This window comes from Heteronotia binoei, chromosome 3, assembly GCF_032191835.1.
Source record: "Heteronotia binoei isolate CCM8104 ecotype False Entrance Well chromosome 3, APGP_CSIRO_Hbin_v1, whole genome shotgun sequence".
NCBI lineage: Eukaryota > Metazoa > Chordata > Lepidosauria > Squamata > Gekkonidae > Heteronotia > Heteronotia binoei.
The window spans coordinates 49,173,964-49,660,190 of record NC_083225.1 but is presented as its reverse complement, the minus strand read 5'-3'; the positions used below and the strand labels follow the sequence as shown (position 1 = coordinate 49,660,190).

General features: G+C 42.2%; 3 protein-coding genes across 3 annotated transcripts; 2 read left to right on the top strand and 1 right to left on the bottom strand.

Moving 5' to 3' along the window:
* The first annotated feature begins 59,360 nt into the window (after positions 1-59,360).
* Positions 59,361-366,716, top strand: SH3RF3 (SH3 domain containing ring finger 3). The gene is made up of 10 exons (XM_060233755.1): positions 59,361-60,173; positions 247,616-247,891; positions 271,920-272,015; positions 306,506-306,859; positions 323,366-323,466; positions 328,203-328,373; positions 330,304-330,551; positions 335,620-335,954; positions 355,204-355,541; positions 366,212-366,716. The coding sequence occupies exons 1-10, from the start codon at positions 59,490-59,492 to the stop codon at positions 366,378-366,380; spliced, it is 2,772 nt and encodes a 923-aa protein (XP_060089738.1). The 5' UTR covers positions 59,361-59,489; the 3' UTR covers positions 366,381-366,716.
* Positions 366,717-405,089: 38,373 nt separating this feature from the next.
* SEPTIN10 (septin 10) lies at positions 405,090-450,442 on the bottom strand. Its single transcript, XM_060235240.1, has 10 exons — positions 450,434-450,442; positions 447,030-447,141; positions 445,366-445,561; positions 437,923-438,109; positions 430,927-431,088; positions 422,590-422,686; positions 420,811-420,979; positions 411,320-411,452; positions 406,987-407,525; positions 405,090-405,641 (listed from the first exon to the last, which is right to left on the bottom strand). The coding sequence occupies exons 1-9, from the start codon at positions 450,440-450,442 to the stop codon at positions 407,337-407,339; spliced, it is 1,254 nt and encodes a 417-aa protein (XP_060091223.1). The 3' UTR covers positions 405,090-405,641; positions 406,987-407,336.
* A 20,088-nt stretch (positions 450,443-470,530) lies between these two features.
* Positions 470,531-472,435, top strand: SOWAHC (sosondowah ankyrin repeat domain family member C). Its single transcript, XM_060235090.1, has one exon. It carries the CDS (start codon positions 470,541-470,543, stop codon positions 472,158-472,160), a length of 1,620 nt encoding a protein of 539 aa, XP_060091073.1. The 5' UTR covers positions 470,531-470,540; the 3' UTR covers positions 472,161-472,435.
* Positions 472,436-486,227: the final 13,792 nt, after the last annotated feature.

The following is a 486,227-nucleotide window of genomic DNA, read 5'->3' as shown; positions in this document are numbered from 1 at the left end:
GACTAATTATCCCCTTAACATTTGATGGCAGATCAAGACAGGTAAAGGAAATTATTATGATCTCCTCACCAAGGTACCCAGATGCCGCCCTCCTCCCCTTTTCACATAGAGGAGATCTAAGAACTTGAAGGATGTTTTAGTTAACAGCAGATTAAAATCCATTCAAACAAGACAGATGGGAGTGGATGGCAGGGACAGACCAGTAGGTAGCTTTCCATGTGGGGGCTGCTCTGTTTGCCGTTTAATGCATGGCACTGATTCTTTTCTTGACTCTACCAAGCAGAAGAAGTATTTCATTAAGTCATTCCTTAATTGTAATTCCAAATCTATTGTATAATCTGCTGTGACTTAATGTACATTGGCTATACAACTAGGACTGTGAAAACCAGGATTTGTGAGCACAGAAGTAACATCCGTCTTCAAAGGAAGAATGCTCCCTTGGTGAAACGCTGGACTTCATCAAATCACTCTGATAAGCACCTGCAGTTCTTTGTCTTGGAATAAATACATGCTCCAAAACTACAGCTTGCGCAATGTCTGAAGGCCAGAGAGACATTTTGGATTCTCGCTCTAGGGACATTAACACCTCATGGTTTGAATGAGGAAATTGATTGGTTTTGTGTATAATGGAGAGAAAATTTTGAAATTATTTTTGTAACTTTTTAAAGTTTTCCATTTTACCTGTGATGTGCCTGTAATTTCCAATTTATCTTCCCTCATGACCTTTGTTCTAATTACATCATGTGCTTTGATTGGGCCAGGATTGCATCATCTGGTTCCTAGCATTTTTAAACTGAGCACCAGCTTCAGTGCACTACACACAACTCTCGGCACATAGGCTCTGATTTTACTTGTTCAATTCTGGACCACGTGGTGAGACAACTGATTAAATTTGAAATTTATGGTTTTATTTGGTATTATTTTTAGTGTGGTTTAACTTTTATATTTTGGTTAATATTTTGTTCTTAGGCATACAAGAAAACACTGAATGCTATAGGTATGCTCTTGATTAAGACATAAGGCTATAGAACAAGAGGCCTCAAGAATATCTCTAAACCTTTGTCACTTCACTGTAAGTAATTAATTCTAAATATTATCCTTAAACAGCATGAAAAAATATTTTTACAAATTTATAATTTTATATTACAGAAATTTCCTTGTGGTCCACCATTGTTCTATTGTTTTATTCTGCTCTGTATTATGAGGCAATATGTGTACTTACCTTTCTGATCAATTTAGGTTGAAACACATCAGGTCAAGTTGAGTGGGTTCCCATTGAGGTTTTATGATTTTACATAGGATAGAGGCTTATGATGGGCCCTTAAATGGTTTTAGCTTTCAACAATAAATACATGTGTGTTGATTTATGATTTTTTTACACTTTGTTTTTAATGTTTGGCCCTTTAATTGCATATTAACCTTTTAGGTTGCTTACTTGTGACTATTAGCCCATGTCACTAGATGAGCCAGCTATGGCATCATAGCAGGGTTGCCAGCTCTGAGTTGGGAATATCTGGATAATTTAAGGGTGGAACTTGGGAAGGGCTCAGTTTAGGGTTGCCAAGTCCCTCTCCCATTGTGGTGGGGGACTATTCATTGTGGTGGAGGACTATGCAATGACATCACCCGGAAGTGATGTCATCACACCAGGGACGTTGCACCAGGGACACTCTAGAACTCAGGATAAAACTCTATGGTATCACAGAGTTTTACTGAAGGATAAAACTCCATGGAATCATAGAGTTTTACAGCAATTCCTAGTGCACCCCTGGTACGATGTCCCTGGCACAATGAAGTCACTTTCAGGTGATGTCATTGCGCAGGGCATGTTGCATGGTGATGGGGCTCTTTGGGGGTGGGATCCCTCTGGTGGCCTGCTCCCTGATGGTGGGTTGGGGCCCTCCAGTCCATGGGACTCCTCGCCCCTGACAGGAGCTTGGCAACCCTAACTCAGTTTGAGGAGAGGAGGGACCTCAGCAGGGCATAATGGCCACTTTCCAAAGCAACCATTTTCTCCAGGGAATCTGATCTTGATCGTCTGGATATCTGTAATAGTGGGAGATCAGATCAAACCTTGCTAGGCTTGCCAATCCCCAGGTCCCAGCGGGGGTTCTTCCGCTTTCCCAGGCTCCTTCCCATCCCCAGTCAGCTGGTCGGCAGGGGGAAGCCCCGCCGCCAGAGGACCATGTGACTTTCCACCTCCAGAGGCTTCAGTCTCTGATTGAAAGGCTTCCTCTTGGGATGGTGTGTCTGTGTTACTTTGAAGAAGTGGGCAGCAACTCGTGAGTAGAGAGGCCAATCCTCACTTCAGAGTCACCAGAAACGGGGTGGCGAGGGAGAGGGAAGGGAAATGTCTGCTGAGCACTTCATTATTCCTTATGTGGAGATCGATTCTCATAGAGTATAATGGGGTATTGATCTGGATGTTTCGGGGGCTCTGGTGGAGCTGTTTTTTGAGGTAGAGGCACCATATTTTCAGTATAGTATCTAGTGCCTCTCCCCAAAGCACCCCCCAGGTTTCAAAACGATTGGACCAGGGGGTCCAATTCTATGAGCCCCAAAAGAAGGTGCCCCTATCCTTCATTATTTCCTAAGGAAGGAAGACATTTTAAAAGGTGTGCTGTCCCTTTAAATGTGATGGCCAGAACTCCCTTGGAGTTCAATTATGCTTGTCACACCCTTGTTCCTGGCTCTGCCCCCAATGTCTCCTGGCTCCACCCCCAAAGTCCCCAGATATTTCTTGAATTGGACTTGGCAACCCTAAACCTTGCCCTCCCCAGGCTCCAGCCCCAAGTCTCCAGATATTTCCAGGTCCAGAAATGGCAACCCTACACCTACTAGAAGATCCCCTCTATGTTCCACTTACAGGCACAGTAGCTCTCTCTGGCTTTGTCTTCTGCGTTCTTGCCTCTCTCGTTCTTGCCACTGGCATCCACTGCTCCTCTATGATAATGATCTATGGTAAGCATGCTCCTTTATGCTAGTGTTTTATTGCACAAAGTATAGGCCTCAAGCCATTAGAGAGAAGGGCAGCATACCCTTTTTTGAAAATGGAAGACTTGCGAAATGCTCAGAGAGAGATTTATCATAGAGGTTCTTTTCCTCTTTGAATTTCTCTATGACAGGTAGGGTTGCCAACCTCCAGTCAGGGCACACTGGGAACGTTTGAACTTGGCACCAGGCTAGTTTGTCATCATATAAGCTTTCTGTGGAAAACATGAAGGGCAAGTCTTAACTCAAAACAGAACCATAATGTTTTAGGCCACTCCTCTGTTTCTGGGAACGCTTCAAGAATACTTATGGTATAAGTAATAAATTACCACAATGTTGTTTTTGTTTGTATATCACCCAAAATTTTAACTAGGTGATTAAACACAATCATTGCCAAAAGTGGTTTACAGTCAAAGTTTTTTGTAGGTGCCAAGCATAGATGCCTAGAGCCACCACAGGTCCCCAGACAAAGACTTCATCAGCCCCCCATATGACCCTGATCCAAACCAAATACCATAACAAAACAAATAATTTGGCTGACTATTACCCTTCCTCTATAATAACAAAAGAATCTGCATGTCCATCCATTTGTGGCAGGCATAACTCATCGGATAATAAAACTAGGAATCTCAAAATAAGGTGATCATGGGAGTTCTAGGGCTAAAAATGAAAGGAACAGGAATATCCTGGCCCAGGATATCTTCAGACTCCCCCCTCTCCATGCTATTTGCAATGTAAACTAAGCTTGTGCAGTGGTTAAAGTGTAGGAATAGGAGCTGGGAAACTCAGGTTCAGATCCATACTCTGCCATGGAAACTTACTGGGTTATCTTTGGTCTGTCACACACTCTTAGCCTAACCTACATCACAGAGTTGTTGTGAGGATAAGAAGGAGTAAAGAACAGTGTAAACTGCTTTGGGTTCCCCTTAGGGAGCAGGTGGAATATTAAACTAGTAAGTAAATAAATAAAAGCTGACTTCTGTACCTCATTTGTTACCACTGAGGCAGATTAACATTTATTATCATGCATGTAAAGGGTGGAGAGGGGAAAGTATCCTTTTACTACTTTGATAGATTATAGGGAAATACTAACTTCCCCTTTTGGTTCATCATCATAGTAACAAAGGTTTGCTGCTGTACTACTGTTAAGTACATTCTAAGTTACCAAGCAGGATCAATGAGAAGCTGAGACTGAAAAACAAGGAAGAGATTAGAAGTGGGGATAGATGAATGGAAGATCATAAAAGGAAGAGTGCAAGGGAGAAAAGTGTAGGAAAGAGTCCAAGAAATGTTGGGAAAGATAACAAAAGGTGGTTTTTGTTTTGTTTTCATTACCCTTTGCAAGATCTGGCTGTGCAGGAGCTGGGTGGAAGTAAAAGAAGAGGGAAACCATAGATAATGACCTTGTTAGGAGGCTGCAATCTGGCATTGACTGTAGGTTGCTCCAGCGCTGGCTTGGCTGATGGGTTTAGCAGGATCTGAGAAGTAGGGTTGCCTTCAGCCTCATAGCGAGAGATTTGGAAAGGCCGAGCCTGCACACCAGAAACTGCACTTTACTGTGCTCTGCCTTCCTCACTCCTCTAGTGGCTGCAGTCAGAACTGCATTAGAAGAAACGTCAATGCTTTCCGTGAATGGGGCGTGACAACTGCTTCAGGAACGAATGGTTTTGAACAGAAAGATATTTGAACATAAATACTTCCATTCTTATGAATAACTTACATTTTTGGATTCCATATTCTTTCTCTGTTCCTACCTCAGTTGATGGGCTGAACCCAAGTGGGTTCAGCTCATGGGCTTGTTAGGCTGCCTAAGCTCAAGGATGTCAGTTTCAAGAACATTTTCTATTTTATTAAGTAGCCATTTTCTTTGCATTGCATCCTCCTCCCTTTCCATTAACCTTTTTATTGGGTTCATTAGCACTGGGATACATTCCATCAGAAGCTGCTGGCAGTTCGTCTGATCGATGACCCTCCCACACTGCAGGTGGAGTTAGGAAGCAGAGTCCGAATGAATGAGATTTTTTTCCCCCTTGCAGCCAGGCTGCCCCACTTCCCCATCATTTTTAATGCTTCACTTTCTAAGCAATAGCAAGTATAGGGAATTGTATCCAGGAGGAAAATACTATGATGCAGAACTGGGGCTTCTCCCTTGTGTTAGTTGTATTGCCTGGACAGCCATGATTATAAGCAACTGCCTTGTGGCTAGAGGGTGGATTGATGCTTGCAGAGCACAGTTCAGGACAGCTCTGCCCAACTCAAGTGGGAGTCCCCACAGAAAACTTTGTATAACAGGTGTGGATGTTTCCATCTTCTATGTATTTGTTTGGTCTGTTTGTAAGCTGTTAGAATATAACTGGCTGTTAACACTACAGCTTCTGATGGGCATTTAATTGTTAAGTTTTATATACAAAAATAAAACAAGCAGTTACCATTCATCCTGCTTGGTAACTTAGAATAAATAAAATAAAACTTCACCTTAATTTTATTGGGTAACCTCCATTGTTTTGTTATGTGAAAAAAGAGCAAAAGGATATTTCTTATTCATATTCTTCGGTATCTTCTTTTCCAAGCTGGAATTCTAAAGTGCAGAAGAGAAGAGATTGGATTTATGCCCTGCCCTTCCTTCACTTGGAGTCTCAGAGCAGTTTACATTCTCCTTTCCCTTCCCCTCCCCACAACAGATACCTTGTGAGGTAAGTGAGGCTGAGAGAACTCTTACAGAAATTGCTCATGAGAGAACAGCTCTGACAGAGTTATGATTGACCCTAGGTCACTTCATCAGGTGCATATGAAGGAGTGGGGAACCAAACCCAGTTCTACCAGAAAAGAGTCCATGCACCTAACCACCACACCAAACTGACTCTTGAAGTCCTGCACCTGTGGAAGTCCTGCACCTGTGGAAATGTGGTGCCAGATCCAACCCTTTTAGTGTTTCTTCACATGGGATTCATCAATACACTTTTACATTTGTGTTGTTCTTTCTTGTACTTGTCTGGGTATCAGGATTACCTGGGACTGCTCAAGGCTGTGGAAGAAGTAGTATCCTGGCAATGCTATTCCTAGATCCTGAAGGTTGACTCTGCTTTCATTATCTTTGGTACAATAACAAGATATCAAAGAAATGAGGATGTTGCAGTCAATACTCAGCAAATATTACACCACTAATTTGCACATGACCTTTTCAGTAAAGTTCTCTGTCCCTTATAAAGTAACCTTTGCAATCTACTTGCAATATTTAGTGCAGGGGTTTTTTTTCTAGAAGAAGCCCAGCAAAAACTCATTTCCATATTAGGCCACACTGAATCAACCCTGGCGATCAATGGGGTGACAGATGTCACAGCCAGATCACCCTATAAATAAATTAATTCATTCACTATTACGCCACACTCCCTGGTGCCAAGCCTGTTGAACATACGAACATAAGAGAAGCCATGTTGGATCAGGCCAATGGCCCATCCAGTCCAATACTCTGTGTCACACAGTGGCCACGAAAACCAGGTGCCATCAGGTGGTCCATCAATGGGGCCAAGACACTGAAGCCCTCCCACTGTGCCCCCCCCAAGCACCAAGAATACAGAGCATCACTGCCCCAAACAGAGAGTTCCATTAATATGCTGTGGCTAATAGCCACTGATGGACATCTGCTCCATATGTTTATCCAATCCCCTCTTGAAGCTGTCTATGCTTGTAGCCACCACCACCTCCTGTGGCAGTGAATTCCATCTGTTAATCATCCTTTGAGTGAAGATTAAGAAGTACTTCCTTTTATGTGTTTTAACCCAACTGCTCAGCAATTTCATTGAGTGCCCACAAGTTTTTGTATTGTGAGAAAGAGGGGAAAGTACTTCTTTCTCTACCTTCTCTATCCCATGCATAATCTTGTAAACCTCTATCATGTCACCTCTCAGTTGACATTTCTCCAAGCTAAAGAGCCCCAAGCGTTTTAACCTTTCTTCATAGGGAAAGTGTTCCAACCCTTTAATCATTCTAGTTGTCCTTTTCTGGACTTTTCCCAATGCTATAATACTCAGCAAATTGGAACTGCATCCCTGCTCCAAATAAGCCCTGATTTGGTGGCTCTTCTACATGAAGCAGACACACCTTCAGAGGACAGGTTCCTCCCCTTAATGTCCTCAATACGTGTGAATTGCTTGTGGATCATCAGCATCTCACTTCTGAACTAGTACAAGAATTACCCTTTGGACTTAGTTTAATAAAAGGGACCTATCAGTTTTGGTGTTTGGTTGTTTAATTGCTTTCGAGACATAGGCATGGCTGAGAGAATCTTTCGTCCTGACACCTCTATCTTGGGTGGCACTGGAGGTGGGAATGTCTGCTCAGTTTTGGCAGTGTTGCCTGTCCTTTCACCTGTTCAGCTGCAGGCTGTTGGCTCAGAGTGTCTTTCTGCTGCCAAACTGGGTTTCAGCAAAAAGCTGCTGCTTCACGAGGAGGCAACTAGGCGCCACCACTGGGGGAGAGGAAGCCAAGGGAACCACCAAGCTTGGGAACAACATTCTTGCAGGAACACCAGATTATAGGTAAAGGAAAGGGAAATTCAGAGCAATTATTTCCTTCCTGTGCAATATGCTGAAGTAAATGATGATCTGAGACATTCCTGACCAACAAGGAGAAACCCTGGAAAGGATCGGTCTTTTCCACAGTTGTTGCAGTAGGAGCTCTGTCTTTTGCATTGCCACAGACAATCAAATGATTGGTAGTGTTGGAGCATGGACCACCAATGTACAGGATGCTGCAGGTATGAGTTCCAGTGGTACAGAAATGGAACTCACAGGGAATAGTAGTAGCAGGACTTATAAGAGCTCTAGGGAGGGTGGAACTGACTGAATGATTAGACAGGAATTTGTTGAAGAAGTCAGGGGGCTACACCTGGAACCCCTTGGGTTCATAGAGTCAGTGTGGAACTACCCTGGGATTGAAGCTAGTCCAGAGAAAACCAGCCCAAGCTAGATTCGCAATACTATTTCAGCTAGCATTTAATTGAAATGACAACCACAGCCAAGATATTAGATCTAAATGGATGTTTTAAGATCATTGAATGCCATACGTAAATTGTACTGAAATTAGCACCGAAATTGATTTAAATTGTTTTAATCTAATGTTTTTACTTAAATATTTTTATTGTTCTAGTATGCATCGTGAGCCGCCCTGAGCCTGCTTCGGTGGGGAAGGCGGGGTATAAATCAAATACATAAACATAGAATACTTAATACCATAGAATACTTAATAGTATTTATTGCCCAAAGGGGGGGGAAACAGTGTATAGATATCAGGGTAATCCATTAAAATATGAATAAAACACCTCTAAAATAAAATAAAGGAATGTTCCTTGTCTGCTCACCAAGCCCTTCAGAAAGAGATGCTGGAGAAGCAGCCTTGAATGGTAGAGAGGGCCATCTACTTATACCCTTCTGCTCACCTAAAGGAGTCACTGCTGCAAGATGCCCATCTGGAATGGGATGTTCCTGGAAGAAAACCAGACCCCTCCCTCTCACCATCTGGCAGCTCGGCAATGACCTTTTATCTAGATGCATAATTTATTTCTCTAGGTTCTACAGAAAGTATCATGCCTCATCTGAGATGTTTAGGCTATATGGAAGCCATGAAACTAGGAATTCAGGCAGAAGGTACTTTTGTAGGGTACCGCTTGACTGTTACGCTTAGGTTGCCAGAAAGAGAGCAAAGACTTATGGGAACAGCAGTCAGCTATCTTAAAACCTACATAGCATAGAAGATGGAAAGGCCGAGGCTCATGTAAACCCAGTTTCTACAACAGAATTCTGAGGTTACTTAGTTAGACGGGCAAACCGCCAATGCTAGAATCCGACTCTTGCTCAAGTAAAGATGAAGGCTGGACCCCAAAGTATTTACCACTTAGTCATGACAGACTATGAGAATCAGCAGCCTTCTTCAAGGGATAGAGTGTAATCACACCTGGGAAGATAACATAACCATTTCAGACTCATTTCTGTAGTCTTCAGCTGCTCACCACAACAGAGAAAAGATACTGACCACAGGCCTGGAGGCTCCAAGTTTTGTACTGCTTGCTCCTAAAGAAACATTACTTCTTGAGCTTCAAAAAGGATAGCTTGTATTCCAAAAAATAACATACTGAGCCTTGTTGCACATTGATAAAAAATTGCTATATATTCTCTTTATAATCTCCCTTCTTAGTAAATTATTTGCCTGAGTGAGTACATTTTGCAGCTTTGATTAATCTTTGAACACAGTGTCATGGCACCTGTAATGTATGAGCCTCATGTGCTGGAAACCTGTAAGATGTATTGTAAATTCAATCCACCACTGCAGCAGAAGGATATAAACTTCACCTTTGAAATAAGAACAGAGTGAAGAATATAGTAATCTCCAATGGTTTGGATACCAGATCCCCCCATTTATTTTACATAAAAACTGGTGTTTCTTTTTAAGTGCACTGAAAGATTTCCAATAGCGTCTAGTTTCATTTTTAAAAAAATCTAATAACATCATTAGATAATGACAAAATTAAAACTAGAAACATTGGGTTGGGTTCAGCCAGATTTTCCAGCCAATCTCACTTCTCCTTACTCCGTCTCCTGTTGCACTTGCTTTTTATTAATCCAGGCTCCCATGGTTCCAAGCATGGGGTTGGATCCCACACAAAAAAAATTCCACTTGCACTAGAGTTTTCGTACAAACAAAGGCGAGGAGAAGACCACATTTACATAAAGTAAAAGACTTCTGAACGAAACGTCTGGAAGAAAAACTTTCTCCAGTAGAACACGGCACTTGAGCCCGAAAGATTCTACAAACCCTAATGTTCTGTTTTGGAAGGAGCCCTCCACTCACAGATAAAGAGCCCTTCTATAAATGGAAGACGCCTATTGTGGACTGAAGAATCTTCCATCAATGGAAGGGCATCTTTGGTTCCAGCTCTGTTCAATTTCCTAGGCTGCCGGCCTTCTGGGGGCGCCAAATTGGGTGCCCCCCATGTGACTCAGTGACATTATCCGTGCAGGGGGCGCGCCAGATAGTAGCCTTGCCTAGGATGCCAGACAGTCTAGGGCCAGCCCTGGCTCTGTTTACAGGGGTCCTGCATACTTCCATCATTCTAACTGAAATAAATGAAGATGGGTAGCCATGTTTGTCTGTTTGTAGCAGTGGAAAAGAGCAGGAGTCCAGTAGTACGATAAATACTAACAAAATTTGTGGCAGGGGATGAGCTTTTGTGAGTCACTGTTCACTTCACAAAAGCTCCTACCCTGCCACAAATTTCATTAATCTTTAAGGTCATATTGTTAAGGACATTAATCATAATGTCATATTGTTTTATTGGTTTTATTGTTTAAATTATTAATTATATTATCTATTGTTTATCTGTATCATGGTTTTACCATGTCTTGTTAGCCGCCCTGAGCCTGCCTAGGCAGGGAGGGCGGGGTACATATAAAAGTTTATTATTATTACTGTATTCTTGCTCTTTTCTACTGAAATAAATGTACATCTTAAAATCACATATGCTAATTTTGCAGCTCCAAAATTGTGCTGATGACAAATAATGAAATGAAGTGCAAATTGAATATTGAAATAAAGTGAGGACAGTTTATTTCAGTAGAATCTTATTGCAATTAGCATGATGTGTTAATTATGTATAGCAGAGAACCCATAATACTTTAAACGAATTGCCCTTTAATTTCACTCGGAATACAGTTTAAAGTTCAGTTGCTCTGAAATGGTTGGTCATTAAAAGAAAAGCATTTTAGCCTCAGCTAGACAAATGTTCAGCTTGCATTCCAGATTTTAAATACTTAAACCTTGCTTTTTTCCTACATAGTATTATGATACATTTTAACAATCCATATTTCCACATTTAATAGATGGGATGCTTGCACACAGATGTGAAATGAATTTGCTCCCCAGAATTTTTCATTGTCCATTTTGATGTTGAATATCATCTGAATAACTTAAATATGTATTTGACATCAGCAGATATTTTATTTGAGCATTTTATATTTGAAAGTTGACATTTAGCCATATTTGATAAATGACAAGTAGTGGCATTTCATATTTGACAGCTGACAGCTTATAAAATGTCATGTTGATTGCATCTCTTGCTTGGTTTGAATGTGGTGAGCAACAAAATTAAAGCACCAAAAAGTTCAACTTGGAGGGGATATTTGGCATTCCAAATGTGAATTCAGATTTCATTTTTTAAATTTTGAAGTGCACAATTGGAAAATGTGATTGCTTTTCCATTTGTCTCCTCCATTCAACTCAATTCAACTGCATTTCTTCAGACCTTAAAAATACTAATTCATTAATTATCGTACGTCATTGTGTGTAAAATAGCCAGGAGATCCTAAGATTGTCTGGCAGCCAAAAGTTCTAGTTCTTTTTAGCATTCTGCACCACTAGGTGATGTTTTTAAGGCAAGAGATGTTTCAGAGGTGGTTTGCCATTGCCAGCCTCTGCATCATGACCCTGGTATTCCTTGGAGGTCGCCCTTCCAAATACTAGCCAGGGCCAACCCTGCTTATCTTCCAAGATCTGACAAGATCGGGCTAGCCTGGGCTATCCAGGTCAGGGCTCTAAAAATATTGTACTCTCTTAAACCTCAAGAATCCTCAGTATCAAAAAACTGGGATAAGTGTATTTGGTTCTCACTGGTTTCATATGCTGCTCTAACCATTTAAAATTCTAAAGAGTTGCTGGCTGATTGGGCAAGAGAAACCTGCAGCCTGGCAGGTTGGTGTCACTGCATCTGCCCCTCCCCACTTCCTGGGGCTCCAGCAGTCAGGGCTGGCACCAGCATACCCTGAGCTGGGGCATCTGCCAGGGCCCAGAGCTTCTTGCAGTGCCCACTGCCACTGTTCTCTGCCTGCTCACCTGCTTTGCCAATGTTCCCTCTAATTCCCGCCCCCTCTGACACTGAATGGAGCAGTTCACATCCTTAGCAGAATAGATCTGCTATAATCTTGAAATTGGCAACGAGCAGTGCAAGACTCTGTGTGGCTCCAGATTGCTGCTGAGCGGGGCTTCCTGTGTTAATGAGCAGCAGCTCACATGCACAGCTTAGAGGGAACACCGATCTGCACACCCTTCCCCTGCCTAGTCATTTGCAAACACTTCCCCTCCCATGTGGGACCACATTGGCTTTCTCCCTGCATTTGTTCACTCTCCTTCTTATGCATATATGCATGCAAGTTTTATGCAGACAGCACTACTGGCTGTTGTGAAGAGGCAGGGGGTTGACAAGCTTATGCTCAGTGCTCCTCTCCTCATCCCATCATCCTTCTGCTCAATGGAAGTCACGTGTGCTCTGGAGCACAAGTCCTTTGTCCTTCCTGCATTTCTGCTGCACACAGGCCATCAATCTTTGCCATAAAATGTACCTGTCTCATTGTGGGTATTCTGCCCTTTTCAGTTTAGGATGATATATATTTGTCCCTCCATAGAGCTTAATCAGATCTTTGCTCTTACATAATGGGCTGCAATTCTCCCCTTGTAGACACAACCTATAAAGTCTGGGGACATAAAACTTAATAATCTTTGATATAATTTCACAATGGTACTCTTTTCCATTAGGTTAGAGCAGCTGCAAAACATGTGGAATAACTAGCTTTATCTACATTACAGAAATAATGAAATAATGTGGAGACCTAATATATTTTATTGACCACCTTTGGAGCTCTCGAGGAATAGATCCTAAGTCATAACTACATGCTAGTAATTGAATTCTAGCATATCCCAGAGAGGCTGAATAGGAAAAAATGTCTGTTCTCCAGTGCCTTTTCTTTTAATAAAACCTAAATCTTCCCTCCCATTTTTCATTTTAGATAAGGCAAAAATGTTATAAATTATTTCAATTGACATAGGGATTTTATTGCAAGGCCTGGCTGAACCTGAAAGTCAATGAACAATGCACAAAGTATTTAGTGACTTTTCTGTATGCTGGAAAATTAGATTGGAAAATTAGTTATAAAGAAAGGGAAAGATATTGCCTTTAGAAATCCAAGGTTTACAGAGCCCAGTCCCAATATGTTCATAACCCACTTTATGAAAAATGCGTATAAAACCCCAAAAGTTCTTCCCACTCCCCAACCTAGCACGCAGCCCAACAGAACAGCAAAAACACAATTGTATATTGTTGAACACACTTTTAAAAAGCCAATCTACACATGCATAAAAAAACCTATGTGGGGTGTAGTCCTATGCATACTTGTTCAAAAGTAAACTGTACAATATCCTGTGGGGCTTATTTTCAGATAACTGTGGATGTTTGGAATGTTTTTTTATATATGCTTCCTGCATATAAAAACATAGCTCTTCCTGCCTGATATGCTACTTTATTACATTCAGGGAGTTGTTGTTTTTTTTAAAGAGAATTTTAATTTGCAGCTCTCCTTCATATAATCAGAAATGTTCTAAAGGAGGCTGCACCATCTGGGGGTTTTGTTGGTGTAGATTGACCGTAAAGTCACAAGAATTCTCCAAAATTCCCTGGAAAGTTAGAGTTTGAGCAGCTCAGCAGTAAACAACAGCAACAACAACATCAACCTTCATTGGCATTATACACTGAGAAGTATACAGGAGGTAATTAATGCAAATCTCACCTTTTAGAAGCCAGATACAAAAAAGTTGCCACCATTTCAACATACAGTGTTTTTCAAGGAAAGAAGAGAAAGGAACTTGTAATTATCAGATTGGCCTATTAAATCCATTAACAACCAATCTAAATATTTAACACGAATATCAGAGTGATAATTAAATTACAAAAAAAAAAGCTCAATACTTTCTACTTCCTTTCTTGCACAATCGCATAGCCTCTGCTCCCATGAAGTATTGCAGAGGGCAACATATTAAAACGTGCTAGCATATAAGCTCTGCGAGTACACAAATCACTAAGGGAGAAAAAAAATACGTTGCAGCTGAGCAGTATAAGCAGCAGGCAACTCTCTCAGGCTACTACTGAAAGCTAGTATGGGGACAAACATGATAAAGAATTGTGACTGCAGAATCTTATAGACATTATTAATATACATTGTGCCTGTTGCTACATGTTTATGCCTGGAACTCAGTGCAGCATAAATAGTGCCTCAGGTACAACAATCTTTTCATCCACTGCATGGTAGACAGGTAGGGTCTGGGCTTGTCACCCTGTGTCCTGTGTAACAGTCAGATCATGTGACTCATGGGTTCTGCTCAGTTCCTGTATGTGCAGTGCCCAATTTGGATCATGACTCCAAAATATGCGGAGAAGGGGCTTCAGCTTTCACCTACAGGAAATTATGGGGGGAATGTTAGTTGGCCTGCTGAGAAAACTGACAAGTGTACATGTGGTTTTTTTCAGTGGGCCGAATAATGTACCTGATTGAGGGTCAATAAAATGGTGCAGAAGGAAGGTAAAAGCTCTTTCTCCATGCACGCTGTTTGTAGTTCAGTTTCCCTTCTTAATGTTGGCTTAATCTTGCCTTCTAAACTGAGACATGAATAATGTAGAGTGGTGAAAATCACCTCAGCTGCAAACTGGCTTTTTTGCAAACATGGCTAGTTCAGCTCCTTTTAGGGTTGCCAGGTCTGTGTTGGAAAATACCTGGGGACTTTGAGGGTGGATTGGGGAGAGGGTGGCGCTGCTTTGAAGGGCGGGGGGGTTTTGGTAGAAAAATCCCAGCAGGAACTCATTTTCATGTTAGGCCACACCCCCTGACATCACCATTGTTTCACACAGGACTTTTTTGTAGAAAAGGCCAAGCATGAATTCATTTGCATATTAGGCCACACCTCCTGCTACCAAGCCAACTGCGTTCCTGTGCATTCCTGCTCAAAAAAAGCCCTGGGGGTAGGTCGAGGGAAGGGACGAGAGACAGGATTGGGGTTCTCTCAGCAGGATGCAGAGACAGAACAAAGCTGCAGAGGAGAGCAGGGAAGGAGGAGCAGATTAGAGAAGTAAGGCAGAAAGTTGCTTACATTGCCTGATTCTGCAGTTCAAGGGGAAAATACCGAAGGAGGAATTTGCTTATTTAAGTTTCTGAGAGCTTAAAGAATCTTGGAGGGAGATTTTGGGGGACAATTTCCGAATTGCTTTGCCTTCTTGTGATTCTTTGCAGGGCCCCAGTTTGTAATATAAGAGCCCTGTGGTGCAGAGTGGTAAAGCTGCAGTTCTGCAGTCGGAGTCCTCTGCTCACAACCTGAGTTCAATCTCAGTGGAAGCTGGTTCAGGTAGCTGGCTCCAGGTTGACTCAGCCTTCCATCCATCCAAGGTCAGTAAAATGAGAACCCAGCTTGCTGGGGGGGCGGGGAAGTGTAGATGATTGGGGAAGGCATTAAAAGTATGCCATGAAAACATTGTGAAAGCAGCGTCACCCCAGAGTCGAAAACAACTGATGCTTGCACAGGGGACTACCTTTACCTTTTTTAGTTTGTAATACATATAGGGAATCTCACACAACCTGAGCCACTCTACCCCAGCAAGGGTATAATATAGTGGGTTCACCGCAAGGAAGAGGCGAGGTGGTAGTGATCACAGCTCTTTATTTCAGTACAGCATAGTATAGGGCTGCACTCTAAGACTGGAGAACTGGACCCATGGGGCCAACTTATATACACATCGAGGTTCCCACGCTAGCACACCATTGGATCATTCAAACTGACAAGGGACCTGTGATTGGACTAGGGCAACAGGTATTTGGATCCTGCTGCCCATTGTTCCTGAGTCCCCAAACTCAGTCCTTATGGCTCCAATAAGCCAGGCAGGATCACACATAATAGTCTTCACTTTGGTCCGCATACACAACAAAGGGAAATGTCCAGGTGGAAAAGTCCTGTCCTTAAGCAAAAGTGGGAGAGGGTACGACAATGAACTTTATATCGCTAAGCTTTCTTTTGTATGCTGAAGTGGTAGGGGAATCGTTTGTGATGGATTCTTCTTCCTGTTGGGGAACTACAGATCCATACTGCCTGTGGAGATTATTTGGATCTCTCCTACTGTTGCCACTATTAGGATCTTTGTTGCTATTGAGGTGTTAGGATTTTTCTTGTAGGAAATGCTAATAAGAAAAGGGATCTAAGTAGTATGATTGTGTGGCTGGCATAGCTAATACTTGGTATCCATGGTCCAAGAGGTGAGTTAATATACCTGGCCATGCATTTGTAAGGGAAATTCTTCTGAGATGGTTGGTTATTATCCTGCAAACTGTAGTTATTAAACAGAAAGTCATAGAGTCCTGATTAAGGTGGGCCAGAGTTTTCAGGGGAACCAGGCTACTTTTCTCATATGCTGGCCTTTTAATTGCATGTATCTCTACCCTAATGAGAGCCCCGTGGCACAGAGTGGAAAAGCTGCAGTGCTGCAGTCGGAGCCCTCTGCTCACGACCTGAGTTCAATCCCAGCGAAAGCTGATTCAGGTAGCCAGCTCAAGGTTGACTCAGCCTTCCATCCTTCCGAGGTCGGTAAAATGAGTACCCAGCTAGCTGGGGGGAAAGTGTAGATGACTGGGGAAGGCAATGGCAAACCACCCCATAAAAAGTCTGCCGTGAAACGTTGTGAAAGCAACATCACCCCAGAGTCAGAAACGACTGGTGCTTGCACAGGGGACTACCTTTACCTACCTTAATTCTGTGTCTTAGAATAAAACATGGACTCTCTATCGAGTTGCCAGGTCCAAGAAATATCTGGGGACTTTGGTGGTGGAGCCAGAAGCAAGGGTGTGACAAGTACGATTGAACTCCAAACGGAGTTCTGGCAATCACATTTAAAGTGATCACATGCCTTTTAAATGTCTTCCCTTCGTTTGGAAATAAAGGATGGGGGCACCTTCTGCTGGGGCTCATAGACTTGAACCCCTTAGCCCAATCATTTTGAAACTTTGGTGGGGGCGTGTTGAGGAGAGGCACCAGATGCTATGCTGAAAATTTGGTGTATCTATCTCAAAAAACAGCCACCCCAGAGCCCCAGATACCCATGGATCAATTATCCATTATACCCTTTGGGAATCAGTCTCTATAGGGTATAATAGAGTGCCCAGTAGACATTTCTCTGCCCCTCCCCATTCTGATAACCCTAAAGTAGGGGGGAGGGCCTCCAAACAGGGTATCCCCTGCTCCCCATCTGGCATTTGGCAACCCTAACTCTCTGCTGAAGTTCAGATATCAGAAAGCATGAGAAGTCAGGTGGGTCTCAAGACTGAGTTTTCCAACAAGGGTGAAACATAGAAGCCACACACTACCTGGTGTCAGTCAGAAGTGGGTTTGCATTAAGCCTGACACAGCTGTCCCAGGGTCTGTGGTTTCTGTTCAGACCTGTAAGTCGTTCAAGCCTCTGTCTGAGTTGGTCTTGGACGGCAGTTTGAGAGAAAACTGGAGGAGATAGGAGCAAAAACTTTGTCTGTACCTCACAATGTCCAATGCAATAAATAAACCAGGAGAGTATAAGATTGCAATCCTACTGCACTGCATTGGTGATAAAGACTTGGAAATATACAATAATATGAATGTGTTTGCAGATCCAGCCAGGAAAACCCTGGAAAAAATTTTTAACAGCCTTTAAGAATTATTGTGAGCCCCGGAAAAAACCTGGTTTTGATCTTATTAAGTTTTGGCAGCTCAGGTTCAGTGAAGCAGAGGGCATCAATAGTTTTGTTACTCCAGTTGAGGTACAAAGTTAAAGATTGTGAATTTGGAGGTCCATCAGTGGCTATTAACCACAGTGTGTGTGTGTGTGTGTGTGTGTGTGTGTGTGTATTTTTGGCCGCTGTGTGACACAGAATGTTGGACTGGATGGGCCATTGGCCTGATCTAACATGGCTTCTCTTATGTTCTTATGGAGCAACAGAGGACATTATGATCAGGGATAAAATTGTCTTTAGCATTACTGATAATAAGCTAAAGGAGAAGCTGCCAGAAGATGCTGATCTCATCTTTGCAAAAGCAACTGATATCTGCAGAGCTCAAACCTTAGTTCAGGCACAAGTTCTGGCAATGGCTGCAGAGGCTCTAGTGACTTTGCATGCAATAGCACAGAAACAAAAGCAAATGCAGCCAAGACACAAAGTAACTATTTCCAAGCAATGCTTCTGCCTCAGGAGATATTCTGCTCAGCAATCCTCTTGCAAGAGGTGGGGGTGTAGTCAAAAGCCCAAAACCTGCCTTGCTTTTGGAACTACTTGCTACAAATGTGGAGTGCAGAATCATTTTGCAAAGGCATGAAGTAGCAAACAGATCCTCACCCAGCAAGAGAAGAGTTTGAACTCCTTGTTCGTGGGAATTATTGTAACACCTCAGCCTAGAGAGAACCTGAGAGTTCTGAGCCAGGGTTTCCCACCATTAGTTTAGCAGGTGTTCCTTGAAAGCTGAATAGTGGTGTTCAACCGAATTCCTTACCTGAAGGCATAGTCTCTGTCTTACTGGTGCCATGCAGGAAGCACCAGCAAATGTCATTCTAGTCACTTTTGGCAGGTCCAAAATCAGGCCAAAAATAAAAATCACAGCACCCTTCACAGTTGAACAGCCATGTTGACCTTCTATGCCACAGAAGTTGTTGAGCCATCCCTCCTTGGAAAACCAGCCTGCACAGCCCTTGACCTTCTTAGGAAAGTCCATGGTATGTTAGCGCCCACCTTGGCTCCTAAAGATGATCTTCTGCAAACCTATGTGGATGTCTTTCAAGGGTTTGGACAGTTCCCTAGCACTTACCATATCTATGATATCGCTGGTGATACACAATTGTCTCAAAATTCCCTATGCTACACTGCCTGTCCTCAAGGAAACCCTTGATCATTTAGAAAAGACCAAAGTTATCTCAAGGGTGATGAAGCCAATTGCATGAGGTAATACCATTTACTCAGAAGAAGAGCGGATAGCTTCACCTTTGCCTAGATCCTCAGGCCCTAAACAAAGCCATCTGGTAGGAGCACTTTCCCATCCCTACCTCTGTTTCCATTGCAAACACAGAAGTGGTCTCTACTTCCTTTGGAAAGTCCACAGGTTTGCAGAAAAATATGAATCCATAAATTAACTAAAAAAACAGACCTAACTTCAAATGGCCCAATGAGGACAGTGTGCACTTCACAGAGGATGTGATTATTCTGTGTAGCTGAGTATCAGTTCAAGGGGGAAAAGATGAAGGAGGAATTTGCTTACTCAAGCTCCTGAGAACTGAGAGAATTCTGGAGGGAAATTTTGGAGGACAATGTTGCCAGCTTACATTGTATCCAAAGAAAATTCCATAGGGAAAAACACCTTTAAGAAAAATAGAAATAGTAAGATAAAAATCCCTTCCGTGAGAAAAGAAAAGGATGCAGGAGGTCCAACTGCCAGTATTAAAGTCCAAACAGAAACTGGGAAGCAAAAACTGGAGAGTTCAGTAAGAGTGTCTGAAGCAGGTTTAGGGCAGCTGTCAAACTGTCAAAGCAGGAGCAAACACACAGACACCCTCCTTCCTGTCCATTTGAAATCCTTCTTTTCTATAGTACATTTATAGTATATTTACATACAAGTGTGGTGCTGGAGAGGAATCTTGAGAGTCCTTGGACTGCAAGAAAATCAAATCAGTCAGTCCTAAGGGAAATCAACCCAGACTGTTCCTTGGAAGGTCAGATGCTGAAGCTGAAGCTCAAATACTTTGGCCACCAAATGAGAAGGGAGCGCTCCCTGGAGAATACCCTGATGCTGGGAAAGACAGAAGGCAAAAGAAGAAGGGGACAGCAAAAGATGAGATGGCTGGACAGCGTTACTGATGTAACAAACACAAATTTGAGCAGACTTCGGAGGATGGTGGAAGACAGGAGGGCCTGGCATGACTTTGTCCATGGGGTCGCAAAGAGTTGGACTCTGTGCAACTGAACAGCAAAAATTATGCTTGTATGTAACCATTAAGCTATGCTATACTATACAAATTTATGTCATGCTTCTGTACACACTTGTGCCATGTATACATTGTAGTATTAATGGCCAGGAACCTGCAAAGGGATGTCTTTTGGGGGAAACTGTGACTGTAAAGAAGTTATGATTGTCATAGAAAGTTTGGTTCTAAGATGGATTCTGTTAAGATAGGCCCCCTCAGCAATTTTGAGGCTTTCTGACCAGGGAAAATCCAGAAAGGGCATTATGTTTTTTTCTCATAATTTTTGGATGACCATATGACAATTATTGCCAAAATATTCTTGAAAAGACAGCATATTGGTAACCCCCTCCCCCCAAAACCCCCCAAGATGGATTGTAGCAACCTAATCGGTTTAGAAAAATCAGCAGTTAAGCCGAATAAAGTATAAAAATGAGGGGTCTCCAGCGGGGAATCAGTGAGGGAGTATACAAGCCTCTCCCCCTCATTATTGTTTCAGGTACCTACTGGAATTACAACCTTACTGAAGGAAAAAGGGCCTTTCTAGTTGACCATTTTTGTGTACACTTTGCTGCCCTCTTCTGGTGGACTAGTGTGATTACTGTTTCTTTCCTGTTTTATATTCGGGTAGATTAATCTAAGGTTTGATCAAATTGTATTCTGTGGGAACTTCTCTGTGTTGGGGTGCCTTCAGGACAATGCCTCATGTTATTAAGATATATAAATGTTGTTAAAGTTTATGTAACAATAACATTATATAACTTGGTGTCCAAACTCCTTTTTCCTGGAAGTGCTACTCGCTGTGTAAGATTTGAAAGATCCCTCTTGCAACCCAGGTAAACATATTCCTGACATAATTCAATATAATGGGAGTTGAGTTAATGCTCAGGTTGATATCTGAATCAGATTAGAATTTTTAGAATTGTAAGATTCCCACTACCACCACCATGGCCAGACATGTACCAAGCTAAAATATAGGACACGGGATCCCAAGTGGGTTTTTTCGGTTCCATTTTGTAAAAAGTCAGGCTTCATAGAATTAACATGTGGCTTCTAAATCCTATGGCTCCTGGGTATGTATTTATAGCCTGTTCCCAGTCTGAATCTAGGCTGGCAATTTGGATTTCTCTCAAGTACATAATTCTCACAAATTCAAAAGATAATAGCAAATAAAAGAATACTCATTCCCAGAAAACACAATCCACATTTTTGTCCCTGTGGTAGGCTTGTTTTCTTTCAAATATTTTCAGTATTGTGCAAATGATTGCTAGGTATTATGAATCATAAACAAAGTTCCATTAAACAACAGGAGAAGTCCTGGCTTGAATCCCAAGAACCTAACATTTGCTTTCATAAACCATACTAATGCTTTGTCATTACTAAGCATACTAATGCTTTGCACACACACCATACAGTTCTCACAAAATGAACCAAACAGAAAACTCCTATCATATCCTATTTTTTCACTTTTCTACCATCTCAAAGGTATTTTGTTCTCCTTGATAATCAGGCTAGCAGTATTGTAGCACACCTGTTCTACGGCCATAAAAACAGTTTCTTTCTACATTTTAATATAGACTAGAACTTACTGGAGGGCAGCAGAGATTAGGGTTACCAGGTCTGTGTTGGAAAACATCGGGAGGCTTTGGGAGTGGATCCAGGAGAGGGCAGGGTTTGGGGAGGGGAGGGGAGGGGCCTCAGCATGGTACAATGCCATAGAGCCCATGGTACAATGCCATAGAGCCTGGTACAATGCCATAGAGCCCACCCTTCAAAGCAGCCATTCTCTGCCAGCTGGAGATCAGTTGTAAAAGTGGGAGATCTCCAAGCCCCACCTTAGAGCCTTTTGAGCAATTGCCATAAGTGAAGGTTTTTGCGGAGACTATGGTCCCTATTAGTGCCATGCAAGAATCTTATATTTGTTATTAAAATTTGTGGAATATCCCCTGTTGAAAAAGAATTGGAAACAGGTGGGGCAGAAGTCGACGACCTGTCCAGGGATTTTCAAGCAACATTTGGAAATTCATATTTCATTGAAGAAAATTTCACTGAAGAAATCAATATGTGAAGAAGACATTCTCATGTTGGACTTTTTCCATATGTATCTACTCTAAGGACTTTATTAGGAACTTATGTTTCTTTGTGTTTATAGTCAATAATATATTTGTTAGTTAATTGTCACTATAACCTTGTGGTTGTGTTTTTGATTACCCACCTGGAGGCTGGCAAGCCTAGCAGAGATCTAATGGGCTATAATAGGCTTGTGCCTGGGACGGAGGGGTTGGGGCTCCTCAGAGTTACATCTAGGGTTGCCAAGTCCCTCGTGGCCTCCGGCAGGGCTACACGTGGTGCGATTGTGCTGGCAACGTTGGAGGGGGTACCCTGCTGGCCCAATGTGGTTGGGGACTGCGGGAGGTTGGGGACCGCGGGAGAATCCCCACCCCGCCTGGGAGCTTGGCAGCCCTAGTTTAATCAGGCCCTATCCTTAAATTTTCAGTTTTCATTTTTTTAAAAAACCAAAAGTATATCTCTATCAATTTTTATTTGCAACAATACAAGGGAAGATGTGAAAGCCATTTATTCCACTCAGTTGTTATGCACAGGATGGTAAATGTGAAAGCTGGCTTCTGTTCTAAATCAATCCCTTATTAACTGACCTCATTCTCAGTGGGGGCAAGGTAGCCTTGTGGTATAGTGAATAGCAGGTCAAAATTAGGACTGGGGAGATGGTTTCAGATCTCCTTTGGCTCTAAAGCTCACTGAATGATCTTTCAGGCAGCCATTTGCTCCCAGCCAAACATTCCTGACAGGACTCTTGGGAGGATAAAATGTTTGCTAACCTGCATTCCTTGGAGGAAGGGGCAGGGTAAAAGCATAACTGAAAAACAGTTGTGTCCTCCACATTGTTTTCCTTCCATGGAATGATTCCTCCAGCTTTTAAAAAGTGTTTCTCTGTTACCTTGTCCCATGGACAAATGAAGTTGTGGTGAAATCCAAAAATTGTGTCTGTGAAGTGCAAAAATTGCTTGATCAGACATTGGGCTGATATAACTTCTCTGTTTTGAATGGGCTGTCAATCATACAGCACAACCCATGCCCTTAGTGGATACGTGAAGCTGCCTTATACTGGATCAGACCCTTGGTCCATCAAAGTCAGCACTGTCTACTCAGGCTGGCAGCAGCTCTCTAAGGCCTCAGGCAGAGAGAGGTCTTTCACATAATCTACAGCCTGATACTTTTAACCAGGACTGTTATTGTAGAAAAAGCCCAGCAGGAACTCATTTGCATATTAGGTCACACCCACTGATGCCAAGCCAGCCGGAACTGCGTTTCTGTGCATTCTTGCTCAAAAAAACCCTTGCTTTTAACTGGAGGTGTCAGGGATTGAACTGGGGACCTTCTGCATGCAAAACAGAAGCTTTATCACTGAGCCTTGGTCCCTTTCCAAACCATCAGAACATGCGAGACTTAGATGATTATTTCATAGGCACCTGCTCTAACAAACCAATTGTAGTCAATTAAAACAAATTAAAGCACACTGAGATTTTTTAAAAAAAATGCTTCATATTGACTTGCGCTGTCCTTCCTCCCCATCAGAGTACTGATAGGTTCCCTCTCTGTAAAATATTTGGATCAAAGCTGGGTGGACAGTGGCTGTTTCAAGCTTTCTGAATGTATAACACCCTTCTGCCTCAATGAATGGATAACTTGGGTATTTTGGCCAATGAAAGATATGCTTTGACTTTTGGAACCTGCTGAGAAAGATTGCTAAAAGAATATTTGGATAGTAGAAGGTAGGATTGCCAGGTACCCCCTGACCACTGGCACGAGATGGGGGGGCTCAGGTTGCCAGATCCAGGCTGGGAAATTCCTAGAGATGTGGGAATGGAGGCTGGGGAGGACACGGACCTCAGTGGGGTACAGTGCTATAGTCTACTCTCCAGAGCATCCATTTGCTCTGAGGGAACTGATCTCTGTAGACTAGAGATGAGCTGTAATTCAAAAGGATCCCCAGGTCCCAGCTGGAGGCTGGCATCCCAAGCAGAAGGTGCTTTTTAGGAAGTCTAATAGTACCTATTTAAGTGTGCTTGAGCCCCGTGGCGCAGAGTGGTAAAGCTGCAGCATTGCAGTCGGAGCCCTCTGCTCACGACCTGAGTTCGATCCCAGCAGAAGCTGGTTCAGGTAGCCGGCTCCAGGTTGACTCAGCCTTCCACCCTTCTGAGGTCGGTAAAAGGAGTGCCCAGCTTGCTGGGGGGAAAGCGTAGATGACTGTGGAAGGCAATGGCAAACCATCCCGTAAAAAGTCTGCCAGAAAATGTTGTGAAAGCAACGTCACCCCAGAGTCGAAAACGACTGGCGCTTGCACAGGGGACTTCTTTTACCTTTAAATGTGCTTGGTTTCTTGCTAGTTGCTTAGCCTTTGCATTTGCAATGGAACAGGTTTATTTTTAAAAACTTTTTAAAAGTGTTCTCTCACCCAAAAGGAAGCTTCGTAAAAGGTTATCCCGAAATGTTCCATGGCTCTGGGAAGCAGATGATACAAAATGCTGTTCTTAGCTAGAGGGAAATCCAGAACATCACCAATGGCCTCCTGTCTTGTGATGAACGCTGCTAAATTCCAAACTTCAGGGAATTTGAAATGTAGCCCTAAGCAAACAATGAAAAAAGGTAAGCTATACTCTGAAACAGTAGATAAGTCCACCACAGCAGGAGCCCCAGTCTGTAGCTTACTTTATAATAAAGTTTCGCTTTGTCTCTAGCACAAGAACAAATCCACACATTTGTTTAAACACTAACAACCCTGCTGAGATTACCAGTTGCCTTTTAGTTCTGTACTCTGCAGGGTCCTCCCCACCTCCCCCGATAATGTATTCCTTTTGCATTACTTACATCTAAGTCATAAATAGCACAAAACATTTTATAACCAAGGTACTTACTGGCAATAATTGTATTATGGAATTAAAACTTTCAAAGAATGGTCTGAGCGCACCTACGGCTTACATGCCTAGGAAGGAGGCTGCTGGGATGCCCTACGTGAGTAGGATGACAATTGAAATCTGTGGGGGAGCCTGGTTTGGAAAGATCTTTACAGTGTTCAGAACAAGCATAACCTTTTTCTCCTCCAGCACTGAGTTCTGAGGGGAGGGGGGGATTTGGTTCTGTAACTTCGCAGTAAAAGCCTGCTGTAGGCATCACTAGGACACCTCCCAATTCTGCCTCTGGAGCAGTTTTGCAACTTAATTTGCTTTTGAAAAAGCAAACCTGAACTTCTAAATGCATGCATGATGTTTTAAAAATAGGTGTGCAGCTCACCTCTGGAATGGAGCAAAGTCTGCATTTTTGATGTGGTCTAAGGCGGGGATGTTGAACATTTGTTATGAGGGCCGGATCTGAAATAAATGAGACTTTGTTGGGCCAGGCCATGTGCATCATAAAATGAAATGCCTTTGCATTTGCAGAAATATAAGCTTTATAAAGAACACAAATGCAATTAGAGATTTTTTAAAACAAATTTAAAAACAGGCATAAAACATTAGCACATTGGTCTTAAAGGTGCTTTCTTTGTATCTCTCCCATGTGATCCTGGGAACTCTAGCTCTTTCTTTCCTTTTTCAAAGGACCAGGAGGGAGAACAGCCTCAGCCAATAGAAGGCTGTGTGATTGAGAGAGCCTGGCAGAGCAAGCTCTCCCTCCCTCTGTTCCTCTCCAAGGGAGGAGCCTCAGCCAATGGAGAAAATAGAGGCTTTGGGCTCCTGTGTGATTGAGCAAGTCTGGCAAAGAAAGCTGTGATGCAGAAGGAAGCAAAAGAGAGGGAGAAGGAAACAGACAACAACCAGTTCCAATAGGAGCCCTCCAATGGCCTGATTTGGCCCCCAGGCCACATGTTTGACATCCTTGGTCTATAGGGTTGCCAGTCCCCAAGTGGGCAGAAAAAACAATGGCAACACAATATAAACAAAGATCTAAAAACAAGTGTGTCAAAAATACAGTTTGACAAATTTTACAAAAATGTCTATATTGTATTGTGCAAAAACATCCAATTTATATTCCAAAACCATAAAACACATAGAGAGCATGAAGTCCCAAACAGAAGCACTGTTTCTAAGGATGACTCTGACAAATTCTTTAAAAAGTCTATAAGGAGTAATACTACTCGGGAGTAAGTTCCAAACGGAGTCCTTCCACTGATGTTGGCTTCCGAAGGAGAAATTCTTGCTTTCACGCAATCACCGGTTTAAATCGCGTTCCACTGCACCTGCAGCTTCTTCATAAAGCCAGCTGTCAAGGTCCTCAGACCAGTCTCTCTCAAACGCCCAAATTAGAATTTTCAGTTGACACATGGACTGCGGAGTGTCCAGGCAGGGTGATCTCTCAGAGCTCTACTGATGGTAGGGTTGCCAATCCCCAGGTGGAGGCAGGGGATCTCCTGGTTTGGAGTCCTTCCCCCCACTTCAGGGTCATCAGAAAGTGGGGGGGAATGTCTGCTGGGTACTCCATTATTCCCTCTGGAGACCGATTCCCATAGGGTATAATGGATAATTGATCTGTGGTTATCTGAGGCTTTGGGGAGCTATTTTTTGAGATAGAGTCACCAAATTTGCAGGATAGCATTCACCACCTCTCCTCAAAACACCCTCCAAGTTTCAAAAAGTTTGGACCAGGGAGTCCAATTCTATGAGCCCCAAAAGAAGGTGCCCCTATCCTTCATTATTTCAAATGGAAGGAAGGCATTTAAAAGCTGTGCGGTACCTTTCAACGTGATGGCCAGAACTCCATTTTGAGTTCAATTATGCTTGTCACAACCTGCCTCCTAGCTCCACCCCCAAGGCCTCCTGGCTCTACCTTCAAAGTCCCCAGATATTTCTTGAATTGGACTTGGCAATCCTAGTGGTCTAAGTCAAATCATGCGAAGGCTCAAATACATTGATGTCACAGCCTGTGTGAAGGGCCTGCAGTGACTCATAAACATGACATCTGTCTTCATCCTTTCATTAAGCTTCTTGAAGAGAAGCAAAGTAATTGAAATAATATTGACCATACAGAAAGCCGTGAACTGAAAATGGCCACTTCAAACGTCATACCATTCCTAACATGCACTGCCCAATGATCCCTTTGCCTGTTTATTTATTTATATACTTATGCTGCTGCGCTTATCCTCCCAGCTGGAATCCAAAGTGGCTTACAGCATCACTCTTTACTTTCTCCTCACAAGAACACCATGAGGCGGGTTAGGCTGAGAGAGTACAACCAGCTACCGAATGGGTTGCCACGTGGGCTTCCGTGACAGAATGGAGATTGGGACCTGCATGTCCCAAATTCTAGTGTGTCTCTCTAACCACTTCACAATGCTTCTTTCTGGGCCATACCTGATCACATTACAGGAGTGAGCTAACATGATTCAATACCAAATAAATCTTGCCCAGGGAAATTTAGACAGAAGGTCCTTACCTTAACTATCTCACTGACACCTAGTTTTCCATGTGCAAGGGATCCCACCCCCCACAGGAAGATTCTCATAATCATCCCCCACACACACATTCTGAAGTTGTACTGCCTTACCAAAAGGTTACTGACTCACCTGGTGTTTGTTGCCTCTAAATAAATAAATGGAAACAGTAAGCATCTATTAGTTTTCTTCCATCAGGGACTGAGTTTTGCCTTTTTGCCTGTTGGAAACAAATTGCATAGCTATAAAAAGATTTGCGTTGGTTTTTTTTGTTTTTTTTTTGTTTGATATATACATTAATGAGACTGGGGTAGCTGCTCAGTATTCAGCTAATGGCCCATATGAATGCTCACTTCGCCTCTGGCTCTAAGATAACTAGTAAATACCTTCCAATGGGGGTACTGATAAATGTTTCATGCTCACACAGTACAAGGAATCTAACAGAACAATCACAAGTAAATAAGTTCACAATTCCCCAGTGTACACAACGCAATGGCATTGTTCCGGCAGCTTCTTCATTTGATGTTTTACCTTTCATTTCTCCACTCTCAATGAAAATTAAAATCAGCTAAAAACATCTATATTTTATACTCCAGCTTCTGAGAGCTGAACACTAGGCGTTCCCCAAGGAACATTCACGTCTTTGCAATGCATCTCTTAATTTGGTATGACAGACTCTTAATTTCGTGACCTCCAAAATCTCTTTTAAGTTTTTTATATGCTAGGGATTAGTTGCATGTTATATCCATTAGCTGTGAATCAAAGCTAATCAGGACTGCATTGAGCATGCTGAGGCTGACCGGTGCTTTTCTCTGAATCAGAGATGACTGTTTGCAAGCAGCAAGCATCATATCTTCATAGCAATCACTGTAGTGCTGTTCTGGTGACTTCCGGTTTTTGGCTTGAGCCAGGTGGCGGTGTTGCTGTTTGCTCCATAAAGAATTCATGCTTTTAATTGTTTTTAGCTGGTTTTATCTTCTGGTTTCATTCCCAAGTTCACTGGCTTGATTTGTTTTATCATGTAGTAGCTGCCTGTGGCAGCCTCAAATGTTTTGAGTTTTGTTTCTGTGTGTTTTTTGCTTGTTCTCACCAGTTGAATGTGAACAGGGGCTTATAGCTGGTGCTGTGCTTTGGAAGAGTACTGTCTTAGCAGGGGCATAATGCTGTTCCAAGAAGGTCAGAGCGCCTGCTCCAGCTGCAACGCCACTGAGGATGTTCTCCGCAGCTGAGAACGAAACATCTGGAAGGAAAACTTTCTCCAGTAGAACACGGCACTTGAGCCCAAAAGATTCTACAAACCCTAATGCTGTTCCAATGGTTTGTGAGGTTCAGTTTTTGCAACGTAGTTACTATTTAGGAACTGGGGTGGAAATTAAACATTTCCCTGGCACTCATTCTTTTTTTCTCTTGTGCCCTTTATAGATACTATTCCTCTTACTGTTGGGAAGATGGAATGCATCTCCACTGGCCAGGAAATTGGGCTAATACCCCTTGCTTTTTCATGTTATGGGAGCAAGGTAATCCCCCACCAATGCTGCATGAAAAGATTTCCACATTAATATAGTTCTAGTCATACATAGGGGTGCTTGAATGCCCCATACAGCTCACCACCATCTGTGAACAAAGAACGGATTCTTCAGCAAACAGTTTGGCTGTTTTGAAACAGTTCAGACCTGTTCATCTGCTTATCTTTCATATATGCAAACAATACTGTACAGTCAACAGTGTTTCATGGACCATGTGCATTCTAAGCCCAGGAAGAATCCTGCTTTCCCCCTCTCCCACCAGGGCTGGCCCTGCCACTAGGCAAACTAGGTGATTGTCTAGGGTGCTGGCATTCTGGGGGTGCCAAATTGGGTTCCCCCCCCATGTGACTCAATGACGTTATCAGTGCGGGGAGGGAGTGCAAGAAGTTAGCCTTGCCTAGGTTGCCAGACAGTCTAGGGCCGGCCCTGTCTCCCACAGACCTGTTGTCACTGTGTGCTACACAGCTGCCAATTGTATAAACAGCCAGCAAATCACTCATGCAGCTACCCATTATAAATAAACACTGTATTTTAAGCGAAACATTTGAAGTTTGTTTATTATCAATGTTGTTCTGCATAGCCCTATAGGAGGTTATGCATTTTGTGTCATTTAGTTACCTGACTCAGTCATCCATGTTGCTGGATGCTGGACCCATCTTGCCTATTGCACATATTCAAAGGCCCCACAAGAAAAAATAAATAAATAAATCTCCACCAACGTTGATTGTGGTGGCTGTGTCAAACATGGCAGGTTCAGCTATAGAATGTGTTTCCAATGAAATCTGTAGCATCTGTAGTTATGCATGATTAGTTATGCAAGATGCATATCCCATTGGTAATAATACAGTGGGGATGGATGATACTCATGTGTGAATGTGCATCCAAATAGAGATTTTTTAAAAAGTAAAGGTAAAGGTAGCCCCCTGTGCAAGCAATAGTCATTTCCAACTCTCCATCAATAGGGCAATAGTGCACTTGGATGTGCATGCAGGTGAGCCTACCCATCTGATTTCTGCAAAAATTAGTCAATACGCATCACTTGATTGGGATGTGGTACAGGGATGTATCTCTCTCATGACCTTGGAGAACAAAATGAAGCCGGGCAAAGGCTAATCGAGTTTTGTCAAGAGAACAAACTGGTCACAGCCAACACCCTCTTCCAACAACCTAAAAGGCGACTCTACACATGGACATCACCTGATGGGCAACACAGGAATCAGATTGATTATATACTCTGCAGTCAAAGATGGAGAAGCTCCTTACAGTCAGCAAAAACAAGACCTGGAGCTGATTGCGGCTCAGATAATGAACTACTCATTGCAAAATTCAGGCTTAAATTGAAGAAAATTGGGGAAACCATTAGGCCATTCAGGTTTTCACCTTGATCACATCCCTTATGAATATACAGTGGAGGTGAAGAATAGGTTTAAGGGACTAGAGTTGATAGAGTGCCTGAAGAACTATGGACATTGTACAGAAGGCAGCAATCAGCACCATCACAAAGAAAAAGAAATGCAAGAAAGCAAAGTGGCTATCTGATGAGGCTTTACAAATAGCCAAGGAAAGAAGGAAAGTGAAAGGCAAAGGTGGAAAGGAAAGATTCACCCAACTGAATGCAGATTTCCAGAGAACAGCAAGGAGAGATAAGGAGGCCTTCCTGAAGGAACAATGCAAAGCAATAGAGGAAAATAATAGAATGGGAAGGACAAGAGATCTCTTCAAGAAAATTGGAGAAATCAAGGGAACTTTTCGTGCAAAGATGGCCATGATAAAGGACAAAAACGGTAGGGACCTAACAGAAGCAGAAGAGATCAGGAAGAGGTGGCAAGAATATACGGAAGAATTATACAAGAAGTATCTCAATGTCCTTGACAACCATGACAGTGAAATCGCTTACCTTGAGCCAGAGATCCTGGAGTATGAAGTCAAATGGGCCTTAGAAAGCATTACTAACAACAAAGCGAGCGGAGATGATGGTATCCCAGTTGAACGATTCAAAGTCCTAAAAGATCATGCTGTTAAAGTAATGCACACATATGTCGGCAAATCTGGAAAATGCAACAGTGGCCACAGGATTAGAAAAGATCAGTTTATGTTCCAATCCCAAAGAAGGGTAATGCCAAGGAATGTTCAAACTATTGCACCATTGCACTCATTTCACATGACAGCAAGGTCATGTTAAAGATCCTACAAGCTAGGCTTCAGCAGTATGTCGACTGGGAACTACCAGAAGTTCAAGCTGGATTTTGGAGAAAGCACGGGAATATCAGAAAAACGTCTATTTCTGTTTCATTGACTAAGCTAAAGCCTTTGATTGTGTGGATCACAACAAACTGTGGCAAGTCCTTAAAGAGATGGGAGTACCAGATCACCTCACATGTCTCCTGAGAAACCTGTATAAGGGTCAAGAAGCAACTGTCAGAACGGGATATGGAACAACTGATTGGTTTAGAATAGGAAAAAGAGTTCGACACGGATGTATGCAGAGCACATCATGTGGAATGCTGGCCTGGATGAAGCACAAGCCAGAATTAAGATTGCCAGGAAAAACTTCAACAACCTCAGATATGCAGATGATACCACTCTAATGGCAGAAAGTTAAGAGGACCTAAAGAAACTCTTGTTGAGGGTGAAAGAGGAGAGCATAACATCAAAAAAACTAAGATCATGGCATCCGGTCCCATCACACCTTGGCAAATAAAAGGGGAAGACGTGGAAGTAGTGACAGACTTCACATTTCTGGGATCCAAGATCACTGCAGATGATGACTGTAGCCATGAAATTAAAAGACGTTTGCTCCTTGGGAGGACAGCTATGGTGAACCTGGGCAGTATAATAAAAGTAGAGACATCACCCTGCCAACAAAAGTCCATATAGTCAAAGCGATGGTATTCCCAGTAGTAATGTATGGCTGTGAGAGCTGGACCATAAGGAAGGCCGAGCGCAGAAGAATAGATGCTTTTGAGCTGTGGTGCTGGAGAAGAATCTTGAGAGTCCCTTGGACTGCAAGAAAATCAAATCAGTCAGTCCTAAGGGAAATCAACCCTTACTGTTTCCTGGAAGGTCAGATGCTGAAGCTGAAGCTCAAATACTTTGGCCACCAAATGAGAAGGGAGCACTCACTGGAGAAGATCCTGATGCTGAGAAAGACAGAAGGCAAAAGAAGAAGGGGACAGAAAAAAATGAGATTGCTGGACAGTGTTACTGATGTAACAAACACGAATTTGAGCAGACTTTGGAGGATGGTGGAAGACAGAAGGGCCTGGTGTGACTTTGTCCATGGGTTCACAAAGAGTCGGATTCGACTGTGCAACTGAACAACAAAAAACAGGGCTGTATTCCCTTCCAACCCCTCTGCATACATTTCAGAGAGTGAGAAAATAGCATAAAGGGGGAACATTTTGCAGGGCACAAAAATGTTGTCTAAATGCATAGTCCCATTTGGGCTTAACGATTATATACAGAATATTCCATTCATTATAGAAGAGACTTAGATGCATCATACTACACTTAGAGAATAGGAAAAATGCAGGAGCAAAATGCATTATTTAGTTAGTGTAAACACACCTGTAAGCCAAAATGCCCTCAAAACGAGGTTGGGGAATTGGCAGGTGGGCACCTGGCTTAAAAAGGATCTAGAATCTATGTATACAGGATACACATCCAGAAATTATTGCTTAAATTTGCCAAGGACACTAATTAAGTAAAACAATTAAAAATTTATTGTAGAAAAATATAAACACACATACAAGGTAATAAACTCATAAAACATGCATACAGTCCTAAGAAAAATAGAGAGAAATTCAGAGATAAAACAAGGATGGACAAACAGGGTGATAATTACCAATCGTAGTCTTCAAGGAAGGCTCCAATGACAACGAACGAGGACTAGGGGGAAGGGACCCTCAACTGGCCAAGAATCGGGGATGTATCCAGACAGTGGAACTGGGGTACTGCTAGATGCACACCTGTGTGGAGCTGGGTCACAGGTTATAAGGACTACCTTGAGCCCTTAGGGAATGGGAGGTACAGGGGTGGATGACAGGTGGTCAGCTGGTATATGACCTCAGAAAAAGGGGAGGCTCTGCAATGACCATAAGGGCTGGTCTTTGCAGTAGCCAATAGCCAGTTAATTGGCGGTCCTTGATTGGATGCTCATAGCTAGCCAATGAGCAGACTTGGCCTTAGTTACCTGATTGGACTTCCAGGTAACAATGGGCCAAGGGGGAGGCTCCAGGATGACCATTAAGAGAAAGAATGGGGGAAATTATTAAGGTGGGGGGGTATTTAAGTCTATCAAACTTATCTAAAAGGTGACAATAGATGGCCAAATTGCTACCTAGATATCACCCGGTCTATACAAAGAAACTTGGCTCTGGGTGAAGATGTTCTTCCTCCTCATCGATCTTCTATTGGCACCAGTCTTTGTCTTGAGTTCCATTGGACAAAGGCTTAGACAGTCTGACAGGATCCACGCCTAAGGTAAGCTTGATGGTCTTATGCATAGGTGACATCTGTTGAGTACTTGAGCCTCCCGCTTCGCTGTTATGGAGTCTGGCACTGCAGGAAGATAGCTACTGGTGGTGTTAACCTCCCAAGATGGATTCTATGGTCAAGGCTGGAAACCGCTTGCCTGGACAGTTTCTGGCGGCGCACCTTCTTCTGCTACAACGGCCGAGATGGGGATCGCACAGAGCGACTGGAAACCATCTGTTCTCCTGGTCAGCCCTCCTCGAGAGACACGGAGTGCTGCTGCAATGTTGCGGCTGTTAGTACTCATAAGTCCCTTCCAGTCTGGTAGACAAAACCCACATTCTCCTGGCAGATGTGTGTGAGTTGAGTCTCCAGGCACCCTGGCAACCAGATGGGTGACTACGATGTTCTGGAATTAGGGGTATTATTCTCACACACCTTAGATAACCCTTGCTCTGTATAATAGTTCAGGACAATATAAGTTGTGATTCTACACCTAATTCATCCCATGGCCAGCTTTTGTATTTTTTAATTATCACCTGTAGGTAAATGATACATGCGTTCCCCTCCTGCGAAAATTTTAAAAAGCATCTTGTTAACTCCTTAAAAATGAACAGCTACATTGTGGCATAAGCTTTGGTGGCTTAAACTTTGGTAGGCAGAACCTACTTTACTGGATGTATTGAGTCTTCATTTGGAGGCTAGGTAAACATTGACAGGAAATAGTATCAGTTGGGGGGCTCAAAAGGTAGTGAAATGCAAGAGGCAACATTTTTAATGCAAGACTCAATTGTATATAAGCTGAGAACAATAAAGGTTTCCCAACAGCAATAATATAGATGCAATAACAGCCTTCTCAGGCATGCTAAGTTAATTTAACACCTGTCGTGTGGTGGAAATCTATTGTGTTTATTGAGGCCTAATGAGATAGTATTAAGCTTCCTGATGAATTCTAATTCATCAGTTTCACACTGGAATCGCCAAGTGCTATTGCTGAAGAAAGATTTTTATTTTTAAGTGTTCATTAAAATGTTTTCCCCTCCTTTCCCAAAGCACTAATAAACCAATGTGCATCACTCATATATATAATATTGTCAATAAATGTAAAAATGTATAACCACAACGAACTAAAGATGTTCTACTCTTCTCCTGTGTTACTTGAGCTGTCATTCACAGAATGAAAATGATTCAATAGCCTTAAACAAGAGGCTTGCAGAAATGGAACAGAATTGCAACCCTTCCAAGTGACAGCCCCTGAAAATGAAATCAATCCAGCAGCTGAAAAGAAAAAGAAGAAGAGCAGCTGGTTTTTATACCCCACTTTTCTCTACCTTGAGGAGTCTTAAAGCGGTTTACAATCGCCTTCCCTTCCTCTCTCCACAACAGGCACCTTGTGAGGTAGGTGGGGCTAAGAAAGTTCTTGTAGGGTTGCCAATCCCCTGTTGGGGGCAAGGGATCCCCTGGTTTGGAGGCCCTCCTCCCTGCTTCAGGGTTATCAGAAAGCAGGGAGGGAGGAAATATCTGCTGGGCACTCCAAAGAAGGTGCCACATCTTCCATTATTTCCAGTGAAGGGAAGGCACTTAAAAGGAGTGTGCTCCCTTTAAATGTGATAGCCAGAACTCCCTTTGGAGTTCAATCATGCTTATCACAACCTTGCTCCTGGCTCCACCCTCAATGTCTCCAGGTTCCACTTCCAAAGTCCACAGATATTTCCTGAGTTAGATCTGGCAACCCAAGTTCTGAGAGAACTGTGACTGGGCCAAGGTCACCACCCAGCAGGCTTCATGTGGATGAGGAGTGGGGAATCAAACACGGTTCTCCAGATTGGAATCCAATGTTCTTTGTCACTGCTCCACACTGGGTCTCTAAAAGAGCCCAAGGACAGTATGCAGATCTACAAGAGGGCACCGTGTGCAGGAACTAACTGGTGTCTGCACTTGGGTTCATACAGGGAAGGTGCTCCCTTTGGGAATGGGGTCTTCAGATGCTGAGTATAAATCTTAATAAGGACTTCCAAATAATCAGTGGGGCATGTTCTGTTCTCTTTAAATCTTGTCCAAAAGGTTTCTGAAGGTTGTCAATTCTGATCCTGGATTGGAGTACATTTTGTGTAGAGAAAGACCTAAGAGCCCTCTGTAAGCACACAGAAAGTCAGATGATTGCATATATCACATCAGGTGCTATTCTGGGATATCTTACATCTCAGGGAAACAGGGAGCATCAAACAATGTGTGTGTATATACAGACAATTAGAAGAAGAAGAAGAATGCAGATTTATACCCCACCCTTTCTCTCTGAATCAGAAACTCAGAGTGGCTTACAGTCTCCTATATCTTCTCCCCCCACAACAGACACTCTGTGAGGTGGGGGGGGGCTGAGAGGGCTCTCACAGCAACTGCCCTTTCAAGGACAGCTCCTGTGATAGCTATGGCTAACCCAAGGCCATTCCAGCAGCTGTAAGTGGAGGAGTAGGGAATCAAACCTGGTTCTCCCAGATAAGAGTCCGCACACTTAACCGTTACACCAAACTGGCTCTAACATAGTTGCATTAGAAACAAAGTATTTCATACTGAGAAAACATAACTAAGCCCTATAATCTCATGCATCTGAAAATATTCCTCCTTAAATATGTGTTAGGAAAATAATTCTGCCCAATTATTATAGAAGAAGAAAGTTTATTTAAAATTCAGACAGGGTATAACATGTGAGGTGCACAAAGCATTAAATGCTAAAACAAGAACAATGAGATATTTAATGCCTTAATATATACAATTCTAACACTTCTGCTATAGCTTTTCATTAAAACAGGGCCTGGCTAATTGAATTGCACTAAGTGATAAGTATCCTATTGTACAAGCAATGAAAGGGGGAAATTATCAAGATTAAGGATCTTTTTTATAATCTAAATATTACCTAGGCTTCCTGTAAAATTGTTTCTCTCTGCCACTGATATTGACTTAAATAACGTTTTCAGAGGAAAATTAACCGTATTAGTTAAGGAAATACAAATTATGACCTCTTTTTTTCTCCATAGGAAAGAATTCTGTTTTACTTGATAAATGAAAACATTGTTCTGCCGTAGGAAATTCATAAAATTCATGTTGAGTCTTTGCGTGTCTAACTAAGTCACCAAACAAGGGTTACTATGGCCATAGTAAACCAAATTGCAAACAACCCTGCAGTTAAGATATGTGGTTTTTTATAGGAGTCTGGAGATAGCTTCACCCTTCAACCCACAGCTGCTTATCTCCCTCACATATTTTATATGAGTATTCTCAGATCATTCTGCTAGGCATGATGAAGGACAAAGCAGGCATAAAATCAATTAAACAAACACGCATACATGCCTATTACTCTTCCTTTTACATAATTCTGACATTCTTTACTTGGTTGGTTGTCACATTCTTGAAACTGTAGGGCTTTAGGGAGCCCTGAAGATTTTTTTGAAAATTGTGCTCTACTAAAGCAGAATAATGTGCATAAAACTGAATTTTCCCCTTGACAGCTACCCAAACTACCTATCGTATGTGTGAGAACTTTGCTTTGCAGCATGTCAGTCTAGTGCAACAGAAACAAAAAAGGAATCTTGTGACACTCTAAAGATGAACAGATTTATTGCAGCATAAGCTTTCATGGACTAGAGCTGAGTTTCAGTGTTGGCTCTGGAAGCTTATGGGACCTTTGCTAATAAAGTGTTTATGAACGTATGGACTGAGTAGATAGGAAGCAATATCATGCATGCAGGCAGAGCTAATCCTCAGGCAACCCAAGGCAAATGTCAGCATGATACTGTTGTAGCCAGGTGGTAGTCTCTCTCAACACAGATGACAAAATAAGAAAAACTACTCTAAGGTACTGAGAGCATAGAAACATCACTGAAGTCAGTGCCATCGGTTCCTTAAGGTAGCATTGGTACTGAAAGCAACCAATCACAGAGTGATGTGGCATGGCATCAGTGCCTCCATGTTATGGTTGGAGTCAACTAAGTACATAGATGACAGCACACTTCATGATCTCACTACGCCCACACTCTACCTACAAGAAAAAAAGGATGCAGGAAGAACCCAAGGCAACAGACTGTATGGGAAACAGTGGCTTACCAGATTCCTGGTATGGAGGGTTCAAATCCCCTTCCACAAACACCCTTGAGATAGGCTAACTCACAGGAAAGGAAATATGAGCAGCTGAAACTACTTCAAAAGCTCCCTTGGAAGAGAAAAGCCCCAGGAAAAATCTCTGGCCTATCATAGACAAGAGTTTTGGCCCAAGGGAACAATGTCCGTAGGGGGAGCTTTTTGCAAGGTATAGGGAACAGAAACACTAAAACCTCTCACGCTTCTCAAATTTGACCATAACACTCCTTATCCGCTAGCAGAAGCCTCCTTTCTCAGCACAACATAAATGACAAAGAATCCCTGTGCTCCTGGTACACTTACTCCATAGACCTGGGAGCCTTCCAATGTTCATCTTTTGATACAGGCTGGACCTAGAATTGTTTTCTTGGGGCTGCTCCCCCTGATATATGCCTCTCTATCCTGTTTCTGGTTTTTGTTGGAATTCTTCTCCTGCTCTAAGTTCTGAGCTGTGCAGGCTATCCTGAAAGCTGTCTTTCTGTAGTGTAAGGATGCTGAGCAAGGCCACCTCTGCACATTTTGTTTATGGTGACATGAGGGAACAGCACTCATTTATCTTTCTTATTGGAAGACATAACTGAGCACATTCTCTGAGTGTAGTGTAGTGGTTAAGTGTGTGGGCTCTTATCTGGGAGAACCAGATTTGATTCCCCAGTCCCCGACCTGCTGATGTGAACTTGAGTCAGTCACAACTTCTTGCAGAACTATTCCTCTCAAGAACAGTTTCTGTCAGAGCTCTCTCAGTTCCACCTACCTCACAGGGAAAGGAGATGGTAAGCTTCTCTGACAGTCCTTTGGGTAGTGAAGGGTGGGATATAAATCCAATCTCCTCCTCCTCTTTCTTCTTCGTTCTTTTATTTGAATAGTTGATGGAGATATCTTAGCTCCAGTATCTTAGCTTCTTCCATGCATTCGCACTCCCCTTGTGATGGAAAAGGCTCTACAATAGATGAAGTATAGTAGAAAATATGTATAATGCATTTTATTTATTCAATTGCATCCTACTTTCCTCCAAGGAGCTTAGCGCAACTTATATCTGTACTTTGTATCCTGTGTGCCACACTCAAATAATTATTTTTTGATAGAACTCTAAACTGCAGAATTGGTTTGGTTGAAAAGATTTATGTCTATGCAATCTGCTGTTCCTTGTGCTATGCCTAAGATTTTCCAGTTTTCTAACTTTTGCAAATTAATTGCAACCCAGTGGGAAAATGTACCTCAAAAAGCTTCCTGAGTAGTATACTGTCTTGAAATCCACTGGACCCTGGAAAATTGCTGACTTGGGCTAAAGAAAATTGGATTTGTGATGTCAGCACACTTATATTATTAGGTCATTGAAACATAAAAGGTCTTATGAATAATGCCTTTTCCATTCTAATACAGAGTCATCTTCTGCAGAAGATTAACAAGAGAACACGGGCAGGATGCTTATTGCTATTGTGTCTCAAAAGATACCAGGCTTTTTGATTCGCAGATGGTGTGCACTTGTTTGGAGGTAAGCCACTGAGCACAATGGGATTTAACTTCTGAGCATCCAAATGCATAGGATTGGGGTGCATGGGTGCAGTTTGCCCAGCAGTGATAATAAGCTGGTAGCACATTTGGATTGGCATACAATTTGTGCCACTTAGTGAGTGGCTGTTTACAGTCATCTTTCATCAGTCTTCTTCCGTAGGTCAGTATATTGCATAGAGCCGGTGCAGCTCTCAGTCTGTAAGACCTGAGCAAGGCTGTTAACAATAGGATGTTTTGGAGGACATTAATTCATAATAAGGTCGGTATCAGTTGGAAGTGGCTTGATGGCACTTAGCACATACACATAGTGTGGTGTAGCAGTTACGAGTGTTGTAGCAGTTACGAGTATCTGGTTCAAATCCCCACACATGCTGTGGAAACACTGGTTGACCGTAGGCCAGTCAGATACAGTTGGCTTAATTTATGTCTCAGGCAGTGTTCCCTCTAAGCTGAGTTAGTGTGAGCTAACTCACAGGTTTTATCCTCCATTCTTTTGCCTTAGCTCAAGAAAAATGGCCCCAGAGAAAACTAATGTATGCAGTAGCTCACAGCTTTAATGCCAGTAGCTCATGAAGTAGAATTTTTGCTCACAAGACTCCACAGCTTAGAGGGAGCATTGGTCACAGGGTTGTTGTGAGGATAAAATGGAGGAGAACTGTTGTGTCTGGTGTTCGTCCTGGAAGGTACAGCACATCGTGCCTGTGGGCTATGCCTGGAAGGGACAAATGCAGCCCGCCTATGGTGATCAGTGGTGGGAAGTTTAACTGGCCAGGATTGGACCTGACCAGGAAGAAGGTTGTTCCAGGAAATGTATATAACAGGGGACCTGGCCCCGCCATGTTGTCTTTGTGATGTACTCGCTAATAAAGCATGTTGCCATCTGAACGTCTCCGACCTCAGTACATTACACTGGCAATGAGGATGGGATTCCTGTGAGCAGAGAGCAGCCTACAGCACTCCGAGCTCTAGTGCTTCCCTGGCCGAGGTCATGGCTACTGCTCCTGGACAAACCCTACTGGCATTCGACATCACCTGGCCCAACTTATGGGAATCATGGGTGAACCAGATCAACTATTACATAGAGCTGCACAAAATGGAAGCAGCAGTCGAGAAGAAGGTGCTTCTCCTGAGTTCGTGCGGGGTGGAGACCATCCAGCTGATGAAGTGACTCATCACGCCGACCACCCTCGCAAGGGCCACCTACGACCAGCTGGTCAAGGCAATGACGAACCACATGGCACTCCAACTATCCTGTCTCACACACAGGCATGCGTTCTACACGAGACAGCAGAGACACGCTGAGTCTGCCGCCGAGTATCTTGCGGAGCTCTGTGGCTTAGCCCTGAGATGCGATTTCGTGGGGGACCTGGAAGAGATCCTGTTGGCTGCTTCGCAGTTGGCATCTGGGAAAAGAAAATGCACCGGAAGTTGCTAGCATACGAGGACAAAGACATCAACCTCGTGAAAGTGCTTCGACAGGCAACTGCCTTCAAACAGACACACACCAGCCCTTCTGCAAACCAGACCGCCACTGCCTCGATCTCAGACGGCTCCCAAGAGGAAGAGGCACACCAGCTTCACCGCCAGCCGCACAGCGGGCAGAAAATACCAGCCTGACTGCGGGCAGCAGAGAAGCCAAGCACCAAGTGCACCAGCTGTGGGGACCCACAAAAGTGCCAAGACTGCCCCTACCACAATGCGGATTGCAAAAGCTGAGGAAAAGTGGGCCACATTGCCCAAGCTTGCAGGGCCAGAACCAACAGGAGGCCCTGATATCCAGAAAGACACCCCTCTACTGATTCCCAGGCCATGCACCCCTGGAATGTGATATTGCAATGTAACCCTAGAATATTAATATGACACAGCAATGCCCATTTGAATTGGAATGGTCTTTCTTGCGCATAAGGGAGAAAAATCCAGTTCCTTCTAGGCCCCAGGCAGGCTGGAATGATGTCAAGTCTGGTTCACAGGCTGGACAGACATGGTGGCCAATGCTGAAAGCTTAAGAAGCATCCATCTTTCTGCTCCTGAAAATGAAGAATTCCAGGCCCAGAGAGGGACACTGGTGGGCAGAGCTGTAAAAGTTCTTTTGGCAACCTTTTAAGTCCTGTTATCAAAACAAAGAAATAAGGATTACCAGGAACCCTGCAACACAAATAAATGGCTTGTATATATATGTTCTGTTATTCTTCAGGGCAAGATAGCAGAAACACAAAGGCTAAAGGTTAAGTGGCCATCTTGTTGTGAATGTGTGGTATAACTGTAAACTGATCTCGCATTTCTGCCAGGGAACAAAGTTTCTATTTTTCTTTAATTATTGCTAAGGCTATCAAAGTCAACCAGTCTCCTGATGGATGCCTATCCATGTTTGACACTAAGGGAAAAGTCTATCACTTTTGGGGAGCTTCAAAGGAATCAGTTTGGAAATCAGGGCCATAAAAAGTCATTTGGCCAGTGTAATTAAAATTCCTCTATTGGGGTATCGATCTATGACACAATGATCTCTGATTGGATATTCCACATATGACACTCTGATTTTCTATTGGTGTGACACTCTGCTTCCTCATTGGGTAGTTGAATTGCTTGATGTGACGTAATTTACCCTAGAAAACAGGCAATCCCACCTGTCAGGAGAAAAGAGAAGAAGGAGATAGGGAATTCCTCCATCCTCTCCTCCCTCCATCCCTTCCTACCCTCACCCACCCCCCTTCTTCTCAAGAGAAATCTCCCTCCAGAGGCCTTGTGTTTCCTCTAACTGAGTCTATCTTGCAAGATCTAGGTATTGTATCACCCCCATCCATACTTATTCAGCTAACCACTGTATTCCACTTGTATGCTTGAAATTGTTTGATTGGGATGTAACTATTTGAAAACCTATACCAATAATAAAATCCATTATTAATATAATAATAATAATAATAATAACAATAATAACAATAACAACAACTTTTATTTATACCCTGCCCTCCCCGCCGAGGCAGGCTCAGGGCGGCTTACAGGACATGGCAAAAGCCATATTAAAACAATAAAACAAGATTATACAATTCAATAACATTAACAATTAAGTATTTAAATAATCTAAAAACAGTCTAAAAATATAATCTAATAGTGCTACTAACCAAATGCTATTAACCAAAGGATTTTCAGTGGTCTATCTCAGTAAACATAGACAGAGATCCTGGCTCACCTCACCTCTCGTAGACTCACCATTTTGAGCTAAGAAATATTAATATTCCCCAATAAAAAGTTAGTTGAGGTGTAACAGCCCCAGTCCACACACCATGACTTGACAGATGCACACACAATAGCCTCAAACAGCATCCAGGTAATAAACTTGCCCCTGGACACCCCCGACAAGGTCAAAGTGCAGGTCTTGATCGAAGGGGGTCCCTGCCTGATGGAATTGGACACAGGATCCTCCATCCCCATAATTTTGGAGGAGACCCTTAGTAAACTCTGCCCCCACAACCGCCCGGCCCTCCGGCCCACGGAGTTCATATTGTGAGACTTTCAAAAGAATCCTGTGCAGATCATGGGGTGGGCCAGAGTTAGGGTGGAGTTCAAAAATTTTAAAGGGGCTCTGGACATACTTGTGGTGAAGCGCCGGCTCACCACCCTTTTGGGATTGGCTTGGTTTAAACCCCTGGGCATCAAAATTGTTGGGGTGGATCACATGCAGGCCCACAAATTCGATCAAGTGTGCCGAGAGTTCTCGGAAGTATTCAATGGGGCTCTGGGAACCTACAGGGGGCCACCTATTGCGCTACAGCTAGACCCACGGTTAGGCCCTTAAGGCTGAAGGCTCGGCGGGTTCCGTTTGTGCTTAAGTCAAAAATTGAAGCCGAACTGGACCACCTCATGGACCAGGGGGTGCTAGAGCCATCTCCCACACCACTTGGGAAACCCCCATAGTCACCCCAGTCAAGCTAAATGGGGACATAAGAACATAAGAACATAAGAGAAGCCATGTTGGATCAGGCCAACGGCCCATCAAGTCCAACACTCTGTGTCACACAGTGGCAAAAAATGTTATATACACACATACACTGTGGCTAATAGCCACTGGTGGACCTGTGCTCCATACACTGTGGCTAATAGCCACTGATGGACCTGTGCTCCATATTTTTATCTAAACCCCTCTTGAAGGTGGCTATACTTGTGGCCGCCACCACCTCCTGTGGCAGTGAATTCCACATGTTAATCACCCTTTGGGTGAAGAAGTACTTCATCTGTGCAGTACTTCATCTGGGACGTGTGCATCTGTGCAGACTACAAATGCACTATTAATAAAGCACTACAGGACCACTCATAGCCCACCCCAGTGGTCAGCCATGCCCTCACCTCCCTGGTCGGCTCTAAGATTTTCGGGAAGTTGGATTGGCCCAAGCATACCAACAACTGCCAGTGGATGAGCAAACGGCTGAGGCTCAGACCATCGTTACGCACCAGGGTGCTTTCAAGGTGCGGAAGCTACAGTTTGGGTCAGCGTGGCTCCAGGAATTCTCCAAAGTTTAATTGACTCTCTCCTTAAAGGGATTCCTGGAGTACAACCCTTTTTCAATGACATTTTGATAGCAACACCCGCTGCCAACAAGAGATGCCAACAGAACTGGCCAACAAGTTCTGCCGCTGCCTTCGAGAGATGCTCCATTATTTCCAGAATGTGGGTCTCAAGGTGAAACGGGAGAAGTGCTCGCTTGGGGTGCCAAAGGTGGAGTTCCTGGGGTTTGCAGTGAACGCTGTGGGAATTCACCCAATGGCCAACAAAACCAGGGCGATAATCCAGGCCCCGGCCCCCACTGACAAGGCGGAGCTTCGAAGTTTTTGGGGGCTCCTGAACTTTTACCACTCATTCTTCCCCACAAAGCAACCCTGGACAAATCCCTACACAGACTCCTAGATAAGGGCATCCCATGGGTCTGGGAAAAAAAGCAGGCCGCGGCTGCCCCAGACTGCCAGACACCGCAGATCCTGTTGCAGCAGGTCATGCGGTGGAATGAGTTCCTCAACTCCTACACCTACAAGCTAGTCTACCGCCCCAGCAAGGCAATGGGCCACGCAGATGCCCTCAGCCGCCTTCCACTGCTGGAGATGGACCCCAATCCGGCCCCAGCCCACCACGTGATGCTTCTGGAGTTTCTACCAGAGCGGCCCTTCCACGCTGCTGAGGTAGCCAAGTCCACGGAGGTGGAATGCACATGCTCTAGAGGAAGAAGCCTTGGCTCGTCCCTCTCCGAGACAAGAAAGAGATTAAGACCGAAAGGAATGTAAATAGTGTGGTTACGGGGGCATAAATAACCTGCAGAGTAGTTAAAGAGGCAAAAGGCGTGTTGAGATGAGAAATAGCAGTCAGAAGTAGGGAGTATTTAGTTAGTGAGATAAAGGAGTAAGGGTGGTGATTAACAGCTTAGAAATGGCTGCCATAACGGTTAAACAGCTTTCAGAACAGATGGCACAATTTCAGGCGTTAATGTTAGAATCTCATAACAAGATACAAGAAGCCATTGCCGAAGTAAAAAATGAGGTTAGTCAGTTAAATAAGGAGTTGGCTAGCCAGGCAGACAAGATGGCTTCAGCAAATAAGCAGGACATAACTTATTTAAAGGAACAGATCAAGGGGCTTTCAGACAGGGTGAGGAGGGTGAATCTAATTTTCCATGGCATTTCAGAAAATATTGATTCACGACATTTGGAAGATGTTTTGATAAAATGGATTTCAGAACAAGAAACAGGGATAATGATTAACGCCGACCACGTAGAAAGAGTGCACAGGATAAGGAGTAGGAGGACTGGAGGGGAGCCCAGACCAGTAATAATTAAATTTGCAAGAGAAAAAGTTCAGCAACAAGTGTTCCTGGCCTTGAAGAAAAAGAAGGGATTGGAATATAAAGGGAAAAAAGTATTTGTAAGACAAGACTTTTGTAATGAAACACTGAAGAAAAAAGACGAATGAAGCCATTTGCAGACAAGCTTTTTCAGAACAAGATACTGTTTACATGGGCTTACCCAGCCAGTATTGTGATTTATAAAGAACGCAAAAGACTTACTGCAAGGAATCCAGCTGAAGTGGCGAAACTCCTGGAGAAGTTGGGTCTGGACCCAGGGGAAATAGGAACTCAACCAATGGAAGGGTCAAGCACAGAGGAACCAGTGGAAGAGCCTTCTACACGTCAGGAGAAACGACAGAGGACGCGATCATAAGATGTTCAAGGGAGGAGGAAGAAGCTTCTAAGAAAGGGAAGTACCCCATAAATAAGAGGGAGGGGGTGTTATGGTCTTAAATGAAGGAAAGGATAGAGAATATAGGAGAAGATGTGCCCACCCCGAGGTACAGGGAGGGGAGAGAGATCACCCCAAATGCGAGCCCTATACCTGAAGAGGGGAGGGGGGAGGGGGCGAGGGGAAAGGGGGAAGGAGGGGGAAAGGGAGAGAAGTATATTAGAAGTTACTATTCAGCCAGGGAAGGGAGAGAAGGGTTACAAATATGGTTAAAGTTTTGAAAATGCTCTCACTGAATGTCAATGGATTAGGTTCAGATTTGAAAAGATACAGATTAGCAAGATTTGCAAGGCAACAAAATATAGATATAATGTGCGTACAGGAAACACATAAGGCAAAGGATGACACTAAACCATTGATCAAGCACCCAGGGTGGAAGGTGTTAGCTGAAGCAAGGAGTGGGGTCAAAGCGAGAGGAGTGGCAATTTTAGCACGTACAAGGATTGATATCAGGTTACTAGATCTAGTTAGTGATAAGAAGGGAAGATATTTATTCATTAAAGGGAAGTTTCAAAATAGGGTGATAACCTTGATAAATATATATGCCCCAAATATAGGACAGAGGAAATTTTTGAATAAGGTAATGCAAAAAGTCCAGAGATTCTCAGAGGGAGAAGTTATAATAGCAGGAGACTTCAATATAGATATGACTAAAGAAAGGGTAAGGCAGTGGGGAAAAAAGGAACTTGATAGAAGCGCACGAAGCTTTGAGTTTAGTCCCCGAGCCGACACACTTTTCAAGTAGACATAAAACAGCTTCTTGTATTGATTATATATTTCTTTAAAAATCAAATAATTGGGAACTGAGGAAAATAACAACCCATCCAATATGGATCTCAGATCATGCCCCATTGATTATAGAATTGGAGACAAGAGATGAGCAAATTAGAAGGATATGGAGATTTAATAGTATGGTGTTAGCAAAAAAAGAAGATAGACATTATATGGAAAATCAGGTGAAGCAATATTTCAGAGAAAATAGGGGAACAGTGGCCACAGATATTCTGTGGGAGGCGGCAAAGGCAGTACTAAGAGGACACTGTATGATGAAGGAAAAAGAAATTTAAAAAGAATGGTATGCTAATAAGACACAGAAACTCCAGGAATTAGGTGCACTATAGAGTAGTCAAGGTATAAGATTTTGTCCTGAAAGGAAAAAAAAAGATTGAAGAGATTAGGAAGCAATTGGACTCTCTTGACTTTAGGACACTATGGAAGAAGCAAACTATGGTAAGGAATGAGTTTCAAAGGGACTCAATAAATTCTGTTAGGAGACTAGCTAACTATTTTAAGACTAGGAAAGAAAAGCAAAGGGTGAAAAGTATTAGAACGCAAGGAAATATTACACAGAATCCGAGAGAAATCAGGCAAGTGTTTCAAGAGTTTTATAAGGCGTTATATGCCAGGAGAGATATAACAGATTTTATGGAAAGATGTGATGTTTGAAAGACTTAGACAAAGAGAGTTTGGAGAAGGAAATCACACTTCAGGAAATAGAGGAGGTAGTGAGCAGTTTAAAATTAGGTAAATCCCCGGGGCCAGATGGATTCACTGCAGATTTTTACAAAGAAATGAAGGAGATATTAATCCCGGAACTACAACAGGTGTTCAATATTATATTGAAAGGAGGGAAGGCTCCCGACTCTTGGAGGAAGGCTGAGATAACTATAATATTAAAACCCCAGAAAGACCCTCAGGAAGTTGGCTCATATAGACCAATAAGTTAATGTGGGGATTCAGTTTTAACAGCAGAGAATTTAAACTGCGCCACAGATTGTAATTCATACAGGCTTGTTAGTGTTATCAGACAAACTTGCTAGTTTGAGACATATTTGCGCAGGCGTTATTTGTGGTCACGCTGACCAGACACTGATGATTAATTGGCTGGAGCAAGTGGAATGTTATGAGGTCATGAAAGATATAAAAGGCAGCCCTCGGTATTGGGAGGGACTAACTAACTAACTAAGAAGAACAATGAGATATTAAAGTGAATAAAGAGTTTTTTGAGTTATGAAGAAGCTTCTGACTGATTTGCGCAACACTTGATAACTTTTTCCAGGCGCCTCCCTGTGTATTTGCCTGTGTATGTATTTTCATCATCGTGTAAATCTTTCTTTTATCACCGGTGCGTGGGCTGAATCCCACAACACCTGGTCCCGGCATCTGAGTCGCAGCAAGTTTACTTAATCAGGATTACAAAGTATTTGCTAAAATATTGGCAAACAGACTACGAAATATATTACCTTGTATAATAAAAGAGGACCAATATGGATTCATGAAGAATAGGAATATAGCGCATCCTATAAGGAATATACTAAATGTACTTCATCATAAACATTCTGGGGAATTGGGATTGCTTAAATTGGATGTATATAAGGCATTTGATACGTTGTCCCATGAGTTCCTGTGTTCCACAATGACGAAGTATGGGCTAGGTTTATTATTTTTAAAAGCTATACAGGAGGTTTATAGGGAGGATACAGCAGTAGTAAGGGTAAATAATGAACACACGGAACAATTCCCAATTGAGAGAGGGGTAAGGCAGGGGTGCCCGCTCCCCCAACCTTATTTATAATGGCAATAGAATAATTGGCAGAAAGGATCAGGAATGCAGGTAGAATAGAAGGTTGTAGGATAGGTAAGGAGGAAATTAAAATTAACCTATTTGCAGATGACATAATTATGATAATGTCGAACCCAAAAGAGGCTATTAGGGAAAAAAATTATGTTGGATAATTTTGAAGCATCTTCAGGTTTAAGAATTAATATGGAAAAATCAGAAATAATGTATTTCAACGTTAACTTGGAGAAAAGGAAAGAAATTAATAGGTTAACTAATATAGGGATGGGAGTTAAGAATTTTAAATATTTAGGAATAGAAATATATAAAAATATTAATAGGATAGTGGAGGGTAATTATAAAAAAGTATGGGAGAAGATAGCGAGGGATATGCAGCAGTGGGGGGTAAGACATATGAGTCTGACTACTAAAATAAGAAGTGTATCGATGTTTTGGATGCCTAGGTTATTATATTTATTTCAAACAATACCACTGGAGATTGATAAACAAAAACTGAGTAACTGGAATACTAAAATAAGGGAATGGATATTTGGAAATAAGAAATCTAGAATTGCAAAAAAGCTAGTATACAATCATAAATCGGATTTGGAATGGGGAGTTCCGGATATAACTAATTATTATGAAGCTTTTCAGCTTAAAGCATTGTTAGAGATAGAGAGAGAAGATGATCAGAAATGGGTAAGGTTTGAGAATGAGGCTAATAACGGTGTTGGAAAAAATGGTATATTTATGAATATGGAGGAGAGGGACTTTAATTTAAATGAGGGACCAAGGAAGAGTGGGTTAATGGTGTGGAAGAAGTGGCAGCCAAAATGGTTAAAGCGGGTATCTAGATGGACGCCATTAGAAACGTTAATGGAGGAAGACAGGGATTATAGGTAGAGGGAATTACTCAATCTTAAAGGATACAGAAGGATAGGAGATTTGTTAATAATGGATAAGTTAAAACCATTACAAGACTTGCAAGAAGCAGTAGGGGTACAACATTGGCTTAAAGCTGTAGGATTGTATATTAAAGTTAAAAAGAAAGTGGAGAAAAGTAATATAAATGAAGAGGAACCTATGGAAAAGATCTATAAATTAATGGGTAAAACAAAAAAAGGAATAGTAAGCATTTTATACAGGAGTATGGCTTCAGACACCGAAGGAGTAATAGGTCACCTTCAACGGATATGAAGTTCAGAAGGCCAAATAACGAAATGAACAGTAGAAAAGTTAATGGAAGGTTTAAAAAAAGTTAAAATTTACAAAGTTAGGGAAATGGAATTGAAATTCTTTACTAAATGGTATAGATTGTTAGCGATAGAGAGGGAAGATGATCAGAAATGGGTAAGGTTTGAGAATGAGGCTAATAACGGTGTAGGAAAAAATGGTATATTTATGAATATGGAGGAGAGGGACTTTAATTTAAATGAGGGACCAAGGAAGAGTGGGTTAATGGTGTGGAAGAAGTGGCAGCCAAAATGGTTAAAGCGGGTATCTAGATGGACGCCATTAGAAACGTTAATGGAGGAAGACAGGGATTATAGGTAGAGGGAATTACTCAATCTTAAAGGATACAGAAGGATAGGAGATTTGTTAATAATGGATAAGTTAAAACCATTACAAGACTTGCAAGAAGCAGTAGGGGTACAACATTGGCTTAAAGCTGTAGGATTGTATATTAAAGTTAAAAAGAAAGTGGAGAAAAGTAATATAAATGAAGAGGAACCTATGGAAAAGATCTATAAATTAATGGGTAAAACAAAAAAAGGAATAGTAAGCATTTTATACAGGAGTATGACTTCAGACACCGAAGGAGTAATAGGTCACCTTCAACGGATATGAAGTTCAGAAGGCCAAATAACGAAATGAACAGTAGAAAAGTTAATGGAAGGTTTAAAAAAAAGTTAAAATTTACAAAGTTAGGGAAATGGAATTGAAATTCTTTACTAAATGGTATAGAACTCCGGCTTCCTTAGCGAACATGTTTCCAGGGTTGAGCCCTAAATGTTGGCACTGTAAGAAAGAGAAGGGATGGTACACCCACATGTGGTGGGAGTGCCCTGAAGCTAATAGATTATGGGAAATGGTAGTGGGAATGATAAAGAAGTTTTTTCAAGTTGAACCGAGAATAGACTTTGAATTGATGAAGATGAGTATACTAGGGAATGGGATAATAGGGAAGAATAATCAAGACTTATTAAAAGTAATGATATCAGCAAAGCGGTATTGGCGGTAGGATGGAAGGATAAAAGTAAATGGAAGGAAAGAATCTGGCATGATTATCTTTTTGATTTTGTTCAGTCAGACATAGCCGCCATAATGACTCAGGAAGGGTCATGGGAGGAAAGAAGAACAAGGATTAAGGAAAAGTGGTCGATCTACCTGAAGTGGGCAAAAGAAGAAAAGAAAGCAGACATTCAGTGGAAGCTCCAAGTTCTTTGTCCCTGGCTGGAAGAGGATGTATAGACTAAGGGGGGGGTGGAATGGGGGGAAACATGTTAAACGGAATGAGAGGAAGAGTGTAAGAGAAATGGACAATCAATAACAATAAAAAATATATTTATATATATAAAAAAGAGGTAGCCAAGTCCACGGGCAGAGACTGCATCCTTGCACGCGTTTCGGACTGGGTGGGGAGGAGTTAGCCCATGGGCAAATTGGATGCTGAATTCAGGTCTTTCCTTTCCTGCTGGAAGGAACTCTCCTTACACAAAGGGTGTGTTCTGTGGGGCAGCAGAGTGGTGGTCCCTCCCCCACTCTGGAAGCAAGTGCTTGAAGCCCTGCACAAGACGCACCCTGGAATAGCACGTATGAAAGCCGGGGGTGGATGAAGAAGGGTGATAGAAGGGTGGGTTAGGAGGTTCCCGCCCTGCCAAGAGTCCTGGCGAACTCCACCTGGCGCCCCCGTTCACCGCTGGGAATCCAATCGGGTGCCATTGTCCCGGCTACACTTAGATTTTGCAGGGCCGTACCAGGGGCAAATATTCTTTATCTTGGTGGATGCTTACACAAAGTGGCTGGAGGTCATACCAGTTGCTTCCACCTCCACCACGGCTGCAGTCAGAGCCTTTTGGAGGGTTTTTTGCACCCACGGGTTCCCTGACACCATAGTGATGAACAACGGCACTGCTTTTACCTCCCGAAAGTTCCAGACATTCCTGAATAGGTACCTTATTCGCCACATACAGTCCGCTCCCTTTCATGCTGCAACTAATGGCCAAGCAGAGCACATGGTTCGCACAACCAAGGAGGCCCTGGGTCACATAGTTCAAGGGGATTGGGACCACTGACTGTCTGGACTATTTGGGAACAGGATCAACCCTAACCCGGCTATGGGTGTAAGCCTCGTTGAGTTACTCATGGGCAGGAGGTTAACCACCCGGCTCGATAGGCTACACCCTGACCGGGCCCCGGACCTCCGCAGCTTCCCCGAGACCAGGGAGGCCACCAGGGGGTTCTTTCTGGGGGATCTGGTCTATGCCAAGAACTTTGCAAGTGGGCCAGAGTGGATAACAGCTCGGGTGCTGCGGCTCACTGGGTCCCGCTCATACGAGGTCTCGTCGGAAAGGGGGCAGCTCCTCCACAGACACATAGACCAACTTCACCGCTGCTCCCTGCCAGAGGAACTGGCAGGGCCAGGGGGAGCAGGGAGAGCATGGGACTGCCGCAAGAAGCGACCCTTGCAGGCTCGCCGGGTTTGTTGGCGAAGAAGCCTTACAGGGACAGTGTGGGGGAGATACCTCCACATGCTCGAGACAATACTCTGCTGACCGTGCCCCAAAGTGAGGAACCAGCAGTTACAGAACCCCAGGCAGCAGCTCCAGCTCCCCAGATTGAACCTTGGTGGTCGCACAGAGAACAGCAGCCGCCCGCTCATTTGAAAGACTATGTATCTTGAATCTAGGGGGGGAGGAGTGTTGTGTTTGGCATTCATCCTGGAAGGTATAGCACAGCGCACCTGTGGGTGGTGCTTGGAAGGGACGAACACAGCCCGCCTATGACGATCAGTGGCGGGAAGTTTAACTGGCCAGGATTGGACCTGACCAGGAAGAAGGTTGTTTCAGGAAATGTATATAACAGGGGACCCGGACCCGCCATGTTGTCTTTGTGATGTACTCGCTAATAAAGCATGTTGCCATCTGAACATTTCCAACCTCAGTACATTACAAGAACTATGTAAGCTACTTTGGGTCCCCATTCAGGAGAAAGATAGGGTATAAATGAAATAAATAAAAAGATTTAATGATAATATGTGTACTTGATATACATCAAACATTGCAACAATACCTGTGCCATATGCGTACACCTTACTTAATGAACATCAAGTAAGCAAAAATTTCTAAATCTCAGCTCAGATGTACAGTTGGAATTTGAAAAATGTCAGCATCAACATCTAAGTGCAAGTAGTAAGTCTGACTGATTGCTTAAAATCAATTTAGCATAGGGAAATAAGACCAAGATAGCTGGCTTGTTTTTAAGAGCAGCTGTTTATTCCTGTGGATGTTTAATTGTTTTTCTGCTTTGAGGAATAGTAATCAAGCTTAGTGCCTTTATAGCACTTTACAGTTTTTGGAGAGCAGTAGAAAATTTAATTGGACATTAATCATTGCTTTGTAGTAAAACAGTCTTCTAATTGTGCACTGTGGTTGTTGTCCCACTAACCTTTATATAGGAGGAAAAATAATATAATATTTTGTATTTAGCAAAGATATACAGTAGAGGTTCTGGATGTTTCTAACTTGATCACTGTAACTTTACATCTTTTGTTTTCTGAAACAATGTCCTATCAGGCTACATTGAACAAATACTTTAAGAAGATTGTTATCTGACTGCTTATTTTTTTATATCTCCCACTGGGGCATTATTCCAGTGTAAGAGAGCTGGAAACTTTCCCTGTACAATGTGATAATGAACCTGAGCAAGCTTATTATGGAACTTGACAGTTCATAGAAAAAGCAGAAACCAAACAGTAGAACAAGTCAGCTAAGACTGTTGCTTCTTTTTCTTAGCAATATATATACTATTAAGAGATCAAAGATAATGAAAGAAGTTTAAAAAAAACAGGACAAAAATGAAGAAATACAATAGGCAATACATGTGCAGTTTTGAAGTGCTCAGTTTCTGCTGATTCTAGAGAATTCTGAGTTCTGAAATACAAACACATGGAGAATTCAGCTTAGATTAAACGCATGCCTATAAAATAATGTGTGGATAGATGTGAGATGATGTTCCAAATGTGCAAGCATCTTTCCAGAAACTCTGTTACTAACATTACTCAATTAGTTTACAAAATTAGATAGCACTTGAAAAGTCTGGCACCAGGTGTTTCATCAGGTGAATAATTGTCATCTTTAAAACAAATATTTTCAGTAACCCTGTACCCACCAAATCACTATGCCACAGTTTATTTACTTTTTGTTATAATTTTTGACTCCTGAACTTTCTATATTTTTAAAGTCCCCACCGTAGTATAGCTCTGTGTTCAAAAGGTCAGCATGTAGAGTTCTTTGTACCATTAGACTAAGGAAGCTCTATTGTTATGAATGCTTTACAAAAACCCAAGCCAACACACTCCTATGTCTTCCAGAAGTCTTCCCCACTGACAAAGGGACCAAACTTTAGAGGTATCTCTAGAGGTGATTCATAGAATACTCAAAGATGGCTGGATTAATATAAAGCTCTATATATATTTTATATATACATAAAATTTACTCAGCCAACTTCTTTTTAACCGAAACTGCAGACCAGGGAAACCTAGCGCTCGCTCCCTCACAGAGACAGGCTACAGGAAAAAGCTTGATAGCTACCCGGCATACAGCAAAGCTAGGACCATGTCACCCCACCCTTGCCTTCCCCCTCCCCCCCAGTCATCCTTGCTTCCTCCCCTTCACCCACCCACAAATGGCCCTTTCTGCAACATAGCTGGGAGCCTGTCTTCTACCTGGAAAGTTTTCTGCTCTGCTATCCTAAAGCTTTCCTCTGTCCAATCAACAGCAGCTCTTTGGCCCTGCAAGTTAATTCTTCCATTTCATTTTTCAAAGTGATGTGAACAATCAATGGCAATTTTTTAAAAAGAAGCCCAATTTAAACTTTGCTTCCTGAATTGTAACAGTCAGCCAGTGTTATAAAAAAGTTTCTCAGAAGCAGGGTGAGATTAAGGCATGTGAGGCCCTAGACTACGTCAAGTTTAAGAAGCCTCATATAATTATTTAAAAATGAAGTAATTTTTAGTAATTTGAGGCCCTAAACTATAGTTTACTTAGTTTGTTCAGCTTTTCTCACAAGTAATAAAATTGCTACAATCTAGTTAGCCCACCCACTTTGCCAACTGGAGAGATTAGAACTTTCCCCTCATCTACCTCAATTGCAAAGTCTTTATTGTATTGGCGCTTACAGTCATAAGCGGTTTCTGAGCAACTGGCATAGGTGACCTGTTACAATATCAGATTTATATATGTATGTACCCACAGGGATTATTCAAAGCATTTATGCCACTGAGATAAAATGTAGCTGTGTAGCAACTGATGTTAACAGTTTTTAATTCTGAAGACTGCAGAGACAAACTTTCTTTTGCTTTCTCTTTAGCACAATCATGAAATGAAAATCACTCTAAAATCTCATTAAATTTCATAAGGGGGCCTAGCTATGGGCCCCATAACACAATGTGTGAAATGTGAATTGGATATTGGGGGCTTCCTCCACCCAACTCATATTTCATGTCTGACCTAGACTCACCTTCAAAATATTTGGGGGGCGGTGTTTGACAGCGACTAGAATTATGTACATAGCAAAATGGAAATTAGATGTCTGTCCAAGCTTAGAAGAATGGGAAAATAAACTTGCTGGCTATGCAGTGATGATGAAACTAACAACCTATTTGAAAAATAGATCAGTTACGGAATTTCAGGGGAGATGGAGTGTGCATTATCCAAGCAGGAGACAAATTGTATATAAATGTATTGCAATCCAGAAGCAGAATGAAAACAACTTTTAAATGTAACATCTTGAATATAAATGTCTAAGGAAGTGGATTTTGAGCAGAAATATCTTTTATATTCTTATGAGAGATATAATAGACTTTCCATTGTACTTTGATATATTACCTGTTAAAAGTTATAGTGAGTATGTAGATGTAGTGAAATATATAATATTGAATATGTAGTGAAATATATAATATTGAATATGATGAAATTAATAATGTAGTTGCAAAATAAATCAGTTGTGAAATTTGAAATATTGAATATAAAAGTACCCCAACAGCAGTTAGGATCATTGTATTTTCTAGATGTCTTAAAATTATAATGAAGGGGATGTTGGGGAGAAATATTTTCTGTTTTATACGTTTGGTAATATATAATCTTGATATATGCAATTATATTATATAATCCCTCTTTTCCTTTTTTGTATCCCCCCCAATACTATTACTTTGTTTAAAAAAATAGCTTGAGGGGGGAATCGCCTGCAGAGCATGGAGAGGAGACAGGAGTGTTTTCAGCCTTCTGTCCCAGACCACTTTCAACAGTAAAAAATGAAGTGTGGGGGCTGTTTGTCCCACTGCCAGTTTCTTGTGTGTGTCCATGGGAAGGCCCCTGGTTCACCGGCAGAGCATCTGCTCTGTATGCAGAAGATCTCAGGTTCAGTTCTGGGTCTGACTCAGTATAAGACACCTTCTGTGTATTCACGTTTTGTGTGAATCATAAGTTCTTTTTTGTGTGTTCATCTATGTGTACGGTCATTATGGGCAAGATGCAGATACTGTGGCCTTGTGGGGTGGCAGGGTGGAGGCCCCTCTGCCGTTATGGAAGAGATCTGAGTGTTTATTTATGTACTATTAATATGTTGCTAGCTTTTTACATTTGTGCAAAGAGATCAGTTTTAAAGTTTCAACCAGTACCAGTAGTCGCACAGTAGATACATCCAAGTGGGCAGCTGTGTTTGGTCTCTAGCAATAGAACAAGGTTAGAGTCCACTGGACTCCAACTTTGTTCTACACAGTAGATGCGTACCTCAGCTCTTGAAATAAGAACCATGTTCTCTTTCTGAGGCTTATATACTGCTACGCCATGCCATGTTGTGATTGGCTTCGTGTCACTGTGAGCAGAGGCTTCTTGAGCTCTCCATAATCTACTCAAATGGGTGCATATTTCAATGTGGGAGCTGTTTTGCTAGCAAAAACTGGTTTCTTCTCTTAATATGCCTCATTTCTGCCCATACCACTTTGTGGTCCTCACTCTGATTTACATTGACAATGCTGTAACCTGGAGCTGCAGCAGCACAGAAGATTGGTAGCAGTCCTTCGTATGTCCAGCATGTGCAATTCAGGAACAGGGTTATAGTTTTAAGTTTATGCGCAATTAGGTATAACAAAACTGGGTTTAGCAACTTTGACACAGTCCTAAAGTTTGCATATTTGTAGCTCTGAAGAATTTGTAATGCAGGTAAAATGATCCCCCTATTTTGTTACAGTTCTCTTCAGTGTTTGCTCTTCCTTTTTTCCCTTCCCAAAGCATCTTTCCCATAAATGTTCTCTAGTACTGTTCTTATGTTTGAGACTGACAGTTTTACTGAGGTAGTATAAAGTCCTTGATGCTTGCCTTTCACATTTCTCAGTACATCAGTATTATTTATAGTTTCTCTTATTGGATGGCTTAGTCTTTTTCTGCAAGGGCATTGCTGAACATTACTCAGCAACAAAGGATCATCTCACTGCTCAAATAGGGAGCAGCCTTATCCACAGAGACCTGCATCCCAGCTGGAACCCACACTGAAATGTTCGAAGTCTGCTCTGGAAGAGTAGCTTGAGGATAAGATCCTAATGTTCCTTCAGCTCCACGTTTAATTTTTTCCTTAGATACAGCAAGTGTCTTGCTGAGATCATAACTGGATTGCATGCTGGGGAGTGACTGTATCGATAACAGGCGTATGAAGGACAGGCAGACAAGAGGACTGTGTGGGACTACTGCCATATGCAAACAGTCATTAGCAGATGATTTATTAAAAGTGTTACTTAAGGGAGGAGCAGAAGGGTGACTGAAAACCGCAGAATGTTTTCAAGCTCAGGAAGAGGGGATGGTAGAGATCAGTGATTTGCCGTAACACAAAAGGGAAAAGGGTAGCTTTGAATTAGGCCTTTAATCTTGCTGCTAAATAAATTATGGGCTGCCATAAGTGGCTGCCTCTTGCCTGTTCTCACACTTCTTTCTCTTCCATTTTTTGCCTCCTTTTGCTCCATATTCTGTATACTAAGGAACCCTCATGATTCCCCCCCCCATGAACTTTTGGCGCAGAAAGTAAGCTCTGGGTCACATCAGCATTTTTCAGCCCCCCCCCCCCGAGAATGCAATGGAAAAAATGGGGGGAAATTAAAGAAAGAAAGAAAGAAAGATAGGACTAGTGCTATCATTCCTGAATCTGGTTCATGTTAATAGAGATGAGAGCATTTAATGCACTGAACTGTTGCTGTTTTTCTTGGCATAAGGACACATGTGCTAGACAAGTACAGGGTTTAAGACTGAAGCTAAAGCAAACATCTGTAACAGAAGAACAAACTCAATATGGACTTTGTCTTAATTATATATATATATATATATATATATATATATATATATATATATATATATATATATATATATATATATATATATATATATATATATATATATATATATATTCTGTTGCATATTATTTATTCAGACAACACGCGAGCTCAGAAATTTTACCATTTATAAACTTTCACTGGTTTAAATTGGCCTTGTGGTCCCTTGTCAGTTCAGCCTTCTTCTTGGCAAGGGTGCTGCAGGAGGACAAAGTCATTTGCCTTCTGAGTTGTCAGAAGGAAGAGGTCACAAAGGCCCCTAGTGAAAGAAATCTAATGCAGCCATATTGTAAAGCAGGCTTTCATGTTGAGCAGCTGGTTGTTTCCGCCTCTAGTCTGATTATGGCCCACTGTATTTTAAAGGTTGCTGCTGTTGGTTGCTTTTAGCACTTAAAAAAAAAAGAGAGAGAGAGAGAGAAATTGTCCATTTGTAAACCGATTCTGCCTTAGTAAATAAGTGGGGATAATTTCCTTAAAAACAGAAATATTTAAATTGGAGTTCAGGCTTTCTTGGGGGGGGGGGGGCCTGAGGTTATCTATCCTGCAAGCCATGCTAATCTGTGTGTTTTATTTTCACTAGATCGTTGCAGTGTTCAGGTATATGTAGCCCCACGGTCTCCCTAGCTGAACCAGTTAGAAATCGGCATTAATTTTTCATCGATAAGAAGAGCTTGCCAATTGCATCACTATCCGTTTGCTGAAGAAGGGGGGAGCGAAACACCCTTCCCTCGGCAAGTTAACCAGATGCTCTTTAGAAGAATCTCCACTAGAGGGAAGCATACTGTAAGGAATCCCCCCCCCCCGTCCGATTTGAGCAAACTTCTGCAAACTTCCCCATCTTCTCGGGTTGCTTCAGGGGTACGTATTTCCGTTGCACTGACGCTGAGTCGGACAGGAGAAAACAACATCTCCCCCTCCCTTCCTGCTCATGGCTGGGGGAAGGTTCCGCAGTGTCGCAGCGTTTTAGTTGTTGCAGTAAACGGGGGCTTTATCGCTGTCCTTCCTTTCTTTGGATCCGATTTCTGCTCGGTAGAGTCTCAAGTAGGAGGCACTGAAGACGACCGAGTGGCAGACCAGGGCTCGAAGAGACTGAGGCACTTTCTGCAGGCTCGTCCAACTCCGAGGTGTGACGCGTTTGGTCTTTCTCTGGGTTTTCACGGGAGCCGCTGAACCGGATCGAGCGGCGCAGCCTCCTCTGCTTAGGAGTAGCCGAATCCCTGGGGAATCACTCCAGCCCTCTCCCGAGGAGGAGAGGGCGGGGCCTCGCTGGTTAATTACGAGCACGACGGGCCAGCCGCAGCAGACATGAACGGGGCAAGACCTCCTCCCCAGCTCCTGGGCCAAGGGGACTTGTGCCGGTTTGCAGCTGGCTGAGCTCCTGGGAGCGAATGCCTGAGCCGAAGAAGGGGAGCGGGCAGCCTTGCCTCTCTGCGGCTTCGGCGAAGAAGACACCGAGATCCGTGCAAAGTGTGCGCGTGTGAGCGCGTCTCTCGCCATCCCCGCCTTGCCTCCTGTGGCGGGGCGCGCTCCTGGGCAAATGGGACAAGGCGCCACCGAGTGAGGAGGACGGAGGCTGACGCCATCGGGAGCGGGAGGGAGGCAAGGCTGCTATGGACATGCCGGGGGGCAAGCGGAGGTCTGCGCGCCGAGCCGCGAAGAAGCGGCCCGCCGGTGTCCGCCACAGCGCAGGAGGATCCTCTGGCGGGTCTCTTTAAGCCGCTTCCCTCGGGGTCGAGGCCAGCTCCTCTGCACTGAGCGAGGCGCGCCGTCTCTGCCCCGGCTCGCTTACTGGCGCAGGCACCGAAAGAAGCCCGAAGAAGAAGAGGAGGAAGAAACAGGTGCCTCCTCCGACTCGCCCCCTTCGCAGGCAGCGTCCGCCTCGTCCTGACTTCGCTCGCGGAGGCCGTCGGCGGAGGGGCCCCGGGGGGATTTCGGCGCCCCCAGAAGGGCTGCTTTCCTTCTCCCTCTGCTGCGGCCAGAAGGCGGGCGGAGAAGGGGGGGGGCCACACCAGGTCTCCCAGAGTCCCCGCCCTCCGGTCGGCGGTCTGGCTGACAGGCCCTAGGCGGGCTGCGCTTGCTTCAGCTGCCATGTGCTGCCGCCTCTGCCGCGGCCTCCCGCGCTCGTCTCCATGCTGCTAGGGGCGTCCTGGCTGTGCTCCTCCAAGGCAGCCGCCGCCGCCGAGAAGCGGGCCGCTGAGGAGAGGCGGAGGCGGCAGGCTGCTGGAGGAGGAGGAGGCGGCGGCGGCGGCGGGGGCAACGGCGAGGGACCCCCAGTAGCCGCCGCCGGCCTCGGAGGCAGCATGGACGAGTCGTCGCTGCTGGACCTGCTGGAGTGCTCCGTGTGCTTGGAGCGCCTGGACACGACGGCCAAGGTGCTGCCCTGCCAGCACACCTTCTGCCGCCGCTGCCTGGAGAGCATCGTCAGCTCCCGCCACGAGCTGCGCTGCCCCGAGTGCCGCATCCTGGTGGGCTGCGGCGTGGACGAGCTGCCCGCCAACATTTTGCTCGTCCGTCTGCTGGACGGCATCAGGCAGAGGCCCCGCGGCGGCGGCGGAGCAGGAGGCGGCAACGGGGCCCCGGGCAGCCCCACCGCCCACGGCAACGGGGCCACGCCGAGCAGCCACACGGGGGGCAACCCTGCAGCGGCAGCGGGAGGAGGAGGAAACAATCCCGGCACCGCCGCTCCACCGGGCTGTCACCCCACTGCGGCTGCAGCCACCGGCTCTCCTAGCACAGCCGTCGCCGCTGCAGCCGCCTCAGCCGCCGCCAGCCTGAGGGAACTGGCAGCCGCCAGCCGCAGCGCCCTGCTCAAGGTAAGCCGGGCCGGATCCCCCCCCCCCTTCCCGCCTTTTTCTTCTCCCCTGGCTCTGCAAACGCACAGCGCTCCTCCCCAGCCAGCCCTGCGCACACCCACCCACCTGGGCCTGTCCCAACAACGCGCAACCCCCCGCCGCTCCCTTCAGAGGACCCGTTCTTGTTTTCTGACCTGTGTGCAGGCATGGGTCCTGATTCTTCCCTCTTTTTTCAAAATTAGCGGCAAAGGATGCTACCCGCTGTTGACTGGAACAGGACCATTTGTCTTAGTTGATTGGCAACTTTGTTGGATTTCCTATTGCTTTTTTGAACTTCTGGTGGGAAAAAAAACCTATTTGGTGGCTTTGTGTGTACAGATGCATAATGCAATTACAGCTTTCCAGTGAATTCCTCGGGGAATGGCAGTATTTTTTTTTAAAGAAATCTTTTTAATTGCAGTATTAGATGAAAGGGAACCATTGGAAAGCAGAAGAAAAATCCTATACAAAATTACTTTAAGTCTTTTAATTGCTGCATGGAAGAACTGCTCTGTGCAACATGAAAGCTTGCATACTTTGTGCGCATTGATTGGACCTGAAAAAGGCATTGCTTTACTGATTCTGTGAGTTTGGTAAAGGAGTAGCTTAGACCTGCCAGAACCCCCTTCTATACACCTGTCTTGTGTCTGCTTGCCCTACAGATCACTGTAGCGACTTATGTTCTGCCAAACTCCAAATGCTTTGTTCACAGAACCTCTATGCCTCCTCAGATAATGTATGCAATGTGTTCTGATACTTGCCAGCTGACTGCTTCTGCTGGAGGTGTGGCAAAAGGTATTACAGTAAAGGTTTGCTTCACAGTAGTAGGTTTTTTTGCATTATATTTGCTCCTTGCTCTAGCAAGTATGTACTCAGTCTAGGAGATCTGCGGGGTGCCTGTTATCATGTCTAACCATCTCCAGCTGACCTTTACATTTTGATTACAGTAGGTGATCAAGATTTATATAAGAGATTTATACATTTTTTAAAAGTTTTAAAATATTGGCATGCTTCTAAAGTTGACATTTCAGAGGGGGCTGACACTCTTTTCAGGAATGCTAGGTTATTCTGCACACAATTGTTCTCTCAGAAGCGACCATAGTTGGTGGTGGTTTCGTGTCACTCTGTAGCTGCTGTAGATGCCAGAAGTGTTGAACCCATGGCATAGAGTTTAGTTGCTAGACAGGCGCATGATGAAACAATAATGCCAACTTCACCACCACTTACTGATCTCCACACAGATCTACTCAGCCCTATTTGTTCACGATCCTGTTGGGTTGTGTGAATGGGCGCCATGTGGCGCTTTCACGGTTGTGTGACAATGGATACAGACACACAGAGAATACCAAGAGGCTATAGCAGAAAATAAAGGGTGGGTGGGGATGGGGACTGATGAGAATTTCTGCTGTAGGAGAATTTCAGTTTATTGGCTAATAGAGCAAATAATTTGCAGAAGCTAATTCTACAATGAATATGTAAATTATATCTTTTATCATTCTTCAGTGGTATCATAATACTGTGAAGTACAATTTGTTGTTAAATTAACACTTAGGAACAGCTATGTGTAAAGCTTGACCAATATTATTGCACTGAAATGCTTTATGGAACATCTTTTAAAGTCACTTCTTTGCTTATGATTGATAGCATTTTTCCTTCTTTGTTTGGGCTAATGAGTGAACGGTTCTATGAAACTGTTTAGCCTTTTGCATGACCTCACAGCTTTATCTTTGAAATCAATGCAGAGTTACTGGTTCCTACAAGGTTCATTACAGTGAAAGAAATCTGAACTAATCTTTTTAAAAGAGAGTAACTCTTTTCATAGTTGCTGATACCGCTGGGTTGTCAAGCTTTCCTGAAAACAAATTGACCAGCTCTGTCTGGATTGCACAGCGTGAGATAACAACATATCTTGGTCAATGTGAAGTGCAGCCTTTGTCTTTATCTTAGGCAGTAGTTGTTGCTTAGCCTTGTTGAGAGGTGGAACTGAAAAATCCCATTACATACTGGTAGATTTTTTTTATAGAAAGGAATGTGATTTGTAATGGTGCTACTGTAATGCATATGATTTTGCCATACTTTTCACAGTTTTTAAAACTATTCTAGCAATAATTTTTGCACTTATAAGAAATTAACCTGGTTGAATTGCATTGTTGTCTCTTTTTGTTCGTTTAATTTTTGAATTCTTACCAGTGTCAGATGTCTTTAGGAAGTACAAGCAGCAATGGGATGTCATTCACAGAGAGATTTTTAACAAGCTCCCAATCTATTTTTAAGGTAGCTTGTGTTGCGTTTTCCCCGTTAGAGTAGCAGGTTGTATTAGATTATCCTCATGATATCTTAAACCTTGTATATCTATGAAAAATTATGGAATACCTTCTCACTCCAGTAATAAACTTCCTAAACTAGCACACTGCATGGGGAAGAATTGCCAGACATATACAGTGCTGATGAAAGGTACAAGCAAAGATGCAGGAACATTATGCTTGTTGGAGGAGTACATCTATTGCTGTCTCCCTGTGGAGGTATATTATAGCAGGCAGTGATCAAGAACACATTTTTGTCTGTGATATAGTCAAGAAAATCCTAGTTCCCAGGTGCGCAATTTATGAATACATTAATACATTGCTGACATCGTGCACCTTTAAAAGATACAGGTGTTCACATTGAAATGTTTTTTTCTGTTTTATCAAATGACACATCTTTGTGTATAAAGATATTTTTTTATGCATTTCTTATTCTTTCTTGTATAAACATTTAGTTTCAATAGTGTTTAGGTTCTTTGGAATGTTTAATGGACAAATACACCTGCTAAAATAAAGGAGCAATAGTAATCTTTGATTATTTATTATCATATTAGTTTTATTTTTATTCTTATTTTTCATTGGTGGGAAATGAAGGTGGGGTTGGAAGGAGATGAATCACATGGTAATCTAGTAAACCATAGGTAGGCAACCCCCAGCTCATGAGCCAACAGCAGTACCCCAGACCATTTTGGTTTGCGCCCCCCCCCCCCCACTGGGGCCAGGGCTCTACCCAGGTAACCAAGGCACTGGCAGCACTGTTGGGTACAGCAGTGTGGGAGAATAATGGGCATGATTTGTGCCCATCATCACCTCTCAGATCTGCTCAGGTACCATCAGAGTCCAAGGGGAATCCCTGAGATGCTGGCAGAGTTCCTGGGGCTTGGCTTACTTCAAGCCTGTCTGACTAAGTACAACCCTCATTTCCCTCCTATCCTTTTGTTTGCTGGCACATCAACATCTTCACAGGATGAGTAGAGGCTGCATTTTTCCTGGGCTTTGGTCCAAAAAGGTTGCCAACGCTTGGTATTAAACATTAAAAAATGTGATTTGTATTTGTTACTTTCTATTAATTGTACCTTGTAGAATCAACCAATTCGCTGTGCTTTATAGGAAGTTCAAATATTGTTATTTTTCTGTGAGAAAAAAGAATTACTTGATATGTAAGGACAGTGTGTTGTGGAGATGCTTGTTGTTCTTTTGTTGATTTAGCAGTACATTCCTGTGTTCATGTTAGTCTCATCTCAGTCATAAACTTACTTGCTTAAGCACAGAGGCTGCTCTTAAAAGCTTTGGTGCTCCATCTGCAGCATGAGGCTAATGAGATAGGTTTACTGTACAATATTCTTGTGAGGATAGTTGATCTTTTGTGTATTAAGTCTCTGAGCTTTCTTAAATGAAAGCATTAGTACCTTTTTGAATCAAACAAGTGAATTATTAGTTTATATGCTGTTTAATTTGCTGTTGCTGCTTCTTAAAACAGGCCTGCAATCAGAGAGAGAGAGGGAGAGAAAATGAGAATGAATGAATATGAATGAATTGTAACTGAAGCACCCAACGGTTTGATTTGCATTATGTTCACTTATTGTGGTTGGGGAACAGCTATTTCATCAGACTGTTCAAACGGTTTTTTATGTAAATATTTCTGGTACTGTATCTATTTTTGTGCTGGCCTTTGACCGTACTTAATAATTCATTCACTCATTCATCAGGCAGTTCAACTTTTCACAAGCACTTTGAGCCTGTTCAGCAGGTTACTTTTCATGTATATCAAACAGTACAATGAAATTGGCAGCATTTGGGGTATGCGTGTTCTCTCACAGTTCACTGTCCTCTGCACACGCTTTTCATCATTGCAGGTCACACCACAACCGTTTGACTAACGAGTGAACAAACCAGTCACTCAGACAGTGATTTATATATAAGTAGTTTATTTTTTAGAAAGATCTCACCATTTGGTATTCTTCTAAGTCTGTTTTATCAAAGTTGATGGCTGCTCATCATTTTGGATGGGCAACATTTTGTGAATTGAGTGTCATCTGCGTCATTTAATGACATGAGCCCATAGTGACTCTGAGGAAAGATTGATTTCCCCTACTGTACAAGCACCGAAGAAGGGTTCAAACTACTAACACCCCCTCCCTCAAGTTAGCAACCACAGCTACTGTGCAGCCAAAAAGCTTTTCAGCATAATGCTTGGCAGTGAAATGAAGAGATATGATATGCGATCACAGCTGTTGAAAACAGTATGTTCACCAGCTGAATGTGCTTGCTGCAAAGTTCTTGCTGCAAAGTATTATGGTCTGCTTCTTGCTTGACCAGCCTCTTTGTTTTTACAGTTCCAGGGTGCTGGACTATTAGGAAGATTATCAAGCTCTTAGTGGATCATCATATGTAGCTGGTGGACTGCATTTCTCTTGCTGGGTCAGATATTGGATGCCTGCCTTAAGAAGATGGAGAAGAGGCATTTTGATGATGCTGATATTTGAGAATATATTGCAATACCTGATAGATTGAACTTTTTAGGTTGGCATCTCTGTGCTTATAGAGCATCTTGAAAACAGCATTCATGTGTACTAATGTGCAGTCTTACAGGACAACCTTTTAATTTTTTCGCTTCCGTGGACTTACGGGTTAATTCCTAGAGGTGCTGTGGTTTTTGGCTGGCTGCCCAGCTGGTTACAGTAGACAGATGTTTTTACTTGTAATGCAAGAGTGCCTCAAGTCTGCAAGTTAGGTGGAGTTTATAGGTAAATCCTATGGGGATTACCTCACACACCCATGTAATGAATTGATCAGGGTTATCAACAGAAATTAGAATGCTTAATTACATATGAGGACTCTGAGCCCTTTATTAAAGCAAGATTTGTTTTAGCCTTAAAGCTGTATATCTAACTGAAGGGAATTAATGCAATTGTGACCCCAAACTGGCCTATAGGAGTGCTCTATATTTTTGGTTTCCACAGGACATTAATTCTGCTGTGCTGGTGCTTGTTCAGTAACTTCTGTCTCTTCTCTTATATGACAGTGACCTAATTGATGGTAACATGTTAGGATCTGAAGAAGCTTATTGAGGAGTGGCTCTGTTCTCATGTGTTTGCCATGGGTCCTGTTAACAGACATGCCCTGGGAGTTCCATGCTTGGAACTGAATTCCCCTGTATGCACAGCCTCAGTTCGGATTGGATCCACAGCAAATTGAGAGGAGGGGCCACCTGTAGTGCCACCACCTCTGCTGCTTGGCTTATACTCACAGCAGCACTTCCTCCTCCTCCTTCTTGTGGCCAACCTACTGCCTTCCCTTTCTTGCTCCTACACCTTCTTTTCCTGTCATCTTCTCCCTTCCTTGCTGCTTCACCCATGCACACCACTTCCGCACTGACTGTAGTGCTGTCTCTGCTTTCTTCCTCCAACCTCAACACTCACTCCTCTATTCAAGCCCCCCCCCCCCCATGGCCTGCCAGCTTGGGCTCCCAGTTCTTCTGCCTCTCCCCCTGGGTTTGCCTCAAAGGGCAGCATTCCTGGCCTCTATTGGCCTATTGGAGCGACTGCTAACTTTTTCCTCTCCTGCTCCTATGACCTGCAAGGGGGTCTTGCGCACTTCCACCATCTTTACCACCTCATGTGGCTTTCTTCTCCTTGAGTGCTGGTGGCTGCCTGGCCCTTGGCCTCCTGCACTGGATCTCTGGTGGGGGTCCTGTCTGCCACTCTGCGGCTCTTTCTATAGCTTCCTCTGGTGTCCACCTCTTCGTGATCACCTTAGGCAGCCTGCCCCCGCTTGCTGCCACCTCCCTGGCTTGCTGGCCTTCTCTGGTGTGATAGTGAGGCAGGGATCAGTTCCCATGGCATTGGGCAAGGCTTCTGTGATTTTCTTTCATTGGCTTTCTCAAGATGGTTCTGGTCTCCTCCTCATGGTAAGGGCAGATTTTGGAATGCTGGCCTTGAACAGTTTAATATTTTTCTGCAAGCCTGGATGGGAGGTTCCTTAAGCTTTTAGGAAAATATCCCTTTTAGCTTCATGGCCCTGATTCCCAGATTTAAGTATCTTCAAATGCAGCTATGTTGAGGGTAAGATGTATTTATTAATGGTCAACAATTGTGATAAATCCTCAAAATCATGAGAGAGGGATTTCTTACTGTAGGTAGCTCTGTAACTTTGATTATATGTAGAACTTGGGGGAAGGAGAAGAAATCAGTACCCTGCATTTTGGAGCAATCAAGGAGCAGAGTAAATTACTTTGGCCTTAAACAATAAGATGAATGGTGGTGGAATTAGGTGCTACTATTCTGTCTTTTTATTCATAGGGATGAGATGAAGAATTCTGGTAACCAAAAAGAAATTAGATTGGTTGAGTCATTAGGAGCTGAGCCTTTTTTGGCCAAGTTTTTTTTCCTCAATACTTTGTCTAAAGCTCTTCTGATAGGCATGTTGTTTTGGAAACACCCCCAAAAGGTAGACATCCTGTATAAAAGAAACAGTCCAGTTCATATTTCCATGGCGTCTCTCTGCTTATTTACCGCTCTTTATAGTTGTACATGTTAACTACTGGTCTCCTCCTGTTGGATAGGACATCCAGAGAAAAGGGCAATAAATGAATGTATCTTGGTAGTTTGAATAGGTACAAACGGTACATAAAAATAGCTGCTGAATAATCTTCAGTATTGACACATCCGTTTGCAAAATTATTCCTTTTATGGAACAAACATTGAATATTTGCTTGAGTTGGTACTTTTCTCCAGTGTTTAGTTACAATAAAATATAACTCTTCACATCTTGGATAGTTGAATGTTGACTTGTGTGACCATGCAGAATATCATACTAATGCTAGATTTGGGGTTTCAAACAATTTTGAATTTGTGTTCTGTTATAGGAGACTAGTTTTTCTTCAGACCTCTCTCTCAGAGAAAAAAAATATTGAATAATAAATAAGATCTTTGTCCATTACTCTCCTGTGTGTGCAGTCACCTAGTACACCCAATTATGTCTGTTTTCTGTTAATTACGCTGCATTATAGGATGGCCATCAGTTTTTATCCAGATTGCTGGCATTTATAACCATCTGTAGAGATTAAATACAGCTTCCTGGAACTAGATTGCATTTACAATCACATTTACCATTTTATTTAATGTTAGATACCAGTTACTATCAGGTTGTAGAGACTGGTCATTACTAACATTGTCTGCTTTAGAAATATCTTAACAGGTGATGCACTCATCTTGTAATATGAGCTTCAGTTCACTTCATTAAGACAGTATTCTTTAAGCATTGTCTACTGATGTGATTTGTGTGTGTGCGTGCAATCAAAAGCTAAGTTGTAAATGTTTTGGTTCAGAATGTTTTCAAGACTTATCTCTGACAGCTGGGAAAATGCTGCACAAATGCCCTTGAGCTGAATTGTTTAGCTGTTGCAGCTAGTACTTTGGGTGGGAAAAAGATTATCCAATGCAATTTTGAGTTCTTGTATCACTGCTACTGCTCAATTGCTTTGCAAAAATAAACTAGAAAAAATTAAAATGATAGTGGCTAGATCACTGGCTAGGTATGTGATAAGAGAGTCTCTTTCAGTCATTATTTATGTAACAGAGGTTTGCTTCTATGGTAGCATGATTATGATATCATGAATATCATGTCACAGTTTTTCATATTAGTGATTGTTTGGAAAGCGATCTCATCAAGTCTACCCCAGTTATCCTCCATGCTACTCAGATTGGTTCCTGGATTAGCACCCATCCAGATATTTTACACTGACAGATGTACTTAGCACTGTTAGACTGTTCTCTGAACCTTTCTAAGCTTTCTTTTAAATTCTATTATGTGTAGTGATAGAAAGACACATAGGGTACAAGGCAGCCAAAATTGGAGTGTTGATTTTAATGGGTCAATTAAGGATTTACTTAACTTCCTCCCACTGAAGTCAGTGAAGTGTAAAAGAGCTTAACACTGGCTGTAATGCTTATTTTCTCCAGCTTGACATTAACAGAAATTTGTTGGTCGCATCGGAGGATATAGACATCTGATCCCACACTCCGTCCTCTGACCCCCTAAAATCCCTCTCCGACACATCAAAAATCCTGCTAAAAACATCCCAACACATGGGGAAGACATGTCTGCCTAAGGCAGCTAGTATTAAAAGCCCTTTAAGGCAACAACGTTTGTTTTTTCTACCTAAATTATCTCAGCCTGAGAGCGGCCTGAATAAAGCAGTAACAGCTAAAATGGTGACCGTTAACCCGAATAGCCCTGAAACGCCGGGCTTTGACGCTGCATCAATGGAAGCAGTTTGAGGAGCTGTTTAAGTTCCTTCAGCCCAGAGCCAAAGAGGACACTGGGGCTGCTGCTCTCTCCTGTTAGCCCAGAGAGAAGGGCAGGAGAGTGAAGCCAGAGTCCTAACAGGAGAAGATGGACCAGGGTGAAGATTCAATTCCCCCTTCTCCATCTGTAGCCTCTGCATTGGTGGAAGGTAAATTTGGTATGCCCTTTAGTGGTCTCATCTCCAAAGAGGCAGATGTGTAGCTCTCCATGACCTACCAGCCATGGATTATTGGACAGTCTTCCCTTTGCACCACTAGTGCTGGACTACTTCTCTTATCTGGGAGAACTGGGTTTGATTCCCCATTCCTCCACATGCACCTGCTGATGTGACCTTGGGTCAGCAACAAGTTCTCTCAGAGCTGTTCTGCTCAAGAGCAGTTCTGGGAGAACTCTCTCAGCCCCACCTACCTCACAGGATGTCTGTTGTGGGGAGGGGAAGGGAAAGAAGATTGTAAGCCACTCTCCTTCGGGTAGTGAAGAGTGGGGTATAAAACCTCCTCCTCCTCCTCCTTATACTTTATAATATGCATTCTTGTGTTATATCTCAGAGACAGAGAAAGTATGTGATAAGACTGATAGATTATTTGTTTATTTGTTTACCACTAAGACTCAAGGTAGGTCGCACAGCGTAAACCAACATAATCAACGGTATGAGACATAACAAACAGTGTGATAGGACTCGGATTATAGAGTTCTGAAACAAAGCGTAAAGTATTAGACATTATGTGCTACACAATGCAGAAAATGTTATTATGTAAGTATAATCATTGCAGTGAGAATAGGATAAACATTGCAGAGAGAGCAAACAGATACACAATGCAATTCCATGAAGGAGACAATAACGAACCCAAAATGTAGGGAACAGTGGCATGGTTGAGTTTATTGAGTGTTGCTTTTGCTGTCAAAATAGTTATGGGGTGTGTGTTAAAATATAAGTAAGGAATTATGCTTTAAAATGTAATGGAATCACAGATAATCAACATTATATTATTTTTTGAAAACTTTCATTCAGTGCCTCTGCTTCTTTACCTAAAATGGGAATTAGAATGCCTTTGCTTTATTAATGGGATATAGTTATTGACCTAGACCTTGTATAGCTTCCCTTAATGAATCTGTGCTGTTGTTTTTCTAAATTCTGATTGCTTTTTTTACTTTGTTTGCAATCTGATTTTTCAAATTTTATGATGTGAGGTTTGTTCACATCAAGATAACCTTTTAAGTGACAAGAGGAATCATGCAAAATGCAAAGATGTGTTTGCTAACCCCTGCTGAGGATATCGAGGCTATGTTCAAGCACAGAACATTCTTATTGCTGCAGTGATTTTCCCACAGCAGTGGCTGTTTGGTCTATGTGCTGAAAAGTTGTGAAATATCTTATTTAAGAAGGAGAATACATTTTTTAAAAAAATTAATTAATTAATATTTACTTTCTCCTAGTTTCCGATTTTCCCAGTGCTTTGTTTACCTCATTGACATTGTTTGAGCCTAAGAATTTATACTGTTTTCTTCTCATACTGTTTTCTTCTCATAACCCAGAAAAGCTTCATTTGGATTTGCCAGAAATTGTTACTCCGCCCACCCAGGCCCTTCTGGGAATGCAAGCTCACTCTTGAGCATCACTGATCTCTTTGGCTCCAGCATGATGTCTTTGTAGGTACCAGAAAGCCATACAAATGTTGCTCTTAGCCCCCCAAAATTTGCTGAATCTCAATGTTAGAATCCTCTCATATGTTCAGGATCTTAATATTGGAATATTTACTGTACTTGCAAGCTGGTAGGATCTCCTCAAATTACTCTTGGCAGTGTTGTTGGCATAGTGGTTTTTGGTGGGAGATTGGTAGTTAAACAGTTCTTCAGAGACAATTCACTGTAGTGCTTAAGTGCACAGACTCTAATTGGGTATGATTCCCCGCTCCTCCACATGCACCTGCTGAGTGCCTTTGGGTCAGTCACAGTTTTTGAAAGAGCTGCTCTCTTGAAAGACCTTTCTCAGCCCCTACCTTGCAGGGTGTCTGTTGTGGGAAGATGAAGAGAAAGGAGATTGTAAGCTGTTGTGAGACTCCAACTAAAGGGTGGGGTATAAATCCAGTCTCTTCTCCTGTTCATCTAGTATCACTAAGCTCATCTGTGCTGACCTGAGTAGCCCAGGCTAGCTCAGTCTCATCAGATCTTGGAAGCTAAGTGGGGTCGGTCCTGGCTAGTATTTGGATGGGAGATCTCCAAGGAATATCAGGGTTGAGAGACAGAGGCAAGCAGTGGCAAACTACCTCTGAATGGCTCTTGCTTTGACACCCCAGGGGTGTCAAACTCATTTGTTATGAGGGCCAGATCTGATATAAATGAGACCTTGTTGGGCTGGGCCATGCTTGTCATAAAATGCAGTGTCAGGTAGCAGAGATATAAACTTTATAAAGGACACAGACAAAAACAATTAAAGATTTTTTTTAAAAAAAAACCCCTTAAAAATAAAATATGCTTAAAACATTAGCACTTGTTGGTCTTAATGGTGCTTTTTTGTATTTCATCTGTGCAGTCCAGGGAATTGGGCAAAGAAAACACTGGCTCTTTCTTTCCTTCCCTAGAGGACCAGGAGGGGGAGGATCCTCAGCCAACAGAAGGAAGAGAGGCTTGACTCAGTAGGTCTGCTGTGCGACTGAGCAAGCCTGTTAGAGCAAGTGGTGATGCAGAAGGAAGCAAGAGAAAGTGCGTAGGAAGCAGACAACAGCCAGTTGCTCGGGGGCCTGATAGAATCCCTCCAGGGTCTTGGCCCCCGAGCTGCATGTTTGACACTCCTGCCCTAAAGGGTCACCCTAAGTCAGCTGTGACTCAATAGCATTTTCCACCACCATTTATTCCATAATGTGATCCATATCTGGTTATGTTCTGAAATAATGGCAGCCTTAAATTTTATTTGGTCATCTTCTGACTATGAGGGTCCATATTCTATTAGCTGTACCTTCAGCAAAACAGACTTTTATGTATGCACATTATGCTTGGAAGCTCAACTACCTTCTTCAGAAAGAAAAGTGGTCTTCAAACTAGACATTTCCTTTTTATGTAATGTAGTTTCCAGTTGCCATCTCTACCTGAAATTGGCTTTGCCAACCTGTTTCCAGAATCTGTGGAAAGAACTCTACATTCACAATACATGTTCTCTGAGCTCTTGTGTTTTACCTGGGTAGGACTGCCACCTTTGGAAGGTACCCAGTTTCCTTTGTTTCAGAGTGGCTCAAGCAAGGGCCAGTTATTGCCGTTCCCAACACTTGGGTCATAGCTACAATTACTCTGCTGTGAACTACGACAGAAATGATTTCCTACAATGCTTGAAACACATTCAGCCAGGGTGGTAGCTACATTCATAACCTTCAGGAGAGGCATACCACTTTCAGAGCTATGCAGAACAGTTTCTTGGTCACAGTGTTCTACTTTTGTGAGGTGTTTTACCTGAAGGCAAGAAATACAGCAATTGGTCAAAGCAATGCTTAACACATGCCAATTTCTCACTAGTGTTGCTCCGCCCCCAGGCTTCTGTTTTCCCTGGTGCAAACAATTGATTTCCCACCAGTTGTTCTTCGGCACATTTTGAAATGTGGCTCCCTCAAGTTCCTCACGGCTTTGTGATGCTGTCTCTTAAGGATTAAGAAACTGCGAGGGGAACTGGAGGGAGCTGCACATCAAAATGCGCCTGCAAAGCAACTGGTGAGAAATCCAATCGTTTGCACAGGGGAGAAACAGAAGCCTTGGGGCAGAGCAACACTAGTGAGAAATGGGTAACACTGTTTTGCTGACTTTGCTTTGTACCCAGTTGGTGAGAATCCTGATCTTTTATCCTATGTGTGTCTGCACAAAGATCAGAATCAAGAAGAGTTGATAATTTACCTATAACTGATGTTCTTCAAGTGGTTAATAAGAATAGATAGAATACCAGATGAGTTGGTAAATACATATATTTCAAGAAAAATATATATGTTCAGTTGAAGGTACACATCCAGTGACAATAGGTCAAGGCTGAAATCCTAAGGGCAATTTCCTGGGAATAAACCCCATAGAATAACATGGGATGCACATCTGAGTATACCTGTTCAGAATTGATAAGGTACAGATTGGTATGAATTTGCTCATGGATACCAATAATACAGGAGACACTACTGTTAAATGGTCCAGTTATGTGTTTCATGTTTCCTGAAATTGTCATCTGTCTTGAAAATTTCGTTTGAAATTACTTTGATCTACAGCTGGGAACATTTGTAGAGTTACTTAACAGCTGAGGACGTCTTTTATTGAACTTGGCAGGCCTCAGCACAGATAAAGCAGCCACTTTGGCATTGATGTTGTAGGGAAGAATAATACAAACAACAGAGAGTCAGGAAGCTGAATTTATATTGGAAGTGAGCTTGCGTAGTCAGTTTATGAGCTCACATATGATTGGTTTTTATATTATCTATGTGCAGTTTTAAAATTTGTGTTTCTTTTATTCTCTGGGATTTTCTTGATATGTATAGTGATAATGGGTCATAAAAGAGCCCAGAAATTAACAAAGATTAAGATTGTATTTTTACTTTTATTTTTAGTACAGACATCTCTTAATTTTTGTTTATTCACAATGCAGGCATGTATTTAAAAACCTTTTGAAAGCTTATTTTTAAAAATTAGATCTGCGGATCTATTATGAGTTTTGAGTCTGATGTGTAAAAAGGTGGTATCTTTGGGGAAAATACACCTGTGTTCTCAGCCTGCTTTTTTATATAGATCCAAATAGGCAGCTGTGTTGGTCTGAAGTAGTAGAACAAAATAGAAGTCGATTGCACCTTTAAGACCAACTTAGTTTTATTCAGAATGTAAGCTTTCATGTGCATGCACACTTCCTCAGTCTTCTCGTCTGAAGAAGTATGCATGCGCACAAAAGCTTACATTCTGAATCGACTCCTATTTTGTTCTGCTTTTTAATATGTTGTGTGAGTACTGGAAATCTTGTTTCCACAAGCATTTCCTAATATTGAACATTTATGTGGTCATGAATTATAAAAACTATTTCCCTTAATTTCTCTTTTAAGAAATTAAAAATCTATTGAAATAGTGAATGTAATGTGTATGTGTAGGTTCATGGAATGTGCTACAGAATAAAGGACACGGGCAGCCCAATCCAGACATGCGGGGCGGGAGCCGCTCAGGCGTGGGTGGATCGACGGCACCGCTCGTTGGCTTCCAAAAGGGAGACGGTACGCCACACTGGGAGAGGGAAGAGGGGCCCAACAAGTGAGAGAGAACCCGTCGCCATGGTGATTCTGCCCAGATGCATGCCATTGGCCCGCTGCCAAGGCAGGGGTGGGGGAGGTGCAGGCTCATGTGGGACCACGGGTTTGGCCAGCCTGTTGTACGTGACTGGGCAAGGAGGCGGAAAGCCCACGCCTGAGAGGCTGTCAATCCCCCCGCTCCCTCCCTCTGTTAGAGACTCTGCCAGTGGCAGGCTGGTGGCCAGGAGCATGTGCAGACAAGCAGGAAGTGCCAAGTGCAGGAGTTCCCTGTCCTAGACAACAGCTGGAATGTGTGTCTGGGAGCGGCCAGGCCAAGTCAAAAAGACACCATCACCCAGAGCCCCTCCCCCATGTTGCCCTGCTGCTGCCCCCCGCTATGTGCAAGGAACACCTCCCCTGGGGGCCGCAGAACTCAGAGTGCGAACCGCTGGGCATGCATCCACTTCAGCAACCCTCCCCCAAGTGCCTAGCGCACAGCAGCCCTGTGCAGTTGGGTAGGCTGTCAACCCGGGCAGGCTGAGGGGCTGAACCCCCTCCCCTGTCCAGCCACACAGGGGGCAGCGTGGCGGCTCATAGCCCATTCTCCTTTCCCAAGAACCAAGTCTGCCCACCCTCCCAGGCACTCCCTCAGAGAGGCCACTGACGGGGGGGGGGGGTTCCCCCGGGAATGTGCAGTATATGCCAAGCAGGAGAGACAACAGAGGGCACAGCTCAGACTTTATTTTTACAGAACAGAGTGCAGCAGTTTCCCTGGTGCATGCTGGGCAGTCTCACCGTGGGCGGGGCTTCGCTCCGAGCGGTGGGCAGAAGCAGCTGAGGGAGTGGGGGGGGGTGGAGCAGCAAACGCGGAAGCCTCTGTGTTGGTCCCACCTGCAAAACGGAGACAGAGATCAAGAGCACCTGCAGGGGCGGCGGCTGGAAGAGTAGGCTGCATTCTCTTACAGGGGTGCTCTCTTACAGGGGCAGTCTCTGACCCACCTCCCCGCAATGGGGCAGCTGTCACACACACACACACCCCGTGCCCCACCAGGGGTTGGGAACGCGGCAGAGAGCAGACCAAGGGAAGGGAGTAGGCGGCAACACAGGGGAGTGAGGTCAGCATATGCCCCCTGCTGGAGCCCACTGCCTGGTTCAAGTGCCAGAGATGCTCGCAAACCAAGTGGTTGAGAGCGAGGGGAGGGGGAGGCTGGGGCTGGGGGATAGTGGAATTTACCTAGCCATGGGCGACAGTCCTCGCATGCAGAGTCTTTGGGAGCCCAGAACTTGTGGAGACCTGGAAACAAGAGCAGTTAGCCCCAGGTGAGAGACCTCTCTCTCCTCCTTGCAAGTCAAAGATACTGTCAAAACAACTGTGAGGTGCAAAACCCATCACCAATGTGCCTGCCTGTCCCTCACTAAGTCCGTATGGCCAGGATAGGGACACCTTCTTTTGGGGCTCATAGAATTGGACCCACTGATCCAATTGTTTTGAAACTTGGAGGATATTTTGGGGAGAGGTACTAGATGCTATACTGAAAATTTGGTGCCTTTACCCCCCAAAACAGCCCCCCCAGAGCCCCATATACCTGCAGATCAATTCTCCATTATTTTCTATGGGAATAAATCTCCATAGGGAATAACAAGAGTTCCCAGCAGACATTTTCCTCCCCTTCCCCCGCTTTCTGACGACCCTGAAGCAGGGGGAGGACCTCCAAACCAGGAGATCCCCTGCCCCCACCTGGGGATTGGCAACCTTACCTTAGCATGACTGTCAGAGGTACAGCTAAAATCCCCTAGCACCACATTCTGGAATCTACTGTCCAGATTGTAACAGGACCCAACTCTGAATCCAGGCAGGTGTTCCAGAAGGGTATTATGAAGGCTGCTAAAAGGATCAGGAATCAACAGGTTAGTACTTCACCTGATTGAGGCCATAACTTCAGAACAACCACATGGGAACTGACTTTTGGCAATGTCATCATCACAAATCTGTGAACTCATGCAGGAAAATTAATTCTCCATGCTTGTCCTCACTAAATGCTTCCTTAAATATTTTGTATCCTTCAGGATCCTTGCTTATTCAGTATCTGTTTTCCTCCAAGGTTCTCATAGCAGCATACTGAGAGATACTTGTCTTATCATTTCAAGAAACCTGTGAAATAGGTTAGGTTGAAAGATTAACCCAGGGCTGCACACTGCCATTCATAGCTGAATAAGGATATGAACCTCAGACAAAACCCAGCATTTTATCCTGTATGCCATACTGGCTCTTTTTGTTGCTTCTTTGCAACTTTTATTCCCTGCCTCTGTTTTCTTCATTGTTCCCCTTCAGGGGCAGGGGTGGGTACGTTTTGCTGGTTCTATTCCTTAATGTCAGTTGAGACGTTTAGGAAGCATTTGATTACTGGATCCATCTTGGCTGCAAGTCACTACAGTGATCATTCAGTTACTTTAAACATCTGTATTGATTGAATTTTAAAATTAATTATGCACTTTGTCCACATTTATGTGATAAGAAAATACCAGTAAACTCAACACGACTTGCTGCTAAGCAAACATGAATACGATGGAGTGACATTTCACCTTTCTAAATTTAACTTTACTAATGGCTTGGATCTATCAGTAATTTAGTTTTAAAAATTATATCCCATTTTTCTCTCTGACCATGAACTCAAAGTAGCTTTCCACATTGTTCCCTTCTCCTCCATTTAATCCTCACAACATCTACCTTGTGAGGTTAGGTTAGGCTACAAGATTGTGACAGGCCAAGGTCACCTGAGGCTTCCGTGGTTGAACGAGGGATTCAAACCCTGGTCTCTAGTTCCAGTCTGATGCTTTAATCCAGGGGTGTTAAACATGCAGCCCAGGGGCTGAATCAGGCCTCCGGAGGGCTACTTTCAGCCCCCCAGAGCGACTGGCTATCATCTGCTTCCTCCTTTTCTCTTACTTCCTTCTGCATCTCAGCTTGCTCTGCCGGGCTTTCTCAGTCACACAGCAGAGCTACTGAGCCAAGCCTCTCTTCCTTCTATTGGCTGAGGATCCTCCCCCTCCTGGTCCCCTAGGGAAGGAAGGAAAGAGCCAGAGCTTCCTTTGCCCAATTCCCTGGACTGAACAAGTGAGATACAAAGGAATCACCATTAAGACCAACAAGTGTGAATGTTTTAAGCATGTTTTATTTTAAGGTTTTACAAAATCTTTGTGTTTGTCTGTGTCCTTTATAAAGTTTATATATCTGCTACCTGGCATTGCATTTTATGACATGCATGGCCCAGCCCGACAAGGTCTCATTTATATCAGTTCTGGCCCTCATAACAAATGAGTTCAACACCCCTACTCTAACCATTGCACCATCACAGATTAAAGGGATTTCTCCATGAAGCACAACTTCTTTGCCTTCCCCCTCCAGCTGCAGCCACAATGTCCCCATTACTACACCTGGGGGAACAGGGGATCCCAGAAATGGCATGAAGAGGGAGTTACAGTTTTGCAGTAGAAGGGGTAAAAGATGGGTGAAAATCTGATTTCTGTCTGCAGAAATGTTCTGTTGGATCCAGGCCAATGTATTTCTTTCTTGAATTCCAATTCTGCACTCGCAATGCGGCATGCTTTTTAGTAAAATTTATGAATTGTACAGTTGTCTGATGGACATAATTATTTATATAATTGATTTAAAATACATTTTCATTATACATTTTCATTGTTACAGAGACATTAATCGGCTCCATTTCCATTGTTTGGACCTTGCCACTGTGATCCATATGATGGGCACCTCCAAATTAGACTACTGTTACAGGCTTTACATAGAACTACCCTTGACTAAACTTTGGAAGTTGAAGTTGGTTCAGAATGTAACTACTAGATTGCTCAGTGGGTCTTCCTAATTGGCTCATTTAACTTCTATCTAGCAGCAGCCACACTGGCTCCCAGTTAGTTCCTGGTGTCAATTCAGGTGCTGGTTTTGCCCTATAACCCCCTAAGTGATCTGGAACCCTCATACCTTTGGGACTGCCTCTCTTGATATGACCACCTCGCCCCCTTTGGTCTTCATCACAAGGCCTACTGCAGGTGCCTGGTCCATGAATAGCCTATTTATCTTTCACTAGGGCAAGGGCCTTCTTGGTGGCTGCTCCTGCCCCATGGAACCAGTTGCCAGAGGAAGTGCATGCCCTGCAGGATCTATTAGGATTCTGTAGGACGTGCAAAGCTGTCATGTTTTGTGCAGCATTTAATTAGCTAGGAGAATGAGTGAGCTGGTTGAGTGTCCAGATTTGTTCCAAAGCTGATGACCAGATGAATTGTAATTAGGACCTGTTTTACTATATTTATTCGTACTTATAGTTTTTATTTATTTATTCTAGTAGTAAGGCTATGTTTGTGCATGTTGTATGTGTTGAAGGGAAGGTGTCCCTTGTAAATCATATAAATAAAATTTAAAAGAGCAGCAAACCAAAAGCAAAAGTAAGTCATCATGCCCCACCGTCATTCATATGTTCAAGAGGTTTGGAATAATTGTTGTTATAAGTTTTAAAAACATTTTTTTTACTTATTAATTCTCTGTATAATGTTACTTTTGAGGAAGAGAGTATATGGTAAAATGTTGGAGAGAGCTTTGATAAATAAGCTATAGTAAGCAAAGATAGAACAGCTTTTCACAGGCCAAGTTCTGATCTGCTTAAGCCCCACTTTCATGTTCTGACAGAGCAGTGAACTTGTTTAATACAGTTCTGCTGTGAGGGCATGCACACAGCTCAGAATTTGCATAGGCCCTTTTTACATGAATGGAGCTTTTTACAGCTAATTTCTAGGGCTTTTTATCAGGAGGCAGTTCTAGTCTATTTCTCATCAGTATATATAGTGATGGTGTTGTTCTGATAAACATGGCAAAAAGGAAAGAAAGCAAAATCACTGCACAGCTGTGAAATTTTTAGGCATGGATGATTTTACAGTAAAGTACAGTCAAGCGAGTGTCTGTAAGTGGCTTCTCATAGCTATCTTTCTAGTGCTTTAACCAAACAATTTCCGGTCCATGAATAAAATCAAGACTTTGCAGGGTTGTTTAGTCTGGGCATTTGGGAGTTTGGAGTAGCTAATGTGTTCCAGAAGGTTAACCACTGAGAACTCCCTTGTCTGGACAGCTTCCTTTTTTCTTTTTCAGATGGGTTGCAACACATACAGATCCCTCCCAGGCAGGTAATACAAATCTTTGGTCCTCTTTGTCATAACATGAAGGAGACCAGTCATAACATGAAGGAGACCAAGCATACATATTTCCTGTCTGCTGGTTACCTGGAAGCGAATAAAAAAGAGTGACTGTTTCACAGTTCTGATTCATTTTCACATCATAAAGACATTATATGGCTCCTACTATTTGGAAAGCTCATTTTGTTCCCATAAAACATTAATGTGCAGGACACAAATATATATCGTTCACACCATCAGAAAGGATAAAAATACAATTTTTTAGCTATGCATGAAAAATGCAAATATTCTTTTTGCAAATAAAAACTAAAAATCACATTAATGCCTACTGTGCAATCCTAAGTGAGTGATACCAAAGTCCGTTGAAGTCAGTGGAAGTATAATGGTGATAACACTGATTAGGATTGTGATGTTACAAAACCAAACACAAGAGGATAATTAACACCAGACCCTCTGAGGACTTAGGTGAACAAAATTGCTCTGTGATATTGAGTCCACTATGGTTGTGTGATTACTTGGAATGTGTTCTTTGTTTATAAATAATATAAATATTTGGTTATTTATGGTGTACCTTTTTGGCTGAGTCTCAAGGAGGATTAAATAGTGTAAAACAAGTACTGTCAACAGGATGGAACATACAGTGAACAATGCAATAAATTGTTGTGTAGAAATTAATCTAGTCTGGAGTATACTTAATTGTGTTAGGTAGCAGTATAGTGGTGTAGGTCACAATCCCTGTCCTGTACCACTGCACTTTTCTGACCATTTCATTACAGTACCGTTCTGTTCATTTATGCAAAAAGTTTATTCAGAGTGACAGGATGCTCTTTTCCCAGCTAAGAAGAAAAGCAGGCTTCAGTGTGTGCCATGGTCTCCCAGTAAGCACCTGTACACACAAATGCAATTTGCAAGACCTGACACAGGCTGTTAATGATAGGACATTTTGAGGTCATTAATTCATAGGGTCACCATACGTCAGAAACAGCTTGATGGCACTTAACACACACACATGCAAAACAATACAGTGCAAGAGTTCAACAACAATCCATACCCAGTCTTAGTGGCTACGTGTACTCTGGTGATCCATGGTGAAATGGATCCATGTGCATCTTCCAAGAGTATTAGTTGTTCTATGTAGGTGTGCTTTCTTCAGATTGTCAGGTTCAACAAGGATGAGTCCAGCCTGACAAGGATTGGAAAGATGAAGCTGTTTCCTCATAGGGCGTTTGTGTAGCTAGAACTGCTGGGCCTAATCCTACACAGGCACATCTCTTTGGCTGGGTCCAGACTGGCAGTTTGAGGAGACACAGGGATGGCCCCAGACAGATTAAAAACTCAAGGCCAGATATGAACATCTGGAGACCGTTCCACTCCCATACTTACCCCATCCTCTAGTGCCGTTGAAGCAACTGAAAAAGCTACCACTTCTGAAATGGTAGCAAATCTCCATGACACTTCCCTGCTGCCTTTCCTGGCTGTTTGAATGGCCAGGAAGCACCGCTCAGGCACTTGAGCAGTCTGACCACTTGTGTAAAATATTTGTATCCCACCTTCTTACAATGCTCAAGGTGGCTTATGAAGTATAAACACTCACAGTTAGTTACAAGATGTGTGTAAAATGCTGTTGAGTTGCAGCTAACATAGGTGACCTGAGCAAGGGGCTTTCAAGGCAAGTGAAAAGCAGAGATGGTTTTCCACTGCTTTCCTCTGCAGTCTTCCTTGGAGGTCTCCCATCCAAGCATTAATCAGGGCTGACCCTGCATAGTTGCAAAGATCTGATAAGATCAGGCTGTACCATGTTGCTTTCCCTCCTCAAAATGCAGTTTAAAAACACACAAATACATCAAATTAAAACATTGTCAATGCCAGAGACATACTGTCGTTACTTCCACTGAAGGCATGTCAAAATAATTTTCTTTACAGACGGAAGAGCACGTAGGAGCAATTCTGTACCATGTCTGGCAAGCTGGTCCAAAGTGTTGCGAATAGAGCGTTGCGTGAGAAGCCTGTCAACAGTTTCCAGTGGCAGTCTTGCCATGTTTGGCTGCTGCATTTTTAAATAGCAGTTCTTGTTGCATCCTTGCACTGTTCTTTATTAGCCTCATTTCTGGACTTTGGAAGATTTGTCATCACTGCTTGGTTTGCAACTGCTGATGCATTTTATTCAGTGAGCATAACACAACATAAAAGAGAATATTTATATTTTTTAATAAAAGATTCATTTTCTGTTTTGTATGGCACTGCCTTTTGGTCTCTTGTGAACTGCCTGCCATGGATCTCATGGATAATTAAATATCAGAACTTATGGGGCCACAGTATTATTTAGCAAGAATAGATATGTGCTGATTTAAACATGTTTCTAAAGTTCCCAGGCTCAGTGGTATAATTTTTTAAGCTAAAAATCATGTTCTGTAGCATGCCAGTGGCATTTTATTGACCTGTCATTAGATTTTCTCAGACTGCTGTTGTGCAGTGAACTCAGCACTGAGAGAGTTACACTTTGAAAAGCTTAGTTTGTTCTTCACAATATATTTTGTAGTATTTTATTCCCCACAAGGTGTATTTTTATGCTTTAATTTGCAACAATAAAATTGTTACAATAAATTTTGTTAGTCTTTGAAGTGCCAAAAGACTGTAGCTTTTACTGCAACAGCCTGACTTGACTAGGAATATAAACTTTCCTGAAATATCAAAGCTATTGGGGGGGGGGGAATAGAAATTGGGAGAGAGGTGAAATAAATGCAGTTCTTGATCTACCTTACACTTATTTTTCCTTTTCGAAAACAGAACATCATTTATATCATTTATAACCTAGCTATCATATGCACTTTTTGATACATTTATGGAATGGACAAGTGCTTTAGGCTGCTATCCCAAGAACAGTTTCCTGGGAGTAAGCTCCACTGAATAAAATTGATCTTACTTATGAGTAGATCTGCTTAGAATTTTCCCCATAGTTTTCTATAAAGAAAACCTGGTAGAACTCTCTGTCAGAGAACATCAAGGTCCTGTGAGATCTCGTACAGTTCTGCAGGGCCTGCGAGGCAGAGATGTTCCGCCAGGCTTTTGATTAGGACAGCAACAGTTGCTGAGCTGGCACCTCTCCTCCACCTCTATGGGTTCCCCCCATGCAGTGTCTGGAAATCTGAATTAGAAGAATGTAAATAGGACACCATCAGGGTTTTATAATCTATTTTAGTTAATTGATTTTATTGGTTTTTATGTGATTGTTGTATCTATTATTCATTGTTGTAGATCACCCAGAGTCTGTCACTCGCTGGGATGGGGCAATTCATTACAGTGAATGAATAAATAAATAAATCTGCTTTAGTCATCTCCCTCAGTTCCTTCTCCATCTTGAGATCAACCTGAAGGGTTAGATTGGGTGAGCGACAATACACTCTCTCCTTTAAATAGCACTTAGGGGTATTTCCATCTATTTCACCTCTGTTGGGGAGTAATGTTTTCTAACTTGGCCAGTCTTCTGGAATTTGCTGTTTGGGGAATGTACAATGGGATGTAATTCATCCTTTTACCTGTAAATTGTCATGTTCAATATAATGCTATGAGTATTGAGATTTATGCTAGGCATTATTTGCCTCAGTTGGGGGAAGGACTGCACATCTCAGTTGACGTACAGGCCTCCGGTGGATCATAATAATTCCCCAGAGCTTTTTAGTTTGGGAATATGATGGTGGGGAGGAAGGCTGAAGACCCTCCATCCCTTGGGCCACTGTCCTGTTGAGAACTGGGTCCCCATAGTATTCTGGGTTCTCATGGGGAACTTGTAGCTGTCATCTGTCTTCAAATCCTTATGGACCTCATGTTACATATAACATCTAGTTGAGAAATGAGATAGTATTTAAAGAGTAAACTAGTATGTTCCAAATCATATGTTTGATTAAACTCTGTGATCATTTGGGATTATTTATTTGCTGAATAGATTTTTTTTGGACAGTTAAATGATACACAATACTTGGAAAAAACATAGACTTCCTCAGGATGGGAAGTTGTCTTTTAACAGGGCTCATAAAAAAAAAAAGATACAGAAGTGTGGTAATTTTTTGTGGCACATTTGCTTTTTAGAAATAGATTTGAAGGAGAAGGGGAAACACTTCATAAAATAATACATTTTGTGTTCGTACAGGTATACAAACTTCCTGTATGTTGTATAGAGCTGTTATAAATGGACAGAATATCTAGATTGCAGCCTGACAATCCTATAAGAATTTACACATAGTGAGTCTTCCAGACGCAAAGAGATCTTTGTAAGTTATTTGTTGAAATGGTAAAGAAGTTGCTGATGTTGGCTTGTCATAGAAAGTACCTTTCTGTGACAGTCATGCAGCCTATGTCTTCTCAGCTTGGACTTGGTTTTTCAATAAAACTGTCATTCTAAAGTGAAAAAGAATTAATAGTTGAGGAAAAGTACCTTACTCTTTCATTTATGGCAAAATTTCAAGAAAGCAAGAGTAAATTGAGATTTCAACAGTGTCGCCCCAGTCCCAGTTTAATAGATTTGCTAGCAAAATTGTGCTTTCGCTTACAGTATATTCATAGCTAATGAAGTCATAAATTCAGTGGCAGTCCCAAAATTTAGACTTCTTCCTTGATTGTCAGTAGAGAATTCAGTCACTGTGCTGCCATCTGTGAAAAATAACTTTTATTACTGCCTGCAGGTTGTCTTTTTATTACACAGACCATCTGGCCTGCTAGTGATGTGCATCTTGAATCCCTGAAATGTTTTGGTTCATTGTTCTTTAGCATTCCCCTTTCCTCTTTTGCCACATAAAACTGAAGTAAGACTCTAGTGAATCCTCCTAGAAATCTGTACCTGCAGATTGTGACTTAATAGCTTGCAGTTCTGGGAATTGCCAAGAGCAAACAACGGGTTGTACTTATCTTAACCTTGCAAGGTGGATATTTATTATAGAGTTCAATATCCTATGTAGTAGAATTTTATTGATATCTAAAACAGTAGAAGCATTTTAAAGCACAAAATAAGTACTGCAGGAGTTTTCTTAAAGAAGATAAAATTTCTTAGAATTCTCACTGGAAACAGCTGCATTCATCCAGAAGAGAGATCAGCTTGTTTAGTCAGTGCATACTTCTTGGAGCCTGTACACACCGTGAAATTGGTAGCAATTCTAGTTCTTTTCTCCTCTGCTCTAATACCCCAAACCTTCTGAGATAAAACTTGTAAATCTTCTCTAGTGTCTAATGTTCAGAATGGGAATCCTCTCTTTGGATTCTTCAACCATAGCCATATTTGGAATGATGGAAAAAGAACATTTTAGAAGGAAAAATAAAATTCAGAAAGAAAAAAAAAGATATTTTAATTGCTAAGGTAAACTGGTATTATATTTAGTAATGGAGTCCATTTCAGAAGTCAAAGTCACTTCAGGTAGAATAACAGCAAGGGAGGGGGAAGGAAGAAGCGTCCCTCGCCACTCTAATAATACTGCTTTCATATAAAAACAAAGACTCTTGAACTATAGCTTTTTCTTAAATAATTAAAACTCTGCTGTGATTATTTTTTACTGATTAAAATATATAAATACACATTTTTATTTGTCCTTATGATAATACAACTGTTAGGGGGGGGGCGGGAACAAGCTGACTTGTTCTTTTGTCTTTGAAGGGAAGCCATCAGGTAAAGTTTTTCATAGCAGGAAGTAAACATGCCTTCTGCTAACACCTTGCTGTGTAAAAGGCACAACAGCACAAGCCCAACTGGGAGAGTAGCCAGCCTGATCCCAACACACTTACTCATCCTAGGTGGAGTTGGATTGCGAATTTGCTTATCCATAAGGGTGCTTTAGTGCAGTCTTGGCAAGGTTTATCAGTGTTCTTATCCCTTTTCATAAATCTTTCTCATGAAAGAATTGGGAGGAGATTCTCATAAATCTGGGGAGAATTAATTTAGCTTATAAATATCAGTTCCACTATGTTTTTTGTCAAATAAAAGTTAGATTAAAAAGTATTTCAGTGCAATGAAAGCAACTTGGTTGGAAATCAGAGTAAAATGACCGAGATTATTTTGCCAAAACTCCTCGAGGCTCTCAGCATTAATACCGGCAGTGCTCTCATTTTGGCAGCACTTACAGGCACGATTTCTGTGCTGAGATGAGAAAGAAAATTCCAAGTTTTCAGTTTGGCACAATGACAAGCACAGAAATTACTGGATGTTGAATGAAGCTTCCTGCTGAGCACAGCATGTTGTATCATATTTCCAAAGATGTACTTGCTGCATGAATTGAATTGTGATGTTGGGAGAAGGTATAAATTAAACACTGGTCTATTTCAATTTTGTACTGTTCTGCTCCTTGGAGCATTAATTCTGCCTACACATTGACGTCTGCAGGAACTTCCAAATGAGATGGCTTAATTTATACTGCTTCTATTTATACCCCTCAATTTATACCGCATATTTTGCAGGCGAGGAAATGCCCCATTTTTAGAAGACAAAAAAGTATTACTACTTCAGTGAGATTTAGGATGAACATGGAGGGAGTGTGAAGCGGGACATTATAATTCTGAAGAGTGTCTTTCTCAGTATAAACTTGTGTCTCAGTTATGCTCCTTAGATCAGCTTCTACACAATGTTCCATCTCTAAGACGGTTCAATCTGCTTCTACCCAGTTATGGGTACTGCTCCAGCACTGTGGAATGACCCTACCCAAGGAGGAGGAACAGTACCAGCATTATCGCTCTATAGAAAGCAAAGCAGGATGTTCCTTTTTAAAAAAAAAAAAAAATTAACCAAAAGCTCAATGTGTTACTTTATGACATAAACTATGGTTAATGATATGGGTGTGGTTTTTTAATAGTGTTGGGTTTTAATGGCTGATGGATGCTTATTTAGCATGTTGTTATAAGCAGCCTGGACACTTTGGGAGGAATGATGGGATAGAGATATTTTAAATAAATAAAATATTTGTGAAAACTGTTATTCATTTGGGCGGGGGGCAGAATCCTAGGAGAAGCACTCCATGGCATATTTTTTGTCTGTTTTTTGGGGGGTTTTGAGCATGAAACTCAGAGAGAGGTTTTAGGAAAGGGCTTACTTTCTTGGCTAATTGGTATTCCTTAGTATATTCCCCATGGTGTAGAATGGTAAAGCTGCATTACTACAGTCCACACTCTGCTGAAGACTTGAGTTTGAACCTGATGGAAGCTGGGTTCTGGTAGCCAGCTCAAGGTTGACTCAGCCTTCCATCCTTCTGAGGTCAGTAAAATGAGTACCCAGCTTGCTGGGGGGAAAGTGTAGATGACTGGGGAAGGCAATGGCAAACCACCCTGTAAAAAGTCTGCTGTGACAGCTTCGTGATGCTTTGTCACCCCAGAGTCGGAAATGACTGGTGCTTGCACAGGGGACTACCTTTACCTTTTAGTGTTTATTTCCCAACCTGTTTCTAAGGTTTTGTAATTTAGTAATGTAGGAATACAATTACTGGTTTTCTAAAAAGTGGAATTCTAAGGAATAGCCTGAGGAAGCATAAAGTTATATCTTGAAGCCCTTGATTATGGGGTAGTATAGAGGCACTTGTGATTTCACAGTAACTTCATGCTCAGGTGTTGCCATTTTAAAATGACTATTCGTGATTTTCAGAAGTCTGTCTGCTTCTTTTCTGGGAGTTTCTGTGACTTGAATACTTGTGTGGCCAGCAGAAATTCTCTGCTCAAGAGACAGGAGCTCCGATGGGGGGGGGGGGGGGGATGCAGTTCATATTACTATTGAAGATTACATATCTGTGTAGTCATTTTCATGCAGAAATTTTAAATTATTGTTTATTGTGTCACATTAAGCATACAGTTGCATCTTTTTATACAGTTGCATTGTTTATACATACGATAATTGTTTTCACAATATAAGACAATATTTGTAAGAAACAGATCAAAATGAGAGAACTTCGTTGCAGTTTGTTGATATAAACCAGGAAACTTTTCTGATTTAAAAAAACAAAAAAAGTAAACTTGTACTCAATGGACAATGAAGAAAGCTGACAGGAGCAAAGTTGATCCATTTGAAATGTGGTGCTGGAGGAGACTTTTATGGATGCTGTGAACTGTCAAAAAGTTCCAATAAGTGGATTCCAGATCAAATCAAGCTTGAACTCTTCCTGGAAGCTAAAATAACTAAACTAAGTCTATTGTAATTTGGTCACATTATGAGAAGAAGTCACTGGAAAAGACAATAATACTAGGAAAAGTTGAAGGCAGTGAGAAATGATTGAACATGAAATGCAGTGACTCAATAAAGGAAGCCATGGCCTCCAATTTGCAAGACCTGAGTCAGGCTGTTAATGATAGGCCATTTGAGGGATCATTAATTCACAGGGTTACCATAAGTCAGAAACAACTTGAGGGCACCTAAAACACACACACAAACACACTTGTACTCAGCTGTTATCCTTATGAGAACAAGCTCTCCACAAATTCATTCACCAGCTTTCCAGGACTAGATGTTCTTGATACCTGGTGAGGCATCTTCTCAATAAATGAAAAACCTTTCTGTTCATCCCAACTCCAGAGAAGAAAGTGAGTGTCTCTCATATCAGACTGAACACGTGTATCACGCTGAGCTTATCTAAACATGGAAAAAGCTTTCTTGTCCAGATTTTATTTAATGTGGGCTGTCTTGTAACAGTGAACTTTGGACTATATGGTAGTAGTTTGAAAGATTTACACCGCTTCTATGTACAACGCTCTCCCACCCTCCTGAGTTTTTTGCATACCTTAAGGACCTGGAGGAAGGCCAGGTGTGATACCATAAATTATGGCTGGCAGTAAGTCATGCACAGACAGATGTGTGGTTCTTGATGTTAAGTTATCACTCATGTGTGTAGTTTCTTATGAGTGTATGCCTCAAACAAATATTTATTTACATCATAGATTTTTTAAAAAAATATAGTAGCACTGACATCATTTGGGGCCAAACTATTTTTCAATTTGAATTTCTCATGTGATGAAGAATTCGTAACAATTCCTGTCATTACTATAAGGTAATGGTGGTCTTGTCTATAATGTGTCCAATGTGCCGATGAGCTATCAGATTATGAAATTTAGGTGCCTTTACTGAAATTATTAATTTCAAATAATAAATGGCAAATTTGGAATTAAGTTTTAGTTCTGAAATACATCTGGTTCTACTTAATGAAGCATTTAGAAAATCAGAGGGAAAATATCCAGCTTGAGAAAGAGGAATCATTACTCTTCTTGGGGCTTCTTAGAACTGACATGCAGAAAGAAATAAGAGAAATTGGTTAAGACCTCTGTAACAGGGTTAAGAGGATTCTTCTGTTTGTGGTGCCAGTGACCTAGCAGACAGCAGAGGGGTGCTGAAGTGCAAATGAGAATGGCATTGATTAATGTGGAAGTTGATGGCTCTTGACAATAAGCCAGCAGAATGATGATGTGAATACAACCCCCAGAAACTCTTTCAAGGAGTTTGCAAGGAGAGAAAAAAAATGGGCCATTATGTACATTATGGTAGTCTTGTACAGGTTGCTCAGAAACACTTCTGTGTGGGGAAATCTCCATATTGGACCATAAGTAGTATTGCCAAGTGCAGCCTGGGGATTTACATTGCAGTTTCTTTTTTTGTACTTTATTGGGATCTCCCACCCACCTTATGTGGCATACCAGGAGCCCTACTAATTACAGCAGATCTGAGGGGTGTGCGCAAAGGAACTGGGAAAGGAATCAGTGGGAAAATCCACAAGTGCTTCATCTCCTTTCTGCCTTAATAGTTTAAAGCTAGAAGGCAGATTGCTGAAGTGGAATATGGCAACCCTAGCTAGAATCAGAAAGTATGTGTAGTGGTACCACCCCGTAAAAAGTCTGCCATGAAAACGTTGTGAAAGCAATGTCACCCCAGAGTTGGAAATTACTGGTGTTTTTTTTTTTTAATTCATATGTTCCCTTAAAAAAAAAAGTTCCTGCCCACTAAACTTCCCCCCCCCCACCCGATCATGTGTGTTTTTCCATTTTTGACTTTTAGAATGTGGATGGTTGGCAAAGGTGATGATACAGAACAGCAGAAATTTACAGGGGCCTGGAGTGAAACCTCCCAGATTCAGATGGATGGGTGTCAGATCTAGAAAACGAAGTGCCACCTCTTGGGTATGTGCCCGAGTTGTCCACACTGGGCATTTTGGCCCAGCTTAGATCCCCGCATGAAGAAACAGGCCTTTCCTTTGCCAGGCAGGGTTGCCTGCAAATCATGATTAATAATATAGGACTTGTCAGATTGTGTGCTATTTTATAATATCCCTGCATACTTTTAAATATATATGCAAAAATATTATGTACAAATGACACAATTATATTAATTTCTGTAATTTTGGCACTGACTGATTTCCCACTTACCTTGTTTCAGTCTCGTTGCTGCTTTTCCCTGTGGGGCTGCTGCTGGATTTTGCACAAGCTGCTCTGAGCTGGCAAGTTGCCCCACCCCTTTTCACATCCCCTCTGTAGCAGACAGAAACCGGTTTTCAGAGGGTCCTGCGGATGAAACTTGAAGAGAGGTGGAGCAACTTGCTGGTCCGGGGCAGTTTGTGTGAAATCCAGCAGCAGCCCCTCGGAGAAGAGGAGAGTGAGAGCAACATAAGTTTAGTGGGAAATTAATCACTGTTTAATGTGTCATGTTTAATGTGTCATGACAATGCTTATCCTTTGCCTCAGTTCTGTCTTTTGTATTTCTGACTCCAGACTTCTATAATCCTAATCCCACTGCATCATTTATTGAATATGCCATTTTAAAAATTGTATTGGCTCACTCTGTATAATCTGTCTTGAGTCCCTGTGAGAAAGATGGACTATAAATAATGTAAATAATTTAAAAAACAAACATGCAGTGGGAAGCGTGAGGAAATTTAAAATGTGTTGATAATATCCCTTTGCAGGGTATTTTTTAAAATAGAAAAAGGCCCAGCAGGAACTCATTTGCATATCAGGCCACACCTCAGTTCTGTCTTTTGCCTCAGTTCTGTCTTTTGTATTTCTGACTCCAGACTTCTATAATCCTAATCCCACTGCATCATTTATTGAATATGCCATTTTAAAAATTGTATTGGCTCACTCTGTATAATCTGTCTTGAGTCCCTGTGAGAAAGATGGACTATAAATAATGTAAATAATTTAAAAAACAAACATGCAGTGGGAAGCGTGAGGAAATTTAAAATGTGTTGATAATATCCCTTTGCAGGGTATTTTTTAAAATAGAAAAAGGCCCAGCAGGAACTCATTTGCATATCAGGCCACACCTCAGTTCTGTCTTTTGCCTCAGTTCTGTCTTTTGTATTTCTGACTCCAGACTTCTATAATCCTAATCCCACTGCATCATTTATTGAATATGCCATTTTAAAAATTGTATTGGCTCACTCTGTATAATCTGTCTTGAGTCCCTGTGAGAAAGATGGACTATAAATAATGTAAATAATTTAAAAAACAAACATGCAGTGGGAAGCGTGAGGAAATTTAAAATGTGTTGATAATATCCCTTTGCAGGGTATTTTTTAAAATAGAAAAAGGCCCAGCAGGAACTCATTTGCATATCAGGCCACACCTCAGTTCTGTCTTTTCCCTCAGTTCTGTCTTTTGTATTTCTGACTCCAGACTTCTATAATCCTAATCCCACTGCATCATTTATTGAATATGCCATTTTAAAAATTGTATTGGCTCACTCTGTATAATCTGTCTTGAGTCCCTGTGAGAAAGATGGACTATAAATAATGTAAATAATTTAAAAAACAAACATGCAGTGGGAAGCGTGAGGAAATTTAAAATGTGTTGATAATATCCCTTTGCAGGGTATTTTTTAAAATAGAAAAAGGCCCAGCAGGAACTCATTTGCATATCAGGCCACACCTCAGTTCTGTCTTTTCCCTCAGTTCTGTCTTTTGTATTTCTGACTCCAGACTTCTATAATCCTAATCCCACTGCATCATTTATTGAATATGCCATTTTAAAAATTGTATTGGCTCACTCTGTATAATCTGTCTTGAGTCCCTGTGAGAAAGATGGACTATAAATAATGTAAATAATTTAAAAAACAAACATGCAGTGGGAAGCGTGAGGAAATTTAAAATGTGTTGATAATATCCCTTTGCAGGGTATTTTTTAAAATAGAAAAAGGCCCAGCAGGAACTCATTTGCATATCAGGCCACACCTCAGTTCTGTCTTTTGCCTCAGTTCTGTCTTTTGTATTTCTGACTCCAGACTTCTATAATCCTAATCCCACTGCATCATTTATTGAATATGCCATTTTAAAAATTGTATTGGCTCACTCTGTATAATCTGTCTTGAGTCCCTGTGAGAAAGATGGACTATAAATAATGTAAATAATTTAAAAAACAAACATGCAGTGGGAAGCATGAGGAAATTTAAAATGTGTTGATAATATCCCTTTGCAGGGTATTTTTTAAAATAGAAAAAGGCCCAGCAGGAACTCATTTGCATATCAGGCCACACCCCCTGATATCACCATTGTTTCACAAAAGACTTTTTGTAGAAAAAGCTGAGCAGGAAGTTATTTGCATATTAGGCCACACACCCTGATGCCAAGCCAGCCGGAACTGTGTCCCTGCTCCAAAAAAGCCCTTTCTCTTTGTATGTGTGTGGGGAAGGGGTCTGAACTGTGCAAAATTTAAAAGCATTCTAGGTGGCAGGACCAGAGAAAAAATTGTTGAGGTGCATGTTCCATGGGGAAATTCTATGCTTTTGATGCATTTGCTTTAGTTTGCAAAAAAGAGCCTTGTAAGCTCCTGGAGGATTGGCTACATCAGGGATATGTGGCCTAATACGCAAAAGAGCTCCTGCTAGAATTCCACCCCTGGTTTTAGGGCAGATTACCCTTTTTTTCTGTTAAATTCTAAAATTGCTATTTTAAGTGTGTGACGTCAAAGAACTTGGAGGACATCATTTTTAAAACACAAACTCAACTCAGTTTTTAGATTCAGGATAAAAATGTCCTTAATTGATCTTTGTCTTTGCATTTATGGTGCTTATAATTGGTAGTCATTTTTGCTGTGCCTTGAAAGACAATGAGCATCACTGAAGTTTTGGAATCTGCATGTTTAAAAAAAGAGCCAGAAAGCAGTTTGTAGAAAGGTTTGTTAAGCAATCAGCAGCCTTTATAACAACATTCTGAATAGTCTTACAATATACCAATGCACAATTAAATTTAATTGTCATGATTGAACATTACCAAGTAAAAGTGCTAATGAGTCTGGGAAGCATCTGTATAGGTTTTCTACTGTTGATGCATAAGAAGAAATCAGCACTGTGTATGCATCTTCCTGTGACCCCAAGAAAGACAAAAGTTCTGTTTCAGCAACAGAAATACCTTTCAATGGCTGCTCCTGAACTCAGAAAGACTGTGTTTAATTGCAGTATAATTCCAACAAGTCTTTGTAAATGAGCTTTCTAAAATTGTCCCTGACATTATAGATGGAAAGCTTTATAAAGGGCCAGCACTTGTTCCTCTTCCCAACTGTAATATCTTTACTTTATAAAAACTGTTAATAATTTCCAGTATCCTTAGCTAGTGAGAAGTCTGTGGGATGTTTATAGGGACAAATTGACGGTTATGAATACTGGGACGTTTCATGGTGGGCTAACGATGGCCTCCTCCCAACCTAGGCCAGGGCAGCCAAGTGGCAGCCCAAGCCCCACACAGAATATGGGAGGTGTCTCCAATCCTGTCAAACTTTGCATAGACAGAGGGAGGCAGTGTCTGTTATCCCCAAGATGAGGCAGTGCCTAGTCCACACAAGTCCTGCCCAGAGAGAGGGAAGTGGTACCTGGTCTGCATAATCTCTGCAAGATCCAGGGGAGGAGTGCCTGGGCTGCTGCAGCCCCACACTGAGTGAGGTAGGCAGTACCTGACCCACCCAAACACAATGCATGAGTCAGACTGAGAGAAGTGGCAGTTAGCTCTGCCTAGGAGAGAAGGCACCAGCTGACTGAATAAACAGGCTGCCTGTCTCTTCCTTCCATACTATTGGGGGATGGGATCAGGGCAGGTGACTGCCAACTCTTCTTTCTTGGGGGTGGCGGGGGTGGAACTAGGCTTGGCTGGGGTGTGGGACCCTTTTCCAGGGATGTTTTCTCCTCCCAATTCACCTCTGGGGTTTGGTTTCCTTTGGATGAGAGAACAGAAATTATGTCTATGTTTATAAAAATACAATCAGAGCATAATGAAAGCTGGCAGCAAAATCAACAGTCCTGTATCAGGTTACACAATAGTGTAGACTCCCATAGCTGCTTCCAATCCAATCCGTTAAAATTCATATATCTAAATTCTCAGTTCTCTGTAACTCCAAATTCAACATTTTAAAGAAAGACTTTTCCTTTTCCCCCTTCCACTACCTGGATTGGTTTTGTGTTCTGAAGGCGGAGAATAGAAATTTCTAGGCTATGTAGGTAAGCATCCCCAGTTATTAAAGGACATGGATATTCTTTAGTCAACTATCTTATTTATGATAAGATAGAAAAATTCACAGAATTAGCCACCAAATACAGTTATTAGGTACAGATCCTAGGGCAACAGATTCAGGATGGACAAAGTTTTTTGGTTTTTTTACTCAGAATGCTGGTCTCAATGGACCACGGATCTGATTTAGCAGGGCACCTCAACTTTCTTACAAGAAAGCTCTTTTATTTTAAGAATGAATAGAAAAGAACATTTCACTGGTAAAATCTGTTTTCTAGAACAGCAGTGACAAAATAATTATCATTTAATGAAGTTTTCCTTTATATGCCATGCTTATGAACATATATGAACATATGAAGCTGCCTTATACTGAATCAGAACCTTGGTCCATCAAAGTCAGTATTGTCTTCTCAGACTGGCAGCGGCTCTCCAGGGTCTCAAGCTGAGGTTTTTCACACCTATTTGCCTGGACCCTTTATTGGAGATGCTAGGGATAGAACCTGGGACCTTCTGCTTCCCAAGCAGATGCTCTACCACTGAGCCACCGTCCCTCCCCAAGTTACACAGTTTAAAGTTACACAGTCCTTCTCTGGAGCTAGAATGTACAGCTCTACTTAGAAATAATTAGATTGATAGTGATCCCAATCCAACAGATCTCCTTTTGGGACCCATTTGCAATGTGCCTAAAAGGATGCTACACAGATTATAAAATTCTGCTGTATTCAGCAACGGCTATACTTGCTGCCACTTTAAAAAAATATTACTTCTAGGTTAGCACCATTCTTGGATGCTAGCATAATAGACTTGTGATGCAGAGATATGGTTCATTCTGTGTTTTAACATGTATGCATTTAGGTCTTTCTATGAGTCATTCTAGGCACACAGATTTAGTATAGTGTTCCCAAAGATTAGATTTTATGCAGCCCCTCCCTCTCTCTGTATATATATAAGGCCTACTGTAAGCTTTTGGAGGATTGGCTACATCAGGGGGTGTAGCCTAATATGCAAAGGAGTTCCTGCTACAAAAAGCCCTGTACATATGTTTGTGTGTGTGTGTGTGTGTGTGTGTATATATATATAGGGCTTTTTTGTAGTAGGAACTCCTTTGCATATTAGGCTACACCCCATATATATGCACATACACTCAGAAGTAAATTTCACTTTGACCGATTTTGCACTCACCATATGACGTTCCTCTTTTCAGCGCGTCATCCTTCCGATTTCCCACTATTTGCCCCACAGCTTCAGCTTGTGTTGGCGTTTTTGCGCTGCAAAGAGAAACCGCTAAAAAACGGTTTCTCTTTGCCACGCAAAAACGCCGATCTTTGCGTAGGGTTAGTGGGAAAAAGTTCTCTGATTGGCAAGTGTTACTCCCAAGTAAGTATGAAAAGGACTACAGCTAGGGTTACAGAATCTGGGTTGGGGAATCCCTCCCTCGCGTCCTCCCTCCCTCCCTCCCTCGCGTCCTCCCTCCCTCCCTCCCTCCCTCCCTCCCTCCCTTCCTTCCTTCCTTCCTTCCTTCCTTCCTTCCTTCCTTCCTTCCTTCCTTCCTTCCTTCCTTCCTTCCTTCCTCCCTCGCTCCCTCCCTCCCTTCCTTCCTTCCTTCCTTCCTTCCTTCCTTCCTTCCTTCCTTCCTTCCTTCCTTCCTTCCTTTTCAAAGTAGTTTACAATAATAGAAAAACATTTTCTGTTTAAAAGCAAATATAAAATAACAAACCCTAAATCTCTTCCCCGTCTGCCCTTTAAAAGAAACCTTCCAGCGCAGACTTCCTCAAAAGCCCTTGCAAAGAGCCAGGTTTTGCAGTGCCTCCTGAAGATCTCCAAGGAGGGCGCCCCTTCAGCTCTTCAGGGAGCCCATTCCACAGAAATAGAGGCAGAGTGGAAAAGGCCCGGGCTCTGGTTGATGCCAGATGAGACACCCTAAGTGGCAGGATAGCCAACAGATGACTGCCTAATGACCATATGGAAAGAGAGGGCCCTACAAATGTGTGAGTTTCAGATAATCAAAAGTTTTTAAGGTCAAAACCAGCACCTTAAATTTATCTTGTAAACAGACTGGCAACCAAAGTAGCTGTTGAGTCTAGGTAATGAGAGTGCTGGCGAATTAGATGCAGCTGATAAAAAGTGCTCTTGGCCATCATCGTAGCCTGAAGATCGGGGGGGGGGGTAGAGTCTGGAGAGGGCAGGGTATAATGCCATAGGGCCCACCCTCCAAAGCAGCCATTTTCTCCAGAGAACTGATCTCTGTTGACTGGAGATCATTTATGATACTGGAAGATGTCCAGGCCCCAGCTGGAGGTGCACAGCCCTAGTGTGTTTGTGGTCCTCAAAACTTAGCCCTTAGTGTGTTTGTGGTCCTCAAAACTAGCCAATCTGTATTAAAAATTCCCAAGAGTGGTTTGAGGTAGCTTTAATATGCTTGATGAGTCTTCACTAGAGATGGGCACAAACTGAGAAAATGGTGGTTTGTGTTGGTTCGTGGTTTGTTTGATTGCACGAACCATGAACTTACCTGAACTTTTCCATTTCAAGGTCCATGGTTCATTTGGTTTGGGAGGTGATAGATTTGGTGATAGAACAGCCTCCTTGCAAGTTAGAGATGCCAAACTCACTGGCAGTTTTCAGCAGAGTCTCCTCCACCCACCCTCTGTCTGACAAAGATTGAACTTGGGATGCATCATCTTTTTGGACTTTGAATAGCTCAACTGGGATACCATCATCTCCACTCACTTTGTTGTTAGTAATGCTTTCTAAAGCCTATGACTTCACTCTCCAGGATGTCTGGTTCAAGGTCATCGATTTCACTATCATGTTTGTCCGGAACATTGAGATCCTTCTTGTATAATTCTTCTGCCTAAGTTATAGCCCCCCAAAGCAGGTACCCTCAGTAGTCCCTGAACTACAGCAAGAAATATCTTTCCAGTCAGGAGAGGTGTTTAAAATATTGTCCCATGGTACAGGGAAAAAAGAAACCCCTCAATGCCTCCTCTAAATCAGCTATATAGCAAAGAATTCTTCTGCTCTCATGACAACTAACTTCTCTCTTTGTGCTGCAAAGTGAAAGCAGCTGAGTTAGGTTGTGATATTATACTGGTATATAATCTGCTTCCATACAGCAGAATGGAGTTCTGTGAGTGGCTCCCAGAGCTGCCAGTCAAACTGTGGACAACTGCTTTGGGTGTTTCTATGGCTCTCCACACATTAAACCTTCTACATTGCATAGGAATTGATTGACTGTCAGGCTGTCTGGAGAATGAACTGCAATCGCAAATCACCCAAACCTCTATAGAAAAAAGGCAGTTCATTTTTGAATTTGGGAATGATGTGACCAAGTGAACTGATTCAAAATGAACTACAAACCAGCTCAGTTTGTGCTTAAACAGTGGTTCATTTTTCAGTTTGTGCCTATCCCTAGTCCACTGATTATTTTTACTATTTTGATACTTTCTCTTTAATCATAGAATCATAGAATTGGAAGGGGTCTTACAGGCCATCTAGTCCAACCCCCTGCTCCATACAGGATCAACCTACAGCATCCCTGAAAAGTGTTTGTCTAGCCGCTGCTTAAAGATTGTCAGTGAGGGGGAGCTCACCACATCCTTCAGTAGCTGATTCCACTGTTGAACAACTCTTACTGTAAAAATGTTGTTCCTAATATCCAGCCGGTACCTTCCCACTCTTAATGTAAACCCATTATTGTGAGTCCTATCTTCTGCTGCCAAGAGGTACAGCTCCCTGCCCTCCTCTAAGTGACAGCCCTTCAAATATTTGAAGAGAGTAATCCTATCCCTCCCCCCCCCCCCCAAGTCCCTCAGCCTTTCTTCATAGATCTTGGTCTCCAGAGCCTGATCATCCTCATTGCTCTCCTCTGCACCTGCTCCATTCTGTCCACACCCTTCTTGAATAAAACATAGCTAAAGGCATTTCTGCTTACTTTCCTTTTCATAAAATATCTGAATTCTTCTCTTTCATAGTGTTTCCTGAGTTTTCTTTAGTATGTTTGCATTTCTTTCCACCCATTATTTACTATAATAACTGAGGAGATCCATAATACAGATATTGTCAGAGTTAACTAATCTGTAGTTGATTTATCTGTATGGGTGCTTTAACACATGCTAAATAACGCAGTTTCAATCCACTTCAGTGATTGTTTGCAAATGGATTTTGCCATTTCACACAGTAAGATCCAGTTGCAAAGTGCATTAAAAGTTGATGGAAAATGAATTATTAAGTGTGTGTGTGAAAGCAGCATATATCTCGAACATATGTAAAACGAAGTAGTTGCTATTATGCTTAGCAGAAAGACTTGAATAAGAGCAAGAATAAAATTGGGAGTAAGCAGATTTGTCTCTCTGAAATGTAGACAGCACGAATTTGTAACAAATGCAGTTACACTTTTCCTGTCCACTGTGCTTCTGCTAATATAACAGAAGAGTAGCTACGCTGGATTCAGACCAATTCATTTAGGTCAGCATTCTGTTTTCCATAAGGGCCAATAAAATGCTACAGGGAAGCCCATAAGTAGGGCTACAGGCAACAACCCATACTTGCTGACTGCTCCCCACCATCTGACGATCAAACACACTCTGCCTCTGAACACAGAGGTCTCGTACTATCAATAATGTATCTACCACAATCTGCCTATACTCTTTATAAAACCATCTAAGCCAGAGGCTATGACCACATTTTCTGGCAGTGAGTTCTACAAGTCAAGTGTGCTTGCTTTCAAGTAGTTAGTTATTCCTTTTGTCTGTCCATCATTTTTATAGGGTGACCCTGCATATTAGTTCTTTTGGAAAGACAAGGACAAAAATTCTCTTGGACCACTTTCTATGTGCATAATGTCACAGGCTTATATCTTGTGATCTCAGTTGCCTTTTTTCTACACTAAAAAAGCTCCAGATGCCTTGACCCAGCCTCATAAGGTAGGGGATCAAACCCCGTGGTCTTTAAGTTGCTCTATTGTATGGTGGAATTGGTAGTTCTGATTGCTATAGTGACTTACCAAGGGCATACTGGTTAGCCACTGGAGTCAAACACATGCAACTGACATGAGTCAGACTATATTTTTTCAAGGTCATTATTCTGGCATCAGTTCTCTAGGGCCTTCCACATCACCTGCTAACTTTATAAACTAAAAATGCTAGGGATTGAGCCTGGGATCTTTTGCATACAAAACAGATGCTCTACCACTGAACCATGGCACCTCTTGATGCAGGGCAGGAGAAGTCACAATAGTATCATCTTCTGCAGCTCTGTAATATTTTAAGGGTAGTGCAATATGCAGGTTGTAACCTGGCTACCCTGTTTGTACTGAGAGACTAAAATGGGTATGCAATTCAACAGGGGATAATGGAGCTAGAGCAGTGCTGGATTAAACCTTGTGGAGGCCCCTAGGCAGAGAAGATCTTGGGGGCCCCCTTGCAAATTATCTCAGTGTTGAAGCGCCCACCCCACCACCCATGGCCACCACTGCAGCCTGCAGGCACCTTCTCAAAGCCCTTTTGACAAAGCTGTGGGGGAGAGGCAGAGAGGCAAGCTTGGTGACAACACCAGGCAAATCAGGCAAAGAGTGGCTCAGCTGCATTGTGCAGACTCTGAGGGCTGCAAGCAGGAGGAAAGCTGGCCCAGGGCCCCTAAAGGCATGGGGGCCCACACTTGGCCTAATGGTTAATCCGGCCCTGAGCTAGAGGTATGTAGTAAATGGGTGGGCCAAAACGGTAGAGCTTTTCTGCAGTATTCTATTAATACATTGGACAAGAATTCTCATGGAGTCGGTAGTTTTCTTGGGGAATTTTCTGGTAAACCAAATTCATAACTAGGTTGCCTGAGAAAGACTGTAGCTGACTTGTAGCTGTGCACAGGAGGTAAAAGTTTAGACGGAGTCTTGAGGTAATTTGTTTATAGAACAGTTTGAACAGTCAGCCTCAGCAGTTCTGAAGGTTTCCCTGAACAGCAAGCTCAAAGGGGGAATGAATTGTAAGTTGGCAAGGGTCACATAAAGCATTTTCCTGTACAACAGTTGTTGTCTGAGAACATATGAGAGGACTTGAAAGTATTTTGACAGGGGAATAAAATAGATGTGTGTACTCTTAAACCCTTGCTCCCCCCCTGAAATACTGGGTCAGTCCAAAAGTAATGGTTATAATGTATAAGTACTTCAAGATCTTTTATTCAGTCTGAGAAAGTGAATGAAAGTCTGCTTCCTAATGATTCTGCTGCTTCCTTCCACAAATAAAAAATAAATAGAAAAGGTTTAAACATGTATCAGCTTGGTAGAATTCTGAGCAACTTTCAAGATGATTCCCCCCACTTTTTTGCTATCGAGTCACAGCTGACATGGTGAACCTATAGGGTTTCCAAGACAAGAGATGTTCAGAGGGGGCTTGACATTGCCTGCCTCTGTGTAGTGATCCTGGACTCCCTTGATGTTCTCCCTTCCAAATACTAAGCAGGGTGGACCCTCCTTAGTTTCCAAGGTTTGATGAGATTGCGCTAGTCTTGGCTGTCCAGGTTGGGGAATGTATGCCCATTACCATATCAAAACCAGTATTCCCTTTTTACTTTGTCAAAGAATATGCATTCTGTCTCTTCAGAAGGTAATATGCACGTATCTCCCAATATTGTATGAAAGAACAGTATGGCAGAAAAGCCATAGTAAACTACTTTTATCTGTTGTTTGGGGGCAAGATATGTAGCCTCACTTGTGCTGATTTAGTGCAGAAGAAGACTGCAGATTTATACCCCGGCCTTATCTCTGAATCAGAAGCTCAGAGCGGCATACACTCTCCCCCACAACAGACAGCCTGTGAGGTGAGTGAGGCTGAGAGGGCTCTCACAGTAGCTGCCCTTTCAAGGACAACTCTTGTGATAACTATGGCTGACCCAAGGCCATTCCAGCAGGTGCAAGTGGAGGAGTGGGGAATCAAACCCAGTTCTCCCAGATAAGAGTCTGCACACTTAACCACTACACCAAGCTGGCTCTCTTGAAAAAAATGAATGGAAAAAGAATGAGAAAAAAATACAGAGCTTTTAATCATTTGGGCAGGTTCTTAGAAATTATACTATTAGACCTAGAGAAGCAGAATATTGCAAAATAAATTTCACTTGGAATATTGTATAAAACATGGCATGGGAGAAATGCAGTATGAAGCAGAAATTGATTTAAGCTTCATGAAAGATATGTTGGACATGCGCTTTCCCATTTATTCATCTTTGAAGAGGGAGTGTGTAGTGGACCAAGTAGACTTCTGTGTTCTGAGAGATGGGATAGATGCACATAAGTGACTTTGAATTTAATTTAGCAAGGAAGTATCATTTACTGTAAAAAAGATAAATGACAGATAATGATCTGAATCCACCTCTTAAAAAATTCCCCATAATCCATCCAGAAAAACAAAAGCCAAAGATAAATCAATCCTGTCTTTTGAATAGTGTTTTATTTAACTTGAATTGCACTAATGGGCTTTATCTAAACATCTTCCATGAAAACACCACCTGTTCAATATGACCCTCATTTCTTGCTTTTCCAGTTACTGTCTTTTTATGGGATCAATATTACTTTTGAGTCCATTTTTTCAGGGACAATTTACCCCAGCTGTTATTAACAGTTCAGTTGGCTCATAGATTTCTGTCTACAGTTAGCTGAAACTTTAGGACACTTGCTCCAAGGGTGTTCCTCCCCCCTTTTTTGGAAAAGTAATCTCTCTGCACACATAATTATATCAAAAGTGGATGATACAATTATTAGACTTCAGCTGTACTGTGTTGTGCAAACTATTACTCTGCTAAAGCTGTAGTGGTTGGAGATCTGGGAAGAGGGTATCCTTTCTATATCTGAATACTCTCTCATCAGGAACAAGGTTATACTAGAAATGTGTAGGCAAACAAAAGCTTATACCCAGAATAAAGCTTTGTAGGTCATAAAGGTGGCACTGGACTCTAGCTTTGTTCTAATGTCCTAACTGCTAGTGTTTATTTTTGGAATCATGGAATAGTCTTGGTATTTGATTACTCTAATCCACCTTACCTTAGTTATATTTATATGTTTATATATGTGCCATATGCCTTCTCTCCAGGAACCTGCTCAAGGTGGGTTGCAGTACCATAAAAACAACATAAATTATCAATATTAAAAACAAGCCAAGGACATAAAAGCTATCATTGAGCCACCATTGCTCATGGTAAGGAGGCAGATTTAAAGAGGCTTGGAACAAAATTGCATAGGAATTTAAAAAGTTCTAAATGCAAAAATTTTATTTGTAGATGTCAGAATCTACCTACAAATTTAATATTAAATAATTTACCCCCACAACTTGCAGTTACACTATTATTATATCATAATGCATGCAGTAGTCTGTTCAAAGGACTGATCCAGTCCCATCCACTTAGCTTCAGAAATGCTGAATTGGGCTTTTTCATGTTTTCTGGCCTTTTCTCATGAACTTCTGTCATTTTGCTGCTTAGAGAGGGAGAGGGAGAGACCCTTTCCATTGGTCTGCCTGTTGGTCCTGACCCTCTGCACATTATACTGTATACAGTCCTTTTTCAGAAAAGGGAGGCAGAGACTGTGAGGTCTAAGCATTTTTTTAAAAGTTGGATTAATGTTTTATGATGGCTTCTATTTATTGTAAGCCACAGTAGATATTTCTACAAATGTCTTAAATAAATGATGAACAAGATACAACTTTATAGTGAAGGCCCCTTTTGAGGAGGAAACCAGAAGTCCATAGACTATTTGTACAAACCACTGCATCTTGAAAACAAAACACTCTTATCAGGTATGGAAGGCAGTAGAAGGACAGGGTGTCAGGTATGTATTTGAACTGAATGAGGGGAAAAGAGAAGGTAGGGGTGTGCAAAAAAAAGAAAATTTGGAATTAATTGGATTTGGAAATATACGGGGCCAAAATATTCGGAATACCGTATATTTCTCAATACCGGTATTTGAGATAGCCGTATATACTGGAGATATACAGCTATTTCCGAATACACAGGCCAGTTATATCCTATGGGCCATTGAAATCAATGGCAAAATAGGTATATTGGAAGCCGACTGGAGGGGACGGGGTTTGAGGGAGAGCCCAGAAATTTGCAGGGGACTCTCCCCTATGACCCCCCCCCAGGTCCCAAAAAGATTGGGCTAGGGGTTTCCATTCTAGGGGTACCCAAAGAGGGTGCCCCTTCTCAACATTATACCCTATGGGCCATTGAACTCAATGGCAACATAGGGCATAATCAGATAACCCCGAATAAGCTACCCAGTACCCATCCACCCAAATCTGGATAAGTAAAGGGACTCTGAGTCTTAAAAAGTCCTTTTACTTTTATCCTAAGTAAAATAAAAACAAGAACCCCAAGACTGTCTTACCTTAGATGTCGTCTCTTCTCCAGGCAGGTCATGCAAGGCTGAGAGAGAGCAGCAGCAGCTGAGGCCAAGGGCCAGTGCAACACAATCTCTCTCACACACCAACACCAATACAGCAGCAATGGAATGGAGTCCAGCCAGGCAGACTCCTTAAAAAGGTTTTCTGGCCCTAAACAGAGCAGTTTCAAAAAATACCACTGCTCTGTGATTGGCCAGAGAACAGTGTTTACTTGGATACCCAAGTAAACAAAAGAACAACAATGTTGCTGATGGCTGGGGGACTAGCCCAGCCATCAGCTACACAACAGCCCTGCAAAGCATGCATTTGCAATGCATTTTGCAAATGCATGCTTTGGATTGGCTTCTGGGGCTCCTCTCCCTCCCTCCTTGATCCCAGGGAGGCTATGGGAGAGGCAGGAAAAGGCTTCCAAAGGTGGGAAAGGAGGCAAGCAGCTCCCCTGATGCTGCAAAAGCTCCTTTCCCGCCTTTTCTATGGACTTCCAAATACTTTTGAATATACGGCTCCCGTATAATGCCTGTAAATTGGATTTGAAAGTATATGACGCCGTATACTTCTTAATCGGGGTATTCGGAGATTTATTTGGTTTGGCCGAACCGAATGCACACGCCTAAGAGAAGGTAGGCCAATAATAAGATACAAAGTGACCTGACAATAATAAGGTACAAAGTTCGGAGCATTGTTGCTGAGAAAATAAGGGAGTATATTCAGGTGCTGGTTCCTTTTTGCCACAGAGGTGACATTTGATGACTGGTTAAAATGCACAGACCAAAACTGCTGGACAACTATTCCAAGATGGAATATGACAATGTTGTCCACTCTGGAGGACTACTCAAATATGGATATGGATTCTGTGGTGAGGTAATAAAAATACTAGTAGTCATAGAACAAAATTTGAGTCCAGTAACTCCAAAGACCAACACATTTTCCCAAGGTTTCAGCTTTACTGAGTCGCAGCTCACTTTGTCAGATAAGAATAGAATGAAGTTATATCAGCCCTTATACTCAGGTCAGAAGGTGAGAGATGTGTCACGAAGAAAGGCAGGTTGGAGTCAGATGTAGAGGTACCATGCAAAATTTAATCGACTGGTGCATATATTGCTGATGAACTTTGCTTAGTGATCCAAAAGTTAGGCACAAAGTAAGGTTTTCCAGGGATGTCTGCATGATCAAATTAGGAGTGGTCTTGCTTCTTTATTACTTGCTTAGATGTAAAACTGTAGACGGAAGCTGATCCTGGCACAAGATAAGAGGAAACCTTGAACAAAATGGAAGTAACCTTGCAACTGCAGAACCACCATACAGTCTCATTTCTTTCCAACCTGACTGCCTGCGATATTCAGTTTGTAATGTCATGTTGTAGGAATTTGTCATAGTTTGTCCATTTCTTGTTAAAATAGCTTAGTATTAAAATGTAAAGAACTGTGACGGCTATTAAATAAAATGTTTTTCATTTTCAATTTTTGATTGTGTAATTAAACATAGTACAGCAAGTTACAATGTAACATATTAGTTTCAAAAGTCAGTTTCACAAATTTTGTACATTTTTACCATAAACATATTTCTTATATTACATTAGGACTCTCTTCTTGATCTATAGGAATCCAGACTGGAACAAAGATTTATTTGAAAGATTCCTGTGTATTTTGGAAAATCTGACCTCAAACAGGTGTAATGAATGTCTGTTTAAAACCTCTTGGCACTATTTTCTTTTTCCTTGCCCTCTAAACATCTGCCAGCATTTTCATCATTATTTCTTTGACTCACATGAAACCTTGCATCCACTCCAAACCACAGTATCGAAAATGCCAGTTGATTTCAGAGGAAATGAATTTATATGTAATGACCACAATCCACCAAAGACTAAAGTGTCCATTGAAATCAAAGGGTTTAAGCACACAATTCTGCATTGGGTTGTGGCCAAAGTGTTTGGCATTACATCGTGTGTCTGCTGGAAAGCTGAGTATTCATATAGTTGAGCAACTATTGGTCTCAGATATGGTTACAACTCTGAAAAACAGGTAAGTTTCTCTATTGTGAATTTTAATATTATATGTATTAAGTCATTTGCTGAAAATTAAACATGTTCTAATCTTTCCCAAAAGGATAATGGAGGGTTTGATAGTTCTCTAGGTCCCCTCTTTTGCTCTGTTTCTTAATTTCTTTTCTGTATCCTTGGAATCCTGTTCTGTGCACAGTCCAAGATTTTTGTGGGTTTTGGCAAGCAGTTCATATCTTTTCCCCATTGGACACATAAGTACGTCCAAGTATGGATTACATTTACATGAAATAAGCATGAAGTAAAGAAGAATCTCTGAAAAAGATATTCCTATTGCCAGGACATGAGAGGAAAGACGATACTGTTATTCTCTTTGTCCTTTAATGACAGGAATCATTAATTGATTTAAGTGAGCTTACTAGACCTCATCATATTGTGAGACCTATTTACCCTGTGGTTTCTTCTAGTTCATTTGTGAGGCATCATTAGCCTGGAATTAGTATGAGATGGAATTGTTTGTGGCTTGTATGAGGTACGGGGTGATTCAATTATTTTAAACCACAAACTAGCTTGTGGGATATAAAATAGACATCAAGATTTGATTTAATAGAAAGATTAAATGAAATAATCCTTTATATCTGAATTTCCTATAGCCTGTAAGACTGCTTTCCTTACAGGTATTTAAAAGGGTTTGCACAGTTCAGCATCTAGTGTTGCTTCACCCAACTCCGATCTTAACATTTTTTCTGCTCTTCAGCTGCAAACCAAGGCATATGTATTTGCAAGTAAATCTTCTTCATATCAGTGGAATTACTTCCAAGTAAACATGATTAGCATCTGGCTGAGAGAACTGCAGTCCCCTCCATTAAATATTTCTACTCTAAGAACAGTGCTCAGATGGTATTTTCTCTGCAGCAGCAGAAGTTTAATCACAGCCTCCATATTACTTTATTTCAGTATAAATCTAGTGTTCACTGAGATTGCAAATGTATATCTGGCAAGTATAAATATCTTGATTTTATGAGATCAATTTATCATGTTGTTTCATTCAGTACATTTGGGAATTAAACCAGAATTTTTTTTTAAAGGACCATTAGAGGCAGGGAAGAAATTTAGCCCCTATCCTTGTGCACTCTTCTGCTTTCTCACATAGAAGAAATCCCATTCTACCTATGGGGGAAAGCTTATGGGTAAAGTTGAGGTGGAAGCAAAGCTGCCCACACAGGATAGCTCTTGCTACCTTCAATAAAGACACCCTGGAGCAGGGGTCCCCAACATTTTTGAGCCTGTGGGCACCTTATATATTCTGACATGGGGTGATGGGTGCAACAAAAAATGGCTGCTGCAGGAGGTGGAGACAACCATTTAATGTCTGGAAACAAGGTTATGTATTACTCTGATAGCAACTCTTCAACATTTGAGGCATAAACTCTGCTGCACAGTATGCCTTTTATTCTATACACCAAGTCAGATCTCCAGTGGCCAATCAGAGGCCTGCTGGGCAAAATCCCTATTGACTCCACCCACTTTCTCAAAACATTTGGTAAGCTTTAGAAGAAGAGATTGGATTTAAACCCCACACTTCACTACCCAAAGGAGTCTCAGAGTGACTTAAAATATCCTTTCCCTCTCCCTCTCCTCCCCACAACAGACACCCTGTGAGAGCTCTAACAGAAACTGCTCTTGAGAGGAACCGCTCTACGAGAACTTGTGACTGACTAAAGGTCACATCTGAGAAGAGCCCCATGGCGCAGAGTGGTAAAGCTGCAGTACTGCAGTCGGAGCCCTCTGCTCATGACCTGAGTTCAATCCCAGCGGAAGCTGGTTTAGGTAGCCAGCTCCAGGTTGACTCAGTCTTCCATCCTTCCGAGGTCAGTAAAATGAGTACCCAGCTTGCTGGGGGGAAAGTGTAGTTGACTGGGGAAGGCAATGGCAAACCACCCCATAAAAAGTCTGCCCTGAAAACATTGTGAAAGCAATGTCACCCCAGAGTCAAAAATGACTGGTGCTTTACCTTTTTTAAAGGTCACATCAGCAGGTGCATGTGGAGGAGTGTGGAATCAAACCCAGTTCTCCCAGATAAGAGTTTGCACACTTAACCATTACTGGCTCTCTCTGAGGAAAGGTATTGATGAGTGTCACTTTTGGGATTCCTGTTTTGGAGGCAAACAATCTCTTTTCACTTCTGAGAGCTACAAGGGAGTGACAGTATATTTCTGAGGCTTCTCCGCAGAAAAGTTCAGGACAGTATTCCATGCTTCCCAATTCCCCAAATGGTGGCAAGTTCTCAAGGGTAATGCTTTTTGCATTGGGTTCCCTCATAAAAGAGAATGGGCTTGCCAACCTCCAGCTGGGACCTGGAGATCTCCTGGAATCACCACTGTTCTCTGGACTACAGAGATAATTTCTCCTGGAGAAAATGGCTGCTTTGGAGGGTGGATTGTAAACCCTGATGAGGCCCCTTCTCTCCCCAAGCGCCACTCTTAAATCTCTAGAAATTTTCCAACCCAGAGTTGGCAGCCCTAGAAGACAGCATTGATGCTTATCTGTATATATGTATGTGTGTGTTATTTGTATTTACCAGGGCTTTTTTTCAGGGGGACCTTGTTGAAATGGGAGTTCTGGAACCTCTTTGTGGAAACAAAATTCTCAAAAAAGTTTAAAAGTTCAAGCGGATCATCGGGAGGAGCATCCCGTCCTCCTTGTCAGTCAAAATCATAACATCTTTATTGTTTATAAAACATGTTGGACTTCGCTTAACAGTCTTTTGAGCCAAAAAAGTATGTTAAAACAGGGATGCTTCAAGGGCATCTTTCAGCATTAGGCACCAAAAGCAAGATCCAAAATAGAACTGAGGAAGTTAGTGACACATCTAAAGTTTGGAAACTGCTTTAATGTAAAGGTAAAGCCATCACCCATGAAAATAATATTGTCTCAAAGAATCCTGTGTATTCCTCCTTCATTTCCCTCTTGAGAGTTCTGGTACCTCTTTTTTCAGAAAAAAAAAAGCCCTGGTATTTACAAATGTATTTGTAAAACAGGTGGAGCCATCTTCTACAGGGCAGCAGATCTGCGACTCTGCTCCACATGCTAGGAGAGAGAATCCTCTTCAGTTATGTGCTTGTGAGCACACAATCTCCATGATATGCCTGGTAATCTAGTTGGCATATTATGTGAATTGGGCGATGTGTGGATTTACCATGTGCATTCATATTCCATACATATGAGCTACACGTGGAAAATCCACGTATTGCCCAATCTGCATGAAATGGTGATCAGCTATATCCCATTGTGGGGATCATGTACTCTCAGTATGCATGGTTGATGGGCAGCAAGTTCACATGGAAGAAATCCAAGAGAGAGCGTAATCTTGCACTTGCAAGAGGTTTTGCCCAAATCCCATCTTTCTCTCTCTCTCTCTCTCTCTCTCTGGACAGGTTAATTGTTTCTCCAAAATATTTACAACTGCCCCTTCCTTCAGCTGTGAGAGGTAATCTCTTCCCCAAGTTTTGATGGGTACTCGAGTAAAGTTATTGGGGAACATTGTCTTCACCACTATCTGTCACTGATGAAACATCCTCAGTTGTTAAGGTACATTTGACATTTTTTGCTATAGTTTCTTGTTCTAGTCCCCTTAGCCAAAGCCATAATACTTAGTATCACATAGCTATATTCCTTCAGAAGTTTTTAGACTGCAGTGAATTAGCTTGGTGAACACATCAAGGAGGCTTTCTGTATGACTCTCCCTTCAGTACTTCAAAGCTTAGATCAGATTTCATTACAAAGAGCCGTTCTTGAATTTCATCTTAATATGTTTCAGTCACTAAACTTGCCTGAATGGTCCCAAAATTTATACCAAAAGCCAAACTGTTTATGCTCCCTCTGTACAAGGATGCACGAGACCTTGCACAAACATTTGTGCAACATGGGCTGCATATGTTTATTATCCATTATATTTACATCTTGCTCTTTTTCTAAAGAGATCAGTGAGATAGTGTATGTAGTTTTGCACACGTGGAACAGATTTTCTGAATGAAACTTCATGCAAGTTTCCCGTGCACAATGCTTATGTGATGAAGATAATTACTTCTGCAAGTGGAAGTCTACTTTTGCATGCAAACTAGCTTTTCTGGGCAGTGGGCCATTTCAACATTATTTGATTTTTGAAAGGCTTGAAATCTGAGCCTTAAATGATCTCTCAAGACAAGACCAAATGAACTGTAAGCACTAGCAAAGTCTGGACAAGAGACATCTCTTGTTTTCAAGCAACCAAAAGCCAAAACTGTTGTGTCTCACCAACACAATAATATTTTCTGGCTTATGCCTCTGAAGAAATCTGTCACTAAAATAAATGTTGAAATACCTTTTCATATTTAATTCAGTACTACATGCTACAGAGACTTGAGGCAGATGGAATCTGGGAAAGAAAAAAAGAGAGATCTGTTTGGACACCATATGGTTTTAACAGAAGGATCAAGGATGTTCCTTCCTTCTGGTTTTTAAACCAAATGGTGTTGAAGGCTTAGGCTAAATACACAAAGCTAATTATGTCTTCTTAATTTACGCTATAATTCTTGTCACTTGAACTGTCTGTAAATCTATAAAAATCTGGAAAAAAGGTATGTTGCCATTACCACTAGTTATGGTGGGGGTGTGATAAAAAGTGAATAATATATGAGACATGTCTCAAAAGTAATATTACTATCCCTTAGGGATTCCCTGGTTTCAGGGGCTTATCCCCACTGGAGGTCCACTGACTGATGGGGAAAACCCCTCCTCTAAACAGAGATATCACCATGCAATATCCACAATGCAATGACATCACACAGAAGTGAGGACATCATGTCAGGCTTTGGTATTAGGGCAAACACTATGGTTTAATCCAAATTTAATCATAGAGTTTGCTCAAAAACCAGAGTGCCCCCTGTGCAATGTCTCCAATGTGATGACATGACTTCTGGATGATGCCACTGCGACATCCCTGCCCACCCTAGAAAGCCCCCCAAATCCCCATGCCGAACCAGTGTTCTCTCATTAGCCAGTGGCTTCATTCATGTTTGTCATTATGTCAATAAGCCTTGGAAGTCCTTGGACTCTAGCTCTTGTCCTCCCATTGTTTATAGTTCAGACATTAAAAACTTCCTCATATCCAACAAATCCACTTGCCCATTTTGCCTGATTAAATAACAAAGTACAGATCTGGGCTTCTTTGAGAGACATGTGTGTGAGGGAAGGAGGAAAGGGAAAGACACAATCTACTTTCTCATACAGTAAATAACACACAATCTACATTCAGTGCACTTTGCAAGTGGATTTTACTGTGTGAAATGGCAAAATCTACTTGAAACCATGTCTGAAGAAGTATGCATGCATATGAAAACTTACATACTGAATAAAACTTCATTGGTCTTAAAGGTGCTACTGGACTGCTATTTTGTTCTACTTGAAACAGTCGCTGAAATGGATTGAAACCATATTATTTAGCATGTGTTAAAGTGCCCACAAGCTCAAAGGGCATTCAAAGCTAATTCCTGTGACAACATCTGTGGTTACACCAGCCAGTACTTTCAGCTGCTCTAGCAACCCACATTAAAGTTCATTTTTCCTCCTTTCTTAATATCACTCCTGTATTTTACAGTGTTAATCTAAGGATATAAATTCCATACTGTTCAGGAGGTGGGGAATATGTCGACCAGCCACATTTCCTTCAGTTGCAACAAATTATATGCCTATATTTAAGAGTTGTATTAGTGCACATGTACTGTCTGAACCATTTGTACATTCTCTCCCCTGTTTTTTTGGGGGGCAGGGGGATGTGAAAAGTCAAAATATTTTAAAAGTTTTTTTTTTAAGCATACCACTTCGTATTTTAATGCAAAATAGTTTGTGCCTTCTCGGGGGCAGGGAGACAACATCATAGAATCATATCAGGGTCCAACCCCCCGCAGAATGCAGGGAATTCCCTAATGCCTTTCCCCAGGTCTGCAGTAACCCTTGCTCCATGCTCAAAAGATGGCAAAAATCTCCAGGGTCCCTGGCCAGACTGGCCTGGAGAAAAATTGATTCTTGGCCCCAACGTGGCATTGTTCCTGTCCTCAGCACCGCTCCCTCCCCCAAGTTGAGCCCAGCATCCAGCAAACCCAGTGGGGTGACTGATGTGCTTTATAAAGAGCTGCACAGTAGTCAGCTGATCAGTGGCAGCCAGAGCCAGCTCACCCACTAGGCAAATTAGGCATTTGCCTACAGTGCCAGGGGGTGCTGAGTTGGGATCCCCCTCTTCTGGCACCCCAGACAAATGCCCCCTGCTTGTTCACCGGCTCACTGGCTCTCGTTGGCGGTGGCAGGCAGGCCATCTTCTGCGCAAATAAGAAGAGAGGGAGAGGGGGTGCAGCAGGTGCAGACAAAGAGGAGGGTAGGGTGCGGGGGTGCGGTGCTGCAGGGTGGCACCGTAGAGGGGGCAGGGCTTGGCAAGTCTGCCTGGGGCGCTGTACACCCTAGGGCTGGCTCTGGTGGCAGCTGGTCCTTTAAAACATAGGCACCCACAGGCAGCTGGCCCTTTGAGAGCCAGCTGTCTGACAGTCTTCTTTTGGGAAGATCCACCAGGGTTGGGAAAGGAAGATAATCTGCAAAAGTTGCTCAGAAGGTGGTATTGGTCTCTCACAGGCTGAGCCACACCCATGTAAGGGAGTAGAGGTGGGCCACAGGGCATGCCCAGACCTCTCAAGTCTTCCAAAAGCTTGAGGGTGGAGGACAAGGAGGACAGATTAGGTCTGACTCTCAGCTTGGAAGGGAATAGAGCAGGGGTGTCAAACTCATTTGTTACAAGGGCCGGTTCTGACATAAATGAGACCTTGTTGGGCCGGGCCATGTTGGGCCAGGCCATGTCTGCACCTATTTAAAATTAACAGAGATACAAATTTTATAAAGAACGCAAACACAAATATATTTTTAAAAAACTTAAAACATTAGCACTCATTGGTCTTAAAGATGCTTTCTTTGCATTTCTCCCAAGCAGTCCAGGGAACTGGGCAAAGGAAGCTCTGGTTCTTTCCTTCCTTCCCCAGGAGACAGGGGAGAGCCTTAGCCAGCAGAAGGATGAGAGGCTTGGCTCAGTAACTTCACTGTGCAATTGAGAGAGCCTGGCAAAGCAAGCTATTCCTCTCCCCTTCCTCCCCAAGGGAGGAGCCTCAGCCAATGGAGAAAATAGAGGTTTTGCTCTGTAGCTTCTGTGTGGTTGAGCAGGCCTGGCAAAGCAAGCTGTGATGCAGAAGGAAGCAAGAGAGGGGGAGAAGGAAGCAGATGACAGCCAGTTGCTCAAGGGCCTGATAGCAGCCCTCCGGGGGCCTGATTCAGCCTCTGAACTGCATGTTTGACACCCCTGGAATAGAGCTAGGGGAGAGTGGGTGGATTAGAGTGGTACTCAACACTCACCCCCTCTGTGAATTTCCCTTAGGGCTGCCCCTTCATGAGTCTAAGAGGATGGCCATGCTGGATTGCTGTTGGTCTTTCTGATGCCACTGGACTTCTGTTTTGTTCTGCTGCAAAACATAGAGGGGTCCAGAGGCACCTTGAAGGTTCATTCCCCCATCTTTCCACACACACTCTGCTGGCTTTGCATGCAGCTCACATAGGGAATGGGCTGGTGTGTGGTCTGAGGATTCTTTATAAAATTTGTATCTCTGCTTTGACATGAAGGGTCCCAAATTCTCCCACAGCACTGCTGGCATCAGATAAATGATGTACTTTGGCGCTGCAGGTGCAGGGGACCCAGGCTGTATGAATAGTAAGAATATCAGGCTGTATGAAAGGGGGCTGTATGAAAGGGGACTGGTGCAGCATGGGGGAATTATGGACAAGCATCCCTTCCAAAATGATGGATCTCCAGGTTGGCGGATTCTCCTTTCTGCAGTTTGCAGAGGCAAATGTTGGTTCTGAAGTGTTTGCCTGCCCCTTGCCTCTCCTCACATGCAGATCAAACCAGGAACTCCAACCATGCTATCCCAGTGCTTTCCCACTGAGCCATGCCTGCCTCTCCCTGGTGATGTCAGGGTTACAGTGGAGTGCTTAGAGATTTATGGCATGACTCCTTTCCATCAGTCTTCTTGACTCGGTGATTAGGATGCTGGTCTTGGGTGGGAGGGCTGTGCGTTCAAGCTTGGCTTGCCAGTTTTGTGTAGTGGTAGTGTGCGGACTCTTATCTGGGAGAACCGGGTTTGATTCCCCACTTCTCCACTTGCAGCTGCTGGAATGGCCTTGGGTCAGCCATAGCTCTCACAGAGCTGTCCTTGAAAGGGCAGCTTCTGTGAAAGCTTTCTGAGCCCCACCTACCTCACAGGGTGTCTGTTGTGGGGGAGGAAAGTAAAGGAGATTGAGCTGTGATGCTAGAGAAGAATCTTGAGAGTCCCTTGGACTGCAAGAAGATCAAATCTGTCAGTCCTAAGGGAAATCAACCCTGACTGTTCCCTGGAACATCAGATGCTGAAGCTTAGATAATTTGGCCGCCAAATGAGAAGGGAGTACTTACTGGAGAAGACCCTGATGCTGGGAAAGACAAGGCAAAAGAAGAATGGGATGTCAAAAGATGAGATGGCTGGACAGCATTATTGATGTAACTAACACGAATTTGAGCAGACTTCAGAGGATGGTGGAAGACAGGAGTGCCTAGAGTGACTTTGTCCATGGGGTCGCAAAGAGTTGTACTTGACTGTGCAACTGAACAAGAACAAGCCTCTCTGAGACTCTGAGAGTCAGAGTGAATGGCAGGGTATAAATCCAATATCATTTTCTCCCTTCCCTTCCCTTCCCTTCTCTTCACTTCCCTTTTCACTTTTTCATATGAAGGTGTGGTGAGGCTTGGAGCAGAGATGGTTGCATGTGGAGCACAAGACCCATGCTAATAAGGGGTGGGTGTTCTGTCTGCTACAGAGGTGCCCTTTCCTAGGCTGTGGTGGTGCTCAGGCCATCTGCCTCCGTTGCACTTCTGCTGTTGCGGTCTTTTCTCTTGGTCTGCTGGCTGTTTGGGAGGGGGAAGTGGCATCAAGGGGATTGGTGGGTGGTGTTTGCCTGTGTGTGCCACTCAGAGGGCACCATTTTCTGATTGGTGGATCTTGCCAGGGTTGCTATGGTCTCCAGCGTGCTTGCTATGCCATCTGTGCCTAGTGGAGGGGTGTGTGTTGTTATTTTCTCCGTTGGAATGTGCATATAGAATGAACCAGTGATAACGCTTTCATGTCTGCAGCCAGCCATCTTTGCCTTGGTGGCCCTCAGGATTGCATTGCCCATCAATAAAGTGCTCCTTGTGTAGAAACGTCAGAGCACTTTCTTGGGCTGTTGTTTCTGCAAACCATTACTACAAGTTGTGTATCACTGGAGCATTTTGTTTTAGACTTCCCTTACCTAATGCTCTTGGCAAGAAACCAGTTATTGCTACTTCATATTCACTGTTGTAACAGCAAAGAAGAAGGAAAAACCTTCTGAAAACAGAAAGAGGGAAAGACAATAACACAGTAAGAATATCAGACTCCCTTATGCTGAGTCAGACCATTGGTCCATCTTGTCTGATAATATTTAATTGACTGAAACTGATCTTCAGAGTATGAGGCAAAGTGCTGTTACCTGAGATCCATTTTCAGAATTCTTACTGTTCTTTCAAAATGGTGTAAGCCAAAATGCCCTCAAAACGAGGTTGGGGAATTAGTTAGGTGGGCACCTGGCTCACTAGGGATCTTTTACCAATGTATACAAGAATACACGTCCAGAAAAGTGGTGCTTAAATATTTGGGACTCTAATTTAGTAAAACCAATTATAATTTATTAAGAAAAATATAGTCTTCCATACAAGATAAAAATACACATCCAATCACACATACAGTCCTAGAAATATAGATAGATCGATAGGGGAACATAAAGGGTAGATACACAGGGTAATATTACCTATCGTAGTCTTCAAGGAAGGCTCCAATGGCGACAAAAGAGGATGGGGGAAATGGACCCAAAACTGTGGCCAGAATTGGGGATGGATCTAGACAGCGGAACTGGGATACTGCTAGAAGCACACATGAGTGGAGTTGGGTCAGAGGTTAAATAGGCTACCTTAGACCCTCGGGAGCTGGGAGGTAGGAGGGAGGAGAAAGGGGAGGCTCTGCAATGACCAGGAGGGCTGGACTATTGCAGAGCCAATAGCAAGTCCCTTGGTGGCACCCAATTGGGTACCTGCTCTTGACCGATGAACTTGCCTGGGTCCTGTGTACCTGAAAGAACTTTCAGATTGAAACAGGCCGTGAGGCAGGCTCCAAAGTGATAGAATAGAAGTGATTACTGAGTGGGGAACACTTAAGATTAGATGGACTTATCTGAAAAGGTGACAATAGAGAATCAAATATTGACCTAGGTATCCCCCGGATTAGACAAAAGACTTGGCTCTGGCAGGAGATGGTCTTCCTCTTTTTCTATCTTCTTCCTGGCACCAGTCTTTGTCCTGGGTTTCGTTAGACAAAGGCTTGAGTGGTCTGGCAGGATCCATGCCTGGATAAGCTTGATTGCCTTATGCAAAAGCTGAAGCAGATGCTGGAGATGGAATCAGGAAAACAAGATGGATTCTGGTGGTGTTAGCCTTTGGTTCATGGAAACAGGCTGGAAACTGCTTGCCTGTACAGTTCATGGTGGTGTGGCTTCTGCCACTGCAGTGGTCAAGACTGGGCACACAAGGAGTAGCTGGCAGCTCATCTATAGTTCTGGCTAATACCAATCCAGAGATGTAGAATGCAGCTGCAAAGCTGAGGCTTATAGTATCCACATAAGCCTTAGAAACTGTAAGCAAAGTCCACTTCTTAGAGCAGATGTGTGAGAGTCAAAACTCCAGGCACCCTGGCAACCATACTGGTGATCACAATGTCCATATGTATGAAAAGTAGGGGGCTTTCCTTACAATGGAGACGCCATGGATTGAGTTTAGGACATTGCACTTTTAAAATGTATGCTTTTGTGTTAAGTTGTGGTTTGAGTGGGAAGCTCTTTTCTTGTATGGGGCTGTCATTGGGAGAAAGTGGAAAGAGGCATCCAGTCCATGAGTCCCTGTGTTTGCTGCAGAACCGAAAACTGCTACAAGCGCTTGGAAACTTCTCTATGTATGTTGTCTTATTAAGAAGCAAATTTGTGATGCAGACCCCAAAGGTATAGAATGCCTAGCAGACATTTTTTATAAATAAGGAATATGTCCCGTATACAAACCTTTTCTGGTTTATAAGGTTGGCAGGAATCCCATTAGTGTTATTCTTGAGCTAAATCCCTAGGCACATCAAGTCTAGGTTTGAACTCTGTGCCTGAGGGCCATTTCTACGAATTATGCATGATTACGCAGGTCTTTTCTCTGAGGACTTCACTGAGCTCATTAATATGAAAGTATAATAGCATACCTTTAGTGGTGCTTTATTATTAAGATCTTGATGAATGTTTCCTTCTAAAGCATGTTTCTGAGTTATTTTCCCCCTCTTTAAAAAAAAAACCAAAACACACTGACATTCATTGTTACCATGAGAAATATGTTAGCTTATTTCTCAGTGACCACGTTTACTGTGGTTACAGTTCTGAGTATGAAATTCCATTGCATGTGGCACGGAAAAGGTCAAACTCATTTGAGATATAAAAGTTGTGTTTAACTGGGCAATGCAGAAATGAGATTCATTACTTGTAATTAATCCTCAAGGTTCCTGAATGTCGGCTTACAGAGACAGCAGTAGATGTGGTTGGTGGAAGGTAATTAATATTTGTTATTGCTCTCTTTTGGAAAGATTGCAGATGAAAAGACTATTCTGTGCCTGTTTATGACCAAGGCAATTTATTTTTGTGATGGTATTCTCCATAAAAACCTAGAAGGATATTCTCTGATAATGCTGCCAGTACTGTAGAAATGTAATTATCATCATTCCTTTTTTGTTTTTTGATAATTAGTACACACACATTTAAATTGAATACATATTTGTAAATTGAATATATGCATCTTTATTCAGTAAAAAAAGAATAAGAAATGCATTTCACTATTCTGTTATTCTGAGAATATTCAAAATTATTTAGTCAGCATATTTATGTACTGTTTTTCTTTTTCAAATGATAAGTACTTCACAGATATTTCACAAAATCTCTCTCAAAGAATATACTATTGATTCATTTATTATCAATAGTTTAAAAGGCGAGTTTATGGATCTGGGATTTCTCCTGGCTTGTTATTCTCATTAGATACACAATATTTGCCAATTCTTTTCTGATGGTCAAATTAACCCACTTGGTAAAAACAGGAAATAGATGTTTGTAGCAGAGTGTGGTGAGATGGAAAGGAGGTGAATGCTACTTAAGGTAACAGTAAAGCAGGTGGTCGGTCTGCAAACCAGGAGAAGAAGCTAGAACGATGAGTGGAGAAAGTTGACCACACCAGCTTGAGGAAGAAAAAGGGATTTGATCTCTCAAGGACCACAGGTGAAGTGGTGAGAGCACTGAAGGTACGCCCAAGGTTTCAACCAGAAATGGGAGAGATAAGGGGTGTGCCAGGTGTCTGTATGCACTTTAAGTAAAACACTTACAGCAAGACTGTCATTTGTACTAGTCTGTGCTAAGTTGTGACACACTGTTTCCCTTGGATATATACTTCATGGATTTGTGATGCATAGGGGGTTGCAAGTAAAGGTCTGTTTGCAGAACGGAGCTTCCTCATCTCCTTCTTCTCACTGTGCCCCTGTGCCCCCTGTGCTTTCCTCTAAAGCCCCTGAAAGTCTAGGAATCTTCAGAATGTAATGAGATATATCTTGGGGTCTTAATCCAGAGAAATGTACTGAACTACCTTCTGCTTGCGCCCAAGCACTCTAGATTTTGTCCACTGCAGATTTGCCTGAAGATTTGAGACAACAGTGTCACAATCTGTTTTGATATGTATGTTCATGATGTCTGCTTTCTTATGGATAGCCTTAAATTAACATTAGATGATTAAAGGATGAGGCTATAATTGTGTTATTTATTCCTTTTTGGGGTTTTAGATCGATTTTTTAAAAGTTAATTTTAGTTTGTATTGACGTTGAGTAGCTTAAAAGGGTAGTATCCTTAATAGCCCAGATTAGGCCAGTCTCATCAGAGCATAAAAGCTAAGCAGGGTCAGTATTTGGATGGGAGACAGCCAAGGAAGATGACTGAGGAAGGCAATGGCACACCACCTTTATTCATCTCTTGCCTTGAAAATCCAATGAGGTAGAACTTCATGGGATTGCTGTGAGTTGGTTGCAGCTCAACAGCACACTCTACCTTCGTTTAAAATAATAAATTAAAAAGGAAAAAGAAATTCAGTGCTCAGCTGCTGGTTAAAACCCTTACTGGCGTATCCTGATAGAAGACTGGGGCAAAAACAGAACGAAAAGTCAGGCCAGGTCTTGTGGTGTGGCGTTTGGGATAGTCAGTGGCAAAAAACGTCTGACGTTTGTTGCTTTCCCAGACCTTGGTAAAGTTTCCATAAAGAGAGGCAACCAAAGATTGAGGCTGGCCTTTATAGTCAACTTTCATTTCTCGTGATTGTATTGGTGGAGGAAAGTGCTGTCAAGTCATAGCCAATTTATGACAACTCCATAGGATTTACAAGGCAAGAGATGATCAGAGGTGATTTGCCATTGCCTGTCTCCACGTACCAACCCTGGACCTCCCTGGTGGTCTCCCATCCACATTCTAACCAAGATAGACCCTGCTTAGCTTCCGCGATCTGATGAGATTGGGCTGACCTGGGCCATCCAGGTCAGGGCCTTATTTTCTTCTAGCCAGCTGTAAAGTCTTATCCCTTCACGGTGTTAATTGTGAGAATAAGACAATTTCTATTAATCCTATCTTATACTGTTAACAAAAGGAAAACAGTTCCTTGAAACTTAAAGGAATAGTCCCCAGTGCTTGTTAACCTTAACCTTCAATTAATTTAAACTGTGATAATTTGTAACTTGGATCAGTTTGCCCTTTCAGATTCTTATTTTTTTTTCTTCCATTAGCAAAAACATGATTTTTACACATGCTCGAATATAGTAGAACATGTACAGCTTTCTGGTGAACAAAATTTCTTTTGCAGAATATGGAGGTATTTGGGCCAGTCCATAACATCTTTAAATCTACGGTTCTGTTTGTACTCCCAAACATACATGCTATATTTTATTTGACCTTATTACAAACAGTACTTCTAGAGAAGAGAGATGTCTGTTTGTTAGTGATACTGACAGTTGGGGAATACAGAGTCCAGCCTGTTCTGGCTGGGATTGTGCATCCCTGATGAAGCTTGAAGATGCAATTCAGCCTGTGATTACAGTCTGAAACATGTTCTTTCAGGGATTTGCTACCCTATCCAAAACAAGCTGAGTCTGTATTCCCCAATTATCTGTATTATTGTATTATTGATTAACGGACCTCTCCTCTGAACTGAACTTCAGTTTATCGCCTTTCATGCAGTCCACTACTGACTGCAGACACTTCTTCACAATGTCACCTCATTCAGCTGAAAAGGAGAAGCAGAGTTGTTTGTTATTGTCCTATTGATAATGCTTCAAACCAAATCTTTGATTGGCCTTTCCAAGCATTCTCATATATAGATATTAAAGATATAGATATATAGATATAATAGAACAGCAACATAGATTTTAAAAGCAAAACCATGAATGACGAACTATGGTTTATGATTGGCTGGCAAGCCAGTATTTTTTTTAAACCTGTTGAAGTGGTTTGCAAATCAGAGTTTATGTTGATTATGGCTTTGTGAAATAGCTGAATTGGAACCATGCTGTTGATCCACTTCCAAAGGCCACCAACAGCCAATAAGGAATGCAAAAATATATATGTTTCCACGAATGTATATTATCAGCTTGCCCTCCATGCGATTACTTTATGATTTCCCATGCAAAACAAGTTCCTCTGCTGTATATTTTTCTTAACAGATCCAAACCATTTGAAACCATGTAGTGGAATTATAAGAGCTGTAGTCCTTTTGCATACTTGAAGCCAATTGTATTATTCAATTGAATTTACTTCAAAGTAAATGGGAATAGGATTACAATATTTATTATAAATCATTTGATTGAATTCAGTGAGATTTACTTTTGAATACATATGCAGTGGAACAGATTGCAAAATACTCAGAGGATTGTGTTGATGTTCCTAATACCATTAGCCTTTCTTTGAAGAACAACAAAATCATTTGCAGTCCATATGTTTAGCAGAATCATTTTTCATCTTCAAATAATTAAAAATATGTGCCTTCAGAAAATATCAATTTTATGGGGTTTTAAGAAGGAAAGGAGATTGATAGCATCAAGAAGTTATTTCTGGCTTTGAATATACCTAAATGAATGGATGACTAGCACTGCAGTTTTTCTGGCAGCTGGACTTTCAAAGAAATTGAGGGGAAGAAAGGGCAACAATTAGAAAAGAATTGGCTTGACCTCTATTCCAAGCTTAAGTTTCAAAGTATGAGAAATGCTCCCTAAACTGCCAAAACCTACCTGTGGGTTAGAGATAGTAGTGACAGTATCGCTGTCATTCGTGAAAATGGAAGGAAAGTAGAAAGGTGGCTGTTTACGTTGAACAGTTTTAAGAGAGAGAGGATTTCCATGACAACACAGAGCTCAGTATGAGTAAGCCTAGCAGCCAGCTGCAATGAAAATCCTCATTTCTGGAATTCTTGCCAAGCTTCCTGACTATTTTTCAGTTCAGATTGTTTTTGAAAAATTTTGCTTTGTGAAGCAAAAAGTGCTGTAGAAGGCATTTACAGATATTATGAGGCTCATGGATCCAATGTGCTCTGTACACAATCGAGAGGGACTGACCTCACTGCTCAATACAGATGTCACAGAAAGCTGATTTCCGTGATTTGGTTCTTGAGAATACATGGTGGGCTCATGTATTCCTTCCTCCCTTCACATGTGAACATACCCTCCAACTTTTGTTTATCTCAGTCTTACTTTTCAATTATGTTTCAACCAGACAGATCTTGGTTAAGATAGCTACAGTTGTTTCCAGTATATGGGTTGCAAAAGGCAGTGTTTCAAATCAATGGTTTGGAATTAATGTGTTCTGATCGCATTTTGCCTGATTTAGACCTAATGACAATTTATGGTTATAGCAAACTGGAAAACAAAGAGCGGGAATCTCAGAGAGGAAGAAAAGGAGGGACGGTGGCTCAGTGGTAGAGCATCTGCTTGGGAAGCAGAAGGTCCCAGGTTCAATCCCTGGCATCTCCAAAAAAGGGTCGAGGCAAATAGGTGTGAAAAACCTCAGCTTGAGACCCTGGAGAGCCGCTGCCAGTCTGAGAAGACAATACTGACTTTGATGGACCAAGGGTCTGATTCAGTATAAGGCAGCTTCATATGTTCAAAAGAGAGGAAATGTGGATGTTTACCCTGGGTTCTTTATCCCTATACCACTGTAAGGGAATCAGCTTTTCATTATGTTGAACCTATATGTTAGTTTTTCACGGTTTGCTGATAGTTGGCTCTGTGATGTGTTGTAATTTAACCAGCAGTCAAGGGGCCAGCTAATTAAGTTTAGTTTCTTCCCCCTGTCCTAGAAATCACCCTTTCTTCCACCTTTGTCTAAGTGATTGCCAAATCTGCCGTTAGAATCCTGGCACCATGCTGATCTCATAACACGTAGATATGAACAAGTGGCTTGCAAACCCTTTTTCAGTATTCATGACAGTACATTTCTAGTCATAGAAAGAATTCTAACTCTGTTTTCCCACTGACCTTGTGTGTGAACATGAATCAAATAAGCCGCTTTGGTGGGAAGGGCGGGATATAAATCGTAAATAAACTAAACTAAACTAAACTAAATAGAGAAGTTCCACATGAAGTGCTACATGAAGTATCTGTTGCATTTCATGCAAAGACTTAATGTCTGAATATTTTCCCCCTTACATCAAACTAACATGCCAGAGAAAAAGCTAGAATCTTCTTTTCAACATGCTGTGTGAGCTGTATTTTATGTGCATTTTACCCATATATCTGCAGTTTGAAAATGGCATATCTGAGTGTGAGGTGCATCATGTTCAGCAGGTGAGTGCAAGCTGTTTGGGCCAACAATTCATTAACCCTCACAGTGTCTACCTGTAAAGATACTGTGTTGGTAGATGGAAGGGGGGAAGGCAAGGAGCGTACTTCGACAGGTGCAGTCAAGCAGAGTCCTGGTGATATATTATGATATACGCCATATTTGTGATAGAACCACGAACAGGAGAACATTATTATGGTAGTCTCCATTGTTAAATGTGGTGAAGCCAACTACTCTTACACTCCTGTGCTTAAAGGCACCACAGTTATCTCCCAGTAAATAATGCTCTATTTGTTATTAGGATCTGTGTTTATTTTCATGGGCTATAAGGATCTCCTGACTAGGAAGGATAAAGAAGGAAAATGAGACACCATTATAACATGTTTTAATAATTCAGTTGATCTCATGTCATTTTTTGTTTATCTTTCCTCCCTTCTTCTTTTTCTATCATTTGGTATAAATTTGTCTGGCTTCTTTTAAAGTTACCTCTTTCTTTAAAATATAATTTCATTTAATAACCTTAGGTTGGAGATCTAACGTTGTTAGACTGTTCTAGCATGCAGGTAAGAATAAGATCCTGGAGATCTGTGAATTACCTTTATAATATTATCTGAATGCTCTTAAAATATGTGAGTATTTGTCATATAAATTATTTTGCAATGTCGAAAGGAAATCAGAAAATCATAGTTTTTAACACTGTCACATTTTTTAGTATACCACAATAATAAGTGAAAAGATTTTGCTGTGCACCCTTAGAATTATTGACTTCTCTGTGGCAAATGGCTTTTCTTCCCCTGGAAGAACACATTGATAGGGCATCCTTGCATCTCCTGTACAACATAAGTATGTGTTCGTTGGTGGAGTGGCCTATATTTTGGTATTTTCTGCTGCTGCGAAACAAGATTGCAGCAAATAAAAGTGTCTGAAACCTCAAATGTTAAGCCTGCTGCTTTAACATTTTATTTCAGTGTCTTAATTCTTGTTGACACATGTTTAATCAGCTTGAAGATGAGATTTTTATTAACTATATTCTCTCTTTTTAAAGAAAAAAACCATGATGTGATCTCCTTTTCTTGCATATAGATTGGTGTCCTGAGTAGGGTTGCCAAGTCTAATTCAAGAAATATCTGGGGACTTTGGGGGTGGAGCCAGGAGACATTGAGGGCGGAGCCAGGAACAAGGGTGTGACAAGCATAATTGAACTCCAGGGGAGTTCTGGCCATCACATTTAAAGGGACAGCACACCTTTTTAAATGTCTTCCTTCCATAGGAAATAATGAAGGATAGGGGCATCTTCTTTTGGGGTTCATAGAGTTGGACCCCTTGGTCCAGTTGTTTTGAAACTTGGGGGGGGGTACTTTGGGGAGAGGCACTAGATACTATACTGAAAATTTGGTACCTCTACCTCAAAAAACAGCTCCCCTAGAGCCTCTGAAACTTCCAGATCAATTCCCCATTATGCCCTATGAGAATCGATCTCTACATAGGGAATAATGAAGTGCTCAGCAGACGTTTCCCTCCCCCCCCCATTTCTGGGGACTCTGAAGCGAGGGATTCGCCTCTCTACTCATGAGTTGCCTCCCACTTCTTCAAAGTAACACAGACACACCATCCCAAGAGGAAGCCTTTCAATCGGAGACTGAAGCCTCCGGAGATGGAAAGGCACATGGTCCTCCAGGGACGGGGCTTCCTCCCACCAGCCAGCTGACTGGGCGCGGGAAGGAGCCTGAGAAAGCAGAAGAACCTCTGCTGGGACCTGGAGATTGGCAAGCCTAGTCCTGAGATATCCTTAGTTGGAATTTAGTTCAGAATAACAAATGCTATGATGTCTGTCAGTACAGTGTGCTTCTTGTTTGGCAGGTGGGTGAATCCATCTGCTAGCTATATAATATGGAAAGACTTTTTTGGGGGGAGGGGGATAAAAGCAGTTCATTCTTACCCAATGAATATAAGACAAAAATTACAAACGAAATTCCATATTCACTTCAAGGTACATTTATCATTTTCAGACAATACATCACCCAATCAGGAACAGATTGTCCCCAAGGGAAGATGAGGACAGGCATTGCACAGATGTTCTCTTCAATACCGTTCCTTCACAATTTATAATTTGAGGAAAAGTAATGGAAGGAATGTAGAATATAGAATTTCCTGTGTATATTTTAATGAGATTCTGTAACCCAGTTTTTGAGAGGGGAAGAATGCACAGGCTCAAGGCCTTCTAATCAACTGACTAACTAGGCACAAGTATTGACTGTAGTGATACTCAGTATTCTTGGTGCTTGGGGGTGGGCAACAGTGGGAGGGCTTCTAGTGTCCTGGCCCCACTGATGGACCTCCTGATGGCACCTGGGTTTTTTTGGCCACTGTGTAACACAGAGTGTTGGACTGGATGGGACATTGGCCTGATCAAACATGGCTTCTTTTATGTCCTTATTGGCTGGATTTTCCTGTCATTGACTAATTACAAAACACATAGCTTATCAAAATATAACATATTAATCAGAAGGGATACTTAAATTCAATACAGTAGACATTTGCCACTTGCAGGAGAGCCTTTCCCAGAATCTCTGCAAATAGCAAAATCTGCAGATACTGGGAGGCAAGGATTAGATGCCTCCCAGGATCAAAACAACCAAATTTCCCACAAAATATAAAAATGTAATTATTATAAGGGGGGAGAGAAGGTAGCATGGTATAGCCCAATCTCATCTGATCTCAGAAGCTAAGCAGGGCCAGTACTTGGAAGGGAGATCACTCAGACTCTACAGAAGAAGGCAATAGCAAACCATCTCATTTGCCTTGAAAAACCATAAATTGGCTGTAACTCGATGGCATTTTATACACGCAATGATTACAATGATCAACTACAGGGCTTTTTTTGAGCAGGAACGCACAGGAATGCAGTTCCGTCTGACTTGGTGTCAGGAGGTGTGGCCTGACATGCAAATGAGGTCCTGCTGGGCTTTTTCTACAAAAAAAGCCCTGTGTGAAACAATGCTGATTTCAGGGTGTGTGGCCTAATATGCAAATGATTTCCTGCTGGGTTTTTTTCTGCAAAAGAAGCCTTGTGACTGTGAATAAGTGAAATAGTAAGTCACAAATATATGAATGGCAAAGGTCTGCTGTACTTTTTACTACCAAAAGTGGGGAAAAGATATATTTTCATTGTATTGCAATTCTTTTTCTGCATATTTTTTTATGATTGATCTTTGCTGTGGAGTGAAAAATAATGGTTTCAAAGCCATTGAGAGATTTATGATTACTTACATGGAAGTACATTATGACAATAAAGCATTGAGTTTAAACATTATTAACTTTTTAGTGCAGCAGTTCTGAATGTCTTCAGTTGTAGTTGAATGATGATATAGTAAACCTTGGATGGTATAAGTGAAAAAATATACCCTTAAGAATTAGGTAGTCACTGCTGTTACATTTAACACTATGACTGCAATTATTTTGTTCTGCTGCTTTGATGACCAGTAAACCAAATGTTATGTGTGAAAACGAAAGTTTGATTTGCCACAGCTCCAGCAGTATAAAATATAGAGGAAAAACCTTCTAGTTTATTCAGTTTAATATTTGATAAGGGAATTTATTTATTTATTTGTGTGTGTGTGTGTGTGTGTGTATTGGCCACTGTGTGATACAGAGTGTTGGACTGGATGGGCCATTGGCCTGATCCAACATGGCTTCTCTTATGTTCTTATGAACAAGAGCAAATAGATTTGGCAGTTAAGTCAAGTCTCATACCAGTTCAGCTAACTTAACTAAAAGAACAGTGAATTAAATAGTCAATGTGCAGCATTATTTTTTAAAAAATATTTTGTAATCAGGGCTTTTTTTTGTAGCAGGAATTCCTTTGCATATTAAGCCACACAGCCCTGATGTAACCAATCCTCCTGGACTTTACAGTAGGCCCTGTACTAAGAGCCCTGTAAGCTCTTGGAGGATTGGCTACATCAGGAGTGTGCGGCCTAATATGCAAAGGAGTTCCTGCTATAAAAAAAGCCCTGCTTGTAATATTTGAAAGGGACACATCTCTATTATAATACACAAAGGGATTTTTATGGCTATGATGAAACCTCTGTCTGCCTTATGTAATATTTAGGGTTGCTCTCTAAGTGGGACCTAAAAATATCCCAAAATTATGCCTGATCTCCAGATGACAGAGATATATCCCCATGGAGAAACAGGCTGCTTTGGAGAGTGGACTCTGTGGCATTATATCTGACTGAGGTCCCTCCCCTCACCCGCCCTAGTTGCCATCTCGAAATCTCCAGGAATTTCCCAACCTGAAGCTAACAACCTGAGACAGGGTGTCAAACTTATTTCTCATGAGGACTGGATCTGACATAAATGAGACCTTGTTGGGCCAACCCATGCATGTCATAAAATGTAATGTCGGGTAACGGAGATATAAACTTTACAAAGGACACAAACACAAAGATTTTTTTTAAAAAAAACGTTAGCACTCTTGCAATATTTTGTTTATTTAACAGTCTCTGATAACTGACACCTTTTGCTTCTATTAGAGAAAATAGAGGTTTTGCTCTGTTGACTTCTGTGCAACTGAGCAAGCCTGGCAAAGCAAGCTGTGATACCTAAGGAAGCAAGAGAGAGGGAGAAGGAAGCAGACAGCCAGTTGCTTGGGGACTTGATAGGAGCCCTCTAGGGGCCTGATTTGGCCCATGGGCTGCATGTTTGATACCCCTAGGATGTTACAAATGTATAGGTCAGATGGAAAGGTCTCTAACTGGATTACTTTTTCAGATTTTATAAAAGAGTTAAGGCAGGGAGAAGAGGCAAGACAACGAACACATATTAGAGCAAGAGAAGCAAAAGGTCCATCCAAAGGTAGCTTGAAAAGAAAAGAATTATTTATTTGAAATAACAAACCAAATCTTTAGCTGGAGGCAGGCTTCTGGTTTGGCTAATGTGTATGTCTAGCTCATTGAAGCAAATTCATTTTGTGTCAACAAGGGAACAAAACATTTTGGGCAAAAATTCAAACATGCAGACTTCATATGTGTATCATTTATGGTTTTCTCAAACAAAGGTCAACATTCAAACAAGTTTCTCTTGCTTCTAAAGTTCTACACCAACCATATTTATTTATGTATTGAAAAAGATATCATGTACCAGTAACTTTTGTGGAATTAGATTGTTCTGTAATTTTTCAGAGGACAAAATAAAGTATAAAATTTCAGACCTTCCTTCCTTCCTTCCTTCCTTCCTTCCTTCCTTCCTTCCTTCCTTCCTTCCTTCCTTCCTTCCTTCCTTCCTTCCTTCCTTCCTTCCTTCACTTTATTACACCTTCAGGTAGGATACAACACAAGTTCTTACAATCCTACTGCGTCATGTTTAAATGTGTTAAGTTCATAAAGATATATCATACACAGAAACAGGGTGAAATCTATCGAGAGCTGCATTCCTGTGCACATCTCAGTTGACGTGAACGGAAGCAGCACTGAATCTCAAAATCAGCTTCTGTGCAAATGCGCTTTCATTTCATGTCACTATTCTTTCAATAAGACATAATGCCAAACCATAGATTGGCACTATATGTATTAGTTTTAAGCTTGTTCATGCAGTCCCACCGCCTTCATTTTTTCCTCACTCTTAGCCACAAGCCAAGTAGTTACTTCCTGTTTTCTGGGAAACTATTGTTGGTTTATTGTCATGCAAACCAAGACTACAAGTGACTTGTAATTCTGGTGTGTGAATGGGAAGTAATGGAATAGTTTGCATATACTGGGAAACCATGATTTGCAATGAGCCAGGAGGTAATTCATCAGGTCATGGTTAGTATATCTGAGATAAGGGCTTGTGAAAGAGGACCTGAAGACTGTCCACAGTTTATTCATGTGGCTCCAAACTATGATTTGGACCAAGGATTTGTGTTATCCTGTGTTATTTTGAACAAAACACTAACCTTCTATAAGCCTAATGAATTAAATTCATTTGTTCACAGAGACCTTCTGCTGTGAGAGAACTGCCAGAAAGTACCTCTGTACCATTTATAGCAGAAGGAAGGGAGCAGTTTTCTGGCCTAACCGAGCATTTGGAGTCTGTGCCAAGACATAATTGTGCTGATTTGTGTGCAGATCCCAAAACCTGTGTTTGGTATGCATTGCAGGCTGTAATGGTATGAAGGGGGTTTTTTTTGGCAGTGTCAGGAATACTAGAATGAGTATGGCAAACAATACATCATTTAAGAAAAAAAATAGTATATGTTGTTGAGAATTTAAAGTAACACTTGATCCATCACCCTACTCCATATCTCCAAACTCCTGTGCTTACTTTGCCATCTGCCTTCATATTTTACTCACAGTTACCATTGTGAATGAGCATTTTCACCCACGTCTTTTAGCTAAATATGAACAGCCGTATGAAATTAACTTGCCTGTTCCATGTTTTTTTAAAATCCTGAACATCTTTTAGCTAAATATGAACAACCATATGAAATTGACATAAATTGACATAAAGTGGAATACAATTTCTGTTAGTGTGGAAGCTGGAAAAACATGTGGCAGATTATTATAAAATGACTGAAACTGCTATTTGTCACATAAGGATCGGCATCAACATTTGAGAAAAAATCTAAACAAGGACTTTGAAGTCACAAGAATTTTAAAAATGTAAATTAGTTTGGTTAGATGGACTTTTATGTGCTTTCTTATTTAAGAGATGAAAGAAGGCCCAGAAGCCTGAGGCCTAGATATGGTTGCCAACTCCAGGAAGATCTAGAGGAACTATCTCACATAGGGCCGAGAGAGAGAGAATGTTATTCTAATAGTAGGAGGAATAGAAATATAAGAGAATAGTAAAGAAAAAGATAGTGTGAACCAAAAATCCAGGAGTGGACCAGGAAAGGGTGGTGGTTAGGGTTGCCAAGTCCAATTCAAGAAATATCTGGGGACTTTGGGGGTGGAGCCAGGAGACATTGGGGGCAGAGCCAGGAACAAGGGTGTGACAAGCATAATTGAACTCCAAGGGAGTTCTGGCCATCACATTTAAAGGGACAGCACACCTTTTTAAATGCCTTCCTTCCATAGGAAATAATGAAGGATAGGGGCACCTTCTTTTGGGGCTCATAGAATTGGACCCCCTGGTCCAATCTTTTTGAAATTTTGGGGGGGTATTTTGGGGAGAGGCACTAGATGCTATACTGAAAATTTGGTGCCTCTATCCCAAAAAAACAGCGCTCTCAGAGCCCCAGATACCTGCAGATCAATTTTCCATTATTTTCTATGGGAATAAATCTCCATAGGGAATAACAGAGTTCCCAGCAGACATTTCCCTCCCTCCCCTCTCGCTTTCTAATGACCCTGAAGCGAGGGGAGAGTCTGCAAACTGGGGGATCCCCTGCCCCCACCTGGGGATTGGCAACCCTAGTGTTGGTAGATGACTATAACATTTCAATTTGTAGTAGCCAGTGAAATCTTATGAAGATTTTAGGTCTTTTGTTGGACTAAATATCGTATTTTATTACTATTATATGCTGGATCTTAGTAAATACTCTTCATATTTGTAAATTCTCATGCTTAGGGGGCCTGTAATTTTTCTGTGATCAGACATGAAGTTTGATCCAGTGTGTTCCCACATCTAATTGAGCCAGGGGCTTTTTTTTTTTTTTGTAATAGAGTTTTGATCAGACATCCCACCTTAACCCACTTCAGTGTGTTTTCACCCCATGATTGACTGACAGACTTGGCAGCCACACAGGGGGGCAGTGGGCATTTTAAAAATAATTTCTATAGTTCAGTGTGGGAAAATTGTTTTTGAAACTGTGCTTTTGATAAATTTAGTATTTCAAACATTGTAAAGTGAGGCAGAAAGAACAGATTTTTGAAAAGTTTCTGTGTGTGAGAAAGAGAGACAGAGAGAAGTATGAATATGCATTTATGCATACCTCACTAACTACTTCATGCACACACAGCCACCTTAGTTCAGGGAAAGGATGGGTGAGATGGCAGCTTCTGGGGAGGAGGGAGCGCTCTTTGGTTCAGCTGGGGGAGAGAGGGATGAATGGAGTGGGTGGGTGGAAGGGGGCAATTAAACACACAAGTAGTGCTTTGTAGTGCATAGCCACTTGTGCAGATATTGGTAACTCAGGAAAAAATTGTGGCAAAACAAGAAGTGAACGATCTGACTTCCCAAAAGTCTTCACCCCACAAGAGGGCAATCAGACATCTGCAGAAGTGCTATGAAACCAATAGGATTTGTAAAGACTGGAATTTCTGTGATGCTGGGAAAGTTGGGGGTGAGCATGGAAGACTTGACAACTGCAGGATGGGAGCTAGATGTTGCTGACTGATTGAGCACTTCAAATCCATTTTGGAGGAGCAATGACAATAGATGAAAGTGTTAGTCTGATTGCACCCTAAGTTTTCCAATTTTGTTTTTCAGACTAAAATATTTTCCATGTACAATACAAAATATTCTTGTACAGATATGTGGAATCATATTTTCCTTTCATGGATTTTGAAATGTAATTGTCAAAGCCAGTTAAATTGCATGTGAGACATCCTTCGGTAGAAGCAAGATATTGGGACTGAAAAAAGGAGTTCACAGATTTTGTCAGAGAAGTTTCTCCAGATTAGTAAATAAAAGATTTAATTCCCTTCAGGTGTAATAAGAAAAACAAATTGTTTGAAGAGCTAATTCTGTTGGAAGGGAGCAGGTTCATAGTCTGCCTCCTGGTCCAATCAACACAGACACAGTATATGAAATATGTACGAGATCAATTTGAATTGTGCTAAGATCTGGCAAAGACTTGGCAGCTCATTAGCAATTGCACAAGAGAAAGCCCAACACACCCCAATCACATAAACTGTAGGGCTATTAGTTTTAATTTCAGGCAAACAAACATTAAAGGAACATTAGGTCCACTGTTTTATGACCTCTTCAAATAAATAAATGTCAATTTTTATTGTCCAAAATATTCTAAGTATAACCATGAATTGAAAACAAAATTATATTCTGATCTACCACCCCTATCCCAAATCATGTTGTACTGACTCACTATGTGTAATCCATTTGTGAGAAAAGTGGGCTAGAAATAATGTAGATAAAAAAACGATGTCTTTTTTTAATTTGGAATGGGGAGACTTGCAATACAAGGTTTTGCTTGTTATATTATTGTTTAATTGTTAAAGTGAAATGGCCTGTTTTAAAAATTATATCCATTTTATAGTTATAAAGATGAAATGAAAAAAGCTCCAAATAACGAGAATTAGTCTTGGATACTTCTAAGTGTTTTTTAATTCATACAGTCCAAAGTGACAGATCTTGGTCCAGATGGTTAAACTTAACATAGTGGCCCTCTTTTGATTCTTAATAAGGATATTGTGACAGAAGGCTGAATTGAATGATATAAGGGTGACTATGATTGCATTAAATTTGCATTTTCTCTCGCACAATCTGTTAGACTTAAAGAAACACAGTTATTCAAACCACTGAAGTATACAATTTAAAAAAACCATTCAAAGCAAAGAAATCCAATTAATGGTCAGAAAATTTTGGTTATCACCATATTAAAACAACGCTTTTAGATTAAATTTGCATGGAGTAATAAGTCTTTCCCCTTTCCAGGTTCTGAGTCTGATTGTCCATTTGGGACTGATGTCACACATTTATATGGAAATTGCGTTCCTGTTTATGACATACAAAATTTATGCAGCCAGGGTTTATTGCATATGCAGGGACATAAATAAATGCACTCTGTCTGATAGCATTAAAGCAGAGCAAAACATTTCTAGCAAAATGTTAATTAAAATATATGGCTTTTGACCAGATCGGTTCCAGAATGAAAACGTTGGTGATCATTATTGTTTATAATTTTCAATTGGAAAGCAGTGCACTTCCAAATGCTTGTTTCCGAGATGACATCCCAAAGATCTGGTGACTGACTAGCCCAGCTGGCAACTGTGACCTATCCAAAATAGCTAATGTCTGACTATTAATCTGTCTATAAACTCTTTTGAGCACTCCCAGGCTCCAGTTTTAGCTTAATTTAGGTTACAAGTCTCCTTCTATACTCTCTTGGTCTGTCTCAGATTCCAGTTAACATATAAATAAGCCTTATGTTTTCCTGATTTCATCACTTAAACCATGAGCTATATCTTAAGACATGATTTTACACAGCATTGAATCTTCTACTACCAACTACAGCTTCCTGCAGATATTATACAGGAAAATTAAAAACATAAGACTTATCTAATAACGCATCATCTCTTATTACTTTGTTATAAAAAGCCCGTGGTTGGCCTGTTCGCAATAAAGTTTGGGTCCAGTGGCACCTTTAAGATCAACAAAAGTTTTATTCAAGGTATGAGCTTTTGTGGGTATGCACACTTCCTCAGAACTTGGATGTTTGTGTTATTTTAAAAGAACAGAAAAGTGGAATTACTGTCCTTCACACTGTGTTAGACTTTTTAAAAAGGTGGTATGAAGTAGATGTTACATACATTTAATGAAAAGGTTTAGTAGGTTTAGTAGAGTTACAAAACATGCAGAAACAGTTCCACTGAAGGCAGCAGAGAGCAAATCAGCAGTATGTCACTTAAAATGGTTGTCTTTCTCCAGTAACAAGCAGAGGACTTGCAATGAATTTAGGGGTGGAAGGAGATCCCTGTCTCCCTTCTTCTCTTCTTGTTAAGCTCTCCATCCTTCCTTTACTACCACTGCTTCCTCTTTCCTTTCCCTCCATCCTCCAGACCTTTTCTCCCTGCTTACCTCCTGTCTGCCAGCTGATGCTCTCTTCTGTTTCCTTTTTGGTTGATTTGTTTCCTGTTTGTCATAATGTCCTACAATGAATAAACTATCTGATGTCAAGTACTAATAGGTTTGCCACCTCCAGGAGGGACCTGGAATTTCTCCTGAATTATAACTGATAGCCAGACTACAGAGATAGTCTGGAAAAATCTTGGGGGAAAATCTCATCTTTGGAGGATAGTTTATAGCATCACATCCCAGCTGAGCTTCCTCCCCTCCCCAAACGCCAGTCTCCACCCCCAAATCTCCAAAAAATTTCCGCCTTAGAATCGGGAACTCTAGATATTAAAGGAACAGAAGCCTGTTCTGTCTGGAACAAGAATATCAGGCTCAGCCTCTGGGATCATGGATCTTAAAAGCTGGTGTCAATGATGCTTGGAATTAAGAGGGTCAGGCCTTGTAATGTGGAAGAAAAACCTTTAATATATAACATTTTGGGAAGGGGGAACTCTGTGGTATTTAGTTCATGTTTGCTTGACTGGTTGTACAGTACAATTGTGTTTTCACTCATTCAATATGTATTAGGTCAGGGGTGTTGAATTCATTTGTTATGAGGGCTGTCTCTGACATAAATGTGACCTTATCGAGCTGGGCCACGTATGCCATAAAACATAATGTCAGGTAGTAGCGTCACCAGCATGATGACGCTTTATAAAATACATAAGCAACTTTATGTATCAGCTTTATAAAATACATAAATATCAACTTTATAAAATACATAAACAAGCACAAAGATTTTTAAAACTTAAAATAAAAGCATAAAACATTAACACTCTTGCAATATTTTGTTTATTTAACAGTCTCTGAACCAGGCCTCATTTTGGGCAGGAACTCACAGGAGCACAGCTCCAGAACCTCTACATTTTATTGTTGCACTTTCTTTCTTTCTCCCCCCCCCCCCCCCACAAAAAAAGTACTTGCTTCTAGGCTCCATTGTTCAAACACCTGTGAGAATTTTGCTGAACCCAAGATTTGACAAACTTTCTAATATTTTTCTCCACCAAAAAATGGGGGTGGGGGGAATCAAAACATATAAAGCAGACAGATGGAAATCTTCATCCTCTCATTGTGGCCACATAGAAGAAAGTAATTTAAGATGTATCATGTGAGTAAGGTTTTATTATGACAATTATAATTCAAGAAGCATTTTAAGGTAACTGCTGAACTGATATAATGTAGTACACCTTCTGGTGATGTCAAGGATGTGTGTAGGGCTGCCAAGCCCACAGTCCAGGTGGGAATTCCCCCATCTGGGAGGTTCCCAACCCACTGGCTCACATTGCACTGGCAGGGGAACCTCCCCCTATGTCGCCGGCGTGATGACATCACCCAGATGTGACATCATCATGCCAGTGATGCTGCGCACAGCCGCTCTAGGCGTTTCCAGGAAAACTTTATGGTTTTCCTGGACACTATAGCCATTTGGGGATGGGAACTCTATGGTATGGCGAACAAAAGTCCCCCGCTCTGGGATGAAGAGGACTTGGCAACCCTAGATGTCTGGTGTATACAAATGAGTTATGTAAATAAGTTGTGCTAATGAACTTCAGCACCTCTTTTTGTATGAAATGACCCCTGATAACTAACAACTCTTGTTCTGAAATATTGCACAAAAATGTCTGTGCTGTAGAAATTTTGGATATGCTGTTTGGGTAGGCATCTGTAAGCTGCAAGCCTACTTTGATTTATTGACATTCATTCCAGAAATCTCATGCTCACTGCTCTGAGCCTAAGACCCAGGGGAAAACATGAAATGGCTGGGCATTGCAAGCTTTTATACATAAATTGTTTCGTGTGCTGGTCAAGACACAGAGTGAGGGCTATATGTTTGTCTGCAAAACTATAGTGTTCCTAGAAAAATAACTGCAACTCCTAGGAGGCAGTGGAAGAATAGAGAGACAGCCATGTATAATGGTCAGTATCAGCCTGCATATCTGGGAAGCCTAGGTTCAAAATCTCCAGTTTACAAAGCAAATGTGCTGGGTGAACTTGGTCTGAACACACCCTGTCAGCCTAATCCACCTCACTGGCTTGTTATTATTCCTCAACTAAACATTGCTTTCCTACTGAGAAAGATCAGATCATGAAAGCATGGATACAGTGAAAAAGGGGAGTCAAACCCATTTGCACCCAGGAGAGCCGCAACATAACAAGCCTAACAAAACACACAGACACATGCACACAAAATAATGAGCCCAACAAAATACACACACTGTAGCAAGGCACACTAAAGTTCATAGCTTGAATAAAACTTTGTTGATATTAAAGGTGCTTTGTATTTCTCCCTTGCAATTGAAGCAGCGGAGCAAAGGGGCGGAGCCAATGGAAGAAAAGAAAGACTTGCTTTTGTGTCCTGTGTGATTGAGGGAGCCTGGCCAGGAAGCAAGCTCTAGCTTGTTCCCTGAAAGGAGCCTCAGGCAATGCAGAGGCTTGTCTATCTCTCCTATGCAACAGAGATTCTGGGAAAGCAAGCTGCGACACAGTAGAAGCAGTACTGTAGAAGGAAGCAGTAACAAGCCAGTTGCTCAAGGGACAGATAGGAATCTGACCCACGGGCTACATGTTTGACACCTCAGTACTAGGTAGTGATTCCTTGTATCATGAGAGTTTATGATACCAACAATTACTGGTGCTCTTAGGAACTTGGGGGTAAATTTTCTCTTGCTTCCAGTATTTTTTTCCATTTAATGTGATGTTTTAATTCCTGTCAGAAATTGATAAGGTAATTTAAGATTACTGTATATAGTGAAATGATGAAAAAGTCAGTCAGTTAGTTAGGATACTTTGGGTTGAATCCATGCCAGTAAGCTTTTTGCTTTACCATAAGGGAATCCTTGGAGCCAACCCTCTGTCTTTCAACCTCAGATAAAATTACTTCTGTATGCCAAATTATGCAAGTATCTGCCTTCAAATGCATTAAGAAATGGGGTAGCGAATTGGGTTGACAGTGAAAACATGCTGCATGCAACAGATTGCATTTTGACAGTTACTTGAATAAAGCTAACCCTTTTGATAGCTGAGTCTCTAAGGAAACTTGGTAAATGGTGTATTGCCATTTAAATTGTTTAGTTCTGATGTAAACCACTGTTGTTTCTTTAAACCACTTTATAGTCTTGATTTTTTTACAAATCAAGTGTAGGAGTATAACTGTATTGAGAATAGTACTATTATGTCTGTTTCTATATGCAGTAAATAACTGACAGTGAATATAGAAGTCCACACAAAATGGTGAAAAAGAAATGATGTAAATAGAAATAAAATTTATGTGGCAGATTATAAAAAAATAAGTTTTCTGGGTAAAAGTAAGAAGAATATTAAAAATGAAAAATGTAATGAGTTTAATGTGACTATGAGGATAAAATGGATGAGAGGAAAACAATGTAAGCCACTTTGAGACCCTTTTGGAGAGAAGAGTGGGGTATAAATGAAGTAAGTCAGTAAATACATAAGATACACCAGTAAGGTGAACATTTGCACTTCTGTTTATGATGTATGCATGATCTTATAATAAACAAAGGCCATCTTTGCATTTGTAAGCTTCTAATTGCTTCCTACAAAATGCTGAGGAAAAGCTTCACTTGTTTTTTTTTTCCCAAGCTGCTTTCAAAAATGCCAGAATTTTAAATAGCAAGTGAAAAATATATAGGAAGTATCAAGCCATTCATATGGATGTCCTGGTACTTCCATTTGTTTATATTTATGCATAACCATGTACACTAAGGGATTATTTAGTTGTCTGTGTCTATACTGCAGATTAGTGAAGTTTAAATCAGGTGGTTAGAACAAAATTTGAATCCAGTGGCACTTTTAAGACCAATGAAGTTTAAATCTGGGTATAAGCTTTCAAGTGCATGCACACTTCTTCAGACAGCAAAGTGAAGGGGGACACTCGCCCAGAGCCTCTTTCTAGAACTTGTTGTATTTTTCATCACAATGAAAAATCATCACAACAGATGATGTGCCCTGAACAATAGAGGCCAGTTGGTAGCAACAGCTTTTTATGTAGTTGCATAAGTAGGTTTGCCAGCTCCTGAGTCTGAGCAGAGGTTTCCCCACTTTTGTGGGCTCCTCCCTGCAACCAGTTAGCTGGCCATTGGGAAGAAACCCTACCTGCAAATTCCCTGAGATATGGCATGATGCTGTCACCCCAAAGTGACATCATTGTGCTACCTGTGTCATGTGACCACTCAAGGTTTTGGGTGAATTTGTGCTCAAAACCATAGAGTTTTGCCCAAAACCTAAAGCGTTGTCGCTTCATGTCTGCAGCATAATATCACTTGACAGAACATCCCAGGGAGGATTCAGGAGCCCCCTGCTGGATTTAAGTTAGGACCTGGCAAACCTGTGCATGCATATCACCTAAGTGTGTTTTGTAAATATTAAAGATAATTTGTTAAAAGGACAATAAAATTAGGGGGCATACAGTCTCTCTGTATTGGAGCTTCAATAGACCAACACAGTCTAGTAGACCCGCTATCCTAAAAATCCGTCTGCGGTGCTTCAATATCTAGGCATTATGCATTAAAACTTGATTACTATTGTCTGCATAGAATGTTTGTCTAAAGCAAACAATAGGAACTTGTGTTATCTATTAGGAAAGAATGAAAAATAAAGGCACTCATGATTGTGTGCAACAATTATGTTGGTAATCAAGATTTGTTTAGTGGAATAATGCATCAAAAGTCATATAATCTACTGAATAGATCTAAGAGGAAGCAACAAAGACATTGCTCAAACACGGTGATTATTAAGACTGATGGAGAAGCAAAGATATTAAATGTCTTTGGAAGTGCCAGACACAATGAGTTTGAAATATCTGCAATAAAAAGAAATTATGCTAACTATTCACTTCATGTTCTTCCTTCAGCATTTGGCACAGTTAAAACAATAAAAAGAATGGTTTCATAAAAAAGAAAAGGGGCCACTCAAACTGAAACTGTGTTGTATAACAGCTAATATTTATTTTGCCTTTGATAACTTAGGACAGAGTTGCAATCAGAAATATTAAGGACTGTAGACTTGTTTTTTTGTAGTCAAGTGATTCTGGAAGTTTAGAACAGTGAGTGGGGGATTATTCTATAGGAAATCAGATATTTAGCAAGTCCTTTAATAAACTTTTGACTCAAAATCAAACTGCTTCAGTAATTTTTTTTCATGATTGAGCTAGAAATAAGTGAATATAGCTTTTGAAATACAGTATGATTCATGTACTCTCCAATTAACAGAGAAGAATGCTAGAGAAGAGTGGCCTATTAAAATTTTGGATTCCCGCTATAGTGCTGCTAGTTTAATTAGCATACTTGTTCTTCTGCCTGCAGTGAAATGCCTTTAAAGCAAAACAAAATGCCTCTTCTATTATATAAAAAAGACAAGGAATTTATAATACCTGTGCCTGGTTGCATGAGATGTGGCTAGGTTTGCCAGCCCCCAGGTCTCGGTGGGGGAATCCCCCAGTTTTGCAGGCTCCTTTCTACCTAGGGTTGCCGAGTCCAATTCAAGAAATATCTGGGGACTTTGGGGGTGGAGCCAGGAGACATTAGGGGTGGAGCCAAGATCAAGGCCGTGACAAGCATAATTGAACTCCAAAGGGAGTTCTGGCCATCACATTTAAAGAGGCGGCACACCTTTTCAATTCCTTCCTTCCATAGGAAAGAATGGATAGGGGCACCTTCTTTTGGGGCTCACAGAATTGGACCCCCTAGTCCAATCTTTTTTAAACTTGGGGGGTATTTTGGGGAGAGGCACTAGATGCTATACTGAAAATTTGGTGCCTCTACCCCAAAAAACAACCCCCCAGATACCCATGGATCAATTCTCCATGATTTTCTATGGGAATAAATCTCCATAGGGAATAATAGAGTTCCCAGAAGACACTTCCCTCCCCTCCCCCTGCTTTCTGATGACCCTGAAGCGGAGGGAGGACCTCCAAACCGGGGAATCCCCTGTCCTCACGTGGGGATTGGCAATCCTATTTCCACCCCTGGCCCCACTCCAAGAGCCATGATGTGTCTTTAATCTCAGCAGGACATTTTAGAAGCTTGCAAACTGCTTATGTTTGGGAATTTGTGTGTGTCTTTAAGTCTCAGCAGGAGAATGCTGCATGGGAGGGGGGCAAGCAGGCTTTTTCTGGTGAGTGTGTGAAGAGCTATGGGCAATTGCTATGGATGTTTCCAGAATTCCACTAGTGTGGAATTCCACAGTTGCATAGGAATTGATTGAATTGGCACCAGGCAGTTTTGCAAACAAACCACAAAAATGAAACAAATGATATATTGCAAAAAAAAAAAAAAAATGCATTTCATTTTTGGATTGGGGATGATGCAATTCTATGAATCAGTTCTAAACAAAGTATAGATCCGTCCAATTCATGCAGGAATTGCAATTTGTTTATTGGTTTGTACCCATCCCTAATTTATACCATTGCTCCAGTGAGATTACAAAAGTGTGGGTTTGCTGACCTTGTGTTTTGGGAAAGGATTAATTGCTTATTTTGGCTGCTTTGTGAGTGTATGTGCCCCTTAATAAAGCCATGCTTGGAAATGCTACCAAAGCCTGACAAAGAACTTTTGGGGGTATGACAAAATTTAGTGGAAGTGCAGCTGCTGGGGAATTATAGGAAAGCAAAAAAGAGGATGAAGAAATGAAGACTGTATTCAGGGGAATTGCACTGCCGTATTTTTATTCATTTATTAGGGAATGGATAATTCTTCAAGCTTCACCCCCAGAGTCCCCAGGTAACTTCCTGAGTTTGACCTGGTACCCTTAGATGTGGCTAGATCACAATTCCATCTGCATTGCAGCAGATATCAAGTGAGGCAGAGCTGTCAAACTCCTGGCCTGCAGGCTACACCCACAGCTTCAATCAGGCCTGTGGCAGTATTCTCCCCCTCTCCTCCCCTCCCCCCCCTCCTCACCCTTTGAAGCTCTGAGGCTGCCTATGACATTCTCAGTTCCTTCTGCCTTGTCTTTGCTGGCTTCTGGGCCTGCAAAGCTGCAAGGAAAACATGGAATGGATTTTCCATTAAGATCTCTACATCCAGAGACCTTATTGGAAAATCCATTCTGTGTTTTCCTTGCAACTTTGTGCTGCAATGTATTTCAAAGGAGTCGAGGTAAAGCATTATCACTTTTTTGCAGGGTTGAAGCTTCTTGCAAATAAAGGATTGATACTTTGAGCCAGCTTGTCTGTGCTGAACAGACCTGAGAACTGGTGCCTAGTGAGTATTCTAACCTGGGAACCCACAGTCAAAGGGGAATATTACCCTGGAGAGCTATAATCAATATAATCAATAGACCTGGAGGTGGGGTAGGGGAGAAGCTTGCAATGCCCTGCCATTTCATGATTTCCCAGATTCAGAGCACTTTATATTTTTCATTTCTGCTGTGATCCTTATGCTTTTTCGTCATGTTTTATGTTAAAAACTGCATTGCCAAATCCCACTATTCCCCCACCTTTCCATTTTAAACAAAATATCACAAATGTCTTAAGCATGTTTGTATTTTAAGTTAAAAATAATATTGTGTTTATCTATATCCTTTATAAAGTTTATATCTCCACTACCTGGCATTACATTTTAAGACACACATGTCTCAGCCCCACAAAGTCCCATTTGTGTCAGATCCAGCCCTTGTAACAATGAGTTTGATACCCCTGAAATAAGGCATTGGTAAAAGGCAGTGAGCTTGGAGGATTACCCGTATTTTTCAGTCCATAAGGGGCTCCAGACCATAGGACGCACCTTCCTCTGCTTCCAACAAGCGCTGGGATCGCTCCATGCTGCCCCCAACGCAAACCCAGTGCTTCGCGAGCGCCGGCTGCAGAGGGGACAGCGTGCTTCCTCCATGCCTGTCTGCCTGGCTCCAGCTCTGACACTTACAGCAAGCGCCAGGATCGCTCCCTTCGCCCTCCGATCCCGGCGCTTGCTTTAAGCATCAGAGCTTTGGGGGGGGGGGAAGTGCGTCTTATGGTTCAAAAAATACGGTAATTCTTTTTTAAAAGAATAAAGTAGAATTTTCATTTAACCATTGCCCCCCAAATACTAGTGCTTTTCACATATTACAGTGAATTCATGTATGACCTTGCATATATGTACTTATGCCTGTTTGTATGAAAGAGCCAATGTACATTCACTTTACAAATAAAACCAGGATACAAGTGTAGTTTCAATCGCTCATTCAGCTGTACATGGGTTAAATGTAACATGAACATTATTCAACGCATATATAAAGAAAATCAAATCAACACGGGATGTAGGTTATATGTGCATTCACTCCAACTACTGAGAAAGAATGGTCAGTTTTCTTTTTAAATATAGATGGCAACAGTCATCATCTCCTGGCCTTTGTATTCTGCTGCCCTTTGCACAGTTATGTCTGACTTTTCAATGAGTGTTGTTTTCAAGATATTGAAGTGCTGAGCAGTTTTTAGGGCCAAACAGAGCACTCATCTGAATTGTTATTGTTAGACAAGCAGTCCACTGTTCAGTTTTTCATTTGATAACACCCTTGCTATTTTCTTGGGACAGTATTATCAATCTCCTGATGAATACCTCTTCTTTCCAAACTCAATACCAGTTCTGGCCCCTCCAGGTGGCATAGGAGAATGAGTTGTTCTATGTCCTGCTTTCAAATCCATTGAAGTAGATCAGTTGAGGTGGCCTGTGTATTTCTTGCATAACAGGCAGAGATTACACATTCACTTTGGTTTTTTGGACTGGCCTAGATAACGTTTAACTTGCTGGATTCAAGGAAGCTGTAGGATTTTCCCCTAGTCTCCTATAAAAAGAATTTCTTAATTAGTCGGTCTTGGCATGCTGATGTTTGAACATATGCAAATCAGCTGGGACTCAAGAGAAGTTTCTGGTGGAAACATTTTTTAGATATATTTTCATCAAGTATTCCTTTGCGTATTGACTGAGACGTGATGTACTAACGAAGAAAAACACAAGGAAAGTGAACTCTTACCATTTCCTCTTTAGCTTTCAGGTTCCACCAGTATGAACACTGACTAACACACATAAAATACTTATAAAGTTTTATTATAAACTCCCGACTTCAGAAATGAGATGAGCAAGCTCTAAGGTCAAGGACTTTTTCACAGTGGCATTGGCTACAGAACTTCCTCTTTTCAGTTATCTGCCTGGTACTTGATCTGTATTTCAGGCATTAGGCTAGATCAGGGGTGTCAAACGTATGACCTGGGGGCCAAATCAGGTCCTTGGAGGGCTCCTATCAGGCCCCCAATCAGGGCTGTCATCTGCTTCCTTCTCCCTCTCTCTTGCTTCCTTCTCTTGCATTGCCAAGCTTGCTCAATTGCACAGAAGTTACAGAGCAAAGGTTCTATTTTCTTCATTAACTGAGGCTCTTTCCTTGGGGGGGAGGGATAGCTTGCTTCAGAGGAAGCTCTGGCTCTTTCCTTCCTTCCTCAAGGGACCAGGAGGGGGAGGAGCCTCAGCCAAGAGAAGGAAGAGAGGCTTGGCTCAATAACTCTGCTGTGCATCTGAGAGAGCCTGGATTGCATGGGAAAGCACCTTTAAGACCAATAAGTGCTAATATTCTAAGCATGTTTTATTTTTAGTTTTTTTTTAAAAAAATCTTTGTCTGTGTCCTTTATAAAGTTTATATTTCTGCTACCTGGCTACCTACATTTTATGGCATATATGGCCTGGCCCAGCAAGGTCTCATTTATGTCAGATCCGGCCCCCATGAGTTTGACACCTGTGGGCTAGATCCTTTGTTTTTAACCTAGGTATTTGACTGGTTTTATTTGCTTGACTATTGGATTCTCATTTTTTTCTCTTCCCTTCTGTTTAGTTCTCCCACTTTTTGACTATCCAGTTTGCAATTTTAAGTATATCCTTTACCACCTCTTAAGAGTTGGCTATATTTTGGGTTGTTTCTCTTTCTTCTGCCACTCTCTTTTGTTTTACTTCTTATCTACTGGAATTGCCAACCTTCCAGTGGGACATGAAGATTTCCTGGAATTACAACTGATCTCCAGACATCAAAGATCAGTTACCCTAGAGAAAAGGGCTGCTTTGAAGGGTGGGCTGTATGGCCCATTGAGGTCCCTCTACAGGCTTCACTCCCAAATCTCCAGGAGTTTCCAAATCTACAGTGGACAACTCTGTATTGACTTCTTCTGCTTCTTACCTCTGGAACTGACACTGCTGTATATCTGACTTTGCTCCCTTTCTGAATGCCACCTATTTCTTTGTGCTTTGTCTGGCTGAAAGGTTTATTTCTGGGAAATGATGGAGGAGAAGGGAAACAAAATAAATGTATGCATTGGACCAGGGGTGGCCAAAAATGCTTAATATAAGAGCCACATAGAATAAATGTCAGATGTTTGAGAGCTGCAAGACATGAACATCAGATGTTTGAGAGCAGGAAGGAAAGAAGGAAAGCAATTAGAAAGGGGAGGTGGAGAGCCTGAGCCTGCTTCGGCGGGGAGGGTGGGCTATAAATCTGAGAGAGAGAGAGAGGAAGGAAGGAAGGAAGGAAGGAAGGAAGGAAGGAAGGAAGGAAGGAAGGAAGGAAGGAAGGAAGGAAGGAAGGAACTTTAACTTTAAATGGCTTATCCAGTATGTGAGAAAGAGCTACATGTGGCTCCCGAGCCACAGTTTAGCCATCCCTGCATTGGACCTTGTGGGAAACATTTCCAGAAAGGGTTGTCAGGGTGAATCTTCTCTGCCTCGTCCTTTCCCCAAACATCCCAATATGCACTTCAGAAACCCTTCAAAACTGAAGTGGGCAGGGGGGGATATTTGTGATCAAAATTCATCTCTGCTGAAGTGCGACAGAGAGAAGGCATTGGAAAAGGGAAAAGGTAGTTTCACTCAATTCCCCTCTCCTCTTTCTGGTTCATTTTGTTTATAAGAGCTTCCCCCTATCCTTATCCAATTGCAGGAAAGGCATAGACATGCTCCACCAGATCTTTCCACAAGTTTTTCTGAAATATCCAGTCCTATGATTTGCCTATGTGCCTTCATCTCTTCCGGAAAGAAGCTTTTTGCTTCAGTGAAACCTTAAGTCCAAGCCATATTTTATGTGGCAACAACATCAAAGCAGTATACATTTTTGCATGCTCATGTACATGAGAAAGAGAAACAGAGAGATGCTGTAACAAAGGAAAAAAGGTTTGAAGAAGCAACAGTTGAGCCAAGTGACTTGATTCGAATCCTAGCATTACTCATAGCTGAGTATTTTATCTGTTCTTTCCCTCAACAGAAACATGCTTGTGGCGATTATCTGCTCTTTGCCAAAACCTCATAATTCCATAGGTTTTTTGTAACAACCCTGCCCCCTTCTAATTATGGGTAAAGAAGTGCTGTGCAATATTGCCCATTTCCTTGAGTATGATTCTCAGGATTGTAAAACCTTAGGTAAAATTACAGCATCATTAAAACCAGTCACTGTAGGAATACCTTGATGCATTTTGATCAAAATTTATGTTAATTTTGCATGCCCCCCCCCAGTGACTGTTTTTTCATCATATACATTTTAGTTTCATTCTGAGAATTCTATTTAATATAATTTAGATTAGTAAGATTCCTCCTTGTCCCTTATCTATGATGCTAGGACAGTAACTGTAGACTTGCATCACTGTGTATTGAAGTTGGGAAGCTTGGAGTTTTCTGTCGAAGAATGAATAATGCCATTGCGAATTCTGTTGTATTCCATATAACAATTTGATGATAGATATTTGAAGTGTGTACATTTGTGTAATGTGATAATCATGGTAGAAAATTGATCAGACTTTTTCAAAAGTCATTTTTGTTGCCTCACAAAAAGAACACTGGTGTGTTGCTTACTGGTAAACAGGTTACCAAATAATGTCAGTGAGTGGATACATTTTGTGAGTAATAGCCCCAGAAGCAGGGGAAATTTGTTTTAAGGGGAAATCCTGGCAAATTCTAACAAACATATTATAGAAACTTCATGGCCAAAAATCAATTATGTATGTATTCCAGCAGGTGCTGGAATACATACATAATTGGCCCCTGTTCTGGACACTCATCAGTCCTTTAGGAATGTATCCTTGATAAAGTATCTGTTGTTTTCTATCTTAGTTAAAAAATTCAGGCATTTAGAAAGATACACAGTACTAGATTCATAGAAACATTCCCAAAAGACATATGTCTCAGTAACACGAAAAATTAAATAAGACTGTAAAACTGTTATTATCCTCCTCAGTTACTCATTCTGAGGTTTCAGCAGTACATGACCTGAAACTCCTAAGTACATCAAACAAATTATTTACTTCAGTTATGATTCACTTTATTTTATTTACTTCATTCGTTTATTTATTCATTTTATTTACTTCATTCATTTATGCTTCACCTTTCTTATTGAGGTAGATTGCACAATTTAAAAAAGGCAATGAGAGCAGTGTATGCAACTAACAGTAGATAAAAACTGGATTACCAAATTAGACAACAATGATAAATGTAATGTGAGGCACACAGGAACAAAAAATTGTAACTTTAAATATATGCTGATGGGGTGTGAATCTGCTAAGACTAAATTTGAAAAGGACGTTTGGGTTGTAGTGGATTGCTTGCTGAATCAGTGTGTGGCTGCAGTGAAAAAGACAAACTCTGTGCTAGGAACTATTAGGAAAAGGATTGGAAATAAAAATGCCCTTGTATAGAACTATGAAGAAGAAGGTTTTTATACCCTAATTTCTCTATTTTAAGGAGTCCCAAAACAGTTTACAATCTCCTGTTCCTTTCCCCACAACCTTGTGAGGTAGGGTAGAGGGGGCTGAGAGAATTCTGAGAGAACTGTGACAGGCCCAAGATCACACAGTGAGCTTCATATGGAGGAGTGGAGAATCTCCAGATTAGAGTCTGCCACTCATAACCACTATACCACACTGGCTGTTATGATGCAGCCTCCTTTGGAATATGTGTACTGCCCTGTTTGCCATGTCTCAGCAGAAACATATTGTAGAACTAGAATAAATGCAGAAGCAGGAAACCAAGATAGTTAAGAGGTTAGAGCACCTTTTTGTATGAGGAAAGACTGGTGAGTCTGGGACTTTTCAGTCTAGAAAAAAGATGACTAAAGGAGGAGGGGCATCATAGAGGCTTATAATGTTATGCATGAGGTAGAAAAAGTAGTTATTTTCCTCCCTGTCCCATAATACTGCAGATCAGTGAGCACCCAGAAGTTGGGACATATATTCAGGACAGACATAAATAAATACTTTTTTTGTTGTTCAGTCGCACAGTCGAGTCCGACTCTTTGCAACCCCATGGACAAAGTCACGCCAGGCCCCCCTGTTTTCCACCATCCTCCGAAGTCTGCTCAAATTTGTGTTTGTTACATCAGTGACACTGTCCAGCCATCTCATCTTTTGCCTTCTGTCTTTCCTATTATCAGGATCTTCTCCAGGGAGTGCTCCCTTCTCATTTGGCGGCCAAAGTATTTGCGCTTCAGCTTCAGCATCTGACCTTCCAAGGAACAGTATGGGTTGATTTCCCTTAGGACTGACTGATTTGATCTTCTTGCAGTCCAAGGGGCTCTCAAGATTCTTCTCCAGCACTGCATCTCAAAAGCATCTATTCTTCTGCGCTTGGCCTTCCTTATGGTCCAGTTTTCACAGCCATACATTACTACTGGGAATACCATCGCTTTGACTATACAGACTTTTGTTGGCAGGCTGATGTCTCTATTTTTTATTATACTGCCCAGGTTCGCCATAGCTGTCCTCCCAAGGAGCAAACGTCTTTTAATTTCATGGCTACAGTCACCATCTGCAGTGATCTTGGAGCCCAGAAATGTGAAGTCTGTCACTACTTTCATGTCTTCCCCCTCTATTGCCAAGGTGTGATGAGGGCAGATGCCATGATCTTAGTTTTTTTGATGTTGAGTTTCAAGCCTACTTTTGTGCTCTCCTCTTTCACCCTCAACAAGAGGTTCTTTAGGTCCTCCTCACTTTCTGCCATTAGAGTAGTATCATCTGCATATCTGAGGTTGTTGATGTTTTTCCCGGCAATCTTAATTCCGGCTTGTGCTTCATCCAGGCCAGCTTTTCGCATGATGTACTCTGCATATAAATTAGATAAGCAGGGTGACAATATACAACCTTGTCGAACTCCTTTTCCTATTCTAAACCAATCAGTTGTTCCATATCCCGTTTTGACAGTTGCTTCTTGACCCTAATACAGGTTTCTCAGGAGGCATGTGAGGTGATCTGGTACTCCCATCTCTTTAAGGACTTGCCACAGTTTGTTGTGATCCACACAATCAAAGGCTTTAGCATAGTCAATAAAGCAGAAATAGACGTTTTTCTGATACTCCCATACTTTCTCCATAATCCATCAAATATTGGCAATTTGATCTCTAGTTCCTCGACCTCTTCAAAACCCAGCTTGAACTTCTGGTAGTTCCCGATCTACATACTGCTGAAGCCTAGCTTGTAGGATCTTTAACATGACCTTGCTGGCATGTGAAATGAGTGCAATGGTATGATAGTTTGAATATTCCTTGGCATTACCCTTCTTTGGGATTGGAATATAAACTGATCTTTTTCAATCCTGTGGCCCTTGTTGTGTTTTCCAAATCTGTTGACATAATGTGTGCATCACTTTAACAGCATAATCTTTTAGGACTTTGAATAGCTCAACTGAGATATCATCACCTCCACTTGCTTTGTTGTTAGTAATGCTTTCTAAAGCCCATTTGACTTCAGTCTCCAAGATGTCTGGCTCAAGGTCATCAATTTCACTGTCATGGTTGTCTGGGACATTGAGATCCTTCTTGTATAATTCTTCTGTGTTTTCTTGCCACCTCTTCCTGATCTCTTCTGCTTCTGTTAGGTCCCTAACATTTTTGTCCTTTATCATGGCCATCTTTGCACGAAACGTTCCCTTGATTTCTCCAATTTTCTTGAAGAAATCTCTTGTCCTTCCCATTCTATTATTTTCCTCTATTGCTTTGCATTGTTCCTTCAGGAAGGCCTCCTTATCTCTCCTTGCTGTTCTCTGGAAATCTGCATTTAGTTGGGTGAATCTTTCCTTTTCACCTTTGCCTTTCGCTTTCCTTCTTTCCTTAGCTATTTGTAAAGCCTCATCAGACAGCCACTTTGCTTTCTTGCATTTCTTTTTCTTTGGGATGGTGCTGATTGCTGCCTTCTGTACAATGTCACGAACCTCTGTCCATAGTTCTTCAGGCACTCTGTCTATCAACTCTAGTCCCTTAAACCTATTCTTCACCTCCACTGTATATTCATAAGGGATGTGATCAAGGTCAAACCTGAATGATCTAATGGTTTCCCCAGTTTTCTTCAATTTAAGCCTGAATTTTGCAATGAGTAGCTCATGAACTGAACCACAGTCAGCTCCTGGTCTTGTTTTTGCTGACTGTAATGGAGCTTCTCCATCTTTGACTGCAGAGTATATAATCAATCTGATTTCTGTGTTGCCCATCAGGTGATGTCCACATGTAGAGTCGCCTTTTAGGTTGTTGGAAGAGGGTGTTCACTATGACCAGCTTGTTCTCTTGACAAAACTCTATTGACAAAACTCGGATTCATTTTGTTCCCCAAGGTCAAACTTTTCAGTTGTTCCGGTCACCTTTTGACTTCCTACTTTGGCATTCCAGTCCCCTATGATGAGGAGGACATCTTGTTTTAGTGTTAATTCTAGAAGGTGTTGTAGATCTTCATAGAACTGGTCCACTTCAGCCTCTTCTGCATCCGTGGTTGGGGCATAGACTTGGATTACTGTGATATTGAATGGTTTGCCTTGGATATGGACCGCGATCATTCTGTCATTTTTGAGATTGTATCCCATTACTGCCTTCCTCACTCTCTTGTTAATTATAAAGGCCACACCATTTCTTCTGTGGGACTCTTGCCCACAATAATAGATGTAGTGATCCTCTGAGTTAAATTCACCCATTCCCGTCCATTTTAGTTCACTGATTCCCAAAATGTCGATGTTCAATCTTGCCATCTCTTGTTTGACCACATCTAGCTTACCTTGATTCAAAGATCTTACATTCCACGTTCCGATGCAGTATTGTTCTTTGCAGCATTGGACTGTTCTTTCACTATCAGACACATCCACAGCTGAGCGTCCTTTCGGCTTTGGCCCAGCCGCTTCACTCTTTCTGTGGTTACTTGAACGCTCTTCCCCAGTAGCATATTGGGCACCTTCTGACCTGAGGGGCTCATCTTCCAGCGCCATATCTTTTAGCCTTTTATTTCTGTTCATGGGGTTTTCTTGGCAAGGATACTGGAGTGGTTTGCCATTTCCTTCTTAGTCTGTGTTCTCAGTTGTGGCCTGTCCATCTTGGGTGGCCCTGTCCATCATGGCATAGCCCACAGCCTCATTGAACCGTGCAAGCCCTCTCGCCACAACATGGCAGCAATCCATGAGAGGGCTTCTTTACTCTTTACTCAGTAATAAATCAGAATTCACTGACAGTAGAAATAGGACAGGTGCCTTTTTAAAAGAGAGGTTAGATTCTTGGAGGAAAGGCCCGGCAATGGTTGCTAGCTATGGTAAGAGGCAGCAAGCCTCTGAATACCTGTGTCAGGAGACAGCATCAGGGGAACAACTTAGCCTTTATGCCTGGTTTGTTTGGCTGGCCCTCCATGGAAACTGGTTGTCTGCTGTGTAAAACAGTATATGAATCCAGCATGCTATACTTATACATGTACATTATAAGCATACAATCAGTGCAACAGAGATGAATTTCAGAATCGCAGAACAATTTTTTTAAAAGTACAATGCATGGAACAAAGCTGTGGAAACTCCTAAAAATGTCTCAGACTTTGACTGTAAAATACCATCCTGAGCCATTCCCTTTTAGACATTGTAATGGACAGACTAGGTTCCTCCTCTCTCTAAGAGTGACTGGTGAGAGCTGATGGAATGTTAGGGAGAGACAGCTGGAAAACAGCATTTAGGAGAGCAGTTGGGAGCAGTTGGAATACCACAAGCAAGGAGGCTTACTCATCCTCCTGATCCACTGGTGTTGCAGCCATGGAACCCCTTTCATTTGAGGGCAGCCAATAACATGCCCAGCCTCACAAAGGCCATACCCACTTTTTGAAGAACTCGGTGGTGCTGGGGGAGAAACTGGAAGGCACCATTGTACCCACAGGCATTTAAACTTATTACTTACAACTGAGCCTCACCAAAAAATGATTAAAATTTTCCATGTAGTATATTCAGATGAGAGTGCTGGCTTGCTTATTATTGTTCTTGTGAATGGTTACCATACTTTATGCTGTTGAACTTTGCTTAGAAATGTCAGGCTGTCAGTGAATTCCCAAACAGTTATATTCAATGGACTTAGAAGAGTGTAATTCTGCATAGGACTACGGTTGGTGAATTTTGTTGTCTTTTAATGGTATTATTATAAAGTGAGTTCAACCAGCTCTGAATCAACCAAGAACACTTTATTGCAAGAAGAAAAAGTCACAGACAGCACAGGCACTTCACTCATTATATACACTGTGTCTGAGTTAAACACGCCCCGTTTAACAGGCAACAGTTACTCCTATTGGTTCATTCCAGAATTCTTCATTTGCATCTCTCTGTTACAAGTAGTTTCATGCCTAGCATCCTGATTGGCCATTTCTTCCAGGCTTCAGGATCCTGGTTTGCAAGGAGTGCCTCTCTCAAGCTCAGGCAATAATAACCCAGTGGGTACAATACATCACCCCTCCCCCCTCAGTCAAGGTTGCCTAAGGGCAGACATAGTCCTTTAAGTAGCAGGGTGAACTCTCACCCACTGGGAGCATCTGAGTTCCTCAGTTGGCTCCTGCTCAGCTGCAGCATTCACCCCATTGGGAGGGACAGAGTCTGGAGCATTCCCCATAGCCAGCTGGCAGCTCTGTCCCACATTTTCCTCAGAGGGGGCAGGCTCTGCTGGCACAGATAGGCAGGAATCCAGAACAAGAGGAGCCGCTAGAGGCTCATATCCCACACCTGTGGGAAGCTCATGTTCCAGCTTTCACCACCGGAGCTGGTCTGTGTGACGGCAACAGATCAGTCCTTCTTGGTGGCGATGTGTACAAGACTGGCCCAGTGGCTTAGATGATCATAGCTGGAACCCATGCTGGACCAAATGAAGACAAAGGAGGACTGGTTGATTGTTGGACACTGGTGACTTGAATGCCCAATGCCTCAAACCAGTCAAGTTCAAGCAGGCTAGTATGGTGACCCTTGGCAACAACAAGGTTCAAAGGGCTGCTAAAGTTCCTAAGGGCTCTAGGTGGAGATTAGACTGCTGTGGGCAGACTCAGCAGTAAGTGTCCATGTAGATGATGGAGAGCACTGAGGCAGAGTCTATCTCCATCTTGCAGGGCACACCTTCAATACAAACTGTCACCTTGATTTTCTTTTGTGGTCACAACTGGACCTTCTGGATGGGGGTTCCTCAGGCACAGTCAGACAGGCAGGAGCACTGCAAGACAGTGTGGCACTCGTTCAAATTGACACACCCCTTATGGGTCAGTAGGTGAGGAGAGGCTGATCATGTGCAGTCTTTTGACTTTGCACCCCGACAGGCACATGTGATGTGCCTGGTTTTACCACAGTCCCAACACTGGGCATTTTGGAAACAGCAGGTCTTCCAGAGATGGGAGTCCCCACAGCTGGCACAGGGTATCCTGGTGAACGATAGTGAGTCTTTTCTCTTTGACTGGACCCCCTTTGTGTGATGGACCTTGTCATCCTCATTGGATTTGTTGCTCAGACTTTCATGTTGGACAACCTCTGTTTTGAGAGCCAACGCTGGGCTGTGCAACTGATGAACCTAATGGGTGAATTGGTCAGCAGCTTCAGTAGTGATAGTCTCTTCATAGACTGTTTTGAAATTTAAGTCCCTTTTTGCGAGGAGACGCCACTGCAGCTTCTCATCGCGGAGGCCTCAAACCAAATGATCGCAGAGGGTCTCCTCGAGGTTGGAGAACTTTCATAGTCGGACCACAAGATTGGTGATTGTCTCTCCAGGTTCCAGTTGTAGAAGGAGTGATGGCAGCCTGGGTGCGAAGTGGTTACTCAGCTTTGTTTTGATGGAGTCAAAGGCTTGGCTGTTGTAGATTTTCCAGGCTGTGTGGCTGTGATCTTGCCAATGTGAGACCTGATGTTTCGCCAGCAACTGTGACTGGCATCCTCAGAGGTGTAACCCAGAAAACTGGAGTTCTCTCTGGGTCAAATTGAGAAGAAGTTGGCAGGCATGTAATTTATATCTACTCAGGCAGGTGAGGTAGGACTGAGTCATTATCTTGTGAGAGCTTCCTGGGCTGTGACATGCTAATGGAGGAGCCTACCTGAGGGGGTTCTTTTGTATATGGATTGGCTATTGAAATTCTAATCTTATCTGTAGTACTGTTGTAAGCTGTAGGGCGTTTTGTGTTTTTCAGGACTGGAAGCCATGCCCTATTCATTTTTAAACTGTCTTCCTTCCTGCAGGTGGGCTGCAGTCGAGATGGGGACGGGAGGCAGTTGTGCGCATGTGGATGTGCTTTTTTGGTCCACCTGCCTCCCATCTCTTATCACCCTAGGAGTCCCAATCTTTGGATGAAGTGTTGAATGGCTTGAAGTGGCCCTTGGCAGCCATGTTGACAATCGTACTGGAGCGATCGGGTGACTGTGTGCTAGTTGGCCAAGGCATCAATTCCTTGCCAGCAAGCAATTCAGCTCTGTGAGTCAGCTTATTCTTGGGACTGTATACCCAAGTATATCCCATCCTCATCGCCAGTTAAAGTGAGTTCAGCCAGCTCTGAATCAACCAAGAACAGGCAACAGTTACTCCTATTGACTCACTCCAGAATCCTTTATTTGCATCTTTGTTACAAGTTGTTACATGCCTAGCATCCTGATTGGCTGACTCCAAAATCCCTCATTTGTATCTCTTTGTTAAAAGTTGTTACATGCCAGTTCATCCAGGCTTCAGAATCCTGGTTTGCAAGGAGTGCCTGTCTGAAGCTCAGGCAATAATAACCCAGTGAGATGCAATACACAACACAGCAAATACATAACAAGTACCATTTACATTTTTTCCTAGCCATTGTGTGCATGTGTGTATGATATAAGGATATACTTTGTGTTTTGAATGAAGTTAATGAAGGCTATGACACAATAAATCTCTAAGGTGTCATAAGACTCCTGTTTGCTTTTGCTACAACAGACGACTACAGGTACTACTCTGGAATTTCAGCCTCTTTGGAATTTTAAAATGTTGGCAAATACATAATTAAATATCATGGTTATTATTACTCAAGAGCAAAAAAGTTGAATCCACAGGGTTTCATGTTCAGTTGGGAGTTTTTGTCTTCTACTGGGCATGTGCCTATTAATCTTTCAGCTTGAAATAGGAATGTCATTAGAGCATTTTCATACATCACATAACCCAGGTGTGTTAGGTATGTGTAAAATTTGTATTTGCAAAAATGTAGCATCTGTTTTAGAATACACTCCTTTCTGTACTGACAATAGTACATGCACACCACCATGAAAAGCATGGTAGAATCTCAGAGTCATTGTAGTGTGAGGTGAAAATGCTCTTATATTAATATTTCTTAACTCTTTGATAAGAAAAAATGATTGTAAATGAATTATTGCCAGAATAATATAATGGCAAAACATTATTATTCCTTATTCTACTCAGTTAATTAAATTGAGTATTTTCTTTCATGCTACTATGAAAGGAATAATAATTTTTTGCCCTTTCCTCTAACAAGTGAATTTGCACTAGAATGCTGGCTGGGGCCGATGGGAGTCGTAGGCAAAAAACATCTGGAGAGCTGCTGTTGGCCAACCCTGCACTAATGTGTGGGTTGATTTATAAAATTATGAGACAGTGATGTAAGAAAATACCCCTAAAATTCAGAACATGGTAGTCACCCGCCTGGTTGCCAGGGTGCCTGGAGACTGAACTCATACACGTCTGCTAAGAGAACGTGGGTTTGGCTGCCAGACTGGAAAGGACTTATGAGTACTAACAGCCACAACTCTAAAGCTGCACTCCGTTATTTCTGGAGGAGTGATAGCAAGACGAACGGATGGTTTCCAGTCGTGTCGTGCGAACACCATCTCTATCATTGGAGCGGAAGAAAGTGTGCCGCTAGGAGCTATCCAGGCCATGCGGTTTTCAGCCTTGACCATAGAATCCACTTTGGGAGGCTAACACCAGCTATCTTCCAGCAGTGCCAAGACTCCATTTCAGCGAAGCGGGAGGCTCAACAGATGTCGCCCATCCATGAGGCCATCAAGTTTAGGCTGGAACGCCTAAGCCTTTGTCCAACGGAACTAAGGACAAAGATTGGTGTCAAGAAGAACACTGAAGAAGAGGAAGACCATCTTCAACCAGAGCTAAGTTCCTTTGTGTAAACCGGGTGTTACCTAGGTAGTAATTTGGCCATCTATTGTCACCTTTTTAGATAAGTTTAATAGTCCTAAGCACCCCTTCACCCAGTGATTTCCCCCATTCTTCTCCTCAACGGTCATCTTGGAGCATCCTCAACTTGGTCCATTGTTACCTGGAGATCCAATCAGGTAACCGGGACCCAAGCTTGTTCATTGGTCAGTTATGGGCATCCAATTGGGAGCCACCAATTAACTTGCTATTGGCTACTGCAGAAGTCCAGCCCTTATGGTCACTGCAGAGCCTCCCCTTTTTCTGCCCCTGTACCTCCCATTCCCTGAGGGTCTAAGGTAGTCTATTTAACCTATGACACAGCTCCCCACATGTGTGCATCTAGCAGTACTCTATCTCAGCTGTATAGATCCACCCCCGATTCCTGATCAGTTGAGGGTCCTATTTCCCCCGTCCTCTTACATCGCCATTGGAGCCTTCCTGGAAGACTACGATCGGTAATTATCACCCTGTTTGTCCATCCATGTGTTGTCTCTCTCTCTATTTTTCCTAGGACTGTATGTATGTTTCATGAGCACATTGCCTTGTATGTATGCCTATATTTTTATGGAATAAATTTTAATTGTTTTACTTAGAGTCCTTGATAAATGTAAGCAGTAATTTCTGGACGTGGATCCTGTATGCACAGATAAAAGTTCCTTATTAAGCCAGGTGCCCACCTGACAATTCCCCATCCTCGTTTTGAGCGCATTTTGGCTTACAGTGAAAGAAGATTAAGGTAACTTTTCCTTCATCATCCATAATGCAAGAACTCAGGATAACTCAGTGAAATTGATTTGTAGTAGATTTAGAATAGACAAAGGGAAATCATTTGCGGTGCAATGGATAATTACTGTTTAGAAGGTTTTAACAGGGAGATAGACAAATAAATGAAGGAGTGTTTTAGAGGGTAGCCATGTTAGTCTAATGTTGAACAGCAAGATTCAAGCAGCATCTTAGAGATGGATACATTAGGTATCTGATGAAGGGTGCACTGACTCTCAAAAGCTTATACCCCAAAAATTTTGTTGGTTTGTAAGATACTACTGGACTTGAATCTATATGGAGACAGGATGGTGGACTTTTGGTCTGATTCAGCAGGGATCTTTTTTATCGTTAAATTGTCCTAAACTCATGACTGCTTGCTTATGGATCAAGCTGAAAGCACTACTCATTCAAAATAACCCTCCCGCCTTTTTTTGTTCTCAAGAAAATGATACAATACAAGACTGCTATGGAAGATTTATGATACTTTAATTAGTTTAAACATTGTCCATAATCCACAGAGCCCCTTCGTTTGGTAGTGCACAAGGGTCTATGCATATCCCATAGGAGGCACCAAATTGCAAACTGCAGTTTTGAGTTTAAAAAAACAGATTGTCGCATAATTTAGAAAACTGCTACTCAAGGCAATATATATTGGGAGCTAGTTAGTGATGCCAATGGCTGTGATCCACTGCACAGTTATATAGAAGTAAGCCCAATTTACTTTAATGGGGCTTTTGAACACAGAACACTGCATTGGATAACAGCCATTATTTTTTATTATCAGTAATAAAAATAGATCAGTAAGCAAGGTTTCTATAACAGCCCCCTGGATTGTTTGCGTTTTTGGCTCTGATGGAGCTTTTTAACTTTTCTGAACAACTGAAAAGTGATAATAATTAAACTCTACAGATGGACTTTCCTTGCTGGTGTGAAAGAATGCTGATCAGTAATTCAGGACAGGAGGTAAAACATGGATATTATAGTTAGATACTGTGGAGTAATTTTTGAAAGCAGAATGTGTGACAACTACAAGAGCCTGGCTGGATGCCATTTTCCTCCAGCATCTCATCTTTTTAGAAGTGTGCAGTGGTCTCTATAATGAGCACAAATGATGGTGGAAGTCTAGTTTAATTCTCAGCAATTGCACGGTGATTGTAATAAGTTTCTCATTCATTACTGAATCAGTGGAATAACAGCCACTGAATTACTGCTACCATTTGCAACTATTTTTGGATTTTCCAGTTACTGCTGAAGACATTGCATACATCTTGCAAGTTCAGGAAACTTCAGATGTTTCAAGATGAGTGCCTTCAGGCAGTGGAAGTAGGGACAGATTATTTTTCTCCCTATCATGGAAATGATGAAAAATATGCACAACATCAGTAACTTTTTTTTATTTATGAGGGGCTTTCAAAGATACATACTCATATCTTCAGTAGACTATCAGTGTATATTGCAATCAGTGTGCAACACTGTATGCTATTTTACTAGATGGTGGTGAAACAGACCAGAGTGAAATCTGAAAGGCACAGCACACTGTAGAGTTATGACACTGATTCATATAAGCCAGTATTTAGTAGTTACCTTGCATGGATAACTTGCCTGAAGTATTTGCAGAATTAATATTTGGCTATTGTTAAAATAAAAATGAAAACAGAATAGATCATAAATACAATAGCTTCAAGAGAAGGTATCAAATTACAAAAAGGGTCTAGAAAGAAAGTCAGAAAGCATGACAGAAAATAATTCAAGATAATGAAGGACAATGACATTCCAATGACGGTGCTCTACGCTGGAGCCAGCCATTTCACTGGTCCAACAAAGTGGGATATAGAAAGACATACAGGTCACTGTATTGTTGCTTTTGCACGAGCCTTGGTTGTTATACAAAGATTATTGTACACGTGTATGTATACACTTTGTGAATGTTTCATTTTTATGCATTTTGTACACTTTATCATAAGGAATTTTAGTACACTAATTTTCCAGTAATTTCAGCTGTGTGTCTTTTTTCTATTGTGTGATTGGGAGTGCCTGGCATCCCAAACTGTCTCAATCACACAGCAGAGCTACAGAGTCAAGCTCCTCCATTGGCTGAGACTCCTCCTCCCTCCTCCTTCCTGGTGGAAGAGGGAGGGGGAAAAGCGAGAGGCTGCTTGACTTGGCTGCCGCATCACAGGGGAGAAATAAAAAATGGTGACTGAAGGAAGCAGGTGAGGGAGAAGGAAACAAACAATGGCCAGTTGGTGGTGGGCCTGATTGGAGCTCTGTGGGAACTGAATTAGGCCTGCGGGCCAGATGTTTGACACCCCTGCTCTAGTAGTTCTGTGTAAGTAAATTGTAAGAAAGGTCATTAAATTCATTAGAATTTACTTCTAGGTAAATATGTTTTATATAGTTTCCTAAAACTGCTGATACAAAAACCAACAGCAATTAGGGTTGCAAGGCATACTGAAAAACCTCTCAGCAACCTAGTTTTTTGCCCACCAGCACCTGAAACACTTGTGGAAGGAAATGGGTGTGTGTTTGTTGGCACACTCATGTCAATCCATTGAAAACTGGAAATTATTGCATGGGATGCTACAGGATTTGCAAAAGCTCCATAGTAGCTATAGAGGTTTGACAGATCCTACAGCGTCCCATGTCATCACTTTCAGTTTTCACTAGAAATGATGTCAGTGCACTGGAAGCACACCAGAAGTGATTCCCGAATGCTGGTGTGATATCTGTGTGGCAGTCTCTGCTCCTTAAATTCTCCCTGTGATTGCTGGCTGCAGCCTGACAACCCTAAATACAATCCTGAGAACACCTTCCAGAGATTAAGCCCCGCTGAGTACACTCAAATAGGATTCTGAGTAAAGTGGTTTAAGATTTCTCTCTCACAGTGCAATTCTAAACAGACTTGTACCCTTCTAAGCCATTGTCTTCAATAGACTTAGAAGGGCTGAACTTCCTTTAAGAATGCACTGTTAACCAAGCAAAAAATTGAATAACTGAGCTAGATTTGAGTCCAACAAAAAAAAAAATGGTGTGTAAGCTTTTGGAAGTCAGTGCTCACTTCATCAGGTATAAGAATACAGATCCCTGAGTCCTTGTATATCACTCAGAAAATGGGAAAGGTGTTGTAGAGAACAGTCAGGATAAAAATGCACAATGGAAGATTAAATCAGTTTGATAAGAGAAGAGGAGAATTGCTTAGGGGCAAAAAAATTAGCCTCTGTAATGAAATAAAAATTCTATGTCTCTATTCAGCCCTGGGGGACTTTGTGAATGAACTCAAGTTCACCAGTCTCACAGTGTAATAATTCATATACATCTCTGTGCTAGATGTGGATGCCATAACTCACCATGAAGTATGAAGATATAAAAGAAATCTGTTTCTGTTACTTGGCTAATGTGGTACTATGGGTGTGGTTTTTAGATATAGTTCTGGAACTCCCACACAAGGACTTTCAAAATTTACTGTACTTTGTCTCGATCATTTTCTTTGGCAGGAAGTTGATTAATAGATGTTACTTTAAAAATAAAATCAATGTACAAAGACTCCTTTGTATGTTAATCCATACCCACTCATAAATCCTGACAATGGAGGATTAGCGTGAAAAATCTATACTAAAACTGAAAACCTGGAATACATGTGGCACAAAAAGTGACATACTAAACACATACTAAAAAGTGACATACTAAACACACATTGATTGATAGGCGGTATATAGAATGTGGCCCCTCTCAGGGGAGAGGGACATTAAAGACACCCTCCATGGTGTCACATGATCACTGCCAGGTAAAGTACATGAAAATACCTTTATTTGGTTTCCTTCACTCAGGTTCTACCACAGTCTTCCTGGATTCCCTTGCTCAGTACTGTACCCTTGTCTCCTTATTCCACTACTTCAATTCCCACCTTTTCCCATGTCCTCCCTGCTTTGGCCCTCTTCCCTTTTTCTACTGCTGCACACTCTCATTGTCTCTTCTCACATGGCCTTTATAGCCTGGTGCTGCTCTGATGTACTCCCGTTCTTCCAAGCTCCTTTTTCATGACCCATTAAGGTCTTCTGGTGCCCACAAAGATTCTTCCTCCAGTATGGCCCCTGAGCATTGGCAGCTCCCCTGGCATGGACCACATCCTGCTTCCTGAGTTCTTTCTCTGGAATCAGCAGCCTTTCAACCATGCCTGCTGATGAGCAGGCTACTTGGCCACGTGGTGGCTGAAGGCTTCCCCTGGCTTCTCTGGCATTTGCTGGGCCCATAAGTAAGGCATTTTGTACTGCCCCTATGAGAATTCACATAGAATTCAATTACAACCAAGACTGCTAAATTAAAGTATGTTAATTTATTCCTTGTTTTTTAGATGTTGCTATTTTATATTACTTTTGGAACAGATAACATTCTTAGTTTCATATTTGTGTCTGTTTCTTGGCAAACAGGCTGATGCTCTTCATTCCATCAGGAATGGAAAAGCTTTCTTAGACCCAACCTGTGTCAGTTACACATCATGGGTTTCATGTCCAAGTGATGACATGATTCTCAGACCAGGATTAAAGGGATATTTTCCCAAGTGACAACAGTAGTTCACTGCAGTTCCATTTTCCATGCCCCATTTATTCCTGCCTGAAACATAAGCCTCCGTTCTGTACAAGTCCTCGGCTGAAACTATACTTGAGAAGCCCAGTGGTATACATACACATAAATATTTATGAACGTGAAAATATTTTTATGTTCTATCACTTTTGTAGGCATTAGATGAATATGGCCTTGGAGCAAAATTCAGAGCTCAGATTAAAGTGATTTAGTCAAGTCCTCGAGTCCACCTAATGATTGATGTGGATGTCTTGCAATCCTTCATGCTAAACAGAGGAAACGACAAGGATGTCTCTTTGCCTTCTGATCTTCCTAAAAAACCTGTTTTTTAAAAGGAGTGTAGTCCCAAGGTATTTGGGATCTAGTTGTGAGGCGGGCAAAAACAACTTGGTCTTCCTACATGCTGAAGATTTGTTAATGTTGCAAATAAATACTGAATGTCAAGTCATGGAGCAATATTGACAATTCTTGTAGATATTACAGCTGTACAATTAAATATTGCAAATCAGAAAGCATGCATCCAAATTTTATACCAAATCGGAATTGGCATAAAAGCAGAAAGATGCAAATTGCTACTGCATTTCCTTCTTTGTTCACATAAAATGGTTTAGTGGGTTTAAGTGGGGTCTGGAATGCGAGACTCACAGAAGCCTTGGATAGGGACCCTCCTAGATCCTTTCTCTCTGGCTTTAGACAGGGGTCCTTTGGATTGGTCTATCTGATGGCCATTTACTGCAAGTTAAATCCCAGCTGAACTTGCTGGATTAAATCATTTCTGAAGAAGCTGAGTTTACTGCTCAGACTATTAACAGTTCTCTGAAAGTGGGTTACTTCCCAAAACCTTTAAAGGAAGCAAATGCTGGATCATTGCAGCAAAAGCCTTCTATGTTATTTAATAATTCATCAAGCTTTAGGCTAGACTCTAACCAGCTTTTTATGGTAAGATGATAGAGCAGTTTGTGGCAGAACATCTCCAGGTTTTCTGTGATGACTGATATGCTTTTGACCCCTTTTAGTCTGTCTTAGAGTATTTACAGTAATCTAGCCTCAAGGTTACAGTAGTGTGGATCAGCATAGCTAATGAGCCATATCCCAATGGATAGCATGATCTATGGTATCTAATGCTGTCGACAGATCTAACGGAATGAGTAGTGTAGCATTCCCTCTCTGTTTACTTAAACATATCACTTACCAGAGCTACCAGTGCTGTCTCTGTTCCAAAATCAGGCCTGATTGAAAAAGGTCAAGACAGCTCAGAAACTTTGGAGACAGCTTTAGTTAGTACAGATTGCAGATTCCAGTAGCTAATAGGAGCTAGCAAATTCCGCTATACTACTGAGATCCTGAAACATCAGCAGTTGGTTGCTAGGTTGTTTCTGAATTCAGTTTAAAGTGCTGGTTTTAATCTTTCAGACTCTTAATTGCCCAGGACCTACATGGACTGTCTTTCCTGGTACAGGTGCTCATCACAACGAGGGGTGTTTACTGTTCCAGTGGTGAAGGAAGTTAGACTGGTTTCAGCTCATCTTTCCTGGCTTTTTCAGTAGCTGTTCCAATCTGCTGGAATGGGCTGAATAGAGAAGTGTGGAGTATGTCAGCTCTGGGAATCTTTAGAAAGGCGGGATTATTTAAAATTCATTCATTCATTCATTTCACTTATACCCATTTCATTTATTTCCCTAGAGGCCCCCAAACAGCTCACATCATTCTCCTTGCCTTCATTTTATCTTTACAACAACCTTGTGAGGTTTGTTAGACTGAGAGGATGTGACTGGCCCAAGGTATCATCCCATGAGCTTCCACAGCAAGAGTGGGGATTCAAACCTGGATTTTCCAAAGAGTGTAGGTCTACACTCTTAATCACTACACCACTCTGGCTCTTATTTATACTCTGCTGCTCTCTCAAAAGTGTCTTGCCTCATTCTCCCCTTCTCTGAGAGCCAGTTTGGCATAGCAGTTAAGAGTGGTGGAGTCTAATCTGGAGAACCAGGTCTGATTTTCCAGTCTTCCACATGCAGCTGCTGGGTGACCTTGGGTCAGTCACAGTTCTCTCAGAACTGTTCTTTCAAAAGCAGTTCTCTCAGAGCTCTCTCAGCCCCACCTGCCTCACAGAGGGTGTTCGTTGTGAGGAAAGGAAGGTAGGGAGATTGTAAGCCATTCTGAGACTTGGAGTGAAGGGCAGTGTGTAAATCCAGCTCTCCTCCTCCAACTCAGAACAACTATGTGAGATAGTTTAGGTTGAAAATATGTAACTGACCCAAATGCACTCAGCAAGATTCCATGACTGTGTGGGGATTCAAACCTGGGTCTCTTAGATCCTAGTCTGACTCTCTTATCATTTGACCACACTGGCTCTGCCATAGAAATTGTACTGCTGTTGTGCAAAGTGCTTTAGTCCATTGTTGTTGGTTTTAATGCCTATGATATTATTTGTATGTCCAGAAACTGTTTTGAATGTAGAATAGAAAAGTGCGATATAAATGTTTTAAATATATAATTTAAAGCATTTTAATTATGACAGTACTGTTTCACATTAGTGAAGAAGATAGCTGGGGGGGGGGCAAAACAGCTGTAAATTATACAGAAGCACACAAGAAAAACACAGCTGCTAAGATTGATGTTCTTCACAAGTTTTGAAATTATCTTTATCAAGGAGAATTAAATACATTATGGCTTCATAAACCAGTTCAATTTTTCAGTAATCTTAGGCATTCAGATGAAGATGTGCGATATGTTTGTGACATATTGAAGAATGAAAGAGCCGCTTCCTCCATAGTAGCCAAACTGTTTGCAAAACCTGGACAGGCTGCTGTCCTTGGATGAATAGTATAAACTGTAAAATGTTATTGGTGTTGGGACCACTACACCTAACTTCATATTCTCTTGGCAACAGAGTACAAAATTTAGGAATCAGACTCTACGTCCACATTTATTTGGAAAATTACCAAAGGAATTTGGAAAGGTATGCATAAAATACATTATGGGTGGATCAACTCCAAGAAGTTGCAAGCCTCTCAGGTTTGTTGGTAAAGCTCTGTATAGCTCAAATAGCACAGTTATTTAAACTGATGCCTCTTTGTATGAAGAACTGTGGGAACAGATGGAACAGCAGATGTCAGATGACATTACATTGGCAGACATTATATGTAGTTATTTGAAGACAATTGTACAAAGCCCAGTAATAAATAGTTTGCTTTAATATAAGCAGATTTTCCCAAATACATGGTTGATTCTCAGAGTGATTTCAGTGCTCACAGTATTAATGAAGAACCCTCAAGTTCCTCCTGAGAATTGAACTGGAACCCCCAGTTTCCCGATAAGAAAAGAAAAGATGGGCTTCCAAAACTAAGGGCGTTTTCGCACTGACCTTTTACTGGCGCAACCACCCTCCTCACGCCGGCGGATCTGCAGGGATTTCACACCAGAAGCGCCGGCGCAGCCAAAAGAGCCGGCTACTTCCGTCGCGAAGCCAGCTCAAACGTTTTCCTGCTTCTTGGCGGTTTCCGTTTGAGCTGGCTTCGGGACGGAAGTTGCCGGCTCTTTTGGCTGCGCCGGCGCTTCTGGTGCGAAATCCCTGCAGATCCGCCGGCGTGAGGAGGGTGGTCGCACCAGTAAAAGGTCAGTGCGAAATCAGCCTAAGACTTGGTGTATAAATAAAGTAGGAGTTAAGTTCTGCTTTAAAGGCTAGCAAAAATTTATTCCAGTGCACGCTTTGATGAGTCAGAGGGTCTGACCACACGAAAAATTTGGCCTGACCTAGCCATGCCTCCCCTTCTGGATGTAATGTGTGTGATCACACGTGCACATCTGCTCCCCAAGTCCCACCCATCCTTACCTTGTTTTAAAATGGGCTGGGACTTGATTAAATCTCTAAAAAGTGCATGCAGGCTGCATTTCCCACCTGTCTGAACGTCCAGGATATGTGATAAACGCACCTTGCACTTGCAGTCTGAATGCTGCTCTTGCATGTGTACAGCCCATGCCTCCCAACAGCAGGGTGGGGGCTGTATGATTGTGATGGCACACATCAAAGAGCACCGTTTTTTTCAAAGCTGGGATATGGCTGTGCCAAATTCCCAGTGTGATCCCACACAGAGTTATCACGTATATGAGGTGTACTGGGATCCTGAAATAGCAGAGAATTCTGGGATCCTGTGGGATCCAGAAGTCTCCATAGGCAGACCTTTTTAAATTCCCCCTCCCCAGCACTACAGTTCTCCCTTACCACCCCAGCAGCAGTTGCTGGTTCCTGGGCAGCACCAGGGCTTTTGAGTTGTGCCAGAGTTTTACACCTGTGGCACAATCTTTATTTTAAAGGACTTTACCTGATGGGAAGCAAAGGAGTTCAGCTTGAATGACCTCTGCTATAAAGAAAACTCTTAAAGCCCCTGTTAAAAAAAATGTTGCATTTATCTTTATTCACTATAGGAGACTTCTCATCCAGACATGAACAGCCATTCATAAATTAACAGATGTCAGAAAGATCTATTGAGTAATCTTATCTATCTGCCTGATAATGGAAGTTTTCCATTCCCAATATATAATCTGACCTTAATAGAATCAGTGGCACATGAATAAAAATGACAGATGTATACCTTTTAACGTAAAAATGTAGAGTTACTATTAAATTTTTGATTATGGATTTTAACGTTGCAGAAATAAAGCTTTAAATGAAAAAAGAGTGATAAATGTTATCAGTGATGAATTGAAATGGCACAGATCATAACTCATATAGCAAGAAATGGCACTTTAAAGATTGTCTTTGGAAATGTGTACATCAGCAGATAGTGCATGGCTTACCTTTATCTTGTGAGGAACTTCAATTCATTGATTTTTGTGTTGCTTTGCTGAAGTCTCCTTTCGACACTCTTGCCAAAGGGTGATAGTTTCACCCAGAGCTCATCAATTATAAATGTGCATGCATCCCTTGAACTTGATTTGCATGGGTATTGCTGTGAATAGACAAAAGAGTAAGCTATTAGTGGGAGCTAGTCGAAGAAGGCCTATAACAGCAAAAGACCCTCTTGGACACTGTGTTGATTTATGCTGCAGATTTTCAGAGCAGGATCTTACAATGAAACTTCATAGTAACATTTGATTGAATGACACAACCTTTGAACTGTTTTATGTGTGGATTTAAAGTAATCAGACTTTACCCAAAGTCACACTGAATGTTCCAAGGTTGTGGGTGAAGGAAAAAGTACATTGGAGCAGTGCCAAATCCCAGTAGTTTTATTATATAAACCATGTGAAATTATTTAATAGAGCAGGGCAAATTATCAATGCTATTTAAGGTGTGTGTGTTTAATATCGCTTAGTGTTTTACAGACGTCCTTCCAGAATTCTCAACTATACAAGTTTGTCTTTACTTGGAGCATTTTGTCTTTATTTGGAGTAGCTTTTTCATTGCACACTATATTTGCATAAGGACCTGAAGGCAGAATTTTGTTTTAATAAAGGCAACACAGTAGACTAGCGATGTGAATTAAATGACAATGATGTATTTATTGAAGGAGTTGCTATGGTAATAAAAGCAAGGCCTTAGCTCATTCTCTTGTTACTTATGTGAGTAGTCCTGGACAGCTTGTACTGGTAAGGTCAGGTCTGTTTCTAACATCTAGAGTCCACTATGTGAGTAATGTGTAGTATGTTCTCCGTTTCCTTTAAGAATGCTGAAGCAATATTTTTAGTCTGTATGTGGATTCCTCCTCACCCCCCTTTCATCCAACACTGGTTTAGTGTATTGTACTGATTGCACAATTTTTGAATCTAATAGAACAATTTCTGGCTTTAAAAATAAAACACAATTCAGTAACCAGCTGCTGCTCCCACTATGCATTGTTTCAAGTCCTGTGCAACAGGTGTCTTCAGAATGCAGTCAGATTCCTCTTATCACATAATTGCAGCTAGATTAAAGCAGGGCAAAGAAGCAATTCATCACTGTACCATGAAAGAATCTGAGCGTAAAGGAGGGGCTTATACACGGCCTCTTACAATCAATAGCACTATCCATTCTGGTCACGGGGAAACATGTCTTGTCTGATATGGTCAGGCAAGAGCTGCTCAGCAAGGAAGCAAGCAGCAATGTTTCCTCTTTTTTTCACAGCTTGCTGCTAAGTGCAATTGACCCCATAGGAGAGAGCAAAAAACAAAACATTAACAGTCAGCACTTGGTCTTAATCATTTATGCATCTGAAAAAGTCAAAATGATTCTCACTCCTTTTTAAAAAATAACACACAGAGGCATTCTTCATACCAGTGTTGTCTCCCCACACCCCCCTGTAGTCAGAAAAAATGCCTCAGTATAAAAACATGCATTTTGTGTAAAGCATGGATTTTTGGGGGGTGGGGGTGGGATTTGCCCTTTGCCATGCTTGAGCAGTAGTTAGGGCAAGATTGGGCTCTTGCATCAATGTATTTTTGTTTCAAAGCATGCCATGCAACACACACATATGCCTTTTGTGTCTGAATGTACTCTGGTACTGTTCCTGATGATGTGATGAGACTTCACCCAAGAGTCTGAAATGACTGGTGCTTGCACAAGGGACTACCTTTACCTTTTTATTGTTCCTGAACAAAAAAAATCTCAGAAGATTAGGAGCAATCCTAAGTAAGTCTCCTCAGTTGAAAGCAAGTAGGGCTACTCAGAAGTTAGGTTTACTCCCAGATATAAGTGCCATTAGGATTGCAGTTTGTGTCAGGAATATCTTTCAGGGTAAGTTTAGTTCCATTAATAGTTGGCCTGGACAGTTTCACAACTGTCTGAAGTGAGGCAGTACACAGATGGTCACACTGGATACACTGTGCTATCTAGAACACTTTAATCAGAAACCCAGAATATCCAAAATTCACTTCCTCTGTTAAGTCTTTTCACATGGTTCAGTGGAATGTTTATTAGAATACTGTTATCATTAAAATAATAATAAGGTATCTGAGTGCAAGTTAGCACCTGTATTGTAAGACTGTATTGTTAGCATCTGTATTGTAAAAAAAGGGGAGATTCATATGTTCCGCTTTATTGTTACCTTCTGCCAACCACTGAATGCAGTTTTGTTTGTTCTTCTCTTACTCATGTTTGTATTTTAAATTATTTTATGTATATCTATGTATTGTGTGTTTGGGTTGGTTTTACATGTTATTAATTATAAGCCACCTTGAGAATTCAGATTATGTAGAAAACTAGCATAGAAATATTCTAAAGCAAGCAAATAAACAAATAAATAATATTAATATAATACATTTCTTCCAAACAACACTCATAAAGCATATGCATATGTATCCATATATACAGAGCTTTTTTTTGTAGCAGGAACTCCTTTGCATATTAGGACACACACCCTTCATGTAGCCAGTCCTTCAAAACCTTTCAGAGCTGTTCTTACAGGGCCTACTGTAAACTCCAGGAGGATTGGCTACATCCAGGGTGTAGCCTAATATGCAAAAGAGTTCCTGCTTCAAAAAAAGCCCTGCATATATGTATTGTGGCATGGACAAGGAATTATATAACAAAGTTTGAGTCTAGTGGCACCTTTAAGACCAATAAAGTTTAATCATGGGTATAAGCTTTCATGTGAATGCGCACTTCAGTTTTCCTCAAGCCTTACATATAGAGATTAGAGAGAGTGGGCGAGTTAGTTGCCCAGAAGGGCTATTTAGAGTCAAGATGCATAAATTACTGGTTGATAAGTATACCTAAAATTGGATTAAAGCGGTTGGTAAGATCTGTGAATGGTAGCAAATTAGCATACAAATACAAGTGTTAACAAACAGGTGTGAGAACTAAGGATGCATTCACACTACACTAAACAAAGCGTTTTGCAACTGGATTTTTACTGTGTAAGAACAGCAAAAAATCCAGTTGCAAAATGCATTATTTAGTGTAGCATTAATGCACCCTAAGTTTGAGTCCAGTGGCACTTCTTTGACAAACAAAGTTCAATTCTGGGTATAAGTGAGAACTGAAAAACTTAAGTGTGTGTAGATGCACATCTCTTCAAATATATTGAAAAAGTTTTCCTTGAACATTACATATATGTTGGAGCAGCTAATTGCAAGGAAGGGCTAATTAGAGTCAAGATGCATAAGTACAGCTAAGTGGAATAATGCAGTTAGTAAATCCAGGTAGGCAGCCATGTTGGCTTGAAGCAGCAGAACTGATTTTGAGTCCACCTGTCATCTTTAAGACCAACAAAAATTTATTCAATGTATGAGCTTTTATGTGTATCTGAAGAAGCGAGCATGCACACGAAAGCTCATACCTTGGATAAACTTTGTTGGTCTTAAAGGTATTACTGGACTAAAAATCTGTTCTGCAGTTGGTAAAGTCTATGAATAGCAGCAAATTAGCATGCAGATAGGCTGCAATTAGAAGAGCTATTTGATCAGATGTTGTAGATGTTGCCCTGTGGATTTAAAATGCAGTATTGACAGCAATATCTGTCTCCCATTCCCCAGTTGCACCCCATTCTCACCCATCTTCTGGTTGGAGTTATTTGACACCAGGAAAAATCCAGTATTTATGGATGTCAGCACTTTTACTGCACATTTCTGGATGTCCACTCAATCCATCATGCTTGCAACATTCTGTTCTGGCTTTGTCCCCTAACCCCCCTCCCCCCGCCGCCTTTTTTTTAGTCATTAGTGAAATTGACATAACTGCATATTTATACCATGGATGTGAAGTGTTGCATGTGCATTTATGCTGTGAATATCTTGTTTAGATCAAGACCTCCCTGTTTTTGTTTTTTTATAGCAACAAATTCAAAGGAAAAGCCCTCTCTGCCAGTTTTTGAGGTGGTACACCAGTAGTGTAGTGTGGGGTGGTACTGTGCAGTGCCTCCAATGTACAGTTATGCACATGTGCAAAAGATAGGGTTTTTTAAAAAAAGCTGCCTGACTACTTTGTGGTTGCCATGAAGCAGTAATCTGATCAATCAACCACAGGGTGATGAGTGCACAGTGAAGTGAGTTCAGGGTGGGATGTCTGAGTAACTCACTTTTACAAAATAAAACAGAAATTAGAGGCAGGGCTAGACCGCACTAAGCCTGTTGCTGCCTAAGTTTGAGTCCAGTGGTACCTTTAAGACCAACAAAGTTTAATTTTGGTATAAATAAGAACTGAGTGGCTTAGCATGTTTAGTGAGACAAGAACCTGAGATCTCAGTTAAGCCTTGGCGTGTTCCATTGTTCTGAGTGTTATAATAACTTGTAATTAAGCAATCTCCTGTTCCAGTCTGTTTCTCACATTCCTTTGCAGCTCCTTTGAAGTCCCCCACTGAGTGCTCTGGGAAGTTGAAATGTTCTTCTACTAGTTTCTCAGTCCTGTGATTCTTGATGTAATATTTGTGTCCATTTATTGTTTGACATGTTTGTTCTGTGTAGAGAACTGAAGGGCATTGTTGGAATTTAATGGCATATACAGTGTTAAAAGATGAGCAAGTGAATAAGCCTGAGATGGTGTAGTAGATGTTGTTAGGTCCAGTGTTGCCTGGGTGTATGTAGCAGCAAAGTTGGTTGGTATCTGAGTTTATTGTAAACTCTAGTACTAATGTCCATGTTCAAATCAGATGTTGTATTTGTGTCTGTCATGCAGTATATAACTATGCAGCTTCTGATTATCACTGAAGATATTTGAGGCAAACAGCCAGGAATCTAGATTCCTTCAGATGTTTAGTATTACACTATCTGTTGTTAATAGGCTTCTGTATCTCACAGCCAGGGTTTTAAGATAATCATTAGCACTCAGGGATTAGAATGAAGCCTAATGTGTTAGGAAGCTTATCACAAAGCCAAGCCTTTTCTTAAGCAACTGATGTTCACCATGATCTGAGTATTGCTCTCGTCAAGTCTTGAGACCTAACAATTTTTGTCTTTTTAACTAAGTCTTGTGTGTGTGGCCAGTGGGAAAGAAGGCAGCGTGGTATAACTGAATCTTGTCAGATCTCAGAAGCTAATCAGGGTTGGGGCTTTGAAGACAGACCTCCAAGGAAGACTGTATAGAGGAAGGGAATGGCAAACCACCTCTGCTTTTCACTTGCCTTGAAACACCTTTGATGCGGTCACCATAAGTCAGCTGTGATGACAGCATCTCTCTGTCTGTCTGTAGCCAGTGCTTTTCTGTAGGAAACATAGGGTGAGTACAGACTGGCGCTTTGGGCCGACTCAGTAAAGCCTCTGAAGTTGGCCCCCAAAAAACCTTCAGAGGGCAACATCTGCCACCCGTCCCTGTCCCGTACTCACCCCGTCTTCCAGACTGATCCACCCAGCCCAAAAAGCTACCACATCGGAAGTGGTAGCAAATATTTGCCCTGGCCACCAGCCACCTCATTGTCCAGAAGGGGAAGGGTGCACATGAGGCAACTTGGCAGCGTGGAAGTGCTAAGCCGCCCTGAGCCATTTCCAGCTTTTTTTTTCCTTTGCAGGCCGGTAAGAGCCCTTCTGCACATGAGCACTCTCCCCATTCAACCAACACAGGGGAGCAACTTCTGAGGTGCCTCACGGACAGGATGGGGCCGCCTTGCCAGGACCGTACGGAGGCTCCAGGATGGCTCTTTTTGAGCCGCCCTGCTTTCAGTCACCTCCCAGCCACCCCAGAATGCCCATCTGTTCTCAGCCACAATAACTAAGACTTGAACTTTATACATAATTTGGGTTTTGTGCTGGTCAAGGACCATTATAATAAAGAATTGCATTTGTCTTTATATAATTAGGTGCTACATCTCATCTGCAAGGAGGTTCAAGTTTTGAGAGGATGCTTTGGAAAGCTGTGACTTCTGAACAGACATTTCTTGCCTTGAATGTGATTGTTGAAGTCTTTCAAGGTTGTAGAAGAAAGATTTTTTTCTGAGATGTATTACCTACTTGTCACAGTATATGAGCTTTATACTTTCTGTGAAGAAAACAAATCTTTTTTTAAAAAAAGCCATTAAATTCATACTCTGCCTCAAATAATATAATTCCTTAAATATTTCTCAGAAGCAGAAGTATAATTTCTGTGAAGTAGAATATGACCTGTGTTGTAAGTTTATGAGCTGCAGATGTGCAATGTCTTGTACATCAATCAGAAAAATATCCAACTACCCCTTCCTTTACACAATCAAAAAGTACATGTCCTGCATGCAAGATGGGCATTTTTTCTTTCTCTTGAACTTCGTGGGGTGCCACTCCAGAGTGCCTCCATCCTTGTTTGATATGTTCTTTACAGAGGGTATATGTGGAATTTTTATTGGAAGGAGAAGCTGAAAAGCAGTGCTTTGGATCTGGCCATAGGATCACAAACCATGAGTATGTTTGCTTGCCATTTTATACTCAGAAATATACAGGCAAGATTAACAACGAATCCTAAAAGTGCTTTCCTGGGAGTAAGCCCAAATTATTAGATTTTAGTAAGTTTCTCAATAGACCTGGAAGGAATTAATTGGGACCGTTGCTTATTGTACTGAGTCTTGACATTTTCTTGTACTTGGGATTGTTTGGAACTAAGGGCTGGATTAATCACCCTAGGCCCCTGAATATATGGTTATTACATGGTTCTCCCTATTAATATTTGTGGTTCTTTTATAACGATGTTGTATGTTTTCCTATATTTTATTTTGTTCTGTTGTATTTTATTTATTATAGTTGTCAAGGTCACAATGGTGTAAACATTTCTAAAAATCAATCAGCCAATCAATAGAAAACTTGCTGTTTTCTTTCTCCACATAGGTATGTATGTTTGGTTAGTTCCCAAAATTAGAGCTGCCAACCTGATTTGGGATTTAAGGTGTTGCCCCTTGAAGGAACAGGTCCATAGTCTGGGTTTGCTCTTGAAGCAAGGCCTACTGTTGGATTAGCAGCTGTGACCAAGAGTGCCCTCAACTGGTTAGCTAGCTTTTCTGAAAAGATCTGGCAACTGTGGTACATGCCCTGGTTACATTCAGACAGGGCTTTTTTTGTAGCAGGAACTCCTTTGCATATTAGGCCACACACCCCTGATGTAGCCAATCCTCCTGGAGTTTACAGTAGGCCCTGTACTAAGAGCTCTGTAAACTCTTGGGGGATTGGCTACATCAAGGGTGTGTTGCTTAATATGCAAAGAAGTGCCTGCTACAAAAAAACCCCCAAACCCTGCATTAGATTAGATTATTGCAATCTGCTGTATGTGGGGCTGCCCTTGGAAAGTGTTCAGGAACTTCATTTAGTACAGAATGCTGCAGCCACGTTGTTGACTGTAGTGGGTCATCACCCCAGTCTTGGCCCACCTGCACTGGTTCCAGTTTGTTTCTGGATACAGTTCAAGGTGCTGGTTTTTACCTGTATGATTTGGGACCAACATACCTGAAGGATCACCTAATCCCTTATGAACCCACTTGTCCATCTTGGTCATCTTTGGAAGTCCTGTTTTTAGTGTACATGCCTTCTGAGATTAAGGTGAGTGACAACCTGAGAGAAGATCTTCTCTGTCATGGCACAAAGCTCTGGAACTCTCTCCCTAGGGAGATTTGTCTATCCCCCTCTGTTGACGTCTTTTGCTATTGGGTAAAGACTTTTTTGTTTGTTTGACATTCCCTCAGTGATTCCTCCTTCCTACCTGATGTATTTTTATGTATTTTAACTGTTCTGTATGTAGTTTGATAATATATGTTTTATGCTTTCATTATAATCGTTTTATAAAATAATGTTATAATGCATCTTTTACATTGTTAGCTGCCTTGTAAGGGCAGAATAAAGGTGAAGGTTGTCCCCTGTGCACAGAATAGCAGGATATAAATTTTATAAATTAAAAATAAAGTTTCTTGCTGTCCGATCCCATGACTCTTCACCTACTTACAGTGTCATCCTAAGCAATGCACTTAAATGGACTCATCCACTCAGGATGTCACTGGCAGCTACATACCACAGCATAGTAAGCCATCTAGTTTATGTTACTTATTTTCAAATGTTTCACACTATCTGTGATTTACACTGTTTGTGTCTCAGGAGAAATCAGAGAAGGTCTTCTAAAATTTTAGAGACCTAAATAGCGTTTTTTTGTTTGTTTATAAGGCAGAGTTGTTTTTCCAACCCTGATATTGGGTTGACTCCAACAAAATTAAGTCAAGCTAATATTGCTTTAGTGACAAAGGGGGAAAAAGTACTGTATATGTTCCAAAAATAAAATGTACAGAGCCAACATTTATGTAAACCTACTCCACATTTCCATGCTTAGTAAATTTGGCCTAATGTAACTTCACAGACTTGGAACAATATAATGTGGTTGTTAATCATAATAATCTTATGGTGGGGGTTAGGAAGACTAAGGGAGAATGGAGCCCACACCTGTTTACACAGAAGATTTTGGCTGTATAAATAAGCATGCCAGCTGGTTCCTAATCAGCTGTGATCACCCTTACTTGTAATGTAGATTGTTCACGAGCTTTAAAATGAATTTTTGGACTAGCCAAGCTACATTTTATACTACACTATGAAAACCCAAATGAGAAATGGGCAACACTGGTGTTGTGCAGATGCTCCTTTATTAAGATAAGGGGGAGAAAGATACCTATAGTGACATCTTTACTCAAGTCAGCATAAAAGCACATATAAGGAGATTTATTTATAATGTGATGTTAATGCAAGCTATCTGTGTCATTGCTGTAGTTGTTGTAAACCACAAAAATTATGTAGTGTGCTAGGCTTCTAGAATTAGTTTTGCATTATTTTCAAGTATATAGAACGGAGCAATGTTGTTACAAAGGTTTATATATCTCATGAAATATGGATACATCTATCTTATCTACGTAATCTGTTTTATCTGTCTATCTTTAATCATCATTTCCTTTCCTCAGACAATCATGAAAATTGTAGGTTGAGAGTATTGGGAATTCTTCATTAGAAGTTCCTATCCCTTCTTCAAAATGCCATCCCCAGGTTCCTCATTACAGTTCATCTGTAGAGTAATAGAGGTGTATTTATGTTCACTCATGTTGTGATTGATATTGGTTCCACATGGTGGTGGCAAAGCTATTCTCCAGCAGTAGCAAGAGGGGGAGGGAAGGTGACACAGTGTAGTCCAATTTTGTCAGATGTAGGAAGCTAATCACCTCTGGTACTTGGAAGAGAGACCACCAAGGAAGACTCTGCAGAGGAATGCAATGGCAAACTGCCTCTGCTTCTCACTTGCCTTGAAAGCCCATTGCTGGGGTCACTATAAGTTGGTTGGGACTTGATAAGTACAAATGTACCAGCAAGCAATGTGGGAGCAAATGTGAACAATATCCTACCATCCCATTCCTTTGCCACTTGCTGCTACCCCTTCTCCTTTGTCACAGCTGTGCAAGAGCACAGTGGCAACAATGATTGTGTGCTTCCCCCCAGCAAGGCAGCTCACCCTCCCTCCCTTTCTTAACTGAGCTTTGGTAAAGCTGCTGCTCAGCTCAGCTTGAGAAAAAAAGAGAGAAGCGTTTTAGAGTGGGACGGAATGTAGCTCTACCATATTGACCACAGTTTAGCTTTCCTTCCTCCCTGTGTTGGCTGTGAGTGGAGTGACCCCGTCCATGGCTGTTCCTCCTGTAGTCATTCCACAGTTTTCCCTTTGAACCAGATCAAATGAAAATGTTTTCCTTTGATCTGACTTAAAGGGGAAAATAATGGGAGGTCAAGACACCATGTAGATGCTCCCATTTAAATTGGTTGCTTCCTTCTCTATGGGGAAAATTTCCTGTGAATGCAGCAAAATATCATATATCACTATGGCTTCATTATTAGGTGTTAACAAATTGAGGCCTTCAAGAAACTTGGGGGAGACTCATCCCAATCGCCTTGCCATTGCCTCCTCCTCACTGTTATTCCTATGCTGTTTCTCTCTTCTTTCAGCCATGGCCACTGCTATTCCTTCCCCTCCACTCTTACAACCAGGCCTCAGATTCAGTGGGAGCTCACAGGAGCACAGTTCCTGAACCTTTCGGAGAGTTCCTCTTCCTCCTTCTGAGGGTTCCATCTCCTTGTCCATTGAATAGTATGTGCAGCTGCATAACAATCCCTGGATGAGCTCCACCACCTATTTTTCTACAAAATGACCCCTGCTTACAGCTATTGTCATTCCTTCTCTTTGTCTGTCTCTTTTCTCCCATTTCACATCACCCATGCTGTCACTCCTTCTTCCCCCCTCAAATACTGTCATTCATTTTCTCCACTCCTTTCCCCATATGCCTTCCTCCACTGCATTCCGGAGTTCGGGGGTGCTTCCTCTCTTGCTTGCCTCCCCAGTCCCCTCTCCACCAGTATTTATGGTTCTTTGGAGGACTGCTATCTTCCTGAGCTTTCCTGCTGCCCTGCAGCTCCTTCAGCTCTCACCACAGAACATAAGAACATCAGAGAAGCCATGCTGAATCAGGCCAATGGCACATCCAGTCCAGCACTCTGTCACACAGTGGCCAAAAAAGACAGGTGCCATCAGGAGGTCCACTAGTGGGGCCAGGACCCTTCCACTGGTTCCCCCCAAAGCATCAAGAATACAGAGCATCACTGCTCCAGACAGAGAGATCCATCTATGCCTTGTGGCTAATAACCACTGGTGGACCTCTGCTCCATATGTTTATTCAATCCCCTCTTGATGCTTGTAGCTGCCACCACCTCCTGTGGCAGTGAATTCCATGTGTTAATCTTTGGGTGAAGATGGTGGCACTTCCCCCTCATCCAGCCTGTCCCACTCCCATCACTTTTCTTGGGATTCCTCTAACCCCTGCCTATCTTCACTGCATCTGGTGGGTACTCTACTGTCCTGCTGTTTAGAACTTTGCAGCTTCCCTGGGCATCTTGAGAGCCGGTTTGGTGTAGTGTTTAAGTGTGCGGACTCTTATCTGGGAGAACTGGGTTTGATTCCCCACTCTTCCCCTTGCACCTGCTGGAATGGCCTTCGGTCAGCCATAGCTCTGGCAGAGGTTGTCCTTGAAAGGGCAGCTGCTGTGAGAGCTCTCTCAGCCCCACCCACCTCACAGGGTGTCTGTTGTGGGGGGAGAAGATATGGGAAATTATAAGTCGCTCTGAGTCTCTGATTCAGGAAGAAGGGTGGGGTATAAATCTGCAGTTCTTCTTCTTCTCTCCCAGCTCCTGCTTCTCTGTCCCTGAGGCTGCTGCTTTGCTGCCTTTTTTCAGGTTGAACTTCCTCACCACCTGCTTGAGTCCCAGCCACCTCTCAGCTGGTCCAGAGATGATTTTTGAGAGCCCTGGCAACTGGAGTAGGCCCCCACTCTAGATGCCGGTAGAGGAGTTCCTTCCTGCTTGGCCATCTTTTCCCACCAGCTGCCATTAGGAGAGAGATAATCATTCCCCCTCCCCCACCACAGTGGTGCTGCAATTTGTGGTTTTGTAATATCCCCCCAAGAGCCCCATGGGGCAGAGTGGTAAAGCTGCAGTACTGCAGTCGGAGCCATCTGCTCATGACCTGAGTTTGATTCCAGTGGAAGCTGGTTCAGGTAACCAGCTCCAGGTTGACTCAGCCTTCCATCCTTCCGAAGTCGGTAAAATGAGTACCCAGCTTGCTGGGGGGGGGGGGAGTGTAGATAACTGGGGAAGGCAATGACAAACCACCTCGTAAAAAGTCTGCCGTGAAAACGTTGTGAAAGCAACATCACCCCAGAGCTGAAAACGACTGGTGGTTGCACAGGGGACTACCTTTACCTTTTAAATATCCCCCCCAGCCTTCTGATTTTTCTGCAACCCTGGGGAGTCCCCCAAGTTTGTAGGGAAGTCTTGTTACAGTATAAATAGGTCTGACCCATGGATTTAGCTCTCTGCAGATCTGGCATTAATATAAAGATGCTACCAAGCTGGGAGTGGGGGTGGGAATTAGGAATTGTGGCAGTAGGAAGATAAATATTACGGAAATGCTTTCTGATCCCAATCTGTCTCTCCAGGATAAGCTGTAGGGAGCTTGAACTGATGTATTCCCCCCATCTCATTCTTTTGTTTTTCTTTGATTGTCTTAGATATGAAGTCAGCATTCTGTGATAGGTGAGCATGCTCAGTCCTTGTCAGGCTTCGGGAGGAGCAGGGATTCTTTTTTTAAAGTGTGTGTGCTTGTGTGCCTGGAAGTCATGGTGATTTCTAGTGACCCCTCGTGTGTCTAGGATGTTCTCAGAGAAGTGGCTTTGATATGCCTGCATCTGCGTTCCAGCCCTGGTATTCCTTTGGAGGTCTCCTTTCCAAGTACTTGCTAGGGTAAGCTCTGCTTAGCTTCTGAGATGTGACAAGATCAGGCTTGCCTGGGCTATCCAGGTCAGGGGAGAATTCTTTTATAATATACAGATTAATATTTTTCTGAATCTTTCAGGTGCCCACCAAGTAAACAGAAACCTGATCTTTTCTCATAGTGGACATCCAACCGTAATGTTTCTGATGTTTTCATCTGAAGGAACAAGCTAGGGGTCCCTGAGGAATCAGCTATATACACATACAGCAGCCTTACCCTGAATGAGACCATTGGTTTATCGGTGTTGTCTACTCAGATTGGCAGCGGCTCTACAGGGTTTCAGACAAATGTCTTTCACATCACTTACTAATTGATCTTAGAATCATAGAATTGGAAGGGATGACCATGGTCATCTAGTCCAACCCCCTGCACAATGCAGGAAACTCATAAATACCTCCCACCCCCAGTGACCCCTGTTCCAAGTTCAGGAAAAAAAAAACCCTCCAGGATCCCTGGCCAAACTGGCTGGAGAAAAATTGCTTCCTGACCCAAAATGGCAATCAGCATTTCCCTAAACATGTAGAAAGGGCCAGGAGACCTAAGCACTGATGCAACCATTCCTGCCCTCCTCATGAACTGCCTAAGTTCACAGGATCAGCATTGCTTTCAGATAGCCATCTAGCCTCTGTTTAGAAGCCTCCAAAGAAGAAGAGCCCCAAGGAAGTCTGTTCCACTGAGGAACTGCTCTAAACTGTCAGGAAGTTCTTTCTACTGTTTAGCCAAAAATGCTTTTGATTTGGTTTCAACTCATTGGTTCTGGTCCAACCTTTCAGGGCAACAGAAAACAAACCCACACCATCCTCTATGACACCCCTTCTGGTACTTGGAGATGGTGATCATATCACCTTTCAGCTGTCTCCTCTTTAGGCAAAAATTCATCACTAACTATAGTTCATTCTGTTAATGAATTCTTCCTCAGGATAGGAATACTGCAGTTAAGGCAAAGGAGTCTTTTCTTTTTACTCTAAGGTGAATCTGTCTGACTTTTCCTGTTGAACTGAGTCCAAACTGTCAGAAACCAACTGACTGCCTTCAGAATGGTTCCAACTGACAGTCTCTAGAATGGAATGAACTGAATTCTCTTCAGTACTCAGCTGATCATATAATTTTTCTTAGCTGGTGCTGGCCAATCAAAAACAAGGAGCAGCCCATCACTAAAGTGCTTCTTTTCAGTGCCGTGTTAAACCGTTACCTCCCATAACTCTGATTCCACTGCACTAGAAACCTGGTTTTTAAGTACATTTGCATTCTTCTATATTATGTCTTGTGGACAATGGGATGTAAATGAATAAGTAGTAGTTGGTTGTTCTCAGGTTTTGTAAGCTCTTGTCAGTTGTTCACACACAAGAATTCTTATACAGCTAAAGTTGCCAACTCTGTTATGGGATGTTCTTAGAGATTTGGATGCAGTGCTTGGAAAGGTCAGAGTTTGGGAAGGGGAGGGAGCTCAACTAATTGCATAGCCTGGAGATCAGTTTTAATTCTAAGAGAACTCTGTACCCCACCTGGAGGTTGGCAACCCTCTGTACAGTGTGTTGACTTATAGCCTGTGGATTTATAACATCAACTGAGATCAATCTCTTTCCTTGCAGGTGGTATCTGTTGCTAAAATTTCCACAGCATCTACAGTGCCATTTTAAACAAGTTTACCACCTTCCAAGACTGTGGATGTCAGTAGACTTAGGATGTATCTCTGCTTAGGATAGCACTGATTACTTTGAGGCAAAGAACTTAAATACTTATTTTACACTAAGCCCGGAGAGGACTTGTTGCCCATTGATAGCTATTTTTTTTATGTCTCTGTTATAGAATAAGTCTATAGAATAAGTCTGTTATAGAATAAGTGCAGTGTTCCTCTAAGCTGAGTTAATGTGAGCTAGCTCACAGCTTTTTAGTTTCCAACTCACACATTTTTGTCTTAGCTCAGGAAAAATGGCCCCAGAGGAAACTAATGTATGCAGTAGCTCACAACTTTAATACCAGTAGCTCACAAAGTAGAATTTGTGCTCACAAGACTCCTCAGTTTAGAGGGAATATTTCTTAAAGAGTTACTATTTTGTTTCCTGGGATACTTTGTTTTAGCAAATGTTGTGTTTCACTGATGTGTTTCTGTAAAGATTATCCAGGATCGAATAGCTTTGAGAAGATCACTTAATTGTTTGGAATACATTTTAGATGACAGGCACATGGTAATCTCTCCCTCTGTCTTAGTATGAGTTTCAAGTAATACAGTGATATTACATTCCTCTGAGGCTATAGTTAAACGAGAGCTTGAAATACTGCCTGAAGAAAGGTTAGGCTTCCCTAATAGTGGAACTCATTTGTATGCACATAATTGCCAAAATCCAAAATCCAGTGTGTGTTCCTTCACTTTGATTCACTTTTCTGTTCTCTTGTATCTGACTGGCAACATACTAAAAGAGCAGAATGTCACAGCTGATTAGAAAGAACAAATATTCCAGGGAGCATTCTAAATTATCTTTTAGTGCTGGCAACGCTTGCTCCGGGTTCTCTCTGGGGCTGTGAAGATGATTCAGTGAGCTCTAATTGAAACAAATATGTGGGAAAGAAAATACACTTTCTGGATTAATGGTGCACAGAGTTATATCCTTAACCTGGTTTCCTTTGGGCTTTCATTTTAAGTATATACACACAGCAGATGATGATTCTGCAATGCAATTTTCCTCATTCTCTCTTGAATTAGAAGACATGAGCAGCCACAGAGGTATTTGGCAAAAGAGAATGATTAAGATAACGTTTATCTAAGATAGTTCATTACCTATATTACGTTTTTAAAGTACTCATTACAAGGTAATTTCTTAGCATGTATATTATATTCATTGCCTGAGGGGGGGGAAGCTAAAACAGAAGCCTTCAAATTTATAACCATGGAGGCCTGTAATGTTTAAAGCTAGATGCCCATGCTATTTCACATATAAGGCAGCATTCCTAAAGGAACAATCTCAGTCATTTGGGCAAAAGAGAATCAGAAACTATGTTTAACCAAATAAGAAACGGAAAATAAAGCATATGGATTCAATCATCAAGTAATCATCTCGCTATGTTTCATGGAATTTTTCTCTATAATGTTTTATAGAGGCAATCTATCTGATAGTTAAATAAACTCTTAGGACCAAACTATTCACCAAGTAGTTGCATGTGTTTGAATGTTTTTAACAAATAGCAACCAGTGAGTTATGGAACAGAGTAGGATGAGAAGGGAAGGAGCATTGTTTAACCTGTTTTCCCATTCAAAATTATCCCTGTAGCTGGTTTGTATTCCACAAGGGAAAAGTTACAGGCAATGAAGCAGGGCTGAAATAGAAAGATATTAAATAAGGTAAATTGAAAGCCATCAATTAGGCACAAGGGCAAGAAAACAAAAGGTCAAAGAGATTTTAAAAGTGCTTGCTAAATGCCTCTGTGAAATAATCCTTCTAGATTGTGAAAGTAAGGAAAGAGGAAGTTAATCCTTCCCCCACCACTGTGCCGCAGCTGCCTAAAAGAGGAACTAGAAACTGACTGGAATAAGCACTAAAATAAGCATTGAGCAAATGTACCTTGGAAAATGTCTCGGGAGCAAGTCAAAGGTGCAAATGCGTTTTGCAAGAGTGTTAGCAACATCAATGCCATGTATGGAAAGACCCTTCCTGTCTCCTCCTTGTTCTTTAAGTAATATGATGCTTGTAATGATGTATGGGATATGGGGTGGTCCTTTTCTGTAATTTTGCGATTGTTTACTGGAAATGATTGTCTGTGACTATAAAACTGTAGACCTTCCTGAAATCGGGGCTCCCAGTTTTGTTTAGACATGAGTCTGATCTGGGGTCTGTGTACACATTAAATAAATGGCTGTTTCTTCCTGATTTCGCCTGTGGCCTCGTTTCTGCCTCACCACCAAGGACTAAGGTTGCTGCTAAAACCTGTAATTTTAGTGAGTCCACAGATAGGCAAACAGAATGAGGAATGACTTAAAACAACTCTAATATGTAACTGTAACTAAAACATTTTATAAAATGGTGTCAAAGCCTCATGGTAGAATAAATCAAGATGATGTGATCCACATGTTCCTTAACGCTACAAAAATATAAGGGAATGTCTGTACATAAGGATCACCATGACCCTATCCTGAACTCTTTTTTTTTCCACCACTTTTTGGGGCGGCAGGAGGAAAAATATTTAAAAATAGCCATTGGGCCAGTAATGTTCTGAATGCTCAGTCCTCTTGGAATTGCTGGAAAATCTGTGGTTTTACTACATTTCTGGAGATTCCTAATAAGGTGTGATGCCACTTCTGAATTTCCCCTGGAATCATGGCATCTCCAATTGCCACTCTATGTAACCTCCCCCCCCCCCCCAGTCTCCTGTAGATTGTTATAACTACACCACTATCTCTTTTACCCTTCCATGAGGTGAAATGAGCTGGAGGCACTTTTGAACAGAAATAGAGCCAGATGGGAAAAGAGTATTTTGCTACCTTCAGTTCCTGTTGCTCCCAAAGTTTTCTAGCTATCGAGATAGACAGACAGACATTGGAGAAAAGATAACAAATGATAGGATGAAGAATGTTGTTTGTTCCTATTAAAGTTTATTAACATTCAACAGGAATTCTGCAGTGCAATAAGAACTTTATAGACAAAAATTCTGTAGGTTATAATGAGGTTATCCAAGGACTATACCTGTGCTTATTATTTGTATCTTTAGTATTGTGCTATGTTTAGGGATTTGATTGTCTATTGCCCAAATAATTAATATTATCATTAATGGTGGGAAGTAAGCTTGCGATCATGGTTAGAGTTTAACTTTGAATGAGAACACACATCCTCACAAAGATGCATTTGTGGTCTTAAGAGCCTATCAATCACTGCCACAGCAAATAAGTGTTTAGTATTAACATCAGAATTCAAATTTTGGGGGGAAAGTTTGGGAGCCCTCAGTGAAATTCACAAGCCCACCTTGAAGATGAAGTAGGTTAAATCTCATCCTCCGTGTCCTCTAAAATAGGAAGGTAAAGCGGCCTACGTAAAAAATAAAGGGTCTTTTACAAAGGGAGCAGTAATTCATGCTCTGATATTAGACATTATATCAATAATATTTTTAAAAGGATGAGTTTTAAAAAGGATGAGTTTAGTTCAGTAGCACAGCTTGCAACCTGTAATGTTCCACTTGTGTTGCAGGCTGATCTAGACAATTACATTGCTGTGGTACCATGAATTGATGTTGCCATCTCTGTCAGATGTGGAAGAACAGTCCTACATGCATGGGCCATGACAGAATGAGGCTGGTAATGACTCAGCTGTGTGCAATCATGATCAGATGGGGGTTAGCTAAACTACCATAACCTCACATGCCTGAGGTAAAATTGTGGGATTACAGCCAGCATGCAGCACAGTCCATCAGACTTGCTTTGTATAAAATACCAATGTGGTTGCATCAGCACATGTCATGCTGGGCTCTAGCACAGCTGTGCATATCTATAATACCAGGTTGTTTGTGTCCAACACGTGACATTTGGGAATTAATGGTATCCCTGTAAATGTGGGATTATAGAACAGCAAATCTACATCTATCTATCCAGCTATCTAATTTGCTTCTTTAAATATCTTCTTTCTAAAGGCATGTTTCTATATGCGTTTCCTTGACCCTCTGTTCATCAAAGACATACGCTCTGAGTGAGATTTGGAACTGGTGGGAAATAAGATGAATAGTCATCAAGATATCAAGATTAAAGAAGGATGCCAACAAGCTGGCAAGAATGCAGAGGAGAAATACAAAGCTTAAAAAAGGAACTAGGGTGCCAAACCTAGAAGTGCAAACTGATGAAAACAGGTTTGTTTGGGGGGTGGGGAGCAGATGAAGAAAGACATTTTTCAAATACTTCAAGGGCTCTGAAATAGTCATGTGGGTAACCTCTGTCAAGAGAACAAGCAGCAGTGGTGATAAAGCATAGAGGAACAGATCAAGGTCAGGTTGTCCAGAGCTGTTGTGGGATCCACTTTTTAAATACAGTTTGGACAAATTTCTCTCAGAAAATGCTTGAGGTATGGGACGTCCTGCCTCAAATTGGGATGTTGTGATAAGCTGCAGTTGCGCAAATGCATGATTTATGCCTATTAAGTGTACCAATTCCATTTGAAGCTGTTTGTTGAAAACGCCTCCCTCTCGCCAGCGTAGCATGCTAGAAACAAGTAGGAGGAATATAAAGTGGGTCATGTCAGAAGAAATTGCATTCTGCTCTGATTTTTTTCCCCTTTTGCAAAATTCAGGAAAATGCATTAAAAAGGAGCAGTATTACTGATTGAATGCAGGCGAGCACCCTCTCAGTGCTAATGAAGCATCAGAAATTTAATCAGTGCCTGGATCATTTTTGTTCAATTCTTTTTCCATCTGCCAAAATCTGTGCTACAGAAAGTGACTAACTGCTTTCTCCATATTTTTTGTTCCATTAATTATAGGGCTTTGCATAAACAATAGCTTTGAAAAGATCTACAAAATTCAGGTGCTTAGGAAAGTCCCTATAATCATCTCATTTTGTTCCCCTGTTATTGTGCTTATGCCTGTTTGGTATCGCATTTGTAATACTGGAAATTATCACAATGCCTTTGTAGCTGTGTATGAAAGATCTGTATTATGATAAAAGCCTGGTGGTTGCTAAATTAGTACTAGAGAGCTTCAACTAACCAGCTTTATTTTGTGATCTGGAGTCCTCCTGTTTTACCTAATTTAAGAATAGCATGTGGCTCTGTTACAGTTTATTACATTAATGGGAGCATTTGACCCAGCTCTGGCCTGGATAACACAGGCTAGCTCCATCTTGTCAGATCTCACAAGTGCTAAGGAGGGTTGGCCCTGGTGTTAGTATTTGGATGGGAGACCACCACAGAATTCCAAGGTCACTGCAGAAGAAATCAATGGCAAACTACATTGCTTTGAAAACCCTACAGTGTCACCATAAGTTGGTGTGACTTGATGGACTTTACATACACACACACATGTGACCCCTGGAGAAGGAAGAAGGAAAGCCCTGGTGGCTGGTTAATGGTTGGAAGCATTTGTGTGTGGAGGGGGGGTGGGGGGTGGAATTGGGTGTTTTTTTTAACTACAACAAACTTGTTTGCAAACATATGCCAGATTGCCTGGCCAAATACAATGGATTTTCAAATTTGATTATTCGTTTTTATCCTTTTAGGCAAGTTAAAGCTCATTGTTTCCTTGAGCTTTTAAAGAAAGTTTGGCAACTACATTTGAAGCATAGGCTGCTAACAGACGGCCAGTTTGGGGTGGACGGGAGGCATCCCAAATCGAGCTGGCTCAAAAAGAAATGTCCCAAAGCGTCCAAACACTCTCCCACAAGTCGTTCCCATCCCGTCCTTAAGGTGACTTGGCGCGATCAGACGGATGTTGCGCACCATCCCCAGTAGCTTGCCTTGGGCTTCTTTTTTCTCATTCATTTTTTGGTCATGCACATGTGCGCTCATCTGCCCATGTGCCTATGCACTTGACAGCAATATCTTCTTTTTTTTTTAAAGTCAGAAGCAGCTTGGGGTGGCTTGATGGGTTCACACCGCCAAGGCACCTTGCTTGCATGCTTCCGCATCCAGACGTTGAAGAGGCGACTGGTTTGCAGCTCAGAAATTTGCTACCATTTTGAACATGGTAGCTTTTTGAGCCGCTCTGAGGATGCTGAAGGATGGAGTGAGTACGCGATGGGGGTGGGGGGAGTGAATGTGCTCGTTTAGATGGATTTTTCAAGTTGGTTTCTGAGGCATCTCTGGCTCACCTCAAACTGCCCGTCTGTAATCAGCCATAATGTCATTTATTTTAAGACTTATAATACACTTTTAAAAAAATTGATAGGTTCTAAAATTAAGTAACTATACAGAAACAAAAAACTCACTAATATAGCCAAAAAAAAATTCAATCTAAAACAACTGCAATATTTTAATAGCAGGAACAGGATTGCTAATCTCCAGGTTGGGGCCAAGAGATCACCTGGAATTACAAGCAGGCCAACTCCCCAGATGACAGTGATCAAATCCCCTGTGGAAAATGGCTGATTTAAGAATAGACTTTGTCAGGACTATGCTCCCCCCTGCCCGATTCCTCTGCCACCTGCTCTACCCTGTTAAACTCTCCTCAGGCCTCAGAGCTTCAGTTTTGGGAGGAGAGGGGATTTATAGCACCCATAGCCTCCTCCTCCCGGCTCTCATTACCTCTAGCACCAGAGGAATCTAGGGCTTGTCAGTTTCCTCCCTGGTCTTCTTAGGAGGCTCCCTTTTTATCCCACCGCCCCACTCTTCATTGGACCCCTGCCCGTCCCCTCACCAGAACATACAATCTATTGGCAGAGCCTATCCAGGGCCCACCCCCTTCCCTGCTCATTCTCGCCGATCCTTGTTGTTGTCAGCTGTTGGAGCATGTGGCTGGACTGCTGGGTGTCTCAGTGTTTGCTTCCTGCCAGGAACCTCTCAATGTCCTTATCCATTGGTCATTTCCACTGACCTCTATCTGAGTGGTCAGCTGTGTTTGTGGCTCCTCCCTGCCTTCTGTCCACCTCCGAGACCCCCTGAGTTCCCAGCTGGTGTCCACTTCGGCTTCACGCCCAGTGAGTGTTGGAGACCCCCAAGGTGAGATCCCTTCTCTAGCGTTAACTTGTTCCAAGGGAGGGGAATGGCAGTGGACTTCCTAAGGGGCCCAGGGAGGTTGGGAGTCCAGACATGGGGCCTCCTTGGGTCAGTCATAGCTCTGGCAGAGGTTGTCCTTGAAAGGGCAGCTTCTGGGAGAACTCTCTCAGCCCCACCCACCTCACAGGGTGTCTGTTGTGGGGGAGGAAGATAAAGGAGATTGTGAGCCGCTCTGAGACTCTTCGGAGTGGAGGCCAGGATATAAATCCAATATCTTCTTCTTCTCCAGGTCTGGACACACTCTATAATACTATATTTCCTGCTGAAATTCCTCTACAAAACTTCAGGAATTTCCCAACCTGGAGATGGCAACCATAAGCTGGAAGAATAATGCGAACCAAAGCATCTCACATTCCTCTTGTTTATACTCCAACAATACAATCAGAACCCTATAAAATCATGTTTAAATTAAAAAATGGCACTGTTTGTATACTGCCTATAAAGTCAGGTCTTTAGGTAGCTAATTCCATAGGGCTACAACTCAAATTTTAGAAGTATAAAACATTGGCTAATAACTTTTGGATCAAGACCTAACTGAAAAAGGATTGACCTGAAAAAGCTTTCAGAGTTAACTTATAGAAACAAAAAATCCCCAGTATCATACAATATTTTTGGCCGCTTTGGCATAGCCAAAATTGTTATTTTCTGAAATAAAATTTTCTAATAATCAGTGGCTATTCATGGTCCATTGGTTTCATAAAAGCTCCTTTAGCCCATAGGGTTTTGTTTGACCGATAGAAAAATGATACAATTCAGCGAAGAATGTATGACAATTTAGAAAGCCACCTATAAGAAACAAAAAGTTTCCATGTTAGCTCCTGTGTGATTTTCAAACATACCTGCCTGACATGAGGACCCAGAATGAAGCATAAGTAACTTAGCTTGGTACATAAATGGTAAAAATTGTCTTGGAAAGTAAAATGTGCATATGAACATCCAGAGCAATCTTAGGACCATGAAGGTCCTGAAAATTACTGAATAAAGATTAAGCAATTTTAAAGACAATATAGCAAACAAGTTATTCTAAGTAAATGCTGTAATATAGTCTCCCACAATTCAAAACAACTAAATAATTCTAAGATAATCAAGGAAGGAGATCATTCTGAAACATCTAATTTAGCTGTTTGGTGGTAACAGATGATTTTTGTTGCACTCATGGCACATCCTGAACATTATGACCCTTGATAGCAAACTAGAGATTGATTTGCAGCTTTATTAGATATTTAAGTCAATGCAAATATGCCTTTTGATTGATGAACTATATTAGAGTTTGTCATTCTCCTTTGCACCTTTTAGCATGACTTGATTTCAAATATAGGACTTACTTCAGATGGACTATGACATGCTGATGAATGATGCAAGCCATAGAATAAATCACAGCCCCTAGCTTCATGAACTTTGCTAACACATGCACTTGTCTAGCGCCTCTATTTTCCATATTCGTTTGAATTTCCTTCCTTTCAATATTTGTGCTTCAAAGTCTCGCACTTTGTTATGAGTTATGGGTTCTGGAATGTTTGATTTAGTGGCTAGGAGTTATTAGAAACGCCTGTTCTTAGCCTTGGGTGGCTTCACATTTCTTTCAAGACTGGTGAAGCCAAGTCATTGTTCATTCATTGAAATTTGAATTGTCATGGCCACTTGGTCCTTGAAACTTTGCAAATATAGGAAAGGTAAAGAAACTACCTTATTAAAGTTTTCCCTGAGTTATAAACATGTAGTTAAGGTAGTCCAGTAGGTCAAGGAAATCATATTAGTGTAAGCATAGAAATAATCTTAATTCCAGCCTCTACTACAGATTCACGTTTCTGTCCTTGCCCATAGCATTTCTCAGGGCTTTTTTTTTGTAGCAGGAATTCCTTTGCATATTAGGCTACACAAACCTGATATAGCCAATCCTCCTGGAGCTTACAGTAGGCCCTGTACTAAGAGCCCTGAATGTTCTTGGAAGATTGACTACCTCAGGGGTGTGTGGCCTAATATACAAAGGAGTTCCTGCTACAAAAAAAAGACCTGGTATTTCTAGAACTGAATACCACAAATAAGTGAGATGCAAGAGGCTTTTTCAAGTGCCGTACATGGAATGCTACTTAACCACATTATGTATACCAGTAGCCTTCAATCCTTACAGGACCCAGTTTTAACCCCAACTTTCAACAAGCTTCTACTTTTGCTTTTATTGAAGTGTGTGCTGTCCTTGTGTTTCTCCAGCTCCTCCTCTCTTTTGCTCTTCATTAGTCTTCTGTTTCTATTTCCCTCACTTTCCAACTGATTTCTCCTTCCCCTTTTATCCTTCCCTGAGTCTCCTGCTCTTAAACTTAACAACAAAGAAAAGTATAAGGTGTTTGTGGCCCTTGTCTCGTTCACCTTATTTCTTCCCATACTCACCTGGCTGAAGACCTATATTTAAGGGTAAATGTGGAATTGCTGTTAGTTGACCATGAATCATGAGCCCCACTGAATAGACTTGAGTGGGATTCTGAGTAGATAGCCCAGGACTGTTCTTTATGTGATGTGACACAGACAAATTCTCATCTCAAGTGAATGGCCAACAGCTGCTTTACCAGCCACTCCAAAATAATGAGGAACTTATTGAGTGCTTATTATTTTCTGAACAAGAAGGCTGTACAGAGTGGCCATTGTGTGTTCTCTTATAAGAATGAATCTGTAACCACCAGTATCATTTGTGCCTTTAGGTTAGATAATGATCTGTCTCCATGTGCTGATTTTACACTTTCAAATATCACAGTGGATTATGCCGCTTTTCCATTGTCGTGTTAATTATAGCTCAGTGTGTAGAAGAAACTTTAAAAGGTGATTCCAATCTTATCTCTAAATTCTTCTATACATACTATTTTATTTAATTCTTATGGACTCATTTCAAAATGGATATGTTGTTTTTGGCATCGTTCAGTTTTATTCACAGGACTCTCTCTCTCTCTCTCTCTCTCACACACACACACACACACACCCCAACATCCCATACCATACCTATAATCCACTCTTCCAAGCAAAAGGTCAGGGTAGCTAACAGCATCATTAGAAGAATAGTCACATTTTAAAAACCCACAATGGTAACTGCTAACTAACTTTAGTAAGAATATCCTATACCATCACGCAGTATACAAGAATAGTGGTTCACCTAGAACTCAAATACATAAATCCATCTAACCATTAACAGTAGTGCCAACAGAAAGCTCACTGAAACAGCCAAGACTTGCACACAGTTCTGAAGGCTAAGAGAGTCAAAACTGGTCAAGTATGCCAGGGGTGGCCAACGGTAGCTCTCCAGATGTTTTTTTGCCTACAGCTCCCATCAACCCCAGCCAGCATGGCCAATGGCTGGGGCTGATGGGAGTTGTAGGCAAAAAACATCTGGAGAGCTACTGTTGGCCACCCCTGAAGTATGCTGTTCCATAGTTGTGGTGCAGTCACAAAAAATACCCTGGCTCTTACTGATGCTAACTGCACAGTCCAGTGAGAGGGGATGGAAAAAAGTAATTTTTGGAAATACCTATATGTGGACACTGGTAAGAGACACTCAGAATGCATATGGGGAATATCTTAACCAAAAACAAAATTCAGTACCGAAATTTTCCTCACGTTACTAGCCTTTCCTCTTGTGCAGACCTTTCCAAATGCAGTGATATCATGATGTGATGCTGGCTTCCAAGGAAATAGTTATTCACATACATTTTGGAAATGGTACAGTCCTATGAGAGTCATGTATAATATCTAAAACATGTACAATAACTGAAAGGTTTTAATCATACTGTGCACAATGATAAGGATTTTCCTACCCTTTTGAATTATTCACAAAAATACCCTCTTTTCTGACCAATTTCGCACTATTTTCACAGATTGTCACAATTTTTGGGGAATGCCATGTCTGAGTGAGTCCATAGAAACCAAATCCTCCAGGCATTGCCAGAAATATCTGGAGAAGCAAAAGATGGTTTCAGTGGAAACTGAGATTTCATTTCAGGCACAGGATAATTTCTGCACTCTGTGTGCTAGCTAGCACAAAAGAAGGACTAGAAAAACTGTTAAATAAGAGACTGTCAGGAATGTATGCATAGTTCCATGAATTCATTTAACTGGACTATTTAAATTTCCACATTCTCTATTCTTGCCTTAACTGTCTCAGCCAGAAGTTCAGGGGAAATTCTTGTATTTAGAGGACACTGCCTCTCATAAGACAGGTCACCTGAGTTGGAATGGGAATAGGACTATAAATTAATCTTCCTGCCATGAGCACAAGGTGTATGATAACCTAACCTGTGACAATTCCAGCAATGTAATAAATGGTGCTTCACTCGTATTTACTGATACTTCACTCAGATATGAATGGAATCCGACCAAAGAAATGTTAAATTAGCTCCATCATGCCCTTCTCTGTCAGCAAGCAGTGAATTACTAACAATAAATAACCACTGAATGTAAGAGTCTTGCAGAGCATTGTGTTATATGGCTCTGTTAATAGAAATGAAGGAATTCTGTTTAAGCTACCTGCCACGAATTCTGGGATGCTGTTAAGGGAAAGCAGCTCTTAAGCAGCCAGTCAGGGAAGCCTCTACAAAATAGATAACTGGATTTAACTTTGCTTTATCCTTACCTTAGTACTGCTTGATAAACAATGACTGGTGGAATCAGACTAATATAGCCCGTAATTCATTTCCAGTAGTTAGTCACCAGGAGCCAGATCAACTGTACTCCAACCATAACCCGCTCATATCTGCCACTGTCGGTCCTGACAGATTGTCAACATCAAGATTGTTTCTGCATGGGAAACATTATGGTGTCCATGCCAGTGCCACTTGTAACCCATTCAGAGAATAATATTAGGTTCCAAAATGAAATCATCACTAAGGGTAGCAGATGAGTTCATCTCAGAGACAGTTTTGCTTATCTCTATCAATACGAAGCTGCGTAGGTGTGAGAGATGAGCTGTAGATGCCTTGTCAGATCATATAGGACAGTGGAAAGGGCACAACAGACCTTGCTGTGTCCTGCATTAACAGAGTTCCCACACTACACCATGGCCCAGAATTCTTTGCAACGTGTAGAGATTCGACAGCAGGTGTTTCAGGAGTTCATCTTTTTTTCCCCGCATTTTAAAAGCGATTTTATTGAAACTTTCATAAGCAAATACAATATAAAATTGAATGACAATAAGTAATGGTAAGCAAAACAGAAACAATGAGAAGATTTCAATCCTGAGATTAGGCTGTCACGTTACAAGGTTGAATATAGGCCTAAAAAGAACATTGCAGTAAACACAATACTACCAAAAATATTACTAATAATAATAATACTGCACTCCACTATCTAAGATACTTTGCAAATCTAAACGAAATAACTAAATAGATAAATTAAGGAGGATCAGTTACAATAAACTCAAATATAATACACGCACACACATATAGATACATACATAAGATTCAAGGCTTCATTTATGAAATCAATGCGAGGTTATTAATGAAAGATACTCATCTTGTGGTAACGTTGAAGTGTGAAGGCAGGAACCAAAATTCCTTTTCAAAAAAGGTTCCCATTTACGCAACATAGAAGGAGAAGATTTAGACCCATAATGGGATTGAAAACTAACTAATTTATCTAAAATAAAATATTCCCAAAGTTTAGAAGCCCAAGTTTGGATAGAGGGAGACTCAGGTTTTTTCCAAGTTAAAGCTATAGCATATTTGGCGGCAGTGAATAATAGGGAAATAAATTCTCTTTGTGACTTAGAAATTAGGAAATCCCCCCAAATATTTAAAAGGATAACCTTAGGGTCAGATAGTATTACAATGCCTGTTAACAATAAAACCTTTGACTGAATTAAAGACCAAAAAGGCCTAATCAATGGACACAGCCACCAGCAGTGAAGGTACGTGCCACAATTGCCACACCCCTTCCAACAGAGAGGGGAACTAGATGGGAAAAGATGAGACAAACGTACCGGAGTTAGGTACCACCTAGCTAACATTTTATATTCCTGTAACTTAATATTCATTGATCTCGATTTGAGAGAAGGGGATTGCCAAATGCTGAGCCAATCTGTGTAATCAAAACTACAAGATAATTCTGATTGCCATGCATTCCTACAAGATGAATTAGTATAAAAGTCCCTATTAAGAAGCAAATTATAAACTTTTGAGATCAGACCTTTGATCTGATTGTCCTCAGTACACAAAAGATGTTCAAAGTCTGAAAACTTTGCTCTCAACGCTGGCTTAAAGGAATAACGGGCTAAGAAGCTTTGCACTTGTAAGTATTCCCTCCACGTCAAAGCAGCAGTGGAAATACGATCAAGTAAAATCTCACTTGTTTCGGGAGTTCATAAACAGTGTGGGAAAACCCTCTGAAGGTAGAAAAGTTAAGAGTCACTGATGAATACAGAATAATCTGAAATGTTATACATGATGTAAGACAGAATTTAAGAAAAAAACATTGCTGTGGAGGGAAAGTATTAGTAGTTAAGAAGCAGGGGAACAACAGACAGATGGATTACAGGGAAGCTAAATATGTTTGGTAGAATCTAGTATCTTTCATCCCACCATTCCTACAAGGAACTGAAGATGGCTTTCCTGATTCTCTCTTCCCAGTTGTATCTTCACAGCAGTCTATGAGGAGGGTTAGACTGAAAAAGAGTGACTGGACCAAGGTCATTCAGTAAGCTTGGTGGCAGAGTAGGTATTGTGTGTTATATAATTCGATAGGGGGGGGCACACACAATTTTGCAGATCATCTTTAATTTTTGCTGTTTCAATCTTGAGGGTTTTATTCTAGAATTATAGAACATATTGTTAATATATGCTAATTATTTCCTTGTTTGTTACATAAAGTGAGGATGGTATAAGGAGGGGAAAAAAGAGACATAATTTTCAGATAGTTATTAACATAAATCAGGAATTCGAATCTGTATAGTTCCCAAGTGACCCAATTAAAATAATATTGAGCCTTACCTTGTTGATGCTGCTTCAGAAGTTGTGAGGAGGCTCTTCACAGCTTCTACTTTGACAGCAGAAAATAGTACAGTTATAATCTTAACTAAAGCAGAACTTCTGGGCTTTTGTGGACAAAGATGCCTACATGTTTCATCCATAAAAATAGTGTTTTAGTTGTGGAGTTAGTTGAAGAAAACTTTGTCAGAATAAGAAGTTGAGAGGTAGAGAGAAAGAACACGATATAACACACAGTATTGGTATCGGAGCCCTTCCCAATAGGCAAAGGTGTAAAGCAAGCCTGCGTTCTCGCGCCAACTCTCTTTACGATCTTCTTTAGCATGATGCTTCAAAGAGCCGCAGTAGATCTAGATGATGACGATGGTGTCTACATCCGCTATCGCACCGATGGCAGCCTGTTCAACCTGAGGCGACTAAAGGCTCACTCCAAGACAATGGAAAAACTTATCCGCGAGCTACTGTTTGCTGATGATGCTGCACTCGTCTCCCACTCGGTATCAGCTCTGCAGCATATGATGTCCTGCTTTGCAGAGGCTGCCAAGCTATTCGGCCTAGAAGTTAGTCTGAAGAAGACAGAAGTTCTCCACCAGCCTGCACCCCAGGAAGGTTATCACCCTCCCTGCATCACTGTGGGTGAATCAGTTCTGAAGACAGTCCAGCAGTTCAGCTACCTGGGGTGCATCATCTCCTCAGACGCCAAGATCGACAAGGAGATTGACAACAGGCTGGCAAAGGCAAACCGTGCATTTGGCCGACTGCACAAAAGAGTGTGGAGCAACAAACATCTGAAAAAAGGCACAAAGATCAATGTTTACAAAGCGGTTGTGATGACAACCCTCATCTACGGTTCCGAATCGTGGGTTTTATACCGTCATCACCTGCGACTCCTTGAGCGCTTTCATCAGCGCTGCCTTCGCACCATCCTCAACATCCATGGAGTGACTTTGTGACCAACACTGAAGTCCTCAAGAGGGCGGAGGTTACAAGCATCGAGGCACTGCTGTTGAAGACGCAGCTGCGCTGGGCAGGGCATATTTCTAGGATGGAAAACCACCGCCTTCCCAAGATTGCTCTGTATGGCGAACTTTCCACCAGCCATCGAAATAGAGGGGCACCAAAGAAGAGGTACAAGGACTCCTTGAAGAAATCCCTTGGCACCTGTTGCATTAACCATCACAAGTGGTCTGACCTAGCCTCAGATCGCAAAGCATGGAGGCACACCATCCACCAGGCTGTCTCTTCCTTTGAGAACGCACGCATAGCTGGTCTTGAGGACAAAAGGAGATTGAGGAAGAATCGCACTGCTACAGCACCAACCCCAAATCAGACTTTTCCTACTGCACCCTTCTTAAATCTTCATTCGCGAAGTCAAGCCGAGAGAGAGAGGGTTACCAACGGGGCTTTTTTGGTAGGAAAAGCCCAGCAGGAACTCATTTGCATATTAGGCCACACACCCTGACATCACCCTTATTTCACATACCCACACTTACCCAGTAGGAACTCATTTACATATTAGGCCACACCCCCTGATACCAAGCCAGCCAGAACTGCGTTCCTGTGCATTCCTGCTCAAAAAAAGCCCTGGTTCCCAATCCAAATATTAGGCATTGGTGGGATGACCTGGCACAGAATCCTATAACATGATATATTCTATGGTTGCTAGCCCAGGTCTGGCAACCGGTGAAACACTTACTGGCTACAAGGCCCTCTCTGATGACATCCTAACATTGTCATTGATATGGTGACACCATTTCCAGTGCAACCCAGCTGTGATGTCACTTTGTAGGAGTGATGCTCTAACATTCACCCAAAACTCTGTGGTTAAATCTATAATTCTGAGACTGATTTCTCACTGGTGTTTCTCCACCCCCAGACTTCTGTTTTCTCCAGCAGAAGCAATCAAGTTTCCACCGATTGCTGTGTGGGCGCATTTTGATCCACAGCTCCCTCCATTTCCCCTCATGGCTTTGTAATGCTGTCTTTTAAGGATTAGGAAACTGAAAGGGTAACTGCCATGGATCAAAATGTACCTGCACAGCAACTGGTGGGAAATCAGTTGCTTGTGCCATGGAAAACAGAAGCCTGGGGGTGAAGCAACACTAGTGAGAAATCGGTCTGAGTGAAAATTAGAGCACTGCTCTTACATAGTGGCACGATTTCCAAATTGGAAATTGAGGATATCTTGGTGCCATATCTGTATATCTGTTTCTCAAGTGTAGTCCCCATCTGTGAATATCTAAATTTGCAGATCAGGGCCACACTTACCCAAAGGAGAAGTTTGTATTTATATCCCACCCTTCACTCAGAGTCTCAGAACAATTTACAGTCTCCTTTATTTTCCCTTCCCCACAACAGACACCCTGTGAGGTGGGGCTGAGGAGAGCTGTTGTGAGAATTGCTCTTGAGAGAACAGCTCTGAGAGAACTGTGACTGACCCAAGGTCAGCCAGCAGCTGCTTGTGGAGGAATGGAAAATCAAACCTGGTTCTCCCAGATTAGTGTCCGTGCTCTTAATCACTACACCAAACTGGCTCACATAAGATAGCTTTATGTGTTTTTTCTCCTCTTTCTGATTATGTACTCTGAAATCAGACTCAAAACAAGTAAGTGAGGGATATGTTTTACTGCACACTTGTAACAAACCAGAGACTGGAAAAATACCAAAATATTTTTCAGTTCCTAAATATTTACACGTTGTAATATAGTTAAGTATGTGCTTTACTGTATTACTATATCCCACTGAGAATTTGATACGTGCTTATTTTTGGTTGGACCACACCTTGCGTCCAGCTGTTGTGCATGTTCTCCATAAATAAAAGTGATATGGTATATTTCCTGCCAGGTTTTATAAATCAAAACCTACTAAATCTTTTCCCTTGGTATTATTCATATATAGCTTTGTAAGAATTTTTTTTTAAAAAAACAACACTTCAGAGTTTAAACAAAGCTGTAAATAAATGGGAACAATAACTTCACAAGTGATAAGTAAAACATAATGCTGCTAACTCTCATGAAATCTGTGTGTTTTTAATTGATACTGCTGCTGGAATTACTAGTAGTATTTAGTGATATAAATACTGAAAACTAATTAATTCACTGTTGCATCTTCAAGGGCCATTTATGTTCATCAGTGTGTTATGTTGTATAATTCAGTGTCTGTGCAGAACTGGGTACACAGGTCTAGAAATGCCCAGGGCACTTTGGGGGATGGGGGCTCACTAGAACAGCATCTCACAATTTCATGATTTTTGGCTATATAGCCAGAAGTGATGTTGACATGTCATTGGAGGTTCTGGGGTTTGCTCTAAACTCTGTGGCTGGTTCCCCAATGTGTCACCTTGGGTGCCATAGTGCCCACCAGAACCCTTCCTGGCACCCAATGGGCAGGACGGGGGTGGGGGGGGATTTACCAAACAAGGCTTCTGATTGGCCATTGGAAATTTGATTGGCTGTGTAGATTTTAAAAAATCTTCAGCAGCCACTGCCACCACAGCACAAGGATCTTCACACAAGATGCAGCAGCTATTGTCTGATAGGTTTTGCCTCCTGCAGCAAGATTGGAGGGCCCTGCTGTATTGTAAAACCTAGAATATTAGGTGAATTCTAGAGCGGCTGGCAACTTTCAGTTACAGGACCAACAGTGACATTGCAGGAGAACATTTTGGCCCCTGCATTTTCCTTCTGATGCCTGCTAGAATGAGGGTGGACAACAGAAGTGGGACTTCACCTGAAACTCCCACCACCGACAGGGAAAATGGTATGCTTTGTGTGCACATAGGCCTTTTTCGCACAGTCTCCTACTCCATATCAGGTCAGGATTGTGCACCGGATTTAGTGAAGAGTTCCGCACATTCTGCTCCTGATCAAATTTTTAGTCCTTCTTTTCTGCCTTTAACACGGGTTTTCTGGACACCACAAAAATCAGGAGTCCAAAAAACCCACGTTAAAGGCAGAAAAGAAGAACCAAAAATTTGATCAGGAGCAGTATGTGCGGAACTCTTCACTAAATCTGGCGCACAATCCTGACCTGATATGGAATAGGAGACTGTGTGGAAAAGGCCATAGAAACATCAAAAATGAAAGGCAGTACAAAGACATAACAGTAGTACACCTGAACTGGCAGTGTGGACAGCTACTGCTGAATTTAATGCTGGCGTAATGACTGGTTAAAGAGATAGGTGTGCAGATGCTAATAGTGATCTGAGATTTGTACTGATTCCTAACAAGCAGTTGCTCCAACCCCAGTCTTCTGCTTTTCCTGGCTCAAGCGATCAGTTCCCCACCAGTTGCTGTACGGGCGCATTTTGACCCATGGCTCCCTCCATTTCCTCCATTTCCTCCTGCAGCTTCTTGGTCTTGTTTTCTAGAGATCCAGAAGCTGTGAGGGAAATTGGAGGGAGCTGCAGTTCAAAATGTGCCCGTGCAGCAACTAATGGGAAATCGATTGCTTGAGTCAGGGAAAGCAGAAGTCCAGGGTGAAGCAACTGCTTGTGAGGAATTGGTCACAGTGTGTGCTCTCCTCTGCTATACCTTCAGCTTCTAACAACTCAGGGTCTGCTTGGTGTGAAGGAAAGCCAGTAAAAGTGCAATCTGTCCTCGTCACCTCATATGATGTTGTACGAAGACTAATTATGCTGTCAAGGAGTCTGACATTTCCCCGCAATTGCTAAAAAGCGGGTTTTTGACATACAAGCTGCAGTTCTCAGAAGCAGCATAAAAGATGCCGGACAATCTCAGCCATGAATGGGGAGAAAGGGATGTCAAAACATGAAGTTAAGGCAGAATATTTTGTTTTAAATGTTATGAAGGCTGAGGTGCATTACTGGTAATCAGAATCACAAATAACTTGTTTTGTTAGACTTGTTGCGTTCTGCAATTGTGGTCAGTTGGTTTTAGTCAAAGGGTGGAAGTTTCTTAGCCATTTTATAAACAAAAAAGCAAAACAGAGCTATGACTTATAATCCTTGAAGATAGGCTTGAAACTATTTTATCAGTTCTTGGTGCAATCTGAAAAAATAATGAACAATCTAGAGGCTAGGAAGGCAAATCTAACCAGTAATTAGTGGGTGAATGTCCGATAGATTCATGCCCTTGGGGTATACAACATACGATTTGTGGACCGTGGACCACATACAATCCAATGGATCCCTGTTGTGAGGCCTAGTGCTTTGGGAGGATCAGAACACAGACTCTCAAGTCTGCACTGGCATTCTGATCCTCCCCATAGACTTTTGCTGAGTCCCAGCATGGGTGTGCCCAGAGACTTCCCAGGCATCCCTCCTCCACCAGACCTTTTGCCATGTCCCAGAAGGGTTCTGTACATACTGATATCAGACAAAAGAATTATTGTTGAAAACATATACAATTAATTGAATGACAAAGATGATCCAAAGAGGCCCGTTCTTGAATGATACAAAAATTCCTCTCCTGATAGAAGGCTGTCTTTGAATATAGTCTAATGTTTATAAAAAACACAAACATACTGTGCACATGCCTTTTTTAAGTTATTACTCTTTAACAAGACTAGAACTGTACAAATTCTACCTTATTAAAATGTTCTTTTATTGCAATGTTTAAGTATGGTCAACAGAGCATTGCCATAAAATAGCAGTCAAAGCCATGGAAAGCTGTCTTTGCATTTTAAATTTGGTGTTTGTGTTTCAATAGTTTGTTTTGTTTTCAGCAAAGCAGTTGTAACAGCAAGGAGCAATGGCTTAGGGTTGGATCTATCCAGCTTTTCTACTGATGGAAAAGCATGTGTGTATTTAAAAATGGTATATAAATGGGAAATTTATTTGGCTAATTAGAACATAAAGGCTGCTTACAGATGGGCAGTTTGAGGTGACCCAGAGACACCTCAGAAGCTGACTAAAAAAACCTGTCCAAACAAGCACGTTTGCTGCCCACCCCCATCCTGTACTCAACCTGTCCTGCTGCTCACCCCCATCCTGTACTCAACCTCCAGCGTCCTCAGAGTGGCTCAAAAAGCTGCCACTTTCAAAGTGGTAGCAAATTTCTGAGTTGCACACTAGTCGCCTCTTCAGTGTCTAGACACAGAAGCATGCAAGTGAGGCTCCTTGGCGATGTGAACCTGCCAAGCTGCTTCCAGCATTTTTTGTTAAAAATATCAATTTCAAGCGCATGGACGCATAACTGCTCATGGACATAACAAAAAAATGAATGGAAAAGAAGAAGCCCGAACCAATTTACAGGGGATGGTGTGCAACAGCTGTCCAATTGTGCCAAGTCGCTTTGTGGATGGGATGGGGACAGCTTGCAGGGGAGCATGTGGATGGTTTAGGACACTTCTTTCTGCGCTCACCTGATTTGGGATGCCTCTCATGTACCCCAAACTGCTCATCTGTAAGCAGCCAAGAGGTGCCTTCCTGGATCAAACCAGTGGTCTCTTTAGTCCAAGATCCTGTTTCACACAGAAGGCCAACAAATGGAGCTTAGAGGCCAAGGCCTTCCCTTGATTTTGTCTCCTAGCCACTGGTATTCAGTGGATTGCTGGCTGTGAATGTGGAGGTTTCATTTTTTTCCAAAGATAACATTTCTTAGTTCTATTAAATAGTTTCTGCTGCAAGTGAGTTTTGAGGCTAGCATTTCTGTCATTGTAAGCTAACTTGTTTTCCATTGATTGCTCCACAGCATCATTTCCTTGGTGTACAGTTGACATTTTCTAACAATTTTTTATCTACTTAACCTTGGGGACTTAATAGAGCTAAAAGTGAGACTTAAGCATTGTATAGGGCACGTGTTTTCTGTCATATTACAAAGCTGTATTATGCTGAACTATCTAACCTCTGTGATATTTTACTTTGGCATATCAATGTAATTGTTTTGTTTCCAGACTTATTGAAATATATACACCTCTCTCAGTAACCCAGCCTACAATCTGCTGTGGTCTGTCATGAACATTGAGCTGCAGTCCCAAATGTCATGTAATTTGGTTTAACAAACATACGTTAATCCATAATATCAATAATGTTCAAGTCTTCAGCCTGGAATATATTTTGAATTAACACTGCAGAATAATAGCAACATGCTTGCCAAATGTAGTTTGGTGTTAACATTTCTCTTTAAAAATAACATACAGAGGTGCAGCAGGCAGTTGATCCTGTATGATTCCCCTTGATAAACTCTACAGCAGGCTGATATTAGTGTAATTGTGGTAGAGGTCCTTTGTTCTTTCAAAAGCAAAGCACAAAACCCATGGATACCATTAGAACGAAGACCAATGTGCTGAATACCTGCAGTCACTCCTAAAGCATCCTTACAAATTCTAAATTCTATCATTTTTACCAGTCATAAACACAATGTTGATCACCACTTGCATCCTTTATATGCATGGAATATGTACCAGTTAGTAAGCACCAACACGGAGAAGGCAATGGCAAACCAACCCGTAAAAAGTCTGCCATGAAAACGTTGTGATGCGATGTTACTCCAGAGCCTGAAACGATTCCCAGAGTCCCATGTGCTTGCACAGGGGACTACCCTTACCTCTAAGCACCAACAGCAGAAATGATACAGAATGCAGTACGTAGCCTCAGGGATAGACAGAAGAATGACATATATGATCCGGGTGTTTCTTGTCCTCTACAGATGTAGTCTGTGATATGCCTTTTTATCTTCTCCCCCACCCATTTGTGAACATAAAGAGCCCACAATGCTGATGTGTCACAGTGCTGAAAGAGTCCTTCTTTGGAGCTTAGTACGTAAAAGGGCCTAAGTTTTGATTTTTAGTTCCAGGCTCTCAGGAAAAAGATCTTATAAAAGCCATGCACATCTGAGAAAACACTGTAGAATAGCCAGTCAGAGTTACTACCACATGGACTTGCACCTCAATCGAGATCGTCATGTGATTTCATCATGTCCCAGGATGCCTTTCATACCTTTTAGCTACTATCCTATGTTCCTTTTGTTGACTCCCACACTAAAACAGTGCTTGGGGAGGGAGTTATTTCCCCATTTTTGTGTCTCCATATGGGTATCATATGCATGCTGTTTCCATGCAGGGAAATGGCTGGGGGAGAAGCAGGGACCCTTCCTCGCTCTGCAATGGCATCCCAAGTCCAAATGGGCTCTCTGTTTTTTAGCAGGCATTCCTTGCCACTGCAGGGACACCTAAACCCAACTCTTTAAAAAACAGCATGTCTAATTTAGCCCCATATTTATGCAATTCTTGAAAAATTCTGGGAATACAGTACTTCTTCCCATCCTCCTTTTCCTCAGACTCCATTTGGTTTTCTTCTTGTGTTAGAGGAACTTGTCCACAACTGGTTGCTTGCTGCTGCAGTTGTTTAAAATTGCTATATTTTGAGTTCCACCAGTACAAGGGAATTTAGTAGCAATCCTGTATGGAACATTTGTGTTTCCTCCCCGACTGGCTATTCTACAGTGTTTTCTCAGGTGTGCATGGCTTTTACAATATCTTTTTCCTGAGAGCCTGGAACTAAGAATCAAAACTTAGGCCCTTTTACATATTAAGCTCCACAGAAGGACTCTTTCAGCACTGTAACACATCAGCATTGTGGGCTCTTTATGTTCACAAATGGGTGGGGGAGGAGATAAAAAGGCATATCACAGACTACATCTGTAGAAGAAAAGAAACACCTGGATCATATATGTCATTCTTCTGTCTAGAAGTATTTCTTGTATATTCTTTCATCCACCATGACAATGACAAAACTCAACGGAGCATGCTAGAAAGCTTCCTATCCTGGTGGTGGCAAAAAAAGGAATATGGGGCTGCATGAGAAGACAGAAGATGTGAACAGAGTTGCACTTACCTGTAACTTCTGTGTAGACACACATTGTTTTCTGTGCAGACACCCGCTTCTTCCCTCCTAACACGCCATGAACTCTTACAAGGCCTATTGTGCCGTGGAAGGTGGCTCACAGTGGCTTAGTGGGAACTGAGGGAAGGGGTCACCTGCTGATGGAGCACAGGATGCATTGGGCGGAAATCCTTTGCATGCATGAGCTCCAAAAGGGGTGGGATCTCTCCTCTTTGGAGTTTTTGAGCTAAAAAGAAAATGTCCTGTGGCCAGCCTGTACAAGCATCGTTCTGATATGAGTCTGCACAGAAGACATCAATAAACAACAGTTACATGTAAGTGTAACTATGTTTTCTCAGTGACACCCCATATATTATATTCTTCTTTTTAGAGAATCATATTCACAGGAAAGTTCAGAACATGATTCCTTTTTTTGACTCAGGATGAAACACAGCTATATTGAAAGGGAACATGTTGGTTACTTATATTTTTATAATCAGCAATAAATTATGCTGGCTCACTGGTTCTCTGTTTTAAATTCTTCAGTCACATACCCATAATCATTCATTTCCCACCATTGTCTATACAGAACCCAAGACATAGCTTCCCTGGTGTTTCAACTGGATTTCTTTGCTATGTGCAAGATTTATGATGGTTTAATGAAGTTAGCTCTGGCATGAGTTCCCACTGGGAGAATATTTGAGCAGACAGCTTCACACATTTTCAAAGAACTCCATCAGAACTTAAAGGAGGATTCAGCGAGAGATATAAAATGAAAGCAAAGCCAGACATAAGGTGAACGCTATATGTCTTCCATTCTTTGCCAAGTGTTCATGTACTTAGAATCTGGGAGAGGGCAAGCTAAACCAAAGCAAACACTGTATTAAGGTACATCCATATGTTCTGAGGCTCTTTGACATACAAGCTCACCTCCATATGATATATTATACTTATTATCATTTCAGAACATTGGTGATTATTATTATTATATTAATTGAACTTGAGTAACAACCCCATCTTGGCTTACGCCAGGTTCTGGATGATGTACAACATGCTTTAAAAACAATATATAAATTAATAAGAAGAAGAATTGCAGATTTATACTCCACCCTTCTCTCTGAATCAGAGACTCAGAGCGGCTTACAATCTCCTGTACCTTCTCCCCCCACAACAGACACCCTGTGAGGTGGGTGGGGCTGAGAGGGCTCTCACAGCAGGTGCAAGTGGAGGAGTTGGAACTCAAACCCGGTTCTCCCAGATAAGAGTCCATGCACTGAACCACTACACCAAACACAATACGCAGATTCAATTAAAATTATAAAAACTCAAATGGCACCCTATATATGCCATCTAATTGTTCATTTTATATTAAAACGTGACACTGCTCTTATAAATGATTTATATTCTAGCAATAGAACTTGGAACTGATATGGAACCTTGCATTAATATACTTTATGAGCTTTTGGGAGGGTTTTTGGTTTTGGGGGGCTTTTTTGCAGTTTATCCTTTTTTGGGTGATGGTACACTTTGGGATGAAATCAGGTGTGGGGGGAAGAGATGGATCTTTTAAGTATATCTGGGGGGTGAGGGGAATCAAACTTTGTTTTCAGCATTTGAACTATTTTCCTGGGGTTCCTTGGAAGTTTAACAGTAGTTTCTCAAGATGAGTAGTGGCAAAGAAACATCTCAGAAATATAGCTTGCCCCAAAACTATTAAGGTTTTTTTTTGCAGTGCTGGGTTGGGGTGTGTGTGAAGTTTTGTGTTCAACAGGTCACTCCTAGTTCACAGAGATGCAGGGATGAGACCCAACAGGCAATGCATCATCTTAACTTGGTGAACTCGAAAACATGACCCAAACAGCAATTCTCAAACCTTAGGGTTGCCAGAGCCCCCCAGCCACTGGTGAGGGGTGGGGGTGGGGATTGCTAGCTCCAGGCTTAGAAACTCCTGGAGACTTTGGGATGGAGCCTGGGGAGGAGAGAAACCTCAGTGAGGTACAATGCCATGGAGTTGACTCTCCAAAGCATCCATTTTCTCCAGAGCATCTGACCTCTGTAATTTGGAGATGAGTTGTAATTCCAGGGGATTACCAGGTTCCACATGGAGGCTGGCATCCCTACTTAGCAATCTGAGGACTCACACACACACACACACACACACACACACACAGTTTTTTTTAAATAAAAAATTCACAGCATTTCAAACAATCCTAAAGTGTCCCTTAGTAATACATGTTGCATGATGGACAGACCCTTTCCAAGTATTCATGGCAAGCTAAAAAAGCCCCTTGGAGACTTCCATCCTCTTGTGTCCTTAAAAAACAAAAAGTGAGACTGTTATTGGCTAAGCAAGGTTAAGAAAATTGTTTCTATTGTCTGAACTGCCCAGCAAAGTCAGATGTCATATGGGAGCTGATTATATGAGGCTACAAACCAAAAGGCTCTGACTCAAATTCTTTTTAAAAAGCTGACCTTTTAGTTGGAAGTAGGGTTGTCAACCTCCAGAGGGGGTCTGGAGTTCTTCCAGAACTGCAACAGATTTCCAAACTACAAAGATCAGATCCTGTGGAGAAAATGGCAGCTTCAGAGGGTAGACACTATGGTACTACATCTTTGCTAAGTTCCCTCCATTCCCCAAATTCTCCCCAAACTGCACTCCCAAATATACAGGATTTCCCAGCCTGGAGTTTGTAACATTAGTGGGAAGGGACTTTGTGCTAGAGACAGTAAAAAAAAAAAAAAAACCTTACTGGCTAATATTATCTAAAGAGATCTGGGTTGGAGAGGGGTGGGGATGGGCCTTCTAAAAACTTATAGAGCTGCTGTTAGAGACAGGAATGTTCAAGTAAATTTCAGGAAGGTCACCCCAGTGAGGGTAATATCTGAAAGTGGGACCACATGGATACTTTTGAGAAACAATTACAGGTAATTAACCTTTGTGTTTTATCATCACAATTTAACCTATGTCTAAATCTATAAAAATAATAAGCTGTTGCATTTCATCTTATGTTCTGACTACACTGCCTTTCTGTTACTATTTAAGCTTAAATTGCTTGTTTTGTGGGATGCAGAGGCTGAAACACGAGGCCTGTGCTAGGAGGAATGCTGCTTAGAGCCCTGCCCAGTTTCTGTCACACCGGAATGCGTAGATTAAATTTGCTGAAATTGCAGCCTTTGAGACAGTAACGTCATAATTCATCTTATCTTTTCTCAGTTGCTCGGATACTATAATTCTGACAAAAAGGGAAAAAAAAGAAACAAATCCAGGTGCAGTAAAGTCTTCTATTTTTGTGATTTGGTGTGCATGAGTAACCTGTTTTTGAGTACACACACGTACGCACATCAACTGTCTTTGGAGAATTCATGGCTTCCTTTGAATCAAAAGTTCTGGCTTTTAAATCATTAAAAATGAAATTGGAATTTTACTCATCTGAAACAATATAGTATGGAACGGTCAGTAATAATAATACAGTTCTTCCCAGGAAGAGGTACAAAAGAAAGAATGACAGTTGGCTGATGAATCTTAACACTTTCTGTGCATCCTCTACAACTGGGTTTCCCAAACTCCTCCCCCCCCATGGCTCGGTTATTTTGACACCTCCTTCGTGACCCATTAAAATTTGGGGGTGGAACCAGGAGACAAGGAAGGAAGACAGAGGAAAAGACTGCCTGACAGAGAGAGAAAGAAAGAAAGAAGGAAGGAAGACAGGAAAAGACTGCCTAACAGAGAGAGAGAGAAAGAAAGAGAGAGAGAGAGAGAAGGAAGGAAGGAAGGAAGGAAGGAAGGAAGGAAGGAAGGAAGATGGGGAAAAGACTGCCTGACAGAGAGAGAGAAAGAGAGGGAAAGAAGGAAGACAGAGGAAAAGACTGCCTGACAGAGAGAGAGAGAGAGAGAGAAAGAAAAGAAAGAAAGAAAGAAAGAAAGAAAGAAAGAAAGAAAGAAAGAAAGAAAGAAAGAAAGAAAGAAAGAAAGAAGGACGATGGGAAAAGACTGCCTGACAGAGAGAGAGAGAGAGAAGGAAGGAAGATGAGGGAAAGACTGCCTGACAGAGAAGGAAGGAAGGAAGGAAGGAAGGAAGGAAGGAAGGAAGGAAGGAAGGAAGGAAGGAAGGAAGGAAGGAAGGAAGGAAGGAAGGAAGGAAGGAAGGAAGACAGAGGAAAAGACTGCCTGACAGAAAGGGGAGGGGGGGTAATAAAGCAAATAGGGTTGTTTTCCGGCGCCCTTCTGGACATTGAAATTGACCTGGGGTGGGGAAGGGAGAGAGGAGGAGGAAACTAGGTGTTTACCTCCCCCCCCCCACGGTGTCCTGCCTAGCTTGCCCCTTCCTCCTCCCTCCCTTCCCCACCCCAGGTCAATTTCAATGTCTGAAAGGGCTCCACTCTGGGCTGTGTAAAGGCAACCCCCCCCCCGGTCGATCACCTGATCAGAGAGGAAAGCTGCGCTGAGTTCACTCAGCACCCAGGCTGGCCAGCAGCAGCAGGAACCAACCCCATCCCAAAAGGGCACCGCTGCTGCAGAGGGTAGAGCTGAGTCCCAAAGCCAGCCTCTCCCCACCCACCCCATCCCTAATCAGAGGGAAGCCATGAGTAGGCTAGGGCCGCTTCGGCAGGACCGGGCTGAAGGAGGCTTCTCCCCCTCTCCTTCCAAAAAGGAGAATGGCGCAAAACTCCTCCTCCTCCAGCCTGCTCTTCCGAGAACATTGAATCAGGCCAGTCCCTATTGAAGTGGGTAGGGCCTCCCAGCTTCATCTGATCGCGCGAGTGGGGGGGGCGGAGCACTGTTCAGGCACTTGGAAAGGAAGGGAGGGGACGGGCCCTGGTGGCGGCGGCGGCAAGCCGAAGCTCGTCATGCGGGGGGGGGGTGACTGAGCGGCAGCGCTGCTCTGAAGGGCAGGGGGCGGTGGCAGTGAGGGGGGTGTCGGAGGACAGGGAGTGGGGGCCTGGCTGCTTACAGGCCGCGGACCGGTCCCGGTTCGGGTCCCGGGGTTTGGGAACCTCTGCTCTACAATGATTGATTGGGTTAGTTAGGAAGCAAATTGCTGGGGGAGAAAAAAGAACTTGTGCTATTTCATGCTAAGATCTTTTTTATTTTAACATAATTTTTTTCATTCTAACAGAATTACTCCCACAGGATGACAAAGAAATGTTTTAAGCAGCATGGAACTATAAAGTAAGATTAAATGTTTAATGTTATAGTTCTCAGATGACATAGAGAGCATGTGAACAAACAAATTAAAAGCCAGATAGGATATGCAAGTTGGAGGTAAAACTGATTCCACTTGCACTGGGCCGTGGGTTGTAATCCCCCTGAAGAACCAAGCACACAGTTCGAATGTTCTTCTGGGAACCTCATTGATCCTGCGTGCCAATGCAATGAAAGCCAGCAGTGTGTTTTTCCAACTTATACCAGTTCACAAGCTGTAGCCTTTTAGGGCAAAAGTTGGCTTAGGGCAATAGTCATATATGCCTTGGTTCTATCCAAGTTGGGCTACTGTAAAGCCCTGTTTTATCAAAAAGCTCTGACTCAAATTCTTTTTAAAAAGTTGACCTTTTATTTGGAAGTAGGGTTGTCAACCTCCAGAGGGGTCTGGAGTTCTTCCAGAACTACAACAGATTTCCAAACTACAAAGGTCAGATCCTCTGGAGAAAATGGCAGCTTCAGGCTCCCCTTGAAGGCAGCTTGGAATGTTCAGTTGGTTCAGAACTGGATGGCCAGGGTGCTTACAGAGGCTGCAAGTTGACCACATTATTTTTATCTTGTGCTTGCTACAGCATTTTCCAGTGTGCTTCTGGGCCCAATCTAAAGTGAGGATGTTAAATTTACTAGTTCCAGGATATACCAGCTCTCACTCTGAGATCTGCCAGGAAAACATATTGTGGGAACCCCTTTTTGGAAAAATTTAATTAGAAGGAACCTGTTTGAGGGCTTTTCTGGCCCTCATAACTAGTTCCCAGTTACATTCTGGATGGTGTCTTCTCTAGAGGCCTTCTGGCATCAGCCTTGCCCCAACCAACCCAACCACTGTGAAGACAAGCCACAGACAGTGACCTCAGAGAACAAAAAGGGATCAGGAACTGGTACACCAAAGTAATGCTGTCACACTGATGTTCTTTCCAATAAAACCTAGAAGGTGACATTGCCATAGAATTTTTAAAAATCCTAGAGTGTCCAGTGTTATCACTTCTGGATTTTACCAAAAGGGACATCAGTGCTGGTACATTCTCACACCCCATTTTCTCCCCCTGGCATTTCAGGTGCCAGCAGGCATAGGGAATATTTGCCATGAGCTTTGTAGTAGGAAACCTGGCAGGCCTATCCAGAAGGCCATTTTTATTAAATCTCTCCTCTGTGTTAGCAGGTTTTTAATGACTGCTATGTGAACAGTATTGTATGAATATATATTATTTACAATCCAGAGATCAAAAGACATTGTAACAACAGGTCTGCATCTAGGACACAGTGCATATAGGCATAAACATAAAAGAAAATTTAAATTTAAAAACTTTCCTATACATGCCAGGTGTTGAAAGTTTGACTTATTAGCATCCTTGTGGATAAAACTTTAGCACAAAATTTGGTCACTTTAATGGAGGTCTTGTTTGAACGATCTGCGAGGAAGAGGGAAGTGTAAAATGTATCCAGTGTACCTGGGGACAGATAGAATAAGGGTAAGATGTATGTAGTGCATGTCCTTGTAGAATGTACAACATAATAACATGATCTTGAACATTTCGATAGTGCTGGATTGGCTGGGACCAGGCACTTGGAGTATGGAATGTGAAGGTATCTTCCTTCTAGAAGCACTGAGATCAAACGATTAAGCTGAGCCAGAGAGAAGGCTCTGTGACATTTGGGAAATCCTGTGGTGTAGAGATAATACACTGACAGAGTTTTGAATGTGGTTCCCCACCACTGGTTAGAAACAAGCCCAAACTCTGTCAGTTTGGAGAAGTGTATCCGAAATTTGTTATTTTATTATTTCTTATGCCAAAGGTAGCAAATTCTTGAGGGGCAAAAGTCATATTGTTGTAATTTGTTCTCAGTGGCATCTACCCAATTTGAGCGGAAAGTATCTAGAAGGATTAAGGGGGATTATCCGGATGGATTAAAGTTTAACATAAACCAAAGACATATTGCCAGATACCAAATGCATGTCACTAGTGATACTTGAAGAAGAATTGCAGCTTTATACCCCGCCCTTCTCCCTGTATCAGAGACTCAGAGCGGCTTATAATTTTCCTATATCTTCTCTCTCAACAACAGATATGGGTGAGGCTGAGAGGGCTCTCACAGCATCTACTTGCCCTGACTGTATTCTAAGAATTGTGTTTGGTGCACTATGAGGGAAACCCAAGTATACTCTTTAGGAATTCGGACTTTATGGCTTCTAGGCAGTCTGATATGAATATTATTATTGTAAGCCACTCTGAATATATCTTTTTAAATAGAAGGTGGAAAGTAAATATCCTAATAAATAGATAATATACACTTTCACCCCACTAATCTTTACAATAATGCTTAAGTAAAACCAGTATTATTATCCCCATGTTACAGAGGTCTGTGCATGTGTGTATGAGAACCGTGGATTGTCTAAAACCTATAGTTAGCTGTGTTCAGTATCCCAGCATCTGCCTCAAATTGTTGTACAAATTGTTCTCTAATTATGCAAATCAAGCATATTAATTGTTGCATTGGTGTGCCAGTTGCATTGCATCTGGCCTTGATAGCTATTCTATGAGAATGAGAAAGAATAAGAGTATATTTTTATCTCATCATTTTAGCTGTTTTTATCATTTGATCATTTCATGCCAGAGTTTTCTCTTTCTTTCTTCTCTACAAGAGCAAAGCTTGCTTGAAAGAGGGGTAACAAATACATCAGTCATAATTGTGACTTCCCTTCTTGGTAGGTTTGCCAATCTCCAGGTGGAGCCTGGGGCTTCTCTGCATTATGTTTGATCTTCAGATAATAGAGAGCAATTCCTCTGAGGGGAAAAAGCTGCTTTAGAGGAGAAAAAACTGACTCCGGCTCAGTCCAGACCCCCGGCTTGGGGCAGCAGTGTGCCAACCCAAAAGTGAGCCGGCGGCAGCAGAAGCACCCTGGGGCAGCACCACTGGAACAGAGATGGGCTGTGGCTGCCTCAGAGGAGCATCCACAGTGCTCATGCACCTGTCTGCTGCTGCCAGGGATGCTTCCAGTGGCTTGGAGACACCTCAGTGATTTGGTATCACTTTGGTACCTTTTTGAGGCAGCTGAAATGCAGGTAGGGACGGGGTGAGGGCAAGAGTGGGAGCCAGATGTGTGCATTTGGACACACTTTTCTGATCCATTTGCCAGCTGTCCCTGGGGCAGCTTATACTGCCTATCTGGAACCAGCCTCTATGGAGTTATACCCTGATGAAGTCATTCCACTCCCCAAACCCCACCCTTCCAGCTCCACCCCCCAAATTTCCAGATATTTCCCCACCTATAGCTGGCAACTCTGCTTATTGGATAGAGCTATAGAAGACAGGAGCACAGTCTTCTTTTTCATGAAACAATTGGGCAGAACATTGCTGGTACATTTTGCCTTGTATCTCTCTCAACCCTACACAGGTTAACCAGGGGTGTCAAACTTAATTGTTATGAGGGCCAGATCTGCCATATATGAGGCCTTGTTGGGCCAGACCATGTTGGGTCAGGCTGTGTTTGTACCTATTTAAGATTAGGTAGCAGAGATATAAACTTTATAAAGGACACAGACAAACACAATTAAATATTTTTTTTAAAAAACAAACAAACTTAAAACTTGCTTAAAACGTTAGCACTCATTGATCTTAAATGTGTTTCCTTTGTATTTCTCCCATGGCATCCAGGGAACTGGGCAAACAAAGCTGTGGCTCTTTTTTTCCTTCCCCAGGGGACGGGGAGGGAGGAGCCTCAGCTAATAGAAGGGAGAGAGGCTTGGTTCAGTAGCTCTGCTGCACGATTCAGGGAGCCTGGGAAAACAAGCTCTGCCTTCCCCCCCTTCCTCCCCAAGGGAGAAGCCTCAGCCAATGGAAAAAATAGAGGTTTCACTCTGTAGCTCCTGTGCGATTGAGCAAGCCTTGCAAAGCAAGCTGTGTTGCAGAAGGAAATGAGAAAGGGAGAAGGAAGCAGATGACAGCCAGTTGCTCGGGTGGCTGATAGGAGCTCTCCGGGGTCCTGATTTGGCCCCAGAACACATGTTTGGCACCCCTGAGTTAGACAAATGGGCACTGGGTGGCATGCCATGAATCAGGAAATCCTTGGGCTGCTTCCACATGGAAATCTTTTTTCCAGGTGAAACACAGACTACCTCTACTGTATTAACAAACCTTTAAATGAAGTGATACACATTATAGGGTTGCCAGCCTCCAGTTAAGGCCTGGAGATGTCCCAGAATTATAGCTGAAACAGACCAGTTCTCCTGTATAAAATGGCTCTGGAAGGTGGACTCCAAGGTACTATACCCTGCTGAAGCTCTTGCACTCCCCCAAATAACTTCCTCCCCAGACTCCCTCAAATCTCCAGGAATTTCCCTATTGTGAGTTGGTAACCCTAGACTCTTGGAGCTCCAGGGGTTTTCTCCTTTACAATGGAAGAAAGTAATAATTCTCTTGCTCCAGCTTAAAGGGGAAACAACACAGCAGCTGCGAGCAGAGCCTCCATGTGGAGGAAACAGAAATCAGTGCAACCTTCAGAATGGTGGTGATAAGCACTATTACCCCCTTTTACACCTTTAGCAAGGCTTTTTAATAAAAGAGTTGAGCTATAGGTCATCTGTTAGCTGCAGACCAGCTGTTAGGATAAAGGATGGTTCTTGCTAGGTTGATACACTTGTGTGCAGATGCAATGAACAGGAAACAATGAGCAGCACAGGCAAGAGGCAAGCAGATGCTGTTCCACATGCCTGCTCCCTGTTGCTTCTTGAGTAGGGGCATGACCTGTGTTAAAGCAGTCCTGGACATCTGGGGATCCTTAAAGCTGTTCTGTGAGTTTGCAGCCAAGCTGCGATCTAAAGATAAAATTGTAGTTCAAAGCGTGTGTTCTGGATAAGCTTTCTGTACCTAGCATTTCTTTGCTGTCTTTGTCTTATATGTACTTTTGATATTTTGAATGAGACTGATTTATACCAAGCCACTAAACAATTGGGCAGAACATTGCTGGTACATGCCTTGCACTGAATACATAGCCAAATCATGTATCTATTAGTGATGTCCTCAGAGTCATTATCACATGTCATATAAGCCAGGCAGTGATTCCAAATTTCCCATAATAAATGACTATTGCATTAAGATTGTGCAGCTATAATAGAAAGGAGAGGGGAGGAGGGCAATGATCAAAATGCATTTCACCCACTGGCTGAATTATGGCTAAATAATTAACACAGGGAACTATTAGCGATAATTCTGGTTATATGGATTCCATTACCAAATGCACTAATGAAAACAAAATGAGCGTTTTAGCGAGAACCAGAATGAAAATGGTTTTTTTTTTTAAAAAAAAGGTTTACACTATGCCACTGTGGTTGCTTTGTAATTGGGTGTTTTCATTTTTATTGATTTTCTTCCAAGAGAAGGGAATTGCTGCTTTTGATTTTTGTGGTCAATTTATAAGCATATATTTCCATCTTGCCCCTATTCGTTGAAATTGCATGTTAGCACAGTAGATTTGTGTGTTTTCCTTGCCATATTTGGATTACCCTTTGGGAGGAATAAGATTACATGGACGTGTTTGGTGTGTTTGCCTATAATATTGTGTTTTTTTGTTTCTTCACATTTTCCCAAGAAGGGGATAGATCAAGATGAGCAGCCGTGCTTGTCTGTCTGTAGCAATAGAAAAAAGCAAGTGTCCAGTAGCAATTTGAAAACTAAGAAAATTTGTGGTAGGGTATCAGTTTTCGGAAGTCATGAAAGCTCATACCCTACTACAAATTTTGTTAGTCTTTAAGGTCCTACTGGACTATTACTCTTCTGCTCTTCCCCAAGAAGGGGAACAGTCACACAAGGGCAGCTTTCAAGTGTTTATTTTTAAAGGAGGAAAGGGCACAGGAATGTTGCAACACGTTTTTGAAAAAGCTGCCTGTGTTGTACATATTTAGTGGCTGAGGAGAAATGACAGGCAGCAGCAGTTAGCATAAATGGTTATTTGCCCGAGAGCACAATCAGTGTAGGTTTCATAGTCATATAAATACAGTAAAAATCTCATCTCTTTTCTGGTTTCGGCTTCCAGCATCCAAGACAGCTGGTCCCAAACTGGAGGTTTGACCTCTGTTGTTTGAGAGGAGGTAGACTTCCTTGAATGTCACATGTAAGAATTTGCTTCCTGAGTACCTATAAAGATCTGTATTTCCCAGAAATGTTGAAGTTGCAAGGGGAAACATCTGTTGGTGTTTCGGAGGAGGGACAGAAAAATTGAAATACCTGCAATATTACTTCCATGCCTAAACTTACTTTATTGCTTTTAAGAACATGGAGTGCATGATTCACAACTTAGCATATAGAACTACAGTGGTCTGTATCCTGCAACTCTGCCAAGCAAAGCTTGAAGCCTTCCTCTAGTTTAAGGAGTCTTCCTCCAGTTTAAGTGGGTCCTCTTCTATTGTCTGGCATATTTATGAAATTTTGTTCAAACAAAACTTCAGCTGTGCCTAATACTAAATAGAGAGAGAGAGATGCATTTCCCAGGACTTCACATCCTTAAGCTTCTGATATTGCACTGTATTTTTATATTAAAACTCAAGGAACCCTTTACTCTTAGGAGGTGGCACAGCCAGAATCATGCAGAGATGCAGTGGGAGAACTTCTCCCTGAAGGTGAGTTATTCTTGCCTCAATTCTAATTGGATCATACCCAGTATGTACCTTTTCAATGAATGGATGTTAGGTGCTATTAGCTTTGACATGACTGCATCTGAGATGCAGTCCCTGAGATGAACAGCACTATCAAAGCTGACAGTATTGGCCATCTAGTTTTGGTGGGTTGCACTCATAGAAGTTACATTCTTCAAAGCCCATTTTTTTCGACAGAACTCTTCTAAGACTCTGCTCAGGATTATACTGCCAAGGAATTTATAAGCAAGAATCTGCAAATTAAGGCCAAGTATTTGATTTCTGCAGAATTCTGTATGCTCCATATGGATTTTTAAAAAAAAAACGATTTCAGTGGTTCCATGCCACAACTAAGGCAAAGGGTCATTTGTCCAGGGTAGTCTACTTATAGATGTATGTAGAACAAAGTAGGAGTCAAGTTTACCTTTAAGACCAACAAAGTTTTATTCAGAACGAAAGCTTTATGTTCTGAATTAAACTTTGTTGGTCTTAAAGGTAAACTTGACTCCTACTTTGTTCTACAGCTTCAGACTAACGCAGCTGCCCATTTGGATTTATATATGTATGATTAATCTATGGTCTTACATTTTTAAGGAACAAGTTTTCACATTGTTTTGTGTTTCTTGATTAAGCTTCTCTGCTTGTTAAGAAATGGGAGAGGGGGTCCCTTGATACAAAACATGGCTAGGCTGAGGTTCATGAGTCTTCCATGCTGATGAGGAGAGTTGGGTGAAATTTAATGGGAAAGTTGATGGGATCCAACTCATCAAATGCTTAAAACAGACACAGTACTTCTTTCATGTGGAATTGCAGCTACGTTTGAGATGTTTTCACCATGAGTAACTCCCAAAGTGGTTTCTTACACGTGGAAATTATTTTGATGTACATAGAGAATCTTGGTTGATTGTTATATTGTAAGTCGCAGTCATGTCGAAAACATGAGACAATCTGAACCTAACAGAAAAGAGGAGATATTAGTGTTGGTAATGTGCCCCCTCCCCCCGCCCTACTCCGGCTTCTGATAATACCAGCGTCAGAGATTAATTATGTCTACTCTAGGTTTTTTCATTTAGCAAACCTTCAAGAATAACTTTGCTTTATTTATTTTCAAGTGGTATTGTTCTGCTTCCTCCGGACATCATTAAACTCATTTGTTTTTGAAGATTCTACAAGAATTGTCTTTTGTAGTCAGCATATCTCAAGTTTAATTGAAATGAACTTTGTGTCTTTGCAAACACTCTAGCTGTGATCACAGAAAGCTCCAGGCATAAAATGGGTCTGTATAATCTTCCCTAACCTGCCCCCTTCCCTCAGCAGTTTTTGAAACTACTTGATAAACTGTATTTGAAACTTGGAGGGAGTGTTTCAAATATAGCTTTTGATGACAGGGTGCTTCAGATGGGGGACTCACAGATGCTTATAGGATTTTGCCTTGTATTTGTACTTTCTGTCAGTGAAATAGGGGCCTAATCCAATAGTTTATTATGTGATACGTTCCAAAGCAGGGGTGGCCAAACTGTGGCTTGGGAGTGACATGTGGCTCTTTCACACATTACATGGCTCTTGAAGCCCCCACCACCCTATCGGCTGGCTTGGAGAAGGCATTTCTCTCTTTAAATCACTTCTCCAAGCCAAACCAGCCAGTGGCTCGAAGAATACATTTAAAGTTAGTTGCTTTCTTTCTACCTTACTTCTCTCCCCTATCTGCCTTCCTTCCTGCCTGCCTGCCTTCCTTCATAAGAACATAAGAGAAGCCATGTTGGATCAGGCCAACGGCCCATCAAGTCCAACACTCTGTGTCACACAGTGGCAAAAAATTTTATATACACACATACACTGTGGCTAATAGCCACTGATGGACCTGTGCTCCATATTTTTATCTAAACCCTTCTTGAAGGTGGCTATACTTGTGGCCGCCACCACCTCTTGTGGCAGTGAATTCCACATGTTAATCACCCTTTGGGTGAAGAAGTACTTCCTTTTATCCGTTTTAGCCTGTCTGCTCAGCAATTTCATCAAATGCCCACGAGTTCTTGTATTGTGAGAAAGGGAGAAAAGTACTTCTTTCTCTACTTTCTCCATCCCATGCATTATCTTGTAAACCTGTATCATGTCACCCCGCAGTCGACGTTTCTCCAAGCTAAAGAGTCCCAAGCGTTTCAACCTTTCTTCATAGGGAAAGTGCTCCAGCCCTTTAATCATTCTAGTTGCCCTTCTCTGGACTTTCTCCAATGCTATAATATCCTTTTTGAGGTGCGGCGACCAGAACTGCACACAGTACTCCAAATGAGACCGCACCATTGATTTATACCATCTTGTAGCTCTCAAACATCTGATGTTCATGTCTTGCAGCTATCAAACATCGAATGTTTATTCTATTGGCTCTTTAAGCAAGTTTGGCAACCCCTGTTCCAGAAGTTAATCCTTAAAATTAGCTTTTAAAATAATTTCTTTGAACAACTGGAGAGTTCTATATACTGTACTAATAGCAAAGGTTTGAAAGTGTGGGTTACCTAGCAAGCTATTCTAGATCTGCACGTATATAATGACCTGTCATATTTTTGGTCATGTTGAGGGTTCAGCTAGACCAGACACTGGAGATCTATATTCAGATCTCCCATTTAGGGAGGGACTGTGGCTCAGTGGTAGAGCATCTGCTTGGTAAGCAGAAGGTCCCAGGTTCAATCTCTGGCATCTCCAAAAAAAGGGTCCAGGCAAATAGGTGTGAAAAACCTCAGCTTGAGACCCTGGAGAGCTGTTGCCAGTCTGTGTAGACAATACTGACTTTGGTGGACCGAGGGTCTGATTCAGTATAAGGCAGTATTCAGTATAAGGCAGCTTCATATGTCCAATCTTCTCGCTATCCCTGGGCCAAAAGAAGCCCGCCTAAAATCAACTAGGGACAGGGCCTTCTCTGTTATGGCCCCTACATGGTGGAATCAGCTGCCGGAGGAGGTGAGGGCCCTGCGGGATCTTATTCAGTTCCGCAGGGTCTTTAAGACAACCCTCTTCCGGCTAGCTTACACCTAGTCTACATCTAACTGATACGGGAAATGATAGGTAGCTTTACCATGTAGCTCTGTTATGCACATTGCTGTACTGTTTAATGTTTTTAGGTTTTAATTTCTTGAATGTTTTAAATCTTTATATTTTAAATGCTAGTTTAAATTATGTTCAATTACTTGTTGTGAGCCGCCCTGAGCCACTTGTGGGAAGGGCGGGATATAAATAATAAAATAAATAAATAAATAAAATAAATATGTCCATTTATTTAAATTTCCATGAATTGCAAATTGGCTACTCTCGCTAGGGTTGCCAAGTGTATGACTGAAATGCCTGGGAGAATTTGAAGGGTGGGACATTAGGACATCACTTCCTGAAAAAAAAAAACATTGAGATGAGCAGAATCCTAGAGTGTCAGTGATGTGACTTCTAAGTTTTAGCCAGAAGTGGCATTGACATGCATGCATATGAAAGCTTACATTCTGAATAAAACTTTGTTGGTCTTAAAGGTGCTACTAGATTCCAACTTTCTATTGCTTCAGACCAACATGGCTGCCCACCTGGATCTGTTGACATGTATAGTGTCTTCCCCGCCTCACTTTCCCAAGCTGTTCATTTGAGCAGGGGCTAAGACCCAACAGCAGGAAATTACTCATCATTGTGGGTTTGCTGACAAGCATAGCTCTCAAGCACTTGCTCTTTACTTCCAATACATAAAAGCCAGCACTATATATCATACCACCCCCCTCCACAAGGACTTCTCATTTCCAAATCAGTATAGCTCTATTTGCCTGGCATAGGCGTTTGTTTGTTTGTTTTATCCAGGTAATTTTTCTTACCATTTGAAACAGAAAAGAAAGATATATGGGAAGGAAGAAACTGAGGTAATATGACAATCACGTTCTCTTCGTTAATCCTTGGTAAAGACCATGCAAATGGGAAACTCATTAAAAACAGATGGCACCACCTATGTCCTATCCATGGAACCAAACTTTGGAAATGTGGTAACTGATAGCACACCAGGTTTTTCTCTCTGGCCTGTAAAGTATCTTCACTGGCATATGATGTATTCAAATAATTAGGTGATTCATAATTTACTTCACATGTCCTATCTGATAAAACTGTGAATTAGAGTGCCTAAAGCAATAAGTAATTTGCTATATTTTGACTGGAAATATGTTATAATTTAATACAATATACCATTACTAATCTTTTATTTTTCCCTTTAAAAATTGGGATAAAAGGAAGAGCAATTGTAGTGGGTATTTTTCCCAGTTCGCGTGCCCTTGGAAGTAAAAGCTGTTTCACACGATAAATCTGCACTGTACATAAAGACCTCCACTTAGCAGGTTCCATCCCTATGGACACACATCCTCTTTCCATGATCCTTCCACCACTTTTATTTTTAAGAATACAGGATGTCTTTAACTGTGTGGACCTTCGTGATAAATCATATTGTACATACTGAGAAGGATGTAGCATCTGTGCAAGGCACTGCTATACAATAGTTCTGTTTTAGAGAACTGCATGAACCATTCCTTAGTGTCTTTCATATCAGTGGTGCTTGGTTTAATATTTAAATTTGATTTCTCAGGGTGAGAAAGCAGAGGCCCTGCCATGTCCCATGGGCCCCTTTTTGCATTTGCTCCTTCATGGAGAAAGGTCAAGGCTACCTTTTCTCCAGTGACTGTGCCAGGTGGGTAAATGTGGCAGTAGTGTTGTCAGAAGGGCTTGAGAGCAACCCACTCCAGCAAGGGAGCTGTCCAGTCACCACTGGCCACAGAGGTGGCTCCACCTGAGTAGACCTGTGTCAATTAGGCATTTTTACACAGACTGAATAATGCAGTTTCAATCCACTATTTGCAAGTGGATTTTGGCATTTCACACAGGAAAATCCAGACACAAAGTGGATTGAAAATGTGTTATTTAGTGTATGTGAAAGTGCCTAATGATGGTTTGCCCCCCAAGGTCGGAATAAAGAGTCAGACACAATGTATTGGAATAAAATTGGGCCACTTTATTAAATATCAAATAAATGGCAAGGGCACCCCACCAGCAGCCTGGCCAGGGCTAGGGGTCACCGCGACCGCTCCCCTGCCATTAGCGGGCGAGAAACCCAGCCCCCCAGCCAGAATTGAGGGACTCAGCTCCCTCCAGGCAGGCCCAGCAGGGAGGCACACACCAGAGGGCCCAGACCCAGACGCACATCTCAACGGAAAGGCACCCTCTAGCCGAGCCTCCAGGACTGTCTGCATTCTCCAAACCCGGGTCTCCAAACCCCAAGGTTGATCATGCCAGACCCCTAATTCCCCAAAAGGGGGATGCTTCACAATCCTCCTCTAGCCACATAGTGCCCTAAACCCCAAAAACCTGCCACTACTAACGCCAAGTCTACCTAGGGCTTAGCGCCCATCGGGAGGCCCAAAGCCACCCGCAACCCTTGCCGCAAATCTCTCAGGAAAAGCAAGTTATCCTTTTCCGAGAGATGCACCCCGTCCCCTCTGTAGAGGTCAGGAAATTTGGACAAAATGTCCGGATGGGGCAAATAGTGGCCCAACCCCCCTTCTAACACCTTTTTAATCTCCTTATTAGCCTTATACCGGGCCCTCTCAATAGCTGCAGGGTCCCAAGCACAACGCCAAACCTGGCGGGGCAGCATGGCTGACCACAATATGATGGTCCCAGGCCATTGCTCTCTAATGTGCTGAAAGTCGTCACGGGCCTGCCAAACTAAGGCCTTGCCTTTTAGAAGCCCCAGATCATTGCCTCCCAGGTGAACAATTAAAACCTGAGGAGGACCTGCACTATTTTGAAATAACAAAGGCAGCAGGCCCAACCACTGAAGGCCCCGGCGCCCCCTCCATTCAATACAAACATGTTGGCTGAGTACCAGCTGAGAGCCGACCGAAGTTCTCCGCGCCTGGTGAGTGGCCCAAAACACGTGGCTATGGCCACAGACAAGAACTCGGCTCCTCTGGCCAGGAACAACAGCATCTAAAAAGAAAGAACAGTTAAACAGGCACATAACCAATAGCACCAATAAATAAGCTACCTAAGGCCTAAGAAACGGTCGAACATAAGACTTGTAAGCCGATGAACGCCAACGGCCCAAGCGCTGAATAGAAGAGGAAGGATACCCCATGGCGTCAGCCGTTGAGGCTGCCCCAATCCTAAAGGAGTGGGTACCAAACCGCGCTCCCGTCAAACCCAGTTCACCTAAAGCTCGTGATGTCACTGCCCAAAACTGATGTTTCATCAATGGGCTACCATCATGATGGCAAAACAAAAACCCATCATCGGGCCCCCGGACTGCCAAATAAGCAGCCAATGCAGTAACGGGACACAGCTCAAGCTCTGAACAACTACCCAACTCAAGTACCACACCTTTCTGCAACTGATCCGTCTTAGAGCGATGGACAGTAATCACTGCCTTACCCTCAGATAGCCTCAGATCCCTCAATAATAGAGACTTACCAGAAACATCATTTCTGGACTGTGCCACCAGCTCACGGACTCTCAGGGCCCCAAAAAACGCCACTAAGGACGCAGAATGAAACAAACATGCTTCAAAAGAAGAAGCACACACTATGTCCCAAACCCCTCTCAAACCCCGCAGAATCAACAGAGACATAGGGGTTCTGCGTGTCCACTCTGGGTCCAGCCTCTCTGGCCCACCCCTTTCAGCATCTTCCGAAGCTGAAAGTCAGCTGTCTCCTCCCTATAACCCAGCGCCTTATTGGCAAAAGCCAATGCCGACAGGTGCCCCCTAATGGATCGCATGGCCAATCCCTTACCTTGAAGCGAAAGACAGTAGTGGAGCAACCGCTCCACCGGGAGGGGCCAAACAATGCAGTACCCTACCTCAGCCCTAAAGTCTTCAAACTGCCGCACAGCCCATCCGTAAGACTTCCTGGTGCTGGGCGCAATGGCTAGGCCTATCGCTCTGCAGGCCTCGGCTCTCCAATCAGCCATAGCTTTTGGGGCATTGGCACCGCCTCTCTGTCGGCATCTGGGGCCAGCTGACGAAACCTCTCCGTCTGTTTATGAGAGAGAACATCAGCCACCCCGTTACTCACCCCAGGAACATGTTTGGCTATAAACAAAATGTTAAGCCGCAAACAACACATAGTGAAGGCCCTCACCAACCTCATGACCCACTGGGATTTGGATGAAAGGGAATTAATGACATGGACTACCGCCATATTATCACACCAAAAATGAACAGTGTGATTGGCCATATCCTTCCCCCACAGCCAAACCGCAACTAGAATAAGAAAGAACTCGAGAAACGTAAGATCTCGGTTCACACCTACCTTTACCCAGGAGACAGGCCAACTATCCGCGCACCAGTGTCCGCGGAAATAGACTCCAAAACCCAAAGACCCTGCAGCATCAGACATAACCTGAAGCTCAGCTTCGAGCCTCATGTCCTCTCTCCAAAAGGAGACTCTATTGAAGAACTCCAAAAATTCCTGCCAAACCCTCAAATCATCCCTCATGCTGCAGGTAACCCGTGTTCTATGCTGAGGCAAGCATAACCCTGCCATAGCATCACACAGCCTTCTGAAAAAAGCCTCCCAGAGCGACCACTTTGCACGCAAAGTTGAGGTGCCCCACCAGCTGTTGCAACTCCAGCAAGGTAACCTTTTTAAGAAGAAAGGCAAAAATCCTAGCCCTCAATTCAACTATCTTCTGAAAAGGTACCCTAGACAGCTGTGCAACAGTATCAATCTCAATCCCCAAAAAGGTCAGTTTTTGAACCGGACCCTCCGTTTTCTCAGGGGCCAAAGGGACCCCAAGCTCCGCCGCCAGCTCAGTAAAGCCTGACAGGAGCTGCCCACAACGCCCAGTCCCCTCGGGACCCACGAAAAGGTAGTCGTCCAAATAATGAACAACATCCTGTAAACCTACTTTCTCCCTCACAGCCCATTCCAAAAATGTGTTAAAGCACTCAAAAGCGGAACATGATACAGAGCAGCCCATTGGCAATGCTCTATCCATGTAAAATGGAGAGCCAGTTTGGTGTAGTGGTTAAGTGTGTGGACTCTTATCTGGGGGAACCGGGTTTGATTCCCCACTCCTCCACTTGCACCTGCTAGCATGGCCTTGGGTCAGCCATAGCTCTGGCAGTTGTCCTTGAAAGGGCAGCTGCTGTGAGAGCCCTCTCCAGCCCAACCCACCTCACAGGGTGTCTGTTGTGGGAGAGGAAGGTAAAGGAGATTGTGAGCCGCTCTGAGACTCTTTGGAGTGGAGGGCGGGATAGAAATCCAATACCTTCTAAAATTGGCCTTCAAAAGGAAACCCCAAAAGCTCAAAATCATTGGGATGCACTGGTAGAAGGTGAAATGCAGATTTAATATCGCATTTTGCCAACTCTGCGCCCACCCCGCAGCGTCACACCACGGCTACAACTTGGTCAAAACTAGTATACCTGTGAATTCCATCATTCACAAACTTTCCTCTGGGAAAGGAGAGATGGTGAATCAAGCGAAATTCACCAGGCGCCTTCTTCGGCACCACACCTAAAGGCGAAACCCTAAGATTACCCACTGGAGGATGTGAAAAGGGGCCCAAGGTCCTACCCTCCACCAACTCCCTGGCAATCTTATCCCTAACAACCTGTTCCAAACCTTTAACTGACTTAAGGTTCCCGGACATAAAAGGAACCCGAGGCCCTTGAAAAGGGATCCTAAAACCAACTTTAAAACCCTCTAACAAATACAAACTGTCAGCCCTTCGAGGATACCTTGACAACCAATGCTCAAGGGGCCCCACCCTTATTGGGCTGGGCCCCTTTCTTAGCTGGATAGGATCCACCACCCCCACCAGGCTTCTTTGCATTTTTTCGTCCCCTCACTCTGGGGCAGCTATCAAAGGAGTGCGACCCCCTGCACGTGGGGCATTCGTGCTTGAACTGGCAAGCCTTCCTGTTACACACTCCCAAGGAGCCAAATTCCCAGCAGAGCAAGCAGGGTTGAACCGCCTGCCCCGCTGAACTGCGGGGAGAGCTGGATGAAGCCAAAGCCGATGTCACTGACCTACTTACCAGGTGACCGCTATCAGAGCGATCACCCAAATTAGACCTAGCCAGGGACATAACCTGCAGCCACAGCTGCTGATGAATACGATCCCACGGAAGTGACAGATACAAGGCAGCCCTCATCCGAAACTCCTGATCATATTGCAACCAGCCAGGGCCACTAAATGCCGTGTATCCCTTATAAATTATATCTAAAAATTGAAAAAGGGCAGCTGCCTGCCACGGCTGTGCCCAGGCAATAACCCCAGCCTAAATACAAAACCCTGACAGCCAATTCGCCCTGGTCCTGTCTACTTTCCGTTTTTTTTCAATTTCTCCTTCTCCTTCTCTTCCAGCTCCTCATCTTTTTTTCCCAACTCTCGAAAGAGCAGAGAAAAAATGTCCACATACTCCCCTTTCAGGATTTTCTCCCTGGTTGTGGGAAGCAAGTGGTCCCCTAACAGCAAGGCAACATCCCCAAAGGGCAAGGATGTAAAAGGAACCATCCCATAAGGGGAAGGTGCGCCCACAAGGGAACCTGCCAAGCCAGGATGCCCTGTGCCGGGGTAAGCACAGGTATTACCTTGCCCGTTAGGCCATACCCGGTATTGAACCAGCTCCCAAAGAAGCCGGCACCCCAACACTTGAAGCAGAAGTACCTTGTTCGACCCCAAAAGCTGGTCCCAATGGCCCCCATGGCCACACTTGCCCTGCTCCAGCCTGCCAACTATCACCAAACCTACCTCCAAATCCAGAAGGCACCAATGGCAATCCGCATCCCGATCCTCCAGCCATTGCCACCGTACCCAACTCGGAACTACCAAGGCCAGGATCCCTGCCAGGCAGCACTCCACCAGACCTGCCCTCAAGAATAGACAGCCTTGTAAGAATATTAGCTTGCCTACCCTTCTTAGAGGCCCTAACTCCCTCTACTCCACCCGGTGGAGGGATACCTGACACCTGCTCCAACGCCCTCAACCTACTAATAATACTAGCATCCACTGCTAAATCACCCTCCTCATCAGACGAGGATGACGGGGGTGGTGCCCTCTTAGCAGGCGCTTTAGGAGCCCTAGGTGCTGGCTTCTTACCGTTGGGCTTACCCGACCCTTTACATCCTGCCATTATTACAGAAGAAGAAGAAACTACAAAATGGCTCCACAGATGTCACCCAAAATGACTGCCTCCCCTAAGCAGAGAAAAGGAACTATAAAATGGCCGCTCTATTGCTGTTATCACCACTCTTTTGACAAAGAAGGGCCTGAAAATGGCTGCCTACCAATGCCCTCTTCAATAGCAGCCCTGTTACAAAAGCAATCACTCCCTTGCCAGGGGACCTAAAAAAGTAGACTCCACTCCCCCCCCCTTTTTTTAAAGAAGGCAGCCACCAGCCACCTAGCACACCTGGGACTCAAACCTCCCCCAACCTACAAACCAGAACAAAGGAAGACCCCCCCCCCCCAGGCTCCCAACAATAATGGCACCGAATGAAAGCCCAGGCCCCAACACAGTTAGCCCAAGCCCCCAACAGAGGCACCCCAGGCCAATGCAAAGCAGACTCCCCCAGCGACTAAGAACTCCCCAGGGCAGCCACGAGCACCACTGAGCACCCAGGACTCAAGCCTCCCCCAACCCTCAAGTAGAAACAAGGAAGACCACCCCCAGGCTGCCACACAAAATAGGCAGCAGCAACGGCCCAAGCACCGTGCAAACACCCCAGCCCCCAGGCAAACTCAGCCTAGCAGATCCCAAGGTCCACAACAGTCTCTGACGAAGCCGCTGCCGCAAAACCTGACGCGACCGAAAACACCGACGCGCTGCTCTTGCTCTTCCCCCGATCTTCCGAGGACTGACAGGAAGGAGCGGGGAGCTAGCCATTAAGACGGCCAAACCCCGTCCCCAACATTGCGTGCCCAAACGGGCGAGTTCTGCCTCTTCCCTCCCAGGGAGGCAAACCGGGCAGGCCCCAGATTCTGCCTCTCAATTTTGCCTCATAGACTGAATGCATTGAGCACCTACGTGATATAGCACCAACCATTAGTGTTCGGCTGCTGGCACTCACACTGAGGCCAGAAGGAGTTCTGGACTGATGATATCACCAGGTCCAGAAAAATTCCAGAGCTGTGGTCTAGTTGCCATAAATTATCCTGATACAGAGATTATTATATAATTATAATGGTATTCAATTGCTGATTTTTTTAAAAAAAGCCTACTGGCTGGGAAGAAATAACCAAGGGAAAATGGGTGCTTTGTAGGCAGGACTGGGAAAATCTTAACTTTCCTACCCAAGCAGAAGTCATCTAGGCCTTGCTATGATCCTTCCCAAACTTTGCAGCAAAGCAGGTTTGTGAACAATCATACAGGAGCCCAGGAAACTCTGACATGTATAATACATATATCCAAACCTTGGCAGCCAGCCTGCCGCCAAGAGCTTTGCCATGCCCCCAACAGCCCTCATTAACCCCTGGAAAAGCCCGCTCTATCCTTTCTCCACTTATGTGATTTTGGGCAGCAAGTGGCTTGCTGACCTTTTGACTGTGGGGGGAGGGGACAGGAGAGCCCCAGGCGAGCAAGGTCTACTAGAGTTGGCTGGGTCTCTAGCAAGCCCAAGCAGGTCTTGCTTGCCTGGGGCTCCCCTTTCTTGCATCGGGTTGCTTTTGGCTGGTGTGGGGGGGGGGTGGCATATGCTAATGAGCTCCACCACCTATTTTTCTACAAAACAACCCCTGCGTATTTTTCCCATGATGGTGTAGGGAAGCAAGAAAAAAAGCTTCCCAATAGCATCAAAGTGGGCAAATAACTAATGTTGTAACAGCCTATTTTGATCCTATTTAATTGCCTTCCACACAATCACTTCATTTTGTTAGATTGTTCAGGAAATTGAATAGGTGTAAAATTCAGGTGGTTTGGGCCCTTTTTGTCTCACAGAATGCGACTATATGCATAGTCAGAGGTGCTATATCAGCAGTTTGGGACGATCTCCAGTGTTTAGACACTGAACCAGATGTCAACTTCAGAGGTAGTTAGAGAGCATCATAATCAAAAAATATGCGGGAATTGATTACAAGCATTGTGTTTATGATTGTTCTCCTCCTTGCTCTCCAGAGAAGTGAGTGAAATGGTTACCTGAACCAAGATACCTTGAAAATGTTAGTAGGCATTAAATTGAGTCTACTTGTGTAGCTTTGACCTAAATGTTGTATGTAATAAACTTTTCTGTACCTTAAAGAGATCCCGTGAAATGAACATGAAAGGCTCATTAGCATTGTAGATGCTTGCATCTTCTTGATGCTTTTCCAGCTGGTTCTCTAAGTATCACTGCTTTTCATGTCAGAAAAAAATATGATGATGATCAAGTAAGTTCTAAGTGAAGTAACAAAGAAGGAGAATAGCTCTTCATGGGAGTCTATCTGTAAAGAGCTCTCCTCCTTTAAAGCAAAAGACAATTTGAAATGTGAGAGTGCTTGACCTCTTTCAGGATTCAAAGCTTGTTGGAGGCACAGGTCACTGTTGTAACAAGCTGTCTCCTTGACCCACTCAACACTTATCAAAGCTGAGCTGATTAAAGACCCCTCTGTCTGTAGATAGGCTAACATGTACCTTCAGCAGGATTTAGACTTTCAAGAGGCTCTTAATCGTCTTTATGAAGAGTGCATGTGCCAGTGAATTGCAGTTAATGAGTCACTACATGCAATGGATTTGGATGAAAGAATAAAAACCATGAGGTGCCGGAAATGCCGCTTGGCATTGAGGGAAGGAGGAGAACTAGTTTGTCTACAATATGAGAGTGATTTGCGGTTGTAAGGCAGTACTGTCGCTCCTGTGATTTGAATGTTATTGGCATTCATTGTGTTTGCCCTTATGTATTTAACATTTGAACTGCTATTACTCAGATTATTTGTATAGAATTGCATTTGTCCCTGCTGAAAACATAAGTGATATGTGAAATGAATGGCTTATAAAACTGGTAGGTTGCTCTTTTGTGACAGTCATTCTGCAAGGCATTTTTAAAGAGGGAGATTTTCTTCAAATAAGGAACAACTTGTAGGTTGTTTACTTGGGAGAAAATCCCAGCATATACAGTGGGACCAATTTAATGGACAATATACTTAAGACTACAGTCATCCTGATGGAAACGAGGTCTGTCAGTTACAGCTAGTAGCAAGTGCTAAACAGGACATCCGCTGTTCAGAGACTGCTTTTTGTTGGAGTGAAGAGATGGAGCTTACCATCTGGATTGTAAACTATACAACAGGTAGCCTGAAGCAGCTCAGCTGTGTGAGCAGTGACAGATAGGGAAATGAAAGTTCTAGCAAAGCTGTGAGGCCTGAGGTAAAGATTTCTACCCAGAGCTTGGGCAGTGGCAGGCACGCTGTGTGTATTCTTTTCTGAACCGCCGCACAGGATAGCGTATAATAAATTAACCATTAAAAATATTGTAAAACACAGAATACTGCTAATAAATCAGCAGTTAGGAAACAAGCAAAAACAAGTTACTACTTTAAACAAGGAAAAATGTAATAAATTATCCCACTAGTATGCGAAATCAAAAGAGGAACATTAAATTAGCGATAGCCAGCCTTGTGTTTGTTTAGAAAATTTGTTATTTGAAAGCCTGCATGAGGTGGCAGTCAAAAGTAAAACATAGAATCTTAGAATAGCAGAAAGTCATTAAAAGTAACAAACACATTAAAATATGGAGGGGGGAAGCCCTAGCCATTAAATAGCCAGCTGTTTTAAAAATTCAAAATAAAATCACACACACCACTCAGGAAAATGAGCTACAAGAGAGAGCTGTTTTCTGAAATTTGAGGAGATAGTTTCAGAGGGTGGTGTGTTGATCTGCAGCAGAACAGTTATATTCAAGTCCAGTAGCACCTTAAGAAACTTAATGTCCTGAAACTGTTGGTCTGAGGTGCTACCAGACTTGAATATAACTGAAATCGGAGTAATTTCAAAAAGTTGTAAGGACTGTTGCATTGTGGAGATGCATATTACTTGGAAGGAGGAGGTAAGAACTAGAGCTGACTGTAGGATTGCCAACTCATGAAATATCTGGGGATTTGGGGGGTGGAGCTGAGAGACTTTCCTATTCCAAATAAATCCCATATATACAAAAGCTGTTTCATCTTGGCAAATCCAAGCCCCCTCATTGGGTGGGACTGTGGTGCATCAACCTTTGGCCCATCAAACCATCAACTGCTCTTGCATCGCATTGGCTGCCTCTGCTCTCCCCCACCCACTGCTGATCCCAGGACAGATGCGGATTGACCCTTTGGAGAAACTGCTAGGCGGTGGCCGCTGCTAGGCAACTAACCTTGTTTCTCTCAGTAAAGAGCAACCAAGCTTTGTTCTCTCAGTAAAAGCCAGTGGGAGAGGCCTTTTTTAGTCCTATTTTGGCCTTTGAGGAAGAAGTCATTGGTTGACTCCACTCCTCTCTCCTGCCCTAGTGGCTGTTGCTAGCGAGCCAAGCTGCTTTTGACAGTCAAAAGCGATCAACCTTGGTTCTGGCAGTTATGGCTCTCCCTATTCTCTCATTGGCTAAGCAACCTGTCACTCTGCTTTGCAGAGAAGAGAAAGAAAACCTTCCCTTGACTGGCTGAGGGACAGAGGAGGAGGGAAACAGCAATATAGAAAGCCTTCTCGCGATTGGCTGAGGGAGGGAGGAGGAGGGAAGACTTTCAGTTGGCTGAGGACTCCCTTGATTGGCTGAGGACTCCTCCCTATCCTCCTCTGGAAGGGAAACAGTCAGAGACAGGGGGGGAAATAGCGTCCTGTACCAGCAGGCCAGATAGAGAGAGAGAGGGAGGGAAAGTGTGAGACAGAGTCCTGTAAAGCACTGTGCATAAGACCAGCAATATTATCAGAGAGAGAGTGTGTTGGTATCACTAAAGGCTTCTAAGGGAGAACTCACTGGGAAAGCTGAAGTCAGAGGGGCAGATAAAGAGAAAAAGATATAGTTGCCAACTCCAGGTTAGGAAATTCCTGGAGATTTAAAAAGTGAAGTTTGGAGATGGTAGAGTTTGAGGAGGGGTGGGACCTCAGACAGGTACAATGCTATAGACTTCACCCTCCAACCAGCCGTTTCTTCCTTGGGAGCCACTGTTGTCAATCTCCAGGTGAGGGCTGGAGATAACTCAGAATTACAGTTGCTCTCCAGATGGTACAGATCAGTTCCTCTTTAGGTGGGGTTTAGAAATGAATGCCTTCACTTGGTTGGATGGGAAAATAGCAAAGGGTGGGATGGCACTTGTCTAGAGCCTCTTTCTAGAGCGCATAATATTTTTCTCTTCAATGAACCTTATTCCTGGTAAATAAATAAACACAGCAATGCAGTTCCCCCTGAAAACAGTTTTTATTTCCTCATCCTCTTTTTAGCCTTTTTTGTTACCTGCAGCTGTACGTCCACTAAATGAAAGTGAACACACATGCACATACAAAGTAGCCAAAATATCCACCCTTTTGTGATCTCCCTGGGGCAATGGTATAGATAGCTTTTCTCACCAGAGTCACTGGGTGTAACGATCTGCTGTATTTCAACCAGCTTAAGAAGAGAGAGGTTTAAGGGTGTAGTTTTCCTCTATCCCATAATCAGGTTCTACTCTTTATTATCCCTTTTACTATGCAAACAGCTTCTGAAAGGAATGCAAAACCAACAGAGGGACTGTGCTCTCTTGCTTCCTCTCTCACACATGTGGCTGTGCCTGCCCACCATCATGTAGCTCCAGTCTTGCTGAGATTTAAAGGCACACATGCACACCTTCCAAAAAAACAAGCCTTTTGCAAGCTTCTAAACTTCCCTGAGATCTAAAGGCACATTGTGGCTGTTGGGGCAGGGCTCCCCCCTGCCAGCCAGCAGGCTGGCAGAGCGGAGGATCCTGCAAAACTGGGATATCCCCTACCTGGACCAGGGGACTGGCAAGCCTAGATGGCTGTGAGGGAATGTAGCTGATTTGTACAAGGGGGGGGGGCGGTATTAGGGGAAGCGGAAAAGGCAAGTTTTTCAGTGAGCCTCCCCAACCTGAGGTCTCCAGCCCAAAGGCAGGTGCCTGTGTAAAGTGTAAGAAGTGATAAGGCTAAGAGGTGATAAGGCCCAGTTCTGAGGCCTGGGTGGCATAATACCTTCCCAAGCTTTCTTCCACCTCACCTCTTTACACTGTGGAAAGTCTCTGAGGTTCCAGGCATCTGACTAGCCACTGTTGTAAAGAGTATTCTACGCAGAGCTTTGATTAAGCAAAGCACTCTTAGGCTGGTTGGGGCGGATGGAAGGCATCCAAAATCAGGCTGGTTCAGAAAGAACCGTCCTGAACCGCTCCAGTGCAAGGTGCCCTTGTCCCACTCGCAGGGCACCTTGGCATAGTCAGACAACTGTAGTGCGCCATTCCCTTGGCACAGTTTGGGTTTCTTTTTTTCCATGCATTTTTAGTGGTCCTGTGCATATGCACACTCATGTGATCTGTGCAGTTTTTTAAAAAAATACCAATGAGTGCCTAGAGCGGATTGGCAGGTTCACACTGCCAAGGCACCTCACTTGTGCACTTTCGCATCCAAATGCCAAAGAGGTGAGTGGCGTGCAGCTAAGAAATTTGCTACCACTTCAAAAGTGGTAGCTTTGTTAGATTTTAAAGTAAAAATCTATTGGTAGCTTTTATTGGTAGCTTTTTGAGCCACTCTGAGGACAGTGAAGGGCGGGGTAAGTTTGGGATGGGGACAGGCGGCAGATGTGCATGTTTGGATGGGTTTTCCAGGTCAGTTTCTGAGGCATCTCTGAGTCACCCTGAACTGCCCGTCTGTTATCAGCCTTAATGTTCTTAACCATTCACAGTTTACAAAACATTAATGGAAGAAATTTCTGATCAAAGGGGGGGAAAGGAGAATGATATAAACTGCTGATTTTTTAATCTGGATTTGTGTTGGCTATTTATTTCACTGTGAAGTACAATTCAGTTGTAAATATTAACTCAGTATTGCAGAAATTTATACCCTTAGAGGAGCTCTGCAATAAAACTCTGTAGTAAATAAAAGTTTTTGGCTTCAGAAAAAGAAGCCCTAATCACTAGGGCTATCAGACATTCTGGCAACTTCAGCAAGGGCTCTTTCTGCTAATCTGATCTCAAATAAGCCATTAATGCTGCCTTCTAAAATGCCCAAAGGGTACTTTGGGAAGGTGCCTCATGAATTTCTGGGCAAGCATACAACTGCAAATACTGGTGCAAAGCTAGATTTGTTTCATGATCATGAGCTGTGAAGGTAATAAAAAAGTCTCCTACTGGGAGCTATGATAATTTATTATAAAGCATAAGATAAAACACTCTAATAAAATCATAAGGAACCTGTAGTGTGCCAATTTACAGATTTTGAACACTTTACTTATCAGCCTGACTGACTTGAACTCTGTAACGCTTCATAATTTTGCTTACAGCCTTTTTTTTTACAATGATGAGCCAGCTAACAGTTTGTGTGATTAAGTTCATACATCTGTGAGGTAATCAGATTACTTATTCCTATCTGCTTTTACACAGGCAAATTTCCATTTTGAATAAGGTCTATTATGGAACATTGTGCCAGCAGATATGGTTCAGAATGAGTTTATACAAGTTAATACAACAGTGAATGGAGGAAGATGTATACTGTTGGACGGATAGAAAGAACAGACTTGGTGCATGGGCCAAACACACAACTCTAGTATTGCACAAGCCAGTATCTAACCTAAACTGCATTATCCAGGTAGTTCTGTGTATTCCCCCATCCTACCCTTTTTAATGCAGAGTAGCTGTAGAAGATTAAGATCGAGGGAAGGGCTGGTTAAACTTTTCTTTGTCAGCCATTTTGTACAAAGTTTTCTAAACAACAAATCTATAAAGTTTGAAATAATGTCAACTGCACTAGAAAAACCATGGCTATGGATAAAATTCTATACCTGGTTACATTACATCTCCCCCATATCCTGACTCGAAGACTTGCTTTTTTACAAGACCAGTCTGCTTCATTTGTTATGATCTCCTTTTCAGTTTTCCACCCCAAAAGCACCATTCCATTATGACCTCACTTTTCTGCCAAAGCTGATTTTTAATTTCACATTGCATCCAATGTTATCTCCATCTCTTTAGGGATGTACCCCCATGCATAGTTTGAGTAAGTTCAGCCCTGTAGCCAGAAAATTTTGGGTGGAGGGGCCCAGGAGATAAAAACATTGTTGGGGGGGCCTTGGGGCTTGGCTGCTTCTTTCCTTCAGCGGCCAGCCTTTCTGGCCCCAGCTCTCTCGCCCCAAAAAAGAAAATAAAGGGGAGGGAGAGTTCCCGTCTCGTGTGCTTTACACCTTAATAAATAAAAAATGGGGTGAGGGGATGGTGCGGGGGTTATTTTATAGTGTTCTTTTCTCCTGTGGACTGTTCATTTCTGATCGGGCCCCAGGCTCTCTCTTGCTGTTCCTCTTTCACAATTGCTCTCTCTCTCTCTTTCCCCCTCACTGTCAACCGCTCTCTCTCTCACTACTGCCCTTTCGCAGTTTCTCCCTCTCTCTCCTGCTCTTTTACTCTCTGCTCCTTGCTGTCGCTTTCTCTCTTTCTCTGCCGTTCTCTCTCACTGCAGCTCTCTCGCTGTCTCTCTCTCTCTCTCTCTACTGCTCTCTCACTGTCCCGCTTGCAGTTGCTCTTTCTCTCACTCTGTCACTTTCTCTTGCTGTCTCTCTCTCTCTCTTTTTCTCGCACTTTCCCTCCCTTTTCCTTGGGTCCTACAGAGGGAAGAGGGGTTAAAAAGTGCGGCCTTTCCCCCTGGCTCCCCATAGCTACAGGCCTGAGTCAGTTATTTCTTTCCTGTCTGTTTTATATTGTTTTAATGCCTGTTTTACACCACAGACACAGGGATATAAACACACATATGGAGGCGGGCGGGAGTCAGCATCTGTTTCAGCTGCAAGATGGATGGGAAGACAGCAAGGGGGGTGAGTGAATGCCAAGGATTGGTGGGGGGCGGTGTGGAGCACTCGCCCAGAGCCTCTTTCTAGAGCCCGTTGTATTTTTCTTCACAACAGGCTTTGTTCCTAGCGTTTTACAACTTTCAATGCTGGAAATCATTCTCTGTGCCACCTAGACCTCCACTGTACAAGCAGGCTATTTGAAAGAAACACCGGGAAAAGGGGAGGGTCATCAGTTGGCAAATGGCTAAACCTCCAGTGGTGTGCAGCCGCAGGGAGCTGTCCCCATGGTAACCAGACACTGGAGAGTGGGAGACACAGGCTTGAGGCAAGGCCTTACAATGTCAGTGCAGGAAAGGGAAGCTGGGAGCCCTGTTCCTTTGAATGGGTAATTCCCACAAAGGCCATGTGATGCCAGTTGGTGAATCAAAAGAGGGAGAGAAAGAGTTGGGAAGCCAGGAAATTGGCATATTGTTAGACGGAGACTTGGACAGATGTTGGTGCCCAGACACATCAAGGGGCAAGGTAGAATGGTACTCAGTACTCATGGATCATTGGAGCTGTTCTACCACAGTCTGGCCTGTTCTTTTTGGTGCATTTCACATAATATATTGAACCCTTATTCCTCTTCCCATTGAACTGTGTTAAGGATTGATACTGCTGAGGTAGATATTCCTAGTCACTAGGCACCTCCCTACTAGACAGACTCAGAAGAAAGATGAATGTTGCCTGAGAAAATTCAGTTTTTCATTAACTATATAACAATATGAAAACATTTGGCTTTAGATAGTAGCTTCATTAACAAAGAAAAAACTTATATGGCAATTTCTTTTGAATAAAAAAAAAATCTAATCTGTTTTATTTCCCCCGCAGCATATTTTGATGCATAAAATCCCAAAACTATATTGTTGCCATTAAATAATGTAGGAGGGACAAAACTGGGTAAAAATACATCAGAAAGTAAAGGTGGTTTGCATTTAGTTTTGCTGTAAAGCTAATGTTTGCCAGATCATGGAAATGAAATGGAACCCCAGAAAGTGCAGATCTTGGCGGAATACTGTCATGTGAGGAATGATAAATGGACAGTTTTATATGTATTGAATGAATTAATACTTTACTCTGACTGCAAAACACAAAACAACTCTAATGTTGCTACTTAAGCACCTCCACACCAGAATTTAATTCTGTTGTTTGATGCAAGTTCTATGGAGCCCTAAGGGAGCTTGTGTTAGTATTGCAAAATATCTATTTTTATGAATCTGGTAGGGTGTACCTATGGTATTTTCACATATCAGAAAGCCAGCCAAACATCAACCCAGATTCTTGCCAAACATGAAGCTGCACTGAGAGGATTTGAGACTTTCTGAAATTGCTTCAGCCTTGGTAAACGCTGAGATGATTCTCAGTCAGTTACTTCAGAAATGTGAAATGGAAGCCTGAGGCTGCTTCACCTTCATCACAGGCTTTTCCAGCGAGCACTAAGATGATTCCTATGCTGACATCTTGTACAACATGACCCAACAAGCCATGTGCAGCCATTTACTGGGGGCTGTCAGGTGCTGAACAAACTGCTGTGTGTGTTTTGTTTTGTTTTTTGCAGTTCTCCTGGTGGGCTGCCTACATGGGTTCAACATGGCAGGTCACAGATTGCACTTCCTATAGTATAGATGATCCTAGTAAACTTTGCAGCCACCTCTCTATATCTGAACTAGTCAACTGGAGTCATGCAGTATTGTTCTCCAGAATGCATGCCAGAATCTCTCCAATTAACTATTTTGATAGCAACCAGCTGTCAAATCCATGTGCTTTTTCCATCCCATACTTTTCTTGGAACTGCTATTGTAAAAGATCATTGGTTGGAGCTTCAGCTGTCTCCCAGTAGAGAATATAGAGCCAAATGCTACACATTCTCACTGTGCAAATATGCAACCCCACTGAAGATAATACAGTTTTTGGAAAACCAGAAATCCGTTTGGGCTCCACATTATGCGTAATGTTTATAGCATATACTAAACAATAAAGAAGCTGTGAAGTTAAAAATGGGAGATAGCAACATGCTGTTATGATTTAATGAAGAAAGTGGCATTTCATCAATCAGTGAGGGGTGTAATAGAATTGAGCCAGAGTGCCTTTGGACATCTGTATCTTTCAGTTGTATCTGAATTGGCCTGATTTGCGTTTCATTAAATGAGGATCATGGATGCCAAGCTACAATTGGTGGACATAAATCATTATAGAATATTTCTGTACTGAATTTGATTCTTTCCAGTGTAAAAACATAAACTAGTTATTAAAGAGTTCTTCCCTTAAAATATCTTTGTACGGGAGTCACTAGTGTTTATTTAAAATATTAAATTCTTTGTTTCCAATCCTCAGCGTTATTTCTGCAACCAGGAGATCCCCAAAGTTTCTTTTCTAATTTTGTTTTTAATGGACATTTTCAGTATTAGAAAAAGCTTGAAGTCTACATTGGAAATAGCTTGCATTTAGCCCACTTGATCATCTCCTGTTTAACCAGATGGATTATTTTTGCATGATTTCTATAAGAAATGATACTTGTAAATTCATTGTTCAAAAAGTAATCAAAGTTGGGAAGGGAAAAAAGCAGATGTCAAATGTAGCTGAAGAACATTTAGACGTTAAGTCAGCCTCTTGAAATATTTATATCCAATGTAATTTCCTTAGTCTCATCATAGGTAATGAAGCCAGGAACAAGTTACAAACACATAAAAACAATATAATCAACAAAAACAAAACACAGAATAAAAACATAGCCAGTTTTATTACACATAAAAAATCCAGTTGCAAAGTGTGTGTGAACGCACCCTTTGATTAATGAAATGGTCACCCTCATCAGCAGTTCACATGGGTTTAGAGAAAAAAAAAGGTTTTACAGACTTCGGCGGGGGGGGACAGATCACAGACATTTTCTAGCCTGTATCTATTAATAAATATTATAATAATAATACTTTTTATTTATATCCCGCCCTCCCTGCCAGTGGCTAGAATATCTGGTATTCTAGATAACTGCTGTTCCAAAGTGGCCTTGAGGAAATTGATCTGTTATCCCTGGGAAATGTTTGTAAAGGAAAGTCTTTCTTCTTCAGAAACCCAAAAAGGCTATCAGGCGTTTACATATTATGCTGCTTATTTAGATCCTTGTTTAAATGGCAACCCAAGAATCACAATGGCCAAACCACAGGCTTTCCGCATTGTTTTTAATGGCATTGTTCCATGGTAAGTTTTGGCACAAGATTGCCCCCCCTCCCCCGGCCACTCAATCAGTGTAATTCAAGAGTAATGTACAATAATTGAGTCCACAGTCTTGCCTCTGAAATGCAAGAATTTCTGGCGTAAACAATTTTGATGAGGCTGCATGGAAAGCATTTACTCATGTAAGCTATCATCATGTTTAAAAGAACATTAACATGTAGCATTTAAAATGGCAGTGCTATGTGGCCTGGCAGGTGCACCATTGCATCATTAATGCGGTATGTAAATAGCCTAAAAATTGTAATCATGTTCTCAATATGTAAGAGCATTTGCACATGGATTTATACATTTAAATTGGGTCTTCCTGGGATCAGGGGATCAGGTTGATTATGTGAATTTATTTATTAAAACATTTGTATCCTGCCTTTCCTTGTGGTTCAAGGCAGCTTACAATGCTTTAGTACCTGCCTGTTCAGTGAGCTGTCTGGATGTGTCTGAATGAATTTGGATGTGTTCATTTCATGTCCATTATGCTGTTTTCTCATACGCACTGAAAAGCATAATGCCAGGGTATCAGTTGCTTGCTGTGGTCATCATTTTTAAATTAGAAATTGATGGTGTTACACCTATATGCTGTTTCCATCATTAGGTTTCATGCTATAACAACACTAATATGCTTGAACTGAAGGGGAAAAAATAGAGATATACTTTCCCAATATGAGAAAACAGAAGAAGCAGTACTGTTAGTTCACCCGTTGCACTGTTTCTGCACCAACCCCCCTCCTGCATGCATACAAACAGCCATATCGTTAAAAGAAAAATATTATGTTTGAATGAGACTTACTATATAGGTGTCTCTGTTTGCCTTCAGGGTTTGCTACTTATAATCAATCAATAATGTAGTTCTCTTTCAGTTTACTGATATCCACAGAAGTATAGCTCTGTGATTTTTTTTGTTAGGATTATTCCCTAATGGTAAAAATGATGTAATGGTGTAATAGGAAGTGTGTGTGTTTTTTTGGGGGGGGGGGGGGATTAATATCCCACCCATGGCAAGCACTTCACAGGTTAGTGAATTGTAAAAATCAAAGATGCAGCACCCTGACCCTGTTGTATATTTGACTGCTACACCAGTTCAACATGAACATGAACTTCAATACTGATCATCAAGACCAGGAGCTCATTTCACATCTGATCACAGGAATCAAGCAAGCTAATTAATTGTTTTGTGTGAAAGCTCAAACATACCAAGTTGTGACCTGGAAAGGTGGCATAAAAACGGGGAAGGAAGGAAGGAAAGAAGGAAAGAAGGAAGGAAAGAAAGAAGGAGGGAGGGAGGGCCGGAGCCAAGATTTTAAAAGTTGGGGGGCTTTTTAAAAAGTCAGGGGCACCTTTTCACATCCACTGCTAGGTAGGGGCAAAAGCTGGAGGCTCTGAAAGTGGCCGAGGCAGACAACCCTAAAACTTTGGAGACAAGATGGGACTGCATGTTGCATGCAAGCAGGGGGGCTTCCTTCCACCTCCCTCTTCCCCATCCTGGCACCTTGCAGCCAGCAGCTCTATCCATCCCCCCTCCCCTGCCCATTCCTTGTGGCTTCCCCTGCCTCCTGCTCCTCCACCTCCCTCCTTTCTACCTGCTGCTTTTGCTGCTGCAGTGCTCTGTGCTCTCCTGGCTCCAGTCAGGGAGCCCTGCCTGGAAGCCAGGGGGCAGTGCCCCCACAGGCCCCCCTGTGGCTGCAGGGAAGGAAGGAAGAGAAAGAAAGGAAAGGAAAGAAAGAAAGAAAGATCAGTTGATTTAGGGAGATTATCTGAGCAGCCTCTGAGAGCCTTTGAGGATCCAACAGAACATATCCTTTGGAACTTAGGTTTCCAAAACTGGTTATAGCATTCTCAATTTGAAGACTGCAGAACAAATAAGAACAAAAAACTTTGCCAGTTTCTATGTGAACTCAAGCCTTTTATAGAAGAAGAGCGTTCTCTCTAATTTATGACATAAAATGCAATGCTTGGGCCATGGACCATTGTTTTCAGTCAATCCCTTGTTACTGGAGAAAATTAAAAACACTCTTATGCTTGCAGTTAGACTAAAATATCCCTCTAGGAGGCAAGTTCTTCCACAATTTGGCTTTTTGCCACCCTTACTAATCTAATCTTCCCTTTTAGAAGGTGAACTTTGGTTTGAATTCTTGTTTACCAATACACAAAGACTTTTCCTCAGTAATACTGCCTAGTTTATAGATACCCCAGATTGTTATTATGGGAAAGACAACCATTGCATTTGTTCTGTTGACTGCAACAAGCTCATCACCATGGCAAGTTTATAAAAAGTTATGCTCAGAAATGTTTAGTTTCATGTTTGTAGCCAGTCTTTTCTTCCAAAGCACGTGAACACATGTGCTTGAGTCAGACTCTCAGGTACAAAAGTGCATCTGTAGCCCATTTATCTTCTACCTGAAAGCTAGTCAGACTCTAGAGTAGGGCTGTGGCCCCATCATGGTTCTACAGTGAACAGATGAAGAATACCAGGCAAGGATCCTTTAAACAACATAAAACTTAACCGAAGTCACTTATGCATTCTAGGCTAACCTCATTAACACCCCAAGCTCGCCCAAGGTTGGCCAGATCTGATTGCATGCAAGGGCAGCTTGCAAAGGCCTAGTTTTGTTGAGGATGGAAAGTAGAACTCTGCCTTGGCCCATCTTTGTGGCCTTGATGACCTTACAGTATAGTTGGCCCTTCTGTACCTTCTTTACCTCTATTTGCTCTTCCACCTCAGCATTCAAGTGCAGGTGCACCTAGTTCTTGATATTAGATTTTCAGTGTTCATGGTGACAGTCTTATCAGTTCATGCCAGGCTGATCAGGCTCTAACAGTTCCAGCTACTTCAGGATTCCCTCTCCTTATCTTGCAGTGCCAGCTAGGGGGAGAGGAGAAGTTTGACCACACAGAGAGGTAACCTAATGCATCCCATGTGTCATACCAGAATGGAATGAAATGTTCTAGGGCCCAAGTGCTGGAACCCTGCTCTATTGAGAGTGGAATCACATATTCTGGAGAAACCTAGATTCCTTGGAAATTTATCAAAGTTTCTTCAAAAGGAAGATCAGTAAGGGTGAAAAACTTTATTTGTTTACAGAATTAACTTCACAACTTTTTTCAAATGGAGCCTCCAAGGCAAAAAAGCAGAACGTTATAAAATACATTTTTATATATATTAAAGTGTGGGACATGGAGAATGGGCTATTGAGGGCGCACCAAACAAAGCATTGGAAGACAATGAAAGGAGACTGACAAATCTCCCCAGGGAGAGGGAGTTCCATAATTTTTGCACCGTTTTTCCATTTCTAATCTTCCCTTTCAATATACAGATGCATAAGCTCAGTATACACCTTTGAGTGTGCACAGGAGCTTAGCACTAAAAATTTTGCATCAAAAAGCCAATGTGTAACATTTTCCCTGAAAGCCAAAAGGTATAAACAAGCTAGTCTATTTTTTAAAGACTATATAGAGCTTGCATAATTTGGAGTTAGCAAGATTTTAGTACTTTTTCTCATTCCTAATAACAGTATATATACGTATATTTTTAAAAAATAGCTGTTTCTTGCTGGTGTAAGATTTTGAAAACTTTTGAAACAGATGGTCATGTCGCCTCTGGTTCAGAGTTCTGCGTCATGCAAAAGCTTCTACACCAGCAAATCTTGATTCAGTAAAAGACAGGGCTCTTCACTGTACTATGTTGTGTGAAGCTTTCTACTTATTGTTATGTTGACACTCTATCTATAGCGAACTGTTCCACTGAATTGTTTCATGACCTTTCCCTTAACACTGTCAAACAAAGTTGCCAGTTGTTCTGTTGAGAGTGGGCATGTATGTGAATCTGTCAAGTGAGAACCACTTTATCTGCTGAGACTTTTATCAATTTCTTCCATCTTTCTGTATTCCAAGTGGCTTTTCCCTCTCACAAAGGCAACGAAGCAGTTATCACATGATTGTGCCTTTTAGTTGCACTTGAACGGCTTCAAGTTATTGCTTCAGGCACAAAAGGTTACATATCATGGTGTGAATGCTCCAATTCATCCGTTCTCCCCCCACTACCATGCTGCTCCCCCCCCCCTGCACAGTTCTGCCAGCTGAAATTATTTTAATATATATTTCAATAAGAGAGCCCCTATTCCTCCTGGATACAGTTGATGCGATTTCCAAGAAGCTGTTATGCATGACAGAAGCCATAAGCTGAAGCATTGTCCCGCCTGCCCAAAAGAAGCATCCATCAGCATGCGGAGGAGCTTCTCTAGAGTTCTGTCACATGTCTTGCCCACAGTGAGATATTGCTGCGATTCTTTCAGAGCAATGAGCTGCAAAATTAGCATTATGTGTTTTAATTGTTATTAATGTTCTCTGCTGGCATTCTGTGCTTCGATGCCACACGCCTGTCTCTTGAGTTTCCTTTCTTCCCACCCAACCCCTCCTCTATATGTTGGTTGCCCTGACCAGGATAGCCCAATCTAGCCTGAACTTGTCAGATCTCAGAAGTGAAGCAGAGGTCAGCCCTGGTTAGTATTTGGATAGGAAACCACCAAGGAAGTTCAGGGTCATGAAACAGAGGCAGGCAATGGCAATCCACCTCTGAAACATTGCTTGCCTTGACAGCCTATGGGTCACCATAAGACAGCTGCAATTTGGCAGTCAAATAAAAAGTTGGCTGGTGGTAGGAGGTAGTATAGGAACCTTCAAAGACATAGATGTCCCTACTGCTTTTTGTTTTGGACTTTTCTTATCTTTGAGCAACAGACAATGACATACTTTCAAAAGTCTCAGTAGTAAAAGGATGTTAGATAGCTGCTCAATAACAAACTCAATTGTATTAGGATTTGAACTTGCATTAGGATTTAGAGTCTCTTTTCTATTAAACTTCCTGAATGACCATAGGCCAGTCAGTCACTGTTTCTGAGCTTAACCTGCTTCATAAAGTTATTGTGAGGGAACATAGGGAAGGAAGAGCGAGCATGAAGGACTCTGCTGAACTCTGTGGAGGAGGGTAGAATAATAATATACTAGATAGGAAAATGCCTGCTTACAAATCCTGATTGCTTGCAGTTTTTGAAAGCAATACAGTCTCCTGAAAAAACTTGCACTAAAATATGAAAGGATCTATTGAATGGATTTCTTTTGTTGCAAAGATTGATTTTATGATTTGTGGGAACTGAGATAACCTTTGACATTGCATCCATAGCATAATTTGAAATATATTGACAAAATCACTTTTTATTTTAGTATTTTTTTGAGGAGGGGAGAGACATTTTTAAGGTATTGTAATTATAGTGCTAACCTCTAGAGCAGTAGGATTGTTAGCAGCTGTCTTTGGCCTGAGATGAAAAATCAGCTAGTGTCTGTATTATTTTTATTGTGTTAGTGAAATTTTACTAGTGATTGGCTGAACTGTATACAAACAAGGGTTTGGGGGGATTTTTGCGATCAACCCACTATGGAGGAAAGGAAAACTGGAGCTAAAATTAAAATCTCATACAAGCTCTAGACACAAGAGAAGCTTTGTAGGACTAAGAACTGGGGAAAGGACGTAGGTCATACGGAAACTAACTCCCCTTAGGCCGAGAAACAAAACAGGTATTTGAGGGAAGGATATATAAAGAATCAGGTACATAAAAGAGCAGAACAGTCAGAAGTTAATGAGAGCAAGGAACTGAAGAAACTACACAACATTTAAGCCAGGTATGGCTATATGCTGTGGCAGGGAAATAAATGAGGGCTCAGGAGGCTGCCCAAGAGACAGGAAAGCGAAACAAAACAGACCAGAGATTCCCCAGCCTTTTTTGAGCATACAGGAACTTTTGGAATTCTGACAGAAGGTAGTGGATGAAACCACAAAATGGCTGCCACTGGAGATGAAGCCAACCACAAAGTGTCAGGGAGCAAGGCAGAAACTCTGCTTAGCAAAACATCTTTTAAAATGAACATATTGCTTAAAAATATATTCTTGCTCACACAGAACTTATCTTCTGTTGCACAGTGTGTTACCACGCACAGTGAAGATCCTTGTGTTTTGGTGGCAGTTGTTGCCAAAGCAGTGTTTTGTATTAAAAAAAAAATCTGTACAGCCAATCAGATCTGCAGTGGCCCAGTTAGGTAAAGGACCCATCCATTTAAAAAAAAAAACATTTGGCAGGCACCAAGAGAGGTGTTGGTGAGAGGGAGCAATTGTGACCATGGTTGCCATGTTGGGGACCTCTGAAATAGACAATAGCATATACTTCATCTCTCCCTATTTACCATGGAACTCCCTGTTTCTGAGCAACCCCCTGAAAAATGAGGCAGAAAATAGCAAGTATTTGTCACTCTTTTGCCATACCTGCTGTTGGAAACGTGATCCATCTCCAAGTCAAAAGTCTTATGTTTTGCGTAGCAAGAAACCTGCTTTAATTTAATTGGCTGCTTTGTGTGTGTTTGGAATAATATTGTTTAAAAATTGTTCTTGTGTTCTGAGAGACTTTCTGAGTTATTTACCTCTCATGCTGGTCATTCTACGTTTATTTTATCAGAAGGGAGGAAAGCCATAGAATCCATTCCCTTATCTTACATGTGCATATGTACAGTCTACAGTCAGAAAGAGAACATTTGGCTGGCCTACAGCATCCTGTTATTATAATAAAATCTCTAGGTGATGGCAGCATCTACTGAAGAGAATCTGGGATACCCTGTGTAAAATGTCATATATGCAGTGAATCCAGAGAAGCACAAGGAAACCATAACATGGTTTACCTCTAAAAGTCTTTATTTTCTAGTTTCCATTCCTGGTAAACTACTGTCCCTCTTTTTACTTTTTTCAAGATACCTTTGTAAAAATGTTGCTAGAGCAAGTTAAGTTATTTAGAAGTCAGTTTCTGCCTTCAGCATTTCTGGAATTAAAATGTCAGCATGTGTAGGTCAGTCAATGTTATTGGTAGCTCACATGCATGCACATACACGCTAAGGCAGACCTTCAGTTTCACATTGTAATATTTTTAGGTCTTTCTGGCACTTGTATCTTGAATAACAACACACCACTGCAAGTCTCTTAATATGCATGGTTGTCATTTTGTCTGAATTGGGCAACACATGTATTTTCAACTTCAGTGCATGCCTTAGTTGTGGTGGAAACTGCCATCAAATTGCAGCTGAATTCTAGCAACACTATAGGATTTTCAGGACAAGAGGGGAATAGAGGTGGGTTGCCATTGCCTGCCTCTATATAGCAACCATGAATTTCCTTGGTGGTCAAGTACTAACCAGTGCTGACCCTGTTTAGCTTCCAAAACCTGAAAGGATGGGTCTAGCTTAGGCCATTCAGAGCAGGGTGACATGCTGTACACCCTAGGAGTAATATCAAAATTTGCAGCCCCAAAGGATAATGTTTGAGTTTGCACTCTGTATGGGTGCAGACTGTAAAGGCTATGAGGCACCTCACTGACAAGCTGGAAGGAATTGCCTCAGAGCTATCCAGTGCTATAGAAATGCAGATGAGCCTAGCCAGAGAACAGCAATAGGCAGCTAGAGACCTACCTTGAGAGCCAGGGTGGTATAGTGGTTAAGAGCAGTGGATCTAATTTGGAGAACTGGGTTTGATTCTTCACTCCTCCACATAAAGCCAGCCAGATGACCTTGGGTCAGTCAGTTTTCTCAGAGCTCTCTCAGCCCCACCTACTTCACAGGTGTCTGTTGTGGGGAGAGGAAGGAAAGGTGATTGTAAGCCACTCCAAGACTTTCCAGTAGTAAACAGGGCCGGCCGTAGACCGTCTGGCACCCTAGGCAAAGCTAACTTCTGACACTCGTCCTGCATTGATAATGTCACCCAAGTCACATGGAGGGTGCCCAGTTTGGTGCCACCAGAAGGCTGGCGCCCTGGGCAATTGCCTAGTTTGCCTAGTGGCAGGGCCGGCCCTGGTAGTAAAGACCAGGATATAAAACCAACTCTTCTTCTTCCTCTTCTGTTAGAGATTGGAGAGCTCCAGAAGCCCAGAAGGCAGAAAGGCTATTTCCTGCAGACAAAAGGGGGAAAGGCTCTGCTGGGGCTGGACTAAAGCTGATGATAAAGAATCCTGAGTATGTTGAGCTCTCTTGGCCATTTTGTCACACTCTTCAGAGTAGTGTCCATCTTTGAGAAACAGAACAATGATATGTGGTACTGAATTCAGTGGGGGATGACCACCTTGAACCATAAGGAAAGGTGGAGTATAAATGTTTTAATAAATAATGCACTATAAACAAGGTAGCAAATATTATTTAATTGCTTGCTGTTCTAAGAATTATATTGCTTGTATCTTATTACTATCTGTAAGGATACATAATAGACAGGGGTGAGAGAATTTGCATTTTATTCAGATTTCTTTTTATCCATGCTCATTCTGTTGGGTTTGCAAATATGTTGTGCTCTTTTAATTTTTAATGCAGTCAGTCTGATATCCGGGACCCAAGTTAAGCCCCTGTTCAGCCCATGCATTCCAGGTGCAGAAGGGAGAGGAGAAAGCAGTCTCATCTAGGAGCCCCATGGCACAGAGTGGTAAGCTGCGGTACTGCAGTTCGAGTTCTGCTCACGACCTGAGTTCGATCCTGGCAGAAGCTGGGTTCAAGTAGGCAGCTCAAGGTTGACTCAGCCTTCCGTCCTTCCGAGGTTGGTAAAATGAGTACCCAGCTTGCTGGGGGGTAAAGGGTAGATGACTGGGGAAGGCAGTGGCAAACCACTGTGATGTGACATCACCCTAGAGTTGGAAATGACTGGTGCTTGCACAGGGAACTACCGTCTAGTATACTCAACTAAGAATGGTGGGCCCCTCGGTAATAAATATGAAGGGAAAGGGAAGCACAGATACATAGCTAATACTTTAAATGGCAAGCAGCAAAAGGAGCTTGAATGCTAAACTTCAAACAAGTGACACCCTAAATTAGTTTGGTGGCAGTGAGGTTTGCAGGCAGGCCTGGCTTGGCTGGAGACCTGGAACAGCTGAAGAACTTACTCACTCCCACAGAGGCAGATATGAATGCTTGTAAGCCTCATTTCCCCACATTTCCACACATGCAAACATGCCCCTTCAAAAATCTGGTTCTGATCGTATGCACCAAAGTTGAAAATATATATGTTACCTTGTTCATACAAAATGGCACCCACACATACCAAGAGGATTGTGCATAGCATAATCTCACATTGTGAGTTGGATCATAACAACTGAGAAGGGCTATTAAGGAATAGCTGGATCAGAAACTTTAGGAAACATTGCGTGGTATAGACATGGAGCTGGGAAAAAAGTGAGGTAAACCTTTACATAGTACCAGGAATGAGAGGAATTGGCAAGGAAGAAGAAGGAGGCCAAGCAGCTGTGTGCCAGTGTACCAAGGGAGCATAGGATTGCTAGCTAGATAGCAGGAGCTAAATTTTCAATATTGATTTCAACTAGCCAGCCAATTCCTCAGTTGTAGGCTTCTAGTTACCATTTAATTGCCTCGTGATTGTTGTTTGTCAGTTTGCCAGCAGGTACTTTCTTAAGTGCTGCTGTTTGATTTGGCTGAAACATAAATGTGAAATGATTGAGTTGCTAGCATATCATTAGGACCTCAGTAAGGACTCTTTTCACAGTATTAACGCTTCAGGCTCTTGTCAGCACTGATTGATTATAATAGAAAATAAACCTTCTGCAGAATTCAGCTTTGTACAAAAACATGAAATACATAGAGAGCTGAGGGTCCCCCCCCTTTTTTTTCCGCTGTTGTCTTGACAGGCTTTAAATCCATAGTAAATGGACAATTTTATTTCATTTCGTCCTAATATAAGAAACACATGGGGAAATCAATGTGACTAATCAATTTTCTAGTGCATTTTTAAAGAGGGGCTGCTTTATTGTACAGCTACATTCTCTAGCCAACTTTTTATGAGGGCGCTACAAGAAACTCATGAGGAGAACTCAAGTAGGAGAGATAATGATGTAACTATATATATAGTGTCAACTAAAAGAATATGGGTTTATAGTCACAGAAGACCTAGGGAAACATGAGGAATTGTTCAGTCCTTCCATTTGGTATGGCCATTACACACATTATCCAGAAAAAAACTGTGTACCAGTAAGTGTACACTCAGCAGGATGGCAGCTGATCTCATGAAATGCCCACTTGAAACATGTGTTCACAGCTATCTTCTCTTGCATTCCCCTGTTATGTGTCTTGGTATTTCAGTATTGTAGGATCTAATCTAAAAATGTAATGTTATAAAGTAGCCCTCAGCTGCAAGTAAAGATTTTCTGTCTTCTCTGTAGTGTGCCAGTCGTTCCCTTCCTTCATTGATTGCACTGTGAATATTTCCTCTTTTATTCCAACACTGAAATGGGTATTTGGTCAGCAGTTCAGGAGTGGTATTTGTTCAGCAGTTACTGTATAAAAGGAGTGGGGCATGAATGAAAGGAGAAGATTATTGGTCAATAATCTTATTGTCTTCCTTCTATGGTGAACATTAGTCTAACTATTTACATGTTTATCTTTCCATGTTTTATTGTTTATTTTTTTCTTTTAAACTTTAGTTTTATGCCACTTTTAAGGCAGAAAAGTGATTGCTATGTTTTACAGTTTTTGGTGCATAGAAACAGGATATCTGACTGATTCATCAGCACAAGCCATCAATTCCCCACCAGTTGCTGCACAGCGCCTCTTGCTTCAGGGCTCCTTCCCATTCCCGTCACGGCAATTGGAACTCCAAAAAACCCAACATCCTGTTGCTGCAATGGTAATAGGAAGTAGCTGCGACGTAAAGTGCCCGCAGAGCAACTAGTGGGGAATCCATGGCTTAAGCCGGCGCAGGGAGAAGTGCGGGGGCAAAGCAAATCCCAGTGAGGAATCAGCCTGAATGTCAGTCAAGCTTATGAGTCATAGGCCAAAACTACATGTTACAGTGGCCACAGGTCAACGCACGGCCACCAACACCACTTTATAAAAGAAACTGATCATTTAAACAATACTAGAAGTGCTGCACAAGTGAGCAGTAATTTTCTCTCCCCTAGCCCCAGTACCTTTTCATGTACCATAGCACCAGTGTTCCTCTAAGCTGCAGAGCCTTGTGAGTAAAAAAATTCTACTTTGTGAGCTACTGGCATTAAATTTGTGAGCTACTGCATAAATTACTGTGCTGTGGGGTTATCCTTCCTGAGCTAAGACAAAAATATGTGAGCTGGAGGACAAAAATCTGTGAGCTAGCTCACACTAACTCAACTTAGAGGGAACACTGCATAGTACCGATGTGTGTGTAGCTTTAGCACTTGAAAGTTGTATAGGGAAAATCAAGATTGCTTTCCCCACAACCACACTGTGGCATTTTTTAAATGGCCCATTTCTTCTGGAAAATGGCATTGGTGACAATGGGTTGAAGTTTGGCTCTTATGGGCACAATTCAGATGTAAGAACCCTAGGTTCTCATTCTCCCTTCCATCCCTCAGTCTGGTATCTGAAGAAGTGTGTATGCACAGGAAACATAATTTGAATAAAACTTTGTTAGTCTTAAAGGTGTCACTAGCCTAAAACTTTATCCTTCACTCTGTGAGAGTTAATTAGAAAGTGCTGAATGAGCACAAACCATAGTGTGTTGTGATCTCCAAACTTGTACACCATTGAAGGCTTCTGAGGTGTGCAATTTTTGAGGTATGCAATTTTTAAAAATTAATATACCTTAAATATCAGTCAACAAATGATACTTGAAATCACGACCCTTCCGCCAAAGTACAAATTTAAAATTCCTGTGTACATAAAGGCTTTGGCAGTCGGCAAAGAGATGAGAGAAAGCATTCCGCAAATGGGGTGCCACAATTTTTGTTATTGTCCATATCATTGACTCTTGAGTTATTTAAGGGCAGTCAGCTGAAAACTTGTTCAGCTACTCAGTCGAGTTCAGGAGATTTCTTCAGGGATTACCCTCATGCTTTCAAGCATGCCTTCATAAAATATGTATTTTTGAAAAATGTTTATAGCCATAAAGCCTATGTAGGTTTGTTTTTTTAAATGAAATCTGGGATTTTTCAGGAAACTGAATTCTTCATCCAGAATCACATTTTCTAAGTTCTATGTCACTTGATAATTTCAAGTCATCCCACACAATCCCTGTTGTCCTTGTTCTCTCTTTTACGCTCCACATCTTCTTTCTGAAATGTTGCAATAGATGATTGATGATGTTTTAATTTCTGTCAGTTGGTGCTTTATTGTACGGAGCTTTACTTAGTTTATTGTTGGCTTTAAAAACCTTTTCTTAGCAGTCCCATAAGCCATTTGTCTAAGAGGCAGGCTATAAAATATAAATAAATAAATGATTTAAATGCTACATAATAGTTTCTTTCTTTCTTGTTGCAGAATTCCTCTCAGCTGCCATATGGAAAGGCTCTGTATGCTTATGAGGGGAAAGAGCCAGGTGATCTTAAGTTTAACAAAGGAGACATTATTATATTGCGACGAAAAGTAGACGAGAATTGGTATCACGGTGAACTGAATGGAAACCATGGCTTTTTCCCAGCAAGCTACATCCAGTGTATCAAGCCACTTCCATCAGCTCCACCTCAAGGCAAAGCACTTTATGACTTTGAAATAAAGGACAAAGATCAAGACAAGGACTGTCTAACCTTCACTAAGGTAAAGTGAAATAACACTTCCTGACCTAATTAATGTCTGTGTAGTTTAAAATGTGTTTGTTGCTCTGCATCCAGACAGTCAAGTCCTTTTTTCCATGTTTTATTTAGCAGTACGCCTCATTGTCTTTATACAGGGCTTTTTAAAAGCAGGAACGCAGTTCCGGCTGGTTTGGCATCAGGGTGTGTGGCCTAATATGCAAATGAGTTCCTTCTGGGCTTTTTCTATAAAAAGCCCCATGTGAAACAATGGTGACATCAGGGGGTTTGTCCTAATATGAGTTCCTGCTGGGCTTTTTCTACCAAAAAAAGCCCCGTCTTTATATATTTAAGAGGGTGGAACAAGGGATGTCTTTACAAAGAAATATAGTCTCATCAAATAGTCTCATCAAATTCTATGGTCTCATCAAATTCTTACACTAAACTAATGCCGTTCTCACTCTCCTCCAGTGTTCACTCTAAGCTGAGTTAGTGTGAGCTAGCTCACAAATATTTGGGCTCCAGTTCACACATTTTTGTCTTAGCTCAGGAAGGTTGGCCCCAGAGCACACTAATTTATGCAGTAGCTTACAACTTTAATGCCAGTAGCTCAGAACTTTAATACCAATAGCTCACAAAGTAGAATTTTTGCTCACAAGGCTCTGCAGCTTAGAAGGAACATTGCTCACCTCTTCTCCGTGGGGCTGCTGCTGGATTTCACACAAGCTCCGCCTCTCTTCAAGTTGTCTCCTCTGAAAACCAGTTTCTGTCTGCCACGGAGGGAACTTAAAAAGGATGCGAGGCAACTCACCGGCTTGGGGCAGCTTGTGCGAAATCCAGCAGCAGCCCCACAGGGAAAAGGAACAACGAGACCGAAACAGGGTGAGTGGGAAATTGGTCTTGGTCTCAGCAGTGTACATAGCATTTTTGACGCCCATGGCAGATCATTTTTAAATACCCCACTCCTCTATCTGACAGAATTTTCTTTTATTGAACTGCGCAGTGCCTCCATTCCTGCCCGTACTGCCTAAGCGAAAGCGAGTCTAGCTGCCATTTTTAGATTTAAAAGAACAGGCTGAAGCTCCCTCAGACACATAGCTGCATAATTAAGCAAAAGTAATTTTAGAATCATAGGAATTTCTCTACCAAGACTGGAACTGATCAATTCAGGGCCAGTAATTGTAGCAGTCTTACTTGCAAGCCTGAAATAATGTACTTCTCACACACAATTTTGAGTAGTTGTTCTTAAAAACAGGTTTCCATTTTCCTCCTTTGAAGTTAGCCAGAATACTTACCTGCTTACAGTTTTGAAATAAATCACAAAAGATGCTGCCATTTTGGTGCCAGGGCACCAGTTTGCCAGCACATCCCCTTTAGAGACAGAACTCCACTCCATTTAGGATTCTGATGCACAGGAAACAGTCAGTGCGGGGGGGGGGGGGAGGCAGTCAGGACAGAAAATTGTAGTTAGGACAGGGGTCCGCAACACATGCCCACGAGTGCCACCACACCGGCTAGCACTTTTCTTGGTACCCACCAAGTGTATTTAGAAAATAGGTGGGGCCAGGTGGGGCTTTTGTCCAGCAAGGCTTCTGATTGGCCATTGGAGATTTGATTGGTGTTGTGTATATGACCCGATGCTTTAATGGAGGTTGTTTGTTCCTGCTTGGCTCATTGGAGCCTTAGGACTGAGCTTGGGGACACTGAAGCAATGGGAAGCAGGATCCAAATCTCTGCTTCCCTGGACCAATAACAAGCCCTCTGCTAGTTCAAATGATCCAATGATGTCCTAGCACAGGAACTTTGAGTGTATATAGTTGGCCCCGTTGGCCCAGTTATTGAGTCTCAGTTTAACTATGGCCATGCTGTAATCACCAATAAAGAGATGAGATCAACTGCAACTGAGTCTCATGCATTGAACCCAGTACATTTCAATTGGCTAGTTAGGTTTTTTTTAAATGTTACTTTGACAGCAGCTGCCACCACACCATAAGTATGCTCACTGTGATGGAAGGTAAGCTGCAACAGCCACTGGCTCTACCATTTAGTGTCTGTGTCCACCATGTTGTGTCAGAATTCCAAAGGTGCCTTTGGGCTCCAAAAGGTTGTGGGGACCCCTGAGTTAAGGTGTCCAAGTAGACTTGGTTCAAAACCCTCAAACTATCTGGGCCATCCACTTTCCCACCCTGACTTTCCTCACAGAATTATTGTAAGGATAAAAGAACAGAAGGGATAACAAAGGAAGGGCAGGGTAAAAAGATAGAAAGTGAGCTATCCTTCCCAAAAGCAATTAGACAAGTGCTCTTAAATTTGAGAAGGATTTAGTGATGCCATTTGGCAACCGACAACTTGAGAAAGTAGCTTGAGACTGCTTGAAAATTAAAACATTTTCTATAGGTGGGGAGGATTAATTATGAGCCAGAATCACATTTGCTTTGGATTCCATTGGAAGAGGAAAAAAATATTGTTTGAACATTCTGAATGAAATTTGAGAGCTTTGCTCGGAAGCTGCATGCAAATCTGAGCAGTTAACACATTAATGTGGAGAAAAACAAATGAGAAAAAGAAATTAGGAACCTTGGTTTAATACTCCAGAGGACAATTCTAATCCCAGCCTCCATCCTCCCCTCCCCTACTCTCCCAAGAGAAGAAGAAAGCATGTCCTTTAACTGGTATGCAGTGCATCTACTATAGGATACACTTTCTGCTCCTTTTCCTTCTCTTGTTCTCCATTTTTTGGAGGAGCCTTCTGAGACTGCAGTGTTTTCTGTCTTGCACAAGGAAAACTGCAATGAGAGCCCTGTGTCTTGGCAGAGGAACCCTAGAGATCTCTTTACTAAACTGGGATTTGATTCCAACACTTTTGCTCTCTCTCCCCCTCCCTCCCTCCCTCCCTTCAGTTCAGCTCCTGCTCTGTACTTACTAGTCCACAATGATTGTAGAAATTGAAGAGGAAGTGTAGGCAATGTATTGAGCACCAAGAGAACTATAGCAGTCATGACTCACAGAGCTGTAACTTCTATATTTTCCCATCAAGAATCACATTCCTGATGACGCCAGGGCAGCTGGCTGCTAAACTGTGTCACCCTGTCCTTTCCCACAACTGTTTCAGCTTTGGGGATATCAGACCTTGAATTCAACAGGATCTCAAAGGAGCACAGCTCCTGAACCTTTCTGACAGCCCCCCCCTCCTCCCCACCTACCTTATCCATTGAATAGTAGGCGCAGCTATATAGCAATCCCTGGATTAGGAGAGCGGGCAGCTAGCCAGCCACCAGGAGCTTTACCACACCCCAGCAGTCCTCATTAAGCCCTGGAGAAGCCCATGTCACCCTTACGTGATTTGGGGCAGTTGGTGGCTTGCTGGCCTTTTGGCTGTGGAGGCTGGAGGCCAAGGAGAACCCCAGGTGAGACCAAGCAGGCTTCCCTCACCCAGGGCTCTCCTTCACTTGCCCAGGGTGTCGGGTTGCTTTTAGCTATTGGTGGTTGGCATATGCTAATGAGCTCCACCACCTATTTTTCTACAAAACAACTCCTGAGGGACATCCTATATATACGTTCAAGTCAATGGCACTGCCATGGATATCCCTTTGGCCCCCGAGTGTGCAAACATATTTATGGCATATGTAGAACCCAGTGCTTATCTCCAAGCATTTACAATTAAAGGGATCAGGTAATAGGTGGTGTGAAAGATTCTGCCTGGGATCCCGGAGAGACACTGCCATACTGAGTAGACAGTACTCTCCTTGATACAGTATAGGACAATTTCACATGTCTACGAATGATGCCCTCAGAAGCTCTTGGGCTCTGATCTAGGAAGTTCTGATCTAGGAAGCTAAATAGGGTCTGTCTTGGTTAGTAACTGGATGGGTGACCACCAAGAAAGAAATCCAGGGTTGCCACACAGAGGCAGGCAATGGCAAACCACTTCTGTTCATCCCTTGCCTTGAAAACCCTACAGGATTGCTATAAATTAGCAGCAGAATTTTGTGGCTGTGCCCACCATCCTGTGGCTGAATTGGTGCCCCACAGGCAGAAAAAGGCTGGGGATCTCTGCACTGTGTGTTGAAAGGTAGTTTATTTACTTATTTACCCTTTGAGGTACCTTAAGCGAAGAATGTTGCTCAAGGTCATCCAGCAAGCTTCCAGGGCAGTAGGGATTTAAATCTCAGTCCTTTTGGTATTTATTTCTAAGGCTGTGAGCTAATGCAGTAATGATTATGATTGATTGAATCTCAGTCCTAGATCTTTCCCTGGCCAGGATGACCAAGGCAAACAACATCTAAATATCTCTTGCCTTGAAAATCCCATAAAGGGTTGCCATATGTCAGCTGCAACTTGATGGCACTTGCTGCTGCCATCTAATCCTAGTCTGACACTCTAACCACTACACCACACTGCAGGTTGACCTGCAGAGAGTAATACTAAAGCTTCCCATAGAGTAGCACTTAAATACAGTGGAGCTGAGGAACTCCTTCACCCATGGCATTCTCTTTTGCCCCTGCCTTTAGACAGTCCTGAACAATTGTTATCATTTTTATACTCAGAACAGATCTCTTTTTGGAGTCCTGATCAACCAGATTTCAAACGTCTGGGCTGGGGCTTTTATATTTTGTCTACTGAGTTTCACTACAATTGCAGTTCTAGGATTTTAGTGTGGCCTAGTGATTAGAGCAGCAGACCTTTTTTGTGAAGTTAGCCAAGTTACTCTCAGCCTATCTACAGGGTTAGTGTGAGGAAGGGAGAAATCACATAAGACCCCTTGGATGCAAAGCAGGATAAAAACACAATAGCTAGATTTAGTCTCTGCTCAGCTGGAAATTAAAGGAAAGCAATGTTTGCACATTAATAAGCATGCAAAGAAAAAAAGAGAAAGAAATCACCTGACATCTGTAGCAGATCAGGCACAAGTGACACAGGAATAGAAGCCATGAAGGGGGTGGTGGTGACAATTCCACTTGTCCGCAACCAGAAACAATTGCAGAAAGTAACAATCCTTAAAAATAACATCTTGGAAATACCATCTGTGTAATTGCATACCTCTCCAATTTCTTTATCTTCTTCCTCCCAGGGAGTAAATGACAGAGAAAAGAGAGGAGGAGTTTGCAATTGGCAACATGGCTTCCTGTTTCCTGTAGTTGGTGGCTTTTCTTAAAGAGAGAGTATCCAAAAGGTTCACAAGCTAAGAAGTTCATTTTTAACAAAATGAATTGCCTTCCACCCAGGTGGATAGCCCCCTCGCCATTTCTGATTCACCACTGCTTGGTCTACACATTCCACAGAGCTGGTGAAATGGATCTTCTGAGGAGGACAGCATCTTGGAATGGGTGATTCCCACCAATTGCTTATGGAGGCAGGACTAAACTTTTCAACTGTCTGTCTCCTGGTTGCAATAGCCCTGGCTGAGATTGCTTCCCACTTCGTTGGGGAATGCAGCTTTTTACTTGCTAGACAAAAGGTAGCTATGCTTTTCAGTGATATTCTTCACGCCAGTGTAAGTGCCACCATAAGTTAACATAATGATTAACCTGTCTGTATAGTTATTGCGAATCTTAGGTGGCAGTAAAGATTCCGTTGGTGTATTCTTAGCTTTATGAAAGGATTGTTGGAGACTTTTGAAGAATATCCTCTTTCCTTTAATTGTTCCATAAGGATTTTGGCTTGTCTATAAAAATCTTTGCCATGGCTGCCCATGTTTTTTTCTCAAGACTATTTATCACCACTTACTCCACTAGTGAACATCTCAGTGTAAGGTAGTTATTCCAGTTCCATATATTTAAAAATATTTGTTTTAAAAAAACCTGTTGCTTAACAGACATATACATAATTATATGTATGTATAATTTTCATTTTAGGTCCCCTTTCATTTTAGGTCCATTCTGTGTATGAGTTTTATGTATATTTTTGTTAAATTTATGGAGTTTGAATTTTACCACTGAGGAAGGCTTTTAGCCAAAACACGTTTTATATTGGTGTTGGTATATGGATATAATTTGTACCTTTTAACCTGTGTTTATATGATTCGACATTTATCTTTATATTAGGATTAGGTACTCATATGCAGAAGCATAGGATTGTGGTTTTTAATTGGTATTTTAGTACTTTAAATGTATAATAGTTTATCCATTAGCATTATGTGCATAGCTATTTTTTGGTTTCTTTTTCTTTGTCTTGAACTTTTTGGTTACCAGAGTTGCTGAGCAGACAGATCACAGACAAAACAAATGATCCATCAAATGGGAGATCATCCTATTAATCACAGCCAGATTTAGAATGCTGGAAGTGGATCTGTTTGCCTCAGCATCCAATCATCAAGTCCTGAGATTTTTCTCCAGATACCATCTCTCTTGGTCAGAATGAGCAGTTGCTCTAACCTCTCTATGACCCAAGGGCTTACTGTATACTCCTCTGCCCCTGGCAGTGATCCCAGGCTCTATGGAAGATATGTCAGAAGGAGTCTCTCTTTGTGGCTCCAGATTGGCTGTCCAGGCCACCGTTTCAATCCTTGGTAGAACTGTCAGTTAAGGGACCTGGGAGTTTTCCAGGAGCCCAGACATATTGCAGCAGGGGCCACTCTGGCACATCAGTTCAGAGTAGCTCCATCGGACTGTGTGGCTCTTGAAAGGAATCTTGGCTACTCCTCAGAGGTTGCAAAGACCATCATGGCTTCCACATCTACAATACTATGTGGGAAAGAACCTTCTCCATGTGGTGCCAGTGCAAGCACATCAACCCCCTCAACTATGGCCTGGGCTACTGGTTGGTCCTCCTTCAGAGGGCTTTCATCAAAAGCTGTAACATTCACTCTTTGTTGCCAGGTAGCAACTATCATCACAAGCCTGCCCTATGTAGCTGAAGTAGAAACACCAAAATCACTGTGGAAAATTAACGAAATACATTCACCATACAAAATCTATAGTATTGGAATCACTTTTTAAAAATTTTTAAATGCAATATCAAAATAGAAGAATGTAATAAAGTCTTAGCAAACTCTTGAGCAGTTAAACATTTCCATTCTAGGTTGATTTCCCTTAGGACTGACTGATTTGATCTTCTTGCAGTCCAAGGGACTCTCAAGATTCTTCTCCAGCACCACATCTCAAAAGCATCTATTCTTCTGCACTCAGCCTTCCTTATGATCCAGCTCTCACAGCCATACATTACTACTGGGATACAATGTACAATTTACTTAATAGAATAACTTTTTTTTTTTTGCATAGTGACTACTGGCATACTTCTGCTGCTGACTTAAAGGTGATCTTCTCTTGAGTGTATATGGGATAATTTTCAAACACAATGGGTTTTTTCTCACTCAAGTAAGCTTTCTAGTTGCTTTCCTCATCCATCTTTGATCATATTACCCTCCTTTCCCAGTGGCTGCTTTGTTTTGCCTCAGGGACTGGTGATTGCCTCTCCACAGCATTTTTTATTCTTTGGCTTCCTTCCTTCTGCACACCCTGTCACCTAGTAACTGGGTCTTTGTCTCTTGTCTGTTGTTTTCTCTGACAGCGGATAATCTATTTCTCATCTAGGGGCTTCACTCTGTCTTTATTTCATCAGGTTTTTCTATGCTAATTGCAGCTGTCACCTTTCTGATGAAGCTTCCTGTTCAGCTGGGTTTCAGATCCCACACACTGCTGAAGTCACTCAGCTCAGCGCCTCATGAATGGCATGAGCTATCTACTGCCATAGATATGATTTGTCAGTCAGAGACAATTTTTTAGATAGAAAATTTTCATTTCAGTGTGACTGAGGAAGAAAGGGAAAGTCTGTTTGCCTTCTGGAGACCTGGGCTGGATTTCAATCTCATTCCCATTAATGACATTCTAGTGAAGTCAGTAGGGGGTTACAAGTGTCAAAGACAGCATTAATAAGATTTGGATGAGGCTGCCTTGCCTTTTCTTTAAATGACCATCTGATCTGCATATACAAGACATTTAGAAGAGATCCATTAATGAATACCCTACAACTTTTTTTTATTAGTATTTATTACAATCAAAAGATCAGCCAACAGCAGCTTATCAGCACAGTTTAGTACAAATATAAAACTAATATACGAGGGTTAAAATGCATAGCCTTATAGATGTAATTAATTATACAGAAAAAAGTTATTAAAAGGTTTGGAATATCTATTTTCTTATGGTTAAACCTTCAATACAGAATTTGGCCACATTAGAGATTGTCTCATTAGTTCAGTTTCCATGGAGGAGATATGTATGGAATTTGTCAGATCTTTCTGGGAACTTGGCTAGTACAGAGGTGAGATATGTGGAATGAATGTCCCTGTAAAATTGGTAGTATAATAACACATGTTCCACAGTTTATGTCCCACTGTTTTGATAGCATTCAGTTGGCAGGAACACAGATGTTGGGAGTAGGGACTGTGTAGATACCTCTATTCAAGGAGTCCTGAGGGCAGGTGATTAAAGTGGGCCAAGGTGAAAGCTCTGCAGTATTTGCGGAATTTTAGAGCATAAAGATAGTTTGCTGGCACAGAATTTTGACAACAATTCCCTGCTGTCAGAGAGAAATGCGCCTGAGCTCTATCTGCTAAATCCAAGATACTTCTAACCATGTACAAAATCTGTCTCCCTTGAAAGGAAATTAAATAGAAGGCAAATTGTACCAACTAAAAAGGTCAGGATAGCAAGAGGACTTGGACTCTGCTCTGGAATGATTGATTTGTCAGTATGCTAGTTGTTAGGGAAACAGTCCATCCAGAAATCTTGCCAGATGCAAGTGCTATGCAAAATGATATCTGCCTCCTTTCAGAGCAAAGTAGAAATCTAGTAGCACTTTTAAGATCAACAAAGTTTTATTCAGAATGTAAGGTTTCCATGCTCTACATCAGGGGTGTCCAACCTTTTGGCTTCCCTGGGCCACATTAGAAGAAGAAGAATTGTCTTGGGCCGCACATAAAATACACAAACACTAACGATAGCTGATGATGAGCTAAAAAAGGTCCTTGCATAATTTTTGTGATATCCGCCAGGACATATAAGCAGAAAGGGGGGGGGGGTTCAGTAAAAAAAAAAAAATCATTCCATCCCTCCCAGAAACACAGGGCCTTAATTTATTTTTATTTATTTATTTATTTATATTAAGATTTATACCCCGCCCTTCTCACCTAGGTGTCTCAGGGCGGCTTACAACACAATAATTAAAACAATTTCAGTTTAAACAATTAAAATACCATTAAACCATAATTTAGTAAAAACAAGATAGAATAAAAACCGGCGGCCTATAGATACATTTTTTCATCCAGGATATTTTACATTGTCAGTTAATATCATAGGCCTGCCGGAAGAGGACTGTCTTACAGGCCCTGCGGAATTGCCTTAGATCCCGCAGGGCCCGCACCTCTTCCGGCAGCTGGTTCCACCAATAAGGTGCCGTTATTGAGTAGGCCCGATCCCTGGTGGATTTTAGGCGGGCCTCCTTTGGCCCGGGGACTACCAACAGGTTTTGTGAACCTGAACGTAGTACTCTCTGGGGAACGTGTGGGAAGAGACGGTCCCTAAGGTAGGCAGGTCCTAGGCCATATAGGGCTTTAAAGGTCATAACCAACACCTTGTACCGGACTCGGAATATTACTGGCAGCCAGTGCAGACCCTGGAGCCCCGGTCGAATGTGCTCCCATCTTGGGAGCCCTAATAACAGCCGGGCAGCAGCGTTCTGCACCAACTGCAGCTTCCGGGTTCGGCACAGGGGTAGCCCCATGTAGAGGACATTACAGTAGTCCAGCCTCGAGGTGACCGTAGCATGAATCACTGTTGCCAGGTCGTCACGTTCCAGGAAGGGAGCCAACTGCCTCGCCCGCCTAAGATGAAAAAAAGCGGACTTGGCAGTGGCTGCTATCTGAGCCTCCATCGTCAATGAAGGCTCCAACAGCACCCCCAGGCTCTTAACCCTGCCCGACGCTGTTAATGGAGCGCCATCAAAAACTGGCAGGGGGAGTTCCCTTCCCGGGCCGCAGCGACCTAAGCAAAGGACCTCTGTCTTCGCCGGGTTCAGCTTCAGCCCACTCAGCCTAAGCCACCTAGCCACTGCCTGTAACGCCCGGTCCAGATTTTCTGGGGCGCAGGCGGGCCGGCCGTCCATAAGCAGATAGAGCTGGGTGTCATCAGCATATTGATGGCAACCCAGCCCATACCCTCGGGCCATCTGGGCAAGGGGGCGCATATAGATGTTAAATAACATCGGGGAAAGCACCGCCCCTTGAGGCACCCCACACTCAAGCGTGTGTCTCCGGGACAGTTCCTCCCCAATCGCCACCCTTTGTCCCCGACCGTCAAGGAAAGAGGAAAGCCATTGCAAGGCCAACCCCTGAATCCCTGCGTCGGCAAGGCGGCACGCCAGGAGCCGATGGTCGACCATATCGAACGCTGCCGATAGGTCCAACAACATCAGCATCGCCGAGCCGCCTTGATCCAGATGTCGCCGAAGGTCATCCACCAGGGCGACCAGCACCGCCTCCGTCCCATGGCCCGGGCGAAAACCAGACTGGTAGGGGTCGAGGACAGAAGCATCCTCCAGGAAGCTCTGTAGCTGCAACGCCGCTGCCCTCTGTATAAGTTTGCCCAAAAAGGGCAACTTCGATACCGGCCGGTAGTGTGCCAATTCGGTCGGATCTAACGTTGTTTTCTTCAGGAGGGGACGGACCACCGCCTCTTTGAGCGCCGATGGAAAATGTCCCTCCAATAGGGATCTATTTATGATATCCCGTATAGGATATCTTAGCTCCCTCTGGCAGGTCTTAATAAGCCAGGAGGGGCATGGGTCCAATTTACAAGTTGTTGGGCGTGCAGATAGGAGGATCCTGTCAACTTCTTCCAGGCTGAGCGCGCCGAAGCCGTCCAGGACACAATCCGAAGACAGGCACGGAGCCTCAGGTTCGCTAACTGTATCTAATGTGGCAGGGAAGTCGGAACGGAGCGATGCGATTTTATCCGCAAAAAAATTCGCAAAAGCCTCACAGCCAATTTCCAATTCATTAAAATTTGGTCTGCCCTGTGGCAGCGTTGTAAGAGTCCGAATTGTATTGAACAGTTGTGCCGGGCGCGAAATTGCGGACGCAATCTCTGCCGCAAAGTAAGTTTTCTTTGCGGCCTTGACTGCCACCTCATAGGACTTCATAACCTCTCTATAAGATGTTCAAGTCGCTTCATCTCGGGTACGCCGCCATTGCCTCTCTAGTCGTCTGAGTCCTCGTTTCAACTGCCGCAACCCCTGGTTATACCAGGGTGTCGGCCTTGAACGAGGGCGCAGAGGACGCCTAGGCGCGATCTCATCGATGGCCCCGGTGAGCCTATTATTCCAAGACTCCACCAGGTCATCGAGGGAATCGCCAGGGGGCCAGGGATCCCGCAGGGCCGTCAGGAACCGTTCCGGGTCCATCAGGCTCCGCGGGCGAGCTAAAATAAGCTCGCCGCCCAAACGGGGTTGGGGTGGGACGTCCACACGAGCCTTGAGGGCATAGTGATCCGACCATGGCACTGCTATAGAAGCAAGATCGTTCACTAAGACTCCTGACGCGAAGATCAAGTCTAACATGTGACCGGCCTGGTGAGTGGGTGTCGTAACTATTTGGGAGAGTCCTAGTGTCGCCATGGAAGACACTAGGTCCATCGCCTGATTGGAGGTCACGTCATCGGCATGAACATTGAAGTCACCCAGGATCAGAAGCCTCGGGTGCTCCAATGCCCATCCTGCTGCGGCCTCCATCAGTGATAGTAAGGCGTTAGGCGGTCGGTACACCAGCCAGATCGCCAACCCCTCCCCAACATCCCACGCCAGGCCGGCACACTCAATGCCCTTGATCTCCGGAGCCGGGAGGGCCCGGAAGGAGTAAGCCTCTCGAATGAACAGGGCCACCCCTCCCCCCCGCCCGCTAGTCCGCGACTGGTGAAAGACCGAGTATCCCGGGGGCGCCATCTGGGAGAGAGCTACGGTCTCTCCATCGCGAACCCAGGTCTCGGTCACGCATGCCAGGTCCATATCCTGCTCAAGCAGGAATTCCCGGAGGATGGAGGTCTTATTATTAATGGACCTGGCATTACATAACACCAGTGACGGAGGCGAGTAATTTCGCCTTGCCCCGCTACCTGTCACCATCGGGATGGGACACAGGCTGGAAGGTGGTCGAGCACTATCTTGTCTCGATCTCCTTCCCCTCCATTTCTGCCTGTTCCCACCGTCATACCTTCCCCTCCCCAGGAGTACCGGAATCCCCAGGCCAAGCATCTCTCACTGGTGCCACCAACCCTCCACTGACAGATGTTCAGATTTGTCTCTTCTCAGCCGTCCCACCTCCGATTGGCCTATCAATAAATACCCACTAATATCTAATAGTTACTTAATCTAATAGTTATTTAATCTACCCCCACCCAACCAATCCAATTCACCAGCTAACAATAATACTTTATAATTCCAATTGGCTTCTTAATTAAACTCTACAGTTATTTTCTCCTTCTCTCCAATTAATTTGCCATAAATAATTCCATTAAATTAGCTAGTCAATAACCAATTTTAAATAACCAATAATCAATCCAGTCTTAACAATTTAAATAACCAATAAATTACATCAATCTTAATAATTTGGGAGATAGGATCCAGTAGGTAGGAAGGGACAGTTTGTACCAGCTGAAGTGCCGGGGGCAATAAAGTGCAAATGATCTTAATAGTCTTTTGGCTAAAGTGCTGCTGTTTTAATCCAGATGTTTTTAAGGTGCTGGTGACGAAGGAGTGCAATGATCTTAATTTAAAGTGCAGTAGTGTCTTGTAAAGTGCAGGGCCTTTGGAGTACAATGGTCTTAATTGAAAGTGCGGTAGTGTCTTATAAAGTGCAGATGACTTGGTCTGAGTCTTGGGCGCTGATCTCACATGAGGGTCAGCACGCCACCCAATAGGCCCGGAGACCTTCAGTCCTGACGATGGAAGGAAGGAGGGAGGGAGGGAAGGGGGGGGGAAGAAAACCAGGGCTGTCGTCCCGCCGGCAGACCCGCTGCCTCGGTACCTCGCCCAGTCCCGCAGTTCTTCTCGCTGTCGCCGCTACCTCTAGCCTCTCGACGGCGTCCTCTCCTTCTCCCTCCGCTTCCCAGCACTCCAGTCCACAGGCCTCCGGGGGGGGGTGGAGAGGGGGGGAGGCAGGGCCGTCGTCCTGCCGGTGACCAAGCCGCGCTGGCACCTCGCCCCGTCTTGGGCTCACAGACGCCGACGCCGGACAGGCGCCGCAGCCTCCAACCTCTCGCCGGCGCCCTCCAGCTCCCGGCTCCCCAGTCGATGGCTCACCCCTCCAGCACCACACTCCGCCGCCGCCGGACAGGCGCCGCAGCCTCCAACCTCTCGCCGGCGCCCTCCAGCTCCCGGCTCCCCAGTCGATGGCTCACCCCTCCAGCACCACACTCCGCCGCCTGTTTTCAGGACTCGGCATTCCACTCTCCGCGCTCCACACTCCGACTCGGCTCCGCCGCACCCAGCACTCTCCCGCCGCGGCCCTTCGTCCGCGCCCAGCGCCTCCCTGCCACGGCCCTCGCCGTCCTCGGTGTCGTCCCGGCTGGTAAGCACTTTAGCTGTATTTTCTCTTTGTTTCCAAAGGAGGCAGTTCTAATTTCGCCTATGCCTTCCCCAGCCGTTCCGTAGCTGGCACAATGTTTTGAGAAGGTTATTTGGGTGAAATACGCATCTAGCTTGTTGTTATGCGAGGAGCTTCAGCGTCCCGCTCCTCCTTGCCGCCGCCATCTTGAGTGCAGTCCTTTCTGCTTCCAAATCCTGCTGCAGATGGCCCAGAGCTGAAGCAGGAACCATGCCACATAGGTCCCACAAGGCCCAGACCAGGCCACAGTGAAACACAAAGAGGGGAGGTGGGAATCAGTAAAAAAAAAAAAAATCATCCCATCCCTCCCAGAAACACAGAGCCTTAATGTTCTTTCTGCTTCCAAGTCGTGCTGCAGATGGCCGAGAGCTGAAACAGGAACCAGGCCAGGCCTGAAACAGGAACTAAGCCAGGAGTAGGACTGGGAAAGGTCTAGTCTGGGGTAGGCAGCAGCCAGTAGCAGACCACCAGGCTACCTCAGTCACCCGCCCCAACAATAAAAGAAAGAAAAAAAGCATAACATCAGAAAATGTGCCAATATGATGCCAGAAGCAAACAAGAACCAGGCCAGACTGCAGAAGGCCCCACCACAAGCCCAGGCAACTATAGTGCCCTACACAACAAGTTCCACAAGACCAACCCCACCCCCACCCCGCTCTTACTTTCTTACCTGGAGTCCAGAGGAGGTTTACCGCCTCACGGCCTCACTGGATCTCTATATTTTAGTCTCTTCGGGGTATTTTTACTTGTTTCTTTGATGGGACCACAGCAGCTTTGTTTGCTCTTCCCACAAAATATAGGCTCACGAGAACTTTAACTTAAACCACAGATTTATTGTAACAAAAAGTCTTAAACTGGGGATATGGGAGATATTTACATAGGCTAGTACGTTTGTTCTGTTGTTTCAGGCTTTACAATCACTTTTACTTTGAGTCTTTCACAGTTACACGGTTCACAGTTTCCCTTCAACTCACTCTCCACCTCTAGCCAAGGTCTGGCCTCTTGGGATTGATGTGTCTAGTCTCACCCCTCGACTGAAGTCTCTCCTCTCAGCCCTTCTTGGTGTCTCAGACCCACATCCACTCCCTCAACCTCCTCACTAGATCTTCAGAGTGGTTCCTAGGTGTTTGTGACCGTTCCGGTCTTAACTGACTCACACACACACAGCCCTCTTGGCTGGTTTTGTCCAGCTGGCAGTCTCTGGAAGACTTCCCCGTCTCCGTCTCCAGCTTCTTCACAGGATCAGCTGCCCTCTCAGCCCTTCTGGCCGGCACTAACTGATCCTCTCAGTCTCTGTCAGGTCCCCACTGACAGACTTCTCTGACAGGCCTCCACTCTGTCAGACATCAACTGACTGAACTCCTGCCTCAGCAGTTTCTCTCCTTCAACCACTTTCCCTCCTTGAGAGCTCCCAGCACTTTGCCCCCACCCTCAGACCCTGTGCGTCTTCAGATTATGGTTAACCCATTGCTTTCCGTCGCAGCTACACACAGAAGAATAGGAACACTGAAAATGTGGAACAGACTCTACTGACTGGCGAATAAGAGAAGCTCAACCAGGCTGCAATGCTCTCGCCACTGCTAGTAGAATGTTTGTATCTGGCGGGCCTCTACGTCAATGTTGTGTAGAGCCCATCTACTTTTAAAACTGCCCAAATGACAGCACTTTACACCAACAAATGAGGATAGATCCAGAAGGAAAATGGGAGGTCACCCACTCAGCCTTCCTCATCATGAGAGGTTGTTATAAGGGAACTCTACCCTGAATCTTCCCCTCCCAGCCAGCATAGCCCACTTACTGCTCAAACTCCCCCCCCCCCTTCTCAGGAAAATGCCCAGCTTTCTGATTCTTGTTTCCTTTAAGAATGATCATTGAGAAATGGAGAGCAGAGCCGGGAGGGAAATAAAGTTTCAAGCACAACAAGCAAGTAACCTCTTAATGTCCTTTGCTTTCCAGAGAAAATAGGATTTGTTTGGTTTCCTTTGCCTGATCCCAAATTCTGTAGCTGCGTGCTTCTCTCTGCACTAAGTTTGTTTCTTTCAGATAGGTGAGGGTGGGCTTAGGGTTGCCAAGTCCAATTCAAGAAATATCGGGGGACTTTGGGGGTGGAACCAGGAGACTTTGGGGGTGGAGCCAGAAGACATTGGGGTGGAGCCAGGAGCAAGGATGTGACAAGCATAATTGAACTCCAAGGAAGTTCTGGCCATCACATTTAAAGGGGAAAGCACACCTTTTTAAATTGCTTTCTTCCATAGGAAATAATGAAGGATAGGGGCACCTTCTTTTGGGGCTCATAGAATTGGACCCCCTGGCCCAATAGTTTTGAAACTTGTGGGGTATTTTGGAGAGAGGCACTAGATACTATACTGAAAATTTGGTGCCTCTACCTCAAAAAACAGCCCCTCTAGAGCCTCCGATAACCATGGATCAATTCCCCATCATTCCCTATGGGAATCATTCATCATAGGGAATAATTGCCCAGTAGACATTTCCCTCCCCCCCCCCGCCCGCCGCTTTCTGATGACCCAAAGGTGTTGGGGCGGAGGCCTCCAAACCTGGGGATTGGCAACCCACACTCTCTCTCACACACACGGTTGGTTCCTCCACAACAACATCTGAAAAGAACAGGGGCTACGCTGCTCGCTCTCTCTCTCTCTCCCTCTCTCTCTCTCTCTCACTCACCCACTCACACACACTCACTTAGTTCCTCTGAAACAAAAGCAAAACAAGCGGAGGGACTGTATTGCTGACCTTTCCCCTGAAGTACTTCCTGCTCGACTTTAAAGGCGCACACACATTTTGAAACGGACCTGTTTGCAGGTTTCTAAACCTCCTGGAGATCTAGAGTTGCATAATGGGTGGCTGTGGGGGCGGGGCTTCCCCCCCACACACATTTTGAAACCGACCTGTTTGCAGGTTTCTAAACCTCCTGGAGATCTAGAGTTGCATGATGGGTGGCTGTGGGGGCGGGGCTTCCCCCGTCGGCAGCAAACTGCCCATTTGAAGGTGAGAGGCAGTCTGTGAGGGACTCAGGCTTTGCTCTTCCTTCTTCCTGATTTGTCATCCTCCCTGTAGCCTGTCCCAGACCGATTTAATCCAGCGTTCAGTCCGCTTAGCACCAACGGGTGATACAAATGAGCAGTCCAGAGGGGGCTGGGGGAACTGAGGCTGCAGAGGGGGCCTATAAAAACTGCTAGGTAGGACCCTTGGTAGCTACGGGGTTGAGTGGAAGAGATGTTTGTTTTGCTCCGTTCCCAAACCATGCCTCTAAATTTCCAACAGAGGGGGAAGGGAAATCATTGCTCCTTCTCCATGCCCTCTCTCAGAAGACTGAAGCAGAGGAGGGGGGAGGAAGTCGGCATAAAAAGCCATGTTGCTTAATTGATTTTCCTGTAGGGCGACTGTCCTCTGGTGCTGGAGTTGGAGGACTGATGAGAAACAAACTCTGGATGCATTCACACTACCCTTATGTTTTACAACTGGATTTTTAATGTGTAAGAATAGCAAAAATCCAGTTGCAAAATGCATTATTTAGTGTAGTGTGAATGCACCCAGTCTGTTACTGCCCTCAACCCGTCCCTAAACGGCAGTTCCCATATGGGGTTGCATTGCACAGATTTAGTATATTAAAATACACAATGCTGTTGCTGAAAACAGCACAATGACTATCAGTGCAGTCCTAAGCAGAGTTACACCCTTCTAAACCCACTGAAGCCTTAGAAGGGTGTGACTCTGTTTAGGATTGCACTATTAGGATTTCACATTTGGTTCCTTTGAGAAATTTCACTTTGAAGCTGAGGAAAAGAGGACAGACAACCTGTCTAACCCAGTTTTTTCCCCTGGTTTCCCTTAATTTTGGAGAAAGAATAAGAAAACCAATACATTCTGCATCCTTGGAGGTCCCACTGGTATGCAGAAGATTCTTTTTGTGCCTGTCCCAATTGGGCTGCTTTCAGTATCTGCATTGCTGTTGGATATAATGATTACACCCTTGTCCACAAATTCTCTAACAGAGCAGAGAGCACTGGTGTCTTTAGGGGGTCTTTGTTTATTTAAGTATTTACAAGCTGAGAAGGAACAAATAGGAAGCAGTACTCAGCACAGTTGTGCAATCCAAAGCAGTCTTAAAACAAGCACAAAAATCCATCAAGCTGAAACGCTTGCAACCAGCTGCTCCTATCAAACATCTCCTTGGCCAGTGCCAGCAAATACAGGAAGAACCACATATTGCATGTCGTGGGTTCTTCAGTGATTACTAGTGCTTCCTCCAATTTGAGTTTAAAGTCTACTTCATTTTAGGGTTGGTAGGTTTTTTTAAAATTGTGAATCTACAGAGGGAATGGCTGAACGTCCTAACTGTATAGTAGTCAGCTTGCCTGTGTTACTGCAAGCTATTGTAATACTGATTTCCCCCCCTTTATACTGTGTTTCTAGGTTCTTACTCTCAGTCCAGAGCAGCCTTTAACAATCAAGTGAGAATGAAATTTAACATGAGCCCCATAACTCATAAGAGATCTGTTGTAAAAACAAACCAGAGTAAGAACCAGGCAAAAATGAGCCGAGATGATTACCCGTATTACAAAAATAGAAATTTTCCATTGGCATAATCAGAATGCTGGTTGGATCTTTAGCAATTTGTTCTATTTCTTTCCTCCCATTTTAAATGGTACTCTGTTATTACCAGATGGCAACTAATGATGATAGTGACAGCTGAACAGTATGTGCTATGATGCTGTTCTGCCATTGTTGAAATCTTTCTGTTATTCGTTTTGAAGATGCTGCCTCTGTAAAATGCCATGAATGACTCTTGCTGCATGCCCTTTTTTGTGTTAGTAAAGTTTACATCTGAGACGTTTGACTTTGTGTAATTTTTTCCAAGAAAGGAGTTGGCATTTTATTATTTTTAATTAAATCTTTCTTGAAATGATTGATCTTCAGTGTTGTTTCTGACAATAGTTATAAAATGGAATTGCGCACCTTAATGCCATTGAAGCTGGCAGACAATGACTAATTCTCATCCACTTTGTGTACAATAAGCTAAAGGCTTAAAAATGTTCCTGCAAAACAATAGGATAGTGTTTTTAAAATAGCAGTTTTCAGGTTTTGCTGCATTGTATGGAAATCAATTTATTGCGTTGCAATAACTGGTATTGCAGAAACTGGCATTTTATTGGATACGTGGAACACATCAAAGGCCATGTGTTCAGCAACCAGTTTTTAACAGCAGCGAGCCAGCTGCTAACTAGATGCTCTCAAGCAGGGCCTAGTAACAGCCCTCCACTACTGTTACCCCTCAGCAGCAGCTGATATTCAGTGGTATATTTCCTCTGAACATGGAGGCTCCATTTACCTGTCACAACTAATAACTGTTGATAAAACTGGATTTAATTCATTCTTTTTTCTAATGTCCTCCAAACCAGTAGATGGCCACCACAAGAAGAGCCCTGCTAGATCGCCCCACTGATCTATCTAGTCTAGCATACTGTTTCACATGGTGGGCAACCAGTTCCCCTGGAGGACAAACAAAAAAAGATCAGTTCCTTAATTAAAAGACGGGGTTTAAAGAAATGTTTTAAAAGGGAGTAGTGTAGGCACCAGCTGAGCCTCGGGGGGGGGGGGGCTACATTCCACAGGCAAGGTGCCACCACTGAAAAAGCCCCATCTCTGTCTCATTTCTGAAGCTGGTGGAAGAGAGAGCAGGGCTTTTGATGGAGTGGAGAGCATGAAAGGAGATGGGTTTTTTGCTCAATCCTATTCTAAAGCTAACTATTCCAGTAGCCATCAGTGTATCCACTGGAAATGAATACCATAGTTTCAGTATTTATTTTTGTTTCACCCTTCTCTGAGAAGGCAGATTACAGATTATAAATCAGTGCAACAAAACATTGTAAAATAATCAATAAACAATGCAATTGGACTGGGATAATCAATAAACAATGCAATTGGACTGGGATTAGAGAATAATGTGAACAACAAGCTGTTTAAAGCAAGGTCTCCTATAAACAATAAAGGAAGTGGATTAGAAGGTATAGGACAATACTATAAAAGCAGGTGATGCCCAGTTGTTGTGAGTACCTGAGTTGTGAGTACCCATGGGCAAATGTTGTGAGTACCTATGGGCAAATGAGGTGGGGGGAATCTTTTTATCCATATTCTCCACCCCATGCTTAATTGTATAAACGTCTTTTGTGTTCCCCCATCCTCTTTTTATTCTAAATTGAAGAATGCCAGACTCTTTAGCCTTTCCTCATAGGAATGGTTCTGCAAACCCTTAATCATCTGGGTTGCCCATTTTTGTGCTTTTTCCAGGTCTCCAGCATCTTTTCTTATCTTGTGGCAGTGAGTTCTGTAATTACGTATTGTAATGTACTGCCCTGTGGCGCAGAGTGGTAAAACTGCAGTACTGCAGTCGGAGCCCTCTGCTCACGACCTGAGTTCGATCCCAGTGGAAGCTGGTTCAGGTAGCCAGTTCCAGGTTGACTCAGCCTTCCATTTTTCCGAGATCGGTAAAATGAGTACCGAGCTTGCTTGGGGGGAAAGTGTAGATGACTGGGGAAGGCAATGGCAAACCACCCCGTAAAAAAGTCTGCCATGAAAACATTGTGAAAGCAACATCACCCCAGAGTCAAAAACAACTGGTGCTTGCACAGGGGACTACCTTTACCTTTTTATGAAGAAGTACCTTCTTTTTGTCTGTCCTGAATATATTACCAGTTACTTTCAGAGGATGCCTTGATGTTATAGGATTATTAAATGGTTGGGATAGTGCTCTGCTTTTTTGTCCCATGCCTCATTCAATAAATCTCTTGTCATATTATGTACAACTTCAGTTAAATTTTCTCAAAATAAAAATGCTGTAAACATTATTGTGCCTTGATCATTTTGGTTATTCCAAAAGAAGATTTGTGATCTTCTTTTGGAGATGGTGGAAATTGTACAGGGAATTATACACAGTGGCTTAGATCCAGAGAATTGTAAAAATAGAAGATGTCAATAGCACAGATTTTGGCTGCTTCTACTTTCTTACTGTAGCTCTCTGTACCTCTCAATAAAATGGGTTAAGTGACCCTTCAGAAACAGTGGAATATGGAACTGTGGGCTGCAATAAGAAAGAAGAATCAGCAAAAACCATGGCCCTCTTGCATGTCAGAGTGCATTTCCACTCCTGCTGTAGTGGTGGGTGGTTGATTCACATTAGGGCAACGACATACATTTATGTAAAGACATTAAAAGCATTGCAACTTATTTAATCCCTTTGCTGGTAATTCTGATCCTGGCATTTGCTTTTTTAATCAGTGCTGCAACACACTGAATTGAATTTCATTATGTTTCATTGTGATTAATTGAGTTTGCTTTGCCATTTTGTTGCCCATTCACCATGTCTAAAGATCCTCTTGGCAGTTTGTATAGTCTGCTTAGACTATATTCACCATCCTGAATAAGTTTATGACATCTGCAAACCTGGCTACCTCACTGATTACCTGACTTTAAAAAAAAATGTTAATGGTCCATTTGAATTAAACCCCTGGAATAGTATTCCAGTTAATTTAATGTAGCACAATAGTAGACAATGACATATTGGAGGATCAAGAAGGTGAGTACTGAGTTGGAAAATTCTGTGGAAATTATTTCTATAAAACATTAGAAGTTTAATTAGTATAAAAGATACCACCTTTCTACTATGACCACAGCCCAAAAACTTCTTATCCTGAAGGAATGCATAAGAACATGAGAGTGTAAGAGCCACCCTGCTGGATCAGACTAGACATCAATCTATGGATCTTATCATAATCAGTGATGGTTCTATTCCACAGTTCATTAGCAAGTAAAAGAAACAATGCAGAATGTGGTATTACTCAAAGGATTCCTTTGTATCCCAGGTTTCTTTTTTCAAAAGCATAAATGACATACTTTAAAATATTAAAGCAATGCTCATGGAAATCCCAGAAATTTGAGAAGAGGTTGTATAAGATTCCAGAATCATAGAGTTGGAAGGGACCTCTAGGGTCATCTAGTCCAACCCCCTGCACAATGCAGGAAACTCACAAACACTTCACCCTAAATTCACAGGATCTTCATTGCTGTCAGATGGCCATCTAGCCTTCATTAAAATCCTCCAAGGAAGGAGAAGGTTGTGGCAGTTCTGCATTGACCTGCAAAGGTCTCTCCTTTACTATGGTGGACAAAACAAGAATGGCAGTGCAATCCTAAACAGAATTAATCATTCTAACCCTGTTTAGAATTGCACTGTAAATCATTCAGAATAGAAAACACTGCTGAATAGATTTATGCAAAGGAGAAACCGTAGAGTTCAGCTTGTTTCAGTGAATAATTTACTGGTAGAAAAAGCCCAGTGGTAATTCATTTGCCTATTAGGCCACACCCCTGATGTCACCATTGTTTCACAAAGGGCCAAAAAAGCCCACCAGGGACTCATTTGGTTATTAGGTCACACTCCCTGATGCCAAGCCAGCCGGAACTGTGTTCCTGTGCGTTCCTGCTCATAAAAAACCCTAGAGGTTGGTAAAACCCTTGCTTTAACCTGAAATATTTCACAGTGCAAATCTAGATTGCCAGGATGCTCAGTTTTATTTTTTAATTACACATAGCTGTGAAAACTGTATCAGTAGTTTCTTCTTTATCAGTGTTGGGAGCAATATCTCATATCTGCTGTTTGCACATATAATGTGACATCCAAATCTGCTCTCAGTCAAAACAGGATATAGTACAATACATAGAATTCCTCAATATGATGCTCAGAGGCACATTATAACACTGGTAACAGCTGTGCTTTTCTCCTTCTAATCATGCATCCTGAGTGATTGTGAGTGTCATCTCACTGACCCCCTTCCGTGTATGCAAATTCCTCAGCTGCAGTAAGTGCGGAAATGGGGCAGGTTCAGCTTAGTCATAGGACTTTCGCACATTTCTGCTCATTGAAATGTGCTTTCCTGCATCATAGTGTTCATCATCACAGTGCCATCTTCTGAAAGACATGTAAAAACTAAAGAAGTCAACAATAAAGTATATTGTTAACATTTGGAACCAATAGTTTTTTATATATTTTTGATTACCCGAGCCATGGATCCTAGTATTATGTATCTAATGCTGAACTTGGCCCTCAAACTGTGGATCAAAACATTGAGAGCCAGTTTGGTATAGTGGTGAAGTGCGTGGATTCTTATCGGGGAGAACTGGGTTTGATTCCCCACTCCTCCACTTGCAGCTGCTGGAATGGCCTTGGGTCAGCCATAGTTCTCGTAGGAGTTGCTCTTGAAAGGGCAGCTGCTGTAAGAGCTCTCTCAGCCCCACCTAACTCACAGGTGTCTGTTGTGGGGGGGGGGAGGTAAAGGAGATTGTGACCACTCTGAGATTCAGAGTATGGGGCAGGATATAAATCCAATATCTTCTTCATAAGGTACAGTTGGGGGAGATTTTTCTACAAACCTGGTGGAAAATCCAGGGCAGGGGGTTTTTAAAATTACCCAAAATTAAATAAAAAGCAGTATTTTGCAGAGCATGTTGTGAGATCCCAGCAGTCATCTTGAGATGCACTGGTGGGGCTTGGGAGCAGGAAAATAGAATTCTGGAATGCTGCAACTACTGCAACTGCTAGAAGTAAAAGAAGAAGCCTGTTGGTAGTGGTGGGCACTGTCCACCAGCAGCGTTTGGGTAGCTGCAGGCTCCCTCTTAGCCTAAAACCACTGGTGCTCAGCAATACCAAAGATGCACTGGCAGGTCCTGGAGGAGAATGGACTACTGCGAGGCAGTGGGGCCAGGTGCTGCTAGACTGGGGAGGTTGATGCTCAGTTTCCCTCTTAGTTCAAACACTGCCAATTCCCAGTTTCTGCCTCTCCCTGCCAGCTTCTTTTCCTCCTGGTGGTAGAGGAGGTGGGAGCAAAGAGGATGTGGTGGCAGGGAAATTGAATTTCAAGCATGATTTGTATAAACAGAGATGAATTTCCTTCATGTCACTTTGGCTGTAATTATTAGCCTATTATTCAGTTCCAGGATCAGCGAGTTGAACATTTGGAGGAATTCATTAACCTCTTTATTTTCTTTGCATGCATGCCAGAATTAATCTATTCCTTCTGCAGCCATTGAGACACATTGCCAGTGTTTCATAAGATAGGGGGGGGGGGGCGTTTTCTATCAAGCTAAAAGAATCTGTAAACATGTCAAAGATATTTTTTTTGCATAAACCCATAGGAATGCTTGTTGCTCTTCGTATCTTGCAAGTGGTTTTAATACCTCTGGATTGTGTGTTGTCTTCCCATTATATTAGTAATTGGAAAAGGAGAGTTTTCCTCATTTGAAAGATGTGGTTGCAACCTGGAATGTGGACTTTACTAGAGTGAGAAGTTAATGTGATGCATATGAAAAAAATCAGCACATTTCCCCAAAGGAAAAAAAGAAAGTCAGTATTTTGTGTATCATATTGCCACCTTTGTCATTTTAGGATGAAATACTGACAGTCATCAGGAGAGTAGACGATAACTGGGCAGAAGGAATGCTGGGAGATAAGATTGGAATATTCCCTATTCTGTATGTGGAGGTAAGTTTTTTTGCCTGGTGCTTGTTGATTTAGAGACAAAGCAAAGCTTTGCCTTCCAAAACAGGTTTTTCACAGTCTTATCATCTCTTTTGGAGGGGAAAAAATTGCAATGAATAGGATTGTCACAGTTTTCTGATATAAAGGATCCAATGGGAAAAGATGTCTCATTCAATCTAGTTTAAATCAGTGCAGCCAATATGCTGTTGAAAACTGTCAAAGACTTTTTACTCCAGAGTATATGGCTTAATTTCAGCATGCTGAATATGAGAGACAATCATCACAACAAAAACTTCAACCCAAAATTTGCTTCGCAGTCACTATAGAATAGAAATGCATTTTGTCTAGAAAGTGTACACTCTCTTTACTTTGTTCCATTTCCATGAGTCTTTCTGTTGTAGTTTATAATCCCTCTCTTAACCTCATGGTACTTCCTGTGGTACCCAGCCCCATACTACTCGAAGCACACCTATAATTCTGTATTATAAAATCCACAGTCAGTCTTTGCCTACATATTAAGAAACAAGTGGAAAATGTGGTCAATTGCACTTGTAAAGAAAACCAACTAACATGCCAAAAGGGAGAGTTTGGCCAGAAACAAAAAGCAGTGTGCAGAGAATATAGTGGTAGACCAGGGGTGTCAAACATGCAGCCTGGGGGCCAAATCAGGCCCTTGGAGGGCTCCTATCAGACCCTTGAGCAACTGGCTGTCATCTGCTTCCTTCTCCCTCTTGTTTCCTTCTGCATAACAGCTTGGTTTGCAAGGCTTGCTCAATTGCACAGAAGCTACAGAGCAAAATCTCTATTTTCTCTATTGACTTCCTCTCTTGGGAAGGAAGAGGGGAGGCAGAGCTTGCTTTGCCAGGCTCTCTCAATCATACAGCAGAGCTACTGAGCCAAGCCTCTCTTCCTTTTATTGACTGAGGCTCTTCCCCCTCCTGGCCCCCTGGGGAGGAAGGAAAGAGACACAGCTTCCTTTGTCCATTTCCTTAGATCCCATGGGAGAGATACAAAGAAAGCGCCTTTAAAACCAATTAGCACTAATATTTTAAGCAGGGCTTTTTTTGAGCAAGAACGCACACGAACAAAGTTCCGGCTGGCTTGGTGTCAGGGGTGTGGCCTAATATGCAAATAAGTTTCTCCCAGGCTTTTCTACAAAAAAACCCCTATGTGAAATAAGGGTGACATCAGGGGGTGTGGCCTAATATGCAAATAAGTTCCTGCTGGGCTTTTTCTACAAAAAAGCCCTGTTTTTAAGCATGTTTTATTTAAGTTTTTTTTTTAAAAAAAAATTGTTTGTGTCCTTTATAAAGTTTATATCTCTGCTACCTAATCTTAAATAGGTACACACATGGCCTGGCCTGGCATGGCTTGGTCCAACAAGGTCTCATTTATGTCAATTCAGGTCCTTATACCAAATGAGTTTGACACCCCTGACCATCTCTGGCACATGTGCCAAGCAGCCTCACATTGCACCATTCTGCTTGGCATTCAGACCTGTGCCCAGGCAGCTAAGGCACTGGCAGCCAGTTCCCTCTAAACTGCAGTCTTGTGAGCAAAAATTCTACTTTGTGAGCGACTGGCATTAAAATTGTGAGCTACTGGCATTAAAGTTGTGAGCTACTGCATAAATTAGTGTGCTCTGGGGTCATCCTTCCTGAGCTAAGACAAAAAAGTGTGAGCTGGAGGCTAAATATCTGTGAGCTAGCTCACCCTAACTCAGCTTAGAGGGAACACTGCTGGCAGCAGTGCTGGAACCAGTGGTGTGAGAAGAGACAACATGCATGGCTTAGGAACATCATCACCTCCCAGACCTCCATGGCCACCAGGCGAATCCTGAGATGCTGCCAGGGCTGCTGGGGTTTAGCTTCCACTACCCATTCTGTTTGCCATTACACTAAAATCTTCATAGGTAGATTCGAGCTACTTTCCTGATATATCCAGGTGGATAGCTGTGTTGGTCCTAGGATTGATCTCCAGGTATTTTCTAACACAGACCAGGCAACTCTAGCTGGTCCACAGCAGAACAGCTAGATTTGAGTCCTGTGATGCAGGGGTGGCCAACGGTAGCTCTCCAGATGTTTTTTGCCTACAACTCCCATCAGCCCCAGCCAACATGGCCATCGTGATGCAACAGGGTAATGCAAAATGTAATCAGGTTAATTAAAACAGGGTCAAAAATACTTAGGAGCAGAAAATTAACACCTATTGTGAGATCAGAATCCTACTTAGCCCTGGGGTGGTTCATTGTTCTGACATGGTGAATGGACACAAGTTCAGCAATACTCTAATATGCCCATTAAAAACACAAAAAGAACAAGACATATACCTAATATGAACAGTTGACTATAAAAAACATGACAAAAGTGCTTTCTGTGGTTCAAACAAAGATGTCCATTGGGAACCAGAATGTATATTATGATTCTAATGGAGTGGAGAAGTTATCTACAACAAGTATTAGAATGAAGAGATGGATTTATGCTCTTGAGCATAAGAGCATAAGAGAGGTGAAGTTGCAATGCACCCGCAATCGGGCCTTCTCCTCTGTGGCCCCGAGCTTATGGAACCAACTTCCAGAGGAAATGCGGGCCCTGCGGGATCTTGAACAATTCCGCAGGGCCTGCAAGACTTTCCTCTTCCGACTGGCTTTCGATGATGTAGAAAATTAAGTACTAATGATACCGCCATCATAATAAAGAACAAATAGCAATAGCATTAGCACTTTTATAACTGTAATTAATTTTAAATCTATTAGAATTTTAATGTTGAATGTAACCTTGTTTTTATACAATGGAATGTTACTGTTACTGTTAGCCGCCCTGAGCCTGCCCCGGCGGGGAGGGCGGGATATAAATAAAATTATCTAATCTAATCTTGATGTGGGAGCTCTCTACTGCAGTTCATTCAAACTGGGTAATTTTGGCTTACAGTTACTACTGTGGCTCAGAGCCCTGATTATGAAAATTCCACAGCTTGTCCAAGAGAACACCTGATAATGGTGGCTTTAACCAAGGATATTCAGTATGGAGTTGGATTAGATGAACTTTTAGATTTACAACAGCTATGCGTTCTACTATTGTTCAGAACAGAACAAATATTTCAGTTTCATGCCTCACATTTCAGGGTTTTTAAATAGCATTTTCCCCAGAGCATTGACGTTATATTTAAGGATTGTGTTTTGCTTGTTTGTTTTTTAAAATCACTTTAAAATTTCATTTCACACTGATTTTTAAAAGTATGTTTGAGTGTAGAGCAGCGGTGGCCAAACTTGCTCAGTGTAAGAGCCACATAGAATAAACATCAGATGTTTGAGAGTCGCAAGACAGGAACATCAGATGTTTGAGAACTGCATGATAGGAAGGAAGGAAGGAAAATAGAGGGGGGAGGTAGAAGTAGAAAGAAAGCAACTGTAACTTTCAGTGCATTCTCCAAGCTGTCATCTGGCTTGGCTTGGAGACGTGATTTAAAGAGACAAATTCCTTCTCCAAGCTGGCCAGCCAGAGCAGTGGTGGCATTGAGAGCCACACAATGTGTGTGAAAGAGTCACTTGTGGCTCCCGAGCCATAGTTTGGTCACCCCTGGTCTAGATATTCTCATCCACTATTAGGTTATTACCACATGCATAAGAGAAGCTGTGCTGGATCAGACCGATTACCGATCTAATCCTGCACTGTTTCACACAGTGGCCAGTCAGATGCACCTGTGTGTTCTCTCTGTATACTTTCTGAATCCATGCATAACTTATGAGTCACAATTTAAGATGGCTTCTCAAGGTGCAGGCATCTTGAGAACCCAGCCTAAGTTGTGACATTTTGTAATTAAGTCTTTTGTATGGATGGTGATTGCATCACTGGTTTTTGTCCCACCACCTGACAAAGCAACACGTGAAATGACTGATCTCAGCTAGTGACCCGTTGTCACTTTGGGGACACCTATACTCTCCCACAGGGGTGATTGAGAAGATGTGTCTTTTAACAAGAGATTATACTCCAGACTGGGGAATTTGTGAAATTTATGTGCATTGAGAATCCCACCCCCCTATAAGGAGCTATTCATCTCAGCAGTGTGTGGAATCAATTCCTTCGAGTCAACAGTCATTGTATGTGTTGAGATTTTTGTATCTTTTGATACTATGAAGTTGTACATTCATTTGTAATTGTATTTTTGAAGAAACAGAACAAACGCACTTATAATTATTTATAAATACATTTGTTGGTTTAGTAATTGTAGCCTTGAGCTTTTCAGCTTCTGTTGTAGGTTTATTGTCACGGCTTCCTCTGTAGGTTTTCCCTTTCCTGTGCCCTGCTGGTTTTAGATTTTATTCAGACATGGGATTTTTCTGGTGATTACCTTTGTTTGATATGTGTCAGCTACTGTTTTATTGGGGGGGGGTTACTGTTGATGGTTTTATGTTGTAAGCCACCCTGAGCCCCATTTGTGGGAAAAGGCAGGGTACAAGTAAAATAAAATAAATTAAAAAATAATAGTTTGCCACATTCAGGATTTTATGGAGAGACTCACCTCAGCCCATTACACACAAATTACTCATCAGTCATTAGCACTCCTTTAAGAGAAACATGCTATTTCTTAGGTAAATTGCTTACACTGATACTCTCTGCTCACTTGTGTATTGACATCAGCCTCTTACATACTCTGGATTCCTGCTCAGCGGTTCATGCTCCAATGCATGTAACACATATTTCCTCAAGGGCCTTCTGCTTGACACCTTCAGGGCTTTCTTTGACTGCTGCACTGGCATTTGCTGTATAGATGCTTGTAGGACCCTGATACCTGGATGGTACAGAGGACTGTGATCAGTGAGTATGACTGATGAAAGATGCTAGTAAAATTGCCAGCGGAAAGAACAGCTTTATTTTAGTGGCAGCCTATTAGAAGAATGACTCAAGCGCACTAATAATTGTGTTACTGGATCTGATTACCCCTACGAGTAAGAGAAGGAGTCAGCTTTTAATTAAAAGCATGTAATAGCATACATGATAATTAATAACAGTTCAATGGGAAAACATGACTGAACAGGTGAATGCAAAGAACAATTGAACATAGCATCATCTATTAAGACAATTGAAATATAATCCTACAACATTTAACCCGGTCACATTGCCATCCTAAAAAGAAAAGGAAAACATACTTGGCCAGTCAGAGGGCTAGGTTGTACTTGCATTTTTCTCTTGCCTGTGGGAAGACATACTGAACCACAAATTCTCCAAACCCCAAATCTTCCATCCCCCTCACTCACTACATTAATATGAAAAATTAGCCTTTATCAAGTTTAATGTACATCATGGAGTGCCTTTATAGTTATACAATGTTTTCTAATGCTACCATGTCTTAGGATGATGTTTCACCTGCACGCAACTATCATCTTCATGTTCATTTTTGTCATCATTGTATGGCATTGTAGTGTATCCAGGAGATGCTAAGATTGTCTGGCAGCCAGAAGTTCTCTTATAGCATTATGCATCACTAGGTGATGAGGTAGACTTGTTTTTAAGGCAAGAGACATTTCAGGTAGTTTGCCGTTTCCTGCCTCTTCATCATGCCCCTATTACTCCTTGAAGGTTGCCCTTCCAAATAGTAGCCAAGACTGACCCTGCTTAGCTTCTGAGATCTGACGAGATACAGCTAGCCTGGGCTATCCAGGTCAGTGCACCACTTTTTATGTAGTAGGGACAGTTTGGTTAAGAGCAGTGGACTCTGGAATCTGGAGAACCAGGTTCAATTTCCCACTCCCCCACTTGGAGCCATCTGGGTTATCTTGGACCAATCACAGTTCTCCCCCCCCCCCCAAAAAAAATAAACCTTTCCACAAAAAGAGCTAGAATTTCAGGCTGCCTTTTGGATCTCCTGGTTATACTACACCCGCTGTTATACAATAATGAATTAAGGGGTAGGGATCTTCCTATTTCATATTACCAACAAAGGATGTAGATTGATCATTTATTTGCCTATTTCAATCTTTGTCTGATGTCAGGTTATTTTTTTCTCTCTTTCTTTACCATTTTGCTTTTTGGTCATTAGCTGTCCACCAAAGGAGCCAAGATATCTGTATGCACTTTGGGTAACTTAAATTACTTTGGCTTCAACCCCCTGGATTTCTTATGCAAGTAGAAGGGTATGTGGTCACATTACAGAACTTTCTCACCTCTTCCCTCCTGTGGCTGCTTGAAATGATGCCTCCCCCCTGAAATCTCCTTCCTTGGGGATAGGACACCCCCAGGAGCAGTGTTTTGGGGTGTGTTTCAGGCTGCTACAGAAAGAAAAAGGTGAGAACATTGTTCTCCATGAGCACATATCCTTCCCCCTGCAGAAATATTCCAGAGGATCTAAGCTTTTATGTGACTTCTGTCTCCTTGCTTTTAGGTTTTGATGTATATTCAGAAAGAGATAAAAGTGCTCACCAATGTCCTTATGAAATCTCAGACTACTGATGTTAATAAGTGCTTTTTCCTCTCAGATTACACCATGGCTTTTCAGTTTATTCTGAGGTAACTTTTTCGTGCTTTAAAACTGCAAACCTGAGCAGCCTTTAGCTAACAGGCCTGTCTGAGCCTCAACACTTGAGGACAATAGTGAGTTTGCCAGCTCTACTTCTGGTTTGCGCTTGCTGTATCAAAAACAAATTGGAACCCTTATGTACCAAGGTGTAATACCATGTTCCTTAGAAACAAGCCCCTCCCTATGTCAGATTCCCTAACAGAATGCTTGACAGAAAACAAATCAGCTTGCTGGCTGTCTGATTATTACCTTCAGCCAATATTAACTAAAGCCCCACGAATATAAATTTCTCAGCTGACAAGAGCTATAATTTTACAACAAGGATTTAGTAACTGTTGTTGAAACATTGACTGCTTATGGAAGCTTAATGGCTGGTGATGTTTTCTTCTTGTAATGTTAGATGCAGACAGTTTATCGGATTAGATGATACACTGCGGCCTTCTCATAGCTGTTTCGTTCATATTCGGTCAGTGTGTCAGGATTAAGTGAATTATTGCAGAGCAAATCTTCAGAGGAATGTGCAGTCAAAATCATTCAGAGAACTTTCCAAAATTCTCAAATGAAATTAATTATTCAAAATTTCTATCGGAATTTGTATAAGAAACAGAAGATTGATCAGCAAAAACAAGAGACTTATGTAAAAGAAGTGGAACTGAAGCAATTAACAAAGGAACAACAAGTAAGTTTAGAGAGCCCAATTTCAATGCAGGAAGTAGTTGAAGCTATTAAAACTCAAAAAAGTAACAAGACGCCGGGTACAGACGGACTGCCGATTGAATTCTTCAAAGTTTTCGAAGATGAGTTGCTGCTGCCCTTTAAGAGAGTATTGGAAAATGTTTACAACACGGGGGAGATTCCGGAATCGTGGAAAGAGGCCTTAATATCTCTCATACACAAAGAAGATTCTGACCCAGCAGAAATTAAAAATTATAGACCAATCTCTCTATTGAATAGTGATTATAAGATCTACGCAACAATATTAGCAAATAGATTGAAGAAAGTTATCAGAAGTCTAGTTCATGAAGATCAAACAGGTTTTGTCCCGGAACGTTTAATGAACCAAAACGTGAGACTGTTTCTGAATGCAATTGAATATTATAGGGAACATTCAGATAAAGAATTCGCGGCGATTTTGATAGACGCGGAAAAGGCTTTTGACAATGTCAACTGGAACTTCATTAAAGAGACATTGGCAGGAGTTGGATGTGGAGAAAGATATTGCTCAATGGTCGAAGCAATTTACACGAAACAGACAGCCAAAGCTAATTTTAATGGAGTAACGACGGATTCAATAGAAATAGAACAAGGTACAAGACAAGGGTGCCCTCTATCTCCACTACTTTTTATATTGACTTTGGAGCCGCTGATTAAGAAGATAAGAGAAGATTCCCAAATTCAAGGAATTAGAATAAATAATACAGAATTAAAGACGTTGGCATTTGCAGATGATTTGGTATTTATACTAGAACAACCTATGTCATCGATAGAGCGCCTTAAACAAAGACTGAATGAGTTTGGAGAAGTATCTGGATTTAAATTGAATGCCACTAAAACTAAGATTCTATTGAAAAATATGGAAAAGGATCAAATTGAAAGATTGGAGCAGCTCTCAGGATTTAAGAATGAAAAAAAGGTTAAATATTTAGGAATATTCCTGACTAATAATTTAAAGAATCTATATAGGGATAATTACGAAAAAATTTTGAAAGAGATCCGTAGGGATCTAATGAAATGGAAAGATCTACAGATTTCACTTCTTGGTCGAGTCGCTACAATTAAAATGAATATACTTCCGAGAATTTTATTTTTATTTCAAACGATTCCAATTGCATTACCCAAATCCTTCTTCCAACAACTTAACGAGTTGACTAGAATGTTTATTTGGCAGGGTAAGAAGGCCAGAATAAAAATGAAAGTCATGCAAGACACTAAGCTAAGAGGAGGATTTGCTCTCCCAGACTGGAAATTATACTATAAAGCGTGCTGCATTGCGTGGCTGAGAACTTGGTGTAAATTGGACAATAAAAGGCTACTGTCCATAGAGGGCGATGGTCTGGGAGAAGGTTGGCATAGTTATATGTGGTATAAAACTCCTACTAAAACCGGGCGGTTTCTCAGACATGAAATAAGAAGAGCTTTGTATGCGGTCTGGAGCGAAATAAAAGTACTGTATAAACAGACGCCAAAATGGATTTCCCCGATAGAGGCTTCGTCGCATCCTAAATTATATAATTGGGAAAATCAACAGGACTATGCTTATCTGTTAAATGACCACAATGAACTGATTGAAGAAGAAGTTTTAAAGCTATCTTGGTGGCTACAATGTCAAGTGAGATCGAGATTTCGAAAAGATAAAGAAATAGGTTTTGGGAATTCCGACTCTGATCTAGATTTGATTTTGGAGTCTAAACAAAAATTAATTGCCAAGGTATATGAATGGCTGCTCCAAGCCAAGATGCAGGATGAAGTGGTGAAAGAAGCCTGGATTAGATGGTTGAAAGACTTTGGTTACAATATAGATCTGGAAGAGTGGGAGAAGCTATGGAAGCAGAATATGAAGTTAATAAAACCAGCAGACCTCAAAGAAAATGTGTATAAAATGGTTTATAGATGGTATCTCACTCCAGACAGATTGGCAAAAATATATCCCTCTTACTCCAATAAATGTTGGAAATGTACCGAAGTCAAAGGTTCTCTGTTCCATATATGGTGGCATTGTAAAAAGGCCAGGAAATATTGGACACAAGTCAATATCTGGATTCAAAAAATTCTGAAAATACAAGTAAAGCATGTTCCGGAACTGTATCTCATAAACATTTGCAGACAAAATTTACCAGCGACCAAGTTGAAATTAGTGTTGTACATAGTTACAATTGCCAGAATCTTATATGCTAAGTACTGGAAGGAGGACAGAACTCCTAACAGAGAAGAATTTATATCTAAACTTTTTGAAACGGCGGAAGCAGATTTGATGACCACCCGATTAAGAGGTGGTAATGTGCAGAAATGTCGGGAGGAATGGGACCCTGTATATGACTGGGTTAAAAACAGAGGTTATGATATATGATAGGTTTTGATATATGATATATGACATATGTTATATGATATAAGACATATAAAAACAGAGTATATCAGGATAATGTATAGATGAAGCATTGAACTGTGTAATGCTTTTATGTTTAACCCCCCTATCCCTCTCCAGTGTGGGTGGTTGGTAGTTGGTAGGGGATGATGTGGTAGGGAGTAGTATGTATATTGTGTTGTGTATTGTGTTGTTTTTTATGTTATATGTTTCACGTTATTAGTGTGTTAGCATTTTGTTACGTTTGTAGTTGATTTTTAGTAATAAAACTTTAAAACTTTAAAAAAAAAAAAAAAAAAATCATTCAGAGAACTGAAGGTATATAGTCTACTATCCATTGTAACTCATTTTGTCACTGCTTAATGTCATCATGATTGTGAGACCTTTGCCTTCTGTAGCACTTTAATTTTATTTTTTGAAAACAATCAATTCTAGGGTTTTATTTCTTCGTATTAGAGTAGCAGGGAAGGAGGATATTTTTCAAGACTTTTCCTTGCCTGTATTGTGAGGTTTTTTGCTAGCAAAAGAGTCTAAAAACAGGGAGAAAGGAAAAGCATGTTAACTTCTGTTATGTTATAGAAGATAACTGAAGGAATTTTCCTGTTTGGGGAAATGGCAGGAAAGTAAATGCATACAAGCATTGTCTTTCTGCAAGGTCCAATTTTTTTCAAGGCATTTCTCCACCCTGTGTGAAGCAAAAAGAAATCTTGCAACTGCCTAGACTTGTATTGGTTGGTGCTTGTATTCTTTGGAACCACCAATCACAAAATAATAAGAGATCACTATAGTATGGTATTCTAATACCTGCATAGTGACAGCAGCTTTGACTATCATGTGCAGTGTTAAGTGAGTAAGATGTATAAGTCCCTTATGCTTTCAGTGACTTTACTAGATAAATCCTACTCACAAATAGCCCTCCTCTCTTGCAAGCTCCCACTTCAGCAGTTCAGAGGAGAAGAATGAATTTGCAGAAAATCTGATAATAGGTGATATAATCTCCTCTTGGCATGCGGTAGCTGATCAGCCATACAATTCTAACTAGCAATGGAATCTGCCCAACCACTGTAATGTCCAAAATAACTCTTTTGCATTTCTTTCCATGAGAAAATGTGCATAGTAAAATGCCAAATCAAGGATGAGGAGACTTCAGTTCAAATCCAAATTCACTGGGCCAATGATTATCACTCAGCCTAACCTAGCTCACATCATTTTGGTGAGAATAAAAGTATGGGAGATGGAGAACCAGATACACCACCATGGATAAAAATTCATTCCCTGGCTGGTTTGTCAGATGTAACCTAATAGTGTAGCAAAAGCCTCCAGCTCAGATACAAATACTGTGTTTTGGCTGGGAGGGTTCCCTTCAAACTGCAGGTTGAATTAGGCTGCGATCAGATGAGCAGTTTGATCCAAAGTCAATGCTGTTCCCTTCTGGATTTAAAGTGCACAATCAGACAGTGGCATCTATCTCCCATTCCTCAGTGTTGGCACCCCGTTCTGACCCACCATTGAAGGGATTAGGCACCAGTGAAAGTCCAGTCCTTATGCTTTCATCCCACATTTTAGGGTGTCTGAACTCCCCTGTTGTGAACTCAGTCCATTTGTGAAGTGTGAACCTTCCCGTCCATTTCCCCCCTGCCCATTTTTATCAGGTAGGAATATAAGCTCATTGGTTCGTCAACCACCACTGGTTCGTCAACCACCACTGGTGTGTTTATTATTTACAGTTTACAGACATCTCTCTCTCTCTGACTGATTCCTCACTTGCAGTTGCTCAGCTCCCAGACTTCTGCTTTCCCCAACTCAAGCAATCAATTCCCCACCAGTTACTGTGCAGGCACATTCTGATCCACAGCTCTCTCCAATTTCTCTTGCAGCTTCCTGCTCTTGTTTTTTAAAAATCCAGAAGCCATGAGGGAAATTGGAGGGTACTGAAGGTCAAAATGCACCTGCATAGCGACTAGTGGGGAATTGATCACTAGAGTTGGGAAAAGCGGAAGCCTGGGGGCTGAGCAACTGCTAGTGAGGAATCGGTTTCTGTCCCTCATGGGAGCTTTTCAAGACTGTGTTTTTCTTAAGAAAATCTCCAAAGCAAAGTTTCAAAAACACTCTCCCCGTGCTGAACTACATATTCCAGCAGCCTCCAGCAATCCCATTGGCCACTAGCCACCATCTTGCCAGAAGTTTGAAGCACAGCTTCCCATAAGCTGTAATCTGATCAATCAGCTATGTAGAGCATGCGCACTGAAGCAGGTTACAGTCTAATCAAAACTCTCAATTACCGGACTTCTGGTGTAATGGCGCGGTGTCGCTGAGCATTTTCCCGAGCTCCGGGAAAAGCTTTGTTTTGCGGGGCATTTGGGGGGGCTTCCCGACTGGAAGTACCCCCTAAAGAAGCGTCAGAAGACGCATCACAGTTTGGGGTGCCATTTGGAGATTGGACGGGTAGCGGAGGCTCTCCGTCCAGCTCCATTGAGTCCCTGTAGCCGATGCCCAGCAACACCATGGTGACAAATCGGGCCACCGGACAAGGGAGCAGACGGAGGCAACATCTTTTATCCGCTGCAGGAATCAACAAGAAGGACTTGTAAGTTGAAACCATATTTCCAAAAAGTATCCATCGAAATTGGTGACTGTGTTGCGGAACGAGTACTGGGATTGAGAGACGCAGAACGTAGAAAGCAGAGAGTGTGGAGAAGCGGAGAAGCGGCGTGGAGCGAAGAAACGGAAGAACGGTAAATGTATCTGTTTAATGACCAAATCATGATATAATTGGACTATTGGGAGTTAATAGAGAACAGAAGGGAAGAAGAAGGAATTTCAAACATCAAGAATAAGGCCAAACGGGAAGACGAAGCGGAGTTGACCGGGCAGAGAAACGGACGGTGGGCAGGCGCGGCGGCGGCAGAAGCTGTATTCTGGAAGAAAAAGTCGCGGTCGGATGGATTGATGGACAGAGTAAGTAGCTATCTGTAGAAAGATGGACGGAGGAATTTAAATGGAAAACAAACTGTAAAATACTAGAGGCGGCAGGGTAAAGAAAGTGTAAGAGACAGGAAGGAAGAGAAGAACTGTTTGAAAGCGTTGTGGTGAAGATGCTTTAATGGCGGCATTGACGCTGTTGAAAGCGAAACCATGAGGTGGGAAGGGAATGGCGTCTATTGTGGAAAGTCAGAGCGTCTAGGACTTGTCTTGGTTTTCAGGGGAACGGAACTAAAAAGAGACTGAGCATAAGATTTAGAAGATATATACTGGATAAAGGGTGGAGGGACGGTTCTTAGCAGTGATTTCCTGCGGCTGTCTCTCCACTGAAGATGGGTTTTTGACTGCAAAGAAACTGTTTGAAATAAGTTGGAATAAACTCCTTAACATAGACAATTAAAACAAAAAGTACTATAGGGTGGAAGAAGAACAGAAGAAAGATAAATAGAGTTAACTGGAAAGGAAGAGCATAATAGAACATATATAACAGAAGAACATAATAGAACATATATAACATAATAGAACATATATAACAGAAGAGACAATCATATAGGAGAATTGAGAGCTGTACTTTTGTATAAAGGGTTTTGCAGTGCTTGGGGAAGAAGTTTATGGTTTATGGTACAGCTGCTGGAACAGGAGTAGTAATTCTATTGTATAGTGGCATATTTTGGTACTAGGGTAATTGTATTATATATGAAATAGAAATTGGGAAATTTAATGAATTGTAATTAAGGTAATTTGATGTACTGAATTGAATGAACTGAACTGAACTGAATTGAATTGCTTGGATTATATATGGACTGAACAAATTAGTTGTATTAACCTAACTAATTGTATTGATTGTATTAATCTAATTAACTAAGGGAATCCTCTGAGTAAGGGGATAGAGAACAGTGGGTTCAGGAAGTTAAAATAACATTAATATTTAACTGAGAGGTAAAGGTAGTTTTATGGGAAATAGAGATGGGACCTAAAAAATTGGGACAAGGTACCCCCTCACCCACACCGGGGGGAGGGGGGAAACTAGTGCCAGAGGCAACAAATCAAGATGCCATTGAGAAGCTACAAAACATAGTGATGGCTGGCTTTAAACAAAACCAGGAAGCGTTAGAGGTGATGAAAGTAGACTTAATGGGACAGATAATAAAAACTAACAAACAGGTTGAAGAATTCCAAAAACAATTGCTAGGGAATACCCAGCAGACTCACAGTTTGACTGCTAAAGTGGACAAGATAGAGGAAAAAGAAAAAGAGATGTCCAACAAAGTTCAAGATAACGCAGCAAGAGTGGCCCAACTAGAGGAAAGGGTAATAAGGCTAGAGGTGGAGAAAGCGGCCCACATATTACGCTTCCAGGATATACCAGAGGAAAAGAATGAAAATATATTAGAGAAGATTATGGAGGTGCTGACTTTTGAAGATGATGAATGCCTGGAGGGGGGAAGGAGAGACATTGAGTGGGCTAGAAGAGTCTCCTCCAATTACACGCGGCGACATAATTTGGCAAGAGAGGTCCAAGTTAAATTTGTACATCCTACAACATGCGAAAAAATTCAGAGGAAAGCTAAAGAGCAGGAGTTCAAATGGAAAGATGTCAAAATTAAAGTGTTGAAGGATGTCCCCTGGGAAGTTCGACAGCGTAGAGTTAAATATCGTAAATTGTCATCATGGCTGACTAGACACTCAATACAATTCAGATGGTTAATCCCGGAAGGGATTTTTTTTACATACCAATCCAGAAGATATAATATAAACTCGATGGAAAAATTAGAAGAATTCTGGGAACAATTTGTGGATTTGAGTAGTCGAGAATCGGAAACAGGGGACGAACAAGAAGAAGAAGACTGCCAGAGTAATCCAGAGGAACGAACTGTGCAGAGGTCGCAGAGAGACAGAACTAGGACAAAGAACAGAACTAAAAAAGTCCAGAAATTAATACCTGATAGTATAGATTTGTCAAAATGAGATCTAAGCCTGGATTGCAAATAACATCAGTGAATGTTAACGGTCTAAATGACCCACGAAAAAGACGAAGAATCTTCCAGCAACTGAAAAAGACTTCCTCCTCAATAATTTGTTTACAGGAGACGCACATTCAAGAAAAAGATATAAAATACCTTCAAAATGACAAATTAGGAATTCTCTATCATTCATCTGATCCAGAAAAAAAAAAGAGGGGAGTAGCCATTTATATATCCAGATCTATTCACTCCAAATGTCTTTATATGGATAAGAAGGGAAGAATAGTGATAATAGAGATAGACATTAATGGTAACAAAGTGATACTAGCGAACATTTACGCTCCTAATGAGAATTTAGAGAAATTCTACCAAACTCTGCATAGAAAACTGATAGAATTGGAACCGAAGAACTGTTGCATAATTGGCGATTATAATGCGGTGTTTGACATGGAAAAGGATAAGAAATTTGAGGAACAAAAAAAAAGAAAGATACGGAACATCTTGCCAAAAGCTTTTTTAAAACTAGCAGATGAATTTAATCTACTAGATGCGTGGAGAACAAAGAACCCCTCAACTAAAGATTATACTTTTTATTCATCGGCACATAGGTCCTGGTCAAGGATCGATATGTGTTGGATATCGGCTGACTTAATGTTGTCGCTCCAGCAGGTAGATATTTTACCAAGAACTTATGCTGATCACAATCCTATACAGGTGAATTTGATAGGAACTTCAAAAAATTCTCGTTGGACCCTTAACCTGCAGATCCTGAAAGAGGATAAATTTTTGGAAACAGCCAAGAAGGAAATCAAAGAATTCTTTCAACACAATTTAGTCAAGGATACCAGCATGCATATTATCTGGGATGCATTTAAAGCTTTTTTTCGGGGAATTGCAATAAGATATGCAGCGGGAAGGAAAAAAGAACGATTGAAGTCCTATAATGAATTGGTTTTTAAATTAGGGGAGCAAGAGAAGCAACTAAAGGAAAGAAACACAGAAGAGATAAGGCTAAAGATCTCAGCTATTCAACATCAGATTAACCTACTATTAATGGAGGAGGTAGAAAAGAAGCTGAAATGGATGAAGCAAACCCACTTTGAAAGTGCAAACAAAACTAGTAGGTGGTTGGCATACAAACTTAAGCCCAGTATCTTGGAAGGAGGCGTTGATCTCGTTAATACACAAGGAAGGTACAGACCCAGCAGAAGTGAGAAATTATAGACCTATCTCGTTGTTGAATGCCGATTACAAGATCTTCGCTACAGTGTTGGCAAACAGACTTAAAAAGGTTATCGGCACCATTGTCCATGAAGACCAAACAGGCTTCATTCCAGGTAGACAAATGAGGCAAAATTTGAGATTCTTATTAAACGCTATTGAATTTTATAAAGAGCACCCAGAGAAGCAAGTGGCGTTTATATTTGTCGATGCAGAGAAAGCCTTCGACAATGTGAACTGGGATTTCATTTTGAGATCATTAAAAGCAGTGGGCTGTGGAGAAAATTTTTCTAACATGGTGAAGACTATCTATACAGAACAAAATGCCAAGATTAATTTTAATAACACCAATTCGGATCTGATCGAAATAGCACAAGGCACAAGACAGGGGTGTCCCCTATCCCCCCTCCTATTTGTTTTAACCTTAGAACTTTTGTTGCAAAGAATTAGAGATGAAGATGAAATAAGAGGCATCAAAATCAAGGGAGAGGAGTTGAAGGTTCAAGCTTTTGCAGATGATCTACTGTGTGTCTTGGAGGATCCTAATTTATCCATTGCGCATTTGAAAGAAACATTTAAACAATATGGGCAAGTAGCGGGACTCAGGATTAATGTCCAGAAGACGAAATTTTTTACTAAAAATATGAATAAAGAACAAGTTAGTCAATTTGAAATTCAGTCGGAATTTTTATACGGGAAAAAAATAAGATATTTAGGAATTCAAATGACTAATGATTTGAAAGACTTATATCGAAACAATTATGAGAAATTAGTAAAAGATATACAACAAGACTTAACCAGATGGAAAGATCTGCATATCTCACTTCTGGGCAGGATAGCAACCATAAAAATGAATGTATTGCCAAGAATATTGTTCTTCTGTCAGATGATCCCTATCTTGCTTCCAAAACTTTTTTTTCAACAGATCAACAAAATAACTCCATTGTTCATCTGGCAGAATAAAAAGCCCAGAATTAGGCTCAAGGTACTCCAGGATAGCAAACTTAGGGGTGGTCTTACTCTGCCAGAATGGAATTTGTACCATATGGCTTGCCGAATAGTTTGGCTAACAGACTGGTTTGCACTAAAAAATAAAAGAATCTTGGTGATAGAGGGAGCGGGTCTGGAGAGAGGATGGCATGGGTATCTTTGGTACCAAAATCCCCCACAAAATAGCTCCTTTTGGAGACATGAGGTAAGACGATCTCTTTTCAGAGCTTGGATAGAGATTAGGAAGTTCTATTCTTATACGCCAAGGTGGTTATCACCGATAGAGGCTCACTCCCACCCGAATCTTTACAACTGGAATAATTTAACTTATCAAAACTTATTAGACAGACAAAATAACTTGCGAATAGAAGAAATGGACCAAATGGATTGGTGGCTCAAATGCCAAATAAAATCAAGATATCAAAAAGATAAAGAATTTGGCTTTTCTAAGAAACTAAATGACCTCGACCAAATTATCCAGACAGACCAGAAATTAATTTCCAAAACCTATGAGTGGTTGCTTAAGGAGAAAATGCAAGGAGAAGTGGTGAAAGAATCTTGGGTTAAATGGTTGAGGGATTTTGGCTATAGTATTGCTATAGAAGACTGGGAGAAATTATGGAAAAGAAATGTAAAATTAATAAAGCCAGCTTTGTATAAGGAAAACCTCTATAAAATGATCTATCGCTGGTACTTAACTCCAGATCGATTGGCCAAAGTCCATCCCAATTATTCTGATAAATGCTGGAAGTGCAAAAAGATAAAAGGGTCATTATTTCATGTTTGGTGGAATTGTGAACACGCTAAAAAGTATTGGGCGTTAATTAGTATTTGGACTCAGAACATTTTAAAAATTACATTACACCACTCCCCAGAACTATATCTTTTAAATGTCTGTACAGAGACCTTCCCGCCTAAAACAATTAAGGTGTTAATGTATATTGTTACGGTGGCAAGAGTATTGTATGCAAAATACTGGAAGTTACCAAATATACCTTCCAGAGAAGAATTCATTGTAAAACTTATAGAAGCTGCGGAACTGGATTTAATGACTACAAGGCTACGGGATGGCAATATACAAAAATGTAAAGAGAGTTGGGAACCAATATTTCGTTGGGTAAAAAGTAAAGGTATAGTGTTGGATTAATGGGAATATATAAAGTTATTCTCTGTCTACTCCCGGGATGTTTGGGAGGATGTCTGTGAGGTGGAGGGAGGTTGAATATGATGATGTGACTGTGAGATCTGACTGTAAGATATATGTATTGTATATGTATTGTATGTCAAATGTCTGTGTTTTTCACTTGGGTGTAATAAAGAATTTTTTTTTCAAAAAAAAAAAACAAAAAAAACCTCTCAATTACCAAAAAAACAAAACCTGGTTTAATTAGAGGCAGGACCAGATCACACAAAGTCTGTTGTTTGACCACATCCTTAGTCTTTAGCTCTGATAACAGTGTTGATTTTTGTCCCAGGACCAGGATAGTGAGTCAATTAAATAATTCCTATAATTATATGAGTCTTCAATTAATTGATTAGGTAGCAATCCCAAACAAAATCAATGCAATCCCAAACAAAATTGCATCCTTATAAATCTGTTGAAGCCGATGTACCTACCTAACACTCATGGGAAATGTTGATTAAACTAGAAACTTTCTCACTTCCTGATTCAATCAGGCTGCCAGGAAGTGGAATTTCAGGCAGTATGTATACGCCAGATTATCACTAGTGCATTAGTCAGCTTCTAGTTCTTTCCCTGCCCACTTACTCACTTGTTCTCCTGTTTTGTCCAGAAAATATTGGCAAGGCGAACCAGCATACAACAAGGAAGCCACGAGTTCTGAGGACTCCTGCTAACTCCTACTGCAGGATGGATAGAGGGTAGCAGCAGACAGGTTAGAGTGAGGGTGTCAAACATATGGCCCGTGGGCCAAATCAGGCCCGCAGAGGGCTCCAATCAGGCCCTCCAGCAACTGGCTGCCATCTGCTTAATTTTCCCTTGCCTGCTTTTTTCAATCGCCATTTTGTATTTCTCCACGGATAAGCCAGAGCAGCAAAGCAGCCTTTCCCAAAGGGAGGAGGAGGGAGGAGCACCCTCAGCCAATCAGAGAGCTTGGCTCTATAGCTCTGTTGGTTGATTAATTTTCCCAGGCTCAATTAATCACTCTGCAGAGCTACTGAGACAAACCTCTCTTCCTTCTAATGAATGGCTGGGGCTCCTCCCCCTCCTCCTGTCCTGGGGAAGGAAAGAAAGAAAGAGCCAGAGCTTCCTTTGCCCAGTCCCCACCATCAGGAGAGCTACAAAGAATGCTTTTAAGACTAGCAACGTTTTAGTGAAGGTATGAGCTTTTTGCCTTGCTTGTGACTGGGTTGGGCTTGTGACTGGGTTCCCCTCCTCTTTTTCGCTACACTCATGCCCTCCAGTCTTTCTCAATAGGAAAGCATGTGAAATATTTAGAAGAGAAATATCAGCATTAGGCTGGTTTACCCAGCACATTTTCCTTATTTTTTCTTTCACATTTTCCTTTGATTGGGTGTCTTGAATTTAGACTTCCCAGATAGTAGGCTAACACTGACCACTGTACATGGCTGTCTCTCTGTTCTTGTAGTTGTTTTTTGGGGGGAAGTTGTAATTTTTTTGAGTTGCAGTCATTTTTCTGGGGAAAATTATAGTTTTGTAGACAAGCACATAGCCCTCAGTCTGTGCCATGGTGCCTTCACATGTTCTTGACTATGTGAAGCAACTTCTGTACAAATGCTCACAATGTCCAGCTACTTCACGTTCCTCTGGGTTTTAGGCTCAAAGCATTGACCATGAGATGTCTGTAATGTATATCAATGAATCAAAAGTAGGTTTGCAACTTACAGATGTGCACCCCTGAACAGCACAAATTCAAGACTGGTACAGCACAGACATTATCTGCAGTTTTTGATGCAATAATTCATAGCAAGAGGTGACATTTATCAGAGACTGTAAAACAAAATATTGCAAGCAGGCTAATATTTAAGCATGTTTTATTTAAAGCAAAAAACAATCTTTAATTGTGTGTCTGTGCCCTTTATAAAGTTTATATGTTCGCTACCTGGCATTACATTTTATGATACACATGGCTCGGCCTGACAAGGTCTCATTTATGTCAAATCCTGCCCTCATAACAAATGAGATCGACACCCCTGGGTTAGAGTGTGAGTTTAAGGTCTGGAGTAAACTGAGAATTCTAGTAGTCTTGCAGGTGGGAAAGGGGATCTCAGTCTATCCCTCCCCATGGAAGTAACCACTCAAGATCAAAAAGGGCTATATTTTATTCTGGAACCATGAACTTCAGCGGAGCTAGAAGATGTCGATGGGGTACCACTGGAGAACATCCTGAGATATATCTGGTTCTTGGTGTGAATCACTGGAGTCCAAGGATGAAGGCAGGCCTTTGAGTTTCAAAATAGATTATTCTCTTGCAGGGTGATTAATGCTTCCTCAGTTCTTTTAAGATGCTGACAAAAGAGTCACCTTTACACAGCCACTCTTTGCTAAGCTGTTTCTAAATTGTAACACTGTAAGGATGTATCTTGATTTTATACTCTTCTTTCTTTGTTTCACTGTAGCATCGAAATCAAACTGAGCAGCAGATTCAGAGCAACAAATGCCAGATCTTACATTCTTCCTGTAGTAGAGCCTGGCATTTAAAACAAAAGCTCTGACAGAATAGCCCCATAAATTAAAATGCTCAGACATATATTATGCAGCCTGTAATGCAGGTAGATTGTGCTATCTGTAAGCATCTCACAAGTGGGGAAGAGCCAAGATATCTTTCTGTGTTGGGAGGTGAAAGGATTAAACCAGGGGTGTTGAACTGATTTGTTACGAGGGCCAGATCTGACATAAATGGGACTTTGTGGGACCAGGACATGCATATAAAATGTAATGTCATGTAGTGGAGATATACATTTTACAAAGGATACAGAGAAACACAATTAAATATATTATTTTTTACTTAAAATACAAACATGCTTAGAACTCTTGCAATGTTTTGTTTAAAATGGAAAGGTGGGGGAATAGTGGGATTTGGCAAGGCAATTTTAAAAATAAAATATCAAGAAAAAGCATGAGGATCACAGCAGAAACACACAGCAAAAAATATAAACCAACAAAATAAAATTATCTGGGCTTAGGAAAATATGAAATGACTGGGCATTGCAAGCTTCTCCCCCTCCCCTTTTGGTTGTGGGTTCCCAGGTTAGAGTACTCACTAGGCACTGTTTCTAAGTTCCAGCAGAGACATGCTAGCTCAAAGCATGTTTGCAAGATCACACAACTCCAGCAAGAAATGGTTTCTAATTGGCCATATAAATGCTGAAAAGTGAAACTGAGCTCCACTCCATTAAAATACATTGCGGCACAGACAAAGTCACAACGAAAATGTGGAACGGATTTTCCATTAAGATCTCTGTGCCCAGATAGGCTACTCCCTGAGTAGTCAATCTAGGCATTGAGACCTTAATGGAAAGTCCATTCAAATTTTCTTTGGAAGCCCAGAATTGCTTCCTGCTTCAGCCTGGAAAAACAAGGAAGAAGGAGCTGGGAAATTTGGCAGCCTTGGAGCTTCCAAGAATAAGAACAGGAGGGGGGAGAAAAGAGCCCCAAGGGTTTAATTAAGCCCTGGGCAGGCCGGTTCTGTCCCGCGGGCCGGACATTTGATACCCCTGGATTAAACAGCCTGTTCAGGGATATTTTTTTTCTTAATGCTTTCAGGCTGTCATGCTTGAAATTAAAGATGCCTTTTGAATAATGTAGCATACCAAATAAAGGTTATGAACCTGGATGACTCTGGGATTTTTTTTGGGCTCAGATACAGCACAACTGTAACATTTCCTGTCCAATACTGTAGTTGTGAATTCCCAGTTCGCTACCCAGGGATTAATGTTCACTGTTTCTGCATGCATCAGTTATTTTCATTTTGCAAGCTCATGATGACATGCTATCCCAAGCATGCACTGTTTATTAAAACACAGCATTCCTTTGGCCTTCAGAATATTGTAAAAATAATGCTGCTAGTAGACAATAAAGATCTCTGTTAAAGATCACACTGATGCTAAATAAGGAGGGTGGGGGAGGGAATAATACCTATGTCAGAATCTCTGCAAATGTTCCTAGCTGCCTTAGGCGCTGTCAGCACAGAGGACACGTGTGTTAGACTAGAACAAACATCTGAAGAGTTATTATTTATAAATGTATCTTCCTTTATGCAGCATGAGCACATTTTAGCAGGCTTTTAGAGAGGCAGTGAAATGTACATCGCAGCCACAGAGAGACTGTCAGGGAGGTTCACTGGTTGTTACATCTTCGTTTTATGCAAAACGTCTCAGGTTCAAAGCCTGGGATCGTTTTGTAGAAAAATAGGTGGTGGAGCTCATCCAGGGATTGTTATGTAGCTGCACATACTATTCAATGGACAAGGAGGTGGAACTGTCAGGAGGAGGAGGAGGAACTCTCAGAAAGGTGCAGGAGCTGTGCTCCTGTGAGCTCCCACTGAATCTGAGGCCTGATGGTAGGTGTTGTGAAAGTCCTCAACCTGAGGCCCAAGAGATTTGTTGTCAAGCAGAGGAGCCAATGTAGACCTTGATAAGCAGTCTGGCTCAATGTAAGGCATTTTCCTATGTCTACACTGTCATGGCCCTGATCTGGATGGCCCAGACTAGCCGAGCCACATCAGATCTTAGAGGCTAAGCAGGATTAGTCCTGTCTAGTTGTTTTATAACAAACCTCCAAGGAAGCCCAGGGTAGTGACATGGAGGCAAGCAAATGCACACCTCTGTACATCTCTTGCCCTTAAAACCTTTCAGATTGCCATAAGTCAGTTGTGACTTGACAGTACTTTCCACCACCATCAAACTTTCATGATCTAACCTAGCAAAGCATCTGCTTGTGTTACTTGATGACCACAGTCTACATAAATTTAAGCACATTTAAGTTCACTGATTACATTTAACTCCTTGCTGAACTACAACCTTGCACTTGTGTGAACAGCCTGCAATACAGGTAACCAATCCCTGGTGGACATGCTGGGCAATCATGCACAAAACCACTTTCCTCCACCCAAGGGACCAATGTGAGACCCAAGGGACCTCCACCCAAGGAACCAATGTGAGAACTGCTGGCAGAGCTGCTGGGCCTCAACTTGCTCTGTCTAGCCAAGTACACCCCTTCTCTTCCCCACACTCTTCCTTTGCTTCTTGCTACAGCAATAAGATAGGCATTATGGGAATGGTGTCAGGACATACCAAAAAAGGCAGCCTTCCATTGATAGTGGAAAGTTCTGTCAAGTTGCAGGCAACTTATGGTGACCCTTTAGTGATTTGGAGGCAGGAGATTAATAGAGGTGGTTTGCTGTTGCCTGCTGCAGCATAGCAACCCTGACTTCCTTTGTGGCTCCCCAAGTACTAACGAGGACTCACCCTACATCCTTGAGATCTGATGAGATCAAGCTAATCTGGGCCATCCAGGTCAAGTCAGTCTACCCTAGTGCATATGAAGTGTTTTATGAATAGTTTTATATGCATAGGGGAAATCTGCTCTGAAGTATACAAGGGGAGTGTAGAAGTCTGTCTTCCTCCAGGGTGGATGAACTAGAAAAATCTGTGCTTGTGCCTGCCCTGCCATAAATTAGTAAATCCATAACAATGGACAGTTGCCACAATCAGTTGTGTAATACTTCATTTTTCATGACAGCCTTTGCTGCTAATAATATCTCCATTGGAACTTTCTTTGTCCAAACAGCTTGAAAGGAGGGGAAGGTTGTTTTTTAAAAGTCCAGAATTACATATTAGAGTAAAACAGATGCAGCATTCTCCTAGGAATAGTATGAAATGTAACAGATAACACAGTGAAATCTGTTAATCAAGAGATATAATTAATCATTCTTCTGGCAGTGGAGGTAAACTGAGGGTACTCTTCCCAGGGCAAGGATCTGTGTGCCACTGCTTTCCCTGTTAATTGGATGAAGGGAGCAAAACCGTGCTCGCAAAGGAAAGTGTATGTGGGTCTGTTCCCGTCATTGAAATAAAGAGAGAGCACAAGCACTGTGCCATCATAGCGTCTGTGGATAATAGAAGAATTTACTGGACTAGTCTATACAGTAGACCTTCACCTTTCACAGATCTGCAGCTCATGACTTCATTTGTTCATGATCCACTGCCCAATCGTGTGATACAGTTAGTCTTGAGAACACAACCCTCTTCTCCTCTGTGTGTTCAGACAACACAAGGAGAGGGAGAGCAGCTGTGAGCACACTCATTCCATCCTCTGCCTCTGCATGATCTTCTCTACAATGGCAAGGGTCTACTGTGTACATTCAATAAAAAGCATTTGGCACACAGATCATAGAATTTAATACATGCAAAAATATTCTTTTCCATTAAACATTTCATAAACAAGAATATAATTCATAGTGGAGGTGTGCATTCTGAAAGTAATTAACCAAAGTCCAGTCTACACAAACCTTATTAATTAACCTGTGGAAAGTAACTAAATATAAATTCAGCTGATTTTCAGAACTTAATTAACTAAGCCAGATATAGATAGTTTTCTGGTTGCGCTGTGTTTTGGGGTTTTAACATCCCCAAGTTTTCATTTCCAAGCGGAGAGGAGAGGCAGAGAGGGGCAGAATGACTCAGCACAATGTGTGCCAGCCAAAACACTTAACACGTCATCATGCCAAACAGCATTGTCCAGGGTGAGTTTTCCAATACTTAATTTTTTCTCCAGACAACTTGCTGGCTCACTATCTTGAGGTGGGTTTTCATTTTGTCTAACTAGGGGTTCTTTTTGCCTCAGCCATTGTAGCTATCAAGCATTAGCCTGGCCGCATGAGAGAACAAATGCAATTAGTTCAGGGCAAAGGCTAAGGCAGTATCCCATCAAGGGTCAGTCCTAGCTAGTATTTGAATGAAAGACTACCAAGGAATACCAGGATCATGATGAGGAAGCCGGCAATGATAAACCACCTGTGGATGTCTCTTGCCTTAAAAACTGCTATGGGGTTGCTATGTCAGTTGTGACTTGACAGCACTTCAAGGAGGCTGAATTTCTTCCCAATTGGATGCAAGAAGAGAGTTAGATCTGGAAATGTATTGAGCCTTCCATTGTTTCTAGAATAGAAACAACATAGCCTTTCTGCACAAAATTTTGACAGGAGGATCCTTTAAGGTGAGAAGTACAATTCCTGAGAATGTCATTTCAGTTATTTGGGAAATAGAAACATTACATGCAGGAATGTGGTTGGAATGTATTTCTGAAACCAGTGTAAGCATCACCTGAATCAATATATCTAATTCTGAACAATGCCCCCAGAGTGTGGATAAGAAAATATGCATTATGGAGTCCTGTACAGATGGAGAGGTCGACAATCCTGGGGAAATCTCCAAGTTAGCAGAAAAATAAATGTTTTTAAAATTGGGGGCTAGTTACACAAGCAATGTCTGCATTTCTAAGAAGAGAATGCCCCTAAGATCTTGCGAGACTACATTGTGAGTTCTTGGCAGCCAGTTGATGGTTGCTCAGCAACCCCCAATCAACATTGCTGAAGTTTCCAAGCTTTGCATATTGTCAGCATGGGGACAGGGATAGACTAAAATAGGAGGAGGGAGGGGCAAATAAGAACAAAGAAAAAATTGAAGGTAAAATAACAAAATGTCAGGAAAAGACAGACTGGTTGTGTTTGCCAGGGACAGAAACAGGATATTGGAGTGGAGCTCTTGGGAGAGGGAAAAGTGAAAAAGGAACAGAAAAAGCTATTCAGGTAGGTAGGTGGGTAGGTAAGTGGGTTGGGTGAGTGAATGGAACAGCAGTATGGAAATTAGATCCCCTTTACAAGAGACCCTGTGGTTCCCCTAGTTGTACAATAATAATCTAAATGTGCCTGACAACATTAAAGAATCCAAACCACTTAATAAACAAAGTCAGCTAAGCCCAACTCATCTCCAAAATGTTGCTTATCTCTTTAGTTTATAGGCATGTTTGCCAAATCTTTCACATGCTTAGAGAGATAAAATTGAATAGATTAAATTGCATTAACTGTAAGCACCGTGTGCTGTTTACAAGGCCAGCTGTTAAAAGTACTCCATTGAACTCCAATGCAGTCTAACATTTAGCTTTACTGAGACTTGTTTCACCGTCCAACAGCGCTTTTAACATAAAAAGATTCTCACAAAGACTTACTCTTTCCTAATTAATTTCCCTGTAGGAGAAATCTTGGACACTGTAGATCAAAACAAAGGCTAGGATTCAGAGTGTTGTTTAGGCTTCCACAAGCCCAGTGAAATTTTGACTTTTTCTGAAGAGCTGACTCCTCATTCCTCACCATTTTCAAAAGCAGTTTGATACATAGCATGGGAGCCTGCTGTTCAGAACAGTAAGTCTGATGCCTCTTGGGTTCTCTGAGCTAGTTTTGCAGTTCTTTGATTGCTGGCCAGTGTTTTCTGTCTAAAAAAAATAACAAAACACTTTATTGAAAAAAGCAGAAGCATATAATGTCATATCAAACTGTAAAGCAGAAAGAGTAATGGAGAAAATATGCAATGTAATGCAATATAGACAGAATACAAAAAGAAAAAAAGCAAATCTTATCCTAATATAAAAGCATCAGGTAAGCAACGTATGTAGATATAGGTCGAGGGGTAGATACAGTACATTTAAACCAAAAATAAAGGTTTGTAATAAGAGCAGAACATCAATAGGGGATGAGAAATTAAACAGTTATGGGATATAAATTCAATAAGAAAAAACCAATTAAATAAGCTGAGAGAGTTGTAGGTCTGTTGTTTATCTTGTTCATCAACATAAAAGCCCATATTTTCTTAAACGAGAATGCAATGCTGGCCAATGTTTTTGATGTGTTGTTTGTTTAATTTGGATTTCTGTTTGTAGCTTCCTGGTCCTCTGTCTTACCTGTATGCACATTGACCTGTTCATGTGTTGATGGAATAGGATCACAAAAAAGCCCCCTGTTTGGGGTAATTTCTCTTCACTGGTTATATCGGCAGAGCATTTGGCACTGCTAAGTAATTAAAGTAGTTTGCATACATACTATGTACTTTGCATACATAAGCAAATGCAGATGAGCAAAAACAAGTCATGTTTATATAGTTCTCCAAGTGATGAAAAGTTCCAGGGGCAACATTACAGAATTTAGTTTCCTGCAGATAAAAAAGAGCACTTGAAATTTAAGCTGTCTTTGTAATATTTGCTTTATTTACAAATACCCATGCAGACCCTATTGGAAGTGGAAGAATACTTTCATGGCAGGTAGCAAATCTTGTCAACTGCACCTCAGGTTCCCATCTCAGTACTCTTAAACCCCCATGGTGCTTTATGTTCAGTCTGCTCACGGCTGTTTCTGCTTTGCTCTTCCCAAATCCAAACCGCAAAAACTTGCTCTGAAGCATTTCTCTGCCCATTCCCTATGGGATGAAGCAGAAATGTGAACTGACTGGAAATTAAATATGCACTATTTAGTTTCCTTTCAAACCAAAACTTATTTTACTGCTGTAACAACATGAACTACATAATTTGTACCTTAACATACAAAATGTTACTAGTTGGCATACTTACAGAATTTAAAAGTAGAACACCTTGCAGTGCAATCCTAAGCAGAGTTAACCCTTCTAAGTCCATTGAAACTAGTGGGCTTAGATGTTTAGGATTGCATTGTTAAGTTTTCTACAGAATAAATGGCAAATATACCTAATACTTGAGAGAAAGCTGCTAGTTGATGCACCTCTGCTTTGGCTGAAACAGTCTTTGGCTGAAAAAAACTGAAGACTGAAAAAAACCAAAGAGAAAAAAGTCAGTGAACAAAATAAAGTGTATTGTTTGGCTAGAAACAGTCTCATATAACCATAGTAGGACTACCAGTATGTTTGGAAATCATGTTAGACTTCATTACATCAAAAACTCTGAACTCATTAATATTTCACACATATTGAGTAAATGCAGGGGTCATTTTGTAGTAAAAGAGGTGCAGGAGCTCATTTGCATATGCCACACACCCTGCTATCATGGGGTCACTCCCCACTGCATGCAGACCCTGGCTGGAGGCTTCTCTTCCCGGGGACTCCTAGGCAGCCCCTCCCACCTATGAAATGCCTGCTGCTGGCCCAGAGAGCCTGTGGCTTGCAAGGCCTGCTAGGTGTAGGGGGTGGGTGGGGTGGGGTTTGCTGGAGATTCAGAAGCAGCACTCCAGTGTGCTCCTGCTCAAACTGAGGCCTGAGTAAATGGATTACTCTTTGGATTAGATGTTATGTTATACTGACCTCTCTTTTTAACTCAGGCACCCTTCCTTCTATTGTGTATATGTCACAAAGACACTTTCCTGGGAGTAAGCCTTGTTGAAAAAAGTATGTGTTACTGCAAAGTAGACATTGTTAGGACTGTACCCTAATTTGGGTCTGATGAATTTACACTGACCATGAATTCTGACTCCTTAAACCTTATGCTGGAATAATCTTTCTTTTTTTGGTGGCGGGGGGATCTTTGAGGTGCTGCTGAGCTTCTGGTTTTGTTTAAGAATGCTTTATAATGCTTTTGCTCATCTGCATTTGCTTATGTATTGGCATATTGTTACAAAGGTATTCACAATGGACACTCTTGAAAGTACATTGTATATGTCTACAGTATACATAGGAATTGTTATTCTCTATTGCTGAAATCTGTTTTATATATATTTTTAAAAAATCATGCTATACACTGTGAGTGGATAAAACCTTGTCTTCAGAAACAGACAATTCATTCGGAAACATAAGCAAGTGCTCCTCCAAATTTCTGTTTTTCCATCAGAAAAGATGGGGTCTTTGAAAAATACAGGGTCAGTTTATTTCTGAATGTTTACATTTCTTTCCAGGCCTTCATATCTCTTAATGGAAGCTGCTACCTACTCAAATTCAAATGTTTTTTATTCTCTAAGGCTGGAGAGAGATTCCCAGATGTAAGGAGAACATCTCTCATCATTAGTTCCCATAGATAAATCATTAGCAGATTGTCCTAGAGTATTAGGAAGTTTAACAGAGAGTCTCCCTGCACATTAGTGGGTATTTTATGGCTACTGAATCCTATAGCATCCTATTACTTGATAACATGTTCTTCTAATGAGTAAAAATGGAATAAAAATTCTAATCAGTGAGGACAAAAAATCAGATGTAAAAAGCACAATGTAAAATCAGATGTAAAGAGATGTGTTGCAATCAAGTATGATGTACTAGCTAAACTTCTTCTTAGGCTTCAGTGAGGCTAGAAAGATGTAATGCTGTTTAGAACAAATCCTAGCCTACCTTTTATCAGTGTTATAAGGATCACACTAGAAAATCCCAGGTATCCTGCCCTGAGGCTCTTGGACAGAGTGTACAACACCTTTAATAAATAAAGACAATATGAATTATTGTTACAGTTATGAACTCAGCCATAGTAATACAGATTACATACACCTCATGAGACAGAAAATTGTAGAACATAAGAATATGAGAGAAGCCATGCTGGACTGGGCCAATGGCCCACCCAGTCCAACATTCTGTGTCACACAGTGGCCAAAAAACCCCAGATGCCATCAGGAGGTCCACCAGTGGGGCCAGGATACTAGAAGCCCTCCCACTGTGCCCCCCCAAGCACCAAGAATACAGAGAATCACTTGCCCTAGACAGAGAGTTCCAACACGCTGTCACTAATAGATGGACCTCTGCTCCATATGCTTCTCCAATCCCCTCTTGAAGCTGTCTATGCTTGCAGCTGCCACCATCTCCTGTGGCAGTGAATTCCATGTGTTAATCACCCTTTTATCCATTCTAACCCAATTGCTTAGCAATTTCACTGAGTGCTCACGAGTTCTCATATTGTGAGAAAGGGAGAAAAGGATTTTTTCCTCTGCTTTCTCTATCCTATGCACAATCTTGTAAACCTCTATCTTGTCTCCCCTCAGTCCCTCTATCATGTCACCCCTCAGTCAATGTTTCAAGACAAAATTAGGCATTATGAGGAACTGGAGGGCACCAGGGTTTTTTTTTTGGGGGGGGGGGGGAAGAGTTCAAAGAAAGTGTTTAAAGAAACCATTCTGTTTCCAAACGCAACTTTGCTCCTTGTGGCTGGGACATTTTCCCCTACACCAAGTCCTCTTTTGAAGCCTTAAATCCAGCCTGTTATCGACACCCCAGCAAGTTCCCCGGGGGAGGTTGGCTCACCGACTTCTGAGCGTCCTCAAAGGTCTTCTCGATAGCTGCTATTTGACTATCTCTTTCCTTGTAGATTTCCTCTTCTGTGAACTGCTGCTTGACTGAGATTCCAATCTTAACCTTTGGCTTAACCTCTGTAGAGACCTTTTTCATTCTAACTGCATAGTATCAACATTGCTTATCCTTCTGTACAGATACTTTTGATTTTTATAGTAATGTTATGAAAAATATTAATCATTATTTCTATATTTTCTCTGTTGAGTGTGGAGGCACCTAAATATTTGACCACAGTGATGAGTTCCTCTAAATCTTCCATTTAATTAGCTATTATTCCTCCTATTCCCACCTTAATAGATCTTAAAGGAACATGATATTTTGGTTTGTGCCTCTATTTGATTTAATGCAACCATATATTTTATTTTCATCATTTACAGCTGTTACTATAGAAACATGAAAAGTAGTACAAAAATACTAATTGTGTTTTCTTGAATATCTGGCATAACACCCCATCAGCTTCTTGTTGACCTTTAGTCAACAGAGTGGAATATATGCAGCCTAATGAATCAAGAAGTCAGCCCCAGAGAAAGAACAAAATGTAATGCTTCTTTGCTTAACTGAGATTCCGAACAGAAAATGACACACACCCCCACCCCAGCAATGGAAAATGTAAAGGACATCACACTTGGACATTACAGACTTTAAATGCATAAATAAATAAATTCATTAAGAGCTTTGTTATCTGGCAATCATGGGGAATGGGGGGTTGCCAGTTAATAGTACTTAATAGTGCAGATAGTTGATGAACCTATGTCAGACTCACACATCAGTTGGCTGTGGCTTTCTCTTCTTTCAGAGCATCCAATTATCTTTGATGTCTGGGTTTCTGTCAACACAGCACATTTTCTTTTCTCCTCTTGGCTTTTTGATGGTGTATTGCTAGCCATCTTGTTTGAGGCTGCACAGAGAGGGGAGGAGACTGACAAGCACTGAGAGCCAGTTTGGTGTAGTGGTTAAGAGTGGTGAACTCTAATTGAGAGGACCTGGTTTGATTCCCTACTCCTCTGCATGCAGCTGCTGGTGTGACCTTGGGTCAGTCACAAGTTCTCTCAGAGCAGTTCTCTCAAGAGCAGTTCTCAAAATAGCTCTCTCAGCCTCGCCTACCTCATAGGGTGTCTGTTGTGGGGAGAGGAAAGGAAGGAAATTGTAAGCCATTCTGAGACTATGAGTGAAGGTCAGGGAATAAATCCAATATCCTCCTATTCTCTTCCCTTTTCAAACTGAAGACATCCTCTTCTTTGGAGAGTGGATGCTGGGAGTGGTCTGTCTGGCCCAGTGAGCTGCATTTGTGGCTTCTGTTGGGCTTTTGCTGCCCATCCAGTCCCACTGTGCTCCGCCATACTAAGTCTACAGCCATCCTTATCGCAAAAGCCAGAAGCTTCAGCATCTAACAAGAAAGCAAATCAATGGCAAGAGTTGCTCTGGCAAAGGCTCATTGTTTCTACATTAGCAGATTCTTTTATACATATTCCTTACGGTCAGTGTTTTAAGGACATGGTTCACGCATCATTAGACTATTTAAGTAGGTTTTTAATTAAAAAAAAATACTAACAAATATTTATGTATTTATAGCATTTTTTTAGACTATCTTTCTCTGAAACCTGAAATCAAGGCCAAGGTAATAAAAACAATATACAATTAAAATAACAAAATTTACACAAAAAAAAAAATATTAAAAATCAGGTTCCAGTGTTAAAATCCCTCTGGAGTAATTCTGCCTTGCACAGCATGTGGAATCTCAACAAACTGGAACTTCACAAAGGCTGTTCTACAAAATGAGCAGTCACTGACTGTGGGCCAAACTACATTATACATTTGTTTGGCTGTGACTTGGATTGGTGTTCCCCTGATCCAACTTGCTTTCCCTGCAGTCATATGGCAGTTGTGGGAAACTTACCTAAGTGCCACAGGGTCCAATTCAGACATTTGCAGTATTCGGTGCACATGCAATTCCCCAAGGTAGCAAATAAATCCCCTTAGAGCTGTTTTGGCTCATGAAAATGTGGGAGGAGGGGCTGGAACTCATTTCTCCACAGCATTGTGGTCCCGATGCAAATAGGCTCTTCACTGCTTGTGTAAGAAGTTCCCCATGGCTGCTGCTTGGCTGCAGGAAAAGTAAGTTGGGTTGTATCATGTAATTTGCCCCTGTGCCAATTACCCTACAGGAGAGAATAGTTATGAGTGGAACAAGCTCAGGGGGCAATAGGAATCATGAGGGGGAGTGTGTTAGGTTCCAGGTCAACTTACCAAGCATATGGGGGTCTCCCAACATCTTTCTTGGTGACCAGAGGTGGCGTTGGGCATTTTGGAGCCTACTTCCAGACGGGCAATATTCTGGTTCTTGGGCTAAACTCTATGTTATATTCGGCTTCAAACTATAGAGTTTTGCCCCCAAAACAGAACTCCCCCCCACCAGAAGTAGGTCTGGAACCAGAAGTAGACCCAAAAATGTTATTTGGGGGCAGGATTTTCTCAAGCTGGCAAGAACGTATAAGGGAAGGGGCTCCCTTGCTCTCACTAGGAGACTGGCAACCCTAGAGTGTGTAAACAATTTGGAAATCTCTTCCCATACATTTCAGAACTTCAGAATTTTCCGGTCTTCTTCTGTCCCCTGGCTGCTTAACTGACTTTCAGTGGTTCTCAACATGCTGTTCTTCCTGGAGAGTGCACAGACCATGGTTGGCTTTCAAGTTTGCATTATAGGTTTTCTTTTGGTTAACATACGAAGTCATGTTTTTATAGAAAGAGTGAAGAAATGGGTAGAAAAAGTAGGAAACTGGGGCAAAGATGAGTCATAACTTGAGAAACAAAATTAGGTTGGTGTGGATGCTGTTGACAGTAAGGGGAGAGAAGTGTTAAAGAGGCAATTCAAGAATTGAGGAGGGGATTTAAGGAAGTGGATAGGGTCCTGAAAAGTAGACCACATTCTGGAAAAAAAATAAGTGGTAGAGAGAAGATAAAGAAAAGTTCTATGAAAAAAGGAGGACAGAGGACTCTTTGTTTAGACAGGAGGGAATATGTACTTTTGATGAGCAGGTATGAGAAGTTTGGAGATGCAGGGGCTATGGGTCAGGGTGCCATGGGGGATAGGGTCTCCATGTCTTTGCCAGTCGTGGAAGTGTTAACCCTAATGTGGACCAAAAACCATTGGAGGATGGGTTTGTAAGAATGCAGATATACTCTAATGGCATGAACAAGCATGAGCCCTTCCAGTGCCCCATGTGATGTCATACAGCAGATATTCAGAAATTAACTAGAAAACCACAAGTATTCCTAAGCCAGGGCACCCCTATGCTCACATTTGGAAGCCAGCAGCATGGAGACCTCACAGGTGCATCAGTTGTGTGGATCCATAAGGTACTAGGAAGAAAGAAAGCACTCAGCATATTTGTACTTGACCCTAGGCTGCCATTTGAATGGCTTGCTTTATGGGACTTTTTGCAGACTTGCTTTTCCTCTTGTTAGAGATTCTGCACCCTGTTGTCTGCATCCAGTCTGAGACTGCGAAGTCCATGCTACTTGTTGGTCTCACTCTTTATTTATTTAAAACAATTTATGCCACCTTTCCACACGAACAGGGCCCCCAAAGTGGCAGACATGAAGACATTAAAACATTTGTACATTTGAAAGCATTTAAAATAATATATGAAATAATTCAGTAAAACATATCAACACATGAACACACAAACTGAAACCCAGGGAGGAGGGCCAATAACCATTATTAGGGGTATGCCAAACAACATTTACAGTTCTGCAAAGGGACCAATGGCATCTACTCATGCCTGAAGTTATGTTGTACTTTTCCTATGCATGTATCTGCAAAAAGTCACACAAGACACAAGCCACTCTTGCTCCAAACATTTTTGAATTGTGTAGTGCTCTCTGCTTTGTGCTTCAATTGCTTATAATAATAGGAAACTTTAAAATATTGTTCTGTTCACCATTCAATGTTAGAAAGATTACTTTCTGTTGATTTTAGGGCTTGCATTAGTGAATATCGAATATTTGTGATGTGTGAAACTGTAGAATTTTAACTGGAGCACTGCACAGAAGTAACAACTCTTCATTTCTAGTGTCTCTTTCAAGTTTGCATTATAGGTCTTCAAGAATGAACAAATAATGCATGGAATGTGACTCTTTTGGAGGGTCCCTGAATTCTCAGTGAGGTTTAACACTCTTCACAGAGTTATCAAGGAATAAGTTTCATGCCTTAACTTTGTGCAGTTGCCCATTCTAGGTATCCAAGTTATAACACAAAAAAGCATTTATGTTCAGTCTTAGTACAGTTCAGTCCTCTGCTCTGCAAGTCTGTGAAATATTCAGCGCAAGGAAGATTGGCCTAGCAATCTTCTTAAGACTGTGTTGCTAAAGATGCTGTAGTTGTCATCTGAGCATAGAATGTAAACTCTAGGAAGACATAACAGCGCTGTAATGCCCACTTCTTCCCTTCTTTTTTATTTTTTTTTCAATAGCTCAACGAATCAGCTAAACAGCTTATAGAGACGGACAAGACCAATCTAGCTGCTGCATCTGGCAGTGATGTCCCTTTGCCTGCTGACATTAACCTGGCAGTAAATACAGCCCATTGCTGTACCCTGAACAGTGCCGGAGCAGTCAGTGCCATTCAGCGGCATATTGATGGCAAGAAGAACACCAAGAAGCGCCACTCCTTCACGGCTCTCAGTATGACACACAAATCCTCCCAGGCCTTGAATAACAGGCATTCCATGGAGATTAGCGCCCCTGTCCTGATAAGCTCGAGCGACCCCCGTGCTGCTGCCAGAATTGGAGATGTGGCTCATCTCTCATCCAGTGCTCCAGTACAGGTAAACTGTGGATAAATTCAACATAAGGAACAAACCACTTAAAATTAGCTTAGTCATGGGCTTTGGCAGTCACCTAAACTAGATCAGGGGAAGGTCTCAGCATGTATGGCCTGTTATTGGACCTTCAGAGGAAATGGTTGGCCAGTGTATGAGACAAGGTGGTGGATCACTGCTCTGATCCAGCAGGGCTCTTCTTGTGTTCTTATGGTGAACTGTGGCTTAGATTCCTAAGAGATCACGTTTGTGATCTTACATCCAGTGGAATCAAACCCAAGCAAAATTCTCTTGGTGGGTGCCTTAGAAGAAAGTATGGAACACATCAGACCTTAATTAAGACAAATTGAGTCTTGCATGGTGCCTTATAGGCAATGTGTTGCTTTTCTGCAGTGTATCTGTATATCCCTTATTCTGGTGTAGCCATCTTGAGGGGATTTCATTATTCAGTTCTATAGAAAGATTTGACATGGCTTCTCTCACGAGCCCTTATTTTCAGGATTTATGAATGATGTAATGTTGGCATGTTATAGAAGAAGCCCTGTACCCTTTGCAAATGTATAATTTTGCAAATGCCATCAAATCATTACACACAAACATATATGGCCATAGAGACACCCAACATTTTTTAATGCCAAGCTGATGGATCCAGCATAGGGGGCTGTTTGTTAGCTAGTTTGTTCATTTACTTACTTACTTCATTTATAGTCCATCTTTCCTGCAAAGACTTAAGGCAAATTACAGATATTAAAAACAAACAATACAATAAAATGATCCAGAACATTTCTGCTTGACTTAAGAACCAGAACGCTATTCCCTTTATAAAAACACCCTTCTGAACAGTCCTGTTTTGCACACTCTATAGAATAATAGTGTGGGAGCCTTCCTTTTAGCTGTAGGTGAGTTTTGTGTTGAGATCTGTGGATGAGAGAGAGTAGCACAACCGTCAAAATGGTTTCATGCCTATTAGTCTATATGGTTTGTGGTCTTACACTGAAGCAGTGATCCCCAAGCACAGGACAAAATAGCTTCCCTGAGATCCTTTCAAAAACATTGTTGAACACTGATGTAAGCAGTTCTCATATTTGGCTAAAATTGGCACTTGGCAATTAATCCTACATACATGGGCAAAAGAATAGAAAAGACTTTCACAGGCTCTAGAAAGCTTTATAATGAGAACCTGGAAATATATGATGAAAGCTGATGCTTCTGCCAGGCTACAAATTTAGTGTTAGCTAACATGGGTATCTGCCAGGGAGAACAGAATCCTTTAATCTTTGCACTCCTTTCCTTCATATGGGTGTATGCCCTGCCCTGCCCTGCCCTTCCCATGTGGCTGTTTTCAAAAAGCAGCTGGAAAACACTTAGGTATTTGTAGTGCTCTAATAACACTATGGACTTCTGTGCTCTGTTTATTCCCATGATTGGTTCAAAATAGTGTGGTGGTTGTGAATCCAGCTCATGGAGATGAGCACACTGGCCACAATCCAGTGAACCCCACTACCCATGTGAAAGGGGTTGTCCATGCTCAAATTGGCTTTCAAACACCCCATTCCATTTCAACAGCACTATCTACACACTGCATGGCAAACTGTTTATACAGCTCCCTTGAGTTTAAAATTGCAGGATCCACTTTTTAAGACAAAACATTAAAATTAGTCCCCTTTTATATGTTGGGTACGATCTTGCCCAGCTTGCTGGGGGGGAAGTGTAGATGACTGGGGAAGGCAATGGCAAACCATCCCATTGTGATGCAACATCACCCCAGAGTCGGAAACGACTACCTTTACCTTTTAGATGGTGGGTGACTAGGCTCCGAATAGAAAAAGGCACTCATTTGAGGCCTGAACCTGTGACTGTCAAAACATTTGGAAAAAACATGTTTGTTTCCTGTTTGTGTGCATTTATTGAAGGATTCTGGTGCAAGAGTACTCATAGAAATCATATAGTCTTAGGAGATAGATATCTGTCAAGAAGAAAATTGCACAATATGTTTAACGTTGCAGATGTATCACCACAGTATATAGTCTCATACAAGGGATCATTTAGAGATACTGCTGTGAGAGCTGTTGGACTGCAAGGTTTGCTTTGTCATTTTCGTAAGTGGTGCAATCTCAAGAGTTTCCTGGTAGTTAATGGTAAGCATATAGATCTCTTACACTGCCCTGAAAGCAGTTGGAAATAAGGGGTGGTCTTAAAAACCTTTTTCATTGTCTAGAATATTTTGAAGTCATAAAGCATCACATTCCAAACACAATATTCAGGAAAATGACAGTATACAAACATAGTTTCTAGTGGAGTATTGCAACAGCAACTGCATGTGTGTGTGTCTAAAAATAAAAACTGCTCCCTTTCAAAATATTTGCATCTGCTATGGTTGATGCCTGCACACTGCATGCCACCCATTAAACATTTTTTAAAATGGCCTTCTGAAATGTGTTTGGCTGTCATACAGGGTGTTCTAACAGGCCAGTTAAATTGATTTGTATTGGGAATGTACTAAGGCTGCGCGCCAGTGATAAAACTGAGCCAAAGTGAGGTTAGCTGCTAGGTTAGCAATAGAGCCATGCACAAGTGAGCAGCCCAGCACAGATGAGGAAGTCCCTCCTGACTCACTAATCTTGCTGAGGCCTCAGGTGGCTCATCCTCCCTCCATTTGCACCCCTTATGAATTATTCTTCCTTGCTATTTGGAAAGGTCAGAGGTCAGCCTGCTCCAAATCCCCAGGTCTTTCTGACCAAAGATGTGTCTCATAAATAATGAAGGATGGTCTTCTGCAGCCCACCATATAATTTGAGCAGCAATGAAAGCATGCAAGATCACTGTGTATTATTATATGGGTTTCACACAAATTCCAGCCCCAAATAGAGAGCCAGTTGTCTCAGGCTAAGAGATAATACTTGAATCTCATCAGAAAGGTACTTGTTTGGAAAACAAACAGCCTTTATGCAGTGTCCTAAGGACTCCAAAATGCAACAGCAACACAAAATAAGCCAAACTATTCTAAATGATTTTGTAGTGTAAAGGGAGCTGGGGCTAAGCATCCCAATTCCTAGATAACAGAAAGGAAATCAAAGCAAAATTATCTTAACATTGCAAATTGCAATATAATATTGGGAGACTAGAGATAAAAAGCATATTGTTTATATTGAAAACAGAAAGGTGCCAAAGACAAAAGTTTAGCTTTACATCTGTGCATGACAGACTGAGAGACACAACTGAAATAGCTTCTGGTGCTAAATTTGGACAGAACCCATCTTATTTATTGTTTTGACTCCAGAGAAAGTGTTTTTATGGGTAAGGTTAATCCCTTTCACTTGTTTCATGTGAGCTCATAAGTTATTTTTGCATCTTATTAAGCCCAGTTTTAAACACACAAAATCAGCCTGGTCATAAGCACATTTATTAGAAAGTGGGGGTGGATTTATATGTACCTATAACATGCCAAAACTGTCAGTGATTGCTCACCAGTACTGGAAGCATTCAGTACTGTTTTCATATATTATGAAGCTTTTCCACTCAATTTATCCACTTTGTGCCTAGCTACACATTTAGGTGGAGACTGTAATGTACAACAGTGCTGATTTGAACACATTCTACAAATGATTGAGTGGAAGAAAGAAATAGCATTCTCTCAGCTCTGTTTTCTATTTCCTTGTGAGTTGGCCCTCCTTTCTCATTATGGAAAAACAAGTGGAGATCTACAGAGAACTGAGGGGAAAAGAAACCCATTTACTTACTTCCCCTCTCCTCCAGCTTCACCTTCATGCATGTGCACTTGTCTACCGCTGTGCTATGCCAACTCTGGCTTCTCTCCACCTGCTGCCTCCCTCCCATCCACTTGCTTACTTCTGCCTTCTCTCCCTCAAGTGCCTGCTTGTTCATTTGAGCTTCTCTCTGCCCATCAGCACGTCTCCCACCCACTCTGGCCTCCCTCTCCACATCTGCCCACTTGCCTTTGTGGCCCCACAGACACGGAAGGCAAGCCAGAGAAAGACCATTGGGGAAGCAGCTCCTCTTTACCTGCTGCTGGTTGCCATTACGATTTCTGCACAACATTTGGATTGTTAGGACAACTCAAAATGCTGTCTGAAGTTTAACAGATCTTCTTGACATTTGCATGTACACAGATATCCAAGGGTGGAAGTCTAGCAGGAGCTCCTTTTCATATTAGGCCACACACCCCTGATGTAGCCATTTCTCCAAGAGCTTACAAGGCTCTTTTTTGTAAGCTCTTGGAGGATTGGCTACATCAGGGGTATGTGGCCTAATATGCAAAGGAGCTCCTGCTAGAATTCTACCCCTGCAGATATGAGTGTTAACATTTGGAGAAATTATTGCCAGATTTATTTTTACAAGACTTTTTTCTGAAAAACTGGTGGTTCCTCCAAGTTTGCCAAACCCTAAATTATATTTGTGGCTGTCCCCATTGGGTAGATTTTTTTTATCCACATGGGGTCCAGTTCTTGTCCATTAAATATAAAGACTGGCCAATGCACTCAAGCCTACAGATGCAGCTTCTAGTGCTGCAGCAGCATATTCTTCAACTGCCTCGATCACAAGAATTACTCCAAGTAACCATGACTATATCACTGAATAGCCCTGGACAGAAATATATTCTGTGTGTATGCATCCACAGGGATAGTTGCATGGATGGCTTTTTTTTTAATGTCTGAGTTAGCCCTAGGTACTGGTGTTAGTTGCTGAAATGAATAAATTGAAACAAAAATGGGGATTTGTTGTTCAATCACACAGTCAAGTCCAACTCTTTGCGACCCCATGAACAAAGTCATGCCAGGCCATCCACCATTTCCAAAGTCTGCTCAAATTTATGTTTGTTACATCAGTAACGCTGTCCAGCCATCTCATCATTTGCCATCCCCTTTTTCTTTTGCCTTCTGTCTTTCTCAGCATCAGGATCTTCTCCAGTGAGTGCTCCCTTCTCATTTGGTGGCCAAAGTATTTGAGCTTCAGCTTCAGCATCTGACCTTCCATGGAACAGTCAGGGTTCATTTCGCTGACTGATTTGATCTTCTTGCAGTCCAAGGGACTCCCAAGATTCTTCTCCAGCACCACAGCTCAAAAGCATCTATTCTTCTGCGCTCGACCTTCTTTATGGCCCAGCTTTCACAGCCATACATTACTACTGGGAATACCATCGCTTTGACTATACGGATTTTTGTTGACAGGGTGTTGTCTCTACTTTCTATTATACTGCCCAGGTTCGCCATAGCTGTCCTCCCAAGGAGAAAACATCTTTTAATTTCATGGCTACAGTCACCATCTGCAGTGATCCTGGATCCCAGAAATGTGAAGTCTGTTACTACTTTCATGTCTTCCCCTTCTATTTCCCAAGGTGTGATGGGGCCGGATGCCATGATGTTAGTTTTTTTGATGTTGAGTTTCAAGCCTACTTTTGTGCTGTCCTCTTTCACCCTCAACAAGAGGTTCTTTAGGTCCTCTTCACTTTCTGCCATTAAAGTGGTGTCATCTGCATATCTGAGGTTGTTGATGTTTTTCCCAGCAATCTTTATTCCGGCTTCTGCTTCATCCAGGCCAGCATTCCACATGATGTACTCTGCATATAAATTAAAAAGCAGGGTGGCAATATACATCTTTGTTGAACTCCTTTTCCTATTCTAAAGCAATCAGTTGTTCCATATCCCATTCTGACAGTTGCTTCTTGACCCTTATACAGGTTTCTCAGGAGACATGTGAGGTGGTCTGGTACTCCCATCTCTTTAAGGACTTGCCACAGTTTGTTTTGATCAACACAATCAAAAGCTTTAGCATAGTCAATGAAACAGAAATAGACGTTTTTCTGATATTCCCGTGCTTTCTCCATAATCCATCAAATGTTGGCAATTTGATCTCTAGTTCCTCTACCTCTCCGAAACCCAGCTTGAACTTCTGGTGGTTCCCGATGTACATACTGCTGAAGCCTAGCTTGTAGGATCTTTAACATGATCTTGCTGGCATATGAAATGAGTGCAATGGTGTGGTAGTTTGTACATTCTTTGGCATTACCCTTTTTTGGGATTTGAATATAAACTGACCTTTTCCAATCCTGTGGCCACTGTTGCATTTTCCAAATCCGTTGACATAATGTGTGCAACACTTTAACAGCATCATCTTTTAGGACTTTGAATAGCTCAACTGGGATACCATCATCTCCACTCACTTTGTTGTTAGTAATGCTTTCTAAAGCCCATTTGACTTCACACTCCAGGATGTCTGGTTCGAGGTCAGCGATTTCACCATCATGGTTGTCAAGGACATTGAGGTCCTTCTTGTATAATTCTGCTGTGTATTCTTGCAACCTCTTCCTTATCTCTTCTACTTTTGTTAAGTACCATTTTTATCCTTTATCATGGCCATCTTTGCATGAAACATTCCCTTGATTTCTCCAATTTTCTTGAAGAGATCTCGTCCTTCCCATTCTATTATTTTCCTCTATTGTAGGGGTGGCCAACGGTAGCTCTCCAGATGTTTTTTGCCTACAACTCCCTTCAGCCCCAGCCAGCATGGCCATTGGGAGGCAGAAAACACCTGAAGAGCTACCGTTGGCCACCCCTGCTCTATTGCTTTGCATTGTTCCTTCAGGAAGGCCTCCTTATCTCTCCTTGCTGTTCTCTGAAAATCTGCATTCAGTTGGGTGAATTTTTCCTTTTAACCTTTGCTTTTCACTTTCCTTCTTTCCTCAGCTATTTGTAAAGCCTCATCAGACAGCCACTTTGCTTTCTTGCATTTCTTTTTCTTTGGGATGGTGCTGATTGCTGCCTTCTGTACCATGTCACGAACCTCCGTCCATAGTTCTTCAGGCACTCTGTCTATCAACTCCTTAAACCTATTTTTCACCTCCACTGTATATTCATAAGAGATGTGATCAAGTTCAAACCTGAATGGCCTAATGGCTTCCCCAGTTTTCTTCAGTTTAAGCCCGAGTTTTGCAATGAGTAGCTCATGATTTGAGCCGCAGTCAGCTCCAGGTCTTGTTTTTGCTGACCATAGGGAGCTTCTCCATCTTTGACTGCAGAGTATATAATCAATCTGATTTCTGTGTTGCCCATCAAGTGATGTCCATGTGTAGAGTCACCTTTTAGGTTGTTGGAAGAGGGTGTTCTCTATGACCAGTTTGTTCTCTTGACAAAACTCGATTAGCCTTTGCCCGGCTTCATTTTGTTCTCCAAGGCCAAACTTGTCAGTTGTTCCAGTTACCTTTTGACTTCCTACTTTGGCATTCCAGTCCCCTATGATGAGGAGGACATTTTTTTTTTTTTGGGGGGGGGGGGTGTTAATTCTAGAAGGTGTTGTAGATCTTCATAGAACTGGTTCACTTCAGTCTCTTCTGCATCTGTGGTTGGGGCATAGACTTGGATTACTGTGATATTGAATGTTTTGCCTTGGATACGGACTGAGATAATTCTGTCATTTTTGAGATTGTATCCTATTACTGCCTTCCTCACTCTCTTGTTACCTGTAAAGCCCACACCATTTCTTCTACGGGACTCTTGCCTACAATAATAGATGTAGTGATCCTCTGAGTTAAATTCACCCATCCCCGTCCATTTTAGTTCACTGATTCCCGAGATGTCGATGTTCAGTCTTGCCATCTCTTGTTTGACTACATCCAGTTTACCTTGATTCATAGATCTTACATTCCACGTTCCAATGCAGTATTGTTCTTTGCAGCATCGGACTTTCCTTTCACTATCAGACATATCCACAGCTGAGCGTCCTTTCGGCTTTGGCCCGGCCACTTCACTCTTTCTGTGGTTACTTGGACTTGCCCTCTGCTCTTCCCCAGTAACATATTAGGCACCTTCTGACCTGAGGGGCTCATCTTCCAGCGCCATATCTTTTAGCCTTTTGTTACTGTCCATGGGGTTTTCTTGGCAAGGATACTAGAGTGGTTTGCCATTTCCTTCTCCAGTGGATCACATTTAGTCTGGGTTCTCAGCTGTGGCCTGTCCATCTTGGGTGGCCCTGCATGGTATAGCCCACAGCCTCACTGAACCGCACAAGCCCTCTCGCCACGTCAAGGCAGCAGTCCATGAGAGGGGAAATGGAGATAGGAATTGATTTATCAAATTCAGATTAGAGCAAGTTAGCAGTGGTGTTCATTGAGCTACCTGTAGGTGCTGTAGCAGCAGCTGATGGAACCATAATGACAGCTTGGATCATTAAAATAGCATCTTCTTTCTTGGCACTGTAGCATATAAAAATGGGAAATGTCCAGAAGTCATACAGTTACAGTGCCATGAGGCCATGTTTATGGGCAGCACTAATCCATCAGTTCTTCAAAAGACTTTGTAGCCACATGAATTAAGGAGTAGACACATGTTTTTAGCATTCCACAGTGTGGAACTGTGCCGTTTAAGTAAGCATAGGCCATCTGGTTTACTTAGCGAATGGCAAAATGTCCTTCCAGATTTGCAAAAATCTGCATATGTAATTCATTTTAAGATTACAGTTGTGTGTATGTTTGCTTAGAATTACATTACACTGAATTCTGTGGCATTTAGTAAACGTGCACATGTAAGTAATTTGCCCATCTCACATAGAAGTCAATCGATAGTCATTTCAAAGAGCTGTGTGTGTCTGTTGTAGCAAAAACTGGGACTGCTCTTGATAGTGCACATTAAATGCTAAATACTCCTGGCTGACTAGGGTAAGCTGCTCGTCATGTGGCTAGAGACTGAAAGGCTCTTTGGTATGAATCCTGGAATCCAGATCCTTCTCATTTTCCAGTTTCATGGAGCATTTGTTCCTGGACATCCCTGAGCTATGACTATGTCATTCTCTCCCTCAGTATTAAAAGACCTGGATGAGGCTACCTCTCCAACCCCTCCATCTATCCAGGCTAAGAAAGAGTTAACAGTGACACAGATGGCTTATTTGTTTATAGATAAGGTAAATCTAGAGCAAGAGATTGATGCTCATCACCTTCTGCAGTAGAGAAGGAGTTAGTGGGGACCCATCTGCAGCTGTAATTATGTTTATCTGTGTATATAGGGTTGGGTCTTTTTAATATATTACGCCATTAAAAGAAAAGCATGCTGGAGCCATTGGATATTTTACCTCCCACTTTGGTAATTAACATTTGATGAGACCACTTGATCTTGGCTTTAGCTCTTTCTTGCCAATACTTGGTAGCGCTACTGTGAATTAAGTGCTTCCACATTATTTCTGAGAACATTAAGGCCGGGAGTGATGGCATGACCCATTGTTTTATGGAGTCAGTGAATTTGACAGAAATGAGTAGCATAAATCTCAAGGACCATTAGCCTGTTTTCTAGCTTAGACATATATATATATTGGTGTGTGTAAGATATGCTCCCATGCCTTTAAAAACCACTTCCCATTTTTTTTACTGAATGTGGCAAGTTGTGTTTAAAGTCAGAACAACATAGCATCCCAGAACTGCTTCTCTAATAGTCACAATACCAACTTTTCTTTCAATATTTTTTAGACTTCTGTGGATACTTTTGTCACTTCCAACATGGCTTCCATGTTTCATCAAAAATGACTTTCAAGCCCTGACCTGGATAGCCCAAACAAGCCTGATTTCATCAGATCTCGGAAGCTAAGCAGGGTCAACTCCTGCAAGTACTTGGATGGGAGAGCTCCTTGAAATACCAGCAGCTGGGAGGACAGGGGGCAGGTTTATTCAGTCACCTCTCTGAATATCCTCCAGTTGGAATCAGTCACCAGAAGTTGCCGTGACTTCCAGGTGCACACACACACACATAAATACAAAAATACCCTCCCCCCCCCCAAAAAAAAAGATTTCTAGAATCTGCAAAAAGATTTTTAAAAATTATTTAGCATGACTTTTTATAGGAATTCCTATTGGACAATAAGAAAAGCAGAGGCCCATTTGAAAATGCAGGCTGCTAGTATTGTTGGACATTCATTATCTGTGTATAAAATATCCAGCTTGTCTTAAACGCAAAGGGACTTCCATTTTGTCAAGTGAGTTTCCACATGTAGCCCCCCATGGTGGTTCCTAACTGAAGAGGAAGAGCAAATGGCAGAGACCTCTATCATTATAGAAGACAGTGGGTGAGAGCATCAACATATCCCCCACTCCCTTGACACCTCAAAAATCTAAATAACCACCAAGACTAGGGGGTGCACTTGCACAATTTTCACATGCCACTGGATAGTATCTCTTGTAGCTTATCTCCTGCTTGGTCAAAACAATTTACTCTGGTACTCTCCTTGGTGTCTTCCCTTTCACCATTTCCTTAACTCCACTATTCCTCCCCTTTGAAACCTTTTTCATCACTTTGTGGATGAAAGATGGGTGGGTGTACTCAGACTTCTTTGATTCCAAGAATGATTGAGGGTCTACAAGACGCTGTCTCATTACTGCCTTGGCTAAAGCTAGAAGACAGTAACTGGACAGCCAGTTAAGGATACCTTTCATTAGATCCTTACCCCTACACCAGCTGCAATGGAAAAGGTCAAGGCGGAGGGCAGCAGAACAACTAGGATAGTGATTTGGCCAGTGGAGGGAGACAACACAATGTGGGAACTAGATTATAAAGGATGGTGGCATTTTCCAGGTTTTTCATAACGTCCTGTTTCGATGTTACCAGATTTTTTTTCGTTGTGTGCAGATAACATTGTTAACTTTCTTCTGCTGTTCCAGTCTTCCCTTGTTTTTTTTTCTCATTCTTTCCTAAACTAGTTTTTTCTGTACTATTTTAATGTTGCAGAGTGAATTAGCAAGATAGCCTCAGAACACTTTTTCCGCCTTGTAGCTTGCCATTCAAAAGGGTTGGATGGCAAACTTTATATGTATGTATGTATGTATGCCAGCACTGAAACGTTCAGTACTGAAGAGTGCCCGCACTTAAATAAACAGTCTCATTGGGAGGCTTGACACCAGCAGCCAATCATTACCCATTTTATTCTCTGCAGTCTAATCTATTTTATGCATGCACTGGCAGTAGCAGATTTCAAGGTGTTCAGTGGGACTATCTTGTGTCAAAAGCCCTGAACCCTTGGAAGCACGAAAGAATCATAGAGTTGGAAAGGATCCCCAGGATCAGCACAATGCCTCTCCCTAAGTTCACAGGATCAGCATTGCTGTCAAATGGCCGTTTAGCCTTTGTTTTAAAAACTCCAAGAAAGGAGAGCCCACCATCTCCCAAGGAAGCCTGTTCCACTGAAGAACCACTCTAACTGTTAGGAAGTTCTTCCTATTGTTTGACCAAAGACCCATAAAGAGTGGGGAGGGAAGGGGGGTTGGGTGCATAATCGCAGAGCTTCTTTTGGGAGATGAGCCACCACTCAGTGTGAAGTTGGTGACTCAGCACTGAAGCGAAAAGGGGAGCTTTCGTAGAGCCTTTCCTCCAAGAAAGGGCACAGGTGCTGGAGACTGGGACAGGCTCATCCTGGAAGCACCTCTCTCCATGCTTGCTTACATGAGTGTGAGCCCCACTGAATTCATTGGGAGTAAGCCCACTGGATAATTTTGTCATATGGAGGAGGGGGTGTTAAAGAATGATCCGCTCCCAGTGTCAAATATGCTAGGTATGCCACTGGAGCTGTGTACCTGATGCACATCATGTAAAGGAATTAAAAAGATTTTTGAGGCCAGGGAGCCAATCAGAGAGACCACTCAAACATGGGAAAAGAGGCGACCAATAAGAGGTAAGACACGTATACCAGGAACGACCCTCAGTTGGAGTATAGTGGGCAGGGACTGTACTTTAACAAGGCTAGTTCAGCCCCTTTGAAGTTGCTGAAATGCTGCAATGCTTCAGCACAAGAACACACAAAAAATATGTAGAGAAAAAAGCAGAAAATCAATCTTCAGTGTGAATGTGAATGGATAGAGCCATGATGGGAGGGGGAATGAACTGATCACGCAGATAGCACAATGAACAGAACCATCACAACACCCACAAAAACCCAAAAGGCAGTTGCAGTCTGGAAAGCAGCAGCAATTCTCCAGGATTTAGGTTGGAAAGGGAGGAAGAAAGGAGCTGTGAAAATAGGAGGTAGAAGGAGGGCAGGAACAAAACATTTTCATTCCTAGATTTTGGAGGTTTTCTTTTTTTCTAGTCATTTCTTTACTAAACAAATAGCGTAAGGCATGCTAGCAAGTAAGAAAACTGTTAATGTTATCAGTAAAGTGTAATTTCTTATTGAGTGTTAGTCCTATAAAGCACAGTTCCCTATTTCAATGTTCTTGATTGTTTGTTTTTGATATGACTAAAAATGTTGCCTGAAATGAACAGAATGTGTGTACATGTTTAGCATTTAACAGAGCTTACTACATAAAAGGCCAATTTACATAGAGATTCTAAACATGCATGAGTGATTACTGGAAAATAACAAGGTTAAGTAAAGTATATATTGAATTCTGTTAACCAGAGTCACAGTCTTTCCCCCTTCTCTTTTTTGACTTCTGAAATGCTTGTTGGGTTGGAAGAGCCTTGTGGAAAAAATGCTGAGATACATGGTGCTATGAAAGCCATGGGATCTCCTTGTCCTCATTGCCATTTTCAGGAGGCTCCAGTGGTTGAACAAGGAGGTGGAAGTGATTTTGCATGATTCTAAGTATGAAAGTGACTTCATTTTTTTCATCAGTACTGTCTGTGTCTTGGGAGAGATGAAGCAGTGACTTTGGTCACTTTCTTGCTAGTCTTACCGATGTGGGTTTATTTTCACTGCTGCCCAATCCCTCCTCCTCACTGCAGCCTCCAGTGCCTTGTGTACAGCATTCATCCAACCCCCTCCATCAGCTTTTTGTGGGAGGTCAAATGGAACTGCTGAGGAACGTGGACAAGATCTGGGAGCACCTTCCACCCATAGTTCATGTGATCAAACTTTCTGTACAAGCCATATGCAAGAAAAAAATATTGGCTTTAACCATGGGTGCCCCACATTCAAATCCATGCACAGTCTAGGAAAGCCATTGTCACTTATCCTAGTTTAACAGGGTCTTTGTGCGATGCAATCATGCAAATATCTTAGATTTTAACTCACTGTAAACACTGGGAGCTATATGGGAAAGAAATATAGATAAATAATTAGCTAGAAATTAGGAGCTCTGTGGCTACAATTCAAGGCCCCATGCGTTCAGTGACTTTCTACTCTTTTCTTATTTATTAACTTTGATTAAATTAGGCTGCCCTCCCTGAAAAGTAGGGCTCAGGGTGACTTAAAACAATGATAAAATTACAAATTCGATGAAGATATTTCAGAAGTTAAAATAATACACAATATATAATTTACTGTAGTCGCAAAGAGTCGGACTCGACTGTGCGACTGAACAACAACAAAAAATGCCAATCTGATGTTGAAATACCTGAAATGTCATTTCCTTTGTAGGAGAGGGAGGCAGAGAAAAGGAAACAGAAAGAGGAGCTTACTAGAAGGAAGACTATTACTGTCCTCATCTAAACACCTAGCAGAACATCTCTGCCTTACATACCTTGTGGAAAGGCAGTAAGTCCCACAAGGCACGGATATTACTCAACAGAGAGTTCCACCAGAGGACAGTTGAGGACAGGCAGATATCTCCTGGGGACCACCAGGAGAGTCTTACTCCTGAGTGTAACGCTCTCGTCACTATACCAACTCAGTATACCAACTGAGATGGTCCTAAAGGTACATAGATCTCAGGTCATTCAGGTCCTCAAGCCATTCTATGAAGTGCATTGGTATTTGGGCAAGAGAATTTGGTGCATCAAAGTTTTCCTTTGATGTGAAAGAGGACATAGCTCCTTGTTGCTCTTATTTTTTCATATCTGCAGCCTTTGATACAGTAGATCATACCATCTTGTTGAAGCACTTGGAGGCAGAAGTAGGTACCAGGATGCTTGCTAAACTGGTTCAAATAATTCCTTACAGATTGGACTTAAAGGGATGCTATTGGAAACCAGTTATTATCAGTGTGGGGCCTATCCTGTCGAGTTCCTCGGGGCACAGTTCCATCCCCCATGCTTTTCAATCTCTATGTTCAAGCCCTTAGAACGGATCATTCATAGTTCTGCAGTTGGTTGTCATCAATGTGCAGAGGCCACCCAGCTCTGTATATCTTGGTGGTGTGGTAGAGATCCTGAATAAATGCCTGGCTGCTGTGGTTAATTGGCTAAGAGTGAACAAATTGGAAGTAAACCCTGAAAAGACAGAGGTAAGGCTGGTTAGAAAGGCAGCGATCTTGAAGGCACCCAATGAAGCTGATGGGCAGTAGATTCATGGTCTACAAAAGGAAATAATTCTTCATTCAAAGAAGATGTTGGGATAGTTAATGGTTTAGCTGTTTTTAAAAGATTAGACAAATTCATAAAGGATACGTGCATCAGTAGCTATTAGCCATGATAAATTGAATTTTAATATTTAGAGGTAGTAAATAACCTGCTGGGAGTCAGCAATAGGAGAAATGTTTTGTCTTCTGTGCCTTCTAAGAGCATGTGGTTGTCCACTGTGCAAAACACAATGCAGGACCACTGGTCTCATCCATCATGGCTGCTCTTAAATTCTTATGTTCTAATTCTTCTTCCAGTTGATGAAAGTCAAGCTCTAGACACCCTAGAGAAAGAGGGAAAGCTTTGTTGAAGGTAAATTAGAACTCCCCATCTGACTCTGCAGCCAACACATTCACAAGATAGAAGCTAAAGTCCCAGAGTGGGAATATCTATGAATAGAGTAACTGCCCCATCCCTTTTACATAAGGAATTTTCCATATGTAATAGGTAACCTCAATTGAGTACATCACAGAATTCCCAGGACTCTGAGAAACAGCTCTGCTACCATGATTTGAAGCCCCATGTGCCCATTAGACCTTCCAAATGCATACCAGAACTGCTGACACCATTCAGGGGGAAATATAAAATCTACACATATCTGAAATGCCTGCAGAACACTTACACAATTTGTAAAAAAAAAACGAGAGAAGCAACATCTCATTGTTTTGTGATGATATTCAGATTTATTTATCAAAGCCTGTTCTTAAAATTCATACACTCTTCCTCAATAGCTGAGCCTCTGAGGTGACTGAGGGGAAGAGGCAGATTTAATTCCAGTGCAATCCCTGATAATTATTTTTTCCCTGTTTTGGTGAATTGTTGCCTTTGCTCACTTCTGTACTAACACATACCATTCATGGTTATGATGGATCTAAAATAATATCCCCAATCTTGTTGGTCCTGTGGGCACTTTTGGAATTACGAGAATGGGGAGTGGGTGCTCCTAAGAATGGCCACCATAGAAAATGCTACTAATCACAAAATGGCTGCTATGGGAATAGGATCAATCTCAAAATGGCTACCATTATGAGGGGCAATTTAAAATGTATATGTCTTTCCTATGATGAAGGGGCACTTGTTTCTGAATGGGCACCCGGCAGAAATGAAGGTATTGTCCCCTAGTCTCTTCTGAAGCACCTTCTATTCTGATGAGAGACAAAAGAAACCATTGGTGAGCACTGTGGCCCCATGAGATATGAGATAGGCTTACCAGTTGCCTGCTTCTGGTGTCAGAGATCTCATTGGTGGTTTCACCCTCCCACCTAGGATTGACGGTGGCTGGCACCCAATGGGAGATTGAAGGAGTGTGGACATTGAGGGGTGGCATTGCACGGGAGGCCTAACAGCATTTTCTAAGCAAACCATCTGGTTTACACTGAATCATAAAGCAATGTGACTTTACTTCTGGTTTTGCCTTGGAAATAATGTCATCTCATCAGCACTCCAGCAATGCTCCCCCCCCCCTTTTTTTTTTGTCCCACCAGCCTACTGAGTGGTTATGAGGGCCAGGGGACTGCCAGCGGGAGATCTGGCAACCTTACTCCTATTCCCCAGACTGATGGAAGAAAGGTGTAGGGCGCTGTCATGACTGCCTCAAACCCCAAGCACATTGGGGGATACTCTGGAAGTCCCCAAAAACTGTAAGTACCATGAGTTTTCGGAGACAGCCAGAGTATCTCTTAATGTATTTATATAGATCCAAGTGCACAGCCGTGTTGGTCTGAAGCAGTTGAACAAAGCAGGAGTCAAGTTTCACCTTTAAGACCACCCAAGCCACTATACCTGATCCCCTCATCTGTTGAAGTGTGCTTAGAGAGCACACAAATGCTTACATTCTGAATAAAACTTGGTTGATCTTAAAGGTGCAACTTGACTCCTGCTTTGTTTAACGTACTTACATCACATACATGGTTTCAGGTAGATGTGACATCATGTATCACAAAACATTATCTCCCCCCTGCCCCCGCAGTTCCTGGGGATGCTGGTCGCAAGCCTGGTACCCCAATGGGAGCTATATTAGGGATCTCTGATACAGAAAACATAACATTTTCTTTTAAAAAGGTGAATTCTACCTGCTGTGGGAGAAGCTCTTGTCTGATTCATGTTTTGAAATGCTTTGTGAGCTGGGAATGAAAAGCTATATTATCTTCAATACAAACTGAATGATATGATGATAATTATTATATATGGTTATATAATTATATATATATTATATAACCACTCATTTTTGTATTCTTTCTAGGAGTCACCATTAGCTGGATCTGCAATCATGGTTGGACCCAGAGCAAGCACCATCAGTGGAGATCAAGTGACACCACCAAAGGTCCAGCTACCTCTAAATATGTAAGCCTCCAGTTTTTGCCCTGAATACGGTATAAAGAAACCACAAATCGTTTTTGCTGTATCATTTGCAGTGTGGAAGTCTTTTATGAGAACACTTCACACGTACTTATCACTGTCTTGGACATGACCCAGTCTTTTGGCAGAATTGAAAAATGAACAGTGAAAGGCCAGGTCACCTTCTTTACATAGTCCATTTTTAGCTTCCAAGATATTTATTATGGCTGTATGAATCATTGTATGGCAGCCTGAGTGCCTATCAGCAAGAGAAAATCTGCTGCAGTAAATTAAATCGCTTATGAAATAACGCTCCCATACAATTGAACACCTGAGTCTGTCATTGTTAGGAAGAATGATTTCTAGGATAAAAACCATCCAGTTATATATTCTAGCGGAAATAAATGAAGACATAAAATTAACATGCTATGTGTAAGACTAAGAGAGTGTAGGTTGACTAAATATGACTTGAAAGAACAGAAGGCTAACTAGAGAGAGCCAGCAGTGTAGTGATTAAGAGCAGTGGACTCTGATCTGGAGAACCAAATTTGATTCCCCACTCCTCCACATGCAGCCTCTCAGAACTCTCCCAACCCCACCTACCACAGGGCGTCTGTTGTGGGAAGAGGAAGGGAAGGTGATTGTAAGCTGCTCCAAGAGTACTTTGAGTGATGAAGGGCAGAATATAAAAACAACTCATGTTTTTCTTCCTCTTCTTAGACCATTATTAAAATTTAACAAATTCATTGTGCAAACTTCCCACTTTGTGGGAATGTGCTTTTCATTTTTATGTAGTTCAGTCAGCTTTCTTCTTTCAAACAGAAACTTATCTCCAGGATACCATCTCCCCTCCCTCAAATAGTCTCTGTATTGAATAATCTGTTTTGTCCAAACAAGAGATTCAATGAATTATCAGCCTTTATGAAAATTCAGTTGGCTTTTCTTTAGGAAGTGGGAATTTCATGTATTGTCAATAATGTAATTTAATTTTTAAAGAACAGTGCATGCAAATGCACTCCATTTTACAGAGCTACTACATTACATTATAGTAAAAATGTCTATGCTATTGATCCTCTGTAATTACACCCATAATTATGGGTTTAATTGTGATTCTACCATTGCAGAATGGGGGTGAGGGTTGCTCTTATTGTTTCTGGAAGCCAAACAAAAGCAGTGGGTTCTGTGCTTGTTACCTGGAGGTCAGATTTAGGAGATATTTTTTTCTGTCAAGAGTTTACAGGCAAATGAGGTACCTTGTGGGGCAGAACTGAGGAATTTTGTTCCTCAGTTTGTTCATTCATAGTTTGTTCATTTATTAGAGCATTTTATCCTGCATTTGCCACCCTGCAAATGGGGCCAACATACATTAGTGCACAATAAAGCAATACAAAACATTTTAAAATATCATGTCACCATACCTCATAAAAATATGCTTATTTCATAGAAATTACTTCAGCTGCCAACTAAATAAAACTTTCGGAGTCTGAATCACCAGCTGCTTTGGATGCATAAAGTCCCAGGTTCATTCACTAGCACATCTGCTTAAAATAAGGTTGCCAATTCTGGGTTGGAAAATTCCTGGAGATTGGGGGGCAGGGGCGGGGTGAAGTCTGGAGAGAGTGAGGTTTGGGGAGCAGAGGGACATCAGTGATTTATAATGGCATAGTGTCCACCTTCCAAAAAAACCATTTTCTCCAATGGAACTTATCTCTGTTACGTGGAATTTAGTTGTAATTCCAGGAGATTTCCAGCCGCCACCTGGAGACTGACAACCCCGGTTTAAAAATATTGAAAAGCAGGACCTAAGATCCCAGAGACCAGCAGTTTGTCTTAGTATTAAATAGTTTCACACATTTGAACACCAGGCATTTTTAAAACTGTCGGTAGCCTTTGACATGTCATTTGATCAAGTTATGGAGTATTTTTATATATGCAGAAGAAAAGGAAAATAACCATCTTCCTGCTCTTCGTGCCTGGAAGCCAGGCTTCACTTCAAAGGAATTGTATCTCCAGCTTATAATAGACCCACAGAGATGACATTAACCGAACTACGATGAATTCAGTGTTATAAATTCAGTCACAGTTCAGTCCCTCAGGCCAAAGTTAAAGCAGGAAATTCTGGCAGGCAACTTTTAGCACCGAATGTCATAGATTAAAACTGTGTCTCTTAACTAGATCCCACCCATAAAACTGCAAAGTGTCATCTTATTGCAGCTTTGAAGGTGATTTCCCCCCACCCTTTTTCATAATTTTATCTGTGCTGCAAAAATGTATCTCAGCACATAATGAAAAGCAGCCCTGTCCAGAGGTTTCATAGCTGGATAACACGGTTGATGTCAATTCTTTGCCAAAAGCACACGCCAAGGAACAATAAAAACATTTTTTCCCAGTTAACTAGGTCATTTCTGAACAAGAATAGTTTTTACATGTTTTTGACAACAGGTTGTCAAGCACAGCTCTCTCCTGACTTTGAGCAAGTGAAGAAGTGTGAATTCAGTCGACATAGAAGTCTTGATAAATCAGATTTTGTTAAACAGCTGTTTTTGTAAGACGTATTAGCTATGCCAATAGTTAATGGAGAAGCAGGACTTGCTGCAGTCTGACATACAAAGGATTTCAAACTTTGAAATAAAGCATCATGTGTTGCAGATCTTTACTTAAGCTAAATCAACCAGATGCATTCTACATAAAGCCAAAACCTGTTGCTAAATATTATTTTAAAAAATCACTGCAATCCCTGATTAGAAGCAGAAGAATTGCAGATTTATACCCCACCCTTCTCTCTGAATCAGAGACTCAGAGTGGCTTACAATCTCCCATATCTTCTCCCCCCACAACAGACACCCTGTGAGGTGGGTGGGGCTGAGAAGGCTCTCACAGCAGCTGCCCTTTCAAGGAGAGCTATGGCTAACCCAAGGCCATTCTAACAGGTGCAAGTGGAGGAGTAGGGATTCAAACCCAGTTCTCCTAGATAAGAGTCCATGCACTTAACCACTACACGAAACTGGCTCTCTGATTAGCACAATATGGCACTGGTCTTGGATGTCTGGTAGCAATAACAGTTCTTTGGATGGGGTCATGACACTTGATGTCCATCTCCACATTCTCCCAACCACTGTTCTTCCCAAAAAAAGGCCCTCACATAGTTGGATGGATTCTACAGAGGATTTCCACAAATAGAAAAGGGGTGCAATTTTCACTGATTCTGTCCTCTTTCTGCAGACTTCCCAATGGATCCTTCACATTGTTCTTGGGGGTCCCCTCCCCCGCAGGAACAACATTTCAGGAAGCATTTTGAGCTGCAGCAGGAGGGTGGGAAGTCCCATTCCATTGATGGAAATCCCTTCAAAGGTACTGATAGGCTAACTTCCAGCCCCAGAGAGAAATCAGTGTGTTCTTTTCCCTTGAATTGGATCCACACCTAGTGCCACTGAGAAGCAGAGAAAAGATTCAGGCTCTAGATCTGTTAATGTTGATGCTGTCCAGCATGTTTTGCTGCAAGGTCAGACAACATAGCCTTCTACCGCAACCAGCAATAAATGCTAAGATGATCCTTGTTTATAGTCTCAGAAAGTGCTGCCTAACACTTTCCATTGTGTCCCTGCATGGTGGTGATGAAGACGAACAAGAAAATCTCCCATAACTGTACCGTAGCAAGCATATGGTAATAGTACGATGACCATTTTAACTTGTTTGCAGAAGGCGTGCCATGATATCTGCATATGTTTGGTCAGCAAAGAATACGAGGCTATTTTCCTAAGTCTGTTGTAAAACAGAAATACAAATTATTTGACTAAGACGTTATACTGCAAGCACATGGTAAATAGAGCCAAAATATGCCTACAGGAGTTGTTACTGAATATAAGTGTTCTTATAATTACTGCTGTTTGTTTCTTGCCTGCAGAAGAGTAAAAAACAAAACAAACAAAACCCCCTTGTATTGTAAAGAAACAGAAAATCAACAAGATTTATTCTTCAATTATATTTCCTAGAGAGCAGAGGTAAAAAAAGAAATGCATCATTGTTATTGGCTGACATAGTCACTGTGGGTATAGTACTCAGTATTTCTTTCCTTTTCTTTTTTGTTTCTTCCCTTTTTTCTTTTGGGTCTATTTTGTAAGACTGATCTTCTCCCATCATATTGTATGGTACTCCTTTTGCAAGAAGAATTTGTGCAGAATTTAGCACAAAAACTGCAGTTCTCATTGTTCCTTATGCACTCAAAATCCATAAATGAGTGATTAGGAATTATTTTATTTGTAGATTATTGCTGATGATTTTAGGATACATTTGCTCACAAAGGGTTCCTTGTAATTAATTCCTCTGATTCCCTCTGCACTGTTTGTTTTTTAAAAATCTGCAGCATTTATTATGACTTTTTAAGTGTTTCATTGTTGCTTTTCATTTCAGTGCCCCTCAACCAGAAAAAAAATTACCTGTGGCTATGACAGACCTATTGAAACCAGTGTTAACAAGTAGTTGGCAAATAAACTCCTATTGCTTTCAGTAGAACTTAGAAGTCAGCATTCACTTTACCTGGATTGGGGCCATCCATTGTTTCTCCACTTTCATGTTGTCTAAATCAATATTCTTAGCCATTCTTTACAGTTTTTCGCTAAGTGCTCTCTTGCCTTCACATCTGAGGAACATACATTCCTAGGAAACAAACCTTTTTTATCCGCTAAGTTAAAATGCAGCCCTGTGTGTTTCCATTCACAACAGATGTTATTCCTTTCCTTCAGTTACCTGGCATTGTATGCATATAAGCCCCAGAAGACTGATGAACTGGAGCTTCGCAAGGGTGAAATGTACCGCGTCATTGAGAAGTGTCAGGATGGCTGGTTCAAAGGGACCTCTTTGAGAAATGGCATGTCTGGAGTCTTTCCAGGCAATTATGTAACTCCCGTTTCCAGGTGAGAGATAGTGGGGCAGTTGTGAAAATAAATGAATACCCTTGCTTTTAAAGTACACATTTCCTCCAGTGCATTTCATAGCCATCAATGGTGGTGGTGGAAAGAGCCATCAAGTCAGAGCTGACTTATGGGGTGATTACAGACCGGCACTTTGGGCTGACTCAGAGACGCTTCTGAAAGACATAAAAAACCTTCCACACACAAACATCTACCGCCCGTCCTCATCCCATCCTCATCCTGTCCTCCGTCCTCCACAGTGCGACTCAAAAAGCTACCACTTCCGAAATGGTAGCAAATATCTGAGCTGCACGCCAGTCTCCTCCTTTGCATCTGGAAGTGGAAGGGTGCAAGCGAGGCACCTTGGTGTTGTGAAACCACCAAACTGCCTCAAGTCGTACCCTGCTTTTTAAAAACAAAAACTGTTCAGTGCACATGAGTGTGCATGCACATGACTACTGAAAATGTATGGGGAAAATGTGACAGGAATGGTGCGCAACAGCCGTCTGAACACACCCATGTTACCCCATGGACGGGATGGGGACGGCTTGTGCGGGAGTGTGTGGAGGTTTCAGGACGGCTTTTTGAGCCATCCCAATTTGGGACACCTCCCATCCACCCCAAAATGCCCATCTGTTATCACCCATGGTGACTCTGTAAGGCAGGGGTATCGAACTCATTTGTTATGTGGGCCGGATCTGATATAAATGAGACCTTGTCGGGCCAGGCCATGTGTATACCTATTTAAGATTAGGTAGCAGAGATATAAATTTTATAAAGGACACAATTATTTTTTTAAACCCTTAAAACATGTTTAAAACTTGTTGGTATTAAAGGTGTTTTCTTTATATCTCTCCCATGGGATCCAGGGAACTGGGCAAAGGAAGCTCCTTCCTTCCTTCTCCAGGGGACCAGGAGGGAAAAGGAAGAGAGACTTGACTCAGTAGCTCTGTTGTGCAATTGAGAAAGAACGGAAAAACAAGCTCTGCCATCCCCTCTTCCTCTCCAAGGAAGGAGCCTCAGCCAGTGGAGAAAGTAGAGGTTTTACTCTGTAGCTCCTGTGCAATTGAGCAAGCCTTGCAAAGCAAGCTGTTATGCAGAAGGAAGCAAGAGATAGGGAGAAGGAAGCAGATGACAGCCAGTTGCTCAAGGGCCTGATAGGAGCCCTCTGAGGGCCTGATTCGGCCCCCAGGCCACATGTTTAACACCCCTGCTGTAAGGTTTTCAAGGCAAAAGACAAACAGAGGTGTTTCACCATTGCTTGCTTTTGCATAGCATCCCTGGACTAGCCAGGACCAATACTGCTTGCCTTCCAAGATCCGAGAAGATCAAATATTTTTTAGGGTAGGACATATTTATGGGGGGTCACCTTCATATGTCTTTTTAAACTCTAATAACAACAGTGATGGCCCACTTCATCCACTCATCCCTCTTCCATGAAAACCCTCCTGTTAGAGGAGAAGAAAAAAGGAAAGAAAAGCCGTAGTCTATGTACACTTCAGCCTAAGCATAGTTCTGGGCCCCATTGATATCAGTGGAATTAGAAGGGTGGAACTTTGCTTAGGCTTCCATTGTAAAACAGGCAGCCAGAGGAAATAATGAGTAGAAGAGGAAAGGAAAAGCAGTAGACTACATATACTTCAGCCCTAAGCGTAGTTATACCCTTCTGGGTTCCATTGATATCAGTGGACTTAGAAGGGTGAAACTTCGCTTAGGTTTTCATTGTAAAACAGGCAGCTACAGGAAATAAAGAGCATAAGAGGAAAGGATGAGCATTAAAAAAGAGAGAACGAAACAGAGGAAAAAATAAAATGGAGTCAAGTACAGAAGTAAATGAGGAGTGCAGTCCAGTAGCAGAGATCATTAAATGGCTTGCAGTATGCCGATATTTGCGTTTAACTTTCCTTTTTCTTTCTTTCTTGATTTCTTCAAGAGTTCCTGCAGGAGCTGGTCAGCCTAGGAATCTAGTAGGAGGGTCTCCAACAGCAAAAGGCTCTCTTGGAGCTGTTCACACAGGAGGCCCAGCTCTTATGAATTCTGCTACTGTTACCAGACCTGCCGTCCCAATAACAACCCCTCCCGTTCAACCCCAACTGCCAACAGCCTCCCCACAGATGAATAGCTGCTCGAGGTATTCTTCTCAGCCCACTGTCATCCAGGCTCGCAGTTCTGCACAAATGGGTATGTATAGTCCTTGTTGTGTCTGGTCGTTTGGTCCTGATCCTGTATCTCAGAGGTACCAGGCCTTGGAATCCTTTCCTCTCTGTCAGTTTCCTGGGGGAATCTTCCACTCTGCTTAAAACTCAGCAGGCAATAAGGATAGGTTTTATTTAGGGTAGTATTTATTGATTGATGGGGAACTGCATTTTGTTCATCGAGTTGTCCTGTTGCCACAGCTGAAATCAATTACAGCACTCACAAATATTTACACAGATTTGTTTTGGCGCATAAAACATCCTCCACACAAAGAAGGTTAAACCTCCTAAGTCCGTTTGGCAAACAAAGCATGGCTTAACATTTTAAAACATTTATTAGCATTTGAAAGATGAAAGGAATTTATTACAGAGGCCAAACACAGGTGATCAAGCCAGAGGTCTGAAATGCCTGCTTCCTTGTGAAAAGAGAAATGTAAACATGCATACAGTAGTCTAGCCTTTTTTTCTTGATGGCATTCTTGACTCAAAAGATGAATTCTTGCAGATCAATTAATGGAGCATTTACAGCATCTTGCTTTAATACACAGTAAATAAACGTAAATTAATTGTTTTCCTGTTGCAATTCAATAACTTCAGAAATATTTCCTGATGATCACCAGATTTCTTCCCTATTGTGCAAACTTGTTCTGAAAATTTTTAAAAAAATTAATTCTCTGGCAGAGATGTCACATTGTGTACATGCAGGTGAAATGACTTTTTTAGTCACAGCATGAAATGTTTATGCTCTCCACAGATTTTCATGGGAATGAATATATTATAGAGATTATGTTTGGGTTTAAAAAAAAAAAAAAAAGCTTTGAGAAAAATATGTTTTCAGTAATAAAGTTCTGCATTTTCAAACTGAAAACCAGAAGAAGGAGAGATATTCCCAGTCTTCTTAGAATGCTGGGGATAAGGAGCCTTGGGAGATTCTAAAAATAATTACTTGATGTATTGTGAGGGGCATTGCTTTTTTTTGTTGTTTGTTTGTTTTAGCAGGAACGCACAGGAACACAGTTATGGCTGGCTTTGGGTCAGGGGTGTGGCCTAATAAGCAAATGAGTTCCTGCTGGGCTTTTTCTACCAAGAAAGCTCTGGTGAGGGGTATTGCATGAAGACTGAGACCAATTCCTCACTAGCAGTTGCTCTGCCCCTGGGTTTCTGCTTTCCCCAACTCAAACCATCAGTTCCCCACCAGTTGCTGTATGGGCGCATTATGATCTGCAGCTCCCTCCAGTGTCCTTTGTGGCTTCCAGATCTCAAAAAAGCAAGACTAGGAAGTGAGGGAAATTGCAGAGAGCCACAGATGAAAATGCACCCACACAGCAACTGGTGGGGAATCGATCACCTGAGTTGAGGAAAGCAGATGCTCGGGGTGGAGCAACTGCTAGTGAGGAATTGGTCTGAGAGTCTGGTGACAGAGACACTTGATGTCCCATACCTACTGCAGAATGCAATAATAAGACCACATCATTGGGATACAAGGGGACTAGATGGTCTGCTAATTTATGGCCATAAAGATCTTGCTGACTTTTTGTGTATAATATGTTGTTTCAGTTCTATGATGATCTGTTACTTTGTTTTAATTTTTAAAAATTCTTTTGCTGTGAATAGTTCCATGATTAGAAGCTTTTAAAACTAGATGGAAGGCTTTCCTCTGAATAATAAATTACCTCATGAGAAAAAAAGCTGTGCACCTCTGAGACATCATGCAAAGTGAGAAGAATTTGGAAATCTCTCCACCCTTTATAGTCACCCATTTCCAGAATTATTAAAGTTCTCGGGTTAATGTTGCTTACTACTTCTTTATTTCTTTTCTTTTAACCTTGTTTTGAAGTGAGGATGTCTTTTGAAGTCTTATTTTTCTGCATACTTGGGAATTTCCCAAGTATGAAGAAACTCCTACCTTGGCTATGAGTGGCCTGCTTTGGCTGCTTTTCTTACCATAACAGAACCAGTATCAGAATATTTGGGGGGGGGGGGTTGTTTTTGTTTTTTTGTATTGACATACTCAAATGGGGGATATTGGCTGTTTGTCTTATTGCATATACCAACCCATCCTCTTCTGTATTTTAATGTCTTCCTTTTTTATAATGGCAAACTAAAATGCATGTTATAGTCTCTTGAGAAACCATGCCCTCTATTTAAGCTAACAAAGTCAGAATGTTGCCTAGATTTATGGCACTTTGCACCTACAACAGCAGTCTGCTTTGTATCACCCTCCAGTGTTTTTTCAGCCCTGTTTTGTCCTAACACTAACAAACACAGATCCCTATTTGTGATTCTTTTAATCTGCTAAAAATATTTCCATGATTCTACACTGCCCACTTATATTAAGAATTGCTGCTTCCATTCCCATTTGTCTGATGAAGTCTGCTTAAGAGCATACAAAAGCTTACATTCTGAATAAAACTTAGTTGGTCTTAAAGGTGCACTTCTACTGCTTTGTTCTAAATTCCTTTTTGTTCTTGGTGGGGGGGATAGAATTCAACCCCTTCTAGCCAGAATTCAGAGTTTGTGGTGTTGACTTTTCTGGTGAACTGCCACCTAACTGCCGTCTGCTTGCAACAGCCTCTCGTCCTTGTTTCAGGAATCAGATGTTTTCGTCTTGCAGCTTTCCCTTGAGGTTGTTGACTTCCTGTTTGGAGCCTGGCCTTGTGCAGGGGGGTGGTGGTGGAATCTTCTGCTTCCTGCCTAAAACTTGCAGCAATAAGTTGTTTAGGGGCATGGGCAACATAGAAACAATACACACACGAGTTCCGCACTAGGCCTTTAATTCTGCTTCAGCCCTGTACCCAAACTGACATTCTACACTAGAATAATAGAAAACAACTCTGTGGGTGATAACAGACAGGTGTTTTATGCCACCTCGGGGATGGGAGGCAAGCAGATCAAAAATGCACATCCACACATGCACATCTGCCTACCTGCGCACGCAGCCCGTCCCTGTTTCGGGGCCATATGCCATCTGGAGGCTTCTGGTCCACTCCTTTGCCAGCTGGATCTCTTTGGGGCAGTTTGATGCCGCCCTGAGCTGGCCATCTGTAATGAGTTTATGATTCTAGTGTAGAAAGTCAGTTTGGGAACAGGGCTGAAGCAGGATTAAAGGTCTAGTGCAGAATTGGCCAAAGTTTTTTTCTGGTTTCCTCTGGTACGTTGAAGGAGAACTTCTTACTGTTTTTTCCATGGTGCCTTTGTGGTTTTCAGCCTTTTGATTTTCTCTCTTTCACATTCCCATATTCAGTGTTGCTTAGCAGCTCTGATGAAGGTACTCCTGAAAAAGAAAAGGTATTTCTTGGACAGTAAACAGAAATGCTTCTGCTCATGGATGACAATCCCTCACCAGTTCGATCACCTCCATCACTGGGTGCTTATTCCTTCTGGGTGTTTTCGCACTCACGTTTTACTGGCGCCACGACCCTCCTGACGCCGGCGAATCTGCATGGATTTCGCACCAGAAGCGCCGGCGCTCCCAGAAGCGCCGGCTACTTCCGTCGCTAAGCCAGCGCAAACGTTTTCCTGCATCTTTGCGATTTCCGTTTGCGCTGGCTTAGCGACGGAAGTAGCCGGCGCTTCTGGGAGCGCCGGCGCTTCTGGTGCGAAATCCATGCAGATTCGCCGGCGTCAGGAGGGTACTCGCGCCAGTAAAACGTGAGTGCGAAAACGGCCTCTGTGTTCTCAAGCACTGGGGCCCTCCTCTCTGAGAGCGAATCTGGCTGTCACTTCAGCTGCAAGACCACACCTGGAGGAAGGCCAGGCTTTCTTCCTGCAAAACGTTCTTGAAGTCCTCATTAGGCAAAAACAGCAATAAGTAAAGTAGGAAAGGAAAGGTCCCCTGTGCAAGCACCAGTCATTTCTGACTCTGGGGTGATGTTGCTTTCACAACGTTTTCACGGCAGACTTTTTACGGGGTGGTTTGCCATTGCCTTCCCCAGTCTTTTACACTTTCCCCCCAGCAAACTGGGTACTCATTTTACCGACCTCGGAAGGATGGAAGGCTGAGTCAACCTTGGGCCGGCTACCTGAATCCAGCTTCTGCCAAAATTGAACTCAGGTCATGAGCAGAGAGTTCAGACCCCAGCACTGCAGTACTGCTGCTTTACCACTCTGCGCCACAGGGCCACTTAAGCAAAGTAACAAAGACATTAATTGTAACGTACAAAAAGCACAACTGTAGACATTGATTGTGGTGCACAAAATATTCAGCAGTGATGTTTTCCCATAAAATGAGCTACTAAAGGAGCTTGAAGGTTGAAATTTCTGATTTTGTTTCAATGTTCAAAAAGTCTATGCCTCATCATCATCTAATGTTATTTACATTCTTATTTGCCCCTGTAATCTTCTTTATGTGTGTATTACCACATGTTCTTTTAGGCACGTCTTTGTACATTACTTGCTGCTGTTTTGTGCATTACAGTTAATGTTTTTGAATACTGCTGTGCTCCTGTGCACCATAATTCATGCTTCTGCTTGATTATGTTGTTTTTATTTATTACTCATGAAATTCATTTTACCCAGATCCTAAGACTTTAGAGTTAAGCGTACTCAGGGCTTTTTTGGAGCAGGAATGCACAGGAACGCAGTTCCGGCTGGCTCGGCATCGGGGTGTGGCCTAATATGCAAATAAGCACCTGCTGGGCTTTTTCTACAAAGAAAGCCCTGTGTGAAACAATGGTGTTGTCAGGGGTGTGGCCTAATATGCAAATGAGTTCCTGCTGGGGGGGGTTCTACAAAAAAAAAAGCCCTGAGTGTACTGAATGTCTTCATTGCAGACTGCAAAATGAATTTGTATTTTCAAGCTCTGCTTTTAAAAATACTATTGTACTGTGATAGCAACTTTTTTGATGATATGCAACAATCCACATACTGCAGTGTCTGTATTTCAGACTGTATAATCAAAGAGTTTGGACATGAACCAAACATTAAGACTTTTCAAATGCCATTGATTTCAGTGGAACTTTTCAAAATATTTAACTGAATTGTGCCTCTTACTAGTTACAGTGTGGCTGACTTACTGTTTTCTAATTGTGGTCTTTCTCATTTCCACTTTCCAGTTGTCCACCCTTCTGTTCAGGCACAAGACCGGCCCACAGCAACAGTCTCACCGCTGAGAAACCAGAACTCTCCATCACGTCTCCCAGCAACTGTGGTCAGGCCACACTCTGTGGTGTCTCCACAGCACATCCACCACTCCCCTGTGCATGTCATCCCAGGAGCACAGTGTGCCAGACCCATGATTCCCCTGACTTCAGCAGCTGCAGCAGTTACGCCTCCCAACGTCACTGCTGCCAGTCTGAATGGAGATGCAGGAGCTGGGCCTATCAGCAGCTTGGCAACTTGCAGCCCAACCAACACAGCCTGTAAAGCAGAGGAAAGGAAAAATGAAAAGGTAATGGGCTTGGCTGGTATAACAATGCAGTGGAGTGAAATTTATGTCCTTTCTGGAAAATCATAAATATAGGCCCAGTAAATTGGCAGGTAGCCTCTATTGCTGCACAGTTGTTGAAGTTAACAAGTGTAGACCTGTAATCTGGATAGGAGACCACTATAGCTCAGTATAAGAATACCATAATAAATATTTCTTGAAAGATTCCCATTAAAATCTGCCCTTTTGTCCTTGGTTATCCTCTTCAAAATGTTACCTTCATGGTGAGTCTGTTCGCTTATGCTTGGAGAGAATTGTCTTTTTTTCTCCTTATTGTATTATCTTTTCCCTGTTAATCTTCAAAAACATTGCAGGTTAATAAGCTTCCTAGTTCTCTGTTTCATAGTCAGTTGTTATCCTTTGCAGTTCTGTGCATGGAGAATTAATAAACCCTCCAGAAGCATCTTGATTTTTTCTTCATATTCTTCACAGATGGGTGAAAAATAAAAATCAGAGGTTCTTTTAAGATTTCCAAGTCATGAGGTTTTGAAGCTGAGGATCTGAGGCCTAAAGCTGTTCACACACTTGTTTTATTGATTTACTTTGGGAATGACTGCTTGGCTGAGTATCCACCTGCACATGAGAAATCAGTTCAGGCCTCCATCTGTTAATTGTTTCTTCTTCCAGTGCTCATAGTGCTCTTTATCTAAATCTTTACAAGTTTGAAATGACACCAGAAGTCATCAGAGAAGCTGTTTTCAGTGCTGTATGGCCAAAGTCAGGAAAACCATCTTACAGAAGATGTTATATGTGGTTCAAGCGTTGAGAGGTTGGAGCCAGAGGTGCAATAAAACACTGGTTTTTAAATGGTGGAGGATGTTTAACAGTATTGTAAACGTCTCCATTTCTTTCAGAAAATTGCATTGCTATGCTTCAGTGAAACAGAGAAAGAGAGAACAGGATTAAATATGATTCGTTGCCATATGTGATGGATACATTGCGTAGGCATAGGCTTTTAGTATTCAGTCCTGGGAGCAATCTTTCAACGTCAGTGCATTAAATGTCCTGTTAATGAAAGCTAGTGCCAAGCCGCTTTTAAACATGCTCAGCCTGTTAGGTCCTTAATAAATGCAGTGTTTTGCTTTTGCATATAGTTTACAATTTGCTAACCATCCCCATACATCAGTGCTGAAGCCTGTCCACTGGAAACCTTACAGAGCCTGCTGGTTGCATTCTTCCTAGAAGCAAACTATGAAGATATCTGAGCACCCCAGAGAGAAGAATGTCTGGCTTTTTCCTCATGGCTTGCTGATTTTTATGCACATGCACGCATGCACACATATACACATCTGTTTTCAGGTTACATATTATAATTGCAAAAGCTTGGATTCTGTTCAGCAGGAATGGAGCTATGCCAAATAAATGGCAAATTTCCTGATTCCCACCCTCCGGTGCATTTTCTGAAACGTTGCCCATGTGGGCCAGTGCACCTCCAGGAACATCATAGAGGTCAAAGTGGAAGGGAGGAATTGGCACAGATTTTCCTTTTCACCCATGAGTGAAAGTGCCTTCTTTGATCAAAACAGAGATACCCAATGGCATCCTAAGCAGGGATGCTCAGAATATTACTGAAGTCTACTCAGAAGGGCTTACTCCCAGGAAACTCTTCTTAGGATTTGAGTGACAAGATCAAAGCCATAAAGAGGTTATAGAAAACAAAGCACCCAACTCACAGGACAATGATTAGCAAAGGCGCTTGATTGATGAGCAGATAATCTTGAGCATGAAATACACACAACGCCTGCTGTCTAATTTGTCATGAAAATTAAAACACAGTTCAAAAGTTGAGTAGCACGTTTTCTGTCTGTTGTGTCTTGCATTTCAGTCCCGGAATTACAACACAGCGGACGCTACGAAGGTGACCAGTGGAAGTCCACTGGTCTCCGGATATAGCTCCGCAAATATGCTCCGCCAATTAAGATATGTGGCGGGAAGTTTAACTGACCAGGATTGGACCTGGCCAGACTGAGGGTTGTTCCAGGGTATGTATATAATCGGGACCCGGCCCGCGTTGCCTCGTTTTGTGATGTACTCGCTAATAAAGCGTGTTGCCTTCAACACGTCTCGTCACTCAGTACATTACAGTGGCGACAAGGATGGGATTCTAGCCAGGTAACTCCCCAAGCAGGACTTCGCTGACCTGGCCGGAGATGAGGAAGGCAAGCATTCGAGGGAGACGGAAGCGCCTGCCGCCACCGTGGCTCACCCAAGTGGGATGACGGGCCATATTGCAGAGTTTGACCCCGCCAACCCCGATAGGTGGGAGACCTACACGGAGCGGGTCGACTGCTACCTACGAGCGAACATGATTACAGACGACAACCGTAAGAGAGACGTGCTCCTGAGTGTCTGCGGGGAGGCCACATTCGAGATCGCAAAGGGTCTCTCGGCCTGCGAAGATCATGGAGAAAACGTACGAGGAGATAGACTCCTGACCGGGCACTTCTTGCCCCAGCCTTCCATCATCGCCTGTTGATTCCTCTTCCACAAGAGGGATCAAGGGCCAGGAGAGACAGCCACCATCTACCTGGCCGCCCTCCGCCAAATCGCAGGGAACTGCAGCTTTGACAAGCTGGATGAAGCCCTGAGGGATCGCTTCGTCTGGGGCCTCCGAGACGAAAGACTGCAGCAAAAGCTCTTCGCAAAGGAAGAGCTTACCCTCCAACTCGCCTTCAATGAAGCCACCATGTTCAAGAGAGCAACCAAAGCTTACAACAACCCACGAGCAGAAGCCGTCCACCAGGAGGAGATGGCACCGGGCAACCCAGAGGAGGAGGAGGCAAACCAGCTACATCGCCACCCAGGAATGGGGCCAAGAGCGCCCACTCGGCCACAAGTGACAGAGAGACCAGCCAACACCAAGTGCGCCAGCTATGGGGATCCACACGAGCACCGGGACTGCCCCTATTGCAATGTGGACTGCAGGAACTGCGGAAGAGTGGGCCACATAGCGCGGGCTTGCAGGACCAAGGCCACCCACCGACTCCAGTCCACCAACCACGACTCAACCGATGCCTACTCGACCACATCAACTAGCCTGCAGGTAATGAACTTGCCCCTCACCACCCCAGATAAGGTCAGGGTGTCGGTCCTAATCAAGGGCACTCCATGCCTAATGGAGCTGGACTCGGGCTCCTCCATCTCCATAATTTTGGAGGAATCTCTAAGAAAACTTTGTCCCCATGGCCAGCCCCTGCTGTGACTGGGGGACTTCATACTGCGGGACTTAAAAAAAAACCCCTGTACAGATTTTGGTTGGGCCACTGTAAGGGTAGAGTTTAAGAACTTTAAGGGCAAGCTGGACATTCTCGTGGTCAAATACCAGCTCACCACATTACTGGGGCTGGCCTGGTTTCGACTGCTGGGTATTCAAATAGTGGGGGTGAAGCAGATGCGAACACAAAATTTTGAGCACGTGTGCCGGGAATTCCCGGAAGCGTTTGATGGGTCCCTGGGGTACTACAAGGGGCCTCCCATCACCTTACCCCTCGATCCCCACGTGAGACCGATAAGGCTGAAGGCCAGACGAGTTCCGTTCGCTCTGAAACCAAAAATAGAAGCGGAGCTGGGCCGCCTCATGGCCCAGGGAGTGCTAGAACCGGTATCCTATGCTGCATGGGAAACACCCATAGTCACTCCAGTGAAGCCGAATGGAGATGTGCGCATATGCGCTGATTACAAGTGCACAATAAATAAGGCACTTCAGGACAACCCATACCCCGTTCCGGTGGTCAGCCACGTACTGGCAGCCCTAGCAGGCTCTAAGGTTTTTGGGAAACTGGACTTGGCCCAGGTGAGGTACCGATTCAAGAACTCCTGGAATTCCTGGGAGGTGAAAGCAGTCCCATTGTTCGTGACGAGGGTCTTGGGAATCCCATGAGTGCAAAAGACCCTTCGCAAGGCTCTGACTGCCATTGCAGTGGAGGTTGAAGCTACGGGAATCACTTCCAACCACTTGGTGTATGCATCAACTAAGATAAAGAATATTTGGCCCTGGTATGGCCCCGCAAAGTCTAGGTGTAACCGGGACCACGGCCTCCTGTTGGACTCCCAGCGGTGGACAGGGGCACTGGGTGGGTCAGGTCGGGACTCTTGGAAGGGTTGGCACCTTCAAACCCACTCTTCTATCTCCTCATCCATCCCCAGCCACCATACATAGCTACGTGCCAGGGCCTTCATGCACACTATACCCATGTGTGTTTCATGTAGGGCTTCCAGCACTTGCTTCCGCAATGGGGGGGAACCACCACCCTGCTCCCCCAGAGAAGGTACCCATTGTGCCAGATCCTAAGGAGGCATATTGACCAGCTGCGCCGTCGCACATTGCCGGAAGAACCGACAGCGATCGGGGGAGTGGGAAGCGGGGGGATACTAACAGCGACACTCCCGGAAGCTGCCCAGCCTATGCCGGCCGCACCGACTATGCGGGCGGAAGAGCACCACAGCAGAGGGAGCACCCCCCCCCCCAGAGAGGAGATTCTAGAACAGCAACAGGCGACGGACAGCCCTTTTCCGGCGTCACCCCACCACGAGGAACCAGCCGCCCCGCCAGCCATGGCGGCCACTCCAACTCCCCAAATAACCCCGAGGAGGTCGACCCGGGAACGCAGGGCGCCAGCTTACTTGAAAGACTTCGTGTCTTGAACTAGGAGGGGAGGAGTGTTGTGTCTTGCATTTCAGTCCCAGAATTACGACACAGCAGACGCTACGAAGGTGACCAGTGGAAGTCCACTGGTCCCCAGATGTAGCTCCGCAAATATGCTCCGCCAATTAAGATCTGTGGCGGGAAGTTTAACTGGCCAGGATTGGACCTGGCCAGACTGAGGGTTGTTCCGGGGTATGTATATAATCGGGACCCGGCCCGCGTTGCCTCGCTTTGTGATGTACTCGCTAACAAAGCATGTTGCCTTCAACACATCTCGTCACTCAGTACATTACACTGTCTGTCCTAATTAGTTCTATTAGTAGTAGCTTCTGAAGTTTGGTGTTTTTCCATGAAATGTCCTTGGTTGTTTTAGCCAGTAATTCCATCACCTGTACCAAGAACAGTGTTTCTAGAAGCCGAAGCATAATTTCTTTTTAACACACAGTTTCCAATTTAAACTATACTTGTAGTCCCCACACCTCTGAAATCTGGCCTACCTTCAGATGGATAGTTTCCAGAATATGCCATAGTCTCCTGGACTTTATACAAAAGCCATTTGCTCATATACATATGAGGAGGACGTTGCCAACTGCAGAGCTTTATATCAACTCTATATACACAGTTAATCAGTTTTATTTCTCTGCTCTCATACAGCTGCACTGAGCCAAGCACTTGGACTATAATTCAGCTCAGCATTTAAATAACCAACTTGGTCACAATTTTTAAATGGTCAGAGATGGTGTCCCCTTGACACCATCTTTCATTACTTTTATGAGCCTGACAAAAGACTACAGTGCAGAGTCTATAGTTTTGATTTCTCTTGGCTCAGCACCTTCTGCTTGGAGCCATTAAAAACTACAGATACCACGACTCCTGACAATGCAGTGCTTCTGAGCACGCTCTTGAGTCTCCATACTGGGAATATGGTGAGAATTTAAAACAGGGCCCTTTACTGTCTTGTGCCTTCCTTACCATTGCTTTTTCTTCTTCTCAAAAGGTAAATTTAGAGAAGGGGAAACCAATGTTAGCAGAGAAAGCTTGTAACAACTGGAGCAGAGACAAAGACAGAGGAGTGTTTAGCTTGGTGCATAATTGACCCACCCTTCCTAATCTAAGAGTTTATTCCCATCTCCCACACCATTCCTAAACTCAGCACAATGCTTACCTAGACTAGAAGCAAGCCCGGGCTCAGCATATTTTGGAGGTAGGGATATCACCCTTCAGATGGGATTTAGGCATCCCTCAGAATTACAGCTCATCTCCAGGCTACAGAGATCAGTCCTCCTTGAGAAAATGTATGCTTTGGAGTGTAGATTATATAGCATTGTACACCATTGAGGCCCTTGTCCTCTTCAAATTCCACCTCCTAATCTCCAGGAGTTTCTCAGCTTGGAATTTGCCTGCCCCACCTCCCTGCCAGTGGCCAGGGAGAACTTTGCAACCTTTTTTTGGTAGACTGACATTCAGTATAATGGTAGAAGAATAATGGAAATAAGAAATGAGTAGACTCCAGTTATAGATGTGGAAAGTTATAATAGGATGTGATACTGGAGAGAGGGAGGGAGAAAAATTGCAACAAAAAATCACACTACTTTGGGAAGAATTATATATGGACTGGATAAACAGAAGGGAAGTTGTAGAAGTTCAGTACTAGGGATGGACACAAACTTAAAAATATGAAGCAGCACCCAAACTGAGCCAAAAATGCCCCAAAGCAAACCAGCCAAGAGAAAGAGAGGGGTCATCCAGGAAGGCTTAAATGGCTGGCAGCCATTTAACCATCTGTTTTGCTTCCCCCTGCTTCAAAGTTGGGGAGGGGAGCAAAACTGACATGTTTAATGGTTGGCAGCCATTTAAGCCTGACAACTGATGGTCAGACCTACCCTCTTGTTAGGTTTAAATGGCTGGCAGCCATTGTGGGCTAACAGCACGGTGTGTGCACCCATCAGCTGTTAGGCTAAAATGGTTGACAGCCGTTTCACCAATCCATTTTACTTCTCCCTGCTTGGAAGCAGGAGGAAGTGAAACTGACTGGTGAAATGACTAGTAGCCATTTAAACCTAACAGGTCCGTGGCAGACCTATGCTGCTCAGCTGTTAGATTTAAATGGCCTGAACAACCAAACCAGACAAAAGTCCAGTAAATGTTTGGGGAAGGTGCCTTCCCGGAACCTCAGCTAGGGGGCTCCAAACAGAGCCAAGTTTGTGCCAAATTTTGGCTTGTGAACTGGTTTGTGCCCATGCCTATTCAGTATTGCTAGGAAGAATACCCATCCCATCCCTCAAAAAGCCTGTCTCACAGTGTTATAAAAATGATTAGCTGGTTCTTCTGTCACTGAATAAAGCATGCCCACTGTAAAAAGACAGCACGGAAGCAATCAAATTCCCAGAAACATGGTCACGCCTACAAATATCAAATCATAAAAGGGAGAGAAGGGAGGATGACAATTACAAACATGCATCAGTGGCACAGCTTTTGGCTTAGAAACTATTCATTTATTTCTTGTGCTAACCAATTAATTGCATATGCTAACGATTATCTGTAACTACAGACAAAGCACACCTTCCTGAATTAATTTCTATTCTTTGTACTAAATTTCCCCCCTTACTCTTTGAAGTCACAGAAGGAAATTTATACAAGCTATGTGTATTATTTGTTAAAGGTTTCCTCTGAAACTAGGTTAACAGTGGCCTGATAATTACAAAACAGCCTACGTTCTATATATATATATATATATATATATATATATATCAGCCAATTACTCCTATGACAGTTTCTCTGGTAAATAATTTAGTTAATGTTTGCCACCTCAAATAAAACTACTTATTTGAATGAGCTAATGTTGTTCCAGTAACTTAATCTGATAAAGCAAATCACAGTGGGTGGCTTTTAGTGCACTCCTACACAGAGTAATACTAGTCTAAGCTACTTATTTCAGTGCATTTAGATGGGAACAACTCTCTGTAGGACTGCACTGACAAGCACCTAATTATTCTTTCTGAAAAATCAGCTCATTTGGATTTTGATGAGAATTTTGATTAAACTCTTCCAAAACATTGGGCATAGCAACTTCTAGAGTGAAAGATAAATTGTTGCTTCTGGGAGAAGTTTGTTTAATTTATCATTAGCTACAGTGTGCCTTTTATTGTCTTTTGACAGCTGGAATATACCCAAACTATTTGCAAACCAACTATCCAAAACTATCATTTATTTTAAGGGAGCAGTAAAATCTGTTTAGATTACTTTCACATAGGGGCAGGATTGCCATGTGGGCATACAGAATGCATTTGATTTTTGTGTATTCTTTGGGTTCTCCTGCCCAAGGCCATATCTGGACTTAGAAATTTATCATGTGTAAACATTTCTGCTCCTTAAGCTAACTTGAAATTTTTGTGTTATCCATCTTGTTATCTGCTACTGGCAGCAGTTGTAGAGTCCACCTCTAGTGTCCCACAAAATGTTCTGAAGGTATGCAACCTAGTTCTATTTATTTATTTACATTCTACCTTCCATCATGAAGATGGCTTACATGTGGCAATCAAAACATTTTCATTTAAAACCAAGAGAATAAAGCCCCAATATCCCTCCCCCTCCAAAAAATATGTCTATAGTGCATTAAAAGCCTGGGCCAATAAAATGGCCTTACATGTCTTCTGATATTTCTAAAGACAGTACTCCCCTCACCTCCCCCAAGTTGGAGCTGCAATGGAAAAGCGTTGGACTCTTGAATGGAAGAACGATCAGTAGGCTTGAGGAATCTAGTTAACACACAGGGACATATTAGATGTGGTAGTCCTCTAAATATGTGAGTCCCAGGCTGTGAAGGACTTTAAAGGTCTAAAAAACACCTTGCATTGTATTCAGTAACAAGCTGGCAGACCATGTACCTGTTTTAAGATGAGCAAGATATGTTTCTATCAGTTAGTCCTTGACGACAATTGGCCTACTACTTTCTGAACCAGCTGCACTATCTGGGGTGTCTTCAAGGCAGCCCAATGCAGAGCATAATAATCTGACTGTAAAGTTTAAAAAGCATGAATCACTGCAGCCAGATTAGCTGAGGAGTAAGAGAGTTGATGAACCACATGCAGCTGAAAGAAGGCTGAAATGAAGCAACTTTGACCTTGTAACCTGCCTCAAAGGAATACTTTTAAGAGCTTTATGGCTGCTAACAGACAGGCATTTGGAGGCAGTTGGGAGGCGTCCCAAATCAGGTCGGCTCAAAAGGTACTTTCTGCACTTTTTCCAATGCTATAATATCCTTTTTGAGGTGCGGTGACCAGAATTGTACACAGTATTCCAAATGAGACCGCACCATCGATTTATACAGGGACATTATGATACTGGCTGATTTGTTTTCAATTCCCTTCCTAATAATTCCCAGCATGGCGTTGGCCTTTTTTATTGCAATCACACACTAACTTGACATTTTCAGTGAGTTATCTACCATGACCCCAAGATCTCTCTCTTGGTCAGTCTCTCCCAGTTCACAACCCATCAACTTGTATTTGTAGCTGGAATTATTGGCCCCAATGTGCATTACTTTGCACTTGGCCACATTGAACCTCATCTGCCACGTTGATGCCCACTCACCCAGCTTCAACAGATCCCTTTGGAGTGCCTCACAATGCTCTCTGGTTCTCACCACCCTGAACAATTAGTGTCATCTGCAAACTTGGCCACTTCACTCCAGATCATTAATGAACAAGTTAAAGAGCATGGGACCCAGTACTGAGCCCTGCGGCACCCCACTGCTTACCATCCTCAACTGTGGAGACTGCCCATTTATACTCACTCTCTGCTTCCTATTAATTAGCCAGTTTTTGATTCACAAGAGGACCTGTCTTTTTGCTCCATGACTCTCGAGCTTACTAAGGAGCCCTTTGATGAGGAACTTTATCAAAAGCTTTCTGGAAGTCAAGGTAAACAACATCTATTGGTCCACATGTTTTTTCAGCCCATCAAAGAACTGTAACAGGTTAGTGAGGCAAGATCTTCCCTTACAGACCCCATGCTGAGTCTTCCTCAATAACTTGTGTTCATCAATGTGCCTACTCATTCTGTCCTTGATAATGCTTTCTACCAACTTTCCCGGTATTGAAGTCAGACTGACTGGCCTGTAATTTCCCAGAGCTCCTCTGGAACCCTTTTTAAAGATGGGGGTGACATTTGCTACCTTCCAGTCCTCAGGAATGGAGGCAGATTTCAATGAAAGATTACATATTTTTGTCAGGAGATCCACAAGTTCAACTTTGAGTTCTTTCAGAACTCTTGGATGTATGCCATCTGGACCTGGTGACTTATTAGCTTTTATTTCGTCAATCAGTTGTAGGACCTCCTCTCTTGTCACCTCAGTTTGACTCAGGTCTTTCAACACTCCTTCCAAAATTAGTGGTTCTGGAGCGGGCAAACACTTCTCATCTTCCACAGTGAAGATGGAGGCAAAAAATGCATTCAGCTTCTCAGTCATTTCCCTATCCTCCTTCAGTAATCCTTTTACCCCTTGGTCATCCAAGGGCCCCACTGCCTCCCTTGCTGGTTTCTTGCTTCTAATATATTTGAAGAAATTTTTATTGTTGGTCTTTATGTTTTTTGCAATATGCTCCTCATAGTCCCTTTTTGCCTGCCGGATCATAGACTTGCATTTGATTTGCCACAGCCTGTGTTCCCTTTTATTAATCTCACTTGGACTAGCTTTCCACTGCTTAAAGGAGTCCTTCTTACCTTTTACAGCTTCCATTACTTTGTTTGTTAACCATGCAGGCCTTTTCTTATACCTGTTTGTGCCTTTGCTAACTTGTGGTATTTATTTTATCTGAGCTTCTAGGATTGTAGTTTTAAATTGCTTCCAAGCTTCCCAAAGGATTTTGACTTTTAAAGTTAAACGTGGTTGTGCTGGTCTTTTGGGGCAACTCCCTATTTATACAAATGGTGAAATCAATAACGCTATGGTCACTGCTCCCAAGCGGTGCGATCACTTTTACATCTCTCACCAAGTCTTGGGCATTACTTAGGACCAAATCCAGGATCGCCCCACCCCTGGTAGGTTCTGTGACCATCTGCTCCATAGCACAGTCATTGATTTGGTGGGCGATAACAAACTCCCATAGTTAAATTTCCTTTTGGGCCCTCTGTTTCAACCCAAAGCAGTTCTAAAAGGGAATCTATTTCTTTGACCTCAGTCTTACTGGACTGTATACCCTCTCTGACATACAGAGCCACCCCACCTCCAACCCTTCCCTCCCTATCCTTCCAATATAACTTATATCCAGGAATCACCATGTCCCGCTGATTCTCATTCTCATTCCACCAAGTTTCTTAAATTCCTACAATGTCTATGTTTTCCCCCAACACTAAACATTCCAACTTACCAATATTACTTCGAACACTTCTAGCATTTGTATACAAACAACTTGGGCTGGGGGGGCTTTGACTCAGTTTGCTCCTAGCCACTATTGGCATTTCAGGTCAGCACCCCACTGGGAACTTTCCTAGTAAGTTACATGGCCTGTCTCCTCCCAAATCCAAATATATTAAAATTCTTAAATGCATATTACAGGCCTGTCTGGATTGGGCCACCTGGACTTTGACTGCAGACCACGGGTTATCCCACCCTAACTTCATTATGAGCTCTTTGGAGGTGGTGGAGGAAAAGGGAGCTCCACCGAGAGGCTGAGAACTGACACAAGAGAAAGCTGTGCCACACCTTACGTTATTGGAGGGTGGTTACCTGAGGCCCTATCATCAGCCATACCCCTGCAAAACCCCAAGCAAGCCTTGTGCCCACAGGAGAGGGCAAGGAAAGCTGGCTAAGCGCAGCAAAAGCCCCAGACAGCTAGGCAATGGGCAAGGCTCAACAGCTGAGCAAGTACTTTGAGTCCTGAGCAGCAGAAGAGCACAGCACAGGACGGCATGTCTGCCATGGCTCCCACACAAGCTGCTGCCCATGGGGAGTCAGGGACGCCAAGGATGTGGGGAGAAAAGGGGGCTGGGGAGGAACATACATGGCATCAATGGGAAAAGAGCAAGGGTGGTGGACTGGGGAAGGCAGTCAATAGAATGAACACAGCAAGGAGGGGTGAGATGGAATGAGCAATAAAATGGAGGAAATGCTGTCAGCCAGAGAGGAAGAGAACTCGGAGACAGGGAGATGGTCAGAGAGTGTGGGCATGAGACAACTGTGTTCCAAGAGAGGCTCCTATAGAGTGCTGCTAACTCTGTAGTCCTCATTTCTGAGGCCAAAGCAATTCCCAGCTCTTTCTCCTCAACACAGGTGATGGGTGCCCACAAGGGGGCATGGGGCACGAGTGTCACAAGGCCTTATTCCTGCTTTGTGTTGGGTGTTGTAAATCTCCTTTGGCTCATTTGTTTTCACAGTTATGAATGTTTCAGATCATAAAATGCGTATACAGACCACTAAAGTCATTGTTAGCATCTTCCTCACCATTTTCTTTTTCATCTTTAAAACTCAGAACATAAGGACAAAATGCTGGAAAATTAACTCATGAATATTTCTCGGGCTGGCAATTAGCCTAGCCAGACATATGAATCCCAGCTGTCAAAATATAGTATGCTTCTGTAATAAAGTAGATTTCCCCTTTGCTGCCTCAGCCTCTGTTACAAATGCAATATGACATTGAACCAAAAAATTTACTTTTCTTAAACACATTTGAAGTTCAAAAGTGCTTTAAATGCTGGAAATCTATGTGCTGCTTTTTTTACCAAGTTCTCCCCTGAAAGCAAATTTCCTCAGATATTATCAGAAGGTTCCTCCAAAGTGTCCTTCAAGTACCGTTCAAAGTGCTTCTGTGGAATTCAAACAGTGAAGCTTAGCAAATGTGAAGTGAAAATATTTTGAGTTGGAGTTCACTATTAATTAGAGAGCTGTTTTTCACATTACAGGATTCCTACCTTGAAAGCACTTCTGAACTAGAATTTGCATGCATTTTGAGTGTAGTTCATCGCGTGTGACTATTACACACATGTGCAGTTTGCAACATGGACAGATGATCCACAATCTTCCATAAATTGCTTCCTGAAACTGGCTTATTCTTCTTGCGAGGGACTTGCTATAACTCAGAAATCCTGGAAGGCAGAAGGAAACAAACACTGACACATGAACATTCCCACCATCCTTCCTATGAAAGAACCTTGAGAGAAGATCCTAACCATGCTCTTGAGTAGCATAATAGTTCAGCCCCTCTCATCTGCCTATTTTCCTCCTCATTAGAAAAGATAGGATGGTAAATACAGATTGTGCCATGGGCTCTGGAATGCTTACGATAATAAGTAGGAATTTGTAAACAGGAGCCTCAATAGAGTTCATTCTTGTGTGTTTATTCCATAAAATCATAGAGTTGGGAGGTACTTCCAGGGTCATTTACAACCCCCTTCACAATGTAGGAAACTCACAAATACTGACCCACCACACACTCACATCCTAGTGACCCTTGTTCTATGCCCAGAAGATGGTTAAAAAAAAAAACCCTCCAAACTAACCTGGAGAAAAAACTGCTTCCTGACCCCAAAGTGGCGATCAACACTTCCCTGGGCATGTAAGAAAGGGCCACGAGAACTAAGCACTGATGCAACCCTTCCTGCCCTCTTTCTCTTGATCTGCCTAAGTTCAAAGGCTCAGCATTGCTGTCAGATGACCATCTAGCCTCTGTTTAAAAACCTCCAAAGAAGGAGAATCCACCACCTGCTGAGGAAGGCTGTTCCACTGAGGAACTCTCTAACAGTCAGGAACTTCTTCCTAATATTTAGCCAGAAACTCTTTTGCTGTAATTTCAACCCATTGGTTCTGGTGCAACCTTCTGAGGGAAACAAAAAGAACTCTGCACCATCCTTTATATGACAGCCCTTCAAGTACTTGAAGATGGTTATCTTATCACCTCTCAGTTGTCTCCTTTTCAAGTTAAACATATGGAGCTCCTTCAACCTTTCCTCATAGGACTTGGTCCCCAGACCCCTCACCATCTTTGTCACTCTCCTCTGGACTTGTTCCAGCTTGTCTATATTCTTCTTAAATTGTGGTGCCCAAAACTGAACACAATACTCCAGGTGAGGTCTAACCAGAGCAGAGTAAAATGATGTCATCACTTTGTATGATCTGGACTTTGCATGTATTCTAACTCTGTCTTCTACCATATTTACTATCCCTCCCAATTTAGTATCATCTGCATATTTACAAACATTCCCTCTATTCCTTCATCCACATCATTTATAAAGATATTAAACAAAACAGGTTCCAGGACAGACCCTTGAGGCACTCCACTTGTCATTCCTCTCCAAGAGGATGAAGATCCATTCACAAGCACTGTTTAGGTGCGATCTATTAACCAGATCCATCTAACAGTAATAGGATCCAAACCACATTTGACCAATTTGTCAACAAGAATATTATGTGAAACCTTATCAAAAGCCTTACTGAAATCAAGATAAAAAGTCTACAGCATTCCCCTGATCCAGCATGGTAGTAACTTTCTTGAAAGTTATGAGGTTTGTCTGACATGAATGGTTCTTGAAAAACTCATGCTGTCTCTTAGAAATCACAGCCATCCTTTCTAAATGTTCAAACTGACTGTTTGATGATTTGTTCTAAAACTTTTCCAGGTATAGATGTTAAGCTGATGGGTTGGTAGTTACCTGGATTCCTCCTTTTTCCCCTACTTGAAGATGGGGACAGCATTCACCTGCCTCCAATCTTCTAGCACCTCACCTCCAAGAATTCTCAAAAATAATGGCCAGAGGCTCAGAAATTGTCTGTGAGTTCTTTTAGTACCCTTGGATGCAGTTTATCTGGCGCCAAGGACTTAGTTTCATTTAAAGAAATAAAGTGTTATGTAAGATTCCACCAGTTATTGACCCAAATGACCCGTTGTCATTATTATTATAATATTCATTATAAAAGAGTAAAGAGTTTATTGGAATCATATGCAGAGCATTTCCTTGTGCTGCAGACAGCCAAAGCCAGGAATAACAAAAACAAGCTGGTTGTTAGTTAATTTATTTTATTCAATTTATATCCTGCCCTCCTCGCAAAAGCAGGCTCAGGGCGGTTACACAAAGTTATAGTCAAAAAAGCACACACAAAAATCCTCTCACCAACTCAACACTTGTTCCCACAAAAGTTGGTACCTAGAATTATTTAGAGCATCAAGGTCAATAGCAGAGTCCTCCTGCTCTGTTGTCAGAGTGACATGATAGCTAGCTAGCCATGTCTAGAAAGCAATCAACTACAAAGCATACTTTCTCCTACTCCCTCCTGCACATGTCTTGGATAGATGTGTTTTCAAGCAATTATAGGAAACAAAAGTTAGAGTTCCATGTTCAGAATAAGCAGTGTTCATGTCTGTTAGAAAACATATAGAAAGAATGGCAGGTTCATTCTGACATCCCTGTACTACCCCTGTGCCAATCCTAGGCTGCAGCTCCCTTACCTCATAATGTGTTCTGTTTTTACATGTTGCACCTTTTCCCTCACAAGAGAAGACTGGGGCAAAGTAGGAATTGAGCAATTCTGCCCTCTCTTCATCACCTGATACTATTTCATTTTCCCACAAGGGGCCTACCATGTCCTTGCTCTTTTTCCAACTTTGAACATAAGAAAACATGGTTATTTTTACCATGTCTCGCTAGCCTAAGCTCATACTGAGCTTTAGGTTTCCTAACTTTCTCTCTGTAAGCACTGATGATTTGTTTATATTCATCCTTGGTTATAAGGCCCATTTCCTAAACAAGTCTTTTTATTTCTCAAGTCCTTAGAAAGCTGCATATGGAGTCTCTTTGGCTTCTTTAGACTCCTCCCATTTTTCCTTCTCATAGGAATTATTTGTTATTGTGCCTTTAATATATCGCTTTTAAGAAACTCCCACCCCTCTTGAACTCCCTTCTCCTTAAGTATTTCTGGCCATGGGATTCTACCTAGCATAACTTTAAAGTTTGTCAAAAAAATTACTTTTCTGAAGCCCAACCTATGTCTGACTACATACAGCTTTTCCCTTCTCCAAGACTGTAAGTTCCAAAATTACATGATCACCGTTACCCAGGAGGCCCACTACTTTCACTTTGTCAGCCAGTTCTTCCCTGCTGGTGACAATCAAGTCCAAGATAGCAGATCTCCTTGTTTCCCTCTCTGCTTTCTGGGAAATGAAGCTGTCAGCAAGATGTCAGGAATTTATTTGACCTTTCATTTTAGTAGAGTTGGACTTCCAACAGATATCTGGGTAATTAAAATCTCCCATGACCACTGTGTCCCATCTCTTTGAGAACTTTGTAATCTGTTCCAGGAGTGTAATGCAGTTGATACAACTGCATTACACGAATAGATCCAGAGGAGTTAGCCTGCATCTGACGAAGAGAGCTGTGTTTCTCAAAAGCTTATGCTACAATAAAATTTGTTAGTCTTAAAGGTGCTACTTGTTTCTTTACAACATTTGAAGGAAATTTAGCACCGTCTTCCAAAAAGAGAGCAGTTCAATTTATGGCAGTTGGTTAAGTGAGGAGTCTGAGGGGAAAATGGCCTCCCACAGCTGCTAGTTAATTGAGATATGTCATTGTGGTTCTTATTTTAAAAAACTGAAATAAAAACCACCTACTAAAAGTGGGTTCTAGGACAAATCAAGCCTGAAGTCTCCTTGGAAGCAAAAATGACTAATCTGAGGCTCTTGTACCTTGGTCACATTGTAAGAAGACAAGAGTCACTGGAAAAGACAACAATGCTAGAAAAAGTTGAAAGCAGCAGGAAAGGAGGAAGACCCAACAGGAGATGAGTTGACTCAATCAAGGAAGCCTCAGTTTGCACAACCTGAGCAAGGCTGATAACAACAGGACATTTTGAAGGTCATTGATTCAGAGGGTCTCCATAACTTGGAAGCAACTTGTCAAAACTTAACATACATGTATAAACATCAATTTTCAAATCAGATTTTTTTTCCTGTAGAGCGGAATATATGTAGGTGTCTTTCATTTAATGAGATTAAAGAATGTAAGGCTAAGTGGATTTATCTGTTTAGCTTCCAAAATAAAAACCCCTTCAGCTGAAAGCCAGGAAATTGCACATACATGTAACGTTAAAATTATTACCATGCTGCAAGCTGCATTTCATCATTGAATCTTTTATAAGCTTTCCAGAATATTCACTGCATTAGCTAACATTTCCTTCCAACATGTGTGGGTGTGTAAATCCCAACAGTCAATAAACCATTTTCTTCCGTATATATGAAAACTTGAGAGCCGCACTGATCAATAATGTCACCAATTCAGTGCTCATTTCATTTCTGCTAGCTGGAAAACCTTATCTATCAGTGCAACATTGGATGTTCGCCCACATGTTTCAAATACATCTTTTTCCTTTCGTATTTTGAAAATTGTTTTCAGGTCATCAGTTTCATTAGATTATCCATGACTTTCAGTTAACCTTTTACATCTTAAAATTTCTTCAGCATTTGTACATCATTTAATATTTCAAAACTGAGCAATGTTTCATAAAGGCTTCCTAATTAATGTAGTAATTGATTACATGGCTGAGCTCGCTCTTCTGAAATCAACCCCTGTGGCCTGTTTGAAAACCAAATGCAGAATGAAAGCATTCCACTGGGATGTCAACTTAAAAGACTGGAACTTTTATCACACTAAATCAATTTATATCATCTTTCCATTTAAAAAAAAAAATCTGAACATCTTCAAAACTTTTGTAATGCCTTTTTAATGCAAATGTCTTAGGAAGTGGGAGTGCTTGCTGCATCATTTGCCTGGAATGACTTCACCATTTTGTCATTCTTCCTTGTCATTTTACTGAAGTACATATTTCTTATGAGTATAGCTTCATGTGGATTGTTCACAATTACAAGGATTAGTTAGACGTTGTTGGAAATTGCTCTGCACAGCTGTAGCAGCAGTACTGGGAGAAACATGAGAGCAAAGCCAGGTGCTTTCTGTACCTCATTGTACAATGGCCTTTCTCACACCCCCTTCCCCTCACAGTCATTCTATTTCCCCAAGAGAAATCACCTCCACTAGCAGAATTGGACACTCACCTTTTTTTTTTTTTACTCTACCATGACTTAAAGTGACAGTTATTGGAGTTTACAGTACAACTCTGACAATACTTCCCTGAGAGTAATCCCACTGAATATACTTGAATAGGATATGACCGGGGCTGCTTAAAATTGCTCTCTAAATAGTAGTTTTAGGTAAGCGATTTCTGTTGAAGAAACAGTAGTAGGAAGGAGGGGCAGAATGAACGCCATGATCCAGTTCAGCATCTGCTTTTTCATGTTAAAGAGAATGCTGGATTTTCCAGCATATGTAGTTTGGCCCTCCAAGGCATAAAGGTAAGCCCAGAAGTATTCAGAATAAGCACAGTGCCAATCAGGAGCTCCCTGGCCTGCTTCTTCTCAGATGAGAAGTACAGAAACATCTGTCAACAATGCCCTTCTGCCGTCTACAAAAGAGAAGCAGGTCAGATTGTACACAGAAGACCTAAGGGATGCAAATCTGACACAAATGTGCATTGTGTGTGTGAAGTGCTATCAAGTCACAGCCGGTGTATGGTGACCCAGCAAGGCAAGTAAGACGCAGAAGTGGTTTGCCATTCCCTCCCTCTGTAGAGTCTGCTTGTTGGTCTCTTTTCCAAGTACTGACCCTGCTTAGCTTCCAGGATCTGAGGAGATCAGGCTATACCATTCTGCCTTCCATAAATGTGACATTAGAAAACCGCATTTCTATAAACATTTCAATCTACCAGTACACTCTGCTGTTGAAGTAAGTGTTCTTCAACAAGGGAACTTCAAAGGAGACTCCAATGCAAAATTGTTGAATGTAGCAATAGTTTTAATTGTGTCAGGGTTTGAAACAGTGATGAAAATGGGAGGGATAAGCAGCCTAATTTGCCCAGTTTGGCCTGAGGCCTTGGGAACTAAGCAGGGTCATCACCACTGTTCCCTCTAAGCTGAGTTAGTTTTTTAGCCTCCAGCTCACACGTTTTTGTCTTAGCTCAGGAAGGAAAGCCCCAGAGCCAACTAATTTATGCAGTAGCTCACAACTTTCATGTTCACAAAGTAGAATTTTCATGTTCACAAAGTAGAATTTAAGACTCCACAGCTTAGAGGGAGTATTGGTCACCACATTGTCTACTAGGATGGGATACCACCAAGGAAAACTATATGGAGGAAGGCAATGGTGAGCCATATCTGAATGTCCCTGGCCTGGAATGTGCCATGGAACAGACTGCTATGAGACAGTTGCACCTCGACAGTATGGTTCTTCTTAAACAACAATGACGCTTGACACAGAAGTGAAATTGCTTTACATAACTAGGCAGACTTTTTCACCCCCATTACAGCTGTTGTGAGTGATCACTATGCTTGTCTTGTGTACTTTTGACTTTTTGCATTGAAATATCAGACATTATACCTTTTACAGTTCATCCCCATCACTTGCAATTGCTTTCTTTGTATGTGTGTATGAAGTTGAAGGGCATGCAAATTAGGTGGTGTTCTTTTAAAACTCTTATACTTAAATTTCACTCTGTTTTTTAATTTTTATTCTCTCATTTATATGCAGAAAGAAAAGAAAAGCGGACTTTTGAAACTTCTAGCAGGAGCATCAACAAAAAAGAAATCCCGTTCTCCTCCATCAATGTCCCCGACGCATGACCCCCTGTCAGTGGTGGAGGGAATGCTGCAGGGGGCAATAGGACCTGAACTGACTTCTCTCTCTAGCCATGGAAGGGCAGGTTCATGCCCCATCGAAAGTGAAATGCAAGGAGCAATGGAGATGGAACCTCTGCACAGAAAAACAGGCTCCTTGGATTTGAATTTTTCTATCCCTTCTCCCATAAGGCAGCCGCCTCTTTCAATGGCAGCCATCCGTCCAGAGCCTAAGCCATTGTCTCGAGAAAGGTACCCAAACATACAGGATCCTGCCTCTTGCTTGCATATCTGTTTGCATTTGCATGTATTGTAAGTTAATAATAGCATACATGGGTGAGAAAAACACAACTTTTTCTTTGGAATGTTTGTAGTAATTAGACATTCATGTGTAAGAGTGACCCCACTGACCTGTGAACACCACTCCATTCAACCATCTGAGGCATCCAGGCACCCAGCAACTGTCCTGTGTCTCCACCTGGCGTCACACTGTTCTCACAGGGCACCCAAACCTCAGAGGAATTTCCCTATCTCAGTTCTTCAGTATGCTGCCCCCCACTGTTGGTTTTAGGAATTACCTGCTCCTAGCTTCTCTTCCCACATTGCTGTTCTCAGGCTTTTCCAACTGCCTGCACCTCCTGCTACCCCGAGACTGGTTACCATGGGGACAGCCTGTCACACTTGCACGCTCCCAAGGAAATAGTGATTTAGCAACTGACCACCTCCCTTCCCCAGCATGCATTTCAAATAGTATGTTCAAACAGTGGAGGTCTATGTGGTATGGAAAACAACTTCCAAGCATTCAAAATAATATAGAACGTTAGAAGTAAAAAGTCCACACACATATTCTCTGCATAGCAATGGATTTGTCTAGCTTCTTTGGGCTTAATAACCTCCTGAGAACCAGATTTAAGCTTTTGGGATCCGGAAGCTGAGAGACCATTAAAGAAAAGGCCCTACATCAAATTTAAGATAGCCAATTACCTGCCTGCCAAATACAAATTGCCACCAGTGTTCCCTCTAAGCTGAGTTAGTGTGAACTAGCTCACAGATTTTTGGCTTCCAGCTCACACATTTTTGTCTTAGCTCAGGAAGGATGGCCCCAGAGCACACTAATTTATACAGTAGCCCACAACTTTAATGCCAGTAACTCACAGCTTTAATGCCAGAAGCTCACAAAGTAGAATTTTTGCTCACGAGATTCCATGGCTTAGAGGGAACATGGATTGCTACCAGTTTTACAGAGCTGATTCTCTTCTTTGTACATTTTAAGATTCCTCTATATAGCTACTCTCAAAAAGGGCCAGTGGGAACATCCCCAGAACTAAAAGCAAAAGGGCTTTCTTATCATATTGATGTCATACTGATAGCCCAAAACAGAAAGGTGATGCTTGTTACTAATTTCCTCTCTCTCTCTCTCTCTCCCCCTCCCCCCCCAAAGCACAACAGTTCTTAGTCCTAGGAATAAAAGTTAACCAAAAATTAACTCTAAATTATGGACTGTAACTTGCAACCAAAAGCCTATCTATATGTTTGATGTTATCACTAGGGATGGGCACGGACCAGATTTTGTCATAAACTGGGGTGGGCCATGTGTTCATGGTCCATGTAATCAGGTCTCTCATGAACTACCCTCAGACTGCCCCCTTTTCCAGGGAGGTTTGTTTGGTCTATGGAAGCAGTTTGTAGGCCAGACATACTGATGCCCAAGAAAACGTTGGGGAACTGAGTGAACTCAGAAGGCATTTAAATATTTTCTGAGCTCACACCATGGGGTGACTTGCGAAGAGAGGGGAAGGCATTTAAACATGTTCCCTTCTCCACCTGAGTCCCCCTGCCATGGCAGGGCAACTAGAGAAGGGAGAGGAAGGTATTTGAATGCATTCCTTTTCCTTCCCAAGTCCCCCACTGTGGTGGGATAACTCAGGAAGAGAAGAGAGTGGGAAACATTTAAATGTGTTCCCTTCCCTGCCCAAGTCCCCCATCACAATGGAGCAACTCAGGCAGGGAAGGAAGGGGGAGGTACAAACCATGGACCAGTCTGTTAAACAAAAAGGTTCATGGAAATTCATGATCCGTGAAACACGAACCTCTGTGGACCTCCATTTTTCTGGTCCATGCCCATCCCTAGTTATCACAATGAACTGCTAGTGGATTTATACAGATGGAACCATTAAAACATTACAAATCGTTGTATTTGCACTGTGAAACATTTAAGAATTTGATTCTGAGTTTTAGGCATTTTGATTTCCAAAGTATGAGAATAACTTCTAATTGAAATAACCTTAATTATACTCAGCAGGCAAGATTTTCCAATTGATTTATGAATTAACTTCCCCTATCACTGGTGTATCCACATTCTTTAACTGATCATCTGGCTCTTTATGCCTGTAAATGAGGAATATTAATTACCTTAGCACACTAGGAAGGATTAATGCTATCACTAGAATCATCTGAGCGACTGCATTAAACACTTGCCTAGAAGTTCATTCCAAATCCATTTGAGCTCATTAAAGCACCAAACTGCTCAGAAGTACATTTTTATATATATATTTAACATTACATTTCACATCTGGCAGAGCAGAAACTTTTGCTTCTCTCGACATCATACATTCTTGCCTGCATTGTACTATATTTCATTGGCAAAGTAGAACAAATTATTTTGATCCAGGTGGGAAGGGGGGAGGTGGATTCATGATTTATCTGCAGTAGTTGTGTTTTGGTGCCTACACACAGGCATCTCCACATGTATGTCAGACAGTCATTGCCTATTGCAGCTACGCATGGGGTTTCCACTATATATTCTGAAATATTCCTTATTTAGAACCTTCATATTTTACTCATGTAGGTGGCAAACGTGACTGAGAACAGACCTTTTAGAGTGGATTTAATCAGATTATAAATTGAGTGAATTCATAGAATTGCCTCTTTCCCCTTTATGCTGTAGCTCCTAAATTCAGACTAAACTAAACATGGATACAAATAATTATGGCCTTGTGCCAAGTTCTTCCCTTCTTTCACCATACTGTGTGGTAAAATTTAACCCCATCCTGTTGTCCTTGCATTGTGCACCAGCTGTAGCCGACGAGACAGGCAACTTGAAGAAATTGCTCCAGTACATAGATAAGTTTAATTACACATTACAGGGAGGAAAATACAATATAGGGTTGCCATGTTACTTAGAAGGCCTATGTTTATCATAACTTTACAGCTCCAATCTGCTGTATAATGGGTGAATCCAGCTGCTTCTACACAGGAGTGATGCCTTTTGGGGGATTCATTGCTGCTGCAAATGCACAAGCATTCGCATTAACAGCCAATTGACCATTTTTTCCATCCTGTCTCTTTTTACCAACCATCACTTCATGCGGCTTTTTATCAGCTTTTTAAAAAGAGCCACAAGTCATTATGCTGATTTAGTGTTACAGCGATATATCTATTGTCATTTTTAATAGTGAACACTGTGGCAGGAAGAATATGGTGGGCATAAGGGGATAGAGAGGAAAAATAGCACCCAGACAGGCAGTGAGTTTCACAAATCCACACCTTTCTGTCCACATGTTTTACAAACCTGCTTTGACTCACATCTTTCCTGAAACCTCAGAGAAAAACATGCAGGGAAAACATGAGCTAATTTCAGCCTCCAGTTTTTATATAGTCAAAATATGAATTGGAGCTTGAAATAAATTGGAGGGGAAAGCAATTAACTTGTGATAAGATCAGGGGCACTTCATGTCATTTTCATTCTCAGGCCTTGCAAACTGTATGAGGTTTACCACCCCGGCTCAAAAGGCCAGCTCATGCAGGAGCACCAACCACATTCAATTGCCTTGCTCTCCACCATGTCATGTTCTCCATCACCCTTGCCCCATGCCTCGCCACCTCACCCAAAAGGCCAGCTCGTGCTGCCAGGGCAGAAAGCAAATTGATCAGGCAAGGAGTGAGCAGATCAGGCAGACAGGTGTCTCTGCAGTGAGGAGTCATGTGACACAATCATGTAACCCAGCCAACGTTGGTCACATGATTGTCACGTGACTCTTTGGCTCAGGGGCATTGCAGAGAGGCCTGCCTGATCTGCTCGGCCCGCTCACTGCCCTGCCTTGTAGTGAGGCAATCAAGCGCAGCCATCATTCCCACATGAGCTTGCCTTTGGGTGGGGATGGTAAGGCATGGGGCAGGGTGGGTATGGTGGAGAGCTGATCAGAATGTGCTCTCTGCCTAGACTGTCAGGAAGAGCCTCGCTCAAAAGGGTAGCACTGTGCCCTCAGCTCTGCAGGGCAGAAAGAGCTTCAACTGAAGTTCCCCACTTCCTGCTCCACCTCTCAAAAATTTCTGGCTGTGGGCCTGAGTCAAATGCAAGGTAGGAAAAGTGATGTGTGTGGCCCAAAATACCCAATTAAATGGGTTTGGTAAAATAACCTAAAATTCCCTGGTAGTGTCAGCTGGGTGTTCTTGACTAAAGAGAGATTTCTCAATATGTCTAAACACTATAGGGAACTACCTGTGCTCACTAAATAGCACAAATAGTTGGAACACTGAGCCAGTTTCACACAAAGTATACTGGCACTAGGGGGGGGAGGAAATCACACAAATATGCTGGGATTTGAGAAGTTAGCCCATCGAAGATAAGGTCTTGGATCCTGGGACATCATTTACCTTGCACTTTTCTCCTGCTGCCATGAAATTCACTTCCTCTGCTGCTAGCATTTCTGCATGTTGAAGATCAATATTTTTCAAGGATTTCTTACCCACAGCACTACCACAGCAGAGGAAAGCCTCTGCAATGGACAGCACTCAAAGGGAACCAGGCTGTAAGAACCAAGCCTTTACTATTACTTTTTAGCAATTGAGCTTATGAGCCCATCCTTGCTCCTTCTGGTTGGAGCCTCTTGGGGTGCCAGTTACCACCTGAATAACCACTAACTGCCACTAATGAATAATAGGAGGCTGCCTTCACACATCAGCAGGTATTTATTTATTTATTTATTTTATTTAATGGACTTATATCTCGCCCTTCTCACCGAAGTGTCTCAGGGCGGCTTACAACATAATGATTCATATAATTCAATTTAAAACGTTTACAAGTACAATTAAAAGCATAATTAATAAAACAAGATAAAATAAAACCAGCGGTCTATAAGAGCATTTTTGTTCCATCCAGAGATGTTCTCATTATCAGTTAGGTGTTATAGGCCTGCCGGAAGAGGGCTGTCTTACAGGCCCTGCGGAACTGCCCTAGGTCCCGCAGGGCCCGCACCTCCTCCGGCAGCTGGTTCCACCAATAAGGTGCCGCTGTTGAGAAGGCCCGATCCCTGGTGGATTTTAGACGGGCCTCCTTTGGCCCGGGGACTACCAGCAGATTTTGTGAACCGGAGCGTAGTACTCTCTGGGGAACGTGTGGGGAGAGACGGTCCCTAAGGTAGGCAGGTCCTAGGCCATATAGGGCTTTAAAGGTAATGACCAACACCTTGTACTGGACTCGGAATATTACTGGCAGCCAGTGCAGATCCCGGAGCCCCGGCCGAATGTGCTCCCATCTTGGGAGCCCTAGTAGCAGCCGGGCAGCAGCGTTCTGCACTAACTGCAGTTTCCGGGTCCGGCACAAGGGTAGCCCCATGTAGAGGGCATTACAGTAGTCCAACCTCGAGGTGACCGTAGCATGGATCACTGTTGCTAGGTCGTCACGCTCCAGGAAGGGGGCCAATTGCCTCGCCCGCCTAAGGTGAAAAAAAGCGGACTTTGCAGTGGCTGCTATCTGAGCCTCCATCGTCAGAGAAGGCTCCAATAGCACCCCCAGGCTCTTGACCCTGCCCGACGCTGTCAGCGGCGCGCCGTCAAAAACTGGCAGGGGGATTTCCCTTCCCGGGCCGCAGCGATCCAAGCAAAGGACCTCTGTCTTCGCTGGATTCAGCTTCAGCCCACTCAGCCTAAGCCACCTAGCCACTGCCTGTAACGCCCGGTCCAGATTTTCTGGGACGCAGGCGGGCCGGCCGTCCATAAGTAGATAGAGCTGGGTGTCATCAGCATATTGATGACAACCCAGCCCATACCTTCGGGCAATCTGGGCAAGGGGGCGCATATAGATGTTGAATAACATCGGGGAAAGTACCGCCCCTTGAGGCACCCCGCAGTCAAGCGTGTGTCTCTGGGACAGTTCCTCCCCAATCGCCACCCTTTGTCCCCAACCGTCAAGGAAAGAGGAAAGCCATTGCAAGGCCAGCCCCTGAATCCCAGCGTCGGCAAGGTGGCACGGCAGAAGCCGATGGTCGACCGTATCGAACGCTGCTGATAGGTCCAACAACATCAGCACCGCCGAGCCGCCTTGATCCAGATGCCGCTGAAGGTCATCCACCAGGGCGACCAGCACCGTCTCCGTCCCATGGCCCGGGCGGAAACCAGACTGGTAGGGGTCAAGGACAGAAGCATCCTCCAGGAAACTCTGTAGGTAATGCCGTCTCAATGTGGTATGATATAGCAGTCATTTGCAAGTGGATTTTCCTGAGTGAAACAGGAAAATCCAGTTGCAGATGATTGCTATAACACATTGAGAGGGCATTATCCAATGTGAATGAAAATGGTTGTGGTCTAGCACTCCTGTGTTGCCATTTAGAGGCCCTGCCCCATTGCTGTGTGTGCCCCCCACTGCCCTTCTGCAAGCAAGTGCAGAGGCAATCTATCACAACTTCGTACTTGAGAGTTGTCATGCCTTGGGGATGGAGAAGTTCTCTGCTGTCCCTCCCCGTTTCCATGCTTCAGGCAGCAAGGCTACGTAGATGTGGCACTTTTCCAGAGATCATACGTATATCAAAATACGAGAAAGTTTGATAAATGAATAAGAATACACAGGTGTCATTCAAGCAGTTTGGGATTAGAAAGGAAACAAAGAAAAGAAATGTAGTCCTCTGTCTTTACACTAGGTGCTTCCCAAATGATGCTGAATTTTAAGACAGGAAAGTTTTACTTGAAGTTGCAGTAAGTTAAAGTTCGTCACTGCCTTAGATCTCCAGGTTGGGCCTTCTCGCCATTGTCCTCTACTTCATGGGTGAGATGGAGTCTGTAAATTAAAGCTTTGTCCAGCGTGGCTTGTATACATCCACAGAGCTGCCCTAAAATGTAAGAGACCTCTTTCCCCCATGTCCAGAGTTTTCATAGCCACTACTACTTCTGTCCCCGCTTTGGGATGACCTTTGCATCCCAAAGAAAGAATTCTCCTTCCAGAATGTCCACCTTTCCAGCTTTATGGCTCTGCTTGTGACTTACTAGCAGAGGATGGGGCTAGTGAGCCATTAAAATAACTAAGTGCTTGAATGCTCTATGCTGGGAATGTGATGACTGCTGTCTCCATTCCCCCCTCCTTCTGCAGCAGACTCACAGCTAACTGAAACACTGGGGTGAAATTCTTGGGTGGACAGTATCCCTTCATAGGCAGTCTTTGGGAAATCCTGGTGGGGCAGGCAACAATTACTCTGGAGCATGATAGGTCTGTACAGAGCTCCTGCTGATGGCTGCAGCCCCACATCCTTAATGCAGGTTGCCCCGTGCATGTGAAAAGCAGGAGGTAAGGATGGAATTTAAAATGCCAAAAGAATGTACAGGCAACAAGTGCTAAAATCCCCCTTGCCTGTTAGGCTTAACCCACTAGGCACTTTTCTCCCAGGTGGACTATAACACTGGAGAGGAGCCCAGCTAGGTGAACAGTGCTGGGGGGGGGGGATATGCAAGGAAAAGTCGCAGTGAGGTTCATCAATCCCAACCTGCATGTTCTTGCAGTCCACTAAATTACATATCCCTCCTGTACGACTCATGAATGGAGGCAATTCACATTTAAAGAAAACCAACTACCACCTGAAATAAGCAAAATTATGATACATTGCAAGAACAAAATACCAAGGTATTTTGCAGTATCCAAAGTCCTTGTTTGTCATCTGTGTCCTATGAGATCCTGGTGGATCAGACCAGTGGTCCATCTAGTCCAGCATCTGTTTTCACATCATGGACAACCATTTATCCTAGAGCAGGGATGACAAACATCTGGCCGAATCAGTCCCCCAGAGAGCTTCTATCAGGCCCCCAAGCAATTTCCTCTCTCTGACTTCCTTCTGTATAACAGCTTGCTTTGCAAGGCTTGCTCAATTGCACAGGAGCAACAGAGCAAAAACTCTGTTTTCTGCATTGACTGAGGCTCCTTCCTTGGGGAGGAAGAGCTTGCTTTGCCAGGCTGCCGCAATTGCACAGCGGAGCTACTGAGCCTCTGATCCTCTGGGGAAGGAATAAAAGAGCCAGAACTTCCTTTGTCCAGTTCCCTGGCTCCCATGAGAGAAATACAAAAAAAGTACCTTTAAGCTCAATGAGTGCTAATGTTTTAAGTGTTTTGTGTTTGTCTGTGTCCTTTATAAAGTTTATATCTCTGCTATCTAATCTTAAATAGGTACACACATGACCCGGCCGAACATGGCCTGGCCCACCAAGGTTTCATTTATGTCAGATTCAGCCCTCACGACAAATGAGTTCAACACCCCTGTCCTAGAGGGTAAACAAACATGGTATTAAGAACAAGGCTCCTAGCACTGGTATACAAAGGGTTACTTCCTTTCTCTAGTCACCATGGCTGGTCGCCATTGATGAATCTATTTTCCAAGACTCTAATCCCTTGTTAAAGCCAGTTATGCTTGTGGCCATCACTATATCCACTGGCAATGAATTTCCATAATTTAATTACTCAGTTAATGAGTGCAAATTTTAATCTACAATTAAATGCATTAATCTCACTGATTAGTTAATTAAAGCATGCTGTTCTAGATCAGATTCTTACTGGGCTTTCAATATCCTAAATAAAAATGGAGCACATGAAGCTAATCAGCTAAAATGATCAGATCTTCTGTTATTGCTTTCTAGGCAGCTTGAGAACTTGAACTAAGCTCAGATCCTGTACCTTGTTCCCCTTGCACGGTGTCCTTTTCCATTGCCAAAGCAGCCCTCCACCACAGAGTACTCTACTCCAGCCTTAGGCACTTCTGTGGCTGATATGACCCATATGAGCTGCCTCCACAACAGTTAAAGAGAGGCATAAGCAGAAAGAAGGCTTAGAATACAAGCCAGATTTTTTTTCCCCAGTAGAATACATGTGCTCTGACTTGGATGGCCTAGACTACCCCGATCTCGTTGGGTCGTGGAAGCTAAGCAGGGTCAGTATTTGGATGGGAGACCAGCAAGGAATTCCAAGGTTGCTACACAGAGGCAGGCAATGGCAAACCACCACCGAACGATTCTTGCCTAGAAAACCCTACAGGTCAGCCATGTGAAAGCTTTATTCTTTTACCAACAGAATGTGGTCCAATAATACACAAATATACAATGTTTTGTACATTTCACTACGGAGATCAGTACAGTGGGAAAATTTGAAATCTGACACAATTTAAGTTGGAAAAGTGCTCTAATCTAATAACATAGTTAATCAGCATTAGAGCAGCCTGTCTAAGATAATGCGGACATTCATTTGCATAATAGCTGAAATAGGAAGCAGTGCTTCCTAAAGTAAGTGTAGCATATCTGCTCATGACTGTGATAGACTGTTTTCTCTGCAGCTCACATTTCAACCCTTTATTATTTGCTCTCATACCCATAGAAGAAGTGACAGCTAGATTTAATAGCTAAGAGGAAAGGTGACCAATTGATTCTGGATGGCTCATGAGCACTGATACATAATCTACATGGCTCTGTTATCCTGTCAAGATAAGAAGATTTTCGTCAGGTAGTTTAGAGCAGTGCTCAGAACTGCAGAGCCAAATGTGCTTATAAACAACATAGTGCTCAACAGTGTTGTAGCCAGTGAGCATTTGATTTAAGTGGGTATTTATTTAAAGCTGTTTATACCCAACCATTCCATCCAGTGGGATCTACAGAGCGATTTACAGCAAATTTATATCATATAGAAAACAAGGCAATCTTTTGAAATACTATCAAAAGGTATGCAGACTCAAAATAAAACAGACTCCCAGTTAACTGTCAGCACCATCACACATCAAGGACCCTCTGAAACAAAACAGTTTTGTTGTACTAGGAAACCATCAGTGAGAGAGGGCAAAGGAGAATTTGGCCAATCTTGGTGATACTCCAGAAAAGGCATTTTTCCTATATATATCTCCTGTCCCTTATACTTTAGTTGATGGGAGAACACTGAGGAAGCCCTCTGAAGTGGCCAGTAAAGACCATGCAGAAGCAGGCAGTCTTGATACACATGCCCAGATTGAGATCCTCTGAGAGTTCTAAAATAATAATTTTAAAAAGCCATTGCCTGACAAGGATGGCTTTTATTTAAACTACAGCAAAACACACTGGGTGCTTTTACGCATGCTAAACAATGCCATTTCAATCCACTTCAGTGATCATTTGCAAGTGTATTTTGCCATTTCACACAGTAAAATCCAGTTGCAAAGTGCACTGAAAATGGATTGAAAGTGCATTTTTTAGTGTGTGTGAAAGCATGCACTGAGAAAGAAAGCTGCCTGATGCATGCATGGGAGATTTTCCATATAAATTTCATGTGTTTTTTTTCTTTTTTTTTGTATTTTGTATGTGTCTGTCTGTCTGTACCTGGAAGTCATGCTGACTTCTGGTGACTGACCCCTACTGGGGGCCTGGAGGATATTCAGGGAGATGGCTGAATAAAGCCTGCCCCTGCCTTTGATTGGGTATTTCAAGGACAGTCTCCCATCCAAATACTAACTACAGTCAACCCTGCTTAGCTTCCAAGATTTGACAAGATCAGGCTTGCTTGGGCTATCCAGGTCAAGATTCATGTGGTCATTTCCAGAAGTCACCACTGTGGCTCTCTGTCCACACCAAAGTTGTCGTCATGGTAAACTGGTGTGCATAACCCAGTCCAGTCATCTGCAATAAGACCTTTCCTTTTCTCTTTCAAGGTATCGTGTTGTGGTTCCATATCCCCCTCAAAGTGAAGCTGAGATTGAACTGAAAGAAGGCGACATTGTGTTTGTCCATAAGAAAAGAGAAGACGGCTGGTATAAAGGGACATTACAGCGAAACGGCAGGTCAGGCTTATTCCCGGGAAGTTTCGTGGAGAGCTTTTGAGGGCCTGCACTCTGCGCTCTCTGGACTGGAGAAACCTTTTAGAGGAAATTCCATAGCACAAAAAGCAACAGCAAGGAGACACTTTCCTACTATCCACTGCCATAATAATAACTGTAATTATTGTTCCCAAAGACCTCCCACCCCAGCTCTTTGATATTCAGACCCAGGAATGGGGTCTCTTGCTGTGCTGTCCATACTGCAGTATGTTGGAGCAGTGCCTTCTATTTGGAATCAAAGGCCGAGAGGACATGCGTTTGGGTTGCATCTAAAACTCAAACCCAGCCATCGCTATACTTCATGTAAATTATAAAGAAAATATGTTTTTAAAAAAAGAAACTTGTTATATCACAGTAATTTATTTGTCTGAGCTGCAGTGTTCTTATTACTGGCCTATGCAAGAGGGATGGAGTCAAAGGACAGGGGCAACAAAACTCTGGAACTAATCCATTTTCCCCAATGGGAATGAGGAACTGTGCAGAGGAAACAGAACCCAACTAAATTCACACACAGTCCAGCTAGACAGAATTAAAAGTCCGAACCATTGCTATCATGCCTTTTTTAGTCAAAAATATTACATGTAAGAACACATCAGCATCTTTCCATCCAATCGTCTTCATGCGTAGTGCCCATAGCAAAGAGAGAGGTTGATGACTCCCAGCCTGGAGGGTTCAGGCAGTGTATCTGCAAAGCTTGGCTGAGATTCCACTTTCGTTGTGGAGGAATACATTTTCCCACAGTGGTTCCTCACATGTTTTGAAAGTTGATCCAATAGGTGGCAAAGGGTCACATGACCATCTTGTCACAAGGTAAGGACTGCCCTGTGGTCCAGTGGTGGTATGAACCTAGCTCTTTGCTCCATCTGCGATCAAAGATATCCGATGGAAAGCCACCAATATGTTATGCTGGACTTCAACAATTTAAGAGTCTGTGTGACATTTTCATTAATGGAGGGGTCCTTTTTCCCCCCTGCCTGCATGCAACATTTAAATTTTTATTGTTCCTTTTTATATCAGTTTTTCAGATAGGACAGGGGTTTTTAATGTATTCTAAATGCAAGGAGCATTATACACTACATATTCCATGCAGATAAAGGAATCTCTACTTTGCATTTATATGCCATTACTGATTTTAAAAACAGGTAACATGATTTAAAATACCACAGATAACTTATTACTTTTTATCAGATGTGCAAAGTGAGTGCCATTGGCATATGGATTGTGAGGACTGTGTCATATCTTGACCAATATGAAGACAGGACTTACGGCTCATGATTATTGCTATTTGAGACTTTGTGCAAGCTATGTGCATGCAGCTGGCTTCTGCATGATGAAGGAATACTTCCTCACAGAATCTGGTTGCATAAAGAAAACATCTGATGTGTATGTGGAAGAGAATCCCTGGAATCTAGTCAATAGTAGCTGTGGCTACACAAGTACCAAAACAGCAACAGCTACCAAATGGGGAGGGGGGGGGAATGATTCAGAGGGCTTCAAAGAACTGTGAGCCAAAAGAGCATAACTCATTATTCCCTGACCTCTTGCCCAAGAACATGAGCAAAAGAACAATATACAAGAATTCACCCAGTGCTGTAATAGCAGTTTTCATGATTCTGCTTATGCAACATCATCTTTAGATTCAGTTTTGCATTTTTGGGGTGTGTGCAAAATGACATGTGAAACAGCAATGACCAAAAGACATTTTTAGACACAGAAGACACATTTGAAATGAGTCTATTCTCTTTTACTTAATGAACTCTTATGCTTGCATATTATTTTACCAGATGCCATTATACATATTTTGTTTCATTTATTGTAGCAAATGTCAGATTCCTGAAGATGAAAGCTTTTTACTTTCTTGTTACATGCAACCAAATAGAAGAGGAAAACCCTTTTGGGACACTACTAAATACAATGGCCTGTCCCTCACACTCAAGCATATTGTGTTGGACGCCTCTTCAAAGCACAGTACTCTGTCTAGACAGTGATAATTATTGGAGATTTTGGAGCTTTTCCAGGAGGATTCGTTTAATTGACTTCTACACGGCAATAAAAAGAACACTGCAGGTTTCTGCAAGCACAAAACATTGGATTTCTCACTCTCTCTCTGCCTGTCCTAATGGCAGAGAGAAGGTGGCTGTATTTACCACTATCAAATTGTGATTTGTTACTGTAAAAAATGTATAGTTCTTATTACTGTTTGGTTTTCTAATCCCAGATCAAGGTAAATGATAAAACAATTCAGGCAATAGAATTTTTCAACAACCAAGAACTTAAAGGGGCAATAAACAGGAAGCAAGAAAATAAACCCATAATGTCAGCTGGTGGCGTCTGCTACCATTTTTATTAAGAGGTGTAATAATATACATTTCTAGCCATGTGTGTGCTCTTTCAGGTTGCATATATTAGAGACATCACTTAAAACATTTCTCGTTTGATTGAACCGCATGACTTTTGGGCAGCAGTCTTATCATAAGTTTCAAACAGATGCCATAAATGCCATCTGTCATCTCTCCTTCAAAATGCGAAGTCATTATTTTGGGCCCTCTTGTTTTTTATGAGGCCACTCATGTGGTCCTAAGAGCTGCTGAAACATCAAACAGGTCCTTGGACAACTCTAATGCACTTTGGTGTCAACAAAACAACACGGATTTGACACCAGCACTGAGAACAGATACTTGTGAGAATATTTAGGTTTGGGCCATATGCTGTTGGAAAGCACTCAGTAGCAGAACACTCGGCATCTGAAAAGACGAAAATAATATCTGGATTATTTTGTCAAAATTAAAAAAAAAAAGCTGATGCAAGAATATAATACAATCTGCCTCATCCCTCAATATCATGGCAACATCTTCAGTTGTATGTGCAAAAGATCTTAAATGTTCTCTGTGGATCCCCAAAAGAGCCCTGTGGTGCAGAGTGGTAAGCTGCAGTATTGCAGTCCAAGCTCTGCTCACAACCTGAGTTCAATCCCGGTGGAAGCTGGGTTCAGGTAGCTGACTCAAGGTTGACTCAGTCTTCCATCCATCCGAGGTCAGTAAAATGGATACCCAGCTTGCTGAGGGTAAAGTGTAGATGACTGGGGAAGGCAATGGCAAACCACCCAATAAAAAGTCTGTCATTAAAATGTCATGATGTGACATCACCCCAGAGTCAGAAACGACTGGTGCTTACACAGAGGACTACTGTTACCTTTTACCTGTGGATCCCACTTAACAATTCTTCAGCTGCCATTTGAGTGCTGCAGACTTTCAGCTCTTGAAAGGAGCGATGGCCACAGCACATGATTCCACTGACTGGAGAATTTGGCCCATCGTTTCTTTTGCTAAGGAAGGAGGTGGTCAGAGTTGATCTGGCCTTCTGCTTGGCCAGAGCTAGCCATACCATGACCTGCCTTGGCATTGTCACGGGCTGCAGATTCCAGGCAGAGAACAGTATCCCTTCTTCCAGTATTCATCTTTGTAGCTGTCCCAACATTTTTAAAAGACCACAAATTCAAAGTCTTAAGTCTTGCTGTTTTCTGTGGAAGAGATTTAAACCCATGCTCATCAAACTTTGTGGGGGGTTTTATTTTATGTGTGTGAGTGTGTATGTGTGTGCACCTGGAAGTCATGGCAACGTCCGGTGACTGATGCCTACTGGGGGCGTGTAGGATATTCAGAGAGGTAGCTGAATAAACCCTGCCCCCTCCTATGATCTCTGGTATTTCAAGGAGGTCTCCCATCCAAGATCGGGCTTGCCTGGGTGATCCAGGTCAGGGCCACTTCTCATCAAACTTTGGAGCACATAGGGATAAACTGCATACTAAACACCAATAGTCTTGTGCAAAGCTCAATACATATCCTTTCTGGTCCTTTCATTTAAAAAAAATAGGATAAGTAAGGGGAAATTCAGAGTTGATATTGCATCCTCAGTGGCTTTCTTCCCACATAATTTCAACTGTGTTTTCCCATGCATTTTGAAGAGGATAAATAGGCATAGCAACTATTAAGTATTACCTCCTTTCCCTGGCACTATTTATTTCTAAAGTCCCCCTTTTTGAAGTGATTTTGTTTTTATTTTATATTTATACAAGCTTGCACCTTGTTTCTGAAGCCAGAAAGCAAGGCATAATCTCCTTCAATTCTGTCATTTCCCCATCTCCTGTATACAGAGAGCCAGTTTGGTATAGTGGTTAAGTGTGCAGACTCTTATCTGGGAGAACTGGGTTTGATTCCCCACTCCTCCACTTGCACCTGCTGGAATGGCCTTGGGTCAGCCATAGCTCTCATAGGAGTTGTCCTTGAAAGGGCAGCTGCTGTGAGAACCCTCTCAGCCCCATCTACCTCACAATGTGTCTGTTATGGGGGGGAGAAGATATAGGAGATTGTAAGCCACTCTGAGTCTCTGATTCAGAGAGAAGGGCGGGGTATAAATCTGCAATCTTCTTTTTGGGATGGTGCTCTGGATGGACATGTATGCATGTTGACATTCATTGCGTTCTTTTGACTACAGTGTGCTCTGATAAGCAGTGTTGACTTTTACAGCAACATGAAGGTGTGACTTCCCTTCTGATAACCTGCAGGATGAAGTGTTTCCCATCCTCTTCTGTCTTTTGGAGAAGGTTTGGAGTGAGCAGCAGAATGAGTCCAAATTGATACTGTGCTTCACTTTTTTGCTTGGGGGGGTGGGGTTTGGACCAAATCAAAGAAAGAAATATTCAGATGACAAGTAAACACTGGTAGTAAAACATCAGTTCATACAATTTTTTTGAGGCCCAAACAATTTCCAGTTTGAATCCAATATCATCATCATCAGTTCCGATATATACTGTAGACAGCCATCTGTAGTGGAAATGTTTGCCATGGCAGTAAATAACCACTGATCTGTCTCTTGCATTGCCTAAATGGAGTTTATCCAAAGGTATCTGATTTAAAAGGGAATACACTACTGATTCAGAGAACCAAGTAACTCATTTTATCCTATTCAAGGAGCATCAAGCTTGTTTTTTCCTTAGCCAGTGGCACCACAAGCCCACAGTATGGAAAACCATTTTTTGAAACAGGAAAGTCTCAGAGGCAATTTATGATGTGGCATGGGGGTCTGCTATTTAAAGACGAGGAAAAGTCACAAATCTATTAAGCACACGAGTTCTGGCACTCACCTAAAATAGCTCTTTATTTGATAAACTGGAGGCCAGCTCTTATCTAGAATTGGTTTCTTTGGTGTGCTGAGAATATATAACAGCCAAGATGCTTGGTTCTTGTACACTGCTCAGCTAGCAGCTAAAGCTGCATTTATCCCCCCCCCAGGGGGGGGGGGAGGATGATCACCCTTTGGCAGGACATTATACAGAGTCTTCAGCAAATGCTGCAGCATATCTCTGGGCACATGTGTTAATCTAGGAACTCCACTAGAACAAAATGTCATGGAGTTGCCAGTTTGCAAATAGCTGTCCTGAATTTTAAACTTGAAGTGTTTGGCTACCAGGACACACAGCCGTATATGTATATCTCCCATGCATTTTTTTTTTTTGTTCCACATTAAATAGTTAAAGAACCAATCAGTCATACTCCATGTAAAAATGAAAGCATTTCTTTGAACATTTGATGCTCTGGAAACACTTGTTTCTAGCCCACGGTTCTCATTCATCATGGTAGTTTGGAGCAGCTTCCCAGGGCAGATTACTTCCATGCAAGCAGCACAAATTGAGAATGCAAAGACAAGTCAAGGACTCCAGAAAATGACTTCTGTGGCATGTATTGAGCACATGGAAAAGAATTCATTCCTATTGTGGTCTATTGATAAACAGCATTCAAGCATGGGGAGAGGGGAGTGTGTGGGCCCCGTGTGTATGTGTGCTTGCACACGTGTATTTCCTATGACTGACAGCCACAAACAAACTGTCCTGGCTGCCTTGTTTTATATAATGCCAGACATATTGTACTGGAGAAAGTTTCTGCTATCCAAACAAACTTTGTATTTTGCACAGCTGAGAAAGGGGTTTTTATTATTCATGGTGTTAACCTATAATTTAGAAAACTTCAGCAATTATGACAAGTTCAAATGATCTATCATGACTGTGTTTCTCATCCTTTAAATAAAATATCCATTCACATAACCTGCGTGAAATGCGCTTCTCTTGCTTGGATAGGGAGTAGCGTGTAGGGGGGAAAGACACTCCAAAAGCTAATTGCAAATAATTTTCTTGTAAAGTATTGCAAAGGGTCTGCATCATGTTAAAAAAAACCTGTTTCTTTATTATGTGGGTGAGGTCAACACATGCTCCGGCCATGTGCAGTATAATAAAAATGCAATATTGCCATTAAAGTGTTTTGCTTTCCTTTTGAGCTACCCAATCATAAGCAACATTTTTTTTGCATTGGATAGCTTTAATCCTAGCAGCCCTGTGGCGCAGAGTGGTAAAGCTGCAGTACTGCAGTCCGAGCTTTCTGCTCATGACCTGAATTCAATCCTGGTGGAAGCTGGGTTCAGGTAGCCGGCTCAAGGTTGATTCAACCTTCCATCCTTCTGAGGTTGGTAAAATGAGTACCCAACTTGCTGGGGAGAAAGTGTGGATGACTGGAGAAGGCAATGGCAAATCACCCTGTAAGGAAGTGCTGTAAAAATGCTGTGATGCGACGTCAACCCAGAGTCGGAAACGACTGGTGCTTGCACAGGGGTCTACCTTTACCTTTTACCTTTACCTTTAATCCTATGTACTTTTTGATAGCCAATATGGCCATGTAAGGACAGTGGCTACAATGATAGAATGAACGTGCTCCTCTTCCTAGCTCCGAAGCTATTTTCAATCATTGGGGAGGGGGGTTCCCCTTCATAAGCTGCATTATACTCTATTTATTACATGTTTTTGCATTGATTTGTGTTTGAAATACCACATTACACATTTTCCCCCAATCTAGACTTATTTTGACCAAATATTCTACCGTGTGATCAAATTGCCCTATTATTATCACTGTGACCGATTCCTCACTAGCAGTTGCTCCACCCCCGGGCTTCTGCTTTCCCCAGCTCAGGTGATCAATTCCCCACCAGCTGCTGCATGGGTGACTTTTGACCTGTGGCAAACAAGATCCAAAAAAAAGAGAGCAGGAAGCCACAAGGGAAATTGGAGGAAGCCATGGATCAAAATGCGCCTGCACAGCAATTGGTGGGGAATCAATCACTTGAGCCAAGGAAAGCAGAAGGCTGCGGGCGGAACAACTGCTAGTGAGGAATTGGTATATATTAAATAATAACATTATTATTAGAGCTGGGGTGGTATAGTGGTTAGAGTGTTGGACTAGGATATAGAAGACCTGGTTTCAAATCCCCACTGTGCCATGAAAGCTCACAGGGCAGCCTTGGGACAGTCACACCCCCTCAGCCTAACCTTACCTTACAGAGCTGTTGTGGCTAAAATGGAGAAGAGATAAGTGATGGAAGCTGCTTTGGAGAGAAAGGCAGGGCATAAATGAAATAAATAAATCATATTAACTGGAGCTTTTTTTGAGCAGGAACGCACAGGAACACGGTTCCAGCTGGCTTGGTGTCAGAGGTGTGTGGCATAATATGCAAATGAGTTCCTGCTGGGCTTTTTTCTACAAAAAGCCCTGTGTGAAACAATGGTGGTGTGAGGGGGAGTGGCCTAATATGCAGATGAGTTCCTGCTGGGCTCTTTCTACCAAAAAAGCCCTGATATTAACAGTAACAAAAGGGCTTCAATTGCAGCTACTGGATATGTTTTATTGTAAGTGAACATTGACTGTTGTGATAGATGGCTAAAGCAGCCAGACAACTGCTTGTTGCTACTGTGATTGACCCAAAAGAGTTGTGAAGCTGAACATGAAGGTGGAGAAGTAAATTTGTTTAAAAACAATTAGGAAAAAAATCAGCCAGCCACCAAAGTACTGGATGGATAGGATTCAACAGTGATTAGTGTTTGGGTAGCAAGTATACTTTCCAGAGAACGCTAAGTACAGGGGGTGGGAAGTCTTTTTCTGTTTAAGAAAATAAATTGAAGCCTACGTGTTATGCCTGAGACAACATTCAGCCTGTCAAAAATTATACCCAGGTGTAGACTGGCATCTCATAGCCTCTTATGAACAGAACATTGAACAGCCGTAGAATTCTTCAGTTTGCCTTCTGGAAGACATTTTTACATAGGAAAATTTCTCATTTGAATGTGTCATCCATCCAATTAGCTGCAAGCATCTTTAGCTTAAACAGAGTCAGCAATTTCAAAATGCAATCTGCAGTGATATGGAACTAAAAGAATTATTCTAGGGAACAGCCTGGTGGTGTGCTCCATGTTACATGGGGAATCTAGGGCATGCAAGCACAAGCAAGCACACATACCACTCTCCAGCTCCAAAAGCAAGCGCTATGCTGACTTGATACTTGTGTGCTTTTCAGAGTTTTGATTCCATGGAAGATCTTGGCTTCCATGTGCTAAAACATTCCAGTTTTGTTTTTAAGAATCCATGCTATGCCTTTTTCTAAATTCTCCTGGAAAATAAATCCAGCATTTGTGGTATTTTCACAGTTTCAAGAGCATTTCCTGACCTCAGTAGCTCTTTAGAACAGAACAAAACTGGCAGATATAATGTTAGACTAAGAAGTGCCAAGGGAAATATATGATCTGTGCAAGGAAGAGAGAGCCAGCGTCTGATTCAGTTTGGAGAAGAGTCCTGTCCTCACATTGTAGATTTTCATCTATCTTAAAATAACTTTCAGAGCATTTACAGATGGATTTGCAGTTTCTTGGTAAAATGAACAGTTTGCTGCTTCTTTTTACGATGAGGCGCTGAAAATATTCTTCAATGAAGTGCCAGGCAGTCATTACAGTGTGTTACTGGAGTGTGGGTAAAGGAGCTCAAAGGTCAGCGAGAAGCATCCATGGCAGCTGCTTCCTTTAAGTCCCTATTAATGGCATGCAAAATAGGGCTCCCCGTATGGGCTCCTTTGATCAAATGATTGCCTCCCAAGTCATAATATTTTGCAAGGATTCACTGTGCCACTTGTTTGTCCCTTCTCACATCTGCTCCACAATCACAGTAGGGGGGGGTTGGGGGGGAGTGTAAACTTACTCCTTAAAAAGGTAAAGCACACAGTAATTACCAAGATTACAAGATGGACAAGGCAAATTTCCTATGAGGAAGACTGTTTCAATGGCTATGCTGTTGTCCTGTTTTGCATCAGGCAGGGACAGAGGGTCAGGTCAGCAATCTGGTGTATCCATCTTTTAGGTGAATTGGATTTCAATATACAATTCTGGCTTTTTGCTGCCTGCAACTTAATAATTTTTTGCTTTTCAAGAGCAGGTCATGGTAAGCAGGACCTTACTCCTATTTTAGAAGTGGCGAGTCCTCCTGATTAAAGACAGCAGTTTTCACTCAAGGGCATTAATTGAATTAATGTCTCACATGAGGGATTCAAACCTAACTGCAAGCATTAACACTGTCCTCAGGATCCCATCAGTTCCATTGAATTCTGTCGCTTTACAACAATACCTCCTGTGCACAAAAACATTTCCAGGATATCAGCTTTCAAGTCAGATATCTGACAGAGGGAGCTTTGACTCTTAAAGCTCATACTCCCCAGATCTTGCTGGTCTCAAAGATGCTACTGGACTTGAATCTTGTTCTTCTATTGCAGACTAACACAGCTACTCACCTGAAACTCTCTTTGATACATTGTCCTGATTACGATGCAGTGAATTTATCTTGACATTAAAGTGTCACGATAAACAACTGCCCAGAATAAGCAAATCACGGTGGCCAGTCTGGACTAAATGGATAGTGTGAAACCCCCTTGTGTTCCAAACCATTTTCATCGCACATGAGCCTTTTCCCATCATTAAGTTTTACCATACATATCAGAAAAACACACTATATGCTGTCTTCCAGACAAAGACGCTTGCCACTGTGCCTGAAAGAAACAACAAGGGGTTTGGGACACACACCAGAACCTTGACATTCATTCAGAGTTCTGGTATACATGTACTGAGGTTAAACATGTTTGTGTTGCCCAGGGCTTTTTTTTAATAGGAAAAGCGTAGTAGGAACTCATTTGCATATTAGGCCACACACCCCTGACCTCACCGGAAATGATGTAAGAAATCTGAAAGGTTAATATGCAATTAAAGGGCCGAACATTAAAAACAAAGTGTAAAAAAAAAATCATAAATCAACATACATGTATTTATTGTAGAAAGCTAAAAACATTTAAGGGCCCCTCATAAGCCTCTCTCCTATGTAAAATCATAAAACCTCAACGGGAACCCACTCAACTTCACCTGATGCGTTTCGACCTAGACTGGTCTTCTTCAGAGGTCAGAAAGGTAAGTACACATATTGGCTCATAATACAGAACAGAATAAAACAATAGAACAATGCTGGACCACAAGGAAATTTAGTGACGCGACAAAGACTTAGAGATATTCTTGAGGCCTCTTGTTCTATAGCCTTATGTCTTAATCAAGGGCATACCTATAGCATTCAGTGTTTTTTTGTATGCCACATAGTCCAGAATTGATCAAGTAAAGTCAGAGCCTACGTGCCAAGAGTTGTGTGTAGTGCACTGAAGCTGGTGCCGAATGACATCATCTATTCAGTAGATTACTTTCTGCATATTGACACAGAACAGTACAGTGCCATCAGCTGCATTTCATGGTTGTGTGTTGTGTGTTTTCACACTGCCCAATGAGAGACCTTGTTTAATCCCCCCCAAACACGGCAGGAGAGAGAGAGCCATGTGCAGCAGAGTGGGCAGCGGCAGGCCCAGCTTCTTCCAGGAGGGGGTGCTTGTGGGCGGCTCCACTTCTCTCACTCTCTTTGCAAGCCTGTCAGAGGCTGGAGGCAGCAGAGAGGACAGAGTGCGTGTTCTGGGAGCACATGGCTGCCTAGTGCCTTCCCTCTGCCGGAGACCTTTTTATTTTCCTGCCATAGCCCTAGCCAAGCCAACTGGAACTGTGTTCCTGCTAAAAAAAAAAAAAGTCCTGGTGTTGCCCCTTTCAGTCCAAAAGGCACACATAGTGCATTCTCCCCTTTCACTTGGTAAAATAAAATGGCTGGAGTTTTAGAATGGGTTTTAAAATGCCCCTCATCCATCACCCCAATAATCTCTTGCCCACAGTTCTCCCATCAGCCTTCAACTTTTGAACCTTCATTTTCAGGTCTTGGTTGACATTTAGGTCTCTGGGTCTCACCACCTTTGCCCACCTCATCCTCACACAGACTTGATTTCGTTCTCAGTCACAATTCTGGGCTGCTGCTCTGGCACATGCTGTTCTTCTGCTCCTGCCTAAATCCTTTCTTCTGGAAGAGACTCATCCTGCCCCTACTATGCCTGGACACTGCTAAGAGGATCTATTTATCAATTGAGGGGGTGGCTATAAAAATGGCAGGCAGAAGGGTGGTTTTATTAAGATTCTTTTCCTCTTTTTTATTTTCTCAGATAATTGTCTGGGATCTACGTTAATGGAAATGTAAATTGGCTGCCACTGTGCTAAATGACAATCGGGTTTTGTTTGACAGAGCTGAAAAGTATCTTATTGAGAATGTTGGCACCAAACAATCTAAATGCAAATTTAAGTGGGGTTAGAGGAGGGCGTTTTAACTTCCAGTGAGGTTATTTGATAACATAGGGAGGCGGAATGAGCTTCTAGTTCATAAAAATCATCAATGTGTGTAACAGTTCAGTGATAGAATCCCATGTTTCCGTATTATTTTAAATGGGGCAGGCCATACTATTCTGTCTTTCTTTTCTATTACAAATAAGGTTTTAAACAAGACCCAGAGACTGCAAAATTTCAGTAAATTCCAACAATCTGCAAATGTAACAGGTAAGCCTGGTAAATTACAAGGCAGCCATTCGTTTCAACCTGTTATGTCTAAGTCATGTTTCCTCCTCTCTTCTTACTTAGTTCTTACTTCTGCACACTTCACACACTCCACATCTGAGATTAGTGGATGTTTATTTACCAGGGCTTTGTCAAATTAGGTTGGCTTACAAAAGCAAATGTTGACATACCAAAGAATCACATGGTCAGTGGCAACAACCCACTGTGTTTACTGTCTAATGTCAGAACTCATCGCATACATAGTCCATCATATTACATTTTTATCTGCACGTTTAGGACAGGGTGGTCAAACTGTGGCTATTTCACACATATTGTGTGGCTCTTGAAGCCCACACCTTCTTGTCAGCTGGCTTGGAGAAGGCATTTCTCTCTTTAAATCACTTCTCCAAGTCAAGCCAGCCAGCAGCTTGAAGAATGCATTTAAAGTCACTTTCTTTCTACCTCTTTGTCCCTCCCCCCTTCTGTTTTCCTTCCTCGCAGCTCTCAAACATCTGATAGTCATGTCTTGTGGCTCTCAAACATTTGACATTTATTAAATTGGCTCTTACTTTAAGCAAGTTTAGCCACCCTTGATTTAGGACTGTCTCCTGAACCTCTGCAGTTTTAGGTGAATAAAAATCAGACCAAAAAAAAAATTGCTTTGTCCTTACACATTCCATCCAATGGTGGATCCATCTTTAGAAGGGTTCCCACAGCTTGTAGTTATTGTAAAAATTCATAAGATTATCTCATTTTTTAAACAATGTATTCTGCAACAGTTCTCTGACATGAGTCTTGGCAGATCGATGAGCCTTGGTAGTTTCTGTGGTTTCCCTACAGGAATTGAGCACATTTAATCACACAGATGATGTGTCTCTTGTTTGTTCACTCACTCACATACAAAAAAGGGTATCTGTTGTTAGAAAAAATGTTAATTATCAGCACTCAAGCTTCTAACCCAAATTGCTACAAAAATTTATTCTTGCCAGCAGGAGCAACTAATGTAGTTGTGTGCTGTGGAAATCGTGCTGGGGGGAGGTACCAACTGGACAATGCTTATGACATAACACATGAGGACTTATCATCAGATCCAGAACAAAGTCATGGCTCGTGGTACAGCATGCTTTGCATGCAGAATGTCCCAGGTCCAGTCCCCAACATGTCCAGTTAAATGGACTATGTTGTTGATTATTTAAAAGACCTTTACTGCTACCAGTCAGTGTAACTAACAAGTGGTCCAACTAAGCACGTCACCTTCTTGTGTGTTCATGTTAAGTCTGTATTGCATGACAGATTTTGGAGTACCACTAAAAGGCAACACATAATTTACTATGCTGTTTTTCACTACAGGGCCTTTGATAGACAGTGTCCAGTTCTGCCCTCCAGGAACCTCAATCACTTTCATATGGTGAATTGGAATTTTAAAGGCACAAAAAGTCTGGCAGTTTAACTGCTGGCCAACTGACAAGAACTGAAGTTTGTTGAGTTAGAAAGGCTGATGGTTAGGAAGGAAGTCCATCAGGGACTTCAGATATTTTGAAGATAGGAAGGGTTAGGGTGCAAAAAAGACTAACAGTCTTTCTGATTCTTGTTATAAATTTGACTCAGTCAAACAAGAAACCTGCTTCATAACAGTTACACTTTCTCAGCCCCCCCCCCCCCCCCCGCTCTCTGGTGACTTTGTTACTGTTGTTTTGAGAGGGCTGGAGAAAAGGAAAGCAAAGCCACAGATATCACTGAAATAAATCTGTTTCTTAAGCTGACTGTGTGGTTCCTTCAATAATCCCCTCACAATGAGCCAGGGGAATGCTGGGTAGGACCCTGAGCATAGGCATGGCTCTCATTGAGGACTAGAAGACTGAGTGGTCCCAAAAGCTTCAGTTATAAAAATAAGAGTGTAGGAGGAGAAATACAAGAGGTTTGTAGAATACAAAATGTAAGTCCCAAGTTTCAAAGTATGGAGTGCCATCAGGCCCAGCACTAGGGGTTCCGCACCCTGCCGCTTCCTAGGGTCCTTTCACGTGCACAAAGAGCACACGGCCTAATGACTTCACCAGAAGTGACGTCATTGGGCCATACGCATGAAGTGTGAATGCTCAGCCTGCCCCTCTCCTGCTTCAGAATGTAGTGAGACAATTAACAGCCAGAATACAAAAGTCAGCTCATAGTAAAATGTGTCTGAAACATCAAAATAGATTGGTGGAAAAACAAACCACCCAAAACCCAGGACAAGTATGGATTCACTGCAGAAATGACACACCAAAACAAGAATCCTTACTTTGTCTACCCCATCTCTCTGGTGTGTTTTCTTTTGCTTAGGTTGCCCCTGGTTGTCCCACATTGGCATCTGCTGTAATTTATGCATTTCCTGTTTATAGGTACTTCCTGCTCTCAGAACTCAAGGTCAGTTGTTTGTGTGAGGTAATTTTTGTACTAATGCTAAAAAGCAGCTGTGTACAAATATCTAACTATGAGCCAGGACAGACAAAGCCATCTGAAGATCCAACCAATTCAGATTCTGGATTAGCCCTGCATGATAACACAACAGTCATGGATCTTGCCAAATATTGGGAATGGCCACACATCATGGGTCAATTCACTCTTACACATTTCCAATAATTTACACTATTTATTCATGTATCAGTTCCTCAGAATCCAACCAACATTCCTCCACAAGTGCTGCATGTCCATGTTTCTCCTATCTGTAAATGCTAATTTAATAATGGTAAATTCACTAGCTGTTAATTCATTAGGCTCTGCTGATCTCTTCTTCTTGGGATTGCTTTCTCTCACTCTCTCGTTGCTCCTTTGTGTACACACCTCCACCCCACCCCACCCCAGCTATTTAAATAAATTAGTTTTTGTTACTTCTGTAAGAATGCAGAATTGATGCTCAACAGGGCTTATTGTAATTTAACCTAAAAGCTTGTATGCATGCACAGATATTTTTTTTCAATCAAGAAATGCTCAGGCTGTCATAAAATGATAAGTTATGGAGAAACCCACACTCTTCCAAAATAAAGTAAGGAAAGATGGTTTAGCTTTAAAATAAACTATCAACCTGATACAGCTAAAAACAACAACAACAAACTATTCTAGGTGAGGGGAAAACCCTGGAGTACTACTGCTTTTATTCAAGACAGTGGTTGGAATTTGTAAATCTACCTTATAAACAAACAAAAGTACACTCTGTCTCCACTGTATGTTTGCAACACAGATAATGTGGAACAATTCTTGACAAGGACTGCCTAGCAATATTTTTTTGCTTTTTTAATTTACTATGAACTGATACACCATTTTTCATTAACATACACAAGCTGATACCTGTATTACTACATGTGAATTAAGGTCCCATTTTGGCCCCAAACTAACTTCAGCATTTTCTGCCAAGATTCAGGTGTGATACTGGTTCAAAACGGGACCTTAGTTCTTAAGTAGAACTGTAGGGCATCTGTCATTTCAACGGCCCTTGACAACTTCTCTGTGGATTATCCTGTGAGAAATGGCTAAGCAACTAGAGAACTGCTGTGCACTTGCAAGCAACCTGAATAGGTGACCCATTCATATTAAACACCAGAAAAGGCATATAGAAAAGAAGCAAACTTTCTTGGCTAATCAATTTTGTTTATTTTTATTTATTCATGTTATTTATAATCTGCTTTTTTCACAGGAATTCAAGGTGAATCATTTCACATAGTGAATCATTACAACAAAATGGGATATTCAATACACAGTGCATCAGGATTGTAGAAATCTGGAGCCAACAAAAAAGAACTGAAGCATAGCATAAGTATGAACACAATATATTAAGTGGTGCAAAGGTAACATAATTGTTAATGATAACCGCCATCCTAAAGAACAGTATTAGCACTTTTATTAACTTAATTAACTAATTTTAAACCTAATCAGAATTTTAATGCTTAAATGTAATTTTGTGTTTTTTGCTTTTTGTATAATTGAAATTTGTATGATGTTGTTAGCCGCCCTGAGCCTGCCTCGGCGGGGAGGGCGGGATACAAATAAAAATAATAGAGTTCTACTTAGCTAACACTGCAGAATAGACCACAATCCCTAATATTTTTATCCAAGTAAGTTTGTAAACCATTTTGTACAGTGCAACCCTGTTATCTTTGCAGACAAGCCTTCTTGAATAATTATTTTTCCATAGTTGTCAGGAAGCTAGAAGCATGGGACCCTGCCTGGCCTCCTTGGACAAGCCATTCCATAAGGTGGGATCCATGACAGATAAAGCATGCATATGGGCAGTCATTGACTTAACCCATTTGCAGGTTGGCACCCACAGAGACCCCTGCTGTCATGAACAAAGCTGTCGTAGTGGAGCATATGAAGACAGGTCATGAAGGGCTTTGTATGTGACAGCCAGTACCTTACACTGAGCCCAGTAACAGATGGGCAGCCAATGGAGCATCTGTAGAATTGGAGAAATGTGCATGCGCTGTATAGCTCTCAATAATAGCCAAGCCACAACATTCTGCACCAGGTAGAATTTCCGAATTGATTTACAGGGGAGACCAATGTACAGTACATAACAGTAGTGTAGTCCCAATGCAACTGCAACATGGATCCAAGTTAAAGTTGCCAAGTCCATTTGCAGCTGTGGCAGGGGATGTCACCCAGAAGTGATGTCATCGCATTGGGGATGTCACGCCAGGGACACTCTAGGACTTGTGATAAAGCTCTATGGTACCATAGAATTTTACCACGATGCCTAGAGTATCACACGAGAAACTCTCTAGGATATGCGGTAAAACTCTATGGTACCATAGAGTTTTAGCGTGAGTCCTAGAGCATCCTTGGCATGACATCCCTGGCATGATGACACCATTTCTGGGTGACATCATTGTGCCAGGGACAGCAAGCACCGATGGAGCTCTTTGGAGGCGGGGATCCCCCTGGTGGCCTGCTCCTTGCTGGAGGGTTGGGGCCCTCCAGGATGGGGGATTCCCCCACCCCTGGTGAGAGCTTGGCAGCCCTAATTCAAGTGGCTAGATCAGCCAACCCAATGTAAGGGGTCACCTTATGGGATCAGTTGAGTTGTTATAAAACATTTTTGCAGTTGTATTAACTTGCTTCTCCAGTAATAAAGTTGGATTCAATTTAACCCCAAGGCTCTTAACAGAGTCAGCAATGGTCAGCTGAACTCCATCAGGAGTGGGCAGAACACAGTGTCCTTCAAGACCTCTACCTTCCCAGCTAGCAGTACCTCTGTCTTTTCAGGGTTTAGTTTCAGATTGTAAACTCTTAGCCAGTTAACCACAGCAGCCAGGCATCTATTTAGGACCTCTACAGCATTATATTGATGACAAACAAACCCCAAACTGTGAATGATTTGACCTAAGGGCTTTACGTAGCAATTGACAGGCATGGAGATAGAATTGTACCCAGTGGAAACCACAAGACACTTCCTACACTGATGACAACTGGTTTCCAAAAGCAACCCTTCAAGTCTGGTCCATGAGGAATGATTTGAACCAGTTCAAGGTACATTCCCTGATTTCTAATGCTGCCTCCAAGCACCTCAACAAGATGGCACGATCTACAGTATCAAAGGCTGCAGATAAGCCCAACATGAGCAACAGAGAAGCATGGCCTTTGTCTACATTCAGACAGAGGTCCATTTTCAGCAACAACAAAAGAAACACCTTGGCAGAAGTATCATAGCTGATTGTCTGTTGCTGATCAACCTCCCTCCCTCTGAAATCTAAAACACCAAATAGCACATAAACTTCAACAGACCCCCCCCCCCCAAATATTCTCATGTGTAATTACTTGGAACATGCTAGACTAATAACAGATGTCCTGTGCCAGAGCAATCCTCCTCACAGTATTCTCATGGGTTTGAAAGTAACACATAGTGCCTTCAGCAAGACTACAAAGGCCCTGATCCAAGGAGGCAAGCAGCTGTGGGCCCACCTGCACATATATGATAGACAGGGGTGTCAAACTCATTTGTTATGCAAGCCAGACCTGACCTAAATGAGACCTTGTCAGACCAGGCCAGGCCATGTCAGGCCAGGCCATGTGTGTACCTGAGCTGCTCTGAGCCTGCCTTGGAGGGGGGAGGGGCGGATATAAATCAAATAACGTAAAGTAAAGTACCTATTTAAGATTAGATAGCAGAGATATAAATATTTTAAAGGACACAGACAAACACAACTAATTTTTTTTAAACAAACTTAAAACATGCTTAAAACATTAGCACTTGTTGGTCTTAAAGGTACTTTCTATGTATTTCTCCCATGGGATTCAGGGAACTGGGCAAAGGAAGCTCTTTCCCTCCCTCCCCAGGGGATCAGGAGAGGGAGGAGCCTCAACCAATGGAGAAAATTGAGGTTCTGCTCTGTAGCTCCTGTGCAATTGAGCAAGCCTTGCAAAGCAAGCTGAGATGTAGAAGGAACCAAGAGAGAGGAAGAAGGAAGCAGATAAGAGCTCGGGGGGCCTGATAGGAGTCCTCTGGGGGCCTGAACCTGCCCCTGGGCTGCATGTTTGACACCCCTGTGTTAGAAAGTCTCATGAACTGCTTAATGGGAATGGAAAGAGCACAGGAAGACTGATTCACAGAGCTCTGGCTTTCTTTGAATGCAAACCCAGCTGTTAGACCATGAAGAGGAACAAAGCATGTTTGTGTGCCTGCTCATCCAGCTAGTTATCCTGTACAGATGACTCCTATCTGAATCAAGGAAAATTTGGTCAATTTTGTAATTTTCCTCCTCAGAGAAATATATGTCCAGAATACGAAATTCACACACACACACAATCCATGCTTAGATTTAACTGGTGACATTTAATGGCTCATTGGATTTATTTCTAGGCTATGCTCTGGACAAAGCTTTAAGGAGCTTACAAATATACTGTAAACAACAACACATTCCTTCCTGGAGCCAAAATGTCAGCATTGGTCCTATATGGCAGACTTCCTTCTACCATGAAGTACTATGACAAAGCCATAGGGTTCGCTAACCCTTTCTGTACCAAGTTCAGTAAAGGTCACCCTCACCCAACAGTTCATTAGTCACAAAGTGCCATTACTAAATGGTTACATTGTGATTTATTTTGCCATTAGTCTTATCTGCCTTTCTAAAGCAAAGTCTTTAATGAATATGCAAAATCTCATATATTTTATAATCTTCTCCGTTTGATAAATGAACCCCTCAGACAGCCAGTCTACGAAAATTATGCTTATTTCGGCTTATTTCATGAAGAACTTTCCACCCTTTAAAATTCACCCTTTATGGAACGCTACACTTCCCTTCCACCCGCACCGACATCTTTTCAACTGCATACAATGCTGTCTTCTTAACTCAGAATCCAGGATGTTATACTCATCAACTCCACAAACATTTGAATGGGAAAGGGAGAAATAATGCAAGGCTGCCCCCATATCAATAAATCCACTGCGTTTTTTTTTCCAAACAACTAACTAAGCTATAGAGGATGCAATAAAATCTGCCATGTGCCTCCCAGCTACCCAGGGAATCATCCATTTCAATTAAGAAGCAACGTGGTGGCAGCAGAATGGAGGCAACCCAAAAACTCAGTTTCGTTTCATTATGGTGTCATCCAGATGAGCGTTTCCTTTCTCTTTGCACACCACGAGATCCTCTGTCATCATAAAGAATCAAGCTTTGTAGACAGGTCTTTTGTTGCAGTAAAAATGCATCTGTAATCGAACCTTTAAGTGAATCTTCGTTTTGATTTTTTCACAGTGTTCATCAGCATTGACACAAAGGAACAAGTTTAAAATTCACACATGATCTTTGCTCACAGCCTTGTAATGTAAACAAAAGTGTTTCTGATGTTCCAGGTCCATGTACCAATTAAAGAATCTTTTTAAAGTCAACAATTATTACTTGTAATGTTTATATTTTTACCACATTTCTTATCAGCCTTCTTGTTAACAACAGTCCTTTGTTGCAGTTTCTGAGCAAGAGATTAAAGAAGCTAGCAGCCGGTTTGGTGCAGTGGTTAAGTGCGCAGACTCTTATCTGGGAGAGCCAGGTTTGATTCCTCACTCCTCCACATGCAACTGCTGGAGTGATCTTGGGTCAGCCATAATACTCTCAGAGTTGTTCTGTTCAAGGTCAGTTGTTGGAGAGCTCTCTCAGCCCCACCTACCTCACAGGGTGCCTGTTGTGGGTAGGGGAAGGGAAAGGAGATGGTAAGCTGCTCTGGGACTCCGAGTGAAGGGTGGGGTATAAATGCAATCTCTTCTTCAACAACCTGCCTGCAGCAACCGCGTTGCCTCACCATGGAGCTGTGTTCCTTGTACTGGAGAAGCAGCCTTTCCTGTTTGAAACATTCATTTATTTCCCCATAAAAATGCTGCAATTGTGAAGGTCATGTATATAAGGAGTCTCTGTTGTTGCAGACAAGGGGGCTTTTTAAATGGATTTCCCTTGTCTCTTGGCCTTCTGAATATCCTTCTCTTCTTCCATCAGATCTGGATGGGGGAGATAATGCCGTTCCAGGTGCTGGTATGCTCTCAGGCAATATGCCTCCATCTGGAGCCTTTTGACCTTTGCAGGTTCATATACTTCCCTTTCAATGGCCAAAAGCTTCTCGAACTTGAGGCAACCCAGATGTTCATTGGTCTCCTGCATCTTCTTAATGGTTTGCTTGAGATTCTTAGTCAGATCATAATTTTTGTGCCACATCACTTCACATTTTTGCTCATCCAGTCTGCAGATTATTTGAGCTAATTCTGAATCTTGGCAGATGAAATATGCCAAGCCATCTAGTGGCAAAACAAATGGTTTCCTGAAGGATTTCTGGCATCCTGATGAACTTATAATGGCAAAACCAATCTTGTGTGGGCTCCTGCACTCTTGATCTTTCTTCTGACTGTTTTCTTTTTGGGATGGAAAGTGGGATGCAGTGGAGAAGTAAGTCTTGTCTTGTCTTACAATGTCTTGAACCTTTGCTACGGTGCTTGAACAGAGAGCAAATGGAGATGAATTGGGCTCTGAAATTTGTGTTTACACTGCTCCACAAGACCCAGGGACTACAAACTGTAGAGGAGGCTTGAGTTTTTTGGCCATGAGGTGTTCAGCTGGAAGCATGGCTGTGTTCTCATTAACAGTAGTCATTGCTCAGTTTCAAATAAAAATCTTTTCTGCTGGTTAATAGTCACACAGTATATTCTGCAAACGGAAGGATGGCACCCTGCCAGTGCCATCTCTCACTTAATAAAATTATGGCAAATCCAATATGTTACTCTCAATTCTCTCTCTTTAATGCCCTACTTAAACATTCATCATAGCCTAATAAACATAACTCAATTTTCCCAGTTATTTTCAGAGCATAATCTTCAAAATATATCTTCATTTTCCAGGAAAGAGCACGAACAAGTTCTTAATACTTATTTTAAAAAGAGGCACTGTGCATTAGGACTATTGTTTATTATAGATGCTAGATTTCTTTTGCTGTTTCCCAGCACATGCATTTGTGATCAGACTATTTAGCCCACTGAAGACTCAAATGCTAAGAAGTCAGTCATTCACCTGAAGGTTGACAAGCAGAGCTACCCTTCTCTCTGTCTGATCTTTTCCTGAACAAGCCCTGAGCCTCTCTCCTGGAGGCAGAACTGAACTGAACTCCTGCTGTGTGTTTCCTCCAGTCTTCCATCCCACTTCTCAGAGGTCACGGGATGCTGGAGTTGCACTCCCATAGACTTAAGTGAGTGGCTATTTTCCTCTTTGGAGTGGGAAAGCCTTCTGTTCAGGGCTTTTTTTGTAGCAGGAACTCCTACACACCCCTGAGGTAACTAATCTTCCTGGAGCTTACAGGGCTCTTAGTACAGGGCCTACTGTAAGCTCCAGGAGGATTGGCTACATCAGGGGTGTGTGGCCTAATATGCAAAGGAGTTCCTGCATGCATAGCATTTCAGATTCTGAAGAGAGATTATATGTCTAAATGTTCTTCCACATTAAACAAGCAATCAAAAATCCTGCATTTAGAAATTTTGTTCTCCTTTATTCTTCATCTTTTAATCTGCTGGGGGGATGGAACAAAAACTATTGATGGGCACGCAAATATTTCACACCTACTATCAGTAGTAGGGATGGGCATGAACTGAACCATGAATCGTGATTAATTCTAAAAATGGCCAATTAATGGTTCAATCCGAACAGGTTCATTTGATTCTGCCTCACCCAAACACGAAACTAACTGGGTTTTTTTCTTGGCATGTCATTTGGTTTGCGTTTGCTTTGTTTTTCCAGACAGCCTGGCATCATGTGCACTTCAGTTTCCAGTGAAACTGACTAGAAACAGCAGCTCTTCTCTCTCCAGTAACCTGTGCTTCTGGTGGGTTTCTACAGAAACTGACGAGACGCTGCAGCTCCAATCTCCTGGCCCCTGCACTTCTAGTCTGTTTCCAGTGAAATGGACTAGATGCTGCAGCTCTGCTTTCCCCAGCCCTCTGCAGCTTCTAGTCAGTTTTACAGGAAATGGAACAGAAGTGTAGGGGCCAGGAGAGTGGAGCTGCAGCCTCTAATCAGTTTCCAAGCTTCCTAGGAGCTGCAGGGTGGCTTCCCTTTCTTTCCCCAGCTCCTAGGAGAACAGTTTACGAAGGGTACCTGCTTTGAGGGGCTCTAGTTTGGCCCCCCCAAAATCCAATTTGCACAAAACTTGGCAAGCAGGTAGAGGAGAGTCTGCTGAAGAGTTTGCCACAAGTTTGGCATCTCTAGCCCACTCAGGGGTCATTCTATGCCTTCCCAAACTGGATGGACCAATAAACCACAAATTGTTCAAGAAATTGGATAAAACCACGAAACAAATGAACCACCAATTTGAGCAACCCAATGAACCATGAAATTAAACAAACCACCATTTTCACATTCTGTGTCCATCCCTAATCAGTAGTAACAGTCCTGTTCCAAAACAGTACACTGTAAATTCTTATTCTCTGTGTATGCAGACTGTTTTAAGTTCTACTGCAGAGAGACTTGGATATCCCCCCCCCCTCAAATAAAGCAAAGCAGATTTAACACAAAGTGTAGTACATAACATTGCTGCTGAAAAGGGGCAAGTAACCTGTCTCTCCTTTCCAATCTGATGAAGTGTGCACACACACAAAATCTTATACCCAGAATTAAACTTTGTTGGTCTTAAAGTTGCCCTAGACTCAAACTTTGTTTGATTGCTTCAGACCAACACAGCTACCCACCTGAATCTCTCTTCCCAAACACTGTACATAATTTGTCATCGAAGGCTTTCGCAGCCGGAGTCCATTGGTCGTTGTAGATTTTCCAAGCTGTGTGGCTGTGGTCAAATACCCAGAGAGAACTCGAGTTTTCTGGTTACACCTCTGAGGATGCCAGTCACGGTTGCTGGCGAAATGTCAGGTCTCACAATGCCAAGATTACAGCCACACAGCCTGGAAAATCTACAACAACCAACTGTACATAATTGCTTTAGAAGTGACAAAGATCCTAGGCTTCATTCAACTCCTAAAAGGAGCGTGTTCCTTTAAAATGAAACTACCAAACTCAAGCAAACAAACAGTAACATGCTTCGAAAAAGTCAGATCCTTAGAAGTGCCATGCTTTGCATTCCTCATACACTCTCCTTCTGCACCACTGGATACAACATCCATATTTCAGAGTAGTTTTATTACGGCCTTGCTCAGTTGGGAGGTGAAACAAAAAAGTCAATTAGATCAACCATTGAACTGGGACATACTGTTTGAGTAATGGCCTGAATCGGTAGCATGTGCAGCTGAGCCAGTCATGAACTAGCCCAGCTTGCCACTTCAGCCAGCCTATGCCGCAACTATTAGCACCGATTTATCATTACAAAGGCAGTCAGAAAAGGATGGGAAAACCTAGAAAAGGCAGAAAGAACACAAAAACCTATACAATAGTTCTCACATAGTTTACCCAGCCACAGAATTATCTCTTGACACCTCAAAATTAGATTGAGGCCCAACAGTAATTTCCTCAAGGCTTTAGAGTGCTTGTGTTTGGGGTTGCAGGAAACCATCCTCTTTCAAAGAGGTGTTCCAGGGGCCTCTCATCTCTTTTCACAGCCAAAGCTCAGTGAAAATTGGTAATGGCAGACAAACTTCCTGAGGGACACTACTGATCTTTGCCAGCAATATGCTGGGGGTATCATTTGAGGGCAGTGGCAGAACCCAACAGGCCTAGGAACAATGCTCTGTGTGAAGTATGCAGAAAATACCCCAAAAACCTCATCAGCATGCAGGACTCCAGTGCCAGTGTGGTAGAATAATTCATTTTGGACTAGGACCCAGGAGATCTGGATTCAAATCCCTACTGAGCCATCAAATTCCTTTGGGCACTTCATTTCTCTCAGTATACTCTGCTTCACAGCATAAAATAGGAAAAATGTCAAAAAATAAACATCTAATGACCTACACCTGAAACTGAAGTAGGATTTTATACCCTATTTTCTCTATCCTAAGGAGTCTCGGAACAGCTTACAATCATATACTCTGTGCGAGCTAGATGGGGCTGAGAGAGTTCTGAGAGAACTGTGACTGGCCAAATGTCACCCGGTGGACTTCATGTGGAGGAGTGGGGAATCAAAACCTGTTCTCCAGATTACAGTCTGCTGTTTTTAACCACTACACTTTGCTGACTCCAGCATGGCAGCTATCCAGGAAGTGTTAGAGCTCATCCCACACCCAAAATCCATGTCCAAGTTCCTCTCCTACAAAGGAAATTTTGTCCCTGTGCACATGCCTTAGAAGGTAAAGTTACCAACCTCTAGCTCTGACCTGGACAGTCCAGGCTAGCCTGAACTTGCCAAATCTCAGAAGTTAAGCAGAGTCATCCCTGGCTAGTATTTGGATGGGAGACCTCCAAGGAATACCAGGGTCATGACGCAGAGGCAGGCAATGGCAAACCACTTCTGAAATGTCTCTTGTCTTAAAAACAAGTCTAGCTCACCACCTAGTGGTGCATAACACTAAACGAGCTAGAACTTCTGGCTGCCAGACAGGATCTCCTGGCTATACTACACACAGTGCCATACAATGATAACAACCACCACCAACCTTCATGTGGGGCCTGGAGTTCTCCCAGAATTGCAACTGATTTCCAGACTACAGCTATCAATCCCCCTGGAGTAAACTGCAGCTTTGGAAGGCAAACTCTATAGCATCACATCCCTGCAGAGCTCCTTTCCCTCCCCAAATTGTACCCTTCCAGACAGTGCCCCCAAATCTTCCAGGGCTTCCCAAGCTGTAGCTGGAAGTTCTACTGGAAGGGAGGAATGGGTAGGGTTCAAATTGTCACAACAGTTCTATTAAGAGAATCCAGCAATGGGGAAGAAGAGCAGGTTGTGTGTCTATATAAAATGGCTACTTGAAGAACACTGCCTACAGGTTGGAACTGTGAAGTGTTAATTATTCACAGAAACTCTTGAGTGAGAGGCTGCTCCAAGCAATCTGACTGGTTAGTATCCACTGAGCAGAGAGACTTTAGAGCTGAATGGTGAGGAGGATAATTCATTTGGAATTCAGTCCTCAGAGTAGTTTAACACAGATGGAGAACTGGGGAAAGCTGGGAAGAACCAGTGGATAGTTGGACAGAGACTCTCATTTGGGCCAAGGAAAGAGGATAGATCTTCCAGAGAGAGAAGAAAATTCTCTACCCAGTCAAACAGGGAATTAGTTATAAAAAGTGCAGAGATCCCCTGTCTGGTATAGTTAGAAACTGCCTTTAGAGACATTATGAGTTAGTTTAAACACTCAATACAAGCATTGGTGTTTCAAGAGAAGGAGTTTGGGTACCAGAAAGACTGTACCAGCTTTCTGGAAACCAAAGGAGTTATAAGAATACTCAAAGAAAATGTACTGAGGTGTTTGGGGGAAACAAAAGCCTCCCACATAAAGATTTAAGTTACTGTGAAAAGCTTTAGAAACTTAAGTCTGAAACATAAGAACTAACTATCTGTGCACATACTGGTTTTACCTCAGAAATGTCAACCCCTGAGTTCAACCCCCTTTCCCCTCTATGCTGAATATTTTATTAATTTGTAATATTAAAAAAATTACTGAGTGCCATTTAAATCATATAAGTTAAAGTGGGCACTCCATCTTTCCCCTCTATGTTGAATTAAATATGTTTGTTAATTTGGAATATAAAAGCTTCTTGTGTATCATTTAAGTCATATAAGTTAAAGTGGGCTCCCTATCCTTCCCTTGGTTTCCTGGGCTGAGCTAACAGCCAAAACATTATACTGTGACAGGCTGGGACAGTCAAAATTGTTCAGGAAACAAGAAAACAGGCAACTAGGCTGACTCAGTCACAAAAGGGGGGGCAAGGAGGTGAGAACTTGCCTCTGAGGGAGGGAAGTGGAGCGGTGCGGTGCATGTGTCATACATGGTTATAGATTATGACATAAGAATTTGTACAAAGAGAGGGCCCATTTGACAACCAAGGCAGGAAGTGCTTTATGGCTATCACCTTGCAAGTGAGAAGAAAAGACAGATAAGATGATGTCTGGCATGAAGTAAAAGGCAGAAAGCACTTTTGTCAGTTAGCTAAGGTCTGGATGAAACACAACATTGTTCTGAAGCAAAATTGTTAATGGTGGGTTGTGCCTCTGAGCATGATTCACATGCATGTTTAGTGAAAGTGACAGCCAAAGGATGGCAGTTTTTAATTAGAGCAGATTCAAATCACCATAGCTAGAGGTTCAAAGAGTTTACTAAAGTATTTAGAAAGAACAAGTGATGAACTTCAGGAAGCATCCAAATGTCAGATTGGAATTTGAGTCTGATTCCTGCAGGAAGAGGGTGAAAAATTAGAGGTTGTGAAGGGGAGAAATGACTGAATCAAAGACTCTGTTTAGTCTGTAGTGCAACTGTGACAAGCTGAACAATACATCATGTTATTCATCTGCAGAGTATGCTGCATTGCTGTAACAGTGATCATCTAAACTTCAACAACAGCATGACCTGAAACAGGATCCAGAAAAATGTGAAATATTCCACTCCTGTTCTGAATACAGTGAAAGTACTTATCTTCAGGATGCTTTCTAAAACAAGGAGTTAAAGACCATGGCAGTTGTCATCTTTTGAGACTAAAATAATGATGCTAATCCCCACTTTGACTATAGCATCAAAGAGGGCTTCTATGATCTTTAATGCTGTAGCATCCCAAATGTTCTCTATGACATAGAAATCAATGCCTAAAGCAGGGGTGTCAAGCATGCAGCCTGTGGGCCACATCAGGCTCACACAGAGCACAAATCTGTCCCCTGAGTAACTTCCTTCTTCTGCTTCTTTTCCAGGGCTGCTGCTGCAGCCACACTGTAGCTTGCTTCCCCCCCCCCCCCCCGGCTCCTGCAGTGGCTCTTTGCTTTCTGCCTCTTGCCTCCCTCCCTCCCTCCCTCTCACACACACAGCTCTGTGGCTGCTTCCTGCAAGAGAGGTACAAAGACAAGCCTCTCTCTCTCTCTCATGCGCACACACAGAGCTTCTGCTTTCTTCTTCAGGGTGGTTCTTCCTCTTTGGGGAGGAGGGGGGAAGGGGAGGAAATAAGAGTCCTATGGCAGGTTTAAGACCAACAATTTTTTATTCCAGGTATAAGCTTTTGTGTGCAAGCACACATTTCAAGTGAGGGTGGATTCTTCTGACAAGCACCATGTACAATGAGGAAATTATTTTGACTTATTTGTTTCTATCTGGATTTATTTTCTTTCAAAAAAACCCTGATTAGGAACTAGAACACTTGGATTGGTCCTTATATCTTGAAGAGTGGAGTGATTTCAGATGCCAAATGATAATAGCACATGTTGATAATGAGACAGGAAAACTAGCTCTTAGTTCAGTCCAGGAGGACGCATTGTCTTGAGCTTCATCATCAATTGCAATTCAGCAGTCTTTCTTTCTAATCTCCCTTTGAAATTCCTTTGTCAGAGCACTGCTACTCAGGTCAGCAAATGAATATTGTGATTTTTAATGTCAGACTTATGTGCATTTATTCTTTGCATCCTCCTGGACTGAATCTTCCTGGATGGAATTGAGCCCTAGGTTTCCTGTCTCATTACCAGCTCTGGTATCTCCATGCCTTCTACTCCCCTGCACATGTGAAACCTAATCCAATTAAGCCTGCTATTGCCATTCAACATATGCAATCACCTTTATACATTTTATATCTTTGCTATCTTGTGGTACATTTTATGGCATGCAAGGCCCAAGTCCAACAAAGTGACGTTTATGTCAGATCCATCCCTCGTAACAAATGAGTACATCTCTGGCCTAAAGGGTTATCTGGTAATGTAAATGGAGCAGGGAGGTGTGTGCAGAAATTGGCATGGTCTTCTATCTCCCAGTCAAAAAGATTCAGACATAAGAGGCCACAGAGTGCCTAGACAAAAGGGTATGTGGAAAAGTACCTTGAAGTCTCACAAACAACCAATACAAACAAACTGTGTTGCTATTGGTGGGGTAGATTCTACCACTGTATTGAGCAATGCCTGAAGGTGCTCTCCAACCCAAACAGCCTTCCTTCAGTTTCTGTGACTCTTCCATTGGAGGAAGAACCACTAACTTGGAGAAAGGTTCCTTAGGCTAAAGGAAGGCTCCTTGGAGGATATCTAAATCCACCCTAGTGGACAGACCTTTCTGCTGGCATGGAGGCAGGGGATCGCCACTACTTTGGAACCAGAATCACAATACTTTATCCTCTTCTTGTCATCCTTACCACCATTAACATCAGCAAACTCTGGTACCTTAGTCTCTCTGCAGTGCTCTACCACATTTGAGCCTGCTGAAGATGAATATATAGAGGACTGTTCATGGTTCACCTATGTGAGTTTAAACCTGAGGTGGCCCCACCAAAGGTCCTCTGTCCTTCATGAGCAGTACTTCATGGAGTACTTAAGACAGCTGCCCTCTGTGTGCAGAGTTTTCTTTCTGCCTGTGGAAACATTCCAGTAGATGTAAGCCAATACCTGTACCTCAAAGAATTAACCTGTATTTGAAGAGCATGAGCCCTGACCTCATCAGAGAAGCAGGGTTGGCCCTGGCTAGCACTTGGATGCGAGACCACCAAGAAAGCGCCAGGTTGCTATGCAGAGGCAGGCAATGGCAAACCAACTAAGTTCATCTCTCGCCTTGAAAACCCTACGAGGTCACCATAAGTCAGCTGTGACTTGATGACACTTTCCACCAGCACCAGAAGGGCATTAATTGGTTGAGGAACACACCATTCTTTCAAATATGTGTAAGGGTTGGGAAGGAGTGTACAATTGCATTTTGCAACATGTATTTATTATAGTTGTATATGTTTGATATAAAACATGAATAAGTATGCAACTAAAAAAATAATTGGAAGACAATAAAATAGTCCCAAAATATTGAACAGCTATCTTTATCATGAGAACTTCAGCAGCAAAATTGCCTTTTAAAAAAACACTGTATTGTTTTCTTAGAAAATTACTTGATGGCTCCTACATCCTTGGACCTTTCTAGGTATCTATAGACTTCAACCCCAAATTCTCAAGAATGATATTCAATCTGGCTAGAAATTCATTAATGACACTTATCAGGCAGCAACATTTTATTGACTGATTTTGAAGGAACTGGACCAGACCTAGCCATCAACTACGATAGATTAAAATAGAGAGAGACTCCCTCTGAGAACTGTTTTCCTAACTTAATTTGTCTTGTCATATAGCCAAAATAACTTGATCCAGTAGGAGGTTTAAAAAATTTGATTTTTATCTAGTGCTCTTCATAAAGAGCAAGCTACATGGAAAATGTTGCCTAGCAACCCAATATCTATTCCAAAGCAGAGCAGAGAAGAAATCGCTTCGTGGGAGCCTCCATTACCTCATCATGATGGACACAGAGCCACTCTGGTTTGGGGCTTGAGAGACGCAGTCTCCTAGCTACAATATTAAATACCTCAGATAGTCAGTCATTACTTAATTTGAACTGGGTTTATTTTAATGTTAAATGTCCTTATTTCTGTTCTTGTTTCTGCTTGGTTTTGAAATTATTCCAATGTTATCTGAGTTTTCAGGAACAGAGAGGTATAAACTGAAAAAAAAAATGTATTTTTTCTAAAAAAAAAAAAAATTGTCTACAGGCATGTGTGATCCTAAATAGGTTTACTCAGCATTAAGTCTTGTTGAGCTAAATAGGGCTTACTTCTCAATGTGTTTAGGAGAGTAGCTGAATGTCATTTAGCACAATTGAAGAGAAGGTTAAGAATGACCAGATGATGGTTTCAGCAGCTTTGTAATGTTTTGAGCAGTCAAGCACCATTGTCTGCTGATCTCTCATAGGAAAGACACTTCCTGGCATCAGCCAAAAGTATTCTGCCTTTGTTCCATCTCAGTCCTCTCAGTCTTTCCATATGCACCTCAAATGCCTGCCTCCCCCCACTGAAGCATATTTCCTGCACAATATCTATTGTCACAGTTGCCCTTGCTCATTTTCTTGTTTTCTATGTAATCCACAGGCATCTCAAGTTCAAGCTGTGTTCCCCCTAAACTGAGTTAGTGTGAGCTAGGTCACATTTTTTTAGCCTCCAGCTCACACATTTTTATCTTAACTCAGGAAAAATGCCCCAAGAGCAAACTGATTTATGCAGCTCACAACTTTAATGCCAGTAGCTCACAAAATAAGCATTTTGCTCACAAGACTCCACAGTTTAGACGGCGTATTGGTACTAGCTAAAGAATCAAGGTGAAAGTCTTTAGGAATACTTAGGAAAGTGTCTAGCTGAAGTCTATTTCTATAAAGTACAGCCACAAAAATACAAAAAGTATTTTCCCATAATGACAAAACTTCTAAAATATTGCCTGTACAAGCCATACCAGACAATAAGGGTAGATCAGGTGAGGTTTTCCCTCACACAAGAGGAAATGGCAGCTGATTCCTTCTCCTTAGTGATGATGCTTTTTCTTTTTGAAGGATTTTTTGGTGGCTGCAGAGGTTGCTGGAGAGGGGGAGAAGGCATGGAAAGATCAGCATCCATGAATGGAAAGCTTGAAGGATTCAACCCAGAGTTTCAGATGGACCTGAGATAGCTGTCAGCAGAACTAGCTCAACAAAGATGTGCATCCCAGACACCGGCTTCCAGATACTATCTCCTTAGATATATCAGGAGTGGACATAAACCAGGTGTGCCAAATTCAAGTTCTCTCTTTGTAATTCATTGCTTTCACTAGAATGCACGTGCGGATTTTTGCCCCGCTTCAGTACATTTTATTTCATTTCAAATTCTGAAAACTGTCCCCTCCAGTTGTGCAAGCATTACTTCCAGAATTTTCTTGTTGCTTCCAATTTTTAAAATTTTATTGGTTTAAAATTCTTAACATGAGTTTGTGTCTACAAAGACTCCTTGAACTGTTAGAACTGATCACGACTATACACACACTATGTATTGAACCTAAAGGTAGTCTGAAAATCAATCTTAAATTAAATATCTTTTTAGATTTACAGGATTTAATGAATTTAGATTAATATGTGCATAATATAAAAATTAGAGGCAGATTACGTAAACCTGTATAATTTTAAAAAGATTATCTAGGGCAGCTCATGCTAGTGTATACTGACTTGGCAACAAAAAGCAGTCTAAGGATGGCTAACCAGCGCCATCTGCTGGTGAATTTTATGCATAGCTTTTTAAAAAAACACTACCCAGGAAAACAAGCCTGTGACACATTATTGAAAATCCCACCCACCCCAATTGGAATAAAAATGTTTTTTATGATGATACAGACCATCCAGCATCTTGGTGTTAAATAGTCACTGAGAGTCATTTATTTAAATGCTGTGCTAGGACTTACCATATTTACAGCCTACCTTCAGGAACGCAAGGCATCAGCTGGTAGATTCTAGCAACAAGTGCTCAGTTATTGACAAGGGCACACCCATTACTGTGTGCCAGGCTAGCAATCACCATCAGGACTATGCCAGCCAAGCCCAATTGTATCACTGCCACATTGTAGCACTGGAAACTTACCCTGTGGGACTGCTGCCCAGAAGCTGAGCTCTCCTGTCCCAAGCATGCAATTTATGGCAGTAATGGTGTGTTTGGGAAGACTGCAATTAGGTACAACCAGGAGTTGCATATCTCTCCCACATTAATGTAGAATCCCAGGAACTTTTCAATTCTAGTAGCAGGAAATCAAGATATTTGGTAGATGAGTTTCCAAAGAGAGAAGGTGAAAATAAAGATGATCAAAACATACTGAAGACCCTTCAGAAACCCAGATATCTTAATGCTGGAGTTGGTTGTGTATGTATAGATTTCTGGAGATTTTTCAGCCTTTTTTTTTTACACAGTTCCCTCCAAATTTTTCAGTCAGAATAAGAGGCATCCAAGACAAATGTAGAAGTTGGTTGTGATAAAGGAAGCCCTTTCTTGAATAAAACTTGGTAGACAGACATTAAAATTGTAAGATGAAGCTAACAAGTCATATCCCAGGAATCTAATATACCCAAGTTCTCATCTCACATTCTTTTGTCTCCTCAATCACAATATACTTCTTATTAGTTTCAAAGGATAGCTGTGTTGGTCTGCAGCTAGATTCAAGCACTGACTTTTGAAAGCTTATATCCTGAAAATCTGGTTGGTTCCTTAGGTACTACTGGACTCAAATCTAGTTGTACTACTTCCTACTAGTGTCCATATGTCCCAATAAACAGATTATTAAAAGATATTAAGGATTTTTAATGATCCAGATAGACATTGTTACAAGCAAACAAAGCAAAAAATTAACAGATCTAGAAATGCCAGCTTCAAATTTAACTTCTCCAAAGGCTTTGAAACATAATGCCGTTTTCAAGAGATTGTTTTTTCTGTATTTCAACTCATCCGTAGAAATGATGTCCATTGTGTTTCAAACCAATATGTACATTAGTTTAGTAAACTAAATCCTTGTGCCACAAACATCTGCAAATATAGTTAGAAAAGGTGGAAATACTTGGGTGCCTTTTTTAGCCAGAAGAAGCAGGAAGTTAAGACATCATGCTCAAGTTTATTTCTGTTTAGAATACATCTTTCTAAACATATTCCTCCCAAATGGAAATCCCATCTTGGAACAGAAGCTGTCCCTAACAATCTGGTGACAGAAATTTTGTAGTTAAACCCAGGGATACATTTTAGTCAGAACCGATGCTGTGTAAAAGAGGGTCATCAAACTCGTTTAGGTGAGCTAGTTAGTGACAAAGTTTTCACTCAACTAAAGGCAGAAGATATGGAAAGTCAGTGTAATATAGGTTAGACACATTCACAATAAAGGAATATTGCAGTACATTCAAAGGATGGGGGGTGAACCAATTAAATGCTGTAAAAGGTCAAGGCAGGGTCAGGGACAATACATTGCTGGGAGTAGTCATTAATGAAAAAGATTGGGAAGAAGCACAATGCCACAATAAGAACTATACCAGTTTCTTTTCTGTCTGCTGGTCGATTTTGATCAACAAATTTAGTCATCTCTTCAAAAGAAGAATCCAACACAAACATCTTTAAAAAAATCCTCAGGTTCAACATGAAAACTGAACTGACTCTAACTTATGGTTCCAAATTCCAAAAGGGAATAATGCATTTAGGAAGGAAAGGCATGATCAGGAAGTCTTCGTTGGCTGAAACTGTTTACTCTCTTGCCTCTAAAATATTTCTGTGATATGGAATGTCTGCTTTCCACCCAGTGATCCTTGTTCACATACACCCCACCCAATTTATGTGCAACAAATAGAACATCCATGTATATCTTTGGAGATCCCTCCCCCCAAACTGCCATACACAGCTCTAATTACAGTTATGGGGCTCAGGTGCAAACTCTAATGGCAAGGCTCTGATTGCCTTTCAAGCAAAATAGTCTCAGTGACCTGAAAAAGGACCCATTAACATGCTTTTACAACACCAGTCACCATAACCCTGCCATCTGCCTTAATTTATCACATTTATCTCATCTACAAACAAATGTCCTGAATCAAAACACCAACTTTTCCTAAACAGTGGAATACCCTCACTTCCTAATCTATAAAAAATAATTCAGCTGAATGTGATTCCCAGCTGCACTTTGGACAATAATTTCTCCCATCCCCTTCTATAAAATTGGAATAATTGTTTTCAAGGGGAAAAGAGAAGTTTACACCTCTTTTCTGGCAGTCTTCAGTAGAAAACTGAACACAAAGGTCAGATTTGGCAACAAGAAATCTGTTTGAGTAGTTCTTAACTGCAGTGTGGATTTCAGCATTTTAGCAAGGAAGATAAAACAGTAGCTGAATGAGATCATAAAAGGATTCTTGGTATATTTATGCACCTAAAATATCAATCAGCATTTTAAGATTCTAGATCACTCTGTTACACATTAACCTTCACCACATCTTTCTGGTTTTTTGATCTGAGATAACTGACTGGAGAGACCAATTTGACACAAATCTTATTTAGCTTAAGCTAATGGGCCTTATGGTATTTTGTTGAAACACCAAAGCCATATCACAAATTGCTTTTGAAACTTTAATATTATAATAGTTTGCCATGCATCACACAGGCTGCCGTCTGAGACAAAAGAAACATAAAAGCCTCCCTGAGCTCACAGAACTACTGAATAATTGCTTGGATTCAATGAGGACAAATCTATGTACTAAATAACTGCTTTGGAATGTTTAAAAAGGAAAGGTAGTCCCCTGTGCAAGCACCAGTCATTTTCGACTCTGGGGTGACATTGCTCACAACGTTTTCACAGCAGACTTTTTACAGGGTGGTTTGCCATTGCCTTCCCCAGTCATCTACACTTTCCACCCAGCAAGCTGGGTACTCATTTTACCGACCTCAGAAGGATGGAAGGCTGAGTCAACCTGGAGCTGGCTACCTGAACCCAGCTTCCACCAGTATCGAACTCAGGTCATGAGCAGAAAGCTCGGACTGCAGTACTGCAGCTTTATCACTCTGCGTCACACGGCTCTTCTTGGAATGTTTACCTCCTTCCTATTAACACCAAACTGCTACAAGATTTCATTAACTATTAACATTCAAGTGCTGTTTTAAAGCCAATAGTCTTGGTGTTTATATTTCTGACAGTTTACTTATAGGAAAGGTGCATGGGCATGTCAAAATTTAATACAGAAGTGAACTATATGGGCATTCATGACATGTGCTTTAATTGACATTAAGTCACTGAAAAGATGCCTTTTCAGAAAGGAAGATCCACATGCACATCACAATGTATATACCTGGAGAGATGTGTCACCTATCCCAAAAGTATCAGCTGCTGTAGGCAACTGCAGTTGGATTGGGGGGATCTATAAGTAGAGACTCAAAAGGAAAAGACAAGGCGCCTTCCAGTTCATATTACAAAGAGAACTGTACAGGAGAGAAGGTAAGACTGAGAAGTGATCCCACAATACTTCATCTTTGGGACAGCATTCAGGGAGGGGGAATTGGGAGGAATATTACTTCCTGCTGCAAAATCTGAGCTGAGCATTTGTTTTCCCTTCCTATTTCCAGGAATAAAGCTTTGGTGTAGTTAAAGTGAGAGGATGGGCAAAAGCCAAATAGCTTTTGATTCACAGACACCCTGTGAGGTGGGTGGGGCTGAGAGGGCTCTCACAGCAGCTGCCCTTTCAAGGACAGCTTCTGCGATAGCTATGGCTATAAGTTACCCCTTCTAAAGTTAAAAGTTATTGTATTGGTCTTTTTGGACAACTCCCTATTTACATAAATCTTGAACTTAATAATATTATGGTCACTGTTCCCAACCAGTGCTATCACATTTACATCTCTCACTAGGTCTTGGGCATTACTTAGGACCAAGTCCAGGATCGCCTCTCTTCTGGTAGATTCTGTGACCATCTGTCCTTGGCACAGTCACTGAGAGTATCTAGAAACCCAATCTCTTTCTCCTGACTTGAATTCATATTTACCTAAATCAACATGTGGGTAGTTAAAATTACCTATAACGACACAGTTATTTTGTCTAGCTGATTTCCTTAATTATTTTACTATTTTTAAATCGTTCTCAAACCTTTTATCAGATGGGTGATAACAACCCCCTCAAGTTAAGTTCCTTTTGGGCACACTATTTCCACTCATAGAATTTCTATAAGCAAATCTATTTCTCTGACATTCTTAATCTTACTAGACTGTATACCCTTTCTGAGAGCCACTCCACCTCTGACCCTTCCCTCCCTATCCTTCTGATATAATTTATATCCAGGAATTATTGTATCCCAGTGGTTCTCCTCATCCCACCAAGTTTCTGAAATGCCCATAATGTCTATGTTCTCCTCTGACACTAAGCATTCCAGCTCCCCCATTTTGCCTCAGACTTTTCTAGCATTTAGATATAAACATCTATAATTTCCCAGACACGTGAGGGACCCCTGTGACTTATCAGAGATACTGGCCTCTTATCTCAGTACATATGCTAAGTTACTCAGTTCTCACATACCCAGAAATTAAACTTTGTTGGCCTTAAAGGTACCATTGGACTCAAACTTATTTCTCACATCTGTTTACTCCTTTGTTATGTGTATATTTATTTACTGCTATTTGCATATCTTACCTAATGTGTTATTCCAATCTCAGCTGTATTTACTGCTCAGTTACTTGGGCATCTTGATTCTTATTATTTATTTTATTCATTTGATTTATATCCCACCCTTCCCATATGGGCTCAGGGCAGCTAACAACCAATAAAACAAGATGTAATCCATTAAAACAATAATATTTAATAAAATAAATACATTACAAACTTAACTAACCTTTGGTGGTCATGGTGCTCATAATGCTCTTCCAGGCAACTATATATAATGTTTGAGGAAATCTGTTTCAATGAATCTGATGGGGTATACATACTAATTCTCTCCGCTCTTGCTTGAATTGAACTTTATTTGGCTTATAGGTGCCACTGGACTCAAACCTTGTTCCCACATCTGTTTATTAACTTTTGTATTTCGCTGGTAATTAACTGCCATTCATGAATCTTTCTTGCGTCCAACCTCATGTATGATCACCCAGAACTTATGCATCTTGATTCTATGTGACCCTTCCTGACAGCAACCCCCCACCCCACTGCCATAAGTAAGGCTTGAGGAAACTGTTTCAATGTATCTGAGGAACTGTGCTTGTATGTAAAAGCTTATTATACTGTGAATAAAACTTGGTTGGTCTTAAAGGTGCTACTGGACTCAAACTTTGTTCCACCTTCATAATTTTTTTTTGTTTTAATCCCTGTTTCTATAAATTTCCTGTTTCTCTATAGCTTAAGTGACAGAGGAAGATTTTGGTAATTCTATTTGTGTGTGTTATTTGAACTGGATTTTTTACTATTGCTGTAAGCCAGAGATCTGCAACGTGGTGCCTATGCAAGCCCTGGCACCCACTGACACCTTTTCTGGCACATGCCAATTGTTCTTAGAAAATGGGTGGTGCATGATGTGGCTTTTGCCGGCAGAGCTTCTGAGTGGCTGTGCAGATGTTTAAAAACTGTGCTTTGGCAACAACTGCTACCAAACCACACAGATATTGTAAGCTGAAGCAGCCATTTTCTGGCTAGCTCAGTTTCCTGTCACAGCCATTTTGTGGTGGCGCCCACCACACTGTGTCAGAATTCCAAGGGTGCCCCACAACCTGAAAAAGGTTGAGAATTTTATATATATATAAATTGTCCATGGACTTTCAAAAGTACCTGGAATTTACCTTTATGTTATGAACTCCATGTCTGAAAGTAATGTTGTTGAAATCAGATTCCATTGAAACAGCCTGCAAACTGAGGAAGATATGCTGAAGGACTGAAACATCTACTGAGATTATCTGGAATGGGTGTATTTGTGGCTGCATATCTTCTGCTGTCCCTCTAACAAGTACTTTTGAAAGTCTATGGACACGTCTATATTTTATTTTTAAAGATCTGCAGAGGGACACAGTATGAATATAGTCTGTACTCATTTATATTTTGTCTTTTGAGCCTGTGAGCACACATCTTATGTGCCTCTGAGCATACTTTTTTAGATTGCCTATTAGCACTTTTGAAATTTGAAAATTCGAGGCTGTTTCACCACCAGCCTAGTGTATTCCTCTATATCTATAATGGTATTTGTTAATAATTGCAAAATTTGTTAGTGTGTGATGGTGATTATTTAGGAGGATTCTCTTACCTGGACTTGTACGCTACATTCGCTTGTTCTTTTGGCATCATTTTAGTGCTAGCATACAATAACACCAATGTCAGCATGCTTCCAGTTTCAAATACAGAGTGGACCAGGTATGACAGTGTGCTTAATCATATTTGCACAGAAGACCAAAACACTGCAATGATGCTATATCAACATTGATCATTACTAAATAATTAGCAAGCACATTGGTATGTAGCATGTAATGCAGCTGTATAAGTATCTTTTTTAAAAAGGTGTGCAGAAAACGATGATTACACAGGAAGCTGCTATTCATTGGTAAACAGTAATCAGCAGAATATTCACAACTATTTTGAAGTAAGTTGCTTGAGGTAAATTATGGCCACATTTACATTGCAGTTCTGGGCAAGCTTACTCAGAAGCAAGTCCAACTGAGTTCAAAAGAACTGACTCCCCAGAAAATGTGCACAGGATTGCAGTATTAGTCTGTTCTCAGTGATTTTAAAGCCAACAATCAGGTTTTAGTACGAAAAGTCTTAAAACTGAAATGTAGCATTAATTTAGGGAATTTTATGTATGACATTAAAAGTGAATTTAAATTGTCAGGACATACATTAAAGCTGGGCTTTTTAAAAAAAATCCCTCCCAATCTCCATTGTATGGGTAACATACAATAGAGCTGAATTATAATTTTTTTTTTAAAAACTGCTCAAGCCGAAGACTTCTCTTTAACCACCTTTGTTCTCAAGATGCATTTTCAAGTGACAACTATACTTGCATGAATATTGGAGTACTGAAGGTAACCATGAATATAATCCATTTTAATTTGAAAGCTTAACATTATCACAAAACATGAAAGTGCATTTATAAAAGTACTGTCAAAAATAAGTTGTTATTAAACAGGTTTACCATATTTCATACAATTCAGTAAATGCTTCAAAAGTAACATTAAATGGTGTACAGTAAACATATCCCAAAAATGTTCTTCAAACCCGTTACAATATATGTTCACTAAATACTTCTGTACTACAGCATTCATAAGAGGAATGAAAACTGCTTAATGGCACAACAATCTCTGGCACTGCACTTGGAGTGCATGTGACTTGGCCAGGAGAAATAAAGTCTTAAGTGCATATCAATAGCTGCTTTAAAAATGTCCATTTAAATATAATTAATGCAACATCAACCTACAATATGCATTATTGATTACACAGTTTAATATACTTTTCCTTTGTTAAGCAGTGATCAGTTTTCAAGTTAGCTTGTATTATAAACAAAGGGGAAAATCCAAATTCTCACAGATCACTGTGAACAATTTCTTCTTGTAACTTCAGCTTCACATAAAGCCAGAGCTGAAACACACACACAAAAAAAAGGCTTATTAGTTGTTCTTTTTTCTCTGTGAAAGAAAAGCTATTTAGTGTATAGAAGCTTTGGTCTTTCAGAAAACCATTTTACTTTGATAAAATTCCACTGATTTAAATGTTGAGTAATATGAGACAGAATTCACAAAGGCTGCACCATTTCAGACTGCAGGTGGGGTTTGCATGCTCGAATGCTCCTCCAACATCCAAACCTCAGTTTCACATGTTTTTACTTTTACCTGTGGTCTAATGAGCTAGCTTTCCACGTGAGAAAGCAAAGCAGGCTAAAGTGGAAGAGGGTTGTACAAGACACCATTCTCCTTATTTCAATCCTGATATACACAAAATCACCTTCTTCCAATCCATAACTGAATCCAATCTGCTTTAGCAGGTACTCTTGAAAATATACACACTTGCTATACATTTATTTTAAGCATGTAAAGTTGTAACTGGATAAATTATACTCTATGCTGCAAATCTTTTTAAAACAAACAACAGTCTAGTTACTCGTGTGCAACATCCCCGGGGACCGACAGGGTTTTGACATTCTGGTCTCTGACAATAACCGACTCCATATTTAAACCTTCTATTTCCTTTTTTAGGTTGTTAGGAATTGCATCTCAGGTTGCATAAGGCACACATACACTCACTCACAGTGGCTTTAATATAACTGAGTTTTGTCTTGAGCCTCAGACAGACAATTTATTCCTTAATAGTTAGAGTGAATCTGAGGAGAACTGGGAGCTGGATCCAGCCTGCTTTTTCACTCAATCTCACCTAATTCCCCTCCTCACTCCAGCCCCCATCACACAAACCTTTCATCCATGCAGGTCCTATGATTCCTGGATTAACATTTTTGGTGGTTGGGATAGTAGGGTTGTTAGTTTTGGGCTGGGAATTACCTGGAGATCGGGATGGGGGGGGGGGGAGCAGAACCTAAAGAGGGCAGGGTTTGGGGAGGGACTTCAATGGGGTATAATTTCATAGAACCCTCCCTACCCCTCCCAGTCATTTTCTCCTGGTGAACTGATCTCTGTGGAATGGAGATTAGTAACCCTAGTTTGGGGAACCATCCTCCACTCATTTTCACCAGCAGAAAAAGCTAGATGGATTCAATCCAGGGAGTTCAACAGTTTCCACATCCCATTTCACAAAACACAAGGTGGTTGTTCATAATCTGCAGTATTTTCTGCCATAACTAGTAAACCGAGAACTCTGCTGTAAACTTTGGTAATATAACTAAGAATGAAAACAGCTGTAAAATCTGCAAGAGTTAAAAATATCATTAGTTAAGGGTCAATTCTGTTTTCTGCATTTTTAAAGACTAACATACCCTAAACATGTAATATTTGTATATTGCTTCCAAATACTATTTATGAGCGAGTCTTTCCCTTTCTAACTTCTCTTTCTGTCTTGCTTCCTGTGCATTCACAACTTCCTTATCTTCCACATCAAAACACAGTAGCGCAAGCTGAAAATGTTCATTCCTTGGGGGAAAAAATCAAGAGAACTCTCATAAAAAGGACTTGAAAATAACAAGATTATCTCAAACAATTCAAAATAGAATAACTGTCAATCAAACTTGCCTCACAAATAGCTCATATGTTAATATTGCCTAAAAGGTTTGTCTGAATTGTAAAGGGTTTTTAATGATTAAATTCTAAAATATATGGGAACGACTACTTACTTCTTGCGATCTTTTTTTAAAGCAAGAGTGGGTGTAGGGACAAGAGCCTGCCCTTGGTGTACGTCTAAGGCAGCTTTTCTTCTATTGAATGCCATAATTTCCTCTTCCAGAAGCTTTCTTTTCTCTTCCACTCTCATCCTCTCTTCCTGGTGAAGTCGTTTCAGATGTTCAAACTTCACTTGCAGCTATTAAAAGCAGTACAAAAACTTTAATTCTGCCACAAGGTGGTAGTGTATCACTGAATCCACTTGGGCACACTAATTTTCAAAACATCTGTATTCAACTCTTAAATTACTGATCCTCACACAAAAGTGCAAGCATAACCTTTTCATAAGCCTAATGCCTCAAACTTAAAACGGTTTTAATGGAAAACACAGATTAGTATTTTTATTAAGCCTTTTATAAGACAATAAAAAGCACCCTACTGGATTATACTGGTGGCCCAACGAGTCCAGGACAGTGATTTACACAGAGGCCAAGCAGTTGCCCGGGTATTCAGAGGTGTGCTGCTACTGTTTATGGAGGTTCCCTTTACTCATTATAGCTAGTAGCCACCTATGGACATATTCTCTATGAGAGGGAGACAGCACATAAAGAATCATCATCATAGATAATAATTGCATAATGGAATTAGCCCAATCTGGCTTTCCCATTGGCTGAGGTATGCACTCCATTAGTGATTGGCCCATGAACCATCAGTCAATCACTCTCCTGTGCCATTCACTGATTATGCCAGTTTGGTGTAGTGGTTAAGTGTGCGGACTCTTATCTGGGAGAACCGGGTTTGATTCCCCACTCCTCCACTTGCACCTGCTAGCATGGCCTTGGGTCAGCCATAGCTCTGGCAGAGGTTGTCCTTGAAAGGGCAGCTGCTGTGAGAGCTCTCTCCAGCCCCACCCACCTCACAGGGTGTCTGTTGTGGGGAAGGAAGGTAAAGGAGATTGTGAGTCGGTCTGAGACTCTTCGGAGTGGAGAGTGGGATATAAATCCAATATCATCATCTTCTTCTATACGCCTATACCCTGCCCACTGCAGGACCCAGGATCATTGAGGATTGGGTCACTTGGGAAGCCACTAGGCAGAGATCAACTCTGCTGGAGAAAATGGCTGCTTTGCAGGCTGGCCTCTGTGTCATTATACCCTGCTGAGATTGCTTCCCCCCCCTGCTGTGGTCCACATTGTGATTTCAATCACAGATTTTCAACCTAACCTATCTCACAGGGTTGTTGTGCAGATCAAAAGGGGAAGAGGAAAATGATGTAAGCTGCTTTGATCCACACTGTGGAGAAAGAATGTACTTTTTCTAGGTAGATTCTGCGGGGGGGGGGGGGGGGGAGATGGAAACCTGATCAATTCCCCTACAGAAAAGTTGCCTTGGGTGGGTGGCAAGACACCAAGACTGGGATGAGTGAATGCCTCCACTTGGGTGACTGGGTAGGAAGGCAGTAAGGATGGGTGGGGCACTCACTCAGAGCCTCTTTCTAGAGCCCATTGTATTTCCCCTTACAACTGGCCTTATTTCTAGTATACCATAAGAAGTCTTCCTTTCTTTGGTATATGGAAAAGACAGCAATGCTCTGCAGGATTTCTGGTCCCCATTCCTTGAGAATGAAACTGTGGTTGTGGGTCAACAATTTTCAGCCAGTTAAGAAAAGTTCACTCCTATTGATCTTATTTGATTGTTTGTCAAACCTTTGCATCACTCATCATGACATGCTGGTTTACACTGTTGTCTATAACCTATTCTGCAACATTTCAGTTTTTCTCTGTTGAATAAGACTTGAATGATTTCCTTTAATGAATGACCTAAAAATAACACACACACACAAAACAGTTCATACAATAACTTCTGGATCAAACTGACAAAAAGGAAAAGCACACAAAATGCTATGGGTATGGTCCATTACGAAGGTAAAAGATCTCATCTTCACAACCAAAAAGAAGCCTACTAATTTAAGGGAAGCTGTTCTCAGACTGAAACTGAAGCACCTATCCTGTAGAAGTCTCATTTCATTTCAACCTTTGGTTCACAGAAAATTACAAGAGAGGTGTTGTATCAATGGCAAATTCCTCCCCACTTGCTACAGTAGCAAGTTCAAGTGCCATGTCTAGAGCGGTGCTTCCCAGTAGGCCAGGTCAACAGCTGCCGAGTATGCTACCTGGCTACAGGAGTGGGCAGTGGGTGCCCCCCTCCCCACTGCCCCTTTCCTGTGCTTGCTCTTGCTGCAGCCTATCTCTTCACCAACCCTCCTCCACCTCACCGCCTACCAGGAGTGCTACAGGTGGGTGGCAGGGAAGGGGCTGAGTTGGGGTGGCACAGCAGTGGGTGTGCTTGGAGCAGCCTGGTCTGCGGCTCACTCATTCCTCAATGGCAAGGGAGGCCAGGCCTGTGTATGGCACTGGGCAAGGGGGGCACTGGTGTCTTAGGGGGCACCACCAGCGCATCTGCCAGGAGCAAGGGGAGGAGGGACTGGGCCGGTAGGGGAGGGAAGCTGCCCATGCACCTGTCTCTGCTGCCTTCTACTAAGAGACCTTTCGCTCACCTCTGGTAGGGCTCCTTCCTTCCCCTGAATAAAAGGGAGCAGGTGGTACACTAGGGAGGGGGGGCATCAATGTAGCTATCCCTGCTGAGGCATCACAACCATCTGCATAATGTCAAGAAAGCCTACAAGACCCCCACCCATCCTCCCCAGCATCATCCAATCTGGCTGAAGGAATGGCTGTCATCAGAACAGTGGCGGGAGGAATTCATCGCCAGAACTCTTCTACAGGCTGGAGGATGTTCCTGTCTGCACCCCCCACCCCTGCTCTGGGAAGGGATATGAAGGACAGTGGTGGTGGAGGAGGAGGCACAGCCTACCCTTTCAGGCTGGGCTGCAGGTTCACTGCAAAGCTGATCCAAGAGGAGAGCAGATGAGATGGCTTGGAATCACTCCAAGTGAGAGGCAACAAAGATACCAGCCCACTGTGAGAAGCCCAAAGTCCAACCAAGAGGAACGCAGGTGTTGGAACCCAGAATTAAGCTTCCTTGGTCTCAAAGGTGCCCAACAGGACTCAGACTCTCTACATCAAAATCACTGTTGGTGAGCAACAGCAAGGAAGGGGCTGAATGGGGGCAGTGGGGCAGGTGTTGGGGGTCTAGGGCACCAAAAACCTTGGCACTGGCCCTGGCCATGTCCTGCAATGCTCAGGGTTACAGTTTTCCACCACAGCAAACAGCTTAGAAGGTGGATAAATTCATGTCTGCACTGTAGCAAGGAAACAAATGTTTTAATTAAATTATTAATTGGATTGCGCCTTCTCAATCAAATAGATCTACGTTAGCTAAAAGTTAATGGTGAATAATGTGGGCAATAAATGGGAGGAAAGGAGAAATGAATAACGTACCAATGCTACTAAATGACCTCCTTCTTTCCTTTCTGTCTGTACAGCCGAAGCGTATACCTAGACTTGGTTTCTAGCAAGTATCATAACTAAGATAGGCAGTGGGCTGGAAACAGGGTTCTGTGGTGCCCAGTGAATGTACTACTGCAAACCTTCAAAATATCACTAGGAGGATTCAGTCAGCATGTGCTCTTCTAAGGCTTTTGTTCTCATCCGTATCAGACTTGCACCCAGATCAAATCTGGTAATCCTGATCATGGCTAATCCCTCCATGGCAGACTCAAAAGACAGAGCCATATGTACAGGGGAAGAAAACAGAACACTTGGCCAAAGCTCTGCGTGGTGCTTTTTTGCTGCAGCTTTGAAAGCTGAAGAGTCAAGCTACTACTTGAAACACAGCTGCTCTCTCCAGCAGCAAAAACAGCAAATGCAGGCAATCCTAAGAACACTTTCTCAGGAATAAGTTCCAGCGAATAAAATTGGTTTGACTTTCGAGTAGGCCAGCATGCCGGTCTTTACAAACCCTGCAAGTTTACTCCATCTGTCCACACTACCATAACAAACCCAAAGAGAGCATGAAAGGAGGCATTCTTACTTCTCGTTCAGCTTCTTTCAGCAATGCTTCTTTTTCCTTGACCCTCTGCACCATCTTTTGCCTCATCTCCTCTTCTTTTTGTTGCAGTTCCTCAATACATTCATGCCGCTTAGCTTCATAAGTTTCCTGTAGACTAGAGGCCATAAAATGTAAACAATCTTCATCATGTGGTAAGAGGGCAAGAGCAAGCAGTTCCTGTCACACTCCACTCATAAACCAGTTTTTGTAGGGGGTTTTCAAATCAACCTTCATAGATATGTATAAAAGGGGCAAGTCATCAGTTCATTTGACTGCAATCTTAATCCAGTTTGTTACTACTAAAACACAGACATCCTTTCATTTGTTCTGTACCAAGAATCTTTTGCAGTTCCAAGGACAATTAAAAGAGATAGAAGCACAAACTACTGAAGTTATTACAAGATGGTAAATATTCTTTTGTATTCGATCTTAATGAAGACGCTTCAAAGGTCTCTACTGCATATGGCTCAGAAAATATACAGAATGGCCATAATTTTTTTTCCTAGTACATTTTGTGGATAAAAATTGCTCTCATCTGGCACAACCTAGATGCCACATTTGGTTCACTCCTTCAGGATGGGGGCACAGGCTGGTCTTAGATGTACAGATGACTTTCAGTTGGCAAGGCCTAATGAAATGCTTAGAAGAATGCAGCTCATCACGTTCAACTTCTATCATTGCTCCTCACAGCTGAGTCAAGTGAGTCTGGGAAGTAATAAACATCTCTTTGAGGAATGGTGAGTTACGATTACTTCAAAAGAATTGGATGTTAGACCCCTCCTTGAAGAATGTGTCCCTGGGTCTGAATAACCTTCTCACAACCCAGAAGAGCTCCAGTGAACAACATTATGTAAACAGCTTTATGGAGCCACCTATGTATAACAAACATTTTAAGAGAATAATTTTAAACATAGATTTAGCAATAGTTAGGGAATTCAGAATTTCAGTACACTAATTGAGAACAGTAAAGAAAATGGGACAAGTTTCTTGATTCCCATTACTGACACAACATTTGAGATGATAAAGTGAACCACGTGCACCATGCTTATTGTAATACATTAATTAGTTCTGGTCACTTGCAGTCTATTCTTGCGTGGTTATTGCATGAACACAGATGAAGCTCCGTTATACCGAATCAGCTATTTCCCTCAGACTTTAGGGATGGGCTATATAGCCCACTTCCCTAATTCGGGATCCTTCTTGATCCTCTAGCAGCCTGTTTCACTCTCTCACTGTTAACTGCCAGTTCCCAACTCCTAGCTCTCAGCTGAAGAATTCTATTTGAATCCCATCACTCGAGTTCTCAGACTGGATTACAGCATTAACCATTTACTGTCTATCACAGCTACATTACCACGCACACAGTATTTTCTTACAGCAAATGGATGGACCAACTTTAGAAATGCTGTTTTGATGAAACATGCAGTGATAAGAGCAGAAGATAAAGGAATAATTCAATTTGGTAGACAAAGCATGGGTGATCATGTGATTTCAGTCTGAGCTTTTGATCCTACGGGCACCTACTTGGAAGGAAGTTCCTCTAGCTTAACATTTTAATCCTAAATAATGACTTGACATTTAAACAGTGAGAGGCTGGCAGGAACTTTAAGCCTATTAAAGAACACAACTTGGCCAAAAGCATGTCAGAACACATCCAGTTCCATGGGAATGGCACAAACTAAAGGAAATTCTATTTAATATTGGCATATTTGGAGACCACCTGATTCTGGCAACTTCACCTGAACAGTCTTAGTTATATACATCACTAGCAGGCAGATCTAGTCTTCTGAGGATTACAGTGATAGTTCAAAGACTTCAGAGATAATGCCCTTCTGGACTGAAGCTTTAATTTGTAATTTACCTGGCTTTCTAATATTCTTCTTTATCTACATGCCAATTTGTGTTCTTTCCTCTGATCTTAAGAGCAGAGTGTTAATGCTTCCTCTCAGACTGCTAGAGGTGCCCTTCCCTTCTGGCACTCTGACAGTTTTATAAGCTCTCTCAGCTGTTACCATCACAAAGTCAGTTTCTAGTTTGAGGGGTAATTCTGTGAGAAGCAAACAATGAATCTGCTGATCTTAAAAAGCTGAGATGCTGAAAGAGGTTTTCAATCTCACTGCAATAAATACAAAGGCAGACGCTGGAACTGTTCCCAGTCTTCCACGCATGGAAGCGTCAAACAAGAAGGGTGTCTCTTCATTTGGAAAAACATTTTGTCAGCTAAAAACAAAAGCAGCTCTACTGATAAGAGGCTACTGATCCTTCTGTGCTATAACATTAAGTTAATGTAGGAAGTTAACTCAATGCCAGCTGCTTTGCATTGGCAAGACTGCTAAGGGTTGCTTTGATTCAGGAGGCATCTCAGATACCATCGATGAGCATCAATTTAAAAAAGAAAATGTCAACTATCAAATTAACTTATGTATAAGATCAATGCACAGCTACAAGCCTTTATTTTAAGGTGATTTACAATGCAATCCTAATCAGGTCTACTCAGAATCCTACTGAAGGCTACTCAGTGGGGCTTATTCCCAGGAAAGTTTTTTTAGGAATGCCCTGTTAAGCTCAGAACTGGTGCTGGAATCATGGCATTCACGGAAAACCACTCTGTCTGTTTTTAAAAACAAAATTAAAATATCCAAAATTAAAATCTGTCCAGACTACACAGTAATGCTACCTACCGTCTCTGTGAGCTGTCTTTGGGCTAACTGTATAAGTTTTTTTGTACTGGAGCCCTAAAAATAAAGGTATAGACCCACCAAGTTCTGCTGCTGTTCAAAAAAGCCCAATTTAGCTTTATTCCTACTCACTACAGATATGGGACATTTGGTGCTATTCAAGTACTATCATCCAGGATTTCCACAGTTCAAATGAATTTTTCCTACAGAATGTAATACCACTGACAAAAACCACATTTCATTTTAAATTTTTGATTTGTGGTTTGGTATATACTAGAGATGTGTACCTCAGAGGACTGTTGTGAGGACAGAAATGTGATGCAGTATAAACCTCCTTGAACCCTTATGATGCAAGGCAGGAGAAAAATATGATAAATAATATCTAAGAAAAGCACACAAGCATCTGAACAGGCAAGCAGAAAGGTAGGATTTCTCCTCACCTCCAGTTCCATTTTGCGATATATGGAGACAGACTTCACTTTTCAATCCCTTCCAAAACTGTTGTTTTTCATTATGGATAACTGGCCCACTCTTATTCTTGAACAATACATTCCATACCAAAATAAATATTTATTATAATGTCTAAACAAACATGACCATGCTATATATTTTAGTTTCATTGGATGCTCCTGGTTCGTACCTTAACTGCTTTCTATGCAACAATCAGCATTTTAAATACTTAACATGTAATCACAATTAAATCTTGTTCCTGAAATTTTTTTCTGTTGACAAGAATAGGCACCGATAAATGATGTCCAAAAAGTAAGAACAAAGGAACCCATCAAGTGGGTAATGGTAATTAAATTTTAAAATCCAGTTGGAAAAGGTTAGAGTAGTGCCCACAGGTATTGGAGAAGAATACAGAAATCAGATAAAACCAGAAACTCAGTTTTAGTTCAGGAAACCTGGGTGAGCTATTGTACTTTTGTCTCTCAACACAAATTAATACTACATATATCCTGTGCAAACATATTACATGAATTACACACCCAATGTATAATACATCTTCCAGCAAACATTCACAGAAGCCATCTTGGCAACTCAATCCTACACTGAAAGCAGCCCTGACTAGTTGCTGCCTCTCCTCCTGAGCCATTTCTTACATGTGCATGAGAACTCCTTCCAAATGAATGCAAACATGATGCTGCCTTATGCTGAAGTGAGTTAGGAAACAGCTGGTGACAAGCTCAATCCATAAGAACCTAAGAGTCCTGTTGGATCAGACCAATAGTCCACCTAGTTTAGCATCCTGTCTCACACAGTAGCCCTATACAGTAAAATAACACCAAGAAGGAGTCACGGTTATTATAATATCATACGGACCAAAAGAACTGTTCCTGCACACTAATTTTACAATTGCTCTAAAATTGTTTTTATATATAATCCTATCATTGACAGTTGTTCTCATTCACAATGCTTTGTGCGGTCTTTTTATACCCATGGCTACTTGACACACTTACATTGCAATCCTAAGGAGAGTTACTCCAGTCTAAGCCTATTCATTTCAATGGACTTAGAAAGGAGTAACTCTCCTTAGGATTGCACTGTAAGACACTGAGCTCTCTCTGCATTGTAATTGATTTTTTTGTCAACATTACAATTGACATAGTATACATAATATACAAACAGAAAGGATTACAATTATACTACATACATTCAATATTCTTGTAGATCCTTTTAGGAAAGGAAAGGTCCCATGTGCAAGCTCCAGTTGTTTCTGACTCTGGGGTGACGTTGCTTTCACGTTTTCACGGCAGACTTTTTACGAGGTGATTTGCCATTGCCTTCCCCAGTCATCTACACTTTCCCCCAGCAAGCTGGGTACTCATTTTACCGACCTCAGAAGGATGGAAGGCTGAGTCAACCTTGAGCCGGCTACCTGAAAACCCAGCTACCTTTTAAATCCCATTAAAACCAAAGAGGTCCATGAAGTCCGATGAAGAAACCAGAAATTTAATCTTCATTTTGACAATTATCTTCCATATATGGACTATATACTATAACAAATTATTATAATTAATAGTAATATTAGTTTACGCAATTATATTTATAATTTATGCAAGCATATTTCATATATATTATTTATTATTATTTTTTAAATTTCTTTTCAAACCTTCCCAATGTTTAAAAGAATGGACCTTTAATCATCTGCAACCTGAAATTAATCCAAAGGACGCCAAAATGAAGAACCAACACAGTATTATGATCTGCTGTATTATTTCATGTTCTATAAATAGAGTTCCTAACGTATTATTCAGTTCATTTGCAAAGATAGAGCTCAGAGTCAGGTGTGAATCAGACATTGTATTTCTCTTGTTTTTTATGATTGTTAGGAATGAAACTATGACTTTTAGGCTTCATAATTGTATGTAAGGATAATGTCACTTTGAATGAATTTGTAACTTACAGCTGAGGCTGCTTTATACAGTATTTTTATGCTCATGACACAGTCTTTTTATGTTCATGACACACTAAGACGCTGAACTCTATCTTTGCATTGGGACTGAGTCCAGACTTTTGAAATGAGCATAGAGATATGGTGAGTTGGATAACCAGCTTTATTCTTGTAAGTAATGGGACAACAAATGAACTGAATAATATGTCAGGAACTTTATTATAAAACATGAAATAATATAGCAGATCAAAATACTGAATTGGTTCTTCATTTTGGTATCCTTTGGATTAATTTCAGCTTGCCAATGGTTACAGGTCAGTCCTTTTAAACATTGGGAAGGCTGCAAAGAAATAATGAAAAATAATAATACATAATATGTATGAGATATGCTTGCATAAATCATAAACACAATTACGTAAACTGATATTACTATTAATTATAATAATTTCTTATACTACAGTCCATATGTGGAAAATAATTATCAAAACAAAGATTACATTTCCAGGTTCTTCACTGGACTTCATAAACATTTCTGGACTTTATTTGGACTTATAAGGATCTCACTGCAATCAGAACATTGAATGTATGTAGTATAATTGTAATCCTTCCTTTCTGTATATTATGTATAGTAGTTATATTGTAATATTGACAAAATATTGAGAACTACTGTCAATGCTAGGATTATATATAAAGATAAATTGTGAAATTAGTGCTTAGGGACAGTTCTTTTGGTCATATGATATCACATAGCAGACAACCAGTTCCTCTGGATGGCCAGCAGTAGGGCATAGAGGCTGAAGCCTTTCCCTAATACTGTCTTCTGGCTCAGGGATTCAGAGGATTAGTGCTTCTGAATGTGGAGATTCCAAATTAGTCCCACTAAGGCCAGTTACCAGTGAGTGACAGAATGTATGATATGCTTCACCCACCCTAGCTCCTTAATTACTTCCTGTATATGGAAAGCTAACAACAACAACAACAACAACCACCAAGTTCCAAAGAACTACTTTATACTTAATTTAAAGAAATAAACCCCACTACATTTTAGGATGTTCCAAGTTTACAAGTACTAAACCAGAGATTATCAGATCCTGCAGAACAAATTAAACAGGTAGTATCTATATTTTCATCTCAACAGAAGTTAAAGCTGCTCAGCAACTTGCTGGAGTCCAAATGCCTGTGTCTAGTAAGTGCACAGTACAAAAAGGAAGCTGCCAATTTTCTGACAATTTTAACTTCAAGGCTGGTGCAGCTGCTTTAGGTTTTCTCTCTCTTCAAACAATTACTATATATTTACACTAAGTATCTGTCATAAACACTATTAACTCAGCCAATCTTTCCCTATTGGCATGGGACTGACTAGGCATTCTAAATGAATCGTAAGATTTTAATCATATCACATTGTCAATTTCAACTAACAGTGCTTTGCAGAACATACAATTTCTCAAATGATAGAAATTCACTTCTGAAACCAAACCTATTTTGGGTTAGCTAACAGATATCACTACATAACAAACTTCTTAATAGCTCTATATCTGTGAAGGTCTCACCCCTGTGTAGATAAGCAAACCCACACAACAGGATCAGGCACAGTGATAACTGAAGATTTCACAGAAAAATATGACTCCAAAAAATTGTAACGGAGGTTAAAAACAAACACATGAGAATGAAGCCTTTGAGAGATTCCATCAGGACTTAATTTCCAATCCACCATGAATCTGAGACCCAACAAGTTAACAGACCAAGACAATTTTCTTGACACCACTATACTACCACACAATCAACACATAAGCACTTTCTTATATAAAAAGGCCATCAATTACTACATTTACTTACACACTTAACCACTGTGAACATACAACATAGCCCACTATCCACAGCTAAAGCACTATACTGCAAACGCAAATGCAATTTCTTGGGCAGTGAATCACACCATAAAGATTTACCATTAGGCATTCTTGAGAATACAATACCAACACATCTAAATGGGGGGGACAAAAGCAGAAAGGATATCAGAAATCGCATACTACAAAAACAATTGAAAGACACAAGTTTAACGCATCACCAGTGATCTACTGCTCATCCTGGATAATAGAATTTCTTTCTCAAAAGCATTGGGTGGTTTGCCATTCCTTGTTTACAGACTCCCAACTCAAAACCAGCCAACAATAGAGCATCAAATTAATAACAATGACAATGACGACAATGACACAAACTAAGGGACCAGACTCTGCACAAAAGCTAAATGAGAACTGTTCCCATATCTACAAAGGCAATACTATTAATGTGAAACATGCTCTACCTAGATACAGGCTATTATGTACTGATAATGCTTTGCTGCTCTCCACATAGGATCAAGAGCTCACTTCCTACACTAAAAAATAAACCAACGCAAATCTGTTATGAAAAATGGTAATAGTCATAAATCAATGGGAGCAAACATTTCAGTCTCCCAGGAAGCATGGTTTCTTATCTAAAAATCACAATTCTTCATCAAGAGGATTTCAAATGGAGAATCCAGCATACAACTGAAATTTATCATAGCCTGATACCATCTCGCAGGGAACTGGGATTGCTTATTCTTTAAAGGTGTTACCCAGATTAACAAACCTAGCAAGACTTGTTATCACTAATTACTGCTACTTTGAATAGTTATCTGTACTTTTCTTGATTACATTAGAATTCAACCCAATTATGTTTCATCTTGTATTTCCTGGTTCTTTGGCTTCGCTATTATATAAATGGTTGCCTAGTTAGAATCAACCACGTTAATCTGATGAACTTGAAACTGGGTTCACCACTATCTGGTGAAGAGATAAACTATAAACTAGACACCGAAAAGTACAAGGTCACAGCCAGCTTCTCTAAGGGAAAAACTTCACTGTACAGAAATTGCAGGATTTCCAATTTCCCCAGTGGAAAGCTTAGCCTCACTTCAAAGCAATACTATTTTCAGCAAGTCAAGCTGTACCCAAATTAATTCTCAAGTTTTTCCAGTACAGACATGGAGACCAAATATACATTAAGGCTCAGTTAATGAATCTTAAAGCAGGTCCCATGTATAGCACTATCTCAAGTTAGAACTGAGATATCAAAATGTAGTACAGACACACTCTTAACAGTTAATCCAAGTTACATCACAGTTGTATGATGCCAGCATTTGAAACAGAAAACAAAGTATAAAGGAAATTTCTACAAACACACAGCAGGCATGCACTGAGAAAGGCAGTCAATTCCTGCTTCAAGTGTTAATCACTCCTTTACTAAGAACTGCTGAAGTTTGCAACAAAATTGCCCAGGCAGCTGTAGAATTCCTTCCCTGGAGATTAGGTTTTACAGTAACTCGGGACAGCTTCTGACAGGAACTATCTTAAATCCTGGCAATCCTATCATTGGCCCCAGTTTAAACAGATCACCCTTAAGATACCTTTTCTATCACACAGGATAAGTTGGTGCATGTTTATTAAAATACTTGTGTCTTTCATGCAACATAACAACCACTAGCATTTCTATCAACTCTACAACATGTTGAAAAAGCCTATCTTGCATTATCACCAATACCCATCAGTACCCTCAGGACAAGATCTCTAGCCAGTTAAAAGTGGTGCCAATCTATTTAATCATTGCTTCAGCTCCTTCTGATCTTGAGGGGCATTTGTAGTACAGCTTCTTTTTTCAGATATTAGTAACACGACAGGAAGCCGAAATAAGGAAGGATAAAAGAGAAACATTAGAGAGAAAAGTTAGAAAGAACATAGCTACTTACGTTAGATGTAAAGACAAAAGAAAAGGAAAAGAGGATAGTACACATGAGTGAAGAACTGGGACTGCCAAAAAGGATTTCTGGGGGAAAAAATCAGAAAAAATCTTTAGGTCTACCTGACTGGAAAATATATTAGAATACAAATAAGATGAGCACTTGAAAACACAATGATTACTAGCAATCGCCACTCTTTGCAGAAGCCATTCTTGGCCACAAATCCCTTTCCAATTGTGTCAGCCATTTGTTTAATCCAGAGGCACCAACACTGCTGCACAACCACTGAAAGCACACTCTCCAGCACCTGAGGAGCCAGAGAGAACACAGCCTGCAGGGCAACATTCAGCCTAACAACACTTAATTGGCCATTCAGTAAGCTACTCCCAGCAGATTCAACCTCCTCTAACTCTTCATGTCTTTCATTGCCTAGTCACTACTGAAATGGTGGGTGGGACCACAAACTTCTGATTCAGAACAATGTCAGTGTTAAAAGTAAAATGTTTTGGCTTTTCTTTAGGTATTCAACCATCATTTCAAGTGCCATTTTTTCTATTGATCAGTTTTTGCCTTGTGCTGCTACAAAGAAGACACTGAATAAATTCTATCAAAACTGAGACAGAGAAAAGAGTCATAGTTTTACCTTACAGGCTGGTTTTCTGGACCTGTGTCTCTGAAACCCATCTCCTCCAATTTGCAGCGCCGGTATAGCTCATAATGGCGCATGTGAGTCTGTTCTCTCAGATCTTCCATGTTTGTACAAATCAGCATCTCACGGAGCTTCACAAAATCACAGTGATTTTCATTTTCCACTAAGAAATGAAAGAAAATGTTTTAAGCATACCTTTAAACTTGGGTTGCTAGCCTCCAGGTGATTACAAATCAAAAATACACCGCTCCAGGCACAACAAGACAATTTAGTAATAGCCAGCCATTTGTTTACAAATATACAATATACAGACCCCAAATATAAAGTATGGAATATGGAGGGTCAATCCAATACACGGTTTCAAATCTTCCTAAGGTCCAAGGATGAATAGGTTGAATCCCAAAAACTTAACAGTCTTGTTTGTTGCTATCACTTTGAAATAGGACCAAACTGGACTCCAAAGAGCTTATAATCTTAATAATTGTTATTGCTTTTGGAAGCAGGCCAAACCAGAGAATTTTTCCCTATATAATTATTGTAGGGTTCAGCTACTGGTTAATGTTTGCAGTGATTCCCTCATAAACACAAGTTCTTGAAAATAAAACTTTAAGTTCCTTGGAGTCTGGTTTGGCCCCATTTCAAAAGTGGTAGCAACAAACAAGACTGTTAAGTTTTTGGGATTCAACCTAAACATCCTTTGACCTGAGGAAGATTTGAAACGGTGTAGTGGATCGAGCCACCATAGTTCATAGTTTATATGTGACGTTTGTATGTTTTATATTTGTAAACAAATAACTGCTATGACTAAATTGTCTCTCATAGTGTTTGGACTCAGAGCAGTGTATTTTTGTTTTGTATTCTCCACACTCGGGCCTTTGTTTTGACTACAGCCTCCAGGTGATGGCTGGAGATCTCTCACTACTACTACTGATCGCCAGGCAACAGATATCAGTTCACCTGGAGAAAATGTCCACTTTGGAAGATGGACTCTATGGCATTATACATGGTTGAGGTCCCTCCCTTCCCCAGACTCCACCCACAAAATCTCCAGGCATTTCCCAGCTCAGAGCTGGCAACCCTCTATCCAGTTGTCTATCTCTGGTAACTTGAGAATGAAAATGACAAGCATATTTATTTACAACATTGCTATGCTACCTCTACAGACAAACTGCACAAAGGAAATTACAATGTAAAACTGTGAAAAATGGACAGACTATTAAAGCCAGTGTGAAAAACAGAATAAAATCCATCTCTGGAGGTTATTCCTTTGTCTCTAATGAAGTCAAGTCTATACACTTAAGTAACTGGAAATCTGGTCCCACAACAAGATTTATTTACATTTAGCATTAATATGAGGCACAAATCAGTCAAAAAACTAAGGAGCTATTTAGAACAACAAGCAACTTTTGCCATCTGTTCATGGAATCACCCATTTGATAAAAGGGATGATTAAGGTAAAAGGTTTTCATGTAAACACTAATTAGTCTGTTCAATTTTTAACTTCAGGTAGGTTTGACAGTGAAAATCACTGCTGGAGAACAGGTGATTGGATAACTGGCTCATAACACTACCAGCTGTACTGGTTTCACAAACCACAAAATCCAAAACATTATTTGCTTATCACAAAATTTGACGAAATTGCTTATTAAGGTATTGCAAAATGTAAAGTTAATCAGTTAAGTAGTAGATAGTTAACTGGATAAAGGCGTTGTAATCTGTTGACAGCCTAAGGAAACTAACTGTGGATAAGTAAGAATACAAATTCTCATTTACCTTGCACAATGCCCCAAGGATACTGGCGAGCTTTTACTGTTTTGTTTCCGACTTTTATATCTTCTGTACTCCCCACTACAGCAAATGGCAAATGTCCCTAAGAAACATGAGCTAATAAATACGTATTACAGGTAACCAGAACAATGAAATAAAAAGTTACAAAATATAACTAAGGATACAAAATATAAAAATAGCATAATATATGCACTGTTGAGTTTTTCAAAGTACTCCTGGGTATCATTTGAAAAGATAGCCAGAAAAAGAAAAAAAAAATCCACTTATTCCTATTCTTCTAGGTATTGATAGGACACTCTTGACATTTTGTGTAACAGTAGGTCAGTTCTCTAATTTTTCTGAGGAATAGCTCCTTATCTTCATATGGAACTTGAAAAGCAAGAAAATTCTCAACTTGCTTGTTTATAAATACAACTGAAATTCAACTGAAAATTAAACTTATCAATCAACTTAGACAATGACAAGCTGTGGGGCAAGTGTGGAACACCTCACATATACAGGACTGTACGAATCAAACCAATCACTACTCTGTGGAATGTATATCCTAAAGTCCTACAAATATTCTTTAGAAGAGATCTTTTCCAAAGGCTGCTTTGGTAACTGTCTCCCTTTTCCAGTACACTATAGTCCCATGAGCTGGATTTTTTGCCACACTCCATGGGCATCCAGTACAATTTTCTTCCAATGACTAGTGTAGAGATCAAGTATCCCTGGCCCTGCCCTCTTGCTTGGGGCTTTTCTCATAAGCAGGATCCCACCACAACTCATATCCCCCTCATCTTGCTTTTAGACCAGGAAGAAAGTTTGTAAGCACTCATGGCCTCTTCCTTCTGCCCTGAGCAGTCTGGAGTGGGTAGCCAGTCCTTTCTACCTTGGCCTCCTCCCAGCCTGTTTTATGCTCTGCATACTCTCTTGCTCATTCATGTCCTCACACAAGATAACCAGTTCTCACAAGACACTGGAAGCTCCCCAAATCTGACTGCAGCTGGGTCTTATGTGTTACGAGTACTTCCTGACTTCCCAACCTCAAAAGGTAGGTGCTGTTGGGTTGGCAGGGACCGCAGGGAAGGGGGAGGAGATGAAAAGCTGAAGTCAGATCAATTCCCCTACAGAAAACGGCCACCTTGGGTGGATGGGAAAGCAGCCTGGGGGAAAAGGCACTCGCCCAGAGCCTCGTTCTAGAGTCCATTGTATTGTTCTCCACAACAGACCTTACTCCTAGTACTAAAAATATTTATGACTGAATTATATTACTTAATTTTATATGAATTTTATAAAGCATCAAGGGCCACTGGAACTGCATCTTGTTAAACTTTTCTTTAATCAAATGATAAAAATTTAGAAAAACCTGCAGATTTCTACTTGCTTCCTGTAACAGGTGTATATATATTTTTTTTTCTTATTTCTTATGAACAGTTCCAGAGTATCTCTGAACTGTAATAAGATTTCAGTGACATTAACTTTCATTAAAAATCCTAAAGGAAAATTGTTCCTCAAACTATTTCCCTAACACTCTTAAGCAGAACATATCTGATTTAAAAGAACTGAAACAATAGAAATCTAAAGTCTTCATGTGACTTTTATCCAGCTGGATTTGTCCTCCATAATACCAAATATCATCACCATTAATTAATTAATTAATTACAAAAAAACAAATTAACAGGGAAAGTCCTGGAGAACTTTTTAACAAAACAATTAATGAGAAGACTGAAGATATCTGTTAGATATTCTTAATCTCTTTCTTGAAACCAAATTAAATTTCCAAAAGCCTAATTTAAAATCTCCTGATCTCATTTCATAGTTTTCTCTACCTGTGACCAATCTTTTTTAGGTGGCAATCTTACTACCTGATAGTAATCTGGTTTTGGAAAGGCTAATGCTAAAAGGCCAAACACAACAGCTGTAATAAATGCTAGTCTTCATACAGGAGCCACAATCAATCAGCACAATTGTCAGAACTTAAGAACTCCAGGCAGATCCCATACTTAGTTTCCAAGCTAGGATTTTATTAGAGAGAACTAAGAACTGTTAGATACAAGGTACAAGATAACAGTGATGGCGAGAGCCAGCACTGGCCCAGTTTTATATAGTAAAACAAACAACCCACAAAGCTTTAATTCACACCGTTACAGGCACATCTGTCTTCCCACCAGTGCTATCAGCAAAGACGTTGCCTCCTTACTCTGAAGGCCACACGATTCGGCTTCAAAGGGTGTCAGTGTGAGAAAGTACAGAGATACAACATTATTCAGTCTACAGCCCCCAAATACTTTGGATACCATCGGGGCAGGGTTAACTACTACTCAGGCACTTCAGGTTAAGAAAGGTTACAATATGGGGTCGGTCTGGTTCAACGCTCAGGTCCACTCTATGCATACTTGCCAACCATCAATTATACTGGTTCTACATTAAGCTAGCAATAATGAAGTTACAAGTTCTGACATACTGCCCCCCCTAAGCGCCCTCCCCCGGGGGGTGGCGGCTTGGGCTTGTGCGGGTACAGCAGGTGAAACTTTTTTAACAATTGCGGCGCAGCTACGTTCTGAGACTCGACCCATTCATCACAGCTCGGGGGGAAGTGCTTCCACCTGATTAAGTAATACAGTTTCCCCCGTTTGACTTTGGAGTCCAGGATTTCGTGGACTTCATGGTGACTCTGACCCCTCACTGTCGTCGGAGGGGGCGGCGGAGCCCTGGGATGGAAGGACGTGGCCCCAGGGTCTTTCCGGAGTAAGCTGCAATGAAAAACAGGATGGATTTTGCTTAGAGACTTGGGCAGCTCTAGTTCTGCAGTCACCTTATTGATTACTCGTTTGATCCTAAAAGGCCCAAGAAACTTCAACGCAAGTTTGCGGCAGGGCTGAGGAAGGGGGAGGTTTTTTGTGGACAAAAAGACAGTGTCTCCCACTCTCAATTCCCATTCAGGAGAGTGTTTTTTATCAAACTGTTTTTTGTAAGCCTTTTTCGCTTCCTCCAGGTTCTCCTGAATTCCCTTCCAGCTCTCCCGAAGGCCTTCCCACCATTGTTGGCACGAGGTGGGTTCTGAGGGGGTGGCAGGGAGGGGAAGCGTTGGGAAAGGCTTGCCCTCATAGCCATTTATGATTTGGAAAGGAGAGGTTTTAGTAGAGCTGTGAAGGCTGTTGTTGTAGCCGTATTCAGCGAATGGGAGTAGGTCCACCCAGTTGGACTGTTGGAAGTTAATGAAACAGCGGAGGTACTGTTCTAGAAGGCTATTAACCCTCTCCGTCTGTCCGTCCGACTGGGGGTGGTAGGCTGAGCTGAGGCCCTGCTCAATACCCGCAAGTTTGCAAAACTCCCGCCAGAAGTTGGCAACGAACTGCGTCCCGCGGTCGCTAATGACCTTGTCTGGGAACGAGTGTAGGCGTACAATGTGTGTAAAGAAAAGTTGGGCAAGTTTTTTAGCCGTGGGGAGCTGCTTGCAGGGGATGAAGTGGGCTTGTTTGGAGAATGTATCGACCACTACCAAAACAACAGTTTTGCCCTGCGACGGCGGGAGCTCCACAATGAAATCCATAGACACTACCGACCAAGGCCGGGTGGCTGTCGGGAGGGGCACTAGGTGGCCGGGAGGTTTACCCCCTCTTCGTTTAGCCATCAGACAGGTGGGACATGAGAGGACAAATTCGGAGACGTCTCTTTTGAGCCTAGGCCACCAAAACTGTCGGGTAAGGAGGTTGAGGGTTTTGACATAGCCGAAATGGCCCGCCAGGCGGCTGGAATGACAATGCTCTAAAATCTGCTTGCGGAGGGAGGAGGGCACATAGATCTTTTCGTTGTGCAACAGGAGGCCGTCCTCGCTTTTACGGAGGTTCGGTGGTTGATCTGCTTCCCGAGCAGTCTCCGCAACTAACTGAGACAAGAGGTCTGGCTCCGGGGGGCCGATCCTCTTCCCGGAGCGGGTGGTGACCCCCCCCGCGATGGCCGAAGGGGGGATAAGGGAGTCCACCACCTCCTCGCGGAGGCTCCCGTGCTGTGGCAGGCGGGAGAGGGCGTCCGCCAAGAAATTCTTGGTACCTGGGATGTGTTTCAGTACAAAGTCGAATTTGGCGAAAAACCCAGCCCACCGGATTTGTTTTGCAGTCATTTTGCGGCGCCCGGTCAATGCCTCGAGATTTTTGTGGTCAGTCCAGATTTCAAATGGGACTCTGGCCCCTTCAAGCCAGGAGCGCCAGGTTTTCAAGGCAAACATGACTGCAAAAGCCTCCTTGTCCCACACTGACCAATTTTTCTGCTCGTTCGAGAACTTTCGTGAAATGTAGGCGCAGGGGCGCAGAACCCCGTTGTCCCCCCTTTGCATTAATATGGCTCCGACGGCGGCGTCGGAAGCATCACATTGAACCACAAAAGGTTTTAACTCGTCAGGGTGGGCCAACACGGGCTCCGAGGTGAAGAGGCGTTTCAATTCTGTAAAGGCTTTTTGACACTCGGGCGTCCACGTTAGGCGCGCGCCCGGCTTTTTTGCCTCTGCCCCCTTCCCCTTTGTTTTAAGGAGCTCCGTAAGGGGTAACATGATGGTGGCGAACCCCTTTATGAAGTCGCGGTAAAAATTTGCGAACCCGAGAAAACTTTGGAGCTGTTTGCGGGTTCGTGGGGGCTCCCAGTCTAGCACCGCTTGAACCTTTGCTGGGTCCATTGACAACCCTTCCCCCGATACTCGGAAGCCTAGATAGTCTAGTTCAGTCTTGTGAAATTCACATTTTGATAGTTTGGCATACAACTTGTGCTTGCACAGGGTGCTCAACACTTTTCTGACTAGTGGTACATGTGACTTGAGATCTGGCGAATAGATAATGATGTCATCAAGGTACACCACCACCCCCTTAAACAGGAACTCTCGCAGAACCTCGTTGATAAAGTTCATGAATACCCCAGGGGCCCCCTGTAGCCCGAAAGGCATAACCAAGTACTCAAATTGTCCTAGCGGGGTATTGAATGCGGTCTTCCACTCGTCCCCCTCCCTGATGCGGACTCGGAAGTACGCGTCTCGGAGGTCGAGTTTTGTGAATATTTTCCCTGTGGCCACAGTGTTCAATAGGTCCTTAATCAATGGGATCGGGTAGGCATTAGACATCGAAATCCCGTTTATCGAGCGAAAATCTGTGCAAAGTCTAAGCGACCCATCCTTTTTCTTTCTGAAGAGGACGGGGGCGGCATGGGGGGCTGTTGCCGGTCGTATGAACCCCCGCTTCAGGTTTTTGTCCAAAAATTTGCGGAGTTCCGCTTTCTCCGCCCAACCCATGGAGTACAGTTTCGCTTTTGGCAGTTGCTGCCCCGGGATCAGTTCGATTGCACAGTCCGTGGGGCGGTGAGGTGGTAACTCATCCGCCTCCTTCTCACTAAAGGCCAGTTTTAAGTCCCGGTATTCTTTGGGGATCGAGGCGACCTCCTCGAGGGTGAGGCAGGCTCGCTCATTCCGGGGAGGCGGATGCGGCCCCCATTCGGGGCGCCAATGGTGGTGTTCGCACCTCCAGTCCGGGAATCGGACGATCTGCTCCTCCCACCTTATGTCTGGCTGGTGGCGGGCGAGCCAACCCGAGCCCATCACCACATCAAACGAGCAAGAGGGGGCAATTACAAAAGTTTCGATCCCCCAATGCTCTTCGGTCCCAACGGGGACCGCCTGCGTTTCTAGCTTACATGGCTCTCCCCTCATGGACCCCCCGTCCATCTGCTGGAAAAGCATGGGTAGCGGGAGGGGGGACGTGGCTAATCCTAGCGCCTCTACTAGGCGGGGGGTGATTAAGTCCCGGTTGCACCCCGAGTCGATTAGTGCTCGGGCATGCATGAACCGTTTTAGGTTCGGGTTGAGAAGGGTTACAGCCATAAACAATAAACCCCCAGTGGCTCTCACCGTGAGGAGTGCCGGCTGTTGCTGGACCTGCTTCGCGGCACCCATTAAAGCAGGTCGTTGTCGTTTCCCGCCGACTCGGTGTCGTCCGACTCCCCGGTCGATTCTTCCACGGTTTCTGGTTCGGCGGTAAAATCCTCGTCAGTCGCCAAGGTGGTGGCGACGGAGCCCCGTCCGGGCTCTTTCGGCCGATTACTCTTTTTCTTCTTGGGCCCCGATGCGGTTGGCCTGGCTGTCGGCGGGGTGGACCCCGCTTTGGCGGGGCAGTTGGAGGCGAGGTGGTCCGGGTCGCCGCACCGGTAACACTTTCGGGCAGTGGTGGGGGTCGAGGTTGTCGGGGCCCGCCGCCCCTCCGCCTTGGTAGGTGTGGATTTCAACCCCTTCTTCGCCAGTTGCTGTCGGCGAAGCCCCACGTGCTGGATGTTGGTCTCGACCTCTCCGGCTAGCTGGATCCACCCGACCAAGGTGTCGGGTCGCCCGTGGCTGTAGCAGCGGTCGAGGACGTTCGGGTTCAGCCCGTTACAAAAAGCAGTATATTTCATAATCTCGTTCCACCCTCTCACTGCCGCGCAGTAGCCCAGGAACTCCGTGGCATACTCGCGAATGGATCGGTTGCCTTGTTCGATGCGCTGGAGGGCTGCGATGGCTTTCTCCTCGCGGAGCGGGTCGCCGTACTGGCGGAGCATGGCGTGCAGGAACCCCGCTACGGTTGCTAGCTCGGGCTTCCTCGCGGTGAACAGCCCGACGTACCATTTGCGGGCTGGACCTCTCAGTCGGGACGCAATGTGGTACACTCGGCTGGCTTCGGTCGGGTAGTCCGCACCCCAGTGGGTAAAGAACGTGTCGCACTGTATGGTGAAGTACTCCACGTCCTCTGGGCTCCCGTCGAAAGTAATTTTCAGCTCTCTCCCCCCCCCTGCGACCGGGGGTGCCGCGGGTTGGGGCACCGGGGCCGGCAGGGCCGGTAGGGCTGGTGCAGCTGGGGCCGGCGGCGCTGGCGGTGCGGGCACGGGGACCGCCGGGGGCGCCGGAACTGGCGGCGCCGGAGGCGCTGGGACCTGCGGCGCGGGGGCCCCCGGGGCCGGAGGCGCCACTGGTTGTGGGGCCGGTGGGGCTGGAGCGGGCACCACCGGCGGCGCGGGAGCCAGCGGGGCCGGTGGAGCCACGGGCGGTTGCCCCAGCGGCAGCCCTCCCACGGGGATCCCCAGGACCGCCGTCTGCAAGGTGCGGAGCTGGTCGTAGATCGCGCCTAGGTTCTGTTGCATCTCCTCGGCCATCATAACTCGGGAGGCGTGTACGTCGTTGTGAATTTCCCGTACATAGTCGAACAGGTCGTTGCGGAGGCTCCGGACCGGGTCGTCCCCGCCTCGCGGTTCTGGACCTTCGCCCTGGTCGTCGTCTCCGTCTCCGCTTGCCCCGTCGCCCAGCATACTTCTGTACCGCTGCTCCGCCGCGTCGATCGCCGCCGTGGACTTCCGCGGGCTCCAGGATCGGGGTGCAGCGAACGCGTCCACCGAGAAAGGTGCGGGCACCTTAATCTTGCGCCTCACCCCCGTCACCTTCGGGTCGAGCGGCGGGTCCTCCGTTGGAGTGGTGGGCTCTCCGTTGTCTGGAACCTTTGCAGCCATCGGGCCGGGTTTCCAGTTCAGATAAGCTCCGAAACAATGGGATCACTGTTATAATGTCAGAACTTAAGAACTCCAGGCAGATCCCATACTTAGTTTCCAAGCTAGGATTTTATTAGAGAGAACTAAGAACTGTTAGATACAAGGTACAAGATAACAGTGATGGCGAGAGCCAGCACTGGCCCAGTTTTATATAGTAAAACAAACAACCCACAAAGCTTTAATTCACACCGTTACAGGCACATCTGTCTTCCCACCAGTGCTATCAGCAAAGACGTTGCCTCCTTACTCTGAAGGCCACACGATTCGGCTTCAAAGGGTGTCAGTGTGAGAAAGTACAGAGATACAACATTATTCAGTCTACAGCCCCCAAATACTTTGGATACCATCGGGGCAGGGTTAACTACTACTCAGGCACTTCAGGTTAAGAAAGGTTACAATATGGGGTCGGTCTGGTTCAACGCTCAGGTCCACTCTATGCATACTTGCCAACCATCAATTATACTGGTTCTACATTAAGCTAGCAATAATGAAGTTACAAGTTCTGACAACAATAATGACAAACAGTGAAACATTCCTATGTATTCTGAAGACGCCCTGGCCAGGATAGTGCAGCTAGCCTGAAGTTAAGCAGGGTCAGCCCTGGCTAGTATTTGCATGGGAGATCTGAGGAACACCAGGGTCATGATACAAAGGCATGCAATGGCAAATCACCTCTGAATGTCTCTTGCATTGAAAATCCAATGGGATCGCTCTAAGTCAGTGACTTGACAGCACTTTCTACCACCACAATTTTGAAGACACTTGCAGGTTCAGTCAAGTACTTACATTCATGGTGGCATTGATCTTAGCAATGCCCTCATCATCTGTTGGAAACTGATATATCTGGACTCCATTACTGACCAGCTCACTCATTATTTTGATCTTAAACTTCTGCAGTTCGGATTTAGAAAGCGTATCTGCTCTGGCTATAACTGGAATGATATTCACCTATTAAAGACACAAGACATTACAGCACTATAATTTTCCAGAACATTTTAGGTACAACAGTTTTCACTGTTCTGAACACTTTAGGTACAACAGTATTTTCACTGTTTTATATGTGTTTTAACTTAAAAAAAACTCTTTTAAAAGTTCTTTTAATGTAGGTTTGGAAGGGGTGATTATTTTAGTAGTTTTACAATGTAATTTTATTGTGTATGCTTTAAATTGTTCACCAGCAAGCAATAAAGTTGCTTTTTAAACAGCAATTTACCTATTAAACAGTGTGAGAAAAGAAAAAAGAGTAGAAGTAAACACACTATGCATGTGGCTTCCATTCAGATGTATAGCTCATTTTAAGTCTGGCCTATATTAATATGAAGATTTTGGTAGTTTTAAATGCAGAACAGGTAAGAACAGTTTTAAAATATATCAGTGTTAATTCTTTCCAAACTGTGCCATCATTAACAATTAAAGTCATGTTTTTGCAAGAAGCTGTTGTTTTGCCTTCTTCATTTACAATACAAGCATATTACAATACATTGCAAAGTGAACTATATCTTTGAACTCCTAAAGACATTTCTGGAATACCTTTAAATATCTGAAATGGGATTTAGGGTTACCAACCTCCAGGTGGGGCCTGGAGATGTCCCACTTTTACAGCTGATCTCCAGCTGACAAATATCATCTCCCCTGGAGAAAATGACTGCTTTGAAGGGTGAACTCTATGGCATTGTACCATGTTGATGCCCCTTCCCTCTCCAAACTCCACCCTCTCTCGGATCCACCTCCAAAGTCTCCAAGTATTTTCCAACATAGACCTGGCAACCCCAGGGTTGGATCTGGGGGGGGGGGGCAGAGAGGGGTGCTTGCCCCAGGCGCCGACAGAGGGGGCACCAAATTGGGTATGGAGCCCATTGTATTCTATGGGACCATAAAATAGAATGGCCCATAAGGGGGCACCATTTTTTGATTTTGCCCCCCCCCTTCAAAAAACATGTAGATCCGGCCCTGGGCAACTCTAATGGGATTGCATAATGAGGAAAGCTTGTTTTCTTGTCTGCCTGCCATTCAGTTCAACATGTTGTTTGCAATATAATGTACATTTTATAGCCTTCCGTGCTCATAGATGTTTTCTTGTACGCAGTCACAAGGTCAAACATTAAATTTAAATCTTCCCTATCCATTTTTATACTGGGTTTCTAGCTAGCCAGAAGGGCAGTTTCTGGCACCATATATTTTACTGTAAGAATGTCTCTAGTTATGCCACATGAGAAATTCAAGTTAAGGAGGTTGGTTGACATGGTGTGAATGGGTGGAGGTGAAGGAGAGGCTGGAAGGGGCCATACCACCCTATTCCTCCAGCCATGACCTCTCCCTATTTTTATGCTCGCTAAGCATTCAGTTGCAATCTGGACTAATAAAACAGGTTTCTATGTGGGGTTTTTTTTGTTTACAGAAGCAAAAACAGACAAATTATCAAAAACCATGCTGTCTATCAAATGAGTTACTGCTTTCAAATCCACCTGCTATTTTTAACACAAAATTGTGCACTGATTAAAATAATTTGTACTTTTTTTAAAACACAGATTTGTCTGAGGCTTAAAGGCAGCCTGTCACGAAAGGAAGATACCATTGTTCTGTCTCTCGCATTAATTATTCCATGGGTTTAAGTAAACATTTATTTCTCTACAACAGTTTAACCTGCTTTCAGTGATTAAATACTGATTAAAACTGCCACATATACAGTTACAAGGTTATTTATAGCATGGCTTATTTACAGCGGGAAATTAAACTGTGCATCTCAACACATATCAAAACATAACTTTCATGAAATATCTTTATTTACCATGCTACCACTTACCTATTATATCTTGCTTAGAACCTCAAATTGTGATGGATAATGTCAAACAGTGCTACAGGCTCTGCTTGGAGTCAGCTTCTGACTGGTTTAATATTGTGTAATTGTCAATGAGACAACAATAAACCAGAAATTGGGCTGTATCACCTAGCTAGGGGCTTGCACTATTAAGCACTCCTCCATACAACAACAAATCTTTGGAGACAGAAAAACAACAATTTTCTATGTACTGGGAATTTTGGGAGAGTCAGCATCACATAAGCAATTATAACCATGGATGCTGATACTGAAGGGTTAAGATGTAGGTTTCTTGCCTCAGTGAGATGTTCCCTCTAAGCTGTGGAGTGTTATGAGCAAAAATTCGACTGCATGAGCTAAAAGAGCTACTAGCATTAAAGTTGTGAGTGAGCCAACATTTGACTATTGTGTAAATTAGTTTTTTAAATTATTCCCATAAGCTTTTTAAACTCTCAGAATGAATTCTTTTAAACTATATTTTAAGAATGATTTAAACATTATAAGTGAAAGATTAAGTCAAATTTCATTACAGAAAATGTTTTAATTTAAAATCTCTCTTCTTCCTTTCTCTGTTTTTCAGAAATTATAAACTTTGTCAATATTAATATTATTCCCACTAGACATATGCAGTTTAATTCTCATTAAGTTCTCTGGGTGATCTATATCTAGCCAATTTTTAATATTAATTTTAACGGCATTCATCAAGCTAAAACCTCTCTTGCAATCAGCACTTCAGGCTTAAAAAGTTCCAAACATCTAGAAAAAAAATTAGTTCACTTACCAAATACATACTTCACAAAGAGAATTTACTTCCCAAATTAATGCTCCAAAAAGGGAATTCACTTTCCAAATATAGGATCAGTCAGATTGGGTTTGCAACCCCAGATTCCAGCAGGTCTATCTTCAAGGAAGTCAGGAACAGGAGGACTGGTTCATCCTATGCTTGTTGCAGAAGCCCCACCAAATCAACTACCTCACCTCCAAGCCACTGTGCCTGGGATTCCAAGCCTTCTGCAACTTTGCTAGAGTCGCCCTCTCCACCTGGCCTCAAGGCCCACTCTCTCCAGGCTTCCCCTGCCACTATGGCTGCTGCCTGGGGAGGGGGGAAGGGAGCATGCCACTCACAAACCAGGAGTCAAAGGGGATCTTGCTGAAGTGGTTCAAGCTGCCAAAGGTGTAGCAGTCGTATGCAGTGCCAGAGCAAGCCAAACCTCACTGTGCAGCCACTGGCCTTTAGCAGCTCCATTGCCAAGCACCGCACTTGGCCCTACCTGGATAGCCCCAGCAAGCCTGATCTCATCAGATCCCATAAGCTAAGCAGGGTAAACACTTGGATGGGAGACCTCCTTGGAATATCAGAGTCCAGTGGACTCTATTCAGCCTACTCTCTGAATATCCTCCATGCTCCCAGTATGGGTCACTCACCAGAGGTCACCATGACTTCCAGGTGCACACACACACTCACATATGCATAAAAAAATTAAAAACCCTAAAATTCCATGCCAAGTGCTGCACTCCTTAAGAATATAGGCAGGCATGAGGAAGCTGAAGCTGCAGACTGCCACCAGGCAGTAGGAGAGCAGCACCCAGAAGCCACCATCCTGGGCACAGCTTGGCAGGCCCAGCAATACAGCCAAAGCCACCACTGAGCACTCCAGCACCGAATCCACGTGGCCACCTGTGCCTTTCTTCTGGTGCGCCAGTTTTGGAGGGCTCAACCAGTGCTCAATGCAGAGGAGTTGCCCTCGCTGTTCTGCTGCCTAGCCTCGGTCACTAAGGGAAGCTGGGTGCCACCCACAGCCATGTGAGGCAGCAGGCCAGCCACACATATGCCCAACAGCCGGACCAGGTGCACCCTGTGCTGAGCCAAAAATCTGTGCCCTAAGCACTAAAAAATTGTGCACCAGCACACATTAGAACAGCTTACCGAGAACATTGATGAGACTACACCACAGTGAATGCTCAAAAGGCTGAATCCAAACAGGTCTGGGGCAATAATGACTGGCAAACAAATTAGGGATTAATCTTGCTCAGATTATTGTCCTAGAGTTGTAATTACCTATAGGATCATTAAATTATGGTCATAAAAATGAAGCTTTACAAAATTCGTGCTTTACACAGAACTAGCTGGAGCACATGATTTTCACTGCCTCTGAGGAGTACTTGCTTTAGTTAATGATATTTGATCTTAAAAGTATAATATGCAGTTACTTTAATTAACAGGGAACATCTTGTACTATGAAATGACAGCAGGAAAAAATGCTGATGTAAATGCTACAGCTCTGTCCAGAACAGCTGCAATATTTAATAAGATCCATACTAAACTGTTATAAATCAAAAATAATGAAACTGGAAGTAGGCATGGGTCATCAGACAGAACTGTGAAAGGCCAATCTCTCCCTCTGCACCAGGGGTGGGGACAGTCCGTCCCGAGGGCTGTTTATGTCTCTTGAGACCACTTGGTCTGGTCCTCGGGAATTGCTGGGCCAAGATGAGCCATGTGGTGGCTTCCCTGGGGCCTGGCTGGCTGGTGAGGATCGTGAGGCGCAGCTGCACTGTGTAGCAGCCTCTGCGGGGGCCAGCTGGTCAGCAGAGATCGTGGGGCCCAGCTGCACAGCAGCCTCCCTGGGGCCTGACTGGCCAGCCAGGATCGCTGCTTGGCCTGGAAAAGTCACTGTCACAGTTCTGGTAAGTTTCCTCCTCATTTCTTTAGTTCCCTTTTTTTCTATTTCTTCTCCCCATTTCTTTGTTTCCCCTTATTTCCCTTTGTTCCCCCATTTCTTTAGTTCCCTTTATTTCCCATTACTAAAAAAGGCCCTGGTTATAGGCATTTGTCTAGGGCGGTGGGTGTATGTGTGTGTGTATGTGTGCCAAATTAGGCTCTCCCCACATGACTTCAAATAGAAAAACAATTATTTGCATTAATTTTGCCAGCCTAAACTGTTCTCCCTTGATGGAGCACTGTTTTTAAGCTGACAATTTTGTATGGCCTGTAAATGATGTTATAAATATCCAAAAGGCCCTCGGCAGAAAAAAGGTTCCCCACCCCTGCTCTACACACAGTTAACTGCTATTTACAAAGAGTTGCAAGCGCTGACCATACATGCACAGCAGGGCTGTCTCAGGGTTAGCAATAGCATATAAAGCACTCCCATGTGCCAACTGAGTTCTACCTGCCATAGTTTACAAGAAGACGATGAAGACAACAAAGAAGAGAAAAGAAAAAGTAATAGTGGTGGTGGTAGTGGTGTTCAACACACACATTGGGTCTCATTGGCAGTCATAATCTCAGATGTAGATCAGATGATATTGCAACCCACAACAGGGCTTCATTTAGAATACACAACAAGACAGCTAGTCATGCACTCTGTTGAATGTAGCCCCCTTAAATTAATCCATTTTTCATTAGGCTGTATTGATGCTGTCTCCCACCACACAGGGGGATTGTAAATTCTTAGAAATGTAACCAAATAACAAAAGGTCTCTTGTCCAAAGCAGAAATTCTGAGAAATTGCTTTAAAGCACAACCTACAAGGTGCATATTAATTTCAACTCCAAAAGTCATCAAATCTGTTTTAATTTTATCTGATGATAGATGTCACAAACTTCAAAGCAAACAGTTAATGGTAGACTTCACCAATAGCTGGCATTGTCAGTAAGCAAAAGACAAATTTCAACATGTGGGTTAGGTGACAGACACGGAGCTTGTTGGTACCAGCTAGTTCCATTTCTTTTCTTACAACTGCCTCACTGAATATGAAGTGCAATTGTGTTAAGCTACAGCACAAACCGGACAGTATTAATAATGAATGACTGCCACTGTCTTCCACTACAGTGCATCTTTGCAACATCTGGCATGGGGAATGTAATCATTCACTAGATGTCTAAAGGCAGTTTATATAGTTGTTTGCAGCTATTTTGATGATTTATACAATTTAAGAAAACATTTTTGTTTGACCTACCATGCAGTCCTAAGCATGATATGATTTTTAGATTACCTAGTTATCTTTTTTTTGGGGGGGGGGGCACTGTGTGACACAGAGTGTTGGACTGGATGGGCCATTGGCCTGATCCAACATGGCTTCTCTTATGTTCTTATGTCTGTAGTGAAGTATTAGTATGCTGTGGACATGTCCTTAAACACTCCTGGATTATTGGTATATTGATTATGAGGGCACTGAAGGGAAAGCTAATCTTTCTCCATACAAGATGTAGTTATTAACTTTTTTGCTATTTTTCTAACTTTTAAAATTTTATTAAACACTTACAAAACAATGAAACCACAAAAAGAAATACAACTTGCAACACTATACCGACAACAACAACAAAAATTCAGTGATCCACTGTACAATTACAAACAGGATCAAACCACAATTACCCATTAGAGCCTAGAAATGTTTCAGCTTTAACCCAAGCACATCCTAGCCAACCTCAACAATCTATAAAGAGTCTTTTTACTCTTTCACATCTTTGCTGTATTGGACTGATTCTTTCTACATTATTTAGAGCTAAGTCTGATCAAGACCTGCAGTTCAAACTCGATTGCACTGTTTATTTGGATGTCTCATCCTGTTGATTGAATTTGACTTACACTATGTAATCTGCCTTGAGTCCCAGTGCAAAAGGCAAACTATAAATAATATAAATAAACAAGTCACCTTAATTTACAGCTCTGTTCACAATAATGATTTCAAAGTGACTAACTATATTTAAACAAACTTTGGATAAAGGACAGTTTACTCAACTTTACCTCTGTGATCTGCAATGTTTATTTTTACTGAAACGTTCTTTCAGTCTTACTAGTAACATGATACATCACACAAGTAAGATTGCAAGTCTAAATGTCATGCTGAATTTATTTATATAAAGCTACTATCTTTTAAATATCCTGTGTGGAGAGTAAGAGATAAAGCTGTAACACTGAAGTTTGACTGATTTTGCTAAAGTTAGTTTTAAAATCTTACCTTGCTATCAAGATTTTTCATGGTTAATAAATCCAGAGTTTTAAGTGAATGCCCTGTGGGAGTAATGCAGTAAAGGCACACATGGATGCGAGTGTCATGGTAATTATATAAGGAGCGTTTAATTTTCAGCTCTTCCTGGAGATAGGCTTCAAACTGTGCATCTATATAATTCACTATTGGCTGATAGCTGGGAGGAGAAAAGATAAGCAGACAGGAGTTTCATTCACATTAACTGCTGTACACAAGCTGCCAGATGGTGGTAAAATAACAATGGTATAAGATAAATCTTACTTTAATTTATTGTTACTAGTAAAAAAACCTATAATATGTACCAATGATCCTCTTGATCAGAATATTGTTATTGAAATCTCAAACTCCAAACCCAAAAATCCAACACAAGTTTGTCATGCTTTCAAAGGGACTTGCACATAGAATAAGTGTTAAGTGTGCAGACTCTTATCTGGGAGAACCGGGTTTGATTCCCCACTCCTCCACTTGCACCTGCTAGCATGGTCTTGGGTCAGCCATAGCTCTGGCAGAGGTTGTCCTTGAAAGGGCAGCTGCTGTGAGAGCCCTCTCCAGTCCCACCCACCTCACAGGGTGTCTGTTGTGGGGGAGGAAGGTAAAGGAGATTGTGAGCCGCTCTGAGACTCTTTGGAGTGGAGGGCGGGATAGAAATCCAATATCTTCTTCTTCTTCTTCTAGAAGTCCAAAGGGTGCTTTAGCTTCATTTATCCTAGTAACTAGGCATAATTAACTTTCATGGGATTGTGCTAATTGTTTGGAAGTTAATTACTTCCAAGAAAATGGCCAGGATTCAAAGAATCATTGTTCTGGCCCCTAAAACAAGTTTTTTCGTCAAACGGCCAACTGTTCCATGCCTTTAGCGAATGAAGGGCATTTCAAACTCAGATTTTGATAGGGCGTTGGATCAGCTATTCAATGAAAACACTCAAAAATTTCACTGGACACATGCAAGCCTTTGAACAAGCATAATGGAGCTCTTTTTCTAGTACTGGTGGATGTTTTGTAAAGCAAAAAAAAAAAAAAAGACTAATATAATGAGTATACAGATCAATAAATAAGGCCTGACCTGGATAGTTCAGGCAAACCTGATCTCATCAGATCTTGGAAGTTAAGTAGAGTCAACCTTGGCAAGTACTTGGATGGGAGATCTCCAAGGAATACCAGGCCAGAACGCAGAGGCAGCCACCTCTCTGAATCCTTCTTCCCAGCCCCACTAGGGGTCACCAGAAGTCAGCCATGACTTCCAGGCATGCACATGCAAAAAACCCTTTAAAAATGTTTAAAACAAGGCCAATCTTACTACTAAGAAACAAACAATGGAAAACCTAACCTAGCTACTTTAATTATTAATTAAGGATGCAAACTGATTAACATTAATTCAGCAGTGTGCCCACTGCAATAGCATTCCCACTGTAGCTGCAACATAAGCTTGAAGAACTTCATGTGAGAACGGCCCATTGGACTTACCGTGAGGGGTCCTTCTCCTCAGAGGTTCGGAGGACATCTCTGTGGGTTATTCCTACTGTCCCTTCAGGGAGGCAGGAAACACTTTTTTCACCCTCCTGTTGGCGCCTTCGGAATAACCCCGCCCTCAGTTGTGGGACTCCGAAAGCAGTATTGTCTTCCCTCTAACTAGAAGGACTATAAACACAACTAACAACTTATACTACAATATAAACTGTAACCTTGAACTCCGATAGTACTGAAAGTAACGCAGTACAAGGGAGAAAAGCTGAAGTAAGTAGAACCTAATGAGATATAAGCGATGAAGATAAATTTGGGAGTGGCGAGATGTCCTCCGAACCTCTGAGGAGAAGGACCCCTCACGGTAAGTCCAATGGGCCGTTCTCCCTCAGAGGTTGTCGGACATCTCTGTGGGACCTACCAGAGCAGTCCCCTTTAATCAGGTGGGTCTTCATCGCTGACCTCCCCCAAAACATGCTGTAATACCTTTCTCCCAAATGCTGCATCTGCTGATGCCATGGAATGGATCTTATAGTGCCTTATGAATGTAGACGGAGAAGACCAAATAGCAGCTCTACACACCTCCTCGACTGAAGCCCGATTCAACAGTGCCGCGTTTGTGGAGGCACTCCTAAGCGAATGGGCAGTAATTCCGCTAGGAACCTGCAACCCTGATGCCCTATATGCTTCACTGATACAGGCCTTTAGAACTGCACTAATTGACGAAGTAGACATCTTATCCCCAGCTCTTGGAAGCGAGATGTTGATAAACATGTAGTCAGTTTTCCTAATGGACTCAGATCTTAGAATGAAAATCTTTAAGGCTCTGCGCACATCTAAGGTATGCCAAACTATCTCCTTTGGGTGTTTGGGTTGTGGACAAAAAGTGGGTAGGTAAATTTCTTGTGTGCGATGGAACCTGGAAGCAGCCTTAGGAAGGAAGGAAGGATCCGTGCGCAGAACCACCTTTTCTTTGTGGAACACGCAAAGACCCGCCTTCACTGATAAGGCCCCCAGTTCCGAAACTCGACGTGCAGACGTTATGGCTACCAAGAAGAGAGTTTTCATTCGCACCCATTTTAATTCCACCTCTCGAAGAGGCTCAAATGGCTTCTTTGTAAGCGCTGATAAAACAGTATGGAGCCGCCAAGATGGAAAACGATGGACTGTCGGAGGTGACTTCAAATTCGCCCCCTGCAAAAATAACTGGATGTGTGGATGTTGAGAGAGCCTGTACCCTCCAACAACCGGTAAGACGGTGGACAGGGCAGCTATCTGCCTTCTTAGAGTAGCTGGTTTCAACCTAGACTCTAGGCCCTCTGTAAGAACGCTAGTATCTCCGCAATGGAAGGGGTAAGCGAAGAAACCTTTTTCCTACGACACCATCGGACAAAAGCCTTCCAAGTTGTGTTGTATATACGAACAGTGGAAGGCCTTCTTGACGCTAGCATAGTGTCCGTCACCTCAGGTGAGTAGCCTAGACTTCTGAATGCTTCCCGCTCAATCTCCACGCGGTCAAGTGAAACCACTCCGGGTCGGGGTGCCACACCGGACCCTGATGGAGCATGTCGGGAGATACTGGCAGCGACAGCAGAAGGTCTATTGATAGCTCTGTCAACATTGAGAACCACGGACGCCGTGGCCAATAGGGAGCTACCATGATGATTTCCGCCTGTAGAACTCTCACCCTCCGCAGAACCCGAGAAACCAGAGGGACCGGAGGAAACGCATACAAGAGACCTGGAGGCCATATGGCTGTCAAGGCGTCTGTCTGTTCGGCCTCTGGATGGAAGAACCTCGTGAAATACCTTGGTAGCTTTGCGTTTGTGTCTGAAGCGAAAAAATCCACCTCTGGTTGACCCCAACGTTGGCAAATGATATCGAATATGCCTGTGCTGAGGGCCCACTTGCCTTCGCAAATTGTCTGTCTGCTTAACCAGTCTGCCTGTATATTGTCCTGGCCTCTGATGTGTTCTGCCCTTAGGGAGGCCAGATTCTTTTCTGCCCATGTCAGAATCTTTGATGCTTCCCTGTGCAACTGCGAGGATCTAGAGCCCCCTTGATTGTTCAGATATGCCTTGGCTGTTATGTTGTCCGTTCTGACCAGAACGTGTTGCTGATACAATTGTGTCCTGAAGGCAACCAGAGCTAGACGAATGGCTCTGATTTCCAGGAGATTGATGGGAAGCAGACCCTCGGGTTGTGACCACCTGCCTTGGACTGGTTTGTCCTGAAGAGTGGCCCCCCACCCCCCCAGGCTGGCATCTGTGAACAGCTCTAGGGATGAGGGAGGATGGAACAATTTGCTCTGGCGAAGATGAGACAAGTCCGTCCACCATTGTAAGCTCCTCTTGACTGTTAACGGAATTATCAGATTTATGTCCTTTCTCTCCATGATCTGAAGTTGAAATGGCCGTAGGAACATTTGAAGGGGTCTGGAATGGAATCTGGCCCATTGTATCATATCTATGGTCGAAATCAAAAGTCCCATTAGTTTGGCAAGCAACATCAGTCGTGATGATTGGCTCTGGATGACCCTGATAGCCAAATCCCTGATGGTCCTGGCCTTGGACAGAGGCAGAAATAGCGAGTTGCACGTGGAATCGATCATTGCCCCTAGATGTTCCAACCTCTGGCTCGGCTGAAGCGAACTCTTTGCTATGTTCACCAAGAACCCATGTGACTGGAGACACTGAATGGCCAGAGCTGTATCCCGAAGAGATTTCTCTTTGTTGTTGGATCTGAGTAAGAGGTCGTCCAGATAGGGGTGAATGTGGACCCCCTGCTTTCTCAGCTGGACTATTGGGTTTACTAAAATCTTGGAGAAAACTCTGGGCGCTGTTGACAGGCCAAAGGGTAAGGCCCTGTACTGGTAATGTTGATTCAGTACCACGAACCTTAGAAAACAATGATGAGAAGAATGGATAGGTATGTGGAGATAAGCTTCGGTCAGGTCTATGGAAGTGAGGTACTCCCCTGTCAAAAGTGAGTCCATGATGAATCTCAAAGTTTCCATTCGGAAATGACGTACCTTGACGTAGCGATTTAGAAACTTGAGGTCCAAGATGGCCCTCCAGTCGCCATTCTTCTTGAGTATGGTGAAAAGAATGGAGTACACACCTTTCCCCCTCTCCGACGCCGGGACCGGTTCTACTGCTCGAATGTCGAGAATATGTTGGATTGCCTTTGTAGTAATGAGAAGCTTGTGCTTCTGCTTGGGGGTAGGTGATCTGACAAATCTGTCTGGTGGAAAGTGGTGGAACTCTATTGAATACCCCTCTTGTACAATTTCTAAAGACCATTGGTCTGCCTGGGAGGCTTTCCAAGTCTCTGCAAAATGGAGTAGTCGAGCTCCCACTGGTATGTGACTGTAGTCATGCCTGCTTGGACTTGGCCTCTCTGTCAGGCTTGTCCATCTTGGAGAAGTTATTACGATTGAATTTGGAGCCGAATGAACCTCTCTTAAAGGAGCTCTTTGGCATTTTCCAATTAAACTTTTTTGAGTCGGTGCGATATCTGGCCAAGGAATGCTGAGTCCGAAAGGACTGAGGACCCCTTTTTTCATTTCTCCGAATGGATTTGGGCATGGCCTTCTTATCTCTAGTCTCTACCAGGATCTTGTCCAAAGCGTCCCTGAAGAGACGATCCCCCTGAAAAGGGTATGCTGCCACTGTAGACTTAGAGAGAAAATCAGCTTGCCAAGCCCGAAGCCAAAGAAGGCGCCTAGCCACCGTAGTGGACGCCATTGCCTTGGAGGCAAATGTCAGGATATCCAAGGTTGCGTCAGCCGAGAATGACGCTGCCTTAAGAATGCGTGAGGCGCCCTCTAACATGCGTGTTGTCCTCTGGTAACATCTGGAGTAGCTTACGTACCCAAACAATGGACGCCCTGGAGACCAGGGAGGCCGCAGAGGATGCCTTCACAATCAAGGCCACAGATTCGTATAATCTTTTCAAGGTTGCCTCAGCTTTTTTGTCCAGAGGATCTCTAAGAGAACCCTGGCAATCCTCTGATACCAGGCCCGAGGACTGTAGAGCTGCTACTGGACCGTCCACAGTTGGGGGTAGTAACAACTCGTTAGTATAAGCAGGGAGTGCGTACAACTTTTTTACTAAGTGAGGGAACTGCTTAAGGGAGGCTGGCTTTTCCCATTCCGCTCTAACCTGCTTCTCAAAGTATTCTGGGAAGGGGAAGACTTGTTCAGAAGTTTCCCCCCTGGGTAAGAACTCAGAATTTCCGCTGGTTCTGGATTTGAACTTCTTTGATTTAGCTGTCTTGGCTTCCTCATCAATGGGCCCCTCCTCAATTTCTAATGCTGAAAGAGTTTTGGCTAACAGAAACTGGTAATCTTCCTGATGGAAGAAACGACTAGCCTGCTCAGGTATTTTAACCTCCTCCTGTTCCTCCTCTGAGAAGCATTCCCCCTCTTCCCTATCCTCCTGATGGGAGCCAGACGCTATAGATTCAGGTTCAAAAAGTAAGGACTGGGAAGAATGCAATGGGGCCTTGCGCGCTGCCTTAGTGGGCCAGGAGAAGGAGCAGGGAGGATCTAAAGGACAGGATGGACCTTGAGGGAGAAGCCCCATTCGGGCGCAAAAGGATCCCATTTCCTCCTGCATAGCTCGCCTAATAAAGAGCATAGCCTCTGGATCCAGAGGGTTGCTCATTCGTACATTACCCCCGTCCTGGAAGACTTCCATTCACGGCTGCAGGTAGTTCCGAGCCTCCGGAGTGCCTGCTCTTAGGGATTGGAAGGTCTGAGAGCTAGGCTCTGCACTTCCAAGATGGCCGCCGCTGTTTGCTGCCGCCCCGAGGTACGTAGTCGGGGCCTCCATTACGCGCCGTTTCTTGGTGCTGGCAGCCGAGGCGTCTGCGGCCGCGTTGGGAAGGGCGCGAACAAGCCGCGAAGGCAGGTCGGCACCTTTGACGAAGGTCGGTGCTGCGAGAGACGCGGCGCGCGACTCTCCCTCCTCATCTGACAGAAAGCCGTCCTTGCTACAAGCCATTTTAAAAACGGCCCAAACTAAACTCCTCTTCTGCCCTTGCTCAGCGAAGGTAAGGAGAAAGGGGAGGGAGAGAAATAGATATGGAAGGGAAAGAGATAAGTGAAGAAGAGAAAAAGAGAAAAAAGGCTTAGCCTAGCCTTGTGCTGCTGCTCCCTGTAGAGGCAGGAACAAAACTGAGGGCGGGGTTATTCCGAAGGTGGCAACAGGAAGGTGAAAAAAGTGTTTCCTGCCTCCCTGAAGGAACAGTAGGAATAACCCACAGAGATGTCCGACAACCTCTGAGGGAGAAAGGAAACCAGACTTGTACAGAGCTGACTGGGTGGCCTTTGTATCAGTCACAAAGGAACTGCATTCCCTTTCCAAGGCATGTTGTGCACATTTCCAACTGGCTGGCTTTTTTTTAATCAGTCAAGAAACTGCCCTAAAGAACTCATAAAAAGTGCCCTAGGAACTTAATCAGGTTAACTAGGGAGATACTTAAGAGGGATAAGGAGAGTCTAAGCATCAGTGGCATGCAGAAGGTGCCAAGTTCAATCCCTGACAACTCTAAGTAAAATGATCAGGTTACAGGAGATGTGAAAAACATCTAAGACCTTGGACAGGTGCTGCCTGAACAGACAATTCCGACTTCAATGGATCAGTATAAGGCAGCTTCACATGTACTTTGGAAAGGGAAAAAAATCTTGAGAACAAAGCTGCCTGCCTGTTGCCTTTCCTTCATTCTTCAGTCACTTTGAAGTCAGGGATATGTGTCTATATGAGAGCAAAGGTGAGAAAAAGAACCTGCTGCACAACAAGAAACACACACTCCTGTTTACAGGTACATCTGCAAAATCTAAACATCAATATCCATCTCAATATCACCACAAAATGTAAATGTCAGAGTTGTGTTGGCATTTCATTGTGTGATTTCAGATGCAATTACCTGAGCAAGAAAATACTAACCTATCATCTTTGTTTATCTGGTCACCAAATCCAACTGTACTTATAATGGTCAACTTCAAATGAACATTGCTTTCCTGAAGCTCGTATGTCTGAGCTTTAAGTCTTACATTTGGCTGGAAGTGTGTTGACATGCGGTCATCAAAACTCGTATTAAATAAACTTTCAATCAAGGTTGATTTTCCAAGTCCTGTCTCACCTAAAATTACAGAAATGAAAATGCAGATTTACATCACAAAATAATCATACAAACTGCACTCTATCATAAAGAAAATAACTGTATTTCTCCTGACAGAAAATGCATCATGTGCTGTAACAGAACCAAATGACAGCTGCCAGTAGTACATATTTCTCCCTTTCCCCTTATTATGACCTGCTAAGTTCATCTATCAGCCTGCACACACAAATTTACACTTCTACCTCAACACCTTCAGTTTCATTTCTGCCCTGTTCTCCTCACCACATGGGAAAAGCAGTCAAGCTTCAGCAATTCACAGCAGATTGGTTAATATCAAGAACAAGTTACAAACCCACCATGAAGCAATTTTACTCTACAAGAAACCAACTGTGCTAGAAAGTTTCTCCTTTTTCATACTGCACGGACCTTCACTATCACAACAAAACAACTTCACAGTCTATTTCTTATACTCAAAATGTTAAATTTCCTAAATAAATAAGGGATGGGATAAAGCTGGCCTGAAGGCAATTTGCTGAGGGAGCACCGCAGCATTTGCTGCTAATCTGAGTTTTCAAAATATTTCGATTGGATTCTTCTGCAAGTCACTAAAGTCTGAAGGTTTCCTTGAAGATCTGATTCAACTGCCTTCAACCCTGTTTAAGAATTTTGTCTGCACTGATACTGGCTGCTTAGAAAGACAATCAAAATTTAAGGCCACACTAGAGCCACCTACACTATAGGTTCTCAAACACAAGGCCAGCAACTGCTTCACATTAAATCCAACCTCTTGGGAATTTATTATTAGATCCCTAGTATGTTATTTAGCTGTAGGGAAGCAGCTATGGATTGGAGCTGTAGTACTGCACAATAGTGATACTTGATTCTCCTTTCATACTATGCCCTAAACCATATCAGTCACAACCAACCCCTCCCCGCCTCTCCCTCTCCCTCCCCCTCCCCCCCTCTCTATATATGTGGTTAAATTACTCATGAGGGAATACAGTAAGATTCCCAACATTATTCTGGGCCAAAGGAAAATAAATATTTTTAAAAGAATGCCTGTATATATCTTTTCTGACTTCACTTAGCCCTGACAAGCATTCCACCCAAAGTAGAAGTTTTGCATAAAAAGAAATGGACCAACATTTCCATTAATTAAATTAAACATAATCATAAAGTACTTACATAATGTACATCCACATATTTCAAATAAGTCTGGAAACCATATGAATAAATGAGGAATATGATAGATTATCACTCATTTGGTGCTAACCATAATTGGGCCATAACCAATAAAAATATAATCAAAAATTTATTTTTCAGACAGTGTGAGATAATTCTGAATTATAATGTCACTTGACTGTCATGCAGTCAATATCTAACAGAAGGTCGTAATAACTTTATCATGTATCACTGCTATAAACTTTATAACAAGATAGACATATCTGTTTTATAACTCACAGTGCCACACCACAGAAAGGTTACTCACCAATACAGAGAATATTGAAGCAGAAACCCTGATGGACTGATTTGTTAACCAATTGATCTGGCAAACTATCAAAACCAACATGACCAGACAAAGATAAGGTTCGACAATTTTTCTGCAGAAAAGGAATAAGGGGAAATGGTTAAGAAATACAGGGCTATAAGACTGACTCAAAAAAGTCACTAGCAGAGTCAGTGCCAAGTCTAGGCAAGATAACACCCAACATTGTAACAGCTTGTATTTGGATTAATTTTTTTCATCTAAACAAAATTCACTGTGGGTAGATAATCTATCCAGATGTTGAAGAAAGCATCCACAATTACTCAGAATTATGAGGTCAAAGCAATTAGACTTCTTCCAACAGAGCAGATATTTTCAACTTACTGAGTTCCAAGACTAATGGTGGCAGAAAAGTGCCATCAAGTCACAGCTGACTTATGGCAAACCCATATGATTTTCAGGGCAAGAGATTTCAGTGGCAGTTTGCTACTGCCTGCCTCTGTGTCAGGACCCTAGCATTCCTTGGAGGTCTCCCATCCAAATATTAGCCAGAGTCAACTCTGCTTAGCTTCTGAGATGGGGCTAGCCTGGGCTATCCCAGTCATGGTTCCAAGACTAATAATCCAAGAACAATCCAAATAGGCAGCCGTGTTGGTCTGAAGTAAAAGAAAAAAATAGGAATCGATTGCACCTTTAAGACCAACTTACGTAGTTTTATTCAGAACGTAAGCTTTCATGTGCATGCACACTTCTTCAGACGAGAATGAGGTACAGTAAGCAGAGCCACACATAGCTGGTGGGGCATGGAATGCAAAGTGGTACAAAGTTAAAATCCAATCGCAGAATAGTAAAATTAACAAATTCAGAAAACCTTTGATCTGGGTTGCATTAGCGTGGGAAACCATAAAACAGTAACGTCAGAATGTGAGAATGCCTGTTAATTATTCTATGGCTAATAAACCTGGGTCAAAATGAGGGCATTTCTTTCCCAGAAGTTTTTCCTATCCAACTAATTTACCTTTTAACATGTAACATAAATATATACATCATTCTAGTTTGCCATTAGGAAAAAATACATTAAAATATACTGGAAAATGGGTTTAGTATATGTAATGAGATAAACAGCCAATATCCCTTGTTTGAGTATGTCAATACAAAAGCATTATTCTGATACACTATCCTAAAAGAGAAATACATTGGAATAATGTGGCTATATCGCCATACTTGGTGAAAGTGGGTTTAGCATATCCAAGCACAATTTACACCATGGGGTAGGCACCTTGTTACAGGCAAATCTGTTACATTGGGATACAACTACTTTCATTTTTCTATCCTTCAGACCCATTTTTGCTAAATCTCCTTTATTTTTCTACTCTCTCAGAATCCTTCCTTTTTCCAGCCCTATCTCGCTCTCTAATATTGCCCACCTTTTTTTCTGTCTCTCTGTCACTCAGACTCTTCCCTCTTCCACATCACATACACTGCATTCACATGTCACAAACAAATCACTATTTGTTATTATTATTATTATTTATTAATTTATATCCCGCCCTTCCCAACAAGTGGCTCAGGGCGGCTCACAGAGAACAAGCCAGAAATTAATGGGCTCATCATGCACAAATGCTCTCCCTTCTTCTACCCTCATGCAACACAGAAAGGTTAAGCTTCCTTCTTTACGAGGTCTTCAATATGACATAATTTGTTGCAATGTCTGAAGTTGAGCACTTAAACCACTAGTTAGCTTCTCTGCCAACAACCTGTTGTTTTAAAACATAGTTCAATGAAGTTTGCAAACAAGAAACAAACTGTGGTTTATTAACATTTATTATATGTACTTAAGCACTGTCTTTCCACATTAGAGCTCAAGGACACATAATAGGGTTCCTTGGAGGTTTCCCATCCAAGCATTGAACAGATATATACAACTACTAAGCTTCAGCAAGGCTGAAGTGTTGGAAAATGTGCTCTCCAGTCATATGGCAGTGCTCTATCTGGACATGAAAATAAGTGCTGTTAAACTGAAAGGTTCCTACATTAGGGAATACATAATCTCAGTATAGCATGTAAGGGAAGCAGCACAGAAGCCTGAGGGCTGTTTGGCTTGTTCTTGTTGTGAAACATGGTTGGTTGGTTTGTGACATCTGAGTACAGCCAGACAGTCCTGTGGAATGTGGCTACAAGTAAAAGAGAATCAAACTATTCAGGAATCTCTTGCCCTATACATCAGCTAAGAACTGTTCCAGATATTATGACTGCTATTTCTAAGGAAAAGGGAAGTAATCTCCACTACAAAATGACTGGACATGACAGAAGAAAACACTTCACAGCAAACACTTAACATGTGGCTGTCACAGAAAAGAACATACTACACATCTTTAAACACCATCAGGAAACACTACTTTTCACACACGTAAGCATGCTGGTACTGAAATATGCACGTGCAGCTACAAACTATGCCTATACACTGAGTGTATAAAGGGGTCCACAATTTTAGCTAGATTTTCAAATCACCAACTACTCCCCTACCCTGAATTTATGATATGCCCACAAAACTTGAGGGATTACCTCACTCTGCACTTGATTTTGGAGAAACAGTAATAACAAAAATTACTTGCCCTGCTTCTGCCTTCTTTGACACTCAAAGTGTTGGACTGGATGAGCCACTGGCCTGATCTAACACGGCTTCTCTTATGTTCTTATGACACTCAGTACAGTGGCACTCTCCCAAGTTCCCTATTCATAGAAAGAAACTAGAAAAATGGCAAGGTCTTTTCTATCACTTGATGATAAATGGCAGAAGTAGTAGGAGCTGTTCCATTAATTTGTCTCCCTTTTGCCAGTGCCTGGTCTATTTCAAAAGACCTCAGAGGAGAAGAGCTTTGTGCTAGGCATTAATGCAGAGATGGCTGCAGAGGGCCATTGCTGCTGGCAACTAGATTTGTGGACTCCTACTTGTTATTGCAGATTACACCAGTATCAATATGTGTTTTCTACAGCAATCATGAAAGTGGAGCTTCCATCAGTACAGCGCTGGACAAAATGAAAGACCAGTGAATCCACCACATTCAGAAAAAATACACCACGCTTCAGAGTGAATATTTCTTCCTACATGAAGATTATCTTTGGGGAGGGCCGTGAGTTAGTGGCAGAGCATCTGTTTTGCATGTGGAAGATCCTAAATTCAAACCTCAGTTTCTCCAGTTAAAGGAAAGGAAAGGTCCCCTGTGCAAGCACCAGTCGTTTTCGACTCAGGGGTGACGCTGCTTTTCACGTTTTCACAGCAGACCTTTTTACGGGGAGCTTTGCCATTACCTTCCCTGGTCATTACACTTTCCCCCCAGCAAGCTGAGTACTCATTTTACCGACCTCGGAAGGATGGAAGGCTGAGTCAACCTCGAGTCGGCTACCTGAACCATCTTCCGCTAGAATCGAACCCGGGTCATGAGCAGAGGGCTGTGACTGCAATACTGCAGCTTTACCACTCTGCGCCACGGGGCTCTGGTCTCCAGTTAAAAGAGTTAGCTAATACGTGATATGAAGACTATCCCAAACCCTGGAGAGCCACTACTAGTCAGAGTAGACAAAACTGACCCTGACAGACCAATAGCCTGATTCATATAAGACAGTGTCATATATTCATCTCAGTGCAGGAAATAACAGTGTACAAAACTGTCCTGAATTATCAGCTCAAGAGCAGTGAAGCCCAGATAAACTTCCAACCGGGTTAAAAGATAAAATTAACTGGCAGAAAAGCTCAAAATTAAAAAACTGGACTGTTGCAGATCCCTGCATAAAATCATTTCATTAGCAGACTATATGGCATAATTGACAATACTACATCAAACTTCCAAACAATCGCAACTAGGAACTAGCATAAATAACTGAAATAGGATTTCTATTTCAATTAAACAAAGTTTATTCCAATATAGCAAGTATAACACGGGAAAATCTCATATTGATACTTTTCTGGTGTCCCATGCCCCAAGTGTAAGCAAGCAGAAGAAAAATCCTTTTTGACAATATGAGACCGTATTTATGCTCTTCTCATCAAAAGTCACAGTACAAGAACACCACAACATCATCTCAGATAATAAGCTACTGCGCCTAATCCATGGAAGGAAGGCATCAGGCCATTCTATTTTATTATTATTTATATCCCACCTATCCTGCAAGTTGGCTCAGGATGGCTCACAGCACATAGATACACAGTTTCAAAGATTAAAACATAATACTGTGCAAAATTAGAATTCAGTTCTATACGAAAATCACAAGATGGCAACAACATAACTAAAGTGTTCTCAGAGAATTTCCCTTGTATGTGTGCTCAACTGCATTGGTAATTAGCAAGTGGCCAAATTCCCACCAGTTGATACATAAATCAAAACACCTCTACCTCATACAGTGCATAGAGTAGGTGAATACATGGGTAGGGCAGGGGGGCCAATCTAATATGGTGTCCGCTGCCTTAACCAAAGGCCTGGTGGAACAGCTCTGTTTTACAGGCACTGTGGAATGGTTGAGAGTCCCACAGGGCCCTGATCTCAATTGGGAGACTGTTCCACCAGGCCAGAGCCAGATATAAAAAGGCTCTGGCTCTGGCTGGGGCTAAGCCTTTGGGCTGGTGATCACCAGATGTTGATCTGAAGAAGAATGCAGAGTTCTCTGGAGGACACAGCAGGAAGAGGAAGATTGGATTTATATTCTGCCCTCCACTCTGAATCTCAGCGTCTCAGAGTGGTCACAATCTCCTTTACCTTCCTCCCCCACAACAGACACCCTGTGAGGTGGGTGGGGCTGAGAGAGCTCTCACAGCAGCTGCCCTTTCAAGGACAACTCCTACAAGAGCTATAGCTGACCCAAGGCCATTCCAGCAGCTGCAAGTAGAGGAATGGGGAATCAAACCTGGTTCTCCCAGATAAGAGTCCACACACTTAACCACTATATCAAACTGGCTCTCCTGCAGATATGATGGTCCCAGACCACACAGGGCTTTAAAGGTCAACACCAAGACCTTAAACTTGATCCAGCACTCCAGTGGAAGCCAATGTAGCTGGTGGAGCACAGGCTGTATATATGCTCATACTGTAATCCCCATAAGGACAAGCATAGCTGCATTTTGGACCATCTGGAGTTTCTGGATCAGTCTCAAGGGTAGCACTGTATAGAACGAGTTAAGAATAGTCCAGCCTGGAGGTGACCAATGCATGGATTACTGTAGCTAAGACACTGGGGGGGGGGGGGCGGGGGGGGGAGAAAGGGCAGGGGCCAATTGATTGACCTGCCAAAGATGGTAAAAGGCTGATCTGGCAATGGCTGTGACCTGGGCTTCCACAGAATTGAGAATTAGTAGCAACATCCCCTCATACACCCCACCCTCCACTCACTTAATAAAGATCTACTGGTGACTCCTGGACCAAAAAGCATTTGACGAACTTCGACTAGAGCCAGAACTTTCTGAGTCCTAACTTTGGTGGAATGTTTTTCTAGCTGAGATCCCAGTCCTGCAAGATCTGTTACAGTTCCACAGGGCCTGCAAAACAGACCTGTTCCACCAAGCCTTCAGCTGAAGATCGCTGGGGATGAGAACGTCAGCTCCATCTGAATGGGCCCTTCTGCTCCCTTCTCTTTCTCTAGTTCTGATGTGATCAAATTTTCCTCAGTTAGGTTATTTGCATTGTTATGTGCCATCTGTTTGCTGTGAGAAGTCTTTTAAGAACTGTTTTAAATAATTAATTTATTATTTGTTATTATAAAGATGTTGTTACTTGCCCTGAGCTCTGCATTAGCAAGGGAGGGTGAGTAATGTCAAATAAAATAAATAACAAGCAATGTAATGAAGGCCCTTAAATCCTCTTGATGCTCCCATTGCTCATTCTCTGCACAATACCACAGGGGTCTTCTTTCCTGTGTATTTTTGAAATGCTTGTATACTTGCAATGCCAATAAAATTTATCTGAATTGACAGGATCTATCAACGGACGTTTCTAGTGAAGGAAGTAATCAGTAAAATTCAAGAGTGTACTAAAAGAATGTTATCCAGTAAACAGCTCCAATTTTGACGCTGCAAATATGTCAATATTTTTTCTTTCTCAAAGATTCCCTTGGCCAACACTCATTTTCCATCCCAAACCTAAGGATATTTGTTTATTAAAAATATCTTTATCCTGCCTTTCTCACTGTCAAATGAAATTGCTCCATCATTAGGACATACAGATAACATTTTAGGACCAAAGTATTAAATTTTCATTCTGTTAAAAGGGTTCAGCTGCTTCCTTTCCTTCTAAATATTCTGGATATATACAGGAGATTAATATGCATTCCAGCAGACTATTTGCAGTCCCTACCCCAGAGGGTTTTCTTGGCAGAAGCCAAGTTTTTGTGAAAAATATGTCTCTAAGTATCTAAACACATGGGCAAAAAGCAGTTTTCAGAACAGACCCTTAAATATACCATACCTCCAAACATTCTTATGAAGGGCACATGTTGCATATTTATGTTCCAAATACAATCCACAAACAAGGGAAATGCCTGGGGTCTATTGCTGATTATATTGACAGAACATTAACATTAATGACGAATAACCTAACTTTACATGATTTTAATATTTTGAGCAATTTTTTTTGTAATTTCTGCCTTGCTACACAGAGTACAGAAATTCACAAAATGTATGTCTGACCAGTCAACCACTGATTCTGATATTAATATCAATGTAATAATATATCACCAAGAATTATAATGTACAGTTAATATGTCGTAAAGTAATCTAATTCTTTACTCACTCTCTTTGAATCTTGATTGTCTTGTGTTCTCATTCCATAATCAGGTGAATACTGCTGGAAAAAAAGATAAGAAAAGAATTAAAAGAGAAAAAATCAAGAGAACAAAAATAAAATCAAACCACAATATGAGAGAAAACACAAAAATTACAAAAAATACCAGTAAATTCTTTTAGGGAACTATTTGCATAAGCCAGGCCCTGACAAACTTCAGAGAGAGAAGAGTTGCCATAAGTGTAAAGCTGAACCCTTAGGGGCCCAACTGGGAGAAGAACCAGGGTATGACTACAAAAAGCCCTGCTTATCCTAAAATTACAGGTGTAGCAAGGAAATAACGAGGCACACACTTACTGATTGAAAACGAGGTATTTTACTATTTGGCACCAATAGCAAGGTTCATTTGAGCAGCAAGGCTCCCAAAAATAATGAACCCCACACACTTCTCAAACCATCCACTTTAAGCAAAAGCAGGCTGGTCCTTTACACGTTTTTTTCCCCTCCTTTTAAAGCTTTCCTTGGCTGTCCACAAATTGCCATGACTTGAGTCCAACCCTTTTGAGATAGGGTTGCACACATATTATCTAAATTACCATACTTGCTTTGGACAGGAGACTTCCCCCTTCTCACATGGTGTTTCAGTTTGACAAGGTCTCTACCCTTCCAATGTTAAAGGACAGATTTCATACACCTACATTATGCAGAACGCAAATCCACAATATAACCCATGCATCACTTCTCATGATTCAGGCTAGTGCATATCCATATATAAAACGAGCACCTAGAGGTTCATGAGAGGCTTTTTATTTTGTTGCAACAGGTATGTGTCACGACCCGGCATGACAGTATGAATCTTAAAAAGAAAACATGAAATTGAGGATTTCCGGGGGAGGAAAATGTCGAGCTGAGCTACTTCTCACAACGGGAGCAGGCTGGAACTTCTGTTCGGGGTAGTGGAAGGCAAATTAATGCCTACTGCCTACTTTTCTTAGTCAGAGATTTGTCCAAGATATGCACAGGAAACTTTGAGGAGATTTACCTTGGCTTAAAAGAAGTCCCGGGGGGGGGGGGGGCTTCTTTGAGGGGTCTCCAGGAAGAGTTACATTTTCATCATCTGAGAAGTTTTTCAAGTCATTTATTTGACATAAGCTCGGCAGGATCCTAACCTTCTTGGACATTGCTAAACATCTAAAGCTTTGCAAGACCAGTGGAAACTTGGATAATTGGAAGAAAAGGTACAGATGACTATCTTTCATTCTGGAACTATTTACAGCTTAAAGATACAAATTTAAAAGGTGGGAAAGGAAAATTTAGAGAGCTTGGAAGAAGAGGGGAGGAAGAGGTGAAATTTGGACTTTATAAATATAAAGGACAGTGTTAAAAACTGTTAAAAAGTGGAAAGGAATTTATTGTTTAGTCTACTTGCGGTTTTGGAAGAAAAAGCACCATCGTCATATTGGCACAGACCTGCAGTACATCTGAGCAAGACAGGAAATACGTCAAGTATCGTGAGATCTCCTTACCAGTGTGAATGAGACTTCGTGGCAACAAAAGCAGGAAGTAGTGGAAAGAAAATCTACTCTAGGAATACATACCATTGAGAAACACCGACAGCCATTGCTGGGAGGCCAAAATAAAAATAAGGAAAGCTTTAAAAGGAGGGGGGGAAAAGTGTAAAGGACATTAAAAATCGTTGGAATTAATTGAGAAGAGGGTAAGAAGATAAATACTATTGGTCATATTATTTGTGTGGTCCTCAGAAGTTTTTAAAAGGAAAAAAAATTGCAAGGAGCAGTAAAAAGTTGCGACCGCCATTTTGGAAGATTTAAAAACTTTAAAAATAAATATCTTGACTTTGGGAGCTTCGAGGATGGCAAAATTGGGCTTGTCATAAAGGGGAAGTTTTGAACCTGATAGTTGAATTGGAAATTGGTGAGGTCCAAAATTTCGTGTTTTTTAAAGGGTTTAAAAGTTTTAAAAATTAATATCTTGGTCTAGGAAGCTTTGAGGACGGCAAAATTAGGCTTGTTATAATCTTTTGAATCTGATAGTTAAATTTGAAATTTGTGAGATTAAAATTTTTGGTGTTTTTAAATGTCTGAACACAAACCGCCCCGTACAAGGGCTACTTCATTGGAAAAAATGCAGGACCAATTAGAGGCAATGGAGGCCAGAATGATGAAAGGGGTGAGAGAGATGATAGATGAATTGAAAAAAGAAATTATTGCAGAGATTAGAAAAGACATGGAAGATCTCAGAAAGGAAACTGAGGAAACATCTAAGAAAGTGCAGGAGGTAGAAGGCAAAATGAAAGTATATGATTCCACCTTGTTGAAAATGCAAGAAGAAGTGACAATACATGACTGCAAATTGATGGAGACCCAGATACATCTGAGAGGAGTACCTGAAGGGAGGATGGTGATTTAAAAGGATATATAATAAAAATAATTGCAGAATTTTTAATGAAAGTTGCAGAGACTTTCTTATTGGGATTACAAATGGAAAAATTTCCAAAACAAGATAGAACTTTAATCTGGTACTTGCTTTCAGCTGCTAGGACATTGTATGCGCAGTTGTGGAAGCAAGAAAAAATACCAGAGAAATGGGATTGGATTATAAAAGTTATGACATGGAGTGAAATGGACAAATTAACAAGAATATTAAGAGACTATGATTTAGAAGTTTTTAAGACGGAGTGGAAAAAGTTTAGAAGATATATAGAAAAAGAGTGGAAAATAAAAGGACATTGGACAATTTTTGATAATAATTAAGTTTTAAAAAGAAGAAGAATATAAATTCTTCTTTTAATAGTTAAGGGTACCTTTAATATTTTTTAAGTAAATAATACTGGCGGAGGTCAAGTAACGGGGGGGTGGGTGGGCGGAAAGTAATATATGGGGTAGATAAAAGAAATTTTTTAAGATGTAAGATATAGATATAGATTTATTACCATATGTTACTAATAAAATTGTGTTTTACCATAAAAAAGAAAACATGAAATTGTGCACAAAATTTGGAGCTCCAAAAAGAGATTACCAGAGTTGAAGTTACCCCTGGATTATGAAAATGGTCACAAAAAGGGAAGAAAAACTTCAAAAACAAACACAAAACAAAACTGGGGCCTCAATAAAACAATGCCAGCTTTTATCATACATGTATGCCAGGGATCAGACCCAAAAATGATTAGAGGAACTGGATTAGAGAATTTAAACCATTGGACCTCAGTGGGGTGTTCAAATCCCACTGAACCCCATCTTCCTCTGTGTCAGCTCATCCAAAATTTGTTCTGTGGGTCTCACATAGGTGTGAGAGTGGGTTTCATCAAACTTCAACAACAAAAATCCTAAAAGCAAATAATAGTTAATCCTTAAACAATTCTTAGCAGACATACCAGTAATTCTTAAAATTACTATATAATAATGTGCATGCACTAAACTTGAATTGCAGATCCCAATTTTCTTCATATATATTAAAAAAACAATCCTGGAAGGCAAATTCTGGTTAATACACCTTGACAAAGAAGGTTGAAAAAACAGAGAGGCAGAAACTTAAAATAATTAAATGGACATGTGTTATCCAGTAGCAAGCCTGGCCAGGACTAGAGACTGGATTGAAACACAAAATCAAACAGAATTGGAGCCCTACCATGGTAAGAACATGAAACATAGAAAGAATTTTCTGAACAAAACACTCAGAAAAAGTCATGCTCTAACAAGATATTTATAGATGTAGGCATAAAATATGATAGATAAGCATATAGATGCCTTTTTTCCACAAGTAAGAGGTTCGCCATATAGCTGAATAGGAAGATTGATATGCACAGTTCATAGATGGAACGTAACTACAAATGAAGATATATATTTTAAGGAATGCAGAATATTATTAAAGTCCAGATTTCCAATGAAGACCTACTAAATTACTAAGAAATCTAGAAAGGGCATTTCCATAGGAAACATGACACTGAGAATAACTGGTATAGCAAAGTATTAGTTTCTCAAGACTTAAGAGAGAAGCTGCACAGTGAGAGGGCAGTTCCACCCAAGGAAGGGTAGAGATGTTCCTCTATAACACGTTATAACTTCAAATGAAAAGGGGTCTTGTAGAAACCAAAATTTGTGAGGCAGAACTTTAAAACACTGCTCTAAACAAAAACTAACTACCAACAACCAAAGGAACCCCCATATTCAAATGAATGAAAAGTTGGGAAGCAGCCCAAAGTAAGACAGAAAAACTGCCAGATGCAACACCTGAAGACCACATGCTTCTGGTATGAGATGTTCTTAACAAAAAAATCACAAAAGAATAAAATTTCCAAAAGGTTAGATACTGTATTGCTTTAGCAGAATAGATGTTCCATATAAACCCAAGATTACAAATATAAACTTCCAACCCATTGTCCCAGATCAAAAAACTTAACAAGAGATCTGTTAGGTGCACCATTTCTTTAAAGCAAAGGAGATCACAAGCTAACTATCTTAAAAATATTCCCCTTTAAATTAAAGCTACACAATCTAAGTACAAGGGAAACTAATAACGGCCACTAGAAAAATATTCTCAAGACTCAAAATGTAAAGCAAAAAGAAATAAATTATCAGAGGAATAGCTTCTAATCTAGAAGAACTCTTAGCCTCAAGGCAGTTTACAGGCAGGGTCCTTTCTCTGGCAGAGGAAGAATAGCTGTAAGTGGAACTTTGGGATGCCAGCTCCAAGCTGGAGATTTCTGAATATTTAAATTAAATTTGAAGATTACAAGGCATGCAGTCCATTTCCTTGGACACTTGCTCTCCCAGAGGCACTTGCCTTAATGTTCTGGGGCATTACATTATATTTTTGAGAGTGACCTCCAGGTTCCACCTGGAGACTGGCATCCTTGCAAAACATAGTAGTGTTTTGAGCAAGCCAAGGAGCTTTCAAACTGACTTGCTTGTTTTAACATACACATCTTCCTTCCAGGCATCTAAAATTACTCATTTTGTTTGTGGAGAATTTGTATCCTTAGACCCAAAATCAGGAGAATATGAGAATTCAGAAAAATATCTCAATTGTGCCTCCCCCCTTTGATACCATGGGGCATATATATAAACACAAGATGGGGAAGGTGATGAGTCATCTGCCTGGTGGGGGTTCAGATTTTACACTTATTTCTACAATTAGGACTAAATCTGGCTATGTACCTTTTCTGGTTATGGATCTGATTTATAAAAAGACAGGTCTCTTTCTGTAAAGACACCTGGTTGCTTGTGCCTTCAAGAGGAGAGACTTGAGGTGAAAATTTTCTTTCCTTCTTAATATCTCAGGGCACTGCATTCTAAAAATTATTATTCCTTTTACCCTTTTCTGGTTCTGTTGAAGATTTCAGATTGAGAAAAGAGAAGAGGATTAACATTCCTTCCCAATGGGGGGAGGACAGGAAGGGAAAAGTCCCCGGTGCAAGCACCAGTCGTTTCCAACTCTGGGGTGACACTGCTTTCACAACTTCACAATGTTTTCATGGCAGACCTTTTTTTTCTACGGGGTGGTTTGCCATTACCTTCCCCAGTCATCTACACTTCCCCCCCCAGCAAGCTGGGTACTCATTTTACCGACCTTGGAAGGATGGAAGGCTGAGTCAACTGTCTACCTGAAAACCCTGCTTCCACTGGGGATTGAACTCAGGTCGTGAGCAGAGCTTAGGACTGCAATACTGCAACTCTAACACTCTGTGCCATGGTGTTCTTGTGGGGGGAGGGCAGGAGGACTGCAAATTTGCAATCTTTAACTTCCCTAAGCCAGGCTCCAATTTGGGGCCGATTTAGACACTCTCTGTACATGCTTGGAGGCCTTCCCTTGAGCCTGAAATTTATAGAACTGAAGCAGTAAATATTTAACAAAACTAGTTTAATCTCTCTTTCTCAGAGATATTTAGTTCTGGCATTTTAAAGGTGAAAATGAAGGTACAACTCTTTAAATCTCTTTCTCAATCATGGCAATAAATTGTATTTATTTAATTTGCATCCTGGCTGCATTTTAAAGGAGCTGAACCTAAGTTCTTTTGGGCTGAGTGTAATGCAGTATCCATGCACCAACTAAATTTTAATACTGAGATAGCTAAATAGCCTTAACTGGATACACCACGAAGGTCTAGGAGGCATAAAATAACATAATGAGTACATTTCTTTGCCTAGCCTAACCTAGACTAAGGCCTATTTTACTAAACAGCCTCCTGACATAATTCCATTTGGGGAAACCCTTGGATTCCATCTGGACATTTGAACTCTGTATGCTAATATCTAGCTCTCTGAATTTATACCCAGTTAGCTAATTACATAGAACAACTCTCTAAAACCAATGCTTTCATGCCTATTTTGTAAAATAAACTTTCTTTAAGTTTATTTGTGTGGTTATTTGCTTTCAGGGCCACCACAATCTGAGCCAAACTTATCCACTAGCCTTTAGAAGCCGCCCTGAGCCTGCCTTTGCGGGGAGGGCGGGGTATAAATAAAATTTTATTATTATTATTATTATTATTATTATTATTATTATTATTATTATTATTATAGAAGTACCTACTATCAATTTGTGAAAACTGACTTGGGGAATCCCTTGCTGCAGTGGTGTGGCTTGGTTTTCTCTAGAGTTTTCCTAATAGGCAGAGGCTTGACTATGGCCTCTGTGCTAGAGGATTTATCCAGTCTGGTGGCAACCTACCTTCCTGGTGTTTCTGGGGGAAATACCAGACTTTGGACCTGTGTTGGACTATCAGTTGGCAAGTCTGCTGACCCACCTCGGCCAGACAGGTGGCAGACTTAGTCACACTAACAGAAATCTGATCTTTTGGGAAAGACCACATTCTCTACAGTTAGTTTTATTTCCTGAATGGGGTTGCCATATCCAGACAGGACAGATTGCTAGAGATCTAAAATGGAAGTCTAAAGAAAGATGAGATCCCAAGGGAACCAGGCTCTGAGCTTTCACTCACACCAAACTTCCATTACCCTGCAGAGAAAACTGAGTATGCAGCTTGGAACTTTGTGCTGTGATTCCAGGAGATTTCCAGGTCTTCCCCTGAGAACTGGCCTCATCTAATTTTAGTCCAAATCATTGCTCTTCTGTTCTTTATTTTATTAAGGGGAGAGAGGTCTTTGTTACCTTACAAAGCCAGGTCTCTCCATTCTAAAAAACATTCAAATCCAAAAGTTAGATTTTTTCTTTCTTGAAAGGGAAGTTTAGGGACAAAGGAGCCTTTCTTGCCCATGTGGAACTACCATTCTCTGACATTTCCCAGAATTCTGGCTTTTAAGTTCCCCATGGCACCAAACATTTAGACAAGACACACTTTGAAACACAGAGGGTAGGGAGGGTGAGCTGCCAGTGGGATTCTGACAACTCCAGACACAAAGGAAGCCTTATCCAATCGCTTCCCCACTTTCCCAGCTCAGACACACTCGCGTGGCTGAGAACCTCGGTACCGGTGGGTACAAAAATCACTTGATGCTGTGCCTCCTCTCATTCACACACACCACAGAAATCCTCCCAGTTCCTAGCCTTTGTGCTTCAGCGCCAGAATGGAGCCTACTGAACAGGGCTTAAGGGATGATCAGGCCCTTCTTCCCTCCTAAGGAGAGGCAATCCAAATTCCCAAACATTTCATACTCACAATACTGAAGATCTTCCAATTCCCTACACACGTCGGTTCAATCAGGTGCAGGATCTTGGCTGGCCGACCGAATACCTTTCCCCACGGAGGCGGAGAGAGCTGGACTCAGTCAAAAATATGACTCTGGCACCTAGTCTGCTGTTCCTGCCACGAGGGTGGAAGGCAAACGGTTATTCAGGCCGCCTAAGGGTAGGAAAAATCCTCCCCGCTATTCCTCAGCCAATGCCACCATGTTATGTAGCAGGGAAATAACGAGGCGCACACTTACTGATTGAAAACGAGGTATTTTACTATTTGGCACCAATAGCAAGGTTCATTTGAGCAGCAAGGCTCCCAAAAATAATGAACCCCGCACACTTCTCAAACCATCCGCTTTAAGCAAAAGCAAGTCTGCAGGCTGGCCCTTTACACGTTATCTGATTCACTTCCCTCCTCCCCTTTCTCCCTGGTAGTTTTCCAGTGTGTCTCTGCTTATCTATTCAAATGCCCCACCTTCCTGTATGAGTCTGCTATCAGCTTTCAGCAAGATGCTCCTTCTCTGCGGGGCCCCTGTCTCTTATCTATTTTACAGCCTTGGATTCCACCATTAGCCTGTTGGTTTTAACAGTTACAGCTGCTTCAAATATTGCATCATACATTCTCTTCTGAAGGCACAAAAACCATATTTTCATTTATTATTATTATAGAGGTATTCATTAATTATTCAGGGGTCTCCCCTTCACAGGTCCTCTCCTAAATATATGTAACTGGAAGAAATTTAATCCTGAAATTATTATTTTCTTTACATAGTTATAAGTTATAAGTCCATTAGTACAGTGATCTCATAAGCCATCTATTGCTGCAGTCTAGTAGCAACCTTTAAAATTTTAAAGGGGGTGGAATGATGCTGCTCACAAACACCTGTGTCCAAATTCCCTCAGACAGTGCACTTCATAGCCTCCCTTTCTCTCCGAGCCCCTAACCCACTTTTGGGCAGGCAATGCTTTCGCCAGGAGCCAAGATGGTACTAGTTGCTGGGACTGAGTAGTGGCACAGAGAAATATTCATAGAGCCTCTAGTACTAGGCTCCACCAAGGGGGCTGCCACAGTTTGTACCTTCACCTTGATGAGTGCCTCCTGTTTGGAACACAACTGCGAACCAACCAGCAGCCTGATGTTAGATCCACTTGTGGCAGCAGGAATTTCCAGTCTCCACACAGACATCTCACAAGCCAATAAAGCCTATCAAGAAACTGAGAAGCTTCTTTGGGTATATACAGCATGCCACACAGCATACAAAGGGGGCAGAGAACTGGCCTCCAGCTGGAAGAACAAGTGATGAACTGGCTGGGGGAGGTGCCATAAGCGAACCATAGTGACTAGGATTTGTGGAGGCCAGGCACAACAAGATTGACAACCGCAGTCAGACTTGCATTTTATCAAGGAGTCAAGCTTCCCATCTCCCCCCCCCCCCCCAATTCCACATTGAAACTGGCAGGATTACAAGGAGATGTAAATTTCTAGTTCACAAAGTCCTTGCAACACTTGTATTGAATTACTAGCAGATTTTAAGACAGGTTAACCAGCTCAGTACACAAACACACGAACAAAAGTTCAGCAGCACTACTGAGTCTTACACCCACACACTAAGGTTTAAATAAATTTCCCATTTTTACTTTCACCAAGAACCCTCCCAAGTCAGTCTTCTGTTTTATACCTGAAAATGATATTCTACCTGTCTATTACACAGTACAAGCTGCTTTATCTAAACCTTTCATTACCTGATCCCACAAATTACCATCTTGATTTATTTCCATCTCTTGCAAGATATACTTCTAAAGTACAGTTCACATATTGAAAGAAATTTGGAATTTCTTACAATGTAGGACAAATGCATGCTATATTGCCTGCAAATTTTTACAGGTACTAGTCCCATTAAAATAATTTCCATATAATGCTTTCAATTTGTTTGAATATAATTTTTAAACTATATATATTTGATTCCCCCACCCCTGCCAAATCAAATATTTTAACTGCAGTAATTGTTGATAGTGGCACATGAAAATAACAAACTTTTATAATTGCTTTACTAAATATAAGTAAAAATCAACATGCTAAATCATATCACAGTCAATTTATGACCCCAGATAATATTCCAATTCTAGTTTTTTCAAGAAAACCTACATCACTGATTCTAGATAATACTTACAGAGCGCAATCCTAAGAACACTTTACTTGGACTAAACTCCATTGAGTAGACTTGAGTAGAATTCTGAGTAGTCCTGTTTAGGATTGCACTATTACAGTACAGTATCTAGGATATTATCCTGGGAATAAGCCCCACTGAACAGACCTGCTTAGGATGTCACTTAAGATAATAACATATTAATAATAATAGATTTTATTTATATCCCGCCCTCCCCGCCTAGGCGGCTCAGGGCGGCTAACAACATTTCATATATAGAGTAAAATCAATCATTTGCCTTGCCTCTATAGAAAAATACTGCTTACAGTCAGAAAAAAATATTTTATTTAAACCAAGATTTGATCTGAAGTGTTATAACTATATTGGTAAAGTAAATACAATTCGCTGTCTCACAGCTAGCAGCTGTGAGAACTAAATATGAGAAGAGTCATTCTTTTTACTACAGAGGGATAATGGAATGCAGTAAACACATCTGCAAACAACAGGATGGTATTAGATCACTAATTGCCTAGATCCAACCATTATTTACTTGACAACAATGCTGCAACATTCATATCAAAAGTACCAAGCAGTTTATTTCCTTGGGTTCCTGAAGTTCTGCCAAAGAGGATACTTGCAGATGCACATTTTAATCAGAGAACTAAGTGACTCGATGTCTATTAGAGATATTTAAATCATTTATTAAGACTTCTGAAAGCTTGAAAATCTTGAGTATCGTTGCAACAAATAATCTATATTTTTATCTTCCTTCAATATCCTAACAGCAACTGTCATGGCTCACGTTTAATCACTTGTTTTTCTGTTTAAAAGAATAAAACCCCATATGACTTTTACTGGCAGAGATCATTAGCCTGAACCATTTATATCATGTGAGAGTTTGCCACAGACTACAGCAACAAACCAAGAACAATCCTAATCAGTCGCTGATATCTTATAAACACCCTTTGACTGTACTTAAAATACTTTCCATGAACACTAATTGTAAAATTAAAAGCTACTTGCAACTACATTATAGTTTGAGACTAGACTTAGAAGTCTAGATTAGAAACTTTTGCACTGTATTGTCATTTTCAAATTGGCATCAGTGAGTCATCTCATGGGTGGAGTGGCTTCAAGCGTGCCAGCAGGACAATCAGATCCAAATCTACAATACATGAAAGCTAAATGCTTCCAGAATTCCACAAATAAACATGCCTTATCCATATTTCAGCCCCTTACAGTGAAGTAAGTTCTCCAAGAACACTTTTCACACCAGAACAACACTCAGTACAGATAGCACACTTAATTTGAGAAATAACTTTTCACAGAAGCCTGCTAATATGTTGTCTACTTGCAATTGTGACCTGGTGCAATAGACATCTACGAATTTGCCAGCCACTCTGGAAGGGGTATGTACCCCTAAACCCACTGACAAGAAGCAGTAGATCAATCCCTTCCTTCCCTTACAATAGCTGCACTGTGGATGAGACGGTAGGGATCTAGAAAGAGCTAGAAAAGCAGCAGATTTCTTCAAACCTCAGAATAGATGACCCAAGAGCCCACTTCTCTGCAGTTCTCGGAGTGCACCGAGGGAGAGAAAGAGAAAGAAAGGCTCTTATCTCACTTTTGAGGTGATTTGGAGAAGACAGGAAACAGTCAAAGAGACTCACCTACTGTTTCTTAATACCTCCACACCCAGGTGCAAAAGCACCCCCCTGCCTCTCCCTAATACCCTCTATGCATGGTTAATATTAACGTAAGCCAAAATTTGTGGCTTATTTTGTGCCACTGAACAAAATAAGTTAATAATTTATCTCAGTGATACGTTGTAGTTGGTACTGACCTCTACTGTACAATGATTTGCCCAGAGGAACAATGATAGAGCATGCCATCTACCAGGAATATTTATAGTGGCCAGACTCAGAGTTGGTTCTTGGTCTTTGGAACTGGTTCCCAGAAGCAACAACAACAACAAAATGATTCCTTTAAGGTTTCACAAAGGGCCTGAGATCTTTGCAACTTGTATTTTAACAGAAAATGCTGATACTATACTGAGCTGCTTTTATTGCTCCTTTTAAATAGTGATACTGTGGTTATAACCAATTTTATTGATTATTCTACCAGTTATCAATAGATATTCATAAATTGCCAATCTTATGAACAATGGCACAGACCTAGCTTTTAAATGAACATGCTTTACAGAATGCAAAAGCTGGGACTACAATATAAAGGGATTCTGGACTTTTCTCCCTCATGCTGGCTTCCTACTGAAAATCATCCTTCTCAAACAGCATTTTATTCCAATGGGGAAATGCTAATGGGTACTCTTGCATAAGTTTTCCCCAGTGGGAGGAAAAGCAGCTTGGGTGTGACAATTTTCATCTGAAAAATGGTGTGAGAGGAAAAAGATAAGAAGTGCCTCACCCACATGCCTGCCTTCCCCCCTTATACTCAATTTTATGTAGATTTAAGTCCCACTCCACTCAACAGTGCTTACTCCCGGGTAAATGAGCACAGGATTGCGTGCCTTAGTGAATCATTTATAATGTATAATCTCATTTCAATTTTTATTCTTCATGGTTCTTTTGCTTTGCTTGTTCTCTTATCTGCCTTGCTCTCATTCATTCCTAGACATTCTGGCTCAAGTAAACCACAGATTGCAGTTATATCAGAACCACCAGATTATGGTTTGTTTTTGCCCTCCAAAGCAGAATAGGCACTTCAAACTATGGTTTCTAACTGGAATTTGGAGCAAATGAACCCAAGGTTGGAACAAACAGACAAACCATGGTTTGATTATTACATCTGAACCAGGCCTACATATTTGATAGTCATGATTCCATTTTTAAAAATTACAAGGGTACACTTTTACTAAAATCTCTATATTATATTTACAGAATGGATTCATTTTATCCTCTGTTTTCAGTTGACTGTGTAGATTGGCAGCCCAGTAGCATGCAAGCTAAACCAGTAATCCCGCTGGCTTCAACAGAACTTTTTTGAGAGTAAGTGTAAATTAGACTGCAGCCATAGAAGTATACACTTAAACATGCTGATGTACCCATGCAGATAACCCAAGGCTCCTCATCTAGTTCAGGCAGTTCCAAGGACTGAACACGGTGCACATTTATAGTGCACAAAAGCTGAAGATCAGGAAACAGAAGTCTGGCAAAATGAACAAAGCATGAGCAATGACTCCCTGTGCTATGACTTTAAGACACAGAAATCCACCCAAACACCATCCCTATGTCTGGGAAAGGCAATCTTTTTTTTAAAACATTCCAGTGACTTAAAGTTGTAAAATGGGAAATTGTCCTAACATCCAATAGATCAGGGGAGGCCAAACCTGCTTAACATAAGAGTCACATATAATAAATGTCAGATGTTTGAAAGCCGCAAGACAGGAAGGCAGTCAGGCAGGAAGGAAGGTAAATAGATGGGGGGAGGGAGGAAGAAGTGGAAAGAAAGCAATTTTAACTTTAAATGCATTCTCAAAGCTGCCAGCTGGCTTAGCTTGGAGAAGTGATTTTAAAGAGAGAAATATCTTCTCCAAGCCAGTCAATGGCGGGGGCTTTGAGAGCCACACAATATGTGAAAGAACCAACAAGTGGCTCCTGAGCCACAGTCTGGCTACCCCTGCTATAGATATCTGTAATTTTTAATTTAATTTTCCTTTAATACGTAACAAAGACCTTTCAAGAAAGGCATTAATCAGAAGTCTTAATGCTTTTCCTAATGTATCTACATTATTTACAATGGTCCATAAACCCACTCTCATCCCATGCAACACTACTTCTGCAAAGCTTGAAAAGGGAACACTCAGAACATTCAACAGTTTGCATGGCATTGAAAATGTTAGAGAGAGAAGGCACCTGAAGCCAAAGAACAGAGAGGAGGATTAGAGGTAGTGATGCATAGCTCACTTGGTGTACATTGAGCACAGCAAGCAAAACACAGGATGCTTACAGAAAAAACTGCCTTACACGGATTCAGATCTTTAGTCTCTACCCTGCCCAGAAGCAGCTCTCCAGGATCTCAGGTCGAGGCATTTCACATCTACTGCCTGGTCTGACCAGATCCTAGAGATTGACTTTTCCCTAAAAAACTTGCTGCATACAAATCAGATGCTCTGCTACTGAGCTAAAGCCCCCTACCATAGGGCGCACACAAGAAACCTATAGCACAAAATATATGAGATGTTAATCATAAGCCTCATATTGGTAAATGAGAAACAGTTTACACAAATAATCATGTTGTGAGTGTATGCTGATGGCACTCGTGTAGTGTCTGGCATGTGCAGTGGAAGTCATCTAGTTGTTTCAGCACATGCCTAAGTCATCACTGACATTTACTGTGACATCACAAAGTTGAACATAATTTTTGCAAATTTTAAGGGTTCACATTATAAATTTGGCATATGCAACAAAGCTGATCATTCCAACACTTATCCAGAGCAGCTCTCACAAACAACAGACAAGGAATGAAACTGTGCATTCCTTCAGACTGTGGGGACTCATGATTAAATGCTCCTCTGTACAACAATGCAAACAAACAACACTGCACACCGAAACCTACATGTCTACAAAATATTCCAGCCTGGTTTTCTTGCTGACGTATAATTTTCTATATAAATGCACTCTTACTGTACGAAGGAGCACTGTCAGATCTGAAGAGTGCCACCTTAGCTCCTGGTATGAGATCTAGATCTAAACAAAGAGCTGACAACTTGAGCTTCTAGAGAACAGAAGCCTAGAACTCTGCAAGAACAATGTGGGGAAAACACTATAATAATCCCCAGAAGCTATCGGGTTACAACAACTGGCATCTTATGAAAGAAGATGCTCTAGCTAGCCCACAACATTCCATAATGTTGTGACACAACAAAGCTGTTCTCTAAAGGTACAGGGCTCTTTTCTGAAGGAAAAAATGTTCAGGAAGCAACAATCATAATATACACAGCATAAAGACACTTCAATAATATTTAAATATTGCATATTGCAGGATGGGGGGTGTTAATAAGACCACATCCTATTTTGTGTGTGTGTGTGTATATATATATATATACACACACACACTCATATATATATATAGCTGCAAGGGTCAAGCTATCTAAACCCAAATATTATCAATATATATAGTTATTATATGGTATACACAATGATGAAGATTAAGAGTCTAAGGTCTGAATATCAGACTACATAGAACATCAATACAAGCTTTACATAAGCAGCAGCAATTTCACATACAATGCTGATTTCACATACACAGTTGATGAATAGATCAAATGACCAACAAGACCATATTTTTGAAATCGTATATATTATTACTGACCACTGAGGAGGGCTCTATAGGCCAAAATGCATATAGTCTTGTTGTCATTTGATATACTCATCAACTACGTATGTGAAATAATCATCTTTGTCTATGAAATTACTATCTGTAATTTCTTTCTGTAAAGCTCATGTTCATGTTCTATGTAGCCTGATATTCAGACCTTTTGCTTTTAATCTTTGCCACCGTGTACACCATATCATACTTTAATGACATTTTATTTTAGAGCATGGCCCTTTCAGAATTATAGATATATTTAGGGTTTGTTTCCCCCTTTTCCTTGGTTTGCACATCCTACAGCATGCTAACTAAAAGCTTACAAGCAGCTTAAAATTTGAGAATAAGTCCCATTCTAGTCACCAGAAGTTGCTTCCAAGTATATATGGATAGGATTGGAGCTGCAGCCTGCCGGAAAACAATCTACTGTGATAAGTAGTACTCCTCTTTTCCTTTGAGGGAGGTCACAAAGAGATGTTTGGTGTTTCAGAGGTAAATGTCCTTGATTCGACTCTGCCCCTTGCTTTCAAGAGAAGGGAACTAATTTGTCTTTGCAGAGGGGGGAAACGCACGCTGCTCCTGGCGACCACTGGACTGCGAAATGGACCTCACAAGAAAGATGAAGGTTCAGTCAAAGACTGAGGCGCTTGTAGGATCCCTCCACGAAGACAGAGGCAAGAGGGGGACATACAGTGACGGGGAAAAGAATCCATCAGGGCGCTACGGCTTTCGCCCCGCGAGCAATTTTGCAACCCAATCCCGCACAAAGTTAAGCGAGCTCTTTCCAATCAATGGGTCTGGGCACGGCGGCAACCTCTGCAATAGGATTTAAACCGTACATCACAACGCTTCTTTTTTATTCACGAGTCCAAGCGAGAGGAGCTTGGCCCGAAGGGGGCCGTGGACGCCCCGGCTCCCTCCCTCCATCCACTCCCTCGCGCGGGACTCACCAGCTGTCGAGCCACATCGAAGGAAGCCATGACAGAAGGGGAGGGGGGGCCCGCGCGCCGAGGAGAGCAGGCGGGAGGTGGGGGTTCGAACCGCTCCGCCGCCGATCCCAACGGTTGGAATGTAACCGGCGACGCCGAGAGGACAAAGTGGCGGGACAAATTCTTCGCCTGCCGCCTTTCGATTGGAGGAGATGGGGAGAGGGGAGGAGCGAGCGGGCTAGCTGCCAACTGGCGAGATCACGGTAAAACAGGCGTAGACCGCAGGGAGGGGAGGGGGCGTGGTCGCCAGGGGGCACCTCCCCGGCGACTGAGGAGAGGCGTTTTTCGTGTAATGTGGTGGGGCGAAGCTTCGCTTGTTACCAACTTTAAAACTCTGTTTCTAGGCTCCGCCTCCTCCCTCCTCCTCCTGTCCAGGGCTAGCTGTCACGTGGGGAGGGAAGGAGGAGACGCGAGCCTTGTGTGGGGCTATAATGACGGCTGGGCGGGAGGAGGCGAGAGACGCAGACGCCGTGATTCCAGGCTGGCGATGCCGCCGGGAGAGCTCCCTTAGGCGGGCTAGGTGCTGTTGAGGCGGGAAAGGGCGAGAAAAGCAGCCATGCCGTGTGGGAGGAAGCGAAGGAGGATCCCGTGCTGCTGAGGGCCCTCGTGGTGGTGCTGCTGGTGATGGAGGAGACGGGAATGGCTGCGCCGGCAGAGCTCCAGCAGGACGCGGTGCTGCGCTTCCTTGCCGAGTGCGGCGGGCGAGCTCGCAACGCCGACCTGTTGGACCACTTCCGCGGCTTCCTCAACTCGCCGGATCCCGAGCGCCGGGCCCGGGCCCGCGAGCGCTTCAAGGAGATGGTCAACGCCGTGGCTATCGTGAAGCAAGAGCCTGACTCCGGGGCCAAGTATGTGCAGCTGCGCAAGAAATACCGGAGCGGCACTGCGGGACCCAAGGCGGAGAAGGCGGCGGCCTCAGCCGTGGCCAGCGGCGGCTCCATGACTGCGGCGGACCCCGAGCCGGACTCGGAGACTCCGCGCCTCTCGCCGAAAGGGAAGAAGAGCGGCGAGGGGGATGCTGCGCCTGAGGCGCACCGGGAGGCCGATTCCGAGGGGGAAAGAGGCGCCGCCGCCGCCACAGACCGTCCCTCCTCCTCCTCCTCACAAAGGGAGCCTGAGGCGGCGCCGTCCTGCTATTCCCCCGAGGCACCGCAGCTCTCCGAGGGTGGAGACGAGGAGGAGCAGCGGCGCTCTCCCCAGCCGCCGGGGCGTCAGGAAGGTGAGGAGGCCCCGCCTGAGGACTCGTCGCCGAGCCTGGCCGCGCCTCCTCCCCCTCCCCCCTTAGGTGCGCTGACCGCCGCCGCTACTCCGCGGTGCGGCCGCCAGAACTTCCGAGAGCGCATGATGGGCGCGTCGCCTCAGCTGAAGCGCGGTGGCGGCGGCAGCATGTTCCAGCGTGCGGGGGGCGGCAGGGACAGGGACTCGGATAGCGCCTCGCTGGCCTCCTCGTCGGCGGAGGAGGAGAGCAATAGCGGCAGCTCGGCGGGCGGCTCGGTGGCGCTGGACCCGCTGGAGCACGCCTGGATGCTTTGCGCTTCGGACGGCCGCTGGGAGAGCCTGGAGGGGCTGCTGAGCTGCGAGCCCGGCCTCCTTTCCAAGCGGGACTTCATCACGGGCTTTACCTGCCTGCACTGGGCCGCCAAGCACGGGCGCCACGAGCTGCTGGCCCTGCTGGTCAACTTCGCCCACCGGCACCGCCTGCCTGTCAACATCAACGCGCGCACCAGCTGCGGCTACACCGCCCTGCACCTGGCTGCCATGCACGGCCACCTGGAGGTGGTCAAGCTGCTGGTGGGCGCCTACGACGCCGACGTGGATGTCCGTGACTACAGCGGCCGCAAGGCCTCCCACTACCTGAGCAGCGGCACGGCCGAGGAGGTGCGCAGCCTGGTGGGCGTCCTGGAGGACGAGGCTGACGGCGGGCCGACCAATGGCAGCGGCCGCTGGAGGCTTTCCAAGGTGCTTCCCTCGAACCTCATCACCTATAAGCTCTCCCATCTACATCACGGCGAGGAAGGGGAGGCGGCCGACGGGCTTGGGGGACAGGGCAAGGGCAAAGAGCTGAGCCGGAAAAGCTCGGGCAGCGGCAGGATCAAACCCCGGCTAAACAAAATCCGCTTCCGCACCCAGATCATTCACACCACCCCTTCTTTCCGGGGGGATCCTGAGGAGGAAGACGGCAAAGAAGAAAAGTCCCTGAAATCCTCCTTCAAACTTAGACCCAAATCCAATGTTTTTGGATGAAATGGTTCTTATTCGTTAGCACCTGAGAATGGAAGGGTGCCTGACTACCTCTAGGACTGCTTCTTTTGCCTGGATAGGGCTGTTTGAGGATAGTCTCCCCCATGCAATGCCTTCAGGTGCTAGACAGGTACAGGGCTAAATAGGATAAATATTTTGAGGCTAATGTTTACTAAGGTACAGTGGTGGCTGGAGTGGAAGTTCTAGTGCTTCACTTTACAGTGTGGGTAATAAGGGTCTTAATAGTTCTGTTTGTTTGAGTTCTCTGTTTAACATGTGTGGTTACCTTTTTGGAGATTGGTACAGTACAAAGAGCTGCTATTTGTGGAAGTTGCACATCTCACTTGTGTGGCACCATATCAGACTCTTGGTGAGAGATAACATTGAATTCTTCTCCATTTTTTAAAAAGTGCCCCCTTAACATTTTTTACCCCAGCATTTGGGAGGAGATGTCCATTTTCTGTGTGTGGCATGATTATTTATATGGAGAACCATTCAGGCTCATTTACTTCTTCCTATGTCAGATATGCAGCCAGTATACCACTCATCTCTTCTACCAAGAACAAGGTCTAAAAGGCTAAAAATATATGTTCATGGTAAATGATCTCAAATTACATGATGCTGAGAGGGGAATGCAAGGACATTTTGCAGATTCCTCATAACTTTGGGAATCCATGCTCAAGTTCCTTTGGTGGTATAATTTAGCTAAAAGGGATGGGGGGAGTAGTGATTCCCATTATGGCTCATTCCTCATTCTTGGCTGCTTTAGCCCTGATAAGGAAAACTAGCACTAGAGATAACCTCTCACTAGTGTGTGTGTTTTTAACCCTTACCTAGCACTGGGGCTAAAAGCGGCTTAGAGAAATGGTGTGGGAGGAAGAGTTAATTCACCCACCTTCAAGTGTCACAGGTGATATATCTCTCCCCCTCCAACCCATAGTTGCTTTTGCAACTAAATTACAGCTCTGAGTGCTGTTTCTCCCTTGCAGAGGAGGTTTGGCAGACAGATAGGGGAAGCCTGCATGCTTGCCAAACCTTTCCCGCACCTGCCAGTTCTCCCTTGCATGTACCCCTCGAGGTTTTGTTTAGCTTAACTGGGGAGAAAAAGACTTAGCCTGCCTGGAAGAAAGGGCACTTTACCTGGATAGTCATGGATAGGTAGAAAACTTGTTGTCGTGCATATTGTCCTCTGCAAATGCCCTTTTCCCCACTGTTAGTATTATGAGGCATAATAGCAGGATACCATTATTTTCCTGGTAATGTCTAATTTTACCCCAAGGCATGTTCTACTGAATGTACGCATAAGAGGATTTTTAAAAAATAGCAATATGATACACAGGCTGAGTGTATGTATGACTAAGGCATTAGGAATCAGCTTTAGTGGAATACTGATTGCACCCTGAAGCTATTCAAAAGGTACATTTTCTTTCCTTTTATCCAACTAGATTTTAATTCTTGTATTCTTTACCTGTTGAGCAAAATCCCTTGGGAGTAGATGTACAAAATGTACAAGTTGAAAGAGAAAGATTATGCTGGAGACAGATCAACTGTTCAGTTAAGGTGGAACTGAAATCATTTTAAGTTATGAGAATGGTGTGAATTAAATTGATTTCTTTCAGTGAGTAGTTGGCATTATAGCAATGCTAATGTGTGTGCAGGACTTCTCTTTAGTCAGTTGTAAGAAAGAAAAGCTTCTGCTTGGTAGTGGGATGCCTCAGCAAATGTCCTTGAGTCTTGGGTAGTAAATAGTAAACGTGCATTTTGAAAAATTTTCCATTCCAATTTTGAGTTCAATTGCTACAAACAGCTGCCATTTGGGCTTGTCTTGAAGACTAATGCTAGCCTATTTAAGCATTAATTTGTTCAGCACAATACTCCCTGCACTGAAAGTCATTCAACCCTGGAAAGAATCCTGGGCTATAAGATATGAGCAGGAATGTAGAGATAATATGAAATATTCTGTGTTGTATTCTCATTGACCGCTTTTTCCAGCACCTTGAAAAACACTTGTGCTCATCTGAAGAGCTACAGGAAGAAGCCTGATGCAGAGCATCGTACCTGTAGACACATTGTGCCCTGTTTACAGTTTGCACACTTAAATTGGAGATAAACGGCTTTTCTGCATGCTTGACCTTGTTATTAGCTACAATGTGTTTTCCCCACTGAAGGCTTGTGTGTGTGCCCATGTGCTCACACATGCTTACATACAACAGTCAGCATGTGGAAATGTGAAAGCACATATTCGCTGAAGTTTGTTACAGAATGTTTTAGAAGTTTTCTTTAGCTTGAGTCAAACTTAGTGATTAAAAGTCACTAAGCAGATTTTTTCCCCTTTAATTAGCAAATCTTCAGAATAAACTTTTTGTTAGAAAAGTATTAGCAAATGTCGTTTCTCACATGAAACTTAGGGTATTTTGTATTTGTTTTTAAAAATATTAAGAATAACGTCTTAGAAGTCTCTCCTGTGAAAAGATATTCCCACTATTCCAAAGTCAGCAATTTCCGCAAAAACCCAAATGACAGACTTGTGTTATTAGCACTTTTCTCTTCAAGAATAAGGATATTGGGGCTGGTCCTCAGATGCTGCTAATGTCAATATGAAAGTCAAATGCTGCCAAATAAAATTCAAGACTTGCTAAAGCATGCTTTTCAATTAGCTTGTCCGATACTTTGGAGCTGGTAATTTTATACTGATTTGAAAGTAGCTGGGAAGCTGTTCCAAGACCATGGATATAAAGAGCTGTGCTTCTGAAAGCAGATGTAGCTGTTAGGCTTTGTCAGCAGTGAAGCAGATTATGCAAGCCCTCTTACCATGTCACTACAACTTTGTTTTCAGACTTTGTCCTGAAGAAATAATGTACAGGCTATATGCATTTGAGTGTTTTCATGCCTTTGTTTCAGGATTACTATGAAGAGGCATGGTAATGAGGTTTGTGCAATTTTTTCTGCTGTTTCATATACCTGTTTGAAGTAATGTCTGAAGTTGTCTAAGAAAGCAGTCCCATAATAGCGGCTTAACTGCCACTTAGATTGGTACCATGCGTTTGCCAAACAATGCACAGGATGTTCCTTTTTTATTGATAGCTTTATATTTTTATATGGCTTACTAGTGGAATAATGGAAATTAACTCATCCAAAGCCATGACAATTGGAATCGACAGGTTTATCTGCATTGAAGTGAAACTGCTCACATATGCACACAACCAGTACAATCTACAATCTTTGCTTGAAAAAATGAATCATAGAGAACTGAATATATGATCTGCCACACTGCATAAGTGCTTTTTAATGCATACAAGCTAGAGCAAATGTAAAGGCATTATTTTAATTTATAAGCTAAAATTACACGTGCCTTTTGTTAAATTGTGAGAAGAGCATTTTGAGCACTTCTGCTCACATTTCGGTATGATGGAGGCCAGTGGCAGTTCCATCTTTCTGACCATATGTAACTTATTGTAGTAGCATAAATGTTCCAAAGTGTTGGTCTGCACTATAGCACTAGATGTTAAATCTTGTAGCAAAGAACATAGACCTTTCTGCAGTGCAGAACAGTGTTGAGAGTAGAATATCTTTACTACAGATTTCTTTTAAATAACCTGAATATTGCTAACTTCAGCTTTCCTATGTGACCTCCAAGAGGGACATACTCTATGCCATTCTATTTTTAAATGTCAACTGTCCATATGTGTAAACCATTGAAATGATTGACTCAAGGCTGTATTTTTGTAAGTATTGTCTATTGAAATGTTGATCTATGTCTAAAAGTTTGTATATGCTCAGTTTGATCATCATAGAGAAATACTTTGTGCTTTAGATTGTTTGAAAGGGTTACTTTGTTTTACTGTAGAAGTTTCAGCAATTTTTGTTCACTGTAGGGCTCTTTAATAAACTAGTGATGCCAAAATTTGGTCCTTAGTATGATGTAATGATTCATCAGAGTATACTTAAAATGCAAGAGCATGTTAATAAAATCAGCAGTAAACATAAGAGCCTGATTCTAAATGCTCACTTGCAGATGTACCCTCAGTGCCATGGTTTTGTTTCTATACAAAGCGCTTTTTCCAGATCTAGGTGTGTTAGACGGAGTGTCATTTTGAGGTAATGATGCCTTTTGATTTACTGGAGATGTATACTTTTACACTACTCATGTAGACCAATTCTTAGTAGTATGTTCCACAGAAGCCACAGTTTGATGATGTAGGAAAAAACTTTTGATATTCTTAATTCAGTTCCATTCCATGTACTTAAAGTTATGCACAAAGTAGTTCTCCAAACAAGAATCCTTTTGTTTACCTACTGAGTTCACATTCTTTATATGTTCTGCATTTTGTCTCTCTGTATGGTTTCTCACATTGAAAGTGTTTTTTTAAAAAATAAGGAAATAATTTTTATTGGAATTTCTGATCTAACTGGTACATCACAACTATTAATATTGATAACGTGTAGAACATGTATGGTACAACACTGGAGCACTTCTATCTCACCTTACTAGAGAAGGTATCAATTTAGCTCTTCCTTACTGAAGAGACATAAAAGGGATTGAGTGTAATCCTATGCACACTTAAAAATGTCCAGCTGAAGTTCTAGGGATTTATTTTTCAGTAAACATACATAGGATCAAACTGTAAACTTTTGTTAACTTTATACTGAATGCTTAGGATGTAGCAGTGTTTCAAACTGTTTTGTCAAAGACAGTTTTTTTAATACATGCCTGGATGGATGTGAGTGCTAAACATTTTACTGAAATAAAATGTCATAGTTTTCTTTTTATCTGGTTATGTTTTTCTTGGTGTTCTTGTGGCTGTTATTTTTACAGTAATGACTTGTAAAACTTCTACTACTTGAATTGGTTTTAAAGGAGACATTGATTTGGCTTTGTTCCTTATAATAACCTTGTTCTTTATTTAATAGTTTGTTACGCAACTAATGCTTGACAATATCTTCAGTAGGGCAACCTTGCATACTTCGGGATACCTTTAAAGGCACAAGAGTATTCACAAAATTTGATACAGTGTGATCCTAAGTGGAGTTATATCCTTCTAAATCAATGAAGTAATGGGCTTAGAAAGGCGTTATCTCTGTTTAGGACTGCTCTGTTGGAAGGCAGGCAGGAGTATGTAAAAGTGATTTATGTTTGCAATGCTATATACAGTTCTGGCTGTGCCATCCCAAAAGAACAGCATCAAGTTGGCAAAGATGCACAAAAGGGCACATAAACAGAAGGTGTTGGAACAGCTTTTGTATGAAAATATTTCAGTTTAAAGAAAGGAACAATGGAGGGCAGAATTTGAGGCTGATGAACATCACACATGATGTGGAGTCAGCTTTTCTTATCATACTGCTAGAACACAGACACACATGAAGCTGATGGACAGTAGATTCAGGAAGTTTATACTTTATATACCGGTACGACTCACAAGTACAGAATATAGGGAAAGTTCCTATTTCAGGCAGCTTTAAAAGTATATTAGACAAATCCATGGAGAACTGTTCCTCTTGTGGATATTTGCCATGATGGCTAAGTGGAAATTGCATGTTCAGAGGTAGCACAAGTCTGAATGCCAGTTGCTGATGAAATATTACAAGGGGAGGTTTGGGCCTGTATAGGACTTCTGGATCAACTGCAGAAGCAAGAGGCTATACCAGATGAACTGTTGCTTTGATCTGGCAGGGATGCTGTTAACTGGAACTGTTTGTTTCTGGAGTAGTCGTCCTAGGTAGCTAGAACTGTCTTCAGTGCCCCTGAATGTACAGACAGAAAAAAACCCAGTCATTAATTTAATAATTTGTTTCTCTGAGAATAGTATTTACAATGCAGTGTTTTGCAATGTGTGCTGGTAAGAGATTTGCCTACCTTTTTATCTGTGATGTCTTTTAAATTATTGTGGATTTCATAAGGTTGTTTTTAGTGCTGCATGTGATATGCTGCCTTGAAGCTAGAAAGGGAGTATGTAACTTCTAAAACTAAATGAATAGCTGATAAAATATTGATAGATAAAAGGTGGATAGCTGTGTTGGTCTGAAGCAGTAGAACAAAGTTTGAATTCAGTGGCACCTTTAAGTTCAACAAAATTTAATTTTGGGTATAAGTTTTTGTGCATACCTGAAGAAGCATGCATGCACCCAAAAACTTATACTGAGAATTAAACTTTGTTGATCTTAAAGGTGCCACTGGACTTAAACTTTGTTCCCATATAATGTTGTTAATCCATTAGTTATCACAGTCCAATACACAACAAACTTGTGTCATTAAGTCTATTTTCTTCCGTGGGTTTAAGCACAGTTAATTAAGAACTGGATTGTGGCCACCTGCCAGCAAGTTTAAGATTTATTTGACTGTAAGTGCTTTAATGGGCATAGTAATAATACAGCTTTACTTACGTGTATTTTAAACCCAAAAGGAAACTTTTAAAGTAGTTGCAAACAGATTTATTTTGGTAAAAGATGTTGTGGACTAGTGCCCATTTAATTAGGCACACAATGTGTGCAGCAGTTGGCAGATTATACACACATGGCATAGATGGAGGAAGAAACACAATGATAAACAATCTGGGCAAAAGCCAATTAAATGGAAGAAGTACAGCCTGACACTAGGGTTGCCAAGTCCAATTCAAGAAATATCTAGGGACTTTGGGGGTGGAGCCCAAGATCAAGGCTGTGACAAGCATAATTGAACTCCAAAGGGAGTTCTGGCCATCACATTTAAAGGGACGGCACACCTTTTCATTTTCTTCCTTCCAAAGGAAATAATGAAGGATAGAGGCACCTTCTTTTGGGGCACATAGAATTGGACCCCGTGGTCCAATCTTTTTGAAACTTGGGGGGTATTTTGGGGAGAGGCACTAGATGCTATACTGAAAATATGGTGCCTCTACTCCAAAAAACAGCCCCCCCCAGAGCCCCAGATACCCACAGATCAATTCGCCATGATTTTCTATGGGAATAAATCTCCACAGGGAATAATAGAGTTCCCAGCAGACATTTCCCTCCCCTCCCCCCGCTTTCTGACAACCCTGAAGCGGGGGGAGAGTCTCCAAACCAGGGGATCCCCTGCCCCCACCTGGGGATTGGCAACCCTACCTGTCTAGCTCAGTCCTGTGCAGAAGCCTTTAGTCACCTATGCAGGTATGTGTAGTTTTTAAATGTATATCCTGTTTTTCATTCCATGTTCTCAAAGCGAGTTCTAATCATACCGGGTTGGATCCCACTGATTGGCTAGTGGAGGTGCTTCCTCCAAAGGAAGGAGCCTTCCCTCAGATGCTCAGCTACCTTTCATCAGAGGAAGGCTCCTGCTGAAGAAAGACTCATCTGCTAGCTCAACAGGTATGGGGTCCAATACATCATGCAATGAAGAGATAAAAGCTTCAGTTGGAAGCGAAAACAAACCTTTACAGGAAAGATGATGTACTTTCTTCCTGTGTCCCAAAAACCTAGCAATAGGAAAACAAATGGAACAGGGAAAGATCAACAGACGGGTTAGGATTAATCTCTTAAGAAGAATGTTACCGCTGTGCTTCACAGTCTTGACTGTCACAGGGCTTTGGTGGCTATATCACCAAGGCATAATGAGTAGGAGTCACCCAGCTGTGTGTGTTCAGTCCTCTCTGATAGCAGCTTTTGTTCTTAAATGGAAGTTGCAAAATTTTCATCCAAAAAACCAAAACAGGTGAGGTCATTGTTGATGCCTGGTTGTAGATTAACAGTTGCCTACCTTTGGACAGGAATTTATTGTAACCTGGAGTCTCACTGTGTTCTTGGAAGTAGTTTTTAATTCCTTATAAAACTAACAGTGGAATCCTAAGCCAGTCTACCCTGAATCCTTTTCAAGTCTGCTTAGTGGAACTAACTCCCAGGATATTGCTCTTAGGATAGCATTGTAAATTCCTGAGGCTCAGCAGAAAAATTACACAGGAGTACAAAACCACTGGTTGGATGACCTCCAAGTGTGTGAAATGCAAAATACTAGGGTTTTTTTTTTAAGGGGGGGGGGGGTTAATCAGTTTCAACTCTAGTTCATTCCAATGGAAATTAATCTTTTACTAAAGGAAACTATGTCTCACAATCTTTCCTATTAAAGCTGTATTGCTCTGGTATTTGTCTAGTAGCCAAGTCCTATCTATATAGGATTGACTCATGCTTACAACTTCAGCTTCCAGAGTAGGCCCGTGTAGAACGAATTACAGTAATCCAACCTGGGGGTGACTATTGTGTGGATTACAGTGGCTAGATAGGCGTGAAACAGGTAGGGGGCCTGACTTGGCATCATTGGTAAAACGCCAGCCTGGCAGCATTGGAAACATGATGCAGAATGCTGTGGCCTGAGTCCTTACCGGGACCCTGCACACAGTTCACATTTCTCCTGCACTGAGCGCTGCACTGGTGGAGGATGGGCTGAGATTTCAGGTGCTGGTATTGATGTTTAAGGCCCTAAACAGCCAAGGATCCACATACCTTTGGGACTGCCTCTCCTGGTATACCCTCGTAGGGCCTTGTGCTCTAGCGAGCGACATCTTCTGGCAGTCGCCAGCCCGAGAGAGATCTTGCTGTCCTCAGCTCAAGCCAGGGCTTTTTCTGCCCTGGCCCCAGCCTAGTGGAACTATCTGCCAACTTCCATCTGGGCCCTGTGGGAATTACTACCATTCTACAGGGCCTGCAAAGCAGGGATGTTCTTCCAGGTATTTGGTTAAGAACAGCTACAGTTTACATCTGGCACTCTCACTTTCACTCCCCCCCCCCCCCCCCAAGATAGCAGCACCACCTGGATTTGCTGCTATCTGGTTTTTGGGAACTGCACTGTTTTTACTGTTGTTCAATCTGGTTTTATCTGTTTCTGGAATGTAAATTGCTGTGAACTGCCCTGACCCTGGCTATCAGAAAGATTTAATTAAATAAAAAAATAAAAATACAGGATATTAGACTCTTTATTTTCTAAAAAGTTTCTTCTATTAGCCAATCTCTCTCAAAACTTGTGCCTGGTAATTGCCAAAAAACATGGAAAATAAGAAGCGGGGGGGGGGGGAATAAAAGAAAATGTTGGGAATGCAGGTTGTCCCTCAGGGCTGTTTTAAATCCACATTGATATTCTACAGGAACTTCACTGAGAAGGTCTCAGCACCTGGGTTTCATATGGCCCTTTGTCCTAGAGGCACTGCTCATTTTATTGCTACCTGATTGAAGAGGGCTGCACTATTAAATTGCAAAAACAAGGGGTAAATCTCTAAATGTGTCCAGGAATTATTGCAGTTTGAACTATTCTGCCTGAATTAACCTTAGAAATTTTGAAAGAGAGGCTTTCAACACTTCATGCAAGGTTCTTAGGTTTTGTTAAATCCTTGGAGGTGCCTTCACTGTTTTCCGTCTTGTCTCTTGTTGTACTTGTTAGCAACCTTCTTTAACTTGGTTTTGTGATCAGAATAATTCTCAGTTTTGAAAGGAAACAAAGGGTGCATTCAGACACTCCTTTAGTTCCGACATAGGCACGTTTCCTATTCAGATTTCCTGAGCATGTTCAGACTTCCACATCTGTTACTCAGTAACTCATAGTCATCCGACCTGTCCTGGATTGATGAACATATGAAGCTGCTTTATACTGAATCAGACCCTTGGTCCATCAAAGTCAGTATTGTCTCTCAGACTGGCAGCGGCTCTCCAGGGTCTCAAGCTGAGGTTTTCACACCTATTTGCCTGGAGCCTTTTTTGGAGATGCCAGGGATTGAACCTGGGACCTTCTGCTTCCCAAGCAGATGCTCTACCACTGAGCCACCGTCCCTCCCCGAATCTCATGCAATTGACCCAGAGAAAGTCCGGTCCTTCCTGTTTGGTGCGGCATACAATCGGGTTATTTCTGTCTGAATGGCTCATCTGTGATGCAGCCAGTTCGCACTTCCCTCAAACTGTGACCATTTCTGGTGCCATTATTAACAGACGAATTCATGCGTGCACATGACCACATAACCGTTTAGCAGAGTTTTGCATTTTCCCTGTTAATACAGGCTACATGGGAGCAGAATCTTTCTTTTTTAGAGGAACTGGAATATAATATCCTATTATGTGGGATCTCCATGTGTCAAAGTCGCACTTCTCCCTGAAAGTAGTTCTGTGCTGGTCAGCAGTTTGAATGTGTCTGGTTAGGCTTCTCTCCCCCCTCCCTTGCAAGGATCCCTTCCCACAACAGCTGTTTTTCAACTGCACAAAATGCATTGCAACTACCTCAGGCTTTTTTCCCCAACACACACACTGAAATTGTCATTCTCCAGGAAATGCTCCGGCTTCCCTCACACTCTCTTCCAAAAGTTTAACTGCATCCTTCAGCTTGCCCTGTAATAAAAGAACATCATCCAGATTCAACTCTTTCTCTTTTTAAAAAGGTTTGGAAAGGGCGGCTTTTCTTTCTTGGAAAGTGATCCGTCATCAACAATAACACTAATAAGTGGAGGGGGGGAAGGGTTGCAAGAGGCGTGGAAAGCAAGAAAGCCCTGCCGGGGTCTGAACCCAAGTCCTTTTCTCTTGCCATCCATCTACAAATGTCTTGAGTTCTAGAGCAACCATATCAACAAAGAGATTGCAACCTCCCCCCCGCCCCAGAGGTGTGTGTATGTGTGTGTGCATGTTGGGAGGGGGGGAAGAAAAAGGGAAATGGGGATGCTGCTTTTAGCTGAGGGTGCAACATGCAATCCAACTAATGATTCCTAGGGAAAAAGGCAATCGAGATCTCTTCATCCCCACCCCTCCAAGTGTGTGCTCGTGTTTGCTTCTCTCTCCGCTCCAAGTTTTGCCGGAACTTGTTATTTCAAGCACAAGGAAGAAGTGATACAGGTCTGCAATGTCTGATCATTCAAATACGGGACCAGTGCAGAACTGCTCTCTTTCGGGAGTGGTCGTCTGATCAGAAGTGTGCTGATACAAAATTGGGCATCCGCTTTTAGTGTAACGTCTGACCTCACCCAAACTGTATATCACTAAGAGGCTGGAAATATTAAACAAGAATAGCTGTCAAAAAGTCCAAAAAACACAAGCTGTGCTTAAGTTCCTAAAAGAAAGCATGAGCATGCATGACGCTGCCTTATACTGAATCAGACCAGTGTTATCTACTCAAACTGGCAGCTGCTCTCCAGGGTGGTGGTCTGAGGCCTTTAACATCACTTGCAATCAGATATTTTTAATTGGAGATGCGCAGGATTGAACCTAGGGGTTTTCTCCGTTCAAGGCAGATGCTCTACCACAGAGCCACAGGCCCTCCCCAGCTTTGCTTGTGTGGTGCAAAACTAAGCAGGAAAAGGAAAGTCTCCTGTGCAAGCACCAGTCATTTCCAACTCTGGGGTGATGTTGCTTTCACAACGTTTTCACAGCAGACTTTTTACAGGGTGGTTTGCCATTGCCTTCCTCAGTCATCTACACTTTCCCCCCAGCAAGTTGGGTACTCATTTTATTGACCTCAGAACGATGGAAGGCTGAGTCAACCTCGAGCAGGCTACCTGAAAACCCAGCTTCTGCCAGGGATTGAACTCAGGTCGTGAGTAGAGTTAAGGACTGCAGTACTGCAGCTTTAACACTGCGCCATGGGCATAGATAAATGAACAGTCAGCTGAATGTGGTGATTGCAATTGTTTTTTGCTCAGAAATGTTTAGTCCCAGGGTATGGTTTGAAGGCACATAAAGCAGCATCCTTGATGAAATTGGTTACGTCTCTTCAGAGAGCCAGTTTGGTGTAGTGGTTTAAGTGTGTGGACTCTTATGTGGGAGAACCGGGTTTGATTCCCCACTCCTCCACTTGCACCTGCTGGATGGCCTTGGGTCAGCCATAGCTCTGGCAGAGGTTGTCCTTGAAAGGGCAGCTGCTGTGAGAGCCCTTTCCAGCCCCACCCACCTCACAGGGTGTCTGTTGTGGGGGAGGAAGGTAAAGGAGATTGTGAGCCGCTCTGAGACTCTTCAGAGTGGAGGGCGGGATATAAATCCAATATCATCTTCACAGTGCCTGGATGAGAGACCCTCTGAACACTCAGTGCAGGCCACCTTAAGGTCTGTGATTAGAAATAAGGCATGATATAAAATTGACTAATCTGAGTTAGATGCTGTAATTTTGTTTTCTGTGTCCTTTGCACCTTTTTTAAGGGAAGTAGCATTAGGTGTTCCTACGACACGAGGAGAACTGGGCCACAGGATCCAAACCAGAGTAGTATTGCATGCCATGTACTGCCAGCTACATGAAATCAAATGCAATTTAGTGTCAAATATCAAAACACTGATATAAAACAGCAAATATTTGAAAATAGTTAAAGACCACCTGAAATCAAAGGTGAAAAGGAAAGATTTCAGGAGCAAGCATTCTTCTTCAGCCACACAGTATACTCTAAATAATTGTTCATCTGCAACTTTTGTAAGGAATTTGCTAGCCCATAACTATAGAATCACGAGTCAGATGGCTTTTCAGGAAAGCAGCTGACTTGGATCCAAGCAGATGGCTGATAAGGAGCTTACCATAGCTGCATACCTTGAAGGCTGCCTGCTGACCACCATGCCTGCAAACTGATTACAATAGGATGGCTTTTGGACGGTAATGGGGAGGGATAATGAAACAGTAATGAATGTTCAGTTTTTTATGCAGCTTGTGCTTAACTTTCAGAGCCATCTGCTTTGCCATCTTTTTGCAACTACTGCCACCAAGACAAAATACAAGGCTTAATACTGCTTAAATTTATATCATTGACAACAGTAATGCCATGTGTCATTTTTATGGAGGTCTGTGTCCTGGTATCTTTCTTGGGCTTCATTTAGTAATTGTTTTCTTTTGGTTCAAGGGTGAATTGGGATTCAAGATGGCACACTTTTCCTCCTACCCCCCCCCCCCCCCAGTCAGAATGCATAGCCAAAATGTCAACTGTATATAACTACTGGATTACTTTGAGGAAGAATATTTAAAAATAGCACAAGGATTAACACTCTAGGAAATATATAAAATGTGCACTCTGTATGGCAGCATTGAAGCTCATTATTCCTCCTTGAAAAACTGACAGCCAGGCTTTCTGAACTCGGGAGAAACAGGGATGAAATGACAGCAGCAGGCGACTGTAGGGCATTTCCTCCTCTAAAGGCTCATTAAATCCAGAAGGAAGAGAATCCAAATCTTTTCAAGGAAGTTGTGTGGGGGATGGGATTGCTCAAAAGAGCAGAGGGTGATTAGAGAGTGTGTCTGCTCTCAGGGCAGTCTTCTTCCACAACTATGCTGATGAAACCTGAATTGCCTATACTAATACCGAGATGGACTCAACCACATGTATAATCTATCTTGAGCAGTGGTTCCTTTGTATAAGTGACCGGAAGTAGACTGGAATTGAAGCATACTAATACCTGGGATGTATGTTGTTGATCCTTATCTTCATTAGAAGTTTGACAGCATTTGCTGCCATCTATTACTGGGTGCCTAGCCTTTGATTTTATATTTGTGCGACTGAAGGAGGATTCGTAGAGAAGATTCTTGTATTTGATGCTAATTCTTGGATTGATAATAGTAATGGACATTTAAAGAAATGTAGAGAATTTTAAACTATATATCATTTATTTATAAACTGCAATACAGCATAACTGTTAATTGCTACACAGTGTTGATTTTGTGGCATGCTGACAAAACAGCAAAAAGCCAAACTCTGGCGTCTGGAATTGATTGTAATCTCAGTGTGTTGATGAGAAACACAGGATGGAAGCCAAAAGGATTGTTTTTGGGAAGAATGTATGGTGTGTGGCGGCAATTCTGATGCACACTCAGACACAGCAGTCTTTAAAAATGGAGGCAGTGGACAGCTGGTCAGAGCCATCCCTTCAGAAGCCCTCAGAAGGGGCGCTGGCACATCACCATTTTTGGTTCAGATAGGCAGGGCAGGCCTGGCCTCCATTCAGCTCCTAAGCTGTTGTTAATAATCACTGGTTTGCAGTATTTATGCTGAGGGCTACTATGGTGATTGGAAGAGGGGCATGAACCACAGCAAGACCTTCCCTTAGCCATTTTCACCATCCAAAGATACACACAGAGACTCCAAAGCAGAGTATTTTAAGATAATTTTTGTGATCTTTGGT

What these genes read in the sequence shown, in the direction of transcription:
- SOWAHC (XM_060235090.1), top strand. Translation starts at nt 470,541, where the DNA reads ATGGAGGAGACGGGAATGGCTGCGCCGGCAGAGCTCCAGCAGGACGCG.
- SH3RF3 (XM_060233755.1), top strand. Translation starts at nt 59,490, where the DNA reads ATGCTGCTAGGGGCGTCCTGGCTGTGCTCCTCCAAGGCAGCCGCCGCC. An exon ending in CATCCAGTGCTCCAGTACAG is followed by an intron (nt 306,860 to 323,365) that starts GTAAACTGTGGA and finishes TATTCTTTCTAG; the next exon opens with GAGTCACCATTAGCTGGATC. An exon ending in GTCCAGCTACCTCTAAATAT is followed by an intron (nt 323,467 to 328,202) that starts GTAAGCCTCCAG and finishes CCTTTCCTTCAG; the next exon opens with TTACCTGGCATTGTATGCAT.
- SEPTIN10 (XM_060235240.1), bottom strand. An exon ending in TGAAAAATCTTGATAGCAAG is followed by an intron (nt 431,089 to 437,922) that starts GTAAGATTTTAA and finishes TGTCTTTAATAG; the next exon opens with GTGAATATCATTCCAGTTAT. An exon ending in CCAGAAAACCAGCCTGTAAG is followed by an intron (nt 411,453 to 420,810) that starts GTAAAACTATGA and finishes TATGGCCTCTAG; the next exon opens with TCTACAGGAAACTTATGAAG.